At 41.1% G+C, this 405,805-nt stretch overlaps 4 protein-coding genes and 1 pseudogene across 10 annotated transcripts; 2 read left to right on the top strand and 3 right to left on the bottom strand.

The window, feature by feature from the left end:
- Positions 1-238: 238 nt before the first annotated feature.
- LAMA3 (laminin subunit alpha 3) lies at positions 239-248,701 on the bottom strand. Its single transcript, XM_079108746.1, is given in 87 exon segments — positions 239-928; positions 930-983; positions 985-1,034; positions 1,782-1,789; positions 1,791-1,825; positions 1,827-1,900; positions 4,009-4,102; positions 6,120-6,193; positions 6,196-6,249; positions 6,350-6,433; positions 6,436-6,462; positions 6,465-6,496; positions 6,498-6,505; positions 9,289-9,416; positions 9,419-9,428; positions 11,563-11,577; positions 11,579-11,703; positions 11,706-11,740; positions 16,207-16,339; positions 16,342-16,375; positions 20,523-20,676; positions 21,832-21,963; positions 29,186-29,325; positions 31,735-31,875; positions 32,256-32,373; positions 36,983-37,116; positions 37,535-37,654; positions 41,003-41,147; positions 41,921-42,054; positions 42,475-42,637; positions 42,787-42,938; positions 45,377-45,547; positions 49,243-49,385; positions 49,902-50,081; positions 50,167-50,283; positions 52,137-52,239; positions 53,066-53,207; positions 53,515-53,669; positions 54,354-54,470; positions 55,547-55,743; positions 57,143-57,310; positions 57,543-57,654; positions 57,761-57,871; positions 62,165-62,316; positions 62,910-62,960; positions 64,657-64,763; positions 69,108-69,188; positions 72,136-72,245; positions 77,876-77,989; positions 82,033-82,263; positions 86,753-86,836; positions 89,029-89,127; positions 91,526-91,687; positions 94,397-94,537; positions 95,173-95,317; positions 105,443-105,647; positions 106,631-106,842; positions 107,967-108,082; positions 110,263-110,402; positions 110,488-110,614; positions 112,735-112,879; positions 114,308-114,405; positions 116,412-116,520; positions 119,911-120,074; positions 124,516-124,669; positions 125,175-125,272; positions 127,752-127,894; positions 129,856-129,988; positions 131,911-132,067; positions 135,145-135,244; positions 135,939-136,044; positions 136,264-136,316; positions 137,851-137,950; positions 138,834-138,880; positions 141,180-141,317; positions 157,464-157,598; positions 166,286-166,351; positions 167,714-167,845; positions 169,981-170,071; positions 176,343-176,461; positions 180,951-181,066; positions 185,471-185,562; positions 188,053-188,223; positions 189,358-189,476; positions 190,137-190,254; positions 224,121-224,273; positions 247,810-248,701. Coding segments are annotated over 87 exon segments (9,996 nt in total). The 5' UTR covers positions 248,107-248,701; the 3' UTR covers positions 239-886.
- A 28,296-nt stretch (positions 248,702-276,997) lies between these two features.
- ANKRD29 (ankyrin repeat domain 29) lies at positions 276,998-319,182 on the top strand. The gene is given in 11 exon segments (XM_079108744.1): positions 276,998-277,253; positions 288,667-288,780; positions 288,783-288,794; positions 293,860-293,958; positions 297,234-297,332; positions 300,053-300,151; positions 302,984-303,082; positions 311,091-311,189; positions 312,576-312,671; positions 315,132-315,230; positions 318,830-319,182. Coding segments are annotated over 11 exon segments (921 nt in total). The 5' UTR covers positions 276,998-277,232; the 3' UTR covers positions 318,914-319,182.
- A 13,743-nt stretch (positions 319,183-332,925) lies between these two features.
- On the top strand, positions 332,926-380,036 carry NPC1 (NPC intracellular cholesterol transporter 1). The gene is made up of 25 exons (XM_079108633.1): positions 332,926-333,120; positions 344,586-344,708; positions 345,637-345,743; positions 347,838-348,013; positions 354,136-354,303; positions 354,827-355,076; positions 357,048-357,121; positions 357,621-357,991; positions 359,204-359,430; positions 361,926-362,026; positions 364,268-364,370; positions 367,171-367,360; positions 368,427-368,609; positions 369,286-369,400; positions 371,276-371,403; positions 371,507-371,647; positions 372,518-372,607; positions 373,106-373,296; positions 373,661-373,776; positions 374,412-374,541; positions 375,985-376,185; positions 377,016-377,247; positions 378,082-378,195; positions 378,984-379,146; positions 379,722-380,036. The coding sequence occupies exons 1-25, from the start codon at positions 333,037-333,039 to the stop codon at positions 379,802-379,804; spliced, it is 3,861 nt and encodes a 1,286-aa protein (XP_078964759.1). The 5' UTR covers positions 332,926-333,036; the 3' UTR covers positions 379,805-380,036.
- A 240-nt stretch (positions 380,037-380,276) lies between these two features.
- RMC1 (regulator of MON1-CCZ1) lies at positions 380,277-401,267 on the bottom strand. 6 transcript variants are annotated; one of them, XM_079108639.1, is made up of 20 exons: positions 401,008-401,267; positions 400,180-400,256; positions 397,801-397,885; positions 396,857-396,913; positions 395,721-395,807; positions 394,371-394,511; positions 393,951-394,054; positions 392,206-392,295; positions 392,007-392,112; positions 390,995-391,106; positions 386,483-386,527; positions 386,172-386,225; positions 384,936-385,064; positions 384,134-384,240; positions 382,316-382,435; positions 381,938-382,015; positions 381,567-381,671; positions 381,409-381,477; positions 381,096-381,321; positions 380,277-380,384 (listed from the first exon to the last, which is right to left on the bottom strand). In XM_079108639.1, exons 1-20 carry the CDS (start codon positions 401,107-401,109, stop codon positions 380,305-380,307), a joined length of 1,974 nt encoding a protein of 657 aa, XP_078964765.1. In that variant the 5' UTR covers positions 401,110-401,267; the 3' UTR covers positions 380,277-380,304. The 6 variants fall into 6 exon arrangements, with proteins under 6 accessions (XP_078964765.1, XP_078964762.1, XP_078964763.1 ...); XM_079108636.1 differs by having other exon boundaries at positions 381,096-381,477; positions 392,007-392,115; XM_079108637.1 differs by having other exon boundaries at positions 380,277-381,321; positions 392,007-392,115.
- LOC306642634 (coiled-coil domain-containing protein 115-like) lies at positions 386,856-388,990 on the bottom strand (annotated as a pseudogene). Its single transcript has 2 exons — positions 388,982-388,990; positions 386,856-388,450 (listed from the first exon to the last, which is right to left on the bottom strand). The product of its transcript is annotated as a coiled-coil domain-containing protein 115-like (transcript).
- Positions 401,268-405,805: the final 4,538 nt, after the last annotated feature.

Below are 405,805 nucleotides of genomic sequence, written 5' to 3'. Positions count from 1 at the left end.
TAAACTAAAAGTGATTCTCCTTCTCATGTATTCCTATTAGTTTGACATACAAAGTGGCAGTTATGGTACATATATCCATCCCCAGTTCCCGTACTAGGTGGTTTGTGCCCCTCAGAAATTGATAACTATAATCTAGACTGGTTGGTAGTGAACCAGTGAAGGCAAGGCTTGGGGGGGGGGGGCGGTTCATGGGCTTCACTAATTGACCTTAGTGACCCTCAGTAGTTGAATTTGTAATTTACTAGTTTACGAAGATTTATTTCCCCAATTGAATTGCATATTCCTGAAGGGCAGGAATTACTTCATATACTTCAGGGTAATTCACATTACTGAGCACACAGAATCTCCCAGAATGTGCTTGATAACTGTTTGTATAAAACCATATTGTAGGAAGCACACTGTACATGTGTTAAGGAATTAACACAGTAAAATGACCATCAAACCCTTGGTTTTACACTAATAAAGCATCATAAGAAGAAGAGTACACTGCATTTATTTAACTCCATAAATTATAACCCTTTATCATAAGCAAAGTTTAATATTTTAAAGTGCTCTAAAGAGATTTATCTTTTTAAACAAGTGGAGGGAAATGTTCTTTAAAAGACATTTAATTTTTAGTGGAAGATATCGCCAAAACATCATGTGTATGCTTGAAAACAGTTTGCTCATCTTCTCGAGACGTGGGATTTTTCTGTATAAAAACAGATACAGCACTAACTGGCCAAAATGATGGGTCTATGAGATTGGAAATAAAAATCAGATTTGCTCTTAAACTTGTTCCGATGGTGTCTGAGTCAAGAATGACCTTGAATGGGGAAGGGAGGCACATTGGGTCCTCCCTCAGTGCTTATGAAGGTGAGTTTCCTTGCTGGGTAGAAGCCTGAGGTTAGTGGTCAGGGCAGCCATTCAGACTGACAGATCCCTGGACCTTCTGTGGCTTCAGAAACAGAGACAGGGATGTGGTTGACTTGAATATTCTTCAGGACAGCCAAAAAATGATTTCCACACCGGGAGTTTCAGTGTCTTCAAATTGGCTGAAAGAGAAAAGCCAGAGGCACTGGGTGGATAGATCATAGTGTCAGCTGAATACACCCTGAGTTTTTGCAAGAGAATCTTATTAGAAAGCGCTGACGGAACCCCAGGTCATCCCATCCGGGCATTTTCTCCACTTGAAAGCTGACGTCTGATGCGGCACCTGCTGTGATAAATTGCCAGCAAGGCTACTCAAGTTCTTCAGAGGAGATTCCACAGCTGGAATCAATAGATAACAACTCTGGACTCTGCTGCTTTTTATGGGTCATGAAAGGCCTATAAAATTAACAACCAGACTATGAGAAGGACATACAACAATGAAGAATTTAAAAGGTTCTTTCCAGGCAAAATTTCAGCCTTGAACTTGATTCCCTCCTTACCCACCTGATTCTCCCATTTCTGTCCCAAGAAAACCTCCTAATTTTAGCAGTAAAACTAACCACCTGGAAGGAGAGGCAAGTTTTTTTAGCCCTTCTGATTCTTTGCTTATCTCAGGTTTCTGGGTTAATGTAACCTCTTAAGAGAGGCTTATAAATTATAGGCTTGGGTAAGGGGATGCAGCAATTTGGCCTGGACTGCCCTGAATGTGCGCAAGCTAGGAGCGAAGGGCCTCCTGGTCTCCACCACCCAGACAAAGGCTGCCCTGTCAATTACCTATCTGCTGGGCATGATATATACTGGGCTAAGAAGAAAATGTTAAGAGCCAAGATGGAGTAACAGGATGTAGAAGAACTCAGAACCAGGGTTACTGGGACACTCCAATGTGTAGTGGCCCTTGGGTGCTGTCAGGCAGGTAAGGTGAGCTGTCCAGCTGTGTAGCTGCTGTCTGTGTCCAGTTCCAGGTGCAGGATGTGTTGTTTGATGGTGACTGGAAAGGAAAGAAAGGAAGCTGAATGGGTCTGTCACATGAGAGCCCTTCCCACTGCTTAACACCTGCATGATTGTGTCACTATGGGCTTCCTTTTAACTCGTCCCCACAGGACCCGTGGGACTACTGGGTGTAGGCAGTCTGTAGCTTCAGGATACATTTCAACTAACTTCTTAACGCCAGGCAGTGTTCATCTTCAAAATGAATCTTCAGGGAAGGACGTTATTATTTATTCCAAGATATGAGACTGTAACTCTAAGACTTGAGCAGAAGGCCTGGTTCTAAAGAGCTGGGGTTTGGGCCCGGATCTCCTGTTTCCAGAAGTCAGGTTTACTTTGTTACTTTCTACTGATCTCAGCTACTTTCTACAAAAGCACCAATTTCTGAAAACTGGCACCAAGACAATGACCACAATTTTGACCCTTGACATCAAAGTCCTCCCATGTTGACAATCTGAGCTAACTGCAATGTAGTCAGCTTTCAGGGGAGTCAAGAAAAGACCACTTTTAACTCAAAAAACTCTACACCAAGAATACAAATAATCCAATCAACAAATGGGCTAAGGAAATGAACAGACACTTCACAGAAGAAGATGTACAAGCAATCAACAGGTATATGAAAAAATGTTCAACATCTCTAATAATAAGAGAAATGCAAATCAAAACTACCCTAAGATTCCATCTCACCCCAATTAGAATGGCGACTATCAAGAACACAAGCAACAATAGGTGTTGGCGAGGATGTGGGGAAAAAGGTACACTCATACATTGCTGGTGGGGCTGCAAATTAGTGCAGCCTCTCTGGAAAGCAGTATGGAGATTCCTCAGAAAGCTTGGAATGGAACCACCATTTGACCCAGCTATCCCACTCCTTGGCCTATACCCAAAGGACTTAAAATCAGCCATACTAACAGAGATAGTTCATAGCTGATCAATTCACCCATAGCCAGATTGTGGAAACCAACTAGATGCCCTTCAGTTGATGAATGGATAAAGAAACTGTGGAATATATATACAATGGAAGATTACTCTGCCATGAAGAATGATAAAATTATGGCATTGCAGACAATGGATGAAATTGGAGAAATCATGCTAAGTGAGATAAGCCAATCTCAAAAAACTATAAAGGACGAATGACCTTGCTGATAAGCGGATGAGGACATATACTGGGGGGTGGGAGGGGTTAGCATTAGGGTCAGGGTTTAGGGTTAGGTTAAGGAGGGTGGTAAGAATAGAGGAAGGAAGGACTGTATAGAGGAATAGGAGGGGTGGGAGGGGAGGGGGGAAGGGGAAAAATAACAGAATGAATCAAACAACATTGCCCTATGTAAATTTATGTTTATACAAATGGTATGCCTTGACTCCATGTACAAATAGAGAAACAACATGTATCCCATTTGTTTACAATAAAAAAATAATACATTAAAAAAAAAGAAAGACCACTTTTTACGGAAGGCATTTTGCCAATGCAGGTCACATATCTCTAAACTAATATCCACAGGTTATTAATAAAATAACAGATTCTATTTAAGAGGATAGGGCTGCTCTTTACCTTTGGTTTGTCTAAGTAGTTTGCATTAACATTAAATGATTGTTAAAAAATAATACTACAAGGAGCTTTAATAATATAATACTAAAAGCAGAACACTCACTATGCTTTAGACACTGGGCCAAGCACTTTACACACATTATCCCATTTCTTGTTCACAACCCAGGAGGTATGTACCATTTTTATCTCAATTTTACAGATGAGGAAACTGAATGTAAAGAGCACTTAAGTAGCTTGCTCAAGGTCACACAGGGTAAAGGAGAGACCTGGGATTGAACTGACTTCAGAGTTCCAATCTGAATCACAATATTAGATTACCTTGAAAAAAAAAAAAAAAAAAAAAAACCAAAAAACCAAAAATGAGGTATGTCATGGAGAATTGGAGGCAGCAACCTTGAACCATTTAAACACAATTGGGATTGAGAATGGACATTTTAACCTGGTGGGTTGACCTTGGTCATGCACTATGGATGGATGGACTAAAGCTGCCTTTGACATATTCAATACAGAAGAAAGGAGAATGTTTTAGTATATGAACAATAGGCTACTGGATGACATACCTGCCACTGAGTGCCACTGTCCATCACAAAGAGACTGATTTGGTGTGACTGATGTCAAGGTCCCACCTGCTCCACTGTCCATAGAGGCGGTGACCTGGAACACACATGCATTTTTCTATTTCCTTTTCAAAGGTAGGTGGAGTCAACTTTCCCCTGCCCTCTTTTCTTTCTTTCCCTAAGCGTGGCCATGCAGACAGCCTACAAGCATGTTGAATATTTGTCCCCAACTCCTGTACCAGGTGATCACTAAGGCTCCTGAAAAATTCCTCTGCTGTATCCCTCCCAGGCAAGCAAGCTGCAAATCCAGGAAGCTGCAAATCTAGGCCCAGTTTGACCTTGCTAGTAATGGCAAGGAGCTGTTCCCTCCCAGTTCAAACCCTGTCCCCATCTGCCCTACTCAAAGATTACAGCTGAATACCAACCATCCTCCTTAACAGTTAATATGGGACAATGAATCTGTTTAGAAGATCAGAGAAATTGGAAGGCAAAAATTCTGGTGGAGGTTTACACTGTTGCAAGGGTCAGATAATAATAATAACCCGATGATGCATTATAGTTACAGTATCTCATCTGAGATGTTAGACAAGCCAACAGATTGTCTTTGTACTGGGCATGTGTCTGGCATCAGGCACTCAACATGTCTTGTGTAGAATCCTACCTTCCCAATCTCTAGGTCAGGGACCCTTCAGGATCTTCCAAGGGTTGAATTAAGGTGAATGAAAATGAGAGGACTAAAGAAGTGTCATTGTAAATAATTTACATTTAATTTGCCTCTAACTAGATGGGGCAGTCTATTGATAGGCAACTTTTTTTTTGCGGTACTGGGGATTGAACCCAGGGCCTTGTGCTTGCAAGGCAAGCACTCTACCAACTGAGCTATCTCCCCAGCCCCCATAGGCAACTCTTGAGGTAAACAATGTCATTGATGGCATAAAGGTCCTCAGGTCTTGATTTTGTTTTCTTGAGTTTATTTCCTATCCATAAACTCCCACTGGACACCTTCCCTGAAAAACCAGCTTTGTCCCATCTATCCACAGATGGGTAGTTGCTTATTCCTCTGGGTGACTGGGGATCTGCTCAGAGTCAATGGTTACAACTCCAGTAAAAATTATTCCAGGGGCTGAGGATGTAGCTCAGTGGTAAAGCACTTGCTTAGCATGTAAGAGACCTTGGGTTCAATCCACAGCACTGCACGCACACACACACACACACACATGCACACACACACACACACACACGCACACACACACACACACACACACAGAGTACTAGGAGTTTGGTTCATTTTATTCTATTCTGGCACTTTTTTCACATTTAAAAGGTGTGGAAGGATGGAGATTAAAAAAAAAAAATGGTGCAGCATCAATCTTTGCCTTGAGGGCTATGAAAGGCTTCCTGGAAGAATTTTTCAAGATATTTCTCTGAGAAGGAAGGAGACCTACTGCATGGTTGAGAATAGGATATTGACACAAGCCTGGGAGTGATGAAAGGGGAGAGACAGGAAAGCATACACTGAGGAAGGAATCCATGAAAAAACAAAGGACAGCCAGTGTGGGACCCAGCAACCAGCTTGGCTGTGGGGAGCAGAGGGCTGGAATTGTGTAGAGAGATGAGGGGTATCCGGAGCTGATGGCATGGCCCAGGACCACGGGCACAGATGTGCTATGTGTAGACAGCCAGTAGGAGGACAGGCTTTGTTGATTCTGGCCCTACGCTTCGGAATTAAAGTAAGGATGTGATGAGGGTGAAAGGAAGGAGGGGCATGAACATTTATGGGGTACATGGTGGCCCTAGGAAATAAAAATTATATCCACATTCTATAGACACTGCAGTGAGCTGAGAGAGTTTAAGCAACTTCCCTAGGGCCCTACAACTAAGTGATGTGTCTGGAATTCAGCCCAACTTGTTAGTGTTTCCTGGTTTTGAAAATGAAAAGGAGAAAACATGAGGACAAATTACTTGCTGAGGGAAAACAGGAAGGTAACCCCAGAGCTAGGTCTCTTCAACATAAAATTGGGCTCCAGCTTTTCCCATAATTTCACCTACCATGGTCTCCAGAAATGGCATTCTGGTTGCCATCTACCCTTTCCAGGTCATCAACTGTCACATACCTTTCCTGCCTCCATATAAACACTTAGGTGCTGTCCTGGTTGGCTTCTGATGTGTCTGAGAATTCCAGTAAGATTCTGGGGCGGATGCTAAAAACGAGTTTAAATTCTGGCCCCAATAACACAGAATTAGCTTTAAAAAAAAACACCACACACACAACAGTTAAAACATCACAATTAAAGAATAAAGATGGTTCTCAAGACTTAGAGATACTCTACTAAACTGCTTCTACCCAAGATGACATGACCTCCTCCTTGGGAGAAATAAATGCCTTTCTCTAAAAAGCCTCCCAAGCAAGGAGAAACCCCAAAGCTTGAGAAGGGGAATCCAAGGGTGTTAAATCAACTGAAAGTTCCTCAGGCATCCCACAAAGCTGTTTGGGGAGGCTCTGTAACAAGCAGAAAAGGAAAAAATCATTATTACAACAACTCAGAAGTGCAGTGGTGGCCAAAGTTAAGGGCACTTCAGTCTGTCATTCATTCATCCTGCTTCAAAAAGTCAGGTGGGCCTGACTGTGCCATTTGGCTTTCTGCCCACAGTGTCAAGGAAAAACCTTCATACCAGATGTGTGGTGGTTGGTCCAAGCTTGATGGTGTCACCAAACCAAGCAGTGTGTGTAGGCGGGAGGGGCAGTGGAGGCTTCCGGCTTGTGCTGGACGAAGAACAAGGAGTATGACCTAATCCTGGTCCACACAGGCTGAGCCTCAACAGGGGGAAATTTCCACCCCAAAGTTCACCAGAGCTAATTGTCTCTTTGCAGGTATAAACCACTTCTTTGGGTTTTATTGAGCATGTGCTAGCTTAAGGCAGGGCAGGCTGATCTGAAAAATGAGGCCAAAAGTTCCAAAATAATAAAGTGCAAAACAGCTCCCTACACTGTTAGCCTCAGTGTCCTACCCACAAATCACGAAGGCTGTGGAGTTAAAATAAGATGCTGTGTGCATCATCAGTTGGGCTTGTGGGAGGTCCTTGCCTGCCTGAAGCTGGCTGGAACGGGGGCTCCTCACCTGGGCCAGGGATGGGCTTCTGAGAATTTATAACCCCTTGTGTTTTTATACTAGGTGTTCTCATTTTTCTGGGAAGAAGGACCATAAGAATCAGAAAATTCTCAAAACATTCATAAATTCTAAAAAAAAAAAAAAAAAAAGTTTAAGAATCATTGAAAACATCCCTACTTCCCTTCTATAATAAAAGTTTTTCGGACCCTGGAATCTAGACGTAAGAGAAGTGGTTAGTTTTAAGAGAAAATGATAATATTAGAGATGTATGTGGTACCAGTGTCAACTATAAGCTGCTGATTGGTTTCCTCGTGAAATCTTTAGTTTTTTTTTTTTTCAAGATTTGTTATGTTATCACATGACAATGAAAGACCAGAGTCTGAAACCAAGTGCAGGACTCCGCAGATGAGCTGCAACCTGCTACTGAATTCCTGTAGGACTGAGTATGCTTCTGGTGTTCAAGAAGCACCACCCTTGGAAAAGATATGGAAGAGGGTTAAACAATGGTTTATATTCCCAGGCTGCAGGAGGGCCACAAAGTAAAACCTTCACTCTGAAATACTGTCACTGGGTGCCATATTTTCCCAATGTTGGGAAACCAGGTGACTTTAAGAGAATCTATTCAGGTCAAAGACTGCCCAAATTGTGCCCTGAATGGCTACTCCCTCCTGTGATTTCTCTGAGAGACAAATAGATACGAGGGTAGGGAAAAGTAAACATTAGCATTGAGGATCCTCTTTAGCACTGAATATGTTGTGTATTACACATATTGTATACATGTATTATATTGCATTGCAATAAACATATGTTTTACATTGTGTATACATGTAAAAGTCAGTGTATATAATAAACTAAGACAAGATTTTCTTGGTTTTTGGAATTCTGGCCTGGCCCTTAGCCCTGGTCAAATTGCAAGTGGGCAGGCTGTGCCCTGTAGAGATACCTCGACTTTGGCTAGATCAGTCTGAGCTCGAGAGCCCAAGCTGGTAAAGACCTAATATGATGATATTATGTCCCTTTAATATGTTCTTTCTGGGTTCCCATTTGAGTATGGGCCCTTCCCTGTCTCACCAAATGCAAACCCACCAGAAGGTGCCACCAGCTCTTGAGGAAAGGAGCAGAAGTTGTGTTTAGGTGGAAGACGGTTCTTAGGCCTTAGTTACTGACAATTTTATTTAACCCTTTAGGAGAAAGGAACTCTGGGAGAAGAGACGGATGCACGAGGTCACTCCATGTATCACAGGTGTGATTACCCTCTGGCAAGGAGGGAGGAGAGAGGCAGGGGGAGGGCATGTCCACAGCTGGCCATAGAACATGACAAACCCAGAAGAGTATCTCTCCCCCTGCAGACAGAGGGAGTCCTGACTGTCCTTATTGGGGCATTCCCAAGTTTGGGTCTTGAGATATTCTATTATTTCATTCACTGACTGTTCAAGGAAATGTTGAGTCAGTTAAGCTTCCCTTTTCCTTTTGGTGCCTCTCTACTAGCAGGCTCTCTACTATGAACTACACCTCTGGCCCTCTTCCTTTGGTGTTCTCTTTCTAGCCCCCTGGTGAGAACAAGGGACACATTTTCAGCTTTGTGATAATAGTCTTCAACAGCCCTAGATCACTTGGCAAGCTCCTTTTTCTTCAAATGAAGAGGTTATAGACCATTATATCCAGTTAGACTTTAATAACTCTGTTTTATTTCCACATATCTGTTTTTATGGCTACCTACTCTTTATGGCAAAAATACTGGGTTTCATTTATGAGACAGAGAAAAGATCCCTTAAAACACATTAAATTCAACAGCAAATTAAGAGAGAGCAAACCATGAAGGAAATCCATTGCTTAAGAACAGCAAGGACAGTGAAGGGGGCACAATTAGCCTGGAATACATTATCTTAATTCAAAATCTCTTTAGATCTACAATCTTAAGCCTGTTTTGATGGAAGAGAAGCTGAGACTCATGAGTATAAAGCCATGCAGAAGACCATATTCAATTCCTCATGGTCAGTGTCTCGACCTGCACCTTAAAAAGAAAAGCTTCAGCAAGGGGAGTGGGCACCTTCTCTGTGGGTTGTGAACATCAGGTATGTAAAAAGTTATTTAAAGTATTTTGAAATCTTAAATATCTCATGTAATCATAATGGTTATAATATAAGGTGAATTATTTTAAATTTACAGCTACCTTTGGCTTCCCTGATGGAGACGATCCCAGGTAAACCTGTTCTTTGGTGCTGATTGTGGAATTTCCAGGCAAACTGCCCTCCTGGGCCCTCAGCCCATCCACAACCAAGCGCCCCTTTCCACCATCGTGCCAAATGCCACCTTCGGAGGAAAGAGAATACATGAATCAAATCTTTACCTCTGACAATCGATGCCATATTTTATTAGTGGTCACAGGAAGCTAACCTTCAGCTAATTTTAAAAGATGTTTTCCTCCTTTTTATGATCAATCACCATGGTTTTGTGAGATTATGGTGTTGAATACATTGATCTAAAAAGGTGAGCTATATAATGCTGGAAATCTAAAGAACAGATACAATGAATTTGGAAATTCAAATAAAAGATGAAAAGCCAAAGGCACAAAACCAACAAATGTTTTTTCAACTAATAGAAGGAACAGTTTGCACAGAGCTGAGAGTGGAAGTCACCCCCCCCTCACCCGCCTGAGGCAGGGCTCCAGAGCAAATGGAAACTACTTCTCTTCTGCCAAGAGGTGCAATGTTTCAACTCCTCGCTACATGTGTCAGGACCCCTGGGCTCTAGTGTGGATTCTGCATCTCATGGCTATGGGACTTTCATTAATTGACCCTGTACTGTCTGCAGACATCCTGGTAGAGTGTGATTGGACAATGCCCCAAGACACTTTAGTAGAGTTTCCAGTTTTCTCTGGCCCTAATAGCTACCTCTGTGGCCGCATTCACCTCCTCTCTAGCTTCTCCATCTCAGTAAATGCCATGCTGTTGACCCAACTGTTGGCCCAAATCCTCCCGCCTGCAATTCCCCCAGCCAGCCTCTGTTCTGCCTTCAGAACACACACATATACCCAGCTCTCCACCTCCACCTCTAGGCCAAGGCAATGGCATCCACCCAGACCTCAGCTCTACTCTAACCCTCCTGTTGCTTCTTCAACTAAATAGAGTTTTTTAAAAAGACATAAATCTGTTCATGTAATTCTGCTTCTTCACAAGCTTAAGTCTCTTCAAAAACTTCAGAGACCCTGGGAATAAAATTCAAAGTTCTTAGCTTGGTTTTCAAGACCTTAAACGATAGGACCTACCTCTTCTCCACTTTACTGTTTTGTGATTGCTCACGAGCTAAATTCCAGCTCAAAGTTTTTCATATTAGCTGTTCCTTCTGCTGTTTCCCATCCTTTTCAACCGAGATCACTCCCGCTGGAGGCCTTTCCTGACTACCTGACCTAAGATATAAGGTAGCTTCCATACCCTGCTTGTCATTTCCTGATTCTTGCTCTTGTAGTTTCTTAAGTGACACCAGTTTCTGACTTTATGTTAAGGATATTTTTGTTTAGATGCTCCAAGAGAGGAAGCAGCTCATGAAACATTGTTGAATGACTATGTGAAAGTCATTCACTTGACTTAAGTCACTGAGTTTTCTGAATACTAGTTCCTTCATTGAAAAAAAAAATAAAATAAAAAGTTCCCTTCGGATTTATACTGTATTTTTTGACATCTAGGATGCCTTCGGGCCAGAGCTGGGATTCAGGGTGTGGATCTTCTCTTTGTAAAATATTCTTCTGTTTTGGAAGGAAGGTGAGAGATGCGGGTGGGCATACTTGTGCTATGGGGAAGGCAATTTTCAGGAGCAGAAAGGGGTCTGGCAGCCTGGAAATTGGCCCTGTAAGAGAGCAATGGGCAGGAAGCAGGGGTAGAAGCAGGCCCGGGGAGTGAAGGAGCCCAGGAAGGTGTGAAGGGGACTGAAGAACATGGGTCAAGTCCATCTTGGCACATGGGATGTTACCCACCGGGCATGGCACCAGTCTCCAGTCCCAAGATGCGGATTGTTCAGGACCTCCAACCACACCAATTCTCCCTACGCCCATGCCTTTCATGCCTGAGAAGTGTTGGGACTCCTGGTTTTGGCTACTCAGACAGTGAATGCACAAACAACTAGAGGTACAGTTGAATATCCCCTTATCTAAAGTGCTTGTTACAGAGTTAGCTTTTGGAATAGTCACATAAATGTAATGAGATCTCTTGGGAATGGGACCCCAAGTCTAACCACAAAATTGATTATGTTCCAAATGTACCTTAGACTTGTAGCTAGGAATTTGGTATATAAAACTTTTAGTATGTCTGTGTTTGACTGTGATCCCTCACAAGCGATTGGGTTTGGAGTTGTCCACTTGCAGTGCCAAGCAGTGTTTTAAAAGTCTAGGATTCTGACACATTTGGATTTGGGTTGTGTATGACTGCACTGATGCAGACCCAGCTCTTACCGTGTGCCACTTCCCCATCATTGTATTTCTCTTTGCTTTTGAGCCTCAATTTTTTGCCTTCTGCTCCCAATGCAAAGGCCAGGCGTCCTTTTGATAGGTAAAGAGCCATGAAGGAGTTCTTGGTGCCAATGTAAACCACAGCCCTCTGGCGGATGTTGTCTGCACATCCACAGCAAAACTGGGATCTGTAGGGAAGGAGCAACAGGCAAGGAAAGGAAAATAGAGGTTTTTAGTTTTCTCAGCTTCTCTGATCTGGGAGATGGGTGGGAAGCAAACACTGAAACTCCCATTTTTCAAATGCATAAGTGAAGCACCACACGTGAGACCCTGGGTTCGGTTCCCAGTTACTACAACAACAACAAAAACAACAACAGCAAACAACAAACAACAACAAAAAAGTCAAATACAAACTAACTGACTGTCTCTCTGGGAACTTTCAGAAGACATTCTAATCCAACTATTAATAGTTTTTTGGTACAAGTTCCTTACCACTTTGGGGAATAACGTGCACTTCTCTGGCAACTTAGTTGGTGGTATAAGTCCTAGTATGTGGCAAGAAAGAACATCCCTGGACTTTTTAAAAAAAATTATATTAAGAAAATTAGGGTAAAACTTACATCATCTTTAAATGTACAACTTTAACCACTTTAAGCACACTGTTCAGTAGTGTTAAGAATATTCATAATAGCTGGGCACCATGGTGAACACTTGAAATCCCAGCAGCTTGGGAGACTGAGGCGGGAGGATCATGAGTTCAAAGGCCAGCCTCAATAAAAGCGAGGTGCTAAGCAACTCAGTAGAGACCCCTGTCTCTAAATAAAATACAAAATAGGGTTGGGATGTGGCTGAGTGGCCATGGTCCCTAGTTAAATTCCCAGTACACCACACACACACACACACACACACACACACACACACACAAAGGAATATTCATAATGATGTACAACAATTTCCAGACCCTTTTCATCTTATAAACTGAATCCCACCATTCAAACAATCATCCCCTGTCCCCTTCTCCCCTCAGCCTGGCAAAGCACCATTCTACTTATGTCTTAATGAACTTGATTGCTCTAGGTCCCTCAATTAAGTGCAATCATACCAGTACTTGTCTCTCTGTGAATGACCGGGTTCACTTAATAACCTGAGCTCTTAAACCAATGAACATGATCCTATTTTGTGTATATTCGTGGGAAGTGTAGGAGGAGTAGGGGACAGCTTGAATGACAAGGATGTGACTCAACTATTAGATATGCGTTTTTTTTGTCTGTAAGACATATTAAGCCGAAAGGCACAGAGGTACAGAGTCACCTTCTCCTACCCACCTCCCTACTTCTTTGACCTTTACAACTTCATCTATGATGGGAAGTGGAATTAGGCAAACATCATGGAGTCCAACAGCGATTGAAAGTTAATAGTTATTTGCATGATGGTTCCCTTATTATGTGCCTATCTGGCTAAGCAAGTTTTACACTCTATGAAGACTCACAACTGTCCACCTATGCAATAAATATTAATGAGCATGTGGTATGTATAAGGACTGTATGGGCTCTGGGAATGCAGCCCTGGATGTTCCTTTCCTTGAGTTGTTTCTGGTACACGTGTGTGAGAGGGCTTCATAAAAGGGCAGCTGATAAACATGATGGAGACACGGGTATCATCACCCGTTGTTACGGTTTTAGATATGGGCGACCCCCAAAAGCTCATATCTGACAGCGCAAGAATGTTCAGAGGTGAAATGATGAGATTGGGAGAGCTGTAACCTAATCAGTGGATTAATCCACTGGAATGGATTAACCAGGTAGTAAATGTAGGCAGATAGGGTATGACTGGAGGAAGTAGATCATGGGGTGGGGGGGGGTAACTTCAGGGTTATAATTTGTCCCTGGTGGAGTAGAGCTCTCTCTGCTTCCTGGTTGCCATGTCCTGAGCTGCCTTTCTCTGCCAAACACTCTACCATGCTACTCTGCCTCATCTTGGACCCAGAGCAATGGAGTCAGTTGTCCGTGAACTAAACCTCTGAAACCATAAGCCAAAATAAACTTTGCCTTATCTAAGTGGATCTTATCGGGTATTTTGATCACAGTGATGAAAAGCACACTAAATACCTATTCGCTGTGGTTCATGTCTAGGGAGACACAGGGCGGGAACTAGGTTCATTCTGCTCACGGCTGTTTCCCCAGAGCCCGGTACACAGGAGGCATTCAATAAGAACTAAATTGGGTTAAATAGTAAATTAAAAATTTGGAGGCTGAAAACTGGAAATGGAAGGAAAAAGTACACTGTTAATCTCTGATTTTTATACTGTGAGGCCAAGATGCACATTTATTCTTCAGATTACCAAGTTTCCTAGAGGGGCAACCATTCTTCAAATGAAAAAGAAATCCATAGTTGTTAAATTAAACTACCCCAGATGGTAACACTGCTCAATGTTTCTCCTGGTGTCTGTGTGCCAGTGCGGAGGGTGGGGAATGAGGGCTGGCCCAATTTGCCAACCTAAAGAGGATGCTGGAACTTGCTCCAGAATGTGAAGTACTTTGCATATGTGGGCTGGTGATCAGACTCCATATTTGTTTCCTAGCACTGTTTCTTAAAGCAATTCTTTCAGAAAGACTAAACTAACTCCAAAAGGCGGCAAGTAGATTCAAATCCATCTCTGATGTTGTCGCTAGGAATCCTCATTGCTGGAGGAAGGGAGGGGAAGCTAAACAACATTTTATAATAATGGGACCAGTTTTTAAAGGAGAGTCAAAACACTGCCGGAATGTACATCAGAATGAGAACTGAACGGTAGAATGTTACAAATCTTGTGACCCCCCTGAATATATAATCTAATTGCTATAATATTTGAGACAAAAATAATTTTAAAATTTCTATTTGCTAAAGATTCTTCACTTTGCCTTTTCAAATGTTACCCTTTCCACTTATGATGGGTAACTTAGTGTTGGAGGCCAAAGGTACTGGGCTTGAATCAAGAAGCAGTGGATAACTCACCCCACTAAATGGGCTGAAGGAAAAGATGGCGGGGGCAGGGGGAGCTGGGGAGGGGCAGAGCTGGTGGAGAAGCTGCAATGGAGAACATGAGGGGCTGGGAAGGGCTTCCAGGGCAGCATGTGTTTCTTTAAGAGAGATGGTGTCATTGAGGTCATCTTGACCAAGAGGGCAGGGCAGTGGGGCATCCCACTGAGAAGTCACCAGGGAAGAAGCAAACTGAGGGACAGCCCCACTCCCTCTGTTTTAGTCTTCTGCTTGCACAGATTTGGCAAATGAGGGATTCTGAGACTTTTTCCTGGGGCAACTGAAGATCTGGAGCTGCCCTTAGAGGCTTTCCCCTTTAGAATGCTGGCATTTCAAGCCCTGTCTGGCCTTCACATCTATCTGCCTGTGAGTCACACCCGTGATTTACTGAGAGGGGTTCTGAGGGCCTGTTTCCTTCGAGGCCATTACCTCTCTTTGCTGCAAGGAAAGCATCAGCCCCATTTAACTGATGAGCAAACGGAGGTCCAGAGATACATAGCATTTTGCTAAAACATGTGAAACAGGCATGGAGGAAAAGCTTATACTTAGAAGAGTGATACTTTATGGTGGCAACACAGATGTGCTTCCTTTGTGAGAACTGTGGGACACGGTTGCTGGCAGCCCCCGGTTGTCACACTCTAGTTTCTGCAGCAGCACTCAGTATGCTTCCAGTCAAGGACTGAGCTTGGTCAGCGTAACTAGAGCCAGGCCACTTACGCCAGATACTGGGCCCTTCTCAGAAGTGGTCCCTGTGGGCCTGGCTGACTTCTCAAAGCTGCACTGCAAGATGAGGTCCTTGTAACTGACCCTCTCCCTGTACCTGTTCCTCCACAGGTGTCTTTAGGACCCTCCCAGCTGCAGGTTCTCTCTGCCTGCATCTGTCCCCTCCCCTGTCACCTTTCACAGGCTTTCCCCACATAAACCCTAGCCCACCTAATCCCACCTTGGCATCCTGTCTCAGAGGAGCTGAGCTGGCATACAGCCTGGGGGCAACATAGCCAGTGTGTGGCCAAGCAGGGATTGTAAGTCACAAGTTCAAGCCCAGGTCTTTTGACCCCTGGACAATACTCCTTCTGTATAGCACTCTTAAAGGAATGATTGGCAACCTTTTTCTTTATGGCTCCTTCAAATCACCTGAAAATGACAAACCTTGTTTTTCTACTTTCTACCAACATGATTCATCTCTCTCCTCCTCCTCCTCCAAAAGGATGCAACTTGTTAGCATAAAAAGTCTAGATGCATTCTCTAAAAATGATCTATCTGGTACTGAGGCTACCTAAAAGAATGATTTTCCTTTCACTACCGAATGCAAGAGAAGAAAGGTGATTTGTCATTGAAATAAATAGCAGCTTTGGAAAAAAAAAATCAGCCTTATTTTTAGAACACTGTCAATTCTAAGCTGGAGCTGAGCTGATTGTTTCAGGCCCGAGCAGCACGCTGTCACGTTTGCAATCCAGCTGGGGGGAAGAGCAGATGGAAGGCAATCATGCTCCCTGTCCTGTGCAGGCTAGCACCTCTCATCACAAAAATGGCAGTGCCACCTTCATTAGTGACAGGCACATGGTGTCATACAGCTAGACTTGTGGTAGGGTTCTGATTTGGCACTGGAGTAGGAAAATTAAAAAATACCTTGGTTTCAGCAACTCCTGGGGAAGTGTGAATAGCAAGTGGCTGGAAGGACTGTCCCCAAACTGGAGGGCTCCTTGACTGGTCTTGGTCTGGAGAGGTAGTGGGCAAGGACTTCGGTCTTGCCATACCTCATGCTCTTCAGGGAAGCCACTGGTGCGTCTTGTAACAGCTGCGTGGGAGAGGAGCAAAAAATGAGTTATCAGGCCAAAGAGAGAAGAATGTTTATCTTGCCAAGTGCCTTGTTCGGATTTTCACTCTTCTTTCTAAGACATGGATTCAATGGGAGAAGCAGAAGAGGCAGCAAATAATCACGTGGGATGGAAGTGCCCACTGAGAACCCTTCCTGTGAGCTCTGAGTGTCAGGAGGGGACGGAAGTGAGAGTCAGCATGCATTCTTAGCTCCTTAAACCTTAACCCACAGCCAGATCCAACCGTGGGTATCCCAGCAAGGCTTGTTTGGGGTATTTTGCCTCCAGGAAGGAGGAAGAGTTCATTCTTTGGGGAGACAAGGTTTCAGAGAATCGAAACACCCCACTTTTCTTGCTCTCTCTTTGAGGAGGATGCATGTTATTCCCATCCGTACAAGTCAAGTCTCTTTTCAAAAAGCTGCGGACCCGGGATCCCCCAGGTATCCAGGACCCTTCCCCATGATGGAGTATCAGGAGAACCATGGTGTCCCCTGAGAGAGCTAGCATGGGGTCAGCAGCACAAGGCATCCCTGGAGCCACAAGCCTGCCCACCCCTTCCTCACCCATTCACTCGGGCTTTTGCAGTAGGACACGTGAAAGGACCGAGAGAAGACACAGAAGGGCAGGGGGACTCCATCCTGACCCCACTTTCATCAGAGTTGATCTGAGCAAGTCTGTCCTGTGTTTCTTCAGCAGTAACAGTAATGTCAAGAAGATCAGTTTTGCTAAATCCCTTGGCCACTAATTCTTCCTTAATTCCCTTAATGGTGTCATTGTCTTTCAAGGAAACCCAGACTCAAAATCTTGGTCAACATGAATACCTGCCTCCTTTGCCTCTTTCATGCAGTGTCTCACATCTCGCTCTTCCTCTCTGGGACATATTTTGTTTTTCACTTTTCCTTTTCATTTCTAGTGCCTCTGCCCTTAAAGTCACCCTGACCTTCTTGCCAGGGCTGTTGCAGTAGCGTGCCAATTTGACTCCTCTATAAAATTTTCCTATACCAAATCATCCCAAAGCCTGCTGCCAGTTTAGTAATCTTTACTTTTTAAAGTAGCTTAAACGTGTCTTTCAATGGCTTTGCATTGGCTTGTATAAGAACATTCAAGTTACATAGGTCAACCCAGTTTGCTGATTAGATGCCAGTGTGTTTCAAGTTACCTCTCTGGTCTCCTTTCTCCACCAAATTTCCCACTGTTCACCAAGCTTTCCCTGCCTGTAGAGGCCTGAAAAGCACAGTATTTGAGATTTGACTCAACCATTTATTGACTGGGTATTCTTGGGCAAGATTTTTTTTAAGCGTCCTGGCCCATGAAGTTGGTATTTTATTTTGCCCTCAGAGGGGTGTGGTGCAAGCTGAAAGAGACAACACGAAGCCTTGAGCGCTCAGAGAGGAAGCTTGCAAAGTGTCTTGTACCTATGAGTTCCACCCACATCCTGCCTCCGAGCTTTGGGCTTCAGCTCATGCTGCACAAATATTCATGAATCTAAACTAAAGCCATGCTCCACGTAGCCCTAGCTCTTGGATCAGGTCCTCCAGAAAAATTCCCCTGATTTCCATGACAGGAAAATTCCTGTGGTACCACTCCTATAGCATGTCATGTCCTTCTCATTGAAGTTCGTCTTATCACACACAGTAATAATAACTAACATGTATTGCACACTATAGGCCAGGCACTTTTCTATGTGTTTTTTGTTTACTTCTTCAATTTAATTCTCATGCCAACCTCATGAAATATTATCACTATTTATCTTCAATTACATTGGAGCAAAGAGACCCACAGAGACTTAAACAATTCAAGGGCACACCCTAGTCAGTGGTAAGGCCCCATGCAAACTCAGGAAGTCTGACTCTAAATTCCATGACTTAACTACGACATTATGTTGCAAGTGCTCTGCTATTAGAAGCGGAACGATCTTCTTCTATCTAATCTAGAGCTTGCCTGGAGCAGAGGGAAAATTAAATAATGTATTCAATGATACTCCTACAGAAGAGCCCCAGTTCCACCCCAGAGACACTGAAAGTCTCCCACTAACTACCTCCACCTGGATGTTCTAAGGACACCTAACGCTCAATATACCACAAACTCCATTCCCCTTCCTTCCCTCCAATTCTTGTCCTCCCATCTCTGTGGCATTCAGTGGCATCTCTATCTACCCCAAAACCCAGATTGGCTGCCAAGGAATTCTCCTGCTTTCCCCTGGTCTCCCAAATCCAATCATTGTCTCAATTCAATATATTTTATCTTCTAAATAGCTTTGGAATCCATCTCCTTCTTTCCAGACCTACCAGCACTTGTCTGATTTTGTCTCTCAGTAGCTATTGGCCTTAGAATGACAGAAATGAATAGATGACTTCATTTCTGAGGGAGCAATTCTAAAACTATTCTCACAGCAGTTAAAATGACAGGCCTTTGGAATTCAAGAAATGCCTTGCTTCTTAATAGCATGAAACATTCTCTTATGTATTATCTGTTTGCATGCCCCCAAATTATTGTACAGCAAGGAAATATTGATAGATGAGCAGCATGTGGTTGACATCAAGTGAGAAGTGTGTTGAACAAGGGCAGAATGCTCTTAAGATGACATGGGCTCCTGGGTTGGAATTCTACCTCCACATCCTACCTGGGCCAACTGCTCACCTGTCTAAACTGCAGCATCCTTTTCTATAAGATGTGCCCATTAATAGTACTTGCCACAAAATGTTAAGGGCTTAGTAAGAAAGTCTACTTGGAGGGCTACTGTAATGCCTGATAGATCAGGGGTATTCAGGGTTATCCATTAATTATGACCTCAGAGCCTGGGAGGTTGCTCTGCTGACCTCAGGCAGAGTGAGGAATTCCTTAAATCCTAACCCTGTGTTCAATTCATGACAACACTTTCACCCCACACCAGGAATGGCATTTCTTTCAATCTTAGTGCTGCACATCAGAATCTCCTGAGGAATTTATGAACTTATGATTTGCTGGCCCTGTCAAGGGCATCTGACCTAATTGAGTTAGATGTAGCCTGAGCATTGGGATTTTAAAGCTCCTTGGGTATTTCTAACATGCAGTCTATAATGCATGTTATTGACTTTGACAAGGCCTGGGTGCATGGATAGATCTTGTCATAAGAGTTATGTTGGGGCAGAGGTAATATATAAGAGAAAGAGAAGGGTGTGGACCCTATATTCTAGAGAAAATCATTGGACTGCTATAGACTCAGCACAAGTGTCAAAAGAGCAAGACATCAGCTACAGAAAAAAACCAAGTTAAACTTCTTTTAGCAGCTGATCAGTTAGTTTTAGGGTAATCATCTATGTTGGACCAGGGAGTTGCTGCCTTTAAATGACTATTAATATTCTTTCCAAGTTGTTTGTTTCAAGTTTTTGTTTCAGTTGAGGAGCTCTGGAGAAAACCACAAGGAACTGGTTTAAACCAGCCAAGGCCACTCAGGCCCTCTTCTAGGTAACTTTTAGAGTACACATTGTTCATTGTAATCTCAATATCATGTTAAATTCTCCACGCAGGGGATGGATGTTCCTATCAGTCATTTTTGAACATGTGACTTATGAAGACTCATGACTTCCAACTGAGCATGCTCAGGAATGTGCCCGTCTCTACATGTGATAAGAGTCTTTCCAGTATGAATGTGCATGCGTTTCCCCAACAGAAGCCCTTTGCTCTCTGTTAGTGCAGGGGCACTGCTTTGAGAATGAACCCCAGGGCTCTCCTTGCTTGCTACAGGCAGGATGTCCTCATCAGATTCATGCTGAGAAAAGATCACCCACTTCTGGATAAAAATATTGCCGATACAGCCCTCAGGTGCAAGTAATCAACCTCTCTGAGCTCTTCTGTCTCCTGGCTTTGCACGCATCGAGGGTGTATCTGTTGCCTTTGGTTACATTTCTATTTGTTCCCCAACTGTCAACAATGCTAATATTTTATCAAGACACAAAGGTTAGAAAGCAAACCACTTTGCCATTTGGTGTAATTCAGCTGTCATTGGCCACCAGTGCTGCTTCACGGAGCCACTGCCCAACACAGACCCAGTGATTGCCCACTCCCGGGCCCACCATCTCCCACGAGGCAGGCTTAGGAGCATCCTCTGGGGAGAAGTAAAACTCAGAGTGAGGTTTTGACACTTACCTGGTTAATATTAAAAGTTTTGGCCTTGTTAAACCTGGTGGAACCTTTGAGCAACATTAGAAAAGGTGGTTTGTTTAAACTGCAGCCTCCCAGGGACACGTCTCTCTTGGTGGTTTTACTGGCCAAATCCAGGACTTCAGGACTCTCTAATAACCTGGAACAAGGGCAGAAATGGAAGATGCTGCCAAACTCTCACACATGGAGGAAGACACACTGGTACAGAGAGAGCATCATTAAAATTAGCAATTCTTACTGCCATGGTGCCTGGGGAAACTTTGATCACCTGCCTGTCTATCACATCGACAGACAGCAGAAGGGCTCAAGAAGCGTTTATTGACTTGGATTGTGGCAGGGCTAGAACACTAGCTCTTTCTTGGGAATGGGTATCATAGAGAGAAATGTGAAAGTCAAATATGCAGAGAGGAAAAAGATGGGCACGGGCTGATACAGAATTATGGCAAATAACAGCAAACCTCAAAGGTGAATTTATGAAGGATGTATCTGACTATGCTTGAGTAGGAAACTCTCATAGCAAATCTGCTTTATCCCATGTTTGCTGTCTGAGTCTTATGATGGCAGAAAGACTAAGCCCTCCTTGTCTTCTCCATCACTCCTACTTCCTGTTCAAGGAAGATGTTTCATCAGACAGATGGAGATTGAGAACTCTGAGCCTCATCCTGGCCAAGGAGGTTGGTGCCTGATGGGTGACGGGAGAGGAGGTGACACCATTAGGGCAGCCTGCAAGTTCAAACCCACAGTAAATGGCCAGAACCAGGACTTCCCTCTGCCCTGGGGAGGATTTGCCTCTTATCTAAACCCAATCATTTAAAATTTCAGGAAAACAGTTAAATGCTTGCAAGCACGGAAGCACCAAGCTCTGTTCTTTCTACTAGAAGTCGTGTTCAACACTGTGGGGATTTGATCTCCTATTACTGAACTGGTCCATGCAATACCTTGGCTTGAAAACCATGGTGAGCTTATCATATCTAATTGCACAATCTTGATTAAAATGAAATAAAACTTCAATGTGAATATTTTCCAGGACCATAATCTGAAAACTAATTTTAGTGAGACCTTTTCCAAGGTTATATGCCGATGCTGCCCTTCTAAAGGGAGACTGAAGTCAGGAGTATTTTGTTGGTTTGTTTGTTAATGGATGTCTCTTGCCAAAGGGGTATTTTGGAAGTCTGCAGTGTGAAAGGCTTGTACAGCAGGTTCATTGATCTGACTTTGCTAACTGGATCAATGAGATATCCTTTGTGCAGGCAGGCTGTCCTCAGTAGTTACACACTGAGAAAAGATCACCCACCTCTGGATAAAAACATTGCTGATACAACCCTCGAAATAACTCCCACCAAGGCGGAGAGATTGCTGAGAATCTGAAAAGCCTGGTAGCCTTTGGTTCTTTCTCAGAGGTTGGTCATCAATGAGAAGTCGGAGACTGGAAGAGAGGAAAGCAAAACAAAGGTAAGAACATCTTGGTCAATTTGCTGTCTTTACATAAATTCAATAACTATTATCTAAAAGAACTAGTTAGGGGAGATCCAAGATGGCAGACTAGAGGGAGGCTACATTCCTTGTTGCTCCATAACTCCAGTTTCAAGCAGAGGATATCTGTTTCTTGGTGAGGCAGTTTTTGCTGCTTATTGATCCCCTGCTGTTTACCCCATTTGTCTGCTGTGATCACCTGCAGTCTGCCAGCATATCGATGCCTTTTTTGAGTGTAGATTGCTCACTGTCAGGCGCCTATCATCCACCATTTGCCTGCCTCAAGCCTGTCCATCGCCTGCCTTACACCTACCCACAAGGTTCACCTCCCAATCGTCCGACAACAATCAGCAAACTGACCGCCGACCGCCAGTGGAGCACCAGCTGCCTGCTGTTGCCTGGAAGTTCACTGTTACAGTACCTGCAGGTTTGATTACACGTGGCTGCCGCCATTTTGAGACAACAGCCAGGCCCCATAGGACTCCTGGCCAGACTGACTGAGCCCCGTCTCCAGGACCCCTCAGCCCGACCGTTCACTCCCTGCCTCTGGGGCCCTCACATCTGACTGCTCCCTGCCACCAGGACCCCCAGACCAATTGACTGCGCCATATCACCGGGACCCCAGACTGATTGATTGCACCCGGCCTCCAGGATCCCGCAACCACACCAAATACACCCAACATCCAGGACCCCTGCCTGACCAACCGCACCCCGCCTCCAGGACCTCCAGCTGACCACGGCCACACCCTGAGCTGCAGCTCCCCATTTGCCAACACATTTGGAAGCCAGAGCAGCCATCTTGGATAATCCTGGAAGCCATAGCTCCAATCTTTAGGTGGGGCAAATCCCATCCTGAGACACCTGGTGGAGACTTGAAGCTCATTGTCAGGTACCTCTCCTGCATCAGGCTACTGAAGACTGGGAGGTTTCATTACTATATGACTGTTATACTATAGATTTTCTTTTTTCTCCTTATTGAAAAAATTTAAGTTTTTATTTCTTTACTTTTCTTGCTCTCTTTTCCTTTTGTTTACCTGTTCCCTCAGAGTCTCTTTCTTCCTTTTTTGCATGCTAACATCCAATTTCTTTTGATTACACTCTCACCCTTTCTATTATCTAGAACTTCTGTATATTCTTTTCTTATCCCATTAACAGCTACATTCTACATTCCTCTGCATCCTCTTTGTCCTTCATTGAAACTGCAGACCTTATTGCAAATCTGTTTGTTTTACTGAAGATAATATTTGAACTCATTCTGTTTATTATGACAATTTTGTTATTGTCCTCATAGGGGCTATTTGGTCTAGGATTGCATAGTGTCTGAATTGGGCACTGCTAATATTGATCTCACCTTAAAAAAGGGTTATGCAAACCTATAGGGTCACTATAAGCCTACAGGGGGAAATCTGCCAATACCCCAGATCTGCACTGCTAGAGGGGAAGATACATGAACAACATGAAAAAACAAGGGAAGAAAAATGATTCAAACAAATCTAGATTTCTATATTAATAGAATCCAATGACAGTATGTTAGAAGAAATGTCAGAAAAGGACTTCAGATTATACATGATTAAGATGATTTGCGAAGCAAAGGATGAGATAAGAGAGCAAATGCAGGCAATGAATGATAATACCAATAAGCTGAAAGAGCAACTGCAGGAAACAAAAGATCATTTTCAACAAAGAGATAGTGATTCTCTAAAAAAAAACAACGGAAATCCTTGAAAATGAGGGAAACAATAAACCAAATAAAAAAACTCAATGGAAAGCATCACCAAAGACTAGACCACTTGGAAGACAGAACCTCAGACAATGAAGACAAAACATTTAATCTTGAAAATAAAGTTGCCCAAACAGAGAAGATGGTAAGAAATCATGAACGGAATCTCCAAGAACTACGGGACATCATGAAAAGACCAAATTTAAGAATTATTGGAATTGGGGGGAAGGCACAGAGATACAAACCAAAGGAATGAGCAAACTATTCAATGAAATAATATCAGAAAATTTCCCAAACCTGAAGAATGAAATGGAAAATCAAATACAAGAGGCTTACAGAACACCAAAAGCACAGAATCATAACAGATCCACACCAAGGCACATTATAATGAAAATGCCTAACATTCAAAATAAAGATAGGATTTTGAAGGCCGTGAGAGAAAAGCATCAGATTACATATAGGGGGAGACCAACACGGATAGCAGCCGACTTCTCAACCCAGACTCTAAAACCTAGAAGGGCCTAGACCAATATATTTCAAGCTCTGAAAGAACATGGATGCCAACCAAGAATCCTAAACCCAGCAAAACTAACCTTCAGATTTGAAGACAAAATAAAATCCTTCCATGATAAACAAAAGTTAAAAGAATTTACAAATAGAAAGCCTGCACTAAAGAATGTTCTCAACAGAATATTCCATGAGGAGGAAATGAAAAACAACAATGTAGGTCAGCAAAGGGAGGAAGTACCTTAGAGAAAAACCACTCAAAGGAGAAACCAAGCCGACTTAAAAACCAAAAATAAGCCAAATGACTGGGAATACCAATCATATCTCAATAATAATCCTGAACGTTAATGGCCTAAACTCGTCAATCAAAAGACATAGACTGGCAGAATGGATTAAAAAGAAAGACCCAACAATATGCTGCCTGCAAGAGACTCATCTCATGGAAAAAGACATCCACAGACTAAAGGTGAAAGGATGGGAAAAAACCTGCCATGCACATGGACTCAATAAAAAAGCAGGGGTTTCCATCCTCATATCAGATAAAGTGGATTTCAAGCCAAAGTTAGTCAGAAGGGATAAAGAGGGACATTTCATACTGCTTAAGGGAACCATAAATCAGGAAGACGTAATGATAGTAAATATTTATGCCCCAAACAATGGTGCATCCCTGTACATCAAACAAATCCTTCTCAACTTCAGGAATCACATAGATCACAACACAATAATTCTGGATGATTTAATGTGCCGCTGTCACCACTAGATAGATCTTCCAAACAAAAACCAAAGAAACCATAGAACTCAATAACACAATCAATAACCTAGACTTAATAGACATATATAGAATATTCCATCCATCAACGAGCAGATTCACTTTCTTCTCAGCAGCACATGGAACCTTCTCGAAAATAGACCATATGTTATGCCACAAAGCAGCCCTTAGGAAATGCAAAAAAACAGAGATACTGCCTTGTGTTCTATCAGATCATAATGGACTGAGAGTAGAAATCAATGACAAAATAAAAAACAGAAATTTCTCCAACACCTGGAGACTAAATAGTATGCTATTGAATGAAACATGGATAACAAAAAAACATCAGGGAGGAGATAAAAAATTTCTTAGAGGTCAATGAGAATGATGATACAACATATCAAAATCTCTGGGACATGATGAAAGCAGTACTAAGAGGAAAATTCATTGCATGGAGCGCATTCCAGAAAAGAATGAAAAGTCAACAACTAAATGACCTAACATTACAGCTCAAAGCCCTAGAAAAAGAAGAACAGAATAACAGCAAAAGTAGTAGAAGACAGGAAATAATTAAAATCAGAGCTGAAATCAATGAAATTGAAAAAAAAAGAAACTATTCAAAAGTTGACAAAACAAAAAGTTGGTTCTTTGAAAAAGTAAACAAAATAGACAAACCGTTAGCCACACTAACAAAGAGAAGGAGAGAGAAAACTCAAATTACTAAAGTTCTTGATGAAAAAGGAAATATCATGACAGACGCCACTGAGATACAGAACATAATGAGAAGCTACTTTGAAAATCTGTATTCCAACAAAATACAAACTACCGAAGACATTGACAAATTTCTAGAGACATATGCTCCTCCCAAACTGAACCAGGAGGACATACACAATTTAAACAGATCAATATCAAGCAATGAAATAAAAGAAGCCATTAAAAATCTACCATCCAAGAAAAGCCCAGGACTGGACAGATTCTCAGCTGAGTTCTACAAAACCTTCAAAGAAGAACTCATTCCAATTCTTCTCAAAGTATTCCAGGAAATAGAAAAGGAGGGTACCCTACCAAACTCGTTCTATGAAGCTAATATCACCCTCATACCCAAACCAGGAAAAGACACATTGAGGAAAGAAAATTTTAGACCAATATCCTTGATGAATATAGATGCAAAGATCTTTAACAAAATATTGGAAAACTGTATCCAAAAACATATTAAGAAAATTGTGCACCACAATCAAGTGGGGCTCATCCCTGGAATGCAAGGATGGTTTAACATCCATAAATCAATAAACGTAATCCATCATGTCAATATACTTAAGGATAAGAATCCCATATGGTTATTTCAATTGACACAGAAAAAGTGTTCGACAAAATACAACACCCCTTCATGCTCAAAACACTAGAAAAAATAGGGATAGTAGGAACATACCTCAACATTGTAAAGGCTATTTATGCTAAGCCCATGGCCAACATCATTCTTAATGGAGAAAAACTGAAACCATTTCCTTTAAAAATGGGAACAAGACAGGGATGTTCTCTTTCACCACTTCTATTCAACATTGTTCTCGAAACTCTAGCCAGAACAATTACACAGACTGAAGATTAAAGGAATACGAATAGGAAAAGAGGAACTTAAGCTGTCACTATTTGCTGATGACATGATTCTATATTTAGAGGATCCAAAAAACTTCTCCAGAAAACTTCTAGACTTTATCAATGAATTCAGCAAAATAGCAGGCTATAAAATCAACACGCATAAATCTAAAGCATTTTTATGCACAAGCGATGAAACAGCTAAAAGGGAAATGAGGAAAACAACTCCATTTGCAATAGCCTCAAAAAAAAAAAATACTTGGGAATCAATCTAACCAAAGAGGTAAAAGATCTCTACAATGAAAACTACAAAACATTGAAGAAAGAAATTGAGGAAGACCTTAGAAGATGGAACGATCTCCCATGTTCTTGGATAGGCAGAATTAATATTGTCAAAATGGCCATACTACCAAAAGTGCTATACAGATTCAATGCAATTCCAATTAAAATCCCAATGATGTACCTTACAGAAATAGAGCAAGCAATCATGAAATTCATCTGGAAGAATAAGAAACCCGGAATAGCTAAAGCAATTCTTAGCAGGAAGAATGAAACAGAGGGTATCGCAATACCAGAACTTCAACTATACCTCAAAGCAATAGTAACAAAAATGGCATGGTATTGGCACCAAATGGTACAGAGTAGAGGACATGGACACAAACCCAAATAAATACATTTTCTCATACTAGACAAAGGTGCCAAAAATATGCAATGGAGAAAAGATAGCCTCTTCAACAAATGGTGCTGGGAAAACTGGAAATCCATATGCAACAGAATGAAACTAAACCCCTATCTCTCACCCTGCACAAAAATCAACTCACAATGGATCAAGGACCTTGAAATCAGATCAGAGACCCTGCATCTTACAGAAGAAAAAGTAGGTCCAAATCTTCAGCTTGTTTGCAGGATCAGACTTCCTTAACAGGACTCCCATAGCACAAGAAATAAAAGCAAGAATCAATAACTGGGATAGATTCAAACTAAATAGCTTTCTCTCAGCAAAGGAAACTATCAGCAATGTGAAGAGAGAGCCTACAGAGTGGGAGAAAATCTTTGCCAATCATACTTCAGATAGAGCACTAATTTCCAGAATCTATAAAGAACTCAAAAACTCTACACAAAGAATACAAATAACCCAATCAACAAATGGGCTAAGGAAATGAATAGACACTTCACAGAAGATCTACAAGCAATCAACAAACATATGAAAAAATGTTCACCATCTTTAGAAATAAGAGAAATGCAAATCAAAACTACACTAAGATTCCATCTCGCCCCAATTATATTGGCGATTATCAAGAATACAAGCAACAATAGGTGTTGGAGAGGATGTGGGGAAAAAGGTACATTCATACATTGCTGGTGGGGCTGCAAATTAGTGCAGCTACTCTGGAAAGCAGTGTGGAGATTCCTTAGAAAACTTGGAATGGACCCACCATTTGACCCAGCTATCCCACTCCTCGGCCTATACCCAAAGGACTTAAAATCAGCACACTACAGAGATACAGCCATGTCAATGTTTATAGTTGCTCAATTCACAATAGCCAGATTGTGGAACCAACCTAGATGTCCTTCAATGATGAATGGATAAAGAAAACTGTGGCATATATATATAATGGAATATTACTCAGCCATAAAGAATGATAAAATTATGGCATTTGCAGGCAAATGGATGAAATTGGAGAATATCATGCTGAGATAAGCCAATCTCAAAAAACCAAAGGACGAATGATCTCACTGATAAGCGGATGATGACACATAATGGGGGGTGGGAGGGGGGCTGGAATGGAGGAAGGATGGACTGTATAGAGGGAAAAGAGGGGTGGGAGGGGTGGGGGGAAGAAAAAATAACAGAATGAATCAAACATCATTACCCTATGTAAATGTATGATTACGCAAATGGTATGCTGTTACTCCATCTACAAACAGAAACAAATGTATCCCATTTGTTTACAATAAAAATAAATTTAAAAAAAAAACTAGTTAGACTTTTAAGAGTACTTAAATTTTTTTCATGTATTTGTGTTCACATAGCATTTTTATTAGACATTGTATACATAGAGAAGGTACACATAACATAAATGTTCAGCTCAATGGATTTTTGAAACATGAATACACCAACATAACCAGCACCCAAAGAAAGAAACAAAATAGCCCAGCACCCCAGGAACCCTGTTCTGTGTTCCTTTTTCATCTCTAGCTTCCCTCCCTCTCCATGAATAATCAGTATTCTGGATTTGACATAATAAATTAATTTGGCCTATTTTTGAACTTCATGCAAATAAAATCATAGGGGTTAAACTCTTTGATGTGTGACTCCTTTTGCTCCACATTAGGTTCATTCATGTCATTATTACAGTTCTCCATCTTTCTTTTTATTGGTGTATAGTATTTCATTTGAAATGTACCAGTGAATTCATCTATCCAACTATTGATTTATTTTGTGTATGAGGAGATTAATATGGAACAAGGAAGGAGGCCAAGACTTATTAGTCAAATTGCATTTGTATTAATAACAAATATTTTGCAAAAAGGTACCAGAAAAATTTGTTTAAACTAAATAAAGCAGAACTCTATGCACTTTGGCAGAAATATCATCCCACTTACCCTGTGTTGTCTCTTATTACAGATACATAATGCAGTAAACCATCCATATATGTCTGTGGAGATTTAAAAATTGGGCTGCTGCTATCCCTGGTGCTTAATTCAATGTGACCATCTTCCAGAGTGACCTGAAGGCTAGTTGTCTGAAATCATCATAGAAGACACACATCAGCAATTAATTTGTATTTAAGGATTATGAATGAATACTGAATTTATGACTCAAATCATGTATAAAACACAACGTTTGACCCAGATGTTTTGGCTTAGTCATTTTAATCTAAAGATTCCCTTTTGAATATTTTGACTCCATGAATATAAAAATCTTAGCCAAATTAATTCAGCTTTGATGAATTCGTCAACTTCATTTTTTTTGGACTTAATATATTCATTAAGCCAACTGGATTTCTCAATGAGTTATACAAAATAATTATACCATTTCTAAATATTTCTATTTTTACTTTTATTTTGTTGAAGTTATTTCCATCCAATTCTTTTCTGAATAATTTTTACAGCAAAGAGTTGATATATCGATTTTTAAAATAGGAAATATGCTAATTATCGATCATTCTGCTCAACAGTACTTCTTTCTCAGGCCCAGTCCATCCTACTCTGACTCTTTGGAGATATGAAATACAATGAGCCATTTTAATATTAACATTGAAACTTCTGTAAGCAATAGTAAGTGACACAGGAATTTCCAACAATGATTTTTTCCCACATAAACATTATGACAATGATTTCTTGTCTTTGGTCATTATGAATTTTTTACTATCTGGTCATTATTTCTAGGAAGTCAAAATTTTCATGTCGATTTCTGCAGGTCTAAATTTTGGTAAGATGATTTGTCTCCTTTGGTCATTTTTTTTTTAACTGTGCAATTTCAGTAGCTGTCATTCCAATTTTATTTATATTATTTTCTATCAAGTACAAATTTTTGCATTTCTCAGAAGGATGTGATTCTTCAGTTAGCTTTTAGTCTGTTTTTTTTTTTTTTTTTTTTTTCTTTTGGGGCTGGGGTACCAGGGATTGAACCCAGGGGTGCTGGGTTGAACCACTGAGCCACATCCCCAGCCTTTCTTATATTTTATTTTGAGGCAAGGTCTTGCTAAGTTCCTCAGGACCTTGCTATGTTGCTGAGGCTGGCTTTGAACCTGTGATCCTCCTGCCTCAGCCTCCCAAGCTTCTGGGATTACGGCGTGTACCACTACACCCTATTGTGCTGCGTTCTTTCCACTTGGCAGTCTTCATTTTGAATTGGTTCAAAGAATGCTACTTCCTATGTATTTCTTTGCTACCCATTATGGAATTGAAGGCAATGTCCCTAAGATATTTCTAAGATTCCTCTCTTGTCCAGGATTGATCTAATAATTTGCTAACTCTACTCTCCCACCTGGTTTGGACCATTCTCTGTATTGTATACTAAGTGTTCCTACACGCGGCAGAAGAAACAAGTATTAGGTTTCAGAAGAGCTAGGCCAAGACCTCCTGCTTTGATGGAAGTCACCCCCACTGTCAAATGTTGGCATGTGCTTTGATGGGACTAAATATGTGTGTGTGTGTGTGTGTGTGTATACACACACATATACATATATGCATATATACATATATATACATGAATATATATATTCATGTATCTCTAAAGGCTGGTGAGTGAGTTACCAAGAGAGGTCTTCCTAATACTGGGTAGCCTCAGAGTCAGTCAGCTACCTCCCACGGTCTTCTCAACAGAGGCTAGATATATAGTGTGCTTGACAATTCTAAAGAAACAAATCCAGGAACAACAGTATTCTACTTCTACTTAAAAATTCCACTCTTTCTGCAAGTGGATTTTGTGGCGTCTGCGAGTACTGACTCGTTGACTCCTCCACCTACACGGCCACACCAGCAAAATCCTCTTCAGCTGCAGAGGGCACCTCTTCGCCAAAGAGAATTTCTGAGGTTCTGTTGTACATGGGAGGGAAAAAGGATTCTCTTTCCTTCCATTCTCTAGATATAAATATTGTTCAACTAGTTGCTACAAAGAAAGGACTCTGAAGGGCTATCTTTTGTGTGATCAAAGGTAATAACAGAAAAATTTGGATTTTTTTACTTTAGATTTGAGATTTACCATGTTGTTATTAATAATAACTATAATTCACTTAAAATCACAAAATATGCCTATGAAGAACAAAAATGAGGAGGGGATGGAAAGAGGAAGACTGGGGATCAAAATGGAGAAAACTATATGCATTTATGAATATGTCAGGACCAACCCCCTTATTTTGTATAGTTTCATAATGCACTAATAAATAAAAGTTTTAAAAGAATAAAAGTGAATCCATGGTTACACACAAATTCAGTCCTGTAAATCCTAGGTACTTCCTAAGCCTGATTTCTTTTAGGACCTACCCCAGGGTGGGGTATAGTTCTCATGCTTGAACTATACAGTCGTGTTTGCCATGACAAGATCTAAAATGTTCTATGACTCTACCTTCCAAACATCTCTGTTGCTTTTGACACAAAACTTTGAGTCAAGTTTAAACCTTGTTCAATATTAAGGTACTATTTCTTACCCGTGTCTGATGATTTAATAATACACCACTGGGTTGAAAGGTCTGAAACCCAAATGAGGCCTGGAAACGGTCAGGCAAGGGTGAGTCCAAATTAGTGAAACTCAATTGCCCACCTCTGGAGAATGAGGCAGATCGCACAAGCTGAAATGCAAATGTGGAATAAATTACTGGCACTATCAACATTTCATGGCTCAAATACAGTATCCTGCCCTATATCACTTTACTGGAACTGATGAAGGTGATTTTTGTAACTCAGAAAGAAACCGAGTTTGCGTTTCTGCATAATAAGTTACCTATCATCTGTAAGAATTTGTGCATATTGCTGATATTCTTACTTTGCCACAAATTTAATGTGTAAGCCGGGAGAGGCTCTGTACCTTGCAAAATATGTGGGCAGGGTAGGTGAACCAGTTCACCTGTATTGATGAAAGTGTAGGACAGAAAGAAGTCCAAAGTTCAGGAGACGGATCAGCAGGGAGGCACGCTGTACTTGGTTTGCAAGGTTCTGAACCCCCACTTACCTTCCAATCCTCGGAGCACTTTTTGGTAACTCCCACAGTATCATTCAACCTAACAACACCACTGGTTTTCTTCAGATTTTTCATGCAGCCTCGAAAAGCAGGTGTAGAAATGTTAAACCTGATGAAGGATACAGAATAGGGTCATACCAGGCTCACCTGAGAATCAGACCTGAAACACTTGCTCCCAGGATTTCCTCTCCATAAACAAGTCCTGTGCATTTTATGCTTCTCGGTGCTTATGTTCTCCTGGGATTCCTATGATGTAGCTTATTTTATGATGCTGGGACAATCTACCTCTTTCATTCATCAAGTGAGTCTTCATTTTTCACTTTAAAAATAGAATAATGTTGCCAAAAGAATGTCCAGTGTCTCCAGAGTGTACAGAGACAAAATAGACACAATATCTAGAACCTCCCACCCCCACTCCCCAGAGTCCTGGCATTTCCTGGAGGACAGCAAGTATATTAATAAGTTAGTATACTGCCTGTTACATAAATGTGTTAAGAAATTTGTAAATAACATATAAGAACCACGAATGCTCTAGAAAAACTTTTGCTTTTTCCTGTCCACTCTTAAGTGAGACAGTATGAACTTGGAAGAAGTAAAGTGTTACTTTTTGGTTCAGTTCAATTTTGGAAAAGGTGACTTGGTTTCATCAATGACACAATGGAAGACGTCATCTGGGTTCCAGGCTGCATCCACCACTTCCTAAGTCTCCAAACTATGCGACATGGACAAGGGTCACTGTGAGGATTAAGCCTGCTAGTGCATGGGAAGAGCTCGGGACAGTGGTGGCATGTGGCTATGACTGCTCAGGTGTTCCAGAGGCACAACAGTGCTCTCTAGAGATGTGGGCTGTCCCTGCTGCTTGAGCAGGACCCTCGACTTCTCTGTGCCTCTGTTTCCTTATCTGTACAATGGGATCATGCTAATGCTTCATAGGGTTGTCCTGAGTTTAAATAAGTTAATATATGCAACACATTCAAATGGTGGTTGGTGCAGAGTGAGGATTCAATGTGAGATGGTAGGGGCTGGTGACCATCCCCATGTTAATGTACTATCATTATTATTATGACAACAATTTCTACACCTTCTTGTGTAATGCCTTGGCATTTCCCTTTTGATTTGACTTCTGAAAGTGTTTGGAGCTGAATTCACATGAAGCGTTAACACACAGGAACTGACTGAAACTGGCAAATATATTTCTAAAACAAATGGTATACGAAGAAAAGCCAAAGATTTCATTATAGATCCCTGGAGCTGCTCACTTTTTCTAAATGGAAAGGTGTCTGCATTCATTTTAAGCCAATTCATTATGAACAGCGGAGCTGCATGGAACACGCCTCAAATTAAATTTCATTAAAAGGAAAAGGAAGAAGCAAATTCTCACTGGTATTGCAGCATGAGCTTAATTGTTTTATAAAGATGACGTTTTGGCCCAGAAGAGGAGGAAAGTTCATTTTAATTCCTGGAGCTGGTCTCTTTAGACATATTTTTATGTATTATGAAATTCTCTCCTGGACTATCTGAAGGCCTAAACGTGTGTGTTTACTCCAGGATGCGGGGTCTGAACGCACCAGCTTAGGGGAAGGTGAATGTAGGGTACGTGTAGGTGTATTAAAGGTTTCGACACTGGGGCACATGTGTATGCATGCATACTCTGGGCCAATCTGTCCATAAAAGTGTATGGATCCATAGCTGCTGTAGGCAGATTTCAGAGAGCGACAAGAACAAAATATATTCCAAAACTCAGTGTTGAATACTTAATAAACATTCAACAGACCCCTGATGGATTTTCACTTCTCAAGTTATTTTCATGTTTTATGACTACACTCAGTAATGCAATGGTATAAGTCCCCAGGAAAGAGTTCCTTGATGGTGCTGGTATTAGCAGGGATGATCAGTTCTTCTCCTGGGAAGCAGATGGGAGCTACAGGCTGTGATTTCTGATTAGAATCTTAAACATTCCAAGATGTAGGTTCTCATTCACAGAAGTTACATCACCGGAAGAGAGGGAGACGCAAAACACCCACAAAATCCCTTGAGCAAAGCTGCCTTACTGAGCCATGGTGCTAGCTAGTGTGCTCTGCCCCACAACAGGTTTGGATACTCGGATGGCCACAAAGACCTTCCACGTATGCCAGGCATCAAACACTGCCCTGCTTGGGGAGAGCTGCTTTGTGGCCTCTACAGAGCCTGGCTGTGGGTTATGGGTAGAAGATCTCTGTGTCCATCCACCCCCAGGGACTGTTGGAGGGCAGTTTCAGGACTCGCTAGACCAATGACCACCCTGGAGGGATGAGGCAACCCAGAAATTGCTGAATATTGCTTACTATATTACTTTCAAAAGAGTAAAAGCCAGAGAAATCTTTTGACTGGCCTCTATTTCCTAAACGTCCCATTATCTTTTGATTTTGAAGGAAAACCAGAGTATGCTTGCCAGAAAAGAAGGAGCCCCTTGTTTGCAACATCCTAAGACAGAGTACAAGGTGAACCCTACATGCGTATCTACACGTGTATGCATTTCTATATCCGCATTTGTATTTTCTTAGTGGGTAGAGATAAAAAGGTGAAGAAAGGCTGAGTGCTGACTTAACCCAAGGCCACACCACTCTTCTGTGTGGCAGAGTCTAAACTGTAACTGCTCTTGTGGACCTGCCTTCCACCCTAGTGGGCCTGGATTGGCTGGTGCCCATGCCACTGACCAGGGACCTTCTGCTAGTAGTGCACAAATGCAAAACTCCCACCAAAGGTTTCCTTACTGCTTGCCCTGGAGAATTCCTCCTGGTGCTGGCTCTGGGCAGCGCACCTGCCTCCATAATCTAAATGACCACCTGTCCCTGAACATCAGTTACCCTGGCTCCAGCCTATTTTCTCTCTGGAGGTCCAGGCCATTATTGCCACCTGCTTCTGTGCCTCTCCACCTGGCTGTGTCTCTGGCCTCTGAGCACAGGCTGTTTCAGACTGAATGTGTTACCTGCTCTTCCTCTGGTGCCTCTATCCACCCATGTGTTCGACCAAAAGCCAAAAACCACTTGCCTCAGTCTTGACCACTTGCCTCCTTTACTAGCCAGCTGAGGCAACTCTTAGGGCTGCCCATTTGCATCCTTTTGGGACCTGCTCCCTCTTCCTCACCTGCACTGGTATTCCCCATTCCCCTGGGTCAGGCTACCCTCGTCTCTCACCTCTGCTGATACTTGTCTTTTCCAACTCCTCTGCCTGACCCTGCTCTTCCCCTTCCCTGATCCAATCTCTGCCCTGCACTAGAGTGAGCTACTGAAAACCCAAATGAGATCATGCCCTTTTTCTGTTGGTCTCTCCAGTGGCTCCTACCATGACGGGCAAGATCCCTGTGGTGTAGCCCTGAAGCCTGTGTGCACCCTGAGCCACACCTTACTGTAATGACCATCTCACTTCCACTCTTATTGAGATCTCTCCGACACCTGTCACATCTGTGATGCACGCTTGTGTGGTGAACCAGTAAGCAATAACTCTCAAATGTACTCGGAAGTGCTGACTACCTAAATTACTCTTCTTATTACATTTAGTTGAATAACATCAAGGTTACTGGTAATTCATAAATAGCTGTTCATGATCACATTGCTATTTAATATTACTATTCGATATTAATATCATCTCTTTGACTCAGTTTCTTCATTTGCAAAATTCAGGTGTTATATCCCATGACCTGCAAGGTCCATCTAGTTGAAAGACATTCACTCTAAAAAAATTAAGTGTTGAGCTTTCTGACTTTAAGAATTACAGCCTCAGGAGGCTGAGGCAGGAGGATCCCAAGTTCAAAGCCAGCCTCAGCAACTTAGTGAGGACCTAAACAACTTAGCGAGAACCTGTCTCAAAATAAAAAATAAAAAGGGCTGGGGATATGGCTCAGTGTGGTTCAATTGAGTTGAACCCCAGGGTTCAATCCCTGGTATGAAAAAATAAATAAATAAAATCATATACAGGAAAAGACTTACCTAGTGTCAGATATTGTAGAAAATAATCATAATCAAACATTCTGGGAATACTCTTAGCTTTGTCATGAGGCTGTACAAAATCTGGAATATTTTCATCTTACACATTATTGTCAGTGATCTAAAAGCCTTTTTGTATGTTACACACAAATTAACAGAATGTAAAAGTGATTTGTGAGTGCATCCTCAAAGTGGTGGATTTCAAATTAAGCTTTACAGCCTTTATGTAATGAATTTAATGCATCCAAGTGTTCGTTTGCCCAAGGGTGAATAATGCACCTATTCCATGCTTGTAGCCTGCATGGGGCCAGTAATACAGATGAGAACAAGACACTGGGTCTAGATTCTTCAAGAGATTCCCAAAGGCAGCAACCTCAGCTTGCAGAGCTTGATACTGCTCGGCAGACCCAGGCGACATCTGCTCTCTCCTTGCTGCCTCTACTGGCCAGAGATGCAGCCTCATTCCACTTGGAGGCACTGCCATCAACACAGTGGTGTTCTCTGTGGTTTCTCTCCTTCCAAGGATGACAGTGGGGACAACACAAAGTTTCCCTGATTCACTCCCTTTTGAATGGCCATTTTCATTATTCAGTATCTGCAATCTGTTCACTACATTGTTAGTACTGAAAAGTTAACTGTGGCCAGAATTAAACACGCTAGACTCAAGTTTTTGGTGGCATTCATTACCACTATGAAAGGCCATCAACATTTAAAAAACCAAACCAAAACAAAAAAAAGAAAATATGATCTTACCTTTCCCTGATCGCAATTGGAATTCCTCCCAGATAGTATGTGCTGAAATCAAACATTTTCCCTTCGATTCTAATGTTTTGATTATTCACATTTATCCGTGTAAGGTTTTGGGCTTTTCCAATTTTGATCAGAATCTGAAATAAATGAGATGAATCAGCAAGCAATGGGATAGAAAATAATTCTATTTACAGTGACCCAGAGCCATTAAGTTTTTACTTGTCTTCCTTCAGATTCATTTATTCATTTATATACAGACTGCAGTAACAGTTTGGGATAAAAAAAAAAAATCTGACATAAAAATATTTTAATAGGAATGTTTTTATGTGAAATTAATCATGGTTTATATATGCCATATATATATAAATATATATGTATATATTACAGATTTCATGCCTAAATATTCACATTTTAAAAGGACATGACTCTAAGTAGATAAAACAAGTCAGTCTGGTAATAGAGGGGTTTGTGTTTTGTCTTTGTTTGTTGGCACTGAATAATTTTAAAGGTCTCTAGACATTTAAAGATTTAAGTAAACAGACTTAAAGGGCATACCAAATGATCTCTTCCATTGTTGATGGTGTCCCTGATTCCTTTCTCTTTGGGTGGCTCTGAATTCAGTTTGTATCTTACCATGAGGTTGCCATCTTCTATATTTAGGGATATGAAGCGATCCTAGAATATGGAAATGATAAGGATTACCAGGCGACCTGGGGTAAAGAAAAGTCAGGGCCCTGGAACTCAAGTTATGCTCAATCAAAAGCTGCTCTCAGCTCCAGCTGCCTCCTGAGTTAAAAGGGATAGCAGGATGGGTGGAATGGTTCACTGCTGTAGACCATGCTGAACGTCACGCTCCATGCCTGGCACTCAGGATGGACACACAGCATGGTAGCAGTTATCATGACTTTGCTTCATGCCCATCCATAATCAGCAGACAGAACTGGAAACTGAAAGGATGAAGAACATTACAGCCATTTGAAACACAAGTACTACCTTTCAGAAAGAAAAGTCCCCAGAAAATTTCTACCACCTGTTTTCTGATTTATTCTATGTCTCAGCCACTTTGCTGCCTCATCCTCTCTATGCCCTATTTCAGTATCGGGGTCCCTTGGGGGTCCTGCATGGGACTCCTTCTTTCCCTCCCACCACTCCCTTTGCCTTGATGGTCACAGTTGCTCCTATGGTTCCAGCTCAACTGTACTCATGAAGCCCAGATGCTTCTCTCCAGCCTGGACCTGTCTCTTCAGGGCCAGGTGTGTATGTCTGATCCCCCTGTTATTGTTGTTGTTGTTTGCATGACTAATGATACCTCAAATTCAAAATATCCTCAGAAGAATTTATGATCTACATGCCTTCCATATGCTGCCAAACTTGTCTCTCTTTCCTTCATCCTGTACACATCTCTCTCTCTCTCTCTCTGTCTCTCTCTCTCTCTCTCTCTCTCTCTCTCTCTCACACACACACACACACACACCCCATCTTGGTAAGCAAGCCATACACTTAAGAGTCATTCCTGATCTTTCTCTCTGTCCAATCAAATCTTCTAAATTCTTCATCCCCCTGGTCCCAGCCACAAGGTCTTTAGCTCAACTGCATAGTAATAGCCTGCTGGTCTCCCCATGTCCCTTCAAATCACTTCCACTGTCTAGCAAGAGCAGCCTTCTGAAAAATACCAGTGCAAGAACCTTACTTTCCTGTTTCCAGAACAGCCCTGATGCCCTGGAAGATGCTGTGGCTGACCACCTCTTCCCTTCATTCCTTAGCACTCCCTCTTGCTCTCCAAGACACAACCGCACAGGTTACCCTTCCATCCCTGGGTGCTCCTGGCCTTCTCACCTCCAGGCCTTCTTTGGGTCCCTACCCCTGCCAGATCTACATTGCCCTGTCCCACAAATAACATTTTCAACTTGTCTTCTGGGTCTTTGATGAAGCATCCTCTGCTTAAGAAAAGATGCCATCTGCCTCATTTTTCCTCTATGTGGTTCCTTGCAATTGTGGTAGATAAAGGACCTATTAATAGTATGCTTTGTGTGACACCAACTTCCCCTCTAGAGGGCAGGAACCATGTCTGTCTTGACCATTATTGCCTCTGTCAAGGATCAAGGTTTGCACTGAAAGCAGCTATTTCCTCTGTGGTCAGATAAACTGAGGAATTTCTGACTCAGAGCTTGAAGACTTTGCTCTTACACAGTACCCTAACAATAAAAAGGTTCCCTTTGAAGCCCAAGGCCAGAGTCTTCATCTGAAAAGAAAATTGGTCCTTCTCTGGATCTTAAAACTTTACCCTTGAGAGTCAGGTTAGAGTTTATCAATTCACTAAAAGAGTAACAGCAGCTCCCAGAGAGGAATGAGCCATCCTGCTTAATAGCAGCTCTGCATCATTTCTTACTCAATGGCATTACGTAAGTTTTTTTTCTAACATAAATACTGTTCCTGGTTCTTAGTCTTTAAGAAGTTCAAAATGTAATACAGTTTGAGCATCTGAACATGAAATTCTCCAAAACCTAAAAAAAAAATTTTTTTGAGCATCAAAGTGATGTCACAAGGCTGATGGCTTAGTGCACACAATTTCATTTCATGCACAAAATTATTAAAAATATCGTATAAAGTTATCTTCAGGCTGCATGTATAAGTATGTGAATTTCTTGTTTAAACTTGAGTCCCATCCCTGAGATATTTCATTCTGTACATGCAAATAATCTGAAGTCTGAAAAAAAAAATCCCAAATCTGAAACACTGCTGGTCCCAAGCATTTTGAAAAAGAAATACTCAATCTCAAGAAAGAAGACCTTATTTCAGAAAACAACTGCCTTGCACTGAAGGCACTGGGCAACTTCTCACCTCTCAGCATCCTTCAGGCTGATTGGGACCTTCTCAAACCATCAGAACTGGCTCAGTCTCAGAATCTCCTTAAGGGTCTAGATCAACCCCAGAGAGGAGAGCTGGGCCAGGTCTGTGTCCCCAGCCTGCAGATAGAAGGGGCTGGTAAAACCCCAAACTCTTTATCAGCTCCACATTCTCAGACTAGAGAGTCTATGGTTTGATCCACATTTCTTCAGAAACACTACCTGGGAGAGCAACTACAGGAGCTCCTATTCCCAGGAGCAATCCACTAAAGGCCCAGGGCGGCTACACAGGCACCAGACCAAACCCACCTACTCTCCCTGGACCAGCAGGTGGCACGGATGTCACATGTTGAGTGTGCCTTTGGCTTTCTCTAACATAATGGATTTAAGTATTCTGTGCTTGTATAATTATATCAAAATGAATTCCATTGTCAGGAATAACTAAAAAGAACCAATGAAAAAGAAAGAATGGTACCCAGGAACCCCAGCAGCTTGAATGTTCCATGTCTTGAGAAGTCAAGAATCAGTCTGGTAAAGAGACACCCTAGCAGCCTGGCAAGAGTCAGAGCAAGATGGAACAGCAGGAAGTCACGTTATCAGGATCTCAGAGACTCCCCGGGGATCTGTACTTGTTCTGATGCAGGATAAGCAGATCATTAGGTGAGCAGTAATTTTCAAAGAATAAAACCAAAGATGAAGCCAGGTTTAGTGGTGCACACCTGTAGTCTCAGCTACTCTACTGAGGCAGGAGAATCCCAAGTTCAAGGCCACCTCAGCAACTTAGGGAGACCCTGTCTCAAAAAAATCAAAAAGGTTTGGGGTTATAGCTCAGGGGTAAAGTGTTTGCCTAGCATGTGCAAAGGCTCTGGGTTCAATCCCCCACGCTGCAAAAAAATAAATAAATAAAAATTAAAAACTGATGGAGAGAATAGAATAGAAAAAGGAGAGAATTCTTCCCCATCTTGCATTATGGTCTTAAATTCCTGATTACTCGTCCTCATCAAACCTCACCATTCCACTCTGCCCACAGCCAACTGAAAGAAACTATTGACCAAGAGAGAGGAGGCAGGCCAAGTTTGCTCATTGTTTTCCAGATCTACTTGGTTGTTTATAAACAACCTGCGAATTGCTACATAGAGTGGATATATTTGGTAGGATCTGGATGTTTATCTATTACCTGGTTTTCTGCAAAGAACAGCAAGCCTCTATCAACAGTGGTCTGGATGGTCTGTCCGAAGGTTGGGAAGGGAGCGTTTGGTTGAGTTGGAACCCGAGCATAGCCTGTACCTTCAAAATAGTTTTTGTCTGACTCTTCCTTTCTCCTGTCAACATCAATCATCACAAGTTAGAACACTGCAGCAAGGAAGGTGTCACTGTACAGCTGTGCTACTGATGTGAGATGCTGCCATCTGAGAAATGGGGCAAAGAACATGCAACCCTGGTGTCGGGATTTTGTGAAAGGAGAGGGAATGTAGTTAAAGTGTTAAAAGAGCCAGAATTTTCTCCTGGACATGCTTTTCTCCCCCATATCACAAAAGGTAGTATCCCTTTTGGAAATACCGGCTCTAGCCTACCAGCTGAAACTCTTGAAATACAAAGAAAAAAAAAATCTTTTGAAATATAATCTTATTCTGAGCAATAAATGCTTGCTCTATCTCATTAGAACAGACCAAGTCCTTTTTATGGTAGGGAGGGTTAGAAGCTCAAAGCAGCAATATTCATATAGGTTTAGCTCGCAATATACCTGCAAAGTCACCCACTTGGTGGATCACTATTTTTAAAAATTTAAAGTAAACACACAGTTTTGTGTCTAAAATCAGGTATCATTTTGTGGTAGGAGATGCCAAAAATTTAAGAAAGGTTAATTTAAAAAAAATTGAGAAAACCATCAATCTAATATTTTATACAAATTAGGAAAAGACTACCATTATGAGATTTTTCAGGATGGACTGCCAGTGTTGCATGCATAATCTAAAATCTAATGACCCAAAGCAAAGAACAACATCAACAGCTCCCTGGTCCACCCTTTCTTACATGTAAATGTAAAGCAGGTTACCCACCCAGTTACATAGATACACTTCTAGATTTCATTTACCGTCTACAGGGCTCCACCTCGGTTGTGTTAAGATTGAACGTTTTTTTGAAGTTGTACAAACTCAGAACGTTTTCATTGAGGTCATCTAATTCAATACAACCTTTGTATGGAGGGTATTTTAGTCTACTGGGAAGCTGAAAATGAAACAAAACAAAACAAAATCTTTCACTAATTGAGCAAAGGACAGTAATAAGGCTAACAAAAAAAAGTACAAGTCTACCACTTTTAACTGTCAACATCATGTAAGGGTTAAGAGCTTCATGACCTGGTTTTGATTTGGAATAGTTGTATAACCTTGGACAAGGTATTAAACCTCTCTGTTTCAGTTTCCTCATCTATAAAAGGCTAATGAAAATGATGTTTATTTCAATTAATATACTTAAGCTTTGAAGAGTACACAGAGGAAGTATTCAATTAGTGTTAGTTATTATCACTAGATGTGTCAAAGAACATAGTCAAATCTATTATAAGATAATTAATTAAAATAGAGATGAATCAATATACTATTTTAAAATTTAAATATTTTCATTCAGGGAAATAACATTTATACTTACTTTAAAATCAGGTGGATAACCTCCAACATAAAACACAACATTTTCAGGATCCAAATTAAGGAGTGTGTTGCTGCTTCCACTATCCATGTCATGGAATTGGGATGCTTTGGGTTTACTAGATGTGGCTTCTTTGGTATAATTAAGCCTTGCAAACTGATAAATTCTGTTTAAAATTAGATAATAAAGTTATAAGAAAAATTAGAGAATTCAAAGCCAACATATTAAAAATAGAGTTTGTCAACACATATAAATGGAAGAGTCTAGTGAATGCCGGTCAGGTTCACAAAGATCAATATCAAATCCAATTTTTACCTCTGAAATTTCACCCGGTCCATAACAGCCTCCTGGGTCTCACTCTCGGTCAAGGTCTGATCCACCTGGAGTTCTGCCTCTCGTTCTCCCAGGTTGTACACACATGTGAGCTGGCCATCAACAACTGCCATGCCAATGTAGTCCTTGGAGGCCTGGGACATAAAGACTACCTCAGAATTCTCCCAACACTTATGTTTTCTCAACTTCCCATCCCAAGAAGATCTCCAGAGTTTCATTTCATAAATTAATAGGTTTTACACATTAAGTCTTGGGCAGACAGGATAGATGAGGTACATCCTCTTACAGACTAATTAATAATGCCTGGCTGTCTTTGCTCATGTTATAGTTATGCCTTCATTGCCATAATTCCTCCATTTGCTCAATTTCCAAATATTTCTTAGCACCTATCATAAAGATTGACCAGATATGGACTCAACCATCCATTAGATTTTAATCTGGTAATTGAGAGGCCATTTGTGTTCTCCCAGTACCATACCACACTCCCTAACCTTTTTGCCTGTTTCTTCTATGATACTTCTATCTCGCCATGTCAGTGAAGTATATATCTTTCTTCTCTGTTAAAATATGAACATGTTGGGCTGGGGAGATAGCTCAGTTGGTAGAGTGCTTGCCTTGCAAGTACAAGGCCCTGGGTTCCATCCCCAGCACTACCAAAAAAAAAAAATGTGAACATGTTGAGGGAAAAGTAAATTTTTAAAAATTGTGGTAAGGATGTGGGGAAAAAGGTACACTCATACATTGCTGGTGGGGTTGCAAATTAGTGCAGCCACTCTGGAAAGCAGTGTGAGATTCCTCAGAAAGCTTGGAATGGACCCACCATTTGACCCAGCTATCCCACTCCTTGGCCTATACCCAAAGGACTTAAAATCAGCATACTATAGAGATACAGCCACATCAATGTTCATTGCTGCTCAGTTCACAATAGCCAGATTGTGGAACCAACCTAGATGTCCTTCAATTGATGAATGGATAAAGAAACTGTGGCATATATATATAATGGAATATTACTCAGCCATAAAGAATGATAAAATTATGGCATTTGCAGGCAAATGGATGAAATTGGAGAATATCATGCTAAGTGAGATAAGCCAATCTCAAAAAAACCAAAGGACGAATGATCTCGCTGATAAGCAGATGATGACATATAATGGGGGGTGGGAGGGGTTAGCATTAGGGTTAGGTTTAGGGTTAGGGTTAGGGAGGGGGGCAAGAATGGAGGAAGGAAGGACTGTATACAGGGAAAAGAGAGGTGGGTGGGGTGGGGGGGAAGGGGGGGAAAATGACAGAATGAATCAAACAACATTGCCCTTTGTAAATTTATGATTACATGAATGGTATGCCTTTACTCCATGTACAGAGAATCAAAATGTATCCCATTTGTTTACAATTAAAAAAAAGAAAAAAATTTGTGGTAAAACATACATAATATAAAATATTATAAAACCATTGTAACCATTTTAAAGGTACATTGGAATTTAGTACATTCAAGAAAGAAATTTTTGATTATCATAAACACAAGGTCTGGCACATAATACGTGCAGTCTCCCTCTGTTTTCACAGGGGATTGGTTCCAGGACCCCAAAAGATACCCAAATCTGTAAATTCTCAAGTCTCTTATACCAAATGGCATAGTATTTGCATATAACTTATGCATATCTTCCCACAGACATTAAATCATCTCTAGGTTACTTATAATACTTAATATAATATGAGCATTATATAATTAGCCCTTTAATTGTATTATGGAGGGAACAACAAGAAAAATATCTATACATGTTAGTCCAGATGCAATTTATTTTTCCATAGAAGTGGAACTCATGGATATGAAGGGCTGACTGCATATGGTATAAATTTGTTGAAGGCATAAAGTAATGTGCATTTTGCCATAATGCAAAGCAAAAAGTCATATCATAAAGTGGCTACAATAAAGTACCAACATCTTGAAGCATGAAAGTGTAATTCATAGTACTGTGGATTTTAGACTCCAATACCAACCATTCAAAATTCCTACAATGGTAGTTGGTCAATGAATTTGGATGATAACGAGGTGGGGCACCTGCATTTCTTATTAGGCAAAAGAGGCTTTGTTTCATTTGCATTCTCATCCATGGATGGTGCCCACCCTGCAGACTTGGGGAAGGGTCTGTGGCTGGGCCTTCTGAAGAAAAGAATGGGGGTCACAGTAATGTGATAAGGAGCTAAGGTTGATTTCCACGATGCCTTGATATTGATGTCCTGGCAGAGTGGGGAGAGGATGTTGATTCTCCTACCTCAGGTGTGTATGTGCTCACACGTACACACACGTGTGTCCACATGCTGAGCCCATCAAATGAGGCCACTTGATCCATCAGCAGCTAACAATCCATGATGGATAAGAGGTCTCAAGTGGGTGTCTCCACAGCAGGGAGGTGAGGTGAGGTGAGGGGTAGCCCTGGTGGGGTTTGTTTGATGTCTTGGTGTGATTTCCAATGATGAGCTAATGGCAGGGATGTAGTCGTGCCCCACATCTCAAAAATATACACCTCGCAAAGCATTCTGCTATAAAAACAAATGTACAAACAATACTTACATCTTTATTTCCCAGGTACATCACAAACATATTCTCGGTCCCCCCATTTTCTCTTGAGTCAGGTCTTTGGAGAAACAAAGAGAGAGATGTGTATCCTTTCAAATCTTCCAGGTCATTTGGGAGTCGGACTTCCACGCCAGATTTACCATTGAACCTCATGGGGACTGCGACCTGTGAGGAATGATCAGGTGTCAAATGTTCTACTGCAAGGACATTGGTGTGCTCAGAGAGATAGTAGGTGGCTTTATAGCTGTCTCTCTCTACCATCCATCAGTCCTTCCTGAACAGTTCTGATAAGAAACAGGGAGTATGAACATCTCCTGGAGCCAAGTTACAAACTCATGAAGCTGTTTGAAGAACCAGGTAATAGCACATTCAAGCTCTCCCTGATACTAATATTAATAAGTAGTCATAATAGTAGTATTCCAACTCCAGATGGATTTTGTGCAGAAGTTAATGAATGGTTATTGTAAGTGTATGGAAACGCTTGGCATGGTGCCTGCCTATAGAAGACAAATAATACATCAAAAATATTTTTAAGTGCACTTTTTAAGGAATTGTTTCTCATGAACATATTACATGTTATGGTTGCATTTATTACAGGCATTCAGTCTTTAAAAATGCATGCATTAAGGCTGTAAAATAGTGCTTCTCAGAATCTCTGTGGTGAAGGACCTTAATTTTTCCCCTCCAAATGGGCATGGACCAATACTTTTGTAAAATACATTGAAATGAAATGACTAGAAAAATGAAGTGAAGAAGTATTCAAAGCCCACTGATCACATGTTTGCATGTTGAGGCAATTCAAATGATTAAAAACTCCCAGAGACTTCCTCTCAATTTTATATTCAGATTTAACAAACTGTTAACAAAAGTTGTCTGACTGGTGCTGCTCTGGGGAGCAAGATTGGGTAGCACTGATCTAAAGCACAATAAGTATTCCCCAATTAATTGAAAGAAAACAATCCTGCACTACTTACACCAACTCTGCATTTTATCTATCAAGCCTTTGAATATTTATTGAGGATCTTGTGTATGCAAGGCCTCACATCCAGGGGCTGAGTGATGGGTGAGCTGGGACTCCCCTCACCCACAAGTATGAACTCACTCTAACCTTTCTCTTCTACTCACCCTCTGCCCTCCAGGAGACCTAACCACTTCCCCAAGTCTCTTCCTGGCATACCTCTCTGCTTGTGTCACCTGGAAAACTCCTCCTCATCCTTTTCGATTTTTTTTTTAATTGGGAAGATATTTCATGTGTTAAAAAAAAAGGTGGGGGTGGAATACAGAAAATATACCTGTATTTGCATCACCATCTTAAGAAGTGAAACATAACTGTTCCTCTCTCTCCTTTCTCAGAGGTCATGGCTACTCTGAATTTGGATTTTCATACAAATTTTCATGCATGTTTTAACATTTTTTACATATACATCATTTATCTGCTCACTCTAACTAGTCTTATTTTTCATGTGTTAAATATTTTTGTGCAAATGGTATCTGTCTATACACATTCTTCACAACTTGCTTTCTTTTCTGGGTACTAGGTTTGTAGATTTATCTGTGCTAATAACGCACGACTCCAGTTTATTCATATTTACTATTATAAACTTGCAGCTTTTTTCAAAAAAATTACCATGGAAAACTATTGCAATGAACTATGAACTTTTTTTTTTTGGTACCAAGGATTGAACTCAGGGGCTAGTGACCACTGAGCTGCATCCCCAGCCCTATTTTTTGTATTTTATTTAGAGACAGCATCTTGCTGAGTTGCTTAGCACCTCTCTTTTGCTGAAGCTGGGTTTGAACTCTTGATCCTCCTGCCTCAGCCTCTGGTTATAGTCTGTACCACTGCAACTAGTGCAATGAACATTCTTATACATATCTGTTGGTGCTATTCATTAGTACTACTCTGAGCCCTTTCAGGTAGAATTGGTAGTTTCTAAGACATAAACACAGCTCTATCCAGTTTCTTAGCAAAGTCTAAGAAACAACTTATAGTGGTTGGTGGGCTGGACAATGGCTTAGTTATGTCTGTGTCCTCATACCCAAGGGAATACCAGTGCACATCAGGTATTCAAAAGCTGTCTTACTTTTTTAAATACTATTTTCCACTAATGCAGCTTACTATTTTCCAGGAACTGTTCTACATTAGCTCATTTAACTCAATCTCTTGAGGTTGGTACAATTATTAACCCTACTCTACAGATGAAGAAACTGAGGTACAGAAAGGTGAAGTGACTTGCTCAAGGTCTCATGGTTCATAAGTGACGAAGCAAGAATTAAACCAAGATAATCTGGCTTGGTTAACCAGCTTTTAACCACTGTGCTATAATACATTTCAAATCTTGTTAAAATAATGAGAGAATCAACTCAGAAGGAAAAAAAGCTACATGCACATTCTTTTTCATTTGGTTTTTGCAAGGCATGCAGAAGGATTAAAGAGGATAGTTTCTTCAAAACTTTGTCTTGTGTTCTTTGTTTTTTGCTAAAGGTTTTATATTAAGAATACTTATCTTTTCTGAAAGAAAGAGTAGGTGCTGAAAAAAAAAAGTAATATTGAGACTAGCCATGGTGCCTCCACAGCAGAGGTATTCTGCATTGGCCTTTCTCCCCAAAAATCTGGAAAGGGGCTGGTTAGGATTGTATTGAAAAATATAAGAAATTGTATTGAAATATACAAGGACTTGTATTGAAATACAAAGACTTTCTTTACAATAATTCCCTCTTCCCTAAGGCCTTGTTTTCCAAGGTTTCAGTTACTCACCGTCAAAATTTTTTTGTGTGATCTAAAATCATTAAATGGAAATTCCAGAAATAACTAATTCATAGGTTTCACAGTGTACACCATTCAGAGTAGAGTAATAAAATCTTGTGTTATCACATTCCATTATGCCCAGAAGGTGAATTATTTTTTTGTCCAGAGTATCCACACTGTATATACTGCCTGCCTGATACCCACTTAGTAGCTGTCTTGGTTATCAGATGGACTGTAATGGTATCCAAGTAACCCTTATGTAGAAGTCTAACGCTATATCACATACCTACACTTTATCTCAGTATGTAAGCATTGTATTATCTCACATCATCATAAGAAAAAAGGTGAATACAGTACAATAAGCTATTTTGAGAGGAAAAAGACCATATTCACATAACTTTATTATATTATTTTGTTATAATGGTTCTACTTTATACTTAGTTATTGCTATTCATCTCTTACTGTGCCTATTTATAAATGAAACTTTATCATAGGTATCAAAAGTAGGAAAAAACCGTCTTAGGCATCCTGGGGGTGGGAGGCTCTTGAAATGTATCTTCCATGATAAAGGAGGATCACTATATGTTGTTTTAGGATGATATAAATCATAAGAGAGGAATGTCAGGGATTCAAGCAAATAATGTAAGGTGAAAATAAGAAAGACTGATCAATCAGTGCTTCAGTGATGGAAAACTATTATAATCCTATATCCTCCATCCTCAACAAAGATAGATTCTCCACTTTCAAATGACAAAACAGTAGGTTCTGTGCAGTATCATATTGTCATGTTCTGACTATTGAACCCTCACCTGAACTGGCAATAATAGTTTAAAAAGTTGAGTCTGGAAGAAAATCCTTCCTGTCTGCATAATAAACTCAATGGAAAGAAACTGCTTCGGGTCCCTGGTAGTGGAAAATGTAGGGGATGAAGGTCATATGCACTTTTGCACATAAGAGGAGGAAATCAACCTTTATATTTCAATCTCCCAAAGAATTAGGGTGAGAAAGACAACCAATTCTCAAATAAATTGACGCCTTTCTTTCTTGATGAGTGTGGTAGCTAACATATGGAAGAATTAGCCTTGGCTAGGACAAAGAAGGAACACTACACCTTATTTGCAGCATCTCTGGCCTGCTGAATTAGTTCTCGAATTCGGTCCACATTGTCAGAGATGTTTCCCAGGGGCAACAGTTGTTGGTTAATACTTTCGATCTTGCTCAAAAGATCTGGCAGTTTCTTAGTTAATTTCTTTACTGTTGGTGAGATGAGAACACAGAAATTTAAAATTGTGCATTGATTAAGTTAAATACAGATGTTCTTATTGACAGTGTTTGGTAAGGGGCAAGTTTAGGCCCCAAATGTTGAATAGGATGGATCGTAGTCAGATGATCCCTTTCCCAATGCATCATAGATTTTATTCTGCAATATAGATATAATATCCTTTTCCTTGCTCACTCTAAGAAAAAAAATTTGTTTTCTGACCCTCAATATTAATCATAATTAAATGCCTCATGATTCAGGAACTGACAAGTATAAAGAAAGAAAATCACAGCACTGTCAATGGATTTAAAAAAAAAAAAAAAAAAAAAAAAAAAAAGGCCTGCCTGGTCTTTCTAATAGACTATCTATACTATTTGAATGTACGATGTCAACCTATTTTCAAATATTTTAATTTAAGGTCAAACTTTACCAGGAAAGGACGGAGATATACCAACACCCATAACAATGGAGAAAATGGCTAATACACCTGACCCAAGAAAGCCTGATACCTGAGTTATCTGCATCGCTCAGAGCTTGGTCGAAGTCTGCACTCTGTGTGCTCCCGTAAGTATCCTTAATTCTTTCCAAGTCTGTCTGAATGGGGCTGAGCCCATCCAGAACCTCACTTGTGATGTCATCGGCCTTTCTGACCATGCCCTTTGCACCGCTGATCAGACCATCAATGTCACCTAAAGCACACACAAATAGGGAGGTGTAAGAATCTAAAACATGTAACAAAAGAAACTGAGTACAGTGGTCCAGGGAGATGATGACCTCTCTGTATCCCACGAAGGTCACTGCGGACAGTAGTGAGGTTGGTGTCTATTAATTCTTTCTGAACCGTCACAACATTCAGGGTTTGCTGTAGGTTGTTGAGAGCCGGATTGATTTCTAAAAGAAAAGAAACAACAAGAGGCACTTACTCTATGAACTGATCCTCCATTGATATTTGTGGCCTCTGAGATAGTCAGCATCAGGAGGACACTGGGCAGACCTGTGTCTTGGGGTTCATTCCAAAGATGCCCACTGCACGTGTCTAGACCGACAACTCTGGGGCCCTCTGGTTATAGATGCCACAAGCACATCAGAGCCTTGTGGTGACAGACTCCTTAGAAATGCATGAAGAAAGGGAGAAGCTGAATAACTTAGAGGAGGGCTGAACTACTCCACTGGGACCAGAAGACTCTGCTTCGTGAAGGCAGTGTCTGTCTGATTCCATGCTATGTCCCAGCACAGAGGGCAGTGTCTGGCACTAGTCGGAGGTTCATATTAGTACATATTTGTTGAATGAGTGAATGTATGAATGAATGAACAAATGAATAATGCAGAAAGAACGCTCTTCAGTGAGAGGACAAGAAAGGCTTTTTTTTTTGTTTTTTTGAGAGAGAGCTTCATCTAAAGAACACAAAGTAGACATTGTTTGGTTCTGTTCATTTCTAATCTGACACATTTAAAGAATTCCATGAAAGGAAAGGCACTAATAGACCCTCCTATCTCATAATATCACTGTCTTTGGGTCATGCAAAGTGTCCAGCTAAAGTGCTTTAAAATCATACTGATGATATGTGACTTACATGATGATTCTGGGACTGCATTTTTTTTTTTTTTTTAAGCAATGCAGTTAGTAGCATTCAAACCTACTTAAAACACTGATCCTGGACTGGGGACATAGCCCAGTAGTAAAATGCAAGCTTAGCATGTGTGACAACCTGGGTTTAATCTCCAGCACTGCAAAAAGCAAACACACCACACCACACCAAACACACCACACCAATCTTACCTCTAAGCTCAAAGAGAGCAGATGTCTTACCATGAAATTTTAATTCTTAAAAACTGCCAGGCAAATGCATGTATATTAGTACATAGTCTTTCTGTACTATATTTTTCATGTATTTAATTTTTTAAAATAGTCTTAAAAAATAAATTGACAAAGTCATTGCCTGATCCATCTTAAAGAACAAAGAAGTTAAGTGAGGACTGTGGGCTCGGATTTCTACCTAGCCCTGGATGCCCACGAGAGACCAGAGGAAGTCAAAAGACAGCATTTTTAGAACACAAATTAAAACAATTTAATTCTTTTAAAACAAAATTAAATAAAATAAGTGAAAAATTTCCAAAGATAAAATTTATGCTTAAAAAATTCTCATGTTTCAGAGAAGTAGTGATTTTTTGGTACTTTTGATTGCTAACATTTTAGAAACTCAGAAATTATGAAGCAATGGCCAGGCATGAGACTCTTCCTCAAAATAAAAACATTTTAAAAAGTAAAAATTGTTTTAAAGGGATGCAGTTGTAGCTCAGTAGTAGAGTACCCCTGGATTCAATCTCCAGGAGAGAGAGAGAGAGAGAGAGAGAGAGAGAGAGAGAAAGAAAGAAAGAAAGAAAGAAGAAACTTGAAAGCAATTGCATTAATGACCTGGAATGAATGATCTTGATATGTGGGTTCCCAATGCCATGATCACTAAGTGGATTAAATTAAGAGTCTCCCCTCAAGGTCAGGTTTAAAGAGGTTTATCACCACAAGACTTCTTTATGATTATGAGACTGTAGTCAATTTCATAGATGATGGATGGGGGATATTTAGAGTTATTGGGTTGATGCATGATATTGAAAAATAAATAGCAAATTCAAAAAGCATCTGACACTGAAATTCAGAAAGAATATTTGTTTCCAGAGCTGCCCTTCCTGGCCCCACAGGTCATCTTAAAGCCCCTGACTCGCCCTGCCCCCCCAGTTCCCAATACCTTGCAGGAGCTCCTTCTGCGTTAACTTGGCTTTTTGTAGCAGTTTATCACTGTCAGAGCTCAGGGTCTTAGCTTTTCTTGGAAGATCTTCCTTTATCACTGTCTGCAAGCAAAGCATTTATCAGCCTTAACCATATGCTCCACCTTAGACCATATAAAGGAAGACTTTCACCATAGTCTTAGAGCTCTTTAATCTTTAAAAGATAAAGTCTTAAGGGCAGAAGGGACTTAGGAGTACACTGTTCCCTAAATAAGAGATGGTTAGGATTCTAGGTAGACAACCCTGGCTAGGGAGGTGGATTCATTTCTGGTGACGTACTGGCAGGTTGTGAGACACCTGTCTCAGTTGCTCACTGTCATTTGTACAATACCCCTTCTAATGATCAAAGGGAGAATTTAATTCAGGCTTTCACACTTTGGGATATAAATCTTCAACTTGTCATGAAGGTCTCTTCTCCTAACTCTGATATTCAATATTTTTGTCCTTTGTTTTCCTATTATAGAAATATTTTATGGTGCATGTTAGATCCCACAAAACTCCACAGACATACCAGATGTAAAACCAAATGACTGGTAGAAAACAGAGGCCAAATTGTTTACAAAAGTCTCTTTTTGGTAAATGCTAATTAATACTTAATCACAGCTAAAAGCATACCTGGTAAGAAGGGGAATATACTATTTGTTTATATTCACAATCAATAATGGGTGTAATTTCTATCTGGATTTACAAATAGTTTTAAGCTGCACTGCAGACATCAAATAGTCAAATAAATAGAGAAATGATCCTTGAATAGAGTGAATTTAAGTCTATTCTATCCAACAATTCTGATTTGCAATAATGCTTTTTAATTTTCCTCCACACTTAGAGAGAAAGAGAATAAGAACAAATCCAGATCAAATCTAGAAAAGCTGCTGGCACAGGTGCCCACCTGGAGGGCTGACTCAGATGCACTGGTGGCCTTGTTGGCTGCATCCTCCGCTGCATTGATGGCATTAAGGATGTTCTCATAAGCAGTGGCAGCATCCACAGCACGGCGCACCAGCTCATCCGCACTGGCATTTCTTTTGATCCTGCAAAAATGTTAGGTGGGTTAGGTTCTCTAACAGGTTTGCCTTTAGGGCTGCCATCCCCCCAAGTCTTCCCCTTTCTTTTATCAAGGGGACACCAGATGTAGTGGCCCCTGCAACTCTATCCCCAGATCATGGCTGGGAATCCCCTCCCCATTGCAAGTCTTGGTTTTGACATGGGCCATGGGTCCTGGATGGGGCCTCAGTCAGAACCCTACTCTCTGTCCTATTCTGGACCCCTAGCTAACAATAAAGGCCCTCACTTGGCACTTAAGCAGCCCCTGGGGTTTGGATCTCTCCATCCACTTACTCTTCCAACTGCTTGGCCAACTCTTGCAAAGACTGTGCATGTTTTTCTGCCTCCACCACCAGGGATGTTTTGCTGGCAGATCTGGAGAGTTCTCTCACTTTGTCACTTAGTTCCTGTCTTCTTCCATTTAAAGTAGAAACTAATTTTTCATATTCCTATTTTTCCAAGTAAATAAAGAGAGTACAATTCAAGCAAAGAACCTATATGTCATTTCTTGAAACTCTGTTATAAATAATGTTTCCAATAAGAAATTATATTTTCTAAGCCCATTTACCACACCAGTTGGTCCTCAGTTACTTCAGATAGCAGCATTGACAATAATATCCTTCCAAGTGTTACCATCATCTTGAGCATTTTACTTCTGGTGGGTACCCTCTTTAGTAAGTTTATAAAAGTACAACGTCATCATCAAGGTGAAGTTCTACTAAACCAAAGGACTTTTATGATATGGAAATAGCTGTTATAAAAGATACTTACAAAATGCCCATTAGGTTGCTAAGAAATTTTGTCCATCTTTTGTCAAGTCTTAAATGCATTCTATTAATAAAGATAATGCTTGATATTTAAGAAACAGCATTGCAATTTTTGTTGTTGTTATCATAAAAGTGGCTTGCTCCTTGCAGACAAATTAGGTAAAACAGATGGACTTTGAGAAGATATATCATTTGTACCCCTGCCCCAAGGGAGAAACACTGATAACATTTGGAATATTTGCTTCCACCTAAAAGATACACATTCTAAGAAAAAATAATAATAACAGGTCAGCCCTTCTCATAGTCCCCTGGCAATATAATTTAAATGTTTCTAGATTTTTCTAAAGAATAAGCAGTCTCCTCCACCTTCTGTTTTTTGTCCATCAGCTGTAACACAGTGTTGGTCTGCAGCAAGGAAGAGTCTGCAGTAGTCAGGTACTTCATGAAATCACTCTTCAGGGAATCAATTTCATTCACTTGACTCTGGAGAGGATAAAAGGACATCAGCCTGAGCTCTATGAGACATCGTCAGAAGACACAAATGGATTTACTGGACAACAGCATATAAGCAATTCAGAGTCAGCATGTTTTCTTGAAACTGAGGTTGGTCTAGGCAACTACAGAATGACGGGACTTGGGTTCTCTCTGAGTGTCAATATGTTGCCATAGGTTCCTCTCTGCTAATGAAACAAGCGCTACCACTGTCAAAGATTTCCACCCCGGGTCAACTCGATCTGTGAGGTGAAAATATTACTACCCTTCTGGTTTGGGAAACAAAATGAGAGATTTTAACTCAGTAAATTAGGACCAAGCAGCGTGCTGTCTGCCAGTCCCAGTGAAAAGGCAACAGGCACTTGAATGAGAGATGACACAGGACCTGAGTAGGCCAGACTAGAAGGCAGCCCAGGGTCAAACAGTCTTGCAATTGGAGCCTGCTGCCTGCCCAGGCACAGTGATTCAGACAGAGGAGGGGAGGCGGCAGGAGCTGAATACGTAGCCACCCCCAAGGCCTCACTTTGGAGGTCAGTCTGATGTTGTTTGACTCTATATTTTGGTTGTTGTTTGGTGTACAAAGCTCACTATCAAAAAACGCAAGCTATGAAATCTTGAGCTCTAAATTCTGTCATGGTAGCTTCTGTTTGCAGCCTGTGCTTGACTTATATCCTATGAAGCTTGGAATGGCTTACATGCCTTTGTTGGTGATTATGATGTTTACCTATCTGACACAACATGTCATTGGAAACAAAATACACTTAATTAACTCAAACATGATTAACTTCTCATCTTGGCATCATTATTCCTCCAACACTCTTTTAGCCAGGGGTGGTGTTGAGGTAGTTTGAGAGGCTTTGCCTGTGACTGAAGTCCAGAATCTTTTCTGGTAGCTGAGGAGTGGAAATGACTGGTTTTGTATTTAATGCCTAGTTCCTGCTTGACCAGGCAGGGTCTGAGGTGATATAACCAGCCAGGCCCCTGGCTGTGCCACTTGATTAATACAAAGATCCTGCTCCCTTGTCTCTACCATGATGAAAGCCTGCAGTTCCCAACTGTGAGCTCACCTTGATGGTTCCCAAAGCTCGCTCATTGTTTTGGTTGAGGTCAGTGGCTTGCTTCGCCTGGGCAGCTGCTTCCTGTAGTGCAGCGCGTAGGTCATGGAGTTTGGCTTCGTAATCACTTAAAGAATCCCGTATATTCTTCACAAGTCCATTGCTCTCCACTTGGTGGGTTTTCAGCCAGCTCCTTATCCGGTTCAACACTGTAATACATCACTTTATGTTTCTCACTTGAGAGATGAGCATACTGAAGCTAGGTTATAAAGACTGCAGAAGGAGAACTGAACTCCTGTTCATTTCCTGGGTCTCCTTGAACTTCATGGGGAAGGGGAAAGGAAGGAAGCTAACATTTATGAGGCCTATTATGTGCATTGCTTGCATTGCTTCTTTCAGCTTCCACCATAACACACGAAAGTGGTAATTATTGTTCTCATGTTACCAATAAGGAAATGGAGCCCCTAGAAGTTAGGGGGTCAACCCAAGGTTACAAGACCAGTCAGACTTAGGACTTGAACCAGAGTGTCAGAGTATAAAGTGCATGCTTCATTCACTGCTAAAATTGCCATCTTATAGTTAAAAACCAAGACTAAGATTTGGATAATACACATGCAAAAGAAAACTGCTACAGTCTGTATATTAACCACAGATGACTCACTTTACTAGAGAATAAATATCCATTCTTGAAAAAAATACGTGCCGAGTTAATAGCTCTCAGTTTTGAGGCATTTTCCCTAGACAAAACTGTTTGATAGACTCAGTTAATTTCAAGGCTGTCCTTTTCTCTTGCTTTTGATATAATAGTGCTAATATGAATTTGTGATTTAACAATTTATTGTTAGTAAGGTGGCCATTAAGAATGATATAAGGAGAAAATTGGAAAGAGGTGCAGAAACATTAAAAGAATGAATATGCAGTTCAAAAGAAAAAAGACGGTCTGAATATCTTAACTTCTAGAAGAACTTTTTTTTTCTATACCATGGTAAGATGTATAAGATACTTATTAACTTGAAGAAAAGTCTCTTGGTCTCTATTATGATTTAGATATGAGGTGTCCCTCAAAACTCATGTATGAACAATGCAAGAAAGCTTAGATGCAAAAGGATTGGGTTATAAGAACTTTAACCTAATCAGTGCTTTAATTCTCTTTTAGGGATTAACTGGATGGTGACCAAAGGCAGGTGGGGTGTGGCTGAAGGATGTGGGTCTTCGGGGGTATGCAATTTGTCCATCATGAGAGGAGTCTCCTTTTGCTTCTTGGTGGCCATGCCTGACCTGTTTTCCTCCACCACACTCTTCTGCCATGATGTCCTGCCTCACTTGGGCCCAGAGTAATGGAGTCTATGGACTAAGACCTCTGAAACCACAAGCCCCAAATAAACTTTTCCCCCTCTAAAGTTGTTCTTGTCTGGTCTTTTGGTTACAGTGACATAAAAGCTGACTAAAACAGTCTCCCCATTTCCATCATGTGATACTCTTAACAGTCATACTCACTGAGACGAGACTTTCCACCTGTAACCAGGAGCTCTATCTAAACTGTATTTTGCACATTGTATTTCAAACCAGTTAGAATGGGCTGGATGCAAGAATCTGGCAGGTCCTTACAGAGCTGGGCCTCTCTTTTTTCAGCTTCTGCCTCTCTCAGGTGCTTTCCAAAGTTTCGGTTCTGCAGTTCCCTCATCATGCGTTGGGCTTCTGCCAACTCTCTGGAGAAGTTGCCCAAAGGCAAATGGTTTCCTTCTCCACCTGTCCCAGAGATCTGCTTGAAGAGAACTGGAAAATATCGAGTAGCTTATTAAACTGGGAATTTTGGGCTCTAGGAGACTATTTTTTTAAAAAAATAAAAAAGGCAGACACTTCCATGGAAGTTTCCTATTAATTCTTTTTCATGCCACTGTAGGATCTTTTTCAGAAATGTTGAACTCTCAAAAGGAAGTTCTTTTAGTGTCTAACAAAGATTATGTAACAAAAAACACAGTTAGTTGAGTCAAGTGATTTTTCTTACTGTGCACATTCCGGATGACATTTTTAATCTTTGTGTTCAGTTCTTCTGCCCTTTGGATGGTCCAATCAACATTGTTATATAATGTTTGTGCTTTCCTGGAATTTATCTGAGCCTGTATGAAAAATAAATTAGTTAGCAACAAATTAAATTGATGGGGAAAGAAAAAATATCTAAAAGTGGGGAGGGGAATGCCTAAGATAATTGGTTTAATGCATTACCTTTTCTTGCAAAGTTTCAAATTCACGATTCAAGTTACTCAGCTCTTTTTCCAGGGCATCCATTTTTGGTCCGTGATTTGAAATAGCAGAACGGTAGTTGAACAACTGATTCTGAAAGTAACACACCAAGCTAGTCTCACTTTGGAGGAGAAATTTAGACTAAGTCCTATCAACCCAGTGAATGTGGTCACGAAGACACTCATTTTATCAGAACAATGCCAGTTCTACAGAAAAATAATGTGGTTCTTTGAAATAGATTACATGAAAACGTCTATCTTCTGATGTCAACCATGACATGACTGAAGTAAAGTAGCTTTGCCAGTCAGTTTCCCATCAGTCTAATGAATACTGGGATGACCGACTTACAAACAGGGAAGTGTGCATCTTGCCTCACAGTTTTAGAGATTTTCAGTCCACGTAGCCCCACTGCTTTGGGCCTGTGGTGAGGCAGCGCATCACGGTGGAAACACAGGGGGCATGAAACTGCTCACCTCATGGCTACACAGGGAGTAAGAGAGGAAGAGGATGGAGCTGGAGTCCCACTGTCCCTTTCAGGACAAGCCCCCAGGGTCATGAAGACCTCCCACTAGACCACCTCTTAAAGTTTCTATCACCTCCCAAGAGCACCACTCTAGGGAACAAGTCTTCAACACATAGGCCTTTGGGGACATTTAAGATCTAAGCTATAGCAGTAGCAAATTAAAAAACATGGAGACAACAGACACTTGACTTCAATGAATGATGTAACCTTACAGAAATCAGGGTAATACTGCAAATCTGACATATTGATTTCCAGATTCTATAATATATTTGGTTTAAAAAAACTATGCTTAACCCTAGAGTACTAAAGGTAGCACACATTCTTAAGCATAATACATCCAAACCCTCAGTCTACCCACTTAGTAGATGAGCCCTCCCAAGATTTATCCCTTTCATAACCAAACTGTGAAATGTAATATGAAACTTCGTGGTGGGTTACGGTGAAAATGAGTTAATATATTCTAAAATGTAACGTATATATGAGCCTTCAAAAATGTTAGCTCATACTCTTACTGAAGTAGCTACTAAAGGTATCTACTTTATTGAAAGACCCATCAGATTTCAAGACTCCAAAATCATAGAGCTGTTAGAAAATTCCAGAGCTCATGCGGTTGAACATCTTAATATGATAAAGGAGAAAACTGAAACTTAAGGAAGTTGAGCAACTTATCCATGGCTGTATAGTTGACCATGATTGCTTCAGGTCACAATGCAGGTCCCCCATCTTTTTCAAAGTACAAAATTGTCTCATTACTTTTAAAGGTAACATTGCTGCACAGAATAGAGTAGTGATTATTTTTGGTTTTGGGGGGAAAATGATAGATTGAAAAAGTTGACAAGAAAAAAAATGCTTATCTTGCCTACATTTGTATGTTGGAGCCAGTTTTGGGTAAAAGAACACATTCTTAAGCATAATACATCCAAACCCTCAGTCTACCCACTTAGTAGATGAGCCCTACCAAGACTTATCCCTTTCATCAGCAAACTGTGAAATGTGATATGAAACTTCATGGTGGGTTATGGTGAATGTGAGTTAATATATTCTAAAATGTAATGTATATATGAGCCTTCAAAAATGTTAGCTCATACTCTTACTGAATTGTCACAGAGTTTGTGTAACACAGCAAGAAGATAGCTCTTTTTAAATTTTATAATGGGAAAACTGACATGAATACATAGATGTCATAGATAAGAGGTAAAGAATGGTCATTAGAATTTGGTCTTGATCTGACTTCTTCTAGAACCTCAGTGTTCTAGCTATGTGGTTTTAGGCAGTTATTTAGTTTCTGTGTCTGTTAAATGACAATAATACTATTTCCCAGAAGGAATGTTGTAAGACTTGTGCAAAACGCCTAGCAGAGAATACGGTGCATAGTATACATGCAGAAAATTGAAGCAGTGCAGGGCTGTGTCAAAGAAATCAAAGCAACTCAGGTAGCTTCCTTTTTTTCTCATAACATAAAGGCTATTTTTTCTTTCTCCTCTATATTAAGCCTATAAACCATGGACTAAAATTACCCTGAAGGGATGAAAGGAGTCATTTTTCTAGAATTACTTCTTACTATATATATTCTGCTATAGCCACTACAAGCAGCCCTAACTCTAAAAGCATTTATTAAATGTTCTCCAAAGCCTCTTTCAGTGTGTCGAGTCTTGGATATATTTCATTTACTGAATTATTTTACTTCATTTTTTTTTAATTCCATGATTTTCAATGGGATCTATTTATCTCTACCTCTCCTTGCTTAATTTCTGATAGTTACTCTACCCCCTCAAATTTCCTAATTTCTTGTTCCTTGTTTTGGATACTACTCTTCAAAGTAACTTTCAGATTAACCTCTTATTTTCATTGGTATATAGTGCACTCATTTCCTGACTATTGTTTCAGTTGGGCATTTTTTCTGTTGTTATATAGTTGTTGAAATGTTCGCAGGTTGTTCATTGGGAGTTGCCCCTCTCTGCATTTCCCACACCATGTCTAGTGAGCTTATAACCACTGTTACCCCCACGTTGGACCTCCCAGTGCAGGACCAGGCCTTATGTTGGAATTCAGGACTTGTGCACTTTGGTGACATTGGGGATGTCATAGTCTGGCACAGACCCAACTTTGAGGATTTGTATGGTCAGACCAAAATGCTGTGATCCCTATAGCTTTCCTTTATTCTCATGGAGCCATTGCCCAACAACAAACCCTGGGCTGTTTAAAAGTTGTGGTTTTTCAGGCTTCATTCATGGGAAGAGTAGGCTACCTCAGAAGTTCTCCCTCAAAGAACCTGACTCTGACCCTGTGCAGCACTATTATTTCTATTATTATTAGGCCCCATTATTTCTAAGGATACTCTGCCAGCCACCTTCTTTCCAAGTGCACAAAGAACATTCACACAGGAGGACCATATCCAGAGCTATGAAACAAACTTCAGCATATACAAAAAAATTGAAATCATATATAGTTTGCAGTCTGACCACAACAGAGTTGAATTAGAAATTAATAACAGAAAATTCTCTGGAGAATTTTCCAACTTGCAAATTAAACAGCACACTTCTAAATCATTCATGGTTTATAGATATGTCATAAGGGAAAATTAGAAAGTTTTTTTAATTGAACAGCATTTTAAACATTTCAAAATCTGTGAAACACAGCAAAAGCAACACTGAGGGCAAGAGCTTATAGCCTCAAATGTTTGTGTTTGCAATAAAAAAGGTTTTGAATCAGTAAAATCAGCTTTCATCTAGAAAACTAGAAAATGAATAGCAAAATATGCCCAATCCAGCAGGGAGAAGAAGAGCAATAGGGATAAGAACAGAAATCAATGAAACTGCAAAGAGAAAAACAATGGAGAAAAACAATGAAATAGAAAGTTCGATAAAGTTGATAAACCTCTAGCCAAAATAATTGAGAGAAAGAGATAAGGCACAATTTATCAGATATCAGGAAAATATGACAGGGCAGTGCTATAGATTTTGTAGATATTAAAAGTATAGAAAGGAACATTATGAACAATTTTATGTCACCACATTTCTTCATTTAAATGAAAGAGGCATATTATTTGAAAGACTCAGACTACCAAATATCACTTAAGAAGAAATAGATGATCTGAATAGTCTCATATCTATTTTTAAAAATTAAATGTATGGTTTCTTTAAAAAAATCAAACAAAGCAAACCTTAGGCTTACATGACTTTTCTTAAAAATTCTATCAAACATTTAAGGAAGAATTATGCTAATTTTATAGAGCCTTATGTCTGAGTCTTTTGAATGCAAGACACTGAGTTAAAGGCTCTATGAGAAAAAAATTAGCCATGAGCATTCATTCAGTTAAGTAAAGAATGTACACTTAGAAGTGTTAGGTTTGTGTGTTCATGAGCACTTTCCACCAGTAAAAATCTTATCTTCATTTGGATCATTTGGAGGAAGAAGGGAGCCCCTTGATTCTTAAATTGGAGTCCGTTCCTCCCCCTTTCCTGCCCAAAGGTATTCATCTATGCCCCGCTCTATAGTCAGCCCTCCAAATCTGCAGGTTCTGCATCTGCAGATTCAACCAAATATCAAAAATATATTTTTAAAAAACTGTGTGTGCTGAACAAGTACAGACATTTTTCCTGCCATAATTCCCTAAACAATATAGTATAATAGCAATTTACATGGCTTTTACAGGGCATTAGGTATCATAAATAATCTAGAGATAATTTAAATATATAGGGAGATGTGTGTAGGTTATACGTAAATACTATACCATTTTATATAAAAGACTTGAGCATCTGCAAATTTTGGTATCCACAGGGGTCCTGGAACCAATCCCTGTGGCTACCAGAGACACAGCTATATTCACATATTCCGTACTCTAGGCCCCCCAGGGGATTTACCCTCAGGTCCTTGGCTTGGGTCTCCACGTGTCGAATGTGCTCCAGAGTGCTGGCACTGGCACTCAGGCCTTGTAGCTGAGACTTGACCAGCCGGAGCTCCTCATCCATGGTGGCCAGGTCATTCAGGAGCGTCATAACACAGCTGTCACAATCTGTAGGGACCATAATCACAGGTAAAACTGCTGGGACTGAAGTCAAGGAAGGCACAGAGAACGTAAGGTCTGGACCATACACACATAGGTCGTCACAGGCAGAAACCACAACTCTGGTCTTCTCAGGGGGGTGAATTTCAAAAACAGGTGAGCCCTATACACCAGATCATTTCAAATAAAAGTGATGATTCTATGCAACTTGTTGATTCTTTGGAATATGGAAAAAATAATAGCATATAGTTTTTATTTATGGAGCGCTTGCCCCATGGTCACCCTTGGAACTTTTTTACCTTCCACTTTTACTCTTTTCTCCAAGCCATAAATATTGTGATAAGGGATTTATAAGCATTTCCCCAATAGCTGTATGAAGTTCAAGTTGTGTCCATTGGACAAGTGATGAAACCAAGGCTTAGCAGTAAGGTGGCTTGCTGAAGGACATCACTGAGTTGTTGAACGAAGCTGGATTTGACCTTCTGTTGTCCTTCTCCACCTCCTCCCACCGTTGCTCTCCCCAACTTGAAACCATGCGTCCCAGCATGGGGCTCATATCTTAAACCCCACAGCTTGGGAAGGGAAGGACTTTCTTTTCTCACCATCACACTCTTCTGCAGGGCTACTATCTTTGGGTTCTTGGTTGATGCAGTCTAAAATCAGGAAAAAAGAAAAAGAAATCGTTATTATTAAACTTACTCTTCACCTGCTATTTAACTTGATTTTCAGAAAAGTTCATTTGAGAAGATTTTAGTCACCCATCCACACAGCATCGCTGGCCTTCCTTCTCCCACCCTCCCCCACACCATTGCTCATGGGACTCTCTCCTCCCAGCAGGGCTGCCGCGAGAATTTCTTCAGTGGCCTCCTTGAGTATACATTCCATTTCTTGTCTACAAAGAGCCACCTCTCTAGAGGACCATGCCTTCCTTATTGAATTAAAATTCCTAATTGTTAGTGTTAAGGCTTTCTTCATTGGAGAACTCCCAACATGTTCACACTTCTTCCCAAATCATTCAAGCAGTTCAAGCACATTGAACAAACATTCTCTAAGCATCTTTGAATATTCACCGCGTGCTGTGGTACAGGAAATATAGAGATATCAAGACAAAATCCCTGCTGTCCTATGGCCTAACAGTCCCCAGGGACTGGCAGACATGTGACAGATAAGTACACAATGTTGTTGAGTCACACTGCTAATGACTACACGTATAAGCTGAGTTTTGAGTTTGTTTCTTTTTTTTTGTTTGTTTTTTTGGGTTTTTTTTTTTTTTGGTGCTGGGGATTGAACCCAGGATCTTGTGCGACAAGCACTCTACCAACTGAGCTGTATCCCCAGCCCCTTGAGGTTCTTAACTACATTTGAGGAAAGCCCCACAGTCACCGTGGACCTTGTTCACCTTTTACTGTCACTCTTTTCCCCATGCCATGAATTCCTGTGGTGAAATGCCCTCTCACTTCTCCCTGAAAAATAATCTAACTTCATCACAGCAAAATGCAGAGCTAGAAATTTTCCTAAACAAAATTTTCCTTTTGTTTTCTAAAGGTATCACAGAAGGCATTTGCTGTCCTTCCCACTTTATGGCATCTGGTAACTGGGTAGGCATGCCTTCCGTATTTCTGTACAAGTCAAAAATGTTCAAAAAGATGGAGCGAAAACTGAAGTACTGGACATGGCAGTAAATACTCTATTCATTTAGTCTACACTCCTTTGGCAATGGGTCACTTGATTAGATCTAATCCACACATCCAGGGCTTAGTTCTTCAACTTGCTTATAATTAAAAGATGAGAGATTTTATGTAGGTGGTATTACACTACACCAATGGTATTTTCCTAATAAATCATATTAATTAATTTTTAAAAGAAAGAAGTGAATATCTTCCTTTTTGTTCTGAGCTGCTCCTAATGAACTCATACTAACTCCCCAAAACTCTTTTCCTTGGTGTGTAGAATCCACCTCAAATACCTGTCCACATCCCAGAATATGTGTAGCTATAAGAGAAAGAGTATTTTGATGCCTTCAGATCCACACAAAGAAACCTAATGTTTAAGAACCCTGCAATGTCAAAGGGAAAGCTCAGCAAATTGCCAAAGAAGAGTCCAAAGTGATTTTAGCTATATGAGTTTTAAAGGTAACTTACTTACCCTAATAGAAGTAACTTATTCACCAAACCTGTAAATGATACTCAAGCATTCCCAGGTATCATTGCCAGGTTATCAAAACCAGGGGGCAATTTGTTAGCTGGAATTGCATATTATACTTCCTAAAAATTTGTGCTTGGGTCCTTATGTGGTTATTTTATACCAATTATACGAATGCAGATTAGCCGAGGTGTGTACTAATCTTACCTCCAGTGAGGGGGTCACAAGAATGCAACTGGCCATTGTTGTTACAATTGCATGGTTGGCAGCTACCTCCAAACTTCTGGGGATTCCCAAAATATCCAGGTGCACACCTATGCAAAATAGAGAAAGGATGAGAAACACTTTAAGAACTCATCGTTGATTCCACTTCATTTTCTTAACATCTGGTTCTCTGTTCAGGATATCATAATCCTATAGAAGGAAAGGTGACATAGATTTGCAAGAATGAATGAATGCTCCTCAGTCTAATGGTATTACCCCTTGAATGAGGCTGCTGAGGGATTGCTCCTTCCCTCCTTTCACATTCCCAAAACTACCAAATCCTCAAATATCCAGTTAGCCAAATGGCAGATGAACAAAATATACACAGAAGCAAATGGTTTGATCAATATGGAAATCAGTGATGGCTGGATTTTATGGAAAAGTTATGTTCCTAAAGATAACACACAATTAAATATTTAACTTAAAACTAATTTCTTCACAGCAACAATTTTCAAGTAAGAGTCAAAAACTTCAAACTTGCGCAAAGGAGGACTTTCTTCATATTTCATAATGTATTATTTCAAGGCTGCATAATTCATATTTGCACTAATTTCTGCAGTGAGGTATATAATGAGCTCAAACAACTGAGAGCAATTATTTCTGCTGCTTCTGACCTTGAACCATTATTATTCTAGATTAAAATTTAGTGATAAGTACAAGTTTAAAGATAATATGTCCTTCATTCTTAGGTTCTATTTTTTTAAAAAGTAAAATGTTGAAACACATGTTAATGTTTCTGGCACAGGGACATCAATCAAAATATTTCCATTTAGCAAAATTCCACTTCCCACCCTATCATACCCAAATTGATATATTGTGTCTTATTGTCAATGGAATTGATAGAATCAAGGAAATACAGTAACTCCTTCCACAAAATTTAAGCTTTGCTTAAAAACTGATAGGCAATTTCAATATACTTCACCAATGAATAAACCTACAATTTAATGCAAAGCACAAGTGTTTGGGGTGAGGACGATCTGGCTGGACTCTGTCCTCATCACTTACTATCAGGATCTTGTGTTGTTACCATAATTCTTTGAGTTTCAGTTTCTTTATCAATCAGCCCCAGGAAAATATAAACTCCATGAAGACATGGTGTATTTTTTGTTAATTTGTTTGTTTGGGGCTGTTTTGCCCGTTCATATATCCCTAGTACCTGGGATAGCACCTGGCATATATTAGAAGTCAAGTAGCATTGATTGAATAAATGATTAGACTAATAACACCTACTGTGGTCAAAGAATATAAGATAAAATATAGTAAAGAAGCTAGTATAATGCTTGCACATAACAGACACAATAAAAGGTAGCTATGCTTATAAGAGATAATAAAATATTCATTTTATATCATTTGGAATTATTACATGTCAGAAAGTACACAGGAATCAGAAAACTCACATATTTCCTAATGATCATGAAGACAGCTAGGCGGAGATGGCTTATCTGAGTCTTCTAAGCAGGGTAGTAAAATACTAATAATAGGGCTTTACTTTATATGTATATATATTTGCCTAACAAGCCATGTTATGCAGGACATCTATGTTCTAAAATACTTTATTTGTCCTGCTTATATCTAAATTTTCCATGTAAAAGACACAAAGGTACAAAGTATCTTATATTAAAATCATATAAATATTCAGGAAGTTTGATTCCACTTCTTCCTTATTCCTACAGAGCCTTAGTGACTGAGTACAAAAAATATAGCTGGTTCTCTTTTTATGGCTAAACACAATGGATTCAAGTATAAGTTCCTGATTTCACTGATGACTTTGGTACAGTAAATAAGGAGCAGAGGACACATTTATCATTCGTGGCTCTACATAACCAAGGGAAGAAAGGCCAATGAGCATGGTGTGAGCTGGGAAACCTTTTCCACGGTGGCCCCAGGCAGGCTGCTCCTCCTCCACCCAAGGAGGCTCCTGTCTGTGGTATATTCCTACTTTGTACCCTCTATTATCCTTGTGTTTGTCGTTTCATATTTAACCACTAGTGCTAGTCATGATGTCTGGAAACCCAACCCATGTTTTAACGATTGACAAATGTTGACATCAACCTGTCATTTACCTGTGAAAAAGTTTTTGAAATTTTTAAGAAACAACAGCTTGCTTTCTTGAGACACCCAATATAACAAACATAATCTGAGAGGAGAACTGTTAATTAAAAATTTCAAATCAGTTGCCTGCCAAATAAGTAGATACCTCCTCAAGCCTGTTGCTGTTTTCTGTTTCACTGTTTGTGGAGAACCATAAGGAGGTAAAACAGAAAGTCTCTCTCAGGTATGAGCCTTGTAGCTTTTAAATCATGAGGCCTGGAATACCTACCCAGACCCCACTCCATCCGTCCCTCCAGTCTCCTTACAGCTGCCCCTTCCTTCCTCATCCTTCCTTCATCAAGGCTGGCTGGTTACCCCTTCAATTGCAATTCACCTTACTCCAGTAATTTTACGCTTATCTTCATGTCTGTCCACCCCTGACCTGTGGAGACCTGGAGGGCAGAGTGCATGCTCTGTTTGCTATTGTGTCTCTAGTGTTCAACATGGTGCTAAGCAGACTCTAGGAGCTTCATGCATGTTGTCATTGAAAGAATGAATGAATTTAAGGCCAGAGCTAGAAAAGTTCCTTTTGCTGAAATAGAAAATAGAAAAAACTTAAATAGCTCCTTTTTTGCTACAGAATGGTGTCCTGAGCTGTGACTCAGTGACCGCATGACCAGGCTGACCCATCTTGCACATGAGTAGACATCCTCCTCTTCTTGGGCTTTCTTGCACTTCTCCAACTTCCCACCTCCATATTGTGGCTCCAGTGGGTTCCAGTCACCCCACCCTGTTCACAGAACATTTCCAAAACCCCAGTCTACAGTGGCTATGCCCTACTATGAAATCTGGTTGGATGAATTTTCTTGTCTTTTATTTTTTAATTTAATCAAACTCTTCTAAAACTTAACTAGAAATATAATATGCCAGAATGACCAAGGAATAAAATTTAGATGGAAGTTTCAGGGGAGTCTTACTCAACCAAATATTCAAAGGCATTTTATACTTTCAGAAATAATACAGCAATGATAGGGCGCAAGAACCAAACAAAAGTACAGAAACAAATCCATGTGCCTATGGAAATTTTGTACATACGCATTAGGTTTAGTGACTTCAACTGAAAGGGTAAAAGAGAGTAGGAGGATGTGATGGTGTGGGCATGAGAAAAGAAAAGTGGTGGAAGGTCTGGCCCCTATTTCAGGCAATGAACACATTCTGGAGAGAGCGCCACAGGCAGGACAGGCACCTGCCACTCCCCCAGCTGGTCGAGTTCCTTGTGCCTGTCCTAGCATGAACATCTCACACTGAAGGCAGTCTGGAGGGTAACCAAACACTACAAATATTTATGCAACAGGGCCCTTGGCTTATTGAGAGATGGGATGTTAGGATATTCAAGGTTATTTGAATCCTGAGAAATTTTTGCCTTACATGTTGACCTATGCAGTGCCTGATGCTAATCCTGAACATCAGTTAACGAATAACCAAGTGTGGGTCTAACTGCCCTTTAGAATTAAGTTTACACTTTTTCCATCCTAGTCTTTATATTTTTTTGTTTCATAGACATTATTGACCATCTACTATGTGATCAGTACCATGTTAGGAACCAGGGTTTCAAAACTGAACAAGTCACAGACTGTCCTCAGAGTGTTCAAAATATAGCGTGGGGATAGTGTGTGTGTGTGTGTGTGTATGTGTGTGTGTGTGTGTGTGTAGGGATATCTAGGGTTGTGGACGTGTGTGAATGCATGAGTGTATAAAGTTATATCTGTGTACAGGTAAGTAAGGATATGAAGGTAGGGATGTGTAGAGATGGCACATTCGGGGGGTAGGAACATGCAGGAATAAGTTTAGGGGTTAGGATTATGTAGGGTTTGTGGGGGGATAGGTAAGATGTATGCAGGAGGAGTGTGTAGTAGGGATGTGGGGTGGGGTAGAGTATATAGGGACATGTCGGGGAATAGGAGGACCCTGGGGGTCAGGGAGGGTGGGTATGTGTGGGGGAGGTAGCTGTATGTAGGGACATGTGGGGGGGCATGCAGGGATGAGAGTGGGAGCTTGTGTACACAGGCCATGCCTTGGGGCCCCACAGGGCTACTTGTGGGTGTATGTACCTGTCGTGCCTCATTCTCAGATTTCTGAAACATGTAGGAAGCAGGAAGGGAGGATGTCAACGACTGATTATAGGAACAGTCTTCTATTGTCCCCAAGAGACCTGGTTTCCAGCCCTTGGAAAAAGAAACAGCTACACTCTTCCTCCAAGTCGGGCCCACAGCCCTGTCTGTGCCAGCAGCACACACCCACCAGTCCCCAGGTCCCCATCTGAAGGTGGCTGGGAGGGGGAGGGCAAGGAGAGCGACACCCACCTCTCACACTGCGCTCCTATGTAGCCGGGTTTGCAGGCACATCTCACGTTTGACCCACTCACGACACAGCCGGTGGCGAAACTTAGAGGAAAACAGAGAAAAGCCACAGTGAAAATGTGATCCCTCAGGCTTGCTGCTCATTCTCTTTACCACAAAGGATGGGCTTGTATCAAGTGAACACTGAAACCCATTGCGTGAACAAAGATTTCCCATGAAGAAAGCTTTGCCCCTCAAGGCTAGTGGAGCTCACGATGAATTATACCAGCTGATGCTGGGCAAGCTGCACTTGATAAGACCTGAAAGGCATCCATTTTTTCTGACTTGGAAAGATGCATTCCTTCTCTTGGGACAGAACAAAGTAACTCACTCTGGAAGAGATGGTTACAACAGCATTTTTTTTTTTTTTTTTTTTTTCCAGGAATAACAAGGAAGCAATAGGACAGGTCTAGGCAGGGGGGAAAAAAAAAAAAAAGAAGAGTTCTGATTCTTTTTAAAAAATATCACCTTGTTTATTCTAGTTTATTTTGTATTCAGCCCTGGGCCAGCAGGCGGGGAGGGGCGGGGGGGCAAGAAAAGCACAGAGCAGCTCACTCCATTTGGTATTTCTGTGGGTACAGTGGTTGGCAATTTTTAAACCAAACCATAGAATTTGGATTCCTCTTATATTAGCCCTAAACTGATGATTATTTGAAAGGAAGCCCCCTGTCCCAAAAAAGATCATGTAAAATTTGAATCATCAGCTGGGTGCAGTGGCACACACCTATAATCCCAGTGGCTTAGGAGGCTGAGGCAAGAGGATCACAAGTTCAGAGCCAGCCTCAGCAATTTAGTGAGGCCCTAAGTAATTTAGCAAGACCCTATTTCAAAATACAAAATGAAAGGGGCTGGGGATGTGGCTCAGTGGTTATGAACTCCCTTGTGTTTAATCCTCAGTACCAAAAATATGAAAATATTTAAGAAAAATTTAAAAATGTGAAATGTCTATGCTGTTCATTGAACATTACCCTGACATAAATATGAGGGGAAACTGCTCCCTTTATTCCTTGCTGATAAGAGAATTCACAGTTGGAAAGCCTCTCTGGTCCTATTGGATGGACCCAGATACCTCTACAGGGACAGTTAGAAGTTTTTAATCAGTATTGCTATTGCTGGAAGAAAAATTCGATAAAAATATAGTTTCACTGATAAACCCAAGGAACTACATGTTACTCCAACTTCATTAGAGCGGGAAGCTGACCTTTATGGGAGCAACATGCTTTGCAACCAAAAATGAAAAGCTTTCCCCAAGCAGCCAGTGTAATCTTGCTGCCTTTTACTCCTGCCAGCTTCTGTTCAAGCAAGTCTGGGCAAGTGTAGTGATAGATCCCTGTTCAAATAAAGCTGCAGGACGGGGCAGGCTGAAGGTGTATGAAATACGTAGATAGCAAAGCAGGGTGAACATTTCAAAGACAGATCTCCAGAAATGCACACTTGTCCACGGGACTTCTGGAGATGTTAAGTCTTTGAGGTCCTTTCTTGTTTCTGAGCCTGTGGACTCTGGGTACTTTAACAGTTTCTTGATTTTCAAACTGACTCGTGTTTTGCTTACTTGTCTGTTATGGTCCTTGCTTGGACCCTACGGTGAACACACTGTGATGAGCGAGAAGACGACCAGGTGCCAAGCCCAAGCAGAACGTGGATTACCATAAAAAGGAAATGGTGTCTCTACCTACATAGATTGTTGGCCATGCTGGAGCCTGAATGACACTCAGATCATCATTCAGGGGCTCAGAACTGTCCCAATCTTCTGTCACACTGAGGATGAAACCCAGGTGTTGGCTAGAGCCTACCAGGTTGAACAGGACCTAAGCCCTGGCTTACCCTCCAGCCTCATCTCCAGCTCTCTTGGAACTGAAGGAAAACCTGATTCAACCCTTCCGCTCCACTTGCTTTTAGTTAATTCCTTTCATTTCACTTTTAAAACCACTAGTCTGGAGGTCACATGGCTGAGCAATATATCATTAGTCTCCCACTAGCTTTGCTATAGATAACGCCTCTGATGGATGGGTCTTGATGATAATGGTTGCCTAGGTTACCTGCCAGGGACTGGAAGGCTGCTTTTGTTGAATCTACCAACTCTTCAGGGGCTGGTGCAAGTGTCCTCTTTGAATGACTTCTCTGACGTCAAGGGATAAAAAAAACTCTACCCTCAGATCAGGCTAATGCTGCCATTTTCTGAACATGTGTCCTCTGAAGAACTATGGAGATTGATTACGCACGCCCGGGGCACTGATTACTTCACTTTCTCTCCCCTTCAATCACCTTTCCCCCGGCTTTAAATCACCTTTTTTTTTTTTTTTTTTAATTCCATAAATATTTCTAAATCCTACTCTTAGGAAGATGAATTTGAGAGTTGCTCTTCTGTCTCTGCACTTGACTGCCTCATGAATAAACTCTATTTCTTTTACAAAATTTGTCATTTCAGTGATTGGCATAGTGCAGCGATGGGCCAAAGGGCCTGGTTGGGTACATTCTTCTCTGCACTGCATCTCCGCCCCTCCTGCCTGTCCATGAGCTTAGCTTCCTGGGGGCTTCCCCCTGGAACCTCATGGCTAAGATACTGCCTGGCCTACTTCACCCCATTATTCCAATACTTGCTCAAGGACTCGAGGCCTCCTTAGCCGCTCCCTCCCTTCCTTGTTATTTTACTTGCATGTGGTATGTGTTCATTTTTCAAACATAACAGCTTTATTGAGAAGAAGGTCAGACTGAAGGGCTATCAAATACATATAGAGCAAAAGCAGGGTGAACATTTACATACCATGCAATTCACTGATGTGAGATGTACAATTCAGTAGCCTGGGATAGTCATGGGATTGTAGAACCATCACCACAGTCAAGCTGAGGACATTTTGTCACCCCAAAAAGAAACCATGGAACCCTCCAATAGTCACTTTCCTTTCCTCCCATCTCTCCTCCTCACTCCCAGTTCCAGGCTACCACCCAACCACTTCCTGCCACTGAGGTTAATTCCAAGCTTCCACAGTACCTGTTGGTATGAGGACACGGACAGACCCTGCAGGATCCGTGGACAGCATTCCCATAGTGACCCTCCTTGCAGCGCTCACAGTGATCCCCCGCTGTGTTATGCTGACAGTTCTTGGGACAGATGAACAGGACAATGAGGAGCAGCCTATTACATTTATTAGTTTTGAGGTCAATATAATTTACACAATTATAACTCAAGTCCTCTGACTCTACAGCGATATCAGTTCTGCTAGCTGTGTGTTCTTCCTGTCTAATCACTGATGGTGCCACACACAAAAAAGGTACAGGTGACTTTCTCTCAGTTATTTGGAGGCATGATGTAGTGGAGAGAGACCCAGCTGGGTTCAAATCCCACTCTGAGAAGTTCCCTCACTTCTCTACGCATTATTGTTCTTTTTTAAAATCAATTTATTGATGTGTGACTACATGCAATTTTAATTCTCTTAAAATGTAGTTTGAATAATGCCAATTTCCAAAGTTGTTGGGAGAATTTTAAAAAACAAAGTGTACTGGGTCCTAGGGAAATGTAGACTTTCTTCCCTTTTCACTTTAGATTGCTCCTGTGAAGCTGGGTATGAAGCTCTGTGTAGGGTGTTTGCCTAGCGTGTATGAGGCCCTAGTTCTAATCCCTAGTAGAAAAGGGAAAGAAAGAAAGAGAGAGAGAGAGAGAGAGAGAGAGAGAGAGAGAGAGAGAGAGAGAGAGAGAGGGGGGGAGGGAGGGAGAGAGAGAGAGAAAGAAAGAAAAGAAAGAAAGAAAGAGAGGGGGGGGGAGGGAGAGAAAGAAAGAGAGAGAGAGAAAAAGAAAGAAAGAAAGAAAGAAAGAGAGAGAGAGAGAGAGAGAGGGAGGGAGGGAGGGAGGGAGGGAGAGAGAGAGAAAGAAAGAAAAGAAAGAAAGAAAGAGAGAGGGGGGAGGGAGGGAGGGAGGGAGGGAGGGAGAGAAAGAAAGAAAGAAAGAAAAGAAAGAAAGGAGGAAAGAAGGAAAGAGAGAAAGAGAAAGAAAGGGAGGGAGAGAGGGAAGAGAGGAAGGAAGGAAGGAAAGAAAGAAAGAAGGGAGAAAGAGAAAGAAAATAAAGAAAAAGAAAAATTTGCTTCTATGAAGATTAATTTCATTTTACTTCAAATTCACTTAACATTGATAAGCTGAAGAGCAATAAAATTTAAATGCTTTTAACACATGAAATTTGTGAAAACAATGAAAAAAGTTGTACAGGATTTGGAGGAAGCACTCAAGTTCCAAAGAAGCAAGAAATTGTTTCTAAGCATTTTATTATATAATGTAAATTCAATTAACTGCATGTCAAGGTTAATGTCTAAGGGAAGCTGATCTTCAATAAAGTATTGTGATAGAACTTTGCAACGGAACTGTCTATTGACATAAAGCCTAATGGATTGTGTGGAATTAGTTTTGTGGAATTTTTAATCCCATATAACTCTTGTTGGCTTTGCCCTAGTAATAAAGATCTAAATGCACAAGAACTTCCAGGAAAATTCCCCTTACCCTGGAGATTAGGCATTTCAGACTTTTTTGTATTAATTAAATGACCTGGAATAATATGATTTAAAATTTTTGCTGATATGTATTTTATGTCTGTATGTCTATATGCAGAGATGGCTCTTGAATAGGAAACTGTGATAGGTATATTTTTAAATAATATCTGAAGCTTAGCTGAGAAAAACAAAGCACACATATCAAGAGAAGACTGGACTTGTTTACAATGGGAAAGACTACCCTTCAATACCGAATGTCATGATTTGTCCAGATTAAACAAATCCACCCTTGGTGAACCTTTGAGTAAATGAGAATTATACAAAACCATTAGATAGGAGGAACAAGTTCTAGTGTTTCCTACAAGTCTGAAGGATGACCCAGTCACCAATAATTTATGGTATATTTCAAAATAGCTAGGAGAGAGGATTTCGAATGTTCCTCACAAGAAATGATAGTGTTTGAGGTATTGGATATGCTAATTACCCTGATTTGGATATCAAAATATTGCATTGCCCCCATAAATATGTACAACTATTTTAAGTCTTTTAAAATGAACAAAACATTAAGATGTTAAAATAGCTTTCATATTTTTTTCTAGATATAGAACTGTGCTATAAACACAAGAGATTGGTATTTTAGAAAACAGGATGCTATTCACATGTCCCCATGTGATCATCTCAAGAAAGCTCACCCTATCTGGAATCCTTCTCACAGTTTATTTGCTCCCCAGAGAAGTGCTCTCCCAGTGTCAGATGAGACATCAGTGGCTGCCTTCACCTTCTTTTGCTCAACTGTCCTGACCCACTCATGAAATATCCTTATTTTGAACTAATTATTTATCTTTCCACTCTAGTTTCTCTTTCTTTTTAATGCAAATCACAATGTTAAAGAATGTGCCTGTATAGATATGGTTTAGTCCTGTGCCTACTTCACTCCGAGACTGAAAACACTAGAGAAACAAGATTTGCACTTGAAGCCATCTGTATCCTGCTAAAAACACTCTAACTGCTGGTCCTCTCCACGGGTGAGGGGAGAGGTTCCTGGAAGTAGGTCAGAGCCATGGCGCTTATTGAATTCCCATGAGAGTGTCTCAGATACCCTTGCCAAGAGCTGAGATTGGATTCCCTAGAACTGTCTTCATCAATTCTGCAAACTTGAGGCATCTGCCTATCAAGTGTCCTTGTGCTTTACTGTGATGAATGAATGAATGCCTCAGGAGCCCACATCCACCATTGCAGAATGTTCTTTCCTAGCTTCATTTGACATCAAACATTTACTGGGGGGAGGGCTGGGGTTGTGGCTCAGTGGTAGAGTACTTGCCTCCCATGTGTGAGGCACTGGGTTCAATTCTCATCACCACATATAAATAATAAATAAGTAAATAAGTAAATAAATAAATGTCCATTGACAACTAAAACACATATTTAAAAAAAAATCTACTGGGCATTTACTACATGCCCAACTATACCAGGGATGCAAAGATGGGTTGCTACTTTGACTCAGGGGTACATATAACACTATAAATTGACATATTAAATACAACGTGGGAAATATGGTGACAAAGGTGGGCCAGCTTCCTGCAGAAGCAAGAAGAGGGGCAGCTGGCCCTTCTGGGGTCCCAGGGAAGGACTCAGGAGGAGCTGCTGCCTTCTTCGAGGACAGAAAGAAAGGTATTAGCTGGTAAAGAAGCAAGAGAAGGACATTGCAGGCACAGGGAACAGGGTTTGCAGAACCTCAGTCCCGTGACTGTAAGGCAATTTGCAGCAGGAATGAGAAGTGTGCCAGAGACGGCAGTGCAAGGGGACAAAATGGTGTCGGGGGTCCCTGAGAATGTAGGGCCTGACCTGCTGAGCTGGCTCTTCAGTCTAGGAACTCCATCCACGAGCTGAAGGGGGAGCTGTGACTTTCAGGTAAACCATTCTGGGAAAGAAGATGGGAAGAAAACAGGGAAGGACATGGGAACAGAGGAGGATCAAGCTGCTGCAATAAAAGAGGTGAAAGAGGTAACAGAAGCCAGGGGAGAAGAGGAGGAAGTATAGGGAGAGAGTGGTCAAAAAAGAGGGAGAGGCAAGGGCCTCACAGATGAAAAAGAGCCTGTTACTGCAGGGCCCTCCTCCCAGTGACACCCGAATAACACATCTGCTGCTGCCTCCTTTAAACTGCACACATACTGCTCTAGACAAGCAGCTGGGCTACTTTTCAAACCTCAAAATTTATTCTTGAAATGGCATGGACAAACATCATTACCCTATGGACATGTGTGATTACACAAATGGTGTGACTCTACATCATGTGCAACCAGAGAAATGAAGAGTTATACTCCATTTGTGTAAAATGAATCAAAATGCATTCTGCTGTCATGTTTAACTAAATAGAACAAACAATGAAAAAAAAGAAATGGCATGGAGATTTGCATATGTGTGAAGTTCCCTGATTTTAGAGATTTACTTTGAACCTTGAGAGACTGAAGTCAGTTTACAGCAGAATCAGCCTGAAAGACCTTTTAATATTGAAAGGTATTTGGTGCCTGCATCACTGTCCCTTGAGAATGCAAGATGCATCCTTGGCTTCCATGTAAAGGCATATTTTGGAGTAGAAAAAGCATCAGTACTTTCCATTGAGCAGTTTATTGACTGCAGATAGGACTGTGTGTGTGTGTGTGTGTGTGTGTGTGTGTGTGTGTGTGTGTGTGTGTGTGTGTTTGCATGTGCACTTATATGCATAGCATATGTACAACATGCACACTACACAGCAAGCCTCCAGAGCAAGGATTACCTCTGATGGTTTTTTAGCTCTGGCACTTGGCTCAGTATCTGCCATAATGGCAAATACTCAGTAAGGATTTCCTGAATGAATAGTCTTTAAGGGCCATGTGGTTATTGGAGACAAGTGAAGACAGAGCAGCAAAGATAGGAAATGGTCAAAAAAATCTTATTTGATTAAAATATGAATTATGATTCTTACAGGGTATCCTTTCATGGGGCAAATGGACTATACAGAAAACTCTTTGTTCTTTGGCAGCTTATATAATGTGCACTTGATATCTCAATGATTCAGTGATGAGATAAATATTTATTTTTAATTAAGGCATTCACTTGTGTTACACTCAACATACAGTATCAAACATAAACTGTTATAAAGGAATGCTTATGAACTGGAAAGCAACCTTTCTCAATGTCCTTTCTTCTTTTTGAACTTATAAGGTTATAATCCAACAAAATATTCTATCAGGCCACCCTTCACAACACTTTCCTGTTCTGGCCTGTCCCATCTTGCAGAGGAAGCAGCTCCCTGGGGCATGCTGAACTGGCTCAGTACGGTCTAGGAACTCGAGTAGTGGAAACACACAGTCGTTGCATTACATCATAGAAAGGAAGACCGTGGCAGCAGAGGGGAGCCCTCAAACAACACAACACAACTGGGACCCTCTGTATTCCTGGGAGTGCAGATGTTCTCTCCTTCCCTTGATGGGAAAGGTCCTGGCTACTGGGCAGAAGAACTCTGATCAAAGGGAAGAAGGAAGTAGGATAAAGAAGGTTCAGCTTTAGGATGTAAAAGAAAAAAAAAAATTCTAAGAAACTAATTTTATGTAGGAGGATTTTATAAAACTTTCCAAAAGAAGTTCATTTTCAGTAGATAAGCAATAGAATCTGGGTCTTGAGAAAAGAAGTCAAAAGCAGCCCCTGAGGATGCTGAGGGGAAAGGGAAGTGAGATGGCACTTCCTTTCCCAGATACCCTGCACTCGCCCACTGTTCCCATAAGCCCACTTTGTCTTGGCAATGGTGGAAGGTTTGTTTGACTGATTGAGCATGAGCCATAAAACTTCCTCAGCACTTCCTTCTCCCCCGAGTGCTTTCTTGAGTTACTGCCCACCTGACAGTAGCCAGTTCTCCTCTTACAAACTCCTCCCTCCCCAAAAAAACGGAGGCTCAAGGTAGCAGCTCTGACTTTATACCCTGACAAGTCCCCGGGTCCACCTTCTAATATGATTTAATGAGGCAGAGATGCAGAAACCAAGGTGTAATGGAACTGTTCAGACCGCTGTTCTCTTCTGATGGTGCATGTTAAGATGAAGGAAATAGGGAAATGAAAAATACATAATTCATCGACAGCGCTGGAGCCTCCTACATGGTCATAGCAACCTCTGCTTAGGGTGTGGTGGGAGATGATGCTGATGTCTCGGGGCACAGTAGGAGGTAGAGAGGAGAAACAGATTGCCTATAGATAGCATCGGACTATCAATTTACTCACAATACATATGCCTGAGCCGTCCTGGCATCGATTTGAATGTCCATTACAATTGCAGGGAACACAGCGTCCAGTCAGCGGGCCTTTGTTATCCCGATAGTATCCAGGGCTACAACCCTATTTTTCAAAAAAAGTGTTTGATCAATACAAAGAAAGAGAACAAGTGCTGTCCAAAGCACGGGACAATTCTAACTGAGAAGACTTCATTTTCTTTTTCTTTCCTTCAGTCAGTGTGTGGATTTCTGATCTCAACCACCAGCCTACTCCACTTGCCGTATTTGTCAGGTCAAGTTCTGTTTCCAGGCCACCATGGGAGTGTGAGATGCCTGGCAGGGGACTCAGAGAGAGGGATGGCAGTGGGGCCCCTCTTCTCCTGCTTCCTGCTTGTTTTGAGGATGGGTGGAAGCATGGATGAATAAAGGGGATCAAGGCTCTGGTTCTTCTAGGTTCTTACCGGGAGGACAGCTAAGAAAACCATCTTTGAGTAGCTGGGCCCTCTCAAAGTGTGGGTTTGGGTTGTGGAAGTACAACACAGAAGGAGGAAGATTGAGGTGGGGTAGAGTCTTCAGGGGGATTTGCACAATAATGGCCAAATTGCTGGAATCGCTTCACTGCCTCTTATTCACCTGTAGGCAATAGAGAACCCTGGGAGAGAGGAGGTGCTTGAGTTCCCTTTCAGGACTGCTCACCAATATTTGGTCCATGGTGAACACACAAAGACCCTGTTTGAGAGAGTCTCCTGGATTTGGTCTTGGTTTGTTGTTGTTCAATATCGTTTCGATTATTTCTATCTCTAGTACATTGTCTCCTTACTGTGTAATAATAATACTAGTTGTTATTTTTCCTCTGAATGAAGAGGATTATAGTTTTTTTTTTTTCACGAACTGATATCTTTTTTAAAGGATTCTAGTTAAGAATGCCTGCAATAGATTAAAAAAAAAAAAAAAAAAAAAAAAAAAAGCAATGATTCTGGTTGCAATTGCAGAGCATACACCATCTGGTAAGCGAGGCTTTGTTATCCCGATTGTATCCGGGGCTACGACATTATTTTTCAAACAAAGCATTTAATCAATATAAAGAAAGAAGACAATTGCTATCCAAAGCACATGACAATTCTGAGAAGACATCATTTCCCTTTTCATCCTTTCAGTTCAAAATCACTTAGATTTCTGTCTTTAAAGAGGGTTATCGACATTCTCTTAATTTTGGCAGAGCTAATCACAAAGTCAGACATTGCCCCTAGTTTGTTACACTGATCTCCTATATGCCCTATCTTTAAAGCATCAGTAAAAAATAATTAATATTTCAAAATAAAGGGTAGTCTTTCATCTAATTTTCTTTGAAAAACATTTATGTCCATCAAATTCTGAAACCGTAGTCAACACAAATCTTGAACCAAATGTTTCATCCATAGCCATAAAGGTCTTGGTCTGGATAAATGGAAGAGAGGAAGAAAAGTCACCCCCTGGGTGCTTCCCAAGGGTGGAACCCTGCCCCCCTTACTGCCCAGAGCACCTTCCCACATTACCAGTGATGGCTGATCATACACAACAACAGATCATAATTTCCAATATGATGTTCCTTTAAACTATCAGGAGCCATGTTTAGGCAAAGGAACACATTGCAAAAAGTTAGATTACTTTGTGTGCTATATGAATAGACTTGTCTAAAGGAGAATCAAAGTATGAAAGGAATGTTCTTTTGCTGAGAGCACAACGGATAGATACATCTGAACAAAATTTAGCCAGCAATGGTGTGATCCTATCTATGACAAGCACCTATGGTTATCACCACACGTCACATTGCCTGCCTAAAAACTAATTGTATTTGGCAAAGAACAAATTATTTAAATCAACAAATAGATCTGGTTAGTTTAATCAATGTACTTGAGTAAAAGCCTTAATTAAACATGCTTTGGGGAAGGCTAATCTCTCACGATTAAAATTAAATCACTCATCGTAATTTGCTTTTGATTAGAAGCAGAAAAACAGTCTGCAAGAGTTATATGTCATATGACTCTCAGAGCATTACTGAAATGTCATCACTTCCCCCTCTAAAAAACAAGCAAACTCAAATTCTATGTAAAATTCTGTTAGAGCATTCAGATTGTATTGGACACTTAACTAAATGAAAATGAATGTATCCTGGTCTCTTATTTCAGTAAAGGGGTTTGGTAACTAGTTAACTTTTATGAAGTGATAATTTTTCAAGATAGGTTTTCCAGTAAACTTTTATGATGTAAATGATAAGATCATGCCCCTACTCAGTTTCTAGGGCTATTTTAGCAGACATAGGATCTATTTCTCTAAGTGTACATAATATCCAGGAAGTTTAAATAAAGAGCAGAGTTTATATATGCTTCACGCCTGGCAAATCGAAGCATGCCTGTTAGATATTATGCAAACTTTGGTTACTCTTTTTAGACATGGATTTCATTTTTTGTCATGTTTTACTTTGTGGGTAAATTTTCCTGAAAGTAGAATTCAGAAAGTTATAGGCAATGGATTCTTTTGTCCTGAGGCTTGAGTTTCCCGCTTAAGGGCACAAAGTTTCATAGTATATTAACAGCCACAAGCATTCAAGTTCTTAACTGTCTCAGGCATTTCCAGGTGGGCTGATGTTTATGGAGTTTGCGGTTAATAGCTCAGGAGAGCAATCTGTCAGGTACTGTAATAAATACTGCCAGTCAACGATGGGGGAGGCCACCAGCCCCTCCCCCAGCCCACCCATTTACTCCTTAATCACCCTAACTTAAAATGTCATAAGGCTGGGAACCCCTCCTGATCCCCAATCAAAATTTAAAAGGGACATTACCTGGCTGGGTCTAAACTCCACATAACTTGCTTGCAGATGACTTTGACCTGGAGGCTGAAGAAATGCTACCCTTTGTTGCTGTGAACTGTATCCCAGACACTGCCCCAGGACTGCCCCAAAGATCCACAGCCACCCTGTGCTCCAGGCTGGCTGCCTCACTGCGGGGGGCATCCTGGTCCCCGGGCGTCCTGCTGGCTGTGCACAAACCTCTGCTTCTTCCTCTTATACCTGCCCTTCCTGCTCAGTGCCCAGGCCTGCCTGAGTCAGGTAAGGAAGGCTGTCTGCGGCAGGGGGCCCCACCTTTAAACTTCACAGATGAGTCAGCCTGTGCCAGAGCGCACATAACAGTCCCACAGGTAAGCGCACCGCTCTGTAATTCCTGTGAGGTGGGGCAGGCATCACCTTCTACCCACCTCACCCCGCAGACAGCACTAGACGATTAGAGCAGCCATAAATCACAGGCTGAGTCACCGCAAAGAACACACCCTGGGCATGAGGGTGGTAATCCAGTTCCCCCCTTTTCCTTGGGCTATCTATTTTCATCGGGCTAGAAAAAGAGATGGAGGAGAGGGCGATGAATGTCAGCGACCTATGGGCTAAAAGTCACAGGACAGGAGTCCCAGAAAAACCACAGCAGGAAGGTATTTCCAAGTTTAAAAAGCAGAAAGTCTCATGTGAAGATCACCTTTGGGTTTTCTGCTCTCAAAGGTCCAAGAAAGAAAGTGAAGAGTTTTGCTAATTACATTCTGAATATGGAATACAGAGAATGCTGAAGTTTGTCATCTCCTGCTAATCATACTAACATGGAGTTTCCCTTTGCGGAAAGAGCACATTTATAGTGTGAGATATTAAATAGTTCCATTTTATGGCATATTTTAGTTACTGGAGGACAATTCAGGTTGGCAGGACTTAAAGAATGAAGATCTGGTGAAAACTAGAAAATTAGAACATGATTTCTCCTCAAAGAATCCAGGAAATTCTCTGGAATTCTACTCTCCTGAGGACCAGGAGGTGGTGAGGGAGGCCCTGGGTTAGAAAGAGGCCTAAGCACTCTGGGTGAGCTCATGGAAAGCAGAGGTTCAAGTATGGGGATGCTGACCTGTGGGCTCCTTCCTGCTTCTGATCTCGCCATCCTCAGCATCTATTGTGCACCTGTGTTATCCCATGAATTTCTTTTTCATATTTATTTCCTGAAGATAGTCTAGGTAAGACATAAACTCTAGCCCAGCAGAAGCTTGGGCATTGGACAAAGTGTCCCAAGCCATTCCACCATGCAGGACAGCAGCCAAAAATTCCAGCCACAGTGGCTGCCCCAGGGGAATGTTGTGGGTAGAAAATTTTCCTACCTGACATGAGTCACCCATATAGTCAGGGGGACAGGTACACATCTCTACTTCGTGTGCTCTGCGTCCACTTCCTGTGTCAGAGGCCTCCTCCAGCCCCACCTCGCCCAGGGTGAGCCTCTGCGTCTCGGTGAAGTGGAGGCCCCGGATGTGCAGCCCTTGCAGTCTAGACAGCACCGTCATCAGCTCTTCCCTGGACACCAGGGCTCTGCTGCTGGAGTGTCTGAAGTTTCCCTGCAAGAGAAAATGGAGAGTCAGGGGCTCCATCAGGCAAGCTCACTGCCAGGGAGTTCAGAGGCAGACCCCAGAACAAATGTGAGGGAAGACACAGGAGGCAGATGGGAAAGTGAAATAAAGTAAGATGGTGAAGTCCCTCCTGGGACATTTATATTCAGAAGCAGTGCCTTGGGTCACTCCCAGGAAGGGAGAGCACCACAAAAATGGGGGAAAGGAGGGCAAGGGTCAGAGGGCAATAAAATGATATGAAATGTCCCAGTGTTATACTTTCTTTTTAAATGCAAATAAAATGCAACTGAGAAAAATATAGGAAAGGAAGGCATATAGTCATGCAGCAGTCATTAAATGACATAATCGTGACACCACAATCTTTTCTTGCACACATTCATTTTTTTTTTTTCTTTTGTATTGTGGTAAAAACACATCACATGGGATTCATTATCTTATCCATTTCTAAGTGCACAGGGCAGTAACGTGATCTATAAGCTGCATGGCGGATCACTAGGACTTGCTCGTCCTGCAAAACAGAAACTCTGAACCCACTAAACAGAACTCCTCTGCCCCTCCTTCCAGCCCCTGGCAACCCCCATTCTAAGAGCTCTGACACTTTTGATACCTCCATCAGTGGAATCACATGGTAGTTGTCATTTTGTGACTGGCTCATTTCACTTAGTCTACTGTCCTCAAGGTCACCCACATGTAGCACATGGTGGGGTGTCCTCCTGTTTAAAGTATATACTACATTTTCTTTACCTCTTCATCCACTGATAGACTTCTAGGTTGTTTTCATTACTTGGTTATTGTGAATAATGCTGCAAGGAATTTAGGTGTCCACTTATATAATTTTAATTGATTTTAACAGCTTGGGGTATAGTTTGCATATGATAATATTCTCTCATTTTGGGTGTATAATTTTTAGTAAATTTACAGAATTGTGCAACCATCACCATAATGTAATTTTAGGATATTTTCATCATCCCCCAAATAATCTTTATGCCCATTTTAAGTCATTATCCATTCTCAACCCATCTCAAACACTAATCTCTACCCTGTCTCTACAGATTTGCCCAGGCTGAGAATTTATATAAATACCAACTTAATGTCAATAGTCCACAAAAACTTTTCTTCTATTACTTTCATTTCCCCTCTGCTCCTTTGGGCTGCTATTGTCATACAAATGACTTCTTTATACATTGTATGCCCATCAACCCAGATTTATAATTATTGCTTTATGCAGTTATCTTTTAAATCAGATGGGAGGGGGGAAAAAAGAATGACAAACAAGAGCTGGAAGGTCCTTTATATTTACCTCTGTGGTTAATTTTACCAGTGGTCTAGTTCTTCATGTGGATTTTTGAGTTACTACATAATGTCCATTCATTTCAGTCCAAAGGAATTCCTTGAGCATCTTTTGTCAAGAAAGTTGGTTAGCAATGAATACACACACACACACACACACACACACACACACACATATGAATGAACATATATACATATATAAGAAAGTATATATGTACATATATGAATTATATATATATATATGTATATATATATAAATGTCTTCATTTTTCCTTCTTCTTTGAAGGACATTTTGCTGAACACATAATTCTCTATTGATGATGTGTTTCTTTCAGCACTTTGAACATGTTTTCCACTGCCTTCAGATGAGTTAGCCGTTCATCTTACTGAGGACCACTGGGATGTGATGAATCACTACTTTCAAGGTTCTCTGTCTCTGTCTTTCAGCATCTTTACTGTGGTATGTCTCTGTGTGGATCTCTGGCATTAGTCTTATGTGAAGGACTAATTATTAGGCTTTTGGGGTATATACATGAATGCTTTCAACAAACTGGGCAAGTTTTCAAGGATCACTTCTTCAAATATTTTTCTTTCCCTTTTGCTCTTCCCTCTTTCTCTGGTATCCCCATTTCACACATGCTCGTACACTTGACAGTATCCATCATTGTTTTGAATCTGTTTATTTTCCCTCATTCTTTTTTCTTTCTGTTTTTCAGGTTGAATAATTATTTTATTTATTTATTTTTTTTAGTTGTAGATGGACACAATACCTTGATTTTATTTTTATGTGGTGCTGAGGATCAAACCCAGTGCCTCACACATGCCAGGCAAGTGCTCTAACACTGAGCCACAACCCTAGCCCCAGACTGAATAATCTTAATTGACCTTCTTCAAGTTTGCTGATTTTTCCTGCTGCCTAATTAAATCTGTTTCTGAGTCTTTGTCTTCATCAATCTGGGTTGACATACAAAGTATCTTATACTGGGTGACTTAAACACAAGGAGTTGATTTCCACATGGTTCTGGAGGCTGGAAGTTGTGGATCAAGGCTCTGGCTGCTTTGGCACCTGGTGAGGATCTCTTCCTGGCTTGCAGATGCTCTGTCTTCTCACTGCATGCTCACATGATGGAAGGAATGAGCTTGCTGGTGTCTCTTCTTATAAAGACACTAATCCTACCAGAGCTCCACCTATGTATCTCATTTAACCTTAATTACTGCCTGACTCCACACACAGCCACACTGGAGGTTAGGGCCTCAACATATTCTTGGCAGAGGGACTTGATTCAGTCCACAGCCACCCTTTCTAGTGAATTCTTCATTTCCATTACTATACTCTTCGACTCCAGAAATTCTATTTGGTTCTTTCTTACAATTTCTATTTCTTTCTTTATACTCCCTATTTAGTAAGACATTGTTTTCATATTTTCCTTTAGTTCTTTAGACACGATGTCTTTAATTCTTTGAACATGTTTAAATACCGATTTAAAGTCTTTCTCCATTAAGTCTAATGTCTTATCTTCCTCAGTAAAAATGTATTTTTTGCTTTTCCATCAACTTTCCTTTCTATGAACCATACTTTCTCATTTTTTCACATGCTCCCAAATTTTTGCTGAAAGTTGGAAATCTAAAATAACATAATGTGGCAGCTCTGGAAACCATTCCATTTGCTCCATTCCCAAGGATTTTTTGTTATTGTTTGTTTGTTCTGAGAAGTCTGTATTTCTTGTTGTAAATGACCACTAAAGTCTCGGCTTTGTTAGCCTGATGATCAGTTAATAACTTGCAGAGATTTCCTTAAATGTCTAGAGTCAAAAAGTCTCCCAATCTTGGCAAAGTGGTTTTGTGCACATATTGGAGAACCCCTTTGACTCTAAACCAGGCAGTTGATGGCTCTACCTTAGCCTTCACTTCCTGCTTTCATAGTCCCTCAGGGTCAGCCAGAAGTGAGAACTTCAGGGCCTTCTGAGGATTTTCCTCAGCATGTTCACATGTCTGAATGTGTGCACAGACCTGAACAAGTGTAGCTTCCTAAGTCCCCAGTTTATGCCAGAGCTTTTCAAAGCCCCTGTGGACAACTCATTCCCAGGTATTTTAATTTTAAGCTCTGTGATGACCTTACTGATTGCCCCAATCACTTCAGGTAGCCATGAAGTTAAAATAATTGCCTCTGAATGTTTTCAGCAAAATTTCTAGGGGAATAGCTCTAATCATGTCAAGTAAAGACAATGTTCTACAAATGTACCTGTACAGACATGTTGAAATATGCCTGTGAGTTCAAAGGATTCAAAAAGATTTCATCTTGGGTATTGAACAGATACTAATTAAATATATGGAACACTATTTTCTAATGAATGGTTATAATCAAGTAGGTATAATAAAATATTTAATGATCTGTTGAGGCTTTATTTATTTAACCATATTATTTTTATTTCTCTTGATGTAAGACATTTTCATGACTTTTCTACCCATCCACACCAAGTATTTGTTGGACCCTGACCATGTCCTAGGCACTAAGGGAGACTTAAGGATAAGATTTAAGGATGAAGGAGCTATGTTGTGCATTTACAAGCTCACAGGGTTTATGAAACAAGATTAATTAACTATGAAGTGGGAGAGATGGTACTAAAGTGCCATAAAGGTGGTATAAACAAAGCCATGTGAACATGAAATAAATCATATTTTAAAGTACGTGAATTATATTTTATATAATTTTGTATTTTGAATATATTTAAACTTGTATCTAAACAATATCAACATAAAATACACATACATAAATATAAAATATATAAACATAAATAATAAAAAACATAACCATAATTATGTAAATTATACATATAAAATATATAAATTGTATATATAAATTATATTTTATGTAATTTGTATTTCAAATATATATAAACTTGTGTCTACACAAATATAATTTATATGCTAAAATTATTTTTTTAGATGGATACCTTTATTTTATTTATTTTTATGTGGTGCTGAGGCTCGAACTCAGTGTTTCACACGTGTGAGGTAAGAGCTTTACCATTGAGCCACAACCCCAGCTCTATGCTAAAATTCTTAAATAAAAAATTGCAATTGGCTGAAATAATTAGAACACAAACCAAAAGGGATCATTAAGAACCATTGAAAAAGACTGGAAGAAAAAAAGAAGAAGAAACACTGAATAGGTGCTTTCCTTTACCTCAACCATCTGCACTCTCCCGTGATACAGCCGGTCTGGCCGGGGGTGGCTTGACTCCTCATGGATGATGGACATGTGCTGACCCTGTTAAAAGAAATACATGACTGCACCAGTCCTTGGCTAGGACGTTTCAAGATTTATAATTGATGTAAAAACAAATTTCTATGTATCTACATTATTTGAAAAGGTTGACTCTAAAACATAATTCAGGTAAATAGAATTAACAATATGGAAACAGAATAACAACTAATACAGTGCATTTTCACAAATAGAAAATTAGGAAAATTGCCTTAACTGAAAATGACTTAAAAAGATGGAAGCAATTTAAAAAAAAAAAAAAACTGCTTTGCAATAAATGCATGAAAGTGATGTTTTCATTACTGCTTACAGTGCCAGGCTGTGGTAGCAGGAAAGTGCGTTGGTAGGTGCGTTACTGGAGTGGGAGGGAGAAGGGCAGGGTTGGTAGAGCCCAGCTGTGCAGCTTGCCTAGCCAGGGAACTGCACAGCTGGTGTGTGGAGGGAGGAATTAGCTTGTATCTTTTGTCCTGTGGGATCCAACCTTGCTCACTCTCAGCCTTCACCCCCTCGCCATTACACTGGTTCTTAGGGGGCTTTTAATAAGGCAGAATGGGATGATTGGCACACCCCCATCAGCAACCCTACCTCACACAGAACACACATAACAGCCCAGCTTTTCTGTGGGACCTCCAAACCTGAAGGCGTTCCATTCATGAGGACTGGGGTTTCAGAAAGAAGAGCATTATCTAGAATCACAAATCATTTGAAACCTTAATCTAAGAAACATGCCTGAAAGGCTCTTAATTATAGTGGTTTAGAACAAAGCAGCAGAGTAAATGTTTCATGAGCCTAAGCCATTTTCCATGTTTAAAGGTGAAATTAAGGAAAATTTTGGTCATTACTTCTCAGTGAGTTCCAACCATCTGCATAATCATCTCCTTGGCACTAAAATATAAGTACACTGGTAATCTGAACTGAGATGCTTTACAAAACCATGAAACTGAAATACAGTATGATGCAATAGTATTTTTATTGTGTAGCTTTCCTTAGGCCATAACTCTAAAATCTTTCCTACTTTATTTTCAAGATGATCTGCAAAGCTTCCTTGGAGTTTTTGAAACAGTTCAATATATTTGATTGTGACTAAAAATAAAACTCAGGTTGGCCATACCTGAACATAAATATCTACCAAGGATGGGAGTTCCTCAGCTGAGCTGTGTGAGACTTGCTGGTCCCTGTTGATAGTGACTGACGTGAGAAAACCCTTCAGGAAGTTGCAATTGCATTGAATTTAATCTCTTAGCATATAAACCAGAAATGGAGTCACCTTCAGGCTATGGCACCCTGATATCTGCATTCAAGGTACTGTGCCTACAATGTAGAGGATGCAAAGCAGGATGTGACATCACCTTACCTCAAAGAATTTTCCAGATTGCATTTCTTGATTGTATACCACACATCTGGAGTGTGAATGCTATTTCTCAAAAAAAACCAGAGTAGCCCCCCACTATCTAGATCAAGTTAAATTAATAGCATATTGTTAAGCACCCTCCCTACCCTTCCTGGTTTGCTTTCAATGACTCTCACACACTGATAATACAGACAAGATGGACTGGTCCCCTTCAAGCACAGCCTCCAGCCCTGCTTCGCCCCCATGCCTGGGTTTCCCTGGGTGCCTCCCCCTGGAGAGGCATTTCTCCTCTTGTACCCATTCTTGAGGACTTGACCCAAAAGGAATCTTCTCCATGAAGCCTTCTGCAGGCCTCTCAGCCTACCTAACTTCCACCCCAACTCAGCCTCCAGCTCCGATAGAGCCTGGTTTATTCTTCTCAAATACTTACTGCTCAGTGGATTAAGTCATTTGCATATCTCCCCCAATTTCCTCCTTTTTGGAGGACAGGGGTCACCTATCCTTTACAGAACTCAACAATGTGGCCTTGTATGTGTCAAGAGCTCAAAAGCATTTATGAAACGAAATCAAAAGACAGAAGTGCAAAAACATAAAACATGAGACAGTTACTTGTGAGAAGCAAGGGCAAAACACACTTAAATAGTTCGGGGTTAAGGGGGACCATTTGGTCAGAGGTCACAGGATCCTGAGAAGGTGCTACATGCTCTAAACTTCCTTTTCAGTTTCTCCAACACATTGGAAACAACTTAATCAAAACTTTTTGTAGGCCACACATCAGGATGTCCTCAATTTAGCTCGGCACCAACTGTATTCACTGTTTCTTCCACTTGGGTGTTCTGATACCTACTGTGAGCTGCACATCTGGCTTCTTTTCCAGAAGAACCATGTCACCAGGTAAGCCAAATGACTTGACTTGGTAAGTGAGGAAGCCACCATATGAAGAAACCTAAAATGAAGTAGCAGCATAGTGTTAAAAGAGATTATGCCAATATTAACCCATACAAGGCCCTTAACATCTGGAAAGAAACACAACCAACCTGTTAACAAGGGTAACATCTAGAGAGTGGGACTGGGGATGATATTTTAACCTTCTACTGAACATCATTTTACTGACAGCATTTAAACTATCTAGCATGAACATGATTGAGTTTTATAAGCAAGAAGATACTTCTTTTTAAAAGAAAAAACAATAGTCATACTGACACAAATAAGTTCTTTTTTTTCTAGATGACTACTAAATCAAAATATTTATTTAATCTACAGCAATTCTAGGAAATCTAGGCCACTGGTTTCTTATTTAACTGAGAGACTTAGATAATATCTATCAGTCACAATGTGAACCTCTAAAAATACATTTTCAAAAAAAAAATTCCCTGAAAACAGATGGTGACTATTTCCCAAGTTGTTATGAGTTTCACTGGGTACAGAAGATGTGATCAACAACTGTGTTAGGGATATGGACTGTTTCTTGGTGCTGGGTAAGCAGCATGATCATGGTGGCAATGAACAGTGAATGGTCATAGTTCTCTGACAGTCACTTCACCTCTGGTGCTGATGCTTCTCATCCTTGCAGTAAACACCAATCAAGAAGGAAGGGTGGGAATCAGAGGCAATGTTACTTCAGCTTAACAGAACAAAATACCCAGGAAAATGCAAACAACAGACAGCAGGGGTGAAGCAGTGCTTTTGGAGGGTCTCGATCCACAGGAGTTTCTCCCTAGGACCTATGATTGGACAAACCTCACAGAGTTGTATTCTGGGAGTTGGGAGGTATTTCAGTGACATCTTGAATCATCTTACTGAGATTAAGTATTGCCTTTCTGATGGGCTAAAGTGGTTTTAAAATTATGTCCACAAATTCTTTAAGACTTCTCTCACTTGGGCTGGGGTGGTAGAAGAGCACTTGCCTAACATGTGTGAGGCACTGGGTTCCATTCTCAGCACCGCATATAAATAAATAAATAAAAGTCCATCAATAACCAAAAGAAAAAAGAAAAAAAAAGACTCCTCTCTCTGGGAAATGAAACTTTTTTCGCCTCCCTTTGAGTGTGGCCTGGACTTAATGACTCAATTCTCATGAGTTAGAATAAGGCAGAAGTGGGAGTATGTCCTTTCCAAGGTTCGGTTATAAAGGATTGAGGCTTCATTCTTGAGTTCTACAGTATATTTTCTCTGTCTGTCTCATCAACTGCTTTGGGAGAAGCCAGCTGCCATGTAATGAAGACTCTCATGTAACCTAAGGAGGGTCTCATGTAATGAGGAACTGAGGCCTTCAGCCAGCAGCCAGCAAGGAACAGAAGCCATGCTAATAACCACGTGAATAAACTTGGAAAAATCCTTCAGTCCCAGATGACTGCAGCCCTGGCTGACACCTTGACCACAACCTTCGAAGAGACCCTGGGTTATCACTTCCTGGATCCCTGATCCACAGAAACTGTGCAACGTAAAAATTGTTGCTTTTAAGCTGCAAAATGTTGGGGTAGTGTGTTATACAGTAAAGAATAACTAACACATGGGCTCACCATAGAGAGGTGAAGAGCAATATTAAATGAAGGAGAAGTAGATCATACAAGAGAAGCAACACTTCACACTCAAGACATCAAATCCAGAGTCCTTTAACTGGAAGACAGAGTTAGAGACTGTGGACCAACAAGTCATTCTCAATGTGTGATAATCACTTCACCTGGGCTGGGCCCTGTGAAACCTATCTCTTCTCAAAGATTTTACCCTCCCTAAGCTTGAAGCAATATCATCCGGTGATGTATCCACACAGGCCTGAATTTCTGTCCTCATAAAATAAGCAGAGTTGGCCAGGCTCTGGAATAATTTATGCAGCAAGGGAATTTATAAGCTCCCCAAGGAGCGTGTAACTAAATGCACGTGATTCTGCTTATGAAGTTGAGCTGCCACGGATCCTGCACTTCTTTTAATAAGCTTCTGAGTCACTTTTCAGCTTTTGTTTTCCTGACAAGGCACCTTTTCTTCTGCTCTTAAACAAAGAATCCTCCGCACTGGCATTTAAAGATGTACCTGTTCTATTTGCAACGGATATTATTTAAATGATTATATCTCTCCTTGGAGGAAAATCCTTTGGCAGTAAGTAAAAATAGAGAAAAAAAATTGTGCATTATGATTTCCTTTGCTTGGGAGCTCATGCATGCAGAGCAGGAGAGGTAATTCTTCCCTCACAATGGGGGGGCGTTTTCATTATTGATTAACCTTATTTCTTAAATGTTAGTAACCTGAACTTTCTGATGTTTCCTTCCAGACCCCCAGTGGATGATGTTCATGCAGTGATAGAGGAGGCCCACAGAGGGCTCAGAAGAACTTCAGGCCCTCATTACCTTGTCCCCCAGGTAAGATGGAGGCGCGATCCAGGAAGCACTGTGCACTGTTGAGGGCAGCTCCTGGAGGTCTGCCACGACACTGTTGCTACCCGGGTTGAATGAAACAGGGACATCCACTCCGTTTGCTGTCTCCAGGCGCCATCCCATCATATCCACAAACTGGAACACAAAAGCAGGTCATGGAAATGTGTGGTTGTGACTTCTTGAGGGATGGCTACATTATGTGACATAGAAAGAGCCATAGTGTAACCACCTAGCTCCAAAATCTTCCTTCATGTGTCCCTCTTTTTTTTTTATTTTTATTTTTTTGAGACCCAGGGCCTCAAGCATGCAAAGCATGCACTGGGCTATACCCTCATCCATGCGTCTTCCTTTGAGCCCGCCCTTCCTGAGACTCTCATGCTGAAGGCCTCACCCACCACTGCCCCCATCAGAACCACGGTGACTAGGAGTTCTCAGTGGGCAGTGACCATATATTTGTCACCATATATTTGTGGGACTTATCCTTATATCCCAGCACACATCAGCGTTCTTAACATTTAGTATTTGCTCAATGAATGTTTTGATCATAAATAATTATATATGAATAATAATTAGAACTATGAGCATGTTTAAAAGGTGAGTTCCATATAGAGACAAATGTGTTGCTGTCATTATTTCTTTGCAAATGGGGCATCAAAATTAAATTTTTTCTGGTCATGAAAGAAGCCAGTTCCATTTTGAGGGGAGAAAATAGAAAGAATTGATAAAGCATAGATTAAGAAAAATGCCTTCTGGTTGCCTGAGGGGTAAGGAGAGAAGACCAGGACAGATTTACAAACTAAATTTTTTTGCCAATTATAAGTCTGCACTCCTTTGTAGGAGGCAAGCAGTAAAATATATAGAATAATCTTCTTTTGAGTCCTTGTTGGACATAAGACATTACTTACACAAGGCAAGGAAGCATGAGGCAATTGATTCATGGAAAAATGGAAACAACAAAAGTTGTTTTATGAAGTTAATTTAGACAGTGACCAAAGAAAAGATGTGGTAAAATAGGTGAGAATGAAAGTAAAACAGGAAGATGATAAGAAGAAAAGAGAAAGGAAGGATAGGATGTTGTACTGAAAGATATCTATTTGGTCTTTGTTCCTGGCTCCTGGCACAGTGCTTCCAAAACTCATAATTTCCCAAGTGTTAGGGGATGATTGGAACACCTTTTGTCTAATATTTGGCCTTAGTTCCTAGTTCCTGACACTAGAGCTTCTAGGACCATGGGCTCTCGGGAGTGACAAGAGTGTTATGCTAATGAGATGCCTGGTGATGGGACCATTAGATAGCTTCAAGATGGTGGCTGGTGGCCAGAGACACCAAGGCATGAATAGAAGTTGAAACTTACAGCCCTACTTACCTGACCTCTTGGGAGGGATTGAGCTGATGACCAATGGCTAAGCCAACATAATGGAATCTTCATAAAATTCCTAAATGACAGTTTTGGAGAGCTCCTTGGTACCCAGAAGGTATCACACCCCAACTCCATGGTAACAAGAGCTCCTGTGCTTGAGACCCTTCTGGACATCCCCCATACACTTCTTCATCTGGATCTGGCTGTTCATCTGTATACTTTATCATATCCTTTATAATAAACTAGTAATAATAAGTAAAGTGCTTCCCTACGTTTTATTTGGCACTATAAAAAATTATCAAAACTGAGGAGGGAGTTGTGGGAGTCCCTGATTTATAGCCATGTCAGTCAACAATAACAGAGGTCTAGGACTTGAAATTGGCATTTGAAGCAGGGATAGACTTGAGGGACTGAACCTTTAACTTGTGGAGTCTGAGACTACCCGAGGTAGATAGTGTTAGAATAAAATTTAGGTTTTAAGATATCCAGCTGGTATTTGGAAAGAAAATTGGAGAATTGTTTGGTGTGGGAAAAATTCCACACAGTTGATGTTAGAATTGTTGTGAGGATAGAAACGGGATTTTCTTTTAAGGGGAAAAACAATGACTATAGTTTGTATCATTTTTTGTTGTGCATATTGATTATACAGAATGGTGGGTTTCATAGTGGCATAGTTATATGTACATAAAAACATAACTTGACTATGTATTAAAGATTTGACCCCCAGTAGAGTGCTATTGAGAGTAGTAAAACCTATAAGAGATGGGGCCTAGTGGAAGGAAGTTAGGTCATTGGAGGTGTGCCCTTGAAGGACACATTGGGACCCTAACCCCTTCTTCTTCCATTCTTTTGATTCCCAACCACTATGAGGTGAGAAGCTTTGCTCCACTATGCATTCTCACCATGATGAGCTGCTTCACTAATAGAACAAACCAATCATTAACTGAAACCTCCAAAGCTATGAGCCAAAATAAAACATTTCCCTTCTTAAATTGATTATCTCAGGTATTTTGTTACAGTGTTGGAAAGCTAATTAATACAACAAACTCTATTCATTGTGCAAGTATTTACAAGACATCTACTTTATCCCAGATTCTGCTATTTCCTTTGAGGATGTATCAAGGAATTCACATTCTAATGGTATAGGAAGACAGATAACAAATTTTCAAATGAAATGCATGACATATCAGAGATTGATAAATGCCATGGAGAAAACAAGGGTAAGAACATAGAAAGTGGCAGGGAGTGGTGAGGGAAGGCCCTTTGAGCTTGTGACACTTGATCAGAGACCTGATAATTTGGGAAACAATTCTAAGGACATGATCACTGCAGGCCAAGGAACAGAGAGTACATCAATGAGCAGTCTCACCAATCAGTTAAAAAAAAAAAAAAAAAAAAAAAAAGTTCCATAACACTACACCAATTCATTTCTTTTTATTCAGAAGTACTAAATAAAAGCCCAAAGACTCTAATTCTTTGCATACCTTAGCCCTTTGCTTATGTGTACTATGACAATGACTGGTCACTCCAAAACAGAAGCAGCTGGTGCAACCCTTGGGATTGGCTGGGTCCAGAGAGAAGGATCCTTCTCGACACTTATTACATTCTATACCTTCCACATTTGCCTGTTGACAGGAAACATGAGGAACATCATTTCTTCTAAAGGTTCCCTGATTGCAATCAGCTGCTTGTACAAATTAAATACCAACACAAGATGTTCAAATATGGATGTTAACAAAACATTCAGAGATACGTCATCACACAGCTCTTTGGTTAAACTTCTATAACACATGCAAATGGAAGACAGAATTCATAAGATGCCCCTTTGCATCTTGAAGGTAGAGAAATGGCATTACAAGGACTCCAACATGGTGACACCAATTTGCCCCCATCACCACCTCATGGAAACATCTGTCCTTTGATGTTGAGAATATCTGTTGACATAGAGAAGATAACTTGGGAGGCAGGGGACAGACTTTGGGAGCCTGTGAACCTCTTGACATTGTAGATAGAAATTTATACTGATTTTTCTGGAGATGGTCTACCCATCATTAGATGCTCAAGGGGGTCTGTGGCTTCTCTGAAGGATGAGAGAGGTCTCCCTTCTATTTACATGAAATGAGATAATGACTATTAAAGGCTACCCACACTATGAAACTCTACTATGGATCAGTCTCACTTCTGACATTTTTATATGCTGTGTCAACATGGAGAATATCTCCTGACCGTGGGCATCCTGACATTGTGCCACCTGTCTTACCTTGCAGAGGCAAGCCCCAGTCTCTGGGTCACAAACTCCCGGCTCAGTCCCATCTCTGTTGCAATTGCAGGGAATGCATTCAGGAAAGTGGTAGAACCCAGAAGTGCACCGGTCACACTGCCGCCCTGTGATCCTGGGCTTGCACCTGTACCCAAAGTAAAGGAAACAAAATTCCTCACCATCTTCCTATGCACCTTTCTAAAGGGTCTACCTGCTCTGTGCAGAGCCAGTGCTGTATGAAGTTAGTGAAATAGACAAAAATCACTGCCCATGGAATACTTATATCCAAAGCAGAACAGAGGAGAACAGACACAAGGCACCACTGATTTTGCAAAGTGTGTTGTGGAGATTTGACTGGACAGGTTTACCATCACAGTGGACACACCATTGTACTAAAAACAAGATTGAAAAGCTGCCAGCCTCTTTGGTGAGGGTTAGTTGATCTGAAATCTTTACAGGATGGCAATGCTCAAGCTGTTGACATTCCCGTGGCCTACTTTAACAACTGTCAGGAAAACGTGACGGGGTAAGGAGGTGCTTTTAAAAAAATTGTTCATAGACTTCTGTAAAATGCAAGATAAAGTTATTATTATAATAGTGATTCTTTCAATTTGGCGTGTTCTTTTCTATTTAAAAAAAATGTGCTTGGTGAATTCAACAGAAACAAAACAACAGAATAGTTTGTGCCTGGGCTTTGGTGAGCTCTCTGTATCTTTGTCCTGAGAAACTGGATTCTGGCAGGCACTTCAGTCAATTTTCTTCTCAGCTTCTCTGGAGATAACATGGCTAATGTTGACATGGCTTCCCATGAGAGGGTGGTTGGCACATGAGGTCTGAAACAAATAACTTCCTTCTTTTCAATGTCTAGGGAATGACTGTAAAATTCAAATTCTTTCCCTTAAGGTAGGATTGTTGCTGCTATCTCACTGCCAGGTCCTCCTCCAGTTTTACCATATGAGGGAAATACAAGGTGCTAGGTACTCTCCCCTAGAATTTTCTTCCTTTTTGACCTTTAAGTGTGTCTTGTAACTGGCACATTAATATTAGTTGGGCATCTGTGCTGGCAAGGAAGTAGTGTGGTATGTTCAATACAGGGAACTCTTCGAGTCCAAATGGTGTTGCTAGAGGAAGCTTCTCCCCTCCATCCACCACTTAAGTGTTCTGGGTCTGAAAAAGGCCAACCACAAAAGCTTTTCTATTTCCTGTCCTAAAGTAACTTTTGAATGTGACCCGGAGAAACCAAGAGCTGCTGCTGCTTTATGGTATTTCTGATACCTCCAGTTCTGACTCCTTAAGACTAAGCTGGAAGCGTTTCTCCATGGACACACAGGGAGAAGGCTGTCTTGTGGGTCTCTGTTGTGATCTGCCTTGTCCCAATCTGCTAAGAATAAGGCATATACAGTGCTTGCTTTCTTGTTGCGTGGATGTTCATACTACATAGCCTAGGAGCAGTCCTTTGGCCTTGAGTGTCTTGACCATGCTGTTTTTAATCAGGGTAACCCTTAATTTTTAAGTATAGGCCAAGTGTTGTCATGGTACCTTGGCTGTGTAGTGGTAGAGGGAGCATTCCCTCAACCAAGGAGGTCCTGAGGAGACCACACGCTGGTTAAGTTGTCATTATTGCTATGATGAACCTAACTATTGTTTATGACCCCGTTTTCCTTTTTTTGTATCTATGCCCACACGATTCCCAATGTTGGATATTACTACCTGTGAATAAAGCAAGGATTAGTGCCTCCTATTTAATTATTAAAAAAAAAAAAAAAAAAAAAAAAAAAAAGCAGAGCAGAGAGGACCAGACCAAAGGCACTTACAGAAGGCAGGTGAAGATGACCACAGTGTGGTACCCCCTGGGTCAGGCCTGGTGCTGGAAGTATAAGGACAGACACAAGTCCCAAGCCTGGAGGGCCCCCACAGTCATCCTGTGAGTGCAAATGAGAAGAATACACACACAGGATCTAAGCAGGGTTCAGAGGAGCAGCAGATGCCCCCACCCAGGAGCATAACTGGTTTCCCTGGAGAAGTTGACTCCTGGACTAAGCCTTAATGGTCCGTGTTGCAGGGTAGGTGGGTGAGACAGGAGTTCCAGACAATAGCAGCAGGAGAAAGGGCCTACGGGGAGACTGCGCAGTGTGTATAGGGAACACCAGTGTGGTGCTGCTGGGGCAGAAGCTGGAGCTGGGAATGCTGAGTCGTGATCAGGCAGGAGTTCAGTCATGCCGAGAAGGGGTGTAGCACAGTACGGAGGCTTCTGCACTGAAGGCAGACTGGTTCTAATCCAGATCTGATGTGTGACATATATTGTCTTTGCAAGTTATTGAACGATTGCTGTGAAGAGGCAATTCATGCAAAATATCGGCATGGTGCCTGGTACATGGAGGGCTCTCAAGGAGTCATCATGGCCTAAAGAGGTACTGAGGAGGAAAGGGCGTGGCTGGACTAGTTTGAAGGATGAAGGTGGGGGATGAATTCCAGCAGGCGGCTATTGGGTCAGAAGAAAAGCAAGGGGCTTACCTCAGGCAGAGGTATTGAGGCTAGAGGAGGGATGGAATGCAAAGATATTTTGGAGTGATATTGTTGGGACTTGTTATGGATGAGGAAAGAAGAAAAAGGAGAAGCAAAGAGAATTCCCAAGTTTCCAGATTGGTTTTGGAATGGATCCTGGGGCCCTGATTGTCGGGGAGTGGGGAGGATCAAGGGCACAAGCTATATAGGGAGGAAGATGGTAAGAACAGGCATTGGGGTAGTCCAGAAGGTAGGGCATGTAAGTGCCAGAGTTCATCAGAAAGTTCTCCAGGGAGCTCCAAGTCATCCATCACCCATCAGCTACACATGCAAATAAAGCACAGGATGGACAAGAAAAGGTGGAGCTGAGGGAGAAGATTAGTGCACCACAAATAGAACCCTAAGGAAGCCACCATATGGGGCAGGGAGAGGAAGCAGAGCTGTGTATGAGTCTCCCTTAGCTCAGGAGCTCCATCACTGCATCCCACAGCTGAGGTCCATGGTCTCTGGCAATGTCTGCTTATAACTAGAGGGAGGATTTTGCACTTGATTAAGAATATAAACTTGAAGCCAGGCAACCGAGGTTTGAATTCCAACTCTACCGCTTCCTGGATGTGGGACTTTGAGTAGATTCATCTTTGCACAATTCATGTTTGCTCTTCTACAAAAATGGAGATATTAATGCCTACTTCATAGAATTGTGAGGATTATACAAGATGACATATGTAAAACCCTTAAAACAGTACCCTACACACACATAGTTTTTTTTATGATTATTCGTGTGATGACATTGGCAATGGAGACCAGATAGTGCCCTTTATCCCCCTGGTGCATATGAAAAGACTAAATCAGCTTTACCTGCAAGAACTGTCAACAGGTCAAATGTCAGGTCAGTTCTTCCAGTCTCATCATTCCTCTCACTCCCCTCCCTGCCTGATACTGCAGAAACTGTCTTACAGGGAAGACAGTAACCTCAAAACTATACCTAGAGCAATCTAGGTATAAAGTGGGAACCACACCAAGGGCCATGTAGTAAAGTGGAAATGTGCCTCTCAAAGCGATCATGCAGTACAGTGGATTGTTGTTAACTGTGGGAGGGGATCAGGGATCCTCCTGGGAAGCTGGATAAGCTATTGGTCATCTTCTCAGAGAAGTGCTCGTAACACACACACACACACACACACACACACACACACACACATTTTGCATTCACTACCAGAGGGTTCTTGGGTCCCAGGCTGATCACATCTATTTTCTTCTTATGAATCTCAGATTAAATGCAATCAGATGGTTCAACAAAAAAATTACAGATGAAGCCCTGTTTCTGGAGAAGCACTGTGTGTTGAGCACAAGCACTCTGGTAGCCTAGAGATAGAGAAGATAAATGACCCCTCCCAAGTAAACAGCAACAGAACAAGGAAACTTAGAATAGAAGAGGGCCTTAGGAGGTGACCTGATGGAAGCTAAGTGTCCTAACCCTGCTTCTTTTGGTCTGGCAGTGAAGAAAAAGACACCATGCACCAAGGAATAATATTGTCATGAAGCTTCATGAACTGGACATGTTGTCCCAAGATTTGATACATTTCTTTAGCAAACATGCAGGGCTTCTAGCCTAAGGGTGCACTAACTAAATCCTGGTGCCAATCAAGCTATTCAAACATGAAATGCCTTTGGTCACATACTGGATGTGATTGAGTGTCCCTGAGCCTGGACCTTGAAGGTGAGGACATGCAGATGGAGGCCTGTTTTTATGTTTACTCCTCTGGAAAGGAAAAACAACAACAGGAGTATATGATGCAGTGGCTGTAGAAGCCATTTGTGCAGGCAAGGCAGAAGGGACACAAAATCATTCTCTGCCTATTTATTTCAGCATGTCAGTGAGCTGATGTGATGGAATGGAGAGTGAGATGTGAGGGTAAGTGACAGTCGGTCATATAGGACCCAGCTCTGAGCCTCATTCAGTATCTAAGTGGCAGCTGAGAGTACAAGAGACAGGGAGAAAATGGAAAATGAGGAGCAGTGATGAGATCAGTGGCCTTGGCACTGGCCCCTGCAGAGACCAGTTGGCACTAAGAGGCCAAGGATGTGAAGACTACAATATCTATGTTCCTGGATAATGCAATGTTTAGATCACTGAGCTTAGGAGTCCTATACAAAAATAAGCAACCAAAGGAATTTTTGGTGGTACCATGACAACAAGGAAGAAAAAGGAAACTTCCTCTTCAAAGTCTGGCTGAACATCTTTCAAAATGACCTAATGTCAGTATGACCTCACACATTTCTCCAGGGAGACTCTTTGCTACCCAAGGAGCTGCCTGCACTGCAAAGGCAAGAGATCCATTAGTTGCTGCTGCCGAGAGGTGCTCTGGGGATGCAGATCAACAGCGTCATCTCCAAGGCAATGGGCTTCTGGCCAAACGTTACGTAACAACATCTGCGCATGCGTGGGCGCTTGCAGCCTGTCAGAAAACCAGGGCCAGATGTGCTGGCGCAAACTCCATCCTTCTGTTATTAACTACTGCAGATTCCTTTATGTTACTCTAACACCAAACTCCAGTTTAAATCTAGAGTCCAAAGTCCACCTTATTCATTTATTCATTCAAGGATTATAAAAGTCTTCACATACACATTTCTGTGTCAGGGAACTTGGGAAGGAGGGGACAGAGTAGAATAAGTTAGTCTTGACTTTGGCACATTTTCACCAAGGACACAGAACCTAGGGATGTGGAAAGTTAAGTAACTCTGTGAGAGATAGGATGACTAAGCATTAAACTAGCCCTAGGCAATAAATGATGAGGATATCTTACAGACCTGTAGAAGAATTCCTATCTTCTTCAAGTTTGTTATCTTAACACAAAATCCTTGAAGGACAAGTATAATTTGAGGGTAGCAGAAGAGGAAGACAGAGGCATTTTATAACTGGAGAACTGAATAGTGATAAATGGTGGGGGGGCTGATGTTAGGGCCCAGATTACCCTGGAAAGTTGACCTTTAGGTATGAGGCAGTGGCCAATTGAGCCCACAGTGAGGTGACTGAAGTGATGCTCTGAAGAGCCCTAGGTACTACAGCAGCTTGCATACAATATGGTACTCACCACACAGTACTGCCATTTTTAATTAGTGCAAGTTCCCCTAGTAAACCGCAGACATGTATGCCTTCCACATGAAGCACAGGGCCCAAACTGGAGTATGAGATACAGTCTGGGTAATAAAACATGTTGATGTTGGACAGAATAGAATTTAAAGCAAAAATAAAACCAAACACACACGCACACACACACACGCGCACACACACACACACACACTCAATTAGGATAGCCATTATGGAAAAGCCTATAGAGGTCTGCCAAAAAAATTTAAAATGGAACCATGTGATCTACAATCCCAGTTCTGGGTATATATTTAAAAGGAATGAAAATGATATGTCAAAGAGACTTCTGCACACCAATGATCATGGCAGCACTATTCACAACAGCCTGGATATGGAATCAACCCAAGCATCCGTCAGTGGATGAATGGATAAAGAAAAGTGGTACATACACACAATGGAATACTATTTAGAGATTAAAAAGGATGCAATCCTGTCATATGCAACAACATGGATGGATCTGGAGGGCATTACGTTAATTTAAATAAGGTAGATACAGAAGTCAAATACTACATGATATCACTCATAACATGAAATCTAAAAAGTTGATCTCATAGAAGATGAGGACAGAATTTTAGTGGGTTCTAGAGGTTGGAGAGGGTAACAGGGAGGCAGAGAGGAACCCAGGGAGTTTAGTGTATCTATGTAAAGCCAGTAAGTGAACCCAGGCCGGACTGATTTGCCATGAAGATGGGATAAAAGAGCCATCAAGATCAGGGACTCATGCAGGAGCAGGGGTGGCTGAAGACAGGGGAATGGATGGGATCTCAGGGGAACAGAGGGTAAGGGAAGAAAAGCAGATAATCATGACCTTGACTAATAATAACAACAGCTAATACTTACTGGGTGTTCAGCATGGGTCAGGCACTGCTCTAAGGGTAGAAGGGTCACCTAGGACACGTCATGCTCTAAACACCTTAAAGAGAGGTGCCTCTGTATCTTATCTTACAGAAGAAGAACTAAGGTAGAGAGGAGGGAAGCGGTTTGCCTGAGGCCACCCAGAGGCCTGAGGGAGCCTCCTGCAACTGCACCCCACACAGCCTCATGTTCTGAGGACAGAGGGAGGAAACAGAGTGGGAGAAACAGTCATAAGAGGAAGATTCAGGAGAAGAGAGAGTGTCAGTGTCACAGAAGATGAAGGACAACAGAGGGAGTGTAGATGAGAACTTTGAGCCCCATCCACCTGGTTACCTCCAGGGCCCAGTACCTTTTATTCCATGAGGTTCATGGAAGGACCCACCTCTCCAAGCTGTCAGGCCTGGCCTGAAGAACATCCATCTCAAGAATGCCAGGTCTGTGGCCCTTCCTAGGATTCTACTCATCTCACACCAATGTTTGGTAAGTCTGTGAGGACTGGCTAGGGTGTGTGAAAAGGCACATGGAACATGTGGCTTAACTGGAAGCCCGGAAGTGCCGTCTCCTTGAATCCATCTTAAAACAGCTTGAAAGAGGTCATTGCCAGGAAGGTTGGCAACAGCAGTGATTCCCAGCTCCCTGCATCTGTCACAAGATGGCAAAATCTTCTGAGTTTTTCTAGCCCTTTTGTGTGTTCAAAGAGTTGATGGCATACATCCTCCACTATTAAGAGGAGGTGCACAATTACTTCTTTGCTGTTATAGCTGATTAAATATGTATATGTATATGTATTTGTGTTACTATAAAAAAGAAATTTTGAACAATCTAAGCATCTTTATGATCTCTTTCTAAAAGGGTCGTGCAAAATAACTCATTTTGGTATTTACACCATATTATTTTTGCAATATTGTCTTGATACAATTAGAAATTGAAGAAGAAATAGGATCAGAATTTAAAATTTAGGTGAAAATTTAGAGATGATTTTATCAAATTTCATTTCACACATTAGGAAACTGAGACCCAGGAAGGCAAAGTGACTTGCCTAAAGTCTCTTAGGTCATCCATGCCAAAGGTAGATTGAGAACTCAGTTTTATGGTTCCAACTGAATTTATTCCCAGTTGTCTCTAAAAATTACAATATCAGTTTTAATAAAGATTGAGTATTGTGAATTACTAGAATTATTTTTATAATTCATTTTAAAGTAGATTAGTATTTGTAACAGTTTGATTTTATTTTAGTGAGTATGATAAACTTTAACATCTTTAAGCTGGTAAATATAATTTTTGAGCTTTGTAATTTGTGAAAATTTATACTACTGCAAGAGCATTTGGGATAACTGGGAAAGGATGTGTTCTTCCTTTTGTTGCAAATGCCAGATATCTCTGATCATTCTTTCACATGAGCTTTAGGTCTCTCTAAATATATTCTTAATTTACATTAGGAAATTTTCAGCAGGGGGTAATTTTTCCTCCAATATTTTATAAAGAAATAATCCTTTAGGCAATCAAAAGCTTTTTCTGCATTAACACTGGAATTATCATGGGAGATTTGTGCACTTTACACTAATGTAATAAAGTGAAAATTTTTTGGTTTGTTTGTATATTTTTTAAAATCATCTGCCCAGGGCTGAGTTAGGAGAAATTCACTTTGATTATGGTAGATATGTGATCCCATTATTTTACTGAAGTCTCTTTGGCAATGTTGAAGAAAACAATTTCACATGTTGGTTTAAGTGTGACACAGGTTAATAAGGTCCCATTCCTGTTGATATTCTTGGATTTGGACTGAACTGCATGAGGTCGGAATCTTCCAGTCTATTAAACTGTCATTGGCTGGGAAGGACCCAAATTTTAAAAGTTCCTCAAATATTTTTTCTAAAGTACTATGGTAAATCTATCCATCATTTCCTGCTACCTTGACTAATTTTAAAAAAAATGAAAGCACTCTCCCTTCTCAGCCCCAATCCTAGGGCAGCAGCAATGAGAACTGGGTGAGTTTCTGTTTGCAGCAACTTCTTCTATTGATCAACTGTTGTTCACTTTTAAAACCCTCTCCCACTAGTTCTCCTATTTCTCTCCCTCTGGAAAACTGCTGCTTCTTCCCCTTCTTTGTTCCTTTGCTTCCTGTGCTTAATCACAGGAGTCCTCCCTGGGGCCATCCCCTGGTTGTTTAGTGACTGAGGTTGGACTCACACCTGCGGTTTAAAGACTTGGAATGATTCATGACTCAGGTTTCCTTTTAGCTTCCTTACAAGGCTCAGGCAGCCTAAAGAAGGTGGTAGCCTGCAGGCAACAGTTAAAGGAGTGGTGAAGGTTATTTCCTTAGGAAAAGCAAACATCTCTGCAATAGAAAGTTGAATTGTGTCCCCTCCAAGGTGTATCCAAGGTCTACTCCTGGTTCCTGAGATGGTGATTTTATTTGGAAATAAGGTCTTTGCAGATGCAATCAAGATGAGGTTATTCTGAAGGAAGGAGGGTCCTAAGCCAATACAACTGATGTCGTATAGGAAAGCAAGAGACCAACATGTACAGAGAGCAGGGAGCTATTTGAGACAGAGCCAGCAGGGAGAACGGCATGTGATGGCAGGGGAGATTGAAGCGACACAGCTACAAGCCAAGGAACTCTGCTAGAAATACCAGAGGCTAAGACAAAGGCCTGGAACAGATCCTCCCTCAGAGCCTCTGAAGGAAACAACCCTGCTATTGATTCCAGACTTCCACCTTTCAAAACTGGGAGGGTAAATTGCTATCATTTTAAGCCATCCAGTCAGTATTTAGTTGTTACAGCAGCCACAGGAAACTAATACATCTACCTATAAGCTGTTGCTGAGATCTGCCACCAGCAGCTACAAACCCTCCTGGTTCTGACCTCAAATCCACCTGTGTGGGGTTGCCAGATGGGTGGTGAATCTTATGCCTTCTCCTACACAGCCATGCTGGCATGGACTCTGGAAGCTCTGGCTGTGTTTCCTTGCCATACAACCCCTGACCTAATTCTTACCAGCCTCTTCTAGGAGACTGGGTCCTATTCTTCATTCCCTGTAGCCACTGTCCAGCACTGTTGTGATAAGGTTCATCACATGGGATCATGTGACACTGATCTCTACTTTCCAGTGCAGAGCCTGGTCCACTGAGCATTAAGCCTTTTATCTTCCTCATGAACAGAATTTGCCAGCATTTCTTAGCTTTTGTGCACTGTGCTGCTTGGGTGTCCATGAGGGCAGCTGCCTCCCAGCTTGGCTCCTTCCTACTCCCACGTAGACCCTGCTGCAGAGGCCTCAGCATCTAAACCCAGACAGTGGTCCAAGGAGTTCAGACTTTGTCTTACATTGTTTGTGACAATGCTGCCAGCTAGTGCTAGAATGAGGGTCAGAGCCTGAACCTAAATACAGATGGAGGGGTGCTCATCCACAGAATCACAATGAAAGACACTTATAACCCCATTACCTATACATAGTGCTGCCCCACCTTTTATATTGTGGCCCCAAGAGAGCACAACCCTGTGGTGACAGCATGCTGGAGTAAATGGGCAAGGCCGCTTTTGGGTGATCCAGCCACCGAGGCTCTGCCTGGCTACCCCAAGCCTGCAGAGACCTATCAATCTGCCCACTGTCACCCTATCTGGCTGGGACACTCCATCCTGAGGTCAATACAGAGCACTCCTTGGACAGGTGGGAAATGGAAAATAATAATGACCAGAATGTGGACGGATGACATCTTACCTTCCCATGACTGCAGCTGACACAGTGGTATATAGCTCACCTGCACTGCCCACTGTCCTTATCGCAATCTGGGGTGGCAGCCCCAGTGATGCCCCTCCTGGAACAGTTGCAGCCTTCGCAGCCAGCTAGCGGGTGGAAGCTGAAGGAATGCAGATCACAGGCCTCACACTGGGGCCCGATGGTGCGGGGAGGGCAGAGGCACTGCCCTGTCACCTCTTCACACAGCCGCCTCCCACAGTTGCATGCTGGTCAGGGGATAAAGAGATCTGCGTCAGGATCAGGCACTGCCTGACCTCCAGCTGGATTGCACCAACTGCCAGGATTTCCAGATGCTTCAAAGGGCCCCAGAAGAAGTGTTTTGCTTTCCATTCATTAAGAAATTATTCACCTCAGTTGATCTGAAAGTTCGATTCTTGGGGTCAAGACCAAACACACCAAATACTCCTGGCGGATACAGTGTGTGGACCCTGAATGAGGCACAGCTGGACTAACTGGTTCCAAGCTAAATCCTCCAAGGAACCCACCAAACTGCTGTCATGTGCTGTTCTAATGTGGGACCTCTGTTCATCAGAAAATTCTAGAAGTAAACGAGTAGGGACTGTTCACAGGCTCCCTGATGCAACTCCATGGAAGCCCAGTACACGGCAGGCCCAGAGCCCAGGGTCAGGGCCAATGGATGTAGCTATCTCATTCTTGCTCATTCAGGGAAAGGCTGGTCCTGTGGGGCGCTGTCTGCAGACCTGCTTTCCTCACTGCTGCCACATGACATGGGTGACCCTATGCCTCAGATCACAGGTGGTTCTCAGACAAAAGCCCAAGAGTTTCTCATACAGCAAATAGCAAATAGTCATTGGTATGACCCCAGCTCTCCTATCTCAAGTGAGTTTCAGTTGGGCCACAAAAACTGAAACAAGGAAGGGATCAAGCTGCCCAAGAGGCTGACATATGTCTTGGTTACCTGCTTGCCAAGTGCATGGGTCACATGGCATGGGAATCACAAATATTTGTCTTCCAGAACCTTACTGCTCACTGTGGACCAGGGGAATGGGAATCAACTGGGTGCTTACTCCAAGTGCAGAGTCTCAGGCCCAGGTCTCCTGAATCAGAGTCTGTACTTCATAAGCCTCCAGGTGAGTCTCTGGCACAGTGGGATTTGAGAAGCCCTGCCCTGGATGAGCATCCCCTGGGGACCAGAGAAGGCCTTGGAGGCCTGGAATTGCTCACTTACGCTTGCAGTGTGGGAATCCATAGTGGCCTGTTGCACAGCGGGTACACTGCCGCCCGATGACGTTGGGCCGGCACGGGCACTGCCCGCCCTCAGGGTTGCAGTGATGGCTGATAGCTCCAGCAGGGTGACACTCGCAAGGCAGGGCACCATTATGGTAAAAGGCCGCCAAGGACCTGGCAGAATTCTTACAGAATCTGGAGGCTGTCTGGGGACTGAGACAACAGAAACAACTCATTAGTGACATCCTGGGACATATGCCTGGAAACATCCCAGCCTTCCCTTTCACACCTGTTCCTTGCAACAGTATCCTTGGGAAGGGCTCTGGGCTCTGGAATCTGGGAAGATGTGGGAAAAGACTCAACTGATGACAGCTACCCTTTCCCTACCCCCCAGTCCAAGAGAGGCTGCCACAGGAATGGTCAGTGGGACCACTGGGTGACTGGAGTCACAGAGTGAAAATACACCTATTGGATGAACTACGTGGCAGGTAAATTAGATCTCAATAAAGAAGGTATTTTAGAAGTATAATAATAACACTGATAGATAATAAGGAGGAAGGCAATCACCACATATTGAATGTTGCTTCTAGAAGCCTTAGCTAATCTCATTGAACCTCACAACCACTCAACCAATTAGGCCTCAGTCCCATTTCACAGATAAGGTGATTGAGTCTCCTAAAAGGTAAGCAACATTCCTAAGGCTGAACAGTGTGGAGCCGCCATTCAAGACCACAGCTGTTTGACTTCAGAGTCTTTGCTTTTAATGTTGCTGTTTAGGAGTCATGTCTCTCCAGGGCCTCTGAAGCTCATGGGTCCTTCAGGAAACCTAAAAGTGGACACTGCAGTCCATGAGAGATCTCATACTCAGTCATCCTTGCTCTCAGTATTCAGGGATGTGAGAGGACAGGGAAGGGAGGCTGCACCTCTGGATACTCCCCACTCAGGCAGATGGAAGACATGAGTGGGGATCAGAGCTGATGCCTGCTTAGTGGAGGGCACCCTGTATGGTATCTTTTAGGACTCTGCATTGGTAGACAGGAAGGTGCAAAAGAGGAAGAGATACTCTGAAGCAGCCCCAGATCCCAGCTTGGAGGGGTGACCTCTGCTGAGTCCAAAGTTGAGAGTGGCCATGCTGCCCAAATGGTGCATGGTGAGCTCTGTCCTAGGACTGTGGGTGCAGAGGAAAAGCATCACCCTCCTAGGTCCTGAGACTCACTGGCACTGCCTTGAGTGAGAAGACGAGGACAGATCCAGGACCAGCCTCTCCCTGGAGCCCACTTAGTTCTGGGTTGTAGGCATGCCCCTGCATTCCCAAGCCTGGCCGCAGTGACACTTACTCAATATAAAAACTGTTTCCTCCACAATTGGTGATAAACTCAAAGGACTTGTCCACCGACTTTTTGTTAAGTATTTGATAGTCATAATTCTCAGCAGGCACCACTAGAACTCGGACCTAAAAGAAACTCATCAACACATGTTTGGATTTGCAACAACGTGGCACACACTAAGATTATTTCCTTGACTGTTAAACCCAAGGCATAACAATACAAGATTCATGGAAAAGGAATCAAAAGATCAAACCCAAATCAGGGCTAAGGCTCAGTCCACATTGCCGTGTAGGCAACATTGACCACTGGGCAGACTTGGTGCGTCTGCTCAGAGGAACACCGTTCTCGAGTGCCAGCTGGATCAGGGGATCTTGGGGGAAGCTGGACCTGTCAGTATGACCAGGGCTTCATGTGATCCATGCCTGAGATTCCCCTGGATCTCCAGGAATTGTTATGTTTCGAATTTTAAAGGTAAGCAGACTGAAGTGGCAGAACCAATATGGAACCTAACAATGTAGAATCTTCTGGGTTTGCCCCAGAAGTTTACTTAGTACTGCTGAGTGAAAAATCGTGGCCCCAGTCTTTAAAGGTGTGATTCAGTTCCCTGTATACATGTACAAATCAGACTGTTCTCTAACAAATGCTATGGGAAATTGCAAACATCTTTATCAACTGTTCACCAGCTTATAGTTAAAGACAGTCGATTTGTTCTTGCACCTACCAATTCAATACATATTTGCAAATAGTATGTGTTCTAGGCACAGGGATATAAAAATGAATACAGCAATGGCCAAACACACATTTTCTTGGTATTCTCCACAGGAATAAACCAATGAAATTTTTAGATACGCATTCCACCCATTCCCACCTTTTTTAAGGTCAATTTTTTTTATTTCTCTGTGATTTTTAATAATGGAGCCTCAAAATAAGCAATCTAAGTCTATCAGGGACTAAGACATCTAAATCAACAAGTTTAATGAAATAAGTAAAACAAAATGAATATAGCCTCCTCTGTACCCTGGGACAATCCTCAGAGAGAGGCCAGGAGGCCTGAGCACAGCACTAGAGGGCCACACAGAGAACATCCTGGGAAATGAAAACTTTCCTGGTTCTCTGGAAGGATGGCAGAGAAAACAAACTAAATCTGAGCCAGGCTAATGGGTCAACAGGATCTCTCTCGGTACAGAAGCAAGTAGAAAATTCTAGAAAAGGGGACAGTGTGAAAAAAACCTAATGGCATGAGAGTAAATGATATGTCTGGGAACTTGTGAAAGATGAGGTTGGCCAGAGAATGTGGTGGGGGATGGAGGGGGAAAGTGTAGGACAGGGTAATAGAGGAAGAGATGGAGGAAAGATGAATTAGGAGGAGGTCTGGAGGGCCCTGGACACCAGAGTGAAGCCTGCAGACCAAAGTGAAGTATATGCACTGTAGCTTATCAGAGGTGAGAACTTCTGAAAGGCAGCTGTGTCTCAGCAGATCAGATCCACAGCAGCCAGATGAGTGACTGCCAGCAGCGGGGTGGATGGACTGGAGGGAGGTGAATAGAGAGAGGGAGACCATGGCAGGAAGTTCTGGCCCAGTCTTAGAAAGAGAATAGGTTGCCAACCTGGGACTGGAATAGAATGGATAGGACCAAGAGACATGGCAGAGTGCCAGATTGTGCCTCAGAGCAGATGCAGAAGGGGGAGTCAGCATGCCTAGGCATTGGGGGGACCATGGGTACCATCATTAGAGGTAGGAGACACCGGAGCTGTGCAGGTAGCAGGCCAAGCGTGACAGGCTCATGAGATTTCTGGCAGCAGATGATCACACATTGGGTGTGGAGTTGAGGATAGACCATGGATGAATTTAGAGATGTGGATATTACAGCAAAGAACAGAGTTAATAGGCACTGATGATGTTTCCAAAGAGTAAAGATGCAAGGAGTTTTAGCATTGAACCTGAGCAAACTCCAACATGTAGAGATGAGTGGGTCAGAGAACCATCAAGGGATTATGAGGGAAAGTGACATAAAATGGAAACAAGTAGAGGAAGAGGTCAAAAGAAGCAAGAAGTATAAAATGCTTTGGAGAGAGAATAGTCAGGTGAGGAGTGAACAGGGGTGGTGGATAGAAGCACTTTGCTCTCTGTCATCCTGTTTCCTTGACTTTTATTGTCATATGCTTTTTTCTTTTGAGTCAAAGCTATAAAATGTAAACATTATTCTATAAATAATGACTTCAACTCCTTAGAATGACCATCGTCATGAACCAGTCATCCAGAGAAGCCACAGGAGGACCAAGCCAATGGACCAGCAGAACGCACCAACGTTAAGGACTTCCCTTCCGGAACCTTCACAGTCACAGCCACCTCAGGCTCTGAGATGTCAAACTCAACCTGGCCTCCACCGATCACTTGATCCCGGCAGCCGAGCACATGGGGACAAAAGGAGGCGCGGAAGGAACCTGGGCAAGGAGAGAGGTGCTCCTGTCACTTGACTGCAAGAACAATGCCAGGCACACGTCTTGGGTTTCTGCTCATGGTGCTTACCTGACCAGGGCCGCCCACCATCCACAAACACCTGGACAGGAAAAGCTGGATGCATTGCTTGATAATAATGGATGATCAAAACGTACCGGCCCCGGTGTGGTACGAGTCCTCTCAGGGTCACTTGACTCTATGAGGAAAACAGACGAGAGTAATAAAAACCCCAAACAAGAAACCCTTAAGCTGAATGTTATGGTTTGGATGTGAGGTGTCCCCCAAAAAGCTCACGTGAGACAATGCCAGAAGGTTCAGAGGAGAAATGACTGGGGTGTGAGAGTCTTAGCCCAACCCCTGATGGGGTTAATTGAAGTGGTAGGGTGTGGCTGGAGGAGGTGGGAACTGGGGCATGGCTTTGGGGTATATATTTTGTATCTGTTGAGTAGAGACTCTCTCTGCTTCCTGATGGTGTGAGCTGCTTCCCTCTGCTATGCTTTTCTGCCATGATGTTCGGCCTCACCTCAAGCCCCGAGGAATGGAGCCGGCCTTCTATGGACTAAGACCTCTGAAACCGTGAGCCCTCAAATAAACTCTTCCTCCTCTATAATTGTGCTGGTCAGATCATTTAGTCACAGCAGCAAAACTGACTAAAACACTGAGGAGCTATAAAATAATTAAAATACTTAGAAGTTATTACGATATAAGTATGGTTTGTGCCCACCAAATCTCAGGTTGAGGCTTAATTCTTCCACATGGCAGCGTTTTGGTGTGGGGCCTAAAAGGAAGTACTTAGATTATAGGGACAGAGCCCTCATAAACACATGGATGCCCTTTCCCAGAAATGAGTTTTTGCCTCACAGGATGGGCTTAGTTATTACAAGAACGGGTTTGTGAAAAGTACTGGCTCCCTTCGTCCCCTCCTCTCTTCTACGGGTAATCACTTGTCACTGTTACACATGTACCCACTCTGTGGTGTCTTCTGCCATGTGATGACAGAGCACAAGACCTTTGCCAGATGTGGCCACCTGACCTTGGACTTCCTAGCTGCCAGAACCAAGAGTTAAAGCAAGCTTTTCTCTTTATAAATCACCCAAATTCAGGTACTCCCTTGTAGCAATAGAAAATGAATTAGAACAGTTCAAAAATCAAAAAATAACCTAGATATTTACCCAAGTGAAATGACAAGGTATATTCCCAAAGAAACCTTCACATGAATGTTTGTAGCAGTTTTATTTGCAATTATCGAAACTGGACACAAATTAAGCGTCTCTCACAGAATGGACAAACAACCGTGGTGTAACCATACATTTTATTGGAGGGGGTATAATTTGGTAAATTACATTGAAAAACTGTTTGTCAGTATTTACCAACGTCGAAAACATAACCCAGCAGTTGCATTCCCAGCTAGTCTCTATAAGAGGTTTGCTAAAAGACTGCAGGAGTAGGTTCACAGTAGCACTTCCTCAGAATACCCAGGTAATAGAGTCTGACTCCATCTTTGATGTTCGACTACAGACAGCTTTCAATTCCAACACTTCTTTGTGCCTTTTACCTCCCACCTGGACATGTTGATAAGAAAACCCAGGGGCCCCTCCCTTCCTGTGGGTAGAAAGTCTAAACCACACAAATTCCAGCTCTTGGGACCTGGACTGTGTTCTCCACTCCTATCGACCACAACAAAATCCAGAACCACACTCCTTCTTTTGCTTAATCATGAGTGTGGGCCCTGCTCTCTCCAGAAAGCTGCTCTCTGTGCGTAACAAATCTTTTACCCCTCAAAAAACTGCAGCAACAACAACACAACAGCAACAAAAGGTTATCCTCATTTTTTAAGACAAGAACTATAACCCAGAGAAAGTAACTAACTTGCTGAAAATTGCTAATTTAATGACTCTCTAATGACCAAGCCAGGACTAGAATTAGGTCAATTTGATTTCAACCCATTTCTCTTAGCTGTTATTTAGCTACCTTTTCTATCTGAATCTTATTTAATTTTATCTTTTCCAAATCTGCTGCGATGTGAACTGACACAGGCCAACCTTGGGATTATAAGAACATAATAATATCAGGGTGTTAAGTGTATTTCATTCTCCGTAACTTTTAAAGTCCTGTGATTTTATAGTTTATGTTAAAAAATGCACCCAGAGAGGATGTAAAAATATAGATTGCTGAATCCCACCCCCAGGGCTTCTGATTCAGGGGCCAGTGAATGTGCATTTCCAACCTTCTCCCAGGGTTCCTGGATGCTGCTGGTCAGGGGCCACATTTTAAGAAATACCGGTCTAGAAACAGCACACTAGATGTGAGTCTTACCTGTGGGGCCTGTAAGGTGACTCCAGGAACGACATTTGCAGAAGGGGAATTCTCCTGGGCTAGGAGAGAGACTGGTCTCCCATTCGGGACATCCAAAATCAAGGCTGTGGGAGGAGTTTCGTGGGCCAGGGAGACACAGGTGGCACTAAAAAATACAATGTTCAAAAATCTTATTTCACAGGCTGGGGGTTGTGGCTCAGTGGTAGAGCGCTCACCTGGCATGTGTGACGCACTGGGTTCCATCCTCAGCACCACAAAAAAATTAAATAAAATAAAAATCTTATTTCACAACCATCAAAAACCTGCAGAGCTGTCCATGGAGCAAACAGACAGACTTTGAGTACAGGACTGAGTGAACTATTGAAGGGTTCCTGTGTCAGGGAAATCATAGCATTCTAGACATCTTTTTTATTTTTTAATTTCCATTTTTTTTTATATTTATTTTTTCAGTGCTGGGGATCTCAGAATATCACACACACTAGACAGGTGCTCTACCACTGACCTATAGCCCAGCCCACTGTAAATCTTTATATAGTGGTGCTCAGTGAAGTCTGTTGGCCAAGTCAGTGAAGTCAGCTGCCTGCTCAATATGATTAGTTTAAACAAAAATGAAACCTTTATTTTGAAGTAAAAGGAGTAAGATAGAAAGTTATTGAAACATTCTTTTCCTTCAGAATTAAAATGCAACCAATACAATATTATTCATCTCTTTTTATAAATGTGCATATAACAAAAGAGAAGCAAATACATATTTCTTTTAGGTGCAGCCAGATGTGCACTGAGATGGCCATTTCTATAGTCCTAACCATGCACATAAGGCAATTGACTGTGTCTATAAATTAATTATTTTTAAGTCTACAGAAAAACAAGCCTACCAAAACCCCCATAAGCATGAGCTAATTCTGATAACATAGTTGTGAGATAGCTCATTATTTTTGTGGTTTTGTGAATAAAGAACCTCAGACACAGAGATTAAAGGATTGAAGCAAAGTGAGGACTCAAAATAGAACACAGGGACCTGCCCTTCAGGGCCCGGCTTAACTATTTCCTCGGTTACTGATGTGTCAGCCTCCTGGCGTAATGGAATTCTGGAAAAAATGGCAGCAGGGGAAAATCATTTCGCTGGTTTTTCTCGTTTTAATATCCATCACCAGACTTCAGCACCTGAGCTTCTAATCACTTCTGAAGTACAGGTTGAGTATCCCTAATTTAAAATCTCAAAGACTCCAAATCTGACACTTTTTGAGCACTGACCTGATGCCCCAAAAAATTCCACACCTGTCCTCGAGTGACAGGTCTTAGTCAGGTACACTAAGAATGTTGAACGAAATTACCTTCAGGCTACATGTATATCATATGCATGATACATACATGAATTTCATGTTTAGACTTGGGTCCCATCCCTGGTATATCTCATTAGTTATGTGAAAATATTCCAAAAAACTGAAATTTGAAACATTTCTGGTCCCAAGCATTTTGAATAAGGGTTATTTAATGTGTATAAAGTTTCAGCTTTATGAGAATCACAATATCATTTAGAGCACCAACAAGAAATAAAGGAAGAAAACATTACCTTTGATTAACAAATGGCCCATAGCTGGCAATACAGTGGACTTGAGGCCTCACATATTCAGCTGAGAATTCTTCAGTGGGTATGAGACAAACCTGATGCTGTTGAGCAAATATGATGTGAAAAGACACCCACAGTTATCAGCAAAACCAGTGCTATGGTCAAATCACACACCACACATTCAGAAAAATTATAGTCATCAAAGTATATCATACAATGGACAAATCTATGGCGTTATCATGGATAACACATCCTTTTTTGTGGTATACAGAATTGCTGACCAAATTGCTGTTGAAAAAATAAATAAAACTGAGAAAAATCGTACAAAAGTTAAAAAAAAAAAAAAAAACTCTTTTTAGTGACCTTTGATGCCTATTTGGGGTGTTTTTTATTTTTATTTTTTTTTCTCTCTTCTCCAGGTTCTGTGCTGGCTCTTGAGACTCACTAGCAGGAAGAGGGCAATGTTGGGGGTGGCCAGAGAGCTGTATTGGTATTCAAAGAGAGAGCTGCTCTTGGTAGAAATAACCTTTCTTGATTTAAAAAAAAAAAAAAAATGGCCTGAATTTCAGGTACACTTGGACTATGTTGAAAAATCTGTCTTCAGAGCTAGTTTTTGAGTCATACGAGAAACTCAATCATTAATGTACCAGTATATTTTATGTAAGACAAAATTATATTATCAACTCGATGGCAAACCTGTTCATAAAAGTTTTTACTGAACATCATTGAGATGGGGGGGTCCCACAAGACCAAGGCAGACAGCCTCTGTCCTCATGGAGTTTCTATTCTAGTCAGCCTTGACCTCAAATGACAGAGGCTATTTCAAAAGGGGTACACTGGACTGGGGACATGCCTCAGTGGTAGAGGGCTTGCCTAGTAAGACCCTGTGTTGGATTCCCAGCACAGGAAAAAAAAAAAAAAAAAGAAAAAAGAAAAATTTAAAGGGGTAAAACCTATGCTTAAATTCAAGTCAGCCCATGGTCAATTCCAAAGATAAAGAGGTTAGATTCACTTGGATTGTTATTTTTTATTAAAAAAAAAAAGAGTTGTAATTTCATAATAATAATTCATTAAAAACTGAATTTCAGCTACTCTTAAGTTCAAAGTGTTTTTTTTATTGTTTTTGTTTTTTGTTTTTGGTACTGGGGATTGAACTCAGAGGCACTTGATCACTGAGCCACGTCCCCAGCCCTATTTTGTATTTTATTTAGAGACAGGGTCTCACTGAGTTGCTTAATGCCTCACCATTGCTAAGGCTGACTTTGAACTTACGATCCTCCTGTCTCAACCTCCCGAGCTGCTGGGATTACAGGCATGCACCACTACACCCGGGTAAGTTCAAAGGTTTTAATACTGTCAGGCATAACTATATAAAATGCATTTGTACAGACTGGCTGGGCATTTCCCAGGGTGTGATACATGCTTCAAATCAGCAGTAACGGGAAGTTGCTTCATGCTTAAATAATCGTAAATTCCCTGAGGCAGCTATTGTAAATCGATCACCCCTTCCTACGCAGACCCCAGGGTCTCTTAATGTTGAAGTTGTATTATTACAAGGGTGGACAGAAAGGTTATTTCCTTGGCTCCAGTTCATATTTTAACTCTTAAGCATATACATCAAATTAACTAGATAACACTTTTTTTGAAATAGAAATTTTTTAAAAAGTAGCTAATAATAAACCTTAAAATTTTGATGGACTTTGCAAAATATTATACATACGAGGTAATAGGATAGCAAAATGAGAAAATAAATAAACAATAACCAATGGCATTTCTGTATTCTGACAATAAAAATAAAGTGGGAAATATAATGACAAAGAATATTTCATTTCTGGTAACAAAGAATAAAAAATTAATGAAATGGGTTTAGTGAGTTGTGTTTGAATTTGATGACTAAACTTTATTAGGTGATATAAAAAATTGGCTCAAATAAATAAAGAAGCAAGCCAGGCTCTAGATGGGAAGAATGAACATTAAACTGGCAATTCTTCACAGGTTAATTTTATAGATGTAATGAAACTGCAGCCAAATTTTAAATAAGCTTTAAAAAAGTATATCAATAGCAACAAAATGCTTCTAAAGTTCAATGGGCAAAACAGAAGCATACCAGAAGGAACTGGCCCATTTGCACCTTGAGTTCAAGGTCTGCATCTGCTAATAGTTCATACACAGCAATGCGACTCCTGCTATCGATCACAATGCTCCGGCAGAGAACACTGCAAAGGAAACAGAGTTTTCTTAGCCTAGCCCCCCTCTCTAATTTGCAGCCCCCAGAGTCTCCCTCACTGTGCACATCCCTAGAGGGGAGGCTGACTGCTCTTCAGGTTTTCCCCTTTATAACTAGATGAACAGTAGTAAATTTTCCTGCATGACAAGTTGCAGAGTAATACAATCTGCTTTTGAAAGTGGAATATCCCCTCTAAAACTCATGTTGATATTTAATTGCCATTGTGAACTTCAAGAGAGTAGGACACAACATGAGTGCTCTGCCCTTATGAGTGAATGGATGGTGTTATCGGGACTGGTTTCATTATGAAGTGGACTCTTGCACGAACACATGTGCTCTTTCTCTTCCACCTTCCACCATGGCATGAAAGAGCACAGAGGTTCTCATCAGTTTCAGGCTCCATGATCCGGACTTCCTGGACTCCAGAACTGTGAGAAATAAACTTCTTTTCTTTATCAATTATCCAGACTGTAATGTTTTGTTATAGCAGCACCAATGGACTAAGACACAGCACAAAATTTCTATGGAAAAAGAACTTTTCTCCTATAACCACTGCTGTATCTTTCAGGACTAAGGGGCCTACTTACCTTTCCGACATGGCTTGATGCATACTTGGTTTAATCACAGGGAGAAAGAACCTCGGGGCAGTAATGACAAATCTTTAACACATAGCCTTCTTGGAAATTTACCAATATTCTTGGGAGCATTTGAAATTGAAGTTACCCACTCATGACCACTCCATTCCCAGTCAGTAAGCCTTATTCAACTTTGGGGAAATCCAAACTTTGCCTTTGAGACTCAATCTGTTCTACTTCTTTCTTCCTTCCTCATTTCTACCATCTCATCAAGTGAGCTACAGAGTTTGGAAACATTTAAAAGGACACATAATTCCAATGGTTAAACCCATAGAGGAAGTCTTTTTTAAATAATGTTTCTGAGTTCATACTCTGCAGCAATTTCTGTTTATAAATAAAATATGAAACTAGTAACCTATTGAGACAGAATAACTACCTATGATTAATATTTGAGGTAATTTAGGCAATGATTTTTTAGGTGAGGATTAAAATGAGATAAAATATACAAAAAAAAAAAAACAAGCAGAATTTGTCCACATATTAGGAACTTAATTTGTGTGCGTGTGTGTGAATTAAAACACTGCTTTTGGATTCAAGCATAATCCTGCAAGTTAAATATATGAAGTGATTCATTTAAATTTATTTTTATCCTTTATGAAATTATTACTAATAAAGAGACTAACAATAATAACAGGATTGCTTTAATCATTAATGACCTCCCATTATGAAGAGCGGACTTGATTTACCACAGCACTATTTTGAAAAGCAGTGTTCCCATTAGCATTCTATTCCCTGCTATTCTGCTGAAATATTGTCTTTTTAACAACATAGTTAGATCTCACTTGAGAAATGTTGGGAAAACTTCAAACCTGCAGAGAATGTGTGACAATGCTGAAGCGTCCTGTCATTTGAAGTAGGTTGTTATGGGTCGAATATTGCACCAGCATTGCATCATGCTGATGGCATGATGTGAATCCAATAGTCATTTCAATGAATCTTGTGAATGTTTCCCTTCTAAATTTCCAGAAGTTACCATATTTTTGGATTCCCATACTTTTCTCCTGTTCATTTTCACTAGTCCACAAGACAAACCAGGTGGACAAAAAGGAAATATTTTAGCCAAGTTAAAATAGTACAATGGGACTTTCCTGAGAGTAGTTAAACACAAAGCAAGTGATTCCCAGGTGAACATAATACTGTCCTGGAATTCTAATGACAGAGACTTATGAATGTTGTCATGACCAGAGCCAAAACTATCCTGCAGAATGTCAGGCAGTTATTCCTCAATAACCCATTCAGACAACACTCATGGGATCCTGGGAGTGTGTTCTTTCTTCCATTTTAAACCCCTCCTATCCTTGGCATAGATATTCTCAGAACTCTTCTGATGATTCAGAGTCACCGGAGTCATGTGAATAATTCCTCCCATCTCCTGGGCCATCTCCACTTTAGACCCCATGAAACTGGAATCAAGCCATGTGACAAGGAAGGTGGAAGGAGTGAAAAGAGCTGAACTGGAGGGTGGACTTGGATGGCAAGGTGTGGAGAAGCCCTGCCCCAGTCCTCTGGTCAGTGGTCACCGGAACTCAGGTGACTTGGTGATCCACTCATCTGGGAGTGCATATACTGGTGGTGTTTATGTCACCTAAAGATCCAACTCATTTCAGATAGTGACAGAGCATTCTGGGGAACTCTTTAAGGCCCAGCTCATGGTCCTGTTAAAAATCCCAATACAGGACAGGGGTGCAGCTCAGTGGTGGAACACTTGCTTATCATGCACAAGGCCGGCTTCCTTCCATCTCCAACACAGAAAAAAAAAAAAAAAAAAAGCCAAATACAATTACAGTTTTGTTTTCTTTTCCTCAAACCAGAGATAAAGTCTTCACAGCTGCATTTTTAAAGTTGCTGAAGGCATGATGTGAATCCAATAGTCACTTCAATGAATCTTGTGAATGTTTCCCTTCTAAATTTCCAGAAGTTACTCTTTGAGTAAGTTTTTCCATTTTCACGTTAGGGAAAATGTCCAACTTCTTCAGGTCATCTTGGGCTTGACAAAAAGCAATGTGAAAGTAAAGGTAATCAAATGTTCAAGGCCTTGGGTAAGAACTAGGTGGGTTTTCTGCAGTTCTCCACCTGCTGTTTATAGGAACTCCAACTGACTTCCAGTACCATTTATCATACAATTAATCTCATGTGGAAAGCACCTTGCTGATTCTTTCATTAAAGCATGTTCTTGGAATGTTGTGTAAAGAAAACCATTTTTAATAAACTCTAGTCCATTAGTGCTCTTGGACAAGAAGAACTTCATCAAGGCAGATTTTAAACGTCCTTTGTCAATTTTTTTTTTCATCTGGCAATCATGAAACATTAATTATCCCCAGTTCTGAAGGCGTATTGTGAAGCAGGTCTGCACCTCCTAAGGGTACTGAGAATGAGTCTTTTTCCTTGTGCCACGTACCCATGTACTTGACAGCCTCTGAGGTGAGAACACTGAGTTCCTTGTACCACACTAAGAGCGACGGAGAATGACAAAAGGTCATGCAGCTTCATGTAATTTTGAATCGAATTGCTAAGAAGAGCATGCAGCTTTTTAAGAAATGGTATAATTTTCAACTTACTGCCTTCAGAGAGGCATGCTGGAGATGACACTGGATCATCTAAGTAGTCCCCTGCATGTTTTTAAGATTTGCATCAAAAAGAAAACAAGGTTCCAATGCAGATGCAAATCCAAGTTCCTCAGGCAGACATGTATTTGTTCCCTGGGAACAAGGGGGAATTCTCAGGGTAGGATGGGGGCTGATTACCTGTACTTGCAGCTGTATATGGTCACCTGACCTGCCAGAACAGACCCTCCAGGGCTCTTCATGTTCATGTCAACCGTAGACAGCTGGTCTGCTTCTGTGGCATACTCAACCATGACCATATAGCGACCGACCTGTGGGACGCGCAGCCGTAGATGCAGTTCCACCTGCCAGAGAGGCCAAGCAGACAGACCATCAACCAGAGGTGAAACACACTGAACCTATTTACATGCAATTTGGTGAAAATAGAGAAAACACCCTGGAGATACCTCTGCATGTCAGCATAGTAAGACATGGTTCTACAGGGGTGGATGTTGGGAGGAAATACTTGATGCCCCATTGAATTTGAAGTCCAGATAAGTAATGAATAATCGTTTATGTGAATTTCAAATTTAAAGGGGCATTGTTTATTTTCATTTTCCAAATCTAGGCATTCTATTTATAGGGGTGTCTACTCCTTCCACTTTGTAGTGTTTTAGCTCCCATTTCTCGCAGTAAAAGGCACCCCCAAACTTGAAGTCAAACAGATTACCAAGGAAGGATATGAGGAATGGGAATATGCCTTGAGGCTCTTTATTAACTGTTATTTTAAAAAGAATTTAAATTACCTTAGTGACAATAACATAAAAGTAACACAACAATAACAGCTGATAGCTTAGTTCTCATACTTTCAAACCCTTTACTATGCCTAAATGTGCACACACACTTTAAAAAAAAACTGATCATGGTAGGCAATCAGAGATGTTCTTGGACTATAATGACAAACTATGTGGACTGCAAAGTCAAGAATATTTACTATCTGGCTTTTTACAGAAAAAGTGTGTCCTCCCCCGATCTCACCTATGTGTTAGGAGCATGGAGTCTGAAATCAGACCACATCCAGTTGTGTGATCTAGGGTTCATTACTTAACCTCTTATATATTAGTATCCTCCTGCACTAAATGAGGGTAGTAACAATACGCACCTCTTAAAATGGTTTTGAGGATTAAATGAATTAATACATGCAGAACTCTTAGAATGATATGTAGCATGTAATGAGTAGCACATGAACAGTGTTGATTATAGCTGCGTTTATTGCTTTTTGCTATGACTTGTTCTTTTGACTCAATAGTATTTCATGTCTTAAGATATCAGCATATAGAAATAGACTTCATTTTTCTAATGGTTGCCTACCCCTCTAGTGTATGACTATAAAAATATTTATGGACACTTAGGTTGTCTTTAATCTTCATATATATGTATATGCACACACACACATATGTACACACACACACACACACACACACACACATATATATATTTCCCATGCTGGTATTTCTATATGATTTCTAGAAACAGAATTGCTCATTTGAGGTGTGTGGTCATATTCAATGCCTTACCCAGTATCAGAGTTACATTCCTTAGCTGTGTAACCCACCTCAGTCCACAAGCTCAGGCCCAGTTGAGTTATACCACACATAATTAAAACGGTCCTCCTTCTCCTTGCCTTCAGGAAATTCACACTGACTGCTCTTTCTGAACAGCTCTGAACCACATAAATGCTATTTTCCATGGTGATTTTTCTACCACTTAAATAACAGAAAGACTTCCCTCAGGGAAATACGTGGATTATTCACACCATTCTTGCCTCTATTATAGCGTGAAGTATGGCACTGCCAACGGCGCATGTGGAGAGGTCATTACTGGTTTCTCTCCCCTGGGCATCTCCAAATGAAAGCTTTTCTGTCTTCTCTCCACCATAAAACACACATGGGTCAATGACTTTTCAGGTTTTCTTCGACATGTTATCACTGGCTACACATTCTATCATAGCACTCTACTGTAAATTTCTAATGGGCTCCCCATTCTGAGTTCTATGGACTGATTTCTGGAAGATCTGTTGGAAGAATTTAAAATACATTTGATGGCAAAGGCAGATTTTGAGGAACTCAGATAAAAGACATTAAAATGATAAATAAAACATTTATGCTTACTGTTGTTATCAGTTTCTTATTTTTAAAAAGGGATATTTGAATGGAACTGGTATCAAACTGGTTCTGTGGCACAGAACTGCCCTCTTCTAGACATAATGTCTTAGGATAAAGACATAGAAGGTGGGTTTATCAAATCTGTTGTTTATGCAGATACCTAACAACTCTGATGCCAAAACAGGGATTCAAACATTGTGGTCAACAAGTGTTAAATGCATACTCTAGGCCAGGCCTACTGGTCAGATGGTGGGCATACCATGGAAAACAAGGCAGACATGGTCTCTATCCTCATATAGACTTTAATGAAATAATTAAATAACTAGACAATTACAACATAAAATTACATGTGTGATAAATGCTCAGAAGAGGTGCCATGGAAACATGCAAGCCCAGGACCTGAGCTAGTCAGGAGATGAGGGAGAAGGGAAGGCTTCCCTGGACAAGAAATGACCTAACCAGTGTGGAGGACGGGGACCAGATAACAAGACAATAAGGAGAAGAAGAAGCATTCAGAGGAAGAGGATGCAGCAGGAGGCTCCCCAACAATTTACAATGCTGTAAATTTACAAGGAACAGAGAGCAAGAGGGGCAATGATACAATCAGTGCTGAGCTGTTCAGCAGAGCCACTTTGGGTTGATGCATAAAACTAAGTCCTGGGTTGTCCAGTTTTATTGAAAATTCCAGTTTAGTGTTTTATCTGAATGCCTGCAGACCTATAATACCTTCTAGTCCCATGTGACTATATAAACTCAAATTAATTAAACTTAAATATAATTAAAAAGTCAGTTCCTCAGCTGCAAGGGGCAAGAGCAGATGTGGGTGAGCTAACTGGGAGGCCACTGCAGAGATCCTCATGATACATGATAGCACCGGCTAAGGATCACTTATACAAAATGCTTGGGACCAAGAGGGTTTTAGATTTTGGAATATGTGCATATACAAATGAGATATATTGGGGTTGAGACTCAACTCTGAACACAAAATTCATGTTTCATATTTAGAGGGTAAATGAAACTAACAAGGAGAGTATAAAAAAGATTCTTTTACAGGAAGGGAAGCATCATTTTCAAAACCTCTTCTAATCCCATAAGTCTTTGAATCTCAGCACAATAATCTATAACAACAGGATACATAGAATTTTCTGTGATGATAGAAATACCGTGATCTGCACCCCAGTCACAGGTGATTACTGGGCTCTTGAAATGTGGCTAGTGCAGCTGAGGAACTGACTTTTTAATTATATTTAAGTTTAATTAATTTGAGTTTATATAGTCACATGGGACTAGAAGGTATTATCGGTCTGCAGGCATTCAGATAAAACACTAAACTGGAATTTTCAATAAAACTGGACAACCCAGGACTTAGTTTTATGCATCAACCCAAAGTGGCTCTGCTGAACAGCTCAGCACTGTGGCTCTGGGCTAATTCACAGGTAAGGACACCTTCTGACGAGTCTTTAACATCTCTTGCTGGAGGCTGGCCTTTCTCAGCTGCACCACCCTGTTGTCTGGGGAATACACACACAAATAGACACACAAGCACACATAAATATGTGAATCTGTATATTTGTGTTTATGCATTTTCATGAATGTGTATGTCAAGTTACACTTGTGTGTGTGTGTGTGTGTGTGTGTGTGTGTGTGTGTGTAGAAATACAGTACAGAATGCAATAAATTAAATTTTAGAATGGAGAAGAGGAAGGATCATTTAGTTTATATTTATATTATATTGTTTATGTGTTGTAACACACATATGTATTATTTTGTGAAATAAAAATTCTAAAAAATAAAACAAAAACTATATTTTAGTAATATAATCAAAACCCTTAGCTGCTACTATCAAAATGTTAGGATTATTATTCATGAATAATGTTATATCTAAATGTTGAGGGAGAACTAAGGCCACATATATTTTCATTCTATGTATTTAATCCACCAAATGAATATTTTCTTCACAGGTACAAAACAGAGAGTGTCATAGAAAACAATAAAAATATAGTAGAGGAGGCTGTTTTCAGTGTCTTCAGTTTGAAGTGTTGTTGTTATTATTGCTGATGTACTGTAATTTTAACTCACATATTAAATCAATATATTCTTATATTTGGTTGTGAGACTCAAGAACTCCTGGAAGAGAACTAATGCTAAGACCTGTAATAACATGTCCTCCAAGTTATGAGTAACTGCCTTGGGGTGCAGCAGTTCTGGATTTTGAGCTCCAGGAATTCAGCTGTTACAAATTGCCTAGCCTACAGGGCTGGACAGTGAGTGGGTATTGTGTCCTTTTAGGGTAAGTCATGAAGATTATGGAGACCTTTTAGGTTGAGTCTCATCTTTCTCTGAAGACAGATATTGCCCTGATTCAGGTAGAACAAGATGCCTCCCCTGGGGAACAAAAAGTAAAGGATTCTATACTTACCCGTGTCCCCTGCCACGTCTAGAAAGTGCTCAAAGAACAATTTTAACAAGGCTCAGTGTGAGGTGCCATCCAGACCCAACCAAAACCAGAGACCTCAGCAGATGCTGATAAACATCCCTGAGAAATTCTTCCAGCTTGAGAAGCAACTGTGGTCAAGCATTTCAATAGACACAGATAAGGGTATAGTATTAGCACTGACAATAAATAAGAAGCTTCCCCCACCTCTCTCCCGTTGAGGTCCACCATGACTGGGTGTGCTGGGGTGGGCTGCTTTACTGTCAAGGGTCTCGGTTGACCATCAAGCAGGAAGTGCCTGGCCTCACAAGCCAAGGTGCAGGGAAACCTGGTCACTGGCAAATGCTGGTAAAGCAAGCAACTTCGACAACAACAAAACACATTAGTTACAATTGAGAACATGAAACCGAATATCAATGTCCCCTGAGGACTCTTAGTCATTCAGTTCACCTCATTCATTCGTGTATCATTCTTTAACAGACTCTTAGTAAGTGTCTACTCTGTCTATGACCAGTACTGAGGAATTTTCATCTGTACCAGGAAGGGAAGAAACAAAATCCACAAACCTGGATTCTGTTTTAAGCCCTTGCCTCCAATGCATGACCCTGGGGTTATAACTTAGGCATGCGGCAACACTTCCGCCTGCTACAGGGTGGTAGCCACTCGTAAAACAGCTTGGTGCAAAGTGCTTTGTGATTCTTACTTGAAGGACACAAGTAAGACCCAGAAGAAAAATCACAACTCATTAATCCAGAACATCCGACTGCGGTTGTGATATTGAGGACTATCAGGAACCCTTGTGTTAAAGGCTTCTAATTTAGAAGCCCCCAGTGATGTCGCAGTTGCACCTTCTGCCCCATACTAACTTTTCCTGGGGAGATCCTGCATGGGCACATGGTTCTGTGACAGGCAGCTGCAGTGCAGAAGCTTCATAGTAGTCCCTGGGGAGCAGCACCAGGTAATCCTAGCAAAGGCCAAAGAGACAATTACTCATTTTGTTGGGAGCCCTGTCTTGATGATTAAAATAACTAAACATACTAGCTAGATTCATAATCAGATGAAGTTGCTGTGTAACCTCTCTATACCAACTTCCTGTCCTTACCCTGACTCACGAACACCCACAAACAGCTCTCAGGAGTTCTTTATACACTGGAGATAAGAGCTTCAATGTGAACATTTGTATTTTTCAAATTTCAGAAGAAATGTTATTGTCTAGGTTGTTTATAAATTCAAAAATCAACAAGATAATGTGCTGTCAATTGATAAGATGTTCCCCTCAGAGGCTGGCTGCCTTCACCACAGAACACTGAATGCAGATGACTTCAGATGGCTTTCCGCTCCTGCAGAAGCCATGCTCACCTGGCATGGTATATATGGCAAAGTTCTGTAATTCTGGTGACTCAAGAGAATGGACTGAACTACTGCTTGCCCTACCAAATGAGAGGAAGTACATGTTTTACTTAGGGTGCCAAATGAAGCCCACAGAATAAATTTGGCTAACCAGCTCTTCAGGAAAAAAAAACTCTGGGCTTCAAGACATGGCTAGTTTAAGAGCTATCCAGAAGTCCCAGATACGTGGCCACACCACAGATCTTCAAGGGAAGGAGGAAGGGATGTTTGCTCAATAGCAAAAAGAATCATGCATGGTCCACCTGGCATTTCTATCCTCATCTGGAGAAATGTTTGGGAAGCAGGAGATTGTGGCTCAGGTGACTCGGTGGTCTTATTACCTGTTATGGTTTAGATATGAGGTATCCCCCTAAAACTTATGTATGAATGCAAGAATTCCCAGAGTGAAATGGTTAGGTTGTGAGAGGTGTAACCTAATCAGTGAATTAAGCCACTATTACAGATTAATTGGGCAGGGGTGGGTGTGGCAGGAGTAGGTGGGCCACTGTGGGGTGTGACTTTGCAGTTTCAATTTTGCCCCTAGTGAACAGAGCTCTCTCTCTCTCTCTAATTCCTGGTGGCCATGTCCTGAGCTGCTTCCCTCATCCTTTTTCCATGATGTTCTGCATCACCTCAGGCCCAGAGCTATGGAATTAGCTGACAATAGATTGAACCTCTGAAACTGTGAGCCAAAATAAATTTTTCCTCCTCTATGTGGTTACTGTCAAGTCTTTTGGTCACAATGACAAAAAACTGACTGAAATACTACCTAAGTTTTACTTCTAAAATGGTTATTGTTTGACTTGTAACTTTACTGAGGTTGGAACTATATCTCCTCATTACCTGATATTCCATAGATTCTAGAGCAGTAAAGGTTGATAATAGGTGCTCAATAAAATACTTTTATGGGAAATGGAATCATTATGGGGAAAAACCACAAGTGTACTACTGTACAGTTGCACAGACTATACACCATGAAGCATCTTCCATGCCTAGGTAGTAACTTATAATGAATTTTTCTTTCAAGTTTGTACCCATTATTGGCATCAATGGAATTTTCCTCATCCTCATTTCCAACATCTGTGCAGCACTCTTAAACTTTTTTTTTTTAAAGCAGTACAGTTTTCTGCCAAGAAAGTCAAAAACAGAAAAAAAAAAAGAAAAGAAAAGAAAAAATGGACAGGATAAACCTACATGTTATCTTTATAAGATTCCAGATTTGGAAAGAATCTGTAAGGATAAATATTGTCCTTATTATTCAGAATCAGCAAGAGAGGCAGGCTTCAAGTTGAGACCAATCAATGGGTTGTGCCAGAAGGAAAGGCTTCATGTTTTCCACTCAAAGAGCATGAAACCAAGCTTTTGCCAATGATTTTGTCTTGGAAAGACCTTGTTATAAGCAGAAGCAGACTTCAAAGCAGATATCCAAGCAGTGTGTCCCAGAGAACAAGTTTTATCTCTCTGCCTTCTCTGGTTACTCTATTAGTGTTGGTGGACATAGTCTTTCCTTTGATGAACAGTTCTTTAGCAAAAGTAACCAGTTTCGTGTAATTCTTGCCTAAGTTTAAGGTAGGAGGGAGCAAGAACAGTGTTATGGGTCCTGTGGTCTCTTCTCTTTCCAACACTGAATATCTCACTGATATTAGGATTTTTGAGTTCTCTGGGTTCTTCTGACTTCATTCTGCACAGTCCCCAGAGAGGCTTATTTTTTTAGGTACCCTCTGATTTATGACAGGAAATACCAAATAAGCTTTTGGAAGGCAGGGACACATGCATATGAAAGCTTTCATTTGTTCTGATAACTTTGAGTCACTCTGAGTTAGAGTTTGGATTATTTGTTTTTTGTGTTTCGTTTGCCCAAGAGAACTTGGTTGGAAGGAATAACCCTATATCATTATGTTATTTGAGGGCAAAGATCAGCTTAGCTTCCTGTATGATAAAAGGGAAATTCGTGATTTTGATGTCTTCTGGTCACTGTGGGTCATGGTGTTGGATGAGACCATCTTAAGTGGGGGAACATCCCCCAGAGATCACCATTCAGAACTCTGTCTTACCAGGAAGACTCCTTCTGCCTTAATACGAGCAATCCATGTCCCCGCTGTCAATGAGAACGGGTCTGCAAAGCCTTTTCCGGGGATGGTGACAAAAGCTGGCTCCTTACTCGGCAGGAAGGTGATCTCTTTGCTTTGAGCAGCACCTACCAGAAATCCAAAGAACTGTTTCAGACATCTTTCTAGTAGCTAGGGTTAAGATTTTAGATAGTTCTGTTTCAGGCACTCAGTTTATATCTGAAAAAGTTTGAAATGGTTTACTGATCACGATACTGATTTACTGATCTTGTTTTTTTTTTTTTTACTTGTATATATGCATATGTACAAAATAGATGAGAAAGATATTTGATAAGATGTTAGCAGTGGTTGTCTATGCTGGAAATGTAATTTTCTACATTTATGAAATAAGAATATTAACTTCTTGGGCTGGGGTTGTGGCTCAGTGGTAGAGCACTTGCCTAGCATGTGTGAGGCACTGGGTTCAATTCTGAGCACTGCATATAAATAAATAAAGTAAAGGTTCATCAACAACTAAAAAAAAATTTTTAAAGAATACTAACTTCTGTAAGCTATTGAATATTTCTTATTTATAGAATATTCCCAGTATATTACACTGACAAATTATTTTTTCCTTTTTTATATGAGATTTAAAATTTTTATTTTTATCAATGAGCATGCATTCATTTTATTATAAAATTTTTGAACTTCTACTTATTTTCAGGATGCAACATGTTTCTTCTGCATTAAACAGAGGACTTTCTGCAGATGGTTCAGAAACAAACAAGACTGTTGCATCTGAGTTCAATTGAGACTTTTTCTTGAGAAGTGTTTGCTCCAAATCTTTGCATTTGCTCTAGTTCTACAGACATCTATGCACAAGGCCTGGAACTGAGTTCTATTGTCAAAGCAGTGAACATAGCTCCCCAGTGGTGGGGATAGAGAATTTGAGGATACAGACTATAAAATGAGAGAATATGGTATAGTGTGGACAGTGGTGTTTGGGAAAGGAATATGTTACCTTGGGAATATGTCACTGGAATCCCGACTCGGACTTGGGGAGAAGTGCCCCAGAGGATGAGGAAACAAACCAAAATGTATTCTGACTATATGAGTTAACAGAGGGCAGAGAGCTATGGCATTGTCACCCAGAGGGTACTACTGGAAAGTGTTTGGAGTCCAAAGACTTTGTCTACAAAGATCAGCTGTGCACTCAGGCAATGTACTAAACCTCTCAGTTTTGTTTCCTCTTCAGTTCACAAAGTTCTTATCACATGAGGGTATGAAAGTTGGACTACTCTAAGCGTGATAAAGTCAGTCCACCAGTTCTTCCTACTGGCTACTAGTGGATCAACCTCCAGCTGTGCGAGTTTGGCTGATAGGATGGGTATGACATCATTCCTCCTTCCATTCCAATTCTGCTGTGGATGCTGAACAAAGATGCTTACATCTTGATCCTAAATTAGATTTCCCTGGGTGCCATTTTGTGTCCTTATCAGACTTCAAATGATCCCTGGAATCTGTTTCCAAGAATGATAAAAGCCCTGGTTCCTTGTAGGACATACTTCCAGGCCTTGCCCCTAGCTGTGGGTGAGGCTGTCCTCTCTTCTCCTGTCCCTCACCTCTGGAAGGAGAATTGAAAGATTCTTCCTGGAGTTCTGTTGGGATTTGTGCTTTACAGCCTTCTTCCTAAAAATTTCTATCCTTGCCCATTTCTCCTTAAACTACTTGGTTTGCTTGAAATAATGAGAGAATTAAGAGCAAGAGGCCAAGGTCTCCTAAATAACACCAAAAAATGTGATACTTGCTTCACCATGAATGAGCTATAAAATCAGGTTTGCTCAGTGAAGATGTCATGACCCATGGGATCAGCCAAGGTACAAAGGTTGCTATATCATTTATTTAAGTGACAGTGATAATTTAACAGCAGAAGTTAAATAAGCAAAAAGTTTAGAGAATGACAAGGTAAAAAAGAGCATCCAGAGAACTGTCCAATCCAACATGTACCAACTGTAATGTTCTCTAAGGATGGTCATCTTTGGGAACATTGGAGAAAACAATATCGTGATCATTTTTTTTTCAAATTGAAAAGGCTTGGAATTTTACCCACCTGACTTCACCCAAGATGGATAAATGGTTATATGACCAGAAACTGCTTCAGTTCCAGGGTTTATGTATCTCAGAATAATGTGAAACAAGGAGAGATTTGACTTCCCCACATCCAACATCACCCTTACTTCATTCTGAAAAAGACCAAAAAGCCATGAAACATAGAAAACTGGTTAAAAGAAATGTTAGCCAATCACAGCCAATCAATGACTTCATTCTATTTGAGTTTCACCATTGAACTTGTATACAACACACACACACACACACACACACACGTACATAGGTATGTTCACGCTCACTTAACAAGGACCAAGGAACTATATGAAAACAAGCCTAACGATGAATTAAAATCACTTACAATGAAAGTTACAGTGAAAGTGCGCTCCCTCAGCCACTGAGATCCTCTTTTGACCTTTTTGTGATCAGGCAGACAGAGCGAAGGATTAGATGGACTAGTTTAAGAAAGCCGCGGTGACAGGGACAACCACCACTGGCTGGGAAAAATAAAACGGCAGAAGAGAAGGAAAGGAAAGTGTGTTATTTCACACACACGCCCATAAGAGACTATTCTAGGACCCATTTCACACAGAGAAAATCTAAATGGTCACAAAAACCAATGGTGGCTGGAGAAGGGTTAAAGACCCCAAACACTTTAGTGATAAACTCTGGATGTAACTAAACTATGCCTATTGTGTCTTATGAAGTGTTATCTCAAGCCCTTATCCGAAGACACTGTTGGATTTTCTACCTGGAGGTTCTAAGTTGGGAGATAAATAGGCAAAGTTGTCACTCAAGGGACATCACCAATGTCCTCTGACCAAAAAGACTCAAAAACTCTATCCTTAGAAATTCACTCATTTGGGTCAACCAAACTTTTTTTCACCTATGAGAGGGTTTATACCTTGATTGGGCTCAGTCAGTCATTCACATGCTATTTTCACAGAAACCATCATTTTTTTTTTTTTTTTTTCTGAATAATGAAGTGAAATCAGGGCATTTAAGGAAACGGAATTTCTGTATTTGGGCAGAAGGGGAAGAGAATGAGGTATTCTAAGGTTCTAGGTGTTACTTGAGAAAGGCAGATTGGCTGGGGAAATTTGACCAGGCACAAAGCAGGACTAGAATCAGGAAAACTATGAGCCTATTTCAGTTTCTCTCTGGACTATTCTAAGTCCAAATCTGCTAAGGACAAGTATTGAGTTACCATGGTCATCAGATTACCTCCTACTGTGAATTTCTCCACCAAGACACAACTCAAAGGGATAAATCTCAAAAAGAAATTCTGAGGACAAAACTACTCAATGACTCTACAGGATTTTTTATTCTGAATATTGCATAAGGTCTAAAGGTAAACAAATAACATATAATCGTCCTTACTCCAATGCAAAGCCAAGAAGGAAGGATGAAATAGAGAAGAAGGAAGGAAAGGAGAAAAACAGGAAAGAATAATTAAATAGCACAAACTACAACTCATCATTTATTTTTAGTTTCTATTCACAGAGTAATTTGGAATTTTAAAAAAATCGATAAAAAAGTAGCTGCACTAGCTTTATTAGAATTATTTAAACTAACATTATATTTCCCACAAATGGCTCTAAAGAAAATGTCTGGGGCTGGGGAGATGGCTCAGTCGGTAGAGTGCTTGCCTTGTAAGCACAAGGCCCTGGGTTCGATCCCCAGCACCCAAAAAAAAAAACAAAACAAAAAAAAAAAAAAGAAAAGAAAAAGCCCCTTGTGTGATAATATAGCCTAATGTCATTTCAGAAACTTCCTTCTTCTCGTGAAAAGTCTCCACAAATGAACACCATTTTTCTTTCATTTCTTCATTTTCTGATTGGTGACCCAATGAAAGTAGCAATGACCTGTGAAATCCACACGTATGCTTATCAGCTAAAACCCCAAGCCTGACTTTAACGGGGACCCCAACCCAGCCTCTGGAGCAAAAGAATCCTGGAATCCACTTTGGGGACAGTTCACTTTCAAGGGGCCCCTGAGGGGGTTTCGGGAGTACCTTTGGGCCACCCTGCCTCGAGGCTGTGGCCTGCTGGCTGCCTACCTGTACTGAGGTCATCTGGGCGTATCCTCTCCAGCTAAACTCAGGAAACACCAGGGGATCAAATCCAAACCGGGGGCTTCTTCCATTAGGTGCAGTGCCATCTTCAATCTCATACTTCATATGATGCAAATTTGGGAAATAGTAGTTATTTTCAGGCCTTTTAAAGTAATAAAAAGTAAATGTAGATACACCAAGTTAGGTTCATTAACCATCTGAATATCCTTTAATCCAATAATTACTGCTAAATGAACTCCACCAAGTTGACAAAGCGCATTAAATAAAGAGAATGGTTCCCCACTTTTCTCTAAAATACTGTTTTCATTCATGAAAACATTCACATAAACCACACCCAACTCCTACATGTTCCAAGACTTAAAATGATAAAGCCATTGAGCATAACTCATAATATGTTCTTTAATGTATCTTTTAATATGTCTAAACCATTGCCAACAACAAAACGAAGCCAAATTAGGCTATGTACTATTCCTGCATTGGTTTTTACACTCATATTCACTATCATACAAATATTAATATCCATGTGCCAGACCCTATTTCAGTGCACCATAGGTATAGTGTGATATAAAATATATGTCAAAATATAAAGTCAAAGAAGTTTGTCTATATATATTTTTGATCATTAGAATGACTTTTCTGACTTGTTTTCTCTGAAACCATATTGCAAGTAATGAGAATCTTGGCACTGATTAATTAATGGATTCCTTTCAAGAGTCCTGATGTGGCAGACACACAGGAGGATCAGAAATATCTCAATTCTGTGTGGCACTTCATAGCCAAACTACTTGAAGTTCTTCCAAATGATAAATTTTTCCATTCAGTCAGAAGCTAATAGCAGTTAATGATTTTAAAGTCATAAAGATCAATTATAATTAGTCAATTAGTTGAAGGAAACAAAAGGTCTTGCTCCTGTATTTTAAATGGAATTAGAAATGCTTGTCGGGCATGGTGGCACATGCCTGTAATCTCAGTAACTAGGGAGGCTGAGACAGGAGGATCACAAGTTCAAGGCCAGCCTCAGCAACTTAGCAGAAGCTTTAAGCAATTAGCAAGACCCTGTCTCAAAATAAAAAATAACAACGACTGCAGATGTAGCAGTGGCAGAGCACCCCTGGGTTCAATCTTTAAAAAAAAAAAAGCAAGAAAGGAAAAAAATAAATGCTTATATTTCTGAGGTGAATTTACAGAGATCCTTAAAAGTTTTCATACCCATTGACCCAGTAATCTTAGTTCCAGGTATCTATTCTAAAGAATGTCTTTAGAATACACTATAAAAAGAATTAATATAAAAATACACTATCAAAGAATTAATATTAAAATGTTTAAAACAGGGAAAACTTAGAAACACAAATGTACAAAAATTATGAAATAAGGAAATTATGAAATAAAATCAGCATTTTTGAGAACTATTTAATCCTAGAAGAAATGCTTATGATACCATGTGAAATTAATAGATTGATATATATAACATGAAAAAATACAGCACTAAATTTCATTCATAAACAAAAATCTAGGAAAAATACAAAAAGTATTAAAAGGAATTATTTCTGGGTGGTGGAATGAAGATTTTTCTTCACATTTTTACTATTTACATTAATTTTCTGTAATGAACATTTATGAAATTATAAAAATTATTTAGAAAACAAAGTGAATGTAAATACTTTCTAAGTTTACATGCAAACCTAAAAATGCTCAGAAAAAAATCATAAACTAACATTTGGGAGGACAAACAAAAGGACACAAGATTTGCCAGCCAGGAGAAGTCACTATGCCATATATGTGAGGTTGACCACCCTTTATTTCAGTTATCATTTGCCACTATATCAAAGGATATATTTTAAATTTCAAGGTATATACATATATATTCATATATATATATTTATATATGTATAAATACAAAATGCAAAAATATATGCTAAAATGTAAAAGGTCAATATTTTTCCTCTGGGTGGATTATTTAATTTTTATCTGATTGCATTATATTATCCTGAAAATTAGCCAATCACCTACATAAATGGAAAAAGAAAAACAACATTCTCTTGAGTAGGAAAAAGCTCATTTTGTCAACCTAAGGATGTAAAGGGGCAAAACAGAAAACATTTACATTAGAAAACATCACAAAGCTCCTCTGGTCCTTCCTTTGCCTTGCTAGTTTCAGGAAAACAAATTTATAGATGTTTTCTTTCTCATGGACCTTCTACAAGGCCCAGCTGTGAGAGCCAACTAGGAAGACTGAAAATGAACAGCTCAGTGACCCTGACCTTTAGAATCCAAATATTGAAAACAATGAGGGAAAAAAGAGAAACACCAAAACAATACAAATCATCGTAACTGCATACAAGAATTTTTAAATTCATTTGCTTGTGGTGCAGTTAGTGAAGACAGTATCTGGTTTTTTGTGCATTTCATGGAGTTTCCAGCAATGATTAAAAGTCAGAATATTTACACTTAAATTTTCCCTCCTGCCACTAAGGAAAGATTATGGGTGAATCATGTTTTGTGTGTGTGTGTGTGTGTGTGTGTGTGTGTGTGTGTGTGTGTGTACTATCTATGTCTATATATACATCATCTATAAACAGCAAATGTGGAGACAGTAAGCTGCCATACTTCTATGGCACCATCTGGGTCTCAATCTCCACTTTGCTTTGCTGCTCTTACAGTTTATTTTAATTTACTTCTGCATGAGATGAAGTCCTGTTTCCACACTCTGGAAGTTTTCTTACCCTTCGTGTTGTCACCTGATCTCTCCACTCACTCTCCTTAATGTGTCTGAGGGAGCAACAGGAACTGGATGCCGATGGTCCAAGAACCCGGGTATGTGCACTCTGCCCCTTCTTATTCCCTCTCTCTTCCAAAAACTGGAGCTGGCCCTGCTTGCCTCCTCCATGCTGTGACTTGTCCATGGGGGTTCAGCCAGGTGAACCCACCCCATGCTTCCAGCTCTCCTCATGCCCACCTGTCATTCTGCGCCTGTTCACTTCAAATCTGCAAACTCTGAAGTGCAGGTGCTCCCCGACTTGCAAAGATGGAACCGGTTTTATGGTCATCATTATCTCCTATTTTAATTAACTCACGAAACAAATGTCTGAATTTTGAATTATATTGTACGGCTTCATCTGCTGAGGATTCCTAGGACTGCTTTGCTCTTCACCAGCATGGTTGGTGATCTAAGACAGCTTCTCATCCATACACACAGGAGGAAGCCTCCCAAAGACTCACCTCTGGCACACCTTCCCCACCACGTGATCTCGGCATTGGCATGCTCCCGAGCGATCACTGCACACGGACGTGAGCGCTCCACCAATGTCACACTGACACCCTGTCAGGAGACGGCTGCGGTTACCCGTGAAATCATCCCCATAAGGAATGCCTCCCTCCCTCTATGAGAAAGGAACACTAATAATCCCAGGGTTGCAGCACTGCCTCCCTTCTTATCACACCTTATATCTGGCAGGAGTTTGAAATAGGCAGGAAACTTCCTAGCGGAAATGACCTGTCCCTCCAAAAGTCCCCTTCTAGGCTGGGGGTGCACGACCATAGGCCAGCTGGAACGCAGATGCCCAATGTGAAGGTGGTGGTAGATCAAGAGTGGAACAAGATTTAGAAACAGCACTATTGTAAATAAGGTCAGCTAAGAAGAGCCCATGTGAGACACTCAAGGGCAGCCTTGCAGGCCTACTGTTGCTATGATTCCATTATTTAATACAACCCTATCTCTAAAAGCCTGGCTCTTCTGATAAAACAAAGTACAACCTTAAAGTCACTAAGTCCTGATGTTTTACAACATTAACGCATGTCCTCCTATTCCAGGTATATTTCTTATAAGTGTGCTGTAGAAGAGAAGTGGAAGCATCCCCACCTGCAACTTATGACTAGTGTCAACTGAATATTTGACCCGATGTCCCAGACAGAATGCTTGAGCACCTCCCAGAAAATCAACCGAAGAAAGCCAAACGCAGGAGAAAGGTTATTCTGACACTTTGCTCTGCTTGGGACCCACTGGATGTAAGTACCTTGACACCCAAAGTAATTTCTCTTTTCCAGAGAGAAATATCCATCTTCGCAAGTATCACAGGCATCACCGCTCACTCGGACCTTGCAGTGACAGTCACCATCTCCCTGTGGAACAATGAGCCAGATGTCAAAATCTGATAGTTACAGAATTCACTCATCTTCAAGATTGAAAACTGGCTCATTGTACAATAGGCAGCAAGGGAGCCCCGGCCTGAGAAAAATGATCATGTACTGTCTGCCTGCAGAGGTACTGACACGCTCCCAGGACCTCCTCAATCAATGGCTACAGTGTCCCATTGGTATATGAAAATCGGCTCGCATTACCTGCCCACACTCTCCAACACCACTCACTGTTCCTGCCTCGTGGCACTGGCACTCTGTGGAGATAAGAAAGTGTCCTTAAACCAAGGGTTACCCAAAGACCGCTCCCTGGCTCTGGGCACATCTCACATCTGCAACACAACATCGCAGGAAGAGGTCCCTGCACACTTCAGCAGCATTACCATTTGCACCACTGAGGCCTAAAACTGGATTACTTTCTGAGGCTAGCAGAACACACCAACGAATACGATCCCTCTCAAGAGACTGTGAGTTTACGGCTATGCCAAAACGAAACTGCAACATCATGGGATTTTTTTTAATATACCTTTATTTTATTTATTTATTTATATGTGGTGCTGAGGATGGAACCCAGTGACTCACACGTGCTAGGCAAGTGCTCTACCACTGAGCTACAGCCCCAGCCAACATCATTTTAGAGACTTTAATGTCAAGGTCATCATTGATGTACTTGCATGAAAATATACTCTATTTAAAGATATTCACTTCAGCTGGTGCAGTGGTGCACACCTGTAATCCCAGTTACTGTGGAGGCTGGAGTAGGAGGCTCACAAATTCAAGGCCAACCTGGGCAACATAGTGAGACCCCATCCCTAAAAAGATATTCAACCAGGTGTGGTAGCACTTGCCTGTTATCCCAGTGGCTCAGGAGGCTGAGATAGGAGAATCACAAGTTCAAAGCCAGCCTCAGAACTTAGTGAGGCCCTAAGCAATTTAATGAGACCCTGTGACCCTGTCTCAAATTTAAAAAAAAGAAAAAAAATTTTTTTTGAAGGGCTGGGAATGTAGTTCAGTGGTAAAATGCCCCTGGGTTCACTCCCCAGCACAAAGAAAAGAAAAGAAAAGAAAAGAAAAGAAAAGAAAAGAAAAGAAAAGAAAAGAAAAGAAAAGAAAAGAAAAGAAAAGGAAAGAAAAGGAAAAGAAAAGAGAAATAAGGAAAGAAAGAAGGAGAGAGAGAGAGAGGGAGGGAGGGAAGGAGGGAGGGGAAGGAGAGAAAAGAAAGAGATATGCAGGTATTCAGGACTGGGATGTAGCTCAGTGGTAACACATTTGCCTACATATGTGACACCCCATGTTAGATCCCCAACACCATAAAAAAAATAAATAAATAAAAAGACAGAGATTCACCTAAATTTAGTAATTTTAACCCACTGTATTCAATTTGTTATCCTGGTTTCAATACATGTATAAAGTTATAATAAAATTAATCCAGAAAGAGTGAATCATAGAAACAAAGAGGTAAAAGCATTTATCAAGTAGCTGCTGTTACAAACAATAAAATACCTATGGACAAAGGAAGCTAATCCTTTGCTGAGATTTTTGAAAATGACAGAAGTTCTCACAAAAGTGTGGGGGGGAAGACATCAAAACTTTGCACAGTAGGGACGCACAGGTGCATGATAGATCTATAAATCAGAACAAGGCCCAGATTCACACACACACAAAATTACACAGACGTTTGGACAAATCAAATTGCTTCAACAAATAGCTCTTTTGTGAGTTTAGTTATTGAAATAGAGAACATTAAGAGGAAATTACAAAATAGGGAGTGATGGTGTATAGATACTTTACCGGAACATCCACTGGGGTTTTCTCTGGCCAGATTCCAATATAATGGTTTGCAGTGACTACATGTAGGACTTTCCACGTGAAGCTTGCATTGGCAATACCCCTTAAAATGCAAAGCAAATGAACATTTGACATCTTGGAATAAAAAGCTGTTTTCAAAACAGTGTTCTGGGCAAAGACTTGTCACAGAAATACAATTTGGCCATGAAAAGTAAATTAAGTGGATCCTGGGGGAACAACAGCACTGGCTTCATTTCAATGAAGTTGATTTTTTTTATAATTAATTTACTTGTTACACACGTTATCCACATTTGCTGGTAAAAAGAAATTGAAAAATACAGAGAGAAAAAAAATGTCTTATAACATTGCCAGTGTCTGTTGATGCTGCTACAGTGTGAAGTACAAATTTACATGGAAAAGTATCTGAATATTTATGATGCTGGGAATCAGTAAAGAACGGTGTTTAACTGAGAATGCTTTTGTAATATGTAAGATTCACTGCCTGGCTTCAATACTGTCAAGTCTCTTAGTAAGGATGGCAAAACATTTGTCCCTCTGTTGATCCAGTGCCTGGAGTTGCATCTCTAGGCTATGAGACCAAGAAGAGAGGTCATTTCTAAAGGCCTTAGAAAACTTCAGAACACCATAGTATGTGCTTGGAATAGTAAAAAAGAAATAGGAATTATTTTGTGCACAGCCAGTGTTATTTAATTTGTCCTTGGCTATCGAAGGAGCCTTGGCAGGATTCTGTAGTGGCAACACCATTGGAGTTTCCTGCAGTAAAACTCTAAGACTCCATCCATATTCTTTGTTGGGGAGAAAACCCCCACAAAATCATAGGCACTTTGAAAAGGAACACTGACCTTTTTAAGCAATGCGTGTCTTATTTTAATTTACTTTTAATTTCAGGAAGCTCCCACATGGTTAGTCTTGAGTAAGTATCAGAATTACAAGAGTTGCCACCTTTATACATATCTTCCACTTACCAAGCTGGAGTCAATGGTACCGGCTGGGTCACAAGCACCACTGGAACCTGTATAGGATTTAGAAATGTTTTCAATGCCTGGCAGTTAGTGGTTTCGATGTTTCAAGTTTAAAAATTCTGCTTGCGTTTAAAAATAGTACACCTCTATTTATGTTTTTGATAAGTGCAAAGTAAAGGAAGTCCTCCTGAATAATATTCATGATCCTCTATCCCAAAGTGCCCCTTTGTCACTGAACAACTCTATTCCCTACCCATTAACAAAATTTCATTTCTAATTGATGAAAGAAACTGGGGAGACTAAAATGTTAAGCCTATTTACTATCATCCAGAAGGGGGCGATATTGCACCAAGAGAAGGTCAATTGTTACAGGATTTATTTTTAAGTTTGCCTTTTAGTTAACCAAGAGTTAATTCTCCAAATATCAAATCCCCTTGTTTCCAACCTGCACTAAAGTTCTTTTTTTATTTGTTCTAATTAGTTACACATAACAGGAGAGTGCACTTTGACACATCATACATAAATGGAGTGTGACTTCTCATTCTGGTTATGCATGATGTGGAATGATACTGGTCATGTAGTCATATGCACGTAGGGTAATAATGACCAGTTCATTCTACTCTCCTTCCTACCCCCGTACCTCCTCCCCTAAAGTTCTTTATAAAATCAGTTAGTGCTGCTGCCTCCATCAGCATGGTATTACAAGCCTGATATAATCTCTTTTCCATAAATCAAGTGCTTGCAATGTCTCAGAACTCCTATTACACAGAGTTAGAACTGGAAACAGGTTGGGTTCAGCCTATTCTGAGCCTGGTTTTCAAATCATTTAAACAAATCCATGATAGTAATGTATTTTCTTACTAATTGTTTCTGCTTTTGTTTCCTCTTTGTCTCTGCCTCAGCTTCTGCTTTCTCTCTCTCTCTCTCTCTCTCTCTCTCTCTCTCTCTCTCTCTCTCTCTCTCTCTCTTTCTCTCTCTCTCTCTCTCTCTTTGCTGTTCCTTATTTTTCTCTAACAGCATAACTTTCTGCTCTTGTTCTCCACCCTGACCACACCTGGCCTTGGGATTCTCACTAGGACCAGGGGGGCTGCCTAGCCTTTCCACTGCACTGTCTCCCACTCCTGAGGTCCACGCAGGCAGTTCCTACTCTGGGATACCCTCACCTTTCAGTGACCCTCAAGCCTTCCCAGGGGAGAGCAGCCCCTCTGGATGCTACCTGCAAATTCCACCCTCAGGGAAACCTGGTCTTGAGGATTCTGGCTAGGAAGAATCTAGAAAATGAAGTCTGTGTTGTGGCCCTGTACCAGTAGGCCCTGGACACTGTGGCTCCAAGTTGTTATGAAGAGCATAAAGGGGTTTGAGGAAACCACATTCTCCTGGTGGAAAATCTGGGTCTCCTGGGTCAGCCTCATGGTCCCTCCTTTTCTTTTCTTTCTTTCTTTTTTTTTTTTTTTTTTTTTTTGGTATTGAGGATTTAATCCAGGGATGCTTTACCTCTGAGCTATATCCCTGGCCCAGCTTTTTGTTCTTGTTTTGTTTTAATTTTGAAACAGGGTCTCACTAGGATGCGGAGGGGCTTACTTAGTTGCTGAGGCTGGCCTTGAACTTGCCGTCCTCCTACCACAGTCTCCCAAGTCATTGGGATTATTGGCATGTGCCACTGTACCGGGCACAAATCCATCTTTTAACAGAGCAAGAGACCTTTGAAATCAACAGGGGCTCCTGGCCCACACTGAAGGCTCCCTACACCAGGGAACTTGGGAAGAATCACAGACAACTCACTTTCATTCTCAGGTCTCCATGTGCTCCTTGGCTCACTTTCCTGACTGCATGGGCTCCAGCGCACCCCAGGTCTCTCCCCTAGTGCCAGTGCTGAAGTGTGATGACAGTCCCCCAGGGGATCAGAGGCAGGCAAGGAGAAAGGGCAGAAGCACTGCACCCAGCCCTTGGCAAGGGGCCTGGTAGAAAGGCCCAGTACAGCCCATCAGCACTGACAGTCAGTAAGGAGAGCAGGCCTCACTCTCTCCTGGGCACAGGAGCCAAGAATGCTAGGTGAAGCACAGAGAAGTTGCTTTTGCCACACTGCTATACAGAAAACCGGCATGTAAGCCAAGAAACCCAGGTATATGTTACACGAGAATTTACAATTTTTTTAGGAACAGATCGTTTCTGGATTCCTTTGAGGATGCTTATGTGAATATGTGATGTATGTGCTTTCAATGGACTTGAACTGGGGCAGATAGGGTCAACTGGGTAGGGGTGACCATGGATGCTTGCAGCTTCTCTGTGTGGTGGGCTTCACACACTCAGAGAGGAACCAGCCCTCCAGCATCCTGCTGGCTTCTCTACCTTGGCAGTAGGGGAAGTCATAGGCTCCTGAGAGACATCTGTCACACCGCCGTCCTGTTATCCCCGGCAGGCATTCACACTGTCCAGTCACTGGGTTGCAAGGTGTTGGGTAGGATCCAAGGGCTGAACACTGGCAGTCTGGAGGAAAAGATCTCAGTCAGACTCAGGGCCTGGGGTGTGGAAGGGAATGTCTTTCCTCTGAACATCTTCAGTCAGAGGATATCACAGCATCCAGGATCAGACCCCTGGGGTGAGGCCACAAAGACTCAAATGCAAGTTCCAGCTCCACCTTTTATTAGACCTGGAACCTGGAACTACCTGCTCAACTTATATAAGCCTCAGTTTCCCCTCCCTTAAATAGGACTGACACTAGCATCTACTTGATAAGATTGTCATAAGTATCAAAGAATACTAGAAAGAGTTGGAATACCTACTGTCATAGTGAGCACTCAGGAAATGTTAGTGTTTGTTGCTGTAATTTTATATTCGGCCAGATTGGCTGGTGGCTGCTGAGGGTTTGGGGGATGCTTCTCACATACAGCAGCGGTGCTGTATGTGAATGACAGGGACAGCTGATGGAGATGTGACTGATTGAAGGATCCACTCTCACTCTATTTTCCCTGGGGGGGTCAAATGCAAACCACTCCAGCCCAGTAACTGTCCCCCTGTTTTTCTTTGTCCTCCTTTCTTCATATCTATTTCCTCAAGGTCTGGTGGAGTTAAGTAATCAAGGGAACAGTTACACAGGCAGGGCTGGGAATGGATGGGAAAGGCATCCCAGTATCCTTTGCCCACCAACCTGTTACCATCATCTTTGGCAAAGTGGGTGAACACACACTTGTAGGTGGAGAGAAGAGATTCTGGCCACTCCCCTCTTGGCTCCCTTCCCACCAAACCCTGCAGGACTGGAGTTGTTGAGTGTCACTCCCATTCAAATTGGGAGGACCCATGTTCCCGGATAGGTATGCACGGTGGATATGACCCAGCTAACTTCCTCAGCCAGAGGGTCTCACATCATAAGAAGGGAAGGAACTGGAGAGATCATCGCATTGGATTTCACCACAATATGGTGAAGTTCAGAAGTTAAGTGGCTCTCTCAGAGTCACCAAAGTAGCCTGTTGTAAAGGGCTTCTACCTCTGGGATCAGACTCATCTGGTTCCGAATACCAGCTGTACCACTTAATAGCTGCCCAGTCACAAGCAAGTTATTTAGATCTCTCTAAGCCTCAGTTTCTTCTTCTGTAAGCTGATATAGAACCTATCTGATGAGGTCATTGGAGAATCATCAGAAATGAGGTATGAAAAGCACTAAGCGTGATGTTTGGCAAAGAGGAAGTGCCCAGTATACCAAACACCCCCAGTGCGTGGGGAGATGGTCTTATACTCTTCCACACTGAATGAATGGCAGTCAATGAATAAGTAGTTTATATTCAGGGTATTCAGAAAAAAATATATATATGTATAAATATATGTGTATATGTATTTTTTTAACCTTTTTTTGCAAGTTCTCAAAAATTCCATACTAATTGGGACTTTAGTAAAGAAAAGAACTATACAATAAAGTCTCACTTCTGGTATTCTATTTATAGGTACCCTTGGGACGTAAAAAGCCCCACATGACTCAGCCTTGGAGTACTGAGCCCTTGTGGGGACGAGACCATGCTGTTTTCATGACAGGACAGGACTTAGTTCAGCCTGTGTGTGGTGATTTACCCTGAACGTGCTTTTTAGTAATAATGATAATGAATAACAGAGTTTGCCCTTGTTGTCATTGGAGTCATAAAATAAAATCTCACTAATGGAGGGGAACAGAGCTAGTTTTCTCCTTGACAAATTACCTGAGAACTCAACAGGCTGTGTGATTTGTTCAGAGGTACATGATTAGTGACAGATTCTGAGAACTGATCACCACCTCACCCTTCTATTTTATATCCATCCAACCAGTGGATATTGATTGGCAGTCTACTGTGTTTGATGACATCATGGCTAGGTGCTATGGTGGAGGTAAATACAAAAATATGTATTCCCTGATCTCAAAGAGCGGGAGAATCATGGGCATAATGTGAAGTGCTTGACCCCACAAGAAACTTGCCTAATGCCACTCCACCAGATGTCAGAAGGCAGCAGGACAAGGACTACTATTCCTGACTGCCATCCCTGTCAGTGTTCTCTCATGGCACCGGGCCCCCCCACTCCACCAAACCTGCCTGCAGAGATTAAGTCCATACCTAGTGGCAGGTTTCTGAGCAAGTGTTCTTGGCCTCTGTGCTGGCTAATTTTATGAGTCAACTTGACAAGGCTGTGGTGCCTAGATGTTTGGTCAAATACCAGTCTAGAGGTGCTGTGAAGATATTTTTTAAATGAAATTTACATTTCAATCAGTAGACTCTTGAGTAAAGCAGGTTATATTCCATAATGTGAGTGGACCTTATATAATCAATTGAAGGCCTTAAGAAAGAAAGATGGATGAACCCCAAAAAGGAATCTGCCTACATACAGCCTTCAGACTTGAGCTGCAAAATGAACTCTTCCCTGCTGGCTTCCCCTGCAGATTATGGACTTGAGAGCCCCCACAATTGTATGAGCCAAGTCTTGAAATCAATCTATCTCCCCAACCACCCCCACACTTGATTGGTTCTCTCTCTAGGAAATTCTAACACAGAATTTTGGCATCAAGAGGAATGTTTCTTGAGGAACAGAATCTTAAGAATGAGTTCTCTGATTTGGTTTGGGGTTTCTAGAATTGATTTTCCAGTTTGATTAGATTTAGAGGCCCTAATGACTTTATTTCCAGCAGTGGAGAGAGGACTGGTAGTCCATGGCTTCATTGGCAATAGAGATACAGACAAATGTCATTATTGTATACTCCTAATCAAAGCTTATAAGAGGCAAGTTTCCAAATGACCATGTATTTGCTAACGTAGAACATTTTTGTCCAACTAATGAGTATAACGAAGTTGGCTAGTCGTTCCTAAATTTTATTGAACAAGGTTCAGGAAGAAAAGGGAAGGAGTTCCAGAATTGGAATGTTTAGGTATAGCACAGCATAAATGACTTGAAAGTTTCTATATCTTTCCCAGAAGAAGCCCTTATCTCTTAGAGTCTCAGGGCTGAGACTATTGGAAAACAAACCCAGAGTTTTCATCTTGTGAGTGGTTGGCTCACAGGGTCAAATTCTCAATGTTGCTGTCAAAAATGGGTGCAATTGGGAAAGAATGGGATTCTGAATATTGGTTTGGAGATATATGGAAAGATCATATTGAAGAGAGGACCCCAAACCCCTAAATTCCATGAGTCTCATTTGCCAGTAGAAGCAGTCACTCCACTGGCATCTGAGTGGATCTGCTTTGCCTATAAAAAGTACAGTTTTGGTGAGATAGTTGCAAGACACTGCTGGCTTTCCTCTAGACTGTCCCTCCCACTTCCTTTTCCTTCTAGACTGATAACTAGATTCAAGTCCCAGCAAGTGCTGAACAGGAGGTACAAAGCGTGACCCATGATGAGGTGTGCCATACTCCAAAAAGATTTGTGATTTTTCAAGTTGAAACAGACACATGAAGAATATGTGTGAGATAGGTGCTCAGGGAGTAGGAGCTACTGCCATTGAGTTGGAAAACTTAAATGCAATGAGGGCCCTGGAGTAGCAGGGCCAAATGGTAGCACCTAACCACCAAAAGCAAGATGGGCATAGCTAATGGAAAACACAGTTAAAATAGCAAATCAGAATCGCTGACCGAGAGTCAGATGGTGCTGGCTCGTTGATCATGGTTATCCTAGACACAAAATAGGTAGGAAGTCGACTAGAGTCTTACTTATTCTATGTTAAGTGGAAGAGTTCCAGGTCAAGTGAACAAAAGTCTAACCTGAAACGGAGTCATGCCCCCTCAGCCAATTCCCAGTTTTCAGAGTCTGACTCCTTGAATAAAGAAGAGGCTAAGCCCTTTGAGGGAAGACTTCATTACATTGCCAAAATCTTATATTGTTAATCTTTCTCCCAGTCTTCCTCAAAGAGACTATATAGTCTTTTGCCAGGGTGAGTGTGCACTGAGGATAAGGAAATATTCAAAACGTTCAGGGATTACTGACACTAGCTCTGAACTGACACTAATCCTATGAGACCCAAATATAATTGTGGCCTTCTACTCAGGGACTTACAGAGGTCAAGTGATCAATGGAGTTTTAGATCAGGTCTTCCACAGAGTGCGTCTAGGCTTCCTGAACCTATCCTGTGTTTATTTCCCCCATTTTGGAACTTACAACTAGCATAAATATACTCGCTAGCAAAATCTTTCCATTGGTTTATTGACCTGTGGAGGGAGGGTTAACATGATGGGAAAGGCCAGGTGGAAGCCCTTGGATCTGCCTCCACAAGGTTCTCCAGAAGTGGGATATGTTCTGAATCAGCACCCAATATATGCTGCTGTTTTTTCCATTGCCAGAGTTCCTGGGTCCAGGAATCGAGGGGTGGAATTAGGAGTGGCACCAATCACCATTACCCCTAGTATCCCACTAGCAAAAATTTTGTTTCTTGTTCCTGCTTTTTTTTTATGTTCTGCTGGTCTAGAGGTCTTGCTTCCAGAGGGAGGAATGTTTCCACTCGAGGGGGTTGGTGACAATGATGTCATTGAAGTAAAAGTTAAGACTGCCACGTGGCCACTCGGGGTTCCTCATGTCTCTGAATCAACAAAGATGGGAGTACTTATATTCCTCTGATAACTAAGGGGAAATTGCTGTTCCACAATGGGGGTAAGGAAGAACATGTCTGTAATAAAGGAGATCCCTCGTGGTGTGTAGTATCACCATGCCTTTGATTAAGATCAATGAAAAGTCCAAAGTCTTCCATTCCAGCAAGGCTACTGATGGCCTAGACCCTTTAACAGTGAAAATTTGGGTCACTCCACCAAGTAAAGAACCATGATCACCAGAGGCGCTAGCTAAGGACAAAGAAAATAGGGAATGTATACAGAAAGAAAATATCAGCTATGACCAGGGGACCCATCACAAATATGGGGACATAAATGTAGCAAGTATTTCTTGGTTGTGCTATCTGTGTTTGTATCCATATGTACGTGAAACAAGTATCTTCGGTTTTTTCCCCTCTCTTCCTCTTATCATATAATGTTAGATGCATAGAACTTGTGTTATAGTATTTAAGTCACAGGACACCAAAGAGAAGTGTGAACATCACCCAAGGATTTCACATCCTCTTCTGGGGAAGGGATTACTGAGTTTTCAACTGTATGCTGGATAGTTCTATCACATTAGGTAGAATTATGACCCTGTGATAATCTTTATTCAGAGATTAAGTATGGTTTAAGGAGATATGTATGGGTACCACGTTGGTTGGGGTGAATTGTGTTGGTTAATTTTACAGGTCCATTTGGCTAGGCTTTGGTGCCCAGATGGCTGGTCAAGCAGCTGTTGAGGTGCTGTTGTGAAGGCCCATTTAAAATGAGATGGACTTTTATACCAGGAAACTGAGTAAAGCAGATGACCCTTCATCATGTGTGAGGGCCCCATCCAAACAGCTAAAATCCTTAAGAGAAAAAAAGACTGATATCCCTCTAAGAAGGAGGAGGAATTCTGTTTTCAGACTGTCCAACATTAGGTCTCCAGCCTGCCAGCCTGCAGATTTCAGACCTGCTGGCCTCTATGCTGGCATGAGCCAATTCCTTAAAATAAATCTCTCTCTCTCTCTCTCTCTCTCTCTCTCTCTCTCTATATATATATATATATATATATATATATATAGACTCATACCCTACTGACTTTTTTTCTTTGGAGAACCCTGGATAATTCTTCCTGCTACCTCTGCCCTAAGGAAAGTGAATGCACACAGAAGGCAGGAAGGGTAGCTGCCTAGTGTTCTTTGGCTGCAGCTCTGCAGCATGATGGGAGAGCACAGATGCTGGACCTCAGGGCCACAGAGATTTTCCAGGGCGCCTCAGAAGAGGCAGTTATACTCTGAAAGTGAAAACAAAGACTTGACCTTAAAAGCGCATCCCTTATTTCAAAATGGTGAATTACTCAACTTGGCATCTCACTCCTCGTTTCAATCCATCCATCAGTGAAGACTTCCAAACCCCAACATTGGCAGTGCTTTTCTCAGTCTTGGAAATACTCTAAGACTTTAGAAATATTTTAGAAATATTTTCTGTTCTTTGTCTTGGTCCGGATCTTCTGGATTTCCTGCAGTCGTTTACTCTTTTCCCATGGACTCCTCATTGTTTGTGCCCTCAGATATTTTTCCTCCCAAGGAGTATCAAAAATAATGCAGGCTGGATTTCCCTTATCTGAAATACTTGGGATCAAAAGTATTTTGGATTTCAGATTTTGGAATATTTGCACATACATAATGGGAATGGAAACCAAGTCTAAACACAACATTTACTTATGTTTCATATATGCCTATATACATAGCCTCAAGGTGAAATATTTTTAGTCCACCTGTGTTTTGACTGTGACATGTCACATGAGGCCACATGTGTAATATCCTACTTGGGGCATCATGCTGGCACTCATGAAATTTCCTGTTTTGGAGTATTTTGGATTTTGGATTTTTGGAATTGGGACAGTCTACCTGCAACAACAAAGGACTGAAATCTTGTCTGCTGTGCTCCCAATGTCTCCCAGCATCAAGTTGGTCCATATTGTATGTCAGGAGACAGTTGCTCAAGGAGAGCATGAGCAACCACTGAAATCCTCCTACGAGTCCTGACCTGAATTTGTTCTTGATATGTGTTATCTCGTTGAATCTTGCCATGTTGCTATGAAACAGGTATTACATGAGCAGTGCCGTCCTGTTTACCTTCAGTAATAAACTCAGAGAGTAGGACAACACTACCTAGGAAACATGCAAATTAAAAGTTGCACAGAGCTCCTTATTGTTTAAGGGATGATTTTATTGCCTAAGATTTTGGAGTTTTTCCTTCTGGTAGGAAACCAGACTGGCACCTCATTAGTCAAAGCCACAAAACCAACAATCAGTCCCACCATAGATATCACAATCCCACTTCTTTGGATCTGAAAACTAGATAAATTAAATCTACAGCAAACCCTAGGCCTTTCCAACCAACTGTCTCAATATTCTCTTAGAAAAAAACTGAATTTCAAAGTGAAGGGCCAGTTCAAGGCAAAATTGTACAAAATTTGGCTTCAGACTGCTCCCCCAATCAACACATGGTATTTTTAACCCCTGGAGATGCTGGGAGGCTCTCCCAGGACTATCTCAGGCCAGAAACCTCCCCCAGCATCATTTGCCATCAGCTAGGCACCCTTGTCCTTGTCCCTTGGCTGGTTTGCCCGACTTGGGGGACTCTGCCAACAGGGGAGAAGGCGGCTGGACCCTCACTGGCAACATATTTATAGGAACTTTCCGAGGGGAGAATATGGCATTATACTTAGAAAAGTCTGGAGTCAATTAATTTAAGGCAAACCATAAATCCAGGTCTGCAGTTGGCAAGAACAGCTTAGAAGTGTTTTTTAAACTCCCTTTAAAAAAGATTTTGAAAAAAATTTAAAGCAATAAAGTTGAAAGCCATAAGAACAGCTTTTGGCTAGGATACACTGGGTTATCTGATATAGCATTTTGAACCACATTGACTTTATACTGAAATTCACTGATTGAGCTATCCACTCCCATTTAAAAAAAAAAAAATCACAAAAGCTGTAAGAAAAAAAAAAAAAAAAAAGCCAAGTCAAGCACAAGAGGAGGACTAGCACAGGCAGAATCTTCCCAGAATGGCTCAAACCTGAAGCTACAAAGTGCAAGTTACACCTTGACAACACCCTACGAATAGGCAATGGTACGCCATTTCCTTCTCAGCTCGGAAAACAGCTCTTAAGCACTGGCAGTCTTCTCTGGCGCTGGGCATGCATTAGTTTGCATCAGTCCTCCACAAAGGCAGGACACCAGGCCAGCTGCTTCCCCTGCTGTCCTTGAATGGCAAAGCCAAAACAATGCTCTCATGGGCTAAGGATAGGAACAGACACTTCACAGAAGAAGATCTACAAGCATCAACAGATATATGAAAAAATGTTCACCATCTTTAGTAATAAGAGAAATGCAAATCCAAACTACCCTAAGATTCTATCTTACCCCAATTAGAATGGCGATTATCAAGAATACAAGCAACAATTGGTGTTGGAGAGGATGTGGAGGAAAATGGTACACTCATACATTGCTGGTGGGGTTGCAAATTAGTGCAGCCACTCTGGAAAGCAGTGTGGAGATTCCTTAGAAAGCTTGGATTGGAACCACCATTTGACCCAGCTATCCCACTCCTTGGCCTATACCCAAAGGACTTAAAATCAGCATACTACAGAGATACAGCCACATCAATGTTCATAGCTGCTCAATTCACAATAGCCAGACTGTGGAACCAATCTAGATGTCTTTCAATTGATGAATGGATAAAGAAACTGTGGTATATATATACAATGGAATATTACTCAGCTATAAAGAATAATAAAATTATGGCATTTGCAGGCAAATGGATGAAATTGGAGAATATCATGCTAAGTGAGATAAGCCAATCTCAAAAAACCAAAGGACGAATGATCTCACTGATAAGTGGATGATGACACATAATGGGGGATGTGAGGGAGGGCAAGAATGGAGGAAGGAGGGCCAGTATACAGGGAAAAGAGGGGTGGGAGTGGGGGAGGAAAAAATAACAGAATGAATCAAACACCATTACCCTATGTAAATGTATGATTACTTGAAATCACTCTAGAAAAAGCCAGTTCAACCTATAAAGTAATTTTTGCTAATTTTTTTTTCAACTAACTGAGTAGGAAGAATGAAAACATATGGGCAAAGCAATGGAAGACCTGTAATTCTCAGGAGGTTGAGGTAGGAGCATAGCAGTTTCCAAGTCAGTCCCAGCAGTTTAGTGAGACCCTTTCTCAAAATGAATCACTTTCAGGCTGCATTTTTCACAGGGTGAACTGCACACTTCTTGAAGAAATGTGTTTATTTCTACATATGCAGCATTTAGTATTGTGTTTGGCATATGTGAGGTACTTAATTTTTGGGGGTGATTATTACTCCCATTATAATGAAATTAATTTACCACTTGAAATTCTTTCTGTAATAAGGTAGAAAACAAAATAAACTCCACTGATGTCACTTTAAAAAAAACAAAAACAAACAAAAAAAACAATGCTCTCCCCCTCCCTCATCCACTCCTTCTGGATGGAACTGAGGAACTGTAAAGCAAAATGGGAGAGACGGTATTTGAGCACATGAGTTACCTGCCCCTCTCTCCCTCCACTGGAGCCGTAACTTTGAAACACAAACAGGATCCAGCAAAGGCTGATCATAAACTTTCATCACAGGGACAAGACAGTGCTTCCTGGTGGCCCTCCAGCCTTCTTCTCAAGTGAGCAAGCCTTACCACTTTCAGGCTTCCAGTGAGGTCAGAAGGCTCTGGGAGACCTTTGGAAGCTGTTTTAGTCAGCTTTTTCACTGCTGTGACTAAAAGACCCAACCAGCACAATTGTAGAGGAGGAAAAGTTTATTCAGGGGCTCAGAGCTTCAGAGGTCTTAGTCCACAGACAGCTGGCTTCATTCCTTGGGGCTTGAGGTGAGGTGGAACATCATGGTGGCAGAGTGTGGCAGAGGGAAGCAGCTGACATGATAATTAGGAAGCAGAGAGACTCCACTGACTAGAGACAAATATATACCCAAAGCTACACCCCCACTGCCCCACCGCCTCCAGTCACACCCCACCTGCCTCCAGTTACCACTCAGTTAATCCCTTTAGGGATTAATCTGCTGCTTAGTTTAAGGTTCCCACAACCTGATCATTTCCCCTCTGAATTCTCTCGCGTTGTCTCACACATGAGTTTTTGTCTCACATCCACATAACAGAACCAGAGCTCCAAATGAACGCTACTGAAAATATGAGAAGATAAATTCTTATTTTTAACAAGTCATTAAAAAGCTTTTCACGTCAGGTGTCAGCTTCTTAAAAAGCAAAAAGCTAGAGTTAAATCTTAGGAGGGTTTCCTAATCTCTCATAGGATCTGAGAGGACTGTCTTTGTAGAGAGCTGAGAACTGGACTCAGTTTGACCACCCTACCGGAGCTGTGGCATCCTGATTTTGCCATAGGAAAAATGTTCTCCCACTTACCCCAGGCAAGCTATTCAGATGAGTTGACTTGTTCCTACCTCCATGGATGTAGGATGACTTGGCCAATCAGAGCACTGACTTTCAAGGCCATGTGACTCATCTTTGTGGGGTGCCTTTTCACTTTACAGAGGCAATAGGGGTTAGGTATCTTACTACTCGGTTCTTAATTTTGTCTGGGCATGGATCTCTTCGTATTTATCCAATTTTGGAATTCATTGAGCTTCTGAAGTATACAGATTGTTTTTCATTAAATCTGAGGAGTTTCCAGCCATTATTTCTTGGGCTATTTTTCTATCCTCTCTCTCTCCATTCCTTCTGGTACTCTCATTATAGGTATGTTAGTGCACTTAATGGTGTCCTGTAATTCTTTGTAGTTCTCTTAATTACCTTCATTCTTTTGTCTGTTTTCCAGATCATATAACCTCTATCAATCTATCATTAAAGCTGTCCGTTCTTTCTTCCACCAGCTCAAATCTACTGTTGAGTCCCTCTAGTAAATTTTTCATTTCAGTTATTATACTTTCAACTCCAGAATTTCAAATTGGTTCTTTTAAATAATTTTTACTTTTTTTGAAATTCTCTATTTGGTGATACATTGTCATTATGCATTCCTTTAATTCATTAGGTGAAATTCCCTTTAGTTCTTCACACAGATTTGTACTAACTGCTTTGAAGTCTGTCCACAAAATCCATCATCTGATCTAATTCAAGAGCAGTTTCTATTGCCTGCTTTCTTCCTCTATGTATGGGCCACAATTCCCTGTTCCTTCAAACATACATTTTTTAAAAAATTGTACCAACTGTAGCTACTAATTTACCATCGCCACCAGAATTATTGTTGTTATCATTTGCTACTTGATTGTTTATTTGTTTAGTGACATGGATGAACTAATTCTACCAAGTATGATTTTCTCTGCAAAGTTCAGCCATTGATGTTCCTAGTCAGATTTTTTTCTCCCTTGTTTTTTTTTATCTTCTGTCCCATCTACTGGTTGAAGCCATTTATTGGTTGCAAGTTGTGCTTAAACTACCTTGGTCAGTTAGAACTTCTGTTTACCTTTGGCTGTGTGTTATGGCTTGGAGTTCAGAGAGGTTGCTCCCTGCCCCCATACTCAACCATGGACTATTAGTTAGATTCCCCTCCTGATCACTGCTGGGATGGCACTGTTTTGGGCATGCATCTAGTCTTCTGGCCAGAGATGACTAAATTGTAAGCTTGATTCCTTAGGAGTTGCCACTGCATCGGGGCAGCTCATTGGCTCAGTGCCTGGTCAGAAGATGTGCTTAAGCCCCTAAGGTCAGATAGGTTCCAACCTGGGTTGATGGGTTTGTGTGGTTTGTAGTTTTTGAATCTGCCCCATGTGTTTCTCCGATTGCCTATAGCTTAGCACATGCATAGATTCTTCCCAACCTCCAGAATCATCTATGAAATCAGGAAGGCTCTTCTTGGCTGTTGCTCTCTGATTATCCTTATTACACTTCTGGCTGCTCCACTATTACACTTGCATTGGAGCGACCAGCCTCCTCTTCACTGCTACACACCAAGGTCTTCATTATTCTCTGCAACATCCTTGAGTATGAAGTCCTCTACCATGTTCAACATAATCAATTCCCTCAGTCAAATCTGCAGAGTTCTTTGTCCTGACCGATCTTTGCTTCTGGGTAGAACCACTGTCCCCCAGAGTTGGAGGTGGGAGAAATGACATCTCTCTTCTTACAAGTGGGCACTGGAGGAGGTGTCAGCTCCTGGTCATGTAACTGGTTTCTCAGCTTGCCCTTCCCAGCATGGAACCTTCACTCTATGAGCCAGGTGAAACAGGGGTGATTGGCACCTCAGTATTCTCAGCCTCCAGAGCCTAGGATACTTCCACCCTACAAGGGGGTGGGGTTGGCAGGGAAAAAAGAGACCTGGCTCTCTCTGCCGAGCCTACCTGGAATACAGCTTCTGCACAGGGCTGCAGAGGGATAAGAAACAGCAGCCTGGCCCTCCCAGAATGAAACCACAGCCCAGACCGAGGAACTGGAGAAAGAGAGTCCCTATCTTCTTGACCACATATGCCCTGGAGCGTCTACAGAATGGAGGTGGGGTAGGGCAGGTGAGTCATGGGGTGAGTGGACCGTGGCTCAAATGGCACAGGTTCTTGCTCTTCTAATATTCAGATTTTCAGTATTTTTTTTCCATTTGCCACATGCTCTTAGGACAACTTACAGAGACTTAAAATGATTTTTAAAAACATTTTTAGCAGTTAACTTTTCATTTTGCTGGAGAAAGCATCCACTGAGTTTCATTCTGGAAATCCCACCTCCCTTTTGCTTTATCTTGAATATACCCTAGTACTTTCTACCTGCCTTATAATTAATTAGTTTTGGTAATAAATAAATGTGGAAAAGAGTATTCTTTTTTAAAGTTATTTTAGATGTTAATAGAATAGACCTTTATTTTGTTCATTTATTCATATGTGGTGCTGAGAATCGAACCCAGTGCCTCACATATGCTAAGCAAGAGCTCTACCCATGAGCTACAACCCCAGCCCCAGAAAAGAGCTTTCTTCAAATGTTGTATTATTCTTTACCTTTGCATCTGTACACATGCCAATGCGGTCTAACTGCCTGGTCCATATGAACTACTTAGTGGGAATATTTGTAATTCATTCTGCCAAATGAGTCTGGAATGGTGGCTGGGATAGAGGAGGAAAAATGAAAACTTTTGAGAGAATATTCACAGAATATATTGCTTTTGCTAAAAAGACAGTAGTAGCTACATAAGAATAATATGAATGCAGTGAATTATGTAGAAAATTAACAAAAGATACTCTTGTCCATTCCTTGTCCCCAAAAGTTTACATTTAACATATAATCGGGAAGAAAAAAAAAAAAAAAAAAAAGCATCTTCCCTGTGAGAGCCTCATTATAAATATTTGATAGAGGAGGAAGAGGTGAGCTGCCTTCCCCACCCCTTCTCCCCCTGCCTTCATCAATCAGAGCTGGTCTTCACTACCCATAATCGTGTGGGCTCCCGACATAAGCCCCCTAGGGTTGGCCTGCAGCAGACATCTGAAAGGGATGCCTTCCTCCCTTCCCTCCTGTTAGCTCTTCATTTCGTCAACAGGACTCTCAAGAACTCCAGCTTAAAACAGCAATGCAAGCAGTCCCCAGCTTCTACTCCAAAGCTTCATAATTTGGGGTATCGTTCCATAGAAATAGTATATACAAGGACGATTACTAAACCAGACCACAGAGCCAGGTATGGCACAGAGTCTACCAGTAGCATGATTCACACAGTTCTAACACGAGCATGACCCAGGCTGACATCTCCACAGGAGATGCCCTGGGAATTCTAGTTTCTGACACTGCAGTTCTGTGGCGAAGGTCCAGACAGAGAGAGAAGAGATACCCTCTTCCTTTCCTTATCCTCTCCCCAGCTTCCAGGGGACCCACTATCTGGGCAAGAATGGCTGAGATCTCCTGCAGCTCCAGAGGTATGAGGGCAATGGAGAGAGGTCCATGAAATGGGCACACCAAGGGACAAGGAGAAGAAGAGTCTGTAGTGTGGCATTCAGACATGAGCAAAAAGAGAGGCGAACTGGGCTCAGACTCCGAAAAGGAGGTAGTGGGAAGATGGAGGCAGCGGCCGAAGGTAAAAGAATAACAATATATGCACGAGTGCTTCCTAGACTCTGAGAGCTTTGCATGGCAGAACGCACGTGACCCTCATGACGATGTTATGAGTGGGCACCGGTATTGGGAGCTGAGGATCAGAGGCGTCCAGTAACTTGCCCCAGTTGATAGCTAGCGTGACCCTTGCTTGTCACAACTCTGTCCCGCTGCTTAGGAAAGGGCTTTTCCTGCTCCATCCCCCAATCATCCAGAGTGTAGCTGATCTAGCGAATGAGACAGCACATGACCTGTTCTACCTTCTCCTGGGTTCAGAGGCTGGAAAGCTAAAACCAGCCCTCCACAGATTCCTCCTGGAATTGGGCTCTGGGTGCCGACTGAGTTCAGAAAATTAGAAGTATTTGCATGAGGGCTGGGGATAGCTCAGAGGAAGAGTACTTGCCAGCACTGCAAAAAATATACATTTTTTAATAAATTAAAAGATGAGAAGTAAGAAGGAGGTTGCCCTCATGCTGCTTGTGAACATTGTGAACATTTCTGTTGCTCTGCCCTGTCTCTGATTTCCTGGGTACCAAGAGATTGCTGGTAGGACTATAAATTGGTGCAACCATTCTTGACAGCAGTAAAACTTGGAATGGAACCACCATTTGACCCAGTTATCCCACTCCTTGGTTTATACCCAAAGGACTTAAAATCAGCCTACTACAGTGACACATCTGCATCAATGTTCATAGCAGCTCAATTTACAATAGCCAAGCTATGGAACCAACCTCGGTGCCCTTCGACAAATGAACGGATAAAGATAATGTGGTATATATACACAATGGAATATTACTCAGCCATAAAGAAGGATGACCTTATGACATTTGCTGGCAAATGGATGGAACTGGAGACCATCATGTTAAGTGAAATGAGCCAATCCCCAAAAACCAAAGACCGAATGTTCTCTCTGATATGTGGATACTGACATATAATAAGCAGGGGGTTGGGGGAAGAATAGAACTTCACTGGATTAGACAAAGGAAAATGAAGGGAAGGGAGAGGGATGGGATTAGGAAAGACAGTAGAATGAATGGGACATGACTTTCCTATGTTTATATATGAACACACAACCATTGTAACTCCACATCATGTTCAACCACAAAAATGGGAAGTTATACTCCATGAATGTATAATATGTCAAAATACATTCTGCAGTCATGTGTATCTAAAAAGAACAAATGGAAAAAAAAAAAAAAAAAAAAGAAAGAGAGGAAGATGTCTGTGGAGGCAGCAGCATCATGGTCTTCCAGAAGCAGGGCCTGATCAAGGACATAACTAATTCCATTTTGCTTCCCTCCCTCTGACCTGTTCTTTTCTGAGTTCTTCTTCCCCTTGGCTCATCTTCAATTCCAGGATCATGGTCCCAATAAACATCCAGCGACACAGACCAAACCTGCCCCCTGAGCAGAACAACTTCCTTATTTCCCACATGACGCTGCATGACCAGTTCCAGGATAACGATCAATCAGAGCGTGATCTGACCAAGATCGCCAGCTCGGCAAACCCCCGCCACTCTTGCCTTTAGCCCTTCCCTGTGTAACCCCAAAGCTATTGTTGATACCCCAAAGTCAGCCCTGAGATCTGCCTTCCGGGTGCCACCCTGAGAATAAGGGCTCCTCCCCGCTTCCCTGTCACCTTCTCATTTGATGCCTATTCGGGGTGAGCAGCAGGACTGGCTCTCTTGGTAACACTCCCCCCGTCCCCCACCCCAGGTGAGGCCTTGGCCCAGGACCCTGGTAGCATTCCTAAACTTTGCCTGGTGCCACAGCAGTCCTGGCCATTCCACTGAAGTCTCCCGAGAAGTCCAGCCTGGAGCCTGCTACTCCAGTCTCGGTGACTCAGTTTAGTGGCTTCTTACCTACAGGAAGTCCCTTTCTGTTCATGATACCCAGAATGTCTGTTTCCTGCCCTGAGCCCTGACTGGTGGCTTTCTCTTCTTTCTCTTTCCTTCCCCTGGAGCACTGACCATCAAGGGGAGCACAGTGGCAGAGGGTGGGGAGGAGGCAGGAGAGAAATGGGGCAAACTCATCCCTTCCTTCATTCAGCCACGCAACATTGACCACGACCAGGCTGGACACCTCCGCTTGCACACTGCCCCCAGTGACTCTTATTAGGGAGGAGCCACAAGGCCACAAAACCCGTGGGGAAGGGCTGCACATTCTGTTCCCTCTCCCTGGAATGCCCCATTGCCTCTCTTACCTACGGGACAGGTCCCCAGACCCTGTTCAGGCACCACTTCCTCTCCAGAACCAGAGTCTGAACCAGGCAGCGGACTCCACGCAGAGCAGGGAGCAAGAGTAGCGATGGAAAGACAGAGAAGGGAGGCGACAAGGCCTCAGCCGGACAGACCCAGGCAGCATTCCCAGGTAAGCCAGGGGCTGGTTTCATTAAAGTGCAGGTCACGCAACTCTGCCAAGAAGATGCCCTGGCCTTTCTCAGGAGGGGGTTTACTCTGGAGGACTGGGGACTCTGAGAGGTTCTGCCCACTTACCTTGGCAAATGGGGAATGAGTAGGCACCAGAGCGGCAGGTGTCACAGCGGGGGCCCTCGACCCCAGGACGGCACAGGCACCTTCCCTGGTCATCGCATATTTCAGGGAGAACACCTTCCAAGTTACAGTCACACCCTGCAAAGGACCAGAGACACTCAGAGGGGTGGCCACCGTCCATTCTTTGGCTAATTTCTCCCTTTTCCCAGGCTTCTGTTATGGAAATACAGATTCTGAATAATCTATGGCTAGTGAACATTCTTAATCCAGAAGACAACATCTTAAAGGGAAACGTTCAGGAAAGGTCAGAGAGGCCCTGTTTCATAGATTCAATTTAATAGCTTCTCATCTAATGGCACTCTAGAATTAAACATGTTTATACCTTCCACCTTTCAATTTTCAAGAGAAAAGAAATTGACATTAATTCAGTCCTATTCCATGCCAGACGTGGCTTCTTTGGAGGCTTCCCATGGACTGTCTCACTTCATCCTCCCGACACAAGGCCTTTGTAGCAGCCATGCTTCTTAAGTGTCCTAATCAAGCACTTTCCTGCCTCAGGACCTTTGCTCAGGCTGTTCCCTCAGCCCGGCATGCCCCTCCCCTGATTCTTGGCACTGTGGCTCTTTCTCTTTTTCCAGGTGTCAGTTCAAATGTCAACTCCTCAGAGGGTCTCCCTGAGCTGTCCACATGTATAAACAGCCTCCCTCTTCCTTCTCCTTATTCTTTATCTTATCCGTTTGTCTTTTATAACACTTTGGCTTTGGAAATCACTGACTGACCTATGGCTTGCTTTGCCCAAAAGAACAAGGCAGAAGTTCTATCCTGTGACTTCTGATTGCTGGTCACCAGGTACCTTGAAGTTTCCATTTTTACCTTCTGGGCATCCTGACACTGCCACCGGAGAGACCCCGTCTGGTGGGTCAGCAGACCCTCCAGCAAACACAGCAGAAGAACTGCCTGGTCAACCTATGCAATGGAGTCCAGTACCACTGGATAATACTTCCCAATAAATAAATATTTCTCAAAAATAGAGGTTTCTTGCCAGGCACAGTGGTGTTGGGAGAAATCCTAGTTCTTGGCTGGCAGCAGTGAACATCTCAAGCATGTAAGGAAAACTTGCAGGGAGGAGCGTTCTGCTTCTCCTACCTAGGAAAGTAAACAACTGCCCCAAGTTGATCTAGTGTTACCAAGGGAACCTGTATAGGAGCTGGTGGTCTGATCCCCTGTGGCACATTGTGATTGGGCAAGAAGCCTATAAAATGTATATCTGTTCCCACAATAAACGAGTTTGCAGGCTGCTCGCCACAAGCCTGCTTCCACCCAACTCCTGGAGTCTGGGGTCTTGACTCTGTGTCCTTACCAGTGGCTGAGCTAGCCATGCACGGTGGTGCATGCATGTAATCCCAGAGACTTGGTACATGCATGTAATCCCAGAGACTTGGGAGGCTGAGACAGGAGGATTACAAGTTCAAGGCCAGTTTCAGCAACTTAAATCTCTAGTACCAAAAAATAAAAAAATAATTTTAAAAAAAGCCTCACTTGACTTCACTATAAGCATGTTAATATTAAAATCCAGCAAGAGCCCTGTAAGATAGGTACTCATTTAGAATTGAGGAAAAAGAGGTTCATAAAGGGTAATTAACTTGCCCAAGGTCACACAACCAGGATGGCAGAGATAGGACTGGAATCCAGGTCTGGCTAATTCCAAGTCTGCCTTCTATTATACATAAAAGAATAAAAACTGATTTTTTTTTTTCTTTCAGTACTAGGGCTTGAACCCAGGGATGCTCTACCACTGAGCCACATCCCCAGCCCTTTTCATTTTATTTTATTTTTTATTTTGAGACAGGGTCTTGCCAAGTGACTTAGAGCCTCACTAAATTGCTGAGACTAGATTTGAACTTGCAATTCTCCTGCCCCAACCTCCTGAGCCATTGGGATTACAGGCATGCACCACCATGCCCAGCCCTTTTAATTTTTTATTCTGAGACAGGGGCTTGCTAAATTACCAGGCTGACTTCCGATTTATAATCCTCCTGACTCAGCCACCGGAGTCACTGGAATTACAGGTGTGAGCCACTGTGCCTGGCACAAATGGGTAATTCTAAAAGCAGCTTGCAGAGTATGTCCTAGATCGTTATACACATTTAAGCCAATCTCATATTGAAAACACTCACATTCCTATCAATGACATTAGCATTTAAATGTGCAACATGTTTCCCTTGGGAGGAGCAAATATTTGACAGTGTTCAGCCTATTTATCAAGGCAGGGAATCTGATGCATTTTGGAAAAGTTATAAAGTTTAAAATAATAGATAAGGTGAAAAGTCAGTAAAATCCCTCCTCTTTCCCTTTACCCTAAACTTTTAACCTTTCAGATTAAAGGTTAATAACAAAAAAAGAGGAAGAGAGGGTCATTGTCTTACAGAAATGACCAGGACACATTCACAACAAGAGATGCCTTCAAACCCAGGGTGGCCTGAGCATCACTGTCTGTCCCTTACGGCAGCCATGCAAGGACATGACACCTGTCCCTGTCAGCTGAGAATGCCACAAGGAAAGGGGACGTTTTGCCATGAACCCCAGTCTGGTGTTAAACCAAGCTTAGGGATTCCGTGAGAAACCTGGGCCTCACCTTGGCACTGAGGTTCCAAGAATCCTGACTTACAACCAAATCAGGAAGAACCTCCCACATCTCATCACTAAGTCTCAGTGATCACATCTCAGGAGAGGCTCTTGAATAAATCTCTCCTGCCAGAGTTCAGGACCTCAATCTTGTTTGCCTGGGTTATTTTGAGATCCTCCTGAGGAGGCTGTCTAAATCCTGTCTTGATCTTTTAATTCATTCTTCATGTTGTTTCAAGAGTGACCTTTCAAAACCATGAAGCTTTCCAAATCACTTCCCAGTTTTAAGTCCCTCTAAGGCAGCCCAATGCCTCAAGACACAATCCAAAGTCTACATGTGTGACAGAGTGGATCCTTCCAAATCTTCCAGGCTGCCAGCAGCCCGTGTCGCATCTCCATGCAAATTAGAAAAAGGTGCCCCTTCCTCAGGCTGTCTGCCTGTCACCTGCAGTAAAGTCATCATCATAAATATGCAAATCTGCAATGTCTTCAGAAGGGATGCATCCCTTAGATGAGGCACAGCTGTCCCTCACCACCCTGCGTGTCTGGGCCTGGCAGCCCACTCATCTGGTAGGTGTCCTCCCCCTGAACTTGTCCCCGCTTCCCATGAGTCAGCCCAGAGACCTGCCTGCCGTTGCCCCTCCTATCCCTATGCCTTCTCTTCACTGCCCCTCTGCCTGACTAATGGCTCTTTGCACTCTAAGACTCAGCTCAGAAGTCCCCTCCTACTCAGCGAAGTCTGCCTCCCTCTCTCCCTGCCTTCCTTCCACCATGCTGGCTGTCCAGCTGCCTCTCCTGCCAGCTCCCACAGCTTCGTGTTCTTCCCAGTCACTGATCTACCTGTCTGCGTCTCCCCCACACTGGGAGCTGCTGAGGGGCAGGGACTGCATAGCAGGTAGCAGGGCCTTGTCAGGGCCTAGTACAGAGCAGGCATTAATCGAAGTGTAATGAGTGAAGAACAGGCTAAACAGTCAATTCTGCAATTCTCCTCAGTAAAATTCAATTTTATTGGAAAAGCCTCCAAACTGAACTATCAGGATAACTTGTCCATCTCCAAGCCTTATCTGCTAGGTCTCCAAGCCAAGAGTGACAGCCCCACTCTGTTGTGCAGAAAGATGCCCAGTCTGGGGAGGGCATAGCCAGGATACAGGCCCCAGAGACTGTCATCCTAAGCTCTTTGGGGTTTTCTTTTCTTAGCACATCCCCTAGCCCCAACCACCTGACCTCAAAACTTTGATAATGGCAACAGCCCCTCCTTACAAAGTGATTGGGGAATCCAGACCTCTTTAAGGTCTTTATGAAGAGCCCTCTTTCAACAATCAAACTGGGCGGCCATGTCCTTAGGCCAAACGCACTGCTTGATGACCAGCCCAGATTGCCTCAATCTCCTTGATAAAGGAACACCCAGTCACTCAGCAACCACCCTTGGTTGTGCTTGTGACAGCTCTTTGGACTTTGAAGAGTAGAGTATGCACGAACCTGTAGGCTAGGGTCCCTCTAGAGTGTATGCTTTGGGCATGCATTCTTTTTGTTAATTCCAAAAGGAACCCTTGAAGATGTGTCTACTAGAGGTTGACTCCCTAATAGTAACTCTAAGATGCAGATAACCAATTATTTTTTTCTGGAAAATTCTAATAATATCCAAAGTCATGACATGTAGTGAGAAATTGGAACACATTCCCATGTGCGAAACTCATCTCCTCATTTGTTTCCGCTACTCATGGCTGGGGTTAAGCAAAGTGTGTCTCAGTAGCTTCAAGGGGTTAGATCCAGGATGCCCCTTCTTCCACCACCTGAGGATACCAGAATCTGAGGATGTGCTAATCTCTTACATAAAATATGACAAGTATTTTTAGTATTTAAGATAACCTATGCACATCCTCTCATGTATTTGAAGTCCTCTCTAGATTATTTTAAATATCTAATGCAATGTAAATGCTGTGTAAATAGTTGCTATACTGTATCACATAGGGAATAATGACAAGAAAACAAATCTGTACAGACACTTTAAAAAAGATATTTTCAATCTGCAGTTGGTCAATCTGCAGACTCAGAATCCACACCCAGAGATTCTGATGTAATCCTGAGATCTGTACACTTTGACTCAAGGGCCAAATCTGTCCTCATTTTAGTAAATAAAGTTTTATTGGAACACAGCCAAGCTCGTTCATTTGCATGTTGCCTGTAGTTGAGCAGTTGGGAACCTAGAGACAGAATTCAAAAAGCCAAAAACCTTTACATCTGACCTTTCATGGTAAAGCTTGCTGACCACTAAAATGGGAATTTCTGCTAACTTGAGCAGCAGTTCTTAATAAGAAGCAGGCATCCAAATCATCTGGAAACCGTGTTCAAAATACAAGCCTAGGCCTCTCTCCTGGAAATTTAGATTAAGATCTCAGGTGACAGACAGGAATTTATATTTTGAAAAAGCAAAGGATTCTAAAACAGCCCCTGCTTAAAAACCATTATGTTCCAGGACACAAAATCCTCAGTGGGTCTTCAAGAATTAAAATTCTCAGGGTGGGAGGGTGCCCAGAATTCCCAGTTCTATATATCTTCTGGCAGCTTACAAATTTGTGCCTCTGATGTTCATGGCCAGGAGTTAGGCCATCAAATGTGTGTTTTCTAAATGTATTAATAGAAGACGAAACTGAAGTGGGTACCTGAGTATTCAAATTCCCACCAAATCTGAAACTTCCCTTCCTCGGGGTTGTATTCTAAGGCTCCCCTAACATTTTTAAACAGATATCTGAATTTCCTTGCAAATTCACTGAAATTTCTTTTCCTGAAGTCACCACCAGTCTACTTGAGAAAAAGAAGAAATTGAATAACATTGGGATTGCTGTAAATAGACTATAAATAGGAGATCTAAAATACTCTTGTGGGAAGAAAACCAGAGGCATGTGTTGTAATCAAGGCTCAAACACTAAGTTCCATTCTAGTCAATTTACAAACACTGAAGGAAACATGTGCCGATTCCCACCAGGGGCCAATCTGTCTGTACTGCAGGCATCACAAACCAAGTCAAGCATAGCTGTTGTCTGGAAGTACTCAGCATGTGTCTGACGAAGGCATATGGATAGCATAAGACAGCACCCACATCAATAACATATAGCACCATGGTTTGATAGAAGAACCAGGTATGGACAGGGTACAAGTAAGGACAAAGAGGAGGAAGGTAAAGGGAACTCACTTCTTTTTTCCTACAGGGAATTGAACCCAGGAGTGCTCTACTACTGAGCTACATTCCCACCCCCTATTTTATTTTTAAATTTAGAGATAGGGTCTTGTCAAGTTTTTAAGGATCTAAGTTGCTGAGGATTTAAGTTATGGAGGCTGGTCTCAAACTTGCAATCCTCCTTCCTCAGCCTCCCTTTTCTGTACTTTACTGATTTCCCTTCAATTTATGTTTTTAATTGGTGCATAATAATTATACAAAAGTGGGATTCATTGTGCTATATTCACACATGCCTAATTTCATTCCCAAGTGCCTCCCCTTACCCTTCTCTCCTCCCTCTCCATCAATCCCCTTCCTCTTCTCTACTATTCCTCCTTCTATTTTCATGAGACCCTCCCCCTTCTTTTAATTCCCTTTTTTTCCTCTTTAGCTTCTGCATGTGAGAGAAAACAATGGAACTTTAACTCTCTGAGTCTGGCTTTTTTCACTTAACATGATATTCTCCAGTTCCGTCCATTTATCAGGAAAGACATAATTTTGTTCTAATGCCTGAGTAAAACTCCATTGTGCATGTAGACCACATTTTCTTTATTCATTCATCTGTTGATGGGCACCTCGTCTGGTTCCATAGCTTGGCTATTGTGAGTTGCACTGCTATACACAATTGGAATGCATGTATCACTATAGTATACTGATTTTAGCTCTTTTGGGCAAATAATAAGCAGTGGGATAGCTGGGTCATAGGGTGGTTCCATTCTTGATCTTCTGAGGAATCTTCACACTGCTTTCCATAGCAGTTATACTAATTTGCAGTCCCATGAATGGTGCATAAATGTTTCTTTTCCTCACATCCTCACCACCATCTATTATTATTTATATTCTTGATGATGGCCATTCTAACTGGGGAGAGATTAAATCTCAGTGCAATTTTGATTTACATCTCCATGATTGCCACAGATGTTGAACTTTTTTTTTTTTTTCATTTATTTCTTGGCCATTTTGCATTTCTTCTTTTGAGAAATGTCTATTTAATTCTTTTGCCCATTTACTGATTCCTTGCAGTCACCCCAGAGTCCTCTCTTTTCCTTCGTACTCCACTCCCAGGCCAACGATCCCCAGCAAAGCCTCTTGGTTCTCCCCGTGGATCACATCTACCATCTTTCCATCTCCCCTCTGCTCCACTGACACCCCCTGGGCAAGTCACCATCATCTCTTCTTGGTGGATAATGGCAGTGGCCCCCATCAGGTCTTCCTACTTCTTCTCTTCTCTGCCTATGATTTATTTTCAACACAGTAGTCGTAAAGACCCATCTATCAAATGTCACTTTGTGCAAAACTCTCCATGGCTCCCATCTCCTTCTGAGGAAAGGGGAAAGTCTTCACAGTGCTGACCTGGCCCCCGGGGCTTCTCTCCCTCATTCCACTGTCACACATCTGGTTAGTGATTATTCACTAGACACTTCTACCCCAGGGACTTTGTAGTTGCTCCTTTCTATGCCTGTCCATTTCAGTGGCAAGCCTTACCCTCCCTAACCTCTCCCTCTGCCTTATTGTGCCCATGGTGCTCATCCCCTGCACCCAGACTCCTGGTTACTAGATGGTTTCAGAACTCGAACGCCTCTGCCAAGGCGAACTCTCCAGAAGCCCCTTCTCTGCCCTCCACCCTGGACATGGCAGGAGGAAGCGTTCTCATGCTACCACACCTCATAGCACCTCCTCTCTGATGGGCTGAGCAGGCCTCTCTGGTGCCCTGGGTGGAGAGGCAGACTCGGTGAGTGACTGAGCCTGATTCACATGGGGCACAGTGGGGGTTGTATGTAGTGTACCCCTACATTGTAGTGTGCAGGCATGTCCTGAATGTGTGGTCCCCTATGTGCCATTAAGGGTTAGTGCAGGGAACAGCCACAGCTCCAGAACCAAACCTAGAGATCCACAATCTGCTCGTTATGAATTAGTTTATCCCTGTGGTGCAAGTGGCTCCCTGTTAAAAGCAGCACCCTTGTGAAGGACACAACTTTGCACACAACAAACATTAGGTATTTTGTTTTTGTAATTATGAGCATTGCCTATTACGTTGCATGCATGTAATTCCAGTTGCTCGGGAGGCTGAGGCAGGAAGATCACAAGTTTAAGACCAGCCTTAGTAACTTAGTAAGGCTCTAAGCAACTTAGAGAGACCCTGTTTCAAAATAAAAATAAAAAACACAGCACCTCTGAGTCCAATCCCCAGAGTGTGTGTGTGTGTGTGTGTGTGTGTGTGTGTGTGTGTGTGTGCGTATTCACTCCAGGAAAACTGGAAATTTTTTTCCTATTCACTGTTAAGTCCCCAGCAGCCAGATTGATGCTTTGCACATTATAGGGAATCTCAAAATACTTAGAGAACAAGTAACCAGGTAGATGTAGCAACATACCCTCTGGGTCCTCATCTCTCTACCCCCAAAACTGTCACTGTACATTCCTGCTGCTCTCAACCAGAAGGTTTTTTTCCTGGTTACAGAGGCTCCCCAGCCTTCCTGCAGGCCTCCACTGGATGCAGACAGCTTCAGAGGGACTGACCTGAGCAGTACACTTTGTCTCCTGGAGTTGCTTAGAGGGCACTACTCCGGTTGCTACCACTACCCTCACTGGCTAAGGCTCCTTCACAATGGCTCCCTCCACTCCCTGACCTACTCCCTTCTTGGTATTTCCTGGGATCACCTCCCAAATAAATGACTTGCACTCAGTTTCTTTGTCAGGGTCTGCTTTTAGAGAACCCAAATAAGAATAGACAACCAGCTGCTACAGCTGGGTTTTGAGCAAACTAATAATATTGAATCCAAGCCCTGTTCAGTTTCCTTAATCAGGCAGTGCCAAAGCAAAGGACCGGCTGCCGTGAAGAGGGCTGGGTGGGGAGCAGGTCATTCGGGACACCCCTGCAAGGCCCCTGATCTGACCTTGGGCGTGGCGGAGTGTAGAGAAAGATGGAAAAGATAATGGAGCATAGTATTTTTATTGATGTTAATCCAAAAGGGAGGTTACTTGCCTTTTATATTTCCAGCTGCTGGATCTTCTGCTGGACTTGGAGTAGAAACAGGAAAAATGGGAATTCCTATAAAAAACAGTTCGTCTTTTAAAAACACATTCTGATGAATAAGGAGATAGTAAAATCAAACATTAAGTTGGGCCAAGTAGGAAGAAACCCTATCTCTTTTAGTTAAAAGTCACACATAGAAACGAATTTGAAAAAAAGGTGATACTGCCCTGGTTCATGTGTCTGGTGACTGAAACTACCCTGACCACACATTCTCATTTGTAGATCCAAGAACAGAGATGGATGTTAATGTGCTCATAATAGCTCAGTCTCAGACTAAGCAGGGATGAGTGTGGCTTTTCTTTTTCTTTCTTTTCTTTTCTTTCTTTCTTTTTTTTTTTTTTTTTTTTTTGTGGTTTCTTAAATGTAAGATTGAGACCAGTTTTTTTTAAAAAAAAAGTTTTCTTTCAAATTTCTTCCCTGGAATTTTGTTTATGCCATAAAAGTATTCAGATTTTTCCTCCTTTTTTTCTTTCCACTGAAGACAAGGGAAATTTCTGCTCTGCTTCTATCCAATAATCAGATTGTAAATTGATAAACTCCTGATGGGGGACCATTGTATTTAGACTTAAGACTTTGGTTCCTTTTTATATATTTTATCATCCAAACTAGGACAATCTCTGTGATGAAAGTGGGTGCTATTTTAATAACTGTCCTGGGACAGCAAGTGTTAACTGGAATGTAGGGTCACTTCATTCACTACCTCCTGCCACATGGTCCAGCACACTTTTCCTGTGACAGATCAACAGGAATCATGAGCGGATGGAATTACAACTAATGTAGCAATAGTGTGGAAGTGGGGGCTCTTCCAAACCCAAAAGTGCATATTTTAGACTGTTGCAAACAAACAGAACCAATACTCTGTCACAGTTTGCATTGCTGATTTCATACTCCTCTTCTTCATGGTCTATAGAATTTCCGATATCTTTTCTCATAGGATGCTGCAGGGCAGAGGGAGACGCCCTAATAAATGACCTACCCTATGGCAATAAAAGGAAATACAACCCCCCCCCAGTTCCCAAAATATGGCACATACTATATGTATGCAAACAACATTTGGAAGCTCACCACATAGCTTCTAGATTTAACAAGAAAAGTGGCACGCATGGATTACTATCAAGTTGAAATTCCCAATATTTGACCCTTTTGACCTACTGAAATGGCCATCTCTATTGATATAGTGTAAAACCTTGGAGTTAAACAGAGCTATAATTATAAAGCCTGTGTTCCAGACTTCGGAAAACACTTTCATGTAAATACAACCTACCTGCCCCATTTCTGCCCGCCCCTCTCCTGTCCCACCCACCCACAGGTGTTACTGCACAAAGACCAGCTGTGGACCAGAAGGGCTGGCCTCACATTCTACGAGCAGGTACTCACTCAAGCAAAATGGGAAATTATAGTATCCGGCTGCACACTTCTCACAGTGGTCTCCGTGGAAATTCGGTTTGCAATGGCAGTTTCCTGAGCCCTGCTCACAGTCATCTGCACGCTCAGGGTCACAGCGGCAAGCTAAGAGAAATACCAGTTTCCAAAGGATCAGAGTCCTTCACTGTGCTTCACTGAGCAAATATGTCTCAATGCCTCCCAGCAATGTCTCACATGTGGTCAGTGCTCTACAGTTATCCCTGAAGGGCACAGCCTGTTCCCCACTTCAGACCAGATTGGTGGTTCTGATCAGTTGAACCTCATGGGCCATCCGAGAACAGGTTTCATGAGCATTCACACCAAGAAGTTCTTGAGAAGGTCATTTATTACACAGGGCGTTTCCCAGATGGCTGAGCAAGAGGTAAAGCCTGCACAGACTACACTCTGGCTGCAGGGGCTGTTCTGTGGGTTCTGGCAGGTCTGTTGGGCACAGTAAGCCAACCATGAATATCCACAGAGTGGCCAACAATACCCAGTTGTGATGTGCACACAAGTGCAGACGCCTATACATGGATAGATAGTGTGAGGCAGCAAGATTATGCCCATAATAATCTCTAGTGTTAGATCGAGTGATATGGCTTGCTGAAGGCAGAGTTTGCTACCAAAGATAATTAGGAGGTTTGCATTTCAAAGAGACACGGTTGGAGTATAAGAAGTTTGATACAGCCCACTCCTTGGGGCTTCCCTTCATCAGGCAGGTTGTTACCCTACACAGGGAAAATATACTGTCATAGCTCATCTGAGTCCATCCCCTGTGAGAAACTGGGAGACCTGGCACTTCCTGATGTCCTTTTCCTGATTCATTTATGATAGTTGTGTCCTATGAATTCTTTATAGTTAGCTTCTAATACCACTTCAATGATGATAAAAAAAAAAATCTAGGAAAGTGATTTTTTAAAGAGTGAGGCTCCTAATGCAGTTACACCTGTGGCATCTTCTTTCCCTGTGTGATGCCTGTTCTTTGTGGGCACAAGACAAGAGATGGATGTGCTTTGCAGGACGCTGAGAAGAAGGAAGGAAAGCATAAATACTTCTGTTTAACAACTAAGAATGCCCTGGAGAGAAACAAGTCACATTTCTTTGGACTTTAATGTCCTCAGACGTTAATGATATGCTGAATTGGGGGTGAGGGTAGACATAGAGACCAACTTCAGGACTGGAACTGTTCTATAACTGTGATAACTAGGCAATGTCAAATAACAGTGTCAAACAGGCTACAGGTTATACCTACAGGGTACAGTCCATTATCTGACCTAGAACCTATTATTCCACAAGGAAAAACTAGCACCATTTTTCTGTATAATAAAAGTGTCATGGCACAGTTATGCTAGATGGAAATGAGTCACATGCTGGATCTTTCAATTGGTGGCTTTGTCACCCAGATCAAAATATTGAACTACCCAGATTCCTTGGTTTCCTCATATCTAAAAAGGAGAATAGTAACACAACGTCCTTAGTTAGTTATAATAATTAAATAAGACCTCAGCATAAGTATTCAGGCAGTGCCTTGCATAGAGAAGGTGCTCCATGAGTCACAGAAATTTGAAATATTATAATAATTCATTAAATTATTATGAACTCACTGCTATGTTATTGTAGTTTTTTTTTTTAATTTCAGCTGATTTTTTTTTTTTTTGCTATGTTGTTTTGATGCTAATTTAGGACAAAGGTTGAAATTACTGGAGATCATAGGAACATGTCAAAAATGGAGGGGCTGCTGGGTGCCATGATGCGCCACTGTAATCCCAGCAGCTCGGGAGGCTGAGGTGGGAGGATTGCAAGTTCAAGGCCAGCCTCAGCAACTTAGCTAGGTCCTAAGCAACTTAGCAAGATAAAAAATAAAAGGGGCTGGGGATGTTATTCAGTGGTTAAGAACCCCTAGGTTCAATCCCTGGTACCAAAAAAAAAAAAAAAAGGAGAAACTAACATTTATTACAGGCCTAGTGTATGACAGGCCGGGTGTTAAATATTTTCCTAAATACTTTTGACAGCATTTTACTTAATCTTACAAAATATTATTATCAGTTCCATTTACATATAAGAAATCTGGGGTTTGATGTGATTAAGTAATTGCCTGAGATCACGCAACTGGAAAGGAGTGGAAGCAATAAAATGAAGAGAGAGGAAATGAAGATTGTCAACCAGTCAGAACCGAGTCTGATCACTTCCTTGCAGCAGTCTACACAGGCCAAGATACAGCAAGTTGAAATGAAACTTACGGATGCAGCCATGGGGGGCATCAACTGGAACCCCATAAGGGCGGTAATAACCCTTGGCACACTTTTCACAGTTCACACCAGCTGTGTTGTGCTAGGAAAAAAAAAACAAATAAACTTAGAAGGAAGTATACTGGAAAAGCCCAGTACTCTTTATTTTGTGTTATTTATCAAGAGAAATGATTCTGTCATATACAATTGAAATTTCAAAGTCACTGAAAACATAAGCATTGATCATGACCTTGGGTCTCCAAGATTTGACAAAGGACATTGACTTAATCTTGACTCTAAAAAAATCATTTTTTCCCAGTGAAAGAGGAAATAAGGTAAGTTCCATGCACTGGACAGTCCAGGTTTTTCCCCTCCAAAAAAAGCACTTGCTTTACTGAAGCACTTGACCTTTCAGTGAGAAAAAAACTCAAGGGCTAGCCCCCTGGCTTCATTCAGAAGAACTGATGAATGGATAATAAACCACCTTTAGATTTAACCCAAGGAATAAAAGGTCATGTGTACATTTATATCTTTTCCCATTTTGGAAGAACTAGCATGTACAGAACTCTGTTTCTAGCCATTCTAATTTTATCTGTGCTTTAGTCATGAAACCATTTCCCAGGATTTCTATTATGTGAATGGAAAATGTAGGCATGAGTCTCATACACAGATCTTATTTTAAAGTATAATACTAGGCGGTTTTTTCTAGTTCATGGTTAATCCTTGTAATTGCCACAAAATCAAATTATCCAACATGCATCATCAGTTTCCAAGAACTATACACCCTGGGTCTAGCTTAATTTTGCCTCTCTCTAATTTGGAAATGATTAAGAAGACAGTGTTCTTTTATTAACGAAAGAAATGGCAATAGGAAATTAATAGGAACAAATATAACATACTTTGACCCACACAAAAGTCTGCATAGAAACAGAGGGAAAAACAAAGACCCATTCTGTATCCTCTCCCCTGTTTCAGAGGATTTTTATTAACTGCAGACTTTTATTTATTACCACTCCTTGTCCTGTGGGCTGAAATCTGAATTCACTTTAATACTGAGGTCAAAAACCACTCTGGATATTTCTCTGGCATAACATTTAAAAGCACAAACATCGTGGGCAAATAAGAAGCAGCTGCAGCCCACCCTCTCTTCCCACCAAATGCCAATTAACCCTCCACTCTGTTGCTTCTTGCTGTGACTTATCCTAGGGAACATCAGGTTAAGCTTGGCTGCCAAATCTTTTCCAATTGGAGAAGAAAATGAGAAAATGTTCTCTGAGGTGGGCAGTCTAAACATTCCCCTCTACCACAAAGCACCTGCCACGGAGAAGTTACATTTTTAAGACACAAAGAACAATAATAAAAGACCAAGAGAGAGGAAGAAATTACTCTGCAGATGGACTAATGCCTAGAGTTGGCTTGAAATCTTGGGTGTTTCTCCAGGATCTGCAAGGTCCGAGGATAAGATATGCCACAGTATCCATGGACATCATGGTCTTGGTTGGACAAAGGTAAGGTCAAGAACAAGGACAGTGGTAACTCCATAATTTCTAAATTGGAGGTTCTGAGGAACCTTGCTGGGAAGAGTGGATGCTTCAAATGTAATTTGCATGACAATGTAAGATGAGAAGATCTCAAGTATCCAAGCTAAAGAGTAGAGTAAGTGAAGATGGAATCTCTGGAGGCAGGAAGTTCATCCCTCACTTACCCCCTCCTTTGGCCCACCCACCTCCTCTCATACCCTTGACTTTCTGAGTCTAACTTATTTTACCTAACATTATACTCTCCAGTTCATCTACTTCACAAATGACATAATTTCATTCTGCTTTATGACTGAATAAAACCCCATTGTGTGTGTGTGTGTGTGTGTGTGTGTGTTTGTGCATGTGTGACACACACACATTTTCTTTATCCATTCATCTGTTGACAGACACCTTGGCTGGTTCTATAACTTTGCCTACTGTGAATTGTGCAGCTATAAACATGACTAAACTTGATCGCCTCGTGGCTCACCATGTCATCTGGCCCAGCCACATCTCCTCTGCTTCTCCATACCCAGTCAAGACCCTCAAGTCTTTCTGTATATGGCTTAATAAAAGTTAAATTTCCCCCCAAATGAGAACCAACTGTCATTTGTATAACATTCATCTTTCTTTTCCATTATAAATGCCATTTCATCTTAAATCAAATTTTAATATCTACATGAATTTGTTTCCAGATTGTCTATTAGATTTTATTGGACTAGTTATTCCTGCATGGAGTCCATACTCAATACAGATTCATGATAGTTTGGATATATCAGAAGACTAATTTATCTTTTCTGAACTATTCTAATATATTATTTTATCAATAAGAACTTTAGAATCAGTCTATCAACCTTCATAAAAGTCCTGTTGAAATTCTTATTTATAGGATGGTTTCACAGAAATGGTATATTTATAGTAGTAAGTGTCTAGAAACACATTATGCCTCTCCATCAAGGTCTTCTTTCATGGACGTCAGTAAAGTTTTATAGGTTTGACAATAGCTCCACAATCAATTCTTTCTATCTGCTCTCTCTTGGATCACCTCAAAATCATCCCTGCATTCGACGCTGGGTAACCCTTCAAGTATGTGCTTTTGCTTTCTATCTTTTTGGAATCTCATGAACTTCCTGATATGTTGATAACACTCTTCTCTAATTTTCATGCTATTATGGATTCTAGAAGGAGAGTGTATTTTGCTTTTTTAGTTTCTGTTTTGTCATGTTGTAGGGCTCTTTGCAGTAGGGAACGTAGCCAGCTGGGCTTCGTGTGACTTTGGATCCCATCTTTCGGTTTCATGTGGTGATTGTGTGTGAAGGAAACAAACCATTTGGAAATGGTGAGACCAATACATCAAGAACATCTAAGGAGTAAGTTTAAGACTTAGATCCAAAGTCATGGAAGAGGTTAAGCTTTGTTTCAGTTAATGAAAATATCTGTCAGTATCATCTCAAACAACATTGACATTCTTTAATCTTAAATATATCAATGTTTCACAAAAGAGAAAGAAATCAAGAAGTCAATTTTAAAATGTGCTTCTGTTCTTTTGTTGCTCTTTTCCCTCAGCATTTTGTTATGGACAAATGTTCAGTTTTTCATAGACACTTAAACACCTCCCACCTGGAGAGTACCGTTAACATTGTATTGTACTTACTTTATCACATAATCCATCTACCTATTCCTCTATTCATCCACTAATTCATCTTATTTTATGTATTTCAGAGTAAGTTACAGATACCAGTCACTTTCCCCTAACTACCTCACCATGGATTTAATGAACTAAAGTTCAGTATTTGCTTATAGTTTCTGTTCTTTTGGTGTGAAATATGTACAATAAGCACAAAGATCTTTACTGTTCATTCAACAAATTAGAACAAAGGCACACAAATGTGAAACTCAGTTCCTTATCTAGGAATAGAACAATATTGTCATCCCAGAAAGTTCTCCATGTCCCTTCTCGGGTCAACCTCCATCACCATCTCCTCAGAGTCAAATACAGATCTGACTTTTCCACTCTTGATTAGTTTGTGTTTAATTTTTTCATTTAAATGACCCTCACCCTCTATATATTCTTTTTTGTAAGCTGACCTTTACTCAATGGTTTTAAGATTCCTACATGTTGTTGCAAGTTTCAGAAGTTTGTTCTTCTCTATGAATCCTTAGTGACCTGTTGCATGAATGTGCTAGAATTTGTTCATCCGTCCTACTGTTAATGAACAGGTAGACTATTTCCAGTTGGGGGCTATGTGCATAAAGCTGTTATAAACTATGTGTAAACGCACATTTTTATTTCTTACAGATAAATGCCTAGGAGCAGAATTTGTCATGGGAGAGGTGTGTGTTTAGTCTCATCAAACAATTGTTAGAACTTTTCCCAAAGCAGTTGTGCCATTTTTCATTCATATCCACACTTCATGATAGGCATGGTTGCTCCACATTCCACCCAAAATTGGTGTTATTAGGCTTGTCAAGACTTGCCATCCTGGTGTATATGGAGTAGTATGCCATTGTAATTTTGATTTGCATCTCTTGATGACTAATGATTTTCAGCCCTTTATTGTATGCTTTTTGGCTATGCATAAGTCTACTTTGGTGAAGAGGCTGTTTAAATCTTTTACATACTTTGGGGGTTATTTGTCTTTTTATATCTAAAGTGTAGGAGTTCTTTATATATAAACCATTTGTCAGATTTATGTTCTGTGAATATTTCCTCCCTCTCTGTGGCTTGCCTATTCATTTTCTTAATAATGTCTTTTGTGAGCAGAAGTTTTGATTTTAATGAAATCCAAGTTGTTCATTTTTCATGGTTACATTTTCATGACCTAAGAAAACCCTGTTCATCCTCTGAATCACAAAGATAGTCTCTTCTATTTTTCTCTGACTTTTTTAGATTTTGCTGTTCTTTAAGTCCATGGTCCAAACCAATTTAATTTTCTGTGTATGATTTGAGTAGGGACCAAGTCTATTTTTTTTCCATATAAAATCTCATCATTCCCAACTGGAATATTGAAAGAATTTTCTTTTCCTTCATTGGACTGCTTCAGCACTTTTATTTAAAAAAACAAATGTCCACAGAAATGTGGGCCTACTTCTGTATTCCCTGTTCTGTTACATTGATTGATTTGTCTCTATGTCAGTAGCATGCTGATTTGATTGCTGTACATTTATAGTTAGTCTTGAAGATAATATAAATCCTCCAGCTGGCTTGTTTTATTTTGAACTAATACATAAAAACATTAAATTTGTACATATTTATAGAGTGCCATGCGATATTTCCATACTGGTACATATTGTATAATGTTTAAATAAGGGTAAGTGTATCCATGCCTTCAAATATTTCTTTATGGTGATGAATCCTCCAGCTTTTCATCAAGGTGACTTTGGAGATTCTAGACGATTTATATATCCATATGAACTTTAGAATCCATTTCTCAATTTTTACCCAAAAACCTTCTTTAAATCTTTAGATTGATTTGGGAAGTACTGACATCTTAATGATATCAAGTCTTTGAATCCATAAACATATTATATCTTTTCTCTTAATTAGAACTTCCTAAATTTCTCTCAGCACTGTCTTTTAGCTTTAGTATAAATGTCTTGCATGTCTTTTATTATATTTATTCCTAAGTATTTTACATTGTGGACACTTTTTAATTGAATTTTATAACCGAGTGTGGTAGTACACGCCTGTAATCTCAGCTGTGGCAGGAAGATTGCAAGCTCAAGGTCCACTTGGGCAACTTAGCCAGACCCTATCTCAAAATAAAAAATGGAAAGGACTGGGGTTGTAACACAGTGGTGGAGTACCCTGGGTTCCATCCCAAATACTGCAAATTAATAATAATAATATATTCTGTTTTCCTATTGTTTGCTGCTAGTATATAACATAAATTCATTTTTTCTAATATTTTTAGTTGTAGATGAAAACAATATTTTTATTTTGTTTATTTATTTTTATGGGGTGCTGAGAATCAAACCCAGTGCCTCTCCCACATGCTAGGCAAGTGCTCCACCACTGAGCCACAACCCCAGTCTGTCATTTTTATATAATATCCTTGTATCTTGCAATCTTACTAAATTTGCTTATGGTTCTAGTTATTGTTTTGTACATGCCTTAGGATTTCCTACATAAGCATTCATGTCTTCTGAAATTGAGGTAGTTTTCTTTCTCCTTCCTTTTCTCTTCAATGCCATTTCATCATGGTAGAGCACTCCATGACACTGTTTAACTGCTCAACAGATGGGATAAAGAGTAAGCACCCTGCCAATATTCAGAAGGAAAGAGTTCAATATTTCATCATTAATATAATGTCAGCTCTAGGGTTTCAATAAATGCCCTTCATCACATTGCAGAAATTCACTTCTGTTCCTAGTTTGCTACTGATTATAGTGAACCCAGTTGTCCTAAGGAAGAGGCCAAAGGTCAATGCTTCACGCTTGGTGCCAGTGGCCTACAGTCTTAATTGATCAAGCTGTACTTTCCTCACTGTGTCTAGATTCAGAATCTAACTGAAAACAAAATTTAAGATCAGCACCAAAGCTGATGTCTATTTGCCTTCCTGGGAGCCTTTCTACCATAAGATGAATGGTAGCCAGGGATGACACCAGGCTACCATCCATGTACGCAAAGACTGAAATGAAGAATCCAATTTGGGTAAACACATTTCAGCATTTTCTCTGCAACCCCTAAGTTACATCCAGCTGGTAAGGTCTTTTGTGGCCAAAAGTGGAGAAATGGTCTCAGGAAATACTTCCAATTGCATATAAGTTTATTGACATCTTTTGGGGATCAGGACTTACCAAAAGTTGGTTCCCAATCATGACACACCCATTTTGATTTAGAGAGTACCTTACCTGGCAGTTGATGCAGACCCCACCACCTGCATAGATGCCTTGGGTATTCAGGCTTGCTTGCTGCTGTTCAATATCTGGGTCATAGTAACAGTCGATGGCATGGCCATGACAGTTACAGGCTGGAAAATAGCAGACTAGGTCAGTATTCCATTATTATTAAACAACATCTAGTAAATTTCCACATAGTATTAGTGCTCATTGAAGTACAAAAGGTCTATTCTGGAACACTAGGGAAACAGTGAAGAATTTTAGGGATTTTTATACTGAGACCAGTAATATAATATTATGTAATTTATAGCTCCTTCCATTTGATATTAAAAGAGGTTTCTCTTAAAAATTAAGATATGTACTTATAGCAATTAAGAAGCACTAGCCAATTAAGCTTCATGCACAGAGACTAGTACTACTACTGACTTTTGTTTTGTTTTGTTTTTTTGTACCAGGGATTGAACCCAGAGTGCTTAAACACTGAGTCACATACCCAACCCTTTTTCATTTTTTATTTTGAGACAGGGTCTTGCTAAGTTGCTTAGAGCCTTGCTAAGTTGTTGAGGCTGGCTTTGAACTTGTGATCCTCCTACCTTAGCCTTCCAACTCTTACTGATACTACTAACAATAATTGAGCTCTTCATATGCTCTGAAAATATTTTAAATGCATTACTTCATTCAATATTCTCAGTAACCCTCTAAGGTAAGTACCATTACCCCCTGTTACAGTTTGGATCTGGAACGTCCCCCAAAGTCTTATGTGCGCAAAGATGGAGCTTCTGGGAAGTGTTTAGATCGTGAGGGCTCTGACCTCATCTGGGTTGATCCACTGATGCACAATGAATTACTGGGAAGTGGGACCTAGTTAGAGAAAGGAGGTCACTGGGGACATGCCCTGGAATCTTCTCCCAAGCCCTCCCCCACGACTTCTCTCTCTCCCTCCTTCACACTAACATTCACTGAGCATCTTTGCCACACCCTTCCACCACAATGTTTCTGCTTCGGAGTCGTCTGACCATAGACTGAATCTTCTGCAACCACGAGCCAAAATAAATCTTTCCTCCTCTAAGTTGTTCTTGTAAGGTATTTTTGTCACAGCAATGATAAAGTGAACACATCCCCATAGTCCAGATAGGAAATCTGAGGCTCAGAGAGGTTAAGAGATCTGTCCATAATTAGACAGCTCTTCAGTAAGACAGGCAGAATCTGCCCTGTCTTTGACTCCCAGACCTATGCTGTTAGTCAATAATCTAATCTTTTCATATCAGCACTATTTGCAATAGTGATAAACTGGACATGATGTTAATGTCTAATATAGGAGAATGACTAAGCAAATAACAGAATATTTGCTTGACTGTAAATTCTATGAAGACAGGGACTGCATGTGCTTTGCCTGCCATAGAACACAGTCCTCCGCACACAGCAGGTACTCAACAAACACTTCCTGGATTGACCTGAATCTGTGGAATGACAATAGTGTGCACCATGAAAATGATATTAGAGTGGTGTTAATTTGGAAAAGAATATAAAAATATCTAAAAAATACAAAGTGAATAAGATCAGGATATAAAATTGTATAGCTGTTACAATCTTGAATATTCAAAGTATGCATAAGAAGCACATTAAAAAATATTTAGAAGAATATTAATAGTGACTCTGCTATGGTTGGAACGTTTGTGTACCCCCCCCCCCCAAAATCTATATGCTGAGCCTAATTGCCAATGTGATGATATTAGGAGACAGGGTCTTTGGGAGGTGATTAGGTCATGATAATAGCACCCTCAAGAATAAGATCAGAGTCCTTAAGGAAAAGGACAAAGGGAGCTTATTGACCCCATCCACTATGTTAGCACAGAGTGAAAAGACTGTGAACCAGGAATTGTACCCTCACCAGATACTAAATCTGGCAGCACTTTGATCTGGTACTCGCCATCCTCCAAAACTGTAAGAGATAAGTTTCTGTAGTTTATAAGACACCAGTTTATAGGATTTTGTTACAGTAGTCTGAATGGACTAAGAGAATCTGTTTGGGAAGTAAAACTCTTGGTGATTTTTTTTTTTTTTTTTTGGTACTGGGGATTGAACCCAGAGGTGTTTAACCACTGAGCAACATCTCCAACCCCTTTTGTTTTTTGAGACAGGCTCTTGCTAAGTTGCTTAGGGTCTCACTGAATTGCTAAGGCTGGCTTTGAATTTGCCTCAGCCTCCTAAGCTGCCAGAATTACAGGTGTGTGACACTGCACTTGGCCCTTTGTAATTTTACTTTTTTTAAAAAATAATTTCAAGATATCTACAAGTAGTATATACTTCTAAAATTAGAAAATGTAATTAGAATCCCATTTACGATTTTCATCATTGCCATGATAAAAAAAGATTTAATATGAACAAAATTCTTATTTACAATATATATTCATTATATTCCACTCACATCAAATTGTCTAGGTCTTTCTAGTTATTTGTACATTTTAATCAAGTTCCAGGTGTACATGTTATGAAAGAAGATTGAATTAGAAATTAAACAAATTACCTTGTTTGTACAGGTTGAACACTTTCTTATTTTCTTTTCCTCAGGGGTGCCAGGACAGAGGGAAAGAGGAGACATTTGTATTTCCTACACTGACTATTTCTTGAGAATTCTGTGTATTTCAAACTGCTTAATTCAAATAGTATTTATAAAGTACATAATAAATAAAATTCTAATAGGTCTATGATACTTGCATAATAAGTCATAATTTTAACCAGTAACTATATTTGTAATCTTTAACCATTTTTATAGGTTTAAAAACCTGAGAAATGAAATTTATTTTTTTTCATATGTGTTGAGTATAGCATGTCATTCACTGAGGGCTTCTTTAGTATAGAAAACTACTCAAGTTGCCAATGTCAAAGTTCAATGTGGTGATCCTACTCAATCAAAGACTCTTAAACTAGTGTCTGAATGCAGCTGAGGAAATGAGTCCTGATTATTCCCTTTCCCCTCTTCTGGTTGCATTGTCCAAGCATGAGCATTGGGGAAGTCACCAAAAGGGAACCTCCTGCTGTAGCCAGGAAGTGAGAATGACCATGTGATAACAGGTCTGGATCAGAGCAGCCTGTGTGTTTCACCTGAGGCAGCATCAACACCATCCCACCATATTGGTGTCTCCCAAAACCCTTTGGAACTCCTGACAGGAAATGCCTTTCAAGTTTACCCATCATAGGAGATCGTCACTCTTCTCTCTTGATAGTTATCAAAAATATTTGGCCAAAATGTACAAAGTACAGGTTATTACACACTTAATTCAACAAACCCTGATCCAAATGCCTTTTGGTCATTTTCCAAAGAGCAAATCTGTCTTCAAATGTGAAGAATGTTCAGTAAAACTAACAATAATCTCTAAAGTCAATAAGAAAAAGTCACAAAAATGTTTCCAGTACTTCACTTAAACATGTAGCTTCCACAGGAGATGAGATTAAAAGAAAATTTACTCTTGGGTATTTTATGGTTTGGCAAAAACAACAGTGTCCTTAATTCATGGTATATCTATAAGTTAAAAGCAGCTTCTCTTTATTTTTTCTCCCTTTCCTGTCTCCTCTAACCTCCACCTGGCTCAATCCTACACCACTATGCCTTCCATCCCTCCCTGCTCCCTCAGCGCTCCCAGTTCTCTATTAATATCATGACTCTCACTTTCTCCAGATTTCATCCCCACAATAGTTAAATTTCTCCCAGGATCACATCCTAACAAATAACAAATGGTCAACATTCTATAGTGGCTGCATCCCACTTAAGATTTCTAAAAAGAGAAGCCAACATATTGAAACATTCAGGCCAATCTTTGCATATATGCAAGGATAATAATTCACATTAATGATTATTATTGTCATAATTTTTCTCCTCATATTTCTACCTGAATTCAGAGTAGAATCGTTTTCCCTTAAGTCTTTGAGTTTTTCATTAAGAAGTCTATTGTCTATAGTTTCATATTCCAAAGTCTAGAGTACTTGCAGCCAACCTTGGTTTGAAAACATTAAATGGAAAAATCCAGAAATAAACAATTCATAAGTTATAAATGGCATGCCATTCTAAGTAATGTGATAAAATCTCATGCTGTCTGGCTCCATCCTGCCTGGGACATGAATTATTCCCTTGTACACAGTATCCACACTGTATATGCCACCAGCCCATTAGTCACATAGTAACTGTCTTGATTTATCAGATCAACCGTCATCACAGTGCTTGTGTTCTAGTAACTTATTTTACCTAATATTGGCCCTAAAGCACAAGAGTAATGCTGCTAGTGATTTTAATTCAGTAAGTTGTTATAACTTTTAATATTAGTTATAATTAGTTATAAATTACTATGCCTAGTTTGTAAACTAAACTTTATCAGAGGCATGTATGTATAGGAAAAAACATGGTACATATAGGGTTCAATGCTATCCCTGGCTTCAGGGTATCTTGGAATTTATCCCAAAGATAAGGGAGGACTGTTAAGCAGTAACAGAACTGAGTTCCCCAAACTGACATAATTCCAGCCTCTTCAGGAACTCAGAGGAGAGAAAACACAGCATCAGTTTTCTGGTGGGACAGGAAAACCATGTTCAGGGCATTGCTCCCAGTCTCATCCCAACACCCACCTTCACACTCATTGTTCTGCTCCCATGCTGCCGGCTGCCAGCGCCTCTGATTGTAGCCCACACAGCAGTGACTGCAGGTCTCCCCACAGGTGTGATGCTGGCATTCACACCGGAACCTGGGCATTGGGGAAAAGTATATATCAGTTATTGAAAAGTTTTGATTAAGATCAGTTGTTCCTGTGTGTAAAACTTGAGCATAGCTATAGGGTCCTCCATGGGCCATTCACTGAGTAATTATGAGAACAAAGCACTTTGCATACATTACCTCAAGTCCCCAAAACCTGCTTATTATCTACATTTTATACATGGTAAAACTAAGATCAGGGGTCTTAAGATGCTGGCCAAACGTCAAGCAGTGATAAGTGGAGAAACAGATTTCAAACCAAAACTTGACTTTGAAACTCCAGCTCTTTCTTGTCATAATAAATGAACAAATGAACAAACAAGTGCTGAGCTTCCTGGGCTGCATTATCACATCTTCACCAATATCCCGAGGAGTCCTGAAAGAAGTCTACTCATCTCTTACTCTCAACCTGTGATCATGCACAGAGATTTACGGAGCAGGAGGCACCTACTATAAAGATCTCCAAGGACTTTGCTCTATAGGTTGTTCCATCTTCATCTCAAGACCAAGAGCTGAGATCACTCAGAAGAGACAAAGCTATAAAAATCTGAAAATCTAACATCTGTCTTAAATTTTTTCCAAGTGAAAATGAAATGGAAAGAGCCTTGGCTGGGATTTGAACTCTGAGCTCCCATTCATCTGTGCTTGAAAGAAGATTCAAATTGGTTGTCTGAGAAGGCTCTTGGCTGGGCCTGTGAGGACTCCCCACCTAAGGGGAGTGCACACTCCTAAGCCACACTCCTAAGAGCAGGTGTCATCCCCCTCTCTGCTCAACTACCTGAAAGCCACAGATGTAGATTTAACTGGTGGCATATAACAGCTGGAGTCCAAATGGGCTCTTGTCAGAAAGGAAATTTCAGATCATTGCCAATGACATACTCAGCATATGCTGGCTTAAAAAATATTTAGTAAAGTTGCTTAAAGAACATATGGTCCAACTATACTCACAGGGAAATTTAAATTGAGCACACATAAATAAAAGACTCATGAACCTGTCTGAATTATACTGGCAGTCAGAAATTACTCTCTCAGCCCAGGCTGAGGGTTACTTAGAAAATTTGTCCTTTCATCTGCTATAAAAATGTTATTAAAGAGGTTGTTGATTAGAGAGTCTTTTTCATGATGATCTCTCTATTCAACCCCCAGGGGAAAATTATCTAGTCCTAATGTCTACTACAATCACACTTCTCCTAAGCAAAGGATTGCATTTTATATTGTGATCATAGAGAAATAAGAAAGTGAGCAGGTTTGACTGTAGGAGGCTCAAAATTGAATGTGTAATCCTTCTGCCTATCCATGCATAAAGTCGGTAGGGTGTACATCCTTAGTTAAAGCCACCTTCTGCCTGTTTAGCAACTAACCTTTCAGATTATGCAGCCTTGGCTCCCTCCATTAAGTCATAGAGTTCCCTTAAACATACCATAAGATATTTTCCCATTCACGGATGAGGATTTCATCAGCATTTGTTCAAGGTCAACCTTTGGGCAGAAGTGAATCAGGAGGCAAAGAATGAAAAGCTAGAGTGGACAGATGGCAAACTGAGCTTTCACCAAGGCACAGGGAGATGGCCTTTCTGCTTGTGTTTTGGAAGCCATCAACCACTGGGTCAGAAGTCCTCTATGTCTGGCAGGGTCAACGTGGTTTAGCAGCCCTTCTAAGCAGGAAGCTCAGCCCCTCTGGTGGCTTCTACTTCTTTCTCACATGGTACCATTTTGTCCCAGGCTCAGGGATATTGAATGAAACTCTCTCTCCCCAACTCAAAACTTACCTGTTGTGGCTTCTAGTGTCCTAAGGCCCTACTAACCAGGAGGTTACATGGTGCAGATAGATTAGTCATTAACAAACAGGTCCTTGCTCATTAAATGTTGGTTGTTGAGTGGATGAGCCCTCTCAGACTGCACTGCTTGATCCCTGAAGGAGGGATGGAACATTAGGGTCCAGGAAGCACACCACACAAGCTGGTAGTGGGCAACTCTGCCTGAACACAAAGCTAGGCCTAAACATATATAAACCTGGATCTGCCTGAAAGTAAAATCCATCTCTCACAGGGAATTGTAAACACAGAAAATTATTACTGTACCTAGCAACCACTAATGTCCAGCCCTTACAGGTATTCCTTTTGGGGTGGTAACACAAATGGATATAATTGCCGATGATCTAACATTTCAGATCTAGGCATGTTATGGTTTAGATAAGAGGTGATCCCCAAAAGTTCATGTGTGAACTTTTGTCCTAGAAGTACATTCATAAGTGAAATGGCTGGGTTATGAGGGTCTTAACTTAATCAGTGTGTTAATCTACTGGTAAGGATTAACTGGGTGGTACTGTAGGCAGGTAGAGTATGACTAGGTCCCTGGGGGTATATATTTTGTCTCTGGTGAGTAGAGTCTCTCTCTGTTCCTGATTGTTATGTCCTGAGCTGCTTCCCTCTTCCACACCTTTCCACCATGATGTCCTGCCTCATCTCAGGCATAGAGCAATGGAGTTGGTCATCTATGGACAGAGACCTCTGAAAACCTGAGTGCCAAATAAACCTTTCCTCCTCTAAAATTGTTTTTGTCAGGTCTTTTGGTCACAGCAGCAAAAAAGCTGACAAAAATAATGCATCTTATTGTATGTGAAATATATCTCCATTTATTAGAAGCAAAGTGGGCACATGTATGTTGACAGCATAGTCACAATAGCCAAAAAGTAGAAGCAATCCAGGTGTCCATTTATGGGTGAACAAATAAGCAAAATGTGGCCAATACATATAAACAGGTATTATTTCAGTCTTAAAAGAGAAGGAAATTTTGACATATGCTCAAGATGGATGAACTTGAAAACACTATGTGAAGTGAACTAAGCCAGTCACAACAGACAACGCTAGATGATCCCACTTCCTTGAGCTACCTGACACAGTCAACTTCATAAGACCCAAAGTGGAGCAGTGGTTCCAGAGCCTGGCAGGAGGGTAAATGGGTAGTTGAATGGACACAGAGTTTCAGTTTTGCAAGATGAAATGAGTTGTGGAGATTGACTGTAAAACACTGTGAATGTACTCAACCCTACTGAACTGTACACTTAAAGGTGGTTTAGAATAGTAAATTTTGCAATGCATAATTTTAAAAATATTATAAAGAATTTGAAAATGTATAACTCCAGGATGACAAACAAGTCTTACTTCTCTTTTCAACTTTAATCAATTTTTAGTGGCTTGCCCAGCTGTACCACGTAAGCCATGAAAGGAAGCTTAAATCTTGTGATTTGCATTCAGGATCACCTCTGTTTATGATGGTCCATAGTGGACCTGCCCTTTTAAGGCTGAAAACAGATTGCATATTATAAACAGACTGTTGACTATCATCCAACTACACTGCCAAATTAAAGAAGTGGCATAAAAGAGCAACAATGACAAAAAAAAAAAAAAAAAAATTGTCCTCTGAGAAAAAAATCAGTTTATGTGGGAAAAGACAGGAAAGAAAATTTGTTTGGCAATTGTTTCTGAAGAGGAAGAAGAGAAAGTTCTAAGATAAATTCCATGAAAATAATAATAGAGCTCCTTGTGGTATATCTAGAACCCTCATTCTAGAGGACTCCAATTACTATTGGATTTCTGTGACCACTGTTGTCAAACATTGGGCATAATTCATGTATTTAGGATATTTGAACAATGTCTTTCAAATAATACTCAAAATTCATTATTGCTTCAGGTTACTCTTGGCATCAGCCCTTGTGAAATACTTTTGGTATGAGTACTTTTGACAACTTCCCTCATTCCCCCTCAAAAGAAAACATTTATATTAAAGGAATTTTTATTTCTCTCCATAATTCTTTTAAGTCCTTGAAATATAATTTGAACTAGAAGGAAGCATGATTTAAACACATTTAGAAAGGAGCTGATTTAGAACCAGATTTTCATCATTAAACTCCTTGGCAGAATTTAAACGGGCCTGAAATCCATTTGACTGAATTTTCACCTGCTTAATGGCAGTCCTACAAGATTTTGTGAATGGAGAGTATGTTCATAATAAGCCAGGCCCAGTGTGTGCTCTTGCCTTCTGGGTCTACTTCATCTTGAGGTAGAAAATGTTCTACATGGAAGAAACTGAAAACCAAATAAATGTAAAATCAAATTCCTGTAGGGTGGCAGAGAGATGATTAGAGGCTGCTTAGGGTATCTTCTTGGGTTTGGGGATTTAGTGGCTGCACCCCATACCATCCAGAGAGTGCTGAGATTGATTAGTGACATCTGCTATGGGCCCAGTGGTGGCCTGTGGAAGGAAGTAGAGGGCTGTTGACCCTGAAACATTCCTGTTGCGGGCAGGAACCTAGAAATGTTTAATGGGATGCAAACATCCAGTGAAACAATTAGACACTCATGGCAAGGCTAAAGCAGTCTGCCCTGTGTACTTACAGTTTTTCAGGATTATTTGCATTGCACACTTCAGCATGGCCATTGCAAACACACCGCCCACCAATGCTGATATCCTTTATGCTGTAATAATACTGTACAGAAAATGGAATGGGTCAGTTTTACTATACAGAAACATGAGATTCTCCTACTAAGCTGTATCCTGTATCTATGTTGATGCAGCTTCTCTTTTTCTATATTCTCATATCACTTCTCCTAACATACCTTGACACAAAAAAGGAGCCACATTGGTATAAAACTTGTCTTACCAAATGAATGCATCCCTCAATCATTCTTATTTTAAAACTTCTGAATTTGTCCATTTAAAAAAAAGCAAATGCTTTAAATGCATGTAAGAAAATTGTCTTTGAAAAGAATCATACTCTATAGACCACTGGAAAAGAATAAGTGGTTCCATGTTTATTTATTTGCTTGTTGATACATCTGGATTTTGTATATTGAACATATTTCTTTACCAAAACCAAATTTTGTAGCCCAAACTATGCACCTACCATGTGTAAGCTACCATTCCAGGATTCGGGAAGAAAGACAGTATTTACAAAGATGGATCAGACACACAACCCTGAGGCTGGCAGGGGCCAGCAGTTGCTGGCAATTGCTGGAACCTTGGTAGTTCAGGATCAAACTAGTCAAAGTGAGGGGTTCAAGCTTCAAAAAGGCCAGGCAGAACCAGCTTCAACTAAGCATCAGTCCCTAAACCAGGCCAAGCAAATATGCCACCTCGTTGCCAAGGCACCTTTCCAGTATGTTGGAGGCCTCGCCATCAGTGACAATAGTTGGTCCCACTGCCAGCTCCCTTCCTTCCCAGACTTGGCAGGAGATAGCACAGGACTGGAGAGGAATGCATGGCACTTGGAACAATCTTTCTCTTTGAACCTTGCTTCCAGTGAGAAGATTACCTGTCAATGAGGAAGTCTTTGAATTCACAAGGACAAGAGGGTCTTTGTATCTTTGTTGTTGTGGTTGAGTGTAGTAGTCTTGAGGATACCTATTAATTTGATATTGGGGTTCTGTTCTAGTTCCCTAATTAAAAACTGTTCAGGTGTCAAAGTTTACTTGCAACATCTGACTAAGTATGAAGGCATTAGCAGCCCCTCTGGTTAATATTGGATAAAGTCAGGGTTACCAGAGCTTTCCATGACAAGGTAACAGACAGAGCCCATCCTGACCACCACAGAAGTTTCTCTATCCACATGTGTCAAGGGCAACAAGAGAGGAAGCACCCAGTCTGTAGCAAACAGGACCATGTGATAGGACAGCTGGTGTTCCTCCATTACAGAAGCATCTTACATTGGGGGTGGGGGGTCAAGAGCCTATACTTGGCATGCTCCATAAAAAAATTACTTAATGGGAAAATCCCGTGTTAGCCTAATAGAAAAGTAATATATACACAGATAAGCATGTAAATCTTGCAGTCTTGTAAAAGACAATTCATGGAGGGGAAAAACTAGTGAGCTAGAGCCCATCTGCAGTTTATCAGAAATCCCAGCTCTCCTTTATAAAATATTCATCCTTGGATGAATACAATCTCCACCTACACAGTCCCCATCTGCATAGTGGTTCAGAGATCGAAGAGAGCAGAAAAGGTAGAAGGTAGGCCACGTATACCCAATATGTCAGACCTTTCTGAAAAATTTTCAAAATGGTGGCAAAACTTTTTTTTTTTCCTTTCTCTTTCTTTTTCTGATCCTTTGATACTATCAAAATAAAATGTCAAACTTCAGAAGATGTGCTGGGCATCTTACATTCACTCTTCCAGGTGGACCTTGAGTTTTGCCCTGGGCTGAACTTGATGGGCTTTGACTTTTGGATCTCTTGTTCTCTGGCTTCCTGTTGGGTTTGGCCAATGGGTGACCCCTATAGGAGACCAGAGAGGGGGAGAAGAGTGATTCTGCTGGCTCTCTCTGTGTCCAGGAGATAGGGGTACCATTCTGACAGCTGAGGGCAAGAGATGTTCGGGGTGGACATTCAATATGGCACAGTCCAGGCCTCACAGATATCTATGTTCTTCTCTACTTCAGTTAGATTATATTACTCAGCCTTCTCACAACTAGATAGAGCTATATGACCAGAGAGTGCAGAAAGGACTTTGTGGTTAGGAGCTGAGTTAGGTGAATCTTCTCCATCTCTCTCTTCCCTCATCTGCTGCCCTGATGCAAGGGTATCCAGGGGAGGATTCTGAGGTCCTAAAGGATGTCTGTACCTCTAGATAGGGAGAGAATGCCACCACATTGGACTATAACACAAGCAAAAAACAAGCTTGTGCTTTGGCACACCTCTGGGATTTGGGAAGTATTGATTATAACAGTAGTTAGCCCACCCAGACAAGCACCAGACTGACTATAACCTCTTACCTTTCATCTTTGTTGAATATAACTATTTTTCTTCAACCAACGAAACTCCTAATTACATCTAGTATTTCAGGCAAGATATCTCCCATGCCCACATAATTACTGGCGGTAAAGGTTACTTAAAAGTGTTTAAGGCAATTAATTTCATAAACGAACAAACAAAAAGTAACAAGACAAAAGCAGCTGAGTAGACGCCTACAAAACACTACCCACCCTTCGAGTGACAGTTGGATCCCGCTGTGCTTTGGAGATGAGATGTCCAAGCAGGGTGTTGGTTCGGAGAAAGCGCAAGCGGATGTTTGTTGCCTTGGTGAACTCCCGGAGGGTGTGGGAGAAAGTAAAATTTTTTGCACCTGGACGACCATTTATCAAGGACACCACCACCTAAAATAACAGCACACATGAAGGAGAGAAAAGTCCTTTCATCAACATTTAGCAGCGAGTGACTAAAAACAACACACCCCAAAGCATTTGGTTGTTTGGCCCCATTAGATGTGTGTAGGTGGTCTCAGAACTTGTTTATATCTAAGAACATCATTGCTATTAGCATTCTCCCTCCCCCTTCCTCCTTCCAACTTCTGGCAATATGTCCTTGAAACTTGGGCTCTCCAGAGATGTTATCATTTCATTTTCAAAGGCTTTGTTCTATCCGTGTAGTTCTGGGACTGTAACACTGTGAAATATTTAAGAGATAATGTTAAACCTACAATTTTAAGTAAATAACTTTGTCAAACTGCAGCAAAGAATTAAAAGTTGAAGTAATCTAAATACCAAATGAAGTTGAAAAGAACTGACAAAAAAAAATCTGTAAAAAGTCTAGTTTTTGTTTTAAATCCTGAGCTGATGAAGTTTATGTCTCAACCATTCAAAATGAACTTCTCACCAAGTGAAAGATACTGGAAATAGCCGCTTTAGTAAGATCTCTCTACTTCCAGAGAGAAAGAATGATATGCTTCATGAAAGTTAATTTGCAGCTCAGTTCATTTTCATTATGACCTCACCATATCCATGAACATCTCTGATTTCCCCCACCAGTTTGCCTACCTATTCTAACAATGGCCAGGCTGATTTTTGCAAATCAGTCAAATGTCCCTAAAGGGACATTCCCCAACTGATGATGTCCACCCTGTCAAAAGGGCTCAGGGTTTAGCACTACCACCTACCCCTCATCTCCTCTCTTACTGGGGATAATGTGTGATGAGGTAGGAGGGGTCATTACTCCAGTTACAAGTGACCCACTTTCTAAATATATTACCAGAAAGAGAAGCTCAAGACCTGTGGGCCTTGATTCTCAATCCCTACTTCCTAGGAGAATTGAAGACCCCAAACAGAATTTCCAACCCAACTCATTCCAGGAGTCCTTGATGTGATTCCTTTATCACCAAGTCTGAAGTACTGGTTTCCATCTTGATCTATATTAGATCTATTTGAAAGTATAATTTTCACAATTATGAAATATTTGATATCCTCATGTTCATTTCTGAGTCTTACCTCTCACAGACTCCCAAATCTACTTACCTCACCATTTTCCAAAGGTACGATGCGGGAAAATTCAGTAATACAGAGTACATCATCATCCCGGGTGATAATCTTATTTGCCTCCTGCCCAAATTGTTCCAAACAGTCTCCTTTAGAATCTAAGAAGGAAATATTTTAATATTATAAAATAAATTATTACCAATTTTTGGTAAGTCACTTAAGAAGTTTTGTTTCCTTAAGAAAATATATGAAAAGAGAAAGAATAGAGAAGACTTAGACTTTTAGGTAAAAGCTTAAAATGAAGTTTTTAATTCATGAAAGAAACTATGAAGACATTCAGAGCACTTGACATTTGGGAGCAACATCTGGAGATGTGGTACTAACTCCTCATGAGGCAAGTTTGTCCTCTAAGGAGACTTCATGGAAAACCCAATGCTCTTGTAAGGAAAATTCCTGCCCCACTTCAATTTGTTAGAAGGTCCCAGAGACACTGACATTCTTGAAGATAAAGTAAGTAATACACTATGCAAGATCCATAAAGATGGAACTTAGTTGCTAATTCTGTATAAAGAGAAAATGACTGCTATGGCCCAGTAGTAAGTGACAAGAACTATTGTCATAAAAGGAGTTACAAACTCCGCTGTGCATGTGGAATTCTTAGAATTAATACACACATGCTGGAGATATGAGGATATTCTGAGGGTAAGTTAGGTGGTTAAAACTGACCATTCTCAACCCAGCCATGCTGAAAGACTAATTTTCTAATTAAATCCATAGTCTGAATTAGTTCCAAAAAATTAAAGCCACTCATTACTTACGAGCAAAATACTGCCATGGTGAGTAGGTGCTTCCAAAGTCTACAGATCTTTCCAAGACCCAAAGATCAGGACGAGGAGAATTTGCAAATTTGATTAAAACATAGGCCACGTGGAAGAGCTAACAAAGCAAAAGAGATATCGTTATTAAAGTCTCCTCATCTGTCCACAGCTTCAACCATTTCTATAGGATGCTGATTCCTAAAGCAACATATCCAGCCATCACCCCAGTCCCAAGATGCAGATCTTCTTTTCTAACTGCCAAGTGGACATCTCTACCTGGGTACAACTTCTCAAACTCATCATGTTCAAAACCAAAATCATCATCTTTCTCAAATATGCACATGGATCACCTCCTCTGTTACACTTTAACCATTATTGGTTATTGGTTAACCCTTGAAATTCAACCAACGTACACAGCATCTTAAAAGCCTATCAAATCTATACCTCAAGTCTAAATATCAGAGAAGTCTGCTAGCGAGCAATCGCAATCCTGTGTTAAACTGTTCCAGGGCTAGAACATCTGGTAGGAGTGTTATAATCCCTGGTCCAGGTGTTGGAGAGATCACAGCTGCAGAATTGAGACCACAGCTATTAGGTGTGGTGGTAGCCCCTTCTCCCCAGGATCATATCCACTGGTCTCCTCTTTTCCTGATTGCTCTTCCCTTTATTAATTTTCTCCTTATAAAAACTGTTATCACTCAGTATGTTTTATTTACTACCACCATTGCTGTGTAACTTGTAGTGGGTTCTTGCCCAGTGTTCTGGTTCAACAACAAATCCCCTCTGAGACTTGCATATTCAAAATGTTGCTGTGAGAGACAAACCCACATAGACACAGTCACCTGATACTAGACAGAGGTGCCAAAAACATATGTTAGAGAAAAATTTTTAATCATTTTTAATAAATGATATTGGGAAAATTGGATATCCATAAGTAGAAGAATAAAACTAGATCCTTATATCTTGCCCTGCACAGAACTCTACTTAAAGTGAATCAAAGATCTAGGAATTAGAAAAGAAACTTTGTAACTGCTAGAAGAAACATAGGGTCAATACTCCACATATTGGCACAGGTACCAACTTCCTTAACAAGACCCCTAAAGCTCAAGAAATAAAAGCAATAATCAATAAGCAGGGCAGCATCAAATTTAAAAGCTTCCAAACAACAATGGGAACAATTAAGAGCATACAGAGACAGCCTACAGAATGTGAGAAAATCTTTGCCAACTACTCCTCCTACAGGGGATAAATAACCAGCATATATGAAGAACTCAAAAAAATTAATACCCAAAAAACAAAACAAAACAAACAAAAAAAGTCAATGGGCCAAAGAACTAAACAGACACATCTCAAAAGAAGAAATAAAAAAGACCACAAATATATGAAAAAATGTTCAACATCCCTAGAAATCAGTGAAATACAAATCAAACCTACATTGAGATCTTATCTCACTCCAGTTAGAATGGTAGACATCAAGAGTACAAATAATAATAAATGCCGGGTAGGATGTGGGAAGAAAGGTACACTCATGCATTGTATGTGGGACTGCAAATTTGTACAACAACTCTGGAAAGCAGTATGGTGATTCCTCTATGGGAATGGAACCACCATATGACTCAGTTATCCTACTCCTTAGTATTTATCCAAAAGAACATGTAGCCACATCAATTTTATAGCAGCACAATTCTTAAGAGCCAAGTTACAGAACCAGTCCAGGTGCCCATCAACAGACGGATGAATAAAGAAAATGAAATATATATTATATATACACATACATACACACACACACATGCATATACATACATATGTATGGAGTTTTACTCAATGATGAAGAATTAAATTATGGTATATTTCTGGCAAATAGATGGAACTAGAGAACATCATGCTAAGTGAAATAAAACACTCAAAATCAAGGGTCGAATGTTTTCTCTCTTATGTAGAAGCTAAAGCAAAATAAGGAAAAGGGAGTGCACCATGAAAATAAAAAGATCAATGGAGTAGAAGAAGGTGATTGGTAGGGAGGGAGGAGGGACAGAAAAAGTGAGGAACTGTGGATGACCAAACAATCCTATGTACATATATGAATATACCACAGTGAATTCCACCTTCATGTATACCTATAAAGTGCCAATTTAAAAAATAAACAAATAGAAGGAAGACCAGTAGAGAGAGGAAGGGCAGCAGAGGGAGGGAGAAAGGAAGGGAAAAAGGAAGTACTGGGGACCAAAACAGAGTAAATTATATTCTATGCAGTATGATTGCATCAAAATGAACCCACTATTATATATAACTATAATGCACCAATAAAAACATTTTTTTAAAAATGTTGCTGTGAGGCAGAGTGAATGATCTCGGAAGAGAGATCACAGTGCTCACCACCTGGTTCAGGCAAGTTAAACCAACAGGCAAGAATCCAACTATTCATCCTGCTTAGATGGCTTCTTAATGGCTTTTTCTGTTAAAAGCCTTTCTTACTATCGGGTACTTATGTTTTTAGTCTTTGGCCACTGAGAATACTTCAAAGCACACATGAATGATGCTTGAGACTTACCTATATAAAGGAGGGCTCTTCATGAAACTAGAAAGCACCAGGCTGTGGAGTTGCTATAGATAGAAAAGCAAAGATGTACATTTTCAAAGAAATAACGTTCAGGGGTTAAAGATAAGAGGGCAAATATCTGAGAAGGACTGAATTGCAAATCTCTTTGCATGTGCTTTTCTAACAAACAAAAAATGGCTTTAGTTTTGTTGATGATTTTTTTAGGTAGAAATTCAAAGTAGTTTTTTAAATGATGTTGTAATAAGCAGATTCATAACCATAAAAGATAGACTGTGACTTTGACTTCAGAAAACTTCCAGGTGAGTATGTAAGAAGACAGTGCCATCTGATCTTTATTTCTTTACCTAGTCTATGTTCTAAATCCTCTAAAATTACAGGAGCTTGTGAGCTCCTGTCATTCCAGGGTCTTCTTGGATTGCATGTAATAGGTATTCAATAAATGGTATGAATGAATGAGAAAATTAAAGCTGTGTAATTGCAACTAGCTCCAAGAGGCAGATACCAGTTGCCAAACACAGAAATGGAGATGAACCCCCAAAAATTCTGCCCTGGTGCCTGAGGTAGTAGAATCAACTCCCATAGGAGGGAATCCCTGCCCTGCCACCTACTGGCTGAGTGAGGGCAAGCACATCACTTAGCCACTGAGAGTTGATGTAGTTGCCGATAAATAATAACAAAATAATCACAAAAGATACTTAAATGAATAAGGAACAATACTAGGCCAGGCACAGTGGTACATGCCTATAGTTCCAGCTACTCAGGAGGCTGAGGCAGGAGGTACACCTGAGCCCAGGAGTTCAAGATCAGCTGGGGCAACATAATGAGACCCCACCTGAAAAATAAAAGAGGAAAATCTATTTCCTGAAAATTTTATATTCTCCTTCTTAAAAAGCACCTGTCATGCCCTGTGGCATGTATTGGTTTTCATCAGCAAAACTGTGACATCTTTTTGCCTTACTCGTTCTGTATTCTCAGGATAGGTGCTGAATGCACCTTGAATTGAAAGGAAATGAACAACGGGATAAAAGCCTACGTGAATGAATTTAAATTTATATCCAAAATAAGCTTCTTATCTCGCTACACATCACACACCTGCCCCCTGCCAAATCTAAGTTTATAATGAAAGTGAAACCAATCTGTCAATAGCTTCTAATTTAATCAGCATATTGATCAGTAAAGCAGCATTTTCTAGTTAGGCCAATTTTTTATTTTAAGTAGCTTGTAAATCTATAGGAAAGTGCAAAGAACATTTTGCCATGTTTGTTAACCTACATGTGTGTATAAACACATAAACACACACACTTTTTTTTTATTTTTTGAAAGCAAGTTACAAACATCACAACACTTTGCCCTTAAGTATTTCCCAAATATATATACATTTCTCCCACATAAACAATTTCATGCCTAAGAAATATAACTATTAAAATAGAGCCCCTTTAAAATTAAAAACAACTTCCTAACAACTGCTCTCCTGCATTCTCAGCTTCCTTATGTTGTGAATGGAAACTGAGAAACTACACCCTGACCCTTCCAGGTAAGAAAGAAGCTGAAATGGACATGTTCTCTGGCTAGCACAGTTAGCTATATCTACACATGTGTATCTCCTGTCTTTTGTTTCTATGAATTGCAATCACTTCTATAGAACCATCTAGCTGATTCTCCCCAATTGAACCAAAAATTCATTTTTTTCTTTTTACATAGTTTACTATTTCTTATGCAGGTGGACAATTGAGTCCAGTCATCCAGGATCCAGGCAGGTTCCTGACTTGACTGCTGGTAACACTATGTGTACAAAAATCTTATTTAACACACACTGCGGCTATTCAACTTTTCCTGATCCCCCTAATCCCCATCCAGGAGCCAAACAGGGATTCTATATGGCATGTAGTTGTCAGGTTTCTTTTGTCTCCTTTAATACAGCGCTGCTCCCATGGATTTTGTCCTTCCCAATAATGACATTTTGAAGAGTCCAGAATGTTCCCTAGTTTGTTCTGCAGTCTGACTGTTCTCAGAATCTATCACAGAATCACAGAATGTTCCACAGTCTCAAATGGACCACTTTCTCATGATGAGAACTGGGTGAAGCGTTCCTGGCCAGATCACAACCTGGGTAGTGCTGCCTTCTCACTGTGTTACATCAGCAGTCACAGGCTGAGAGATGAGTACACTGTGACTGTGGGGAGACATTTTGAAGCATGTTCTTTTATTAACTAAATGAGAAACGTTCCCACTTTCCATGCACAAGATACAAATAACAAATTACGAAAAAAAGTCAATTAAATTTATTTCATGATTGGTGATCATTTGAAAAACTTGTCAAAAAAGGATTTTTTTTAAAGAAGGCAAGATGCAGATAGAGTTAAACTAAATTCCATTATTTGTAACCTGGTTTGAAAGATTTTTACAAATGAAGGTACAAACCTCATCACACTACCAAAGCCAGTAGTGAAAATACAACTCAGCTGGCCTGAACAGGGTGACCAGCCTGGTCCAAAGGAACCACTGCCCATGGCTCAGATTCCTTCCAAGTCTGTCATTGCACTGGGCTGGAAAGCCCAATCCCCCACTTATCAGAACGTATTCGTGGTTTGGGTCTAAGGAGGACCCTCAGCAACTCTTACTGGCTCCCAGAAGCACATGCTCCCTTGGGAGAGGAAACCTGGATCATTCCAGAAGCTCTTCAGAAACTTTCAGGCTCCAGAGGTCCCGCAGTCACCTCTCACCCTAGCATCTCCTTCTGAGTGGAAGGCTACTGCATTGCTGACAAGTTCTGACCACCCCAGGTTTCCTGGGTCTTGTGTCAAAAACCTTTTCTCAGCAGTCCTCTTCCTACTGTGGGGCGATTTCTAACCTTCATCCCACCACCTAGAATTTAAATAACCTCAGGCTCTTTCTACGTGGTCAAGATTCAAGTCAACAGGAGACGAAGATTAGGGTAGACACTGGAACCAAGTGAGAGAAAAATTAAGAGTCTCTTACTTCCTGTTAAAAAATAAGTAACCCAAAGGGAATTAAGTTATAGTTAGATAATTTATAAGAATAAATTCTGGCATGCTCTTGCACACTAGGGCGACTATGGATAACAATTACGTACTGTATATTTCAAAGAGCTAGAACAAAGGATTTTGAGTGTTTTCACCACCAAAAAGAAAAAAGAAAAAGAAAAATAGAGGCAATAAATATATTTACCCAAATTTGAACATTACACAAAACGTCACATGGAGTTGGTCATGGTGGCGCATGCCTGTAATCCCAGCGGTTTGAGGGGCTGAGACAGGAGGAGCAGGAGTTCAAAGCCAGCCTCAGCATCTTAGCAAGGCCCTAAGCAACTCAGCAAGACCCTGTCTCCAAATAAAATATAAAAAGGGCTGGGGATGTGGCTCAGTGGTTAAGCATCCCTGGGTTCAATCCCCAGTACCAAAAAAGAAAAAAAAAAATCACATGGTATCCCATAAAAGTGTACAATTTTATGTGTCAATTGGAATAATTTATTTTTAAATTAAAAAAAATTACAAAAGACTGAGAAGTAAAATTCCTAAACCAAAGCTTAACCTGAAGATTTGGGCCAACACGGTAACTTGGAAAATATATTAATGAAAGATTTTAAGAAAAAAAAATGTGAGGAAATATCTGCATCTAGACATACAGCTTTTATACTGCTAAGTTTTTAAATGGGGGGTGGTTAATGACATAAAACATAATCATATCCCCTAAATAGACTGAAGGTATTGAACTTAAGACCAAGCTGTTACTCAAGAGCATCTTATCCAAAACCAGTAATGTACAAGTAGACTTGGTGGTGAGTACGAAGCAGCTGAATTTCCCTGGAGCCCAAGAACTCAGAACTCTATTTCACAATTAACATTTGTATTTTATCCTAACTTCTATTGCTACTCTCAACTGTCAGGGAATTTGTGCATCTGTGGCCTGGTTCTCCTTATAAAACTTACTTTTTTCCTCATTTATGCTTTGTTACTAATTTATAAGAAAATGAGATATGACATTTGAGTCCCTCATTGAACTGATGTGTAGTCTTAAGAATTTTCTTACAAATCTATGAAAGAAGGGAAATTGGCCTTCAGATGTCTGGTTCTGACTGATTGTGTGACTTCCTTTGCTTCTGAGGCTGATTCTCTGTGCTCCCCAAATCCCCACCCACTGCCTCACTCCTTCCACTTTTAAAAACTACTTTTCCTCTTTCACTGGTGAAATCAAAACCACTTTCCCAAATCCATGACTACATTAGTATCTGCACATCCCCTTCTCCTTCTGGAGGGAGGAACCCTCTGTCCAAAGCCAAGTCCTCCTCCCTCCACACACCCTTGCCTTCTGCTAGGTCCATCTCACCAGCTTTTAAATGTCTCTGTCTTCCCAGAGAAGCCCTGACCTTCCGTCTATGCCCTCTTCTAGCTCCACACTCCCCTCTCATCACAGTCACACTTCTTCGGGTTGCTGGGTGCTGGCACAGTCCCCTTCTCTCCCTTGACTCATCCCTCGCCTCCTCCAACTCACTCAGAGTTCAGTTCCCTCATCCTCCACACTATTTATTTCTCTCTAGCCCAAACTTCTCACATTAACTTCAGGGCCATATTTCTGGCCATCTAAGAGATAGCCCTCTTGGAGGTGTCTCACTTCCCCCTCAACTCAAAATGGCCCTAACTGCAGCCTGACCCCAGCCCCCTGGAGCCTGCTAACTCCCATTTCACTGTCAAGCCTCAGCTTCTCTATCCCTCTCGTTAGCTGTCTGGTTCCATGTCTCATGGGGCACCGTACTACTCCTTTCAAACTCTGCTTGCAAGAGTAAAAAGGATTTATGTCTTGAGTGCACACAGTCTTGTGAATCCAAGATGTGTGCTGGATTATCCTGCCCACTCATAAACTCAGCAGGAGTGCTTTGGCTCCACGTAGCTGTAGGCCAGGCCAGTCCAGGGCCCACACTGGATGAGAGCAATGCTGGTAGGTGGCCAAACCTCTAAGGATGGCGCTTCCCATCTGAACTCTGAACATTAGAACTCCCCCTGGGCTCCACATTCTCCCATCCAACTGTTCTAGATCCTGCAAAGACATGCCCCACACACAGGCACTCTTCATGATACAACAAACATGTGGGACAGGGTGACCCTGCCGGAAAGGAGGAGGCTCAGGGTGTGAAGGGACACAGCTGGATGGGCTGCAGGAAGGTGGCCAGGCAAGAGAGTGAAGCCCACATAGACTCCACACCTGATGGACATCAGGAGCCCTGGGTCTATGCCCAGCATCATTAGGAGGCAGGTGACCTTAGCTGAGTTCAGTTGAACTCTCTTGAGCCTCAGGTGCCTGAAATCCAGCTCTGGGATTTCAGTTAGGCACTACGGAATGAGGCCTGCCCTAAAAGAGACATGATATAGAACAGGAGCCAGGGAAGTGGGCAGGGTGGCCAGACAGACCTACCACAGAAAGTATAGGTGAATCAGGGAAATCAGGGAAACTGGAGCCAGCAGCCCTGGGATGATCATCTCCAAGCACAGCAATGGGCATGGGAGCAGCATATCCCCACCCTGCCCACTGGTGGAGGAGGAGTCTGAGGGGGAAAACCATTCTCCATGGCAGCAAGAACCATTCCACTAAAAACAATCCAGCCCCCTGCTTCTCTGGGCATGAAGTTTGATCTTAAGAAAGTTGTTGATGAATGGCTAGGAATTCTGGAAAGGACAGTCTGGTGTTAGTGTGGGTGGAATCCCAAAGTTCTATCACCTTCCGCCCCGATGCAAGGGCCTGCTCCTGTTTGCTTTCCTTGGACCCATCGCTCCCCAGGCCCAGACAGGAGAGGATGGCCCCCTAAAAGTCAGCATTGGTTTATACCATCCTATCTTGCAAATGTGGAATATTAGAGCTATTATAGCTACACTAGGAACTACATGAGCTTTTGAGGAGGGAATTCTTATTTCTAACATTTTTTCTTAGAAAAAAAATCAATGTATGTTGTAAATATCTGATGTAACTTTTGGTACCCACCAGTTATACCTGTATATGATTTCCTCCAAGGCAATGTTATATTAACTAAGATAATATTCAAATGTGAAAATGCTTCCAATGTCAAAGAACATCTCACTAAGGACCCCATAAATACTGACACTGAAGGGGTAAGAAGCAAGGAAATAGAGGAGCACACAAAAATATGGATGGAGCTTCCATAACATGAAGTGCAGAACACACACATATCTAACTAGATGTGACTGCACATTTATATAAATGAAAAAACATGCATAAAACAACACTTCAAATTTCATCGGCTGTGTGTCATAATGGGTGAGTGTAGACTCAGGAGCCAGAATGTCTGGCTTCAATTTCAAAGTGTGTGATTTTTTAAGAGATTAAGTTGTGAGATCTGCTTGATCTCTTTGGACCTTAGTACCCTTGTCTCTATAAAGAAGTGATAATAGTACTTAATATTGCAGTTTGTGAAAGGGTCCATTGAAATGCATTTCTCTTCCCTGTCTGGTTATTAACCAGTTAAGAAATAAGACAAAGGAAGAGGGCAGATAAGGGCAAAATGTCTCCTTTATTTCTAGTGAGGCTAATATCAGTGGACACAGGTTGTGGCTACTGATGGTGGACACCCATTAGATACCCAGTGTGGCTGGGACAGGATGAAGCAGAGAACTCTGTCTGACCGGGTTTGCTCTTCAGGACAGAGCTGTGACACACAGTTCTGGATTTCATGCTCACTATCCAGAAGAAACAGAGCTGCCACCCAGGTGGAGCCCCCTCCACACAGAAGGAAACCTCAAGGAACGTGCACCACAGAGGGCCAGTGTGAGGAGCGAGAGTGGATTCCTGCAGAACACTCAGCACAGAACCAAGCACCCAGGAAGTGCCCCTCCATGGGGGTGAGAGCTCCCCCCAAGAACAAGTGTGTTTCAGGAGGAGCAAGGACATTAGCTCACAATGGGGAAGGGTATTGGAGCAGGGGTCTCAGATGAAGGAGAAACGCAAAAACAAAGTCAGAAGGTGTTGGGGGCTGTGCCATGTAGATGGCACCAGGATGGCGCCTGGCAGTCAGCCAGAGGCTGTTGGCAGCGAGGAGGTTAATTGACATAAGCACACTCAGGTGATTTATCGTCCACGAACACAATGCATGCGCATGTGTTCCCGAGCACTCCTAATCGTGCCTGCTCGGACATCTAGCTTCTGGCCTAATCTTTGCGTAAGAGGCGTGGCCCTACCCTCCGCCTCCTGGAGGTGATAGAAGCGGGCCCTAGGCGGAAGGCGAAGCAACAGCGGAGCAGCAGCTAGTAGAAAGAAGCGGAAAGCAGCAGCTAGCAGAAAGAAGCACAGAGAAGCCATTAGCAGAAAGGAAGCAGAAAGAAGCGGTAAGCAGATAAAAGCAGCGAGTAGGGGCAGCGGCAGAAGACAGATCACAGAGCAGAGAATTGAGAACACACCTTTAGGTTGCAGATCACAGATAGGCAGATGGCAGTACGCGGGACGCATCACTAAAGCACCTTAGGTAGACGCACCCTTAGTTCACAGGATGCAGGATCTCTGAAAGTGTAGTCTCTCTCTCTTAAGCAAAGCCTCTCTCTCTCCTCTCAAAGCAAGTAAGCCTCATTTCCTCTATCCTCTATAAATAAGCAAGCAAGGAAGGAAGCAGCACAGAAATAGAAGTAGCTCAGTTTCCAGTCCGCCACCGATAAATACCTGCACAAGTTGTTGCTGCAGGCGGTGACAAATATCCGCGGATTTGGTACCGCAAAGAGCCAGCGACAAGAAGGAGCTCAGTGGGGACTGTGATGTGCTAAGAAGTAAGATTAGTTGCTCACCTCTTCCAACAGGCACCCAAATCTGAAACATTCTCTAACAACTCTTCCTAAGGAGATATAATGATACGACACCAAATGGAAAATCAGACTTTAGTTATTACAAAATATAAATCATCACATGTTCTGAACAAGTGACTTGGCAAAAATCCCAGGGAACCATCCAAAGATCTCCATTAGCATCTTCATGGTCTGGAGCCAGCCACAGGAGCGCCTTGTTGTGCAGGGAGGAGGGAAGGTGGCATGACTGGAGCAAGTCTTATAAATGCGAAAGAAACTCCACCCTGGGAGGAATCAGTTTCTTCTTGTGGTTTAGGCATTCCGTAATTGAGATTTTTCTCTTTTTACTCATTCCTCCTGGCTAAGTGAAGTTAGGCATCTTAGCTATTTGACTTGTAAAGAGAGAGGATGGCTTCCACTCAAGTTGCAATCCAGGTGCTTACCCAGGGAATAAATTAACCCAAAAGTTGGGGAAACTTTCTTGCTTTAAAATGCCCATTTGTTCAATTCGATTCTGCTCCTGCTGGTGGCCCAGATTCTCAGGTCCTGCCTCATATCTCTGCCCTTGTAATCCTTCCCTGATTTACTCTTTAGCATTCTGTTTGGAAAGGCAAGAGCTTTTCATCAGCCAAGCTAAGAACTGGTAGCTTCTTGAAACTTCTGGTGCAGGTGTACAGGGTCCAAGGATGGCCACATGGGGTTATCTCTTCTCTGTAGTTTAGTTGGAATCTCATTTTCTGTTCAGTAAATTCTAAAAAGAAATATTTACTTATTTTTCTGCTTTATTCCAGAGAATCAATAAGAGAAGTTCTGTGTGTCTGCCTTTTGCTCTGCAACTAAGCACTTTAAGGGGGGTTAGTGGTCACACTTGGTTAGAACCAGCCTGTGTCTACCATGGCAGGCTGGTTGTGGAACCACCAATGCCAAAATCTCAATGACTTAAAATAGTGAATGTGTGTGTAGCTCATCAATGCCAAATATATATTTAGAGTGGTACTTTCTCTGTGTCTCCTCACTTAAGGACACAAATGGATGGAGGCTCTACTGTCCGGAACATCACTAAGACAGAGGAAAGGGACTGTGAGGTACTGGGTACCAAAGCAGACTCCATGGCATCAAAGATTTGGTGATGTTCAGAACGCCTTGAGACTGGAAGCAGAATTGGAATCCTGCGGAGCTGGAAGCACAGACACACTGTTAGAGGACCCCCTGCAGACCAGTGTGGACTCGCAGTCCCTGCTAAATTGGAAATCAATGGCAGAAGCTCAGGTTTCAGAGGTGTTGAGGTTTTCCTTTTTCCTCCCACACTCCCCGAGCTGGTCCTGAGGGTGGCTGTGACTGAGAGATGTGATCAATCCCTGACCAGCATCTAAGCTTGGAGAAAATGATACTGCCGTGCTCTCAAACTAAAATGTGGAGTAGAAGCACCTGCAAAGTGCTAAGATGTTAAAACGCAGATTCCCAAGCTATAGTTCTGGAAATAAATTCCAACTCAGGTCTTCAGGAAGCACCAATGATTGGTTCTCATGACCAAGAAATCTAGATCAGGCCAGACTAATAGGAATGACCAACCACTCTGGCTTGCCTGAGCCTATCTTAGGTTTAGCACTAAAAATCCTGCATCCCAGAAAAACCTCATAATCTCAGATTAACCTGAGATGATGGGTCTGTAGATAGGACCTAGTTTTAATTCAACAAACTCCTATTTGACTTTGAAAGATAAACAAAAAGTCTCTTGTGAATCTTCCCAAGGCATCCCAAGCACAGTTAGCAGCTCTCTCCATAGTGGTTATACTCACCAGGGTAGACCCTAATTTTTATTCATGCATCTCACTCCCCAAGAAGAATGTGAAATTCTAGAAGCCAAGTGCTGTTCACTAAGCTAGAAATTCAGGAATCCTCTGCTTTGCTCCCTGAGTTACAGGTTAATGACCAAAACTGGAACTCTGTCTGCTTGGATTCCTGAGCTTGAGGAAGTACAAGGTCAAAAGCCAGGATCCTGCACAGGTGGCTGCAGTGGCAGGTGAAAAGGAGAAATGGTGGCAGGTGAAAGGAGAAATGGTAGCGCCTGAAAAAAGGCTTCGTGAACTCAATTATTAAAATGAAAGTAAGAAGGAGATGAAAGAGGAAGAGGGAAACTAGCATTTGTTAAGGATTCTATGTTCTGGGTACTAATGCTTACGTGTTTTCTAGCCTTCCCAGCAATCCTACTGTCCTCTGTTCTCTCCTCTTTCTGGACCACGTCTTCTTGCACGAAGTTCTCCCCTCTTCTCCACTGCCCAACCTGTTGCTGGCCTCAGCCTTTGCCTCAGCTGCCTCAGCTCTTCACCTCCTAATGAGCCCTTCTTCCAGCTCCTGGCCACTCAGTGTGGTCCATGGACCAGCAACCTCAGGGGAATCTCTTAGAAATGCAGAACATATGGGCACACTGCAACCTTCAATCATCTAATAGATGATTGAGAGGCATGTTAAAGTTTGAGAAGCACTGGTCCAGCCCATAACACATATCATTTGGCCATTAGAGACCACATTTCCAGTACTGCTGTTTGTCCTACGGAATCCTGGTCTCCAGCAAATTTTAAGACAATGGATTTCCTCTTCTGAAGACTTAGCCTTTTAATTACTTTATCCCTAGCTAAAGGGGTTTCTAGGAAACCTACTCCACATCTTGAAATTGTGCCATGCCAGCAGCTGCCAAACCATCTTTATAAAGAGCTGGCCCTGCCAGGCATGGCGGCACATGCTTGTAATCCCAATGACTCTGGAAGCTGAGGCAGGAGTATCACAAGTTCAAAGCCAGCCTCAGCAACTTAGCAAGGCCCTAAGCAACTTAGTGAGACTCTGTCTCAAAATAAATAATAATAATAATTTAAAAAATAAAATAAAATAAAATAAAGGACTGGGGATGTACCTCAGTGGTTATGCTCCCCTGGGTTCAACCACAGTATAGATAAACAAATAAATAATGTAAAATAAAAAGCTAGCCCTAGTTTTCCGTCAGTGGAGTGTATGTATTCCCCATTCCACAACTACAGACCATTTTGTGGAGAAAATAAGTATCTTTAGGCAGCCAACATAGACTCTATTTGTCCAAATCTATCTGGGAAGGGATAATTCCATTGAGCAAGAAATTTTACATGTTTTGAAATGTTCCACTGTAGCCCATAAAATATTAGTTACTAGGCATCAAATAAAGTAGTAAGTAGTTACTAGGCATCAAATAAAGATAAAAATATATTTTTAAAAAGATATTTTAGTGTAGAACATGCTTTACTAAGCCCATTTGTCCTCCAAAGTGATAACTTTTTTTTATTGTGTTGCTGGGGAATCAAACCCAGGGCCTCAAATATGGTAGGCAAACAATTCTTAACAAAAGGAAGATGAATAGCTAGGAAGAGGTACAATGTGGGTGGGAAGGGGTCTTTTAAAAGAAAGCCTCAAGATAGTATGAGTCACGGTACAAATGCTTGGGATGTATCTTTATATATTTAGACACAACCCCGCTCAGCTATCAACACAAGTAATTATACCACTGTCACTGGAAATGTTAAGGAGCTAAAGAAAATGTCTGGGAATGAAATAGTACAATAGCTTATGAGGTCTTATAATTAAAGGATGTATTTGCTCTGGGGAAAAAAAAATCAAATCAGTTTAAAAAGGAAACGGCTGAGTAAAAGCAGGATTTTGGTCCATTATAGATTGTAAACAAAAACTTAAATCCAGGTACACTCTTGGGACAGCCTTTTCTGCTCAGTCATTCTGCTCAATGTTGAAGCTTTGTGACAAATCACTTAAAGAAGCAAAATGAAAAACAAGTCACAGTCAGTAGATAAAGAGCTTGATAGTGTTTTCCATAGAAAACATGTACCATACTTCTCAAAATGACTCAGGAATCTTCAACACTACCAAATAAGTATTTCTATTTGAATACCCAAAATTCCAGGCTTGGGATAATCATAAAGTAAGGTAAGATATGTCTTGACAGTTTGTTCTAAGCCAAAACAGAATCTATGACTAAAATGAAAACAGCAATTATATGTATGATTTTTGTCCATATACTACTTGTATTTTCTACTTCCCATTTTACCTGAGGGAGACAAAAGGGTGGGGAAGGACTTAGGGCAATGTATAAGGATATAAAGGAAACAACAATATGAAATTATCAAAAATCAAAAACAAACCAAAAGAAGCAGTAAAAGAAAAATAACAGGTAAAGATGAAATACGCACACCATGCACAGGTGTTCACACACACCCATGTTGGATGCACTTTTTAAAAACTTGTGTTTGTTCATTGCCTCAATATTTTCCTTTCATTCTTTCAGAGATGACAACTGCGGAGTTTTGCCAAATTTCAACCAGTAGAAGAATATCCTTTGCCCATGAGAATGCTGGATGTCCTACAGAGTCCCAGTGGAAGACAGAGAACCTACTAGAATGAAGTGACTGAGGAATATTTAATAAAGCAATGGTTTCCAAAGGAGTGGGCAGGGAGCCTTCTCAGAATCAGAATCAGAAGAACCGAGGACCTTTCCCACCCCAGACCTGAAAGGCAAGGAGGCATAGTGGATGCTGGAACCAGGACAGAGCTGGAGCCAAACCTTCTGTAGAAGGTGGCTGCAACCATGTCCAGCAGAGGGAGCTAGGGGAACAGATGCCCCAATCTAGCTCTCCATCCTTAGCACCTGTGCTATCCTCCTTGGGCCCAACCCTGCCAGAGAGGATAGGGGGACTATTGATGCTTCAAACCAGTTGCCTTGGACACTGAGCAGAGACAGGCAAAGAGTGGCTGGAGAGGGGAGACTATTTGGGTCACGGGGATCTTGGGACTACTTAAAAAGTTTTAAATAATTAACAAACACATCTTGAATTGCTTAACCAAATCTGAGCCAGAGGAGAGACTTGAAGTGACAGAAAAGACAGATTGACTTTTCTGAATGGGACACGTGGGCATCAGTGGCTTTGAAGAAAAGTTACAGTACACCCCCTGGAGCAGCTACTCAAAGTGTGGTCCATGGACCAGTGCCAATCCAGGAACTGTTGGTTACTCATTCCAATGATAAAAGGGCAGAAATTGAGAGTAAACATTTAGAAAACTTTATGATAATTGATAAAATTGTGAGTTTATGTCTGTTGAGTCTTATTTTTATGAGGCTGTCCTTGATTGTTCATTTTTCTAAGATGCATTTTTATTGTATTTTGCAAAGGTATCAGGCTGTGTTAATTACAGATGATTTCTTTTGTTACAGATAGTTTGAAAATCATTGGTCTACAACAGCACTTCTCAAATCTCAATGTGTATATGGTCCACCCAGGGACTTAAAATGCAGGTTCTGATCCAATAGGTCTAGGTTGGGACCCAAAATTCTATATTTCTAACAAGCTCACAGTGGATGACAATGCACTGATTAAAAGTCCACTTTGAACAGAGAAGGACAGAGCCACCCAGGCTGAAGATGAGCATGGTTTCAGGAAGGAGATGTGAAGGCTACCTTGGGTTGGGTGGTGGTTTGTGTAACCTTGGGGGATTGAGAAGCAGCAACACATGGACTGGAAGAAATGAGTCAAATAAGGGGACAAAATAGAGTGTTCAGGGCTGACTGGGTTCCTGGCTTAGAGAGTAATACAAGAAGTTTAATCACAGGGTTTGTGTAAGCACCATAGCAACCTACTAACAAGTGCAAGCCAGGCAGCCCAGGAAGGACTTACCTGTTCTAAATAGATTTGCCCTCCATCCCCATGGGTTCTGCATCTGCAGAGTCAACCAACCAGGGGTCAAAAATACTTGAAAAAATAACACTGTACTGAACATGTAAAGACTTTCTTGTCATTATTCCCTAAACAATAAAATACAGCAACTATTTATGTAACACTTACATTGTATTAGGTATCGTAAGTCATCTAGAGAGGATTTATAATATAGGGAAAGATGTGCTTTGTTTAGGCACAAATACCATGCTATTTTATATGAGGGACTTGAGCATCCATGGATTCAGGTATCCACAGGGATCCTGGAAACAATCTCCTGCTGATTCTAAGGGACAACCGTACCAGGCACCTCCAGGCCCACCCTACCCAGAACCTAAGCTGAGAAACAGCCAGTTCCAGCAGTTTGGGCTCATGCCCTCCCCTGAAGCACAGGAATTTACCAAACAGCTGCCCTCAGCAATCTCTTTGAATGCCTTCCTTCACCTCAAGGAGGCTGAACTCTGTCCCGGTACACCTCACCTCACCTTGGCTGGCTTGGGCTCTACCCTCTCACCGCCATCCTAACTGTCCCAGCCGCTCTGCCCACCTCAGACCCTTTGCTAGAGACACCAGTCAGACAGGGGCTGCCTGTGGCCCCTGGGTCTGAATCATCAGACCCAGGGGCTTCTGGGTCCCACTTGGCCTCTCCATCCATCTCTCTGGGGAATCCCAACACACTGTGGCCATAGCAGGTAGCAACAGGAACCGTGAGAGCCTGTGGAGTAGGGGGATTGTGAGAGGCAGGGGAAAGAACTAAATGTTCCATTCCAGTTGTGCGATGTTAAGGAACAAGGAAGGTAAACACACAATCTCATCGTTCAGAGTGCTTAAAACATACGGAACAGAGTATGTCACGCCCGGCGTGATGAACCTGAAATTCCTAAACCATGAAACGTTTGCATTACCGGTTTGAGAGTAGAGAGGAATGCAAACAGCTCAGGAGCTTGCTCTTGAGTTAGAGACAGACAGAAACAGGAAGCACCCTTATCTGCAGGCCGCACGGTCCAAGGGAACCCTGTGAGGAGGAGCGGCTGAGGCTGCCAGGGAAGGGGAAGGAAACCTAGCCCCTCTATGGGGGAGATGGGACGCCACACTGCCTGTGCCATGAGGTCTCTGTGCAGGGATCGTGGGTGCAGCCGTAGTGTCTAGGCAGGGAGCCTGTGCCCACTGGAGCCCTGACCTGCACCTCTATGGCTCAGCTCCACTGCTCTGCCAGGGACACAGCTTTGCACCCCTCCCCAAGCTGGCAGTGACCCCAAGAGAGAGATGATGGGCTGTACTTAGAAAAGGTGGTGTAATGGGAGAACAGAAAGTGAAAACACAAAAGAGAAGAAAATCACAGAAGAAGCATCGGCAAGAAGAGTGAGGACAGATAGTGGCCAGGAAGGCTCCAGGTCATCAGTATACTAGGGAGCAGCAATTCTGTGGGGGATGGGGCTGGCGCCCTGGAAGACAGCAGGCAGAGAAGACACCGGGCCTAGCGATTCCCCCGAGACATCATATTTAACTCCAGCTTTCATTAGAACCATCATGAAGAATTCACAGAATTCAGTTTTTCTTTATATATGCTTGCCATTAATAGTAATAGGAAAACTGCCATGATTTAAAGCCAAAATGTGCTTGAAATCACAAAAGTTTCACAAGGGAAGAAATATAAAATAGTTTTCAAGATTTGCTAAGGAATAAAATATGCTCTTTTTTTAAAAAACTCAGTTTCCATTTATGGGCTATATTTCTGATTCTGTTGGCACTTAAAGATCTCGTGCAGGCCAGCTCCATTCTGAGACATCATAGTCAAAAGCACATATTGGGGAATGGAGAGCAGCAGGAAAGCTCCAAGGAGGATTGTACCTCACTCCCTACCAGAATTCCCTGTGTCCACTTGCTATTGAACTCTTCCCTTTTCTCAAAAGGGAGATAGTTTTATTGTTTTCCTAACTGTACAAACAATGTCTGCTCATTGCAGCTGGTAGCAGGGTGTTCTCACAAGGTGCGAGGCACTATTCCAAGAGCTTTTCTTGTTATTTCACTAATTGCTCTAAAAGACTCTACAAGGTTGGAACTAGATTCATGCCCATATTTCAGACAAAGATATTAGCTAAAGGGTCCAATGTCGCCTAGCTAGAGAGTGGTGGAGCCACCTGGGTAATAATCCAAAGCCAACCATCTAAATGAAATTTACAGAAGAAAGGAAAAATTACTGATAATTCTGTCATCTGGAGACAAGTGCTTTTATAATTTTAAAGACTTTCTTTCCTGACTCTTTGCTTACATGCACGGTATTTTTTTTTTTTTAACTACAACATGGGATCATATCATACTATATATACTTATACTTACATGTATTCTGATTTTTTTTCTTCACAATCTTACATGGACATACATTGTGTCAATGAAGACCACTCTTTAACATCAATACCATCTTTGAAAGTCACCTATTAATCCACCATCTGTACCAAATCCCTTTCACGGGACATGAGATAGTTTCCCATGTTGAGCCATTATGAAGAATGTTCTGAAGCACACTCTGCATCAAACACTTGAGCACTTCGTATTTCTTTAGGAGAAATTTCCAGAAATAGTAGTTCATGTCAAAGATAGCTAGTAATCTTTTAGAATGCAAGTATTTAGGAAGATGTAACATCAGTACTGAGTTCCCAGAACTGTAGTGTGAATGTGTTTATACATACTTCACTCACTTTAAAGATATAAAGGAGCTTAAGCTCAGTGGAAGCCCAGGAAGGAGGAGAAGAGGGTCAAAGATCATTCTTGGGAGGGATGATAATAATATTTCTTGCTTGTCTTCTGCTTTATAGTGCTCAAAGAACATTCACATATGCCCAGAGGAGCAGGTAGCTGTAGGCCATGAGTCTTCCCCACCTACCAAGACCACCACTAGACCCCAGGACACCCTGACCACAGCCTGCCCCAGCTCTGTGCCTCAGTCTCCCTCCTCCCCTAACCAATTCCATATACCTAAAGGTTGGTGCAGTAGTCTGGGTCCTTCTCAAGAAGATGGTAACCTTCCCTTGTCAACTCCCCATCCAATATAACTCCCGTTTCTCCCCAGCATGCCATCTTGCTCCAGACTTCTCAGCTATGTGGAAATAGGATTATTAGCCTTTTCTAAATGACACCAAAAACTCAATTTATGTTTATTTTTCTCTTATCAGCATGGGCCATAATCCCGGGAGTTCTCAAGAAATGAACCCCATCTGCGTGTCTGCCATCGAGCTACGTGAGAGAACTGTAAGATGTGAGCTGATTCAGCAGACGGCGAACTGCAGCTGCTGATGCCTCCCTCTGGACGGCAGGCTGCACTTTTCCATGGGATGCCAAACCCTGGCTGTCACTTTTCATGATGAAAACATCCCTCTGTCAATTTTACAGTGGTCTAAATCCTGGAAGGTAGCCAAATGCCAGAGTCCTAATTGTATGTAACCTAGAGTTACCTGGTAAGGGTCACCAAGTAGGTCATGGTGACTACCACTGATCACTTCATCATACTAACTTCTCTGTGTAGAGAGTGGGAGAAAATTCCAGAAGGAAAATGTTTCATTTCCTAGCGTTGCTCCTTCCTAATCCAGTTTTTATTCTTACTTTGGTTGCTTGGATGCATGCTGTCCGCGGGCAGCCTGCTGAGTGTTTTGGAAGGAAACATATTTAATTCGTCTTCTGTTATGGCTGTTATATTCGTGGTGTTAGTTATATGAACATCAACAAATGTAAATGTTAGGGATCTTTAAAATAAAGCAGAGTTGTTTGTGATCCTAGCAAGACATAACATCAAATGGATAATATGGAAAGAACAGTTGGGATTCATCTTTCCATTTAATTCAATGTGTTTGAGGAAATACTGCAATTCCAAAACTTTTCATCCTTCTGGATTTAAAAAGAATATTGCACACACAGTCTTTGGCCTTAAGGAACTTACAATGTACGTGACCTTTACACCCCAGTATATCAGGTGCCTCAGAGGAAAGAGAAACAGCTTGGAGGGCAGCAGGCAGCTGGGGGCAGGGGGCTGTGTACACCAGAATAATACCCAGAGGGAAAAACCAGCATCAGATACGTAGGGAATTGCAGTTAGGTCTCTACTAAAGTGGCATAGGGTTTTCAAGGGAAGGTGGCATCTAAAGAAGAGGTTTGCAAACCGCTGGACTCTGGAGGAGCTCATGCCATGCGAAGAAACTTGGACTGTATTCCAAAAGTAAAGAAAACCCACTAAAAAAGATGTTGATCAGAAAGAATGATATGCTCACATCTTTATTTCACCCTGAAAGTCATGAGAAGACTAACAGATAGCCCCTTGGAAGATTGCCAACTTCAAATATTTCTACTCTCTTTCATTTCACCATGGTGGATTCTGTTCCTCTCAATCCCCCTGTACAATAAGGTGAGCTGAGAGTAGAGGCTGGGAAGTCAGTTAGGAGATTGGTGGGCTAATCATGGATAGAGATGTCAAGGGTCAAATTAAGACAGTGTAGCATCAATGGAGAGGAGCCAGATTCCAAGAATTAAGGAGAAAGATAGAATGACCAACTAAGTAAGAAGTAAGGGTCTGAAGGGGTAGCTTGGTGGTAGTATGCTTGTCTAGCATGTGAGGGGCCCTAGGCTCAATCCCACCACCACAAAAATAATGACAATAACAATAGTAAGTGGGAAGAGGGAAATAGAAGGATGTGGAAGAAACTGAGAGATGCACTAGTAATTGACTCTCAGAAAGATCAAGCCTTCAGCCAGAAAGAAGAATAAGGTTATGGCATTTGCATATAAATGGATGGAATTGGAGAATATCATGTTAAGTGAAATAAGCCAATCCCAAAATACCAAAGACCAAATATTTTCCCTGATAAGTGGATGATGATGTATAATGGGGGTGGGGGGTGGGGAGTGAGAGAAGAATAGAGGAACTTTAGATTATGTAGAGGGAAATAATAGGAGGGGTATGAAAAATGGTGGACTGAGACAGACATCATTACCCTATATACATGTATGATTACATGAATGGTATGAATCTACATTGTGCACAATCATAGAAACCAAGACGTACCCCTTTTGTCTACAATGAATCAAAATGCAGTCTGTAAAAATATTTAAAAAAGTAAAAAACAAAAAAAAAAGAAGCCTGGATTTGTAATATTGGCTGATTTCTGTGATACGAATGCTTCCACTATGGTCTTTCAAGTAACCAAACTGATGTCACTGAACACAGAGCCTAGAAGAGATACAGAGTCAGCTCTCAGAACTGGCAGGAACCATTGCAGCACACAGAGACTCTTTTGTGGGTAGAAAGCTTGCTACACTACATTTCCCAGCCACCTCTGGACCCTTTAGCCAACAAATACAAACTCCTAGAATAAGAATATGCCAGTTCCAGACTTGCCCATAATCCTCCAACTTCTTTTCCCATTCTTGCTGGCTGGAGCAGAGATGACCCCAGGACAACCTTAGAAACCATATGTTGAAGATGGTGGAGCCAAAATATGGAAAGAATCTACATCCTTAAGCCATTATTTGAAGGGGAGCTTCTGGGCAGGATCAACAATGTTTGGACTATTTCCAGAATAAGAAATAAAATTACATTTTGCTTAGCCACTGTGTTTGTCAGAGTTATCCAGAGTAACAAAAATAGAACTAATAGAATGTGTGTACATATGACAGAAATATTTTTTAAGGGACTGGCTCATGCAATTCTGGAAGTTGTCAAGTCCAAAGCTTGTAGGGGGTCAGCAGGTTGGAGAACCCAGAAGAGCCAATGTTACAGTTCAAGTGTGAAGGTCATCTCTTGCAGAATTCTTTCCTCCTTGCTTAGGGAAAGGTCAGTCTTTGTTCTATTCAGACCTTCAACTCATTAGATGAGGTTCACCAATGTTAGTCAGAGCAATCTGTTTTATTTAAAAATCTACTGATTTAAATGTTATTTGGGGGTGGGGGAAGACCTCACAGAAACATCCAGAGTGTTTCATTGAATATCTGGGCACCATGGTCCCAGCCAAGTTGACAGAAAATTAACCAATCCAGACACCAAGAGTCCCAGTTTATCTGTTTCAATTTTAGATAATACATAGTATAAATGGCGACTCTATTTCATGGCTTGGGGAAATAAGTAGGTGGTGGTAAAACACATTAGTTGAAAAAAGAGAATGCTGAAAAGAAGCCAGTATGAACAGAGAATGCATTGTTCACTTTTCAGGTCAGACATTACTTTCTAGACATTATTTTCTATAATAGTGTTTAATGGTCTTGGAATCTACTTACTCATACCTATTATCAATGCTGTTTGGGATAGTAATTCAGAGAAATAAATTTAACATCCCAGGAGTTACAGTCTGTTCCTTTGAATCTACTCAGCTCCAAGTGTAAAAAGAAAATGCCAGATTATCAGATTATTCCTAATACATAAATTACTTCAAGGATGCTTCAAATTAACATGTTCAGATTACTACAAGATCATAAAAGATAAAACTGCACCCCCCAGTGGTCCAGGAGATTTTACTGGCACCAAATTTTCTACCAACTAAGGAATTATTTGCTTCCAAGGGTTGAGTTTCATGATTATGGTCCTTAACCGCATACTTATTAATAGCAAATTTGTTCTCAATATCATCCATATCCTCTAATTTTGTTATAGCTACAAAACACTTAGAATATGTTTCAAAAGACACAAGCATAATTAGTCCAGTTCCATGAAGATATTTGGTCGCACAGCAATATGCTTCCATTGCTCCTAAACCCTAAGAAAACTACAGATGGTCCAGTTACCCTTCGTTCATTCTATATTAGCTCAGTAGATATTTATTGAGCATCTACCATATGCTAAGCACTGTGAAAGATTTGGGGAGCCGAAAAAGTAGTGAGAATAGAAGACATGGTCCCTGGCTTCCTGATGCTTATAGTCTAGACAATTCCAGAGGAATCCATAAAGATTGGGTCATGACAAGCCAAGAGTCAACCACCTTCTGGATTGGACCCTATCCACCCAGGGTCTCAGCTGAGTCAGATTCCTTAGTTACCTCATCTACCATACATCACTTGGACCAATTTAATTTCCAAAGTCCTCAAGTCCAAGAAGAATCCGAAACTAGCTCAGGCCTCTCTCCATTTCTGAGCCAGAACTGATGAGATTAACAAAGAATGTTTTTGATTCATCCACCAGAGTCTCATAAAAGTTGAAAAATACCAAAAAAAAAAAAAAATTAAAAACAAAAGGATAAAAGATAAAAGAAAAAAATCCTAGATGGTATCTGCATATATTAAATTCACTCTCAGATGGTTGGATCCTGTGTTTGCATCTGGCCCCTGAATGGCTCAAGGTAAATTCATGAAAAAAAAAACCCAGAAAGGTAGAATAATAGAATAATTTCCTGTGGCCTACTTTTTTTAAAGTTATAATGTTATTTCTTTTGTCACTCTTAAGCTTTATAAACTTTTTTTGAATTTTCTATCCATTCCATTCTAAACAACTTTGTCATAATGTTTGCTTATGCGGGTCTCAGGCCCCTTTCTTCTGTCTTACTTTGGGGCCTCTCTAAAGTCACAAGACGAAGACTCGTGTGCAGGTAGTTTACTTAGGAGCAGACCTCAGGAAGCACAAATTGAAAACAAGAAGGACACAGAAGACAGGGAAAAGTCAATGAGTGACGTGTGAATCAGACAATTGCTACCAAGGCAACAAGAGCTCAATTCCACGAGTGACACTGATTTGTAAGTTATGTAGAATGCACTGCAGAAGCAGCCCACTGAGAGGAAGGGAAATGGGGTGTTTTCCATCAATTTCCCTTCCTGGTGGGATGAAGGTTGTCTCTGGGTGCATAAAATGCCGGTTTTCCAAGCTATTCTACCTATACCTTAAAAAGCTCACAGGCCCCACAAAGAGCCTTTAGGCAGGAAGCAGAGTATCAGGCAGGCATTCGAGATGGATGAGAAGCTGGGGCAAGATGGGAGCAGAACATTCCATCAGGACTGCCCACTCAAAGGGGTGTCAGAGAGCTGTGGGCTTCACAGTCTGTGCTCTACAAGGCCTAAAAGACTGTCTCAGCTGCTCCTTCCTGCAGCCACCACCTGTTCCAGGCAGGCAGGCCTCCTTCCCCAGCAACCATGCAGGACTGGACCTTCTCTCTTCACACCACCAACCTCTGAAACAAACACCATGCCTTTCGAGGTTTTTGGACAGGGTTGTTTGTTTTGTCTTTGTATATTTTTACTACTAACAGGTTATAAGTAATATTCTTTTTAAATTTTTATTTTTACAGACTGCATTTTGATTCATTGTACACAAACGGGGTATATCTTTTCATTTCTATGGTTGTAGAAATGAAATTTCTATGGTTGTAGGAAAAAAACAATGTAGATTCTTACCATTCATATAATCATACATGTACATAGGATAATGATGTCTGTCTCAGTCCACCATTTTTCACACCCCCCTTCCTCCTTCTCATTTCCCTCCACGTAATCTAAAGTTCCTCCATTCTTAAGGACATTATAAGTTGCATGAAAGCCTTAGAATTCTCCAGGTGATCTTCCTGTTCTCTAGACAACAAAAGGGGCTTGCTCTGCCATGGCTCCTGTCTTGCTCCTGGGCTGGTTCCCCTCTTCACTCCTACCTGAGATCCAGCTCATCTCAACCTCTCAGCTCTCTCAACTTCAGGGTTCCATGAAGATCCCCCTACACCTACCTCTACTTGGAGGTAGACCTTAGACCTCACCTGGGAGAGGAGCAGGAAAGTGAATATAGGGAATCCCTAGAGTAAGACTCACTTGGATTCTGAAGGCAACCCAGGATGTATATCTAATTCTGTCGCTCTGTCTTCTGTCTCCTAGGGGCATGCCTCACCAGGAGTCCAGGAAGAAACAAATATCCCTGTGTTCTAGACTCTGCTTTTAACTAGACATTCACATTTCCCTCTTCATGTAAAAAAATGAGCTCATTATGTTTAACCAGATAATACGAAAGATTCCTTTAAGACATTATGTTTTCTTTCTTTCTTTCTTTTGGTACAGGGACTGATTCTATGGGTGCTTAATCACTGAGCCTTACCCCCAGCCCTCTTCAATATTTTATTTAAAGATAGGGTCTCTCTAAGTTGCTGAGGTAGCTTTTGAACTCACGATCCTCCTGCCTCAGCTTCCTGAGCCGCTGGGATTACAGATGTGCACCATTGTGCCTGGCAAGACATTGTGTTCTTGTTCTATATCCTGAAACTAATGAATAATGCATGATCAAATGAAAGCGAATGACCCCAGAAAACACCACAGCTTTACTGAGTCACAGAACTGTCCTTTATGTCCCCTTCAGGATCGAGTTCTGAAAGTGATGTTTTAGAAAACTAACAAGGAAAACTACCCAGTTCAAAAGGAGACCAAGAAAACAGACTCTGGCAACAATATAAGCTGAAAAATTGACTACAGTATGTCAAAACCAAGTTTTGGTTTTCAATAGGTGAAGAAAAGTGACTTGGTCATGAGAAGTTAATGATTTATATTTTATTTCCCAACCACACATCAAAATTCACAATTCCCTAGGTCTAGGTCTTAATGTTCCTCTTAAATTATGAAAACCAGCCTCTCAATAACATTCTTATGGTAAATTCCAGCACAAGGAAGAAAACAGACCTTACCAATTGGGGCATAAAATATGAATCTTACAAGACAAAACATGCTTGTTGAAATACATGTTGCTCCAACACAAAGGAGGAAAAGACATCTTCAGCCGAACTTAATTTACGTTGCTTTTCCTGTTCCTAAACTTATTTTAGAGAATTTTCCGTAGTATTATACATGGTATTTTCTGGAGGCACAAAAGTTTAGTCTGTTCTTTTTAAGCATGAGTGTGGATTGAAGTTTACTTTATTTTACTAAATAAAAATTACCACTGCCTCAACGATGTTTCAAAATGAAGATGTTAACTCACTGAAAACTCATAGCAATTCTTTGAGGTTTGCACAATCACTCATTTCATAAATGCGGCAACTAAAGCTGAGAGCAGTTGTGGAGGGCCACATAGTGAGTAAGGAGTGCATCAGGCACAAACGGAGGCAGGGTGACTCCAGGACCCCACTGTCCAGCCTTACAGAGCAGCCTTGGGATATGGGCAGAGCATTCATGAATATTCATGCCATGGCTAAGGTCTGTCAGCAACCAGCAAATTACTAAATTGTTCCTATGTTGTTATTTTCTTAATTTAACAGTCTTAATTAGGGGGTTTTCAGTACATCAATGGTGCTTTCTAAAGTAGGATTTGTATGTGTGTGTGTGTGTGTGTGTGTGTGAGAGAGAGAGAGAGAGAGAGAGAGAGAGAGAGAGAGAGAAAGAGAGAGAGAGAGACTGGGCATTGAACCCTGGGGTTCAATGAACTGCACCCCCAGTCTTTACCCTCTACCTTTCCTTCATTCCCCTTCCCCTTCCCCTTCCCCGTACAGGGATTGAACTCAGGGACACTCAACCACTGAGCCACATCCCCAGTCCTCTTTTGTATTTTATTTAGAGACAGGGTCTCACTGAGTTGCTTAGTGCCTCGCTTTTGCTGAGGCTGGCTTTGAATTTGTGACCCTCCTGCCTCAGCCTCCCAAGCTGCTGAGATTCCAGGGGCGCACACCCAGCTATCTTTCTTTTTTGATACAGGGTCTTGTTAAGTTACCCAGGCTAGCCTCAAACCTGTGATCCTCCTGCCTTAGCTTCCCCAGTAGCTGGGTAAAGTAGGTCTTTTAAAAATGACCTTAAGGAAGAAAAAATAAAAGTAAGTCCAGCAGGCATGGGTATGTTCAGCCTGAATCATTTTGGTGAATTAAAATTCCTTGTTAACTACAGAAATCCTCAGTTAAAAAGTGAAAGTGAAAAGTGGGTAAATCAAGGTCATTATAGGCAAAATCTACTGAAGTAATATTTAAGTTAACTATGAGCTATAGTCTTTTGACCCAGGAATGATCTCTCTGAATTACATCAAGTACAAATTGATGATAAAAATATTCTCAGGAGAGGCCTAATTTAGCACACATACAGGCTAAAACAGCCTAGATCCCTTCGTCACAATCAAAATGAAAATAGCATACTCATTCTAAGAAAGTTTAGTATCATTTGACTTCCAGATTGTGGGGCGCATTTTCCCTTTTTTATTTCCTTCAGATGATATTTGTTAAATGAACTATACTCTGTACATGAGAGTAGCCAACCAAAAGAACAGTCTAATGATTAATATAGTATTACTCTTCGTTTTACTATGAGCGTTAACAGAACCTGACAAGTTCACATATTACAGCAACAGTCTTCTTACTCAGAAGACTAAATAAATTTTGCTAAATAAATCTTCTGTTGACCAGACTTTAAAATGAGTCTTCTCCCATTTCTTTTCTCCACATGGCAGAAAAACTCTTCAAAATAGATTTTGGTGCTAGAGGCTTTAATTTCTTTTACATTCTCTCTTAATCCTCCTACAAGCCGGCTTTCAGTCTTGTATTATCAACAGTGATCTTCACAGTGACAAATACAATGACCAATTATCAGTGACTCTTCGGTGCTATGTAGTTTGATTTAACAGTATTTGACACAGTTACTTTTTTTTTTTTTCTTGAAACACTCTCTTTATATGAATTCTTTTTTTTTCCAACAGTTCTATTAAGATGTAACTCACATGCTAAACAATTTACACATTGAAAGTACACAAGCCAATGGTTTTGGGTACATTCACAAAGTTGCCCAAACTTTAGTTCTAGAATGTTCTCATCACCCCTCCCCCTAAAATCATACCTGCTATTAGTCACTCCTCAATTCCCTCCAAAACCTCCAGCCCCAGGAGGCACTAAGCTGGATTTCTTTCTAAAGATTGGCCTATTTGAACATTTCATATAATTTAGAATCACATGATATGTGGTCTTTTATGACCAGCTTCTTTCACATAGCATGTTTTCAAGATTCACCCATGATAAAACTAACATTCATCAGTATTTCATTTTTATTTTTGAATAATATTTCACTGTATGGATACAATACATTTGCTTTATCCATTCATCAGCTAAGAGACATTTGAGTTGCTTCTACTTTTTGTCTATTATAAATCATGCTTCAATGAATAATTTTTTCTCAGGATATATACTTGTATTTCTTTTAAGTACATAACTAGGAGTGGAATTGTTGGATTATATGGGAACTCTTTTTTTAATTTTGATTCATTGTACACAAATGGGGTACAACTTTCATTTCTCTGGCTGTATATGAAGTAGAGTCACACCATTTGCATAATCATACATGTACACAGGGTAATGATGTTTGTCTCATTCTGTTATCTTTCCTCCCCCCCCCACCTCCTCGTCACCCCTCATTTTCATCTGTACAATCCATCCTTCCTCCATTCTTGCCTCCCTCTGTTATGTATCATCATCCACTTATCAGAGAAATCATTTGGACTTTGGATTTTAGGGATTGACTTATTTCACTTAGCATGATATTCTCCAACTCCATCCTGCAAATGCCATAATTTTATTCTTCATTATAGCTGAATAATATTTCATTGTGCATATATATCACAGTTTCTTTATCCATTCATCTATTGAAGGGCATCCAGGTTGGGTCTACAATCTAGCTATTGTGAGCTGAGCTGCTTTAAACATTGATGTAGCTATGTCACTGTAGTATGCTGATTTTAGGTCCTAGGTATAGACCAAGGAGTGGGACAGCTCGGTCAAACGGTGATTCCATTCCAAGTTTTCTAAGGAATCTCCACAATGCTTTCCAGAGTGGCTGCACTAATTTGCAACCCCACCAGCAATGTATGAGTGTACCTTTTTCCCCACATCCTCACCAACACCTATTGTTGCTTGTATTCTTGATAATTGCCATTCTAATTGGGGTGAGATGAAATCTTAGGGTAGTTTTGATTTGCATTTCTCTTATTACTAGAGATGTTGAACATTTTTCCATATATCTGTTGATTGCTTGTAGATCTTCTTCTGTGAAGTGTTTGTTCATTTCCTTAGCTATTTATTGACTGGGTTATTTGTAGTCTTGGTGTAAAGTTTTTTGAGTTCTTTATAGATTCTGGAGATAAGTGCTCTATCTGAAGTATGAGTGGCAAAGATTTTCTCCCACTCTGTATGCTCTCTTCATATTGTTGATTGTTTCCTTTGCTGAGAAAAAAAACTTTTAGTTTGAATCTATTCCAATTATTGATTCTTGCTTTTATTTCTTGTGCTTTGGGAGTCATGTTAAGGAAGTCTGGTCCTAAGACAACATGATGAAAATTTGGACCTACTTTTTCTTCTATTAGGTGCAAGATCTCTGGTCTAATTCCTAGCTCCTTGATCCATTTTGAGTTGAGTTTTGTGCAGGGTGAGAGATAGGAATTTAGTTTCATTTTGCTGCACATGGATTTCCAGTTTTCCCAGCACCATTTGTTGAAGAGGCTATCTTTTCTCCATTGTATGTGTTTGGCACCTTTGTCTAGTATGAGATAACAGTATTTGTGTGGTTTTGTCTCTGTGTCTGTTGGTCTACCTGTCTACTTTGGTGCCAATACTATGTCGTTTTTGTTACTATTGCTCTGTAGTATAGTTGATGATCTGGTATTGTGATACCACCTGCTTCACTCTTCCTAGCCAGAGCAATTAGGCAGACCAAAGAAATTAAAGGGATACAAATAGGAAAATAAGAATATCACTATTTGTCAATGACATGATTTTATATTTAGAGGAGCCAAAAAATTCCATGAGAAAACTTCTAGAACTCATAAATGAATTCAGCAAAGTAGCAGGATATAAAATCAACACTCATAAATCTAATATATTTTTATTCATAAGTGATGAATCTTCTGAAAGAGAAATTAGGAAAACTACCCCATTCACAATAGCCTCAAAAAAATAAAATACTTGGGAATCAATCTAACAAAAGAGGTGAAAGACCTCTATAATGAGAACTACAGAACACTAAAGAAAGAAATTAAAGAAAACCTTAGAAGATGGAAAGATCTCCATTTTCTTGGATAGGTCGAATTAATATTGTCAAAATGGCCATACTACCAAAAGCACTATACAAATTCAATGCAATTCCAATTAAAATCCCAATGATGTACCTCATAGAAATAGAGAAAGCAATCATGATATGATGACTCTTGTGATTAATTTTTTAGGAACTATCAAACTGTTTTTCAAAGTAGCTGCACTATTTTATATTTCCACCAGCAATGCATGAGGGTTCTAGTTTCTTCACAATCTCTTCAATACTTGTTATTATCTATTTTTCATTTTAGCTATCCTGCTGGTGTAAGGAGGTGCCTCACGGTGGTTTTGATTGGCATTTTCTAATGGTTTGATGTTGAGCATGTTTTCATGTACTCTTGCTCTTTTGCACATATTCTCAGGAGAAGGTATTCAGATCCTTGGTTTTTTTTTAAATTGGACTCTGTATTCTTGATTGTAAATCTCCCTCCTTTTTAATTTTTTTTTTTTTAATCTGGCTATTAGGACATGCTTTTGTGGTTTCCTCTTCTATCATTTATTACCCCTTGCCAATCTTCTTTATTGGTTCTTCCCTTCTCCCTAACTTCTTAGCATTGGAGAGTCCTAAGGCCTAGCCCTTGGCTCCCTTCCACTCTCATATACTTGAATATTTTAACACTACCTATAAACCCTCAACTGTCTATCACAGCAGAAGGCCTACCTAATCAGTAATCTGAGTAGCAATTTGGAGGAAACACTGCCCCAAAAGCCCAATTCCTCCCACCCACTACCAAATGCCACTGGTTTTGGAGAAGTCCATTCTTCCCTCACAGGCAGTGCTACTAAGGATCAAGCAGATCCAGGCACCAGAGGAACAAAGAAGACCTGAATAGTACTACATAGACTCTGAAAATAAATCATCATTGGAACCACAGTCCACAAAAGCAGTCTAGGACCTACACATCAAGCCTAAATAGGATGACTATCTGCTAAAACAGGAGATTTAAAGAGGATCACAGTAATCTCCTAGCATAAAATACAAAAGGTCCAGAAATACAATTAAAAACCATTCACCACTGAAAATCAGGAAAAAAATCACAACTTGAATAAGAAAAAACAATCAATGAACCTCAACATGAGATGATGAATCATATGGTAGAATTAGCTGAAAAGACTTTAAAGACAGCAATCACAAAAATGATTCAGTGAGTAATTATAAACAGTCTTGAAACAAATGAAAAAATATAAAATTTCAGAAAATACATAAAGGAGAGTATATAATCATGGCGGTTTTATCTTTGAACTATATCTGAGAGCTAATCACACTTCCACTGCCACTCACGTCATCTTTCCATGGCTTCCAACATCGCCTAACCCACTCCCGTACTTGCCCTGCTATAATCCTCAACAGAACACAGAGAAATCCTTTTAAAAACAAATCAGATCATGTCATTCTTGTGCTTGAAACCCCGTAATGGCTCTCACTTCACTTACAAGCCAAAGTTCTCTCCATCTCCTATGGGCTCCCACACTCTCCGGCCCCATCCGTTCTCTCTCTGACCTCTTCTCCCACCACTTCTCTCCCTTACCCTGTCCCAGTCACTCTGTCCTCCATGCTGCTCCTTGCACTTTCCAGACAAGTTTCCAAAGTTCCCTTATCTGGGTGGCAGATATTTACACAACTGCCTTAAGCCTATGCTTAAATCTCATCTTTGCAATAAACTACAAACCACAATCGTCTCTAGGACTCATGATCCCTTTATCCTGTTCTACTTTTTAATTTTTCCACAGCTCTTAACAGTGTCAAACATGCTATATGGATTTATTATGTATCTTTTTATTGGCTGTCTCCCCCATTGGAATATCAATGCCATGAGGGAAGGAACTTACATCTCTTTTATTTCCTGATGAATCCCAAATACCTACAACATTGCCTGGGACATAAAAGAACTTAAATAATTGTTGAAGGGATAGGATGAAACAGATGGGAGGTGCTCCCTGGTCTGAAAGAGGAAATTGAAGATGCAATAAGTTTTCCACTATACTTGATGGAATTACCACAAACTTAATGGCTTAAACAACACATATGTATTATCTCAAGTTCTGCAGGTTAAGACTCATGCATGACTGGATTCTCCACTCAGGCTCTTGCTCAGGGTGAAGGCTACAATAAGGTGTCAACTGGGTGCCTGGAATGACTTGCTTCCAAGCTTCCACATGGTATTGGCAGAATTCAGTTCCTTGAGGTTGGAGGACTGACGTCTCTGCTTGCTTGCTGGCTGTTGGCTGGGGGCCACCCTCAGGTCCTTACCACAAGGTATCTCCATGGGAAGTTTACAACACAGCAGCTTGACCTAAAGGCTAGCAGAAGAGTTTCTGACCGTGCAGGAGGGGCCCAGTCCCTTTTGAGAGCTCCCCTAATCAGAAAAAATTCACTCAGGATAATCTCTTTTTTTTTTTTTTTTTTTTGATACCGGGGATTAAACTCAGGGACACTTGACCATTGAGCCACATTCCCAGCCTTATTTTTGTATTTTATTTAGAGAAATGGTCTCACTGAGTTGCTCAGTGCCTCACTTTTCACCGAGGCTGGTTTTGAACTTGTGATCTTCCTGCCTCAACCTCCAGAGCCACTGGGATTACAGGTGTGTGCCACTGTGCCCAACTGGATAATCCCCTTTTTGATCAACTGACTTGGACTTTAAATGAATCCACAAAATCCCTTCATCTTTGCCATATAATGCCACCTATTCATGAGAGTAGCATCCACAATCAAAGCAGAAGGGATTGATTATCCAGAGTGTATGCACCAGGGGCAGCCATCCTGAGGACCTTCTTAGCTTATCACAGGAGGACAGGCCTGAAGCCTGGTTCCCTTATGGACCAGCTGGCCAAACAAAGTCCAAAACTATGGTGGTCAGTGTTCACAGAGCCAGGATTTCCAGGAAAGAAAATGTTATAAAAATATCTCTGCCACTCCCATGTTCAAAGTAGCATTATTCACAATAGTCAAAAGTTGGAAGCAACCCAAATGTCCATCAATGGATGAATGAATAAACAAAATGTGATATATACGTAGAGTGAAATGTTATTTGGCCTTAGAAACGGGAAATTCTGACATATGCTACTACACGGATGAAACTTGAAAGATTAGGGAAAATGAAATAAGCCAGTCACAAAAAGACAAATATCCTGGATTCACTTATATGAGGTTCTCAGAGTCCTCAACTCACAGAAAGTAGAACGGTGGTTGCCAGGAGCAGGGGGTAGAGGGGTATGTGGATTCGTACATACAGAGTTTTAGTTTTGCAAGATGAAAAGATAAAAGAGTCCTGGAGGTGAATAATGGCAATGGTTACCCAACAATGGCAGTGTATTTAGTGACACTGAACAGTACACTTAAAAATGGTTACAATGATCCAAGCAGAAGACACAGGCCTGGAACCCCAGCAGATGAGGAGGCTGAGGCAGGAGGATGGTGAGTTCAAAGCCTCAGCAACTTAGCAAGGCCATAAGCAACTCAGAGAGACACTGTTTCAAAATAAAATACAAAAAAGGGCTGGGATGTGGTTCAATGGTTAAGCTCCCCAGGGTTCAATCCCTGATACAAAAGAAAAAAGGAAAAAAAAAGAAGAAAAACACCAGTTTACAATAAGTTTGATGTATGCATTTGATTATGATTTAAAATAATAATAATAAATATCTTTATCAAGGAAAAAACTTAACAACTATTGTTTTAGACTCATTTAGCAGATTAGAACAGGGATCTGCATTGGGTCAGGCACTGTCCTGGGCTTTAAGGTAAGTGAATATTAATGTCGAAGTTTTAATAATGATTAATGAATTAAACTGAAGTTTTTTTTTAAGATAATTATTGTTATGTCAGAAATCACCACAGAAACAGTGATCAAACAAATGTTCCTGTTCCAATCGAAAGTGAAACTCACCTGACCCAGATCCAGGGTGAGGTTGACTTTGTTGTACTGTGTGCCTGAGGACAGGGGAGGGCTTTGCCACCAACGTTCAGATCCATCAATTGCATTAGTGGCTGGATGTGCTCTCCTGGAATCTTCAGAATTACAGTAGTCACAAAATTGACCCTGAAAAACAAAACACTCTTTTTAAACTTTCAAGCAAATTTTTCTTATCAATTTAGCAAAAGTTAACCCAACAAAAACTATTCCATACAGCTTATAAACGTGTCAGCTGTTGAAATTTATCATGATATGTTCTTGGTAAAATCTTCCTCTCTTACTTAAACTTAAACCATGTCATCTGGTCATCATTGACAGTTATGTTTTTCTTGCCCCAAACAATAATTTAAGAAGAACCCGCTGTATTTGGAGTGCAAAAATGTTTCCATTTGAACAAATTCTTTTAACGCTTTAAATCCTACTCTTTGCAATTTTGTCTGAGGCCCTGAAGTATGAAGAAGATCCCTGTGCATGGTCCCAGCAGAGGCATTAAGTATTCAAATAACCATTAGGGAAGTGGGGTATGGCACGTGCCTCTGCAGAGTACAGAGTTTTGGGGTCAGGGGCAGTAGATATTCCAGGTTGGAAGAGATGGCACTTAAGCTGCCTGGGAGAATGGGAAGGGCTTTGGTAAATGACAGAGAGAGTCAAAGAAGAAAACTGTTCCAGGTGGAGAACCAGCATTAGTGAAGGCACCAGAGGCTAGTTGGTCCAAGGCTTGACAGTTCAATGAGGAGAAGTGGCTGGCTGTGAAGACCCCAGTGAAACATGAGAAATTCATCCAACAGGTAAATTGGAACCTATTTTTCCTTGGGCAATGTCTGGTATTATAAATTCTAACTCCTAACAAAATTATACATTTTTTTTTTTTTTTTTTGTAGGCAGATTATTTTGATTCTGACTTTTTTTCCTTTGGTCATTATTTGTTTTTGCAAAAATTTCATTGTCATTGCCTCTAAAAACCCAAACCTAACAACAAATCACACTATTATGTATTAATTATAATGCTACAATAAGGGGGAAAAAAAAGCTGAACCTAGGTCTCTCTTCCATGTTGAACATACTTTAACAGGGTCAAGGGCCCATGCTTACCCATAGAAGGATTTTACATACTGAACTACTCTGCTCCCACGTAGAATAAAGACAGAGACGCAAATTTAAACTCACAGCCTCCTCAAGAATGTGCCACATAGTAGCAGCAAAGAACCAGAAAATTAAGGAGAAAATACCATTTATAATAATCTCAGAGAATATCAATTACCTCAAAAGCAATTTATCAAATAAAAAATAAAATTTACTAAGAGAATTTTCAAAATCTACATAAATGAAGAAGAGATTTTCTTAGGAAGGAATTAATAAAAACTTGTTATGTTTCCCAAGTTGATCTATAGAGTCAATATTGCTCCAATGAAATCCTCAATAAGGATTTTATTGACACTCAATAAGATAATTGTAAAATTAATATATAACTATAAAGGACCAAGAAAAGTTCAGCTATTGCTGAAAAAAGAGTCCACGGAGACAGTGACTCATCTTCCCTTCAAGGTATCAGGGCTCATTGTGAAGTGATTGTAATTAAGGAGGGAAAGATAAGAAAACACATCTTTGGGACAGAACGGAGCACCAGAAAACAGTCCCATGCACAAGAAAACAGTTAAGAAACCTTAGGATATAACAAAGGTGATATGTTAGATCAGTGGGAGAAGAAAGGATATTCTATATCCTACAAATATTCCCCGTTAATCTAATAAAATTAAATTTCTACTCCAGTCACAAATAAAAAGCAACTTCAGATGAACTAAAGACTCAAATGGCAAAAATAAAACTTCAAATTCTCTTAGTGGAAATCATGAATATTTTTTAGAACTTGGAACAAGGAAAGTTTTCTTCAGATACAAAAAGCAATTGATTATAAAAGAAGACTTGGAGAAATTTGACTACATTAAAAATAAGAATTTCAGCTCATTGAAGGTACTTGAGAAAAGTGAAAAGTGACAAGTAGAAGAGATTCACATCACACAAGTGGTCAATAATCTGCCATAGTGGCTGCCATCAATTTCTTATCAATTCCTTTTCTCTCTGTATATTGCGGTCACTTCACCTACAAAAAGATGGAAGCCTATTTTCCATGGAGAGTGCACTCTCCTCTTGAGTGCAGATTGACTTTATTATTTACTTTCTTTTAGCAGAAGTGTCATTCAGGGACATCCAAGCATAGGCCTTAAGAGGGCTGGCAGGTTCTGCTTCTTTCCTCTCAGAAGCTACCCCCTAGTCACCAAGCTGTAACAACAACCAATTATACCCTACTAGAGAGGACAAGTAGAAAAGCACAGAGACACCTGATACATCTTGTACTTTCAGTCCATCCTAGCCACTGGCTGAACATAACAAATGTGTTACCCCAACTGACACTACATGGAGCAGAAGAACCAGTCAGCTGAGCCCTGTCAAGCCACAGAATTTTGGAGAAGAGAACCATTTGTTATTTTCACCTCTAAGTTCTGGGGTGGTTTTTTATATCCCAAAGAACCAAAACCTGAACAAAGAACATGATATCAACAAAGAATTCTAATCAGAAGTATATACCAAACTCTTTAAAACCAATAAGAGAACCATAAATAGTTCAATCAAAAAATGAGCAAAAATAAGAACAGGCATTTCACAGGAGAGGCAATAAACATTTGAAGACAAGTTTACCATGAGCATCACTAGTGCTCCAGGCAGACAACAGTGCAATACTATTTTATACCCATTCAGCAAGCCCAGATTTAATGTTTGGTGATATGCATATTGAAAAGTACACAGTAGGGGGGTAATTAATATAAAAATTTTTGAGAAATGTTTTGGTATTACTCCTAAAGTCAAAAATTTGCATTTTCTTGAATGCAGAAATTCAACCCACAAGTTCATAACCCTAAAACAAACTCTTGCATGTATTTGTGGGCACCATCTTCAAGAATTTTCATAGCAGCACTGTTCATAGAAATGAACAGTGTTCACAAAATTCTAGGACTAACCTAACTGTATAGCCACAGACAAGAGGATGAATAGACAGTGGCATATTCACACAGTGAGTAAATATATGAACAATAATGAATAAATTAAAATGTGCAACAATAGGAAATAATATATATGAATCTTAGCAATAAATTAAGTGAAAAATAACATGACATGATTTTTATAAAGCTAAAAGCAACCAAAATGAAAAGCACTTACTTTTTAAGAAATACAGATATGATTTTAAAAACTATATAAAAAGAAAATAAAGGAATGATTAAAGATTTGTGATTGTAGGAAGCAGAGAGAACTGATGGAATTTTATATGCTCAGGCATAGATTAACATCAAGGCTCTATTTTTGGTTTGGGTAGTAAGTTCACAGATGCTTATTATACTATTTAAAAGACACACCCAGGGCTGGAAATATAGCTCAGTTGGTGGAGTGCTTGCCTTGCAAGCACAGGGCCCTGGGTTCAATCCCCAGCACTTTAAAAAAAAAAAAAAAAAAAAAAAAAAAACACACCCATACATACAAGCAGGCCATGCAAGGACCAACAGTAGGAGCATGTCATAACCTGAGGGCTATGACATCCTTAATCCAGTTCTGCGTCTGAAGTTCAATAGTTACTTAAATAGCCATAAAGAAATAAAAGCAGGACAAAACTGATAGAAGTTGAAGAGGAGAGGGGAACAGAGAGAAAACAATTATTCATCCAACCGTGCAACAAATCTGCTCTGATCATCCGATCTGTACCAGAAACTATTCAACACCAAAAGATAAACAGGACAAGGACTCTGAATCATGTCAAGAATACTGTTAGTCTAGTAATGTGGGAAGTAGAAAATGTAATGGGAGGGGCTAGAAAGAGGATAGGACTGTTCAAATAAACAACTAAACAGAGTCGAGCTCCAAAAGTGGCAGTCCCAGGGGGTTAAGTCATGTTTGTCCCTCAGGGAGTGACCTCTGCTTTTTTAGAAGGATGGAAAAATATATTCTCTTCTAGTTCATAACATTTTAATTGATTCTCCTTAACTAAAAACTCTCTCTCTCTCTCTCTCTCTCTCTCTCTCTCTCTCTCTCTCTCTCTCTCTCTCTCTTTCTCTCTCTCTCTCTCTCTCTCTCTCTCTCTCAATACTTGCCAAATGAATTCACAATGCACTGCATTGGTCTAAGAAGTAGGCATCGGTTATAGAAGTCCCTTAATGTAACTTCTGTTTATTGCTTTAACAATGATTCATTTATGCAACTTATCCAAATTACCCACAATCTGGAGAGCACCATGTTGGATACTGGAGTAAAAGCAAACAAACACTAGTTTGTTAGATCAGCTCCTCAACAAAGTAACTGAGAGACAAGAGAAGTCATTTGAGCCCACACATTCTTAAAGGTGGTGGGATTGAGATAAACATGAGGGCATGGGAGGGCAGGAGAGGTGCACCATATTTAACTTAATCTTCACAACCCTCTGAGGTTTATATCAAAGCACACAAACTTAAGGGTGAACAAACCAAGTCTCAAAGAGATGAAGTGTCTCAAGCCACACAGCTAGGACATGCTAGGACAAGGACCGGCCTGTGGGTCTGGCGATGTAACTTATGGTTCAAGACTCTCCATCCTGGCCACCTAGCTCTGTGAGCTACATCAAGGAACCTGCCTTAGATTTGGACAGTGTGAGGCAGCACTGGAACAGCCACCCTGTGACTTTCCAAATACCTGCCTACTCCCAGATGTGTAAAAAGAGACCCAGTTCAGGAAAGAACATGTCTGACAACAGTTTAGATGCCCTCATAGCAGCCACAGAAATCCTGGCAAGAGGAGCAATGAGCCACACTCCTCCACCCACAGTCCCTTTATGAACCACCACATTCAAGCTGCCACGGACCTCACTCCTAGCCACCACTCACTAATGGTCTGGAAACTACAGAGTCTCGAGAGCCCAAACTTAAGGCAGCTGGAGTCCTGAAGTGGAGAACATTCTGCAGTATGCCAATGTCAAACCTGAGATGGCTCCTTTGCAAAGACCCTGTTCAGAGCATGCTCCCTTCTGAGAGGTATCAAAGCACACAGGCTTGGTTACAGTGATTAGGACAAACATCTTGCAAATTTCCAGAATGTCCCAGTGCAGTGGGGTGAGTACCAACTGCACAGCACACAGACAGCATCCAGCACTGTGCCTTCCACACAAGGCCTTATGACACCAGGGAGTGGAGCATCCATATCTACCTGTGCCAGCCAGGTTCCTGGAGTTAGGGATTTGAGAGAGAGAAAACCAGGAGTTCAGAGTTGGTTCCAGGTATGAAAAATATTTTAAAAGCAGATAAGGAATGTCTGAAAAATTGATGCATGTAATTCAAAATTTATGTTCATCCAGGGCAAATACGAGGTGGAGATGGGAGGTCTTTCTAACCTGTTTCAAAGATAGGTATTTTGAAGTAGAATAGATGGTGTCATGGTTTGGATGTGAGGTGTCCCCAACAGCTCGCGTGTGAAACAAAGCAAGAAGGTTCAGAGGAGAAATGATTGGGTTGTGAGAGTCTTAACCCAATCAGTGAATTAATCCCCTAATAGGGATTAACTGAGTGGAAACAGAAAGTGGGTAGGGTGTGGCTGGAGGAGGTGGGACTGGGGGCTTGAGTTTGGGGTATGTATATTTGTATTTGGTGAGTGGAATCTCTCTCTCTCTCTCTCTCTCTCTCTCTCTCTCTCTCTCTCTCTCTCTCTCTCTCTCTCTCTCTCTCTCTCTCTCTGCTTTCTGATCATCATGTGAGCTGCTTCCATCTGCCACACTCTTCCACCATGATGTTCTGCCTCATCTCGAGCCCTGAAGAATGGTGCCAGCCTTCCATGGACTAAGACCTCTGTAACTGTGAGCCCCCAGATGAACTTTTTCCTCCTCTCCAATTGTTTTGGTTGGACCTTTTAGTCACAGCAGCAAAGAAACTGACAAAAACAGATAGAGGTTCAAATCCTGGCTTTACCAGTTCCAGCTGTGGAATGTTAGTGGAATTATTTAGCCTCCTTTGGGCTCTGTTTTCACTTTATTAAAATGGTCTAATTCAGCTGATCTCGTGCTGTTCTTGTGAGGATTAAATGAGATGCCATCCACAAAGTGCTCCAACCAGGGATGTGACAACCCTGCCACTAAAACCAATGCCGTGTTTGTTGGAAAGGCCTATTCTTGGGCCTCACCCTGGCCTTACCAAATCAGCGTCTCTGGTGGGATCCAGACTCAGAATTTTTAAAACTACCCCAAGTGATTACCTCGCTCACTATGGTCTGAGAACCACAGGAGCGATGATGACTGGCATCTACAGGGTGTGTCATAGTGAAGGACAGTGCCACACTCAGAGTGGCTGCATGGGTGACAGAGATGACAAAAGGCAACACCCCCACACCAGAGACAGCACCTTTCCCTTCACATGAACGCACTCTTCATCATCATGACAAGTCCACAAGGTCGGGTCAATCATTAGACTCTTATGGACAGGGAGACAGGCACAAGGGTCAGGGAGCAATTTGTCCAAATGGAACCCAGACAGGAATCCAGGGAGGGATAACTTCAAGAGGAAGTGCTGGGGACAGGCAGAAGAGAGAAGGGGAAGAAAGGGAATAGCTGTTGTTAGAGTTTAGATATGAGGTATCCCCCAAAAGCTCATGTGTGAGACAATGCAAGAATTTCCAGAGGTGAAATGATTCGATTATAAAAGGAGTAACAAGATCACTGATATGGATTAGCCAGGCAGTAACTGTAGGCAAGTAGGGTGTAGCTGGAGGAAGCAGATCACTGGGGACATGCTCTCTGTCTCTGCTCCCTGTTTGTCATGTGCTGGGTTGCTATCCTCTGCCACACCCTTCCACCATGATGATCAGATTGACCCAGAGCTATGGAGTTGGTCATCTATGGACTAAACCTTGGAAATTATGAGCCCCAAATAAACTTTCCCTCCTCTATGTTGTTCTTGTCAGGACTTTTGGTCACTGTGATAAAAAAGCTGACTAAAACAGCTGTCTAGTGTTACAAGTGCAGCATCTGAATCTGCAGGCAGCCCGAAGATTGGAGGTGAACAGAGAATGCTGGGCAATGGCTACAAGTGAATTGGACTTGAATCAGGTAAAGGAAGATGCATTTAGGCTTCTCCATCCATAGGTAGTGGAGAACTGTGTTTTCTCTATACTGATACACTATTGCACTATATTCATTTGTTTCACACATTCTCAAAGCTCATTGCACCTCTTTTCACCTTATGAATTTGCTTAACTTTCCATTATTCCTAATCCACAATCTTTCCTGCACTGATATCATACACCTGCCCTCCCTCCTGAGGTGATGGAGAAGCCATCTGTGTCTAAAGACCTCCTACACACACACACACACACACACACACACACACACTCAAAAATCCTGTCCCTCCTACCTGCTAAAGGACTTGGCGTCTACAGTTATATGCTGTTTCCCTCCCTCCATATTCTCTCTCTCTCTCTCTCTTTCCCTCTCTCCATCAGGATTCAAACAAAGGAGTTTGAAACTACCTCCCACTTTCTATCCCTGCACGTCACATTCCACTGTCCCCACACTTACTTTCTTGCTATTTCTCAGCTACTCCAAGGCCATTCCTGCCTGCCTCAGAGCCTTTGCACCTGTGTTCCCTTTCCCAGGAAAACACTGCTCCCAGACAGCCCTCTCTTTTCAGAGAGATCTTCCCTAAAACTCTTTCAGATGAAGTGCTGCCCTCTATTAGCTGAATTGATGTTTTTGCAATTATCATCTTGTTTTCGACAGTGTTTTTGTTGCCAGGACCAAAAGACCTGACAAGAACAATGTTAGAGGAGGAAAAGTTTAGTTGGTGCTCACAGTTTCAGAGGTCTCAGTCCATAGACAGTCAGCTCCATTGCTCTGAGCCCAAGGTGAGGCGGAACATCATGGCAGAAGAGAAAAGCATCTCAGGACATGGCCAGCAGGAAGCAGAAAGAGCTCTGCTTACTGCTTACCAGGGACAAAATATATACCCAAAGGCACACGTCCAGTGACCCACCTCCTCCAGCCACAAACTATCTGCCTACCATTACCACCTAGTTAATCCATTCAAGTAAATTAATGTACTAATTAGGCTAAGTTATCATAACCCAATCATTTCACCTTTAAACTTTCTTGAATTGTCTCAAGACAATTTTGAAATTTTGGAGGTACACCTCATATCTAAACCTAAACCATAATGCATTTTCTTTTCTTTTTTCTTTTTTTTTTTTTTTTTCCCCGTGGTACTGGGGATTGAATCCAGGGCCTTGTGCATGTGAGGCAAGCATTCTACCAACTGAGCTATATCCCAGCCTCCATAATGCATTTTTATTGGATTATAACTGCCCTAAGATCAAGGACTCCACCAACCTGTTCACTGAGATAGTCATAGAACAGTATCTGAAGGAACTTAATATTTCTTGCTTTAATTAATAAGTGAAAGTGGCATGAACTTTTTAGTTACATGTTAGTGATTTGATGATTGTTTCTAGCCTTGGAGTAAACAGGCTGCAGATTGATACCAATGTCACTAAACTCAGCATTAAAAAGCACCGACTAATCAAATCTAGACTCACCTTCTCTACCCTAACAGAAATCTGCTCCTTCTACTCTCCACAGACCCCCATGCGCAGCACCTCACTTCTGACCACAGGCAGGACCCAGCCAAGAAGTGCCATTCATACTCCACACAGCTCTCCCACGTCAACGCAGGCTGTTCCCTGGACAGTCTCACCAGCTTCCCAGACCTCTCAGGTCCTGATCCCTTTGTTTAACAAGGCCAAATCAGAGAAGAAAGAAAAAAGTGACAGTCACTCTTCTGGCCTCAGTGTTTCTTCAAAGGTTCCCTTCCATTCAAAAAGAGGTCTCTAAGACACTCTCACACATGGTTGGTGAGACTGCAAGTTAGTCCAGCTACTCTGGAAAGCAGTATGGAGATTCCTCCACAAATCAGGAATAGATCCCCCAGATGACCCAGCTATCTTACTCCTTGGTATTTATCCAATAAAACTGAAATCAGCACACTAGTTTATAGTAGCACACTTCACAATATAGTATTCAATGTTTATAGTAGCACAATTCACAATAGCCAAATTATGGAATCAGCCCAGATGCCTGTCAATAGTTGAATGGATCAAGAAATGTGGTATATATACACAATGAAGTTTCACTCCTCCATAAAGAAAAATTTTAAAATGTCATTCTCCAGAAAATGAATGGACATAGAGAACATCATGCTAAGTAAAATAAGTCAGACTCAGAAAATCAAGGGTCAAATGTTTTCTCTCATATGGGGCTACAGCAAAATAAGGGAAAGAAGGCAGTGGCGGGGGTTAGATGTCTTAAAAAATGGGGAAGATCAGTGGAGTAGAAGGAGATCAAGAGAGAAGGGGAAAGGGGAAGAAATATAGAAAGAATTTAACAAAATCAAATTATATGCATATATAAACATACCACAGGGGATTTTACCTTTATGTATATGTAGAAAACACCAAACAAAAATAAATAAATGAGTAAAAAGAAGATCAAAAGAGAAGGGAAAGGAGAATGGGGAGGAGGGGAGAGAAAATGTGGGGGGCGGGCACAGGATAGGGAACAGGGATAGAAATCAAATTCCATGCACGTATGATTTTGTCAAACTGAACTCAACTACTAAAAATAACTATAATGCTCTGATTTTTTTAAAAAAATCTCAAAAAGAGGTTTCTAGGCCTCTCTACTTAATACCCCAAAACTGAATATTTTTGCTTCATAAAAAGTTTATCCCAAAGTCTAGATTAATAAAAATGGGTCTGCCCTAATAGTTTATTCATTCAGCCATCAACTAGCAACTTACTAAAAGCCAGATACTGTCTCCAAGGAGAGAGTCTGTCCCCAACCTGACTCATTCCTCCAATCAGGTTTTCCGGAGTTCCCTCGGTTATGATTTGACTCTCCTTATGAAATCCTTACACTATTTCCTCCTTTCTTTTCCCTGCCTGACTTCCTTCAACTCTTCCATTCATTCTTTCTCAGTTTTATCAGTCACTTCAATTCTTTCAAGGACCAGAGAGAATATAAACGCACACAAAAATAAGGTGCCGCATTTATAAAACTTGGAAAAGCCACTGAGGTCTCCCTCACTCAGGGATAAAATTCAAAATACACAACAATATATGTTTTCTACATATACATGCATGGTTTTTGAGTTCCTAGAACACACCAAATACCATTCCACCTTGGGATCCTCAGTCCTGCTGGTCTCCCTGCCTGGAACTCACTTTCTCAACCTCTTCACCAGGCTGACTTCCTCTCACTCCTCAGGTTTCTGCACCAACAACACTTCCCATTAACATGTATCACAGAATCCTAATCTCTCTCAAGCACAGTAAAAATCTAAAGTCATTTTATTTGTTACTCACTGGTTGCACTCTCCCATGCAATGCTAGCTCAGAGAGGGCAGGGACTGTTTTCTGTCTTGTTCTGAATTGTTTTCTCAGTCCACTGTCCCCAGTTCTGTGTCTGGTACATAGTAGATGTCAATCAATATTTGCTAAATAGAGAAGTAAATGAGTATTACACACAAATAACTGGAAATGCACTCAACTCTCCAAATAGCACAGTCCTTTATCATTGGTAAGAATCGAAGGATCACCTCAGAAGACATTTTACCAGCCCCATTCAGCTTCCAGGTACAAACGTGGTCAGTTAGAGCATTTGAGCTAAACTCAAAGTACCAATCAAGACTATTCACTCACTGTGATATTGTGGGCAAGAAGCAAAAGAGAGGAGAGGGTCTCAGATCCCCAGTGTTCCATTTCCCCACTGGTCACCCCACCATGGAATATCACCAGGCAAAGATCAGATGACAGAGAGAGTTGCTTTCCTGACAGTGGGAAACCCCCACAAAAGGCTTTTTCTGGGACTTTTTATGGACCAGAGGAAAAAGAGAGGAGAAGGAGTAAGAATAGAAATTTAGTGAAATTTCTGCCTTCTCATCAAATCACTATGCAAAATACTTTGTGTGATCTAGACTGTTTTTAGAGTATTCACCACCATCTTTGATGCACATAAATGTTTGGTCACATTTAGTATCTGCAGAGCTTATCCCAGGATGTAAGGAATTGGACTTTTCAATTCACAGTCCCTTCCCTCCCATCCCCTGATGCAGCCCCCAGAGTCCTCACTAGTAATAAAGGACTCATTCAACCACTGGTCCCTATGCAAAATGTGGATCCAAGGCTCCCAGATACACAGTATCCCCAAATCCAGCCACCCTGCCTGCAGTAAGCCAGGGACAGGGCAGGACAGCTTTTCTCCTTCCACATACAATACTGGGTGGCACTTCCTCCTGCCTCCTCTGTTTCTATTTTTTCTTTTTATTGTATATATTTGAAGTATAAAACTTGATGCTTTGATATACATAGTAAAATGAATACTATCGTCAAGCAAACTAACATCTCTTCACACCATTACCTTTGTGTGGGCTCAAGTGTGGCAAGGACATCGGGAATCTCTCCTTGCACATTTTTAGTACACAGTACAATGTTAGTAACTGTAGTTCTTATGTTGTACAATAGATCTCTGAACTTATTCATCTTATATAACAATAACTCTGTATCCTTGATTGACATCCCCATTTGCCCCACCTCTTAATTCCCTGACATTGAATGGATACCACTCTTTTCTTTTTATTATTTTTTTTCTTTTTGAGACAGATCTAGCTCAAATACTTGATTATCCTGTCTCAGTCTCCCAAATAGCTGGGTCTACAGGCACATGTCAACATTCCAGCTTATTCTGTTTCTGTGTTTTTGACATGTAGTTTTTAGATTCTACATGTAAGTGAAATCATGCAATATTTGTCTTTCTGTGCCTGGCTTATTTTATTTAGCATAACAGCCTCCAGGCTCAGTCATGTTGTGACAAATGGTAGGATTTCCTTCTTTTTTAAGGCTGAATAATTGCAGAGAGAGAGAGAGAGAGACTGTGTGTGTTTGTGACAGTTTCTTTAACTTCATTTGTTAAAGGGCACTTGTATTATTTCCAGATCTTGGCTATTGTTAATAGTGCTGCAATGAACAGAAGAGGTGACTGTGATGACTTTTATGTAAATTTTGCTAACATTAAGATGCTAGATGAGGGCAGAGACAATGCAGAATGTCCAATGCTGTTGGCCTCCAGGTGTCATTAAAAGATGACACTAGCCTCAGGTCACCTGAATCAACCTCGTAGAACATCTCACAGCCAGTGGGACCAGAAGGCATTCAGACCACACTCCACGGATCACGCATAAACAGAATCCTTACTCTGTGTCAGTCTGATGTGTTCTTCATATATAAAGATGACTCCTAATGTAGGTGATCCCTAAATATTTGTTCAGCCAAGAGCTCTCCTCATTCTGTTTATGCACCACATTTTGAGTTATCAGATTGCAAAATCTCAAAAAAAGAGGCCCCAGAACCACCCACTGAGCCTCACTCATTGTCCCCCATCCTCTGCTCTCCCACACATTGATAACACTCACACACCAGTCAATAATACTGGGCTAAGATATTTGAAGCTAAAAAGTTGCTATATTAATTTCCTAGGACTGCCATACAAAGTAGCACAAACCAGAACAACAGAAAGTGATTGTCTCACAATTCCAGAGACTAGGAGCTTGGAATCAAGGTGCCAAGGAGGGCCATTCTCCTTCTGAAACCTGTTGGGGGGAAGGTTCCTTCCCTGCCTCTTCCAGCTTCTGGTTGCTCTCCTAGGCACTGGACTTAGTCACTGCAATAGACAACTCTGCTTTGAAATTCAACTCATCAGGGTCACACCTCTCTTCCAAAAGACAGCTGGTTGAAATTTGGGTACTTTTTGGGGGGGCAGGGCAGGAGATCAGACAATACTTCCATTAGGTTGTTGTTCCTATGGGAGAAAATTCTATCTGGGTGTTGCTCCTTGAGCATTTCTTCATAAAGTCACAGGGAGTATCTAAGATGGGCTGCCACTGCAAACAGACATGAACAGGAGGAAGTGGCCCCACATTCAGGAAGCTGATGATCTAATATGGAAACAGATGTGAAAATGAACAGTTTCAAGGTGAGGAGTGGAATTAGCAAGGTGGTTCAAAGTTTAGCCGGGATTCTAAGGATAGAGTAGTTAACTCAACTGTGGCACATGGCCAGGTGGGGAAGAGCACAAACTTTGCCATCAGAGAAGCTGTTTTGAATCCTGGTTTCACCACACACCCACTGCGGGGTCTTAGGCACATCACTTAACTTTTCTGTGTTTCCATTCCTTCATCTAGAAAATGAGCACACTAAAGCAGCTCATTCATAAATTCATGAATTGTTTTGATAATTAAGAAATCAATACGCATAAGGTGGCTTAGGACAGTGCCAAGCATGTGTTACATGGAGGTCTTGTCTTAAGCAGGGAGCAAGGCCCTGATTATCAGGCTGCTTCCCCTACTCACCATTCTGCTCACCCCTCATTTGGTACCTTTCTTTACAGTATGTGTAGTAAGAGCTACAGCTTGAAACTAATGGAAAAATGGATTTCTTCCCTACCTCTCTACAGTTAAGATGTGCAACAATAGCCTTTTAAAATCCATATTTCTCTCTAGTAAGTATTTATTTATCAGTTCAACATGTTGTTTATGACCTTTTAGGATGGGAAAACCACTGGAGGAATACACTGTTTGTGACATTGAGAAACCAGTAGGACACATGGGACTCAGTGACTTTCCCCAGGGCAGTTTCCACTCTGTTAGCATGAGGGATCTAATCAGTGCCCTGGTAGCTCTTTCTTGCAAAGCAAAAAAAGGCTCCCTACTTCTGAGCAGATGCAGCCCTCCCAGGCTGGATTTCAACCCCTACCTTCCCTCTTAGGATACCATGTATGCAGCACAACCATAGGCAGCTCCATTGACTGGAACCACTCAGGCACTTTTTAATAAATCCTTTCCTCTCTAAGCAAATGGATCCAGAATTTTTTTTAATTTCTATTTTTTTTTTAATTTTTTACAGACTGCATTTTGATTCATTGTACACAAATGGGCTACATTATTTCATTTCTACGGTTGTGCAGAATGTTGAGCCCAGGATTCATAAATGTCTAAATCAGAACTAGAAACAAATTTATGGCTTGGGAGAATACATTATTGCTACCTAAATTAACATTAAATATTAAAACCTCTCCCAAAAATGTTACAAAATGTTAGTTATTAATGTGTACCAGAATAATTTACATTACTATAATTCAGAAGGCTATAGAAGTCTTTGTAACTTATTTAGCCTGTCAAATCTTTTCAGTATATAATGTATTACACTCAAAGAATTTTACTCAAAAATTTTATTTGACTGTTGTAACAAATCATCTTTGTAGTTTACAATTTTAGAAATCTTACCCAAAAAGAATTAACATTTATACACATTAACTATTTCCAAGAAATGTGCTAAGTGCTTTTTATCCTCTCAATAAACTTATGAGATAGATACTAATATTAATCCTGTTTTATATATAGGAAACTAAGATTATACATTCAAAAAGAATGAATAAATATAAAAAGAGCCTAAGAGATCTGTGCAATGTCATCAAGCAGGCCAACATACATAGTAGGGAAGTCTCAGAAAGAGAGAGCTGATAGAATTTGAATTTAAACTCAAATCTAAATAATTTCAGAGCCAGAATTCTTCACTACTAAGCAAAACTAGTTTGATAACACATAGAAGGAGATAATGCTACATTTTCCATCATAGGCGCTTCCCGATTTAGATCTCAAGAAGGCTAATCATCTACGGAAAGGTTTGTCTTGATCCTTTTTGCATCCTCAGTGTCCAGCATGTGGCCTGACATGAAACAGTCAATGAATACATATTTATGAATAAACAAATGAAAAAAGCATACAGACTGAAAAGGAAGAAGTAAAACATAATCACATATGAGGAAAATCCTAAAAAGTCCACAGAAAAACTACAGCAAAGTGACAGGATACAAGATCAATAGGCAAAAATCAACTGTGTTTCTGACGTAGATGTGTGTGTAATAGGAGTTAGTAGATATCCACGTATCTCCCAGCTCTGTGCACTGAACAGGCCTGGAAGCAATGACACACCAGTAACAATGAGCACATCATCGAACATCCAGACTTTGGTTTCCAAGTACCATACTCAATAAACAAAACCAGGACTTCTTAAAGAAGTAATTGATCCCAAGGCAAGAAAATTTAAAATTACCCTGAAGCATCTGGTGGTACAAGAAAGTAAGAAAGAAGTCAAGAAATTAGTAAATAAAATTGGGATGTGGGGGCATTCATGAAAAATGATTTAGTAGGGAGTACCAAAGAAGTGTCCCTCCACGGAAGCAATAATTAGGCTGGCAAAAACTATCACTCAACCTCTACAGAACTCTGGAATCTATTCAAAAACCTACAACAACCTATCATCAGAGAATCTGAACATAGGTCAATTGAAATTATCCATCTTGAAGAACAGGAAGAAAAAGGAAGAAGTACAAAGAGAGCCTGAGGGATCTGTGGAATATCATCAAGCCAACCAACATACACTCAAAAGGAGAGGAAAAAGAAAAAGAGAAGAATATTTGAAAATAACATTTGTAAACCTCCCAAACAATAATATAAATTCTATCAAGAAACTCTACAAACACCAAGTAGGATAACTCAAAGAGATCCACACCAAGACACATTATAATCAAATTATCAAAAAGAGTGAATGTTGAAAGCTGCCAAAGAGAAGCAATTCATCACATACTGGGAATCCTAATTAGATTAACAACCTTTTTCTCATCAGAGACCATGGAGATCAGAAAGCAGTAAGACGACATATTTAAAGCATTGAAGGAAAAAAAATCTGTCAGTCAAGAACACTACCCTGTCTTGAGTTGGTGCGATGTACTTATTCTGAGAAAGATGGATCAATGAAAATTAAATGAATAAAATGTTTAAGAATTAAAAAAAACACTAGCCTGTCCCCCAAGCTATTTAGCAAGACCCTGTCTCTAAATAAAATATTAAAAGGGCTGGGGATGTGGTTCAATGGGTAAGTGCCTGTGGGATCAATTCCAGTAAAAATAAACAACCAAAGCAACAACAACAACAAAAACAACTCTATTCCCAGTAAAACTATCTTTCAACTATGAGGTTGAAACCAATACATTCACAGTAAATAAAATCTTGGGGAATTCATTGCGAGTGGACCTGCCTTACAAGAAATGCCTTTTCAGTCAAAATGAAGAAATTAGACAGTATCTCAAAGCCATACAAGAAATAAAGAGCATCAGTACAGATAAGTGCATAAGTAAATATAAAAGCCAGTATTATCGTATTTTTTGCTTTCTCTTTTTTCCCTATATAAGTCAAAAGATAAATACATAAGATGATAATTGTAAATTTATGTCAATGAACAAGAACACAGAAAGGTGTAATGTGCAACAATAGCACAAAGAATAGGGACAGAGCTGTATAGGAACAAAATTTTGGATGCTTTTGATGTTAAGCTGGTATCAATTCAAACTGAATTATTATAAATTTAGGATGCCAATTTTAATCTTCAGAATAATCACTAAGAAATAACTAAAAAATATTCAGAAAAGGAAATGAAGGTAGAATTAAAACAGTACCCTAGAAAAAATCAAACACAAAAGAAGACAATAATAGGAAAATTGGGCAAACAGAAAATAATAAATAAAACATACAGAAAACAAATGGCAAAATGACAGAAGTCCTTTATTAGTAATCACTTTTTTAATTTGTCAATTAAAAGTCAGAAATTGGCAAAAAGTTTTTTTTTAGTGATCCAAATATTAATGAGTCTATAAGAGACTTGTTTTAGATCCTAAGACACAAATAGGTTGAAAGGAAAGGAATAGAAAAAAGTATTCTCAATGATAACAGTAATTCAGAGCATAAAGTGAAATCTTTTTTTAAAAAATAGCTGCTTTAATGCATTTGCCTTTTTTCTAATTTTTTATTTTTATTTTTAGTGCATTGTAGTTATACATGATAATGGGATTGTTATTAGCACAATCATAAATGCATATAAGATAGTTTGCTCCATTTCAATCCTCAGTACTCTCCCCTGTCCCCTATCCTCCCTCCCCAATCCCTTTCCTCAACTCTATTGGATATTTATGTATTTATTTTTAATTGGTGCATTGTAGTTATATAAAAGTTTCTTTCAATTCAAACATTGAACATTTGTAGTTTCCAACCATTCATCAGCATCTCTAAAGAACTATATACTCCAATAATCTGTGATTTGCTGAGGAACAAATTTAAACGACTGCCAGTCTGCTGTATGGAATCCTATTTCTTAGCTGGTGTAAGAACTGGGCTCTCCAAGGAGAAATACTTAAGTTTATTTTCTCTAAGAAATACAGAGTCAACAAATATATGAAAAAGATGTTCAACATCCCTAGCAATTAGGGAAATGCAAATCAAAACTACACTGAGATTTTATCTCACTCCAATCAGAATGGCAGCCGTCAAGAATTGGAGTTGGGGAATATCATGCTAACTGACATAAGCCAAACCCAAAACACCAAAGGCCAAATGTTTTCTCTGATATGTGGATGCTAATTCACAATAAGGAGCGGGGTCACTAGGAAAGAATAGTTACTCTAGATTAGGTAAAGGGGAGTGAAGGGAGGGGAAGGAGTAAGAGGGTAGGAAGGATAGTAGAGTGAAACAGACACTATTACCTCATGTACATATATGACTGCATGGCTGATGCGATCCTACATGTACAATCAGAAAAATGAGAAATTATACTCCATTTATGTATGATTTATCAAAATGCATAAATGCATTCTACTGTCATGTATCACTAATTAGAACAAATTAAAAATTTTTGAAAGAATAAAAACAATAAATGCCGGAGAGAATATGAGGTGAAACAAATACTTTTACACTGTTGGTGGGATTGTAAATTTGTACAACCACTATGGAAATCAGTATGGAGGTTTCTCAAAAGACTAAGAGTGGAACCACCATATGACCCAACTATCCTCCCTCCCCCCAATCCCTTTGCTCTACTCTATTGACCCCATGGTATTTATCCTAAAGAATTACAGTCAATATACTATAGCCATACATGTGTACTTGAAGTAGCACAATTCACAATAGCCAAATTATGGAACCAACCTAGGTGTTCATCGATGGCTGAATGGATAAATAAAATGTAGTATATATACACAATGGAGTCTTATTCAGCCATAAAGAAATTATGTCATTTGCAGGAAAATGGATGGAACATTAGACCATTGTGTTAAGTGAAATAAGCCAAACTCAAAATGTCAAGGATTGTTTTTTTTCTCTCATATGGGGAAGCTAGAGAGGAAAAAGGTGTTGGGGGCTGTGCCATGTGGGCTGCGCCGGGATGGCGCCTGGCGGCCAGCTGGAGGTTGCTTTGAACACTTGGGCAGTGAGGAGGTTAATTAACATAAGCACACTCAGGTGATTTATCATTGGCTGTATCCAATTAAGTCCATGCACACAATGCATGCACAGGTGTTCCCGAGTGCTCCTGATCGTGCCTGTTCGTTTTAACCTTTGCTGTGATAGGGCAGCTGGCTCCTCACCTGATCTCAACTAGCGTGGCCCCGCCCTCCGCCTCCTGGAGGGAATATAAGCGGGCAGTAGGCGGAAGGCAAAAAGCAGCAGCTAGCAGAGAGAAGAAGCAGCTAGAAGAAGCAGCTAGCCCTCAGATCGACAGCACCTAGTTCACAGGATGTGGGACTCTAAGAAGAAAGGATCTCTGATAAGCGTAGCAAGCCTCTCTTTCTCTAAAAACTTCCTCTAAAAGCAAAGTCCCTCTTTCTATAAGCAAAGCCTATGTTTCTCTCAAAGCCTCTCTTTCTCTAAAATCAAGCAAGCTTCTTTTCCTCAATAAGCTAGGGAATAAGCAAACAAGCAAGGAAGCAGCACAGGAATAGAAGTAGTTTATTTCCAGTCCACCTCTGATAAATACCCACACAATTGTTGCCGCGGGTGGTGGTGGCGACAAAAAGGAAAACAAAGTCGAAAGGTGAAAGGTGACCACTTGAACAGCAAAGGGAGGTGAGTATAGTAGAGGAAAGTGGGAAGAGGGAAGAGAGAAGGGAAGTGCAGGGGAGTGATCCTGGCCATATTATATTGTTATAGTGTTCATGTACTAATATATGACAACAAACCCCACCATTATGTACAACCCTAATACACCAATCTAAAATTGTGGAGAAAAAAAGTTTGTCTTCTCCATATGTTTTGTATATAACTTTCAATGCTAAACTTTGGCTAATTTCCACAAATATGGAACACATATTAGGAAAATCATTTTTAAAAGAGCCATTCACCCTTCAATTTCTGATTGTAGTGATTCATTTGAAATCTCTAAATAACTAACATTAGTAATTGTTACAAATACGTCAATTGACATAGTACAAGCCTTAGATTACCCAGCCCTTGCTCAAGATTTTCACACAGTGAAAGGAAAAGGCCCTTGTTAGAGTTAACAAATGATTTTCTTTCACAATAGCACTATAAACAGAGCCTTAGTGAAGCTGGCTTTCCTGTTTATGGCCATTAGTGCAAGTTACACAAACACAACTGAAACTGCTCTGTGGCTTACAGCAAGCACACTCACTCACTGCCGTAACTCGGGTGTGGGCATTTTCCTATCTGTATCATCCAGGCCAAGTCACAGCCCCATATACAAATCACAGTGTAATACAGAAATGTTTAAAGGACGGGTTGAACTGTCAGTGTACAAAATAAAGATCATGTGCTTGGTAAATGTGTGCATTTCATCCCTTATGTGCAGTGTTAGTGCACAGTTACCTAATACCAGGCGACACTGTCAACGTGGCCTTCTATTTCCATCTTATTGCCTCTGTCAAATGTCTTGTGTATTAGATTCCATAGGTAAGTTAACATTCCAAACCAAAGCACAAAGTGTAGCATGTTTCATTCATAATTACTTTTCAACAGACTAGAATTTATTGGTATATTTTTCACATTTACATTTTCCATTAGCTTCTTTCTAGTCTTTGACTTGGGTTCGTTTCTGTCATCCCTTCATTCAACATTTTCCAAACACCTGCACTGTTTCAGGCCCATGCAAAATGCTCCGGATACAGCTATGAAGAAGACAGACAGAATCCCTAAATCACAGAGCTCTTTAACACAAAAACCTTAATGTCTGAGCAGAAACAAATATATAAAACCTTTTTAAATGAATCTTAACTCCAGAGAAACTACATTACATTACATTACATTTTGCACACAACAAACAAAATGCAGACTTTTAAAACATCCTGCCTGATGTTTTAAAAGTTTACCATTCAAGTATCAGCATTGGTGTTATAGATGTCTTACCACAGAGAGAGAGAGAGAGGGAGAGAGAGAGAGGGAGATCACTACCACAAAACCAGATTTTGTTCTAAGACATGACCCTTATTCGTTATTTGGTTTTTCACATTTTCTGCAAAATCCTTTTGACCTGAAATTCTAAATGCTGGCTATCTCCCAAAATTTATTTTTAGAAAGTTCAAAGAAACAGAACTATTTTGGTTAACGCTTCTTTTTCCCATCTTGAGCTGCGCATGAGCAGATTCAAATCAAGCATCACTCAGATATAACCATTAATCATAATCTCGTTTCTCCACCTGTCTCCCTCCATCTCTCAGTTTTCCAAAAGGCAAATCTGGGCTAGCTTTTGCCAACTCTGGGCAAGAGTGAGTGTCTAGTAGTCCTACCTCTGGAACTCAATTTTCCCATCTTGTCCCCAACATGCTTCTCTTGTGTCAGCAATGAGTACACCCTCCCAAGCCCTCAACTATGAAAGCAGAAAGCACAGTTCTGCAGGGATGTTGTTGAACCTTTATTTGCAGATGAGAATAAGGCATAACACCAGAGAGCATTTTCTTTCTACAGGCTATATCCTGCCTGTCTGAGGTCTCAGACCTCAGAAAGCCACCTCCTACTCTATCTGGGAGTGTGAGCCCATATTTAATGACTGACCTGCTCTAAGAACCCAATTAGAACAGCAAATGTGATTTTCCTGGGCCTCCAGAACAGTAATGCTAACCTATGAACAGTCAGTGGGGAGAATGAGGGAGGCCTTCCCTGGATAAAGCTGGGGGAGTGAAGACAGATGAAGATCTCTGTGATGCCTTCATTCTCTTCACATAATTCTCTTCACCCATAATTAGGACATTTTTTTCCAAGGTTGGGTATGCCAGGCAATCTAGCACACAGTTTCAAGACAGAAACACTAAAGATGTTGTTCATCCTTATTTTACTTGAAAATGAAAAAAAAACCTTTTAAATTAGTTTTTACTAATATGTAATATACAGAATGACTGAAGGGCCTCCACCTGATCCCCAAGTCAGCTGGTCATAAGTTATCAATGGTCCTGAGTGTCTGAAGGAAAAGGTAGGCCACCAAGCTATCATCTGACCATGACATATCACAGCTTACATGTGGCTGGTTAAATGGACATATGAATTCTGTCCCCCCAAATAGCAGAAAAGTTACAAATCTGTCTTGAAATTGGGAGTTACTATGGGCTTACCAGTTATCTCTGGGCAGAACACTCAAAAGATCTTTTAACCTTAAAGCAGAGTTATGTGCTTTTTTCCACAAAACTTCAGAACTTGCTGCCTTGCTGAAATGACAAGTGGCTGCCAGAAGTTTACTACCTGGTAGATATTTATAGAATACTAAAGGCCCTCACTCTGTTCCATCAAAGTAAAAGTGTCATTTTCGCAAAATGTAGAAAAGTAGACACTGCTGAAGGAAATGTATGCCTTGGAAAAGGTATTTTGAAAAACAGATGTTTAGAAATGTTTTCATCTTTTGTTGTTGAAAAGATAGAACTACATAACTCTAAAAATACTCATATTTGTATTTTTGAAAACACAGAAACAAACTTCTCTAGTATATTTTAATATTTTCCAAAAGAAAACTTGCAGTGAATTGTGAATTTATTGTTTAAGACCTTAAAATGCAGCACTTTCACTAGTAGAAAATACTGAATACGACCTGGAAAGTAAACAATTACTAGCCAAGTTTTGACTTAAAAAAAAAAAAAAAACAACTTTAGAATAATTGAAGGATGGGGAAAAACTATGAATACCATGATTTAGTGATCAGGGACAGCTGGAGATCTGTGCAGTCACATAGGCACACTTATCGGGTCTCTCATTAGTTTAATGTTCTGCTGTCACCATCTTGAATTTTTAAATAATTTTTAAACAAGGGTTCCACTCTTCCATTCTACACTGGACTCTATAAATTATGTAGCTGCGTCTGGAATATAGTAGTCAATGCAGTTCTTCCATTTAAATCTACATACTTTAGTTATGCAACCATTAAAATCAAATATTAATATAAAAATCAGCTGAATTGTTGAATCTTAAGTGCTAAATTAAACTTGTCAAAAATAACTATATACTTAATTTCATTTGTATATCTATAGTTAGCCACAATCACAAAATAACTAGAAAAAGCAAAATTATTCAGGGACTGTTAGTGAAAATTTTAAGTATTTTCATTGTTATTTTACTTTAATTTCTCTTTTGCATGTTTTATAATATGCATAATATATTAAAATGATAAAAGGTATGTTCATCAGTTATTTTTAATTTCTCTTATTACATATTTTATAATGTGCACAGCATATTAATAGCGAATACATGCATATAGTTTATAAATAAATCAACATATGACACAGCCTGTTCAACTACTTGTCCTTTATGAACATACACCATCAAAAGAATCTCTAACACACTAAACTAGACACCAATAATAATCCTGCTATTTTTGGAGCCCAAACTCCAAAATTACTCCCTCTTCTGGTAACTCCTCTTCCTCAACAGCCCTTCCCAGGACAAGGAGGCGATCACTGCTTAGCGTTGAGGATTTGGAGCCAGGACTGGATTCAAATGCTGCTTCCCTGCCCTAGGCAGGAGCAATTTTCTTACCCTCCTCCTCTCAGCCACTTCCCAGTGGGTTGTGCGGCTCCTGCCTAAGAGTCTGGCACACCACGAGATGTTCACTAAGCACCAGCTGCACTATCTTTTCATCCAGGTGTTGGGAGGGAGTCTGATCACTGAAGGTCTCCTTGGCCCCAATGACTGAATAGCGGCACTTCAGGCAGCGGGGTACGGTGAATCTTTTCAGTGATATTAGAATGATACTATTGATTTAACCTGAAAGTTCTCTCTTAAACTGTACTACAGAAGGTAACTCCTACCAACTTCTGGTAATAAAGTCAGGGAGACCAAGGGCCTGGCAAGAGGCGCGCCCTCGATGCCTGGGGCTCTCACTTTCTGGCCGGGTGCCACCTGGGTGATGGACAGTTGCTGCATCCCTACAGCGCAGCTTCGGACTTTCTCCTCTACATGCTGGAACCTGACCACAGCCTTCACTCACCCGCGCTTCACCCGTCCCCGCCTCGGGCGGCGTGCTACCAGGGCGGTGCTCCCACAGGCTCACTCCTGGAGCACGGTGCCTACCTTCAGGGGTCCCCCGCACGTGCGGGGCTGGAGCACACTTCCCTGTCACATGGGGTCACTAACGCGCGTGGGGAAAGGACCCAATCCTTTGGTCCTGGTGACTTGCCCGCTCTGGGAGGGAGTTGGTGCCCCACACCCCACCCTCGCTCTCTGCCGGACCATACCTGGATGGTGTGGCCTCTGCCCGGAGCGTTGGGACCCCCAACCAACTTGCAGTAGAGCTCTGGCCGGGGCTGCTCTCCGCCGGGGCCCCGTTCCCCGCAGGTAGCGGTGGCCCAAATCTTCGCCGCCTCGGCCAGGTTGAAGTAGGGCGGGTGCAGGCTGAGCCCCATCGCGGGGTCCGGAGCTGCCGCGCTCCAGGCTGGCGGCACCCGCAGCACCAGCAGGAGCACAAGCAGCGGCGGTGGTGACTGCAGGACTGGTAGCGATGCCCGGTCCCGAGCCCGCACGGCCGCCTCCATACCGCCGCGCGGAGTCCTCCTGCCTGGGCCACCGGCGGAGGGACTCGGTGGCACAGCCGTCCCGGCGGCCGCCACTCTCCGTGCGTATCTCGTGGAGCCTGCAGCGCGAGCAGCCAGAACAGCCCCGGGTGTGGGCGGCGCCGGAGCCGCACCCCTCGTTCCACGCGCGGAGCTCCGGCGTGGGGGTGACTTTTCGGCTCTGGAAGCTGTACCAACCAGAGCTGGCACCCGCCTGATCAGGAACTGACAGCACCCAGCCTGGGGCCAGCAGGCGTAGTCTCCGCAGACGCCGGGCGCGCGGCAAATTTCGCAGGCTGGGAAGGGGAGAGGCGTTCCCGGGCTAGTACTAGGCAGCCGGAGCTGGGGCCCCTGGAAGGCCCGACCTTCCCACCGACAGGGCAGAAATCAGACCTCTCTCCAGACCACAGCCTGTAAATCCGGCTCCTGAACTAAGAGACTTGCAGGAAGCTGCCACCACCTGCAGAACTCTCATCAAAGACGTTGTTCCTTGTTCCTAGACAAGTATTGATCCGTCCATTCTTCAACAAAATGCACCTCCAATCCCTGGCACTACAGCCACATACTAGCGGGGATTAAAGAACTCGCCGAATGAGGAGTGGTGGAATGTACACATTTAGAAGACAGCCAATATTACAAGTTGTGGTTAGCCGAGTTGGAAAGGTACCTTAAAGGAAATCCTTTAGATGCCCAATCAGCTCAATTTTTGAGATGTTGAGTGAGTTACTCGAGCTGTCACGCTAGCCTGGGGACAAAGGGTGCTTCCCCAGTCTGAGGCTTGGTCCCCTATGCAGTTCACCTTACTGAAACTAAGTCCACATAGGCTGTCTAAGCAATTAGAGGTGTCATTGCTGTGAGTCAGGATGATCAGGGGACTTGTCCAGAGGAGTTTGAGAACAGAGAAGGAAAAAAAGAGGGAAGCTGCAAAAGGGCTGCTCTGCAAGGACACAGAAACGGGAATAAAATGGTACTCTTGCAAGGTTCTATGGTCTGAATGCTCCCCCTCCCCCAAATCCTAATTCCAAAGGTGTCAGTTTTAGGAGGTGAGGACTTTGGAGGCTGATGAGGCCATGCAGGTGGTTCTGGTGAATGGGATTAGTGACCTCACAAGAGACTGAAGTTGATCCTGGTTGTCAACTTCCACCACCTGAGGACACAGGGAAGATACTGCTATGAGCCAGGAAGTGGACCTTCACCAGACAGGATATCTGCTGGCACCTTAATCTTGAACTGATCAGCCTCCAGAACTGTGGGAAGTAGATTTCTGTTGTTTATGGACTATCATCTTTAGGATATTTTGTTACTGCAGCCCAAAGAGACTAAGATGAAGGACAGAGACATGATTGGTATATTTGTTAAATCCTGAGGTATGTTATAGGACAAAATATGTCAATTTAATCTTCCATGTGTTCTCCAAAAATATGGAGAGAAAGGAATTTGTGAGCATAACACCAAAAAAAAAAAGTCATAAAGACCAAAAAGTTATCTACATGAAAACTGAAATAAAAGTTTTTACATCAAAAAGCAAACTAAACAAAAATTAAAAACAAAGGAGGGAAAGAATGCATCCCATAAATGACTTAGGGTTAATGGCTTTACTACATACACAAAATAAGTACAGAGAGGCTGACCACTCAGGTCCAAGAGACCTAAAGGTAATTCACAGACAAAGGAACTTTAAAAGCTAATAAACATATTTGTTATAAAAAGTTTGACCTTCCTGGGAACCAAAATGCAAAGCAAAGCACCAATTGGACTCACCTTTTATTTATCAAGCTGGTAAAGATTTTTAAAAAACTGATGGTTGATGGAATCCACGGAATCAAATATCACAAGAGGACAATTTTTTCTGTACTTAGCAAATAACTCCAATAGGTATATATTTTGCCCTAACATTTTTTCTTGTAGAGATTTAGACCCAGGAAATAATTGGAACTATTTCAAAGATTCAATAGCAAGGATTTATTGGAGTTGTTTTAAAGTTTAAAAGAACCTAAATGTTTAATAATAAGGAATTGGTAAATGATGGTATATCCACATAGTGAAATATTATAAGACCATTAAAATGATCTTATGAAAGCATATATATTGACACACACACACATACACATACACACACATATGATTTGAAGTACAATTTCTGCTGAATTTTGCTTTATATAATCAATAAGTTGAAAAAAGTCAAGCTAATGGAAGTTGGGGAACTATCCATAAATGGAAAGACATCCCATGTTCATGGATTGGAAAATAATATTGTTAAGATGGCATTATTCCCCAAAGCAATCTACAGATTCAGCATAATCTCTATCAAAATCCCAGCTTTGCTTTTCTTTTTCCAGAAATTGACAAGCAGATCCTGAAATTCATGTGGAAATGCAAGGGACTTGAAATGGCAAAAACAATCTGGGGGGAGGGGAAGACTGAGGACTTTCACTTTTGATTTCAAAACTTAACACAAAGGGACAATAATCAAGACAGTGTACTACTGGATTAAGAATAAACATATAGACCAAAGGAGTAGAATTAAGATTCCAGAAATAAACCTTTACCTTTATGATCACTTGGTTTTCAACAGGGATCAAAGATCATTCAATAAGGACAGAACCTTTTTAATAAGTGGTTCTAACACAACTGGATATTCACATGCAAGAGCTGAACCCTTACCTTGTACCATATCAAATGAATAAAATACCTAGATGTAAGAGCTGAAACTGTAAAACTCTTAAAGGAAAACATGGCTCTGGATTGGCAATGATTTCTTAGATATATCAGAAGCACAAGCAAGAAAAGAAAAAAATAAATAATAAACGTAATCAAATTTTAAAACTTTTATGCCTCCAAGGGTACCCTCACAAAAGTGAAAGATAATCTAAAAAATAAGATGAAATATTTACAAATCATGTATTGAGAAAAGTCTCATATCTAAAATAAAGGACACTTAGAACTCAACCATTTAAAAATGATGGATAAAATATCTGTACAGGCATTTCTTCAAAAACGATATAAAAATGATCAATAAGTATTGTTTACTGTGGTTAGTCATCAGAGAAATGCAAATCAAAACCACAAGAGGGCTGGGGATATAGTTCAATCGGTAGAGTGCTTACCTTGCAAGCACAAGGCCCTGGGTTCAATCCCCAGCACCACAAACACAAATGCACACAACACACAAGGAGATGGCCATTTCTAACAATTAGTATGGCTTTTTAAAAATACAGATAAGGCTAAAAACAAGTATTTGGTGAGAATATGGAAAAACTGGAACTCTCATACATTGCTGGTGGGAATATAAAATGGTGCATACACTTTGGAAAGCACGTTGGTAGTTCCTAATGAAGTTAAAAACATTACCGTGTGACCCTGATATTCCAATCCTAAGTGTATATACCAGAGAACTAAGAACATACATCCACACAAAAACATGCTGACGGATGTTCATAGTAACATTACTCATAAGAGCCAAAGAGTGAAAATAAGCAATGTTCACCAAGCAATGAATGAATAAACAAAATGTGGTATATCCATACAATGGAATATATGTGTCACCCATAACAAAGGAATAGAGATCTGATACACACTACAGTATAGATAAGTCTTTGAAATTATATTAGTTGGGAAAAGCTAGACACAAATGGCCATAGTACAGGGAATGACGGCTAGTGGATCTTGGGTTTCTTGCTGGAGAGATGGAAATGTTGTGAAATTAGTGGTGATGGTTATATAACTTTGTGAATTTACTAAAAACCACTAAATCACATACTTAATGAATTTATGGTACATAGTTATATATTAATAAAGCTGTCACTAAAATTTTTGCAGAACATGTACATACAAAACATGTATATACAAAGCATGTATATACAAAAGGTATATATGAATATGTATGTGTATCTAAAAGCAGAACCAAAGATATCTGAAAGCTATTCAATAGGTTGTTCAAGGATGGCTGGATGAGGAAAGAGGATTTTTGTTTTCTTGTCTATATTTGTAAATTTTTCTAATAATGAACCTATGTTGTTTTGTCCCAATAAAAACTTTTTAAATAGTCTAGTAAATCATTTGAATGAATGCCCAGCACTGCCTTTAACAATCCTACTCTGTTGTAAGTTGATGAAAGAAGATTAACACACAATGAGAAAGATTTTAGGTATTTTTTTTAAAGTCTTTCTAGACACAAGATTATTTGAAGGAAAACATTCAACAAATGGCTAAGATTCCAAAATTAGTTTATTAATAGGCAAAAGTGAAAGCGAAGACTAAATTAAAAACGCTATTCTTTATTCAGGCCAGTAACTCTTTCCCACAGCCAAGTCATTGTGCAAAGATGTTCTGATAGAATAAGAAACCACAGCAGCAGAACTGACCATCTGTGAATTTAAATCAAGACTTTATCCTTACAGCATTTCATATTTTACTCTACAAAGCAACATCTAACAGCATGGCATAGAAATTGATTGTAGTAGACCATGACACTATTGTTTTTTATGTGTTTTTTTTTTAACATTCCCTAGTCAGAGGATATGTAAAATCATTAACCTCATTTTGTCATTGCTGTTTAAAAATAACTTTGTGATGTCCAAGTAGAAGTGCATTTGCCCACTGAGAACAGCTTCAAGGATAATCAAATTAAAGCTACATATCTAAAGTGAATATTTGTTAGTAAAATTCTCTCAGAAGATTATGTATGCAAAACAAATATCCAGGCAGCACCTACCTTCCACAGGCTTGGATACCAGAGATATAAATATGAATAATGAAAATGAGATTTGGATTGGTGGTGGTTCAGAGTTGGGGACAGAAAGGCTATTTTGAAATTTAAATGAAGGAATGGATGAGCAGGTACTTCTAAACAGCAAAGAAGTAAATATAAGACACACTTGTGTTCTTAAGACAAGATGGGGCTGCTAGGTTCTAACATGGAAAGACAGTGCTTAAAGGAATTAAGTAACTTACCCATGTGTTAAGAAAAATGGGGATAATGGTGGACCCAGGACTTTCTTTCTTATTTTGCCTTGAAGATGGAGTCTTCCTATGTTGCCCAGGTGAGCTTCAAACTCTCAGACTCAAGGGATCCTCCTGTCCCAGTTTTCCAAGTAACTGGGACCACAGGTGCACACCTCCACCCACTCCCTGATGGACCCAGGATTCCTGATTCCAAATGTGTGCTCCAAGGAGGACTCTGAGAGAACAGAAGGAAAGTGATGGCTGAGTGAGGCCCATCTGTGGTGTGAAGAGTACAGATGATCCTGAGCGCAGAGGAGCTACTGGTTTACTAACCCTAGGAGGGGTGGGTGGGACAGACGTGCGTAGTTGGGTGTAAACAAACCCACACCAACACCAGTGAATTTGGGGTTTGGCTGGATTCCCAATACTTCAGAAGTGATTCATGCTTCACTATGTCCTTCAGATCGCAAGATGGAAATGCAACTTGCCATGCTATTGTTGAAAAGAATTTCCCTAGAGTCAAGAACCTAGACACATGAGAGTGACAAACTCACAGTGTCTTGCAAGGGAATAATCAGACTCAATAATGTCCCTTGAATACAGTGATTTGCCTAACAGTATACTCATAGATGATGCTCCTCTAGGTCAAAGCATAGGTTTCTCCTTTTTGCATCCCCTCCCCAATATGACAGCCTTCCCCATGTCCTCTAGGAATATGAACTGGGATCAGAAACCCTGGGTCCTGTGTATTGTTGCTAATCTTCTTTAACTTGTTTTGTTAAAATGCAGCTACTTGCCATTGGCTTGGTTTCACTTAATGAGCAGGTTGCAAAAGTTTTCCTCATTCATCACTTCACAGAGAAAGCAATGACATCATTCTAGGTCAAGAGCATGTGTAGATCACAAACAACAATGAAAAGAATACAAACAAAACAGGAACATGAAAGGCATTTCTACTTATAACATCACACACCTGTGGCCTCCAGAGGGAAAGCTAGACAATGGGAACCAGAGGGAACTAGACAAGGAGTAAATTCTGCTGTCCAGTTGGTTGGATTCATGGCAACCCCCATAAAAAGGAAAGCATCTTTCAGAACCCCAACATTCTATCATTCCAAAAAAAAGTATTACTCTTTCCCTATGACCTTCTGCTTTGAAAAAATTTCACCAACTGTATTTCTTTTCTTCTTCTTCTTCTTCTTCTTCTGTGTGTGTGTGCACGTGTGTGAAATCAGGGCCTCGTGCATGCGAGGTACATGCTCTACCACTGAGCTACATCCCCAGCCCCAACAGTATTTCTTAACAAATATTTTTCCATGTTATTAAAGATCTACATAATTTCAAATGTAGACTTTTAATTGGCATGAAGTAATTAGCATGACCATGTTGAGCTGAAATCATTCTGGCTCAAACTGAAGAAAGGGTACTTCCATATTAGCCTGCATTGCCATACTCCAAATTTCCTCTAGAATTTCTGGCCATCAGGAAACACAAATCTAAAATCACTTGCTTTTGTTTACAGATAAGGAAGCCAAGGTTAAGGGACTTACTCAAGTCCTTATTACCATGAAATAGTCTCCAGAATCCAACCACATTCCTGCCTGTGATTATGTCCCTTCTGTCTCTCCCCTCTCCCCGCCTCAGGTCTAAGGACTCCATGTGAACTTGTGAGATTCAGTTGCACATGGCCTTTGTCTGGTTCATCTTCTGAGATCAGAATCCTCAATGTTAACCAAAACAGAGTGGAATTCTTGGCCTGATTGTATCCAGTGTTCTGGCTCACTGCATGCAAATTTCAGCTTTGGTTGGAACCTTGGCAATGATACCTCCCATTAGGGCACTCCCTGGTAGATGGTTCTGCCAAAGACCCTATGAAGAATTCACATTCCAATTGCATGAATTTCTTTCCAGCTCTTGCTTCACACACTCCAGTTGGCCTTTGTGTGAAACCTGCAGTTGGGCGGAGTAGGCAATTTTATACAATTGTTATTAAGGGGGATTCTTTCTTCCTGCCCTAGGTGTGTGTTACTACAAGCAGTCATTCTAAGACAAAAGAAAGCCTACACCTAGGTAATAGCACCTTTTCTTTCCTATCAGCCCAGAGTCACCCAGCTAGGTATGTGGGTGGAAGCCATTATTCTCATTTTATGGATGAGTACAAATGAGTTGGTAAGTAATAAAACTACCTTGCTCCAGCTTAGTGGGGATTTAAGGAATGGACCCTTTGTTTTCTTGATATGCAATTAGAAATTACTCTGACAGAGATTTTAAATAAAAATTAGAAAGCAGCCTGTAAGACGTGTCATTGCACTGTTTTTACTTTTTCTCCTCTTGGGGCACCTGAAGTTTGAGGTTCGAATCCCATTAGGTAGCACTACGAGCAGAGTAGAAAGACATCACCATCTAATGTTCAGTCACACCATACTTTGTTTCTAGATCTGAAACACATCACTTGAGAGGCATGCAATTTAGTAAAAATCTGTCCAGCAGGCCCAATAAAGTGTCTTTCCTTAGTTTGGATTGTAGCAACCATGTGTTAAAAACTTAGTTCCCAGTCCATGGTTCTATTGGAAGGAGGTGTAATCCCTAGGAGGTGAGGTCTAGTAGAAGGAAGTTAGGTCATTGGAGGCATGTCCTTGAAGGGGATGTGGAGATCCCAACCTCTTCCTGTCTCTCTCTTTGCTTCCAGTCTGCCATGAGGTGAACAGGCCTTCTCCTGCCATGTTTCCCCCATGATTTATTTCACTGCTATACACCCAAAGCAATAGGACCAAGAGACCACGTACTGAAACCTCTGAAACCTTTCCTTTTTTAAAGTTGATTATCTCAGGTATTTTGTCATAGTAACAAAAAATGGACACAGGCCATTTAAGAATAAATGCTATAAATTCTGAGGGCAGGAGCTGGCACAAGGGGTTTTTATACTCCATATCCTGTAAGAGCACCATAAAGGATGCTACACAGAGTAGCAGTTTAGTAAATATTTGTCAAAATCTAGATTGAATTAATTTCACTTGGGTCCTAGAGCATAGGGCTGAGACAACTTTGTCTTTTAGTGATAGAATTATCACTGAAGTCTCTCATCACTTAATGCTCTAATAATCTTTTAATGTTGAGAAGTTCACAGAACAAATGGGGGTGCTTACATCAACACTTCTTAAGAAGGCAGTGCAGATCCAACTTGCTCATTTGTGTGCTTTTTTACTCTAGATTTATAAAGTACCTGTTTGTGGAACTTACCATTTCTTTCTTTATCTCACCCAGTGTGTTTTTTCTAAAAGTCAGTTCAAAGAGGATTCTGAGAGTGACTGGCAAGAGAGCCAGGACATGGTTATAGCAGGCATGTAAAATAACTAGAAAATAGTACTCCAAGACACATGACCCTAAAGAGATGAGGGGAGATGGGAGTGGGGCAGAGTCAGTGGTATGCCTGCCAAGGACTGGTGCAGGGCACAACTCCATAGCACGGAGTTATTCCTGACAAGTGGCTGCCTACCCAGAGACTGAATTTCTCGGCTCTACTTGCATCTAACTAGGAACAAATGACTGATTTTTGAGCCAATGAAAGGTGATCAGAAGCAGTTCACTAAACACCTCTTGTGTTACCTCATGCTTTATCTCTTCCTACCTGGAAGCAAAGAATTCTGAGGCCCTAGGAGATGGCAGATCCATACCATGTAGGAGCCTGAATCTCTGAATCACTACATGGCTGTTTGCCCCGCATGCCGCACATGCCTGTATTAGACTGCTAAGTAAATGAGAAATAGACTTACATTGACTTAAACTACCAATACTTGGGAAATCATCCGTTAAAGTAGTTAGTGTACCGTTAGATAATACAGCAGATTGAAGGATTTTTGTTGTAACATTTTTGCATATATGGAAACAGAAAGAAGAACCTCATAATGAAGTATTCAGTAATAAATAAGAAAACTAATTGAAGCCCTAAAATTAAATTGTTGCATGGGTCATAATTCTTTGAAAACCTTCAGTTTTTTTCATCTCAGAACCTAAATAGCCTGAACATTTTATTTTTAAATTATGTTGGAATATTGCTCTGGGTTTTCCTGAGTCGAGCCAAACTGATATTAAATACTTGTTTGGTTGAGATGTTGCCTGCAATTTGTGCTCTTTTATGCTTCACATTCTTTGAAGTATTTTCCTATTGACTTCGAAGGACAAAGTTCTTATAGCTACTGCTATTCCCATGGAACAAATAAATTAGCATTTGTCTATTGCCTTGAAACTATCCTTTAATAAAAGATAGCTCTTAAAACTGCTTATCAGTCAGATAAACTAATTAGAGGAAGTACTGTTTTTAAAACCCACAGTTCTACATATCTCTAATTCTCTTTTCTCACTTCCTCAACAAAACTGCACTGAGATCTTCACTTAGAATATAACTCATGGATCTTTTCTCTTGCTTTTCTCTCTCATACTCACTAGCTTTCTCTCTCCTCCTCGCTTTTCCACTCTCTCTAGTGCGTGCCCTTTCTCTTTTCCTCTCTTTTCCTCTCATTTTCTCTCTTACCCTGCAGGGAGACACTCTGTTTGCTTAATAAACTCCCTTACGCAAAAAAAAAAAAAAAAAAAAAAAAAAAAAAGAATATAACTCATGTTAAAATATATGCAATGGAATTCTCCTCCCTCTTCTGGGCCAATCCATTTCCATCAGCAATACCACCAATTTTTCAGGTATTCCAGAGGTGAGTTTTTTTGGTCAAAGTATTTAGCATAGTACCTAACTCATAAGTGCTTAACAGTCATCAGTTCACTTTACCCTTTCACTTATCAGAATAGAAACATGGATTTCTGATTGACTCTTTCCATAATGCCTTATGTTTAAGTGATGTTGATTATTATGAGCTTGAATTCCCCCTCAACCAGGTGAATAGCTTCCCTGCTGCTCTCTCTACGACCATTCTCTCTCCCTTACAATCCATCTTACACATTAATGGAAGACAGCAGTAGATGCCAAATCAAGATATTGCCATGACATTATACCAGAGACTCTACTACTAGAAGAAAATATAGGCCAACTCTCCATTACGTCCACTTAGGAACCAAATTCTTCACCAAGACTCCTAAAGTGCAAGAAGTAAAACCAAGAATCAATAAAAGGGATGGTATCAAACAAAAAAACTTCTTCACTAAAAAGGAAACAATCAAGAATGCGAAGAGAGAGCCTACGGAATGGGAAAAAACTTTTACGACTTGTATCTCAGAGCGCTAATCTCCAGGATAATATAAAAAAACTCAAAAAACTTAACACCAAAAAACTCCCAAAGAACCCAATCAATAAATGGGCAAAGGAACTGACACTTCACAGAAGAATAAATATAATCTGTCACACAACAAATATATGAAAAAATGTTCAACATCTCTAGCAATTAGAGAAATGCAAATTAATACACTGAGATTTTATCTCACTCCTGTCAGAAATGGCAATTATCAAGAATATAAGTAATAATAAGTGTTAGTGGGGATGTGGAGGAAAAATTATACTCATATATTGCTGGTGGAACTACAAATTGGTGCAACCACTCTGGAAAGCAGTATGGAGATTCCTCAGAAAATTTGAAATGGAACCACAATTTAACCCAGTCATCCCACTCCTTGGCATATACCCAAACGAGTTAAAATCAGCTTACTATAGTGACATGGCCACATCAGTGCTTATAGCAGCTTAATTCACAATAGCTAAGTTATGGAACCAACCTAGGTGTCCTTCAACAGATGAATGGGTAAAGAAAATGTAGTACCTAAACACAATGGAATATTACTCAGCCATAAAGAAGAATGAAATTCTGGTATTTGCTGGTAAATGGATGGACCTGGAGACATCATGCTAAGTTAAATAAACCAATCTGTCTGGGCCTGGTGGTGCACACCTGTAATCCCAGAGGCTGGGGAGGCTGAGGCAGAAAGATTGCAAGTTCAAAGCCAGCTTCAGCAAAAGTGAGGTGCTAAGCAACCCAGTGAGAACCTATCTCTAAATAAAATACAAAATAGGGCTGAGGATGTGGCTCAGTGGTCGAGTGCCCCTGAGTTCAATCCCCGGTACTCCACCTCAAAAAAAGGAAAGAAATAAACCAATCCCAAAGAACCAAAGGCTGAATGTCTTCTCTGATATGCAGATGCTCATTCACAATAATTGGGGAAGAACAGCCTTACTTTGGATTAGGTAGAGGGGAATGAAGAGAGGTGAGGGGGCAGGGGAAGTAAAAATGATATAGAATGAATCAGATATTATTACCCTATGTACATATATGATTACATGATCTGTGTAACTCTACATTGTGTACAGAAGAATGAGAAGTTATACTCCATTTATGTATGATGTGTCAAAATGCATTCTACTGTAATGTATAACTAACCAGAACAAATACATGTATATATAAAAGAATTTACATTTTATCACCTTTACATTTTTTCCATTAGTAGATAGACTGTCACATTGTTGGCCCCCAATGAACAGCATCTCTCAGAATTCATGCCCTGTGTTATTGCTTCTTATGTTGAGTCTGGGCTAGGTCACATGAGTTGCTTCAGCAAGTGCAACATCAGCAATTGTGATGTATACAGAGCTTAGTAAGCTGCGTCTCTTTTGGAACTCAGATTCTAAGATGTAAGAAAGTCCAACTACTGCCAGAGAAAGAAGGTAGGTAGAAAGGGAACTGAAGTATGTGAGATACATAAAATATGTGAAGTAAAGACCTCCTGAATGTCACAGTTCCATGGAATTCCTTAGAAGGCGGTATCTGTATGAGAGACCTCAGGAAAGACCAGCAGAAGAACTTCCCAGCTGATATCAGCCCAGATTGCTGAATTCAGTGAAAGTGAGTAGATATTTTTTTGCTGCAACAATAGACAACCAGAACACTCAAAATTTTGTCCTGGCTTCCTAATTACCATTGTGAATTAATAAGCGTTCTCTAATATTTGTAGGTCCCATCTTTAAATCCTTTGAGTTATAAAGCATCAGAAATGGAAGCTAGGTTACTTTTTCTGATTTGGGTGAGAAAGATTTTGCTTCTAGACATGTCTAGGATATTGAGACTTTAGAATTTGACTTTTGCATTTAGAACTTTTTTCTATATGGTATCTTTAAAAAGATGATTATCTCTCATTATTATTATCTTTTTTTTCTTCTTCTTCTTTTCTGGCTTTTGCTCCTGGGTATCTAGGGAAAAGTAAAATTTGATCTTTTGAGTCTCATGCCCTGTTTTTTGCTCTTGCCAAAATGTTCCATTAACTTCCTTCCAAGTTTAAAAAAGAATGTTCTTGTGAATATGCTTTCTGCCAAGTCATCAAGAACAGTGCCAGGAAGGATAATTCTACAAAAATGGATATCCTGTCTGTATCTAAGTGAATTCTACAAGTCAAATCCACATTTGTGGCTATCTTGTAAGACTCACAGTTTTTCTCTGAAAGCGATTTTGATCCATTGTGATCCTTTCCTTCCACTATGACCTTGGCCACATCCCACTCCCCCCAATTAGCTATGGCTTATATTTTAGATCTTCTCTTTTCACTCTTTATGTGCCTCCTTAGGTTGGTCTTTGAAAGAAGAATTTCTCCCTGACTTCTAAATTGAAACAAGTGTGGCTGACCGTGAATCCAGTTCTTTAAATCATTTATCAGGTTCTTGAAAAGTTGACTAGTAAGATAAAGCCGAAAGTTTAAGCAGAAAGAAAGAGAAACGAAAGGTGGTTTTTCAGTTGTTGAGATGGGTTTGGAGTGATCCTGCCTTGTTTAAATAAGGGCTGCTGGAACTATGGTCTGCTGAACTGTGCCAGTCCACAATCCTTTCTGCAATGAGAAAAGAATGAAAATTCAGTGTTTACAAACGTTTTTTAGCAATTTTATATTGGCATGACATCCAACTATGGGATCATTTTTCTCATAACCCAGTTATATTGTATATTACAAAATATTGGTCAATGATGGATTCAGATTTATTTTATTGGTCTTTCTTCCCAGGTAGTTAAAGAAGCACTAATCAAAATATTCTCACTAGGTGACCTTCCAGCCTAAGGCTAATGTAACAAGGAATCAGAATTGGAACTCCAAAGACATTTATTGATAATTCTTTTTTTCAAATATTTTTAGTTGTAGACAGACACATTTCCTTTATTTTATTTTATTTTTATTTGGTACTGAGGCTTGAACCCAATGCCTCATGTGTGTTAGGCAAGCGCTCTACCACTGAGCCACAACCCCAGTTCTATTGATTATTCTTGATCAATAGTATCTAAGTCAAATTTTGGCCATTCACACATCTATACGTACAGCAAGTATTTTAAAAATTGAAGTTTTGTAACATTTTTGAAAGGGCATGAAATAACCTGCCTAATTCTCTTGGTTCATGATGAGTAATTGTACCCAAGTTTAAACAACTCAAAAGAAATGACACATATGCTAAAGTTAAACTTGGTTTCACTTGCTCCAGTTAGCTAATTTAGCTGCCTCTGCACAGAGACATGGTAGTTGTTTTAATAATATGAACTCGGTGTAGAGACGAAACTCATGATTCATTCATTATGAATAATAAATGCATTGCTGGGTTTTTTCAGGTGAAAACCAATCCCTACACCCTATCTTGGAGGACCTTTATCAACTCAGGTTTTGCACTAAGGAGGCCTGAATGTACAGCAAGCATCCCATCCTTAATTCTTAGGTTTCTTCATCCCCCTTGGCACAGCAGCCTGGGGCAGTCTTGCTGCTGATTTTGCTCTGACATGTACACCAGCCCCATTAATTTAGTTATTGCCTCATTCCTGTGTGATTTTTCAGCAAGTCATTTTGTCTCCATATGTTTCAGATCTCTCATCCAATGTGAAAAATGAGGACAAGGATGTTGTGCAGGTTAAGTGATGTAATGTATGTGAAAGTATCTGCTGTAGGACTGGGCCTACCACCAGTTGGTGGTCACTATCCTATCGTGCTTCACCCTGCTTCTGCTCCCTTGACCAAGCTGCTACCATGCAGTACAGCAGTGACGCCCACAGTCTGTACAGGTACAAGTGTGAGTTCAAGTCCCAGTTTGTCCATCTGGCTATGTGACCTTGTGACATAGGTAAGTTGTTTAAGCCCATCAAGTGTCAGTTTCTTGAACCTAAATACCCACAATGGATGAGCAAATGAAGAATATGTGAGAGAGAGATATACATATAGGTACATATTTATATATCATATATACACACATATAAATATATGTATATATCATATATTTGTGTGTGTGTGTGTGTGTGTATATATATATATATATATACACAACATACAAAGAATAAAAGACCTATTTAGTTATTAAGAAGGAGATCTTGCCATTTGTGACAGCATTGGATGAATGGGAAAAGATTGTGCCAAGTGAAATAAACCAGACATAAAAAGACAAATACTACATGATTTCACTTATATGTGGAATCTTTAAAAAGTCAAATACAGCTGGGCATGGTGAGGCATGCCTGTAATCCCAGCAGCTCAGGAAGATGACATAGGAGGATCACAAGTTCAAAGCCAGTCTCAGCAGCGTAGCGAGGGCCTAAGCAACTTAATGAGACTCTGTCTCAAAATAAAAAATAAAAAAGGCTGGGATGTGGCTCAGTGGTTAAGCACCCCTGGCTTCAATCTCCCAAAAAAAAAAAAAAAAAGTCAAAAACATAGAAATAAAGAGTAGAATACTGGTTTGGTTGCTAAGGGTTGGAGGAGGATGGGTATGAGATATGGAGAGATATTGTTCAAAAGGTACAAATTTTAGTTATGAGATGAACACATTCTGGGGATATAAACTATTGAATGAAGTAATAATTATTAAGAGCCCACTGCAATGCCAATACTTAGTTTACCTCCAACTAACTAGCTATTATTCTACTTAGGTGCAGTTCTCGACACAGGTCTTGGCTCATTGTGTCTGAATTTCCATCCAGGAGCCTGCCCAAGATCCTGGTGTCTCAGAAGTTGGAACCTGCAAGTTTTCTTTGCTCTTATCAACCTTTGGTGACTGCATGTCTGCTTCCAGATGCTGGTGGGTGTTGCTGCCTGCTGCCGTTATTTTTACCTTGCCAGGACCCTGGGGTGTCCTTTAGAAGCTCCCCTTCCCTCAGCTCCCCCGGTCAACCAGTCTGCCCGGACTACTCTCTACCATCTTCCCAATGCTCCTCTGCGACATGGCACCAGCCTCCAGGTTTCTACATTTCTGCTCAGAGCTCCAGGGATCCCTGCCCGCTCAGAGAGCGGAACTAGTTCCAGGATTGAACCCAGTGGTCTGGCCTCTGGCTCAGGTGCTGAGCTCAGCAATGGCAGGACTTGCCTATGGAACTCTCAAGGCATTAGTCCCATTCTGATTGGCACCTCACAGTCACATCATAATGCTGGCGCCAGACTGAAGGCAGAGGCTCCAAGAACTGTTTTGTCTGGAGCCATGTTGGATCCTAGTTCCTCTGTGAGCTTCTGCTGAATTGCTCTTCCCAATGAAATCAATTAAATCTCTCTCCTTCACCCTCCCACTATTTGTTTATGATTCCTTCTTCAGTCTCATCCCAATTTCTGGAGGAACTGAGAATCCTGTGCCCACGCAGAAGACATTAAAGCCAGTCCTGCCCCATGAAGGACTGTGGTCTGAGATTAATTTGACCTGCACCCCTGGGAAACGGGTGAGTAGGGAGAGAGAATTCTATAGGAGCAGAATGTCAGCTGTTCAACTTGAAAATTCTAGATACCCGCCCCCCATATCAGTTAATTTAAAGCACACATATACACACACACAAAGATGAAGTCATGGCTCCTTACCGATAACCTTCCAGGTCCGGCAGTGGGGACTAGTGACAGGAGGTCTTTTACTGAGTGACGCTGCCCTTCTTCAAGCTGTCATAATTGTTCTTCCGGGCAGGAGGCCTCATGTGAAAATACAATAATGTCCCCCATTGTTGTCTGCCTAGTGGCCTCACTTGTAAGCTAGCATCTGGCTACATGACTTAGAATCCTGAAGAAAAAAAAAAAAAAAGAACCGTGCAAATTGAGACTACAGATCTCATTAGAGAAAAGAATACCAGAAGTTTTGGTTCCATATTCAACAGGCTTGTGGATCCCCAGAAAATCTGTAGGCATTCATTCTTTCTTTCTTTCTTTCATTCAGAAATACTCAGTGAGCACCTACTATGTGATAGATGCTGGGCTTGGCTTTAGGATTGCAAAGATAACAAAGCACGCACAGTTTCTGACCCCATGTGGCTCACCGTCTGATGTGACGTTCCTATAACCCTAAGCTGCCATCTTACCTTTATGCTGTGAAAAAGCCATAAAGAATCCTCACTGAAAAAATGAGAGTCCTGCCAGGCATGAGAATTATTCTATTTTAAAGGTCCACTTCAATACTTCATGATACAATTGCCAGATCAAGTCTCCAAAAGCCAAATACATATTCTGCACTTCAGCCATAGGCGGAGGGGATGTTTTTGCCACAAACAAAATTAAATTTAAATCCGACGCTTGCTCCCCTGTAAAACTGTGAGAAAATTTCTATAACATGAGAGTCTTCTGTTTCCTTTGCCCTGAGGACTGAACTCAGTATTTTTGACTTGTCTCAAATGGTCAAAGATTTGATGAAACAAGTGCCGACTTTGCAAAGGATGTAGAACCTAGTCTGTGTGTTTGTGTGAGACACAAATTTTGCCCCATGTGGGTTCAGCAACTTGGTAAAATCTGAGGACTGAGATTTCAACTGGACAGTATTCAGTGCTTCCAGTACATTAAAAGATAATGCTCTTTTGTGGGTATTTTGAGCCTGAAGGCTGCTTTGCAGAGAAAGCACCTCTACTGGGCCCATTCACAATAAATGCTTTTATTCTCAAGGGCCAAATGAGTGATAGGGTAGTTTTCAACTATTAACCCAGACTCTCTTTAAACAAATGCTGGAAGCCAAGGAAGCTCAGAAAGTTACACAATAATGCTAAACATCCAAATGAAAATCAAACACTTCAGGCAAAATCTAGACGTCTGACCTGGGATTGAAGACTCCTGGGACCAGCATTACTACCTACACCAGTGCTTCGTCGACTCAATCAGAGATGAAGCTCCCAGAAATTCTGCCACATATTATCACTGTGTATTTTCAGTTGCATCATATTTGTTTGAACAGTGCCAAAGGCAATTGATCTCTAAAAGGAAGCACCACCATCCCGTCACTCAAGTGAAGGACATCTCACATTTTGTTAAATCAAAATTAGTAAAACAGTAATAAAAGCAAAATCACTAGACCACATTAAAAGGCAAAGAGTGGAAGAGACCCAACTTCTTCCATGGGGAAAAGGAGAAAGAGCAGAGAGGTTTTCATTTAAAATCAAGCCAGAACCAGGACTCCGTGGACCTGGGGATCCTGTCTGGTGTCACCATCCTGATGCCCATCCAACAGACGGTACACTACTTCAACAAGCAAGCAAAGGGCTCCCATAGCTGTTGCCAATGAATCAAGGAACAATAGAAAATGTTTATCCAAAGGACATTTTTTCCAAAGGTATGATAGAAAAGAATAGATGGTCAAAGGACGAATCTCTTGGGAAATGGATTTAGTTATCAGAGGAAAAACAGCTGAATCAACAGCAGTATTGTAAATACACCAAGATTGTCAATTAAAAGACCCTACAAAGTAGATACAAGATATCAATAGCTACTATGTCATTCTTTAATCTCAAACTCTCAATTTTAATAATTATTTTCATCAGAGTAAGCATGGTATTAATTTAAAATTGTTGGCCATTCGTGGATGCACTGATTCATTCCATTAACATTTTTGGCCCAATAATGGTAATAATAATAAAAATCACTATATGTCAAGCACAATGCTATATATTTTATATGTATTAAATTAATCATAACAATCCACTAAAGAATATTATATTATTATCTCCATTTTGCACAGAAGAAAACCAGAATTTTAAAAGATTATGTATCCGCTTAAATCACAAAATTACTGATATTTGGCCAATTTCAACTGGTACAAATTGCAATTTCATATGATTTTGACCCTAAAATTTGTCAACTTCACATAGCTCAATCTAAAAAGCTTTCCAAAGATCAGGAAGTAAGTTTCATGTGCCAGAAACCATGGCAAATTCTGGGAACATAAACTCAGAAGGATTAATTTGGATAGATGTTAGCCATCCATACATTATGCTTTAAAACATGCTTTGTAATATTTCATAATTCTTTTTGCTTATTATTCTCCCTTCTCATTTCTGTGTCAAAGAAGATAAAGTGGGAGGTTCCATTACAGTTGTTGTTCAATTAAGAGTAACAATGCATGTGCCAAGATGCTAGAAAACCATATTTGTTTTCTCAGTGGGTTGGCTTGGCTTCTGGTTTTTGTGGTGGTGGTGGCCGGGGGAGGGGAGGTTGGTTATTGTTCTTGCTGCTGCAACTGCTGTTGTTGTTCTAGTTTTTCTTGGTTCTCTCTGAAATGCATCCAGCTCCAGTCCAGGACAAACATCATGGTTTTAGACACGTCTCATCCAGGGTTGGGAAGGCCAGGCATTTGTGACTGGGAATAACTCTACTCTACTCTTCCTTGAATTGAACATAAACAGTTGACTATGAGAAGTTTCATGATGTGGACCTATTTGTATTCTCCAAAGAAGCATAAACAATAATTTGTGTATATAGAGCGACTTATTTTAAGAAATTGACTCACACAGTTGTGGAAGGAAGCAATTCCAAAATCTGCAGAGGAGGCCAGCAGGCCGGAGACCCAGGGAAGTCAATGTCTCAGTTCAAGTTGAAAGGCTGTCTGCTGGCAGAATTCTCTCTTCTGGAGATGTCCATTTTTTTTTTTTTTTTTCTAATAAGGCCTTCACATGATTGAATGAGGTCCATCTACATTATGGAAGCTAAATAGCTTTACTCAAATTCTACTGATTTGAGTGTTAATTTCATCTGAGATAGACCTTTACAGAAACATGTAGAGTAACGTGTGACCAAATAGCTGTCTACCATGGCCCAGCCAAGTTAACACATAAAATTAACCACCAAAGACTGGAGATTCAGTGTTCTCTATAGCTACCGAGCCATGCTCTGTATTCAGGGCAAAGGAAGTGTGGAAGTGTTGAGGGTCAATGACAGCACTGTGCCCAAGTCTTAGGGCTCACAGTACAGAATGATTAGCTTCTCTGGTTCTGGGACATGTTGACCCTCTCAAAGGGCATATATTTCTGTTATTAAAGGAGTTTAAAATGTCCAAATTATTTTGAGTATCTCATTAAAGTCTTGAGGTAGACTCCGGAGTATAAAAATTGTTCTTTTGAGCTTATAAAATCTAATAATCATTTCTATGGAAGAAAACTTAAAACATGTGGATTGACAATACAGTCAGACCTACACTTGAGGTATTTATCCAGTTACTGGAAAGAAGTTGCTATAGGAAAGGTTCCCTGACAAGCAGACTCTGATGTATAGTTTCGCCGCAATTCATTTATTAGAGCTTGTTTTTGCACTTCATGTTTTAGAGAGGATGAGCATGACCTTGGGTGAGGTAACTCTAAGGAATCTAGGCAATCCTAGAAGAGTCTAGAAGCTGGCAGCTATCTACCAACAGTATGCATATGGCTGAATGACAAGTACTTCAAAAGACAATATGGCCACAGTGTCCCCACAGTCTGCCCCTTACACATTTAGAATCACTTTGTACAAGTGCTAGGAGCAGCTTCTACAGGATCCTAATGGGCCCCTCATCCTAGAGGCACTTAGAAGTACTTGCTGCTGCTGCTGGTCTCAGGATTGTAAGGGATCCTCATCTTGCTACTCTACTATCAGTTCCAGATTCTTCTCACCAGCTAACAGTTCTACCCATCCTGAAGGCTTACCTGGTAGAATGACTCCAATACCCACCCCTGAGGGGTCTGAGCCCTGGTTGCCATGTGCTTCTTGGGATGGAGCTGCTTCTTTTTTCCAATTGCCATCAGTCATGATCAAGAGATTATTAAGAAGAATCCAAATGGGGTATCCAAATGGAGCTCCACACATATTCCCTACTGACTCCAGTGTGCCATAGCAACCTACCTCCTCCTGGCGATCAAGGTCAAGATGTCGATTCACTTTATATATTAGTCCATTTTCTTTTTTCTTTTTTAATTTACTTATCTCACAGTTTTACATACTGAAAGTTCAAACAACATGGCACGTGCCCTTTCAAGGACCCCACCCCACCTTGGCTGTGTCATTTCATGGTGAATGGAGTGGCATTCACCATGTGTATGTTTGTCTCTTTCGGTCTCTTACTTTCTTTTTCTAAAGCTACCAGGATTCAATCATGGGGATACCACCCTATGATCTTACCCAATCCTAATTACCTTCCAAACACCACACGTCTAGACATATTTGAATTAACTTTCTACTCTCTTCATACCTCACAATGGAGTCACAGCATAAGTTTTTGGGGGACAAATCATAGTGCCTTATTACATGAACACAGATTCCCAAAGTGGCCAGGCAGCAATCATTGGTTATAGTTCAATAGCATCATTGCTGTATCCCCTAGGGGATATGTTCTTCCTTTGGGAACCAGGACTTCTAGACTGGCAGAGCCTTTAGTTACAGGGATAGAAAACACAAATGGATCATTGAGAGTAATAAATCGTAAGTAGAGTTACCCTTGCTTCCTTTCACTGGTCTGCAGAACCATTTATTATTCTATGTTGACACAACACCCTAGAAATATCTTTGATTTAAGCTACATATTGGACCCTGGAAGATGACTCTCCATGTTGATGTTTTAGCTATGCCTCTAACAGGCTGCTTGACTCTTTAGTGGCTGTCAGCTTTTGGTAATGAGATATGACCAGTAGACGCTCTGGCCATGAGCCCACTGTGCTGTAAAGTGGGTCTCTTGTTCTGACATAATGTCTGAATTCTGTGCTAGCAGAATAAACATTCCCTAAGTCCCTGCACAGTGGTGCTGGCTGAGGCCCCACAAGAGAGAATGACAAACTCATACATGGAATATGTATCTATTCCTGTCAAAATAACTTGCTGGCCTCTACTCTCCAGGAAAGTGTCTAATATAATCAGCTTGCCAGCAAGTGACCAAGTGACTGGAGACTCAGTATTGGTCCTTAACTTTGGCAGTTTAAACATTTAATGGCCACAGTAGCTACATCAGACTTGAATAGTGAGATCCATGCTGTTGGACCAGTTCATGACCTTCATCCCTGCTGCCATGACTGAATCATCCATGTGCCCATCAGACCAGGACTGTAGAAGTCAATCACAGAGGCTGGTTGATGTCAACTAGTTAGGTTGTTTTGTCTGGTTGGTGGTTTAGTGCCTCCTTTGTGATAAGCGGTCTTCATTGAGTATTAACATGCAGTACAAAGATTTTTGCCCTTTAAACCCACTCCCATAAATCCACCCACAGGACTCTATGCCACAGTTCTTCTCCCCTAATCTCCATCTTCTCTCCTTCCTGGGCCATGACCACAAGTCAAGCCATTGTCCTCAACCTGTGGGTCACATATAATCTAACCTTGGGGCATTTACCTTTCCATACAAAGTAGATAATCATGTCCTGCACCTGAAGTTCTGTGTGGACACCATCCATTTTCAGCTTTCACCCACAGGGATACCCCCATTCTGACAGGTGGGCCTGAGCCATGCTCAAGATTTTCTTTCTTTATCGCGTGGTCAACAGCTGTGAACTGAGAGCAGGGTGCTGGTGCAGTAGTAGAAGGTGATATGCACGTGTTTGTGCCCTCTGATCCTGCTCAGACTTTATCCCACAAGTCCAAGTTCCATCTTAGGATGGATTGCTGCTGGACCCACCCAACCTATGCCAGAAACCAGCTCAAATGCAAAGTTCTGATCACATGGTAACTTGATGTCACTTAGTCAAGCACTTCATCTTCACCAGAGCTCATTAACATCTGCCTGGACTCTTCCTGGGCTCTACTTCTTGGCTAGGTGGGTGGTCTCCTACTTTAGCTAATATTGGGCTCCTGAAATTTCATAAGAGGGGAGCTTCAATTCCATTCCCAGTTCTATGGTATGCATGAATTACATGAATTAATTCCACACCTAAACCAATGGTATTCTGGGTACTAGCTGAAGAATGAACCTCAAACTCATCCACTTGATGCTTGGAGAGGAACAGTCTCATTCCATTTGGGCAGCTGTAACAAATTATTATAAACTAGGTGAGAAATTTATTTCTTATCATTTTAGAGGCTGGGACATCTGCAATCAAGACACCAATGGATTCAGTTTCTGGTAAAGATTCACTCTTTGCTTCACAAACAGCATCTTCTTGCTATATTCTCAAACAGTGGAAAGGGCAAACAAGCCCCCTTAGGCGTGTTTTATAAGGGTACTAATCCCACTCACGAGGACTCTACCCTCTGACCTAATTACCTCTTAAAACCCCCTACCTTTCAAATGATTGCATTGGGAATTACATTTCAAAATATAAAATTTGAGGGAACACAAATATTCAGACTATAGCAGGAACAATACTCATGGAGAAACACCTAAGAATCTAGCCAACCATTCCTCTGGAAGCCAGCTCAGAATATGCTACACATACTCTCTTGAGCTTTCCTGGATTCTTTTGATGTTGGTCTATGTTAAAAAAAAAAAAAAAATGTCCCCCAAAACAGTTCCATGAAATTTACTGATGTGTTTGCCATGAGAAGGCTGTGTGCATTGCTCCAAGTTCCAGTTCTCTGTGCCATAGTTGAACTTCTCTCATGCAATTGGAGAATTTCGGTCTCATGACTCATAAAAATGGTCATGTCCCTTCTTTGTTTTAGTGGCTGCTGCAAAGCCTAGAGCCTTGTTTGTGTTCCTCCTGCCTCCATGATGGTTCTCCTCACTCCAGGTTTTATGTTGTCTTTCCTATTAACAACTTCTCTTTGTCCCCTTTTCTTTATTTCTTATTTTAGTCTTTCCCTGTTTTATTCTATTTAAGAAAGAGGCTTTAAATATTCTTTGTCTGGAGTACAAATAAGCAAACAGATAAATAGACTGCTAAGTGCATATAACGTTTGCCCACAAAATGCCATTGGAAACATTCAGAAAAACTCCAAAGATTTAACCCGCCTTGATGAAAGTATAAGATTGGGCATTGCAATTCTGGAAAGCAATTTGTAAATATGAATTAAGAGTCTTCACAAGGTTCATATGTTTTGACTGCAATTATAGAATATACACTAGAGGAGTAATCAGAAATGTGAATAACATTTAAAAGTAGAATAATTATTCTAGTTTTATTTTTAATAGCAAAAACAAAAATCAGCTTAAAGGTCTTTTAGAAAGAGAAAGGCTGAATAAATTATAGTGTACTCAATTTAAATGCAGTCATTAAAAGAAGTATTTTCAAAGAATTTTTAATGCCAGGGGAAAGGCTCATATTATCATGTTTTGTTTTGGTTTTGGTTTTGTTTTTTTTCTAAAAAAAAAAAAGCAGAATCCATATGATACCACTTACATTGCCATATGCTTAAAGATTGGGGGTATATTTTAGTAAATGGCAACTCCAAAAGTTGCATTATAGGTCTTTTTTATCTTTTGCTTTATTCTCTTCTTTCTATTATTCTGGATTTTCACTAGGCTAACATGTCTACTTAGGAATTTTTGCCAAGTAGACAACAAAAACAGGGATACTGCTTATAAAAGGTAATAATAAAGCCTCTGTGTGCCCCTTGAATTTCATGTTCATTCCCTTCTTTTAGCACCCTGTCAGCAATCCATTTAATTCTGAAGGACATTGTTGGAAAAGCAATGTGTTAACTTTCCATCACTGTGACAAAATGCCTGAAAAAATCAACTTATGAAGGAGAGATTTGTTCTGACTCACAGTTTCACAGGTTTCCATCCATGGTCAGTTGAGTCCATTGTTTCTGGACCTGTGGTGAGACAGAGCATCATGGTGGAAGAATGTGGCAGAGCAAAGCTAGTCACCTCAGAGCAGCTGGAAAACAGTGACAGAAGAAGAAGAAGCTAGGGACAAGATATCTCCTTCCAGGGCATGACCCCAGTGACATATTTCTCCCAACTAGGCCCCACCTCCAACAGTTTCCACCTCCTCCAATAGTCCATTCAGTTATGAACCTATGAATGGATTAATCCATTGATGAGATCAGAGCCCTAGCTCTCGTGATCCAATCGCTTCCCAAAAGCCTCACCTGACTGTTGATGCACTGGGAACCCAGCCTTCAACACATGAGCCTTTGGGGAACGTTCAAGACCCAGACTATAACAGGCAGTCTCATGCTGCAGATGCTCCATCCCTAATCAGCCACATGAATGAACCTGGAACACCTCCTTCCCAAGAGAAAGGAGTCTTCACAGCCTGTGCTGGGCTTGGTCACCTCACAGGGGAAAGTCTGTCCCTGTTTCAGACTCAGCATGCACCCTTTTGTCCTACTTAAGCATGTGCGTGACCTGGTACCTGGCCAACCCCACTACTGTATCTGTACCCACAGGAAAGGGACAGGGTCCTACTGCTGCTGTAGCACAGAGGGGTGTGTACAGACCAACTGCCCTGAATTAGCTCCTTGGAGGGACCCACTGGCCATGAGGGACCACTGTCCACCACTGAAGCTGCTCTTGTTCTGTCTCTGTGCGAGTTTTTTAAAGTGATGTTCTAGCCACGGCTTCACTGTGTGGTTTTCCTTGGTGACTCCAATACCAAGACACAGTGGAAAGAAGTGCTCAGATTTCTACTCCTGATGGTAGGAAACAGGTGATACTTGCTTGACAGATAGTTCTGTCATCCTCAGGTTGTAAAATGCAGACTAGATAAATTCATTCTAATATTTATTCAACAAAGGTTTGCATACAAACCTGGTGAGATAGCACGGTAGGGGGAGCAGGGGCTTTACTCTCAGATTAGCCTGGGTTCAAATCCCTGTGGTCATAATCAAGTTTCTTACCCACTATGAGTCTGCCTCATCATCAGTCATAGCTTTTACATGTGGAAAGAGAATGGAATTCAGGGACACATTCAAATGCCAGCACATAGTGGACCTTAGTCAACATGGATTAAGTTCCTGGTTTGTGGTTCTCACTTCTCACTGCCATTATCACTCTGTATCAGAATACTTCCAATAAAAACTAAGAAACTAACTGCAAGTGGCTTAAATAAGAATAGACCCAAGGGTGGAGCAGCCCTGGTTGGACAACACAGGTCCTTAGTGACATCCTCTATCTGCTGTGCCATCATAGTTTTCCTCATGGTCACAAAATGGTTGCAGCAAAACCAGGCATTATATCCACATGTCTAAAAGAAGAAAGGACAATCTCTTCCTGGGTTTATCTTAAAAGCAAAGAAAGTTTTCTCACAAGCTCCAAGAACACCTCTTTTCATGTCTCAGAAATCATAATTTATCAGATACCCACCTCTAATCCAGGCACTATCTTCAGCCTAGACAAGAGATCTTTGGACAGAACAAGGGACTGCTGCTCTTCTCTCTTAGTCTGCTTTCTGTTGCTATAACAAAATACCTGAAACCAAGTAATTTGTAAAGATTAGAAGTTTATTTAGCTCATAGTTCTGGAGGCTGGAAAATCTAAGAGCATAGCACTAGCACCTGCTCAATATCTGGGGAGGGTTTTTTTGCTGCATCAAAACATGGCAGAAGGCATCGTACAGCAAGACAGAGCAAGTGTGCCAACCCAGGTCCTTCTTCCTCTTCTTATAATGATATTAATGCCATCAAGAGGGATCCACCCTCATGACCTCATCTGATCCTAATTACCTCCCAAAGGCCTCATCTCCAAATATCATTTACACATGAATTTGGGGATTAAGTTTCCAACACATGAACTTCGGGGGGACCCGTTCAACCCCTCTTAAACAGATCTTCACAGTGCCAGCTTTGCAAAACTGTGGTAGATACCTGACAATACTGGCATTTGGATAGGAAGAAGAAAAGGGGCAACGGGCATGGGGTGGGTGTAGAAGACTCATCTAGTGTAAATTCCAATAGGTAAGGAGAAACTGAGAGATGCAAGATGGGAAAGTGGACAGGGAAGGTAGACAGATAAGATTCCAGGATGGACTCTCACTTGGGGTAAGGTAGTCTGATGACAAAAAGGGGAGCTGAAGGGCTCAGTAGACCAGCTTGACCTACTTCACAATTCTGGGTAAAACAAGGTCTGCCTTAATTGGGACAGTGCAAAATTGAGGCAAACACATTATGGTCTGTGCTAGGGTGAACAGAAGGTAGTAATGACCATGGCCTCATTTGAGATGAACACAGATGCCTATGCATTTGAGCATTAATATGTGTCTGTGGACAGAGGCAGTGGACCTTCTGATTGTAGAAGTGGACAGCACAGTCTTTTACAAAATCAGCAATATATAAGATTTGACCACTATCATATCTCCAACTGGAAACTAGACCCTCAAGAAAATAAAAGACATGTAAAGCACAGGGTCTGGCCTTGACAAATTTGAACTCTGTAGAGGAATCAAAATTAAGAGGAGAGTTGAGAGCAAGATCAGATCCTGTGGAATCACGTGCTGAGGGATGTGGTGCAGGGTGGATCTGTGACAGGAGCTTGGTGAAGTTGGACAAAGATGGCAGAAGGTGGAGGGGACAAGGGGAGCTTTGGCTGTGCATGGTACCCTGGGTGGGTCTGGATTTGACTTAGGGCAGACAGAAGAGAGGAGAGAGATGAGAGCCACAGGAGTGAGAGGAAGGGATAATAAGGAGAGGGTGCTGTAGTGGGAGGGAGAAATTATTTGGATATGGAAAATGGACCATTTCAATTTCCTTTCCTGTTAGGCCCAGTGGGTCACTGTTAAATTTTGAAGTGAGTCATTTTAGAAAGAGTTGCCTGGTTGTGACCAAGAAGGTTTTGTTCTGTTTGGGGGCTGTTTTCATGAAGATGGGCTTAGCCAGGTTTGTGGGGTGGTGTATTAGGCACCTAGATATTGGTAAAAATTCCATCAGCCAGTTGTGTGGGCCTGTGTATAAGACCCGCACAGAGAATCCTATCAGCACCCTGGCCAGAGACTCTGCCAAAAAGAACTTTGAGCAGCAAGCTTGGTAATAGAAATGAAAGGGGCTTTGAAGCCAGATAGAATTAATTAAAGGTCTCTGTTTGTCAGCCATTAGTCAATTACTCCATCTATCAGAACATTAGTTTTTTTTTTTTTTATCTGTGCAATGGGTATAACACTCACCTTATAGGATTTTCAATAAAAAGAGAAACTTGTTACCTAGAAAATACTCAAAATATTAGTTCTTTCCCTTCTTCCTTTTGTTGATCAAAACTACTAAAGCAAAACCTCTGAAGCTTGATCTTATGTAATATTGTTTTATAGAAATTTTAAAATTGTTTTATCCTAGATACCCAAGGGAAAGGTTTGAGTCTTTCTTGACCTAAAGTCTGAAATTTTCTACAAAAGTTCAGGATGTTTTTATTTTAAAATTGCTTTAAACCCAAAGTAATACAATTTATGGGATAAACAAGTGCATTTTCATTAACTTTTATTTGTCCTGTTTTAGAACTTTTTATCTTCATAAGTATTTTTTAAATTTCCATATTTTATTGGTGCATTATAGTTGTGCCTAATGGTAGAATTTGTTTTATATATCTGCACATGCACACAATGTAACAATATTATTTGGCCAATATCTCCCCCAGTATTTTCCCTTTTCCCTCTCTTCCTCCCAATCCCCATCCCTTTCAGCCCTTCAATTTTCATGAGTATTTATTTAACTTTTATGTTAAATACTTTTTCCAAATTCAGTTAGGAAGTGGGAGGCACAGATGAGTGAGATAATGACTAAGTGGGTCCCTATAGCTTGACCAGGCAAGACGCTCACTTTTTTAACCTTAGCATTTGAGTTTTCTTAAAAAGCTTATTATTGCCTCCTATGCTTATATTTTGAACAAATCATACATGATTCTCCCATTGTTAATACCTGCAAACCAACCCTGGGCAGCCAGCAGTATGTATGAGGGAGTGGACCATTCTACACTACTCCAAATTTTTACTGAAATATTGAAGAAGGCTTATTACCTGGTGGTATGCTCCTGTGATCCCAGTTACTGGAGAGGCTGCAACAGGAGGATCGCTTGAGCCCAGGAATTCCAAAGCAGCCTGAGCAACATAGTAAGACTCTGTTTCAAAAACAAAACCAAAAAGACTTGTTTCCCAGGTCTTTTCCCCACAAGGAAAAAAAAAATAAATCAGATTCTTAGAAATTTAGAAAAAGAAAAGAGAAAAAAACTGAAACAGGTAAAAATTAAATAACTATTTGAAATAGTGATGGGATGGTAAGTGAATTTTTTTCTTGTGTTTCATTTACATCATTATAATATTTGAATTTTAAAGAAGATGTAAGAGTCATCAGGCTCTTTTCCAGGATGTGTGTGTGTGTGTGTGTGTGTGTGTGTGTGTGTGAGAGAGAGAGAGAGAGAGAGAGAGAGAGAGAGATTGTGTAAGGACTGCATATGTGCAATGTGATGTGGAGAATGTTGTGTGTATGAATCTCTCTGTGGTAAGGATATGCAGTGTGCACAATGTATGTGGAGTTGGAAAGTAATGTGTATGTGTGTCAGACTGCTGATGTGTATGTGTGTAAACCTGAGTGTGGAGAGTTTTGTGTGTGGAACCTGGGTGTGTGGTGCGTGTAGTTTGGCATTATGCATAGAGTGTGCATGTGTAAGGAATGTAGGTGTGTGATCGTGAATGTGAACAGTTGTGTGTGACCCTGTGCCTTTGGAACATGGGGGCTGCTCAGTGTGTAGAGCTGGGAGAGTATGCGTGTGTGTGTGTGTGAGAGTGTGGTACGTGGACAGGAGTGTGAGGGTGTCGTGTGTCCAGAGTGCAGGGAGTGTGCACAGTGCACGCCGAGTCTGGAATGCGTGTCTGTGTGTGCACGCGCAGCGTGGAGAGTGTCAACGCGGCACCCTATGCGCAGTGCGCGCGCGCGAGCGTCTGGGGCCCCGGGCGGGCGGAGGAGGCGCGCTGACTCCACACGCTCCGCGCCCCGCGCGCTCGCCCGCCCGGGCAGCCCTGTGTGTGGCGGAGGCAGCGGGGCCGGGCGGCGGGAGCGCGCGGCGGCGCCGCGGGGGCCGCCCCTCTGCGGATCGCGGCGGGGAAGGCCGGGGAGAGCCCAGCGCCAGAGCCCAAGCGCTCGGGCTCTTGCCCAGCGGTCGCGGACATGTGCAAGATGTCCTTCAAGGTGAGCGCCGCGGGCTCAGGGACGGGGAGCCCCGACCGGCAGCCGACCCCGCGGCGGCGAAGCCCGCACCCCGCGCCCTCCGGAGCAGCCGCCACAGGGCCCGCAGGTGGGGTGGGGCGCTGCCCCGTGTCCCCTGCTGCCCGCCAGGCGAGGGAGGAAGAGGCGGGACTGAGGCTCGTCCAGTGGGTTTGTGGTTTGCTTGTCTGCTTTGTTAGAAAGGCTTTCAGCACTTATGGTTGCGGGTCAGTTGAGTCGGTGCTGGGCGGTGGTGACTGTCGCCGGGGTAACAGGTCGTGTCGCGGGTGGAGGCGGGGAAGAAGCAGGCGGTCAGCGCTTTCCTGCAGCTGCAGGATTCTTTGAACCCGAACCTCTGCGTCCTCCTGCACTCTCTGCTGCCTCCTCCCCAGAATACTTTTTCTGAACACTGCAGTTGAGTGTCCAGCACTGAGAGGAGCTGCAATTGATAACCACGCTTCCGTGTCCAAAAGAGTCTTGTCTTATAAGAGTTTATTAAAATCATCCCATTTAGTCCCCATATTTGAGGATGAAATGAGATTAATTGGTTTGCATGGAGGCAAACCTTTTAAATAGGATTTTAATAAAAATATAATTGTTAACGTGGATTGAGCACATAAAATGTGCCAGACTGAACCAGTCTTCAGGAAGACCTATGACATGGTGCTCTTTGTGACCCAGCTGTTTTAAAAAATGAGGAAACTAAGGTATAGAGAAGTTAAATAACTCTCCCAAGGTCTTGCAGCTGTAATGTCCATTGTGTTGAGACTGAAACTGGAGTGTCTGACTCCAAAGCCACTGTAGTCCCATCTCTAACAAAAGCTCATGGAAGCAAAGGAATGACATGGCGAGATTTGCATGTTAGAAAGATCACTGGCTACGGCAGAGAAGAGCATGGAACTGGGAGACCAATCAGAAGGTTGTTGTGGTCTCCTCCTGATTGGTCTCCCCGTGGAGGATGGAAGCTGACAGATGTGAATGACTCAAAATTTGTTTAATTTGGTAATTAATGTTATTGGCTGACTAGAGAAGGCAGGAGGGGTTAAAAAAACACATACAAACACAAAACAATGAAACATTTGGTTTGGGACAAAGTTTAAGGAGGGATGGGAATCCAAGCAGAGGTGTTGATTAGCTGACTGGAAACCCAGGAGAAAATCTATGCAGCAGATGGAGATGAGATTTCAGAGTCAGCAGCATTAAGGGGTAATTGAACTCATGGGAATGAAGTGATTAGCTGGTAATGAAAACAAAATCTTGAAGATCAAAATTTAAGAATGAGCAGAGTAAGAGAAACCCGCTGAGAAAACTGAGAAACTGCAGCCAGAGATGGGTGAGAAAAATCAGAAGCATGCTCTCACTTAAACCAGGTATCTTTAGTCTTTAAATAAAGATGAGGATCTTAGTGTTAAAGACCACAGTGAAATCAAGCTAAGAATACAAAAGTAACAGAACAACCACCCATGACCTTGCCAAGAGCAGTTTCAGAAATGCTAGTTTCAGGAGCCAGATTGCAACAGCTTGAAAAGAGAATGGGTAGAAACCTCAAGTGTAGGGAACATTTTCAAGACATCATGCAAAAAGTGGGGATTTTTTTTTTTAAAGGCATTGATTACAGTGGGGGTCCAAAATTGATCAAGGGTTTATTTGCTTTACAATGGTAGAAACTTGAACATCTTCAGATGATGATAGACAACTCAACAGTAAAAAGATAATTTGGGATGGACAAGGATCTGAATAGACATTTCTCCCAATAAAATGTGCATATGGCCAACAAGCATTAAAAAGATGCTCAACATCATTAACCATCAGGGAGATGCATATATAAACCATAATGAGACACTACTTTACCCAGGATGACTAATCGGCAAGACAGACAATGACAAGTGTTGGCAAGGATGTGGAGAAATTGGAACCCTCCTTCATTACTGGTAGGAAATATAAAATGATGCAGTCATTAAAAGAAAAATTTAAAAAGATAGTCAATCTGTTCTTCTAGGTTTAAAACAGAGTTACAAATGACCCAGTAATTCCAATGCTAGTTATATACACAGGAAAAATAAAAACATGTTCACACAAAAACTTGTACACATATGCATAACCACATTATTCATAATAATCAAAGTGGAAACAATCCAAATGTCCATCAACTGATGGCATATGTACTGTAAATAGCATAGGTTGGGTGAACTGAAACAAATATTTCTCATGATGCTAAAGGCTAAAGTTCAAGATCAAGTTTCTTGCAGGTTTGATATCTGGTGTGGACCTTTTGCTGGCTTGCGGATTACTACCTGCTCTCCTGCTTCTTAATATGATTGAGAGACAAAACTCAGGTGTCTCTCTTCCTCTAAGGGAATAATCCTATCATGGGGGCTCCACCCTTATGACTCATGGAAATGTAATTAACTCCCAAAGACCCTCCCTCCTAATGCCATCATATTGGCATTTAGGAGTGTTATAGGAGAACAGATACCTCTAGAGAAGAATCTGAGGAGTTCCCAGAGGAGACCAGGAACTCAACTCAGGACCAGCTGGATTCTTGACATACTTGAATTCAGCATGAGCCAAACAAAGACATACAGGTTTATTTAGGAAGATAGATACACTCTCAAGGGAGAAGCAGCCCTGCCTGGGACTGGGGTCCAATATTTATAGGAGGACTGTTGCAGTGTCCAAGGTCTGAAGGTGGAGCCAGGGTGGACCTGAACAATTTCATGCCAGTTTTCTCTGCACTTGTGTATTTCCCTCATCTCACAAGGATATGAGCGCAGTGCATGTTGCTGGAGATTTACAGCTGTGCTTTCTGCATGTAAGTGGCTTGTGGGCATGTCCTTTAAGATTCAGTATTTCTCTTTATCCTAAATCCCTATCTCAGGAGGATATAAAGTTTCAATCCATAAACCTCCAAGATTTATGTCCCTTTATTTTTTTCTCTGGGCTATATTTATTTATTATAATTAATTGCATAAATTAATGGGTTTCACTGTGACATTTTCAGGCAGAGCTATTTCATGCCTTCTATACTCTTGAGCCCTCTCCTCTCATCCGCCTTCCCATTCTAATTGACCCTCTTCTACTTTCAGGTCTTCTTTATTTTCTTTCTAGTTTTTACATATGAGAGAAAGCATGTAATACTTCTCTCTCTGAGTCTGGCTTGTTTCACTTAACATGATATTCTTCACTTTCATCCATTTTTCCTGTAAATAACATAATAATACTGCATCGTGTGTGTATGCTATATTTTCTTTATCCATTCCTCTGTTGATGGGCACCTAGGGTGATTCCATGGCTTGGATTATTTATGTCCTTTTTTGCATGCAAAATATATTTATTCAATCTCAACAGCCCCCAAAGCCTTTATCTGTTCCAACAAATAAAGTCCAAGTCTCATCTAAATATCATATTAATCAGATATGGGTGACACTTGAGGTATGATTGATTCATCCTGAAGCAGATTTTCCTCCAGCCATGAGCCTGTAAAAGCAAACAAATTATGTGCTTGCAAACTACAATGTTGAGACAGGCATAGGACAGACAATTCCACTCCAAAAAGGGGAACTGAGAGGAAGAAAGGGGTGATGGGTTCCAAGCAAGTGTAAAACCTAGCATGGCAAAAGTCATTAGATTTTAAGGGTGGAGAGGAATGCTGTCTGGGTTTGATGCCCTGCCTTCTGGACTGAGTGGGACAGGGGTCATGCCCTCAAGACATTGGGAGTTAGGGCTTCAACATACAAATTTGGAGGGGGATACAAACAAGGTATATCCATACCATGAAATGTCATTCACCCATAAAAAGGAATGAAGCATAAATACATGCTACAACATAAATGAACCCTGAAAACAGTCTGTAAAGTGAAGGAAGACCACTTACTATATGATTCCAGTTATATGAGATGTCCAAAATAGGCAAATCCATACAGACAGAAAGGAGGTTAGTGGTTGGCCAGGGGCTGGGGAAGAGGAGATGGGAAGTGATTGCTAATGGGTGTGAGGTTTCTTTTGAGGGTGATGAGATATCCTAGACTAGATAGTGGTGATGGTTGCACAGCCTCATGAATATACTCAAACCCACCAAATTGTATGCTTTGAAAAGACGGATTGTATGCTGTGTGAGTTCTCTCTCAATAAAAAAGCCTCTTCAAATGATGACAGGGTGTGCCAGAAGGCTTGAAGTAGAGGGAGGACCAGGCTGAGTGACCGAACTCCTCAGGGGGTAGAGGGGCAGCAACCCAGCAGAGGTCCCTTAGCTGGAGGGAATGGCTGGGAAAGTGGGGGCCTGTCCCATTGGAATTAAAGGAAAGGAGATGAAGTCGAACACTGGTGTCTTACAAAGCGAAGGCCAGGATGAAGTCAGAATTTGGGGTGGGTAGAAAGGCAGCTGCCCAGCTTCACACCTGACTTTTCAGTGAAGGAAGAAAAATGATTATGTGACAACTACCAGGTGAGGCAGGATGGAGGATGAGAGGTGGGATGGCCTGACTTTTGAAGGAGCAGAGATTGAATGGAGGGGGAGATGTCTGGAAGCACGGTAGGCCTGTTTCCTACCGAGTGCTGGTGTGGGAGAGGGCCCCGTTCCACCAGGAAGGGGTGCTGGGGAAGCTGAGGCAGAGAGAGGAGCACTCTGTGCTGTGTTAAGGAAGAAGAGGCATTGATTTACCATGGAGTGGAGCTCCAGAAGGCACGGAGGGAAGGTCTGCAGGGGGAGGACCCATCTCTGGCCAGTCTAGGACTTAGCTAGCTACACTGTCTCCACTACTCTCATCATATCACACATATTAAAATGCATCCACAGAGCACAATATAGAGAGACTTTTATTATAAAAATTTTGAAGGGAATTTCATAATATTGCTTTTTAAACTATTTCTCTATGAATAACTCATTTAATTTATCTTTAGACCACGACTTCTGCAATTGTCATCTATGGTCAGTAGTTCTTGCGTAGTGAGAAAAATCAGACCAACAAATTATTTTCGCATGTCATCAATGTTTAATGAATACTGAATTTAGCTATTAATAAAGTTAAGGAGATGTCCTATTTTATTGCTATTTAATTGCGTATTTACTAACTTTTAGTTGGGAGCCATGGATTAGCTTTTTATTTGCATAGTCATCCACCTCCCCAAAGGCTTCCAAGCCCCTAGGCTCTGAGTCTCCAAAGCCTACCTGTTAAATGACCCAGCGTTATTGGATGAGTCTGTGGGAGAATAAACAGCATTACAAATCACTTAGGCTCTTCTTGATTCAGAAGCACCCTAGGTGGGGCCATTTGCATCTGAACCCTAGGGGCCCTTCTCCCTTCTGCATCTATTTGTTTTGACTTTTTTTTTTTTTTTTTTTTTTTTGTGGGGGGCGGGTACCAGGAATTGAACCCAGGGGCGCTTAACAACTGAGCCACATCCCTAGCTCTTTAATTTTCAAACAGGATCTTGCTAAGTTGCTTAGGGCCTCCCTAAATTGCTGAGGCTGGCTTTAAACTCGCAATCCTCCTGCCTCAGCCTCCCAAGCCACCTGGATTGCAGGCATGTGCCACCGCACCCTGTGGCACCACAACCTTCTCTTTCGTTGTACGCCAGCACTCTGAGCTTCATCCCCAGTCCTCTTAGCAGTCTCTTCTCCAGCGTTCAGTTTGCCTCCAGTAATCTTACTTTCACAGTTGGCAACTCCTGATTCATTCCAGTTGAGGAAATAGATATCTGTGTGTGAGAATTTATTCTTTTAACCAAAAGCAAAACTCAGAGTGCAAGTCTGAGCCTTTTTGTGTAATAAAGTTCATGGATTTCAGTATACTGACTCTCAATTCTGTAACAGCTATTTTGACTACTCAAGCTGAAGTTGCTCTTCAGGGCTGCAGGTGCTAAAAGTCTAACACCACTGGGGACGGGGAGGGGTTACCATCAGAGGCAAGGACCATTACCAGATAAACAGAAACATCCGGGTCTTTCTGGAGCTCTTCTTAGCCAATAAAGAAAAGTATCTCACTACCTGGTGTCATCATAGTGGCAGGAGCCAGCCATGCCTGGGCTGGAAATACAGGAACCTGTATGCTTCATTCCTGTCCTGATAGTGTATGAATTATAATCAACTCCACTTCATTGATCAGGTTAAATCATTTAGATGAGCCATAGGAAAATAAATGAACAAATCCATATTCTTCTTTAGCAGCTTTTGTAAATCACATACTATCTAATTTATCCATTTAAAGTATTCGTGTCAATGATTTGTAGTAAATTCAGAATTGTGCAACCATCAGCACAATTTTAGAACATTTCAATCACACTCAAAGGTAAACTGACAACCGTTAGCTGTCACTGTTACCCCAAACTTCCCACCTTTAGACAACTGCTAATCTACTTTCTTTCTCTAGAGATTTGCCTATTCTGGATATATATGATTTTAACCAGTCTTTTTGAAGCAGGTCTTGAGTTCTGAGTTTGGAAATGCTAGGGCTGTGGGGGCCTATCTCTAAGGCCTACCTCTAATGCCCAGGACAGAGCACTTACTCTTTCTCTTCAGTTTCCTGTTGTTCAAGTATAATAATACAACTCTGGGTTTAGGCTTACTGTTTATTAAGCATTTTTAAAATTTCAAATAATGGGTAGACTAGCCAATGACATCTCAGAAACATCCTTCAGCACAGGACTTCTGCATCCATTGTTGCATCCTTATTTTATATAACCTCTAACGGCCCAGAAATCCATTTATTCACTATTCTCTTGATTAAATGAACAAGTGTGCAGTTGAATCCCACATTACTCTAAACCCTTTTTTAAACCACTACTTTAAAAATGTGTGCCCCCACGTGACTTTTGATCGGAATTCCAATTCTGTATAAATCACAGTTTCCCTTCTGTGTGTCTACTCCCCTTTCTTCCCATGCTTCATTTCTAGTTGTGTGTAAAGAGCAACATATTAGCCAAAATTCTGGCAGTAAAGGCTAGGTGATGGGGTGTGCCAAGGAAGAACATTTTGGCAGAAGTGAAGCTTTACACTCAACTTCTCAGGGTGTGTGAGGCAGGCTTTAAAACTCTGCACCCAAACAGACTTGAATTTGAATCTGGCTGTCTTACTTCCTCACTGTGTGACCCTGAATAATTTATTCTGTGCCTCAGTTTCCTCATCATGAAATGAGAATTATTATACTACCAGACTCATGGAGCTGTTCGGGCAAAATAAGTGAGCTAAAGCAGTTAAAAAGTTTCGCACAGTGCCTGATATAGAACAGAATCTCAGCTTTAGCTGTCATGGCCATTACTCAAAATTTTCAACCAGCAAACCTGAGGAAGGCTCACTGGCCTTTATTGTAAAGATCAAAAGAATCAAAATGGCATGCTTTGAAAAATGCTAAGCACTTTCACCTACATAGACTTCTTTATTAATTATTTTTATAGAAATTTATTGGAAATTATTATGAAAAATTGTTACTCGTATGGAAGGCACTACTAATAAAGTAAAACAGAACTGGAATTCTGTTTAAAAGCTAAGTGGGGATAGAGATTGAGCTATTTGTTTTAAGGGTTTAGAGTAATGTGGCCTTCAACTGCATACTCATTAATCAAGAGAATATCAGCTTTATTAAATAAATGGATTTCTGAGATGTTAGAGGTTATACAAAATAAGGATGCAAGAATGGATGTGGAAGCCCTGTGCTGAAGGAGTTTTTGAGATGTCATTGGCTAGTCTAATCCATTGTCCCACTTTGTACTAAGTATTTGAAATTTTCAGAATGCTTAATAAGCATTAAACCTAAACCCAGGGTTGTGTTATATACTCGAACAATAGAAAACTGAAGAGAAAGAGTAAGTACTCTGTCCTGGGCATTTCTGCCTTTGATGTAGGCCCCCACAACCCTAGCATTTCCAAACTCAGAACTCAAGACCAAGTATAAAGGCTGGTTAAAATCATATACATCCAGAGTAGGCAAATCTCTAGAGAAAGAAAGGAGATTTGTGGAAGTTGGCAAGTCCAAGATTGACAGGTGGGGTGGGGGCACTTGGGAGAGGAGGCATCTTCTCCTGTAAAGGCTAAAGGACTTGCCCCTGTCCCTCTAGACCATTTATAATTATGTGCATGTTGTACCCAGAGAAGACTGGGAAGTTATCCAGGGAATATGATTTGCCTAGACCCCAAATAGAAGGAAAGTTGGGGGACTTTCCATCCTGGCAGGAGAGGAGCTTGGAATGGAGGACAGGAAGGAGGGCATCAGAGGTCATTTGCTTTCTGCAGAATTTATGGGAGGCAACACAAGGTGATGATTAACAAGGCACCCCAGGCAGCAGACTGCCTGGCGCTGAAGCCTGACTCGCCATTTCTCACCTACCTTACCTGCAAAATGGGACAGTAATCGTACCTGCTTCCCTGAGCTATGGTGAGGATTAAATGAGGCAGTCTCTGCAGAGGATATGCCACGTGGTACTGCATGAGCACGTCATAAGCATCAGCTCAAGATCCTTGACCCCCCAGTAAATGTGTGGCCACAGTGCCATGGGACCTCGTCCCCATTTCTTTGTTAGACATTTCCCCATAGGAACTTGGAAGTCAGCACGTTCAAAGCCGAGCCCTTCACTTTTTCCTAAAACCTGACTTTGCTGACTTCCACGAGTGGTGCCATAATCAGCCAGGCACTGAAACCAGAAACCCGGGACTCAGTTCACTCTCCTCATCCCTCCTCTCCTGCACACACGTTCACAAACCAAGACCATTCCACTGAGCCCTGTAAAATGTCCCCAGTCTGCCTCGCCCTCCCATTCCACGGTCTCTGCTCTGTCCGGGCCCTTGTATCTCTGGCTGCATGCATGCCGGTGTCTTCTAACTCTGTAGACACCACGGTCAGTCTGGCTGCAAACCTCAGTTCCTGCTCCCTGAGTCGGGGAGACCTTCCTGAAACACAAAACTGATGGTCTCTCTCTCTCACAAATGCTTCCCTGACCCCCAGAACCCACCAGGATAAAGTCCAACTTCAGCGGCGTGGTACCACAGAATCTCCAAAATTCGCGCTGGTCCTTGCCTGCTATCAAGTTGTGCCCTCTCTCCCTCCCACCCTTCACTCCATCCCTGCAGAGTGTGTGGCAGTCCCCAGGAAGCTGGCGCAAGCCTCCTATCCACGCCTCCCCACCCCCTTGCCTGGGGTGCTCTTGTACCCTTCGTGCACCCAGGTCCCTACCTAGCCTTCAGAGCCATCACAAGACTTCCTTGTTTGAAACCAACCCTGACACCTCTCAGATAGAATTGATATCTCTGGTTTGAGCTGTTATCACAAATTGCTGCATTTCTCCTTTGGTGCCTATGATAACTTACGATGCGCATCGACATGACTTATTTTCTCATTAGGTCATAAAGCCCTGTGGACAGAGATCAAAGATGATATATACCTCTGGTCCTAGCCCCTGGCCAGTCCACATACTAGTAACCAAGTAAATGCATCACCTTGACCAGTCCTTGTGAGGTCTGTGCTTTTATAACTACCATTTCTTGAGTGTGTACTATCTAAGTGTGTTCATGTGTTTTGTCTCATTTAATCCTCCAACAGTACATGACAGAGGTACTATATTATTATTATCCCCATTTTACTGGGGCCTATAGAAGTTAAGTAACTTGCCCAACGTCACCGACTTAGGAAAGCCATCTGGATTTGGACATAGCTCCTTCTAACCCCGAATCAACTCTGCTGCCATGCCTCTGCCTCAATAATTCGAGCCCTTGAGGGAGAACGAACTAGTTGTAACTTTTCACAAAGCTCACTTTCTAGAATCTTATGGGAAAACAGATGCCAGCCAAGCAGGAGTGGATCCCCAAGACTATCGTAGAGATGAGAAAGCCCTGGTTGGAGAACTCCTTAGAACAATAGACACTGGCTGTGTGGAGATGGTTTATCAAAGGTATTTGAGGCAAAAATAGAACCACAGAGTCACTGAAAATGAATTTCAATTTCCCCCTCATGTTTTCACATTTCAGGAAAACCAGTAGAACTGTTCCATGGTGCACACTCAGTTCTCTTTCTAAGTCACCTCCCAGGCTTCATGTTGGCCTTGTATTGTATTTCATGAATGATTGGTGGTACAGCTCAGGCCTGCCTTGCCGTTGCTTCACCCTGTTCCTAACAACTGTGACAGGTGAGGCTCGGCCTGGTGCGAGTGCAGCCAGCTGGGTGTCAAGGCCGTGGCTGCGATTTGGCTTAAAAACTCCAGGACAGCAAAAATGTATACCCAGGCAGGCAGACTGTTAGCCTGGAATGTGAAGTGTTTCTCTTTTTCCCCTCCTAAATGAGCCAGGAGGAAACTATTCAAAGTATGTCTGTGATCTGGTTATCACCCTGCAGCTCGCCCTTCTCATCAGGTATGCCCAAGATCAGGGGTGGTGCATGTGCTGAAGGACTTCTGAAATGAAATCCTCGCACCAACAAATGCTGTCATCACTCTGCTGACCCTGTGCCATCCTTTTAGACAGCTTCCTTGAGAGCTGGAATTATTGGCATTTTCTTTTTAACATCACGACTTACTTTATTTTATCCAGTACACTAGTCCCCCTTGATCCACAGGGAATGCTTCCCAAGACCCCTAGTAGATGCCTAAAACTACAAATAGCCCCAAAGCTGTATGTTTTCCTCTGTATACATACATGTATACCTCTGGCAGTTTAATTTGTAAATTCAGCATAACAAAAGATTAACAATAAAACTAATAAGAAAATAGGACAACTATAACAAAATACTGTAATAAAATTGCCGGAATCACAACTCTTGCACTTTGGGACCATCATTAAGTAAAATAAGGGTAACTTGGACACAAGCACAATTGATATAACATTTTTTCCCCCCTGAGGTTCCTTGTTCTCAACTGAAACCTCGGGCAGGTTCCAGCCGAAGCAGAGAAAATTAGAGGGAAAATGAGACATTTATTCAGATAACTGGAGTCAGAAAGCACTGAAAACACAGAAAGAGTACCAATAAACTCCGGAGAGATGTCAGAATGGGGAGAATCTGTGCTCTGCTGAGCAGAGAAGAAACTTGGAATGTTACAGGGAGGAAATGGCATTTGAACACAGCCTTGGCCCCGAAGGATGGGGGAAAGTTCATTTCAAGCAAAGAGGAAATTGTGTAAACAAAGACACAACAGAGTCAGGAAAGTGAGGATGTTGGTGGGAACTGGGGTATTAATAGTGCTATATTGTCAACAACAGTGCTTTGCAGAAAACTTTGTGGCTCATGTCTGGCATCAAATAAAGTACATCCCACAATCGAGGATTGTACAATCTTTTTTTTTTTTTTCTCCCAGGGAGCAATCTTTCAAATGATATGACAGAGCTGGAAATTCTCCCTTTTGAATGGTAGTATCTACATGCGTAAAAGCAGTCATGCTAACTAATGTTGATTTTAAAATTCTGTTTTTGCTCTTGCAGAAGGAAACTCCACTTGCTAATGCTGCATTCTGGGCAGCAAGGAGGGGAAACCTGGCCCTGCTGAAGCTGCTGTTGAACAGCGGTCGAGTGGATGTGGACTGCAGAGACAGTGTACGAGGAGGGACACGGTATCTGCATGCCCAAAGCCCCCTTTGCAACCCTGCAGGCATGACAGCACCTCACCAATACAGTTCCCTTTACCATGCTGACTTACTTGCTTCTGTGTTTGCTTGCTTTATCCTTTCCAGAAAGTCCTGGGCATAGTGGTGACCTTAAAAACATACAGGCAAAGTCAGAAAGGAAACAGTTTGCATGAACAAAACGGAAGGCAGCCACCATAGGGAGAGAGGCACTTCGCAGGAAGCAGAATTGGCAAGTCCGAAGAAGAAAAGACTGTTTAGTGAAAGAATTCACTTTAAAAAAAAAAAAAAAAAAAAAGATAACTTAGAGCACACATGGATTGTCGTGGATGTGGGAGTTGATTTTCTACAAGGATAAGAAAACTGAGAAACTGAAGCCTCCGCCTAGCCTCCTATCACTTCTTCACCATTCGTAAACAAGAACACATTAATTGGGCTGGAGATATAGCTCAGTTGGTAGAGTGCTTGCCTCGCAAGCACAAGGCTGTGGGTTCAATCCCCAGCACCGCAAGAAAAAAAAAAAATTAATTGTCGATTAAGAAGGGGAAATAAAAATAGATACTATGCCCACTGGAAGATCCCATCTAGATAGCCCTTTGCCTCCTCCACTAGAGGCCATGATTTCTCTGTGCTCAGCAGGACCTCTCTGCATCTCTCAAGACAAGCAGAACCTCAGATGAGAAGATGATTTTAGAACTTGAATCAAAATGTTTTCAAAGGAGCCTTATTGTTTTCCTGCAAACAGGGGGCGCCATTGCATTTTGTTGCACAAATTTGGTAAATGAAGTCTACCACCAGCCCGAGCGTTGGCTCCAGCTGGCCCACTGGGCATCAAGGCAGGAGAGCTTCAGTAGGCACCTCCATATCCACTCTCTACCCTTTTCTACCTGGCTCTGTGGTCCAGAGTCTGAGCCATGTGAACTGCCCTCCTTCCCTCTGGCCTATGGTTGGGTTTAGTCAATGGGAGCATCAGCAAGAAACAGAGGCGGGGAGGAGAGAGCACTGGGAGCCAGCGCCCTCCCTGTTCTGTCTGGCAGGGTTGTTCTCACTGTCTACATCCTGGGAGCCAGTCTCTTCCCCTTGTGCCTCTGGCCTAGCTGGTCACAGAACCCCCACTGTTACTACCTTCCAGAACTACACTGTTCTTTTTAGCCTCAGCACCCAGGCCACAGTTTTATAAATAGTCTCTTTATTAAATTTCCTTCCAATTATCCTAATTTGAATGTACCATCTGTTCCTTGCCAGAATCCAGGCTGATACAGGGTTCTGGGCATCTGTGAACTGGCCAGGCCAGTTCCTACCCCATGCCATCCAGATCCTACCCCACACTGTCCAGTACTATGGGATAGGCCAGTTAGTGTGGTCTCACCACTAACCAATTTGATGACCACTTTCTCTGTTTTTCTTCAAATTATCCCTATTCAGATGCCCTATGACTTCCTCCTGACTTTTGTCTTCTCCAGGGCACCCTGCTACACCCCACACTCTGACCCTTGCAGACACCCTAAATCATCTGTGCTGTCACCTTCCTTCCAACAGAGCTCACACTCGGTCCCTGTCTGTTGGGTAGCCAGCAACTATTTTGGCCACAAATTTTGCTGCCATGAATAGATACTAATAGATTTGTAGATTGCCTCTTCTTTTTTAAAATTAAAAAGCCATTACAAAATAAAAAGTAAAAAGCCATTTCATCAGATTTCCAGAGAGATGATTCCTTAACCAAGGAGCATGTCTAAAGGGTGGTCATGTCAGACATTGGGTTATTTTGAAAGGGCCTCTCAGGTTGGTGGTGACTGAGAGTCAGGAGATATGTGGAAATAGTACATGCTTTTGTTCCTCTTGAAATGTCACTGGCTGGGCGTCTGGCCCCTACACAGGCCATCTGAGCAGAGCCAGGTTCCAGGAGAGTTTCTTATGATGATTGATATCTAAGCTAGTAATTCCCTTGCTTATGGGGCCCATCCCAGGATCACCTCAGAGACCTGTGAGAGCCTTCAGGGAGAGGGGGCTGGGTTGTGGCTCAGTGATGGAGCACTTGCATGGCATGTGTGAGGTGCTGGGTTCAATCCTCAGCACCACATATAAATTAATAAAGGTCCATCCACAACTAAAAAAGAAACATTAAAAAAAAAAAAAAAGAAAAGGAAAGAAAGCAAGGAGAGGCCCACATGGCTTTCTTCAGAATTGTTCTTAACCTGAAGTGGGACGATGTTCAGACTTTTCCAACAAACGTCATTGTAAAAACAAATATTTTTCTCTCTGGGCCACCTACTATACACCAGAAACTTTGGTTTGCTTGGACTTATTCACCTTTGATTCCTAGATTAATGTTTTCTTTATGTAATATTACATTTTTTTTTCTTTGCTTATCTCTCTAACACATTTACCACAGCCTTTAGCCTTTTTAGATGTATCAATGTATTTATTTAATTGTCTTTGATCTTGGACTTCACTGTATTTACATATATTTATATATGCTCTGCTCAGAACCAGTTAGGTTTTTTAAAAATGCATTTTAACGTGAGTCAGTGAAATGAAGTAATCTTCATCTTTAGAGAATCAAAATCAATCAAGCTAATAGGTGTTAAATGTGTGAAATATTTTGGAGTAGCTTATGATAACACCTCTTTATTCTCTTTCTCCATTGTCCCAATCTGACTTTTTTTCAGTTGGCCATGATACAAAATTGAAATACAATCTACGAAGAAGTTTTATTGTTATTTGTTTGAGTCCTCTTTTTCTTTAAAGCAGATGAACCTAACATTTTTCATTCTTTTTCAAATATCAAAATTAAGTTCTTCATACTTCCTCTAGGTCATGATTAATTTTTATTTTGAGACCAGAGTGACCCATGATTTTTTAAAAATTGGCTCTCCTCTCATATAAAAGGATATAGTCCTAGCTTGTCTTGTACAAGACTTTTTTCTTTTTTCTTTTTTTTTGGGGGGGGGGATGGTACTGGGGATGGAACCTAGGGCCTCATGCATGATGAGCAAGCACTCTACCATTGAGGTTGAGCTACAACCCCAGTTCATAGCTCATCTAGTCACGTTGACTTTAAACTAAGTGTCTTACTCCATTTGGAATGTTACAACAAAATACTTAAGACTGGGTAATTTGTAAGCAACAGAAATTTATTGCTCACAATTCTGGATGCTGGGAAATCCAAGGTCAAGGCACCAATAGATCTGGTATCTCTGCTTATAGATGGTGACTTACTGCTCTTCCTCACGGGTGGAAAGGGACAAGATCTCCCTTCAACTTCTTTTTTAAGGGTACACATGAAGACAAAATCCCCTCGACTTAATCACTTCCTCCAGAGCCCACCTCGTAATACCACCACAATGGGCCCTAGATTTCAACATGAATTTTGGAGCAACACATTCAGATATAGCGTAAAGGGTTCTCCTATGTACTGTCTAAATTAAAAATTCCTCACATTCAAGAAGATGTTGGAGGCTGGGGTTGTGGCTTAGTGGTAGAGTGCTTGCCTACATATGTGAGGCACTCAGTTTGATCCTCAGCACCCCATAAAAATAAATAAATAAAATAAATGTATAAAAAATACAATAACATTATTTTTTTTAAAAAAAGGAAAGTTAGTAATACCAAACTTGCCACTATGATCTGGAGAATACAGAGGAAGGAGTTCAACTGAATATGGATGGTACAGCGTTTCACAGGCCTCATATCCAAATGCCATGTATGGTCACGTGGGATAGCAGTATCACAGAGCACTACCATAAAGACTTTAGCTTTTCTTGACTCTAATGTACTTTCCATATGAAGTCAAAGAGACTTTCCCAAAACTAGCATGGCCATTGACAGAAGTCAACAAAAGCCAGGTGATGACCTAACATTTATTGTACTTTTATGATAATATTATTTTAATATCTAATACTTATATAACTAATATCTCTGACAATACTATTCTAACCTCATTGACTAAATAATCTTCTTTACTAACTTAATTAGATGCCTTTTTATTCCTCCTTTTTACTGATGAATAGAATGAGACTTTGAAAGGTTTCATAATGTTCCCAAGTTCATACTGTCAGTGACCACTCAACCATATTGATTCGCACACATGGAAATAGCACAAAGACTAAAATTCACTTAATCACCCCATTTAATTCACTTAATCACTAAGCATACTTCGTAAGTTTTCCTCTTGTGCAGACTGTCCTTGTCATCCATTCCTGGGAGCCAAATGTGAAAAGGTGGTGGTTACTATTACAATTTCAAGCCCATGAAAACAATTGTAAATTAAACTATAAAAGTTCATTTTATCCAGACAGGTGCATATCCTATATTATACCTCAAATCCTTAAATCTTTTTCTTTTCTTTTTTTCTGAAGCACATGTGCTCCCACTAAACTATACCCATGGCTCCCAAGCCTTTAAATCTTATAGCTGGAAGAGACCTTGATGACCACCCCTTCCAATCCCTCAATTTCAGATAAAATAAATGGGTCCCAATGGTGTAAGCAACTTGCCCCAGCTTACGCTGTCATTTGGTGACACTGTGAGACTTAGCCCCTACAACCCCTGATTTTCAATTCTGTAGCCTCAGCTCATTCATCTTTACCTGAATCATTTTGAAGTTAAAGATTTCTAAATACAAGTTTTAAATTTTTAATTAAAATAAATAATTTTTTTTTTAATTTAAGATGATTCTAAGTACAGAAAACCAACTCACACCATTTAACCATTCTTTGCATTTGGCTTAGAAATAATTTAATGTGAATAAGTTTAGAGTATTGTATCACTGCTGCCTTGAAATGCAATAACTATGGTTCCCTTGGACTCTGTTTCTGAAAGGAATGGAAGTAAGTGAATTCATAAATTGAAAATTCCAACCTCAGCATTTGTCACCTTGCCTTTTCCCATCGTCTGTGTTGTAGGATTATTCGTGAGGCACTTTTATCACTGTAGGAAATTTTGCACTTGGATTTGTTCTGAGTAGACCTGATATCTCTGTGGTCTCTTCTCCAGGACCCCTCTCTCTGACATAACGAGGGCCTAACTGTTCATCTATCTCTCCTTCATCCAGCATGGCACCACACTCCTCATGGTGGCCTCCTATGCTGGCCACATTGACTGCGTGAGGGAACTGGTTCTGCAAGGAGCAGACATCAACCTCCAGAGAGAGGTAGGTAAGGTTGTGCATTTGAATAAAAATGACCAAGCTGAGAGATCTGAAGTCATTCTAAAAATGAATTGGTAAAGAGGACAAGAGTCATTACTGCTTTTCTCCTACATTTAAGTCCATTGCAGAATTTGTTGTGCCTTAAATAAGGTCCAAGAATGAACCATCACTGGACATGTCTGAGGTAACTGTATTAATCCATTTCATGTTGCTCTAACAATACCTGATGCTGAATATTTTATAAAGAAAAGAGGTTTATTTAGCTTGCAGTTTTGCAGGCTGAAAGGCCACCATTGGGTGGCCCCACTGGTTTAGCCTTTGGTGAGGGTTCTCTCGGCAGCATTCCAACATGGTGGGAAAGTGGAAGGGGAAACAGAAATGGCTGCATACAGAAGAAACCAAGCATATGGAGTGGCTTTGCTTTATAACACTCCACTCTCACTCAACTAACTCACGCTCTGAGACCAGCATTAATCCGTACCAAGATTGTACCCACCAATGACTTAATTGCTTTCCATTAGGCCCCACCTCTTACAGGTCCCACTACCTCAACACGCCACACTAGAGCACAAACTTCCAGCACATGAAACTTTGGAAGACACACTCAAACCACATTCAATGCATAACAGTAACCAGACCTCTTACCACATTCCTTAAACATTCACACATTGTGTCTGAGGGGTAAATCAGTTCGTCCTTTCTCCCTTGGCATAGATACTATAGCATTTACAGGATTTTCCTAGAGATCGTGGTATTTTTAGTCACCAATCCATTCATAATGAAGCTTGCTTACTAGGACATCTCAATCATCCTCACCAAACCATGTTTTCAAAGGACTTTTGTCTCTCCATGCATTAAATAAGCTTTCCCCCCAAATGCCATTCAGGTTAACATTGCACTAAAATGTGAGCCTATGCCCATACTCCCTCCAAGGCAAGCTTAAGAGTGTGGTTTTGCTACAGGATCCATTATTGATCTAATCTAGAAATAGTAAGAAGGCTGGGGCATTTTAACATACCTTGGGATTCCAGTCCAAGGAGCCCCCATATATTTCCAAGATGACCTAAAACCTGGTAAAACAACCTATGTCAAGAGTTCCGAGAAACATCCAGTAGTCCTTCCTATGACCCTCTGGGTATTGAAGGCCTTGGCTGTAGACCATGAAAGAACAAAGCTTGATTGACAGAACCTGAAATCTAGTTCCCCATTCCCCCGGCTCATCAAGGCTGGCCTATTAAGAGGGGCAATGTAGAGAGACTGCCGCAAGTTCAGTCCGGCTTCTCACAAACAGATTCTTGCACGATTTCCATAACACTGGATCATTGTTTTAGGTCATTTCTCACATCAGCACTTTGTTTCCCTCTGGGATGAAACATGTTTGGATCCATTTAGAATTATAGTTTAAAATTACCATCATCTTTTTTAGTTTTCTTTCTGTTTATCGTCCTTGTTTATTATAACTTTAAAGCAAAGACATTTTTTCTAAAGAAAACAGTGTGGTCCAGATCTGCATACTCAAAAACTAACTGCTCCTGAAGAACAGGTCCCGCGTGCACAAAAGTCATGAGAAAAGCAGGAAGAAGAGAGACGCATTTGATTTCTAGCCAGTGTATGGTTTTTATGGTTCTCTATTAATCTGTTTGGTTCCATTGGCTCAACTAGTCTTGGAGATGAGGATTCACCAAAGCACACTCAGTTTAGAGGTAAACCCTGTGGCTCAAATGTGGTTCTTTAAGTTTCCAGTAGTTCCTTGAATATCCTGAAACCACGCCAATCTGGGGCAATAGAATTACAAAACCAAAGGGAGACCTAATCTCACCCACCTGATTTGGAAACTGGATGAAAGTGCATTGTGGTACTTTGGAACGTACTCTTACAGTGGATTCATACCTTGGTCCATTGTGAATCCATTTTAAAATCAAAATATTTGTTTCCTGAAAAAAGTACCTGTCATTGTTTCCTTAGCTTTGCTTTCTAGATACACAGAGCTTGCTGGAGAGGCGAACCGAAAGCTAAATAGTCCAGAAAGACCATCACTATAGAGAACCAGCAGTCGTGGCTGATTAACTGTCAGGCATAGGAACTCCAAATGCAGTTGGGATGAAGCCCTGGGTTTCTGTTAGTAAAATACATACATTTAAGACCTTCATTCAGCACTGGGGTTGTGGCTCAGTGGTAGAGTATTTGCCTTGCACGTGTGAAGCACTGAGTTCTATTCTCAGCATCACATTTAAAGCAATGAATAAAATAAAGGTCTATCAACATCTATAAAAAAAAAAAAAAAAAAAAAGACCTTTATTCACATTCCAGACGGAAGTCAAGGATCCCTTGTCTATGAACTGCTACATTCTTGTGCATAAAAATTGATAGTATTTACGTTCCAAAATTGACTCAAACCACTGTCATTATGCTTTTTAATTAATGTATCAAAAATGTATTAAAAAACAAGTTATTTCCATCTCTGTGACTTTTTTCAATTTGTAACCCAATTAGCAATAATTCCCCATTTCTTCCTCCCCTTCACCCTTAGCAACCATCAGCCTGCTCTCTGGTTCCATGAAGTTGACTTCTTAGAGCACCACAGTAGAATCCAACATTATTTGTCCTGATGTGACAGGGCTATTTCACTTAGCATGTCTTTAAGGTTCTTTTTAAGCTAAATAATATTTCATTGTATGGATATGCCACATTTTGCTTATTCATACATCCATAAGGGACACTTCAGTTACTTCCACATTTTAACTGTTGCAAATGAGACTTCCACCTCATGCTTTTTGGGACACTTATCACTGAATTTAAGGCCAATACAGATAACCCGGGATAAGTTCCTCCTTTGAAAATCCTTAACTGAATGACATCTTTTACCATATAAGGAGATATTCACAAGTTTTAGGAATTTGGACCTCAACTTTTGGGGAAACACCATTCACCTGACTACATGAAGAATAAAGTTCTTGTGGGCTGAGGCTGTAGTTCAGTGGCAGAGCACTTGCCTGGCATGTGTGAGGCACTGGGTTCAATCCTTAGCACCACATAAAAAATAAAATAAAATTAAGGCATTTGTTGATGTATAAGTACAAAAAAAAAATTTTTTTTAAAGAATAAAGTGCTCTTTCACCTTGTCACATCCCTGACTATGGAATAGATGAGTTTAAATACAGCCCATTCCTATGCTACAAGGCCTACATGCAGGGATATTGTTCTGTATTCTTTGTAAATGTATAAATCAAATGTAATTTAACTAAATGTCTTTCAAAGCCAACCTCTCTCTCTCCCAGTCAGGTACTACGGCCCTTTTCTTTGCTGCCCAACAAGGTCATAATGATGTTGTGAGATTTCTCTTTGGATTTGGAGCATCTACTGAATATAGGACCAAAGTAAGAGAACCTTCTTGATTTCATATCCTGTTGAAAAATTTCAGAAGTCTTGGGTATTAAAGGGAGCACAAGTGGACCTCACAATGTTATTTATAATGAATGGTCCAGGGATAGTTCTAGGAATTCCACTCCAAACATTATGATTTTGCTCTGGACTCAAAATTGGAGAATTTCCTGAGGAATTATTTGAACTCTTTCTTGCACTTGTTGGTTTTTCCTCTGGGACACTAAATTTTATAATCAGGAGGAGCACAGCATCAGTTGGCTCTCTAAATTTCCTGGTTTTCATGTGTTTTTGTACTGTTTCAAGATTAATCTCAACACTATAATAAAAATTGGTGGAAATGTTATTCTGATCCTGATAAATCTGAGAGATTTCTAAAGGCAGTTGTCTGGAAGGCAGCTTGCTTTCATGAGCTATCCTCACTGAAATATATGGGACATAATTACAGTTTATATAGTTGAACAAGGAGTTGTGGTTCCTCCTTTAAAGAAGTTACTGATTTTTATGCAGATAAGAAAATCAAGACTTGTGAAAAGGTCAACTTTGTGTTCACAATCTGGATTTAGATGGCGATGTTCTATAGTAGGAGAGTGTGAACTGCTGTAAGATTTTTGTGGTTGTCAGCTCGTTTCTGGCCTAATCATAATACAAGCAAAAGTCCCGAAAATTTTTCCAATGGAAACTTACGATTTCTTAATCCATCGTATGTAACATTTAGATGTCAAAGAAATTTCTGGTAGAAATTCCTTTTTTTTCCCCTGGTAAATTGCTAACTATTAATTAGATCCACATTTCATATAGGGTCTCTGCCTTTTCTAAAACATGCTGTTGGACTGTGTTCATGCCTCCAAACATACTGAGTACAATATACAGAAATACAAAATATTTGTATATACTTTAATATTAATTATCATTTTATTTTTCATCATAAGAAATGCAACTAAAAATAGCAAGTTCTATGAACCTAAATCTCCACTCTTTTAATGAAGTCAGAATGATCATGTGTGACCATGTGACTGCTTCAGTCTTTTTGGTTAACAAGTTAATATTGGTATAAAACCTTTACAACTGAGCCAGTTTGTCCTGTCCCAGAAATCCATAGCACATGGAGCCCAGGATGAGCAATTCCACATGTTTCCATTAAGTCAACTGCAGGTGTCCGTGAACTTTTTCTTCCAAGGGAAGAAGAGAGTGTTGAGAGGTTGTGAGTTTCAGTATGCTCCTGTCTTCAAAACTGACTGTTTCAACAGTTGTTCTCTTTGTATTAAATCTAAAAAAGTTACAATCTAAAAATGTGTCCTTAAAAATCAGAGATCAGTTCAATTACAATCATTGTATTTTACCCTTCTATTACCTCGTTAGTCGAATAGCTGAGAAAATTGACAGGACAAAACTTGGAAACAATAGAACTAATTGCTGCCATTAAGCAATTTCTTGATCCACCCCCAACCCTCCCAATGAGCTGCAGCCTTTGGTCCCTCTCCTCTCCCTTCCCCACCCTTTAGGGCCCTGCTCAGCCCCCTTCCCCACCACACAGCCCATCCCCTGGTGAAGCCTTCTCCAGTCGTTCTCTCCTCCAGGATGTCTCCCGCCTGTGAACACAAGAGCTCCTACAGCAGTGATTCACAAGTGAGGCCACCAGCCACCTGCCTATCACAGTCACCTCAAGTGACCAGTCTAAAGGCATATTCCTGGGCCTCACCACAGACTTACTAAGTCAGACCTCTGAGGGTGGAATTCCTTTAGAACAAAAACCTTATATACCCAACTTTAGAAACCATACTATCATATTCATGATTCATGTATTTTAGCCAGATTACATGTTCTTGAATTATTTAAATGTTTAAATGCCCACCTAGCGATTCACAGAGCCAAACGACTCCACAATTCTAGAAGGGAAAAGATAAAGTCTTACATGTAGCCAGCCCCTGAGAAAAAACCATTAATGGTTTTCATTGACCACAGACTCAGTGAGTCAGTAGTGTGATGTGGTTGGCATCAGAGCCATTTCTAATTTGAGCCACAGAAATAAGAGTAGACGGAAGAAAGGAATGTCCTGGTCAAGCACAACCACTTTACAGAGCTCTACTTCATTTGGGGGCCCATACGTTAGAAGAGACCTGGGAAACTGGCACATGTTCAGAGGAAAACACTGGGAGTGACAGCAACAGACACGGGGGACATGCTGTCATCCTCTGCTCTTTTAATGGAGGCAGATCTCGTCCCAAGAAAGCTTCGGCCCCAGAGGGTCACCCCAAAAAAAGCACCTTATACTCAGTGGATTGTAACTGGGTGGCACCCCAGGGAGAGAAGCCAGTGTTTGTTAAGAGGGTCTCTGGCCAGAAGCCATGGGAGGCTCTTGTGGCATTTCCAAGATGGAACTGACAAGACTTGGCACAGACATTGTGCTCTGTTTTTCTCATATTGAGAAGCAAGCAGATGGTTCTGCATTCCGCCTGGGGAATTCCTTACCGTAATAACTTGGTGAAATAACTGTAATATATCTCTAGCAAGCCGTCCAAGGGTACAACATAATCATGTCCTTAAGGTGAACTCTATCATGATGACAGAGAAAAAGTAAAAGGGTAAAAGAAGGAAAGTGAGTTTATTATCTATGGGCAGATTGTCTTCCTAGGTTCTACTTACCTGAGGAGCATCTCCCTGGTAAATACCTGACTGCACTTCTCTAAGGCATCTATACTTTTCATGTCTGCAGGATGGGGGCACCGCCTTGTTGGCTGCCAGTCAGTATGGGCACATGCAGGTGGTGGAGACCTTGCTGAAGCATGGAGCCAACATCCATGACCAACTTTATGTGAGTGTGTTTCAAGGGGACATTCAGTGGACGCTTGCTTCTTCCTTCATCACACATAGCATTGCAGTCTAAATCCAGATGTTGGAAACACCAACTTCAAAAATATTTTAAAGTGGGGGGCTGGGGTTGTAGCTCAGTGGTAGAGCCCTTGCTTGGCATTTGTGGGCATGGCGTTTGATCCTCAGTACCACATAAAAAATAAATAAAGGTATTGTGTCCATGTAAAACTAAAAGAAAATTTTTTAAATATTTTAAATTGGGATTCTCATCAAAGGGAAAAGATACAGTTGACCAGATTTAATACTTTACCCACTAGTGTCCTCACTTTTAAATCTGTTGACATCTGAGACATTTCAGGTACCTATGTAAATTAAGGTCTTTGAAATCATATGATACATATTTACTCACACCATGACAACCACTTAGCCCAGCATGTGGACTTGCCAATAACCAAAGTATACTGTCTTATTGTATAATCATTTGTGAGGAAGGATACAAGGAGAAGAAAAGCAGCACACCATAGAGCTTTGAAAGGCACCCACTGCTAGCGTGGGTCTATGCGTAGCTAATTGGCAATTATCACATCACCCCAGGGCTCTTTTAATTGTCACTGTCATTCCATAGTCTTGATGGAAAATATTTTCCTGGTTTTGTAGGATAAAAATGAAATAGGGGGAAATGAAGTTACTTGACCGAGTCTTGTGGAGAGGAGGGAAAGAATTCCTACTTCCAACAATCTAGGAACCATATTCTAGGTTATCCTTCACTAGATTTTTAGCCCTTATGCCTAGGGCACTATGCTTTCACAGTCGGGTAATGAGCTGTACAGGTGTGAACATTTCCATTGGAGTATCCTTTCCAAGTTTACCTAGTTAGCTCTGACAAATCATGGGCCTTTTTGAAGTCCATGGCAACTAGCCTTACCCTCTGCACTTCAAAATCTGTGACACTCTTTGAGCCTGCAGCATTAAGAGTAGAATGAGTGAATTACTTGATAATGATCTTAAGGAGTGATTCTCAACTCAGGTTGCAAACTAGAAGTACCTGGGGAACTTTGAAAAAAAAAAAAACACAATTCCCAGGCCAAACAAACCAGTCTCTGAGGGCACCAGTTGAACAACAGGTGGTTCTGACCTGTGGCCAAATCTAAGAAACACAGGCCTACAGCTTTGGATATTTCTTTGGCTTTATATAGGTAAAGTATGCCTGAGTGTGTTCACTAGCGTATATGTATGTAGTTGATAGGAAGAGCTAAAGTCTTTGGAAAGGGACAGTTCATTGTGATTTTCACAACAATCCAAATTGACTATGGGTATCGAATTTGTACTGACTGGAAAACATTCTTCCAGAAGACTTTTTAAGGGGCACAAACTTTAGAAATATAGAGTTTTGGGGGGAATCTCACCTGCCAAATTCCTCAGAATAAGGTGACTCAAAAGTTTTATGCATAGACAAAGGGGAATGAAGAGAGGAGAGGAGAGATGGAATAGGAAAGACAGTGGAATGAATCAGACAGAACTTTCCTACATTCATATATGAATATACAAGCAGTGTAACTCCACATATGACCATAAAAATGGGAAGTTATACTGCACCTATGTATAAGATATCAAAATATATTCTACTGTCATGCATATCTAAAAAGAATAAATGACTTTTTAAAAAATTATGCATCACACCTTCCCTTTTATTTTAAAACCTTTACCCTTACTCAAATAGACCAAATATGGGGTTGGGGAGTAGAGGTCAGAGATCCCTGAATACTTCTAGGAACTGAAACTTGTGATGCCAGTGAAAAATTCAGTGCATGGATGGTGTGTTTCAGAAAACTCCTGAGAGCAGCTGCTAAGGGCATGGTAGGCTCACTGTGGCAACACATTAGGGAGCAGCTGGAATTTCTGTTCCTGTATCAAACATCTGCTTAAAAATCTGTACAGGCCGATTAATTTTTTTTTTAATTATTATTGCCTGGAGGGCAGTCTGGCAGTTCAGCTGACACCCACTGGAAATCCAGTACCCTCCACATGAGGTGCCTGGTTGGACTTGCAGGGGAAGGTGTTTTGTGTTAGCATTCCCAGCAGGAGGTATGATAATTAGTTGGGCTGGGTTGGGTGTTTTCCACTAAGGTGTGCTCTGGCTTTCCACTGCAGTCTAGAAACAATGAAGCTCACCCTGCTCTGTGCATGCACTCTGGGTGAAGTGAGTTTTTGGTAGATGCATGCTTTCCACCAGTACATTTACTGCATCTACCAGAGGACATGTATCCAAGAAAAAAAGCAATACCCAGAAGACAGAGACACCCAGTTAAAAAGAAAATGGGAGCACAGGCTTTGGGCTTGCTTATGCCTTGCCTTTTACATTGGTCGATGTCTGCTGGATTGACAAGGAGCAACTTTGTGGAGATTCTTTCAAGGGCAGTTTATCCGAAAGCATCATACCTTTTAATTTTTGTTGTGATTCTTATGGCAATGGTGCTAGTGGTACTGGGAATAAAACCAAAGGCCTTGCACATGCTAGGCAAGTGCTCTACCACTGAATTATATCCCCAGCCCATTGTGCCTTTTAATACTCAGGGAAACTGCATGTTGAGGGGACTTGGATGAGGAGGCAAAGAAGACAAAGGTGTAGAAAAGATCTAATTGAAAGGACATTCTACACCCAGCACATGAAAACACACAAAATAGTTTGAGGTATTTTTGTTTCTTCATTAACAAAAGGATAGAAATCTAAACAGAGATGAAAATGGAAAATTACAGTAATGTATCTTTCATTTTAATTTAAAAATAAACATAAAACATAATTTTTGAACACTTTCAATTTGTCTTCTTTCAGGATGGAGCCACCGCCCTCTTCCTAGCTGCCCAAGGTGGTTACTTGGATGTTATTCGATTATTGCTGTCTTCAGGAGCAAAAGTCAATCAGCCAAGGCAGGTAATGTCCATTGATGAAGTTTGCTCAAGTGCATGAGGCAGGGAGGGCCAGGTGTCCTCTACCAGCACACACCCAAGATACCCAGTCAGCTCTAGGCATTCTTTGAACACTTTTGCTTCTATGATGAAAAGTTAATCTTTGATTAAAGTTTCTCCTGACCTATGCTTTGGACTCACCAGAAAACCTATGAAGTTAAGTTGACATCACAATTCAGTGTTTTTAAAACTTGAGTGTTTAGCATCTGAGGTCAAGTACGTATTCGCCCACCTCCTGTTCAAATAAAGTATGACTGCACTGAAATAATGAGTTGTTGGCTAGCCTGGGACATGGGTAAATAGAGGCAAGTCCCTGCCCGGCCCCTTTGCTGATAAGCTGCCTTATCTCCTACCCCCACCCCTACTTTCTTCCACCACATCATAGAGGAGCCCAGGCTGTTGGAATCACAAGCAGATTCTGCACCTTCATCTCTCACTTTTGAGACTTCATTTACCAACAGCCTATTAACATCTGGCAAGTCAATCAACAGACACTTAAAGGTAGAGAAATGCAAGATAACAATGGCAGCACTTTATGAGCAGTCAAGAGCCCTCCAAAAGTAAGGCAGCAAAATCTGCTGCTCTTTCTCTGCCCTAATTAATTTTTAACAGAATATCTCAGATTAAGGAGATATGACAATAAAGGTAGTTTTTAAGGTAAAGCCAAGCTGATATCTTACCAGTAATGATCCCCAGCCAGGTGTCCCCTGTAATTGACCTGATAAGGGAATATCCAGACATTTACAGCATGCCTAGCTTCAGGAACCTTCAGGTTGGTCTGAGATCTTGATCATAGGCTTTGTGGGTCTTCAGAAGCCTAAGGTCATTAAAAAAAAAAAAAAAAAAAGATTACTAGATTCAGTAAATAGCTGTGTGGTTTTGAACAAACAAATCAACCTCTCCATCCTTCATCTGAATATAAGCCAGCTGGGCAGCATGAACCTGACACTGCGTCAAGCTGTCAAGTTTTAATAGTTGTTTTATTCAACATTCAATCCATGTTTCCTAGCACATATCATGTGCCAGACACTGCAATGAATGTCAAGTCGTATTTTTAGAATTTTAAAGATCTGAGCTTTCGATAACAGTAAGAAAGCTATTTAGAAAAAGTTGCACCATAAGACCTACCAAAGCTCATATTTGAGATGGAGTTTATTATTTTCTTGACTGCTCTTCTTATTTTGAACTTGTTGATTGATTCTGAATCAGAGGCTTCCTTTTATCAAAATTAACTAAAGAAATTGGTTGCTTTTAGACTGGAGAAATTTGATTTGGAGGTAATTATCAAAGGTGCCACTTAGGTATGAGATATCAAAGGTGTAAACTTAGGTATGAGATAGTGACAATATTATCAAGCCTTTATTAGTACATCCTCCCCAAATAATTTCTGGCACTCTGACAAATCTATTTGTAAAATAGATTTTATCATTCATATGCCACAGGTTCTGTTTTTAAACAGACAACAAAGAACAACAACAACAAAAAAAAAAAAAACCCAAAGTTCATACATGATATTTCAAATGTTGCATGGGTTGTGTCCACTTGAATTTAAATTGAGTCATCTGATGACGCAGGAACCAAAAGTTAAAGAATAAATCAACACTGCAGCGGTAACCACAACACATGTGGCTGTTTCCATTCCTTAGGAGTGAGAATAACCTGGTCAAAGAGGTTGACCTGACTCTGAGGACCCACCCTTAAGTTAAGACATATCCTTCCAAAGACTGCACCTCCCGGGGTCATTTTGAATTGTTGGAGTCCAGCTCTGAAAAGATTGTTATTCAGGAAAAGGGTGTTTTATAAAATAAGAATTGCTTGGGGCAGGGGGAAGCAAGGGAATTTTTCCTTTTTGTAGAGTACACTGACCCCATTGTGTACTTAAATCCTAATCAGTTTTACTACTTGCTGTGAGTTTATAATTAGAGGTTGTTATCCATCCAGGTCAGACTAGCCCAAGTTCTGCCTTCTTTGAAAGTATAACCTCTGCTGATTTAATTCTGTTTTAAAAACAAACAAATAATGCCATAAAAGTGACAAAAGTGATACCAGTCCTAGCTGACTTTCTTACAAGTTATAAGGAACTTTCCAAAAAAAGGAATTGTTATTTCAAACTTTTCATTAAGATGAGCTGCTCCTGGTAGTAGTTATAAGCAGAGCATCTGGAAACTGATGTTCTGTTCTGAAATCTCACCTGACACATTGTGTCAGTATGAAAAAATTCTCAGATTTACAAAATAAGGACACGGATATTTGCCTGGTTTCATTTCTTACTATTCTTGATAAATCTGGGTTATAATCTTTGTGCTACCATTCTATGGAATCCCATTACTTACTGGTTTACTAGGACAGGATGTTAATAAAGTTGATTTGAAATTACTCAGCTAACATTTGATCTGAACTGCAGGGAATCTGACCTGTACTAAGAATAACTTTTTTTGGTAACTCTATCACTGAGAACTGAGTGGAGACCTTTTTCATACTTTGTGCTGAGGAAGCATAAATATGAAGCAAGCCACAGTCAGGTGTTGGAATGACTAAGCTCTTGATTTGAAACTTGAAGATTTTTCCTTCCATCTTGTCCCAGGTAAAAAGGTCAAGAGATCCTTGAACTCCATGATCACTCTAAAATCTCATTTTTGTTTCTTTTCATGTGTCCTCTCCAAGTAGAGTTGACATAAGTCAAACCTTTTTAATCACTAGCTAAGGTACCTACTTAAGTCTATTTTTCAATCAGCAAAATGCCTGGACATAGACTGGTTTCCAACTCAACTCTATCACCTTATTTAAGCAATATTTTCTAGAGTGGCAAAGGTCTGACTTGGTTTACCCAGAGCTGAGGCTGGCCTCTCATTGCTCATCTCTTCCCAGTTCTTTTGTTGTGCTACTCTGCTTTTCTTTGAAACCCAACAGAAAAGCTATCTAATAAAGTGCATTCTCTAGCAGAGACCTTATAATGGATTTGCACACAGAGTTGCTGGGACCCAGAAAGTAAATGTTTTCCTGGGTTACAGGATTAGAGGAGCGAGTCCAGAGGTGGGTAGGGAAAGAAGATCTGACAGATTGGCACAGTACCTGAGCTTTTGAGACAGGAGCAGACAGCCATAGGAGGGCCCTGCTGCTTGTGGAAGGCAGTGACAGACTTAGTCCCTCTGCATATGGTGACACTCAGAAGAGGTGTGTTGATTGCCAGAAGATATTCTGGGGCTTGGGCAGAGAATCAAAGGGATCTGGAAGCCTGCAGCACAGAATGATCTGTGACTGGGAACTAGAAGACTCTAAAAGTAGGGCTCAAGGGCAGTGAATCGTCCCAAGAAGACAGTAAAGGGCAGCTAGGGAACCAGTCCCAGGGCTCTGGGTGTGGGGAAGTGTGACAGTTATGGAGACATGGATATATTACGGAAGCGAAACCCCAGTTTCATTTATTAACTACATGAACTTGAGCAAGTTGTTTGCTTTCCCTGAACCTGGTTTTTATGTTTTTTGTTTTTTGGTTTTTTTTCCCATGTGTAAAACCTAGACAATAATGGTATCTTTGCCATAGGATTTCTGTGGGAAAATTAAATAAAATAATTCCTGCAAAACTCCTAATGCAGCAGCTCTAGATCAGGGTAGGACTAGTGGCAACATTGTCTTGATATTGAACCCCCTCTGCTACTGGTGATTCTTCCTTGGATCTCTTGGACCCCAGCTTAGAACAGAATTGATCCCTAAGACTGTCTGGCCTGAATCTGCCGGTAGAATAGCCATGCACCAGGACTGGAAGGCAGCAGAAACAAAGAGGTAGTGTCTCTTCATATACTTCTTCCTATGGGTTTTACTTCTTTCTTCTAAATCTTCAAATGCCTAAATAAGTCCGTATAAGATTAGTTGCTAACACAGGTCAAGTCATATGCTCCATCTTACACTATGATCTATCCATAAAATATCTTAAAGGATACTTGCCTATAACATCATTGTTGGAAGAAAGTGCAAAAGTCACCCCATTGAATTGTCCCTCTAGTGCCTGAGTCCTTCTTATACTAGTAAATTGCTGTTGAACACCTCCAGGCATGGGGAACTGATAGTTTAGTCTTTAGCCAGCCCTTAATATACTTTCTTTCTTACATTGACTCCAAGTTTCCATGTGGCTTTTATCCATCAGTCTTCTTTTTATCACTTGATCTGCAAAATAAGTCTAAATGCTTTTCCACGTGTATGCACACAGGTAGTAAATAATAGCTACCATAACCCCATGAACCTTACCTTTGTAAAGCTAATTGCTAGCTGGGCATGGTGGTGTACCTGTAATCCCAGCAACTCTGGAGGCTGAGGCAGGAGGATCACAAGTTCAAGGCCAGCCTCAGCAACTTAGTAAGGGCCTAAGCAACTTAGTGAGACCCTATCTCAAAATAAAACATAAAAAGGGATGGGGATGTGGCTCAGTGATTAAGCACCTCTGGGTTTAATCCCCAGTACCAAATAAATAAATAAGTAAAGTTTAAAATCTCTATTTTTGAAGTGCAATAGAGGTTATAACTTACACTTCACAATAATTTATTCAATTTCATATATTCTGAAACTGTTTTTGTTCAGAAATATTCAAAAACCAATTTAAATATTTTTAAATATTTTTGCCCATTCTGATTCTCTTCAAAACTCTATTTAAAAAAAGAGCTAAATTGATTTGTTTTCTATCATTTTCATTATGAAAATGGAAGCTCAAAGCATGATAAGGAAAAAATAAGAAGACAGAAATGGAGGTGTACAGAGAGGAAAACCTCTCCTAGTGACAGCTAGATGATCACCTGATGAATAATTTGATTTGACTGTAATGTTCTAACCCATACACAACCCTCTGGGTTCAAAAAGCAGATTTGGAGAACTAATCACCCATCATGAAATACACAAGTGACCCCCACATCTACTTTTACCAATTGTTCCTTCCTGATAACAATTTGCTCGCAGTCCCTGGGAGAGTCAATTAAATAAAGCACGTGGGAATACTTGGTGAATAAAAAATATAAATTAAGTTGCTGATTGTTTTTCATGATGAATAATACTCAGATTCAGTTAACGTTTCCTAGGCATCTCTCAGCCCATCCTCATGCTTACCACCTTCAGATAGAGTTCCTCCTTCTGCAGTCTTGCAGATGAGGCTGATATTTTTACAGACAAGGACTGAGAGGGATGTGCCTCAGGTCTCACCGGCAGGAAGTGGTGACTGCTTTCCCCAATGACTCTGTCAATTAAGATAACAGATCTGAGTGTTATGTGACCATGATAAACGGATAATAGTAAAAGCTGATCCCAGATGGCACCTCTCACTCAACACTTTTCCATGTTCATTTTTACTGGAACAACCAAATCCTTAAGAAGCACACCCAGCTCGAGTCCCTGACTGCCCTCTGGTGGAGAGAACAAAATGGACCCTGAACAGACAAAGGGAGAAACTCAGCTGCTGAGTGCCAGAAAACCCAGCAACATTTTAGGTCTGAGGAACTCAGATCCCACCCCACCTCCATGCTGCCTCCCCCAGCCCCACCCAGACCCCTGTGCCACAGCCTCTGGATTGCCCACCTGCCTGCCAAACCATGTCTGCCCTGTGACTGTATTTGATCCTCCTTCTATCTGGAATGAACTTTCCCCTTTGCCATCTGACAAAATCCTGGCCCTCCTCAAGACCCAGCTCAGGTGTCTCCCCGTCTGTGAACCTGACCCCACAATCCCCCCACTCAGTAAAAGGGCCCCTCTCCCTGTTCATCATGTGCATTTTTGTCCATACTTTAATGCAACACTGCAATCATACAGAAATTTCCAGGTCATTTCTCTAGCTGGGTTCCTTTGAGAACAGAGCATGTCTTATTTTTAGTATTCTGAGAAGTAGAAGATGTTTAATAATTGTTGGTTGGTTAGATGAATGTGTGTTTGATTAAATCCTGAATCCAAAAGACCCAAACTGAAGAATGTGGAAGTATTTTGGCTTTGTAAACAATAAATAAGACCTTAATTTGTACTTAAAATTGTATTTCCAGTGCAAATGATAATTTGCTAATGATAAATAATATTCAGTTTCACGAATATTTCCAAGAGACCCTGGGGAAAGTGTGAAGGAGTGTGAAGCAGGCGAAAATGTCTTCAGCCTTCCTGCATCCTTTGTTTCAGGACCTCTTTCCCCACCTCACCCAAGAGTAGTGCCTACATCCTCTGACCTCCTCTGGGCAACCCCAGTTCCTCCTGGGTTTTCAGTTTGACATCTTCTACCACCCCACTCAATTGTCTTTGCCCTCTATCTCTGCCAGGACAGCAATGGATAATAATCCTGTGCCTCCTTTGGCTAATAGGCTGGGGTTGAAATTACACTCTACAGCAGAAAATGTAACTTTATATTCTATAACAGCACCATGTTGTTCTTCAGGCCCCATTCCCACTGATGGGTAGGCCGGTGTTATCTGGCTGAAACAGACCCTGGGCAGCACTCTATTACTATAAAGGTCTCAGAGGTTAGATGGAGCCAATTCTGAATCCTGCTCCCTTCTCCTGCACTTCTCTCCAAAGTGACCTAAGATCTCAAAGGTCATACTATCACCCTGGCATTGGAATGGGGGCTAGGGAGACTCATGCCTGAACTTTGTGCTGGCCCCTCTTGTCCACAAACATCCTGGTGCCCCAAAATGCAGCTGTTTTCACATGATGTTGGCCCTGCCATGGATGCTCATGAATTCATGACTGTCCGTGGCCTTCTCTTCCCAAACCCAGGCCTACTCCAGGCCACTGTTGCCCCAGCACTTCCAGTCCACAGGCAGACAGGGACTTCTGGATACCCAGCTGCCTGGTAGATGTGGGTCACAGGGATTGTGGGATGTCTCAGGTCCACTGTCAATGGTGAAAATTCCCATCACCCTTTCTTTTCTGTCAAACACTAGTCAAGAGCTTTTGTAAAGCACTTATGATTTTCCTGGACTCCATCCCAAGAAAAGCAGACAACCCTTCCTCATCTGGAATCCCCCTTAATTTATCTGGGTGCTTCTACCCCTAACTTACTTGCATCCCTGCCCCCACACACCAGATTCAACCCAGAAGGGGAGGAAAATGTAGACACTCCACCTCTCTCTGCTTCTCCTTCCTGCACTAGTGGGTTTTTCCATTTTCTGTTCCTTCTGGCAGGAACCACCCTACTGTCAAATCCTCCATCCCTTGGGTATTTCATCTTGTCCTCTCTAATCAGCCTCATAACCTCTTGCTCCCAGAGAAGGTGGGAAATAATATAAGGAAATATTACCAAAAATATTGCTCTTCTTAATTCACCAGGGTGTGTCACCGGCTAGAAAACACAATATCTATATCACTTTCACATACAATGAACGGAAGCTCCCTTAAAACATGATGTGGCTGTGGGGGACTTTGGGCACCAGTATAGAAGAGGAGGAGAAATGTCTTGAATTCTCTGACTCCACCTTAAAGGAAAGTTCTCACTTTCCCTTGTGCACCAAGGACCTTCTCCAGGCAGGGTACATTGTGTGCATGTAAACTGAGCACCAGTAAAAAAAAAATGTATTGGTCTGGAGGCCAAGGAAGGGAAAGACAGCCTGGCTTCTCCCTGGGTGTGTGGAATCTTGTTCTGCCTGGTGTGCTCTGTGGCCCTCTACACATTCCCAGCAAGATTCCCACACCGCCCTCCTCAAAATCTGTACCACTCTCTGGGGTTAAATTTCCAGCCCTAAATGACTGTTTTTATAAGCCCCAAACTGGATATGGGCAGTCAGGATGTAGTCCAGACACTGCCAAACGCCAGTGTATGTCAATGCGTTAAGAACAAACTCTTTTCTCCTCTTTTCTGGAGACTCCTTGGGTGCATATGAGTCAGCCGGAGGGTCAATCTGCCTTTATAAAGTTCTTTCCCAGGGTTTTTGGTTTCATAAACTTGTGGTTCTAACGTTCTGGGACCCAGTGGGTCGAGCGCCCCAGTCACACTGGCCGCCTCCTCTCCCCCGCAGGACGGGACGGCGCCCCTGTGGATCGCGTCCCAGATGGGCCACAGCGAGGTGGTGCGGGTGATGCTGCTGCGCGGAGCAGACCGGGACGCTGCGCGCAACGTGAGTGCCCGAGGGATCCCGCAGCCACCGAACGGGGCCAGCCAACCCACTCCATCAGGCTTGGCTGTACGCAGAAAGTGGGGTGTTTCTTCAGTCTGCAACTCACCTGGGCTTCCTCCCAATCTCCCCCTGCTCTTTGGCAAGAAAACAAAGTCCAAGCCCAAGTCGGTGGAAACTTTAGGTGTTTCTGGCTCTCTCTCCACCTGAGATGCCATCTGGGCAGAATGGGGAGCCACGGAATCTTACTGGGTCTCGGGCCTGGGGGTCATGTAAGGTCTGTGGGGTGCAAGCAAGCGATGCCCCTGCTATACCTTGGCCCTGCTCTCTGCAACTGCAGACCTCTGCACCAAATTCCCACGCTCCTGCTGTCCACACTAGCCTCTGATGGTGTCACCTAATCTGCCTGGGTGTGCCTGGAACAAGCCCTTCGCCCCACAGGAACTAAAGGCAGCTTGGGGAGATTCTGCCCACACTAGGCTGTTTGTCTCGCTGTACCTGAGTTCTTTGCCTTTCTCACCCCTTTTGCTGATATGATCCACCTTCCCCTCTCCAAGTCTAAAGCCTAAGACACATTTCTGACTGCTCACCTACCCTTCCTCCCACGCTGTTTCCTTCTTCCCACCATCACTGAAGCCAGAAAACAAAAATCTGCTAAGCCCACCTTCCTTCTTCCTGATGCCAGATAAACCCTAATGGCAGGTTGAGTTAGTGCCCTGGCTATATACAGGAAAGCTCCAGAGCTAATCCTCCAAATGACAGCCATTGACAGATCAAAGCAGGAAGCTTTGAAAATTTTCTTCTTGTGCCAAAAATGATAACAGAGGTTGAATATTAATTCTTGAAGTTGTCCTTGCATTCTACTTTTCTTTCTTTTAAAGCAGACTCCAACCTACCCACCTAGCCCCAGCCATCAAACACAGGCAAACAGGTACACAGCACAGACTAGGGCAAAGTTGTATAAATTTTTAAAACAGTAAATACATCACAACAATAATCTAAATGGTTAAAGACAGTTACACAATTTCTGCTAAGTCATGAGCAGCAGAGACTGCCTCTTGGGTCCATTAAGACCCTAAAAATATACTCTTGAAATCCCCCTTGTCCCTGACTCTGTGTTCTAAGGGACTGGGGAATTACAAATTCCCAAATGCAGGCTTCTAGGGTAATATGACAATCACATATTGTGTCTGATACTCTACATGCAGTTAATCTGCATAATATACCCCACACAGCTTCTAGATGGAGACATTGCTGATCTGTGGTTTATTTGCACATTTTGCCTCTTTCCAACAAACACAGTATACTCCCGGTACTCAAATGACATTTAGTTCTCAGCCAACACGGACATATGTTAGTAATCACTTTTATCTTCCTGTCTCTATTCAGGACGGTACCACAGCATTGCTGAAAGCAGCGAACAAAGGGTATAATGATGTTATAGAGGAGCTGCTTAAATTCTCACCCACTCTTGGAATTTTGAAGGTAAGTTCTAAGAGAAATTATTCAATCTACAAAGGAAACAGGTTAGAAAATAAGTTCTTATTGAGGACTGCAGTAGATCTTGCTAGAATCAGCCTGGTTTGTGTATTCTTAAGAAAACACTCCAGCTTCTTGGTGCTGGAGACCCATGAGGACTAGTAGAAATGAGAAGGTGGTAAAAGGAACAAACTGAGTCTGTCCATACCTAATTTTCCAGGAAAAAATAAATAAATAAATAAGATAGTTGGAAAGTAAATTGGAACCTAAACCATATTGATATCTCTTGGAAGATTTGTAAAATCAGGGAAGAATGCTCTTCTTATCCTGAGCAAAGAATCACCAGACTTGGTTACCTTAAATGAAATATAATATTAGCTTCCAACACCTGGAAGTCTCAGAAAATGTCTTTCTGGGTCTTCCAGAAAACAGGCCCAGCAGTCTTTGGTAAATTTTAATAACTTCAGATTAAAATATTTCTAAACTATAATGTATGCCAAGGGTCAACAAACTTTTTTCTATAAGGGACCAGATAATAAAAACTTTAGGTTTTGTGGACAGTTTCTGTCATAACTGCTCTACAAGCCTTGGCAATGAAAAAGCAGCCAGGAAAAAGAACAACAAATGTGGCTGCATTCCTGAAACTTCACCTGCTTATGGACACTCTATTTATGGAATTGTGTATTTTCACAGTACAAAATATTCTTCTTCTTTTAACGTTTATTAAATCACTTAAAAGTGCAAAACCTATTCTTAGAGTGTAGGACATATACAAACAGGCAGTGGGGTAGACCTGACTCGCAGGCTGCAGTTTACTGACCACGTGTATGGCTCCCCTGTTTTCTCAAATAAAGGATGCTGCATCTTGGGCACAGTGGCTGATCAGTTTGGGGACTGTGCCCACAGAGTCTATCACTGTGTATCAAGTCTACTTGCCCTTGAATGACCCCAGAGGCTTTTTGGACACTTCTTGTCTGTCCTTTAGAGTTACAACTTCATTCTTGCCATCAGCTAATACAGAGCTGCTGTTGGCCATGTACTGGTTCTTCCTCTGTCTCCTAAGAAGGAGCTGCTCCTAACTAATCTTTGGCAAGCTTGGAGGCCAGAAAGTTGCACTTATTAAAATCATTTGTAAAGTAGGAATAAACCATCTTTGAAAGTGACAAAAGGGATGGAGCTTTAGAAACATTATCAAGTCTTTTTCAAGACTTGATAATGTTTATTTATTTAACTTGATAATGTTTATTATTTTTAATTTTTTTTAATTCATAGCTGTGTTGCACATAGGTGACATTGATAGGTTGGTTAAGATATAGATATGAGAATTGTTACCAAATTAGTGAATTATCACACTTATTGTGAAAACAATTATAGAAAGTTGCTATTTTGCTAATTTTCCCCCCTCTAGGTATGATATTTAGCCTTTCTACAAAACCAGCATAATTTTTTTAAATTGATTTATTTTGGTACCAGGACTGAACCCAGGGGTACTCAACCACTGAGCCACATTCCCACCCCTTTTTTATATTTTATTTAGAGACAGGCTCTCACTAAGTTGCTTAGGGACTCGCTAAGTTGCTGATACTGGCTTTGAACTCTCGCTCAACCTGTCTCAGCCTCCTGAGCCACTGGGGATTACAGGCATGCACCAGGGCACCCAGCTCAGCATAATTTTTATTATGAATCATTAATTACAAAACTAAGTTTGAATTTGGGTACTATTTATAGACATATGTACCTTCTGGAACCGATGTCCTGTGGTTACCCATTTTCTTATATAAGAGTTATATTCTCTTCCCCACCCCTCCCCTCCCAGATCCAGCTACATGCTACATTTAGCTGCTTCCTTATTTCAATAAACATTTGCACTACATTTCACATAATGTTAGTAACTCATCCAATAAGCCATTCTGTGCTTAGAAATGTTCCAGCTCCAGAGTGGGGGGATGCCTCAGCCCACATATTCTTCCTGCTAAATGCAGTAACTGCACAGTCACCCCTGCCTACCTAAGTGGGCAGACATAGCGACTGTAGCTGGGCTGACAGGTGGACCCATTGGCCAGCCAGCTGTTCCTCCAGCCCTGCTGGAAGTGGCTCACCAAAAGTACAAAGACTATCTGTATTGTCCTTAAAAAAAAAAAAAACAATTGGCACAGCACTACTGGGTATTTTTGCGGCAATTCCTAAAGTATATAAAACTGCCTGTGTGACCATGAAGTTACCTGTAACCTGGGTCAGATTCTTTGTTTCACTTGCAAAAACACTTTGGCAATATTTATACTTACCATAAGCTGTGTATCCAAGAACACTATACTGGGTTCTGATATGATTTTGAAAAGTACAAGGGAAGATAAGGAAGAGTCAGGCTCTGGTGTCACTGTCTCATCACTGAGACAATTTATGACAAAAGCCAAACTAAGTGCTGATATGAGCTGGTTCCTGACACACATCATCTTTTTCTTCTAGAATGGGACGTCAGCACTCCATGCGGCAGTGCTCAGCGGGAACATTAAAACGGTTGCCCTGCTCCTGGAAGCAGGGGCAGACCCAGCCCTGAGAAACAAGGTACACACTTACCCCATCTTTTAACTTCATTTGGCTTTTGTGCAAAGAGATAAGACAACATCCTCCCAAGCCAGAATAAGCATTTTTCTGACTTCAGTCACTATTTTGTTCTTACATACAGGTAGAGAATGTAAGGTTGCTATTAATAGTTTATTTCTGGGTAGTAATTTGGACCCAGGGAATTGTACTAAAAATCCTGTATTATCAATGGTTTTATGTTAACAGTGGTACAGCCTCCTGGCAGGGTGAGGGAGGCAGGCAAGGCAATTATTACTGGGAGTAAGTATTATTGGTTTTGGTTTTGTTCAGTACTAGGGATTGAACTCAGTGGCACTTAACCACTGAGCCACATCCCCAGACCTTTTTGTTATATTTTATTTAGAAACAGGATCCCCAAGTTGCTTAGGGCCTTGCTTAGTTGCTGAGGCTGGCTTTGAACTCAAGATCCTCCTGCCTCAGCCTCCTGAGTTGCTGGGATGCAGGTGTGCACCACCAAGCCCAGCAAATACTATTGATTTGTCATCAGAGATGGGCCCTAAAACCACCAGAGTTCTGATAGCTTATGGCTGTTCATATCTTCCCCCACCCCGCCACAGTGCTGGGTGGGGACTGAACCCAGGGACTTGTGCTTACAAGGCAAGCACTCTACCAACTGAGTCATATCCCCAGCCCCGGCTGTCCATATCTTGAGAATTGTTTGTGCTGTTTAGTGACTGTGTGGGGGAAATGTTGCCTTTATATTGTTAACAGCAGCACACGACACTGTTACAAAACCAACTCATATTTTTTATAGTCCTAAATCCTTTTTACAGTTAGGCCAGGTCTGGGGATATAGTTCAGTGTATCACTTGCCTAATATGCATAAGGCCCTACATTCAGTCCCTAGCACTACAAATGAAAAGAAATAAACAAACAACAACAAAATAGTTACCATTAGGCCAAAGTTGGAAGTTGGAGAGTATACAGAAACAATGGAAAAGATGATTGTCATTGTACGTCCTCCTATTTAGCATCTGCTTAAGCTGTCACGTGTACAGATTGGGAGTAAGGAGAGTAGCCCAGCAAAGGTTTAAACTACCAATTTTTGAATGAGGATGCATTAGTCAATAAGGGAGGGTATGAAAAGAAACTTTTACTTTACTCCATACTTAGACACTCTTTGAATTTTATAAATATCTATTACTGTTTTAAATTTTTTAATAACAAAAACAAAAACATAGGGTTGGGGTTGTAGTGCAATGCCTGGCATGTATGATATCCTGGGGTTTGATCCTCAGGATTGCAATAAATAATGTGTGTGTGTGTGTGTGTGTGTGTGTGTGTGTGTGTGTGTGTGTGTGTATCATCATGACATTTTGAAAAGAAACCATTAAGAAGTGCCAGTTAAACAATATGCCAAAGCCAGGGGTCATTTATTTTTCATTTTACTTACCATATAGAAGTATTTTTTTCCACTCTCAATCATGAATTGCTTGAAGGTAGCATTTCTGCTTATCTCTTCTGAGATACTCAGATCTATTCTCCAGCTGCCCTAGTGGCCAGTTGAGGTCACAGTTGCCTTTCTTTTAGTTCTTACCTTTAGACCTTGTGCACAGACTTCCAGAAGAGATCAGTCTTTGTTGGCAAGCTATCCAGGACTGAATTAAGGCAAGGGGGACACATTAGTAGCTTAATATAGAAAATGAAAAGTGCAGTTCCTCCCAGTATAATGTAATAATCATTGGTGATAATGACTTTGGGTAATTTCCGGTGGGGAAAAGTACTGAACTTTGACCCATCCTAAAACTGCTTCAATCTATATGTGAGTGCTTCTGTTGGAGCCTCATACTTAGAGTTCTGGAAGCAGCTGCCAGGAAGCCCTCACCTGTCCACCAGCTACCCTAGAGAAGCCAGAATCTTTAATGGCAACTCCAGAAGCAAGGGTGTTGGGATTCCAGGAGCTACCCAGGACTCTACTTAGATAGTATTCCTGGCCTTCATTCAGTCATTCAACAAACACTTTTTGAACACCTTTTAAGTATCATGCACTGTGCTTGTGCCGAGGATACAGTGATAAATAAGATTCACATAAGCTCTGCTTTCATGGAGCTCAGAGTGTAGCAGGGAATTAAAACAACTAAACAAGTAATTGCAATATAAATGACAAGAGCTGTAAGCAGGGAAGTACAGAATGTTATTGAAGGCTTCCCAGAGGAAGTGACTTCTGGACTATATGGAAGCACTCCTTTGTTCCAGGGGTCCTAGGACTTCTGTTCTGGGGCTTTGAGGAAGATGCCTGAGGAGAGGACTAACCAGTGACCCTAATAGCCACCCCTTGCACTATAGCCATGCCTGCCCTAGGTATAGGGGTCTTATGTTTCCAAAACCCCTAAATGAGCACTGATAACACATTTTCTTCCAGAAACACTGGGAAAATAAAGCAGTTCAATGTTCTAGTGTTGAATATGAATATGGACTTCTGGGTCCTGCTCCATAATGAAGAAGATGGCCATTAAGGGCTAGCCTAGGGGCAGCCATCACAATCCATACCACCTCAGCAACCTGGAAATTAAGTGGAGACCAACCAGGAGAGAGGAGGATGGACATCAGGTTTTTAGAACTACCTAGATGACACATAAAACCTTATCACCCAAAGTCTTTCCTTTTCATATTGCTACTGAGACACATTCTTCAAGCAAAATTTAACAATAAAGCTTGTTTTCACAGAAAAGGATATGGGCCTGCATGCAGATGATCACACATGGCAGCCAATAAGTGAACAAGCTTGGTAGACCTAAGTATAGCTCCATAGCTCCTTCCTCCTCCTGCCTGTAGTGGCTCTGCTGGCACCTCCTGTAGGCTCACCCCCGATCAATAACTGATGTAATCAGCTCAATTATTCCCGAGTGTTTACTCTGGAGACTGGGCGAAGATTAGTCTGTTTACCAAGAGCATTTCCCTGCAGACCCAGGTGTTAAGCTTGTAGGATGACATAGCTTACAATTTATTATATATTTGATAGAAAACCGAAAGAGAGGCATTTGAAGCTTTCTGACACAAAGAAATGGTAACTGTGTAAGGAGGGGGAAATGGTACTCACCCTGATTTGATCATTATGCTTTGGATACATGTACAAATTATCATACTGTAGCCAATAAATGTGTACAATTTAAAAATAGTAAATGAATAAATAATTTGGGATGCAGAAGAAAAAAATGATACCTGTCCTGTGTCCTAAGTCCCTGTTGGAGAGACCACCTCCCATAATAAAATAATTAAAAATAAGGTATCAAATTTAACTTGATTAATGTTTATTAGCAGGTATTAGATGCGCTACACATTGTGTTGGAAATGAGGATATAATGATTTCTATAACATAGGCCCTGCCCTACAGGAGATTCATAAGGCTCTGGCTGGACAGAAAATAATACTGAGATCAGAAAGTAGCAGGTAACATTTATATGTTTAAAGGAGACTTTTATTGCCTTAATACAAAGGAGTGTCCAGTGGGGATTGTTCATTAGTGAAGGAGACAGTTGTGGGTCAGAGGCCAACTTTGGAGTCCCTGAAACCACACCAGCTATGGAAATTCACTAATGCTCATCTCATCTTTTTTTCAGGCCAATGAACTTCCAGCAGAACTCACCAAAAATGAACGTATATTGCGTCTTCTCCGAAGTAAAGAAGGACACAGGAAGAGCTAAGTTAGTTCCATATTTGACAGAAAGGTAGAAACCTAAACCACATTGTCCAAAAAGAAATTGCTTTTTGCCAGGTATGCTGATGCACACCTATAATCCTATCTACTCTGAAGGCTGAGGCAGGAGGATTGCAAGTTCGAGGGCAGCCTCAGCAACTTTGTGAGATCCTGTCTAAAAATAAAAATAAAAACCAGGGCTGGGGATGTAGCTCAGAAGTAGAGCTCCCCTGGGTTAAATCCTCAGTATCACCAAAAAAAAAAAGAAAAAAACAATGGTTCAGTGTTGGAAATTCTTTTCAGAAAGAATATGCTTAGAATGCCCATCCTGTGGGATGCTGACAAAGAGCTGAGTCAAGAACAGAAGAGCTCGGGTCCCTGTCCCTTCACTTACAGTGAGCTTCTTAACACTGCCCTGAAACTCAGTTCCCAGGACCTGGCATATTCATGGATTCCACAGAAATACATCTGCTGCTATGCTAACTTGGGTCTCTGAGTTAAACTAAAAGTTGGACAAGGTTTTCAGCAATATGCAAGGAGACACAAAGTTTGTTCCTTTTCAAAACCAGGTGGTTGACCTTTGAAGAACTGATGCACTTTTGCTTTTGTGTTAAATGTAGGTGTGCTAAAATATGTAGATCCATCCATCCTATTTTACTTATATATACATAGATGTATGTCATTTCAGTGTTAAATGTTTTCTTCCACCCAAAGATCACAGGTATGATAATTGAGAATCAATGATGTGCAGGCATACATCAAGAAAGCCACTTCTGACATTCCACCTTGAGCTATTTAAAGATGGACAATTGAACTACAGAACAGACAACCAATATGTTTGTTAGTTAATGCTCGTCTTATTCCTGATGTGTAAAAATCATTTTCACTTATTCAACATGGTAGGTATGTTAGGATACAAGTGGCAAATTTGAAAATCCAGAAAATTATAAACTATAAGAAATGTAAAAAAAAAAAAAAAAAAAAAAAGTAAAAAAAAAAAAAAAAAAAAGAAATGTAGGCTTGCCTCTTTGAGATTTTATTTTGGTTCTCCAGTTGGGAGTCTATTTCCCATACAACAAGTAAGTAGGCCTAATAAGCTGTGGAATCTTGAGCTTCCAATACCACATTGCTTGATAAAATAACCATGGTCCTTAGATAAAATGTGATATATGCAAGTACACTGTGCTATCACTATTGCAGGAGTATACGTACTAAAAGATGGCTGTTAGTATTTGGTAAGTGTTCATCTATGCACGTTCTTGGGTAGATTGATTCCAAGAAGGAATCCTGAGTTTTACTGAATTTTTCCTTGGAGGGGAATTAAAACATATTTAATGCACTTTATGATCAATGGTGTCTATCTAACTGCCTCTGTCAGTGCCTAACTGCACACACGAAAATCAAACCTTCTTTCTATAATCTCCCATGATAAATTCTAATAGTTTTTCTGCTATTTAAATACGTTGCTAATTTTCTTGCTCATGTTTTGCTCTAGTTTCCAACCAGTGTTCTGTGTAAAGACACATTAAGATCAAGAGAAATATTGTAATCCCAGAATAAGTTTTTTTTAAACCAATTTACAGTGGTACTAAAAGCATCATCTTTAAGTCAGTAAATGATAGAATGTAATTTTTGAAAATAGAAGATATTCTCTTGCATTTGTTATGATTGATGCAATAAAAATCAGCATATTTTGATCAATGTCACAAGCAAAGCCACAGCCCCCCGATATCTATAGCCTGAATAGCCATGCAGAAATCTTCTACCTAATTCCAAGATAAAAGATTAGAAAGCTCTGTGTTGCCAAAACACCAGATATAAACATTTTGGTAGCTAAAAAGCAGTGCCAATTTCCTTGTTGACATTCTTTTATTGAGTAAAGTTATATAAACACACATTTTCCCATGTGGGAATTTCAAAAAGCTATATTCAATTTTAAGAGGCAAATAATGTGGCCTTAAATGCTTAATATTTTTCACTCTAGTTAGCCCTTATTCCAAAAATAGTTGCTGATTGATGATCCAAAACAGAAGAGTTTTTTGGGTAAACAACAAATTTCCAAAAGACAAAATTACTGACTTAATATTTTTAAAATATGTTGTTATTGGTATATTCCTTAGATGTGTGAAGTGGATAATGTTCTTGAATAATATTAGGGCCTTAAAAATGAAACCAGTAGCTTTAAAAATGTTTAACGAAGGCCTTCTTACCATAGGTAGGAGGTGTCTAGCTTAGAAGGAACACAGTAGCAAGAGTGATTAATCACCTACCAAAGACTGAACAGAAGGTCTGTTCTTTTAAAAATTACATTTTAGTTTGCACACAGGTAAATGGTTCTTATTTTACATTTATCCAATTCACATTCAATGAACTTTGCATCCTCGGACTAAAAACTATCAAATTTTAATGCAAATCATCTGCTTACTTAAACTACAGAAAATTTTCATTACCTGTATTTGTTTGATGACACATTCCACATTGTCATTCAAAATAAAGTTAATGAACTACCCAGTTTTCCTTTGCTGATTTTTTTTGTTTTTAGTCAGAAGTTATTTCTGTGATTTTTTAATAGCATGAAATGTTAGAGTGAATGATTCAACTCTGTTGGTAAGTGTGTTGACTTGGGGGATCCTGAATAGAATTTGAAACTTCATTCTACTAATGGATCTATGATTTTTTTATTTCTAACAAAGGGTAAGCCTAAGACTGGAGATGTAACTCAGTGGTAGGGTGCTTGCTTAGCATGTGCAGGCCCTGAGTTTGACTCCTAGCACTGTTTAAAAAAAAAAAAAAAAAACCACGAACCTGGGCCATCTCAGTCTTTCTTCCTTTTTTACCATGTGACATGCTACTCTCTGTTCTTTTGCACACTCCTGCTTTGTGATACCATCTTCCATCTTGAGATGCAGCCAAAAGGCCCTTAGTGTCAGAAGTTCAACAGGCAAAGCATCTTGATCTTAGACTTTCAGCCTCCAAAACTGGGAGTTCAGTAAACCTCTTTTCTTCATAAAATACCTTTTTTCAGGTATTCAGTTACAGGAACACAAAACATACTAAGACGTATGTTCTATGGGCAAAATTAGAATAATAAATTCCACATTCCCCAGGCCAGCCTGCCTACCCCTGCTGAGTTTTTTGTTTGTTTGTTTGTTTGTTTGTTTGTTTGTTTTTGATTTTGTTTTCAGTATTGGGGATTAAACCTAGGGGCACTCGACCACTGAGCTACATCCCCAGGCTTTTTTTATTTTTTATTTTGAGAAGGCGTCATTAAGTTGCCCAGGCTGGCCTCAAACTTATGATCCTCCTGCCTCAACCTCCTGAGTCACTGGGATTACACCACGCTCAGACTTCAGCCTGCCTCTTTACTCTGCTTAACTTACTGAATGCAATAGGGTAAACCAACAACACAGAGAGAGACTTATGCCAGACTCCCTGATTATCCTTAGCCCTTCATTAAAAATGTATGCAATTAGTGAGTCTGGAAGATCTAAGAATCTTTTCCTGGTCCCTTTACCCTTATTTTTAGGTGTACTTTAAGGCAATTTTAAAATATGAATGAATGAGGAAATGTGTTAACAATTACAGGAAGCTATTTAAAAATTAGTTCTTAGCTGCCTTCTCAGCTTTATCTGTCAACAGAAAGAATGACTTCCCCTATCTTCAGGTCTTCTTCCCTCCCTCACAAGTCTTTAACCCTTTAATCTTCAATAAAGGAAATGCTGTTATTGTTCCTCTTTGCCGCTGTTAAAATTTTAAGAATCATCTTTAAAAGAAAGTTTTCCATTTATAGGAGTCAGATTTCCTGTTTTAGAATATTTAACCAAACACTTACCCCAGCAAAGAAAAATGTGTGATAGAATCCTCTAGAGAAGGGAAGGCTGATTTGAAATCCTGACTGCTAAACTGCAAATTTTCCCCACCCTGGTGGGTCCTGAGTGGAACCCATGACTGGATCAACCACTGACTCAAGCATTTTTACTATGGTGAATAATATTTTACCATAAGTCTGACCAGCAATGCCTCATTTTTGAGTCAGTCATTATCATTGGCACTAAAGTCATGAGTTGTAGTCATAAGCTGTTTTAAATGCAGCTTGCTTTAAGGAGTTTTAAAAGCCTTATTGCAGATCCCAAAAGATTTGAAACTACATGTTGAATGTAAGACATGTTCAAGAAAGCCCATAACGACTGGAAACAACCCAATGTTTTATACCGTGGAATGCTACTCAGTAACAAAAAAGGATGAACTCCTGCCACAAGCAATGTGGATGAGTAAAAGGAAAGCAGCCAGATATGAAAGACTATAATTCCATCTAAATGAAGTTGAAGAACACGCCAAAGCAATTTACAGTGATAGAAGGCAGAGCAGTGGTTGTTTCTGGGTTTCAAATAGGTGATGATATTGACCGAGAAAGGGCATGAATGAACTTTCTGGAATGCTAAATTTTCCCCTGGGTGTTGGCTACATGAATAGTGTGGGCCTGGTGCTCCTCTCCTCTACTACTCTTGTCCTTGGATGGTCTCTTTCCTGCCTGGTATCAAGACTGGTCTGTGTGCCCACCAAAATATGGCAGAAGTGACAGCACGTCACTTCTGAGGCTGGAACATGGAACATGGAACTTGCTGTGCTGTCTCTTGGATCCCTCATTCTAGAGGAAGCCGACTGCTATGTCTGGAGGAAACTCAAATCAGCCTATGAAGAGGCCCACATGGAGAAGAAGCCAGGCCTCCTGCCCACGGCACCTTAGAAGCAGATCTTCCAGCCTCATTCAGGCTTCAGATGACAGAATACATCTTGACCACAGGCATGTGACAGAGACCCTGGGCCAGCACCACTCAGAACCACTCCAATCCCTAACTATCAAAAACCAGGATACTAGAAGTATTTGTTCTTTTAATTTTTTAAAAATAATCCTGGGGACTGAACCCAGGGGCACTCTATCACAGAGGTACATCCCAGCCCTTTTTACTTTTTATTTTGAAACAGGGTCTCTCTAAGTTGCCCAGGCCGGCCCCGAACTTGCAATCCTCCTGCCTCAGCTTCCTGAAATGCTAGAATTACAGACAAGGGCAACCATGCCTGGCCTGAGTATTTGTTCTTTGAACACACTGAGTTTTGGGGTAATTGGTTATGCAGTAATACATCATTAGTGTAAGTGTATGATAAGTTAAAAAAGAAAAACTGTGAGGACAGTGAGAAGTCAGCCATCTACAAGCAAGAAAGAGAGAGAGCGCACCAGGAACCAAATCATCTGGCACCTTGATCGTGAGCTTTCCAACTTATAGAGCTGTGAGAGACACATTTCTGTTGTTTACCATTTCACTACATGATCATCACAGATTTTATGTATTTATTTATTTAGGCAAAAAAAAAAAATAATTGAGGGGAGCAAAATGGGATATCCTGTGGAGTGGCGTGTCATTTGACGGTGGAAAGCAATGAAGCTCTGGGCCACCCTACCACGTGCTCTGGCCCTGGACTGAGGATAGAAGCAAGACACACGCCATGATATGCAGCCTTATTCCACCCACAGGAAATACGCAGAATAAGCAAATCTGTTAGAAAGCAGATCTGAGCCGCCGTCCAGGAGTGCAGGGGTTTGGGGGACAGAGAGGGAAGTAAGGGCCGGAAGCAGTGAACTTCCATGGCTCAGGGTCCAGATTTTCCTTTGTGGTGATAAAACTGATTGTGGTCTGTAAATATTCTAAAAATCACTGAATGGTACACTTTAAATGGGTGAAGTAAATGGTGTTGAACTGTTAAAAAAAAAAAAAGTGAGGCCGGCCATTATGTGAAACTTTTTTTGTTTTTGTTTTTTGTTTTTTAATTGTGCTGGTATTACTTTAAACTCATTTATTACTAAATTGTCTTTGGTGCGAATTTAAGATGCACAGAATACTCATGAATGTTTTTTAAAATTGAGTAGTTCAAATTGATGCACATCATTTTTTCATGATAAGTTAGTGAATATTTTTCTGTAGTCTGAAACAAAGTTAATACATTAGGTTGTTACAGATTTGTGTATTGTAGTCAAAATATTACACTTGAGAAAACTTACAGCAGTGTTGTGAAGTATGGATTTACAAAATTTAATCTTCTGAGTCCAAAGATTCTGCACACAGTCACTGGTTCGGTCATCTGACATGCCCTCCTCAGGGTCACTCAGAAGATGGGTTTACGGTAGAACCGCAGCCTCTAAACACAGCATTTAAACCAGGAAATCTAGCACGTGCATCAGAATTCTAGGCTCCTGGCTCCCAGCGCTTCAGAAGACAAATGCTTACCCTTATGCCACTGGTGATTACATTGCTGTACTGTTTACCTTTTTTTAAATTTTTAATTTGTTCTTTTTAGATATACATGACAGTAGAATGTATTTTGGCATATTATATATACATGAAGTATAACTTATTCTAATTAGGATTGTATTCTTGTGGTAGTACACGTTAAGGAGTTACCCTGGTTGTGTATTCAAATACAAGGATAAGAAAGTTATGTCTGATTAATTCTATTGTCCTTCCTAGTTCCCTCCCCTCCCCGTTCCATTCATCCCCCTTTGTCTAATCCAATGAACTTCTATTCTTCCCCTCCTCACCCTCCCTTGTTGTGGGTTAGCATCCACATATCAGAGGGAACATTCAGCCTTTGGTTTTTTGGGACTGACTTGTTTCACCTAACATGATATTCTCCAGTTCCATCCATTTACCAGCAAATGCCATAATTTCATTCTTCTTTAAGACTGCCTTTACTCTATGTACAAACAGAGAAACAACATGTATTCCATTTGTTTACAGTAAAAAAAAAGACTGACCAATATTCCATTGTGTATATGCTACATTTTCTTTATCCATTCATCTGTTGAAGGATACCTAGGTTGGTTCCAGCTTGGCTATTGTGAATTGAGCTGCTATAAACATTGATGTGGCTGTGTCACTGTAGTATGCTGATTTTAAGTCCTTTGGGTATAGGCCAAGGAGCGGGATAGCTGGATCAAATGGTGGTTCCATTCTGTTTTCTAAGGAATCTCATACTGCTTTCCAGAGTGGTTGCACCAATTTGCAGTCCCACCAGCAATGTATGAGAGTATCTTTCTCCATATATCCTTGCCAAGATTTATTGTTACTTATATTCTTGATAATTGCCATTCTGACTGGAGTGAGATGAAATCTCAGTGTAGTTTTAGTTTGCATTTCTCTAATTGCTAGAGATCTTGAACACTTTTTTATATATTTGTCAACTAATCATATTTATTCTTCTGTGAAGTCAGTTCCTTTGCCCATTTATTGATTAGGTTCTTTGAGGGGCAGTTGTGTTAAGTTTTTTGAGTTCTTTATATTATCCTGGAGATTAGTGATCTATCTGAGATCATAAAGATTTTCTCCCATTCTGTTGGCTCTCTCTCTTCATGTTCTTGATTGTTTCCTTTGCAGTAAAGAAGCTTTTTAGTTTGATACCATTCAATTTATTGATTATCGATTTTACTTCTTGTGCTTTAGGAGTCTTATTGAGGAAGTTGGTTCCTAAGCTAACATGATGGAGAGTTGGGCCTATGTTTTCTTCTAGTAAGTACAGGGTCTCACACCAATGACATGTCAGCTGAAAGAGAAATCAGGAAAACTATCTCTTTTGCAATAGCCTCAAAAAAAAAAAAAACTTGGAAATCAATCTAACAAAAGAGGTAAAAGAACTCTACAACTATAGAAGACTACAGAAAGAAATTGAAGAAGACCTCAGAAAATGGAAAGATGTTCTTGGATAGGCCAAATTAATATTGTCAAAATGGCCATACCACCAAAAGTGCTACACTGATTTAATGCAATTCCTATTAAAATTCCAACGACATTCTTCATAGAAATAGAAAAAGCAGTCATGAAATTCATTTGAAAAAATAAGAGGCCTAGAACAGCCAAAGCAATCCTTAGAAAGAAAAGTGACGCAGGAGGCATCACAATACCAGGCCTTAAATTATACTACAGAGCTATAGTAACAAAAACGGCATAGTATTGGCACAAAAACAGACATAAAGTCCAATGGAACAGAAAAGAAGGCACAGAGACATACCCACATAAATACAGTTACCTCATACTAGACAAAAGCACCAAAAACATATGTGACAATCATGCTGTGAAATAGTGAATAATAGAAATGTGTCTCTCACAGCTCTATAAGTTGGAAAGCTCAAGATCAAGGTGCCAGATGATTTGGTTCCTGGTGCGCTCTCTCTCTTTCTTGCTTGTAGATGGCTGATTTCTCATTGTCTTCACAGTTTTTCTTTTTTAACTTATCATATACTTACATTAATGATATATTACTGCATAACCAATTACCCCAAAACTCAGTGTGTTCAAAGAACAAATACTCAGGCCAGGCGTGGTTGCCCTTGTCTGTAATTCTAGCATTTCAGGAAGCTGAGGCAGGAGGATTGCAAGTTCGGGGCCGGCCTGGGCAACTTAAGAGAGACCCTGTTTCAAAATAAAAAGTAAAAAGGGCTGGGATGTACCTCTGTGGTAGAGTGCCCCTGGGTTTAATCCCTGATATTGTTTTAAAAAATTAAAAGAACAAATGCTTCTAATTTCCCAACCATACTACAGGGCAATAATAACAAAAACAGCATGGTATTGGCACCAAAATAGACCACTGGTAGACCATTGGTACAGAATAGAAGACACAGAGACAAACCCACATAAATACAATTATCTCATACTAGGCAAGGTGCCAAAAACATACAATGGAGAAAAGATAGCCTCTTCAACAAATGGTGCTGGGAAAACTGGAAATTCATATGTAATAGAATGAAATTGAACCCCTATTGTTCACCCTGCACAAAACTCAACTCAAAATGGATCAAGGACCTATGAATTAGACCAGGGACTCTCTTTACCTTTTAAGGACATGACAAATAAAATCATACCATGAGATGATTACTTGATGAAAAGTTGTAAACTAATCTTTGGGCTGAAAAAACAAGATGTAACTATTATGCTAGGAGACAATTATGCAGTAAAATACCAAAAGCCACCAATCTGTGCTATTTTGTTATGGAAAACAATAAAAAAAAAAAGGTGAGAAAAGAATAACCAAGATATAAAGATATTCTAGGTCCATTAATAATGGCCTTAGATATCACAAGGTAAGATCTGTTGATTCTACTACTCCAAAGACCCAGCTTTATCTTCATTTTCTATTATGAAATTTAGGCTTCAAGTTAAGAAGTAGGCAAGCTTGTAATCTGTGCAGTAGTTAGGAATTCTTGTTTTTCTTCACCAACTTGAATCACTATATACTTTGAAGTTTTCAAATCAGCAGCAGGAGCGGGTGGTGGGAAGCTTTGTTTCAGAAAAAAAATCAAAGTTGTTTTGTTGTAACAAACTCTATTAATATGACTATATTGCTCAAATCATCAAATCTAGAAGATAAGATATTGTCAATACTTAGCCAATGAGGCAATCCAAGAAAGTAAGACTTAAGGAAGAATATGTGTCACAGGACAGTGTGATCAACCACGTAGAATGCTACTAGTCAAGTGAGATGAGAACAAAATAGTTGTTGCTGGATTTGGCAACCCCAAAACCAATGATGACCTTAGAAGAGCAGGTATGAGGTGGGAGTATAGCTTGGTGGTAAAGCACTTGTGTAGCATGCCCTGGCCCTAGGTTTGATTCCTAGCACTGCAGAAGAAGAAGGAAAAAAAAAAAGAAGTGGCGGGGAGGGGGAGGAAGAAGAGGAAGAAGAGAAAGAAAAGCAGGTATCCATATGCATGGGGTTGTCTAGGCTTTAGGGGAAGGAAGGAAGCTAATTTTTTTTTTTTTTTTTTTGCTATGTTAGGGATCAAGCCCAGGGCCTTGAGCATGCTAGGTAAACACAACCACTAAGCTACACTCCCAGCCCAAAGTTGTATCTTTACATGATTCCTTACAGTAGTCCCCACAGATCACTGTTTTCATGAAATGATTGAAAGTTTACAGGAAAACATGGAACAATTTTATAACTCTAAAAAATAATAAAATAGTAAGAGTATCTGCAATACATATGCTAGATCAACAGGCTAATTTTCTTAATAAATAAAAAGATTCAAAAATAATTTTAAAAGAAAATAATCTAATACAAAGTACAAAGCACAGAAAAAGAAAGAAAATCACAATACATAAGAAAAGAGTCTTATTCTCACAATTAAATATAAATTAAGGTACCCTAATATACTTAAAATAAGAAATAATATAGGGCTGGGGTGTTGTTTAGTGGTAGAAGCTTGCCTAGCATGCACAAGGCCCTAGGTTCAACCCTCAGCACACATACACACCCCAAAAAAAAAAAAGATAAACAAGAAAGAAAGAAAGAAAAAAGACAAGTCACAAATTTTATATTTCACCTATTTGAATGACAAAGTGTTGGCAAGTGGGTATGGAATTAGGCACTTGCATATGTTTTTGGCATATGTATAGACTTCAGTCTCTTTGGAAAGCAATTTGATAGTAATCAAAATTTAAATTAACATTTCCTTTGATACGATATAAAAAAATTCCCAACACTATCTTTGAAGATTATTGCAAATATTTAGGTACAAAGCTGTTCACTGCATCATTGTTTCTATAGCAAGTATCAAACTCAATGTCAAATAGGAACTTTATAAGTGAATTGTGTAGTTGATCAAAAACTATTAACTTGAATATTTCAACCTTCCTCTTCCATCTGCCTGCAAAATATAATTTTGTTTCGGGTCAACTTTTCCCTCTCCCAAAGGGAAATAAATGTTCAATACCTTTTAGATTTTTGTGATGAAGCATCATGAGGAAAGCAGAGGGCACAGAGAGATGCAAGGCTTTGTGGAATCTAGACAAGCTTAGGAATATGAGAAAGTGTAGGAAAAGAAAAGGTAAATTTATGGGTTATTACTAGGATCACACAAACACTTCTCATGTACCAAAAATCCAAATACATAAAATGAGTTGTTTTGAGATACTTGTTAGTTAGTGATCTGAATTTTATTGACTTTGATGCTATTCTGCAACTGGTCTACAGGAGTTTAGCTTCAAAAGTATTGAACACATGTAATAAAATCCTACACAACTATTAAAAGTAGTGAGTTACAAAATTATATTGCTAAATATAAAAATACAAGTGAAAACTGTGTACGGTATGTTCCCACTATTCTAAAAGTCGGTACATTATATTCGCACATGGATTTTCAACTACATGGAATTTTTCTAAAGGATGTTTTTGCACATTTATAAAAATGCGCATGTCTAATAATTATGTTTTCCTTCTTGTTTTGTCCTTTATTCTGAGACCAACATTGAATGGTGTTTATAAAGGTAGTGGTACTGAATATTCTTTAACTCATTAAGTCACAAGTCTTTAACTCTGCAAACATAATAAATATTCAAACATTATTTCAGTTACCAATATATTTGTTGCTCAATTTAAGTTTTTATAGGTGTCACATATTTGGAATGATGTGTCAAAATGGTTAAGCAAACAAAAAAAGTTTCTTTTAAGATCTCAACCATGTCAAAATTTTTTCATAAAAGGAGAAAGTATATCATAATAACATGAATTACCCATCAAAAGAATATAAGTGATTTTTTGTTGTCTAAACTTCTGTGCATTTTTCAGTTTCCACCATGAGCACTGATTATTTTATCAGCCAAACAAAAACAAAAACAGAAAAATACTTATGGCATTTGCAGATAAATGGATAGAATTGGAGAATATCATACTGAGTGAAATAAGCCAATCCCAAAAACCAAAAGTTGAATGTTTTCCCTAATAAGTGGATGATGATATATAATGGAGGTGAGGGTTTGGGAGGTGAGAAAAGAATGGAGGAACTTTAGATTACATAGAGGGAAATGAGAGGGAGAAGGGGGCAGGGATATGAAAAATGGTGGAATGAGCAAATATCATTACCCTACCTACATGTATGATTACAGGAATGGTAAGAATCCACATCATGCACAACCACAGAAAGGAAAAGTGGTACCTCATTTGTGTACAGTGAATCAAAATGCAGTTTGTAAAAATTAAAAAATAATTAAAAACAAAAACAGAAAAATACTACACAACTGTTTCACCTAGAAATATGATACTTTATTTAAAAACATTTCCTGGGCTTTTGAGTATTGTTGGAGATGCATAAAAGACTGAAACCTGGCAAGGGGATGTCTAGCAGATGTTTTTGTTACTGTTTTCTGAGTGGTGGACATAATTTGTGGGGCATCAAAGTTCTGGTCCAGTCCAGAAATATGTTTTAAGAAGATTGCAATTGCCTTTACCCAAGTCAATTATTTAGTAAAAGTGGTTTTGTTTTGTTTTCATGAATATTTTGCTAAAGGTGGAAGGGTAATTAACCCACCAGAATCCAGGGAATACAATCAGAAGGGGGTTGTGAACCTAACTGCACAAAGGAGCCACAGGGAGAGTTTGCTAAAACACAAAAGGCTCCCCCACCCACCCAGTTTCTTTACTCTGGGGAAGGGACTTGAGAATTTGCATTTCTATCAAGTTTTCAGGTAATGTAGCTGTTGGTGGTCTCGTGACAATACTTTGAGACTCCTTGCATTAAAGCATATTTATCATCATACTTATTATTTTATAAGTATTTATGTATTTTATAGCATACTTACATTTAGTCATCTGCAGAACAGCCCTCTAGAAGTCAGAATCTGGGGAGTACGAAAGCACTAAGCTGGATTAGAGCCCGGAGGTCCTCAAGGAAGATCTAGGGCTGAAGGTCCAGAGGAAATCCCTACAGTTTCATTGTCAGGCCAGGTGGATATCTCAAGACTAAGGAGGAGAGGAAAAACAGTAATTGAAACAGTGCTTTGTAGGGAAGGATGAGGAGGTCACCTTCATCGTGCTACATAGATTGAGTTTGGTAGCTGCTACGCATGGATAGTTTTTTCACTATAAATGGGCTTCCACTGTTGGGAAAGAGATCCTTACTTCCATTTTCTTAACTTCAAAATGGTAATGACCTATGCTTTTTAATGTTCTGAATAATTGAAATTTGAGAGAAAAATGTTACCAAAAAAACATGCAATAAAAATAAGTGCTGGGGCTGAGGATGCGGCTCAGTGTTAGAGTGCTCACCTAGTACATGTGAGGAACTGGGTTCGATCCTCAGCACCACATAAAAATAAAAATAAAGGTATTATGTTCTCCTACAACTAAATAAATATATTTAAAAAAATAAGTGCTGAACAAAAAACATATAATAAGGCCATGACTTAAAAACGAAGATGCCTCTCTTTTATTTTTGTGTTGTTTGACTTCACCTAGAACTTAGAATACACTCTGGTCCTTCTTTCAGAATCATTCTTTGCGTTTTCTCCCTCCCATTGGTTTACTGCTAGGCGAGGCTCCGCCAGCAGGTGGCAATCCCAGCGCTTTCCCTAACGTGGTTTGCGTCGACGGTAAACAAATAGGTGGGCCGAGGAGCACCACCCATCTCCGCGCTCCCGCCCCCTGCGCTCTAGGATCACAACAGTGTCAGGCCACCGCGCGTCACCGACCGAGCTTTGCTAGATGGTTCCCAGGCATGAATTCCTTTTATGAACTGGGTTCAGGAGAATTGCTCACAGTACTTACTGGGGCCGAAATAAACATATATTGCACTGAGGAGTTTTAATTGGGAAAATTGTCTCCAAGGACTCTTTTGCTAAAACCTCCCCACCCTCTCCAACTCAGGAAGAAAAAAAGGGTTGGGGGACAGGAAACAAAACATCAAAGCCAGATCTGTTGGCACGAATCTAGAAGTGTCTTCCAGGCTGGATTCCAAAAGCTCAGCTGCCCAGGTCCGGAGTCCCCAATCCCACGCTACGCGCCCCGAAAATGAGAACGACAGTCCTGGACCCTTGAAAGGTCACCGGCCAGCGCAGCAACATCCACTACCGCCCTCGCCCCCGCCCTTCAAACCACGCCCCCCTAAGCCCCGCCCCAGAACGAACCCGGGGCGGTAGCCGCACCTCCCAGAAGGGGTGGAGCCGACGACGCCTCTTTCCTTCCTGACCTGCGCGCGCAGCCGGCAGCCGCCCGCGCCTGCTCCCTCCCTAGTCAGGCGCCGGTCCTGAAACAACCCCGCAAGTGAAGCTGCAGCGGCGGCGCTTTGCTGAGCGAGCCGGATTCTGGCAGATGTGTGCAGCCCCGCGTGGCAGCAGCATGAGCGCGCGCGGTTCAGCCCTGTGCCTCTTCCTGCTGCTGCTGTGTCCTGCGCAGGTGAGCGGCGGTCGGCGACCCCGGCACACTGTAGGGGACTTGGCCGGGCCGCGAGTCCGGGAGGTGGCAGGCAGAGCGTCCGGGTTTGGCGGACGCTCCCCGGAGGCTGGCGACCCAGGACGTGGGAGCCTAGGGGGCGCGGACTGGCCCGGCCTAGGGAACTCGGTCTGCGGGTGTAGCCCCCGGACGTTCCCCCACCTCTTCTGTCTGTCTCCGGCCACACTCTTCCCTGTGATCTGGAAGAGTAGGGTAGCTGGGGGCTGCTTGCTTGACCTAATTTGAGCTCTTTTCAACTGTGGTCTTCTAGTTTCTTCATTTAAGGTATGGGATCAGAGGGAAGGCGAACGGGAACGGTGGGTGAAGAGGAATAGGGATCTTATTTATTTAATCTTCTTTTCTAATTTTATATGCACACGAACTCTGTAAATTTGTTTAGAAGATCCATCCACTTTATTTCCCCTTCTCTCCTGAGAATGGAAGTGTAAGGAAAGGTGAAGAAAGGAAACTCATGAAGCACCAAATTGAAACAATCCTGAGTACTTTGTATAAGTCAGCTTGATCTTCTAAGGTGTGCAGGTTGCTACTTTCCTTTTTAACATTTCAGGAAACCGAAGCCCAGAAGCGGGTAGTTGAATTCTGTCACAGTTAGCTAGTGACAGAGTGGTCCTGGAACTGTGTGACTTTTACTTGGTTTGGTAGCCTTGGGCATTGGCGCCTCACTGCTGTTTGTGTGTCTACAGTTTTCTCTTTTAAAACCGTGGGGGCTGGGGGAATTACCCAAGGATGTGAGTGCTAATTAAATCAGATCAGGATGAAAGAGTGGCTCTCTGGGAATTCTGTGCCCTTGTGCCCACTAACTCCCCCACAAATAGATGGACTATTTACTAGTGGAGTGGGGAATCAGTAGGGAGAGCAGATGAAGGGGCTCTGTGGTCTAGAAAAATCTGTCCTTTAAACTTCTGTGTAGCGCTCAGAAGGGAATAGGTGAAGCTGATCTAGTAAGGACCCTAGAGCCTGGAAAGGAGCTCCTTCCTCCAGAAATTGTGTGTGTTTGTGTGTGTGTGTAAGTGTGTAATCCCCAGTTCTGTGGGCTTGTGGAAGAGCACATGTCTAGAATCAGGGTATCAGGATGAATCTAAAGATGCCTGGCTGGGAGGAAAAGCAGATGAAAACAAATTTCAGGGGTACAGTCTGGGATAGGGTTGAAAGATTAGGAGTTAGTTCAGTAACCAGCTCTGTGGCTTTAGGCATTTTACTGTCAGGCCCCCTTTCTTCTAAAGATAAATAATACCTGATAGAGTTATTGGAATTATTAAGTAGTATTTGGAAAGACTTCATGCCTAAACCCAGTAAAAACTCAAGAAGCAGCAATTTCTCAATAACCCTAGAGAAAATACAGCTATTTAAGTTTTCATAGAGTGTTTGATCAGGACCTAACAGAAAGCACATGAAAAAGAACACAAAAAGAAAAATGGTGGGAGATCTCACAAATGATCAATGCTTTATTCAGCACCAAAGGGGCCCATTTTGGGGGGCGAAATGGTGGTGGGCCACCTCCAGGGTCTGGCTTTTATATGGCATTAGCAGAACCAGGTCATTGGAGGAGCTAGTTAATTTGGTGGGCAGGGCCAGGTAATGGAAGGAGTTTAGGGTGGGACTGGAGGACAGGTAGGTAACCATATCCTTCACTAATCAGCAGGCTTCACATTAAGTAGCTTTAATTTATCTCTGCAATCCTTTTGTTTGTTTTTTGAGGGTTTTTTTTTTGTTTGTTTGGTTGATTTTGGTTATTTTGGTACTGGGGATTGAACCTAGGGGTACTTTACCACTGAGCCACATCCCCAGGCCTTTTTATTTTGAGACAGGGTCTTGATAAGTTTGCTTAGGGCCTCACTGAATTACTAAAGGTTGGCCTCAATCTTGGGATTCTCCTGCCTCAGCCTCCAGATCCACTGGAATTGCACGTACACCAGCTCTGCAGTCCTTTTACCTCAAGGCTAGTGGCCCTGTTAGGTAACTGCCCTCCTAGGGCTATTGGAATAGATCAGAGATTGATTGTGAGTCTCTTGCAAAATGCCTGGAAGCCTTTTCAAGGTCTGTAGATCTTAACCAAAAACATTGCTATTGCTATTTTAAAATTTAACTCCCTCCAGTCTAGAAATTTTCACTGCACCTGACAGATGGGGGAAAGCCTGGAAGCTCGACAGATTGAGGGAGGGGGTGTCTGCTTTTAGAACTCATACCAATGATAGCTGCTCATCAGGCTTCCATCTGAGCACTAATCAACTTCTCTTGGAATTATACTAATTGTTCTTTGTAAGGTCTAAATACATTTTGAGGAGATTTTTGCTTTTTACTATTTATAGATGATGAAATAGCATTACTAGACCAAATGACTTTAAAACCTTGTGGTTATCCAACTAATGTAAGCAGTTTTGAGAAATAGCATATATATAAATAAATATATACATATATATATTTATCTTGAATGTAATTTTTTTATAAGCTTATTCTTGAGGGACTTGAAACTCAAGTGAGGGCTGAGAGAACTTAAGCATTGACATGGCCTTTCCTGAAGAGATGCGGAATGGGTTACTCTTTTGGCCTGGAGTTGGGTGGCACAATCATTTGGACTTGAAATGAATGTGGGTAATCTTTCCCAGTCTCCTCAAGTCCTTGACTATTGGGGTGATTAGATGTCTTATGAAGCATAAGTCATCAGGGGGAAAAGATTTTTTTTTTTTTAAATTTTAGCAAGTGGGTAAAGAGAAAAGGATTTGCTGAATGGGTCTTTGTATTGCTCCATGTTTGCTAGATGACCCAGAACAAAGAATCCCTCTGATCATGAAGACAGTAGGATCTCTCTCTCCTGGGTAACCCTTCCTCAGCCCTCTCTTCTGAAAGGGATGCAGTGTTTTAAGCATGGCACATTACCTACTGGGAAGCCTGGATTAGGCCATCTCTAATCTGATCTCAGGTCTCAGGTGCCCCTTTCCACCTTGTCACCCACAGCTCTGTGAAGGGCATCAGTTCTCCGTTAAGATTGAACTGTTAGCTCTCAGAACTGTGTCCCAGTCAGTGTGCAACATTATCCGTGACATTTTCATCCTGTTCCCCTGCTAGAATACCTTCTCTCTGAAGTTCTTGATCTTCGTTTAAACTGCTGCAACGTATTTGCTGTCTGGTAAAAGACTTGGAATTTAAAGACCTGGATGTGGGTCTTGATGCTCCCTCTTCTCAAGAGTAACCTTAGGCAAGCCAGTTTTCTCTGGATAATTAGAGCCTCAGTTTCCTCCTCTGTAAAATCAGGCTAACAACTGTGCCTACTTGCCAGGGTGCCTGTGAGAAGAGAGAATTTTTAAAATTGAAATATCAGATTGCAGGCTTCTTGAGGGCAAGAACTATATTGTATCCTCTCCAAATACAACCAAGATTTTTGACCTCTGACTCTTTAATCACTATTAGCTTTGGGCCTCAAAATGGGTTGTGGAGAGGGATTGAGAAGCTGTTGGCCACCAGAATTGGATTTGATATTGGTTTCTGGTGATGGCAGTGATTAACTGGATAGGCAGATTTCTTTGAACTTCCTTGGAACATTTGCTTTGGCAATAAAAACCTTAAAAAAAAAAAAAGTAAAAAAACTATCTGATGCATGTGTACTGTTGAGAGGATTTGAGAGATGCTTTAAGATTTTGTTCTTCATCTTGTTATTGTCTCTTCCTTAGAGGAAATTCAATTTCTTTAATGTAAAGTAGGGGCTCTGGGTACAATATAGGATCCAAACAATGAAAGAATTAACCCATTTGGAAAGCAGCTCATATACTTTAAAATGCTGTGATTTATTGTTAATGGTTGTCCCTTTCTTGTTCATAGTTAATGAAGCAGGGAGAAGGGAAAAAATTATAATCCAATGGGAAGTGCTGAAATAAGGACAAGAACCAAAGGAGTCCCTTTTTAAGTTGCGCACTGACGTATACCAGGTGTACAAGAGGAAACAGGAAAATGGGGGAAGCAGTACCTAAAAATGATTTGTGTTTGAGGAGATGGAAATGCTATTACCCTGATTTGATCATTACATGTTGTATATATGTACCAAATTATTACTCTGCCCCATGAATATGTGCGAATACTATGACCAAAAAAACCCTAAAGTTAAAAAAAAAATTCAAAGAAAGTGAGGGGAAGTTTCCTAATTACTCCTAAAAACCATTGAACATTTGGGAAGAGTGAATGTTATGGTATGTAAGTCATCTCCATAAATCTGTTAAAAATTGGCAGGGAATCTATTCTAGATTACAGAAAACTGAAGACAAAAAATAACTACCTAAGTTTTGCATAGTACTCCATTGCCATCACATATCTGATCTTGTTTTGTCTCACACAACTCCTTTAAGATAGGTATAACTGTTTTTCTTTTTCTTTTTTTTTTAAGATATGGTGGGCATTATAGCTTAAATTTGTGCCAAGTTTACATGACTAGTAAATGGCCAACTAAGAGCTTGAGCTACTATCTTCTGATTTCTGTGCTCTGATTTATTCATATTCAGAATATAGCTACCCGAGTACTTATGTTTAACAAGCTAAATTGAATGGCTGTTCAGCAAATGTTTCATTTGGCCAATAAAGCATCTCATTCAAGGCCTGTGCCTGTCTCCAATATGACTTCTTCCAGTAGTTGATAATAAATTAGGAATGGAATTAGGCTGCTGGTCTGACCCATGGCCCTGTTGCCACACTGTGTACATTCCATAAAAATCTGCACAGACTATATACTGATGCTCACTTTTATGGTTTTGTTTTAGTACTGTTAGGATTTTAGGAGCTAGAGTTCCTAAGTGTCTAATAGCAACCAGCAGTATGACCTTAGATGAATTACTTAAATCACAAACTAAAGGGGTTATCTGTAAAATGAAGAGTTGGACAAACTGAACCTAACTAAAAAATGTGACTGAAACACCTATATACAGGCAAGTCTGGTGCACACACAAATTACACTTTGTTATGTGGATATGTTCATGTCAGATTGACTATAAAACAGTTATCAGAGACTTCCATCAGTAGAAGTCAGACTAGCCTGGCCTCCACCCCAAAGGTCCTGCCTATTTGTTTGGTCTACTTCCCTGACTCCAAAGGAAATAGCAGGCAGCCTAATCTCTGGGCAGGATTCTCCATGCCACTCCCTGTACCCCGATCCTACCTGTCCTGGCTGTCCAGGTCTGAGTCCCTGCTCCCTAGAGAGGCAGTGGGCAGCGGCATTAACTAGCAGCCACCTTTTCTCCTTCCCTTCCAGGAGTTTGAAATGAGTGTGTCCCCAGGTTCTGCCATTGGCTTTATCTATTCAGGGCAGCTGCAGAAGTAGGGGGGTGGTATCCAGCCATGCCTTCTCAACTGTGGTGGAATGGTCAAATGCTGACCTGGGGCAGAGGGATGCCATTGGTACTGAGGAAATGAGTCATTACTTGAGAAACACCTTAATAAGATGTGAATTATAGTCATTATTTCTTCAAGTGAACAAGTTCATGAAGAAAGGACACTTGTGTAGGATCATGGTAGATTGGACAGCCCATCTCTAGTCCATTTTGAACTTCTGAGACTACATCAGAGCCTAAACCGGGCTGGAGTTTGAACAGCGAGATGAGTAGGGGGGTTGGGGAGCGTGAGGGGGATGGGGTGGAGAACATTTAACTGGGCTTTGAAAATCATATCTCTTATGAGCCATGTGACCTCAGTATCATCTCTGAGCCTTAGTTTCCTTGTCTATAAAATACTTCTACTCTGTTGAGTGAGAAATAAATGAAGCAATAATTGGGAAATCACTTAACTTTGTGCCTGGCTTGCAGTGGGTGTCAGTCAGTGTTTGGATATGAGTAATGCCGCAGTAGGATTCTACTAAAGGCAGCCTGGAATATAAGCATCTCTTCCTGGTGTTCAGAGATTTTTCGTGTGATAATGTGTGCTTATGGAACACCCTGTCAGAATCAGGTTTAACAATGGCGTTAGTTGCTGGCAAATGGCAGAAGAGGCTATTTAGTTTTTATTATTTTTTTTAACCTTTCCTCATCTATCCTTATGACTGTTGAAGAAACTTTCCTGCCCAGTCATATACCTAGTAATTAAATCCTGGAGCATGTTGTGAAATACTCACATGAGCTAACCTTTAAAAGCAGAGGCTATCTTTTAACTTCTAAATTCTGGGTTGAAGCCAAAATGACCAGCGGTTCTCATTTCTGAACTTCTTATATAAGCCAGTTGAATTCCCTCAACTCATTGCAAGTTTGGTCATTTCTGAATCCATCAGATACAGCACTGCAGGAAAGTTCAAAGGAATATTACCCCTGAGCTTTACCCTTTATGATTTTATGGCCTTACAAGGAAGTTAAGACAAAAACAAGAAAATACTCTTGTGATTCTCACAAATATAAATTCTGCTTGATCCTAGCACAGGAGCCAGAAAACTGGCCTGAACAGAGTCTGTTCTGTGAGTAAAGTTTTATTGGGACACACCCACACCCACTCATTTACCTGTCTGTAGTCGTGTTTGAGCTTTGAACTCCAAGAGTTGAGTATTTGCCACAGAGACCTTAAGGCTCAGGAGCCTCAGCTATTTAATGTTTGGCTCTCTAAAGTAATGTTTATCAGCACCTGCCCTGCGACAGAAATAGTGCACACCCAAATTCTGGCATAGAACATCTGTGCTTCACTGGCAGGAGGAAGAGGGTGGATGCTCTGTGCTCCAGGCTCTCGGCCCAGTGCTGCCTCTGTTCAAGGACAGCTTTCTTTACTTAGGGAGCACCAGAATTAGGTCCAGGTGCAAGGAGTCACAGTTCAATTCAGTGGAGGAAATGAACCTTGGGAGAGGCTCTGAAGAAGGCATAATTAGGGAGGGCGTTCCAGGATGGGTAAGAATGAAACCTGTGGAGGAAACAATGGGTAGGCTTGTTTTTCTGGGGCTGGAGACAAGGACTGGAGTTTGGCCTTCCAGATCTGGATAAGCATAGTTAAAAGGAGTTCAGATAGATCCTAAAGCCAATCTGGGAGGTAGTTGAGATTTAATTGTAAACAAGCATTTTAAAAGTCACCATACTTGTATATGTTTTATGTATATATTTATTTATGTTTACCTGTTTGGAGAAATTAAAAAGCCAGGAAGACCTAAGTCTAATAAATTAGCACTAGTTAAATCTGAAGAGTAGGATAAGGGGTGGAGACATGAGGGAGAATTTTCAGTGTTATTTCATAAACACCTGTGATATATGGATATTTGTGATGAATGTATATTAATTTGTAAATAAAATCTGCTATCTTTTTAAAATATTTTAGGAATTGGCAAAATTTTAAAGTGCTTAAACAAGATAATTCTTATGGTTATAAATAACTCTGTAAGATTGATATATGGGGGCTGTGGTTGTGGCTCAGTGGTAGAGCTCTTGCCTAGCATGTGTGAGGCCCTGGGTTCGATTCTCAGCACCACATATAAATAAATGAATAAATAAAGGTCTATCAATATCTAAAAAATATTTTTAAAAACAGATTGGTATATGACCACCAGAAGAACTGAGAAGAATAATTATCATTCTTTGAACTTAAACCTGGCTGTGGTTTGAATGTGTTCCCCAAAATCCATGTGCTAGAAACAATCCCCAGTGCAGCACTTTCGAGAGGCTGGGCCTTTAAAAGAGAATTAGGTCACAAGGGTTCTGCCTTCATGAGTACATTAATGCCATTATTGTAGGCGTGGGTTAGTTGTCATGAGAGTGGGTTCCTAACAAATGGATGAGTTCAGCTTTTTTCCCTCTCGAGTGCTCTCTGGTGGCCTTTTGCTTTCTACCACAGAATGATGCAGCAAGAAGGTCCTCCTCAGATGCAGGCCCTTGATCTTGAACTTCCCAGCCTCCAGAACTATGAGCCAAATAAATTTGTTTATTTAAAATTTCCTAGTCTCAAATATTCTGTTACACTCCCCACCCCCGGTACGTAAATCAAGCTCTAACAAGACTTTGGTATGTGCTGTGACACTCATGCCCGTAATTCTTCATCTTATTTGATCTGACAGGTTTTTATCCTCTTAACCTCAGAGTAGTAACTGAGAATGTGGGTACTGCAGTTCTTGCCGTTGGGCTTTACCTTTATATAGTGAAGGACCTCTCTGAGCACATGGTTTGTTTGTGGGGTGTGTGTGTGTTGCATTTTTTGTTTTTTTTGGCACACATAAAAATTTCCATTTTTTACCCCTGTTCAGTGATGCTGAGTATATCACATTATGTACAGCTATTAAGACCACCTATCTCCGGAACTTAGTTCATATGTTAAGTAGGTGCACTTTTTGGCTATGGTACTTCAAATGTTAGTGGATTTTATTTCAATATTAGATGTGATACTTCCTTTCTCAAGAGAATATTATTAAATGTAAAATCAGGGTTTTTGTATCGTTGTGAATTCAGCTTTAAGTATGGAAATTAGGTGCTTCATTTAAAAAGGAAGCGTGTGCCCGGTATGAGCTTTATTTGCCCAGTATACCTTAGTCTTAGTGTTAGCATGTGCTACTATGAGAGTCCCAAGGAATTTTGGGGTATATCCACAGTGTTTGTCAGTAAAGTCTAAACTCCCCACCACACTGGTGATTTCAAGACTGAAAGGCCAATCACTTGGATGCCAGTTAGAGTCTTCATGGGTCGCAGAGATGAGCATGTCCCAGCCCTGTCTGCCCAGATCCACCTATGGAGAGTCTGTTTCTGGAGCCAGAGTGCTCTAGTTTGATACCTGATTTGGCCACTATCTAGGTGATATTGGAGAAGTTCTGAGTGTTTTGGTGCCTCCATTTATGCATCTGTAAAATGGATATAATAAAAATCCATTAAATCATCACCTACATCAAATTGTCATTAGGATTAATTGGGTTGATATAAAACAGTGTCTGGAACACAGAGAGCACCTTGTCAGTAGTTCTGAGTCCACTGGCTTAGGGCTGCAGCTGTAGGCAGGATGATTTTGTGACTAAAGTAAACCAAAGTGTGGTGATTCAAGTGCAAATTTCCTGGACTCACAAAGACCTCAGGTGTCTTATTCTGTTCAGATCTTTGGAACCTCTTAACTAAGGTTGCAAACAGTTGGAAGACATTAACAATAAGTCTTGACATTTAATTGAAACTTGCCTTGTAGTTTACTAAGTACTTGCTATATACACATGTGTGTTCTCCCATCTGATCTTCATGCTGAACCTGTGAGATAAGCAGAGAAAATGAACTTCATTTCACAGGTAGGGAAATTTCTATTCGGTGTTGTTTTAAGTAATCTGTCCCAGGTGGGGTCCCCTATGGAACTCAACAAGCACATTGACCAGGTCATGAGTTCTTTGGATCAGAACCTAGAAGCTCCTGACTGCATTCCATACCTTGCCTTTCCCCATCCCTCTTCCCCCAGGTGGGTTAAAACAGTACTTTGCTTCAAAATAAATGACATGAAGGATGATCTTGGTAAGAAGGAAGCTAATCAGCATTGGGTCATCTTGCTCTGCCTTTGTAACACCAAGTGCTGAGGAAGGGAAACTTAGGCTCCAGACGCCTATTGCGTGGTCATGCCAGGACTGGGTTTGTTGACTGGGTTCCTGTTTTTAACTAAAATTTGTGGGAGGTCATAGGGTTGGACGGGGCCCAGTAAATCAAAGCAGTGTAGAGTTTAGTTGCAGTCACTGAGTTCTGGTTGGTTGTAGGAGGTCCTCTAACCAGTTAACTAAATAAGCAGTAACAGTTTGGTTGATAAAGCTGTAGCAGATTGTTTTCTGCGCCCCGACTTGGGTCTTTCCATAAGTGTGTCTGATCACTTTGTTTGTTGACGCTCTCAGAACCTGCTCTGGTTCTGGGAGCTGCCAAGATGTGTTGCGTTGGTTTTGTTTTGTCTTGCCCCAATAAACGCTTCTAAATTCAATTGGTCTAAGGAATTTTCCTTTTAACACTCATTCCTGCTCCTGCTGTTGACCAGCGTGAATGGCCAGCCAGTCAGTTGAAAATTCCATGAGGTCTTGGGAGGGATCCCTTGTATTAAATTGTATGTCATTATCAACAGTTGATTCCATCTCTGTAATCAGCTTTCACCTTTTCAATTTTTAATTAGATGGGCAATGACATTTTAGTTGGAAACCCAGAATTGCAACACTTTCTTTAGATTTTCCATGTTTTTAAGAATATCAATTGGGAATCTTTTATATAGAAACGTTGGTGGAATTATGCAACTTCTTGACAGAGGATTGGCACATGAGCTTTGTTGAAGGCTCCCTACTTCCTCATTTGTCTAATTTCCCTCCCTTGTGGCCTAAACATATGACTTTTAATGAGTCAAGCAGAGGGGTAAGTGGTAATTTTTATTTTAGAATATCTGAAGGATACATTGAGTGGACAGCTTATATTGACTCCTCAGGTTCCCCCAGACATGCACTCCCCAGCCTCCTGCCTATTTTTTTTCGATGTTTCAGGGCTTCAGGAACTGTCCTGGGATTCTGTCTTGACACTGGGGACCAACAGGCTGACTTGATTTGTTGCATGTGTGTAGGTCGTGTGCCACTGTCACCGGAGAGGACTCCTGCTGTTGCTTCTTTTGAGACCTTTTTAAATGACTTTCTTCCAGGCATCTTTAGAACCTGGTTTTGCTTCTTGGTCTCTTGTTTTTCACCGTGGGACAGACAGTTACAAGCCAGTGGGCCTGCTTGCTGGGTCCTCTGTGACTGTCTGAGTCCATTGTGATACCAAGAGTCAGGTTGCTTTGGGCAGTGTCCTTGGAACAGGGTGCTGATTCACTCCAAACCCTCCCCACTTCTGAATTTTCTGACATCCTTGTGACTCTCACATGGGGAATATGAGTGGCTCTTGAGAAATCTTTTTGTAAGAGATTTTTAAAATTGTTTTTTAGATTGCTTAGGTGATTTTCCTTCAAGTTAGCACATACATTTCATGCTTTCTACTTAAGTCCCAAGGATACAATGTTCATTCTTGCTCTTCCTTTTGCTCATTGATGCTTATGGTTTTGTTCTTCAGGTTACTTATGAAGTACTTATTAATTAACCTAAATATATGTGGGAATATTCTTTCATTCTTTAGAACTTAGTAGTTCCTTGTGCAGATGTGCTAAAGTAGTGTCTCAGTAATTGCTAACTCACATGCCATCCTTCCTCTATCCTGTGATTCTTAGTGATTTTTACATGGAACTGTAACATCTCTTAAATAAGCAAAAAGGTGAAATTGTATAAATAATTTCAGTTTCCTACTTTATTGACTTGACAAGTTCATCTTGGGCATTTGGTCTGTTTCTATTACTATTTCTCAAAATGTCTAATGTGCCCCTTGCTGTCACTTCATTTTGCAGGTAGCCTTGGAAGTTTCTGTAATGGTACTTGAGTGAGCACTTTTTATTGTTGAAATATGTTTCTTCATTGAGACCCCGGTTACACCTAGTCTTGTGTTAACTTTCTGTAGGTGTTTTTACAGTCCTGTGTTTGGTATGGAGAGTGTGGAATTGCATCTGGGGATAAGAGGTACAATTGCAAATATTCTGGGCCACCAAAACCACTGCCGAAAGATGGGTATGACTTAGTGCAGGTAAGTTTGTTGTCTTAGGCATATAAAATGCTGATTGCAAGATCCTCTGTAATTAAACCTTGAATGTTATGGCACAGTGTGGGTGGAGGTGAGACTAATAGGCCTAAATTTATCCCAGACTCTAATCTGTAATGCACAGTGTAGAGAGGATAACCTAACTACAGAGGTTTAATTTTTCAGGCACTGACTTTGTTCCTTTCGTAGTTTCCCAATAGCAGGTTACTATTTAGATACTGACCTTGGTACCTCAAATGTTACTCTTTGAAACTTCTGCAAAATATATTAGAACTTGGCTTTTTGGTTCCTAGATCTCAGGAGTTGAACAGACTGCTATTAAGAAGATAGGACTTCCTCTTTCCTTGTGTATTTTAGTGATCTCTCTGTGTTCCCCAAGAGCATGTGAATTTTGGCTGCTGCCAGGGTTCTGTTTCTGTTTTCATTTTTAACCATTCTGGATACACAAGGATATTGGAAAAGATTTTGGAAAATTGGGGTGGAAAGATTGATTTTAGAGGCTGACATAATAAAAGGCAAATTGACATGATAGTAGATCTCTACTTATTCCTTTCATCAGAATCAGTAAGTTTTGACTTTAGCTGAAGTGACTAATGGAAATCATAAATAGTACTCTGGTTGAACTTAAATAAAAAATGTAGGAAGAGGTAAAGTGATTGTCAGGTGAGGAGAAAGAGCTTCCAAATAAAAATAAAATTTGAAATGTCTCTACCACCTCTACCTGTGAGTTCCTAGGTTATGAATAGTAAATTTGATAGCCTTTCAAGAGAATTCTGCAAGAACTTTCCAAATACGTGCCTTACCCTCAGGCACTGAAAAGGTTTACATGAGTGGAACTGTTTTCTCATTGAGGAATGGCCTTCTTACTCCAAGTGCTACTCTCATATCTGTACTCTACTCTGTCTTCTGAAAGGAACTGTGTCCCGGATTCTTCTTCAACAACGTCAGTCTCTGTTGTGATGTTCAGCAGCTGCGAACCCTGAAAGACAACCTGCAGCTGCCTCTACAGTTTCTGTCCAGGTAGGCTGACCACCAGGCAAACACAGCCAGTGGGTTTTAGCTACTTGTTAACCAGTGATGTTGTGGTCTGCTTGGGAAGTAAGAGTTTTGATATGTCCTCTTTTAAGAAAGCACTCTTAGGACTTGTCAGAAGCAGAGGAAGTAATCATGGTAGACGTGGTTCTCTTCCCAGTTACATCCAGAGTTGTGACTTGGTTTCCTCTGACATGCCCTGACTCTGCAGGCTATCTGCACAGTGTGCTAGTTTCTTTCAGGTCAGAGTGTCTGTGCACTCTGGGGAAGAGAGGTTCCCAGTGGTCCTGCTCAGGTCCCTGATCCCTCACCTGTGCAGTCTTCTGATCATTTCCCTCTGCCCACCTCCCCTGCTTTGCATGTTGTTTTGCCTTTTTCTGTGGTGAACTGATGTGCTGGAGTCAGGTCCTCACTAGAGCTGGCCTTGGGTAACTCTTCAGCTTGTTCTGGCATAGCTGGCCAGTTTTGTCAAAGTTCATATTCTGTTCGTCTGTTTTTCATGACCCAGACCAGTGAAAGAGGATTGCATAATAGGTATTCTTCTCCATAGGCCTGTCTAGCAATTTTCAGATGTGCAGAAAAACAAGTAAGATTGTGTTGTCTTTGTCAAGTTTTCAGACTTTAGCACACTAAAGTGGGGAGCAAATATAAAGAGGGGGAAATACTCTCGGCCGGTACCACTGCAGGTGGCAGGGCACCAGCCAGCTTCCACTGCAGGAATTCTGCTTCTTACCAGAATTTAATAGTACAGAGCAGAAAACCATCACTCAGTTCTTCTCCCAGGACATCATATAATATAATGTAGAAGTTGGGAGTCTAATCGGGTCATTATATCCTATGGAAGGCTGCTGGACATTGTTGGAGCCAGATTGGACCCTTTGTCATTCAGTCAAATCGTTTATTTAGCACCCATTCCAAGTGAGGCATTCATATAAACATCAGTGGATAGCCAAGATTTTCCCCAGAGGTACCAAAGCTTTGTTTATAATAGCAAATGAGGAAACAACCTGACATGGAATCTTTGCAGCTGTTAAAATTCATAATCATAGAGATTAAATGAAATAACATGGCAAGAGATTTGTAGAAAACTATACACTCCCTATCAGGGTAGAGTGATTGAAGTTTCAGGTTTTTGTCACAGTAAAGCACAGGTTTCCTGAAATAAAGTCTGTGTGTGTATCTATCTGCTTCACTGGAGCAGCGGCTTTTGAAAAGTGGGATACATCTTCCTAATTCTGTCACGCGTGATCACTAGCACTGGGTCAGTCTAACAAATAATCTCGGTTATTAATCTTGTGAGAATGGAAGGCTATTGCAGCAGTAGGCTTTGCAGGTAACAGGGGACCAAAGGGAGACACAGCCCTGTGCCACATAACAAGTCAGCATTAGGAGCTTAAACTTTGAACCCCAACGAAGGACATCAGTCAGCTGTCCCTTGTGCTTCTGAAGTGCATGCAGCCAAAGAACACACAGGCTGGCTGTTCTTTTTGTTTTCACAAGTCATGGGGAGATCCTGCTGTGTTTTGGGAAGACCTGGGATTACCTAGAGCTTTGAAGAAAGTCTTTCAATAGGTTATAAGGTGAAAATGCTAATGTGGAAACACTCATTTTTTCCCTTTTGTTCTTAAGCAGAATTATCAGACATCTGCAAATTACAAAAGCACAGAACTCAGAAAATCATCTTGCTCTTTTTGAAATTACATCTGAACAAAATTAATATAATAATTACAGCAGTTTGCAGGAGAGCAGTTTTAAAAGTTACTTAATTTAACAGGAGGTTTTAAGTTAAGAATTTGTGGTTTTAATATGTTCTCATGGGCTGTAGAGATAGCTCAGTTGGTAGAGCGCTTGTAGAGTGCTTGCCTTGCAAGCACAAGACCCTGGGTTTGATCCCCAGCACCACAAAAAAAAAAAAAAAGAAAGAAAGAAAGAAATATGTTCTCATGATAACTCATTTATCCCTTTTCAGTGAATTTTAAATATTTATTTGCTTTATTTTTTATTTTTTTCTTTGTTTTTAAATCATATTTGTGCTGGCCCTATCTGTGAGATCATGCAAAATATAATTTGCCTTTTCTTTAGATGTCCATCCTGTTTTTATAACCTAATGAACCTGTTTTGCGAGCTGACATGTAGCCCTCAACAGAGTCAGTTTCTGAATGTTACAGCAACTGAAGACTACGTTGATCCTGTTACAAATCAGACGAAAACAAATGTCAAAGAATTACAGTACTATGTTGGACAGAGTTTTGCCAATGGTAAGTAAACGTCATTATTCTTAGCTAGCATCAGTGCAGGACATCAAGCTGTTCCTTTTTGTTATCCTGTCAACTTTGTGGAAGATCACAATTTCCAGTTCCACTGACCCTGAAATGAGAGTCATTGCTTTGTTTGTATCCTAAGACTTGGGCTACAACCAATAAAACCATCTCTTTAAAGCACTGACTTTAACCCCTTCCTAATCTTAAGTTCCAGTCTGGAAAATTTTAGAATGCGCAAATTCGTATGCATTTTAATAAGCATTGAAATGTTGGTTCTAGCCAACATGAAATGTTTAATATCATGAATTACTACAAGACTTAGGAGGAAATGGATGGATAAAAGTAGCTGATAGAGCTGGGTGTGGTGGTACAAGCCTGTAATCCCAGCATCTTGGGAGGCTGAGATAGGAGGATTGTGAGTTCAAAGCCAGCCTCAGCAAAAGTGAGGCCCTAAGCAACTCAGTGAGACCCAGTCTCTAAATAAAATACAAAGTAGGGCTGGGGATATGGCTCAGTGTTGAGTGCCCCTGAGTTCAATCCCTGGTTCCCCCACCCCCCAAAAAAAGAGTTGATAGAGGAAAAGAAGTTTTGACTCTGAGGAAATAGATTCATCATGATGGAAAGTTAGCAATATTGCAAATAGGAATGGCCTCCCAATTGCTCGAGATCATAGAACAATCTGAAGAGATCCTCTGTCTGTTGAAAATGAAAGAATTCTGAAAAGAATAATGACTACAGAAAAGGAATGAACAAATTAGAAACAGAGCCCAAGTGGATCTAATGAGGGAGAAGTGATCATTGGAATGGATTAAAAGATAAATAGTAAATTAGACACAGGTAAACAAAAAGTATCCAAGAGCAGTCTAAAAAATAATGGAATTACTCTTTAGCAAAGTTATTGATTGTAAGAGCAATGTAGAACATTTTATCATAATGACCAATTAAAAGCAAAAAAAAAAACAATTTAATAGAAAAAAGATCCTATTTACAAAAAAACACAAAAAGTATGGTAACTAGGAGTCAGACCTCTAAGAGATGTGATGTAAGGCAGCCTGAGTGGAGAGAGATCATTTTATATAGAAACAAAACCACACATATGTGGAAAATTTATATATAACATGTGCATCATTACAACTCATTGAGGGAAAGGGGAGCTTGTAGATAAATGGGGTAATAAAACTGTATTCATCTCATTTTTTGGCATATGCTAAAAAGTCTATAGTATAAATTAGAAATCCTAACCTTGGAAAGTTTTAGAAGCAAATACAGAATATCTTCATGACTTTAAGGTAGAGAAAGATTTCTAGACAGAAAAAGCAGAAACCATAAGTGAGAATGTTTTAAATATAAATAATTCATGTCTGGATCAATCCATGAAATGCAGATTAAAATACTGAATCACCATTCATCCTTTATCAAATGTCACAAATTAAAAAGTTAGTTCCAACTGTTGATAATGGTATGGAGCAATAGAAATGCTAATAAATTGCACCTCTCATAGCCAGAAGCTGGTGCAAATGTTTGAAAACAATTTTGCATTATCTACTGAAGTCAAAAATAGATAAGCACATTCATATTTCAAAAATTCCACTTATAGAGGCCCACCTAAAAAATTCTTAATACATGTTCCAAGAAAACCCATGTAGTTTTGAATATCTATTATAGCATTCTCATTGATCATGAAAAATTGGAGACATCCAAAGAAAAGACAAATCACAGAGTAGGAGAAAGTATTTGCAAGAGACATATTTGATTCAAACATCTTTATTCAAACAACTTGATTGAAAAATGGGCAAAAACTCAAACAGATACCACATTTAAGAAGGAATAGTGACAGTAAATAAGTATATAAAAAGATGCTGAACATCCCATGTCATTGGGGAATTGCAAACTGAAACAACAGTGAGACACCACCACACACTTACTACAAGTGGCCAAAATCCAGAACACTAATGCCACCAAATGCTGATGAAATGGGGAGCAATGAGAACCTTAATTCATTGTTGGTGGAAACACAAAATGGTATAGCTTCGTTGGAAGACAGCTTGGCAGTTTCTTGTAAAACTAACCTATACCTGTCGTATGATCCAGTGTTTAGTGTTTACCCTTATGAGTTGAAAACATGTCCCTATAAAAAACCTGCACACAGATGTTTATACCACTACATTAGAATTGCCAAAACTTGAAAGTGACCAGGATATTCTTCAGAAGGTGAAGAATAAACTGATACATCCAGATGTGGAGTAATATTCAGCACTAAAAAGAAATGAAAAGACCTAGAAGAACCTTAAGTCATATTAGTAAGTGAAAGAATCCAGTCTGAAAAGGCTGCGTAGCGTGTGATTCCAGCTCTGACGTTCTGAAAAGGCAAAACTTTGAAACAGTAAAAAGTCATTTGTTGCTAGTGTTTAGTGGGGAGGAAAGGATGAGTACACAAACTACAAGAGGATGTATAAGAAGTGAAATTATGTGACACTAGAATAATGGACACATGTCATTATACATTTGTCATACCCATAGAATGTATGCTAAAAGTGAACCCAAATGTGAACCATGAACTTTGAGTGATAATGATATGTCAATATGGAGGTTCATCATTTGTAAGTAAATGAATAAATGTACCACTCTGAGTCAAAATGCTGATAATGAAGGAGGTTATGCATGTGTAGGGGCAAAGTATGTGGGAACTCTGAGATTTCCACTTAATTTTTCTCTGACCCCAAAACTGCTTTAAAATATGGACTTTATTAAAAATATTTTGTAAAAAATGGAGACACTAAGTGCTCAACAATAGAGAATGGATAAATACATTGAGTGTAGTCATGGTCATAGAAGACAAAACTGTAAAAAGTATGGATTAGTCATATTTGTTACATGGGTGACTTAAAAATGTTGACTGAAAGATTATAGGGTATGTGTAGTATGTTTATATGAAGCTTTAAAATAAAAGTACTATATAGATACAGTATATCAGAGATACACAGACACCCATAGGAATATTAAACCTCAAATTCAGGATTGTAGTCACCTTAGGGAAGCAAGATGCTGGCAGGAAACAGTAATCAGTGGGTTTCAACAAAATCTATGGTGTTTTTCATTTGTTTGATTTTGTTTTTGTTCTGTGACAGTGTTGGGAAGTAAACCTAGGGCCTCACAACATGCTAGCAGCTCTACCACTGAGCCACATCCACAATCTGGTGCATTATTTTGTTTTGTTTTGGTGCTTTACTTTTGAAATGCCAACACAAGTGTTGTAAGATTGATAAAGCTGGGTGGTGAGTAAATGAGAATTGTATTATTCTCCATATTTTCTGTGCTCTAAATATCTAATTAATGTTAATTTATTAGATAAATTAAACATAAGGAGCTGGAGAGAATTGCCCAGAAAACATCCTAGAGTATAAAGATCTGGACATCATTAAAGACATGACGTGTGAGTAAGGTGAAGAACTCTGGAGAGGAGTGTGGCAGGGAGTTAGGAAGACCTAAACAGAGGAATAATGGCTGAAGATTTGCCAGAATGCATGAGTAATGAATCCTCAGGCTTAGAGGAAAAGAAAATCCTTAAGCAGGATAAATTAAAAAGAACCCCAGTATAAAATCTGAAAATGAAATTAAGAAAACAATTCCACTTAACAATAGCATGAGAAACTAGGGATAAATGTAACAAAAGTACAAAACTTAAAACTGTAACATTTTATTCAGATAAATTAAAGAGGATCTAAATAACTGAAACATCACTGTTCTTGGATCAGAAAACTTAATGTTAAAATGATAGCTGTTAGCACTGGGGCTGGGGATCAGTGGCAGAATGCTTGCCTAGCATGTGTAAAGGCACTGGGTTCAATTCTGAGCACTGCATACAAAAATAAGGAAACAAAATAAAGGCATGCTGTTCATCTACAACTACAAAAAAAAAAAAAAAAAAAAAAAAAAAAAAGATAGATCTTCCCAAATTGATCCACAAATTCAACTCAATTCCCACCAGAATCCCAACTGACTTCATTGTAGGAATTCTAAAATCAACTTGTAATGCCAGCAGAGCAGACCTAGAATAGCCAAAAGAATCCTGAAAAACAACAAAATACAAGGACTCACTTCCCAATTTCAAACCTCAACTGTCAAGCAATGGAAATCAAGTTGATATGGTCCTTTAATGCAGACATGTAGATCAATGAAATTTAATTGAAGATAGGCTGTATATCCATGATCAACTGATTTTTGACAGGGATGCTAAGACCATCACTGGGGAAAGAATACTCTTCAACAAACGGTGTGGAATAACAATATCCACATATAAAAGAATGAAATTGGACCCTTACTTCATGCCATATACAAAAATTAACTCAAAATGGATCAAAGACTTAAGAGCTAAAAGTACAGAACACTTAGAAGAATACATAGGGTAAGTCTTTGTGACCATAGAAATAATAGATACAATATCAAAAGCATGGGCAACAAAAGAAGAAATAGATAAATTGGACCTCATTAAAATGGACAAAGAAAAGAAATTTTTGTGTTTCAAAGGACACCTTGAAGAAAAGGTAAGAAAATATTTTCAAATCATGTATTTTTAAATTTTTTTTTTTTTTTTTTTTTTTGCGGTACTGGGGCTCGAACTCAGGTCCTTGTGCTTGTGAGGTAAGCACTCTACCAGCTAAGCTATCTCCCCAGCATAATCATGTATTTTTAAGGGACTTGTATCTAGAATATATAAAACTCTCTTACGACCTAACAGTAAATAGGCAGCCCAAGGAATGTATACAAATAGTTAATAAGCAAATGAAAAGGTGTTCAACATCATATTCAGGGAAATACAAATCAAAACCACACACTCAGCAAGATGGTTGGAGTCAAAAAATCAGATACCAGGTGTTGGCATGAATGTGGTGAAATCAGAACTTCATTCACTACAGGGAAAGGTAAAGTGGTATAGCCTCTTTGGAAAACAGTCTGGCAGTTCTTGAAACAAATACAGTACCGTGTGACTCAGCAGTTCTACTCCAAGAGAAATGAAAACATTACAAAAACTTAACACTGTCTGTGGCAACATTATTCATAGTATCCAGAAGATGTCAACAACCCAGATATCCATGAGCTGATATAAACAAAATAAGGTACCTCCTTGTGATTGAATATTATTTGGCCATAAAAAAGAATGGAGTGTTCAGTAGGCTAAAGGATTTATTGTATGGTATATGAATGATATCTCAAAAGTTTTTTAAGAGATGGGACTGTAGCTCAGTGGCAGAGTGCTTGCCTAGAATGTGTGAGGCACTGGGATCGATCCTTAGCACACATTAAAAAATAATTTTTTTAAAAAGTTTTTTAAAAAGCAAAAGGAAATCCATACCTAAGTATGGCTACAAAAACAAATACATTTCAAAGACAGATATCTTAAAGGCAAGTAAAGACACAAAGTACTTCAAAATAATGATAATTGAAGGTTTTCTCACCACCCACAAAATGAGGCCAGAAAGGACTGATACATTCAGAGTTCTGAGGAAGACAACTGTCACTATCGCTAACCTTTCTTTCAAAAGTGAGGGTAAGGGGCTGGGTTTGTGGCTCAGTATGGAGTGTTCACCTACCATGTGTGAGGCACTGGGTTTAATTCTCAGCACTGCATACAAATAAATAAAATCAAGGTCCTTTGACAACTAAATATTTTAAAAATAAATAAATAAATATAAAACAGTGAATATGTAGATATCTCCTTGGAGTTTAGGGGAAGAAGATCTGGGAAGTTTCTAGCAAGCAGGGACTGGCGAATGAAAACACTACAGGACTCACTCCACCTGCATCCCTGTGTGTGAAATATCATCAGTATCATTACATAATGTGTTACCTTTGCGTACTAAAATAAACCTAAAAAACAGAACAGTATTAGTTTAATTCACATGTGACCTCTTCCCTAAAACCAGTTTTCTCTGTAAGTTCCATGATTCAACTGTGTACTCTCCTGCTGCAGAGGTTTTCTGGAACCAGCTTCATTGACTGAAGAGGTACTAAGATTCTTAGCTAGAGTCCTCTGGTCCCATTTCAGAGGCCTTTCGCAAGCTCTTATCTGGGGAATAAAGCAAACGTCATGTCTTTTTCCCTTGGGATTCCTCTTCTAGCAATGTACGATGCCTGCCGGGATGTGGAGGCCCCCTCAAGTAATGACAAGGCCCTGGGACTCCTCTGTGGGAAGAACGCTGATGCCTGCAATGCCACCAACTGGATCGAGTACATGTTCAATAAGGACAATGGACAGGCGCCATTTACCATCACTCCCATTTTTTCAGGTGGGGATGACTACTCCCTGTGTATTTATAATAATGTTCTAATGCCAGGAAATCATACTCTGCAGTAGGAAGATAATTCCAGTAACTAGTACCTAGAGTTTCTCGAGTAAGAGAGGTAACCAGGGCATTTTTCTCGTGTGAATGCAGGAGGAAATGGAATTGCCTTTAGGGATTGCTGTGTAATTGAGGGAATAAACTGGGGTTTTGTTCGTTTAAGAAAGGCTAAGAAGTATCACAAAGTCCTCTTCAGAACTCTGCTGAAATCTTAGTCCAGCTGTTCAGAGTGGAAGTAAGACAGGATTGAAAGTTCACCCTGGTATGTGGTGTAGTCAGGGAGAGTGACAGCAACAAAACATAAAGGGATTAGAGATTAGATTAAAACGTCCAGTTCTTATTCTTCCAGTCATGTTATGTTGGATTTCAAGGTGCTTATTACTGGGTTTAGATATAATTCAATACAAAATTTTTGATGTTTTTTTTTTTTTTCATTAAGATCTTCACTCAACACAATTCCTTCCTATAGATCTTCCGGTCCATGGGATGGAGCCCATGAACAATGCCACCAAAGGCTGCAATGAGTCTGTAGATGAGGTCACTGGGCCATGCAGCTGCCAGGACTGCTCCATCATTTGTGGCCCAAAGCCCCAGCCCCCACCACCTCCTGTTCCCTGGAGGATCTTTGGCTTGGATGCCATGTATGTCATCATGTGGATCACCTACATGGCATTTTTGTTTGTGTTTTTTGGAGCATTTTTTGCATTGTGGTGCTACAGGTAAGCGGCCGTGTATGTGTGTCATCTAGGGCCAGAAGATCAAGATTACTCAAGTGGCACTTATAGCTTTCACATGGCAGGTTAATTGGCAGGTTAATTAAAACAGGAAACAAGTACGCATGAGTGCCATCCATGGATTGCTTACGATCTGCAGCTAGTAAATAGTCAAGTGTTGTCCAGACATTGAAACATTTGAAGTTAGTTTTATTCATTTATTCAAAACAATGTGTGAGTTAAAGCTCACTGTCAGAGTCAAATGAGCTAAATCTGTTCCAAATCTAATTGAATGCAATACTATCGTCCATTTACATATTTGCATCTTAATTTAGGATAGTACTTCTTTTTTCTTTTTTTTTTTTTTTTTTTCCTTTCTTAGGGATTTTAGTTGTTCAGGGCCTCACTAAATTGCTAAGGCTGGTTTTTTAAACTCATGATCCTCCTGCCTCAGCCTCCCAAGTCACTGGGATTGTGACTACCCCCAGCCCTTTTTATTTTTTATTTTGAGACAGGGTCTTGCTAAGTTGCCCAGACTGGTCTCAAACTTGTAGTACTCCTTCCTCAACCTCCTGAGTTGCTGGTATTGTATGCAGGCATGTGCCACCATGACTGACAACAGTACATTTTTATTAATTTTAATTTAAAATCATTTTTTAGACTTACCAGAAAGTTGCAGGAATAGTACATTTTATATATATCCTTTTCCCAGCTTCCCCTTATGTTACCACTTAAAGAACTCAGTATAATGATCAAAACCATTTAACAGTGGTACCATATTATTAACTAAACTACACGCCTTATTCAGATTTCACCAGTTTTTCCTTTCATGCCCATTTTCTGTTCAGGATCCCATAGTATATTAGTTTTTTGTGTTGTGTTACTCTCTTCCAATCCATGGCAGATGGTTCCTCAATCTTCCTCTTTTAAGATCTTGACACTTTTGATGAGCCTGCCAGTTATTTTGCAGCATGTGCCCCGGTTTGGCTTTGCCCAGTGTTTTGTCATGATCAGATTGAGGTTGTGTGTTCTTGAAAAGCACATCATAGATGTGGTGAGACCTTTCTCAGGTATCACCATGCACTCGGCATGATGTCAATATGTTGTTACCAGTGATGTTGACCTTGATCTCATGGTTAAGGTTGTGTCTGCTGGGTTTCTTCACTGTGGTTACTATTTTTCCCTTTATAATTGAAATTTTTATTGAGAAGAGATACTTTAAAATTATGCTCATACTTTCTTTCTCCTCAGACTGTCTCCTGCTACCCACTGAATCATGGGTTCTGTCTGTAACCATGATGACTGCAGGGTTTGCATGATCGCAATTTGGATTTCTCTCACTCCCTCTACATCTACTAATTGGACTTCTTCCTTCACCTATTATTCACTTGGTTACATTATGGACCTTTTATTTATTCAGTGGATTGTACCTAATTCTGTTACTTTGTTGCTCCGATTTTTCCCCCTCTGGCATGGGGGGGTGCCTTCTGGTTGCTCTTCTGTTCTTTTGACATGCTCCCACCTTGGGTTCATCCGCCCTTCTCCCTGCCCTTGCCCAGGAATTGACCCCTTCTGCAAGGAACCCTGCTTCCTTTCATCAAAGGATAGTATTTGAAATCAAGGACAGGGCAGCAGGTGTGCTTATTGCTGTTAAGGAGAATAGGACCTAAAAGAACCTAAAAGTTAAAATGAGGTTTAAAAAAAAAAAGTTTAAAATGAGGTTTAAAGGACCAAAAAGTTAAAATGAGGTTTGCAAAGTAAAATTATCCTTTAGCTTTTTTTTTTAGTATAGTCTTTAATTTTCTGCTGAAACTGGTAAGCATAGGGACCCAAGGGAACTTAGAGTAAAGAAGGCAACAATTGGGGAGGAGGAAGACAGGATGAGGAAGTAAGCTTTTAAAGGGATTTTGGAATGTCCAAATAACAAATTCATTGTGAAGTCCACTAATACCACTTATGCTTTTTTTTTTTTTCCAGAAAACGCTATTTTGTCTCCGAATATACTCCCATTGACAGCAATATCGCCTTTTCTGTTAATGCCAGTGACAAAGGTAGGCATATTTGTCCAAAAAATAAAGGGTTTGGATTTTATTGGTCTGAAAGAGTCCTTGTTTCCTCAACAAATATTGACGTGCCTATCCTGGGTAAGGCAGTGCACTCGTGCCAAGGACACAGCCCTTGCCTGTGGCTCTGATGTCAGGGTGGCAGATCAGAGCCAAGTAACCCATGACAGCAGTGAAATACTTTCGAACGGGGAAGGCACCAGCATGGCAGGCTGAGGGCAGGAGCAGCAGAGCAGAGACATTTGCTCTTCAGAAGCTATTGTGTGAGCATGTTTCCACCATGAAGTGCGACGGTGCCCACTGTGGGCAGCCAAAAAGAATAGCTCCCCCAAGGGGACAGAGAGCAAAGGGCCCAGGGTGCAAGTTGTGTCCCCTGGAGTGCTCGACTCCTGGCACACGCGGTGGTAGCTAATGCTGTCCCTGTTCCGACTTTCAGGAATGGCCTGGCTCTTAACCTCCACCCTCCTTTCCTCTCCTGCTCTTCCAGGGGAGGCGTCCTGCTGCGACCGCCTTGGTGCGGCATTCGAGGGCTGTTTGAGGCGCTTCTTCACCCAGTGGGGTTCTTTCTGCGTCCGGAACCCTGGCTGCGTCATTTTCTTCTCACTGGTCTTCATTGCCGCGTGTTCTTCAGGCCTGGCTTTTGTCCGGGTCACCACCAATCCAGTTGACCTCTGGTCATCCGCCAATAGCCAGGCCCGCCAGGACAAAGAGTACTTTGACACACACTTTGGGCCTTTCTTCCGGACGGAGCAGCTCATCATCCGGGCCCCCCACACCAGCAAACACACTTACCAGCCGTACCCCGCAGGAGCCGACGTGCCTTTTGGACCTCCACTTGACAGAGAGATTTTGCACCAGGTATTCTGCCATTAGCAGAGGTCCGTCCATCTGGGGGATCTGGTGGTACGCTGGCTTTTATGTGTCGACCAGTTCTACCCAGTGTGGATTTGGGGCTGATTGTTGTGATATCTCTTAAATCTTTAAGCATAAAAGTAAAAGTGTTTTTCACTTATTTTTCAAGAAAGTGATGCTAGGCATTGAACTTAATGAAAAACGTATTGTTGCCTGCTTTTGAATTGACTTCAAACAGCAGGTCCTGACTTTTTCTTGAAATTGGGATGAGCAGAGGAAGGTCTAAGCCACATTCCTTTGTTGAAGCAGAATCTATTTATGAGGAATTCACCTCAGGAATTCATGGATTTTTTTCTTGTGGTAACTAAAAGTAATATGAAAGAACCCAAAGGAATTAATTTTTTTATGCTCTCCTGGGGTCCAGGGCAGGAACTGCTGGGTCATTACTGATCCAGGGTCTAGGAATGAACTTACTGTGACCTGAATGTCAACTCCCAGGGGCGGGAGGTAGACTTGGGAAGGGATCCTTCTATTTCTCTTACGAAGGCCTTTAGAACTTCCTGTTGTCCTTCATACTTGCTGTGGAAACTGTATCTGTGAATAAACTACATCCACTTCTTTAATGAATGATTGTACAACTGCACAAATGATCCTTTAAATATTGTTCTTGTCTGTAGAAAGTATGAGATCTTAAAAAGCACCAAAACAGACCAAAGACTTTAATGGGATTTTTTTTTTTTCTCCAACCAGTGACTGTCTGTTGCTTTTTCCCAGCTTGTTGCAGAAGATGAACAGCACAGCCATTTACTTCCAGGAGTACAGTCTATATTGGGAAATGTGGGCATTTATGTAAATAATCGTAGCGTAGAGCAAGGCATGTTTTTGGTGTGCTTGAGGAAGGGAGAATGTTGGGAAGACCAGACATCTCACTCTAGCCCACCCTGTGGCCCCTTGTTGGTGGCTGCTGGAGAAGGGTGAAGGGGGATGGTCACGTGTGCTGTGTTGAGATCAGTTCTGGTCACATATCCCCTCCCCATCTCAGTACACCTCTTACCAGGCCTCACCATACTTTATCACAGCGTGCCTGCACCTCCTCTGTTTTAGGATGTGTTTTTGCCAAACACTTTTTCTGCCGACCTCTCACAATACCAGTTAGTAAAGATTTGAAGAAATCTGACATGTTTCTGGGTTTGCTTATTTTTTTATATTTTCTTTCAGGTTCTTGACTTACAAACAGCCCTTGAAAATATTAATGCAACTTATAACAATGAGACTGTGACACTTCAAGACATCTGCCTGGCCCCTCTCTCACCTTATAACAAGAACTGCACCATTTTGAGTGTGTTAAATTACTTCCAGAACAGCCACTCCATGCTGGACCATCAAGTAGGGGACGACTTCTTTGTGTATGCTGATTATCACACGCACTTTCTGTACTGCACACGGTAAGTGGCATCAACCAGCCATTTGTGTATCCTGCCAATATTTGAGCACTTATCTTTGCTTGCACTACTCACAATACTAGAGACCCCTCAGTGAGCCAACAGAGCAATTTGTACCCTGCAAAGCTCACATCCCGCTGACTGGAAACTGGAGATCAGTAAATAAATACAGTCATATGTTGCATCTCACTGGGGACACATGCAGAGAAATTCATTGATAGTTAATTTCTTTGTTGTGGGAACATATTGTGGAGTATTTTCACACAAAATAAGACAGCTATGACATTACTTGGCAATATAGTCTTGAGGGACCACTGTCATTGACAGAAATGCCATTATGTGTCATACTGAATGTATATGCTCTCGTATCAGTAAAGAGTAGTATTGGGAAAGATGAGCAGGGCTTAGCAAAAAAGGAATGAGTTTTAGAAAAGAAACCTGCACAAAAGGCAGCCTGTGGATATCACAGGAAAAAGTGTTTGCAGCAGAACAAGCAGCAAGTGCAAAGGCCCTGGAGTGGGATCTTCCTCTGTGAAATCCAGGATCGAGCTTTAACTCTTGCCTGGGTTAGTAACACACAGTTTGGTGTATGCACCTACCCCGCTAAGATTTGAAGGTAGAATCCTATGGAGCTTGTGCTTGTTTTTCATGTGTGACCTTATATTCTGATACCCAGTGGTTTTGAAAGCATGTCACCTCCTTTGGAGGCGTGGGGGAGGACTGGTGTGCAGTTTTAGATTAGAAGGCCTTGAGCTGCTTCCCTGGGGCCCCAGCCGGGCAGCACTTCTTTATAATTGGAATTAGTCACTAAGGAAGTTGTGCTTGGGTGATCTGTGAGGGGAACTTTGGGTTATTCAGCCTGCCATCTCTGAATGCTCCAGAACTGGCCTGAGGGTGGTGGTTTTCTGTGTGAACACCACAGTAGCTTTGTGTTCACCATAGGAACAGGAAAAATGACTCCGTATTTCCTTTGATTGCATTGCTTAACTAACCATATCTCAAGAGCTGAGCACTCTGGTTTCTGGTTGTCAGGAACTCTGGTGACCTTAAGTTTTGTTATTAAAATGTGACTGCTCAGGCTGTGTTCACTCTATTTCAAGGACATCACCTCTAAAACATGAGTTGAACTCATAAAACAATAAATGTTTGCCTGTGTCCCTCAAACCATTCTATTCTGGACAGGGCAGATGGTATGAGGGAACTGTGGATAACCAACTAGCCAGGAGGTGGTGGCATTTGATATTACTTAATTGCTCTCTGTATTCGAAGGAGAACACTATTTTCTGTTTTACAAAATCAAGTCAAAAAAATTGGGGAGAGAGGTGTGTGAGACATGCTTTATTAAAGGGCCTGGTTGAGACAGGTATGGAAGCCCTGCTGTGACAGTTCCCGTGACCAGCGGTGCATGCTTGGTTTCTTCATGACTCAGGCCTGTTTCTTGTTCTTACCCCTTTCCACCTACACGTCCCAAAGGAACGACAGAGTCAGGCATAGACTTCTTTGCCCAGTATCATTTAATGGCATTGACATCTACTAGTTAATCAAACATGAGGCTCTATCCCTGACGTCCACCTTCCTCATGTGACTGTGGTGAATTTTAACCTCTCCAGGTCCTTCCTGCTGTGGCAGTCAGGCTGTGGACCTCACTTCCAGCTCCAGCTTGCCTGACACCGTAGCCCGGTCCATCCTGGCAGCTCTGAAGGGCAGGTCCTCTGAGGGGACCTCCCTGAGCGCCCAGCTGAGTTCTGGCTGCGGACCACCCTGAAATGCTGGTTCCCTTTCCACAGAGTAGCCACCTGCCTGTCTGCTCTTGCCCAAGCCATTGCACAAACCTCCTGACTGCCCTTCCACCTTCCTGTCTCTTTCCCACTCCCCAGACTCCTTCCACTTTGCCACTGATTTTTTTGTAAAACACCTCATGACATCCCTTCCCCAGACATCTCTGATTGTTCCCCAGTGCCTCCAGGGTCAAAACCTAGACTGCTTAGCCCGGCATCTGACCCTTACTTTTGTCATTGTGCATCCTCTCCAGCCCTGCCCCCTCCCTTAGGAGCAGCCCTTGCAGGCACCCCATGCTCTCGTGCAGGACTTCCTGTGACCTGGATCACCTTCCTCTTGCTCTTCTCTCCTCTTATACACCTGTTCTCTTCCCAAGTTGTGTGGAGCGCCTCCAGTGCCTCCTTCCCTGCTGAATTGTCCTCCTACTTGGAGATGCGGTCCAGAACTAGATCTTGACCAGTCTCCTCCTGGTGGCAGTTTTCCCCTTGTGCCATTCGCCCCTCCTCTGTACCCACACAGCACCAGGGCCAGGGCTGCTGCCTGAATCCGAGCTCAGAGAGGCAAGTGACAGACAGTATTATTCAACTAAGGAACCTCAGGGCCCACATTACACTTAGAATGCAGTCAGCCACAGTAAATATTTGCTGTCTAAATCTGTAGGTCTCCTTGATGTCTTGAGGCTTATTCTAATTGGAAGGTGTTTTCTGATCTTCTGACAGGGCTCCTGCCTCTTTAAATGACACGAGCCTGCTGCACGATCCTTGCCTTGGTACATTCGGCGGCCCTGTGTTCCCGTGGCTTGTGCTAGGAGGCTACGATGGTAAGAGAAGCTCCCCCTCTCCTGTAGTCCTGGTTCTGTCGTGCAGTTCAGGGTAATTATGAAGACTTCATAAATGGAGCAATCTTAATTCCCTGTCTTTTGAATCTTAAATATAATATCTCCTTTGGCTTTGGGTTTTACTTTGGATTTAAAAGAAGTGAATTGTGTTTTCCTTTTAGGTCACACATGCCTTTAAGAAGCTGTTAAAGGCGAAGGACATTTTCCCACACTAGTGTAGCTGTGCTTATCCATGTTCTTGTTCAGTTGCAAGGAGGTCACAGACCTGGAAGCTTACCACTAGAACCTCTTGGGAGGCCATGACCTCAGGTCGGAACCCACATAATGAGGAAGGGATAATATGTGAGGTATGAGGAAAAACCAAAGTCGATGGAATTTTTTTCCCTTCTGACCCAGTCAGGACAATCTGGAAGAGTGCTGTTTGCTGGTTCCTGTGGCACCTAGGACAGATTGGATTGGATAAAATGGGGTAATGATTGGCGGGGCTCCTTTGGCATCTGAAGCCTCCCTGCAGGCTCAACAGGTTTTTCCCTAGCCGATGAGGTTTCTTCACCTCACTCATAGGCAGGGGACAACTTGTGATTGTATTTAAAATTGACTCTGCCCCATATCATAAAATGCCATTTCTGCTGGTAGGGAAACGATGATATCAGCAACTGGCTAGCCAAAAGGAAAAAAATTAAAATGACCTCTTCCTTAGTCCTTCTATCAAAATAAACTCCACATAGATCAAAGATTGAAATGTGAGAAGAAAAACTGTTGAAGAACTGGAAGATCACATAGGAATACGGGAGGACTTTTTTCCTCCCAGTTCTGGGGATTGAACCCTGGGCCTTACACATGTTAGGCGAGCACTCTGCCCACTGAGCTGCATCCCCAGCCCCTGCAGGAGGAATTGTTTTTAATAATTTTGAAATGACAAAGGCCTTTCTAAGCAAGTCATAAAACTGAAAAGCCACAAAAGAAAAGACTGGTGGATTTGACTACATAAAAAATTACGAATTAATGTGTGGAGAACAAACATACAGTTAAAAAATAGCAAGAAACTGGCCAAAAAAAATTAGTGTTCATAACAGCATTTCCTTAGAGAACACTGTGAAAATAAGATCAACCCCAAAGAAGTAGTTGAAAGTTAACAGAAGCAGCGATACAAGGGTCATTTAATTATGTGGAGGAAATATTCCTATTCCCTCCTAGTGGTAAAATGCATCTCTCAGTCTTACTGTCTAACAAATAGGCAAAGGCATAAGAGTTGATAAAACCTTGCATGGGTGAACACATGGGAACTTTACTATTGTTGGTGGAAATGTAAATCAATTACTCAAAAATAAACTCCAGGAAAATGGGATTTTTCTTTTGCTCCCAGATATATATCCCCAAGACCTAAAGTAATGCCTGGTACAAAGTAGTTCTTAGTAAGTGTTTTGTTAAAGAAATAAAAATAACAGCCTCTTTAAACAGCAGTTTGTGAGAATTTATCAAATTTAGAAATGCACATAGTTTTTGACTCAGCGATTATGCTGAATTGATCCTGTGAATATGTACTTTACACACTAAAAATATTTACACATATAATATATATATTTTTATATCCCTGACTATATAAATGTAGATATACTGCAGTAGTTTCATAATTAAAATATTACCAGAATGTCCATCAATTGGGAATTGGTTGAATTATACTGGAAAATAGTATGTTGCAGAAAAAGATTAAGAAGCTCTATATGTACTAAAACAGAGCAGTCTCCAGGATACAGAATTTAAAATGTAATGTGTAGAACAGTATATTACCATTTGTGTAAGTAAAAAGGAAAAGGGAAGAATATACTTAACGTGTTTGTGAGTGCGTGGTGTCGCTTCTGGACAAATTCACAAATGGTTACAGTATGGAAAGAGAAGCAAAGAATGGAATGGAGGTAGAAAGGAGAGAGAGTTCCCACACAGCCCCTTTCCCTGTTTGAAATTTTTACCATGTATGTACTGTGTAGTTTTGGGGGAAAAAATTATTCTCCCTGAATGATAACTGTGCCCAGTTCAGACAGGGAAACCTGTCCACTAACCGAGATACCTGTAGACCATTTTTTGTTTTCTTTTAGAACAGAGACAGTCTGAGCTCCGGTGAAAAATCAGAGTCAGCTACTCTGTTGTGATTTTCCCCTTGTACCTATCTGATTTTCTACATACTTATGATCTGCTTTTTGATGTCACGTTTTTCCTTTCTAGATCAAAACTACAGTAATGCCACTGCTCTTGTGATTACCTTCCCTGTCAATAATTACTACAACGACACAGAGAAGCTCCAGAGGGCCCAGGCCTGGGAAAAAGAGTGAGTCACTCTTGGGGGATAAACACACTGTCCTTACTTTTTGTGAAGGTGCATACTTGCAGCAAGTCCTTGAACTTCAGTTTCTAACTTAGCCAACATGAGATCTAAGTTATGTAATTTTTTCACTTGGTAATAATTGTGCTCAGCAGAAATGGTTGAACATATTTACCTATGAACAGATGGTTTAAGCAGGTATTCTTACCCTAGAAGGCAGAACATGCCTAAATGCTCCTTGCCTTGTTTTCTAACAGCAAAATTGGGAGCACACTGAATGTACTCTAGTGAGGAATGAGTACAGTAGAATATTGTCACTTATCAATGAGAGCAAAATAAGCAAATGATTTGAGATCTGTTAAAAGGTTTAATCAGCATATCTATATATGTGCTGTGCACACTTAGAAAATACATCAAGTGGATAGCCTAAAAAACTTAACTGTGTTCCTAACCTTTCAGGTATGGGAAAAGAAGTGTCAAGAAGATGGGGGACTTTTTGTTTGGTATTTGCACAATCACAGAGGGCTGGGGACTCGAACCTGAGTCTCCAGCATGAGAGTCAGGCACTCTACAAGAGGAGCTATCCGGCCAGCGGAGTTTTTGAAGTATAGTTTAATGGCTTTAGTATATTCACATATATAGTTAGCTATCATTGCAGTCAATTTTAGAACACTTGTATTATCTTAGAACGAAACACTGTATCCTTTAGCTGTCACCTGCCTCTTCTTCATTCACTGCTGTAAAGAACCACTAACCTACTTTCCGTCTTCTTAGCTTTTCCTATTCTAGACTTTTATATAGATGGAATCATTTTTGTGGGCTTTTGTGTGTGACTTCTTCCACTTAACATGCTTTTAAGGTTTGTCCATGTTCTCAAGTTCTTTTTATGACCAAATAATATTCCATTATGTAGTTGTACCACATTTATTTGCCCATTTATCAGTTGACACGCATTTGGGTTTCTATATTTGGGCTGTAATGAATAATACTGCTGTGAACACTTGTATCTATATATTTATGTGGATGTATGTTTTCGTTTCTCTTAGGTATTTAAGAGTAGAATTGCTAGGTCATGTGACCTCTCTACCTTTAATTGTTTTTAGACCTTCTGGGCTATTTTCCAGTGTGTGATGGTTCCAGTTTCTCCATTTCTCTGCCAACACTGGTTATTATCTGACTTTTAGATTCTAGCTATCCCACTAGCTATGAAGTAGTATTTCATTGTGGTTTTGATTTGCATTTTCCTAATGATTAGAGATTGCAGTTATCTTTTTAAATGTGCTTAATTCTCCATCTTCCTTGGGGAAAAATATCTATTCATGGGCTTACCCATTTTTTTGTTTTTATTGATTTGCAAGAAATTTTTATATATTCTTTATCACATGTATGACTTCCAAATATTTTCTCCCACTCTGTGAGGTCTTTTTGTTTGTTTTCTTGATGACATTTTTTTGGGGGATTGTGGTACTGGAGATTGAACTCAGGGGCATTCGACCACTGAGCCACTTAGAGACAGGGTCTCCCTGAATTGCTTATCACCTCACTTTTTCTGAGGCCGGCTTTGAACTCATGATCCTCCTGCCTCAGCTTCCTGAGCCGCTGGGATTACAGGCGTGCGCCACCATGCCTGGCTTGATGACTTTTGATGCACAAAAGTTTTTAATTTTGAAGAGATCCAACTTTTTTTTTTGTGTGTGTGTGTGTGACTCATACGTTTGGTGTCATAGCTAAGAAACCATCACCTAATTCAAGAACGTGGGGATTTACTCTCGTGTTTTCTCCTGGGAGTTTTGTAGTTTAAACTCTCACCTTCAGGTCTCTGATCCAAGTTAATTTTTGTGTGAGATAAGGGCCCAGCTCCATGCTTTTGCTTGTAACTCTCCAGTTGTCCTAGAGCATTTATTGCAAAGGTTTTTCTTTCCCATTGAAGTCTTGGCATCCTATCAACAGTTAATCTAGTCCCAGACACATCGAATGTTTCTGGACTCACAAATTTTGTTCCTTGGATCTGGCCTATTCTTGGACTGCCTTTATTACTGTTGTTTTATAGCAAGTTTTGATATTGGAAAGTAGGAGTTCTACTTTGTCTTCTTGAAAGAGTTGTCTTGGCTGTTCTGAGCCAGGCAATTGCATGTGAGTTTTAGAATCAGCTTATCAGTTTCCACAAGAATCAGCTGGGATTCTGACAGATTTTGCATTGAATCTGTAGATTCCTTTTTAAAATTTTGTTCAATGAGTTTTTATATTCATTAATATATATTTTTTAATTAAAAAAAAACCCACATAGGCAGAACATGAACCAATTTTAAACTTGTGTCACATCTGATGGAAAGTTCAAGACTGAGGGTGTAGCTCAGTGACAGAGTGCTTGCCTAGCATGCTTGGGTTTGACCCCCAGTATCTCCCCAACCCTGCAAAAAAAAAAAAAAGAAAAAGAAGGTAGAAAATTCAGCTTTGGGGCTGGGGTTGTGGCTTAGTGGCAGAGCGCTTGCCTAGCACAAGTAAGGCACTGGGTTCGATTCTCAGCACCACATATTTTAAAAAAAATGAATAAAATAAAGGTCTATCAACATCTAGAAAATAAAAAAAAATTTAAAAAAATTTAAAAAAAAAGAAAATTCAGCTTTGGCAAGAACTTTGACCATAATCTAGGAGTGTTTCTCCTTCTAGGCTCCAGTGTTGAAGACCCTGTTGCAGGGCAAAGGTTAAGTAAGTGTGGCCTTTGTTCTTTAAAGTTGGGAAGAAAGCTCTTGCTTATCTGTCACTTAGTTTTAACTAAAACTATTACATTTTGCTCACCCTTTAGGTTTATTAATTTTGTGAAAAACTACAAGAATCCAAATCTGACCATTTCTTTCACTACTGAACGAAGTATTGAAGATGAACTAAATCGCGAAAGCAATGGTGATATCTTCACTGTCGTCATTAGCTATGCTGTCATGTTTCTGTATATCTCCCTAGCCTTGGGGCACATCCAAAGCTGTCGAAGGTTTCTGGTAAGTGTGTGTTGGGGGGTATGTATTTCACGTTCATATGTGTTTGTTGTGTGCGTGTTAGAAATGGCAATGCCTAGGGGCTGGGGAGATAGCTCAGTTGGTAGAGTGCTTGCCTTGTAAGCATAAGGTCCTGGGTTCTATCCCCAGCACCCAAAAAAAAAAAAAAGAAAAGAAAAAAGAAATGGCAATGCCCAGCATGATGTTGTATTTTTGCCTCTATTTAGTCTATTTGTCTGTGTGTGTCTGTGTGTGTGTGTGTGTTACTGGGGATTGAAACCAGGGCCCCTTAACCACTGAACCACATCCCCAGCCCATTTTTATATTTTATTTATTAGAGACAAGGTCTCACTGAGTTGGGGCCTCAGTAAGTTGCTGAGGCTGATTTGGAACTTGGGATACTCCTGCCTCAGCCTCTCAAGTTGCTGGATTACAGGTGTGCACTACTGTGCCTGGTGCCTCTACTTATTCTTAATTCACTATGTCTTTTTAAACTGGGCCCAGTGGTGTTTGCCTACAATCCCAGCCACTGAGGAGGCTGAGGTAGGAGGATCACAATTTCAAGGCTAGCCTAAAGCAGCTTAGGGAGACCCAGTGTCAAAACAAAACAAAAAAGACTGGGGATGTAGCTTAGTGGTAGAACACTTGTTTAATATGTGTGAGGCCCTGGGTTCAATCCCTAGAACCACCCCCAAAAAAGAAAAACTTAGATGTATTGATGTATTTTTCCTTTTGATGGACTGAGGTGCAAACTGTATGTTAATTATATAGCAGTTCTGTTTCTTGCATCTGTTTTCTTCAGTTTCAATTTTTTATATCACATTATCTGTTTTTTTGTTTGTTTGTTCATTTTTTTCTAATTTGTCCACTCCATCAGCTAAGAATGTGAGCTCAGGGAATATGTTGCTAGGGAAGAACTGGAAGTTTTTTCATATCTCTCTTGAATTAGGAATTATACTTTTAATTCTAGGTTAGATACACTGTGTAAAGCAGTAAAAATGAGGACCTTTTAGTAATAGATGGACAAAACGCCCTCTAACTGATGACTTGTGTCTTCGTCACCTCTCAGGTGGACTCTAAAATCTCCCTAGGCATCACAGGGATCCTGATTGTGTTAAGCTCAGTGGCCTGCTCGTTGGGTGTCTTCAGCTACATCGGGGCCCCGTTGACCCTCATAGTGATTGAAGTCATCCCGTTCTTGGTGCTGGCTGTGGGTGTGGACAACATCTTCATCCTGGTGCAGACCTACCAGGTATGCTCTGGTCTCCTCACAGAGCGGGGCATCACAGCTCTGGTAACGGCCAGGCATTTGTGAGTGAGGACAGTGAAGAGGCTTTGTGTGGTTTCCCTCTGTGACAAATCCAGATGTCTTAGATTTGTCCTGGACATTTTGGGACCAAGAATTTCATCCCTCTCTTTGGTAGGTAGCATGGATGTAAAGTGAGAATTTGATTTTAGAAGTATCTTTTTCCATGTGGGCATAAAAAGGGCTAACATTTTGGACATAACTTATTAAAATAATTCTCAGTACAGTGTAGAAGGATGAGCGTTTTGTTCTAAGGGCCACTAAAAAGACCACAGCCCACTGATGTAGAAAGTAGTCCCAGTCATCATCCTGAAGCCCCTACCAGAGTGGAGATTCGGTGCATGGAAGCTTCATTTAAGGGCCAGCCACCTGCGGCCTGTCTTCCTGTATTCTTGTGACAACAGATTCAGTTTTTCCTTGGGTTTCTCACCTGGTACCTAGCCAGTGGTTCAGAAATACTCTGCTTCTATATGAGAAGTTTGGAGTCCCCACCAAATTTTATATGGCTAGATGTACTGCTAATCATCTATCATTTTTATTATCAAATTAATACAAGGAAGCAGAGAGGTGGCAATTTTATTGAGAAATTTTAGTGTTGCATATTTATTTATTTATTTTTAAGAGAGATGAACGTCTTCAAGGGGAAACCCTGGATCAGCAGCTGGGCAGGGTCCTAGGAGAAGTGGCTCCCAGTATGTTCCTGTCATCCTTTTGCGAGACTTCAGCATTTTTCTTTGGTAATTATGCTTTAAACGGTACCAATCCTGTAGTTTACTGAGCCTGAGAATAGAAGAGGCTGGGTTCCTGAACATGTGCCCTTTCAGGCCACCTCCTTTTGTAAGTTTTATTCCATAATTGGAAAGTATCACTGAGTAGACCATAAGAACAATTGGTTCATAAGATTGGAGCCCAGGAGACAGGGCAGGCTGCCCTTTGGGCCAGCAGCAGGGTTTCCACCACAAAGCTCTGCTCTCTCTCACTAGACCCTGAGCACATGGCTCCTTACCTATCTGGCTACCCATTCCATTTTGGCTTGGTGGCCAGTTTCAGAAACCTGAACAGTTAAGTGTCCCTCTTAGAAAGTTTCCACCATTAGACTTGTAAGATCCTTGAAGGCAGAATTGTGTCCTGCCTACTACTGATTCCCTGTTCATCATTAAATGGACAAAGCAAAAAAAGAACAATTGGTGACAGTATCTTGGGTATCAGTTTGCAAGTGCCTTCTTTCTCATGAGAGGCATTGACTTGCAGGGTGTTCTGTCTTTGTTTTTGTAGACAGTCTTCCACCCCTATACACACAACTCACTGCTAAGCAGCCTTGCCTGGGGGTTCATACATCTTACCTCAGTTAAGGAACTGGGATTAAGTGGAACAAAAATCAACACTTCTGTATTTCTTTCACGTGGAGACATCACCAAGTAGACTCACGGGCGGGGCTGCTTGCCCATCTCTAAAGTGTATAAGAAGAAAAGTAACTGTTCTCAATAGAGGAGACTGGATTAGAAGCCGTCAAGCCAGAGAAGACACAGTCTGTGGGTCACAGACTATAATGCCTTCATGGTTGCCTGGTCACCTTCAGCAGGGACATAGTAGGACATCATAGGTGGTAATCTTTGAACGCAGACATGCTGTCACCATGTTAGTCTCATTTCCACAAAGCTGCCTGTTTTTGAAACCTGTGGCTTTTATTATTCCTTTTGATGGCGCAGGTGCAAAAGAAAAAGTTCATTCTTCTTACTTTTGTTATTAGAAAACCAGTGCAAATATAAGGATAATAGCAACTGAGACTATGCCTCAAGATCGGCGTGATCTTGGTGAGAAAGATTAGGAGGAGTCTGTGGCACCCTGAGTGCATATGTCTCATCTAAAGAAGTAGTGACATGTGGCCAGATTTTTGTGTTATAAGTACTACTTTTTTTTTCTTTTCAGTGCTAGGTATTGAATCCAGGACCTTGTACATGCTAGATAAGTGCTCTTCCTTAGAGCTTTGCCCCTAGCCCAAATACTGACTACTTATTTAAAAAATATTGTTTTTTTAATCCTAAAATGGACCCCGGTAGTGTGGGCCAAACAGTATACATCTGGCTCAGGGGCTGCCAGTTTACCCTTGTACCTATGGTACCTTTGACTTGGAACACCCTTGTTTGATTGCAAATTCGCCTTTTACTGTAACTTCACAGGGAGACAAGTATTATTGAAACAGTAGCAGGTGGAAAATAGAGTTCCTCCCTTAGAGTGAGGCATGTAAGTTACTGCAAGAAATAGCCTTATTTTTCATGGTTCTCAAATTGCAATATGCATAAATTTGTCTGAAAACCTTTTAAATACAGTAGAATTGGGGTTGAATTGCCTGATTGTGTCTTGATTAAGTAGGATGGGGCCTGGACCAGGAATCTACTCCCCAAGTGGTCTGGTGCTGACACCATTTTTAAAATCCTTGTGCTCTTAGACTCCTTTACCCTGTTTGGGTGTGGCAGCCACACAGACTTTGTGGCATACTTTCTATGGGTCAGGCCGCTTTGGCCCCTTGTATGCTTGTGTCCACCTAAATGTGACCTGCACAAAGTCCTCTGCTGTAAGTGGAGTGACACAGAGCTTTTCCCTCCCTGTAGGAGCCCTGTCAGTGATGCCGGCTGTTCACACTTTCTCTTTGTTTGCGGGATTGGCGGTCTTCATTGACTTCCTTCTTCAGATTACCTGTTTCGTGAGTCTCTTGGGATTAGACATTAAACGTCAAGAGGTAAGTTGTTACTAGGGTTACAATCTGTTTAATATGTGTTTGAAATGTAGATGAAGAAACCGAAGGTATTTTCTGTGGCCTTTATTCCTTTTTGTCCCCTCAGAAAAATCGACTGGACGTCCTCTGCTGTGTGAAAGGTGCTGAAGGTGGAAGCAGCGTCCAGGCCTCAGAAAGCTGTCTGTTTCGATTCTTCAAAAACTCCTATTCTCCACTTCTGCTGAAGGACTGGATGCGACCGATTGTGGTAGGAACCCATCTGTGGTTTCTCTTTCCTTCTCCGCAAGACGGATGTGTCACATGCCTTCGAAGAACTCACACAACTTGCGAGGCAGAATCTGACAGCTGTTAACATGTATAAATAGTAAAATCCTTTTCTAGCAAGGTTTGATCAGTCAGAATAAGCAAGAGTTTTTAAGTTTTTTACTTTTTAAATAATTATGAACTCATAGAATGTTGTAAAGGTAGTACAGAGGGTACCCAGGTGTCCTGAACCCACTTTTCCTCAGTGTTACATCTTACATAATTATAGTACAATATCAGAACTGGGGTGTGTGTGTGTGTGTGTGTGTGTGTGCTGTTGGGAAGGACATACTAGACAAATACTCTACCATTGAGCTACACCCACATACCCAGAACCAGGAATTTGACACTGGCACAGTGTGTGTGTACTTCTGAGATATTATCACATTGGGCAGAGTCCCATCATCTTCACTGCAGTCAAGATGCAGAACTGTCCTATCACTGCCCAGACCCCTCCTTAGTGTCACCCACTCATCCCTAGACAGTGTTCATCTACCAATTATCTATTAAAAGAACGCAAGTTAGTTTGCAGTAACAGCAAAAAGCACAGCAATACTAACATTTTTTTTGAACACCTAGTATCAGTTGGGTACTGTGCTAAAATTGGAATTACTAGATTTTCTCATTTAATCCACACAGCTGTCTAATGCAAAAAAAATCTGTTATTCTCCTGTTTTACTAATGAGGAAATAAAAACAAAAAGTCCTGTTTTGTGTGTGTGAGGGAGGGAGAGACAGACTGATTTTATTTCTCTTCCTTCCTGAACCCGTTGTCATATTGAGCAGTTACCTCTTACAATTCACTTCCATTCCAGATTGCCGTATTTGTGGGTGTTCTGTCATTTAGTATCGCAGTCCTGAACAAAGTAGAAATTGGATTGGATCAGTCTCTTTCAATGCCAGACGTAAGATATTTTCTTCTTCTTTTTTTTTTTTTTTTTTTTTTGCACGGTGCTGGGGATCGAACCCAGGGCCTTGTGCATGCGAGGCAAGCACTCTACCAACTGAGCTATACCCCCAGCCCTTATTTTTTTACTTTAACTGATGATGAGTTAAGTTTTCAGTAAGTGCATGTGGGTGTTATGCCTGCTTTTTAGTGTGAAGGCAGCAGTCGGTGGCAAGTTTCTCTGATGATATAAGAACGTCCACAAGGCTGTGTCAGTGCAGGCTGCCTTCACCGTCCGGGCTTTTAGACTGCCCTTTGGGCACAGCCATAGAGTGGAGGTGCTGACCTGATTGGGACCGGCAGGAGGAGCACTCTGGGACCCAGGAAGAGAATCATGAATCCCGGCTGGAGGTGTCTCTGCCTCCTGGTGCCCTCGTAATTCTCAGGGACCATCACCTCACCTAGTTACCGTCAGCTCATTCATACTTTCCCTCCTGTCCTTCCGTCTTTCTTGCAGGACTCTTATGTAATAGATTACTTCAAATCCCTCGGTCAGTACCTGCACGCGGGTCCACCTGTGTACTTTGTCCTGGAGGAGGGGCACAACTATACATCCCTACAAGGGCAGAACATGGTGTGCGGCGGCATGGGCTGTGACAACGATTCCTTGGTGCAGCAGATATTTAACGCGGCTCAGCTGGACAACTAGTCAGTACCACCGGCTTGCTCCTGGTGTGCTTCAGCAGAAACAATGGGAAAGGGCTTCCGGCCAGAGGCAGCTCAGGCCTGAAGTGTCTCACTGAAAGTAGACTTTGTTGAAAAGTTGTTTGTAGTCAAAACATGTTAAATGTAGTTTAACCTAAGCAAAACCTTTCACAGGACTGATGGGTTACCTGGTTCTTGGAAGGTTTTTTTCACTGAGTGCTAATGTAGTTTTCTTTTGACTGAGAGCAATATAAAGCATAGAAAATAAATTAAGCTTCAAGGAAAAGTACTGAATGTAAAAACTTCCTCCGGTGCAGCAAGTTAACCGGTTTGTTGTTGTTTGGGTTTTTTTCCTCCTCTTCTCTAGCACCCGGATAGGCTTCGCTCCCTCGTCCTGGATTGATGATTATTTTGACTGGGTGAAACCGCAGTCCTCTTGCTGTAGAGTCTACAATTTCACCGACCAGTTCTGCAACGCTTCAGGTATTTTGACCTCCTTTCCCAGATTTTTGCTTTTTTCTGAATTTTTAACATTATTACTTAAAAATCACTTGCATGTTGCCTCGGTGTGTGACTGTTTCTGTGCCAGCTCCGGGTCTCATTTCCTTTGTCTTTGTCCCTTTCCTCGGTCATTTGCTCTGCAACATGCTGTGTGACCCACTTCCAGCCCCCTTGGGGCTGCAGGCCAAGCAAGGTCACTGCAGGGAACTGGTTCTCAGACAAGGGTTCTCATCCTGTCCCCAGCACACCAGTGCCTTTCTTAAGTGGCCTTGGCTTCTCAAAGGTGTGCTTGCCTTTGTTTGTCACTGTTGCCCGATGGCTTTTAAGTATTGAGGTTGTCCTGGAATTTTCCTCATGAGAACATGGAAGCCCTGGGCTCTCACCAGTGGAGGTTGACCTCCATGAAGCAGGAAACCTGCCAGGGAAGGAAATGCTGTATGGTCTGCCTAAGATGAAGCTGTTTATTTAATTTACTAAATGATGAAAGTCACTTGTGGCTGAAGCTTTTGGATAAGGGGAAAGATTCAGGAAAATCACTTCTCTCATTTTTAATTTTTTTTTTTTTTTTTTTTTTTTAAATATCTTCTAACAGTTGCTTCCCCCTCTGTTTCTGCTAGTGGTTGACCCTTCCTGCGTCCGCTGCAGGCCTCTGACTCCAGAGGGCAAACAGAGACCTCAGGGTGGAGACTTCATGAAGTTCCTGCCCATGTTTCTCTCCGATAACCCTAACCCCAAGTGTGGCAAAGGGTAAGTGCCATTGAGCCATGTCAGATAAGCAGCTACTTCAGCCTTAATTTGCAATAGAAAAGTAAGTGAGGACTGGTCAAGATAGTTGATGGGAAAGGGCATCTTCTCTGCCCACACCCACCCTTTCCCAATCCTGTGGAAGTAGAGAAACTTAAATTTAAAAAAAAAAAAAAAAAAAACTCAGTTTTCAGCAGATTTCCTCGTGGCTTGGAGATTTGTTTCTTACACTTCTGTCTGTGTCCTGCCCCACTGGATGTTTGGATGGGTGCTGATTCCATGCACATTCTGAGGGGAATGGAGGGAGAGGAGAGACATGCTGGTTTTTCAGAGTGTGAATGAACGTGGTTTGTCCACATGTGCCAGTGAGTGTAAGGAACCGTATCTTGCTTTGGTAATGCTATTAAGGTTTGGTGGTGCATGACCGTAATCCCAGTGACTTAGGAGCCTGTGACAGGAGGATCACAAGTTCAAGGCCAACCTTGGCAATTTAGTGAGACCCTATCTCAAAATTTAAATGACAGGGCATAGCCCAGAGTACGCCCCTGGGTTTGATCCCCAGTACCACAAAAAACAATGGCTTAGATTCTGTTAGCCCCACTGTGCTCCTGCCAGCCTGGCCATAGAGGAGGCTACGGGCTGTCTCACACCCCATCCAGCCAGTTGCCCACAGTCACAGGATATCTGACTTGGAAATAGTGAAGAAGATTGGAAATCTCTGGGGGGTTGGTTTGGAAGCTTCTACAGGTGGAAGAAGAGCATCCACACGTGTGTGAGGTAAACTGGATGTACTTGTTTTTTTCATAAGGATTCATTTTTTTACCTGAGTCACATCGGTTAATCATATAGATCATTCATATCGGTGTTTTGAAACTGCGCTAGGTCCCGTGGGAAGACTACCCCTAAAAATAAATAAAAGAGAAATGAGTCTTGCAACCTGGTCCCTGAGTGCTTTGGCCTACATAAAACCAGTTGAAATGAACTCAGTTGTTACGAAGGCCACGGGACCACCCAGTGTGCAGTGTTACCCACCTGGCCTGCAGCCTTGGCACTGGTGGTGCGGAGCAGGAGGCTGAAGCTCGGGTGAGGGAACTTGTCAGGGGCCAACAGCAGCAGGGCTGAACTCAAGTCTGGGCCTTGCCCTTCCCTGCCTCCTGCACACAGCAGCACCAAGTAAACTCTGTATCAGAACATGTTTGATTACGAGCAGAATCAGATAGAAAAACAATAACTGCCATGCACCAGAGAAACCGCAGCAGTAAAGAAAAGCCAGTCTGGGCAAAAACAAGCTAAAGTTTCCACACTCCCTCATCAAGACACCTTTTTCACCTGCGAAGTGTACCACAGCGTCTGACTTCTGAGCCTGGCCAGTTGACTCCACTCCTGGAGTGCTCAGATTCTGCCCAGTTTGCAAGGATGGCCTTTCTGAAACCTGCTCTTTCTCAGGGGCCATGCTGCATACAGTTCAGCAGTTAACCTCTTTGGCAATGACACTAGCATCGGAGCCACGTATTTCATGACCTACCACACCGTGCTGCAGACCTCCTCCGACTTTATTGACGCTATGAAAAAAGCCCGACTTGTGGCCAGTAACATCACCGAAACCATGAGCGCTAAAGGCAGCAGTTACCGTGTGTTCCCATACAGGTAAAACGCGGGTTTTACAAAGAAGGGTTTCCTGGGGAAGAGTCTGTCTCTTAGGGGGATGCTGACACTTGCTTCATCCTGGGCACAGGAGGCATATATCAAGGGAAATGGCCTGCTGGGCAAGTGGGCCAGAACCTTGAGCCCCTGCCAAGGTCTGAGCACCACAAACAGCCCTTGGTTAGTGCTGCCTCACAGCCGCCAAGAGACCACAGGCAGGGTGCTCAGGAAGCAGGCCTCACAGAGGAGGGCTGCCCTGGCGCACTTGGAGAGGAGCTGCTGGGTGCCCCTGACTGCTGCTTACTCAGGACAGTGCTGCTGTGTATTTTTTTTCCTGCCAAGGAATGAATTATATATTAAATACTGAATTTGGAAAATAGGGAATGGTAAAAGAAATGACTTTTTTTTTTTTAAACCACCTGTGTTTTTTTTTTTAAAACCACCATGATCCCTGTGGAAGAAGTTCTTAAGAATGTGTATCCTAATTCCTGGGAAGCACTGGTTAACTTTCAGGGGGGAAATAACCTGAGGGAGGCCCAGGTCAGATTTGGTCCTTTTTTCCCAAAAATATTATGGAATGCTGTAAATAGCTGTAAGGTAACAGTTTTGACTTAGAATCAAACCCCTTCTATAAAACAACACATTAGGCCCTACTTTGGGTGTCAGTGCCTGTCAGAGATCCAGTTGAATCACTGTAGGTGAGTGGTGCAGAAACGAGGGAGGTGTTCTGCAAGGGTGTCTCCAGGTGTCCCAGCTTTACAGGAGTGACAGGGGTGCTCCCAGGAGTGAGCATGAGCTGTAACGGGATGTCCTCCTTCCTCCTTCCTCTCCAGTGTGTTCTACGTCTTCTACGAACAGTACCTGACCATTATCGATGACACCATCTTTAACCTCAGTGTGTCCCTGGGATCCATATTTCTGGTGACTGTGATTGTTCTGGGCTGTGAACTGTGGTCTGCCGTCATCATGTGCGTCACCATTGCCATGATCCTGGTCAACATGTTTGGAGTGATGTGGCTGTGGGGCATCAGCCTGAATGCAGTTTCCTTAGTCAACCTGGTGATGGTGAGTCCTAGGCCATTCCCTTTTGTCCCTAGCTCCTGTCACTCACATGAATGGTTTCCTGGATTTCACATAAACCCTAACATAGAGTAAAATACCAACTCTGCCTCTCGCTCTTGGTGCATAAGGAGAGGTGGGACAGGGCACGGAGAGAGGCAGAAGCTGGGCGCAGAAGCACATTAAAGCTAATTTGTTCACTCAGTTTTTCTCCTCTAATCCCTTTGCAGCTATAGTAGATAGTATGGTTCACAATGTCTGTAACAATGGAAATGTGATCTCATGGTCTCGCATGGGTTCTCTGCTTTTATTATCCAGAAAGCATTGCAAAAGCATGTAGCCTGATGATAGCAAGATGTTCACTATATAGAAAACCGTCCTTCCCCTCCCCTTGATGCCTCCTGTGTAGTTGCCAGGTGCTTTTTAATAAAAAGTGAGCATTGAGGAAGTGAGCATTCAGGACGGTATTAATAGAAGATAGAAACTGCATCTGTACCTTCAGATAGTAACCCTTTTGGAGTGGCAGTGAGGCCCAAGGAAAGGAAGACAATGTGCTGGCTTGGTGGTGTGTGGTGGGGCCACTTTAAGAGGTTCCAGCAACTTCCCCTAACAAAACAGATGTGCTGTAGAAAACTGGCACACTGGGTAATGCTTAGGGTTCCAAGGTTTCCTGCTATCATTTAGGTAGGTGTGATGGGGGCCTTATTTTATCAGTCAAAAGGGCTGCTTAGGGCTCCTCCAGCACCCAGGTCCCCTGATAATCCCCCATCTTGGGAAAGGGGAGCTGCTCAGGATTTTCATCTAGAAAAGAGCCATCCTCATGGAAGTACTTTATTCTAGAGCTGTGGCATTTCCGTGGAGTTTTGCAGCCACATAACAAGAGCGTTCACAATGAGTGCAAAAGGAAGCCGGGTGGACCGTGCAGAAGAGGCGCTCGCTCTCATGGGCAGTTCTGTGAGTATCCTCAGCGGGGGCGTGGGGCCGAGTGGCAGGGTGAGGTGCACACTCGGTGACTGTTTCTGAGAAGAAACTTTGAAATTCAGTGGGTAAAACAATTTGGACCCTTTACTGGATCTTTCAGAGTACTAAGTGTCAGGCAGTTCATGGAATAGCTACATTTTGTACAGACCTGAAATTCTTTATAGCCATGTATAGTTGTGAGACTTCTTTTTAGGTAGCAGGATAGCTTGAACAAGAAAATAAAGAAGAGTGAGATTTGAGAGAGCTGGAAGCCAGCACTGTGTTGACCAAGAGAGCTGCCACATCCTAGAACCCAGTGTGCAGGCTGCAGTGGGTGCCTGCAGGGTCTTAGTCCAGCTCTAGATCCTGGTGTGTTCGTCAGTTAATATTTTCTATAGTGGTAGTGTAATCAAAAAATAAAGGCTGCCAGGGGCATGCCTGATAGCCCAACAACTCAGGAGGCTGAGGCAAGAGGATCCCAAGTTTGAAGCCAGCCTCAACAAATTAGTGAGGTCCTACACAACTTAAAAGGGATAGAGATGTGTAGAGATGTGGCTCAGTGATTAAGTTCCCCTGGGTTTAATCCCCAGTACCAAAATTTAAAAAAAAAAAAAAGAGCAAAGACTAAACTTTAGGTAGACAATAATGCTACTTCCCAGTACCGATGAAAGTTGTCCCACATTATGCTGGACCTCGGATACTAAGACAGCTTTGTATTAGGAGATGTTCAGTTATAAGAGGATATGATAAGAGGAGTTTCGAACAACTGTCTCTTCTTTTAGGTGTTCAGTGGAATCACACTTACAAAATTTGGAGGAATCGTGGTGTTGGCCTTTGCCAAATCCCAGATTTTCCAGATATTTTACTTCAGGATGTACTTAGCTATGGTCTTACTGGGAGCCACTCATGGACTAATATTTCTCCCCGTCTTACTGAGTTATATAGGTAAGAGTCCTTATTTTTAATAGGCATAGGACAAAGCACATCTTAAAGCACTGTTTTATAGTATTTGAACTTGTACTACAGGTCAGTCATCTGATAAATATTACTAAGCAGAAATTCTATTTTAAAGAGAGAGAGACCTGTCCAGGGACCTTGGGATTATCCAAACTATTTCGTCTTGTAAATCATGGACATTTTTCTGGCAGCCTGGTTTGTCTGGTAACAAAGGCCTGAAGTCAGACCTCGAGTGCATCTACATGGTGGCAGGTCAGGGAGCCCTCCCCCAGGAAAGGCCCAGCACTGCTATTCAACAGCTCTTCATTCCCTGACTCATGGAGGGTCCCTCGAGAAAGGCCTTGGCCCCACTACTCCTTTTGAGACTGTCCTTATGAACTGTTTCCTTCCGTAGCTACCATGACTTGTACAAATGTCCCCTGGTTGAAAGGACAATAGTATTATTTGCCTTACACTTTTGTAACTGAGGGACATTTTCCATCTCTGGGGGAAACTATTGCAATCCAGTATAAACCATCTCCTTTTCTCCTGAAGAAATAACAAAAATTCTCTCTCTGTCATAGGCCCACCAGTAAATAAAGCCAAAAGTCACACCACCCAGGATCGGTATAAAGGCACAGAGCGAGAACGACTCCTAAATTTCTAGTCCTCTTAAGAGGGTTTGGTGACTTTGAACTGTGTCTAGGGGTTGGTCTGTTTACTACTGGACAGTAATTGCATCGTCAAGACTGAGCTGAACACTCAATGTTCCAGACATGGGGCTGTTGAACAGAGCTTCAGATGTCCTGCTTTTAAACTCAGGAATGCACACGTGACTTGTGAAGCAGTATTATGAAATCTGAAGGTACCTTTGGGACACTAAAGCCTCCTCTACCCCCCAGCCTGTCTTTGGCAAGAGGAACGACACCTAGTGTGACTGAATGTGATTTGCTCGTGAACAGCGTTTGAAGGCCAATCCATGCACTGGCTCCTTTTTTTGGGAGTAAGCCATCATGCACATTCTATTCCATATTTTTAGTAACATTTGAGGATATTGTAGATACACTTTATTATGAGATTTTTGTAGTTTAAAGAGCTTTATTAATGCAATAAATTAACTTTGTACACATTTTTATAAAAAAAAAAAAAAATGCCTGGCAAGTGATTTCAGAATGTTGTAGGCCTCATTAGAGCTTGGTCTCCAAAAACCTGTTTGAAAAAAGCAACATGTTCTTCACAGTGTTCTCCTATGAAGGAAAATAGAGATTCAATCAACAGGTGTGGCACGAAAGGAAAATGAGAATGTAGCTCAGAGATTGTATACTGGGTTTTAACTTATTTTTCTTTAATAAAATACCCTGTTTTCCTAAGTCTGGGGGTTGCCCTTTCTACTACAGAACTGGTACCTTCACAGTCTCTAGCAAATCACCATGTGCTCAGATGAGCAGAAAAGCTAAATGGAAGTGATTCAAACCTGTCATTGTGATAAGTGCTTGCTATCTTGCACTGTACACCAAGGAAAAAAAGGTTGGCAGACCTAAATTGGAGTCCAACTTAAGAAAAAATGTCTTAGATTTTATCACTAGTTGGAGATGAGAGTTATTAGCCACTGTTTCAAGGCTTATTACAGGAATGCTTCAGTTTTAGGCAGGAATCATTTAAAACCCTCTGCCATCATTTGCTGTCTTGTTCCTGACTTCTTCAAAAGGGATATCCAAGATCAGCTGTGACCAGACGGCCTAAATCAGGTCCTGAAAACACTCTGCTGTGAGTTCCAGTGTCATTCACATCCCACCCATGTGCTGAATCCACAGCTACAGACCACGAGCTAGGTCAGCTATTAGGAACTTTGTTTCCATAAAGGCTAACAGGAATCCTCCTTACACAAAGGCTGCCCACCCACAGTGGGTTCTTGCTGAGTCTGGTTACCCCAGGTTTCCCCTGGCAAATACACTCACCTGGTGTGAAATTCGGGTTTCCTCGCAAACGCTGATTTCGCTGTTCAAAAAACCGAAATATAGTATAGAAAAGCATGTTGTCTTCAGTCTGCTTTGCAGCATCTAAAAATTTCCGTGCAGAAATGTTGTCATGGCCACCAATGCCCCGGATAAACCTCAAGGCAGCTAAGACCTGGTGTTTGGACAGAAGAACTTCTACTATCTCATCATTGGCTGTTGAAAGTCTCTGTGGGGAAGGAGGAAAGAAGTGCAGATCAGAGCAAATGACAAAAACACATTTGTGCCATCTGAAGCTGTGACAGACCAGCATTACCTTCAGCATATCCAGAGACAGCTGATGAGCAGGAGGATAAAAGCTCTCGAGGGACAGCAGCAGACAAGCCTGAAAGACGGTTCCAGACTAGCTTCAGTAGGAAGGTGACCATTTTAAGTTTTTAATCACAACAAGAGTAAAAGTCTGGTGATACGCACCAGAGGTTTGGAGTCGCTGAGCACATGGTATTGCAGGAACTGGTGCAGCATGTAGAAGCGGTTGTGCTGGACCAGAGTCTTGATGACGAGTTCATGTAAGTAATGCTGGGAACAAAACAGGACATTTCCAAATGGCTCAGCTACGACAGACTGAGCACTGGCTGAGAACTGCAGCTGTCCTGACTTGGGCAAATGTTTCGGTTATTACAAGAAATGGTTTCAACCCGACTTGACGTTACACTTTCATTCCAATTAAACGATACGGTCTGCGTCAGGCATGCAGACCCTTCCAGCACAAAAAACTGTCATCTAAGATTGAACGTGCTTTTAATCAACTCCTTTTAGGATGACAAATGCCAATTTAAAGTTACCTGTACTGTAATCTGAAACTGGTTAAGAGAGCGAATATATTCCATCAGCACAGCTATCACAAATTTATGTGGCATCTCCTACAGAGAGAAGAGTGGTTTTTTAAACACTGGAATTAACAAAAGGAACTACACGCAACTCCTTTATCTCCACCCCTGCTTGTGCCCAGAGTAAAATGGTCCAGTTTGGTTTTGCAATGATCTCTCAACCGCATGATGGGCAATTCCACAAGTTCTGATATTAGAAACCAAAGTACCAGTCTAAGTTCCTTACCCAAGAAGGCACCAGTTAGCCTAGTCAGAGTGTGATTTCTACTACTTCCCCACAACAACCCATTTGGAGAACTCTTGGTCCCAAAGGCACTGAAAAGCTGCGGGCACCTTGTTTTCTGCGAACGGTGACAGCACATGGGTGTACACGTCAGACTGGTCCACCACAGCCTGCGTCCGCGTGGGCCTTTTGAGAGGCGGGTTGCTCCGGCTCTGCCCTGCTTCTACCGCCTAAAGTGATAAATTACAGGTGGTTGAGCGTAGCCATCTTCTAGAGAAATGGGACCAATTACAGTTAATCCAAAAAGACTGAATCCCACAATGGAAACCTAAGGCAGGACAGAAGATAATTTCACTAGAGAACTTTTCCTGTGCCAATTTGGGACACTGGCAGGTCAGAGTTATTCATCTTGGAAATACTCAGGGTGGGTTCATGGTGGGTGGAACTAAATAAGCCTAAGTCAGTTTTCTCTTCAGATAGATCATACTTTAATTAAACTCTGAAAACTTTCAACCTAATTTTCTTAATTCTGAACTATGGCATTTGTTCACTAATAAAAACAAAATGGCTAGCTTGTTTTATTAAGCTCTGACAATAAAGGTTGCAGTGAGAATGCTGGGATTTTTTAGCTTTTTGTTGTGGTGCTGGGGATGGAACCCAGGGCCTCATGCACATTAAGCAAGTGCTATGCCACTGAGCTACATCCCTCGACCTAGTGTATCAGGACTTTTAATGGTAAGCCTGAACTCCCCAAATTTGACTGACTAGGATTGCTGTGAGAATTTTGCCTCATGTTTCAAAAGTACTATAGACCCATGTAGGCTCTGCAGTACCTGTGGGGTGCAGCCTGAAACCTCACATTTCTATAGCTCCAGGTGTTCTCTGTCTCGAGTGGGCCACACTCACAAATGCTGAGTCTCTGAAACCTAATAGCCACGGAGGACAGCCCAGAACTGCCATCTGGGTCAGACCTACTGATTGCCACAGCCCAAGACACCAACAGCAGAGGGGCCTGGGAAAGCTCAGCCTCCCTCGTGGCTGACAGGATGGGGCAGAGAGGTGATCCAGGCAGCCCACCTCCTTCAGCAGCCAGCCTGCTTCAGACCTGCTGCCCTTGAAGAGCTAAAGGGGAGTGAAGTTCTGTGCGTGTTAAGTCCACTTCCACTGTTAGCCTTAGGACCAATCAGGTCCTTAAAGTGAAATAGTTTCTCCCACTTGTCCTAAACTTTTCTTCTTTCTTGCTTCAGAAAATATGATGCACTAATAGTACAGTAATTGGTCATAAGCCATGTTGATTTCTTCCAGCCCCTTACTACAAACTAAGAAGCACAGTGCTAATACTTCAGCATCAGTCTCTCAGGATTCTGATGGAGTTCTAGGATAAATCTTATTTTTGTAATTAATATTCTGAAGAGAAAGGAAGGAGATATGACAAATAAGGGAAATTGCATTTCTAAGTTGCTAAGTCCAAGCTCTGGCAATGTATAAATGAACGCAAAGCCAAGAATGATTTTCTTCTCCACAAAACGGGGGTAGAACAAGGATCTGTTTATGTGTATGATGGCACATCAGTTAACAGGCAAGGCAAAAATGAGATGGCACTCTGCATGTGCTGCTGTCACCCTGCCCTCTGCACACATCACGCCTCAGAGACCTTATGCTACCAGAATCTGTATTTTAATAGTTGAGGAATTACAGGGCAGGAGTGTGACAGTTTGGATACAAGCTGTCATTCAAAAGCTCCTGTGTTAATGCAGGAATACTCAATGAAATGATGGAACTGTGAGATAGTCAGCCACCTATGTACTGAGACCTCTCAGACCATGATTCCCAAATAAACTCCCTCCTCTAAACACCTGTCAGGTGTTTTGGTCACAGTGACGAAAAAGCTGACTAACAAGGGCTTCATCACAGGCCATCTGACTTACCATCGTGTAACTCTGCTCTGCATCCAGGTACTTTTTATACTCGTGGTTAAGTTTATCAAAGACAGTGGCGATCACAGGCAGTGTGGCTCTGTCTGACTCACTCAACACTGGAAAGAATACAACACACAAGACCAAACCAACTATTAATCTTAGGAATTTCAGTGTGTTGCTGATGACTCTTAATCCCAAAGGTTGAGGATAACAAACATTCCTTTACAGGGCAATCAAAGAAATGTTGTATTTTATAAAATGACCTGGCAACTCAAAACCTTGACCCCTTTCTAATGATTAGAAAAAAAAAGCTAAGGCAGATACCAGAAGAAGATTTTGGGTTTGGGGTAGTTTTTTGTTTTTTTAAGCTTTGAAACAGGGTTTCACTGTTGCCCAGGCTGATCTCAAATTCATGGGTTCAAGTGATCCTCCCACCTCAGCCTCCCAAGAACTGGAACCATTGTTGTGCACCACCACACTGGCTCAGGAGATTCTTCAACTAGCAATATATGCAGTTCGTGACTTGGATTCTGGAAGATGCCTGTTTTAACACTGGCGATAGCGGGCCCACTCTTGTGTGTGCCCACATTTAAGTATGCTTTCCTGTGGACTATTCATTTTCTGGTCTTTTCTACTGATTTCTCTACATTTTTTCCCCTCAGCCTTTCCAAGGGATTAAATAAACCTTCCTTCAAGTAAAGAATGTGTCTACAGGTTATAGACCATGTGGCCATCTCCCCATAAAAGGTGGTGGCGGTGGCACAGGCCTAATATGGGAACCAGACTAATGGGGAAGGATTTTTTAGCTTACTCTGTGAACAGACAGACAGGATGACCATCTTGCACTCCTTCCTCTGGAGAAGAAAGTCCATTAATCTTCCTTTATCTGGCAAGAGGTTTACTATGGGCTGAAGTTTCACCTGAAGATTCCAGAGGTAACCTGGATTTTAAGAGACAGCAAATTTAACAATACAGTACAAATCAGAACAAAAGTCCAACAAGTGGTAACCCTAAACACTCATGGGAAAACTGCAAATACGGTTAACAGTCCTTTCTTTCTAACCAATGCCAGGACCCTAAGGAACATATCTGACAACAGAAGGACAGGCTATAAAACTTTCTGTGTGCCTAGCTGATCCCTTAGGAGCAAGTTCTACATTCAGAATCGTGTCAGTGGTGTATTTAGGGAGATTCCCTAAATATGGAGGGGCAGGTCCTTAACTCCAAATAGGACCACAGTACCTAGCCCCTTTAAATGTTTCACGTAGAAAAAGATGTTAACATATAGCATCAACATCAGCTGGTACTTGGGTCACTCTGCAGGCTCTCAATGGGATTTCACAACTCACTCATCAACCCAGGAGTGTACTGAACACCCCCACTGCAGGCAGACACGCTGGCGCAGCCCTCCTAAACTGAGGTTCCGCAGGAGAACAACACACTCATCAAAAGTGACCAGCATGGCCACGTTCTCAGTTCTCCCAAGGCAGAACAAGCTAGTGCCATTAGCGATGCACACAAGAAGCAAGTTCATGATACAGCATGCCTACAGCATTAGGGCTTTCTCCTTGAGAATCCCAGAACACAAGACAGGAAATATACAAGTGATTCAAGACTAATGTAGAAAGTTCTCTAAAAGAGAAAGACACAGGCGATTACCCAGGAAGAGACAGGAAACCAGCTGAGGGAAGCTTCTCCAGCAAGGTGAGAAAGGGGAATGGACTTCGGGGCACATGTGGGAATGTTGGTGGGGGACAAGAATGAAGACCCCATGCCATGATGTCTGGCATTTCAGAATAGACTTACAGCAGGGGTCTACTGCTTTAGTTGTTGCTTTAATTATTAAAAATAACATGGCTTGTGACAAAATGCATGCAGAGCAGAGAGCTGAGTATAAGCTAAAAACAATCCCTTTCCCAAGGCTGAAGGAAAAGGCCATCTCTCAAAGATTCACATCAAAACTGTCACTGGCTGCAACTATGAGGTAAAGTCAACAAGCACTATGTTCTGATTATGATTGTCCCTGATTGTCCCCGCTCAGACCTACCTTGGCTTGCACTGATAATGATGTCAGGTTGAAAGACAATCCAGGATGAAGAATCTACATATTATAGGAAATTCTAAATCAGGAAGAGATGTAAACAAAACGGAAGCCCATGTTCAATTAGCACTGGCCCACCGCCAGGTGTTGATCCCATTCTACATAAGCCCTGATGGTTAGGAAAGGTCCCAGGGTGGCTCCCATAGCCTCCTCCACTTCCTTAGGGCAGGTGGCAGGGACACTCCAGGACCAGTGTGTAAAGGAGAGGCAACTGCTGCCCCCTCTGCACACAGTGCTAAGGCCTTTGTAAAGGATACAGAGTTTGCAGGGAACAGGAGACTGGCTGGTCACAGCAGCAGGACCTACAAATTGGGAAAACACCAGAGTGATGAAGCAGTCAGAGAATGCTGCAAACGCTATACTTAAGAGACAAAAGGTGACGCTTTTTAAGGCCATCAGTAAATGCTCATTTGACTAGGAAGAGCACTGTCCTGTCTCACTGGTAACATATGGAAAGGAAGAGGGAAGGAGTAGAGAACAATCCATGAAAATGTCTCCTGGCGGGGAGCGGTGGCACATGCCTGTAATCCCAGCGGCTCAGAGGGCTGAGACAGGAGGATCTCAAGTTCAAGACCAGCCTCAGCAACTAAACAAGGCCCTAAGCAACTTTTTTTTTTTCATTATTATTCCATGCAATTGATGTAGTTTTATTTTACAAATAAAAATTTGAAAAAAAAAAAAAAAACCACAAGCAAAGTTAAAAGACAAACTGAGAAAAAATATTTACATCTCACATTATGAAAAAAGGATTACATACCACTATCCCCCACCCCTGGCAAACAAACAAACAAAAAGACAACAACAGAAAGAACCCCTAGATAATGCTAAAAAGATAAACCACCTGGTAGAAAAGTGAAAGAGTTCCCAGAACAGGAAACACAACTGGCCCTTCAACAGATGAAGAAAGTCTTTGCCTCACTCCTGGTAAGAAAAGGCAGGTTTTTGAAACAGACAGTCTCTTCCTAAAGATCCCTGGAAAATCTAGGCCAAACCTTTTTCTCTTCCTGGTTGAGACCCTGCTAAGGGCTACCCATCTACTCATGTGTTTATTTTGTCTTTGAGACAGAATCTTGTTATGTTGCCAGGCTGGTCTCAAACTCAAGGCCTCAAGTGATCCTCCTGCCTCAATCTCCCAAGTAGTTAGGACAACAGGTGGGCACACATCACACCCAAGTAGGTGTTTGTATTTTTATTAACTCAAATCGCATTGTCCTGGTATGGTGGTCATCTTTTCTTCTATCCAAGTCAGTCTTAAAGATCTGGTGACCCTGAAGCACTACCTCTTATCCTTCCCTGCCACTGTTTGTACAGTGTTTCATCATCCAGGAATGATACTACAGTTGGCTAATCTATGATGTTGTTCAACTGTTCACTAACATGAACAGCCATGTACCTGCTCTTGGGGCAGGGTTGGGGGGTGGGGAGGGTTGTCCTATGAGAACATGGGCCTAAAAGTGGTTCCAAAGAAGGTGATTTTCAATATTACTAAGTTTGGGAAGAAATATTTACATCTCATATTGTGAACGTAGGATTAAAAACTTTGAACTTCACACCTAACAAAGTCAAAAACATGAAGACCAATGACATTTTAAGGAGGGACATAAGCTGGAGTGGAGGTTGGAGCAGGAGCTATTTATGAAGGAAGAATGCCTGAGAAAAGACAGCCACATCCATGAACAGCTGTTCTGAGTGCCTACCCCTGTAGACACAGGTCAGGCAGCCCCAGGTTCCAGCTGCTTGAGTTTCTCCTGGATCTCCCGGAGTTGGCTTCGACCCCAGTCAATACAGGTCTGGAGGCTGGCTATATCTGCAGCTAGCTGCAGGCCTTCCCAGAAGCTGGTTTGGGCCTGCCGCAGACTGTGAGGAACCAGGATTCCAAACCAGTTCAAAGGGTCCTGTGGGGCTGCAGAGGGCTCTGGCTCTGGAGTTTTGGTAGGGCCTTTGCACCTGTGCAAAGTTGATACGCGGGGCCCCACCTCCTCTGGAGTCTGAGAGTCAGCTCTCACCACTCTGAATGTCTGGAGTCCGATCTGGGTCTCAGTGGCACACACACACAGAACTGGGGTTCCATGCGAGAGGCATACTGTAAGGGCCCTACCGACTTGGCACCCATTGCATAGCAAGCCTTTGCGAGCGAGAGCCAGCACTCCTCCACTAGAGCATTTAACACCCCGCCCCCCCTTCACTTCCAGCTCCTCCAGGTCTCTGAGCAGCGAGTCCAACCCCTAAGCAACTTAATGAGACCCTGTTTCTTTTTTTTTTTCGGTACTGGGGATTGAACCCAGGGCTTTGTGCTTTCAAGGCAAGCACTCTACTGACTGAGCTATCTTCCCAGCCCGAGACCCTGTTTCAAAAAAAAATAGAAGTTAAAAAAAAGGCTAGGGCTGGGGCTGAGTGGTAAAGTGCCCCTGGCACTTTTAATACCAAAAAGAAGAAAAAATAAAAAGGAAATGTCTCTTCAAGGAGGGAAAAGCATGCCAAGGCTTCATTCACAGTGATTTAATGACCAAAGATGACCTGTCACCATGCACACACTCACACTAAAGAACCAAAAAACTGATCAAGGTGAGTCAAGATCTAGTACCCAAATTTACTAAGAATATTTCAAATAAAAGTGGTTTGTGATTTAATTATCTGAACAATTAGTTCGAATATCCACTGCACAGAGTAGGTCCAAGCACAGACTGCTATCTGGGAAACAGATTCACCCAGACACCCCAAGCCTCACATGCCAGGAGCCCAGGACAAACAGTTACCTTGTTCATGTGTCATGGGGATAGTCCTTCAAGCTAAACAGGCTCCCAGTTCTGTTTCCATCACCCAGGTACAATCAAAATCAGTGGGTGGGAAAGGTGGTCATTTTCAGCAGACCACACAGCCTAACCCGGGAAGAGCCCAGACCGACGGGCCTCAGCACCAGCTGAACCTACAGTGCAGGTCTGAACTGAGACAATGGCCCTCAACACAACTTGGCACACAAACTCACATGCCCCTGTGGAGAGCTCCCTTGCATTTTTGAAGTTCCCCAAGTGACCCTAATGTGTAGTCAAATTGAGAACCACTGGCCTAACAGGCCAAAATCAGAAGCAATAAAGGATAGCCGACTCTTCCCCAAACTACTGGTTACAAAACAGCCTGTTCAGCCCCTGAATGCACAGCCACCCCGTGCCAGCATGGGGTGAGCAACATACAGAGTGTCAAGTCTGCAAGGGGCTCACAGTCCAGCAGGAGACAAAATGAAGGGCCAGTAATCTCAAAACAAGCTTCCCCAGCCCACACTCCCTAGAACCCCACAGACTCCACGGCTCTTGGAATCCTAATTGCTGAAGCTATTAATTTGATCGTGGCCTGGCACTTGTTTATCAAAATGAACCAAGGAACACTCAACTGCCTCTTGACTGGTCCTTTACAAGTGGCTCAGAGTGAAGGTTTTAAATATTTAAAGTGTTTTTTCCCACAATTCACCAGCAGTTACTTTCATGGCAAGGGGGCGGCAGATACAAGCTAAAAATCTGACACAATCTGTTCTTTTAATGCAAATATTACCACCCAGGGAAAAGTGAGATGCTAGACAGAGCTGAAAATCCCAACATCTGAGAGAACCAGCTCCTCCTTCTAGACCATTCAGACAAGCAGTTAAGCTTTTGGCTGATCCAGCAGGACAGGCAGGTGGCCCAGAGGTGCTCTTGCTAAACCATCACCCACCAGGAGCCTGACTCTTAACCTTCCCTGGGAACAGCAGGAGGAACTCCCAAGTGCAACACAGTCCAGCAGTGGGATACCACCAACAATCACAGATGTTCCTCTGAAGAACAAAACACGGCTACCAAAGCCCCAAACATGAGCTGCCAGACTATGGTTTACACTGAGACTCTGACTAGCTAATTGTGAACTCCACTCTCCCTTAAGAGAAAGCAGAATATTGTCTTAAGTTCTTCCTTGAAGTGGATTTGCATTGACAGCAGACAAAAGCAACCAAATGGTTTCTTTCCCCTTTTTCTGAAATCCTAACTCCCTTCTGACTTCCTCCCCCAACCTCTCTGGGCAGGACGATGACTGATTTGTAATAAATCAAGAACCACAGCCATAAGCTTATATTGTTACCACCAGTTACAAGAGAATGCAGTTGTTTATTATAACTAGTGACACAGAATGTGAGAAAGAGAGAGAAAAGTAACCCCAGGTTAAAATAACAGCCATAACCAGCCCAGTTTAACTGCAGGGTCACAGAGCTTACCCAAAGAGAAAACACTGAGTGGTTATCAGCATTAAATAGCTTTCAGTTCCAATGGGTAATCACAATTCTCCATTTTAAAACTTAGGGAACAGAAATCATTCTATTTCATTCAAAGGAAAAAATATTTTTCACAACACAATTTTAACTCATGCAATTATAAGTTGTATTCTTTTTAAAAAGTAGAACAAACTAGGTGGGGTTGTGGCAAGTGCACAGCCCTGGGTTTCATCCCCAACATCGTGGGGTTAAAAAAAATACAAGTGTCCCTCCCCCAAATCAGATCCCTGCGTTTTCCTCATACCGCGCCCCCTCCCTTTTTTTTTCCTGTTTTTTGAGATTTTTTTTTTACTTTACTGAGAGTAAGTTGCCCAGGCTGGCCTCAAACCCACAATCCTCCTGACTAGCTGGGATTGTAGGTGTATGTTCCACCCTACCCCTCACCCCATCTTGAACATGACTCCCAGAGATCACAGCAAGAACACGGGTACACAGGGAAAGAGCAGCACAGTCCTCCCCACAGAATCCACTTTACCTGCCATGGGGATCTGATAGGGCTGGATCGATCGAGCTGGAAGCACTGGGTGATGGAAGGTAACTGTGCCATCGAACTCGCCGCGAAGCTTAATGTCAAATATTACCGATGTCTACAGTGGATACAAAGAAAACATTACATCCCATCACTCCAGATGAGATTCAAAGTCTGTGTTTGCATTCCATTCTTCCAAGCTAGTTTTTATTTGAGGAGGAATTTGCCATTAACATCACAACTTTCTTTTCCATTTTTACCTCTTCTCACAAACACGTCTTGTACTTAGGGCATGCTTCCTTTGAAGAGCTCGGATTGATTTTTTCTTTTTTGTGGTACTGGGGATAGAACCCAGGGCCCTCTACCATTGAGCAATATCCCTACCCTTTTTGTTTTGTTTTGTTTTGTTTTTGACTGGGTCTAAGTTGTCCAGGCTGGCCTCAAAATTGCCATCCTCCTACCTCAGCCTCCAGAGTAGCTGGGATTACAGGCATGCGCCACCACTCCTGGCTCAAAGTGATTTAAGCAAGACTTTAACTTGAAACATCTCCCAAAAGGCAAGGGAGAAAGTGGCATGTCTACCAGCAGATGCCCCTCTACCAGCCTACAGCTACAAGTAGGCCTCACGTTGACCTCTTGGGCCCTCAGCCTGAAGCCGTGACTGCCAGGCACTACTGGCCAGGCCCATGCAGGAGTACAGAGGTCATGAATGCATGTCCCTCTCTGGTTCTGCAGGGGATCTCTCAGCTGGCTCAACCAGATAACTGTTCTAAAGGTCAAAACTCATGTTATTTTCTGCAATACCTTTTAATTATCCTTAATCAATTGTCAGAGGATCATTTTTTCTAAACAATTTAGAATACCAAATCGCTTTCCACTTAGAATAACAAAACTTAGAGTATAAAGAGCACTCTCTCATTCTTATCCAGGAAGTTTTGCCAATTTTCACAGTGCTAAAATTTTTAAGCAACTCTAACCTGTTACAAACACAGATCAGATCCCCACACACAACTCATACCTCTGTGTCCTGATGATGAACGACTACCAGGTTGTCCACCACGTTGAGGGCAAACTTTCCCGTCCTGTTTAACTTTAGTATGTGCATCTTTTTACAGGCGCCCTCCCTGCTGGACAAGAGAATAGTCAAAAAACAGAGCAATAAGCTTCACTTCATTATTTTCAAATCAGAGAAAGTGGGGAGAGAATATGAAATGTACCGTGGTAGATGATACAAGACCACCTCTGCTCCTGTACTGTTGGAGGTCCGGGAATGATGTCGCAGGAAGAGAACATAAAGCTGCCCATATCTAATTGGAGGACAGGGAGAGACATGTCACATTTTTGCCATGTAAAATTCCTTCTAAGTGTTGAATTGTAAAGTTATAGTTAAATAAATTATGAGAATTCACTTAATAAGACTATTTTGCAGCCAACAAAGATGTTTACAAAGAAACTGCAGTTAGTGACCCAAAGCCTATCATAAATTAAAGTGGACAAGGGATGCAAGATTAAATGTGGTTTGATCACAACCTTTCAAAAGAGAATTGTCAATCTAAGCAGAGTCCAAAAGTATTGGAAAGGGATACGTGCTGTTAATAGGTATCCTTGAGTAGTAATAAGCTGTGGCTATTTTCTTTTTCAATCTTTGCTTTCCAAGTTTTATATAATGAGTACATATTCCTTAATAGGAAAATATAATCACTACTCATTTTAAATGTCACCTAATAAATGTTGTTGTGAGCAGTTCTTGAGTGAAAATTTCTAATCCACTGGTTAATACTACATTGGGCTTGTCACATGGATGAGGAAGAAGCTAAAGGGACAGGGATGGGTCTCCAGACCCACTTCATCCAAGAGTGCTCTCACTTTATCTGTTTTCTAAACTGGGATGCCAAGGAACAGTATCTTTAAAAAAGAAGAGAGATGGGCTGGAGTCAAGGCTCAGCAGTGGAGCGCTTTCCTGGCGTGTATGAGGCACTGGGTTCAATCTCAGCACCACATAAAAATTAATTAATTAATTAATCAAGATATCGTGTCCATTTACAACTTAAAAATTATTTAAAAAAAAAAAAAAAAAAAGCTGGGGCTGGGGAGACAAGGCCCTGGGTTCAATCCCCAGCACCCAAAAATAAATAAATTAATTAAAAGCATGTTACTACTTAAAATTTTTAAGTTTGGAAACCCACAGAATACTTGAGAAGAAAATTTTTAATAACTGTTGAATTATGGATATGGTATACACAGAGTTCTTTGTATCAATTTCCATTTTCGTGTTTGAAATTTTCATTACAAAGCTTGAAACCGAGGTATCTGCTTTTCTAAATGAAATTATACCCTTCTATATCAGTAATTCATTTCAATGTTTATTAGATTAACTTTTTATGTTTTTATTAATGACTTTATATTTAGGCCAATTATATTTTAGCTTAAAAAAATTCTTGTGAGACTTCAACTCACAGAATGAACCAAAAAAAAAAAAATCTAAAAGATAATCAAAACATAAATTGGGCTGGATGTGGCAGCATACGCCTGTAATCCCAGCTACTCAGGTGGCTGGAGCAGGAAGATCACAAATTCAAAGTCAGCTTGAAGAACTTTGTGAGACCCTGTTTCAAAATAAAATTTTCAAAGCTCTGGGGATGTATCTCAGCAGTAGAACACCCTAGGTTCAATCCCCAGTACTGGGCGGGGGAGGGGAGAAGGAATTTTTTTGATGTTTTTATTGTATCTGACTAGAGAGATGAAAAAAAGCTTCTCTAAAATCACAAAACTAGTAAAATTTTAAAGGAAAGTCAAAATGTTTTCCATATTCATAAAATCTCTGTACTACATGTCATAAGAGTCCTTATGAGTTCAAAGGTCCTTTTCCTGAGGAAGGGGCACTGTTGTCATGCTTAAAACAGACTCCTGTTACTTAGGTAACTAGAAGAAATTACAAGAAGAAATTATCTCAAAGACATACATGGTCGCCATTGCAATGTCTCTTTCAGAAAGGCTGAGTTTAGTTGACTTTGGTGCAGCAGGTAATTCAATCTCAAACTTGGGCAGCTTCGACATAGTGCCAGCCTGTTTAGGGGGAGAAATTTTCAGGAAGAGTTTATTAAGCTTCTTCAATGTTTTTTCTTTTCCTACGTCAAATCAATGAAGTGAACACACACACACAATCTTTCCATCCTTTCTGATGGCCACTCCTGTGCACTGTACTCAGCTCCACAGGACAAATCATTCTTAGAGTTGATGGTGTAGGGTGCCCTCTACTGGCCACGGGGGTCAGGTTTGTGTTGGAGGAACTTGCTTGCCCCTTCTTAAGGGACCCATTAGGACATTAGAACTGGGTAGAGTGAGAAAAGGATTTTTTTTTCAAGGGGTAGCTTAATCTTACCCTAAAATAAAAAGGCTGCAGAACATTTTCAAGAACTGTAGTAGACAGCAGAATCACAGCACTCTCGGGACAGTACATATACCAGTTCACATTGATATTATGGCTCTTCAGGAGTTTCAGACTCCGTTTCTCAGGCAATACCTGAGGTAGAGTTCAAGAAAGAGGATCTTCATTTTAAAAACAGAAAAGTATCAGATACAGCAAATTAAGATACAGTAAAAAAGTATCAGTGATGCAGTAAATTAAGAAAATAAAATGCATAAAAAGCCCACTGAACTAAACAGAAAAATGTTACTTGTGTTTATTACAGCTACTATTTTTAGAGCCCTATGTTCAATGCTTTTAATTCTTACCTACTCTTCACAACCCTGAGGAAGTAGACATCATTAGTTCTTTATAACAAATGAGAAAATAAGTCTCAAAAAGGCTAGGGAGCAATTTAATAAAGCAATGTTAGCCTATCAGGCTGTTTCAATCCAAAGTCTATGTCTGAGCCTCCAAATGCTCGGGCACTATGCACCAAAGAGCAAGGAACAAGATAGTTCTCACTCATCAAGGATATGGTCAAACTACACTAACAGCCCCAGGGCCCCACGTATTAGATTGGCCACCAACCAGCCTGCAGCAGCTCTGCCTTGGGTCGGGTCTCGTCTCCACTCTGGTTTGTGCTAGGCCTGGTGTGGGGGGTTTCCCTTTTCTAACTGAAGTATTTATGAGACTCTAAATGCAAATGCAGTATTTTAGAATCAAGGCACATTTTAAAAAGTTCTCTACATATTCTGATACATAAAGAACAACGGTATATCTACAAAGCAGAATACTACTCAGTCAGAATAAAATATAGACAGGTTAGGATGTGGATCAGTATAAAACACTTGCCTACCATGAGTGAGGCCCTGGGTTCAATCCCTAGTATCACCAAAAAAAAAAAAAAAAAAAAAAAAAGATACACTATAGAGAGATGTCCAAGGTATACTGCTAGGCAAAAAAAAAAAAAAAAAAAAAAAAAAAAATCCAGCTGAATAAGTTTATAAACATATTCCCTTTTGTGTTAAAAAAAAAAAAAAAAAAAAAGTACATGTGTAGAAAAAAATGGAGGACCATCCATGTCCATAATAATAGTTACTTCTAGGGATGATGGGGGTTTCTACTTTCTACCTAATATATCTTGGCAATATTTCAACATTTTTTTAAGTGCAGTACTTGTAATTAGGAGAAATAATTAAAAATAAAAACACAAGCAAGAGACCAATACTCTAGAATTTCAAAATTTCTCTTTAGTGCTGAATTCACAAGGCTGCCAAATTGCTATCACTGTCTTCTCAGGAAAACAAATGGTAAATCTAATACCTGGTAAAATTCAATTCCTTGGTCTGTTATGAAGACAATTTCAGTGGAACTAGTCCAGCAGAATCCTAGTATGTTGGCATTCTTAGTCTGAAAATAATACAAAGTTTTTTATTTACTTATTGATTTAATAAGAAAGGCATGAGTAACTTTCAAAAGCTCAAATTTAAATACTCTGCAGTTTGTATCACCTTTAATGAAAGTTATCCAAAATGCTTATTAACAAATTTTCTTTTAAATACAGTTTTCCTTGATATTTGCCCATAATATTTCAAGACCCTAAGTGTTCCTTAAATCCTTCTAGCCGTAAGAACAGAGGAAGCTTGAGTTTTGTGAAAAGATAACTGACCAGAGCTCTGAGACATCAGATTCTACCTCTAGGAATCAAAGTACTGTTGACATTGTCTTAATTAACCAAGTTATAAAAACTAGCATCAAAAAAGGATAAGGACATAAACTTTTTCAGTGAGTGTTGGCCAAAATGGGACTGGGGATCCTGAGATCACACACCCCACTGCCCAGGGCAGGGGTAAGGTGAGGGGCTATTTCACACACACAACAGCTGCAGAGCTGAGGGGAGTCACATGTTGATGCTGCTCCCCGCTGAGGAGCCCACCGTGAACTCCATTAGCAAAAGAGTTCCAAAGCTGCACAAAGCCATTCCCCGTGCATTAGTGGCAAGGGGCACTTTGAGTTAAGCTTCCTCCAGTCTGGTTTATTATACCCAGCAAATCTCATTAACGTGGATTAGAGTCTCCACCTGGGGAAAGACAGCAAGCATAAGGAAAGTGGGAAGAACAATAAACTGAGGAAAGAAACATTGGGAAACAGGAAAAAATACTCCTTCCCAAAAACCTCCAAAGGAGGCAGATGCCATTGCAGAAGCCCAGGACCCAAACAGCCACCGACACTGCTAGGGGTAACAACTGTACCCATTCACTCCTCCCAACTCCACCTAACAGATGAAGAGACACACTTTCAAAACTGCGAAAACTGTCCAGCATCCTGGAGCAAAACCCTGGCCAAGCTCAGCATTTCCACAGAGCCAGATTCCAAGATGGTGCCTCCACCATCTGCTCAAAGCTCTCCATCCACAACCCACAGCCAAGGCCACCAGGTGAGGAAGGAACCATCTATACCTTGCACTCCTGTGTGTATTCCAGTTGAGAGTTATCAGGGATAAAATTACAAAAATCCTGTAAGAAAAAAATAAACAGGGAAAAATTTGGATTGGGCAGCATAACCAACCTACCTGGCACACAGGATAAAAAGAAAAGGCTAATTAAATTTATAAATTGATCAGAAAATAACTGACAAATATCCAAAGATAGGAAAGATATAGAGAACAATGTGGATAATTTGCTTTCTTAAAAGCAGCAGGTTTATCATTCAACTAGAAAAAGTCTACCTAAATATTCAGAGTTTAGAAACTGATTTTCAAACTTCATTCCTCAAATAGGTGATGTCAGAGAAATGGGTTTTATAAGAGGCTTTCCAGAAATTCCAACAAGTAATAGTGATTGAAGAGATAAGGGCAGGATTCTATCTTTCCTGACAGCTTTTCCTCTGCTTCACAATGTCAGTGGTGAATATCTGTAAGTGCTCCACTAGGAATATCTGTTCCTATTAGACCCAGCATTCAGAAATGAGAGAAATAAATAGTGACTCAGATAAGGCTAATATACCAAGTAGCCCAAACTGTCCCTCGCATAGTCCGTGCTGCTAGCTATCAAGCAACACAAAGATGCATGAAGTTTCAAATTACTTTTAAAAAAATCTTAAGTCAAAAATGTTAAGGTAAGGTCAGATTCATTTATCAACTCGAGTGTATTTCTTACCTTCAAAGGCTCAAACAATGCTACGTAACTATATCTTTCAGGACAGTAAAAAAAAAAGTTTCCTTTACACTAGAGTTTTGCAATTCCTCTCTTCCAAATGTACTTTATTTTTTTTTCCCCAGTGCTGGGGATCAAACCCAGGACCTTGAGCATGCTGGGCAGGCACTACCACCAAGCTACACCTCCAGCCCTTAATGTACTTCTAATGTTCTCTTTTTAATGCTATTTTTAAAGATATGTCTTACCACAGTCTTTGAAGTCCTCTGGACAGCCAGTATCTTATTTTCTAAAGAAAACTTAATGCACTTCACTTCTCCTTTGTCATCCATTCTTTAAGAAAGAATATGTTAAAAGTTAAACAACTGAATTCTGGCTACTATCATGTATTAGGAAGACAAAAGACAAATATTCAGGAGGAAACTGTAGTATATATACACAATGGAATATTACTCAGTTATAAAGAAGAATAAAATTATGGCATTTGCAGGTAAATAAATTAATGGAGTTGGAGAAGATCATGCTAAGTGAAATAAGCCAAGCGCAAAAAACCAAAGGCCAAATGTTTTCTCTGATAAGTGGATGATACATAACTAGGGGGGCCGCAGGGAGGGGCAAGAGAAGAATGGAGGAACTTTAGATGATACAGAGGAAAATGGGGTTGGAAGGGGTGGGGGAAGGAAAGAGTGGACTGAGACAGTATTACCCTATGTACATGTATGATTACATGAGTGGTGTGAATCTACATCCTATACAACCATAGAAATGAAAAGTTGTAGTCCATTTGTGTATAATGAATCAAAAAGCAGTCTGTAAAAATAAAACTAAAAAATAAAATTAAAATATTCAGGAGGTAGCAAATCCTAGTTTAACATTAGAAGTATGTTTCTGAAGCTGTCAGTAGGGTCTTTTCAAACAATAAAATCCAACTGGTGACAACTTGCTGGAGAAGCTTACAGTCTAATGGATAAAAGTGACTGAAGGATCACATATACTTGTCACCTGACAAGTAGTTTATACAAAAATATACACCATATAACCACACAGTAACCTTCTCCACAAATACAGCCTTCTATCCATCATTTTTATGACAAAGCTGTCAGAAAGTCCACTTTTGTCCCACTTAATACAACTGAAGCAATGCCCTAGATGGACTAAATGCAGACTCTTAACAACTGCTTCAAACCACTTCAATTAAATACCTTCCCCCTCAAACTCCTAACAGCTCCCAAATGTAGACTATCATGGGCAATTTGCTTTAATTTTCCACACTGGGTTGACCAGGTCTCACCAAGGCCTTCCTAAGCATGCCCTGATTGCCCATGCAATGGCAGGTGGCATCCGGGATCCTGATCTTTGCGAAACCTGGCTTGGCCAATCTCTTTTGTCTTTCAGTGGTATCCCTCTCTCTGATATGCTTCCAACAATCCAGCCTCAAGGATGTGAACAGTGTGATGTTTCCAAACACTGACAGGATCATACCACATCCAACCTGATAAATTTTCAGTTACAAGACAAAGCCCTGATCCCAAAGGGGAATATATAAGGTTCAAAGCTGGACCCTGCCAGTGGCCACACCACTATCATTTCCCCTTCCCCAGAGATACCCTAAACTTCAGCACAGACCTGGATTCCCCAAAACACCCAGACTTTGCCCTTGATGTTCTCCATCTAGAAGGCCTCTCCATTTCAACTAGAAATCATCCATTCAAACCTCGAAGCTTTGTCCAAAGGCTGCCTCCTCTCTGAGAACATCCCTCTACCTCCCCTAACTAGTGGTATCCCTATCCCATCCCAAGATCAAAGTCACATCTTCTGTATGTTCTCACATTCTGAGCAAAACTCTTATAGCACTTAGCACCTAGCAGTGTGTCCTCTCGTCTCCCACATTAAATTTATGAGCATTCCAAAGGGAGCCAGACCAATTCAAAGTCCTCACTTGCTTGGTGCCTAGCACAGGGGCTGCATCAGTATTTGCTGAACAAATGGCAATAAAAGAAAAAAAAAAAAAAAAGGTTCACTGCTTTCTACTTCAAAAACAGTTTTCCACTAACACATGCCACCTCCAAAATTTCCTTTTAAAGTCATCACTGAATTTAGGGCCTACATTGCATTTTCTTCCTCTGTAATCACAGGAATTAAGGTGACTGAACAGTTTACCACCCAACTGAAACACTTCTGAAAGTTAAAAGGGCTGCTGTGTTAATCACACCAGCTCCACTTGCGCAAACTGGGGCATTCAGTCACATGAAGCTTAGTGGAAGCCATGATTTTCTTACATTACATGAGAAACATGAATGTTCTCCGCCTACCAAAGAAAGACCTGGGCTAAATAGGGTAATGAAGCTCCCACACTACCCCCAACAAACCGGAAATGAGTGCATCAATGCACTGACTTGAGGAAGTAGGTACATTACTTTTGGAGAATTTGGTTCCCACATCAAGGGCTGCACATACTTCATTCTGATGGATCTAATATGTGCCACCAAGATTGCTCTCAGGTGTCTATTTCCCTCTCCCATCCACTTCCACACACTCCAGACCTCTTAGGGAATGCAAAGATAAAATCACATAAACACCACTTTGTTTACATGTGGAAATTATTCCGAAAACGTCAATACTGTTACCTAAATGAGATGGGATTCCTATCATCTGGGCCTTTAACTACCACCCCAGTAGCTCCACCTGATCGAACAGCAAAAACCTGAGAGGGAAAAGAAATGATGTTAATGATCTGAACTTTGAAAGGATCTAGACTCATAATACCAACTTACCAATGATTACTGCTGCTATACCCCATCCTTAGATAAATTAAACTAACAGGGAGCATATCAAGGTACAGACGCTTGGTTGGTCACACGAATCTTAAGAAACAAAAGACTATAGACCCTAGTGATTACAGATGACATTCTCAGAGAGAGACAGACTGGCAGGCAGACACATCAAAAAGACTCCCATTCCCAGTGTTTCCGACTGTGCAAGACCAGGTCGGATCCCTAAGGCTCCCAAGTCTTAAGCCAGTCCGTGCACTGGCTCCGCTGATACACTTAAATATACACTGCCTTTGCTCCCTTTATAGAATTTCAGGGGAAAATGAAAATCTCTATATCTGAGTCCTTGATTGTAAGTATAACAATAAAACAAAAGGTGGTTGGAAAGGACTGGCGTGCTATAGCTGACAACGCTGGTCAAGGGGCCACTGGGCCAGTGGCGCTGGCTACAGGTCCAAGCTTGTGGTCCCCTGCTAGGACACCTGGCAGCCGAGCGCGGTGGCGCCGGTCCCTCCGCCCACCCACTGGAAAGGACCGGCGCCGGTGCCGCGCGGGGGCCGTGGGGGAGGCCCCGGCCTGGTCCACGGCTCCCGGGTTCCGCACGCCGACAGCCCCACGGCACCGGCAAAGCGGGCCGCACCCGGTACGCGGCCGCGCGGGGGAGGAGGCGCCGGCCGCCCGGACCTGCTTGTTGGCCTCATCGAAGAAGACGCAGTTGACCGGGTTCGCCTTCTCGAACTGCACTGGTCGCTCACACAGCTCCAAGTAGTACTCCTCCTCGCCCATGGCGGGCGCCGCCGCGGCGGCTGGGGAGCCCGAGACGGCCGCCAGCGTGGAGCCGGGCGAGCCGCGCCGTGGCGGGGCGCGTGGGGCCGGGGAAGTCGGGCCGGGCAGAGACCTCCGCGATCCCGGCCGGCGCGGAGGCCGCTTCCTGGTGCCACGCCCCCACCACTCCCACCACGTGACCACGGCGCTCCGCACTTAAATCGGCCACGTCCAGAGGAGGGGCCCGGCGACCATGACCCCGCCCCGCCCGGCGCGCGGGGGTCCTCCCCTTTCCTGGCGAGAGGGCGGTGCCAAGACCCGGAGGTTTGCCCTCTGGGCTGGGTGAACGCAGATGGGCTGCCCCAGGTCCAAGAAAGGCTGTCCCCGGATAAACTGTGCGCAGCCAGTGCCAGCAGGGTTCCGGCTTCTGAAAGATTTTAATAAGAGAGAGGATCCGGGAGGCCGGCTGTGAACTTGCAGCAGGGATGCAATCTAATTTAGATCACAGGTCAGCAAGCCTTTTTTTATATGGTGAACAAACATAACAAACTTTACCATCTTATCCCTTTTAAAGCGTACAGTTCAGTAGTGTTAATAAGCATAGTCACAATATTGTGAAATAGATTTCCAAAACTTTTTCATCTTGCAAATCCGAAACTCTACCCATTAAACAACTCCCCTTTTCTCCCTTCTCTCAACCCTATTGTCTCTGAATTTGACTGCTTTAGGTACCTCGTGTAAGTGGAATTTTGCAGTATTTGTCCTTTTGTGTCTGGCTTTTTTTCACTTAGCACAATGTCCTCCAGGTCCATCCATGTTTCTATGATGTAGCATTTCCTTTCTCTCTCGCGCGCACTCTTTTTGTATAACCCAGGGCCTCCTATGCTAGGCAAGCACTGTTTGCTTCAGTTGCACTCCCAACCTAGGATATTCTTCTTTTCAAAGGCTTAATAATATTCCATTGTGTTATATACCCCATTGGCTTTATACATTTATCTGCTGATGCACACTGGGTTACTTCCAACTTTCAGCTCTTGTGAATAATGTTTATGAACTAGGATGTGCAAATATCTTTGATTTTATTTCTTTGGGGTATATACCCAGAAGTTAAATTATTGACTTATAGTGTAGTTCTGTTTTTCAGAGAGCCATTTATGAGTGGCTCTGACTGGGGCCAGAGGTTGGGGGGTAAGCTCCTCATTCAGGAAATAGAAAAGGAGATAGAGGAAGGAGGAAAAGAGAGGTCATGGATGACCCCAGGTTTCCATTCTTAACTGACAAATGGATTTGGACATCATTCTCTAAGATCTAGAAACTTGGAAGTTTGACAGGGAAGTAGGGCAGATTAAGAGTTCCATTTTGAACATGTAAATCTGAGAGAAATGACAACTAGACAGATAGATCTATGGGTCTGAAACTGACTAGAGAAGTAACAGGACAGGAATTACAAGACTCCGCCCTTGGACCTCAGCCTCACCCACCAGGACCACATGCCACAAGATGAAAAATCATTAACTCAGTACCCTTCTCTGCAGCCACACCCTGCCATCCCTCCAGCAGGCATATTCAGCTTCTCCCAGTGACCTTCCTGCAACACCACCTGCACCCTGTCTCCTCTGCACCAATCTGTCTGTCCTCTCCTTTCCAACCTTCCCTCTTCACCAACTTCAATTCCATTTTGCTCAATTCCAATAGTATTTCTGCTATTATTCTTAAATGTCCTTGCTCCTCTGTCTTGCCACACTTGTCTGGCAGAGCCTCAGCCCTAGATGAACTCCACCACCTGTTTTCACAATAGGGCAGAAGACACCTGATAGAAATGGAGATGGGTTCTCTGTCCTGACTGGCTCTCCTCTTCATCAATTCCCCCCCTCATTCTTTCCAAGACCTTAGCTTGCCTCTATTTTTGGAGAACTTTGGGCCATCACATGGAAACAGAGTTTCACACCAATTGCATAGGCCACCACTGCTGCCAGCTCACTCTCCTGACCCCCCTGCTAGGGAAGAAAAACAATCTGTCCCACCTGAGGCTAAAGCCAGAAGCACCTTTTTGAATCCCATCTCTCATATTCTCAGGAACCGAATAACTTTGATTATCCCTTCTCTCTTGTTTTTTCCCTTCTCCCCAAATTCTGACATCTAGAAATGGCCTTTCAATGTGCTCACCTCTTTTTTCTTAAACACAACATAAAAACTCATCTGAAAACCAACACAAAGAATTTCCCTGAAACACATCCCTCCCCAGCTATCACATCTGCATCTCTTTCACAGCAAATAGTGAGCAGCTTGGACACATTTCCCTTGTTCCCTTGTTTGGCCCTAGTGCCCAAGAACAGGTCATCAGTGGAGGATAGAAATTGGGAGACAAGAGGTTTATAGGAGAACTCACTGGACTTTGCCTAAGAGCATATTTTGAACATGACCCCCATGGGAATGTTTGTTGAGCTCAAGGAAAACAGGGCTGTGTGTGTGTGTACATCACACTTAACCCAAGTGGGGGGAAAAAAAAAACTGTTTCCTTTCATGCTGGTTCAGAAAATGAGGTTCAGTTGATTTTGGCAGGATTGGGGATGGGGGTCCTGACTAAGAACCAGACTTAATTTTTGTGCAGCTTGCTTGGGGCTACAAGCATCATGATCTGTTTGAAAGTTATGGGCTAAGCTGTCTCCCCCAAATTCATGTTTAACTCTTATCCCCAGTATCTTAGGATGCATCCGTATTTGTATACAAGGTCTTCAAAGAGATAATTAAGGTAAAATGAGGTCTTTAGGGCAGACCCTAATCCAGTATGACTGGTGTTTTTATTAAAAGAGATTAGGATATAAAACACAGGCTGCCAGGCAGCCCATGTGAAGACACAGCAAGAAGACAGCCATCTGCAAGCCAGCGAGAGAGGCCTCAGAAGAAATCAGCCCTGCTGGCATCTTGATGTTGGACTGCCAACCTCCAGAACTCTGAGAAAATAAATGCTGTTTTAGCCACCCAGGCTGTGGTGCTTTGTCATGGCAGTTTGAGCAGATACTGCCAGGTGAGAGGCCTTGCACAGTGCTCTTAACAAGTGATTGTGGACCCAGGAGATGCCCCTGGGAAGCCACTGCTGGCTGTACAGAATCCCAAAGATCCGGAAAAAAAAATCGTTGCCCCTCTGAGTGGTCTCTGTCTGTTGCAAACTTTTTTTTTTTTTTTTTTTTTTTTTTTTCATTAAAAACCACTTGTTTGGGCTGGGGAGATAGCTCACTCGGTAAAGTGCTTGCCTTGCAAGCACAAGGCCCTGGGTTCGATCCCCAGCACCCAAAAAAAACCAAAAACAAAAACAAAAAAACACTTGTTTATTTGCCCCATACCCGTATAGGATTCCTTATTCTTCCTAGATTTATAGAATTGTAATTTCTTTGACCAACATCAAAACTCTGAAAATCATCCTTAAAAATGGATCAAAAGTCATTTCTGGAATTTTAGGGTTCCAAATGTTACCAGGACTCAAATTTTTAACAGCCTAATATCAGTGTGGAAATAACCATGACAGGCCAGAATTTGAATTAGGTGAGAATGTCCTTTGTATTGTGTGCCCACCTGGCCTTACAATTACTTCTGTTCTCAGAAATTTATTTCTTTGGATATCCTTTGCCACTTAGGCAGATTTCGGTTGTGTATAATGTTTCTGGTGTGTCTTTAAACATCAAATTGAAGGATGTGAAAATTAACCTGTTTTGGTTTCTTTTCATTGCTGACATGCTTTTCTCAGCTCCTGATTTGATTTTCAGAGGCAAAAGTTCATATTATAAATGAGTCATCCAAATGTTTATTTAAAATTGACTTTTACTAGTATAAAAAATTGCATTTTAAAAATGATTCATTGGGCAATCTTAAAACATTGTTCTTTTAGTTGCCTGTAGTTGTTTTGGAAGATCAACTGAAGCCAACATTTCCTAAAAGCCTGTTTTTTTTTCACTTTTAAACCCACTCAAAGACCTGTAGGTATCTTGCTCTGACCTGTGAACTCTGTCAGGGTAAAAGTTCATGGGAGAGTTTGAGATCTAAGATATTTTCAGAGACTATCTAGCTTCACGGCTCCCCAAACCAACTAATTGTCAAAATGTAAAGTGTTGAAAGTAACATAAAATAAAATAATGTCATGATATAATTACAGAAATGCATATGGGTTAAAACAATTCCAGTAGTACAGAAAGACATTAAATGGACAAGTCCCTTTTTTCCCTCTTTCCCTCAAATCCTCAGTGCCACAACCCAGAAGAAGCCACTGTTATCCATTTCTCATTTTAACTCTGATGGTCATGAAGCAAGAATTAAAAACGTGCAGTCAGTGTAGATAGGTAAGCAGGCTGGATCACAAAGGAGGAGAAAGATAAGGGGGAAGAGGACAGGAAAACAAAGAAAACCTAAAACGTATAAAAGGGGCAGGACAGGATGCCCCCACTTCTTGGGATATCAGGACACCAGCTATGGCCCCCTTCTCCCTCCCAGGCAAAGTCTGTTACTGTTTTTTAAATAAAACTTGCTTTCTATTCTTGCCTCGGTCTACTTCTCTAATGTTCAAATTTCCACATTTCAGGAAGCAGAACTCATCACTGATAACCCATGCTATCCATCCCAGCAGGACTCTTGTAATATGTATTGTTTTATCAGTTTCACAGAGTATCTGTTGTTACCTGCTGCAAAAAATAAGATGAGGAATTTAGCACATGGATCTCTCTCT

The sequence above is a fragment of the Sciurus vulgaris genome, assembly GCF_902686455.1.
Source record: "Sciurus vulgaris genome assembly, chromosome: 13".
Lineage (NCBI taxonomy): Eukaryota > Metazoa > Chordata > Mammalia > Rodentia > Sciuridae > Sciurus > Sciurus vulgaris.
The sequence above is the reverse complement of the archived record's forward strand: the minus strand, read 5'-3'. Positions and strand labels throughout refer to the sequence as shown.

Coding starts and splice junctions, on each gene's coding strand:
- NPC1 (XM_079108633.1), top strand. CDS start 333,037: ATGTGTGCAGCCCCGCGTGGCAGCAGCATGAGCGCGCGCGGTTCAGCC. Junction 359,431..361,925: donor CACTTTCTGTACTGCACACG/GTAAGTGGCATC, acceptor ATCTTCTGACAG/GGCTCCTGCCTCTTTAAATG. Junction 373,777..374,411: donor CCAGTTCTGCAACGCTTCAG/GTATTTTGACCT, acceptor TGTTTCTGCTAG/TGGTTGACCCTTCCTGCGTC.
- RMC1 (XM_079108634.1), bottom strand. CDS start 401,109: ATGGGCGAGGAGGAGTACTACTTGGAGCTGTGTGAGCGACCAGTGCAG. Junction 395,808..396,856: donor AATACACACAGGAGTGCAAG/GTATAGATGGTT, acceptor TATTATTTTCAG/ACTAAGAATGCCAACATACT. Junction 392,116..392,205: donor GTCTTGTATCATCTACCACG/GTACATTTCATA, acceptor TCTCTTGTCCAG/CAGGGAGGGCGCCTGTAAAA.